A 540,488-nucleotide genomic window follows, 5' to 3' on the forward strand; every position below is an offset into this window, starting at 1 on the left:
CTTAGCATTTCACAGTCACTATCACCATCCTGGTCAGGTGGTCAGTAGTATATTCCTACTGCTACACTCTTATTATTCAAGCATGGAATTTCTATCCATAGAGATTCTATGGTACAGTTTGATTCATTTAACATTTTTACATTATTTGACTCTATACTTTTTTAACATAGTGCCACTGTCCCACCCAGTCATTCCTATATATTTTGTCTCCTGGTATTACCGTATCCCACTGATTATTCTCATTCCACTAAGTTTCTGCATTGCTTATTATATCAATGTCCTCCTTTAATGCTAGGCACCTGTTCAAGTCTTACTCAATAGTGGGCTGGCTAGGGTGACACAAACCATGATTCTCCGTGTCAGAAACAGAGAGACATGGGTGAGGCAATATCTTTGACTGGACTAACTTCTTTGTGGAGGAAATAGTCTTTTTTATTCTTTGTCATACTCACTGTAACAAACATAACACTTTGGTCAGTGAATCCCTTCTTTGTAGAGAATTACTCCCCCTAAGTTTTATGATCAGAACTATTGTACTCCATTAAAGTTAAAATGAAATCCTAATTAAATTCCACAGCTAGGAATACTTTCCCAATGAGTGATGTGTTCTGACTAGGGTGACAGATGTCCTGATTTTATAGGGACAGTCCTGATATTTGGGGCTTTGCTTTATATAGGCACCTATCACCCCCCACCCCCTGTCCCAATTTTTCACACTTGCTATATGGTCACCCTAGTTCTGTGAACAATTTAAATCACTGTTGAAAGCACGTGATCACCTGAAAATTGCTTCATCCCAAGTGGGGAATGGAGGAAGAATTAAGTTTTGCAGCGCTTCTCCCTTTTCCACCGTGCCTATATCGGTTTACATTTCAGTTTTTTTCTCCCAGGCAGCTCCAATAATCCTCTGTAGTAAGGAGGCTGTTTCCAGGGCTCTCACATTTGCAGTACATTACCTTGAGCCCTGTACTTTGTAGCTATTACACAATAGGGAGAAGACTACAATTCCCATAGTACTTCCACATACTGGTACTACAGTGACATCACACATGACAGGGCTGAGAATGGTTGTATAGCAAGAGGAACGAAAATGTAAGCTCGGTGTTTCTTTTACTCCTGTAGCAGGGCCTTGGCAAGCTGAAGTCCTTGTACAGAGGAGGGCCTGCTGGTGCTGCAGCAGATGCATTTAAAAGGGGGAAAGTATTTGAAGGGGCTGTGGGGTGGGTGACATCAAAGGGCAGGCAGTTCCCAGTGTTTCTCTCAGGAGGTGCAGATCGGCGCTGACTCTGTCTAGGGCAAGCCGTGAGCAGTGAGTGCTTACTGCTAGTTTATCTTCTGAATTCCTACTAGGGGCCTTTTCGCAGCGCACAGACCAAGCCCCTGCCTGCCTCTCTCCCCTGTTTGTGTACTGTGCTGCTTCAGTGGGTGGAGAAGAGACGCTGGCCATAGCCTGGCAACAGTTTCTATATGCAAGGAGTACCGAGGTGTGTAGTGTGCGTGTGTCCCATGGCAGCGGTGTTTAGGGGAGGTGGATGAGGTTCAGCAAGGTACAAGACTGCGCCACTAGACTTCATGGCACAGGGATCAGCGGGTGCTGTAGTGCGTATGGTTGGTATGTTTTAAAACCTCTGCTGCTTTTGCTTCTCCAGTGGCTTGGGTCGGTGGGAGGAATGCACTCAGGGAACGGCTGGGGGTAACGTTTGTGAAGGTTTATTTTGGTGGAAGTTCTCACACCTGGAATTCAGTGATATGTGAATTGTCTAGATCAGGGGCGATGTTTGGAGACTATGAATATTGCTGTTGTAGTGAATGGAAAATACAGTCTAACAAAGCAATTTTTGCAGAATAATATTTTCTAAAGCAGCTAGATTGGTGGCCTGCTTAGAAGAAGCTGTGATAACCTAGTTGCCTGGCGGTGCCCAACCTTTGTAAATCACCACTGAAATTGTTATTATAAACACTTATCACAAAAGCCCAAGACTCCAAACTGCAGTTGTATGTTATTGGTCATTCAAAAGAAGCATTGTACTAGGGAAAAAGACAACTGTATTAGTAGGGAGGACAGGTAGGGATCACTATCTCTCACCTCTTCACTCTAATCAAACTCTAACTGAACAGTTTAGTAACTTTCCAGCCAGATAATTTTTCCTCTCATTTCTGTATTTTATGGCTTGTATTACTTGTTAAATATCATGACACAATGTTTACCTCAATCTGTGATTCTTTGAGACCTTCATCTGGGTTTTCCTGCTGTAGGAATTTCAAAAATTGCTGATGGAGGGAAGCAGTTTCTGAATCTAATCACCGTAGGCTAATATAAATAAGAAATAAATCCTTATATGAATGTAATAATGAGCTACCTAGTACATTTAAATCTTGGCACAGGTGAGGGGAGAGATCTCTGACTTGTTAGCAAACATTGGCTTGTTGCAGTTAGCTCCTTTTGAGACATTCAATGCCAGTCAATTTCTTAATGTATTAGGCATATTTTTATAAGTATGTTAGTCTATTTAAACATGAGACTATATTTTGAAGGACAAAAAATGGAATTTTAACGGATATTAAATAGTGCTCAAATTATCTTTTTCATTTTAAATAAAACTTTTGGAACAATATTTGGTAATAGCTTAGTGGTTTGAGCATTGCCTTGCTAAACCCAGGGTTGTGAGTTCAATCATTAAGGAGGCCATTTAGGGATCTGGGGCAAAAGTCTGTCTGGGGATTGTCCTGCTTTGAGTAAGGGGTTGGACTAGATGATCTCCTGAGGTCCCTTCCAACCCTGATATTCTATGATTCTATAACTTCACTTTTACCTTCATTTTTAAAAATGGCAGGTTTGTTGGTTTTGTACTGTGTCCCTTTTAAGAAATATTTTTGAAAGGGTTATCTTATGATCTGTAATATGTGATTTATAAAAATATTGAAACCCACTTAAACTGACTTGATTTTGTTGACATTTTAGTGGGTCAGAGTTGAGATCTTTTGCCAAACTTGTGTTTAATTGTCCCTCCTGTTCCCTGCTGTACCAGAAGACAATGGATTGTGAGAGAGGTATGAATTAAAAGGTGAAAGGAAGTGTAGTTAGCTAGTATCAAGCTTCATTACCTCTCAGTAGAACCTGCAATGAATGACTGTTATAAAATGCTTTAGTAGTGGTTTGGCCACTTAGGAATGTTAGGAATTTTATAGTTTGCCTATTGATAGGGCCAATAAAAGTTGTCCGTTACCCTATCCCTCCCTTAAATGAAATATTCTTGAATAGACACCCACCATAATTTTGAGTCAGAGCCTTTTGGAAAAGATTCTTCTAACTTGAATTTTGCAGACTATTCTAATATGTGGCAACTTTATATGAATGCTTCATGAAGAGTTTTTGAAAGTAAGGAATACTTGTTACGTTTTAATAATCAGAGAGCAGAGCTATAAAGTCCCGAACTGTAGAAAAATAATCTTTGTCAGCAAGACCGTTCTGCACTTTGGGTCCCTTTAATACTATTATGAAATAATTTATAATTCATTCTACAAAGACTGGTTTCCAGAACTTGAAAGCAGGGGCAAGATCCTCCAAACTCGGAACAGCTATTTATATAAATGGTACTTTTGTGTGCAAAAGTTTTGTGGTATCAGGCAACAGGTGTAATTTGTAGATTGATTCTTTTTCTTGAAGGTATTTGGGAGCCTGTCTGATTCCAAAAGATTGGAAAAAATTGGTGTAGAAACAAGACCCTTATCTGTAACCTATTTTCATTTTAATTTAGTTTAATTTTACTGTATTTTAAGTAATAAGGCTGTGAATTTGACAGATGGAAATAACAAAATTAAGGTTCTTATGACCACATTTATTTGCTCACATTGCACGTACATTAATGTTGCCAAGAGAGCTTTAACATTTGCATTTCTTGCTGTCTGAGTTTTGAATCTGCAACCTTAATGTTTTTGCATTTATTTTTTTTTATTTTTTAATCTTTATTAGGAAAAGTACTATGGTAGTGGATACTTCAGAGGTACTAGTGTGTTGTTAGCCACTGTGTGGATTGGAGACCTCTGTTCCCCAGTCATTTTTTCAAATTTTTATGCTCTGTGACTTTGCAACCCAGAATGGGCCTCCAGAGTGAAAGAGGTTCAAAGTAGCTGGTTTGAGAAGGAAGAGAGTTCCCCAGACTTTTCAGTTGCTTTTCCACATCTGAATTGTAGAATTTGGCTTTCACTCCTGGACTTCAGGTAGCATGGTAAGAGGACTGGCAACCTTTCTCATGTCACCTCAAAGTATTTATTTCAAATTGCCTATTCTCTGGAGGCCTAGATATATTCTGATGTGCAGAGCCCCAGAACTGGTGAAATTTTTACAGTTCTCTGTAGTGGCAGCCAAAGCGTGGATTGTTTTCATCCAAAAGAGAGTCTTTTTGTGCTTTAGATAGGGGAAACTGGTATAATGAAAATCATTTAGCAACCTTAAAAGGATACTGTCAACTTGAAAATCATTCTTCTATCTGGAAAATTTCGTATCTGTTATAGTTATGGATAATGCCTTAGGTAGGGGATAGAGAGTACTTGCCTGGATCCCTGCATAGAACTTGGGAGTGACTTAAAACCTGGTGTGGTACTGATGACTTCCCTCCCTATACCCATGTACTGACTGAGGAAGCAATTGGAGTCTTGGAGTTAGTGAATATTTTTTCTATACAGTGTTCAGATGGGGATGAACAAGTATTGGTGGGGCATCCATCACTCTCAAACCCTGTTAAGGGTCTGGAGATCACCTAGTACTAGCTAAGGCATACGCTCCCCCATCCTTCCATTCAGATCAGAGAAGAGGCACTTAGCTGTAGGGGAGAAGGAGGCCCCTATCCTCTCCATGCGACTGGAGAGCAGATGTAATTGGGCAGAGGGCAAAAGAAGGAGGTTTGTCTCTCATGACTGTAAATCCAAGAATTTTTTTTAAGTTAAGAGACTTTGCCTCAATGTTGCTGCTACTGAAGAACCAGAACTAGTAGCAGAAGTGTGGATGGGAATGGGAGAAATCCTTCTAAACAATAGCAGATGAAGATAAACACTTAATTAAAAATTTTTTAAAAGAAATTTAAAATAATTCAGGGGATACTATTAAAGGTGCTTTGTGAGAAACATGAATTTTTAAAAATTAGTCAAACAAAATGCAAGCTGTCATTTTTCTTGTAACTGAAGCATTTGCTTCTGTCAAAGCTATACTGGAGGCACCTTCTATACTTAAGGTATCCCAAAATCCATTTCAAACAGTGAATTATTTACTACTAGTGCAATGAGTGTGCATGCATATTAGCCATTAAGTGCTCAGCAACAGCTCAGAGAAATCTGTGGTCATTGGAAAATCTATTCTACTGAGAGAGGCAATGTTGGCTAGGACGCAAAGGTGGTTCCATAATCTTTTCAAACAGCTGTCATAGACTTTAACTTTTACTTGGACACCTACTTACATATGTGGCGTCACGGAGTACCCCAATGATTTGAAATGCTCCCCAGTTGCCTCCTGTTCTAGGACATAAACTGCTTGCCATAGAATGCTTACTCCTCCTCACTTTATAATTGCATACTTGGTCAGATGTATTATTGTTTCTTTTGTATTCCTGTGAAATATCCAGTATAATACAATGTGATACAAGTAGTGATATATTAGATGAACCGTTGGGTCTTTTTCAGTAAGTCTATTTCTACACACAGATGAATGTGCAAATAGCTGACCATACTGATCCTATACACGTTATTTAACAGATCAGTAAGGTCTTTGCTTACCCTGTGGTAGACATGCAGTGAAGATATCACAGGTTAATTAACCAGTGGTAACCTAACCCATGAGAGTGCACCCACACATATTATGCTGTCACTCCTTGTGTCCACACTTGTGCTGTATCTGGCCATGGCAGACAATACATTTATCTGGGAGCATATCTCAAGACTGCTAGCACCACAACTTGCTACATGGCTCTGTGTTCCCATTTACAGGGTGTTATGGGACAACTTCTTTGCCCACACTGGGAACTGTGGGAGGCAGTTTAATGGAGAGAATGCTTCAGTAAATTATTTGTTTTGGGTATATCTAAAATACCAATCAACAGAGGAATTGAAATGGAATAAAATTAGTCAAAAGAAAATGATTATAAAATAACTATTATTCTCTTAATGATCTGTATGTAAGAAAAGTGTGGAGAGAAGAAACATCTTTTGAAACCTTTCACTTTTCTATCATTTCCTGTGTCTGCACTAGCACTGTGTCTGTATAACTGGAAAAATTACACTGACAGAAGCACCAATGTGGACAGTGCTATGTTGGTGGGAGATGCTCTCTCCCGTTAGGGGTGGTTTAATTATGTCGATGGGAGAGCTGTCTCCCTTCGATGTAGAGTGGCTATACGGAAAACATTACGGTGGTGCAGCTGTATCAGTATAGCTGTGCCGCTGTAAGATCTATAATGTAGACATGGCCTTAATTTAAAAGCTTGAATGAATCAGCCTTTAGAATAGGCTAACAAACTTTTAATGGCTCTTGTTAAAACTCATCTGTTCCTGATTAACTTCCATGAATAACTCCATGTGTAGACACTCATTCTGGTTAGTTGAACAGCTGTTGCACTGTAAATTCACACCCTACCTTAATCCAAATTAACTTTCAAATGTAGACAAGACTTTAGTTTTAGCTTAAGAGACAGTAGGCAAGGTCAACCACCATCTGAGTTATAGTGCTGACATTGCCTAGTTACATTGGCATAAACACTACAAATGACCTTTCTTCACTTAGGATTTTTCAGTGCGATAACTATTGCACATTTGTTATCCTGCTTTAAACAAAAATCTGTCAGTGAAGATAAATCCTAAATTTCACTTTTCCAAGGGATTTTTAGTGGGCATTGTTCTGCTGTATCAAACCCAAGAGTCGGTTGAAGCTGGAGAAATGGCAAGCATGCAAACTTAAACTAGGGGGCTGCATAGAGGCAAATTAATCGTCACCTTCTGTGGTTGAGCCTGTTAGGACTTCTCAGTGAAGACTCCTATAATAAATTGAGCTATGAATTGTATTGAAATTCATTGCTGATAATTGCAGAGTTTACACTCAATCTTTTATAAATGTGCATATGGCCAATGCTAATTTTTTCAACTCATTCTTCAAGAGCCAAACTGTCACTCTGGGAAATCTTGTTTGTTGGGAATCTTCATTTGAAAGTTCAAAACTGGCTGTGAAATGGTTCAAAAGTGACTTATGAGGAGAGGCTGAGGGAACTGGGATTATTTAGTCTGCAGAAGAGAAGAATGAGGGGGGGATTTGATAGCTGCTTTCAACTACCTGAAAGGGGGTTCCAAAGAGGATGGATCTAGATTGTTCTCAGTGGTACCTGAACAAGGAGTAATGGTCTCAAGTTGCAGTGGGGGAGGTTTAGGTTGGATATTAGGAAAAACTTTTTCACTAGGAGGCTGGTGAAGTACTGGAATGAGTTACCTAGAGAGGTGGTGGAATCTCTTCCCTGAGAGGTTTTTTGAGGTCAGGTTTGACAAAGCCCTGGCTGGGATGATTTAGTGGAGGATTGGTCCTGCTTTGAGAAGAGGGTTGGACTAGATGATCTCCTGTGGTCCCTTCCATCCCTGAGATTCTATGACTAACATATGATACAGATTTCATTTTTTTTCTTGGAATATTGTTAATGCTAAACTATTTTTTGTGGCCCTTTAGGTCCCACAAATGTTGATGTTTTGTAAAAAACCTAACTAATGTGAAGCTTTTAAATATTGCCCAAGTTATTCTTCAGTAGACTGCTGTCTTTATTTAATTACAGCACTTGGAAGTCTAATATCACTGAGTTTATCCTTTTGAAATTAGACTTCAGTTTATTATCCACTTGCTGTTTGTTGGTGAATGACACTGAAATCACTGACACCACGTTGGTGAAAACTGACAAACCTAGTCAATTTTCATTCTTCTGCGTCTTGCAGAAGCTCTGAGAAGCCAGGGAGACACTGGGAATGTCTGCCTGAAAACTGAAACCAGTGTGCTGCCTTACTAACTTCTGTTTGCATTTGGAAGGTATCCTTTTCTTTTTAATGAAATTGTAAATTCTGCAGGAAGTTATGGCAATTGTCAGGGAAATTTTTCAGTTTGTGCTGGACTAGTGGATTTTTCAAGGCTTGGACTGTCATTTTGCCTGAACCTTATTTACTCAACTAATGTTGTTTCAGTTTTTGGCCTTCTGAATAATATATACTATTTTTTTCTTAAAGTGCTGATGTTTCCGGTTAAATTGCTAACCTTTGCTTTTCATGTTTAATTATCTTTAGGGTACACCTGTGCTTAAGATTCTGAATTTCTGCTTATTTGGCAATGCAACAAACGTGGGAAAAGAGAATTTATATTCTGACAGCGAGGACATGGTCAAACAAAGTGCCACTCTCAGTCATTACGAGCCACGGGTGAGTCCAAAGTAATTGCTTGCTTAGATGAATAGAAATGGAATTCTCTGGGGGTTTTTTGTTTTTTTTTCCCCCAGACTGAAATGTGTACGTAAACCCTATATGGCATGTCTTTAGGTTTCTTATATGTTCGAGGTGGAAATGATCTCTACAGTCTCTCCATTTGGATCACTATACAGAAGAGTAATCATGGATTTCTACAGCAATCAAGAATTCCATGTCTAGTCTGGCCTCAAGTGACTCTAGTGATGATAATCTCATGAGTGATAATCTCATGAGCTTCTTTGGCAAAATATACTGAAAAATAGTTGCAAGAAGTTGTTACCACTTGATAAATGCTCAGTGGCAAAGTGAAATGAATTTATTCTCAGTCCACTTCCCAGCTAACTGTTATCCACATAAAAAAGATCATAAATACAATAGACACTATGCATCCTTGATGGCAATCAGGTTATAAAGGCTAAGGAAAGATGAGCATCACAGAATGGTGAGTGTTTTATGAAGGTGATGTTCCTGCATCTGGTTAGGTCTATATTTTTATTTTTCTTACCTTGCTCTAGCTAGTAGATGTTTGACAAATGTAATGCCTTCCCATAAACAAGAAGTCCACAATTCTCTGGCTGCTGCAAAGGAGCATTCTTTGCTTCCTTTCACCACCATCCCAGAACCTTCAAGCTGCCTCAAGGGTGGGTGTGGGGAAAGGAAGTCTCCAGTACTCTACCACTTTACCATCCTCCTGGCTGCTGTCTGTGGTGGGCAGGATCTCTTCAACTCACATACCTTGTCCCCTAGTTTAAGTTTGGGGTCCTCCTGACCAGTAAATAGTTCTGTTATTTACCTCTACTTCTGGTCAGTTTTTCAAGTGCCAGTAGAGTAAAAGTGATACAGTTCTTGTGAATTTCACTGCTGTCCCTTAGGGTTAATAGCAGTAAACACTGAGGGAACTCTAACCATTTTTAGTGTGCTCCAGGCTGGGAAAGTTAGCAGCGGCCACAGAGGTATTAGAACTCTTTTTCTGCAGATTAAAAAAGGCAGCACACCTTTGTTTTACATTCAGATAACATTAAAATGGTTGCCTTAGTCGTTTGAGCTAGAAACTGAAAAGGAACATAATCAACTTAAAATCACACTCCTCTGAAAGTTTGTACCCAGTATTGTTAAAAATAGCATCCAAGATACCTGTGAATAAAAAAACTCTCTGGGTACAAATCCGTTACAAGTTGGAATACCTGCTTTTTAGGATAGGTGACTCTACTGGGTTTCTATACTGAATTTAGCCAACAAAAGGTGTTTTGGCACTTTTGTGTCCTATTACAGGGCAGGTTTAATGCAGTTCAAGCAACAGAAGCCACTATTTCAAATTGTTTGAGTGAAGTGAAGAAATTTAGTAGTAATCTCTATTTTCATTTGTTACTTATATAATGCTAAAAAAAAACCTGAATTTTTGAGATTTATATCTGTTAAAATAGCCAACATAGTTTTCTGCACCTTTATGTGTGAGGACACCCAACCCCCATTAACTGTTTCTTTTTACTCTTCTCTCCCATTATATAGTGCAGCAATGTCCTCTAAGTCAGCAGAGGGTAGGCAGAGTCTGGATACTCTGCATAACTGCTAACAATCCTTTTTGCCACAATATTAATGGGATTCAGAAAGAGCAGGGTTCTCTTACTCTCCCACTGTGTTTGAGAGGCCATCTCTGTTGTGCTAGCAGCTGCTATTGTCTCAAAACCAGAAGGCTGCTGTTAGGGTACATCCACACTACCCCCCAGATCGGTGAGTAGCGATCGATCTGTCGGGGATCGATTTATCACGTCGCATCTAGATGCGATAAATCGATCCCTGAACGCACTCCCCATCAACTCCGGAACTCCACCAGGGCGAGAGGCAGAAGCGGAGTTGACGGGGGAGCCGCGGCCGTCGATCCTGCGCTGTGAGGACGGGAGGTAAGTCAAAATAAGATACGTCGACTTCAGCTGAAGTTGCATATCTTACATCAAACCCCGCCCCCCCCCCCAGTGTAGACCCGCCTCAGTCTTCAACTGTGATTGCACATCTGAGAGTAGGATGTGGCTCTTAATGGTCAAGCAAATTGACTCCTTAAACATGCATGGCCTGATTGTGATGCCAAGGACAGAATTCTTATTATGTCCCAGTATTTACAGCTTGTTAAAAATGAGCTGAATGTTCGTTGTGGTGTGCATTGAGAAAGAATGTATTCCACCAGAGTGCATTGTTATTGCATTTCCTTTTTCAGCTGGGTAGGATAAGAGAGCTTGTTTTTTGGGGGAAGGAGAGGTTTGTTCCCCCTGCTAGCTAATAAGAGAGATTGGGTGAAATCATGGCCCCACTGAAGTCAGTGGGGTTAGGGATTGCATCCATTTTCCCCTTAGTGGTATCCATAGCGCTGGCCCTAGCGCCCCTTGGAGCCCTGTGCACATACACCGGTATAAGAGGTGCCGCCAGCTCCATACCCTCTCAGTTCCTTCTTATGAACTGTGCCAATTGGCTGGAATGCCTTCTTGCTTTGCAAGGCTTTCCTAACAGTGCTTTGGACTCAGATCTAGTATATATAATTTTTGTAGTGAGTAAGTTTAGTTACCAGTCTTAGTATAGATAGTTATTCCAGTCTTAGAGGGACATTGTCCCAGGGACTGGGCATGCCCCGGGCTTCAAGCCATGCTCATCCTGCACCAAGCCTATCTGAAGTGCCTCGGAGAAGCTCACTTTAAGGAGAAGTGTGGAATCTGCAGGGGCTTCAGACTAAGGACTTTGAAAGACAGAGACATTTACCTGAACGCTCTGCTAATGGAAGCAGCCCTCAGACCGGCCGAATTGGTGCCATGTACTTCAACCTGTGTGCAAAGTGCACCTCCAGCACTGGGCTCTTTTTGGCACCATTCTCCATCCCTGGTGCCAAGTAGGAAGCACAAGAAACAACTTGTTGAAAGAGGGTGCTCCCTGGCACCGAAGAGAGACGAGAGGGGAGCAGTGGATGTAGTGAGACCTGTGCCAGGCCACTTGTCTTCCCCAGAGCTGCGTCGATCCCAGTTTGGGACCCTTCTCCCACTCCTGGGAGTGGTTGTGGTACCTTGTGCTGGCGGGCCCCCTCAACTCCAGAGGCCTTCCAGGCTGCAAAAGACTTATTGTCCCTCCTGATACCGCCCACTCCCCAAGGTCCCATGCCTGTCAGGGCTATCAGGGACAGAAGGGTGCAAAGGGTGGAGAGCTCCTTCTCAGCACCAACGGTAGCGGCACATTCCAGGGGGAAGCCCTGCATGCCCCCCCCCCCACCCACAACAGTCCCCAACCCGACATTGGTCACTGCTTCCCAGGCACTACCTGGAGATGGAACCGGACATGGCCCCCCCATGATCTTTGGAAAAAGACTCATCGTTGGAGTCCAAGGTGGAGTCCTTCATCTTGCCAAAAGAAGTACCGGTACCTGTCGGACGCACCAGACTTCAGTACTGGCCTCTTAGCAGCCACCTGGCCATCAGGACGCTAACCCATGCAGTGGTAGTATTGGAACCTGTGGGGGTTTCCCCTGGTACCGGGACACCATTCCCAATGGTCGTACTCAGTCGTGTAGGCAAGCCACTACTTTGTCCTCTGGCACCTACCCTAGCTCTGAGGTCATGGAAGTGACCAACTGGAGGTGGTAGTAGGGTTATTCATCCTGCTCCCGCCAGATGATTTTAAGACACATCAGGAGCTCCTAAAGAGGGTCGCCACAAACTTGGAGATAGAGGAGCTGAAGGAATCCACTCACCATGTGATAGATATCTTGGCTGCAGCGGCTCTCTCCAGAGTGGCCCTTCTGATCAGTGAGGGGGTTGTGGGACCAGTCAGGGGCAGGGCTCTATGGCAGACCCCTTCCTCTCTGCCTCTTACCTCAAAATGGGTAGAAAAGAAGTACTATATACTGGCCACCAGGTTTGAGTACTTGTATTCGCATCCCCCACGGCCTCCCAGACATGATTCCTATAAGAAGAAAGAGAAGGGCTACAGGCGTCGTCAGGCCCTACCTTCCATCTCTGCCTCCCAGTCAGGCTCAATTAGATACCCTGGTGAGTCCAGGCAGGCCTTTTGAGGGTATGCCTGAGGACAGCATACCAGACTTCAGTCAAGATCCATCCCCCTTTTTGTTTTTGGACCACCTGTTTCCCTTCTGCACTTGAAGGTCTCACGTAACATGCTACAGTACATAACAGTAGAGGAAGTTCCTCGAGAATTGAGAGGGAAGGGGTTCTGCTCCTGGTATTTCGTAATCCCGAAGGCCAAGGGGGGCCTGCGTCCCATCCTGGACCTGTGTTGCCTCAACAAATATCTCAAGAAATTGAGGTTCCGCATGGTCTTCCTGGCCTCTATCATTCCCTCTCTGAATCCGGGAGAGTGGTATGCTGCCCTTGATCTCAAGGACGTTTATTTCCACATTTCCATCTTTCATGAACACAGAAGATTTCTTCAGTTTGTGGTGGGCCAATGCCACTACCAGTTCACTGCATTCCCCTTCAGCCTGTCAGCTTCCCCACAGGTCTTTACAAAGTATATGGTGATGGTTGCAGCTTACCTGGGACGTCGAGGTGTACGAAGCTACCCATACTTCAATAATTGGCAGATCAAAGGCCATTTGTGAGCTAAGGTTCAGCACAGCGTTGCCATAGTATGGGCCACCTGTCAGGCGTTGAACCTGTTGGTAAGCAAACAGAAATTAACACTAGTCCCAGAGCAAAGAATAGAGCTTATAGGGGCAGTGCTCGACTCTACCCAGGCCAGGGCCTTCATAGCAGAAGCCCGGTTCTGAACTATGTCAGATCTAATCACCCGTGTCACAGCTCACCCACTTATGAGTGCCCAGGTATGCCTCAGACTGTTAGGTCACATAGCAGTATGTACTTACATGGTGCAATATGCGAGGTTACACCTCAGACCCCTACAGATGTGGCTGGCATCGATCTACTCCCCAGGCAGACACCACTTGGACTCAGTTCTCATGATCCCATCAACTGTCTTAGCATCTCTGACTTAGTGGGTAGATCCATGTTCGGTGATGAAATGGGTGCCCTTTGCTGCCCTGTATCCATCAGAGACCTTGATTATGGATGCATCAGAACTGGGGTGGGGAGCCCGCCATGGCAATCTCAGAATCAAAGGGCTCTGGTCCCAGGAAGAGCTAAACTTGGAGCAATACATTTGGCCTGCCAGGTGTTTTTTCCACAGCTGTCAGGCAAGGTTGTGCAGGTCTCAATGGACAGCACGGCCTTGATTATTTTATATCAACAGGCAAGGGGGAGCTTGCTCCTCAGGCCTGTGTCAGGAGGTCCTCTGTCTATGGGACTTCTGTGTGAACCATACCATCCGTCTCGAGGCAGCACACCTTCCCGAAGAACAGAATGCATTGACAGATCAACTCATCGGGTCCTTTTCCATTCATCCTGAGTGGTCCCTTCACCCAGAGGTAGTCAATGCTATCTTCCAGAAGTGGGGGCTCTCCAGGTGTACCTGTTTGCCACCAGACAGAACAGGAAATGCCGCAGGTTCTGCTCGGTGCATGAGCTCAGCCAGGGCTCTCTGTCCGATGCCTTCCTGCTCTCGTGGACGGGCAGGCTGCTGTTTGCCTTTCTACCGATTCCCTTGGTTCACAAGGTCCTTCTAAAGCTCAAGAGGGACAAGGCAAAGGTTATCTTGATAACTCCGGCATGGCCACGCATTGGTTTGGCACACTTCTGGACCTCTCGGTAGAGTTAGAGTTAGAGTTCCCATGACGTCCGGACTTGATTTCACAGGACCAAGGCCTGTTGCTTCACCCGACCTTGTCTCCCTACACCTGATGGTGTGGGTTCTGTGTGGCTAAACTCCGAGGACTGGGCATGCTCCGGAGCAGGTCCAGCAATCTTGCTAGGTAGCGGGAAACACTCCATCAGGGCTATCTACTTGGCTGAGGGGAAGCGTTTCACTTGTGGGCCTCTGAGTGGAATCTTTCTCTCTCAGCCCTCACTGCAGTCCATCTTGGGACTGTTTGCTCCACCTGAAGCACCAGGGTCTGACTGTCTTCAGTCAAGGTTCACTTGGCAGCCATCTCAGCCTTCCATCCTCTGGTCCAGGGCAAATCAGTCTTCTCCCATGAGATGACGATCAGGGTCCTCAAGGGTTTAGAAAGGTCTGCCCACAGGTTTGTGCCCCGATTCCCCCATGAGACTTAAACCTGGTCCTGTCAAGGTTCACAGGTCTCCCCTTTGAGCTGTTAGCTTCTTGTTCTCGCCTACTCCCCTTGTGGAAGGTTGCCTTCCTAGTGGTGATTACCTCGGCCAGAAGGGTCTCCAAAATCAAAACCTTGACATCAGAACCCCCATATACTATACACAGTGTTCTTCAAAGACAGCGTCCAACTGCGCCCCCACTTCGCCTTCTTTCCAAAGGTGGTATTGCAGTTCATAACAACCAGGACATTCTTCTGCCTGTTTTATTTCCGAAGCCTCACAGCACTGCTGTGGAATGTCAGCTACATACTTTAAATGTTAGATAGGCCTTGGCCTTCTATATTGAACGAACTAAGCCTTTCTGCAAGTCTACACAGCTTTTCGTGGCTGTGCTGAACAAGATGAAAGGTCTACCAGTGTCATCCCAAAGAATATTGTCCTGGATAACTGCCTGCATCTGGGCTTCCTATGAGCTGGCGAACGTCCCACCACCGGCTATCGTGATGGCTCATTTTACAAGATCCCAGTCTTTATCAGCAGCATTCCTCACACAGATAGCAATCCAGGATAGCTGCAGGGCTGCGATGTGGTCATCTATTCAGACCTTTGCATCCCACTGTGCCATCACCTAACAGGTCCGTGACAATGCTAGTTTCAGTAGAGCAGTGTTGCAATCAGAACATACATGACCTTGGAGCCCACCTCAGAGGATACTGCTTGTGAGTCACCTAGCCTGGAATTGACATAAGCAAGCGCTTGAAGAAGAAGAAGTGGTTCTTAATTTTTCATAACAGTTGTTCTTTCAGATGTGTTGTTCATGTCCATTCCCTGACCCACTTTCCTACCCTCTTGTTGACGTTACCCGCAAGAAGGAACTGAGAGAGTGTGGAGCCGGCAGTGTCCCTTATACCAGTGCATGTTCACAGGGCTCCAGAGGGTGCTTGGACTGGCCCTACGGATACCACTAAGGGAAAAATATCCAGCAACTGTGCATGTAGCGTGCACATACCTAGCCTGGAGTGGACATGAGCAACACTTCGTAACTGTTGCTCTTTGAGATAAGTTAGTAACCATTTTTTTTCTTTATTAAAGTGCCCTATAACATCAAAATGTCCAGTCCACTCAGGTTAAGTGCCTTTTCTGCCAAGCCACTTCTATCTCATTGGGTCACAGTGACGAAGAGAAGCCTACTGAGAAAAAGGTATGGTGGTTACCACCAAATCAAACTCATGCCTAGGTCTTGCAACAAGGAGGGCTTTAGTGATCTGGATACTTGAGTAACACAGAGAGAGAGATTCAAAGCAGCTGAACAGATAGCAACACCTGTGGGTTGAGGAGTGTTCTAGCAATACCTCAAAGACAGTGGAATGAAGACTGGCTTTTTATTTATTTTGATTTAAATGATAACTAAAAAGATGCCTATCCAGGGCTTTAGGCACTCTGACACACAGGAACAGTACAGCTGAAATCTCAGCATCATTAAAATGATTAACTTAGCAGGAGGTCAGCCAGTCAACAACAGTAATTTATTTTAGCTCCTTTCTCATATAGGAAGTATACCCTGAGCCTTCTCAAAAAACCTTATCAAAAAGTTCTTAAAACATTTATGGATCCCACTGTAGGTGTGTGTACCCCATGTGTGCAAGCCCAGAATCTTTTATCCAGCTGTATTCATTGGGGCTGCTCATGCATCCTGTGCTCCCTCATGCCCTTCCCAAGGATATAAAGAGTGGAGCAGCCCCAGCTGCCATTCAATTTCTTCTTGCTGCTCATGGAAGCAAGACAGAGCTACATGGTGTCCTTCTACTTCCCTGTAATTTCATAGGTTGTTTAGAATAGTTACTTAATGAGTTGACAACTGTTCTTTGTAGCCTATACATTTTATTTAGTGCCCAGTGGCCCCCTGAAAAAAGGCAACATTTATTTTTTGTTTGAGTCTCTCCTGGTATTGAGGTGCAAATCTGATGGCTGACACTGTCTTTAGACTTTAAAATCTGCACTGCCTGTGAATCACCTGTGCCTGCAAATAATGGACATACTAAGTGTCTTTTTTTTTTTGTTTAGGGAAACTGCATATTATGGACAAATGTTCAGTTTGCAAATCCTTTTCTACATGCATGAAGGGAGCTAGTGATACCCATTGAAAAATGTTTCTGATGGAAAGGTCAGTGAGGAGTTTTCCCAAATTTGAAGTCCCTCATCAGAAGCAATCTGCTGTTATAAAGCTGGTTGCTGCTAGGGCTTCAGCTACCAGAGATGCTACTTATGGTGGCTAGCATGCCTACTGCTCTAAGAGACCTCATGCTTTTCAAAAACATGCTGAGCCTTTTCTACAGTCCTCTTCGGGTCAGTCAGTCTGACTCCTGTCCAAGGTAGGAAGGAGCAGAGATCTTCAGATGGTGTTTGGCACTGATCACCGTCCCTGGCACCAGCTAAGAAAAGGTCTAAGACTCATTGCTCTGATGTCTCCAAACTCATTCCTTCCAAATCCAATCAACACCGTGAGTCTTCAGGGACTAGGGAAGCCCTTCTTCCACTTGGTACTGTGTTAACAGTTCTCAGTGACCGATACCACTTCTTCAGTACTAATGCCATTGGTGCCATCTGCCACAGATTCTTCAGTACCACACCTTAATAAGAAGACCTCATCTACTGAGACATCCACATTGGTACCACGGAGCTCATCCACTTTGGTCCTAATTCCTGTCTCAATGCAGGCTGCCTTTACAACCTCTGGGAACATAGTGATCACTCCAATACTGGAATCTCCTGCCTTTGATATTTTCCAATATTTACTGGATTCAGTTCCCTTCTGGTATGGAAACCAAAGGTATCGATTATGAAAGAATCTCCCTGAGGCAGTTATCTGTGGTATCAAAATCTATTTTTCAGTAACTAGTGTCTAGATCTCCACAGTCTGTTACAACCCCTCAGATATATGTACCATCCTGGATGGAGTTCTGCTAGTCTGTATCTTATGACTGTAGAAGTGCTTCTTGTAGATTTTTCTCCTTATTCTCCTAGACTGGTTCCTGAAAGAGACCTAAGAAGAAGTCCTTGTCATAGATCCCATACTTCTGACAGGTTTCAGGCACCTTTATGTCCTGTGGCATTATCTGACTTTCCTGTATGGAATGTAGGTTAGTATGGAATCCAACATTTTCCTGCTCCTTGTTCATCTAGATTCAGGTCTGAGAATCGATCACCTCTTCCGAAAGAACCATCTAAGATAGCACAACTCTCTAACTGGAGTTCGTCCAGGAAGTTGAACAGGAACCTCATGGATGACAATGAGGGGCCAACCCATTCCTTTGGCTAGTTTATTTTCATCACCATATAAGGCTATAGCACCATCTGCTCCTTCCGCGGCCTAATGTCAAGGCCTGTCAGGACCTCCTTAAAAGGATGGCGGAGACCTTAGATACACTCCTCAAAGTCATTCAGGAAAGTTCTCTCAAATTATTTGATATTCTGCATCCAGTTTCCCAAGTCTGTTTGGCCATGCCAATCACTGAGAGTATTTTGGAGCCAGCTGAAGGGTTGTGGCATGCCCCATGCTTATTTTTACTTGTGATTTGTGTCAAGCTGCATTAGAATGGAAACTGGAATTGAAATACAATGCCCAAAACAGCATTTTAAAATTGTTTTGGTTAAAGCAAGCTACTTTAAATGTGCTGCATATTTTTTAAAATGTAAGTTTATCAAAACATTGTGCGTTTAAACCTGATTTGATATACAAAGGAAGTATTATCTGTAATTAGTTAATTGAACTGATTGTTTCTGGTTTCCATTTCCATTAGATTTTAGAAACAGTAGCTCTCATCCTTTCTCACCTAATTTCTATGCGTAGACTGGAAAAGGAAAATAAGTTTTCCTGCTTTTTTTTTTTTTTTTTAAAAATGTGAATCCATTTCTCAACTTTCAATGTAGTCATTTAACAAACTAGTTGAATAAACTGAAATAAAGAAAATATTCTCTCTGCAGCTGTGTAAGAGGCTACTGTTATCAAAATCTGGTTAACACTTCAATGAATGCACTTCCAGGTGCTTCACACAGTGAATTCCATGAGTTCAGTGGTTTGACTTTCTTTAAAATTTCAGCATAAACATGTACTGTTTGAATTAATTTAATAACTTTAGTTAATTTATTTTGATAGATTATACTAAGTTTAGGCCTTAGCATAAGTTGTCACAATTTCAGATTTATTTTTAGTAGGTTTATTTTAAAAAAGAAAACTCTGATTTAAATAACACATATGATTTTTTTAAAAAAATCATATGTATGGATTTGCAGAAACAAAGTTTTCAGAAAGAAAAAATATTACCTCTTTTAAAAAACAAACGTCCTTTTTTTCAAAAGAGGTGCCCTTTATTGTTCACTTACATAAACTCCTCACATTGTAAAACTGTTCACTCTCTTTTCAATTCAGGTAAACGGCAAGAAACAAAAAATGGACACTCAGTTATTCTCCCCGTTGTTAGGAGGGATCACAAGTACACCACCACCTCTGGAATCATCCCGGTTATATACTAATTGGTCTGTGTCTGGAGATGAAACCAGCACAGCAACTTCTTTACAAGACTGCACAAAAAAACGGTATTAAATAAGTATAATCTTATGCTGTTTTCTGGAAGGCTGAAAGTTTAATTGGGCAGTAGTGTGAGGGTTTGGTTTCTAAGTATTGTAAGGAAGAAGTTATGGGATAACTACAGAAACTCATGGGCAATAAATCACCTGAATTGACTGTGGAAATCATGGCTATACTTTTAAAGTATGTGACATAAAAATTCCTTATTATGGAACAAAATGGGAAAGTCAAGTATCAGATAAATCTTGATCTTTATATAATGACAAAAAATTACCTTTTGAAAAGGCCTCCTTTTTACATCACGTCATTATGACCCTTTTTGGTGACAGAGGGAGCTGTTTTTTGTAACAGAAGAGGCACAGTGAATGCTAGTTTCTTCCTCTTGTTACTGAACAGTACAAACGAATGGAGGTTTGGGGACGTGTGTGTGGAACTTCACCACCACTGGTAACATAAGTATGCATTCACCAGCTTTCTGAGACTAATGCAGAGGTCTTCCAGGGGGTACAGCAACTCATCTAGATATTTGCCTAGCTTTACGACAGGCTACATAAAAAGTCCATACAAACTAAAATTTCATACAGAAAAAATTAGAAAGTAAGCAATTTTTCAGTAATAGTGTGCTGTGACACTTTTTTTTTTGTATTTTTATGTCTGATTTTGTAAGCAGGTAGTTTTTAAGTGAAGTGAAACTAGGGATAAACAAGACGAATCGGACTCCTGAAAGGGGTACAGTAGTCTGGAAAGGTTGAAAACCACTGGTCTAGTCTGCCTAGACCAGTGGTTTTCAAACTTTTTTTCTTGCAACCCAGTTAAAGAAAATTGTTGATGCCCGTGACCCAACGGAGCTGGGGATGAGGGGTTTGGGGTGTGGGAGGAGCTCAGGGTTGGGGTGCAAGGGTGAAGGCTGTGGGGTGGGGTCGGGAATGAGGGGTTCAGGGTGTGGGCTGGGGCAGGGGGTTAGGGTGTGGGAGGGTGTCAGAGCTCTGGGCTGGGGTGCAGGCTCTGGCGTGGGGCCAGGGATGAGGGGTTTGGGGTGCAGGAGAGAGCTCCAGGTTTGTGGCGGGGCAGCTCAGGGCTGGGGCAGGGGGTTGGGGCGCAGGCTTACTGCGGGCGGCTCCTGGTCAGCGGCACAGCAGGGATGCAGAGGTAGGCTTCCTGCCTGTCCTGGCACCATGGACCGCACTGCACCCTGGAAGTGGCCAGCAGCAGGTCTGGTTCCTAGGCAGATGCGCACAAGTGGCTCCTAGGCTCTCGCCCACAGGCACCGCCCCCACCTCCCATTGGCCAATTCCGAAATAGAGGGTGTTCAGGTAAGCCATGTGGAGATTGGATTCACTTTCTCTCCCATTAAGGTGGGCAGCCTGTATTAAGTATCCAGAGACAGGAATCATGTTAGCTATTAAATTAAAGTTTTAATGGACGCACCAATCTGCACTCTGAGCCCTCACTCCTAGGCCTGGGCTACTTCTCCCATCTAATCTTTCAGTAAGCTTATGAAACAGTTGTTGCAGCTGCCTGCTATTATACTAGCCTGGCCCTGTGTTACCTCTTCTTTTGTCTACTCCCATTTTCTTTCACATTCCTATTACCTGGTTCTATTTCCTTTCCCCTTATATACCGGACATTTAAATGAGCACTCTCATGCTATCTCACATTTATCTTAGTCATCTTAAGATAAATATGTGCATCTGTTGAAATATCTAGTGTATCTTTATGGTAGCTTTAGAAATATATAGGCAACTGCTAACAATTAGAGAAGTTATATAAATTCAGACCTCTCTCTCTCTCTTCCCCTGTGTTCTTTCTTTTCTATCCCAGATGCTGGCTATGACATGCATTCTTACTTTGGGGTTGTTTAAGGCTGACTACCACAGTAATTTATTGGCCCTTGATATCCATGATGACATTTGCATTTTCAATATAAATGTCTCATTTTAGTATTTATAACTCACTACATCAGAAATAGGAAGCCTAAGAAAGAATAGGTACTGTGACTGGTTCCCCCTGGGTGCCACCTGGAACTGGGGTACCCACTGAGTACCCAGCAGCCTGGATTCGCTCTCAAACTGTGCTGCTGTGGCAAGCTGCAGACCCGCTCCCGATTCTACACTTCCACCAGTATTTCACACAGGTAGGGACACACCCAGCTGCAGTTACACATAAGCTCTCTAACCACCAGCTTCCCAGCCTTGGACACCGGAACAGTACTGTCCTACCCTGGTCAAATCTGGCCAGTATATGGGTTTAATACCTGGTCTGCCTCTCCCTCAATGTGAAGAGAACAATGCACACTTGTGGTAACTAAGCAGAGATTTTCCCCCAAGCACTCCAGTCAAAGCTCACCGGTTTAGATTAAAACAAAAACAAATTTATTAACTGCAGAAGATAGATTTTAAGTGATAGCTAACAGATTAAAGCAGATTACCTAGCAAATAAATAAAAAACACAAACTAATCTTAATAGATTGTAAATACTCATTCATAAGCTGAATTTTTTAGTAAAAAAGAGAAGCACCAGAGTAGGGGGTCAGCTTATGAATGAGTATAGAGAGGGAAAGGTGGGACACAGCCCCTCCCCCCAACAGAGGGAGCAAGAAGAGGCAGCAGAGCCAGAAGGGAAGAGGCAGGGCCAGAGGCTCTCTGCTTCTGGCCACGCTGCTCTCCCCTCTGCCTCTGAAGCAGCTGCAGCCCTGTGGCTGGCAGGCTGAAGCTGTGCTGCTCGGCCCCACCCCCCAGAGCAGGCTGTGGCCACGCCACCTGCCCACTGGAACATGCTGCAGCCGCGCCACCCAGTCTGGCCCTGTCATAAACAGATAGCTAAGGGTTAATGTCTCTTTCACCTGGAAAGAGGTAACCTGAAACACCTGACCAGAGGACCAATCAGAAAACAAGACTTTTTCAAATCTGGGTGGAGGGAAGTTTTGGGTGTGAGTTCTTTGTTCTTTGTCTTGGGTCTGACCCTCTCACCAGGTGGGTCGAGGAACCATAAACCCCCTACAGGCCAAGGTGGATGCTATCCAAAAGTGGCCTGTCCCAAGGTCAAAGAAACAGGTCCAATCCTTCTTAGGCTTGGCCGGGTACTACAGGTGATTTGTACCACACTACAGCCAAATCGCTGCCCCCCTGACCGACCTAACCAAAAAGACCCAGCCAAATGCAGTTAAGTGGACTAATAAGTGTCAAAAGGCCTTTACCTAACTTAAGGCAACGCTCATGTCTGACCCTGTGCTCAGGGCCCCGGACTTTCACAAGCCATTCCTAGTAACCACGGATGCATCTAAGCGTGGTATAGGAGCAGTTCTCATGCAGGATCACAACTTCCATCCTGTCGTGTTTCTCAGCAAAAAACTGTCTGAAAGGGAAAGTCGCTGGTCAGTCAGTGAAAAGGAATGCTATGCCATTGTGTATGCCCTGGAAAAGCTACGCCCATATGTTTCGGGACGGCGGTTCCAGCTACAAACTGACCATGCTGCGCTAAAGTGGCTTCATACTGCCAAGGGGAACAACAAGAAACTTCTTCGTTGGAGTTAAGCTCTCCAAGATTTTGATTTTGAAATTCAGCACATCTCAGGAGCTTCTAACAAAGTAGCTGATGCTCTCTCCCGTGAGAGTTTCCCAGAACCCAGTAGTTAAAAAATGTTCTTAAAATGTACAAGTCTGTTAGTTATATACTTAGTGGTATATGTAAAGGTGCATGTGTTGTAGTAATCTGTTTATTTTAAAGTTCTAGGAGGAAATCGCCGCCAGTTAGGTTCCCCACTGTCTGCAATTTGGGGGGCGTGTCATAAACAGATAGCTAAGGGTTAATGTCTCTTTCACCTGGAAAGGAGTAACCTGAAACACCTGACCAGAGGACCAATCAGGAAACAAGACTTTTTCAAATCTGGGTGGAGGGAAGTTTTGGGTGTGAATTCTTTGTTCTTTGTCTTGGGTCTGACCCTCTCGGCTATGAGAGTGATTTTTCTATCTCCAGCTTTCTAATCTTCTGTTTCCAAGTTGTAAGTACAAAGATAGTAAGACAATAAGGTTTATATTGTTTTCTTTTGTATTTACATGTGTATAGTTGCTGGAATGTGTTAAATTGTATTCATTTTGGATAAGGCTGTTTATTCATTTTTTTTTCTTTTAAGCAAATTACCCTGTATTTGTCACCTTAAGACAGAGAGACCATTTTTATGTCCTTTTCTTTCTTTTTATATAAAGCTTTCTTTTTAAGACCTGTTGGAGTTTTTCTTTAGTGGGGACTCCAGGGAATTGAGTCTGCAGCTCACCAGGGAATTGGTGGGAGGAAGAAGTCAGAGGGAAAATCTTTGTGTTAGATTTACTAAGCCTGACTTTGCATACCGTCTGGGTGAGGGGGGGAAGAGAGATTAGCTCTCGGTACTTCTGTTTTCCAGGATTGGAAACAGGGAGGGTGGAGTCCCTCTGTTTAGATTCACGGAGCTTGCTTCTGTATATCTCTCCAGGAACCCAGGGAGGGAACTCCTGGAGGGGAGGACGGGGAAGGGAAATGGTTTATTCCCCTTTGTTGTGAGACTCAAGGAATCTGAGTCGGGGGTCCCCCAAGGGAGGTTTTGGGGAGACCACAGTGAGCTAGGCACTGTATAATTCCTGGCTGGTGGCAGCTTTACCAGGTCCAAGCTGGTAACTAAGCTTGGAGGTTTTCATGCTAACACCCATATCTTGGACGCTAAGGTCCAGATCTGGGAAAAATGTTATGACAGGCCCATCGGAGCAAGCTCCGGCCGCATTGTCCAGCCTGCTGGAGCAGCTCCAGCCAGGTCAGAGACATCCTCCCCTAGCCCTCCCCAGATAAGGTGGGAAGGGATGGGATGAGGAGAGTGTGGGAGTCCTGGGCTAGGGGTGGGGTCATGTGGAGGGTGGTCACAGGGATTACTCCCCTGACCCCAGCTTCTTGCCCCCAAAACATTTCCCCACCAGTTGCTGTCCCGGCCCATCAGGGTAAGCAGCTGGTGCGCAGGACACTTTGTTTACTTAGCTTTACTTCCATGCCTGCAGACGCTCAAGGTAAACAAATCATCTCAGCCCACCAGGGGCTTATCCTGATGGCCCAGAAGCCAAAGTTTGCTGACCCCTGAATTATAGGGTCAGCTTATGAACGGGTTCCATTTTTACTTATCCTTCTTGAGGGGGGTCGGCTTATAAACAAACTGGCTTATGATTGAGTATATACAGTACTAGATAGATTGGATATGAATTAGCAGATTCTCACCCAGCGAAATGATACAAGCAGGCTGCAGATTTTTAAGGGGCAAGCTGCACTTGCTTTACAGCTTGGAATCCCCAGGTCTTTTATTCACAGGCTAGAAATTCCTTTAGCCTGGGTCCAACACTTCCCCCAGTTTAGTCTTTGTTCCTCAGGTGTTTCGAAGAGTTGTCTTGTGTGGGGAGTGAAGAACTCCAGATGATGCCACTCAAGGGGTTAAAGAGAGAGATTAAGGAAGATAAAGGCATTGCTGAGAAGTTAAATTTATTTTTTTTTAATCAATCTTCACTGGTGAGACTATTGGGAAGAATCACAGAAGTGTAGGACTGAAAGGGACCTCAATAGGTCATCTAGTCCAGTCCCCTCCACTAAAGTCAGGACTACATAACAGACCATTCCTGACAGGTGTTTGTCTAACCCGGGGTGGGCTAGGGGAGGGGTTGTGGCCTGGCTCCCATCCACCCCACCCCCCTGGACTCCTGCCCCATCCAGCATCACCCTCGCTCCCTGTCACCTGACCACCCCGGACCCCCTGCCCCTGACTGCCCCCTGCCACCCCATCCAACCTCTCCTGTCATTCCTGATGACCTCCATGGGACTCCTGCCCCATCCAATCACCCCTTCTCTCTGTCCCCTGGCAGCCCCAGGAACCCTTGCCCCTGACTGCCCCCTGCCAGCCCATCCAACCCCTTCTCCTCATTCCTGACTGCCCTCCCTGGGACTGCTGCCCCCATTCAACCCCCTGTTCCCCACCCTTTGACCGCCCCAAACTCTATCCACCCCCCCAAACTCACTTGCCCTCTATCCAAAGCCCTGCTGCCTGCCCCCTTTACCGCGCTGCTTGAAGCACCGATGGCTAGCGGCGCTATAGCCACACCGCTTCGCAGGAGCAAGCCACGCCGTTGGCACTGTGCAGCATGAAGCACTGGGTCAGGCCGGGCTCTGTAGCTGCACTGCCCCAGAAGCTCACAGCCCTGCCGCTCAGAGCATTGTGCCGGCAGTGGAGCAAGCTGAGGCTGCGGGGGTGGAGGAACTGCAAGGGAGGGGCTGGGGGCTAGCTTCCTTGGCCGGGAGCTCAGAGGCCAGGCAGAGGAGGGTCCTGTGGGACAGATTTGGCCTGGGGGCCATAGTTTGCCCACCTCTGGTGTAACCTGTTCTTAAAAACCTCCGGTGATGGAGAGTCCACAACCTCTCTAGCTAATTTGTTCCAAGGTTAACCACCCTGACAGGAAGTTTTTCCTAATGTCCAACCTAAACCTTCCTTGTTGCAGTTTAAGCCCATTGCTCCTTCTCCTATCCTCAGAGGTTCACGAGAACAATTTTTCACCCCCCTTGCAACAACCTTTTTTTGAAAACTATGATGTCCCCCATCAGTCTTCTCTTCTCCAAACTAAGCCCATTTTTTTTCAATCTTCCCTCATACGCATGTTTGCTAGACCTTTTTTTCTTCCCTGGACTTTCTCCAATTTGTCATATCTTTCCTGAAATGTGGCACCCAGAACTGGACACAGTACTCCAGTTGAGGCCATTATTAGCCAGGAGTAGAGTAAAGAATTACTTCTCGTGTCTTGCTTACAACACATGGAGAACAGTTGATCACTGCCCTCTTTATAACAGCCCTCAATGTATTTGAAGACTGTTATTAGACCTTCCTGTCAGTTTACTTTTCTTGAGACTAAACATGCCAAGTTTTTTTAACCTTTCCTCATAGATCAGGTTTTCTAAACTTCTTATCATTTTTGTTGCTCTCCTCTGGACTCTCTCCAATTTGTCCACATCTTTCTTAAAGTGTGGTGCCCCAAACTGGACACAGTACGCCATCTGAGGCCTCACCAATGCTGAGTAGAGTGGAACAATTACCTACAATGTCTTTTATACAACTCAAGAATATTAGCCTTTTTATCAACTGCATCATGTTATTGACTCATATTCAATTTGTGGTCCTTTGTAACCCCCAGATCCTTTTCAGCTGTAGTACTGCATAGCCAGTGATTTCCCGTTTTGTAGGTGGTGTTGCTCTTTTTCTTCTCAAGTATAGTACTTTGCACTTGGATTTCATCTTACTGATTCCAGACCAATTCTTCAATTTGTCAGTGTTGTTTTGAATTCTAATCCTGCCTTCCAAAGTGTTAGCAATCCCTCCCAGCTTGGTGACATTTTCAGATTTTATAAGCATACTCTTCACTCTACAGTCCAAGTCATTAACGAAAATATTGAGTAGCAGCAGACTCAGGATAGACCTCTGCAGGCACTAGATACATCCCTTAGTTTGACACAGAACCATTGATAACTACTCTTTGAGTATGGTCTTTCAACCAGTGTTTTACCCACTTTATAGCAATTTAATCATTTCCCTAGTTTTCTTATAAGAATATCCTGTGGGACTGTGTCAAAAACCTTAACAAAAAAAACTTTAAGAACAGACCTCAATGAGAAACTGCAGAACTGGAATTAATTTGCAAACTGGACACCATCAAATTAGGCCTGAATAAAGACTGGGAGTGGATGGGTCACTACAAAAAGTAATTTTCCCTCTGCTACTACTCGCACTTTCTTGTCAACCGTTGGAAATGGGCAACGTCCACCTTGATTGCATTGGTCTCATTAGCATTGACCCCCCACTTGGTAAAGCAACTCCCATCTTTTCATGTGCTGTAATATATATACACTGCTTACTGTATTTTTCACTCCATGCATCTGATGAAGTGGGTTCTAGCCCACGAAAGCTTATGCCCAAATAAATTTGTTTGTCTCTAAGGTGCCACAGGGACTCCTTGTTAAAATTCTTTGAACATGTCAATGAGATAATGGATAAAGGAGAACCAGTTGATGTTTATCTGGACTACCAAAAAGGCCTTTGACCAGGTCCCTCAATAAAGAAACTAAGTTGTCATGGATTGAGAGGCAAAGTATTGTTATGGATCAAAATCTGACTAGTAGCTAGGAAGCAAAGGATTATGTCTACATTGCAAGTATTACAGCTGCACCTGCACTGCTGTGGTGTAGATACTTGCTACAGTGATGGAAAGGTTTTTTTTTTTAAATCCACTCCCTTGAGAGGTGGTAGCTAGGTTGACAGAAGAATTCTTCTTTTGACCTAGTTGGTGTCTATAGTAGGGCTTAAGTCAGCTTAATTATGTTTTTCAGGAGTGTGACTTTTTCAGACCTCTAAGCAACATAATTTGGTTAACCTAAATTTTAGGTGTAGCCAGGTTTAGGATTAAGTGGCCAGTTTTCATCATGTCAAAATACAAACAGTATGATGCCTCAAGGTTCCATACTAGGTTCCTTTTTGTTTAATATATTCATGATCTGTAAAGGGGGGTAAGCAGTGAAGTAGCAAAATTTGCAGATGGCACAATTACTTAGGTTAGTCTGGACCAGAGAAGACTGTGAGGAACTTTTAGAGAGACCAAAACAAGCTAGGTGAATGGGCAACATGATGACAAATGAAATTCAGTGTTGGTAAATACAAATGGGAGGTAAAATTTTAACTAATGATATGTGTTACAATGTTCTGAGTTAATGGTATCGAATCAAGAAAGGAATGTGGGCATCAGAGTAAATGTTTCAATGAAGACCTCTGCTCAGTGTGCAGCTGTGATCAAAAAAGCAAACGATATTAGATTGCTTAAGAAACGAGATAGTGAATAATACAGAGGGTATTATAATGTCTTTATATAAATCAGTGGTCTGGCTTCGTGTGGAATACTGGATGCAGCACTGGTCACCTCTTCTCCAAAAAGATATTGCAGACCTAGAGGGGGGTCAGAGAAGGGTGACAAGAATGATCAAGGACATTGCAAAAATCTCATATAAAGAGTTTGAGAAAATTGGGATTGTTTACCTTTAGAAAGAAGATATATAAAAGGGGTCATGATAAAAGTATGTAAAATAATGCATTCAGTAGTGAAGGTAGATAGGAAACTTGTGTTCTTCTAGTCTTCTAACAGAAAAACAAGGTTTTCAATTAAATTGAAAGGTAGGAAATTCAGAACAGGTAAAAAGAAATATTTCCCACAATGTGTAATTAAGCTGTGGAAGTTGCTACTACAGAAAGTTGTTGAGGCAAGAATTTAATAAGATTAAAAAAGGGATTGGATACTTAACATAGATATCAAAAATATCCACAGTTATAATTAGGTTAAAAATTGGTGGAACAGACATTAAACCAATCTCGGACTATTATAAATCACGAGCAGACCTAAAGTTGGGAATGCAGGGGCACAGATTACAGTAGGGTTATTACATCTTGTTGTATTTGGTCCTGGCCACTGTCAGAGACAAGATTCTGGATTAGACTGACTTTAGGTTAATCCAGTATCACAATCCCTATGTATCCTTTTGTAGTAATTTTCATGGAGCTGGTTGGAAGATGTTGGGTGTTGTTCTTCCCACTCTTCACAGGAGTGTTGCAACTCACTTCATGTCTGCCCAGTCCCCACCCATCTTATCTCCATAGAAGGCTGTTCTTGGGAAGAGGGAGGAAAAGGTGACAAGGAGGCAGATGACATCCCATCCATCCATCTTCTCTCCTTCCCACTGCCCTGGAAACATTCTAGAAACCAAAAACAATGCTTCATGCATCAAGGCTGAAATCTACACACGGGGGCCAGGATCCTGGTGCTTTAACACATGCTAGTTATTCAAATATGTGTTTACTGTCAAAGATATAATAGAAAATAATACTTAGCTTCTCATCTGCAAGGAACATTATTGCATTAATTCTTGGCGGGTGAGGAAGCTTCCTTTTCTCCCCCTCCTATATTTATAATATGTTACTGTTAAAGAAATCAGAAGGTAAACTTTTGTGTGTTTTCTCTTTATTGGTTGTTTTTTCTGCTAAAAATAGGATCATATCTGTCTGGGTTTTATTTTTCAGGGCACAGATAAATCTGTCTTACTCTGGCAATGGCCCAGATATGTTTGGGTTAGTGTCAAGCATCCTAGAGGAGCCAAACAAGCCAGAACCAGTTACAGATTGGTAAGTTTATACTGAAAACTTGCATGCTGTTGTATGTCTTACATTTTAAAGTTTTATTTATTTTACGTAACAGTAGACATTTGAAAAGACAGCTTATGTGTTGTCTGACATAGTATTGAGTTTTAAGATATCATTTAAATAAGCTATCATCAAATTAAATTTGAAACATCTGTTACTAGTACTTATTTGGAATAAACTAACGTAGAAAGGCAGTCTTCTGTTCATCCTTCTACCAGCAGATGGCAACTGGAAAGAGAAACTGATGTCTTAGGTTCTTTAGTTTTATTAAGAGGATTAATGGAGGTATGACTGTGGATATAGCTGAAGGTAGAGATAGCTAATAATTCAGAACATTTTGAAATATATTTGTATTTCTAGATACTATAAAAATCTTAGGATTTTGAATTGATTGAGCGTTGCAGCTAAATCGTTTTGAGTAACTGGCCTCCAAATGAAGAATTTTGCAGTAGCATAGACAGCCTTTTTCACTCAACTAAGACAAATGTGGAAGGTTTTATAGAAGTTTTAACTATTGTAGAAGTGGAAAAAGGGATAAAGGGAATTTGGACGCAGATATCTTAGTTTTCAACTGAACAGAGCAAGAGTCAAGCTAACTCTAATTCTAATAACGCGAGACTTTAAGGGAGGGCCTGGGCGAGTGGGGAAAACTGTAAGAGATGCTGTTTGACCTTGTGTTAGATAAGAATGGAACACAGACTGCAGCAGGAACTATTGAGAAAAGTAAGATATCAGGAAGGAATATGTATAAACAAGATGTAGCTGTTGATCATTATTATATTCAACAAAAGATATAAATGCTTGCCCTAATTGTTTATCTGGCAGAGACCTCCTGTCCATGCGCGCACTCCACCTTGCAATTGCTTGAGAATAAACTGTCTCTGATGTTGCAAACAACCCAAGAGTGAAGACTGCGTTTTCTTCCACACTATATATGCACAAGGCTATTAAAAAAAAACATTATACTACTTTCCGCATTTGTTTTAGTTGAGTAGAAAAGGCATCGTACCAAATGCTATGGCAGAATTCTTCAGTTGGAGGCCAGTTACTCAAAATGATTTAGCTGCAATGATCAATCAGTATAAAATCCTAAGATTTTTATAATATCTAGACATACAAATACATGTTTTGAGTTGTTTATATATTTCCAGGATTTGTGAATGATAATATCTAAGAAAACACAAAATAACCCAAATAGTAGCCAGTCCTGCAAATCAGTATTTTTTTCTTTAATAAACTTAAAAGGATAACATCAGAAATAAAACATTAGTGTTGTATCACTTCCCACATCACCCATCTGTCTTGTCTTTTTAGACTGTAAACTATTTGGGAGTGGGGACCAGATTTATGTTCTGCAAGGTGCCTAGCATACTTTTGGGTCCTGACTAAATAATACTTTGATGAAGTTTGCTAGTGGGATCAATACAAATCATATTGTAGTAACATAAAAGTTAAATTTCTACCATTGTTGTTTTCCAAATGCAAAAGATATTTATTTGTATGTAACAGAAGAAAATAACATGGCACTTTGAGTGCTAAACTGATGAGATGCTTATTCAAAAGACAATGTCCTTAAAGTTGTGGGAATATGCCAGCAAAGGAGATACTGCCTTTTCTTACTGTCGTGAATTTTGGAGCGTCTTCCTTTATAAAGAGAAGCAATGATATATTGATAATGTATAGTGATAAGAGCCGTCATTTTTATTGTCATCAAGAAGAGCCTATGTTTTGGGTACTGAAAAAGAGAGTTTGTGATGCTTTAGGGTGCACCTCAGACCAGTAAGGAGTTGTGTTACCATGTGCCCTGTAACACTGGGTGCCTTAAATGCTATGCTGCTGTGACTCACAAGCGTGACACCAACAGCCAGCGTACAAGCATGTAGGTCACATCCTGGTTTCCGTTGCCAAATTACTTTTTCGCAGGGTGACCCCAACACACTCCCTGCCCCCACAGTCCCAAATTTCCTGGAACACTCCCAGAAGTTAAGTTCACTGCTTCTTAAAAGACATAGAAAACAGCTCATCAATTTAACTGGGGTTTCACAAACCCTCTGTTTTAATCAAAACACTGAACTGGTTTATTGTGAAAACAAGTTTATTAAACGAAAGGCCATAGTTTTAAGTGATACCAAGTATAAGCAATAAAGAAAGGGTTACAAACAAACAAGTACAAATATAATTTTAAGATTAAAACTTAATTTCTGCAAGTTATAATAGTTTCCTCAGCAGGTTTATCACCTATACTTACTACCCAAGGACTTCAACCGCTTTGGTTGAAGGATCCAACATTCTGTGATCTCTGACCCCTTTAGCTCCTCAAGTGATGGTGCCAAAATGGCTTTTTCTCTCTCCCTATATCTTCCCAAAGTTCATTGGCCCTGCTCAAGAGACAGGAAGACTTCATGGAGATGCAGTTTCCATCCTCCATGGAGATTGGTCATCAGGACAGCAAGTGGGGAAAGATGACTTTGTTGATCTTGCATGTAAATGTGCCTTCATTATCTCTGCCTGACAACCAGGCTGGTCAGACATGCAAATACACATTCCTTTGTCTAAGGCAGACTGGGCTTATGCCTTGCTTGTCAAACTCATTTTAAGAACATAATTCTAGCACATATGAATTCTTTGTACACAAACTGTGCATACATTATGCAAGAATATTAATGATTAATGAGTTTTAAGTTTTCTGATGATTTATTACATGCCATCTTTTGGGTAATTATCATAACAACAGAGTATTAGGTGTACTGAGCGTGTCCGGAGTTGCTGATACAAAGAAGAGAACCATCAATGAGCCACTATCTGAGAGTTTATGCAGAAAATTTGAAAGGCTTTTCTGTGTCTTTTGATACCAAATAGCTTGAGTTAAATTTATACTTTTAAGGCATGTACTTCCTATTTTTACCATGCCTGATCATTTCTAACAAATATATGCTGGGAGGGGAAATTCTGCCCCCACTCTCTTCGTGCCAGACACCTCTCCATGTGGTGGGTGAAGTGAATGCCCCAAGAGTAGGATAACTACATTGTTGCAGCTTTTCTCCATTACTCAACTTCCTTCTGGTACCCAAAAGAACTTCTCACAGAAATGTAATAGTATAGTGCTATATTACACTTCCTCAGATCTCTGCTGCACTGGGGGTCTTAGGGAACAATGTTGATCAGACCTGACGGCATAGCTCCATTGGAACTGTGTGGCAGTTGGCTTGGGGAAGAACTAGAGACCCAGAACCAGTGCAAACATAGAGAGCATGTGAATTTTTTGGAATTGGTAGGATTTGTTGGCAGGCCCTGTAGCCTCCTGTTTGGGTTGCACTCTTTCTTGCACCCAAACATTTGGTGGGGAAATTCCACAAGGAGGATCTGAGTTCCCCCTCCTCCCTGCAAAAATTAGAATGGTGGAGACTATATAGATAACAGTGACTTTATTGACTTCTCTTAGATAGATAGTATTTGGGGAAAAAAAGCAAGATAGCGATTTGTTAATACATTATTTCTCTTGAATTCTTACTCTCCCTATCTTAAAACATAATTAGTTGTCACAGAAGCATGCTAAGAGGGGAGGCCTTCAGACATTTTCAACTATTACAGGATGTATTTGATGGCTTACGAATATTGTTAAACATTGAGCAGGATGATATGTGTATTTAAAACAACGATTAGAAAACCTTATAGCAAGTGATTTAAATGTTTTCTTGCTGGGGGCAAAAACATACTTTTATTGAACAAGGAAAATGTAATTAAAGAAATAAGAATTACTGCAGAACATGGAATCAACTTTGCGGAGGTGTTGTGAGGCTTAATTTTGTTTTAGAATACTATGGAATCTTTCTATGAAAAGTGCTATATAAGTTCAAATGTCAGTACAGAAACTCTTAAAGAATAAATAATTAAGTCTCTGAAGATTATGAAGGGCAAATAGTAGTGATTGAAGCACCATAATGTGACACGTTAAAAGTAGACTAGAAAAAACAATAAAAATAGACTTTAGGAAATAATTATAGGCTGCCAACAGTCTAGTACACTAGTAGTTTTTATCACTAATTTCTGTGACAAAACTGCTTGAAATTTATGTCTTTAGCAAAGGTCTTAGTAGTAGCTTTGCATTTTGAAAAAACACTAAACTCTGAACAAAGCTATAATATAACATAAATGTGTTTGGTCATTCCTAAAAGTGCAATTCTATTTGTTACAGGAATTCTCTGTCGAGATTGTTTCCCCCTATGTGGGCATCTGATATTGGAAACAATGGTGACTTCTCAGGTCTGTCTTCTAAGCACCCTTTACAAAGTAAAGATTTTCCAAACCTGATTGGTACACAGAGCTGTTACCAAGGACACTTGCAAAAGTCACCTGATGTGAAGACTTTACACAGAGGATTTGAAGACCTTCAACTTATAGAGTCTTGGCTTTCTCCTTCTGACCCTTATACTCAGCCATCTGATGATATCTTGAACATTTATCCTGAAAATTCTGCTTTTGAAAATAATGCCATAATTCAGCAAGAAGGATTAGCATTTCAGAATGTACAATTTAAGCAGCATGTGTGCAATTATGATAAGATGAAATTAAATGGAGACTGTGAAAAGAACTGTTCTGATTTTAGTAATTTTTCTTCTCAATGCAGAATTAAAGATGGCACTGGTATTCAGAAAGAGTATTGGGAAACTGACAGAGCAAGAGGAAAGCTTATGAAAAATGACAAACAAGAACAAGCAAAGTATTCCAATGATCTATGTAGTCCACCTGCTAATGGCACGTGGAGCAAAGTATTCCAGGACAACCATTTGTTTTCTAAAAGATATGAAGATTTTACAGCTTCTCATAAATCACAGCCATCTATTCACCCATCGCTATATTTTTTCAATCAACCATTTGCTAAAGAAAATAGTTTTCCTGGAGGAACAAATAGAAACCCACAGGAAACTCACATGCAAAATGGCCATAAAAGCTTCAATTTGGGGGAAACCTGTAATAACACTGAATGTAAGAGCCATGTTAATGCTAAAGAATGTTCTCATAAACCTTCTGAATATCATTTATCGGTAAAAACTGCTTTACAAAATAGAAATTTTCATTCACCTTACCGTGGACATACATGGCTGGATGGTAAAATCGTAAGTTCCACATCTACACCTGATATTGCATATAGGAAGCAAAACCAAGTAGTAACAAGCCCACAGTCCTCTTCAGGGGTTTCAACTATGTCCAGTGGATCTCCCACACATCAGTCTGTAACCCAGCCCTCTTATTACTCGCAGTTGTCACCAGTACCCTATTCAAGGAAAGATGGAAGGTTACAAATCTCAAATAGTGTTTCTAGTAACTTAGGGGTTTCAAATTTCTTTGTAGAAAATCAGAAACAAATTAAACCTATTGGACATTCCCAGCATGATTCATTGACTAATAAAGGTCAGTATCGTAAAATACCCATTAATTTGTCACACAACTGGTTAACACAGCAGAATTCTGCAAGTGATGAGTCTGAAAAGTATCATAGGTTTCGCAAAAAGCAAAACCAAGATAACTGTAATAAAGATGAAAGAAGAGGTAGAAGGAATTGGATACCCCATCCTGGGTATGCAGGACAAAATCAGCAACAGTTCAGCGTGTTCCGAAAGAAGCAAGAACAGAATGGTGGCAACATGTCAGATTTCATCAATCCTTCTTTTCTTCCTTCTTTCCCATTAATGTCTGATTTTAAGCAAAATCCCAATTTTGCTCCATTTAATCTCCATCCATTTCCATCAGCAAACAATTTTGCTTTTCCTCCATCACCAATTCCATTCTCAGAACTTGTTGATCTTTTTCACTATGACGATTTTAACCATTTGAATCCCTTCATTAATGACCTATTTTGTGAGGAATTAAGTGCACCATACTTTGCCTTTCCAACTCCTTTTAACAAGTATAGGCCTCCAAGAAATCGCAGTGGACCTGCTAATGAGCTTCATATTCGATTGGAGGAGTGTTACGAACAGTGGAGAGCTCTGGAGAAGGAGAGGAAAAAGGTAATAATATATATCATAATAGACTTGTATGTAGGATCGTGATTATAAAAGAACAGCTAGGTAGAGTAGAAATTCCTGCATCTTACTGGAGAAAAGGAGCCAGGCTTGCTGCCTTTTTTAAATGTTGTGACTTTCATTCTACTCGAAATATTTTGAGCCCCGTCTGAACACTCTATTTTGAGTATTCATAATTATAAGAAGATACCAAGCAGTGTGAATGTCGTACAATTGTGCATGAGACTGAGGTTCACCTTTCATTTTCCAGCCGTACAGGAGAGGACCACTTGTTCAGCAGTAATTTTCTTGAATTAAATTAAACCCATTAGCAATGGTTGCTTAACCAAGTACCATCAAGCCCTCTTTGGCCAAAGGTCTTATGTTATCTGGTGGCATGGATCCTATTCTTTGGTTCATGTTGTTCAGTGCAAGTTTGGTAGCCAGTAGTTAACACCATCCATGGATCATGGAAGAGGCCGCTGATGTGATTTGATAGCGAAAGCCTGGATGGTTGATAAAGCCAGGGCCTTTATTAGTCCAGCTATTTTTGGATAGTACTCAATTCAGCATGCACTGAGGGATGGCCAAGAGGGTGGTTGTTTATATCCGACTTCAAATGTAAGAGAGATGTCACTCTAAAACATATATTCTTTTCCTTTGTCCCATTTTTATCTGCCCTGTGTTGGGGTTTGCCCAGGCCCATTATCATAGGTGAGGTTGATGTCCATGTGGATGACTTTTCAGGGCTGGTATCTTCTCAAAGCCAATATGTTAAACCTGGGATTATCCTTGGGGTTTTCAAACACAACCACTGCAGCAATTGAGGACATCTCATGCACTTGCTAGTAGTTCCTGAATTTGACTATCTGAGAGCCCTTAACAAGGTGTTATCAGGAGTCAGTTGGGAATTCACATCACTAATTTGGTGTGACAAAGCTAGAGTTTAACCTTCCAAGGACTGTGCAAGTTCCTTCTATTTACTTGGGTCTCTACCCAAGATTGGTTAACATTTTAAAGGTAATTTTATTTGTTACAGTTGTTGATTCTAGATTTATGCTTTAAAGTAGTACTTGGAATTTTTGGAAATACTCTTATTTTTACAGCCAGTTTAAAATTCAATAATGACTTCTTATTGTTTTAAATGCCCCCAGAGACTTGAACAGCAGACACATCTTATGCCTCCATGTAGTAGTGAAAAAATAGAAGAGCTTAGGCTATAGAATGAAATGCCATTCTAAATATTTTAAAAGTGTGTGTTTTCTCTTCAGACTGAAGCTGATCTTGCAAGAAACTTTCCAGGAAAGCGGGTATCTAGCTCAAATAACACTCCTGTTTCCCGACTTCCTGCTAACCCTTCACGAGTGGATCGTTTGATTGTGGACCAGTTACGGGAACAGGCTAGAGTAAGCATACTTACAGTGTGGAATGTTCTGCGGGGATTAGTAACATCAGGTTATATGTTTGTGGGTTTATTATATTTTGTGGAGGATTTTAAAAAAATAATCATTTGGTGTTTGCAATATATTCGTTAGGTGTTCACCTTAATAGGAAAAATGGAAAGGCTTCGCAGTACTCCTGTCCATAAGAATATATCCAAAAGTCTGGAACATCATTTAGAAGCCATTCATGTTACACAAGCGAGACGGAAAGATGAGATTGTTAATGCTGCCAATCCACAGAGACAAGGAGCACCTCGCTATAATAATGAAAAAGGTAAATACTTTTGATTGCTTTGCAGTTCTAAAAATGGTTTTTTTCAATTTGTATTCAATTCAATTTGTAACACATTTTAAATGTTGTAATGGGAACCAGTAGACTTACTCTCTTAAATAAAAACGTTATATGTGTGCCTTTGACTTTAAAAGAGAAAAATCCCTCACTTGTATCAGGTAATTTCTGCATAGACTTTACTCTCTTTTGTGTTATTTATTTTTAGACCCCTTTTTGTCACAAGATATTTTCTAGGGGGAAAAAAAAGTCCTCTTTATTATGTTAAATAATCAGATTCTGTTAAAGACTCTGAATGAATTCCTACTTGTTTCAGTGCATGCTGTTACTTAAGAGGTAGGGGATATGAGGGTTATCACTGTAAAAAGGTAGCCTATGACTGGGAATTGATACCAAACAAATATATCTGCCGAGTAAGCAATCCAGCATCCTTAATCAGGTTGTACTCATTTTAACAAATGGAGCTTCTTCATTAATAGTGATTGAGAGTGGGCTTTCATTCTTTTAAGCTTACACAGTGAAAAATTGCTTGGTCTTACACTGCTCATTAATTGATGTTTTGTCTGTCACAAAACCACTGCAGATTTGGCACAATTGGCAGATTCTGCCGAGGAATAGCAAGCAAGAATGTTTGATGATAGGAATCAAGTTCACTGGTGAATCAAAACCAGACCTCTTAAATTGGGATTCCATTTATCCAATTTGGAGTCCCCTTTCCCCCCCCCCAACAAAAATAAAGAAAGAAAAAGAAAAGTTGGGGTTCTTTGTTTTTGCTTTGTTAAAAAAAAAAATAAAAGAGGGAGGAGGATAACTCTTAATGTAAGATAGGAGCCAAGTATCCTAAGGTTAAGCATATTGTGGGCTAGTACTTTCCCGCTAGCAATGAAAGGAACAGGCTTTACCCCCAAATCTTGGTATTGCAGAGTTGGAGTTCACTGCCAAGAACAGAAGTTGTATTAGGCAGTTAATTGAAAGTAAATAAATTCTACATGGAAAAGTCCGTTTGTCCAGACTCAAAAGTGGAATCCACAGTCACAGTTGAAAAATAAGACCATCCTAATCCTGTGGACTTTTTCCTCTTAAAGATGTCAGACAGACTGGAAAAGATGTCATAAAAAAACCCACATTTGAGCGAGTAGACAGATTCTTGTAGATTTTCACTGCAATTGCCTGTTTGGAGGAACTTATTCCAAACAAGGACAAAAGAATTGGCTTTTTAATGACAAATATCTCTGGCAGTTTTATTCATGCTAGCCCCAATCACATTTCCAGCCAGACCCTTCGTGGGTAGTGCACTATTTAAAAGGCAGCTTTGGCTTCAGCTGTGGGTTATATTTTCAAGCAAGAATTTGCTGCTTTCTTAGTGATGATTGTGATCTTTGTAACCCAAACAAGAATGGCAGAGAATTTCAAGTAGAACCAAGTCTTTGTCTATCTCCACACATATTCTCCAGAAAGACCATACATACTATAAATCTTTCATCTCCTTTCAACTAGTCCAGATGCAATAAGAAAGAACGCTCATCCTATACAGGCAAACTGAATATTAGATCTTACAAGGAGACAAGACAAGAGTTAGTCTTTCAAGTTGTTTTCTCCTTCATGATTTCTTGATTTGTTATGATTATCCACCAAGAATAAGTATCTTACATCAGTGGTTCTCAAACTAGGGCCGCCGCTTGTTCAGGGAAAGCCCCTGGTGGGCCAGGCCAGTTTGTTTACCTGCCGCGTCCACAGGTTCGGCTGATCGCAGCTCCCACTGGCTGCGGTTCGCCGCTCCAGGCCAATGGGGGCTGCAGGAAGTGGTGTGGTCTGAGGGAGGTGTTGGTTTGAAAACCACTGTTTTTCACAGAGCAGTATATCGTGATTGACCATGTTAAATGTTGCAGAAAGAGCCAGGATAAAGTGGAAGGCTGCCGTCCATCCATCTACATCAAGAGAACATCTATCTGTGCCAGTAATACAATTTTTGCTCCATGTTCTTGGCTGAATCCAGATTGCGTACGGCCCAATATCTTGGTTTCAGATCAGTGAGGCTGAAAGTAGTTTATTGCTAGCTTGCTGGAAACCCTAAAGATTTCGTAGTGAATACTAGCCAAGTCCAGTGCATCCAGGGTGTATTTCTTAAGTGTTAGTCTGTCTTATGATTGAAGGACGAAGGGTGGACTTAGTCACTGAGTGAGGCATTGGCTCTCTCTGTCAGGTGAAGCTCCAATTTACTTTTTCAGAACCAAGCAGGAAGGGTAGGTATAGGTCTTGCAGGTTTGGGATTAAATCTCCTTTACGGAGTGCAATAATTCCTTTGTTGTGAATGGGCTGAACTCAATGAATGACAACATGTAAGTTATCACACTATCTTGAAGGAAAGGAAATTGTTAGGACTAAGTTCTCTTTTTCTCCTGCTTTGTACCTCAGCACCATTTGTTACCAACAACCCGTGTTCTGGAGTCTGAATTTATCTCAGAACTTCAGTGCATTGGAAAGCCTAGAATGTAACTAAGGAAATATTGGAAATAAGGTTCTCTAATAACAGGGTGCAATCTTTCCGGAGATTTCTTGGAATTACATTACTATAATACAAAGTGTTGGCTGAATTCAAGAGATTTTTGTCTAATCAATAGATGTCATGGTTGTATATTAGTTCTGTGTGATGTGGTTGCATATTCTTGTCTTTGTAGATGTTCTTGCTCTGGCAGCTGCCATTAAAGAGTTAGCTGTTTCCACACGCAAGGCTCGTACTGCTTTATGGTGTGCACTGCAGATGACTCTACCAAAAACCTCCTTAAGCACTCCAGTGAAACAGGAGGAGGTCGAAAGGGCATTGCAAGAGCTTTGTCCAGGAAACACGAGCACACAAGAAAAAAATAGTGCAGATCCTGAAGACAAGGGAAGCAAAAAAGAAAAACACGAGGAACCCATACAGATTTCTGAATAACTGTGCAGGGGGGGAAGAAAAAGGAAGAAAGTGAATTGCATTGGGCTAAGGAGAACTTTTTTGCTAGGTTATCAGAAAAAATAAGGATGACTCTACTGATCAGTGCTGCAATTTTATTACTGTGATTCTGGTGTTGACAAATATTTCTTGTAATAGTGTTATTGCAGTTTTAATATTGCTGGTATTGCAGTATCTTCTAAGTAAGATAAAGATTTTATTAATAAGGGGAACTGGGCAATAGCTGACCATTTTCTTGACCACTTAGCCAAAGCTATGTATCAGCTGTGACTCAAGCCATGATCTGAGTGGCTAAGCTAATTTTGATTCTTTTCTCCATTTGTTCATTATAAAATTTAGCATACTTTAGAAATGTCATTTTAAAGGATATTTCATAATTATTGGGGTTTTTGCACAATTATGTATTCTTTTAAGTGCCAGAATGATTGCTAAATAATGTAATTGTTTGTACTGTCACTCAACACTGAATAGTCCACACTTCTGCTTTGTTATTGTGACAGGGTGTCAAATCTTTCAGCTAATTACCAAGAGTCTGACTGGAAAAATCAGAGTTTAATGTTAGTTACATGACGTGCTTGTTCAGCCAATGAAAAGTTAACCAGCTGGACTAATCTGAACCAAAAGTTTCCCTCGTATAATCCTTGTGACAAAATTTTTACATAATAAATAAATGAAGAACTAATTTAAGGAATTTTTAGAGTTGCAGTACATTGCATTAAAATACTTATTGGTAGTTAACATAAAATTGTCACTCAGATTTTGAAATTAGATTTACTGATGCCTCATGGTTAAAAACAGCAAAGTATGCACTTAATGAAAAATTACATGGTAATTAATGTTTATGGTACTTTAATTTTCAGAAACATTCCATATTTATTTTAATATTTTGATTAAATGTTTATTTAAAATTCTATTTTAATAATATACAGTTGGGTCTTTTGCCAAACCTTCCTAATAATCAGATTTAATGATTTACTCAGGAACTACGTATATTATATATAAATATACACACAGTACAGTATATAGGGGTTTTTTGAGGGGTAGGGATGTTTGCAAGATATTTACACAAAGCTCACTATACTAGGTTACCAAAGCTGTTTAACTGATTTGTTTTAGCATGAGAAGATTTCATATGTTTAGCTGCTATTACTAGTCTTCATCCGGTGGCTTAGACAATCAGAAGTGTTACGTGTCAATATGAATGTACAGAGTGAGAATTAGAAAACGATGAATAATTCATATTTTCATCTTATCACACTACTTATGAGAATTTTAATGCTTTATCAATCGTGTCTTAAAGTTAGATTGTCTTTCAAAATGTACTAATTTCCGAGTATGTTCTTAGGTGTTAGTATATTGATGAATGGCTTTGGAGAGCAGTTCTTGTTTTAAAAAAGAATTATGTTGAGGGCAGGAGAAAAAGTTCATAGACTTAAAATGTAGATTTATCTGTGTTTCATTATGTTATGATGTTGAATTCGACACTTTGTTGATAAATATATAATTCTGTTTGCATATACATGTACTTGCTAAATATTCCAAACAGTCTGTAATTTTGGACCTGTGAATGTTTCTAGAACATCTGTAGTCTTTTATAGTTCTTTTAGTACCAATATAGTACCAGTGGTAGTACCATTGTTAATGGTAATGAGGTGATGAGTGCATCATTTTGTAAAATAGGAAGTCACTAAAGCCTCATTTTTATCCACTGATTAAACAAAGAAATCATTAGAAGGCAGAATCTTATTAAAAGTATGCTCCACTTTTTCTAAAGAAAATTTAATCAGTTTCAACGGATATTTTTAAGCCTTAGTCTAAAACTAAAAATTGGTAGTGAAGAGAATTATTTTAGTGCTGTGTGAGTGTATTTTCTGTGTGTGTGCGCACAATCTGTTTGCACTAATATCTGAAGGTCAGATGTGTTTTTGTGAAACTATAGTTAGTGGTTTGAAAAATTTTCAGAGTTTACAGTATTTGAATTGTGGATGGAAGTTAAGTTTTTGAGTTATGATTACTATGTTAACAGGAAATAGAATTTGAAATGCATTGATTTCAGAACTTGATTTGCATTTCTGTTTACAGAATAATTGTAGTCTTGCAGGATTGTTCTGTAGTGTTGAATGTATTGGGTATATTAGGTCCTTATTGTATTGTTTGTATGTAAGTTACTGTGAAGGAATGTGATCTTAATCAGTTCATAATATAGTTAATGTGCCTTTAAAAGTTTTATTTTTCAAAAATGGTAAGTAACTGTGTATGCTCACTTCAGCTTTCTATTGCAATTTAATAATACATTTAAAGGGGTTAAATGTAGCTACATTTGACTGTAGCTAACATAGCATATGGTATTAGTTTTTTTTCTTGAATAATATTTGATTGTCCAGTTATGGACTCTTTAACATATAAGGCACCATAGCTGTTGAGAGTTGCCACAAGTCAAATGTATTAATAACAGAGTTTAGTTATGTTGCCTGCAGATGCAACTTGTGCACATTTAATTGTTTTTGACTTGATCTGCCTGTATTCTTAAAATGCGAACTATCTGATGGTCATCTTAGTATGAAAATTTTTCTGCCCATTTCTTGAAATACTTCAACAATTAACATCATTGACATATAAAAACAAAAATCCTTTCAAATATGTCTTTAAATGTAAATGCATTTGAAATTAAGGCTATACAGACATTGTTCGTGGTCCTGCTTCCATTGAAGTCAATAGTTTTGCGAGATACTGACTTCAGTTGGGTTTACTGTTCTAAAGTCTTATACTGTTTAACGTTTTGTATATACAGGCTTTGCAGTTCATGTTGAACATTAGGTACCAAGAAACTCCAGAAACATATGTTTTCCCTAACTTATTGTAAAGTTTTAGAACATAGTAACATCTTGGAGTTAGGAGGAATAGTCTGCTTTCATTTAAAGCTGAGGAATGTACCTTCTGTAAGATGCTTTGGCTGAGTTAAATCAATAGGCTTTTGAGAAATTTGCACCTTGTTTTATCCTGATTTGCCTGGATAGAAATACAGCCTTAACCATGTTAAGATCTTGATTCGTTTCTTGTGCAGTTTTATCTTTCTCAATCACCAGCACTTTTCTGTTTTGTGGAAACTTATAAATAATTACAAAAGGAAAAACTGTATATCTATGAAGTTACTTTTTTATTATAAATTGTTTTACAATTTGCTTTTAAAAAGCACTTTCTTTTTCTTTAGTTTTTTACTTTTTAATAGTGCAACCAAATCTGTCAGTTTTATAGAGTGGTGAGTCATTTTTCTTTATTAGCAATACTACAATTAAAGGTGCAAAAAAAAGGTGCATTATAATGTACTTATTTAGCCTTCATTGTTAGAAGTTGAAAATGTATGGAATAACGTAATTTTGAGCAACTTTTTTAGAATTGGAAAATTGAAACTATAATTCCCCTGCTGCTTATTTGCCAGATAAGCTTTATTAAGGAAATTGTTTGCATATAATATATGAACGCTAACTAATGAGAGCGAGGATAGACCACTGTCAACTTAAAAAAATCAATTCCAGATAAAGGTTGCTTTCCTTTTTTTACTGTACAAAATAAAACTGCTCTAAAACTTGTTTATGCACAGTAATAATTTAATGAACATAGTTTTTTTCCCACAAAATTAGGCTATTTCCGATATATATGGGAAAGTAAGTTTACTTTTATTTTTATGACTGATATACAAAGATTAATAATGTCTATATTTTAATATACTGTTTGGTGTCTGAAGTATATCTTTTACATGTATGTTGATCAATCTCATTTAATTAAAAACAAATTTTACAGTGTTAGTGAAATATTACTGAAGAAGACTATTGTGAGTTAATCCACTTAGTAGACCCAACAGAAATGAGTGAAAGTATACATTTAACTAAAAGAAGCAAGATGTCCGTTAATACTTAATGATTAGTCAATTTAGGCTTATTTCAGTGATTCTGTAAAATAACTGGATATTTAATGAACATTGCAAAAATATCACTTCTACCTCTTGTGTAACACTTAACTTTAAAAAAGGTTGTTTATACTACACAGATTTCTGTTGGGACATACTTTGCTATTTTAGAAAGTTGATGCACCTTAGCTAGTGAATTTGGTGTGCATTTTTTGTTTTCTGTTAGACAACTCCCTTATGTGGAACACCAGGAAGCCTTGCGGTTAGATTGTGTTCACTTGTGTAAAGTAACCTACCATGCTGTGTACACTTACATACAGATTATATTAAGAAAAAGGTACAGTAGAAAGAGATGCTAAGGTTTGTATTACATGTATGAAAGTCACAGATTTATGAGAATCCTGTAAGAAATCATGGCCAGTGTAATTTTCTAGCATTTTTAATGTATGTGATTGTTTCCTTATTTAAATAATCAGTTGTGTTGTATGTACGTGGCTAATAAATAGTTACAGCTATTGTTTTATTCAGTTCAACTCATGTTACTTATTAGCTGTTCTTCTATATATGCGGTGTTTCTTGTTTGTTTGGGGGTTTTTTTGTACTTCACTGAAAAGACCTGTTGTATGTTCTGGACAACACTTACAGTTTTACAAATAATTAAAGTATTTCATATTTTAAGTCACTGATTGTATTATTCCAGTAAATTTATGTGGGATGGTGGGAACATTAGATGTCTATGGGTAATACTTATTTTACATGGGTCAGTGTTAATAAGGAATATCCATTATTCTAGTTTCCAGATGTGAGGTCACACATATGAGGTGCAGAATCTTTCTATACATCAAAACTTAAATGAATTAATAAACTACTAACTGATAATACATGAAAGGAGAAAGTGTTAGTAAATAACCTAAGTAACTTTCACCTCTTTTCCCCCTGTGCAAGTGAGATTTCTGCAAGGGAATTCAATCTTGTTGGATAAGTAGATGTACAACTTAGCTGTCATTATTTCACAAAACATCACACTTCAATTTCTGTTGTGCTAGCACTTAGAAGCCCCAGTCCTGATCAGACCATTGGGCTAAGTGCTTTGCAAACACAGGAAGACATAGGCCTTCACTGAATAACTGACAACCTAAGACCCTGATCCTGCAGTAGAGTGACCTGGTGTTAAGGGGAAAATATCGGGACCGCTGCAGGGGGGACTTTTCTTTTTTTTCACAGTCACCTGTCCAGGAGTTCGGTGTCAATTCGGCAGAGAGCCCTTCAGTCGCGGATGGTCTTCGGCAGTATTTCGGCAGCGGGTAGTAAACCTTGCCGCCAAAGACAGAAGCGCCTGCCGCCAAAATACCACCGAAGACCGTCTGCGACTGAAGGACTCTCCACCGAATTGCCACCAAAGACCAGGAAACAAAATATCAGGACAAATGGTGTCCTGACCATACTCTGGTCGGGACGCGGGACTATCTCCTCAAAATCAGGACAATCACGATTTTATTGGGAGGTCTGGTCACCCTATCCTGCAGTGAGATATGTGCAGGCAGACCCCTGAGCCCACACAGAGCCCCACAAAGTTGGTGGAGCTCTGCACAGTCCCAGGTATGTGTCTGTGTGCATTTTTTAGGTTCAGGCCTAGGATGACAATTGTATTCAAAGGGTAGAGAAGAGGATATAGGCAAACTATGTAGAATATTCTAGATCTATTAAATTACATGTTTCTGTTTCATTTAATTGACTGTGTGATCTTTTCTACTTTCATTTTATATACAATATATAAAAACTTATTTTGTATAGCTTGTGTGACACGTTTTGAGAGTATATTATCAGTTGCAAATCCAAACAATGTAAAATCAATTGAAGAATTCAGACTTTTTTTTTTCCCTCATGGAATGTGGTGCCAAATTACCTCAATCCTCACCCAAAGAAGATTTTAGGATCAGGAACTAAAACTTCCACATTATCTCCTTTCTGGTAACTAAAATAAAATCTTTAATTCAATCTAATCCCTTTCTGTCCCCTGAAGTGGAAGGTTTTGTCAACTCCCCTTTTGTATGAAAAATGTGCTCTGTGACCAGTTGGTTCCCCTGTCTGTTCCAAACAGTGCATGCAGGTTGTAGGATGTCGAAATCTGTCCCTTCCTATGGTGTGGTTTTATTTCCCAGGCAACTCAAAATGATAATCAAAGTCAAGCATAAGCCTTCTCCCCAAGCATGACTACTTACATGTTCCTCTTCAAGGACTGTTAAGCCTACCTCCCAGGTCCTCCTCCCCCAGAGAGACACTCTCACTTCCCTTATATCCATAGGCATCTTCAAGACACCTGCGACAGTGCATCTGCAAAGTGATGTTTTGTATCAGGATCACTGCCTGACTGTTAAAGTGACTTAAAAATTAAAGAATCCACAGTCTTCCAGCATGACTAATTATACAACAGATCACAAATACGTCAGTGGCTAAATTCTGTCCCCTGTTGCTCTCCCCTCCCTGCTTCATGCTCTTCCTTACAGCTCCATAAGGTACCTGAACTGGCTTGGTAGTATGCATGGGAGCCTGTGCACCCTCTGTATTCTGTGGAGCATTTCCCCATGGGACTGCATCCAAGGCTGCATAGACAGATGTGTTGGAGCCTGAGGTGATTACATGCAGCTCCATAAACAGAAATTCCCTCCCTTAGAGGTGAAGCACAGGAGGTACAGAGCCTGATGTGATCCTGAGGCATTATTAGCTGCTGTGTCATGCAAGTGCTTTATATAATAATACTTACCAAGCTGCTTTATGCTTTCAGAGCATTGTACAAACATTAATCCCCAGAATTCACCTCTCCTCATTTTTCTGATTAGAATCATAGACTATTAGGGTTGGAAGGGACCTCAGGAAGTCATCTAGTCCAACCCCCTTCTCAAAGCAGGACCAATCCCCAACTAAATCATCCCAGCCAGGGCTTCATGAAGCCTGACCTTGAAAACCTCTAAGGAAGGAGATTCCGCCACCAGGTAACCCATTCCAGTGCTTCACCACCCTCCTAGTGAAAAAGCTTTTCCTAATATCCAACCTAAACATCCCCCACTGCAACTTGAGACCATTACTCTACCGAGAACAGTCTAGATCCATCCTCTCTGGACCCCCCCTTTCAGGTAGTCCCCCCTCATTCTTCTCTTCTGCAGACTAAACAATCCCAGTTCCCTCAGCCTCTCCTCATAAGTCATGTGCACCAGCCCCCTAATCATTTTTGTTGCCCTCCACTGGACTCTTTCCAATTTTTCCACATCCTTCTTGTAGTGTGGAGTCCAAAACTCGACACTGTACTCCAGATGAGGCCTCACCAATGTCGAATAGAGGGAAATGATCACATCCCTCAATCTAGTGGCAATGCCTCTACTGATAAAGCCCAAAATGCCATTAGCCTTCTTGGCAACAAGGGCACACTGTTGACTTGTATCCAGCTTCTCATCCACTGTAACCCCTAGGATCTTTTCTGCAGAACTGCTGCTTAGCCATTTGGTCCCTAGTCCGTAGCAGTGTATGGGATTCTTCTGTCCTAAGTGCAGGACTCTGCACTTGTCTTGTTGAACCTCATCAGATTTCTTTTGGCCCGATCATCTAATTTGTCTAGGCCCTTCTGTATCCTATCCCTACCCTCTAGCGTATCTACCACTCCTCCCAGTTTAGTGTCAACTGCAAACTTGCTGAGGGTACAATCCACGTCATCCTCCAGATCATTACTGATATTGAACAAAACCGGACCCAGGACCGACCCTTGAGGCACTACGTTTGATACTGGCTGCCAACTAGACATGGAGCCATTGCTCTACCTGTTGAGCATGATGATATAGCCAGTTTTCTTTCCACCTTATAGTCCATTCATCCAATCCATACTTCTTTAACTTGCTGGCAAGAATAGTAGGAAATACTATATTAGGAAATATAGAGGGAGATTAAGGCCAGTTTGGGGCATCTGTGAATGGGGAATGGGCTGAAGGAAGAGACCTGCATCATGCCCTCAGATAATGCAGAGCAGTCGTCAGATGAAAATTCACTAAAGGAATTTATTACTTATTTGTACAGCATCTAGCCCAATGGGTTCTTGGGGTCTTCAGTTGCTCCTGTAATACAAGTGAGATTATGACAGGAAGACTCCATTGAAGCTGCACTGTCAGGGAATGGGAGAGGAGAAATGTCACATCCCAGAGCCTCTGTGAAGATATAAGGTCTGTTAAAATTGCCCTAGTTTTTTGTGGAGATCTGAGGATCTGTAAGGTTTGAGGGGCAGTATTGCATGTTGTTATGGGGGTAAAGCCCAACCACAGACCTGCTCCTCCCCCATAAAACAATTATGAGAAACTCCACCGAAGAAAGTGCTTGCTTATGTCCATTCCATGCCAAGTGTATGTGCACGCCACGTGCACCAGTGCTGGAAGTTTTCCCCCCAGTGGTATCCGTAGGACTGGCTCTAGCGCTCTCTGGAGTTGCGTGCATGTGCTCCGGTATAAGGGGTGCTGCCAGCTCCCCCCCGTTTAGTTCCTTCTTACAGTGATGGTGTTGAAACGTCCTCTTGCTTCAGTAAGCTCTTAAACCAGTGGGTTTTTTTCTCTCACTTAGTGTATCTAGATTAGTTAGTTTTAGTCGTTGGTTAAGTGTAAATAGTAGATAGTCCTGTGGGTCTTAGCGTGCCCCGATCCCCAGGCTTCAAGCCATGCACGTTTTGCAAGAAGCCCATGCCCATGAGTGACCCCCATCAGAGCTGCCTGAAGTGTCTTGGGGAGATAAATGCAGCATCTGTAAAGGGTTCAAAGTGTGCACCAAAAAGTAACAGGAAATTAGACTAAAAGAGCTAGCGATGGAGTCAGTTCTCACACCAGCTTCCAAGTTGGCCCGTTCAGACTCTGTGCCAAGTACATCCGTGTTGGTAAGAAGTGCCTGTCATAAACAGATAGTTAAAGGTTAATAGAACAGGAGTACTTAATGTCTCTTTTGCCTGTAAAGGGTTAACAAGTCCAGTGAGCCTGGCTGTCACCTGACCAGAGGACCAATCAGGGGACAGGATACTTTCAAATCTTGAGGGAGGGAAGTTTTTGCGTGTGCTGTTAGTGTTTGGCTGTTGTTCTCTCTGGGTTCTGAGAGTGACCAGACGTGCAACCAGGTTTCTCTCCAATCTCTCTGATACAGTTTCTTATATGTCCAGAATAGTGAGTACTAGGTAGATAAGGTGAGTTAGGCTTATGTTTGTTTTCTTTATTTGCAAATGTGTATTTGGCTGGAAGGAGTTCAAATGTGTATTTTGCTGAAAGGATTTTATTTTGTACTTGTATACTTAGGCTGGGAGGGTGTTCCCAGTGTCTATAGCTGAAAGACCCTGTAACATATTCCATCTTAATTTTACAAAGATAATTTTTACTGTTTTTCTTTCTTTAATTAAAAGCTTTTCTTGTTTAAGAACCTGATTGTTTTTTTATTCTGGTGAGACCCCAGGGGACGAGGTCTGGATCCACCAGGAAATTGGTGGGGAGAAAGGAGGGAAGGGGGAGAGAGGTAAATTTTCTCTCTGTGTTAGGATTACTTTCTCTCTCAGGGAGAGTCTGGGAGGGGAAGAGAGAAGGAGGTGGGAAGATGAATTTTCCTCTCTGTTTTAAGATTCAAGGAGTTTGAATCACAGTGATCTTTCAGGGTAACCCAGGGAGGGGAAGTGTGGGAGAGGCAACGATGAGGGAAAGGGTTTACTTTCCTTGTGTTAAGATCCAGAGGGACTGGGTCTTGGGGGTCCCCGGGCAAGGTTTTGGGGGGGACCAGAGTGTACCAGGCACTGGAATTCCTGGTTGGTGGCAGCGCTACAAGTACTAAGCTGGTAATTGAGCTTAGAGGAATTCATGCTGGTACCCCATCTTTTGGACGCTAAGGTTCAGAGTGGGGGTTTATACCATGACAGCGCCCCTCTGGCACTGTCCTCCTTCTGGCACCGATCCCCATCGCTGCTACCCACCAAGGGGCATAAAGAGCAGCATACCAGGAGAGGGCACTCCGCGGCATCATGCAAGGGCATAGGGAAAGTTGGGGGTGAGTTGAGACCCGTGCTGGGCTGCTCGTCTTCCCCGGAACTCGGGCAGACAGCAGCCTCTTCCCTTAGACTTCTGAGCCTGACCCGGGACCTGCCTCCGACCCCAGGGACCAGTAGGGGTGCCAAGCACCTGACGGTACTGTCTATGCCGGAGGTGTTACAAGGGGCCGAGAACATACTTTCATTGCCGGTGCTGCCTACAGGAAGAGAGATAAGGAACCCTCATTGGTACCGTAGTGGTAGTCCCATCTAGAGGCAAGCCCGCTAGGGGGCTCATCCCACAGCACCGCTCCCAAGTTCCGCACCGGTCACCAGCATCTCATCATAAGTCCTTGGAAATCTGCTATTGGCCCCAGGACCCTCCATGCCAGTCCCCAGAACCTCAGCACCAATTCCTGGAATCCCAACACCAGTCCCTGAAACCTCGATGCTGGTCCCCAGATCCCTGTCCCTAGAATCTCGGCGCCGGTCCCCAGAGCTGCCACGCCGATCCTCAGAATACCACTGCCAGTCCCCTGAGCAGCGTCATCGGTCACGAGGTACACGACATCACAGAGCCCCAGTATGCTCCCCAAGAGCAAAACACCGGGACCCCCAATACAGTGGGGAAGTAGAGGCAGCAGCAGCACCACCTTGGTTACCAAAGGAGAACCCTTCCTCCTTGGACTCAGAGGGTGAGGAGATCACTATGCCCAAGGGCCAGGCATTCCCCTGCATTGGCTTTCCCCTGGGCCCATCAACAAGCACCTGGCCACAAGGTCAATGGACTGTATTGTGGCAATTCTGGAACCCATTGGGGTTCCCCCCCTGCCCCAGCATCCCATGTGCAGCACTCAATCTCTGGGGCATCAGAGAGGCTGTCCTCAACCATGTTGCTCCTGACTTAGATGAGGGACTGGACCAAGGTGCCCAGGCATTAGCACTAGCCTGAGACCGAGGCTGCTCCAACCGGGGAAGTGGAATTGGTCCCTCTTCCCATTCTGGCCTCATCCTCTTCTTTGCCTGATGAAGCAGTGGCAGGACCTTCACACTCAGTTCCATAAGATCACACATACCTTACATGGAATGGAGATGAGCAACAGCTCTTGAAGAACAGCAATTACAAGAGGTAGGTAACCGTTTTTTTTTTTTCCCTTGGGCGCTGATCTGTCTCCAAATCAAAGGTGGTTGGATTTATGCCTCTCTTCTTGTACAAATTGGAGGCAACTCAGACTTGCCTCTGGGGCTCAGGGCTTTGGCCATGCTCCTTCCAACTGACAAATTCTGGCTGCCATCCATACAATCAAAGGCATGTGCCCGCTCCCACCTTCTTGCATCCTAGCTTTTAAGCTTATGTTGAGGCAGCAGCAAACAAAACCTTTTTTCACGCTTCCTCCCTTCAGGGAAGCAAAATTTCCAGGGATTTGTCCCCCAAATGGCATGCTGGGAAACTTCTTTCATTTTTTTCTCTACCCTGTCCCTGCTTCTCACCACATAGCAGATCAAGGTGGGGAAAGCAAAAAGTCCAGAGGTGCTGTGTCTTTGACTTGCCGGCAAGTAAAAGAAGTATGGGCTGGATAAATGGACTATAAGGTGGATAGAAAGCTGGCTAGATTGTCGTGCTCAACGGGTAGTGATCAATGGCTCCATATCTAGTTGGTAGCCGGTTTCAAGCAGAGTGCCCCAAGGGTCGGTCCTGGGGCCAGTTTTGTTCAATATCTTCATTAATGATCTGGAGGATGGCGTGGACTGCACTCTCAGCAAGTTTGCAGATGACACTAAACTGGGAGGAGTGGTAGATACGCTGGAGGGTAGGGATAGGATACAGAGGGACCTAGACAAATTAGAGGATTGGGCCAAAGAAACCTGATGAGGTTCAACAAGGACAAGTGCAGAATCCTGCACTTAGGACGGAAGAATCCCATTCACTGTTACAGACTAGGAACCGAATGGCTAGGAAGCAGTTCTGCAGAAAAGAACCTAGAGGTTACAGTGCACGAGAAGCTGGATATGAGTCAACAGTGTGCCCTTGTTGCCAAGAAGGCTAATGGCATTTTGGACTGTATCACTAGGGGCATTGCCAGCAGATCGAGGGATGTGATCATTCCCCTCTATTGAGCATTGATGAGGCCTCATCTGGAGTACTATGTCCAGTTTTGGGCCTCACACTACAAGAAGAATGTGGAAAAATTGGAAAGAGTCCAGTGGAGGGCAACAAAAATGATTAGGGGGCTGGAGCACATGACTTATGAGAAGAGGCTGAGAGAACTGGGATTGTTAGTCTGCAGAAGAGAAGAATGAGGGGGAATTTGATAGCTGCTTTCAACTACCTGAAAGAGGGTTCCGAAGAGGATAGATCTGGACTGTTCTCAGTGGTACCAGATGACAGAACAAGGAGTAATGGTCTCAAGTTGCAGTGTGGGAGGTTTAGGTTGGATATTAGGAAAAACTTTTTCATTCGGAGGGTCATGAAGCACTGGAATGGGTTATCTAGGGAGATAGTTGAATCTCCTTCCTTAGAGGTTTTTAAGGTCAGGCTTGCCAAAGCCCTGGCTGGGATGATTTAGTTGGGGATTGGTCCTGCTTTGAGCAGGGAGTTGGACTAAATGACCTCCTGAGGTCCCTTCCAACCCTGATAGCCTATGATTCTATGACCCTCTTAGAAACCAGATAAATTCCTAGATTCCAAGGCCAGAAGGGTCTGTTGTGATAGTTTAGTCTGACTTCCTGTATAATGCAGGCCACAGAACTTCCTCAAAGTAATTCCTAGAGCAGATAGTTTAGAAAAACATGTAATCCTGATTTAAAATGGTCAATGATGGAGAATTCACCATGACTTTTGATAAAGTGTTCCAATGGTTAATTACTCTCTCAGAAAAAACAAACAAACATTACGTTTTCCAGTCTGAACTTGTCTAGCTTCAATTTCCAGTCTTAGATCATGTTATAACTTTCTAGATTGAAGAGCCCAAATATTTGTCCCCCATGTAAGTACTCAGATTGTAATCAAGTCACCTCTTAATCTTCTCTTTGAGCTCTTTGAGTCTGTTGCTATAAGGCATATTTTCTAGTCTTCTAATCATTGTGGCTCTTCTCTGTATCCTCTCCAGTTTATCACAGTTGAATTGTGGGCACCAGAACTGGACAAAGTATTCCAGAAGCAGTCACATGACTGCCAAATACAGAGGTAAAATAACTACTCTATTCCTACTCGATATTCCCCTGTTTCTGCATCTCCGGATCACATTAGCCCTTTTGGTCACAGCATCACACTGATTGCTCATGTTCAGCTGATTATCCTCCATGACCCCAGATCTTCTTAAGAATTACTGCTTCCCAGAATAGTCGCCCATTTTGTAAGTATGGCCTCCATTCTTTGTTCTTAGATGGATACATTTACATTTAGCTATATTAAAATGTGTATTATTTGCTTGCATCCAGTTTACCAAGCAATCCGGATCGCTCTGAATCGGTGACCTGTCTTTTTCATTATTTGCCACTCCCCCAATTTTTGTGTCATCTGCGAACTTCATCATTGATGATGGTTTTTTTTTCAAATCATTGATAAAAATGGTGCATAGCATAGGGCCAAGAACTGATCCCTGTGGGACCCCACTGGAAATACACCCATTCGATGATGATTCTGTGTTTAGAATTACATTTTTAGACCCATCAGCTAGTTTTTAATCCATTTAATGTGTACCATGTTAATTTTATATCGTTCTATTTTGTTAATCAAAATGTCATGGAGTACCAAGTCAAACAACTTACAGGAGTCTATTACATCAAAACTATAATCTTGATCAACCAAATTTCTAATCTCATCAAAACATGATATCAAGTTAGTTTGATGGGATGTACTTTCTATAAACCCATATTGATTTGCGTTAATTCAGTTACTGTCCTTTAATTTTTAATTAAAGAGTCCAATATAAACCACTCCATTATTTCGCCGGGGATCAAAATCAGGATGATAGGCCTATAATTACTTGTGTCATCATATTTACACTTTATTAAAATTGTCACAACAGGTTTCTTCTAATCATCCAGAACTTCCCCAGTGCTCCAAGAATTATTGAAAATCAATGTTAATGTCCAGCGAACTCCTCAGACAGTGTTTTTTAAAAAAACTTTTGGATGCAAGTTATCTTGACCTGATGATTTAAAAGTGTCTAACTTAGAAGCTTCTGTTTAACATCCTCTAGTGGAATGGAAAGTGTTCTGTCACCCCTGCAAAATACAGAACAGAAATGTTTATTGAACCCTTCTCCCTTTTCTACATGACCATTGATAATTCTGCCACTTTCACATAATAATGGATCCATTATACCATTGTCAGGATTCTTTTAGTTCCTAAATCTCATTCTTAACTCTGCTAGCCAGAGGTCCTGGAAGTCCTAGACTTCAATCTCTTACCTAACAGCCTAAATTTGGCCTCCAGGACCTCTCTCCTATCTTTCCCTATGCCTTTGGTACAGACTACAGTTCATAGTTCTGCAATTTCACATCTGAGTTCCTTCAAAACTCTTGGGTGAATACCATTGGGTCCTGGTGCCTTATTGCTCTTTAATTTACCAAGTTGTTCCAAAACCACCTCTAATGATACCTCAATCTGGGACCATTCCTCAGATCTGTCACCTAAAAAGAATGGCTCAGGTTTGGGAATCTCCCTCACATCCTCAGCCATGAAGACCAATGCGAAGAATTCATTTAGTTTTTCTGCAATGGCCTTATCGTCCTTAAGTGCTCCTTTAGCATCTCGATAGTCCAGTGGCCCCACTGGTTGTTTAGCAGGCTTCCTGCTTCTGACGTACTTAAAAAAAAATTGCTATTACTTTTTGAGTCTTTGGCTAACTACTCCTCAAATTCTTTTTTGGCCTTCCTAATTGTATTTTTACACTTCATTTGCCAGTGTTTATGCTCCTTTCTATTTTCCTCACTAGGATTTAACTTCCACTTTTTAAAGGATGCCTTTTTGCCTCTCACTGCTTCTTCTTCTTTGTTGTTTAACCATGGTGGCTCTTTTTTGGTTCTCTTACTATGTTTTTTAATTTGGGGTATACATGTAAGCTTAGCCTCTATTGTGTCTTTTAGAAGTTTCCATGCAGCTTGCAGAGATTTCACTTTTGGCACTGTACCCTTTAATTTATGTTTAACTAACCTCATTTTTGAAATTAAATGCTACAGTGTTGGGCCACTGTGGTGTTTTTCCTGCCACAGGGATATTAAATTTAATTATATTATGGTTACTATTACCAAGCAGTCCAGCTATATTTACCTCTTAACCAGATCCTGTGCTCCATTTAGGACTAAATGAAGAATTGCCTCTCCTCTGGAGGACCAGCTGCTCCAAGAAGAAGTCATTTAAGGTGTCAAGAAACTTTATCTGCATCCCATCCTGAGGTGACATATACACAGTCAATATGGGAATAACTGAGTTTTTTATTTTAATAGCTTCTCTAATCTCCCTGAGATTTCACAGTCACTATCACCATCCTAATCAGGTGGTCGGTAATATAGCCCTACCACTATATTATTATTATTAGAGCATGGAATTTCTGTCCATAGAGATTCCATAGTACAGTTTGATTCATGTACAATTTTTACTTCCTTTGATTCTACACTTTGTTTCACAAATAATGCTGCCCCCCCCCCCCCACCAGCACGACCTCTTCTGTCCTTCCAGATTATTTTGTACCCTGGTATTACTGTATTCCATTAATGATCCTCATTCCACCAAGTTTCTATGATGCTGTTTGGGCTCTATCCCCACTCTGCCACTTCAAGTGCAGAAGGTGGGGACCTGCAAGGATTCTAAAAATTAATACTGACCACTCCAGACTAGTATTAAACTCCCAACGTTACAGCTTTTCTCTGACCTTGGCTTGGTAAACGCTGCCACCACCCAAATGCAAAAGAAACCCTGAGACCCAGGAAGGAGCACTTAGGAATTCCTCCCTGTGGGGTACCCTCAAGCCCTTTCACCTTTCCCCTGGGGGAAGAGCTGAGAGAGAAAACAAAAGAAATTAGCGGTTGCCACCAGCTAATTCAACAACATATACACAAGCCTCTTAGGACACAAAAAGCCCAAATCCTGTTCTTAAAAAAAGGTAAATTTTATTAAAAACAAAAAGAAAGAAAATACATCTGGAACTTAGGCTTTTGCTAGATTTTAAAAGAGCAATTCCAAAAATTAAGCACCCAAAATAGTTTCTTGGGGGTTCAGCTTAAAGGTTACAAGCAAACAAAAGCACCTTGGTTTAGCACAGAGGAGATCCACAAGCCAAAATAAAGAAATAACCTGATCACGTCTACCTAAACATTCCCTATCCCAATGATTTCTTCTAGGCATGAAAAATAATTATTTTCCATACCTGGTTCAAATGATACACAGCATTCCTGCTTCTAGCATTGCTTCTCCATGTCCCTGCAGCTCAGAGAGAACAACAGACAAAGGGAAAGTTTCTTTCCCAATTTTAAAAAGTTCTAGCCTTCCCATTGGCTTTTTTGGTCAAGTGCCCACTTTTTTTTTTCTTTACCTGGGGGACTTTTTAACCCTTTACAGGTAAAGCAAGTAGAGAACAGCCACCAAGAGGGATTTTACAGCTAGCTGGCTGGCTGGGTGTCCCATCAAAGGGAGCTACCACCCCGTCCCCACTTCATTTATTACAGATGCCTATTATATCAATATTCTCATTTAATGCAAGGCTCTCTAGTTCACCCATTTTATTATTAGACTCCTAGCACTGGTATATAAGCACTTTAAAAACTTGTCTCCTTTTAGCTGTCTGCCATTGCACAATGTAATTGAATGGGACTCTTTTTTTTATTAGACTGTTTCTGATCAGACCCTGCCTGTATTTTAACATTTTCCATCGTCTCGTCCTCACTAGGGCGTAGAGATTCTCTATTAATAGATCCCCCCCAAGGGATGTCTGACCCATGTGCTTGTCCGCACCTGTCAGCTTTCCCCCAGCCCTTAGTTTAAAAATTGCTGTATGGCCTTTTTAATGTTAAGTGCCAGGAATCTGGTTTCATTTTGGTTTAGGTGGAGCCCAGCCTTCCTGTATAGGCTCCCGCGTTCCCCAAAAGTTTCCCCAGTTCCTAATAAATCGAAACCCCTCCTCCCTACACCATCATCTCATCCATGCGTTGAGTCCTTGCAGTTCTGCCTGTCTAACTGGCCCTGTGCATGGAACTGGGAACATCTCAGAGAATGGAAGTCCTGGTAACCTGGTAGTTTGTAACCCATACAAATTGATAAATTAAACAGCAATAAGTCACCAGGACCAGATGGTATTCACCCAAGAGTTCTGAAGGAACTCAAATGTGAAATTGTCGAACTACTAATTGTAGTCTGTAACCTATCATTTAAATCAGCTTCTATACCAGATGACTGGAGGACAGCTAATGTGACGCCGATTTTTAAAAAGGGCTCCAGAAGTGATCCCAGCAATTATAGGCCTGTAAGCCTAACTTCAGTACCGGGCCAACTGATTGAAACTGTACTAAAGAACAATATTGTCAGACATATAGATGAACATAATTTGTTGAGGAAGAGTCAACATGGTTTTAGTAAAGGGAAATCACGCCTCGCCAATCTATTAGTATTCTTTGAGGGAGTCAACAAGCATGCGGACCAAGGGGATCCAGTGGATATAGTGGACTTAGATTTTCAGAAAGTCTTTGACAAGGTCACCACTGTCTCTTACACAAATTAAGCTGTCACAGAATAAGAGGGAAGGTTCTCTCATGGACTGGTAACTGGTTAAAAGATAGGAAACAAAGGGTAGGTATAAATGGGCAGTTTTCAGAATGGAGAGAGGAGTCTTCAGTCGTCACCGGTGTGGTGCTCGGCTCTGTTCAATGTTGTTAACAGTCAGTTGCGTGCATGTGTTCCCTCTGCTTGCTACCCCAGCTCTGCAGATCGCTGACACAGCAGATCCCAAGAGAACCCCCAATGACCACAGACTCTGACAAGGTACAAAGACACCTGACCAGATTTATTGCCAAATGAAACACCATCTCTAGCTCCCTGGATCAGATGTCTACAGTTATGCTCACACATATGTGCTCCCTGACAATGGACCTGCTCAGTCAGTGACGGGACTTACCACTGCCCCCTAGGCTAGACAAAGACAACTCTTCAGGGATGCACTTTTATACACAGGTACAAACAAGTTACACATCACGCCTGATATACTGAGGTACAACCCTCTATGTGTTAAGGTGCCGCCTCTCACCTTGTACATGTTGGTTCAAACAAAACAACTCTATCCATCTTATTCTCCTTTTGACACTGTCTTTATGATGGGTCAGCCTGTTCCTTGTTATCTGTGTGGAATGTGCCTGAACCGGAATGTTCCGGTACATCCTGGCACATGTTTGTATTACTAGTGCTTAGTACCTTTTAGGTATGTGTATATTTGCAACATCAGCCTTCTTCTTGCCAGCTTCTGTGAGCCTCTGGCTCACAGCTTAACTTTCCTTTATGTCAGCAAAGTCTTGACCATTACTTTAGTTCAGGCCTTAAGTTTCATATCAGGCCTCTGATACAAGGACTTATGTTTTAGGACCTCATCTTACTACAAGAGGTAAATAGTGGTGTCCCCCAGGGGCCTGTTCTGGGACCAGTCCTAGTCAACATATTCATAAATGATCTGGAAAAAGGGGTAAACTATGAGGTGGCAACATTTGCAGATGATATAAAATTACTAAAGATAGTTAAGATCCAGGCAGACAGCGAAGAGCTACAAAAGGATCTCTCAAAACTGGGTGACTGGACAACAAAATGGCAGATGAAATGTAATGTTGATAAATACAAAGTAATGCACATTGGAAAACATAATCCCAACTATACATAAAGTGAAGGGGGCTAAATTAGCTGTTACCACTCAAGAATGAGATCTTGGAGTCATTGTGGATAGTTCTCTGAAAACATTCACTCAATGTGAAGTGACAGTCAAAGAAAAAGTGAACAGAATGTTGGGAATCATTAGGAAAGGGATAGATAATAGGACAGAAAATATGTTGCCTCTATATAAATCTATGGTATGCCTACATCTTGAATACCAAGTGCAGATGTGGTTGCCCCATCTCAAAAATATATATATTGGAAATGGAAGTGGTTCAGAAAAGAGCAACAACAATGTTTAGGGGTATGGAACGGCTTCCATATGAGGAGAGATTAATAATATTGGGACTTTTCAGCTTCGAAAAGAAACAGCTAAGGGGAGATATGATTGAGGTCTAATAATCATGACTGGTGTAGAGAAAGTAGATAAGTGTTGTTTACTACTTCTCATAACACAAGAACTAGGGGTCACCAAATGAAAATTAATAGGCAGCAGGTTTAAAACAAACAAAAGGAAGTATTTCTTCGCACAACGCACAGTCAACCTGTGGAATTCCTTGCCAGAGAACGTTGTGAAGGCCAAGACCATAACAGGGTTTAAAAAAGAACTAGATAAATTCATGGAGGATAGGTCCATCAATGGCTATTAGCCAGGATGGGCAGGAATGGTGTCCCTAGCCTCTGTTTGCCAGAAGCTGGGAATGAGTGACAGGGGATGGATCACTTGATGATTACCTGTTCTGTTCATTCCCTCTGGGGCACCTGGCACTGGCTACTGTTGGAAGACAGGATTCTGGGCTAGATGGACCTTTGGTCTGACACAGTAGGGCTTTTCTTATGTAGTCATAGATTTCTCCTTGTGTCCCTTTGCTTCTCTTATCAATTTTCTGTAGTTTCTAACTTCTGATATATATATTGCTATCAACTCCCCCCATTCTTCCATTTGTTGTTTTTTATAGCTGCCTTCACTTTCCCCCTATCCATGTTGTTTTTTTAACCAGCATGGCCGTCTCTCTCAATTGTGGGATTGTGGCTTTCGGTGCATCTAGTAAGGTGTTCTTAAATTATTCCCAATTATCATTCATATTTTTCTGATTAAATTCTTCCTCCTAGTTGATTTGGCTCATAACTGGCCATGGCAAGTCATGAGTGTAGAAATATAAATGAGAGATCTCTCTCAAAAACTATAAACTTGATTATAGGTTCAAGGTCAACTCCAGTCAGGACTTGATCGGTTTGAGCTTTTAAATACAGCTCACATTTATGCGCCATGATTTGCCGTTTCACTTAAGGTGTTTGAAAGAAATAAATAGAAGACTAACAGATGAAAGCCAAGTACTAATAGGCCTATTTATTGCCTTTCCTTAGAGCAAAAAGCAACCTTTCAATCAGGAGCCAGCATATCACTAATGTTGCTTTATCCTCCGCAGTAATAAGAGTTGAAGACAGATGAAAGTAGCAGAAGAACCTGGCTCTAACAGTAAGGTCAACGTATCTAGAAAAATCTGCTTGGTCGTACTGAGACTTTTGGCTGTGTGTGTTCGTACATACATATGTAACAGGGAAAGAGCGAGAGAACATGAACTAACAGGTGGCAACAAAGTGGCTGATGCAGCTAAAGAGGAAGCATCCTCCAAGCCTGTCTACAGTATACTTACTGGCCCTCTGGTGTCAATCATGCACAGGAAGTTCTTCCACTGAATTGGTTTGTTCCTCCCATCGCTGCAGTGAACCTGCAACATGCAATGTGTGAGATTTGATTTTTTTTCCCCTTAGTGGCATGGACATATTTAGGGTTCAATACGTCATGCATCTGACGAAGTGGGTATTCACCCACGAAAACTCATGCTCCAAAACATCTGTTAGTCTATAAGGTGCCACAGGATTCTTTGCTGCTTTTACAGATACAGACTAACACGGCTACCCCTCTGATACGTCAGTGCCCTGCATCATGCACATTGTATTGTCCTTTGCTGTTTACCCAGTGTACATAATACGAAGGAACCACACATGTACAGTAGGTCCATTCAACAGAGTTTACTAGTATACAGCATGCAGAGTCTAGCTACATATTGACTTTGCTGTTTTGGCAGGGTTCTGTTGGCTTCTGAAGGAGACAATGAGAACTCACAAACTGCTCAGGGGATACTACTCAATTGCTATACACTACAAAGGTGTTATCATTCTGATCTGGTAGTGTTTTACATTTGCATTGCACTGATATAAATAAATACAAAAGGTTCAGGACAATGGATTATTGTGCAATTAATGGAGCAGAATCTAAAATTCCTCTGTGCCCTGTGGGGAGGCCTTGAAGGATAATGTTATGATACAGGCACAATTGCATATTAAAATTCAGAAAAAAAGGGATTTCTCATTTCCTCAAAAACTGTGTAGATGAACAAACAATAAGACCATGTAACAGGAAACAATATTTTTTTAAAGATAGTAATATGCATACTAATGTACAAGACTGTCTCCTTAACAGAAAGGATTAATTAACAAGCAATTAGGGATTACCTCTTTTTGGACCCCAATCCCAAATGGAGCCTTTGGTGGCTACCATAATATACTGGTAAATATTTATTATCATTTATTAATAAATAATTAACCAACACAAAGGGAGGGAAAAGTTAAGCTGGCTTCTGAGAGAGAAATTACTTGTTTTTATCCTTCTCCAGGTTAAGCTTCACAATGTGACTCTTGGATGGTTAATACTTTTCTGTAAATCCATGTTTTTCTAGCTCTTGGGACCTAACAGTGATCTCTCTCCTACCTTACAGTGATGCGATGCCATTGACTGCAGTGGAGTCCCTCCTTATTCTCTCCAGCGGGGATGAGAATATCGCCTTGGAGTCCCCATCCTAAATCTGGAAGGGAATAACTGTGCAGGCCAAATTTTAAGCCTTAATTAAACTCATACATGTAAGTCAATGCACGTTTGCAGTTGTAAGTGACAGCAGCCAAGGCCTCATGATTGTCCCAAATGCTTTCCGCCCTCAGCCTCTAACAGAAATGTTAGTCATGTGTGGCAAGGCACCTTCTCAGTCTCCCCAGCCTCTACTGCTTTTAGCCCTGGTGAGACAGGCTTGGGTAATGCAGTCCCCCTTGGGACACAGGGGGAGTCTGCGCCCCATATCTCCACCAGTCCTGTTTAGCGTATTCTTACTCCCTTGTGGGAGAGAATACTGCCTCCCCTCCTGGTGAGTCTCACTGTTTTGCTGCTCTGGGAGCAGGGCTCCTTCTCTCTCCACTCTCCCCCTGCCTTCTTTCTTCCCAGGGAAGGGTTTAAAAAGGTCTCAGGCAGCCCCAAGTTGGAATCAGCTGATCCTAATTAACTTCAGGTAGCTCCCCCTCAGCGGATTCAACCCTTTCACATCTGAACCTGATTGACCTGTGGTTGCCTCTCAATTGATAAGGAGGAGGGCCTTTTAACCCTCTGGGACTGATTCCTACCCCTCCCTTGCAGCTGTCTGTCCTGAGTTTATCACACATGTCATTTCATGCATTATTAGAAAGTGCTCAGAAACTACAGTGAGAACAGCAGTATAAGACCCTATATAGAACAGAGTATAGAATTTGAGGTTGAAGCTCAGGTTTTTTTCTTCCCCAGTATACCCCAAATAAGTATTAGGCTGAATATAAATTCAGCTTGATTAAATACTACAAAAACCACAGCTGTCTAGACTATCAAGGTGCCGTACTAACATGTAGGAAGAAGTCTGTTACTGCTGCAGAGAGCTTATCAGCTAGGCTTACAACAAAATGAAATGGATGAACCAGGCAGAAGAGAGGATGAGGTAACAATAAAATTAGCTTGTTTCTGCATAATAAGCAGTTGTCTGAGTTTGCCTCCGGTCTAGCCATTGTAAGCTGGCTGTATTCTGTAAGCATCATGGAAGAGATGAGTCACCAGGGGAGATTTGACAGAGGATAAGGTGATGGCTTTCTTTTATGTTGATATTTTCTTCCTGATTAAGGCTCTGATTTAAGAAAGGATTTAAGCATGTGCCTAATTTTGAGCATATGAGTAATCCCACTGACTCCAATGGAGACTACGCGTGCTCTTAAAACTAGGTTTGTGTTTAAGTATCTCTCTGAATGGGGCCTGACTCTTGTAATAACGTGTTTCATATTATAAATTATCTTGTTTCATTTTGTGTCCTAGTGTTAATCTGAATATTGATTTTTGTATGGAAAGAAAAGGCCTCTACTCCCTTCTATCTTCCCGCCTGCCTACATTTTCTGATGACTACATGGGCTCTAAAGATATATCTTGGGTGGTTTGGATAAAGTTTGATGAGATTGGTGATGTTTCGATACCTCTTGGCAAAGAATGGCATATCGCCATGCAGATGGAGGCTGCCTCCATGTTAGGGTTAGGTAATAACTCACTATAACAGATACACTTCATGCTGGATAGTGAAACCCTGCCCATCAAAAAGTACTAAACCCCAACAACACAAACTTTGTTTTAGGAATCCTTATTTGAAAACATTATTTGGATTAAGCCCTCAGTGAGGTTAACGTCTCCCCTGAAAGAAATCTGTCTGTCTGCAACATTACATTGAGAGTTTCCTCTCAAGTTTGCAAATGTTTTCAAAGAGGAAGGCGGACATAAAGATGTGAAGTTACTTACAGGGCTATTGAATGACGCAAAATAATACATGGAGAAATCCTTATAAGGCAAATATTTTAGAGCAGGTTGAGGGAGACCTTAGCAATGGAAAGATATCCGAAGAATAAATCTTTCAACAATGTGACTGTTGTCTAACGGAGAATATTATCTAGACACGGCAACGGTACCAGGCTGGACTTGACATTTGCCCATTGGTTATCCTCAGTGATGTGAAAAGTCTTTTGAAGAGAACAAATCCAAACAGGAGATTTTATAAACCTTAATCATACTTTACATCTTCATGAGGAAACCCTTCAGTGATATGGACCTCATCAAAGAAGCAACCACACAATATTCAAAAAGTATTAGGCACTTTTCCTGGACAGTATAAAGTAGATGCTCCAGAAAAGACATTCCTTCTATGAAGAAAACTAAATGTAACTTGTATCTGTTGTATATGAAACTTAGAAGGAACCTTACATGATATAATGGCAAGTAGTTGCAGATGTGCCTCCAAGAGTTTTTGATACTCTTTGTAAGCAGAAAAAGTTCCAACTCTACACCAAATGGAGAACAGCAGAAAAGAGTCCTGTGGCACCTTATAGACTAAAAGACATTTTGGAGCATGAGCTTTCGTGGGTGAATACCCACTTCGTCAGATGCATGATTATTCTTACTCCCTTGTGGAAGAGAGTACTGCCTCATGCATCTGACGAAGTGGGTATTCACCCACGAAAGCTCATGCTCCAATATGTCTGTTAGTCTATAAGGTGCCACAGGATTCTTTGCTGCTTTTACAGATCCAGACTAACACGGCTACCTCTCTGATACTTGACAAATGGAGAACATAACACACACATATCTAGTCCAAACACATCCTCTTCATGGGGTTTGGCTCTGTTGCTAACTCAGATAACAATAAGCTTGCTTCCCAAGCTTCAGACATCCAAGAGATTTCTCTGCAGGACATCTTGATGCCAAATCTTTGTTCCCTATGCCCAAGAGAGATTCCAATCCCTCTAATAACTTGGGTGAAGCTAATTGGATCCACCTGCTGGTATGAATCTGCCATTATTAAACTTCTCTTACCTCAACATCTAGCAACAAACTAGAAACCGAAGTTGAGAGAATTGCCTCCTTCTAAAACCTTTTATTAATGAGAACTCTGAAAATAATCATGCTGAAATATATCTTTTAAATTATGATTAGATAATTCCCACCCCGCACTTCTTAAAATATTTTTCTAATTACCCCACCCATCCAATCAGGCTAGAGTCTGTGCTGGCTTTTATAACTTGTGCAACTCCATTGAAAGCTGTAAGTCATTCTGCATAGAATTTGACTTATGCTCTCAAAATAAGCAACAGTCTGCATAACCCATTAGAGTTTTCAGCACTCAAATGAGATGATAACCCTACCCCTTCCCCTAAAATAAACATTAGTCTCTGATGTACTCCAGGTCCTTCTTAAATACCTATCTCATTACAGCTGACTGAATTGATTTGTATATAACTGCCTGTTGATCCTCCCAATGTCTACTTCTGTCTGTCCTCAAATCAGCCTTTCTCAAACTTTTGAAAGCTGAGCCCATCTTCAGAAAAGTTCAGCCAATCTCACTCCTGTCCCCTTTTTGCCATGCTAATATGGGGTGTCTTCCTCTTAATTTATACATCTTCTGTGCTCCTTTAATTCTCCAACTAGTCCTTTGTGCCCTCAGGGACCTGTGCCGCATCCTTTCAGAAATGCTATCTTAGGCTAGGAGTTCTCACAACAAATTTTTTGGTGGCCTCAGAGTGCGGCCACCAACTGTTGCTGGTGGCCACTTGGACAATTTTTCCTAAAATACTTACTTAAGTTTAGGGCAAATAAATAAATATCCACATATACATGTCCAAATCATTGTAATTTATCTATGTAGGTGTGTGTGGTTTTTTGTTTTTTTTTTTTTACAGACTCATAATAAAAATAATTACAGTTATCTCTATTCTTTACTGGACATAAACAGAACAGAAATACAGATAAGGTGCTTTGCCCATTCTTGTCTTTTGTCTGGTTTCTTTTGCTTTTATGGTTGCCTTTAAAAAAAAAAACTTGTTAGTTACTAAGTCTGCTGTGAAAAGTGATATTAAGAAACATACAGATATCACTTTTCACAGCAGACTTACTCAGCCCCGGCAAGCCCAGGGACAAATTAAGCCTTAGATGGGGAGGTGGGTACAGGGCCCAGGGGCAGTGAGTCACTGCGGGAGGAGCAGTGGCCAGAGGTAGTGGAGGGGAAGGAGGAGCTCAAGGCCAGAGCCTGCCACCACACAGCCAGGGAATGGAACCCGAAGGCCCATGCCCAGGGAATAGGGCCCAGGGACAGAGCCTGAATCCTGTGGCTGGAGCCTGCCACCCACTACCCCAGGGATGAAGCCCGACTCCACCGCCCTGGGGAAGGTGGGGAACTCACCGGCTGCCTACTCCTCCAGCTTGTGTGTCTCCAGAGGGGGGCGGGGCCCAACCACTGCTGGTGGCCCCAGGGAAGGGCAGCTGCCTTGCCCCCAGTCACCATCCAGGAGGCTGTGGCCGCAAGAAGAGCCCGTGGTGGCTGCATTTGAGAAATGCTACCTTAAGCTATGAGCCACTTGGAGGAAGGACCATCCATCTCTTCTAGTGTTTGGAAAGTAACTGGTACATGTTGGATGCTAACACAAATAAAGATTAGAGCTAGTTGAAAGATATCAATAACTTTTTTTGTGGGGAAAATTTCCTTTATTTTTCATTTTCATCAAAATTTCCCATGCAAAGTTGTCAGTTCTCAATGTAAAACCAAAACCTGAGCATTTAATTTTAATTACAAAAAATCAGTTTTTGAAAACAAAAACTTTTTACCAAAGTAAATTATTAGCTTTTGTGTGTTTGGTGAAAAACAGGGAAAATTTTTTTGTTACATTCTGTGAAAATTGTAATTTAAATTGAATTTTTTTTGACAAAGCAGTTTTTTTCCTGAAAAAGTACTTTTTGACCAAAAATGTTGTCAAAGTTAGAATCAAGACTTACAATTTGTCAGACCACTCTGTTTATTAGCGCAGCGCTCCGTCAATAACATTCAGAATATGGAAGTGGCCATGCAAGGCCCAAACAGTCTTATTTATACAGATAAAAGAGCGGGAATTAGACAAAGGGACAAAGAAAGCAAAACAGGAAAATTCACCTGGGGCACAGCATGCATATCCTATTTCCTTACTAACTGTTATCGATTTAAGGCTAATACTTTACCAATTGCCCTTAAACGGAACAAAAAAGCATTGCAAATTAAACCTTGCTAAGTTTTACAATTGATAACTAAGACAATGTACATTGAGACTTAAGCCTTTAATGTTTTTTTAATTTACTTAACATAGACACAATAGAGAATTTTGTTTCTTACTATTTAAATTTTAAAACAAAGAGTTAGAGGGGGCCCAATTTGTAATGCATATGGGAAAACAGAATTTTATAGTTCCAGAGGGTTATTTTTTTTTGGTATTTAAAAAAAAGTGGCTAGCAGGATGAAATTAAATTATACTGTAATTTTTATGGGACATTATAAAATCCTGCTTTTACATATTTCCCTTTTGACATTAAGATTATTAATTGCCAGTATTACTTTTTATTTAGTTTACATAATAGAAAATACTGGGAGGTGATTTGGGCCTGTGGCTTTAGCTTTACATATATTTGTTTTATTTACCAGCACATTTTAAACATTTTGATTAAACACATACAATTTAAAACCAAAAACAATTAGGGGTAGTAACATTAGTATGCCAGTAGTTGTGGGAGACCATTCAGAAAATATGTTATACCAATGGTAAGCTGTTATGCTTTTTTGCAGTGGCAATTTTTAACATGTTTTCATTTGCATGTATAATATGAATAGTTAAGTTTTTTACATTTTTTTTTTTAGGAACCATGTTACCTTTTTACCTTTTAACAGATGATTGGTAACTGTTTGCCATTTAGTGCCAAGATTGATAGAGAACTTAACTAAATTAGTGCTTACAGTAAGCTAAGACTTTTTTGGTGTTGTTGTTGTTGTGGCAAATAGTAAATGTGATTATTGGTAAACACAGTACTTACATTACATTTACATTTGTCTTTTGGTAAGTTGCTAACACTTTTTAAACACTTTTTTCCAAGAATTAACACATACACATAGTTCATTATACAGTACTTTGGATTATCTGAAAGACAAAAAGAACATTTTTTTATTCTTTTTGGGGTGGCATTGATTATTGCTTAAAGATTTCATTCTTTTACAAATACCCTTTCTGACTGCAGGCAAAACAGAGGAATTACCCCCTTATTTTCTTGTGGTTTTTTTGTTTTATAGGCAGGCCAGGTTTTAACGGGTTTTACTTTTTAAGGGTTATGCAAAAATTATTCCACTGTTTAGTTATTAAATTCATGAGGTGGTGTACCTTAAGTTTTGCCTCTTATATAGCAGACCAAGTTTGTAATGTTTTTCCTGCTGTGTTAAGCTTTAAGTTTATTTACAGGTAATAGCTGGGAAGCATCAGTACCATATTACTTTAAAGGATTTTTTCAAAAATCATACACACTACAAGTTGTTACAGGGGTACTTACTAACATTAAAGTTATTTTAATGTTTAATATTAACAGTAACATTAGCATCAAATTTATAAAAGGTATCTTGTTATACCATGCCTTTTATGTAGGCAGTTTGTGTGCTGTCCAGGTATGTTCTTTATTTGCAGCTTCTTTTGTGCTTTTTTTATTAGTTAGGTAATTTGCATCAACACAGGCTAGGCTTTTGGATTCAAAGCCATCAGCAGAGCTCAGAGACTCTGTCTTAACACACAGGGATCTGAAAAAGAAAACACAGCCTATTGCGGCTCTTTTTGGAGCCTTAATAGGATTTTAATTCAGCAGCATGTTTTATTTGCATTTTTTTTTTTACATTCCTTTCTACAATATACGCTGCACATGTCCTACGGAAAATGCACATTCTTTTTATACTATAACTTTTTAAAAACATTAGCCATATTAATTTTTACATAAGGTATAACTGTTTCTTTTGTTTTTACAGAGTTTTCATGTATTCTTATTAAAGTGACAGTCTGATTCCACAGAGCCATTTTAAGGCTCAGTGTTTTTAATATTGTTTCTTTTTGTTTTGTGCACCTCACCTCTGCTGTTGCTTCAGAGGGTCACTGTTAATTTCTTATTTTTTCACTACAGCTCTTATCTGCTATTGTTACAAAAAAACAAAACAAACAAACAAACAGACTCCAGAATCTTTACCTATTCTCCTGATTTTGACTGCCCTATTGCAGCCATGACTTGGTCTTTATTTAAAAACATTTTAATTTTTGTAAAGAATTAAGTTACCCCTTAAGGGTTAAATGCTAAATCCCAAAGCCAAACAACACTAATTACCTGTGTCTTGCAAAAAGGTCTGTCAGTTTTGCAACTTTGAATTAAAGAGTCAAATGAATTTTTAGTGGCATTAAAAACAAAAACAAAATCAATTTATCTTACACCTACAAAACAGTAGTTTTACAAACCAGATGTGCTGGTTTAGATTTTAAGAACGTTACATATTTTCACAGACAAATAGATACATACACATTTTCTTTTCCTTAACATTTCTTTACACTGCTTTGTTTTTGCATAGCTGTATATATATATATGGATTATTTACAGGCACTCTTCTGGAAAAGGGCCCATTTTCCCTTCAGAATGGCTGGAAAAGAAACCAAGAATTCTCTCTCTTTAACATGGTCCTTTTTAACATTTTCCACAAAGTTTAACTGCTTAATTTTCTTCAGCCTCTGTAGAGTTAACTTTTCACTCTCTTTTCTTAAATCACTTGTTTATGTCCCAAAATGACACCTTTATTACCTCAGATTTCACCATTTTAAGTATTGTTCCAGGAGTTCATGCCTGCACTTACTGCTTTTCTTACTCCTGACACTATTCCCTTAGGGCTTTCAACCTGTTTCTTTATCTGTTGCTTGCCTGCTTGTCTGGGCCCGATCCTGCTTTTTTTTTTTTTTTCCCAATGAACCGTTTGTGAGTGCTATTGTGGTCACTTCACAATTTTGAAAGAAATGTTCAAGGAAAGGGACCAGGAAGGGTGGGGGCTAGTTGAGGAGCTCCCCCCCCTTGCTGAATTGGTAGTGGAACACTAAAGATCAGTTTTTGAGGCAGACAACAAAGGGGAACAGAACAAGGGGCTTTTTGTCCTTTTTACAATGAGATGGGAGTATGAAGGGGGTTGGATCGATCTGGGGTTTGGAGAACGGGGTAAAGGGGAGCGCTCGGTCTGGTGGTGGGAGAGGAGGCTTTTAATAAAGCTTTTAACTTATTATTTTAATAAAGCTTTTAACTTATTATTTGAATAATTGAGAGAGGCGAGTTTTGATTTTGTCCACCTACGATTTGCTTCTTCCCACCACTGCATGAAACAATTAACCTCTCCTTTAGCCAATTTAGTTTTAGGTTGGCCGAGTTTGTTCTTTAAGACGTCCACTCAGTCTTTGTTCCAAGATTTTAACAGTGGCCACTGAGTTTTGGGATCCCCCTGAGTTAGCCTAGACCATTTTCCCAGAAATTTACAGGAGTCTGGACCCTTTTTACAGGAGTCTGGACCCATTCTAAATACATAAAATGAGCCGGCGTTCATTTAGGGAACTGTCTCAACTTAGACGTCTGGTTACCAGTACAGGAGGACTTTCACACACCAATCACACAAGAAGGAAATTCAGGTTCGTCAGAGCGATGCCTGCTGCAACACACAAAAGGAGCCCACAGGCTACTGCCTCAATTGCCCTTGCTTTCACACTAAGGGTTTTACCCAAGGTGTGGTGCGGCTGCAATTGTGCAGATTTCACTTACTCAGACCGCGGGGACAGGAACCCCTTGGTCGGCCGATCCCCAGATAGAGACGGCACCCAGATTCAAACACTCCACAAGAGGACAGATAGACACAGAGACAGGACAGTCCTCAGTCCGGACAAAACACAGAAATAATTACCTGACCAGATTCCTGATGTCAGATCCCGGGATCCCTACTAGAACAGAGTGGGAACCAACAGGTTCGATGGCGTAGACCTCACTGTGGCTGTGCGCCTTTCTGCTCTAGTGGAGGACCGCTTGGGCCAAATGCCCAGGTGCCGGCTGCCACGGTCATCCTACAAAAACAGTCAGGAATCACACAGCCCCAGTGAAGACGGTTGCCATCTCAGTGGAACCTCCAAATTGTCAAAGTTAGAATCAGGACTTACAATTTGTCAGACCACTCTGTTTATTAGCGCAGCGCTCCGCCAATAACATTCAGAATATGTGAGTGGCCATGCAAGGCCCAAACAGTCTTATTTATACAGATAAAAGAGCGGGAATTAGACAAAGGGACAAAGAAAGCAAAACAGGAAAATTCACCTGGGGCACAGCATGCATATCCTATTTCCTTACTAACTGTTATCGATTTAAGGCTAATGCTTCACCAATTGCCCTTAAACGGTGCAATTGTTCTATGTTAATGTTTGTATTCCTGACACCTGGATTGCAGCATTCCAACAGTTTTGCTTAAAGGTACAGACAACATTTCTTTAATCCTTTCTATTCTTACTATATAATTTATTCTACTTTCACAATGTCAATCAGCTCTAATAAACAGGAATACGCAAATCAGGCTTAGTAGACCTAAAGCTTGCTGGGCTGTACTAAAACAAAGAATCTTACTGACTCCAAAGGATGAGCAGGAGTTGTGATAGCAGCAAAGCATTTTGAATCAGTTTGGAATTGCTTTATCTTCAGCGCAGAGAGAGTTTAGATGGGGAGTGTTGCATTTTTGCATAGCTCCCAAGCTTCACATTGGTCCCATATTTTTATAAAAACAAGGAATTTTATGAATTAAAAACCCTTTCAATAAAGGTTGCTAACTAAGGTTAATAAAAGTTAGCAGCGTGACTTAGTGGATAGAGCACTGAAATAGGAGTTAGAAGAGCTAGGGTCTACTTCTCCCCCTGCCACTGATCTGTTGCATGATCTTGGGCAAGTCACTTCTCCCTTTGTAGAGAGGATGAGAGAACAAATCTTATGTGACTGATGCTAGTCATGTCACTTAACTAGGCTTGGAAGGATTTGATTTTTGTTGGTAATTTTTTTTATTGATTTCACCACACAGTGACAAAAAATATTTCAATTGAAGAGAACTGAAATTTGCAGATTAGCAAAGTAAGAAAAAACGTTGCTTGAGAACTTCTTAGAGTTTGATTTAAGGATATTTACTATGTAAATTTTGACATGAGAAGTTGACAATTTCTGTTTCAACGGTTATAAAGCTTTAACTTTTTGAATCTCAACATCTACTGTCATTAAACAATTATTTGACCCCCTCGCCCAATGTCAAGCAACTGTGAAAATTCAAATTGATAAAAAATAAATGCATAAAAATAAATCAGTACTATCTGTTGGAATTATAAACAAATAAAAATTGAATTCTGCCAAGCCTACACATGCATGAGTGGAGATGGTTCAGACTCTATGATGATGATGGTGGTACAAGGACAGATATAGAGTAGAAAAACATTAAAGTTGAAACATATGCTTGTGAAGGTATGTAACACTTAAATGCTTAAATGTGGATCAGATCTTATTGGAGAGGTTCAGAAAGCTAATTTCCCCTTTTTTTCAATGTAACTTTTCATAGACCTCTCTACTTTTGTGTCTTATCTGGGACATGAAGCAGAAGCGCCAGTAGATAGGGGAACAATGAATGATTCAGGTAAACCCCGCAGGCGAGTCCTTCCAGGAGATAAAGGGGCAGATGCTTTAAGTGGCTGGAACAGAAGGGTAACTTGAGACCCACTGTCGGAAACAGCTTGGCAACAATGCCCTTTGCCCACACATTCACTTCAGCCTTGGGCCCACAGAATCCATTAGGTATATTGTTGTTGGGTGAAGGCTGTGGATGGAACTTCAGAAATTAAATGTTGTAGGAGTGGGTCTGGTTTCAGGACCCAGGATATTCCCTTTCTTGGTCCCTTCGAAGTTTTCTGGTGGGTGCTCAGTGTACAGGACCTTGAATCATTTGGAGACTTTCCTGAGGTTCACCCGATTGCAACAGATTCTTAGAAGGTGGACATCCTCACCATACTTACAGCAGATGTGTAAGGGATCCTAGGGATGATGGTCTCATCATGGGGGGTGATCCTCATGATCTCAGCCTCTCTGGAAATAGTCTCTCTCTTTCATTCTCTCTTAGTCAGGTGGACAAGTTCCTTAACTTCTGGTCATCTGAGAGGGTGGCACATTATTTTCTGGTGGTCTCATGGACAGAACAGCTACTTTCCTTTGGAGTTCTGCCAGGTGTTTCTTCATAAGCATGGTGTCAGACTGGTTCATCTCTGACAGCTTCAAGGGCTCTCACTCTCACAGAAGTTCCTCTAGTTGGGCTCTCGGGAGTCTTTCAAAGACCAGACACTGTTCATAGGCCAAAAACCAACCAACCAAACAACACATTTTTTTTTACAACTATGTATAACAGCGCCACCTGGTGACTCCAGTCATAACAATAATACTGAATTTCAAGTGGTTTACGTGATTCTTATTACATCATGGGTCATTGTTTGTGCAACTATAACCTGAAGCAATTGTTTCCAGTTTCAGAAATCTCATGGCAGGCATTAGCCTGAAAGGTCTAATTCTTGTCTATTGTTTTAAGTGCTATTGTTCTTTGAAAAATGACTGTGTAGAAGTAGAGACAAGGTGGGTGAGGTAATATCATTTATTGGACCAGCTACAGTTGGTAAGAGAGACAAGGTTTTGAGCTTACACAAAGTTCTTCAGGTCCTGAAGAAGAGCTCTCTGGAAGCTTGAAAGCTTGTCTCTCTTACCAACAGAAGTTGGTCCAATAACAGATATTGCCTCATCCACTTTGTGTGTCTAATATCCTTGGACTGACACAGCTACAACAACACTCCATATGTAAAAGTAACACATTCTTACTCAACCAGTACTGTTCCCAGTGTGTATTTGGGATGTTATCTTCTTAATTTACTGCCCCAAATAAGTACTGACTACTTTTCTCTCCTGTTTACCGGCCAGTGCAGCTGTGGGAGAATGAGCAGGGTTCAGTGCTAGAGCAGCAAAGAATCCTGTGGCACCTTATAGACTAACAGACGTATTGCCGCATGAGCTTTCGTGGGTGAATACCCACTTCATCGGATGCATGTAAGGGAAATTTCCAGGGGCAGCTATATATGTGCAAGCAAGAAGCAGGCTAGAGATAACGAGGTTAGTTCAGTCAGGGAGGATGAGGCCCTGTTCTAGCAGTTGAGATGTGAAAACCAAGGGAGGAGAAACTGCTTTTGTAGTTGACAAGCCATTCACAGTCTTTGTTTAATCTTGAGTTGATGTTGTCAAATTTGCAGATGAACTGAAGCTCAGCAGTTTCTCTTTGAAGTCTGGTCCTTAAATTTTTTTGCTGCAGGATGGCTACCTTTAGATCTGCTATTGCCTGTTAGTCTATAAGGTGCCACAGGACTCTTTGCTGCTTTTACAGATCCAGACTAACACGGCTACCCCTCTGACACTATTCGGTGTTGTGCATTATCAACAGTTATTGACTAAGTTCCAACTGTGGAATCTTCCTCAGCAGGAATGTGTAGACTAGAATGAATTATTGGATTCGAGGCTGTGTTTGAGGAAGTGGTAGTTGGGCAAATGACTTTTTTACTTGTAACATGAGACAATATGACCAGGAGTCACAGAGGGAGAAAATCTACAATCTCACTATGCCGTTTTTGCAGAGTCAGTTTTCAGAGCAGAAGCACACTTTAATATTTGGAGAAGGAGTGGCACCGTCAGTTTTGTTCATTTGCTGTTTATTTGTTGTTCTGCAAATGTCCTTGGTCAAAAAAGCGAACCCTAAAATGAGCTCTTTCTTCCATAAACCCCGTTACTGATCTGAAAGGGAATTCCTCTTTTTCCTAAGGGAGACACTTGTAACACAGATAAACTTTGCCAACAGCCTGTTCTCCTGTCCCTGTTTAACAGCTATCACTTGGCTCTAGGACACACACTTGAGAAGCAGTCCTGAAGAATCCTGGTGCCACAGTCTGTTACACACACACACACACACACACACACCTCTGCTGATTTTTTTTTTCTTCTTTGGATGGGCCGATTGAGTCCCTAGAACTATGCCCTTTCGCCTCTCTACCAGATGAAATTTAATCTCTCCAGTAAATGACACCCAGGGCTATTTTGGAGCTGGGAGGCAGAAGGAGAGCAAAGCACGTCAGCAATTCGAGTGGAGGAGGACAGCCAGGGGGAGAGGTGGGGCGGGGGTGACACAGCCTACACCCCAAGCAGTGGAGACACTGCAGGGGAACTAAGGGACCTTTTACTGCACGTCTGCACCATTGCTGGGGTTTCTGTTTTATTTACTGGAAGGGAGGGGGGACCAAAACCCAGATGGTCTCCCCATGTCCCCCACACCTCATTTTCCCCCTTTTCTCTCAGTAAGGATCTGCTTTCCCTCACCCCGATGAGAGCAGCTTGCCTCCTCAGACTCTGACAAGACTCCAGGTAAGGTCCTGAGGGTGTATGTTGGGGAGCAGCTCATCTGAGGAAGGCAGAGGGACTTGATCATGGCTGAGGGAGGAAGGAGGTGATTTTGGAGTCCACGTTAATTACATCTGAGTATTTATTTCCTTGTTAAAGGTATTTGAGGTAAAAGATGACAAAGCTGAAGGTCAAGGAGACATTGGCCTGAGCAATATTTTGAATTGTTTCACTGGATTATTTTGCCTGGGCGACCAGGAGACTAAAGAACAGCCTCCAAAAGAGATATGGAAAGATGGAGAAAAGAGGGTTGGAGAGGTTACTTGCGAGGGGATTAACTTTGACCTTCGGAGCTTGTGGATGTCAACCTGTGTAACAGATGGGCTTGGTGTGGAGGGTGGGGAAGCTGGGTGTTGAGAGGGAGGGATTTTATTTTATTTCATTTCCAAGGCATAAACCAAGTGTTGCTTTTTTCTTTGGTAAGTTTTTCACTGAGCTCCTCTCTGTCCCCATGTCGGTGCCAATTCAAGCTGCAACCCCCCCCCCCCCCCCGTGCTCTCAGCTCGCATTTCTGCAAATGGCTCTGAGGAGAGATGGAGCCGGACAGCTGGGGCTATTTTCAGAGTGACAGCTCAGGGCAATGGAGCGGGCGCGATGGCAGTGACGTCCACCTTTTAAAATACAGGCATGTTTCTGGAGAATGCCGTTGTCACAAAGGGGATTTTTCTTTTTCTGTGTGTCTTTTTGTTTTGTTTTGAGAATGACAGAACTTTCTGGGTGGTCTGGCTGTTTGAAAATGTTAAAAGGTTATTTCCATTACAGCTGGGTGTTAACTGTACATTTTAAGATATGGCTCTAAAGGAGATTGGGATTGTTCTGATCTCGGGTTTTGGTTTGGGCCTATCGTGTGTGTGATAGGTAGATTAGATTACCACATTACAGTATTGCTAACCTCAAGCATTCAAAAATCGTGACTCAGCCATAAAAGAGAAATCCTGAGATTCTTAAAATTGGGGATCTTTTCCTTGGTTTACTAGTTGCTGAATATTTAGTGTGCTTTAGGGTTACATTTTCAGTCTTTTTTCTGCAACCAGCAGGGCTAGAAAAGTACTGCTTTTAAAAATGAAAGCCGCAATTGTCACAAGAATGGCTTGTCTCCGGAGCTGGGGCAGCAGGGAAACACCAAATAGTGCAAGACTTGTGATAAAACTTATGAGGGTTATGACTCCCATGAATTGCTAGTTATGACCCTGGCAAGCTATGGTAGTATCCCTCTCCCATCCCTCCCACTTTGCTGTTTTTCTCAGTGCCAAAGGGCAGGAATGATGATTCCCAAACTCCAGAAGCTCCAATATATTATCTATTTATGCATCATTGTGTCAGCATGTGTGATGATGGCTTGCAGTGCATGATTCTGTACAGAAAAATAAAAGGTACGGATCCTGCCTCAACAAATTAACTAAGGGCCTGGTCCTACAAGATGCTGAGTGCTCACTGAAGTCAGTGGGAATTGGTGCTGAGCACCTTGCAGGAGTGAGTCCCAAATTAGGCCCCATCCTGAAATGAGGTCCATGTGGGTGGAACCCTGCACTTTCATGGAGCTCATTGCAGGATCAAGGCTGTTTAAGGACTGAGGGGGAAAGAACAATGGATGGAGAGGGATGAAGTTTTCAAAAAATAAGACCATCTAGGGCCCTGATCCAGCCGATGAGTTTAGGCACCTGAATCATCTCATTGATGTCTATGGTCTCTCATGCTTAATGTTAAGCACATAATTAAGAGCTTGTCTGATTGGGGAGCTGGGGGTGTTGTTTCTGGAGTGTGCACATGCTGTGTAGTTCTGGGGGTTTTTGTAATATTTTATTTAATTTAGTTGCACTCGATTAGTCATCAGAAATGTCCAGGCTGCTGTGGCTCAGCAGTAGAGATTATTAAAGCTAAGGGGAAGGACATTCCATCCACTCCCATTAACTGACCTTTGAGGATGCCAGGTGGTTATGCTGTCCCTTACGACTGTGTAAATCTGTAGTAATTCCATTGGCTTCAGTGGAATTACTCCAAATTTAAACTGGCACAACTGAGATGAAAATCTGGCCTCTCAGTTATGGACGCTAGTGCTCCTATGAAATGATCACCAATGAATTCTGCCACATATAAGGCTTTTAGAGTAAAATTCAGCCCAGGTCAGATCTTTGCATACATCATTTAAGTAACGGTGTGAGTGGTAGACAGAGACATCTGCAGGTCATTTGCACTAGTGTGAATGTCATCCTTGCACATTCAGTCTGGTGTAATGTTTGGCTCTGTCCATTGATTATGGAGCCACTTGAATAGCTCTGTAGTTAAGTTTGCAGCTGGCGTGGAATGCTTGCCTTGGGGCTTTCACTTGTTTGTTTGTTTAGTAAAGCTAGCTCATTCCCTGGGAGATCATGAAAGGTAACAGGGCAGATGGATCACTGCAGTTTGCCACTGGCAGCTCTTCTATAGACTTCAGTGGAAATCAGCACTTCCTTACTTCGTTGTCCATATTACTTTTCTTCCCAGTTCAATATTTCAATGATGTGTTTATTTTATATAAAACAATCTATCTGACTGTTGCATGTAAATCACAAATTAACAGTATTTTTATTTTATTTTATCTGATGACATTTGGGATGTGTTTTTTTCTGAAAGCTCCAGCTCCAAGAGTCAAGTGATTATATGAGACTCTCACCTATCTTTTTTTTTTTTAAGTAAGTTTCTAGCCCTCATTACTGCAGAGAAAAGCTTGGAAATGTTACCTCCAAAGTCTCAAAAGCTAGAAAGTACTGAAAAAGGCACCAGATTTAATATTTTAAAGATATCTCATGATTTTTGAACATGTGGGATTGTCACTAGTGTTGTACATTGTAACATAGAGTGGTAAAGAATAAACAATTATTGTTGTCCTCAGTCAAACTTGACTTCTCATGGCTTTTTAAAGGACAGAGTGAAAGCTGACTCAGGATTTCAGGATGTGACCCATATGTAGCAATCTGCATGGAACTTGGAGGGAGGAACACTGGTTGCAGGAAGGAAGAGTTTGGAGGAGGCACGCGGAAGTCAGTCTGTGGGCATATGGTTAGAATGCTAGCTGCAGCTGTAGCACCTGCGTAAATAGTTTTCTTAATAAAGAGCCAGTTTAGTTCTAGAAACACAAAGTCCTCTCATGTTACTACCCAGCATGTGGTACATAAAATATGGTGGCACTAGTCAGCCTAGTGAGACTGACAGCAAGGAAGAGATTGTGACTAACAGTCAAACAAAGTAGCACCTGGAAACAGAGCAAATAGGCAGCATGGAGGGTCTTTGGCCATCAGGAGGTGCCATTTTCTGGCAACACCTCTGGTTTTGGCTAACATTTTACCTTGCATAGTTAGAAATCCACCTCACGCCTGCCTAACATTTTTAAAGCTACTGGTTACAAATGTTCATAACATATACACAAATTTACCTCAGGATGAATTTTAATGGATATATAGTCCAGTCCTCATCACACCTCACAATCACATTTGTACCTGATCACTCTGATAGCGACTTTTTGGCAGGTCTCTGTTGAGTTCTGGGACAGACCTCGGGTCTCGTATGTGGTTGTCACATGGACTCTTTTAACTTTCCTTCCCTCAGTGTTTCCTCAGTTTTTCTGTGCTCTTCGCATGATGCAGACAAAGGCTAGGAATTTCAAAACGCCTCTGGTTTCAGAAGTACCTAGATTTTTGCTGGGATTTGCTCAGCAGATTCATAGATGTGAAGGCCAGAAGGTGATAACCTAATCCAGGGGTTGGCAACCTGTGGCATGCGTGCCAAAGGCAGCACGTGAGCTGATTTTTAGTTGCACTTTGCTGCCAGCCGGGGTCCTGGCTGCTGGCCCCACTCAGCCCACTGCCGGCCTGGATGAACAGAACCCCAGGCTGACAGCGGGCTGAGCGGGGCCGGCAGCTGGGACCCCGGCTGGCAGGCGCCGGTGGACAGAACCACAGACTGGAAGCGGGCTGAGCGGGGCCGGCAGCCGGGACCCCGGCTGGCAGGCGCCGGCGGACGGAACCCCAGACTGGCAGCAGGCTGAGCGGGGCCGGCAGCTGGGACCCCAGACTGGCAGCAGGCTGAGTGGCTCAGCTGACTGCCAGTCGGGGTTCCATCTGCCACCCCCACTGCAGGTCTGGGGTTCCATCCACCGGCTCCTGCCAGCCGGGGTCCCGGCCGCTGGCCCTGCTAACCCCGCTGCCAGTCTGGGGTTCTGTTCACCGGCCCCTGTAAATGTAAAATATATGACTGACACGCGAAACCTTAAATTACAGTAAATAAATGAAGACTTGGCACACCACTTCCCAAAGGTCGCTGACCCCTGACAAACCTCCTGTATGTGACAGGCCAGAGAATTGTATCTAGTGCCTCCTGTAGTGAAGCAATACCTTGTATTGTGCTCCTAACTCCCTTTTCGCATTCCCCACCCAACTTCTTTGATGCCAGTTTTGTCCCCTTTCCAATGGGTTACAGAGCAAGGCTGGGATGAAGTACATTTGCTAAAAAAAAACAAACCAAAAAAACCAAAGCCCAGAACTATTTTTTGTTTACTTATAGGCCTGATGCTGCCAGATGCTTAAGGCCTCCTGCAAAGTCAATGGGAGTTGAGGGTGCTTACCAATTTATTGGACTGGGCCCTGAATTAGCATAGATGCACGTAGCCCCATACATCTTTTTTGTATATATTTATTAAGCTTTTCAATCTTTTTTCTTATAACAAACCAGACAAAGTCTAGGTGCCAACCTATACAAAAGATACAGAAATACGAGCTGCCAGAAACGGGAAAAGACCAAGATATTTTCACAATGCTTAGATTCCCATGTATTAATCATAATATTTCCAGCACACAGATTTTTATGGCACATATCACATAATTAAACAAAAAAAATCAAAGTTGAGGGGAAATGGTGGTGTATGGGAGGGTGCAGAAGAGACAAAGAGGAAAGGGGACATGGAGGGAGTGTGTGGATTTACCTCCTGTGTGGCTCAGTACAACCCCAGTGGTTAGGGTACTAGCTTTGGAGACCCAGGTTCAATTCGCTGCTTCACCACAGACTTCCTGTGTGATCTTGGGGGTTGGACTAAGTGACCTCCTGAGGTCTCTTCCAACCCTCATTTTCTATGATTCTAAGTAATATAATCGCTCTGAGCCTCAGTTTCCCTACCACACAGGCATGTTGTGATGATAAAGACATTAGCAATTGTGAAGTACTTTGAGAACTATGGTTGAAAAGAGCTGTGTGTCATTTTATTATTATCAGAAAGTAATGTCCTCTCATGAAGATTTTACTCTTGGGAAGAGTAAAGGCGGAGATAAGGAATGGAATGAGGAAGACCTGGCTTGTCATGTTGTACCTTTAAAGAAAGATTAGGGAAAGGCCATGGATTGATTCATTTGTTGTTTTAATTAATGAGTCTACGCACTAGTTTGTGTTGCCCCAGTGTAGTGGTCCATATAGCTAGGCATTGTGCTATTTAGTAACAACAGATCAGTTGAGTCGTCTCAGGGGATAACTTATTATGATCAATCAGGGCCCTGTGCCTGCATAAAGAAACCCACTGCCTTAACAGCAAAGCATCCGTAGCCCTCTTGTTCAGCAGCGTCTCTTTCCAGGAGCACTTTAAACCCTCTTGCTCCGTGACCTGTACTGGCTGCTGACTGGTTCCCAAATTGATTCTGAGATAGGGGATTTGATCTGAAAAACCTGAGGCCTGCCTAAGAGGCCCCCTACTCTTCCTGTGACACCCTGCCTCAGTGGCTATCAGCAAGGTTGCCTGAGGTGATGCTCCTTGGTAGAAGAGAGAGGAAGTGGTTGGCAGGGCAATCTCTGTTAGGGCTCTGGACTTTTTCAACTCACTTCCTCCTGAGGGAAATTCTGACCCCTTTGAAGTCACTGGGAGTTTTGCCATTGATGTCAACTGGACCAGGAACTCACCCCAGGTCTGGAACTGCCCACGTTTGTTACCCTACAGAGTGTGCTAAAAGACCTACCCTTTCTCCCTTGCTTTCGTGGAAAGGGGTGTGGGGTAGGGAGGGGTAGCAGTGGGGTAGGGACTCGAGGAGGTGGATTAGTTGTGGTTAGATTTATGATGTTGCTGAGATACTTGATTTCACTGGGGCTAATTGATGGGTCTGTTTCACTTTCTTTCCTTATTTTTTTTTTAAGACAAGTGAATTCACAGCACCTATATTGCAGAGTAATGAAAATCCATATAAATGAATGAATGTATAAGTCCAATTGGACACATTAATGTGAAACCAGACTACCACTCTAGCCCTCAGTGCATTCGTAGATAGCAGTATGTAGGTGAAGACATGGACCCTCCCCTACATGCTGAACTGGGGAGGTGATATTGGATAGGTATGATCAATATTGTAAAATGTACAAGACAAACTGAAATGGGCATTTTACGCTGACTTCACTTGATGAAGTTTAGTTAAGGTCTCGTTCCATTAGTAGCATTGCCTATGAGACCTAGTGTGGTGCTTGTGGCATATTTATACCATGTTTGAACTTGGAAGAGTCTGCATCACTTTCTTTGTTCATTGATCTTTTTCATGGGTTGAGCTGTAGAAGAGACCACACTTGTTAACGCTGCATGGTCTGTATATACTGTCTTGTCTGCGTATCTATCTATCCATCATTTCTAAGATGCCTGCCATTGTGGTACAATATGCTGTCACCTGCTCATTTTAATGAGCAGCACTCTTTTTTATAGAAATGTTGCAAGCTGAGCAGGAGGCAAATGCCCAAGCCCAAGGCTAATACTTTCCAGAATGCCCCAATTTCATCTCTCTCTCTCCTCTCTTTATTTTGCTAGATGATATAGCAAATTTCATAGAAAATTTTCTTCAACATTTTTTGCTGAAAAAATGAAAACTGAATTTACTTTTTTATTTTATTTTAAAATTTTTATATATTTATTTACTTGTTTGGCATTGAGAGAGCAAACATGGAAGTGTTTGGGTTTAAAACTGAAAACCTTCTGTTTTTGGTGGCCAAAAACTGGAAAAAAAATTGTCAAGTCTCACCATGCAATTAGAGGCAGTGTTTTCAGGGTTGAATGCAGAGGTTGGAAAAATGCCTTACAACTTTCCAAATTTTCATTGAACATATACTCTATCTTATTCCCTTGATACTTTCTCCAAGGAGCTAAAGATATGGCCCTGGAAGCACTCTATGTACTAAAGTCAGATGGAGTGCTACACACTGAAAACCTCCTGGATCAAACCCTTCTGACTCCATCACATGCAGGTTCCTGAATGGAGTAACATGATGGAACATCCCCTGCTAATTTCTCTGCAACTGGTGATGTGTAGCACCCCACTGTAGACACAAGTATATTTGTATTCTCACAGCACCTAGGAGCCCTAGTCAGGGACCAGTGCTAGGTGCTGTAGAAACATAGAATCATAGAATATCAGGGTTGGAAGGGACCTCAGGAGATCATCTAGTCCAACTCCCTGCTCAAAGCAGGACCAATCCCCAAATTACCTCCTCAAGGATTGAACTCACAAGCCTGGGTTTAGCAGGCCAATGCTCAAACCACTGAGCTAGCCCTCCCCCCATAGGACAAAATGGCAGTCCCCATCCCAGAGAGCTGACAACCAAACAGATGTTTGCAAAAATTATATTTTGGTGACTGATTAAATCTCAAATATTCTAATTTGAAAAATGATAGATTTCAACTTTCACTCTTGGTAGCTCCAAAATGCCTTTGAATGATTTAAATCAATATTTAACTCTTTCAGTAAAAAACCACCATCTTTCACAAAACACTATATCTAGTGCATAAAATCAGCCTTTAGGATAGGGAAAATGTTAATTTTTAATACTTCATTTTCCCCCTGCTACTTTAAGTATTTTTCTCAATCTCTGGATTTCGTCTAGCTGACCTGATTGGTGAGCTGTCACCAGTGCATTAATGCAGTGCCCCACAGCATGTGCCTGGCATGCTGCTAAATTTCCCTGAAACTGTTTTTGTGAGAGCAATTTTCTTTTTGTAATAAATAGCCTGCCTGTCTGTCATCTGCATATATGTGTATTTATGCATGCAGTGTTATTGTAGCCATGAGAGCGACAAGGGTGGAGGGTGAAGTAATATCTTTTATTGGACCAACTTCTGTTGGTGAGAGACACAAGCTTTTGAGCTTAAGCCCTACCTGAGTGGGCTGAGGCCTGGTCTATGCTATGCTGTTAAACCGATTTTAACAGCATTAAATCGATTTAACGCTGCACCCGTCCACACTACACTGCTCTTTATATCGATTTTAAGGGCTCTTTAAATCGATTTCTGTACTCCTACAAAACGAGAGGAATAACGCTAAAATCGATATTACTATATCAGATTAGGGTTAGTGTGGACGCAAATCGACGTTATTGGCCTCATTATTTTACAGTAGCTACCCACAGGGCACCGCTCCAGAAATCGACGCTAGCCTCGGACCAGGGACGCACACTACCGAATTAATGTGCCTAGTGTGGACGCGCACAATCCACTTTATAATATCTGTTTTATAAAATCGGTTTAAGCTAATTCGAATTTATCCTGTAGTGTAGACGTAGCCTCAGACAAATCCTTGCAAAGGACAGCAGGTGGCTGCAATGGGGGAAGATGTTCAAGAAGAATCTCTCTGGGGATTGGTCCTGCTTTGAGCAGGGGGTGGGACTAGATGACCTCCTGGGGTCCCTTCCAACCCTGAGATTCTATGATTCTATAAACAAAGACTGCTAGGAATAAGCAGGCTCCAGTCGTGTCCTGGGATTTGAGACTAAGATTCCAGCTGGGAAGGGCTGGGAGTAGCCTACTAAGTCAGGAGAGATCCTGGGCAAGCAAGGGAAAGAGTGAAAGCTTTCCAGGCAAGGATGTCAGGGAGCAGGAAGCAAAATGTTAATTCAGGACTTGGAGTTATTGGCTGTGAATAAACTCACACTCCAGAAAGGGGTATTTTGACCTCAGAAAAGTGTGTGGAGTCTGTGTTAGGAGCTCTTCGAGGGAGAAATTATTAGCAGGACACCACAGACACACTCCTGGCCACAAGGTCGTGCTTGGGTAGTTGCCAACCCTGTTATAGCCCCTCACTACTGAGTGCTGCACAATCACAATTGGATTTTATCCTTTCAACACCCCTGGGAGGCAGGGAATTGCTATTATGCCCATTGTACAGATGAGGAACTGAGGCCCAGAGAGATTAGGTGACTCATCCAACGTCACACGGGAAGTCTGTGGCTGAACAGGGAATGGAACTCAAATCTCCTGATTGCTCAGTCCTTCCTTCCTGCCACAGTGACAGGCACTACAGAAACTTATCTGAAATAATAAAGACAGTCTGTAGACTTGAATGTGTGAATCCTGCCCTGATAGTGGTGATAGAGAAAGGACAGTTCAGAATGATGGATCATAGAATCATAGAAGATTAGGGTTGGAGGAGACCTCAGGAGGTCATTTAGTCCAACCCCTGCTCAAGGCAGGACCAACCCCAACTAAATCATCCCAGCCAGGGCTTTGTCAAACCGGGCCTTAAAAACCTCTAAGGATGGAGATTCCACCACCTCCCTAGGCAACCCATTCCAGTGCTTCACCACCCTCCTAGTGAAAAAGTGTTTCCTAATATCCAACCTAAACCTCCCCCACTGCAACTTGAGACCATTGCTCCTTGTTCTGTCATCTGCCTGCTACCATTGAGATCAGCTGAGCTCCATTCTCTTTGGAACCCCCCCCTTCAGGTAGTTGAAGGCTGCTATCAAATCCCCCCTCACTCTTCTCTTCTGCAGACTAAATAAGCCCAGTTCCTGCTCCAGCCCCCTAATCATTTTTGTTGCCCTCCGCTGGATTCTCTCCAATCTGACCACATCCTTTCTGTAGTGGGAGGCCCCAAACTGGACGCAATACTCCAGATGTGGCCTCACCAGTGTTGAATAGAGGGGAATAATCACTTCCCTCGATCTGCTGGCAATGCTGCTATTGATGCAGCCCAAGATGTCGTTAGCCTTCTTGGCAACAAGGGCACCCTGTTGACTCATATCCAGCTTCTCATCCACTGTAATCCCCACATCGTTTTCTGGAGAACTGCTGCTTAGGTAGTTGGTCCCCAGCCTGTAACAGTCCATGGGATTCTTCTGTCCTAAGTGCAGGACTCTGCACTTGTTCCTGTTGAACTTCATTAGATTTCTTTTAGCCCAAATGTCCAATTTGTCTAGGTCCCTCTGGATCCTATCCCTACCCTCCAGCATATCTACCTCTCCCCCCAGCTCAGTGTCATCCACGAACTTGCTGAGGGTGCAATCCATCCCATCATCCAGATCATTAATAAAGATGTTGAACAAAACCGGCCCCAGAACACTCCACTTGATACCAGTTGCCAACTAGACATCAAGCTGTTGATCATTACCCATTGAGCCCAACGATCTAGCCAGCTTTCTATCCACCTTATAGTCCATTCATCCAATCCATACTTTTTTAACTTACTGGCAAGAATAAAGTCAAGATATATCACATCCACTGCTTTCCCCATATCCACAGCGCCAGTTGTTTCATCATAGAAGGCAATCAAGTTGCTCAGGCATGACTTGCCCGTCGTGAATCCATGTTGACTATTCCTGATCACATTCCTCTCCTCCAAGTGCTTCAAAATGGATTCCTTGAGGACATGCTCCACGATTTTTCCAGGGACTGAGGTGAGACTGAGTGGTCCGTAGTTCCCCAGATTCTCCTTCTTCCTTTTTTTTTAAAGATGGGCACTACATTAGCCTTTTTCCAATCGTCTGAGACCTCCCCGATTGCTATTGTCTTCAGTGAGCTCTGGATTGCCCCCAGAGTGCATATGTACATCTTTTAACTACTGCTGTAATTTCCCTACTTGTAGTTATACAAGTATTTATGATAAATGTATTTTAAAGATTAAAAAATAATGTGGTGAAGGAGTTGAATTTCATAGTAGCCACAGGGTGCGCTAAAGATACTTGCAGAAACCTACGAGCCAATGTGGGACATGGTCCTGTATGTTTACTTTAGACAAGCAATGTTTCTTGACGCTGCATTTCTCCCTATCTCAGGAGGGAAGTGTAAGTGGGTTTCTAAAGTCAGTATAAAGCCTATGAAGTCTGTGGTAGTAGCTTTAGGGTTCACTTCTCTTCAGACTGCAGCCACGAGGGGGCTGTCATGCACACAGGAACTGGTCCAACATTCTGTCTAGCACAAGGGTTCCCGAACTTTAACAACGTGTGAACCCCTTTCACTAAAATGTCAAGCCTTGCGAACCACCTCCTAAAAATGAATATTTCCAGAGATTTTCTCCTTTACCTGAGTATAAATGATAAAAGCAGTGATCATGGAAATATAAAAAAAATATGACATGCTTATTATACACTATTTATTATTACATAGTATTTTTATTACCTTATGAAAATGGCAACACTCTTCCCAGGTCTCACTTTCGTAGCTTGTATCAAGGCGCCTGTGTTTCATCAAGGAGTATCAGATGAGAAACAGCATGAAGGTATTTAAGAAGCCAACTCAAATAATTCCTCCTACACAAGCATTCAGGTCTTGAGTAGTCCAGGCAAACAATGCACAGCACACATTACAACAAAGCTAAACTTGTTCTTCATAATAATTTTAAAAACAGTACTAGCTGCCTATTTAATTTTAAAAACAACAAAAAATATTCACCTCCTTTTCTATTTCTTATAAGGAGTCTTGAAGTTTAAATCTCCTTAGTGTGATAGATTATGCTTGCTTTGATCTGCTTAGCTCTTGGAAGTCCAGGGGCTCCGGGCTGTTGGCCCCATGCTGCCCAGGGTCCCTATAGACAGCTCTGGCTGCCATTAGGGAATTTTTCCTCAAGAACTCCCTATAACATTTAGGGAACCCCCAGGGGTTCACGAACCCCAGTTTGGGAACCACTGGTCTAGCAGAAAGCAGTGGTGGTGAGGAAATGCATTTTTTCCCCTTGAAAATTTTCTGTAAAAATGTTTTCATTTTCATAGAAAATTTTCTTCAACATTTTTTGTTGAAAAAATGAAAACTGAAGGTACTTTTTAAATTTTATTTTAAAATTTTTATATATTTATTTCCTTCTTTGACACTGAGAGAGCAAACATGGAAGTGTTTGGGTTTAAAACGGAAAACCTTCTGTTTTTGGTGGCCAAAAACTGGAAAAAAAATTGGTTTGGGGAATTTGGATTTTTTTTTAATGAAAGCCTGAACATTTTCAGCAAAAAAGGAATTTTTTTTCCTCACAATAAATTCTGTTTTGTCAAAAAGCCATTTTCTGTCAAATGTTAAGTTTCCAATGAGCTTGAAAAGTGACACATTGCAGGAAGGAAGAGAAAATAATGTTTTATTAATGAATAATGTGTATGAAAGGAAGATGACATTAATTATTTGGTCCAGGTGGGCTTCTAAGGCCTTCCCAAATTTTCACGGATAGCTTTATTATTTCCCCATTCAAAAATAATCATAGTAAATACATTAATACAATTGCTGCAATTGTGAATTTACATATATCCAATGATTTCCTAGCACTTTACCAACATTTAATTGCATTTGGGAGGCTGGTGTTTTGATCTCCAACTGGGGAAACAGATACTGATGATACATTTTTATTTGTAAGCATTATTTGTACTATAGTGATGCTAGATGCTGTGCAAACACATTGTGAGAGTGATGAGTTTACAGTCTTAATAGCTAAGGCAGACAAAGGGTGGAAGGGGAAACTGAGGCACACAGCGCCAAAGTGACTTGTTCAAGGTCACGCAGCAGGCCAGTGGCAGAGCTGGGAATAGAATCCAGGAGTCCTGATTCCTTGCTCAGAAAGTTTTGCTGAGTTTGGAACTGATGTCAACATTGAAATATGAGTCAGAGGAGAGAAGGGGAAGAAAGCAGCTGTAGAAATGATGAATCTTTCTCTCGAGACTAAAGCAGATTTTTAGGCTTGGTTCTACTGATTTCCAATGTGTGTGTGTGGGGGAATCCTGAGCGCATTTGTCATTGGGTGATTTGGTGGGTGGGTTGATGGCAGGCGGGGAAGCCAAACTGCTGCAGGATTATAGAGGATATTTCTGTCCCACTGACTGCCTAATGTTTCCTTTCGGAGTTATTGAGACGAACAGCAGTCCACCATGCCAGTCATTGAACTGCTTTGTGTGGGAAGCTGAAGGTAAAAAAAATCAAGGACATAAAAAGATTGGCAATTATCACTAATTAGAGGCCTCAAAGATAGCTCAATGGGTATTAGAATCCCCAACAGGGAAGGGTTCTTTGGCATGATAGGACCGAGTAGATACAGTAGCATACTGAATTGGGACTGACAGCGATTAAGTGCTTCAAATCATTTCAGGGGGTCTTCCCAAGAATCCAATAGCTGGCAAGCTTGTTCTTTATACTGAGTGCTAATCATGTTCCCAGTGGAGTTTTGCTCTTGTCAGCCATTAGATAGCTCTGTAGCCCTCCCTGTATTTGCTAGCCAAATCCATGAAGGAAGCTCCTTCACTTGTTCTCACTTAGGAAAAAGAGATTCCACCCAGCAGCAGAAAAACAACCAGCCAGGAATCCATGTCAGGGTTAGTAAAGAAATGTGTGGAGACTCCCAAGGGGACACGTTGTGCTGTGCGGAATCCTTTGGGAAGTTCAAATGGGTTAATATCTGTAACGTTCCTCTTCAGTCCTGCAGAGGTGTATATGTGAACACTACATTAATGATTAGCACCGCTAATTGCTTTTAACTTTCTCAAGACAAGGCAATGTCAGAATTGTCCTGACCTTCAGTTCCAAGCAGTACTTCAGTTATTTTCTCTTTGCTGATCTGTCTTTGAACTGCTGGGAGCTATTGCGCAGCAAGCATTTAAGGCAGCACAAAGTAGGCAGGCAACAAATGAGAAATCTTTCCGAGAGCTTTCAGCCAAACTTTTTTGGAGGAGCCTGACACCCATTTGGATTCAAACTTGCAGTCACCTTTGGAAATGCTCAAGCCATTATTCTGCATTTTCTACAGGAGGTGCAAATGGCTGCCACTCACTAGCTGTCCTCAGTGAGATATTAGCCAGAGTTAAATGGTTGTCTTAAATAGCAGTTGGGGAATAAAGAGGATAATACCAATAATACACTAGGCTTGTCTGTCTGTCCTCCTAAACACTGTCCTCTGCTGGGTGGAATGTCCTTCTCAGGCCCATGCTAGTCCATGAACGAGATGTTCTCTGCTGCCCACAGAGGACAAAACATGTGGAAGGGGAGGGAGAGGGACATAGAATGGATAAAGAGAAAAGCAGAGCAAGGTGGGAATGAAGAGGATAAAAAGAGATGAAGGGGAAATGTTGATGAAAGGATAGAAGGAGAACAAGTTGAGCGATGCAAAGGTGGGTGTGAAGAGAAGAGAGTGCGCGAAGAAGTATTCTTAATGTCACATTCCCACCAGTCCATAAATATTTCATGGGTATCTGATGGTCCTTGGTAAAAAAACAGTCCATAAATTATAACCCATTAGTGATGCTTTGTTTTGCTAGTGCATAGATTCTAAGGCCAGAAGGGCCATTACAATCATCTAGTCTGACCTCCTACACAACACAGGCCCCTGAATTTCACATACTAGTTCCTGTGGTAGAGGGAATCACTTGTCCTTTTTACATAAGTGATTAATACTGTTGAGCCCAAATTGAATTGTCCATAAAAGACCTGTAATGTCCCTAAAATATGCTGACTGATGACGCAAAATCAGTGGTGGAAATGCAGTGGACTGATAGCTATTGGTCATCTTGTTGCTGTATGTGATAAGTATGTTGGTATCAATATATACAGACAAAGCAGACACTGTGTGCAAACACATGTATATCAGCTTTCTCTTGGTCCTTCTGTTTTCCTAGGAAACCAAGATGGATTACAGTTCCTTCAGTGGAGCCCCAAGGTTCCTGACTCGGCCTAAGGCCTTCATGGTGTCCGTGGGGAAGGATGTCACCCTGAGCTGCCAGATTGTGGGAAACCCCATCCCACTGGTGAGCTGGGAAAAGGATAAGCTTCCGATCCAGTCAGGGGGAAGGTTTAAAATGGTGGAAGATGGTGATCTGTACCGGCTAACAATTTATGACCTGAGCTTAGAGGACAGTGGTCAGTATATCTGCAGGGCTAAGAACACCATTGGGGAAGCTTTCACTGCTGTCAGTATCAAAGTTGGGGAGGAGACGACGGTGACAGAATCGGCCCCTTACTTCATCCAGAAACCCTCCTCCATCAGAGTGACCCTGGGAGACGATGTTACGTTCAAATGTAAAGTTCAGGGCAGCCCACCTCTCTCTGTGAACTGGGAGAAAGATGGAAGGCACATAAGGGAATGGTCTGACTCCAACCGCTTCCAGATTGAGTCCCTCGGAGAGTCAAATGCTCTCAAGATCCAGTGCGCTCAGTTGGGGGACAGTGGGATATACATGTGTCGGGCGGAGAACCCCGTTGGCTCTGCCAGTGCTACCGCCACCCTGGTGGTGGACACACATGGTTCTTACAGTCCAAGCAGCAGCCATCTAGACACAGGCTATGGCAAGACTGCCTCCTTGCTGTCTCATTTGCAAAAGAGGCGCGAGGAAATCAGGAAGATGGACACATCCATGGTCACAGCCGCTGATTCCATGGCTACCCCACTGTACTCCACTACAGAGGGACTGTCTGGTATTGGTCTCAGGCTTTCTCTGGATTACGAGAGGGCTGCTAGCCTCACCGCCAAATCAGCCCGCAATGCCACCTTCGGGGTGTTGACGCGTACCTTCAACGTGACGGAGGGGAAGCATGCCAAGCTGAGTTGTTATGTGACAGGAGAGCCCAAGCCGGAGATCGTGTGGAAGAAGGATGGCAAGGTAATTACAGAGGGGCGCCGGCACATTGTGTACGAGGATGAACAGGAGAACTTCGTGCTGAAGATCCTTTTCTGCAAGCAGGTCGATAATGGGCTTTACACCTGCACAGCCTCCAACCTGGTGGGACAGACCTACAGCTCCGTGCTGGTGACTGTCAGAGGTGAGCGGTTATGTTTACTTATCCACTGGGCCCTGTTCCTACTCTTTGTCATCAGTGGGGATGTGAACAAGGGGGGAGGTGGTTCAGTGACAGGAGAACTTGTAATGTCTCTAGTTTTTACTCCTTTTGGTTTATTCAAGTCTGAAACACAACTGTTTCCAAATGGCTACAGAGGGAATTCCTTCCATCCAAGTCCTCTCAGTCTATCCTGGACTCCCTAAAGCTCTGGCTCCCTCCTAGGTCTCTCTTCTCAATGGAGCCATCTCTCACCATTACCTTCTATTCCTGCCCTTTTCCCAGCATGCTTTGCTGTAGGCCCTACAAGTCCCACGTGCCCCTGGAACTACCATCCCCAGAATGCCTTTGTTCTGGACAGAAGCCTGGAACAGGGCAGAGATGGACCTGGGAACTCCCTTCAAAGGCCAGCAAACCCTGCTTGACAGTCTTTCCATTGACTCCAGTGGAAATGGAATGAGATTCTGGTAGAAGAGTGTGACAAATACTAAATAAACTCCTCCATAAAGGAAATTTTCTTACTCAGTTTTGAATTTTTAAACAGTTCTCTCATTATGCAAAATTTCAGAGTATCCTATTTGCACTCTAAAATGTATCTGTGAAAAATGAATTTACATATGAGAATTTTACTTTGAATTTTTTTAATGCAAACATAATAATTTCATGGAAAAAGGTTTCTAGCTGGAAAAATGACCTGGAACAATAGAACAGATTTCTGTATTAAGTTACGTGACAGTTTTTCAGCACATTCTCTATTATCTTTAATACTGTACAGGATTCTAATACAAGTGCATTTTGCAAATCGGCATTTGAAAAGATACTGTATGCAGCATTGCTAACCCTAAGTATTCAAAAATCATGAGTAAGGCTCCAAAAATAACGAGATTTTTAAAAAATAATAACTTGGGTTCTTTTTATTTACCCGCTGTGGGTTGGGGTGGGTTGTTTTGGTTTTTTTAAGTCTTTATGGTTCATGTTTTCAAGTTTTTCTTTGCAGCCATGAAGATTGGAAACATACTTTTTAAAAAAAATGTAAGCAGAGGGTCTAATATAATCACATGATTGCAGGAGCTGGGGCTTTCAGGAAAGCAGCAAATAGAGCAAGGCACACAATAAAATCACAAGAATTAACAATACAATACATTTGCTTGAATGAAGACTGAATAAGGTTTTTGTGTTCTCTACCCAGTGTCCTTTAATAGCCTCAATTTACTTTTTTCAGCCTCCAGTTTTTCCCAGGTTTTAGCGCCATCCCCCGCCCCTAGCTTATGGCCTGGGGTCACAGCCACTGTCTTTCTGGTCAGGGAAAATCCAAGGGACTCATCTCCAGAGTCCATTGCTGCTGCTCCATATGGGGCCCACTCCTGCTCCCATGGAGCTCCATGGCAAACCTCCCTTTCACTGTGATGGGAGGAGACCCCGGATGCTCAGTCCTATGAGGCGCTAAGTGATGTCCAGAACGTCCTCGGATCCTGTTGATTTCAGTGAGGGCGCTTGGCCTCTCCCAGGAGGTGACCAGCACCTCACAGGATGGGACTCAGGACCTGGCCATTGTGCAGGGGCTCAATTTGGGCGTGCAAGGAAACCCCTGCCTTGGGTATCCATCCCACAAGGCCAGGCATAATACCAAAGCCCCTGAATACAGGGATGACTTCCACTGGAAAATTAAGCTAAAGGCCAAATTCCAGCCCACACAATAGCAGCCTGCCGTTCACATGCCCAGTGCACGGCTCACCTTGTCTTCCACAGAGGGTTCACTGGGAAATGCCTCCTCCTGCAAGGGCTTGGCTGGAAGCCAGTCTGCTCACCTGTTTCGGACACTGGAACATACAGTCATGGAAGCTTGCTTCAATCCAATAGCTGTCCGATGGCCAGCCTCTGTCGCATTCTGGGTCGACAGGCGTCCTCACAAATGATAGGGCCGCATCACTGGGTCCTTTGCAAGCAGATTCAGCGGAGGGGCCAAAGCCTGAATGGGCCTAGAGGCCCATTTTGCTCTTTCACCCCTAGAACCAGTCTCTCCCAGTCAGAGGTGTGACGTTGGGGCAGCTAGCCCTGTTCCTGCCCATGCTGTACCCGTTATGTGGGCTAAACAGGTGACTGCTGTCTCCAGGGATATCAAACTGAGCACTCTTACCAGCACTCAATTCACTGAAAAATGAATGCAATTGAGTGAGTTCCCCTTGAGGAGGAAAGCAGGAGACAGGCCTCAAAATATCAAACTCTCTTTATAAACCTAGAAGGAAATATGCCCTTCTGATTTTATTGCAAATTCTCCTAAACCAGAAGTTCCAGGCCACACAGACAGAGATCCTACACTTTTCCCTTAGCAAATGGATAGTTATTTTTATGCAATTTTGCAAATTTTATCCTCCCCTTTTTTAATTTTTCTGTTGTGAAATGTTGATGAAATCTGCTCGCATTTTTTTTACACTGAAATATACCAGAAATGCAAATCCCTCGCGTTTTTGAAGCAAGCCAAAAATAGGATAATTTTAACTTAAAAAAAAAAGGAAGAAAAGAAACCGGTTAGGCAGTTCAGCCCATTTTTCTGTCCATGTCTTGTGTCTGTGTTGTGGGGGCAAGGGGGTGGGGAGGAGAATGGGGAGCCAATACATCCAAGTAGTTTTGCACTTTTGCTGTCTGTATATTTTAACTGTTTAGTGTTTAGGACTTGACTTGATCCCTTAGGCCTCATTCCTGCAATATGAGCCAAACAGGTTCTGCCAAGCAGATCATATTGAAGGTTCTTGGCCTTATTATTTGGAGTCAGTTGGAAAATTTTCAAAAAATCAAAATTTTGACCAACAGCCCCTCCCCAAAGAACAATTCTTATATATAGAGAGAGTGGGTTTCTCCCCATTATTCAATCATCATTGCACATTTATCTGTCATATAACTGGCCACATATTTGGAATCTGTTGGGCATTTAAACAGAAGCTAAGGGATGGAGCATCACAAGCTGGAAATATTGCACATTGTTACATACAGCTGCCCTGCCACACTAACCTGCTAATAGACTTGACACCCACTGGTGCCCCTCTTCGAGGATGTTAGCAGCTGTGTGGATTACTGTTGACCATTTCTATCTGAGGATGATCAAAATGTGGGTACAGAGCTAGGGGTAACAAACACTGCCCTCTAGGGGCTGATACAAAGCCCATTGAATTCAGTGGAAAGACACCGAGTGACTTCAATGGGTTTTGGATCAGGCCCTGTATCCATTGCCCATATACCTCATCTTACGTTATTTTGGATTGAAGGAAAGAATGTGATCCAGTAGATTTAAAAAAAAAAAGAAAACATTTATAGGTTGTGTTATGATTTATTATCAGAGATAATAAAGGAAATAAAATCTACAGCGTGTAAAAGGGTTAGACTAGATGACCCTTGTGGTCCCTTCTAACCCTATGGTTTTATGATTCCATGATGCATTCTCTGGTGAATGGGGAAAGACTTAGATATGCTGGAAAACATCTAGAAATAGCATTATTGAAAAGGGTTTGAGAATGGTGTCAGTCTTATCGGTTCCTTCTGGAAACTCTAGCATTAGTCCCTGTGACATGGAGAGTATGCAACTGCCAAATCCCTGATCATAGCCCCAGCGGAAAATATTAGTTATCAGTGTTCATTGTCAAGCAACGCAAATGAGTCAGAGAGCTAAAGTGGAAATGTTTATGGTTTGTGTCTTTCTTCCAGTTACTCTCTTCAGGCTTTCTGATCTATGATGGAATGAATGGAAAATGTGTGTGTGTGAGGGTTATAATTAAGTTTTGGATAGTGACTCCTTGTGCCACCATGAGTCCCTCCAAAAAACAAATCCCCAAAAGATATAACGAAGAAGCAAATCTTTAGTCTATTATTTATATAATCGTCTGTGTGCCATAGCCTGGCATTTGGGCAGCACATCTTCATTGAACAAGCAGGCCTTATTTTGATAAGGGAGAAGCAGCAATAATGTTCTCCAAGTGTCCACCTTTTAGCCAACATGACCCTGCAACATGTCTACGTACACTGCTACGGGCATATTTATGGGGCCGTCAATGTCTCAGATGTGTACTATTGATTATTCATGTGTAGAAAGATGTCTTTATCGAGTATTTTACTAGGTGGCAGATTTTTTTTTCAACCTCTTATTTTACAAGTATTTCTTTCTTTGGGGGATTTATTGTTGAATTCAATAATGTCTATAAAGGATATCTTTGCTTTGGCTATTAAAAGGCAAGCAAATGATAAACAATTTAAAAGAGCAGAGAGGTAAATATTTAAAAAGTAATTTATATAGCACCCTAATAACTACTTTGAAAAACCTTTCAGTGCAGTCAGAGTTAGTGGGGGTAGATCATGTGTTTGTAAGCAGCCCAGAATCTATAAGAACACAGCAGTCATTTTTCTAAGAATTTTGTACTAAAGCTGATGAAAAATCAGAATGTTCATTCTGCAGGAAATTCTGATATTGTGACATTTGTTTTACCCCCAATTGAGATGAAAAATAGAAACAATGAATTTTTTTGTGGAATGAAAAGTTCTAAAAAATGTTTTAATTGGAACTTTCAAAACGTGTCCTTTTGATTCAGTTGGACATTACATTGTGTCAAAGTTAGAATCAAGACTCACAATTTGTCAGACCACTCTGTTTATTAGCGCAGTGCTCCGCCAATAACATTCAGAATATGTGAGTGGCCATGCAAGGCCCAAACAGTCTTATTTATACAGATAAAAGAACGGGAATTTAGACAAAGGGACAAAGAAATCAAAACAGTAAAATTCACCTGGGGCACAGCATGCATATCCTATTTCCTTACTAACTGTTATAGATCTAAGGCTAATGCTTCACCAATTCCCCTTAAACGGTGCAATTGTTCTATGTTAATGTCTGTATTCCTGACACCTGGTTGCAGCATTCCAACAACTTTGCTTAAAGGTACAGACAACATTTCTTTAATCCTTTCTATTCTTACTATATAATTCATTCTACTTTCACAATTGCATCCACCTGAGCTGCTGCGGTCCTTCATGGAAGTTGTAGTGCAGATACCTTGTGCCCCCATTCTCCTGTATGGGCTGAGCCACTCAACTGGACTACATCTCTCATGATACACTGCAGTCATTGCCACTCAGACAGAAGGAAGCCCTCAGTGCATCATGGGAGACGTAGTTCAGATGGAGACCACAGCTCATAGAGGAGAATGGAAGAATGAAGCAATAAACTTCAACTCCCATGAGGCACTGCAGTGGCTCAGATGGAGGAAGATTAATGTCAAACAGAGCCAAAACTAAAAGTTTTGATTTTGTTGAAAAAACTTAACTGTTTCGATTCTGGTCAACTTGACATGAATAGTTTAGATTTTCCTAATGGGAAATTGCAAAATGTCAGCAAAACCAACATTTTCCTGTGGAAAATTTAGATGTTACAAAAGAAACCATATGTTCCACTGGGGAAAAAAAAACTGATGGAAAATTCCAGACCAGCTCTAATTTTTTACAGAATCCAAACTCATGAATTGATGGCTTTTCTTCACTGAAACAGTGGGGAAATTTGCCACCCTGCACTGCACCTGAACTGCACTGCACCTACCAGTTTGTGGGTAGGACATGGAACTGCCAGGCACCCTGGTTGTCCTCACAAGACTAGGCATTCTCAGCCATGATCATATCTAACTTATAATAATGAAAATAATTGTTTGCCAAGTTTGCCATCATCATGATCACTATTACGTTATTATTTTATTTATTGTTTCTGCTTGTAAAGAGTGAATAAAATATTAATAGATGTTTTGAAAATGGTTAATCAGTTGTTATAGAGTCTGATAGGCCAATTGTCAGAGGGGTAGCCATGTTAGTCTGGATCTCTAAAGGCAACAAAGAGTCCTGTGGCACCTTATAGACTAACAGACGTATTGGAGTATGAGCTTTCGTGGGTGAATATCCACTTCGTCGGATGCATGCTTCATGGAAGTTGTAGTGCCACCCATGTGGTATTCACCCACGAAAGCTCATGCTCCAATACGTCTGTTAGTCTATAAGGTGCCACAGGACTCTTTGCTGCTTTGATAGGCCAATTGGTTGTTTATAACCGTAACGTTTAACCATTTAGAACACCTTTTACTGATGTGCTAATAATCCTTGTATCAAATGCTACTCATGTCTGTAACGTTCTGATAACTTCTAGTGATAATTTATTAATCATTTATGAATGGAAACTTAATATAAAGTATGACCTGTATTACAATAATGCCTAGGAACTCCAATCAAGGCTCAGGGTCCCATTGTGCTCGGTGTTGTAAAATCAAATAAAAACGAAGAGCCCCAATGAGCTTACAATCTAGATGTCAGACAGGAGGGGACAGGTGGACCAAATAGGCAAGTGTTGGAGTAGAGCTGTCAAGTGATTTAAAAAATTAATCACAGTTAATTGCAAAATTAATCATGATTAATCACATTGTTAAAAAATAATAGAATACCATTTATTTAAATATTTTTGGATGTTTTCTACATTTTCAAATATATTGATTTCAGTTATAACACAGAATACAAAGTGTACAGTGCTCACTTTATATTTATTTTTTCTTACAAATATTTGCATTGTAAAAAAACAAAAGAAATAATATTTTTCAATTCACCTTATACAAGTACTGTAGTGCAATCTCTTTATCATGAAAGTTGAATTACAAATGTTGAATTACATACAGAAAAACAGGTTTGTTTACATTTGCACCTGAAAGTGAGAACCGGTGTTCTCATGGCACTGTTGTAGCCGTCGCCACAAGATATTTACATGCCAGATGGAATGGTGGCTGAAGCATGAAGGGGCATATGAATGATTAGCATATCTAGCACATAAATACCTTGTAATGCCGGCTACAAAAGTCCCATGTGAACACCTTTTCTCACTTTCTGGTGACACTGTAAATAAGAAGTGGGCAGCATTATCTCCCATACATAAAAACAAACTTGTTTGTGTTAGCGACTGGCTGAACGAGAAGTCGGACCGACTGGACTTGTCGGCTCTAAAGTTTTGCATTGTTTTGTTTCTGAGTGCAGTTACGTAACAAAAAAAAAAATCTACATTTGTAAATTGTACTTTCACGATAAAGAGATTGCACTAGAGTACTTGTATGAGATGAATTGAAAAAATACTGTTTCTTTTTGTCATGATGTATACAGAATTACAGCCTGTCTCAAATTTATTAATGAAAACAGCTTCCACTCTGCAATCCAGCCTTGCCCCTCTTATTTACCAAAGATCACATTTTGCCTGGAACTCTATATGGCACATGCAGACACCTCGTGGTTGGATAACACAAATACAAGCACATATCACATACATGCCCAACATACATACATTAATAAATACATAAATAAAAGCACATATCATTATATAAATGCCTGAACAACATGACTGCCTTCTATGATGAGATAGCTGGCACTGTGGATATGGGGAAAGCAGTGGACGTCATATATCTTGACTTTAGCAAAGCTTTTGATATGGTCTCCCACAGTATTCTTGACAGCAAGTTAAAGAAGTATGGATTGGATGAATGGACTATAAGGTGGATAGACAGTTGGCTAGAATGTCGGGCTCAATGGATAGTGACCAATGGCTCCATGTCTAGATGGCAGCTGGTATCAAGTGGAGTGCTCCAGAGGTCGGTCCTGGGGCCGGTTTTGTTCAACATCTTTATTAATGATCTGGATGATGGGATGGATTGCACCCTCAGCAAGTTCCTGGATGACACTGAGCTGGGGGGAGAAGTAGATATGCTGGAGGGTAGGGATAGGGTCCTGAGTGACCTAGACAAATTGGACAATTGGGCTAAAAGAAATCTAATGAAGTTCAACAAGAACAAGTGCAGAGTCCTGCACTTAGGACGGAAGAATCCCATGGACTGTTACAGGCTGGGGACCAACTCCCTAAGCAGCAGTTCTGCAGAAAACGACGTGGGGATTACAGTGGATGAGAAGCTGGATATGAGTCAACAGGGTGCCCTTGTTGCCAAGAAGGCTAACGACATCTTGGGCTGCATCAATAGCAGCATTGCCAGCAGATCGAGGGAAGTGATTATTCCCCTCTATTCGACACTGGTGAGGCCACATCTGGAGTATTGCGTCCAGTTTGGGGCCTCCCACTACAGAAAGGATGTGGACAAATTGGAGAGAATCCAGCGGAGGGCAACGAAAATGATTAGGGGGCTGGAGCACATGACTTACAAGGAGAGGCTGAGGGAACTGGGCTTATTTAGTCTGCAGAAGAGAAGAGTGAGGGGGGATTTGATAGCAGCCTTCAACTACCTGAAGGGGGGTTCCAAAGAGGATGGAGCTAGGTTGTTATTAGTGGTGGCAGATGACAGAGCAAGGAGCAATGGTCTCAAGTTGCAGTGGGGAAGGTCTAGGTTGGATATTAGGAAACACTATTTCACTAGGAGGGTGATGAAGCACTGGAATGGGTTGCCTAGGGAGGTGATGGAATCTCCATCCTTAAAGGTTTTTAAGGACTGGCTTGACAAAGCCCTGGCTGGGGTGATTTAGTTCGGGTTGGTCATGCTTTGAGCAGAGGGTGGACTAGATGACCTCCTGAGGTCTTTTCCAACCCTTCTATGATTCTATACAACACTATGCTATTTTTGGAGGGTATATATGAGCTTGATTGGCCACAAATGGAATTGCACCTACTTTGTTTTTGATACTATTCTGCAATTGTAAAGAAAACGGAACTGACAAAGATGTAGAATTTGACTAATTGCTTGACATAGAGAAGTGAATCGAAACTGGTGTATTTTACACTTCCTTTTGATGCCCTCAGCATGTAAATTGCAATCCCTTAGATTAACACCGTGCTATATACGGGGACAACCAGGAAAATGTATCTAAAGATCTGACTGTAAAGTAGATTAGTTCAGCTGCATAAAGCCCTTGTGTAGATGCTCTTATTCAGTAATAAAGTTGCCTTAATTTAATTTAGATTCTTATTCTTAATTGAATTAAGGCCACTTTAATGCTGAATAAGAGTGTCCAGACAGGGATTTAATGCAATTTAACTAATCCTCTTTAAAAGTTAATTCAGATTAATTTTTCCTGAGGCAAGGATTTCTGTGTACACAAATTCTAATTTATACATCATCTCTGAATCTGACTCATGGAGTCTTACATTCTGGTCTTGCTTTCCTGCTCTGCCCCTTGGTCCCTCCCTCTTAGCGTATCAGTTACATCAGCTCAAAATCCTAGAGGGACAGATTCAGAGGTGACAGGAAATGGGGTGCAAGGTTCATGTCAGTTAGTGGGAGGAATATAACTTACGTGCTGAATGGGTCAGAGAAGGTTTATGTTACATTAGCTATGACTCCCTTAAATAAACATAGACTGGCTTCTCTATGAGGCCCTTTGTGGGGGCTCTGTACCATGTAAACTCATGCACACCTACGCAGGGTGGAGGCAGAGAGTGGGACCCAGAGTGGCTGGGAACAGCCCCGGGAGCAGGTAGGAACCCCCGGGACCCTTCTTTGCAGCCTGGAGCTGACTGGCCTCCCCATGCCGAGTCTCAGTATCTCCCTTCTCTCCCCCTTCTCTCCCTCTTGCCCTCCCATCCCCAAGAAGCTTCCACACCCCCCTCCACTCCCTGACAGTGAGTGGTGGATTACTGGCAGAGCTGCTTTTAGAATGTGCACTGTGCAGCAGGCAGGAGGAAGTGCTGCATGCTGGAAAACAGGCTCTCACCTTCTTTCCCTGCTACAGCAGGCGGGTGTGTACTTTCGCCTTTCCTCCCTGAAGGGGATGCTGTTTTATGCCTTCTATGCTGAGACATAAGGCATGTGGGTAGAACAACCTCGTTTCCAAAAGTATATTCCACACGCCTCTGAAGTTTACAGCCTGCAGGCTCCCCACCTCCAAAGCACAAATCCAGGATGGTTTAGGGCCTAATCTCCATGGGCCTCCAGCTCCAAGAGTGTTAAATGGCCCCTTGCTGGGCTCTGATGTTCCACCCAGTAGAGAGAAAGCGCTGATGTGCATTAGCCCATTCTAGCAATGTTACGTGCACTGAGCACCTTACAGTTGCTCTTATCAGAACCTGTTCCTACAGCCTTCACCAGGTGTCAGTTTATCTCTCCCTAGTTGTGTATCAGAATATTAGGAAGTGTTAGGGATGCACTTTCAAAGCATTGTCTGATGATTTAGCTGCATAGCTGCTGTTAATATTAAGTGGAAACGGTATGAATGAATCCCTTCATTTTATTTGTAAAATGTATCCCCTTAATGCACTGTATCAGCTTCAGCACTTCTGTTCTAACCCATTTTCTACCTAAATAGCAACAATGTGTCCCAATGGCCAAGGCAGTGATGGAGGAGTTAGGTGACTTGGGTTTGAGTGCTAGTTCTCATCTTGTCAGTGAGGAAGGATGGTCCAGTGGTTAGAGCACTAGCCTGTGGCATGGGAGACCTGAGTGCAATTCCCTGTTTCCCGACAGTCACATCACCTCTCTATCTCTGTTTCCCCATCTATAGTATGTGGATAATAATCCTTACCCCTCCTCCTCTTCATAAAGTGCTCTGAGTGCCTCATACAAAAAAACGTGTAGGGACAGTTGTTATGCTCTCCTTGAGAGGCCATGACCCGGCATGGCGTGGACTTTTACAAAACCTGTTCATATCATCTTGCCCGGCTTCAACTGCCCAGACAGACTTGGATTTATTAGGCCAAGTTTCCAAAGCGCACAGAGCAAGCATTTCCAGATCTGCGTTGCTGCATAAGATCATCCCAGCCCATTGTTCTGACTACATCATCTGCTTGGAGTCCCACCAGTGGCTGCCTCTTCCCCACCATGCAAGTCACATGCTTACTGGCCTTATTGTAAAGACTATTAATAATTTAGTCCTGCCCGACCTGTCAGATTGATTAGTGTGGAGTTGACTGCAATATTTGCTCCACCAGTAGTGCCAAGCTGCATCACCCATTGGTCCATGTCTCCTTCCAAGTGCTTTTGTGCTTTCTCCTACACCAACCTTTGTATGTGGAACAAACTCCCTGAGAATAATCTAAAAAGCCATTACTCTGTCCCCCTCCAACACCCTTCCATAGGCTCATCCTCTGCTGGGATGCCTACAGAACATTGCTGGGTGATAATGGTGCAACCCATGGCAGCTCAATAGTGGACTCAGCTCACATTCCCCTTTTACTGTTACCTTGTCCTATCTCCCCCAGATCCCTGCTTGTTTAGTGTTTTTTATTCACCTGTTGCGTCCTGTCACTAACAAGGAATGTAAGTTCTGCAAGGCCAGGACTGTCTGTTTATTGCGTGTTCGTACAGTGCCCAGGATAACGGGGCATGATCCCTGATTAGGGCCTCTAGACACCATTACAGTGCAAATAATAACAATAATAATAAATAACGAATACCCTTTTCTATTAACTTACTTGCACGTTAGGTGCCCCAATGATGTCACAAGTTCTTGTTCCTTTGTCTCATTTCTAAGAGCCCACAATACCGTTCAAGACAAAACTGAAGGATGTTGAAGTTCAGGAGAAAGAATCTGCCACTTTCCAGTGTGAGGTGCCCGTCCCTAGCACTGAAACTGCCTGGTTCAAGGAGGAGACCAAACTCCAGCACAGCAAGAAGTACAACATTGAAGAAGAGGGAACGTACCGCCGGCTCACCGTCCAGAACGTCACCACGGACGATGACGCCGTTTACATCTGTGAAATGAAGGAGGGGAGCAGGACCATCGCGGAACTGACTGTCCAGGGTAAGAGAGAGAATCCACTGCAATAGGTTTCTTTTTCCTTTTTGTGCCCCCCCCCAGCCCCCTAAAGATTTTTGTTTGTGTGGGCTAAAGTAAATCCTTTCTCATGGCGCTGGTGATTTCATCTGGAGTTGAAACGAGCATTTGCAGCTGCATTTTATGCTCTGGTGGGTGGTGCACAGTATATTAGGAACATGATTTCAAAAGGCCTGCAGCGTTACTATCCCAGTGGAATGATCCCATTGAGGGGTTGTTATCGGGGCTTGAACCTGGAAATCCCAATCTGTAAGCATGAGTCCGTACCACTTAGGGGAAAGGATTTGCGGCCAGCTTTTTAAAGGTAGTTAGATGCCTAAAGATGCAAATAGGCACCTACTGGGGTTGTCAAAAGCTCCTAAGAGCCTGTCTCCCATTGACGAAAATCTTTCCCCAATCCTTTAGCTGTAAGCAGTAGCAACCTTAGAAACTTTCTATGTGGACCAGCCACTGGAGGGACATAAAACCAAGCTGTCCTACTGCAGGTTACAAGAGCACAGCATTACTTTGAGAGTACGGCCAAGAGTCAATCGTTGGTGACTGATGGGGAAAGTAAACGTTTTGGTAGGGTTGACAGAAAAAGTGAGTTCAGTTTCACTCTATGCTTTTTGTAAAAAAACAAAAGGCCATTTTCTGAGGCAGGAAAGTGTCATTTCACCACTAAAAGCTATGATTTTGCTAAGAGAATGTAAAAAAAAAAATTCTCAATGAACATGTTTTCAAGAGGTTGTGATGAAAATTCACGAAAGGCAGCATGAGGTGATGAGAACAGGGAACTTCAGTCCTAGAACAAATCTGTGACCACATCACTACTTCACAGGTGGATATTTGAAAGGAAGAAAGTTGCTCACATTAATGACAGTACTGGTCACACTTCTCTAAGAGCAAAATTCACCTGGGAAGGGAGCAGCCCAGGGGCTAGGCACTACTTAAGTCCTGCGTCAGCACTATTGTTAGGTCTTAAGTGGTGTCAGTCTTGCGCTGGCTGTGTGCACAGGGTGAATTTCACTCCCATCACCTGAGCAATAGACTGGGAGCCAAGAACTCCTGCACTGTGAATCCGGGTCTGCCTCTGACTTCCTCTGCAGACGCAGGCAAACAGCATTCCCGGACTCGGTTTTCCCATCTGCACTATGGGGCGGGGTTTTCAAAATCACTGACATTTTGATGCTAATCATACTTCCCTATAGAGCTTGAAGGCAGGGGGCTGGACTCGATGATCTTTCAAGGTCCCTTCCAGTTCTAGGAGATAGGTATATCTCCAATTATAAAACATAAAATATAAATATAAAATATCTCCTTATAATTACTAACAATATAGGAAGCATTGTTTAAAAAGGAAATATATCACTAAAGTTACCTTTAAATATGGGCCTTGCTGCAGAGTTCAGATACTGAGCCAAATCCAAACTTTCTTGAAGTTTACAGCTGTTCTTCATCAGGGGTTTGGTTTGCCCCATAATATGGTTTAGGCTCCAGTGGCAAAATCTGGATGTATCCAAATCCAGATGCCAATTTTCCCAAAGTTTGGGAGCTTAGGGTTGATGTGTATTGAAATCTAGGGTTTGGGCCAATGTCGGTTTCTCAAAAACACAGGGACATGTTTACAGAAGTGTCTGTTAATTTTAAGTTTGTTGATTCACCTACATGAAATCTAAGTCCGATAGCTGTGATCCTGATTCTGATGTTGATTCTACTTACGTAAATTATAATTATCTCCATTGAAACCAATGGAGATACCCTCTTGTAAAAGCTAGAGAACTGAATTTGGCCCTTTTCATTTCTGGTCTGACTATACTCTAATTGAAGTCCATGGACGGATCCCACTGTAAAACCTGGTGGGCCCCATCAGATCTGTATATACAAACGCAGGTTTTATACCTGCAAACTAATGGAGAGGTGCAACCTTTATGGGAAATTTGACCCAAAGAGTTGCAGAAGTTGGTGAAGGAAATTACAACCTACTCTTGGGAATATATTATGGATTCCTTGATTAATTGTGAAACTATAAAATGTAGAGATGAAAACTATTATGCACACAAAGAAGTTAGATAAAAAACATAAATACTCTTGTTGAAAGGTTGCAATGTTACAATGCTTTATTTCTCAGAATTCAGAATAACTCCCCAAAACCCCAGAACAGAGAGCGACAAAGCAGGCTGCTCCCTAAAACAGAGAGGCACAGCTCACCCCACTTTACCCTAGAGTGGGTGGCTGCAGACTCACCCAGGTAACCCATGTCACATGGCTTCCCTCAGAGCCCCCTCACTTGCAAGCAGGACCAGGAAATCCTCACACTTAAAAATCTCTTGTTATTTTTAACACAGATTCCAATACACCACAAAAATGATGTTTTGGAGCATCTGATCCATCTTTCTGTAGTATTCATTGCCCCATGTGGGGCGGTGGTGATGGTGACAAACAAGGCAAAGAGAGTAACCCTATTAATACTGAGGAGTCTGGTGGCACCTTAAAGACTAACTGATTTATTTGGGCATAAGCTTTTGTGGGTAAAAACCCCCACTTCTTCCACTGCCCCTATTAATACCCCTCCTCTTCTGAAAAAAAAGTCCATCCATGACTTGAATATCATTACAGCTATTTATATTTGCAGCTTTGCAAACAAAAATAACTTGAACTCACGCTGCAGGATGTAAGCTGATCTCATGTGGGAGTCAGAAACGATGATTTCCCTCCAGCTAAATGCATCCCATACTGGTCAATTCCAGAGATGGGATATTGAATATTAGCAATAGAGTACTTGTCTGATCTGCCATGGTTATGGATACAGTTTTGTCATGGTAAAATAATGTGTAAAGCATACAGTCACAATAGAAATAAATAATTTCAGACTATGGTCATGGCAACTTTATGGACCCTGCTGATGAGCACAAACAGTTCATTAGCTCACTTTGGTCAAGTCCTCTTTGAAACAGGACTATCTGAAGCCTGTCTCCCAAGCAAAGAGGAAAAAATTCAGAGGGAAGAGTTGTAGACCAAAATGGATGAACAAGGATCTCAAACAGCTTATTAGGAGAAAGCAGAAAGCCTAAAAGGAATGGAGGAAGAATGGATCAGCAAGGAATGCCGCTTTTTGGAGATCAGAAAGTGTAAGGGAAAAAGTGAGAACTGTCAAAAGCCAAGCAGAATTGGAAATGGCAAAGGAAATTAAAACTAATAGTAAAAGGTTTTTCAACCATATAAATAAAAGGAAAACAAGGAAGGAAGAAGTGGGACTGCTAAACACTGAGGATGATGTGAAGATTAAAGATAATCTAGGTGGGGCCCAACACCTACACTAATATTTTGCCTCAGTTTTTAATAAGGGTAATGAGGAGCTTGGGACAATGGCAGGATGGCTATTGGAACAAGAATATGGAAGGAAGTGGAAGCCAAACTCAAACAGCTTAATGGCACCGAATTGGAGGGCCCAGATAATCTCCCTCCAAGAATATTAGAGGAACTGGCACCTGAAATTGCAAGACCAGTAGTAAGAATTTTTAATGAATCCATAAATTTTGGGTGGGGGAGTCTACCCTGTAACTGAAGAATTGTGAACATTGTACCTATATTTAAGAAAGGAGGGGGAAGGCGATCCATGTAACTATGGGCAAGTAGGTTTGACCTCAGTTGCATGCAAGGTCTCAAGAACAAATTTGGAAAGGAAAAGCTGTTAAGGACATAGAGATAAACAAGTAATTGGGATAAAATACAATATAGTTTACTAAAGATAGATCATGCTAGACTGACTGGATCTCTTGCTTTGAGAAGATAACTGATTTTTCTAAGCAAAGGAAATGCAGTAGATCTAATCTACCTGGCTTTCAGTAAGGCATTTGATACAGTTCCACATGGGAAATTATTAGTTAAATTGGAGAAGATAGGGCTTTAATATGAGATTTGAAAGGTGGGAAAGGAACTGGTTAAAGGGGAGACTATAACAGGTCATGCTGAAAGGTGAACCATCAGGCTGGAGTTCCTCAAGGATTGGTTTTAGGATGAATTGTATTTAATATTTTCACTACTGACCTTGACATGACATGCAGGCATGTGCTAATAAAATTTGCAGATGTCACAAAGTTGGGAGGTATTGCCAATAGGGAGGAGGATTGGAATATCATGCAAAAAGATATGGATAACCTTGAAAACTGGAGTAATAGAAATGGGAGGAAATTTAATAGTGCAAAGTGCAAGATTATGCACTTAGGGACTAACAACAATAATTTTTGGGTAAGCTGGGAAAGTATCAGCTGGAAATGGCAGAGGAGGAGGAAGACCTGGCTGTGTTGGTCGATCACTGGATGACTATGAGCCACCAATATGATCCAGCCATGAAAAAAGCTAATGCAATCTTGGGATAACTCAGGCAAAGTATTTCCAGTTGAGATAGGCAAGTGTTACTACCATTATACAAGACACTGATGAGATCTTATCAGGAATACTGTGTGCAATTCTGGTCTCTCATGGTTTAAGAAAGATGAATTCAAACTGGATCAGGTGCAGAGAAGGGCTATTAGGATGGTCAGAGGAATGGAAAACCTACCTTATGAGAAGAGACTTAAGGAGCTTGGCTTGTTAGCCTAACCAAACAAAGGCTGAGGGGAGATATGATTGCTGTCTATAAATACCTCAGAGGGATAAATACCAGGGAGGGAGAGAAGTTATTTAAGTTAAGAGCCAATGCTGACACAAGAACAAATTGATATAAACTGCCATCAATCAATCTAGGCTTGAAATTAGATGAAGGTTTATAACCATCAGAGGAGTGAAGTTCTGGAACAGCCTTCCAAGGAGAGAAGTGGGAGCAAAAAGCCTGACTTGTTTTAAGATTGTTAATAAGTTTGTAAGACTTAATAAGTTTGATGAGACTGTCTACAATGACATAAGGCCCATCCACAACTGCTGTTAACAAATATCTCCAACGGGCGAAGAAAGGACACTAGATGGGGAGGGCTCTGAGTTGCTACAGAGAATTCTTTCCCAGGTGTTTTGGTGGTGGGTCTAATTGATCACCATATTTGGGGCTGGGAAGAAATTTACCCCCAGGCCAGATTGGCAGAGATCCTGGGTTTTTTCACCTTCTTCTGCAACGTGCCTCACGGGTCATTTGCTGGTTTGAACTCGAGTAAATGGTGGATTCTCTGTAACTTAATTCTTTAAATCAAGATTTGAGGACTTCACTAACTAAGCCATAGGTTATGGTCCTACTACAGGAATGAGTGGGTGAGGTTCTGTGGTCTACAATGCACAGGGTGTCGGACTAGATGATCATGATGGTCCCTTCTGCCCTTATAGTCTATGAGTGGGACTGGATCAAAGCAACTAATATATTGTTAATGCACAACAGTCGATTGAAGTGAATTAACACACTGGTAATGTGGGGTAGCAGGATCCATATAAATGGCAAAATTCACAGTTCCGTGATCATGGTGACCTTTCATGGTTGAGTTGAAATAAATGGCAAAATGCATGGGTTCCATGACAGTGTGCACCAGGGCATAATCATACCCTTAGCTATAGTGAACCCTACCTCCCCTGGCAATTCAGAATTGTTATCTATAGGAAATCCCCTAGTGCCATCCTGAATTAGAATCACTCCAGCCATGGGGGTTCTGGTGCTTCCTTTTAGAGATGGTTCCAGGTCTAAGATGACCTTATTCATAGGACTGTTTTCCTGATGTCTCACCCAAATTTACCTGGGATCAGTTTCATACAGTTTTTCCTTGCAAGTCATGAAAATTTCAAAGTTGCAGGAAAGTAAAAGGCCAGGAATAAGTGAGTTTGACCCCACGTAAATTGCTTGGTCTGCTCTGATAACAATATCTGAGGTTCTCAAAGTTATTTCCTGTTAGATCAGGTGAGTGGCATATGCAGGCCATCAGTTATGCCAGGCATTAGAGAAATTTAGTGGAGACAGATCCATTAGAACTGTAGAGATCTGTCTGCTTTCTAACACATGAGCTTCCTTTTGCAAGGAACTAATGTGGACTCAGCAGTTGCAGATCATCAGATCCATCCTTTACAAGGGCAATGTATACTATCTATTGATCCAATAGAAGACAGATCAAATATTAAACTGAGAGGGAGATTTTCACCTTTTCATAGCTTTGTAGATTTTAAGGATAGGAGACGCCATTATGATCATATGATTGCTCACTCTAAATACATCAGAGAGTAAACACCGGTTGGTGTGGGGGGAGGGAGGGAGAAGAGCTATTTAAACTAAAGGACAATGTTGGCACAAGAACAAATGGGAATAAATTGGCCATTAATACATTTAGGCTGGAAATTAGAACCATCAGAGGACTGTGGTTTTGCAACAGCCTCACTATAAGAGGAGTGGAGGCAAACCAGCTAACTAATTTTAAGATGGAGCTCGGTAAATTTATCAGTGGGATTATATGATGGAGTTGCCTGCAATAACAGGGGAATGGAATTGGTAACCTAGGAAGTCCCTTTTGATCCTATGTTCCTGTCTAGTCTGACCTCCTGCATAACACAGGCCATAGAACCTCATTCAATTATTCCTATATCAAACCCATATATTGTGATTGAGTTAGAGCTTTTGGCTCTGTTTTGATCTAGCTGATCTGGGTACCACAGTACTCCGTGTCTGCTGTATTATGACTGTAGTAGTTTTCTTTCATACAGGGAACATCATTAAAAAACTGCCACGGAAGACTGCGGTCTCCATAAACGATACAGCCATATTCTGCGTGGAGCTGGACAATGAGTGCCAGAACATCCGCTGGCTGAAGAATTTGGAAGAAGTGAAGCCCAATGACCGAATCACCATCACCTCATCTGGCAAGCAACATACGCTGATTATCCGGGAGTGCAAGATGGAAGATGCTGGGGAGATTGCATTCCTGGCTGATGAGTGCAGAACTTCTACTCAGTTCACTGTGTCCAGTAAGCTTTCCTTTATTCTATATTACAGCGAGTGTCAGAATATAAGAATGGTCATACTGGGTCAGACCAGTGGTCCAATCTAGTTCAGTAGCCTCTCTGACAGTGGCCAATGTCAGATACTTCAGAGGGAGTGAACAGAACAGGACAATTATTGAGTGATCCATCCCCTGTCATCCAGTCCCACTTCTGGCAGTCAGAGCCTTAGGGGCACCCAGAGCATGGGGTTGCATCCCTGATGTCTTGACTAATAGCCATTGATGGACCTATCCTCTATCAACTTATCTAGTTCTTTTTTGCACCCAGTTATACTTTTGTCCTTCGGGTTTAGTGTGTGTTGTGTGAAGAAGTACTTCCTAATGTTTTTTTTAAACCTGCTGCCTGCTAATTACATTGTGTTACCCCTGGTTCTTGTGTTTTGTGAAGGGGTAAATAACTTTTCTTTATTCACATTCTCCTTACGATTCAATAATTTTATAGACCTCTGTCATATCCCCCCTTAGTCGTCTCTTTTCCAAGCTGAACAGTCCCAGTCTTTTTAATCTTTTGTCATACCCCTAATCATTATTGTTGCCCTTCTCTGTACCTTTTCCAATTCTAATAGATCTTGTTTGAGATGGGGCAACCAGAACTGGACACAGTATTCAAGGTGTGGCCGTACCATGGATTTATATAATAGAATTACAATATTTACTGTCTTATTATCTGTCCCTTTCCTAGTGGTTCCTAACGTTCTGTTAAGTTTTTTGACTGCTGCTGCACATTTAGCGGATGTTTTCAAAGAATTACCCACTCACAAAGAACAAGAATACACTCTCAGTGTAGTTATTTCCTGCTGGTGCCATGGTAAGCTAGATGCTATACAAAGACAATAGAAGGTCCCATGACTGTTCCAAAGAGTTTATACCATAAAAGTGAACTTTATGTTAAATTATGATAATATCAAAATTAGAGAGAACAAAAATTCCAGGGTGAGAGTGCAGTATATGTGTGTATGTCTGCTGTAACAGTCTGCAATGAACACAAAATGGCTGTGTGGTGGGGCGGCTGCCCCACGCAGGCAGGAGAAGGGTTAAGGCAGCCTTGGAGAGGCTGCACAGAAACTAGTCAATCAGGAAAGGGTTTATTGGGTGAACCAGTCAGGAGAAGGCTTGCTGGAGCAGCCCATATATAAAGGGCTGCTCAGCAGAGCAAGCGGCAGTGTCTTCTTGAAGGGCAAGGGGAAGGACTGTCTGCCAAGGAGCATCAGAGATACTCCAGTGCTGGACAGGGTAGCAGAGCAATAAGGGAGCTCTTGGCTGACCATGGCCGACTGAGGCCCTGATGTAAGGGCAGCGAGGGTGCTAGGGCTACAGAGGAAGTGGCTAAGGGAAAGTGGGCAGCGGGAATAGGAGGAGGGGCAGTAAGTGGCTGCCAGCTATAGGATCCCTGGGCTGGGACCCAGAGTAGTGCGTGGGCCTGGGTCCTGCCCTGCTTGCCCCCACCTGTCAATGAGGAGAGGGGTCTAAATCCAGACTGCAGTTTGTCCCTGAAGCCAGGGGCTAGACTAGAGACTGCAGTTGGCCGCTGAGGCAAGTGGAGGGACTGAGGGCTGACTGTTCCCCGAAATGGGGGAGACAGTGGGCTGGGGCAAAGCAAGAGGGCCATGTCCTGAAGAGAACACCATGGTCCAGGAGTGGCATGGGGCCAGGTGATGGAGACGGTGGAGGAAGTGGAAGTAACGGCGATTGAGACACTGCTAATAAAAGGTGGTGGTCCAAGAGAGCTATTTCCCAGCACGGCCAGCAGGAGGTGCTGTGACCCTTGGTCTGGACCGCTACAGGCAGTAATTCAGAACTAGGGTAGGGGACTTCTCTCCATGTAAAGATGCAGTACACAGATAGCAAATCACACAGGCAACCTACAGTGCCTTGTTTGTGTTCATTGTTTACAGAGCTCTGTAAATGTACCAAGTGCTTAAAAAACTCTATTCCCCAAAAGCTTAGGTGGTTCTCTGAGTGGTATCTGCCCAGTCCCACCTGTGGGACTGGCACCTCCTAGCTACTGAATCTTCTAGAGGTCACTGCCCATTGAGTTGCTTGTCCCCCTATCCTCCTCCCCCTGCAGAGAACTGTGAGGGTATAAAAGGAATGGGGGGAGTGGCCTGGAGCCTCTAAAGAAGTGGGGCAGATGGGCAGAGAGTGTGAATATGCAACGGTGATGCTCTCTGAGAACAGCTCCAGGTGAGCAGAGCTGGGCAGAGAATGTTTCCTGAGGGATTTCAAGATTTCAAAATTAATTTTTGTCCAATTTGGAATAAAAATTGAAAATCTGAGGTTGGTTTTAAAGAGGGATTGGAGGGGAAAAGGGATGGTGCTTTGTTCTTTCCAAGCAGTTAGCCCGACCTTATTATCTCCACTTTACACACAATTCTCTATAGAGAAGTATTTAAAACGTTGGGAAGTTCAGACTCTAGTTGTGGAACTAGACAGTCACCCAATCCCATGATCACTGATGGCATGTCATTCATTAAACACTCAAGCAGAGGTGCTGGAACAATTTGTTTAGTGGGGCTGCTGAGAGCCATTGAACCAAACAGGATCAGTCCCATCGTTAGCACTGTAACGGTTACTGAGCTGTTTATCAGTATCTGGCAAAGCACACAATATCCCATGACCTGCAAGCAAAACTTTACTGTAATGATTGACTCCGGTGCTCACATTATTAAATTGTAGCTGGTTAACCATGGAGATGAAAGCTTTTAAGAAGCTGCCCTCCCACAAGCATATCTCTCGCTATTAAATATTAAGTTAAATATATAACAGTAAGGCCCAACAATCTGATTTCAGTAGCTTAGGTGTTCTGAACCCAAGATGAATGTTAAAGTAGTAGGAACTTTTACCTAGGTGGTTTGATCGTCGATAACCCAACGGGTAGTGCACCAGAGTATCATGTAACACTGGAATATATATTTATGTCACTAAGGAGGAAGAGCGGATCATGCCAAGGTTTCCTATTTTTACGCTTCATGTGCTACCATGCTGAAGTGTTCTGTTAGCAAAGTGCCGTGTTAGCTACTTGAAAATCCCACAGACTGTATTCACATTTTTCTCACTGAGCCATACTGGGGTTGTATTGGCGGTTTCTTAGCCCTTATTAAAAGAATAATGCATCTCTCGCATTCTCCAAGGATTGTGCTTTAAAAAATCATATTATTATTACACTCAATTTATGGATGGGTAAACAGAGGCACTGGGTAGATTATGAGACTTGCCCAAAGTTATTCAGTAAATCAGTGACAGATGTGGGAATCGAATATATCAAACAATGCTGACCCCTGCTCTTACCACTAGGAAATGCTGCCTCTGAGAAGGTATTTAGCCCCTAAAGTAGTGAACAATATTGATCAGACTTTGGCCTTTTTCAGAGACTTCAGGACTTACCCAAGGAAGTTTTAAACATAAGGCTAAGTCTACACTGTGGGGGGAGTAGACCTAAGTTATGCAACTTCAGCTATGCGAATAATGTAGCTGAAGTCAGCGTATCTTAGGTCGATTTACCTGGCTGTGAGGACGGCGGCGAGTCGACTGCTGCTGCTCTCCCGTCGACAGCTCTTCTGCCTTTTGCGTGCGGTAGAGTTCTGGAGTCGACGGCAGAGTGATCGGGGATTGATTTTATCACATCTACACTAGACACTAGATCCCCAACAGATCGATCACCCCCCGCCGATGCGGTGGGTAGCATAGACATACTCTAAGTCTTGGATAGCCTGCTGTACACAAATAGTTTCAGAAGTAGAAAGCTATAGATGGGATTCCATAGATGGCCTGACAGAGCATCAAAACAAAACAAAAACTCAGGCTCCCGGGAAGCTGGGGTTCATTTGAGGGAATTGATTTCATTTCATTTTTTTAGTTCTTCTGGCTGTCCATACATTACTATACAAATGTATGGCTTAGAAATCGCAGCGGAAGGCACAAACAGCAAGTAACCGACTCTCGGGAGCTCATGTTACAAAGGGCCATGTGGGTGAGGATGCCATGATGTGCTGAGATTGGTATATCACTGGCTGTCAGAGACAGGACAGAGGAAAGATTCTTAAATGGTATTTCACTTCAGAGCTAGGCCAAGCATGTGTGACCAGTGACAGACCAGCGCAAACACTGTGATCCTGAAGACACGGCATTATTCATTCATTTTCTCTGTCTCAGGCTTATCTATCCCATCTCTGTAGTGTTAATGTCTGAGGTTGGCCAAATTACAATGAAAGGGCCAGATCTGCGGGTGGGATAAATCGGTACTGAAGTCAGTGGAGTGATGCCAGTTTACATCAGCTGAAAATCTGGGCTAAATTTTAGTTTTATTAGTGGATCAGGTTCTAGGTAAGTAATATTGCTCTGTGCAAGGGAGTGATCAGGCCCTCATCACAGGTTGCTCTGTGTGGCATAGATCTATATTATGCACAGGATAGAGTGACCAGATAGCAAATGTGAAAAATCGGGACCGGGGTGGGTGGTAATAGGAGCCTATATAAGAAAAAGATGCAAAAATCAGGACTGTCCCTATCAAATCAGGATATCTGGTCACTCTAGCACAGGATGCTCTACCACTGCTATCTGCTGGAGGTGCTGACACACCAGTAATATCAGCAACTCTCTGATATTCGCACAAATCACTTTCCTTCAGGTACGGCTTTTTGGTGGTGTAGCAGCGTTGTATATACAAAGGGCAAAATTCTGCTCTTGTTCCAGAGCAATTGTGGGGATGTCGCTGGTGTTACCCTGGATTTACACCTGTGAAGCAGAGAGGGGAATTAGGCCCATTGTGTTTTGAATGCCCTCATGGGGTCATTCTAATTATAGTACCGCTTAATACAACAAACTGTCCATTAAACTACGCTGCCCAGAATCTCTACAGGAAGTTGGCTGTCTGTATTTGGCATGGAAAAATTAAACGTGATGAACTGTGAACAACAAACTTCAAGGTCTTTATGTTAGGGAGCTCCCCAAGGCCATCTCCAATTTGTATACAATATACCAATCATCTCCTTCAGTGAAGGAATCTTCTGAAGTTCCCAGCATGCTCAGCAGCCATCTGGTAGTACTGGGCCTACCAGGGCCGGCTTTAGGCCGATTTGCCCAATTCCCCTGAATCGGGCCCCGCGCTGGCAGTTTTTTAATTTTTACTAACCTGGCGGCGGTCCGAGTCTTCGGTGGCATTTCAGCGGGTCCTTCGGTGGGCACTGCCTACAGACCCCTGTTACTTTAAAGGAATTGCATAAATGTAGGGAGGGAAGTGCTGGAAGAACGGTTTGATTTAAGCAATGTTCACACCTTCTGAAGAATACCAGTTAAGATGTATCTCACCAGGATAACAGTGTGTAGTGATACCAAAGAGGTGATCTATTATTCTAGCTGAGCATTAATGAAATAAAATAAGTTAAACCAGCTCCATCTAAGCTAGTTACATGGTCAGTATTGGTCTGTGTGTAGGGGTCAATAGTAACTTGTGTACATGTGTGAAAAGGTCAATGGTAGTTTGTGTGTGTCCTTGGGGAATGGACTCAGTGGTGTGTGTTGGGTCTGTGATATTTTGTGTGTGAGAGAGAAAAGGGGTACAGTCGGTGGACACCAGTGATACTGTGTGTGCATGTGTGTAGGGTCCATGATAGTGGAGGTATGTGGGAAAGCAGACGGTGAAAGATGTGTGTAGTTATAGGGATTATTGGTATTGTGTGTGTGGGTTAATGGTAGCGTTTGTTAGAGGTGTCAGTTCTTTGGGGTACTGAGTGGTATTTTGCATATGCTGTGTGTGTGGATGGTCAGTAGCGTTGTGTGGGGCTAGTGATTATTTAGAGAGACATTAGCATCGTGTGTGTGCATGGATGGCGGGATGATATTGTTTGAGGTTGTGTTTTTCTTCATACTCCTTGCTTGTCCATCTCAGATTAAGACTGTTGAAACAATCCGTGTATTGATGTCATCAAAGGAGTATAAATGCTCATCCGAATCCTGATAGCTCTAGCGTACAGGTTCCAGCCTGTCTGTCATGCACTGTGGTGTTTTCATTCCATAATGTGGTTCTCTCTGTGTTTTTATCGCACTTCAGCTCCAAGAAAACCCCCCTCTCATCCCCCATCCGACCCCGTGGTGAAAAATAAAACAGAAACCTCAGTGACGCTTGCCTGGTCCCCTCCCAAAATGGAGCAACTCATTCCCATCGACGGCTACCTGGTGGAACGTAAGAAACTGACTGGCTTTACCTGGATGAGATGCCACCAGTCTCACATCCCCATCACAGAGTTCACAGTGAGCGATCTGGCAGAAGAGGCAGACTACCAGTTTCGAGTGTCCGCAGTCAACAGCTATGGGCAGAGCTCTTACCTAGAGTTCCCAGGAACCCTGCATCTTGGTGAGCCACACAAAGGGATTTAGACCACTCAGTTGACTAACAATATGGCCGTGATCTTGCAAGTCCTTGCCATGTGCATAGCAAAGCAATGCAAGGTGGCTGTGCTCGAGGATGCGTGTGAGCAGGGCTATGCATTGAGCTCCTGCAAGGTTAAGTGCTAGGCGCAGGGAGCTCTGCATTGAATCTCAAGCCCTTGCTGTCTAGAATGCAGAGCTGTAGCTGAAAAGACACTATCTTAAAGGCACTCTTGAGCAGGTCAGTGAGCCAACTAGCTATGTGTTCCTGTCTTGGACCTCAATCGCGCTGCTAGATGGGGTTTATGTGATGATTGTGCAGTCACACTCATGCAGACAGGATCAGGTTCCCTGGTGCTCCCTGCTCCACTCGGTCACTTTTTAACCTTACAATTCTATGGAGAAATGTGGGGATTGGGTTTTATTTCTGGGCTGCTGGGTTCTCTGCTAGAGGGTTGCTGTTTGTCTGTGATCTATTGCATTGAGTATTTCTTTGAAGTGATGAGGTGGATCTGATAGGTACCTCTTGCTATTATTTTATGACTCTATGGGCTATGTAAGTAAAATATGCCCAGCGTTCTACCTTGCAGGAACCAAGCCCTAACTCTGTACCCTAACACCACTGATCTCCTGCTGTAGAAGTCAAATCCTGTAGCTCTTCCACAGGCAAAATGCCCACTGCCTTCAATGGGTGCAAATGTTGCGGGATTTTGGTCTATTATCTTCAGTTTCCTTTTTCTCCCCCTAAGAGTTCTGAGCATAGTAGGCAACTCTTCACAGATTTATAAAGCTTCAGATTTATGTTTTGCTCTTCTCTGACAGAACCAGCATTGGCTGTGAAAACTCCCCTGGCCGATGTTGAAGCTATTGCAGGAGGTGATGCTACCTTTATTGTTGACCTTACGACCGATTGTTCTGGCACCTGGTACCTTAATGGCAAAGCCATACAAAGCAGTGAAATATACATCATTCGGAGAACCAAAACTACACACCTCCTCACCATAAAAAATGTCACCAAGAATGACGATGGAGCAGAGGTGAAATTTGTCGCCAAGAACGTTGAAACCAGTACCAAGATGAAAGTAAAAGGTAATTGCTTTGATCTCATCCATTTCTTCCTTCAGTCAAGGGAGGCAGGGTGGTCTTGTGGTTAGAAAGAGGTTCTATTGCCAGCTCCTTTACTGGTTTGATATGCGACCTTAGACAAGTAACCTAAGCTTTCAGAGCCAGATTCTGATACCTGAGTAGTACCTCACTGACTCTCTAGGGGCATGACTTGAGGAGTAAGGGAATATTCAGTGTTTCTAAGAGCATCAGAATGTGACCTTGAGTTGCCTAAGATTCCCTCTCTGTGAAATGAGGATAATAACATTTACCTGTTTCAAAAGGCAAAGCTTAATGAACATGGGCAAAGGGCTTATTGATCCTTGGATGAGAAATCTCTGTGGAAGAATGTTTGAAGTATTAATGATTAGAAGGGAGCGCACAGCTGACTGGGTGCCTCATACAATGCAAATATTGATGGTGAAATTCATTGCAGTGCAGAAGTAACTTCCTAAACATTTAACCCCCCATGTAAGCCCTTCCATGGGGGCATAAATGGGGTTCAAATGTTTGTACAGCCTTGAGAAGGGGCAGTTTCACCCTGAGGACATTTGACCTCTAATTTGTTGTGTGTGATTGTTCTGACAAATGACAAAAATGGTTTAAAAATAACAATAATAATAAAAAGAGATGTTGGAACTTTAATGTTAGGTGAAGTGCAGGGGTCGGGAGAGTCTGGGTTTTCCAGGAGCAAAGGCAGAGTTTCACATAGTGGCTTGTTAAGTTAAAACCTGAACCCATTCATTGGGCCACCCTAGCAGAATGGTGGCTTAGCAAGGAGAATCGATGGCATGTGGTGGGACCCTTGGTTTGAGGATTGTGTTCCTGCCCTTATGGAAAACAAAACTTGGCAGGTTCCAATTTTAGCTCTGCTGCAGAATATACCGTGCTTGCCGGATGCTAAGATGGGGTGGCGGGCAGTAAGTGAGGTGACTTCATTTCCAGCACTTGCACCTTAGAGGGAAAGATGGACATAGGGGAACTGAGGCCAAAAAGTGGGAAAATATTCACCTGGGGGGAAAATGATACTCTTATTTACACATTCTGACTCTTACTGAACTCTCCTGGATTTCTTCTTGTCTTGGGTGTGAACAGGGTTGAGCCAACCAAGAGTTTCTTCTGTGATTGGTTTAATATCCCAGCCGACAGGGAGAGGCACTGGCTGCTTTAGTGTCTAAAGGGAATTCAAGTTGCCTATGGAAGACTTCCATTGAGGAGAAAGGTTTAAAACCACGGCTTCAGTGCTCAGAGATACATGTGTAATTGATTATGAGATTTTGGAGATAGCATCATATATGGTGCTCTACAAGGCATAAAAGTCAATAGGACAGATTCTTATCTCATAGACACCAGTGTAAATTCAGATCGAGTCCACTGAAGTAAGTGGAGTTGCTCTGTATTTACACTGGAGTGAGACCAAGATCTGGACCCAGGTTCGTTCTGAGGGGAGCTTGCAACCTAATGCAGACATATATGATAGGTGAGATAGTATGATATAATAGCTTTCTTTTTTTCTCCCTCCCAGCTGCTCCAGTAAGAATCACCAACAAGAGTGGAGATATAGAAAAGGTCTCTGCTCGGCTGCGTGAGGAGGCACAGCTTTGGGCGGAGCTTTCAGACGCGGCTGCTGCCGTGAAGTGGATGAAGAATGGGAAGGAAATCCAGGCCAGTCCAAAATACGAATTGAAAACAGCAGAGAAGAAACGCATCCTGAAAATTCACAGCCTCACAGAAGAGGATGCTGGCATTTATGAATGTGTCTGTGAAGGGGATGAAATAGTCTATCAGCTCTCAGTGAAAGGTGCATGAGTTGACTTTGCTGGGCTGTTTCTGGTGAATGGCCTGCTCCCAGCCAGTGTGGTCTTTATGTGACAGAAAGGGAGCTCGTGGAAGTTAGTGACACCCAGCGCTCCAAAAGGAAGCGGAAGTACCTCCCTAGAAAGCGGTGGTGTGTGTGAGGTGAAGAGTATTTGGAAGCTGACACCAGACCCTGAGCTCTATCAGTAGTAAAGGCTCTGCCGTATCATCCATCCTGCTTCATGTCCCGGAAAGCGGATGAGAATGTCAATTGGAGCTTGGTGTCCTTGAGTGAGCCTGGGCTGTAGGAAAGGGAAATATGGTCTTGTGGTTAAGAAGTCAGAGAGGTGATCAGGAGACATAGACTCTATTCCCGCCAGGGACACAGATTCACTGTGTGGCTTTGGTCCAGTCACTTAGGGTATGTCTATACAGTCATAAATCACTCACTGCTTGCCTGTGTCAGCTGACCTTGGCTCTCAGGGCTTGGAGTGTAGATGCTTGGGCTGGAACCTGGGCTCTGAAAACTGGTGAGAGGGGAGGGTCCCAGATGCTGGGCTCCAAATTGAGCTTGAATGTCTACACTGCAGTTTTATAGCCCCACAGCCTGAGCCCCGCAAGCCCGAGTCAGCTGACATGGGCCAGCCATGAGTGTTTTACTGCAGTGTAGACATACCCTCAGGGACTGATTCAACTTTAGTTAAAGTAAATGGAGTAAGGCCCTCTGGGACTCAGTGTTTGCTCTCACTACATGGAGGATAAGAACAGGTGTGGGGAGCTGTAAGGCTTGATCCTTTAGTGTTTGTAAAGCACTCAGATGGAAGGCACAAGAGAAAGGCAAAGTCTCATAATTGTTTATTATTTGATGTTTGCCAAGCTTTGTACAGATAAGGAAAGTTCAACTTGTCTTCACTTGGTGTCACACAGCTTCTATTGTCCCTCAGCTCATGGTAATCCCCTTCTGCATTCCTTCCTGTGGTTTGCTTCCTGTTCATTTAACAGGCATGTTGGCTACATGCCTGTTAAAATCGGTACCGTCCCGATATTTGGGTGGTTGTCCCAAGACTGGTTGGGATGCAATTTGTCCTGATATTTCACTCCACTGGCAGCACTGTTTTTGTTGTTGTTGTTATGGTTGTTTTTGCTCTTCTGGTGCGCCCTCCCCCATGTGTCCCGATATTTTCTTCATCTCATCAGGTCACCCTAAGTGCTTACAAACCTTCAGCCTCCTCAGGGAAGCTTAAGGCTCAGTCAGCCTGTCAATGGGAGTGTTTCCACTGACTTCTATGGGAGCTGGAACTGGCTTGAAAGGGCCAAATTATCCTCTGATTACTCTGGCTGGATTTTAATCCAGTTGTCTAATAAGGTGGGCCATATAAAACCTGGTACAGAGCTACTACTTTCTAGTCAGCACTGGTGAGGCCTCAGCTGGAGTGCTGTACTGTGTTCCTGTTTAGTGTAAAGAAGATGTGAACAAACTGGAAAGAGGCCAAAGGAAAGCAACTATAGTAAGAGGTTTGGAAAGCTTGGCCTACAAGGAAAGGTTGAAAGAACTGGCTATGTTTAGCTTAGAGAAGAGAAGGCTGAGGGGGATCGTGACAACAGTGTTCAAATACGTAGAAGTTGTTGTAAAGCAGACAATGTTCAATTGTTCTCTGTGTCTCTGAAGGGTAGGACAAGAAGTAATTGTCTTCATTTGCAGCAAGGGAGAGTCAGTTTACATATAAGGAAAAACTATCTAATAACAATGATAGTTCTGCACTGGAACAGGTTACCAAGCGAGGCTGTGGAATCCTCGTCACTGGAAATTTTTCGGAACAGGTTAGACAAACAACCGGCAGGGATGGTGTAGGTTTACTTGATTCTGCCACAGTGCAGGGGGCTGGACTAGATGACCTCTTGAGGTTCCAGCCCTACACTTCTATGATTCTATATTGTAGCCTGTTGTCAGACCAAAACCAGGAGTTATATTACTCAAAGGTAACGTGGCAGGGATAGGGCATTTGGCATCCTGCAGCTCTTACCTGGCCAAAACTCCTGTTGACTCCAGTGAGGGTTTTGCCTAAGAAAGGACAGCAAGACTGAGCCTTCAATGCATTTGCCTCAGACCTGGCCTTCCTCCTTTTCTCTGAGAATGATTGTGTGAGGAGCTGACTGTAGGAGCTGGAGAAGGATAAGTTAGCTGTGTTTGTGGCTGGGGGTCAGAGGGTTAAGAGAGGGGAAAGAGTCTTGACTGTTTTGATGGTGTATGTGGAGCAGTTTACACAGCTATTATTGGTAGTGCAATCCTTTTTCTTTCATCATCCCATACTGAGGTCCAAATTCCGCACTCAGGTTTTCACGCCAGGCTCTGATTTCAGTAAATATAAGTCTGTACATATCCCATAAGACGATTTGGTCTCTGACCCTGAGAATATGCAGAGCAGTGATCTGTGCAGGGTCCTATATTAAGCACAGTAACACAAATAGAGACCTAGCCATCTTTCTCCCAATCTATGATTGGCTCCTCCTAACCATGTATATCTATGACACCCCCTCCCCTTTGTCAGCATTTTCTGGCCTGTGACCTCCTTCAGCCTGTGATTCCTTGCCCTTCCACCAACCCACCCACCTGTACTTGCCTGTGAGTCTGCAGGCTCTGTTAACTCTCATTTGCCCATGGGAGGAAGCAACATACATAACTGATACGTGAATGCTCACTTGCTAGATTCTTCAGAGAGCAAACACAAAACAGGCATGAACACACGTGAAAAGAATTGATTAAAAAATTCAGCTATTTGTGGAGAGCTTTTTGCTGGCTACAGCTGGCTGCAGAATGATTTAATTCTCATAAATCTCTCTGTCCCTGCCTGTCTCTCAGTATATTTTTTTTCATTCTGTCAGATCTGCCCATCGCTTTATATTGGATTAGCTGGAAGATATTCACAAATATTTTCACCTAAATGTAGCTCTCAAACGAGAGATCTGTGTTAATGTTTTATTGGTGCTGCATTGAGGGAGTTGCATATGAAACTCCCACTGTACTCGCGCTTTGGCTGCAAATGTATCCTCTTTAGCATCTTTTTGGTTGCTGTAGTTATTCTTTTTTTACTCAGAGCAGTCTTTACATCAGAGGCTAGTGACTGAATGGAGTCCTGTAAGAGAAGCTAGAACAGCTAACATACCTCCCCACCTTTGTCGGCCATTCTCCCATTTGTCTGTTTAGTCACTTCTTGTGTGTCGTCTAAATCCTAGATTGTGAGAGCTTTGGGACAGGGACTGTCTTTGTTTTATTTGTTTGTGCAATTCCTTAGTATGATTGGCCTTGATCCCTGTTAGGGGTCCTTAAATGCTACTGCAGTACAAATCACCATGAATCAAATTTTCATCATTGTTTAATCAAGTTTTTTAAGATTGTTTCTATCAGGAATCCCTCCTTACTATTGGGCTGCCCAGATCTCAAAGCATCAACTCCGCTCCTGAGCTAAAGGAGAATTCCCATTAGTTATAACTGACAGCAGCACTAATGTTCCCTTCCAAGCTTGTGGAGAGACTGGAAGTGGCATTCTCAGCTTCTTGGCTCCCAGACTGAAAGGGTCGATAGCTATTTTCGGTAGGGATGATTAGTAACCTGGATAGTAGAGGTTGGGCTTCTGTCCAGTGGTGATGTGAAAGAAGCTCTGCACACTCATCCTGCTAGAAAGAACAATGATTTAAAAAAAAAAAAAAGAACATTGGCAGTATCGTAAAAAGAGAGTTGAATTTATTTACAGTGTATCAAGCACTTCAGTGCCCAGCAATTCAGTATTGGTTTCCCCTGCACATAAGAGCCCAGCAACTGTATAAAAGTTGTTCAGATTTTTTTCCCTTTGAATTAAGGGTAAAAACATATCTATGTATACTTCTGTCAGAGTAGTTTTGATCATACTGGACCAACAAGCAGATTTAAACTTTTGCTGTACTTTTTTTAAATGACATGACAGAATTTTAGGACATTAATTCCCTTACTTGGAATAAATGGTATTATGTCGTTAGGCGCATATTTTGAGTTAATAATTATTGCTACAGTTGTGTATTTGGATCTACACGTTGAATGGGGTGAGGTTATACTGGTGAATTGATTATTCCACTACAAATTACTGTAACACTGGGTTATTTTAAGTCTTTTGTCTTCTAGCTAGTTTCCTGTAAGGAATATCTTTTCATTTTTAGAGGGTGTTGGTAATTCTATAGATTTATAGTGCAATACAACTCAGATTACCCAGATTACATTTAAATATCTTGTAAGGTCCCATCTAGATAAATACAGTAATTTAATAAGCCTCAGTGTTTCCCCTAATATTTGTTCATTCTCTCTTCTTCTCTTTCTTCCATTCTTTCCTTCCTGCCTCATTAAGATTATTTTGCAAGTTATCATCTTGGATGATAACTGAAAATCACCCGCTGTTGAAACATGAAATTCTTATTCAAAGACCCAAATGTAGAGTACATTCTAAGGCAGCCTTTACTCACACGAACTGTCCTCGTTCACCTGAGTAGTTCCGTTGACAAGTGGAACTGCTTGCCCAAATAGAGCATATGACAAAGGCTTCCCGGATCAGGTCCTAAAATAACAACGTGAGGTAATTAGCCAAAATCAGGAATCCAGGAGCAACCTACTAGATCCTAAGTGTGGGGGCGATGGCCAGGATGAGCTCTCAAGGTCCCTTCTAGCCCTCCTTTTCTATGATTCTGTGATTCCTAATTCAAGAGTATGTAGCTGGCTGCATGGGTAGATGAACTGACAATATGGACACAGTTCCTTACTAGTGCCATTTGCCATTTTGTTTCAGCCCTCGTGCACTTCACAAACAAAGAGAAAGCTGGCGGTGTTCTCATCGCCACCTCTGGAAAACAGGCCGAGTTTGTTTCTGAGACCTCTGAAGCCAATGTCATGGTGCAGTGGTACAAAGATGGCAAAGAAATCAGACACACAAAGAAATTCACCTTGGAGGATAACGGAAAGTTGCACAAACTCATCGCCTCAGCTGTAACGAAAGAAGATGAGGGAACGTACATGTGCAAAGTTGGAGAGGACACTCTAGTTTTCAATTTAAAGGTCTCAGGTGAGTTCATGAGGCAAGTGTGAGCAGGGCTTATGTTGGGTACTGAAGTCCTGGCTCATCAAACAGGAACATCATCACTTAGATTGTAAGCTCATTGAGACAGAGGCTGCCATCTTTATGTGTGTACAGCACCTAGCACAGTGAGGCCCTGATCTCTAGGCACGTCTGCAATACACATAAACAACAATAATAGTAATATTCAGGTCACTAATGGAATGACTAGAGATGGGCCCAAGCCAAAACCTCAGATCTAAACACCCCAGACTTTGGACAGGTTTGCATCTGGATCTGGGTCTGAATCTTGTAGTTCGGTCCCATCTAGAGCACATTGCCTCAACAATTTACACTCCCTTTGAGCTCCCTCCTGCAAGAGGGGGTTTGAGAGTCATGGGCTACCTTCTGAGAAAGCCTTGGTGCCCAGTTACACTCGAGTTCTGCTCTCCTGTGGAACGTTTGTGGTCTCAGAGCGCGAATCATTCCTTTAGTAGCTTGACCTATCCCAGAAATAGAGTGCATGCCCCTCAGGTCAAATGAGGGGGAGTCCTGGAACTGATGTATTCCAGTCCAGAGCTGGACAGGGGATGGATCACTTGATGATGACCTGTTCTGTTCATTCCCTCTGGGGCACCTGGCATTGGCCACTGTCGGTAAACAGGATACTGGGCTAGATGGACCTTTCGTCTGACCCAGTATTGCCTTTTTATGTTCAGAGCTAATGGTATTGAGGATACATCATAAAAAATGCTCTGTGAAATCCAGCCGACTTCGTACACAGGGATCGGTGGGAAGTTTTTCTGGATTTGTTTCACTGGATTTTACTTTGAGTTTCATCAAATGATTCCAAAATCTCAAAACTTGAAACTACCAAGTTTCATTTGGTCATGGTCAAAACTACTGAATTTCACATTGTTTCCACCAGAACTTGTAGCTGGCTCAGGCAAACTGGACCCACGGCTACCAAAAGATTTGGAAACCTCAGTGAACTTTTTGGCAAATGGGCTGAGTTTCAGGCTCCTAAGAAAACTCTAAACCAAGCAGGTTTCACTTTTCAGAATAAAAAATGTCCAGAGTGCTAATCAGAAGCACTGCTAGGCGTTGGGTCAGAACTAAGACTGGGAAATAAGCTACCTTTGTAGTAGTGAATGTTCCCCATAAACCTTTAATGCCCAGACTCCAATGAAGCTATTATTCCATAGTCAAATAGTTCTTGTAAAAATAGATTACTCCCAATGATAGATAAGTTTTAACAGAAATGTTTGTTCCTTGGTGCTGTAGAAATGGTTGGCAAAGGTCTTAGTTGTCCTTGAGATACTTGGCAACCGAAAGCAACAGGTGCTGCAGAATAATATGCAATGTTAAACCAAGGTTACTTATCACTGACAGCCATCAACGTTCTCCACAGTAGGCTAGCCTGTTTGAGTGCGTGGTGTGAAATACATGTTACGCTCACTGTTGCTTGTTAGCTTGAGCAATGGGATGTTTCATACATTTGTTCCCAGATTAATCTACGAGGTGCTTATCTCTATGCAGCTCAGTGCCCCATGGGGGGAGGGATAGCTCAGTGGTTTGAGCATTGGCCTGCTAAACCCAGGGTTGTGAGTTCAATCCTTGAAGGGGCCACTTAGGGATCTAGGACACAATCAGTACTTGGTCCTGCTAGTGAAGGCAGGGGGCTGGACTCAATGACCTCTCAGGGTCCCTTCCAGTTCTAGGAGATAGGTATATCTCCATATTTAAAAAAATTATAATTTTAATTTATGTCATCTTCACTTTAATGTTAACTTTTGCAAATGCATTCTGGGCAAAAAATCCCAAAACAACAGCCCTCACTGTAGTAACCCCTAACCTGGATCATTAACAGGATTTGAACTGTAACCTTCAGTTCCAACTTACAGGCCTCCACTATTTGAGATAAAGGAAAATGCCACTAAATGCACACAGCAGTAGGTTTTTATTATTTGCATGGACTGGCTTCTTCTTTTCTCAAGACTAAACATGTCCAATTTTTAATTTCTCCTTACAGGTCAGGTTTTCTTAACCTTTTATCATGTCTATTACTCTTTTCTGAACTCTCTCCAGTTTGTCCACATCTTTCCTAAAGGCTAGTGTACAGAACTGGACATAGTACTCTAGTTGAGGCCTCACCAGTACCAATTAGAAGGTCCCTTCCAATTAACCCCTATGTCTTACATATGACACTCCTATCAACTTCTGCCCTCAGCTACACTCATATGCAACTCCCTTAGTGACAACCATGTTGTCATTACACTCTGTAACCATACTCATCCTTCCTGCGTTAGGCTGAAATACATAGCACCAGCTTCTGCACATGGTTAGTATACACACAGCTCCCATGGAAGTCAGGGGATACATTTTTAGTAACTCCCTGGAGGGGTCATCAGAAGAGTTTGAACTTTGGACCTTTAGCACAGACCTCTACCACTTGAGCTAAAGGAGAAATTCCACTAGTGGGTGGCTGTAGTTGGCTGTTATCTGTGATCCTGTTACTGGAGGGGAATGAAACACAAGCAAATTACACATGTAAATTCTTCCATAGATGGAACCCCAGGCCCTGGAGATCACTAACATTGAAATCATGCCTGGGTGTAACTGGGTTGTTCTTATGTTGCTCTAGGTTAATGGAGGGACACAAACTACTTTTCCTTCTTCTTTTTAGGTGAAGTTGTTAAGTTTGTCAACAAGCCTAAAGCAACACCAGAAATTTCAGTCAGTCCTTCTGAGGGTCTAGAGCTGGCATGTGAGGTCTCGGTGGCGAGTGGAGCTGTTGTGTGGAAGAAGGATCAAACTGAAGTTAAGCAGGACCAGAGAACGACAGTCACCTCTCAGGGAACAGACCGAAAGCTCATCATCAAGAATGTGACACAGCATGACCAGGGGAGCTACACCTGTGAATCGAAGGATGACAAAGTAACATTCAAAGTCAAAGTCAAAGGTGAGCAGATAAGTGAAATCTCAGAAGCAATAAAATACCTAATCCTGGATAGCATCTTGCATCTAAGGTGCATCCCCAAACCCTTCTCAGGGTAAATAACTCTGCCACAGGGCTTGATTTTCAGTGGAGCCTGAAACCTGCCTCTACTTTTGCATGTGCAATTGGGTGTCCACAAATACATGCAGGTGCAACATGCTATGGCTGCAGAGGGTAGCTCTTGGATATCAAGCGACCTGCCTTGCACCATTGCACCTGCAACATCAGGTCCACAGAATTAAAACACAAAATAATAGCAGAGAGTCAGGAACGGGTGAGAGATAAACTAAGAGATGTAGCTAAACGCAAAGAGGGATGTTTGAAGTGACACAGAAAAGCTCTTCCAAATAGCAAGAGGAGCTGGATTTTGAAGCATTGATGAGTTGGTTGTGTGTAGTGACAAGAGGAATTTGATGCTAGGCACGTAGTGGAAAACACTAATAGCAAAGAGAGAGAGAGTCTGAGGGGGGCATAGAAGGTTTGTGAACAGCAGTTTTGAACAGGATCTTGAAGCTGACGGGGCTTTGTTTGGGGTCGTGAGAGCTAGGAAGTACAGTAGAACCTCAGAGTTACCAAAACCTCGGGAAGGGAGATTGTTCGTAATCCTGAAATGTTTGTAACTCTCAACACAACGTTCTGGTTGTTCTTTCAAAAGTTTACAACTGAACATTGCCTTAATACAGGTTTGAAACTTTACTATGCAGAGAAAAATGCTGCTTTTAACCATCTTAATGTAAATGAAACAAGCACAGAAAGAGTTTTTCTTTCCCTTGTCAAATCTTTTTTTTTAACTTTCTCTTTATTCTTAGTAGCTGACATTTAACATAGTACTGTACTGTTTGATTTTTTCTGTCTGTGCTGCTGCCTGACTGTGTGCTTCCAGTTCCAAATGAGGTGTGTGGCTGGTCGGTCAGTTCATAACTCTGGTGTTCCTAACTCTGAGGTTCTACCATTTGTGGTTATTGTGGGCCACATCTTGCTTTGCTGTCCTTTGAAATCCTCCATTGGTACCAAAGAGTCTCTTTCTCACTGCCCCAGTTTTGACAAACTAGGAGGTAGGAGGCCACCTGCTGCAAAGCTATCCGCAAGCTAATCAGGACTAAGACAGGGCCGTGTTTGGATGGGAAGCCACCAAGGAACATGTAGGTGCTGGAAGAAGTCGGTGGAATTACTCTAGATCGGGGTGGGCAAACTTTTTGGCCTGAGGGCCACACTTGGGTATGGGAATTGTATGGTGGGCCATGAATGCTCACAAAATTGGGTGTTGGGGTGCGGGAGGTGGTGAGGGCTCCATCTGGGGATGCAGGGTCTGGGGTGGGGCCAGATATGAGGAGTTCAGGGTGCATGAGGGGGCTCCTTCCTGGGGCAGGGGGTTGGGTTTGGGGGTCAGGGCTCTGGCTGGGTGTGCAGGCTCTGGGGTGGGGCTGGGGATGAGGGGTTGGAGGTGCAGGAGGGTGCTCTGGGCTGGGACCAAGGGGTTCGGAGGGGGATCAGGGCTGGGGCAGGGGGTTGGGGCATGGGAAGGGGTCAGGGGTGCAGGCTCTGCTTGGTGCTTACCTCAAGCAGCTCCCAGAAGCAGCAGCACATCCCCCCTCTGGCTCCTATGTGGAGGTATGGCCAGGCTGCTCTGCAAGCTGCTCTGTCTGCAGGCGCCACCCCTGCACCTCTCATTGGCCATGATTGCTGGCCAATGGGAGCTGTGGGGTTGGGCGGCAGCGTGCAGAGTCCCTTGACTGCCCCTACATATAGACACCGGAGGGAGGACATGCTACTGCTACTGGGAACCGCACAGAGTGGGGCAAGTCCCCAACCCCACTTCTTGGCTGGAGCTCCAGAGTGGGGCAAGCTCCGCACCCCACTCTCCATCAGGAGCTCGAGGGTCAGATTAAAAAAGTCTGTAGGGCCAGATACAGCCCCTGGGCTATAGTTTGCCCACCCCTGCTCTGGATTTATACCAGGGTAACTGACAGCAAAGCTTAGCTCTTAATGTTTGTGAAACTGTGATCCTTGGACTAAAGTGCAGTGTGATGGTGATCAGTCATGGTCATCACTATGGACGTGTGGTGCAGCAGTCTACAGCAGCTTTAGTGGACAGTGTTTTCTGTTGGGAAGGATGGATGGTCTTGGGGTGAAGGCATTGGGTTGGGAATCAGTAGATCTTGGTTACATTCCTAGCTCTGCAAGAGACTTCCCATGTGACTTTGAGATATGCCTCTCTTGATGTCTCAGTTCTCTATCTGTAAAATGGGAACAAAGATAGGGAAGTATCTCAGAGGGCTGTTGTGAGGATATAGTCATTAACGTTCCTGAGGTGCAAAAATATTACAGTGATATGGGGAGACTGCAAAAGGACACACGTGACTGTATTTCCGTCTTGCAGAAATGGAAGAGATGTTTGCAAACAAGGAGAAGGTGCAGAAGGAGGTGAAGGCCACTCTGACAGAGAGCGCCACCCTCAGCTGTGAGGTAACTCAGGCCAAGACTCAAGTGAGGTGGTACAAGGACGGGAAAGTCATCACCTCCAGCAAGAAATTCAAAGTGGAGTCTGAGGGCAAATCCCGGCGTCTGGTCGTGGATCAGGTGGAGAAGAAAGACGCTGGAGAGTACACCTGTGAGGCCGCAGGCCAGAAACTGACCTTCCAAGTTCTTGTCACTGGTAAGAGAGAGTATTTTCTTTCGACTGATTTGCTGCCATTGCTGGTTTAAATATTGGAGAATAAAGTGTGTTTCCTACACTGGTAGCATGTTGGAGAGATGCTCTGATTTATATTTTGTTGACTTCTCTTTCTGGGTCTTTTCTCAAGTTCTCTGCTGACATGATAAAATGGATTATTTCATCCTCTTCTGTTCTTGCTTTGAGCTGTACTGCCATGGGGGCTGGGGAGGGTTGGACCAGACTTGGTGCTTGTTTATAGACACAAGGTCTCTGCAGGTCTCCTGAGGTTCACATTCTGGGGCTGGAACATGTATAAAATGTCATCAGGCAAAAGCAGCTTAAGCATGTCCAATGAAATCACGTCTACCCTGTCCTCCCCACTGCTGCTCGGCCTGAAAATCACCAGCTCTCCTCTTTCATTCTCTCTTCCTTCCTCCTCCTAATAGCCTCCCTCTCACAGAATCATAGAATATTAGGGTTGAAAGAGAACCCAGGAGGTCATCTAGTCCAATCCCCTGCTCAGTGCAGGACCAATCCCCAACTAAATCATCCAAAGACACAGACACACACAGGGGTGGCCCATCCTCATAGGCGAACTAGGTGGTCGCCTAGGGTGCCAAGTTAAATGGGGCACCAAATTTGAGGGAAAAAAAATAAATAAAAACAAATAAAATGAAAACAAAAAAAGAAAAAGATGAAAAATACAAATAAAACAATGAAGATGTCATTATTTCAAATCCCATGTGCGTACGGAGGGAATATGAATTATAATTCATTTCTCTACATTTCTGAGAATTTATTAATATGTCAAACCTTTTAGTTACTGCAAAAAAATATTTTAGCAAAAAAAATTTTCAATTTGCAACATAGGGTCAAGATGACCCACTCCTCAATTTTGATAAGCAATAACTCAGCCACAGTGAAACACATCCACCAGTGGCAAGAGCTGCAATGCTAGTGACACCTAACTCAAATATACATCAAGATCACATAGCCGTATATTCATGTAGAGTGGAGATATCGTGCATTGATACATGTCAAATGGTCATTTTAACACATGCCGCAGGTAGATGGTTAAGAATTGGGCAAATACTGTGGAAAATTGTGTTTCTTGGTGCCAAAGAATAAAAAATAACGTCTTTCAGCTTTATAAATCCAAAATGTGAGTATCTTTAAACGTTATTAAACCTTAGAGTTGTTATCGGGCTGTATAATTATGAACTTTTCTTTGTTATAACTGGTTCATATGTAATAAATAAGGTCCATAAAAGAAAAGTAACAGCGTTAACACTTAATAGACTACGAAAGTGATGACATCACACTCCAAGCGGGTAACCATGAGGAAGGGTGTTATTTTCCAAACAACCGGTGTCAGGTTATAACATCGAAAAAGGCCATTTTGTTTCCCTGTAAACGGCATAATTAACTGTTTTAATAGGCAATTGAGTGTATGTTACTAATCATTTAAACTTTAAGCAGTGAAAAGATGTGTTAAGATGGCTGCAATGTGGTTTAAATCACCAACCATGTGGTGGGTGTGTCAGCCATCCTTAATGCTATAATGCTTGCCATCAGGAGCACAGTACATAACAATATTCAAATGCCCCGTGGCAGCAAGAGGAAAAAGAAAACCCTCAGAAGCTGAGTATCGTAAACAAAAGGCCGAGAAGGAAAAGGACCAAGCAAAACAGCAGGGATCCTTCCTGAAATATCTTCTCTTTAATCCAAATAAAGATGGAAGCAGTTCCCAGCAACCAGATCTAGAAATTTTACTTGGAGAGGAAGTTAGCTCACATCTGCATGGAAGCAGTTTGGAACATCAAGATGAAGGTATATTACTTTGAGATGAGGGTAACTCACATCCACAAAAATGCAGTTTGGAAACTCAAGATGATGGAAACTTATTTCTAGATGAAGGCAGCTCACAGCATCAGGCTGATATGGAAGTGGAGAAAATGTATTCACCTTCAGAGAGACATGCAGAAATTGAAGTAAATGAAGTAGAAGGAAGAAAGGATGAGGAAGTTACAAACAAGTTACAATATGGGGACCCAGCTTCATGGCCCAGATGTGATGACAGGATGTGGCAAATTGCCGTGGAATATGGACCCGAACAAGTTCATGAATTTCCATTCCATAAGAATGGAAATAAAAGAAAATTCTCTGCTCAGCATTACAAAAGGAAACTCATTAATGGGGAAGAAATTCATTGAAACTGGTTACAATATTCAGTGTCTAAGGACTCTGTTTGCTTTTAATGCAAATGGTTTAGAAATCAAGCAATTGGTACATCACTTATTGAAAATGATTCAAAGGACTGGAAAAACATATCTTCGATTCTATCTTCACATGAAAGAAGTACAGAACATTTGGAATGTTTTCAAAATTGGAAAGAACGTGAATTACGATTGAAAAAAGGAAAAACTATCGATAAAGAAAATGTACATGTGATCAAGGAAAAAGAATATTGGCAACAAATATTAGAGTGTCTGATTACTTTAGTGAGAGTTCTCAGTGGGCAAAATTTAGCATCCCGAAGCTGCGGTAGAAATGAAAAATTACGCACTCCAGGTAATGGAAACTTTTTAAGATTTGTTGAATGCCTAGTTTTGTTTGATCCAGTCTTGAAGAAGCATCTACGTAAAATAACTGATCATGAAACATGGGTTCATTACTTAGGAAAAAATATACAGAATGAACTGATTCAAATCCTAGCAAATGCCATTAAAAAGAAACTTGTAGAAGCTGCCCATTCTGCAAAATACTTTTCAATAATACTGGACTGTACACCAGATGTGAGTCATGTTGAACAAATGACGATGATCATTCGTTTTGTGGATGTGGAAATGTCTGCTGAGGAAGATAATGTTGAAGTGCTCATAAAGGAACATTTTTTGGGTTTCATATCCTGAAGGCTGGAACATTTATGACTGAAACTATTCTACAAGAGCTTGAAACAATGTAATTATCTGTTGAAAACTTAGTGGCTGAGGCTATGATAATGGGAGTAATATGAAGGGTAAAGACAATGGTGTGCAAAGGAGAATGATGGAAATCAATCCTAGGGCCTTTTTCGTTCCTTGCAGTGCGCATTCTCTGAATTTGGTTGTCACTGATGCTGCTAGATGCTGTTTGGAGGTAAGCAGTTTCTTTGACCTGGTGCATTGTGTTTATGTGTTTTTCTCAGGCTCAACATGCCATTGGGAGATTCTGACTCACCATGTGAATTCTCCAACTGTGAAACCACTTAGTCAGACAAGTTGGGAGAGTCACATTGATGCTTTGAAGCCTCTTCACTATGAACTTGTAAACTTTTATGATGCCCTAATTGAAATTTCTGATGATACTATCTTTACTGGATCATCTGGCAATACGGCACGTTCAGATGCAGAAGCTCTTGCAAATGGCCTTTCCAAGTTCAAATTTGTGCCTTCACTCATTTTGTGGTATAACATCCTTTTCGAGATTAACCTCACTAGTAAGCAGCTTCAGGAAAAGAACCTGAACATATCTGCTATTCAAAAACTGCAGCAAACTAAAAATATTCTGGAGGAATTCAGAAGTGAGGATGGGTTTGAAAGAACACTGGTAGACTCTCTTGAGCTTGCTGAAGAAATAGACTTTCCAACAGAATTTGAACCAGAGCCAGTTTGCATTCGGCAAAAGAAACAGCAGTTTTCGTATGAAGGATGAGACACACCCATTTAGAACCCAAAACAAAGGTTCAATGTGAATTTCTACATCACAGTCCTTGATAGTGCTATTCCCTCAGTTGACAAAGGATTTCAACAGATGCAGCAGCTAGAGTCAGTATTTGGCTGTCTATATGATATCCACAGCTTGCAAAAGAAAACAGCAAAACAGCTAAGAGAATTTTGTATTAAACTGGAGTCAGCATTGACTCATGAAAATTCAAAAGACATTGATTCTACAGATTTGTGTAGTGAGCTTCAGGCTTTTTCAAGATGACCTAAGAAACATTCCACTCCTGAAGAAGTAGTGAAGTTTGTTTGTGAAAATAAACTCTCAGACAGTTTTCCAAACATTTTTTTAGCTCTACTCATTCTTTTAACTCTGCCAGTTTCTGTAGCTACTAGGGAGTGTAGCTTTTCAAAGTTAAAATTGATAAAAAAAACACATCTGCATTCAACATTGGTGCAAGAGAGACTTGTTGGACTTGCCACAATGTCAATAGAGCATGAAATAGCTGGAAAACTGGATCTAAAAGAACTAGTGACTGGACTTTCAAAACTTATAGCAAGAAAAGTCATGTTTTAAAAGCACAGAGTGTTTTTTATTTGGAGTGTTTTGTAAATACAGGTTAAAGTTCATTGCAGAGTTTTCTTATTTCTTTCTATATTGGATGTGGTGGTAATGGCAGTTAAAGCAGGATAGCGGAATGGATGATTTTGGATTTGTAATAAAAATTATCATTAACATTTTTAATGCATTTTTATTTGAAATCAGACTGAAATATCATCTAACTGTTGTGTACAAATCTGAAAATTTTGTGTCTCTATTTTAACGGATCTCAGAAACATTGATTGGACAGATGGATGGACGAATAAACAGAATAATTAAGCTTCTGTTTAAAAAAATGCTTAAAAAATCAAAAGGAAAAAAGAGGCAAAATGTTTCCCAGTTTACCAAAATCCTCAGCCCAGATCTACCCTTGGGATTTGGGGGTGGGTGCACTGATTGCATGATTCACCTAGGGCATCAGTTGCTGGCTGCTAATCTAGGGCCACCCCTGGACACACACAGCTGGCACCTACAGGTTGGCAGGGCAAACAAATCAGCAGGAATCAATCTGACATCAGGAATCATAACATTCAAAAAACAGTAGGAGAACACTTCAACCTCTCTGGTCACTCAGTAACAGACTTAAAGGTGGCAATCTTGCAACAGAAAAGCTTCAAAAACAGACTCCAACAAGAAACTGCTGAAACTTGAATTAATATGCAAACAGATACCATCAATTTGGGCTTGAATAGAAACTGGGAATAGCTGAGCCGTTACACACATTGACTCTATTTCCCCATGTTAAGTATCCTAACAGCTCTTGTCAACTGTCTGAAATGGTCCATCTTGGTTATCACTACAAAAGTTTTTTTTTCTCCTGCTGATAATTGCTCATCTTAATTAGCCTCTTAGAGTTGATTGGGCAACTCCCACCTTTTCATGTTCTCCTCACTATATGTTCTATTCTATGCATCCAGTGAAGTGGGCTGTAGCCCACAAAAACTTATGCTCAAATAAATGTCTTAGGGCTGGTCCACACTACGGGGGGAAATCGATCTTAGATACACAACTTCAGCTACATGAATAACGTAGCTGAAGTCGAGTATCTAAGATCGGATTACTCACCCGTCCAGACGGCGCGGGATCGATGTCCGCGGCTCTCCGTGTCGATTCCGGAACTCCGTTGGGGTTGATGGAGTTCCGGAAACGATATAAGCATGCTCGGGGATCAATATATCGTGTCTAGATTAGACGCGATATATCGATCCCCGAGCAATCGATTTTAACCCGCCGATACGGTGGGTAGTCTGGACGTACCCTTAGTCTCTAAGGTGCCACAAGTACTCCTGTTCTTTTTTCTTAGATCGGCAGTAGACACACTCATTTGCACACACATACTGTGAGCAAAAAATACGTATTTTGCATTCTGTGTTGAAAAAATCCCCTCCCCAAGTCCTCAAATGTGTGGCAAAGTGAACAAAAATGGATATGTGTGTGTGGCTGGAATGAGCAGTGAGCTGGATTTCACAAACACGTTGTGTGCACATCTTTCATCCAGCTCGCCTCCCCACCCTGCTTTCGTCCAGTGATGGTGGCATCTAGCATGTTCTCTAAATGGATCTGGGATCCATGGGAATCTTAAGAAGGTGGATGTACAAGGTCAGCTCTATTCTCGGAACAATGAGCGATGACGCAAGCAGATTTTTTTCTTTCAAACATCAGTTCATTTTGAGCCTCTGGGCATTTTAGGAACTAGATTTTTGTCAGTGATGGGGTTTCTTTTGGTAGCTTAATCATTTTGCAATTGGTTCAGCTGTCCAGTAAATAGCAGCTAAGGCCTCACACTAGCATTGATATGCCTGACATATCCTGAGCCATTTCAGAATAAACTGAAAATAAGATTCAATTGAATGGAAGTGATGGGAACATCTGCTGGTTTGATCTAGCACCTACCAATATTCTCCAGGTTTTTGCCGCTCCAGAAGCCTCTGGAGCCTCACGGTATCAATGGCAAATAATGAGAACAGCAAACAGTCCCTGATGCTGAATTTTATTTTCATAAAACAGTTCAGCGGATAGTTTTGAGTTACAAATAGATTCCTATGAATCCTAGTCTCTTTGTGGATAATTAGCCAGTTGAAAGAGGGATACACTCATCAGATAAATTATTTGCAATAAACAGTTTGAGCAGCAATGGTGTTAACCCTGAAGACTAATGATGATGGATTGAATGACAACATTACTGCTTCACTTCTGATCATTTCAGCAGAAATACCTTCTGCTCTGGAATTATAGGTGCATCTGGTGTAAAGAATATCAGCACTTCCCTCCCATAATCTGACCCTCGCTATATGATAATATAATCAATCTCTTCTCATCTATTTGGCCTCATATCCATTTCATCTACTCTATGTTATCTGTCTTTCCCCTGTCGGTGAAGTATCAGGTATAAGCCACTGCCAGAAGCAGGCTACTGGTGATCCAATCCAGCACAGTTCTTATTGGACATTAACAAAAACCTTCCAATGTTTCATTTGGTATTAGTTAGATTAGGGATAGATTCTGGGTGTGCTTCTGCAGGTGCGGTAGATGACAGAAAATTATTTCTTCTCCCTGTGAACCGATACAGGGGCAAGGTGCCATGTAGTTATAATGCTGCCAGTAACTTAGGGAGTAGTATCTGGGAGACCTGGGTTTGAGCCCCAGTGGGACTTACTGTGTCTGCCTGGGCTAAATCACTACCCCTCACTGCATCAGTCTCCACTGGCTGTGGAACATAAAGTGCTTTGCAAACATGATGTGCTCAGTGTGGTTATTAATCAAGGGAGAAATTAGGATGGGGGTAACAATTCATTAATAAATTGTAAGATCAGAAGAGACCATTATGATCACCTTGTCTGCTCCCTAATTAAAACTGAAAAGACAAAAACTAACTTCCACCTGGCAGAGGCAATTGTGCTTAATTGCTTTTTACTTTATATAAAGAAGGTCTCATCCCCAGATCCCTGTGCGTATATGTCGTATACCCCTTCTCTCTCCTTCATACTTACTGTCTGTTTAGATTGTGAGCTTATCAGAGCAGGCACCATGTCTCCCTACGTGTTTGTACAGAGCTGGGCATAACGGGACACTAATCCTGACTGATGCCTTTGGGTGTTACTGTAACACAAATAAATAATGTTTTATTAGACACACAAAGGAGCCACAATGTTGGGAGGCCATGGGCCCTGCTACTTCCGTGTCCATTAGGGGTCCAAGCCAATATGGGGTGCAGCTCCAGTGTAAAGAGTGTAACCTTTGCTGTTCCTTCATCACCCCTGGAGACATTCTGCTTGCCTCAGTCTTCTGTAAGCAGAACGCCTGTGGGAACTGCTGTCCCAACATGGTGTATCTCTGCTCCCTGCTAACTCTGCTGTGGCTTCAAGTGCACCATAACCCACTCTCCAGTGTGTTACGTGTTCAGAGAAGGTGAGTCTGTTACAGAGCTCGGCTACAGAGGTTTGGCTCTTTAGCTCAAGCTGTAGCAGCTTGTGCCTTTAGCTCAGGAGGTTCCCTAGTTCAGTCCCTGGTGTCAACTAAGATGGCTGCTGTTGCACTTCAGTGGGGCTCAGACTAGGAAGGAAGCTTTCGGAGAGGAGAACGCAGAGCAGGAGTTGATTTAAAAAAAATGAAAGTGTGGTGGGGACTCTGAAAAAACCCTGATGGTCTGCAATTGCAGATGCAAGGCCCCAGAAAAATTCTGAGATGTAGCCAGTGGATAAAATGGCTGCCCTAGCCAGCCCTCAGAATGATTGACTGCTGTTTGCATGCGAACCCCAGTGTTTCCAGTTCTCTTTCAAACAGGGTAACTTCACAGCTGCACGGGATAATGCGGCATCCTCCCCCTCCTGTGTCATAACCAGAGAGCACTATTCAGTTACTGCTGGGTTTTGCAGACATGCGACTGTAACATGACATGCAGATCCATCAGCAGCACTCTAGAAAGCTGATCCAACCTTGAAAGTCAGGAAGGATTTATCAGTTCTTTTTCAGTGGCTGGTGCTTTAGTTGCAGAAATCTTTATTTTACTGGATTCTTCAGAAATGCAGTGACTTTCTGGGTCTTAATTTATCCAATTACCATTGCACTCACATTGGTTTTCATGGTTCTTATGCTCCAGGGCTCCACTGGAAGCACAAAACCTTTCCTTTTAAAGGAGTAAATATTCAGTTTGACGCACTGGGATAGACTCATGGACTTTAAGATCAAAAGGGATCATTATGATCATCTTGTCTGACCTACTGTGTATTGCAGGCCACAGAACCTTGCCCATCCACTCCTATAATAGATTCCTAACCTTTGGCTCAGTTACTGATGTCATCAAAACATGGTTTAAATACTTCAAGTTACAGCGAATTCACCATTTACTTTAGTTTAAACCTGCAAGTGACCCATGCCCTATGCTGCAGAAGAAGGTGAAAACCCCCCAAGGATGTAGTCACTTACCCTCCTGTTAAGGGAAACAAGAACCGAGCATCTATAACCTTGTGCACTGGACCACATATGGGCACCAAGGAGCTTGTTCTGCAATCTACATGATTTTAAAGTTAATTGTACACAGTGAATGCTCATAAAATCCTAATATAGAGGGGCCAGATCCTCAGCTGGCGTAAATCATCTTAAGCAATTTCTGTGGAGCTACATTGACATATGCCAGCTGAGGATCTGATAATATGTCTATTTTCTCAGTGAAATGTAATATCTTGCTTAACTTTAAAAGTATTTCTGTCCCTTTCTGAATTGTAATGGTCATATTCATTCCTAGTATAAATCTAGTGAAGTCAGTGGAGTTACCCTTAGGATAAATTTGATCCTAGCAGAATCACTAAATTATATTGACTGGCAGTTAGCAAATGTATTCACAATATATAACATCCCCAATATTAAAGGAGAGAAATCAGACTTAGGAAGTGAAATAATTAATCTGTAATATGTATGGTCTGTTACTTGATCATTCAACTAGATGACATCCAGTTATGTGAACTGTTTTGTGAATTATTGTGTTAATATATGCATTTCTAGTCAGTCCATATTAACATAGGTCTAACATTCAGACCAGTGTTAACTGGGCCACTTTTTTTGCCCCTGTAATTCTGAGTGCAAATAACTTGCATCCACAGTAAAACATTTAGATGTCTAAGTACTGATTATGTCTGTAAATCAGTTTAAATGTGGGAGTAACCTAAATTGCACAAGCAGTTATGTGTAGGCACAAAGAGTGGATGCAAAAATGGAAGCCACTGTTTAAAAATCTGTCCCTAAATACTTACTGCCCGATTCCCCTCTCCCATACATCAATTGTACACTAGTGAAATCTTTAGACTTAAGTGTGATCAATTCTGATTTACACTGGTGGTAAAGGAGAATCATGCCGCTTTTCATGTATGTATTAATGCAGATCATAAATCAACATATAAATGAGAAGATATAAAACAACATTTAGTACAAAATTCAGGAAGAAAAAAACTGTTCCATATAAACCACCCTCAGATAGAAAATGAGAACTATGGCATAAATTGTGGGGATTATCAAACAGTGACTTGCTAGTCATTGGTTAGCAAGATGGCTGACCATATCCTTTAAATGGGTATATTTAGTTTATCATTTATTAGCCGTGATAGTCTTTCAGTGCCAGTTCATTTGCTGAGGTAAAGGTATTAAGGTTCTACTTTGGAAGTAAATTTGTTTAACTACTTTATTTGCTGCCAAATATACTAGATACATTAAGGTAAAATCCCCCTGCTACACTGCTGAATGTATCATATGTCTCAACATTCATAGATTTTGAGGTGCGGAAAGAAACTGCCGTGATCATCCAGTCTGAGCTGCATCACCCAGGCCAAATAATTCCACCCATTAATTCCTACATTAAGCCCATATTTTGTGGTTGAGTTAGAGCATATTTTATAGGAAGATACCCAATCTTGATTTAAAGACTTCAGATGTCAGAGAGCTGACTTCAATGGCATGTTACTAGACCACAGCAGCACTGCAAATGGGATGGAGCTGGCTTATCCCCTAGAAGATGAACCAACCCCCCCGCCTCAAACCCAACAACAAGAACAACAACAAAAGAAACATTTTTTGGATGTTAATATTGGAAGCTGGAAAATATGCAGGGCTGCCTACTTAAAGAGCATCAAGATACCAAGGATTTGGAGAAACCTAGGGAGTGTGTGGTAGAGGATTCATTTATAACATGCTGTTAATGGAGTCTGGAACTATAAGAATGATGGTTCATCAGATGAATGACTTTATTCTGTTAAAACACTAGATACATGTAACAGTCCATTGGCCATGATAGATTTATTCCTTCTGTGGTTCTTCTTTAATTTCCCCATCCCAGAGCCTGAAGAAGTGTTTGCAAACAAGGAGACGGTGCAGAAGGAGGTGAAAGCCGCTCTGACAGAGAGCGCCACCCTCAGCTGTGCGGTGACCCAGGCCAAGACTGAAGTGAGGTGGTACAAGGACGGGAAACTGATCCCCTCCAGCAAGAAATTCAAAGTAGAGTCTGAGGGCAAATCCCGGCGTCTGGTCGTGGAGCAGGTGGAGAAGAAGGATGCTGGAGAGTACACCTGTGAGGCCGCAGGCCAGAAACTGACCTTCAAGATTATCATCACAGGTGGGAGGGATTGTTTCCTTTCTACTCATGCACTGATTTGTTGCGGTTGTTGAGTAAACCATTCTAGAGTGAGATGCACTTCCTACATTGCTGGCATCTCAGCTCTGAGTGAAGGAGGCTTTGGAGGGGACTTTGAGTTTGCCACCATATTGTGTATGAATTAACAGAGTATGCAGGTAAAATGGGGAAGCTCCTGAATCTTCTTAGCGGTAGGTGTTTTGCAGGAATAGCATATCATTTTCCAAACTAGGTTGGAACTCTAAACTTTTACTTGGTATCCATCAGTGCATCCTGGGTTTTCTGTAATGTCTTCATTTACTTTGAAAAAAAGAACAGTGCCCCTCAGAGGGGAGAAATGTTGGTCCTTTCACCTGTCAAAGGGGAAGGAAAGTTTTGCAAGGAACATCTCAGCTAAATAAGATAAAGGGAGGCTTGAGAGGATTAATTCACATGTGGATCTGAGATCACTCCAGAGGAATAATGAGAGGTTGAGTCTGGGGATTTGGGGTGGATTATTATAAAGGAGAGGTGCTGGCAGGACCATAGTTAAGGTTGCACATGGACTTACACTGATGATGGAAGGGGTCAGGCACAGGTAGAAAACATGCGGCAAAAGGTGCCTCAGGGGCAGAGATGTCAGCGCTTCCCTCTGTGAACTCTGAATGGCATCAGTAAGGAAGTTAAAGCCCTTCTAATTCCTTTTCCATGGCAGAGCGAGAGGATGTGTTTGCAAACCAGGAGAAGGTGCAGAAGGAAGTGAAGGCCACCCTGACAGAAAGCGCCACCCTGAGCTGTGAGGTGGCCCAGGCCAAGACTGAAGTGAGGTGGTACAAGGACGGGAAACTGATCACCTCCAGCAAGAAATTCAAGATGGAGTCTGAGGGCAAATCCCGGCATCTGGTCGTGGATCAGGTGGAGAAGAAAGACGCTGGAGAGTACACCTGTGAGGCTGCAGGCCAGAAACTGACCTTCAAGGTTCTTGTCACTGGTAAGAAAGAATATTTTTGTTATATGTAAGACCTCTGAGTCCAGAGGACTGTTAAAAAAATTATGGGATTTGTGAAAATATTGATAAAAATTTACAGAGTAAATAGGTAGAATGGGGAGGTGCCTGAATCTTCTTAGTCAGTGGGTGTTTTGCAGCAGCCACGTAACAATTTCCAAACTAGTTTGGGATTCTGAAAGTCTGCACGGACCATCTGAGCCACGCTGGCTTCTCTTTAATGCCCTCATTTACTTAAAAAAAATAACAGCACTCCTCAGAGGGAAGAAATGTTGCTCGTGTCAGCTATCAGAGGGGAAGGAAAGTTCTGTAAGGAACATCTCAGCCTAAATAAGCCAAAGAGAGGCTTGAGAGGATAAATTCACATTTTGATCTGAGATCGCTCCAGAGGAAACATGAGAGATGGAGTCTGGAGATGTGGGGCAGGAGAGGTGTGGGCAGGTCCATAGTTAAGGTTGTACATGGACTTGCACTGATGGTGGGAGGGATCAGGCAGAGGTGGCAAACGTGAAGAAATAAGTGTCTCAGATGCAGAGCTGTCAGCTTCTCCCTGCCTTCTCCTTCTCTGTTCTCTGGGTGGCTTCACATCCGTGAGGGAGATTAAGCCCTTGTAAATTCCTTTTTCCTGGCAGAGATGGAAGAGGTGTTTGCAAACAAGGAGAAGGTGCAGAAGGAGGTGAAGGCCACCCTGACAGAGAGCGCCACCCTGAGCTGTGAGGTGACCCAGGCCAAGACTGAAGTGAAGTGGTACAAAGATGGGAAACTGATCACCTCCAGCAAGAAATTCAAAGTGGAGTCTAAGGGCAAATCCCGGCATTTGGTCGTGGATCAGGTGGAGAAGAAGGACGCTGGAGAGTACACCTGTGAGGCCGCAGGCCAGAAACTGACCTTCAAAGTTCTTGTCACTGGTAAGAGAGAGTATTTTCTTTCAACTGAAGGGCTGATTTACTGCCATTGTTGATTTAGAGCATTGTAGAGTAAGATGAATTTCCTGCTCTGCTGGCACCTCGACTCTGAGTCCAGGGGGCTTTTGGGTTTTGCCACAATATTATGAATACATTTACAGAGTAAGCAGGTAAAATGGGAAGGTGCCGGAATGGTCCTAATCGGTGGGTGTTTTGCAGCAGCAGCATAACGTTTCCCAGACAAGGTTGGGATTCTGAATGTCTGTTTGGCATCCATACGAGCCACCCTGGCTTGTCCTTAATGCCACTGTTTCACTCGCTGCTTAAAGGGAAAGAAGACTGACATCCATTTAGGTTTCTAAGGGGAAGGAAAAGTTTGTAAGGAAGATGTTGGTGAAAAAACTAAAGGGAGACCTGTGCCGATAAATTCAGATCTGGATCTGAGGTCACTCTCCAAAGCAATAATGAAAGTTTGAATGTGGGGGTTCAGGTTGGTTTATTATGAAGGAGACACCCTACAGGCTCCATAGGTAATGTTGAAATTGTACTTCTAGCTGTATTGTTCAGGGTCTGGGAAAGTAGGGGAGACGTGCAGAAAGCAGCCTGAGGAAGCAGAGCTGTCAGCTTCTCTCTGCCTTCTCCTTCTCTGTTCTCTGAGTGGCATCGCATCAGTGAGGGAGATTAAGCCCTGTAATTCCTTTTCCCCGGCAGAGATGGAAGAGGTGTTTGCAAACAAGGAGAAGGTGCAGAAGGAGGTGAAGGCCGCCCTGACAGAGAGCGCCACCCTGAGCTGTGAGGTGACCCAGGCCAAGACTGAAGTGAAATGGTACAAAGATGGGAAACCAATCACGTCCAGCAAGAAACTCAAAGTGGAGTCTGAAGGCAAATCCCGGCGTCTGGTCGTGGATCAGGTGGAGAAGAAGGACGCTGGAGAGTACACCTGTGAGGCTGCAGGCCAAAAACTGACCTTCAAAGTTCTTGTCACTGGTAAGAGAGAGTATTTTCTTTCAACTGAAGGGCTGATTTGCTGCCATTGCTGGTTTAAATATTGTAGAATAAAGTGCGTTTTCTACACTGGTAGCATGTTGGAGAGATTTTTGGTTTTGCCATGATATTGATAAGAAATGAACAGAGTAAGCAGGTAAAGTTGAGAGGCAGCTGAATGTTCTTAGTCGGTGGGTGTTTTACAGCAGTAGCAGATCTTTTCCAAACCATGTTGGGATTCTGAACTTGTGCATGGCATTAGTGTTACCATCTTTGAAATGTGAAAAAGAAAATTGGCACCTGCCCACACAGAAGGCAAACCCCAAGTAACCCTAACCACAAGGCAACTCCACAATCCCCATTCAACAGCAGCTCATAGTATCTAGAGAGAGAACACATATAGATAAGACTGATAACATCGCATGTCTCCTCACTGTCGTGTGAGTTAAACCATTTCACACATGGTGCACGTGTGTGTTGGTGGGCAGGCAGCTGCTGTATTTTCAACACCTTTGATCTGTTATTGCTTAACCTGTGGAACTGGGAACACTGCAGCATCTTTAGGTGGACACAGAAACTTTTAACATTAGATCTCCCATTGTGTTAGGATAATCATGCAAATCTTTAGACTCACGTAAAAAAAACACCTGGGAGACTAGATTATTTTTCTGGCAACTGGCAAATCCATAAAACAATGGGCAGGCTTGTCAAATATCAGCCAGGTGGTAACCCTACCAGGCATCCACCCAAGCCACTCTGGCTTCTCTTTAATGCCTTCATTTACTTTTAAAAAATAACAGCACTCCTCAGTGGGAAGAAATGTTGGTCCTTTCAGGTATCAGAGGGGAGGGAAAGTTTTGCAAGAAACATCTCAGCAAAATAAATGAGAGGGAGACTTGAGAGGATAAATTTACATTTGGATCTGAGATCGCTCCAGAGGAATCATGAGAGGTGGATTCTGGGGGTGCGTGGAGCATTATTATAAAGGAGAGATGCTGGCAGGTCCATAGTTAAGTTGTACATGGACTTGCACTGACGGTGGGAGGGATCAGTCAGAGGTGGTAAACACTAATGGGAAATGTGTGATCTTGGGAGACTTTAACTTCCCAGATATAGACTGGAGGACAAGTGCTAGCAAGAATAGTAGGGCTCAGATTTTTCTGGATGTGATAGCAGGTGGATTTCTTCACCAAGTAGTTGAAGAACCAACAAGAGAGGATGCCATTTTATATTTGTTTTTGGTGAGTAGTGAGGACCTCATAGAAGAAATGGTTGTAGGGGACAACCTTGGTTCGAGTGATCATGAGCTAATTCAGTTCAAACTAGATGGAAGGATAAACTAAAATAGATCTGGGACTAGGGTTTTTGACTTCTCAAGGGCTAACTTTAAAGAATTAAGGAAATTAGTTAGAGAAGTGGATTGGACTGAAGAACTTGTGGATCTAAATGTGGAGGAGGCCTGGAATTACTTCAAGTCGCAGCTACAGAAACTATCAGAAGCCTGCTTCCCAAGAAAGGGGAAAAAAACCATAGGCAGGAGTTGTAGACCAAGCTGGATGAGCAAGCATCTCAGAGAGGTTATTAAGAAAAAGCAGAAAGCCTACAAGGAGTGGAAGAAGGGTGAGATTAGCAAGGAAAGCTACCTTAGTGAGGTCAGAACATGTAGGGATAAAGTGAGAAAGGCTAAAAGCCATGTAGAGTTGGACCTTGCAAAGGGAATTAAAACCAATAGTAAAAGGTTCTATAGCCATATAAATAAGAAGAAAACAAAGAAAGAAGAAGTGGGACCGCTAAACACAGAGGATGGAATGGAGGTTAAGGATAACCTAGGCATGGCCCAATATCTGAATAAGTACTTTGCCTCAGCCTTTAATGATGCTAATGAGGAGCTTAGGGATAATGGAAGGATGACAAACGGGAATGAGGATATGGAGGTGGATATTACCACATCTGAGGTAGAAGCCAAACTTGAACAGCTTAATGGGACAAAATCGGAGGGCCCAGATAATCTTCATCCAAGAATATTAAAGGAACTGGCGCATGAAATTGCAAGCCCGTTAGCAAGAATTTTTAATGAATCGGTAAACTCAGGGGTTGTACCGTATGACTGGAGAATTGCTAACATAGTTCCTATCTTTAAGAAAGGGAAAAAAAGTGATCCGAGTAACTATAGGCCTGTTAGTTTGACATCTGTAGTATGTAAGGTCTTGGAAAAGATTTTGAAGGAGAAAGTAGTTAAGGACATTGAGGTCAATGGTAATTGGGACAAGTTACAACATGGTTTTACTAAAGGTAGATCGTGCCAAACCAACCTGATCTCCTTCTTTGAGAAGGTGACAGATTATTTAGACAAAGGAAATGCAGTAGATCTAATTTACCTCGATTTCAGTAAGGCATTTGACACGGTTCCACATGGGGAATTATTAGTTAAATTGGAAAAGATGGGGATCAATATGAAAATTGAAAGGTGGATAAGGAACAGGTTAAAGGGGAGACTACAACGAGTCGTACTGAAAGGTGAACTCTCAGGCTGGAAGGAGGTTACTAGTGGAGTTCCTCAAGGATCAGTTTTGGGACCAATCTTATTTAACCTTTTTATTACTGACCTTGGCACAAAAAGCGGGAATGTGCTAATAAAGTTTGCGGATGACACAAAGCTGGGAGGTATTGCTAACACAGAGAAGGACCGGGATATCATACAGGAAGATCTGGATGACCTTGTAAACTGGAGTAATAGTAATAGGATGAAATTTAATAGTGAAAAGTGCAAGGTCATGCACTTAGGGATTAATAATAAGAATTTTAGATATACATTGGGGACACATCAGTTGGAAGCAACAGAGGAGGAGAAGGACCTTGGAGTATTGGTTGATCACAGGATGACTATGAGGCGCCAATGTGATATGGCTGTTAAAAAACCTAATGCAGTTTTAGGATGCATCAGGCGAGGTATTTTCAGCAAAGATAAGGAGGTGTTAGTACCTTTATATAAGGCACTGGTGAGACCTCATCTGGAATACTGTGTGCAGTTCTGGTCTCCCATGTTTAAGAAGGAAGAATTCAAACTGGAACAGGTTCAGAGACGGGGTACTAGGATGATCCAAGGAATGGAAAACCTGCCTTATGAAAGGAGACTCAAAGAGCTTGGCTTGTTTAGCCTAGCCAAAAGAAGGCTGAGGGGGAATATGCTTGCTCTTTATAAATATATCAGAGGGATTAATATTAGGGAGGGAGAGGAATTATTTAAGCTTAGTACCAATGTAGACACAAGAACAAATAGGTATAAACTGGACACTAGGAAGTTTAGACTTGAAATTAGACAAAGGTTTCTAACCATTAGAGGAGTGAAGTTCTGGAACAGCCTTCCAAGGGGAGTAGTGGGGGCAAAAGACATATCTAGCTTTAAGACTAAGCTTGATAAGTTTATGGAGGGGATGGTATGATGGGATAGCTTAATTTTGGCAACTGATCTTTGATTATCGGCAGATCAGTGTGCCCAGTGGTCTATGATGGGATGTTGGATGGGATGGGGTCTGAGTTACTGCAGAGAATTCTTTCCTGAGTGCTGGCTGGTGAGTCTTGCCCACATGCTCAGGGTTTAGCTGATCACCATATTTGGGGTCGGGAAGGAATTTTCCTCCGGGTCTAATTGGCAGAAGCCCTGGAGGTTTTTCGCCTTCCTCTGCAGCGTGGGGCATGAGTCACTTGCTGGTGGATTCTCTGCAGCTTGAGGTCTTCAAACCACAATTTGAAGACTTCAATAACTCAGACATAGGTTAGGGGTTTGTTATAGAAGTGGATGGGTAGGGTTCTGTGGCCTACTTTGTGCAGAAGGTCAGACTAGATGATCATATTGGTCCCTTCTGACCCTAAAGTCTATGAGTCTATGAAGCAAAAAGTGTCTCAGATGCAGAGCTGTCATCTTCTCCCTGCCTTCTCCTTCTCTGTTCTCTGGATGGCATCGCATCAGTGAGGATGATTAAGCCCTGTAATTCCTTTTCCCCAGCAGAAATGGAAGAGGTGTTTGCAAACAAGGAGAAGGTGCAGAAGGAGGTGAAGGCCACCCTGACAGAGAGCGCCACCCTCAGCTGTGAGGTGGCCCAGGCCAAGACTGAAGTGAGGTGGTACAAGGATGGGAAACTGATCACCTCCAGCAAGAAATTCAAAGTGGAGTCTGAGGGCAAATCCCGGCATTTGGTCGTGGATCAGGTGGAGAAGAAAGATGCTGGAGAGTACACCTGTGAGGCCACAGGCCAGAAACTGACCTTCAAAGTTCTTGTCACTGGTAAGAGAGAGTATTTTCTTTCAACTGAAGGGCTGATTTGCTGCCATTGCTGGTTTAAATATTGTAGAATAAAGTGCGTTTCCTACACTGGTAGCATGTTGGAGAGATTTTTGGTTTTGCCATGATACTGATAAGAAATGAACAGAGTAAGCAGGTAAAGTGTGGAGACAGCTGAATGTTCTTAGTCGGTGGGTATTTTACAGCCGTAGCATAAATTTTCCAAACGATTTTGGGATTCTGAACTTCTGCATGGCATTAGTGATACCATCTTTGAAATGCAAAAAATAAAAAAAAATAAAAAAAAATTGGCACCTGCCCACACAGAAGGCAAATCCCAAGTAACCCTAACCACAAGGCAACTCCACAATCCGCATTCAACAGCAGCTAATAGTATCCAGAGAGAGAACACATATAGATAAGATTGATAACATCGCATGTCTCCTCACTATCGTGTGAGTCAAACCATTTCACATACACACGTGGTGCACTTGTGTGTTGGTGGGCAGGCAGCTGCTGTATTTTCAACACCTTTGATCTGTTATTGCTTAACCTGCGGAACTGGGAACACTGCAGCATCTTTAGGTGGACACAGAAACTTTTAACATTAGATCTCCCATTGTGTTAGGATAATCATGCAAATCTTTAGACTAACGTAAAAAAAACCACCTGGGAGACTAGATTATTTTTCTGGCAACTGGCAAATTCATAAAACAATGGGCAGGCTGGTCAAATATGAGCCAGGTGGTAACCCTACCGGGCATCCACCCAAGCCACTCTGGCTTCTCTTTAATGCCTTCATTTACTTTTAAAAAATAGCAGTGCTCCTCAGTGGGAAGAAATGTTGGTCCTTTCAGATATGAGAGGAGAGGGAAAGTTTTGCAAGAAACATCTCAGCAAAATAAACGAGAGGGAGACTTGAGAGGATAAATTTACATTTGGATCTGAGATTGCTCCAGAGGAATCATGAGAGATGGAGTCTGGAGGTGTGGGGCAGGAGAGGTGTTGGCAGGTCCATAGTTAAGTTTGTACATGGACTTGCACTGATGGTGGGAGGGATCAGGCAGAGGTGGTAAATGTGGAGCAAAAAATGTCTCAGATGCAGAGCTGTCATCTTCTCCCCGCCTTCTCCTTCTCTATTCTCTGGATGGCATCGCATCAGTGAAGGCGATTAAGCCCTGTAATACTTTTCCCCAGCAGAAATGGAAGAGGTGTTTGCAAACAAGGAGAAGGTGCAGAAGGAGGTGAAGGCCACCCTGACAGAGAGCGCCACCCTGAGCTGTGAGGTGGCCCAGGCGAAGACTGAAGTGAGGTGGTACAAGGATGGGAAACTGATCAGCTCCAGCAAGAAATTCAAAGTGGAATCTGAGGGCAAATCCCGGCATTTGGTTGTGGATCAGGTGGAGAAGAAAGACGCTGGAGAGTACACCTGTGAGGCCGCAGGCCAGAAACTGACCTTCAAAGTTCTTGTCACTGGTAAGAGAGAGTATTTTCTTTATACTGAAGGGCTGATTTGCTGCCATTGCTGGTTTAAATATTGTAGAATAAAGTGCGTTTCCTACACTGGTAGCATGTTGGAGAGATTTTTGATTTTGCCATGATACTGATAAGAAATGAACAGAGTAAGCAGGTAAAGTGTGGAGACAGCTGAATGTTCTTAGTCGGTGGGCGTTTTACAGCAGTAGCATAAATTTTCCAAACGATCTTGGGATTCTGAACTTCTGCATGTCATTAGTGTTACCATCTTTGAAATGCAAAAAAAAATAAAAAATAAAAAAAAAAATTGGCACCTGCCCACACAGAAGACAAACCCCAAGTAACTCTAACCACAAGGCAACTCCACAATCCCCATTCAACAGCAGCTCATAGTATCTAGAGAGAGAACACATATAGATAAGATTGATAACATCGCATGTCTCCTCATTGTCATGTGAGTTAAACCATTTCACACACACACGTGGTGCACGTGTGTGTTGGTGGGCAGGCAGCTGCTATATTTTCAACACCTTTGATCTGTTATTGCTTAACCTGCGGAACTGGGAACACTGCAGCATCTTTAGGTGGACACAGAAACTTTTAACATTAGATCTCCCATTGTGTTAGGATAATCATGCAAATCTTTAGACTAACGTAAAAAAAACCACCTGGGAGACTAGATTATTTTTCTGGCAACTGACAAATCCATGAAACAACGGGCAGGCCAGTCAAATATCAGCCTGGTGGTAACCCTACCGGGCATCCACCCAAGCCACTCTGGCTTCTCTTTAATGCCTTCATTTACTTTTAAAAAATAACAGCACTCCTCAGTGGGAAGAAATGTTGGTCCTTTCAGGTATCAGAGGGGAGGGAAAGTTTTGCAAGAAACATCTCAGCAAAATAAATGAGAGGGAGATTTGAGAGGATAAATTTACATTTGGATCTGAGATTGCTCCAGAGGAATCATGAGAGATGGAGTCTGGGGGTATGGAGTGCATTATTATAAAGGAGAAGTGCTTGTAGCTCCATAGTTAAGGTTGTACATGGACTTGCACTGATGGTGGGAGGAGTCAGTCAGAGGTGGTAAACGTGGAGCAAAAAGTGTCTCAGATGCAGAGCTGTCATCTTCTCCCTGCCTTCTCCTTCTCTGTTCTCTGGGTGGCATCGCATCAGTGAGGGCGATTAAGCCCTGTAATTCCTTTTCCCCAGCAGAAATGGAAGAGGTGTTTGCAAACAAGGAGAAGGTGCAGAAGGAGGTGAAGGCCGCCCTGACAGAGAGCGCCACCCTGAGCTGTGAGGTGACCCAGGCCAAGACTGAAGTGAGGTGGTACAAGGACGGGAAACTGATCACGTCCAGCAAGAAATTCAAAGTGGCGTCTGAGGGCACATCCCGACATCTAGTTGTGGATCAGGTGGAGAAGAAAGATGCTGGAGAGTACACCTGTGAGGCTGCAGGCCAGAAACTGACCTTCAAGATTGTTGTCACAGGTAAGAAACAGTATGTTCTTTCAACAGTTTGCTTCTGTTGTTGGTTTAAGTATTGTAGAATGAAGTGCATATCCTTCACTGGTGGCATCTCAGCTCAGATATTCCCTATAGAGTGATACGCAATCAATGACTTTTTTTAAAACCAACAGTGCTTCTTAAAGGAAAAAAAGTCGTCCATTCAGGTTTAAAATCAGAAGGAAGGGTTTATAAGGAAGATGTTGGTGAAAAAACTAAAGGGAGCCCTGTGCTGATAAATTCGGATCTGGATCTGAGGTCACTCTCCAGAGCACTGATGAGAGTTTGAATGTTCGGGTTGGTTTGTTAGGAAGGAGCCACCCTATTGGTTCCATAGTTAAGGTTGAAATTGTACTTGTAGCTATATCATTCATGGTCTGGCAAAGTAGGGGAGACGTGCAGAAAGCAGCCTAAGGAACAGAGCTGTCAGCTGCTCCCTGCCTTCTACTTCTCTGTTCTCTGAGTGGCATCGCATCAGTGAGGGAGATTAAGCCCTTGTAATTCCTTTTCCCTGGCAGAGATGGAAGAGGTGTTTGCAAACAAGGAGAAGGTGCAGAAGGAGGTGAAGGCCGCCCTGACAGAGAGCGCCACTCTGAGCTGTGAGGTGACCCAGGCCAAGACTGAAGTGAAATGGTACAAGGACGGGAAACTGATCACCTCCAACAAGAAATTCAAAGTGGAGTCTGAGGGCAAATCCCGGCATCTGGTCATGGAGCAGGTGGAGAAGAAGGACGCTGGAGAGTACACCTGTGAGGCCACAGGCCAGAAACTGACCTTCAAGGTTCTTGTCACTGGTAGGAGAGAGTATTTTCTTTCAACTTAAGGTCTGATTTGCTGCCATTGTTGATTGAAACATTCTAGAATAAGCTGAATTTCCTGCCCTGCTGGCTCCTCAGCTCTGAATCCAGAGGGTTTTGGGGAGATTTTGGGTTTTGTCACGATGTTGAGAATAAATTTTTGGAGTAAGCAGGTAAAATGGGAATGCACCTGAATCGTCTTAGTCAGTGGGTGTTTTGCAGCAGCAGCATAACATTTTCCAGAAGAGATTGGGATTTTGAACGTCTCAGGACGTCCATACGAGCCACCCTGTCTTTTCCATAATGCCATTGTAGTACTCCTAAGGGAATGATCACTCCCCAGAGCAATCATGAGATGTTGACTGTGGGGATTTAGGTTGGTTGATTTAAGAAGGAGATGCCATATAAGCTCCATAGTTAAGGTTGACATTTTAGGCAAAGTGGGAGAGACATACAGCCAATACTGCGTCAGGAAGCAGAACTGTCAGTTTCGCCGCATCTTTGCCTTTAATAGTCCCTGGGTGGCATTGTATCAGTGACAGGATTTATCTTGTAATTCCTTTTCTCTTGGCAGAACCCGAAGAAGTGTTTGCAAACAAGGCGAAGGTGCAGAAGGAAGTGAAAGCCGTCCTGACAGAGAGCGCCACCCTGAGCTGTGAGGTGGTCCAGGAGAAGTCTGAAGTGAAATGGTACAAGGATGGGAAACTGATCACCACCAGCAAGAAATGCAAGGTGGAGTCTGAGGGCAAATCCCGGCGACTGGTTGTGAAGCAGCTTGAGAAGAAGGATGCTGGAGAGTACATCTGTGAGATCGCAGGCCAGAAACTGACCTTTAAAATTATCATCACAGGTGAGAGAGAGCGGTGTTTACATTGATATTCTCTGTTGTGACCTGCCATTTTGATTTTCACGTTCAAATATTTTCAGTTAATTTGAATGATATAATATTATTTGCTGTTTTATTCTGAAGAGCTCAAACCCTAACTAGTATAAATGAGCAGTGCTGTCTTGACCTTAGTGTAGCGATGCTGAGGATCTGGTCTATTAGGGGAGATTTCAATGAGTTTGGAGTTATTTTGTGAACAGACACCAAGTTGCAAACAAGGACTGCATTTGGAGGGGAGGCCCAAATAATAACCATGGGGTGTGAATTGGCTTTCACTTATACTGAATTTACACCATTGTAACCCCACCGATTTCAAAGGAGTTACTCCTGATATGCAGACGTACGTGAGAGAAAAATCAGACCCTCATTTTATGAAAACATAAAATATCATGTTCTTGGATTTTGAGATTATCCGACAATAGAGACATTGTCTGATCTGGAAGGGATAACTGCATACCGAAGTCATAAGTGTAGTTATCACAATGGTGGCTAGGTGTGAGTCTAACTGATTAATGGCATTCAGAAATTCTAATGTGTGAGCAACAGTGCCTGCTGCGTTCTCATGTTAGATGCACATTTGTTCAAGCCCATTGTATCTTTAGGTGGACACAGAAACTTTTAACATTAGATCTCCCATTGTGTTAGGATAATCATGAAAATCTTTAGACTAACGTAAAAAAAACCACCTGGGAGACTAGATTATTTTTCTGGCAACTGACAAATCCATGAAACAACGGGCAGGCCAGTCAAATATCAGCCTGGTGGTAACCCTACCGGGCATCCACCCAAGCCACTCTGGCTTCTCTTTAATGCCTTCATTTACTTTTAAAAAATAACAGCACTCCTCAGTGGGAAGAAATGTTGGTCCTTTCAGGTATCAGAGGGGAGGGAAAGTTTTGCAAGAAACATCTCAGCAAAATAAACAAGAGGGAGACTTGAGAGGATAAATTTACATTTGAATCTGAGATTACTCCAGAGGAATCATGAGAGATGGAGTCTGGGGGTATGGAGTGCATTATTATAAAGGAGAAGTGCTTGTAGCTCCATAGTTAAGGTTGTACATGGACTTGCACTGATGGTGGGAGGAGTCAGTCAGAGGTGGTAAACGTGGAGCAAAAACTGTCTCAGATGCAGAGCTGTCATCTTCTCCCTGCCTTCTCCTTCTCTGTTCTCTGGGTGGCATCGCATCAGTGAGGATGATTAAGCCCTGTAATTCCTTTTCCCCAGCAGAAATGGAAGAGGTGTTTGCAAACAAGGAGAAGGTGCAGAAGGAGGTGAAGGCCGCCCTGACAGAGAGTGTGTAACATTCACCGCATCATTCATTGTGTCGACCTCCTCAGCCAAATGAAGGAGCCTCTACTGTTCAGCTAAAAGGCACATCTGTCCTAGTCAAGGCTATAGCAGGCTAATCAATCTCTAGCTGGCCTAAGCCACCACTAGAGGGAGACAGAGTGCCACTCTGAGCTGGCAGGGGTTACATATACAAGGCACTGGAGCCTTTCATTTCTTCTGGCTGATGGAGCATCAGCAACACCTGATTGGTGAAAGGAGAAGTGTTGCATCTGGGGTTTGAATTTAACGAAATGAGGCCCATTTCAAAATTACATGAAATGTGACACAGCTCAGCTACTGAACTATGTGTTGGGAATGCTTTGTGCAGCTCTAACTGTGCATTCCGTTTTTAAATTGCTTCTCCCCTCTGCAGAGCCTGAAGAGGTATTTGCAAACCAGGAGAAGGTGCAGAAGGAGGTGAAGGCCGCCCTGACAGAGAGCGCCACCCTGAGCTGTGAGGTGACCCAGGCCAAGACTGACGTGAAATGGTGCAAAGATGGGAAACCAATCACGTCCAGCAAGAAACTCAAAGTGGAGTCTGAAGGCAAATCCCGGCGTCTGGTCGTGGATCAGGTGGAGAAGAAAGACGCTGGAGAGTACACCTGTGAGGCTGCAGGCCAGAAACTGACCTTCAAAGTTCTTGTCATTGGTAAGAGAGACGCTTACTTTTATTTACTACGTCTGGGAGCATTTCTTTGTGAGTGATGGGATGTTGAATAAGAAATATATGATCCTCTAGCACTCAGCTACTGCAGTGTGCAACTAGGCCTTCTGGGTGTGTATAACTTCAAGCTCATTTGTAGTCCCACTGTCTTCAGTGGGACTGCGCCTCTGCTTTAAAGTTATGCATGTCATAGAATCACAGAATCATAGACTATCAGGTCCTGCAGTAGCTTACTGAATGGTGGTCTTGGTGAAATACAAATTCTATGAGATTTGGCATTTGGGTTCAGATGAACATCCATGTAGCTCAGAAACTCCTCCAAACGTAAGAGGATTTATTTGAGTCTCTTTCTGCTATTTAGTCATGTTAAAATCTCACAAAAACAGGCTCTCTCACAACACTTCTAGTGCTTCCTGCTTTTGGCAATGTCAGCAGGACAGTGAGAATAGGCCATCTCATTGCGCTCTGGTAATTTTCTATCTATTTGCTGTTTGAACCAGAAAGTGAAAAGTTACCTGTGGTTTTTTTTCTTTAAATAACATAAAGTGGACAGAAGAGGTTGTGTTGGTGTTTGGGGCAAAGTTTCTGTTCCTCTTTTATTTATCTGAACTGATTTACCCAGCACTATATTCTGCCACCATAGTTCCCAAACTTGCCAAACATTTTCTGTGCATTGTAGGAGCTTATTGAATCTTATCGTCACTGTATTCTAGTTTGTAAGTTACTGGAATTGTCCTGGGAGCAAGTTAGGGCCAAATTTGGGTCATTATCCTATGTTTGTGGCATCCCACTCTTTTGCCATGAAAATGATGGTAATGATTGTAGCATCGTTTCAGCCTTCTGACTTGGCTGCAGGGTTAAGTAGGAGGTGCAGGTGGAGGGTGTGAGATCACAGGTCACTGTTTTATTTTAGACAAGGAAATCTTTGGTGATTAGTGAAGATGGGAGAGGGAAATTATGATAGATTATAAACACGAGACTGAGAGGCAGAAATTGGCCAAGAATCATATTACGCTCTTTGAAACAAGAGCTCATGTTAGCCTCCTGTGGTGGATCATAGGTTTTTTGTTTTTTGTTTTTGGTTTGGTTTTGTTTTAAAGCCAGGAGCTAACTGGCGTTTCCTACTGCACACAACAAAGCAATACTTCAAGCAAGAGGCATTGATTGTTTGCATCTATGTACATGAGAGAGCTCCATAGCGTTAGCCCAAAGGTTTTTCTCAAGATGATGGATGATGAAGTGCATCTGGCTGAAATACCAGAGCTTTGCATGAGTACATACTGTAACCTTGGATGAAAGCCTAAGGATTTCTGCTCCTCAAGGTTTCTGGCATAAGGCTGCGACATGATAGGTTTGTTTTTGTAAATGGGTCTGGTGGTTAGCATAAGGGATTCCAACGTGCTAGGCTCCGCTCTGCTCTGCTGTTCACTTGCTGCATGACTGTGTGCCAGTTACTTAACCTGTATGTAACTGTGTTTAATCCAGCTGGAAATGGGCATCTTGATACCTTCCTACATCACAGGGTCATTGTGAGAATTAATTGGTGTGTGTGAAGGGCTCTGAAATCCTCACATGAAGGGTGCCGTTTACCTACAAAGGTTCCTCTAAATGTTCTATGCTTGCTGCTAGGCAGGATGGTCCAGGGGCTAAGATGCAAGCCTGGGACTTGGGCAAACCAGGTTCAGCTCTGCCATGTGAGGCTATATACATAAAAGATTGTGAGCAGCTCAGACACTGTAGTAGTGGGGGCCAGAGAAGTAGCTTAGATACATTATTAACATGTCTTACGAGCACAAATTAGTTGAGCCTCTGTACACCTCTGTGAGATAGATGGTATTATCCATATTTTACAGATGGGGAAACTGAAGCACAAAGAGAATAAGGATGTGCTTCTGCTCCCATTGAAATCAATGGGAGATTTGCCATACACTTCAATGGCAACAGGTTTGGCATCCTAAGTGACTTGCCCAAGGTCACAGGGAAATCTGTGGTAGAGTCAGGAATGGAAACTGGGTCTCCTGACTCCTCTGCCTGTGCCTTAATCCGAAGATCATCCTTCCTCCTCATCTCTTGGTCTTAATTTGTGGTGACATTCAAGTGAATTCATCAGAGAGAATTTGTGAGAGCAGGTGCCATGCCACTCAGGCAAATCCAAACAACTGAAACCTGCCACTGGGAAGAACTCCATCACCTAAAATTGAACTCAATACATCTGGGGCAGGGACTGTCTCTTTGTTCTTTGCTTGTACAGCCCCTAGCACAGTGGCATCCTAGCCTAGGACTGGGACTCCTAGGCTCTACGACAAAGGTGCCTAACCTACCTGCAGGCCACACACGGCCCACCAGATCATTTCATAAGGGCCACGGCCTGCTTCAACACAACATACTAATGGCTGATTCATTAGTGTTTTGTTGTCATGTTTACATCATTTTAGTTTACACAAGTGTGTAAATAAGCACTATTGTACATCGAAACAGCCTATCTAAATACATACGAAACAAGCTGAGCTTAAAATATAAATCAATACAGGTGCCTTTAAATCTTATTAAAATATGTAGAATCTCTTTGGCCCACACAAGGCTGTGCTTGGGTTTTAGGTGGCCCTCCTGTGTAACAAGGTTGGATACCACTGCTCTATGGTAACACAAATAATAATAATAATCTGGAATGACATGAATTGTACATAATAGTGGTGATGTTGGGTTTGTATTAGCATATGAAATCCTCTCCCAAAAGTCAGAAGACAGGGTCCAGTGGGGATAAATTGGCCTAGAGGAATACAATTGTTCTTCCCTCAGGATCTTTTCAGAGAAATGAGCATACCCATAGGATCTTCTTTCTTGCAGAGGATCCAGAACACGTCAGCCATCCTTTACCCACACTGGAAAATCACTCTGTGCCTAACCTTTCAGGCCAGATGCATATCAAACACACAGTGAATGCAGAAGGCTCTAATTCTAAGGAGAAGCAGTTGTCATTTTGATTTACAGCTGCCATGGGCAGCGCTGCATGCATCACATATGACAGGATTATATCCCATCCATTCCAGGAGCTATGGAAAGAACCATCTAAATACTTGACATGCCTGGCCTCACAATGGTGAACAGTACTGGATATCACCATGGCCCGAGCTCTGTGAAACTAGATAATTTCACATAACAGGCATTTGTGTGAATATGGCGTATGGTTTGAAATTTCCTTGTGATCTTTTTACAGAGCTATGATGGCAGGTCTATTGCAATTGCCAGATTGGATCAGACCAATGGTCCATCTAGTCTAGTATCTGGTCTTCTGCAGTGGCCAGTACCAGCTGCTTCAGAGGAAGGTCCACTTTGACCTGTGGGCAATTACGGAATAGCCTGACCACTGGGGAAGTCTCTTCCTGACCCTAGTTAGTTAGAAGTTGGCTTGCATGAGAGTTCATGGCCCTTCCAAAGTGTTTGTTTTTTTAAGTTCCAGCATCCTGCTAGGATTGGATCTTGAATGAGCGATCACCTTATTGCTTCACTCTGGAGGTGGTGTGAAACTGCAAAACCTGTCTCTGGATCTATGTTAAAGTGCAAACTTTCACAAAATTCAAGGAAGTTTTGAATCTGGAGTTCCAACAACATGAAATTTTGGATTCTGATTTAAAATTCCTCCAAATTCAAGGAGATATGGATCCAATGTCCTGGTTCAGACCTATTGTCCTTTCGCTTGTAGCTCTCCTGGTACGGTGGCAGAGTTTAAATGCCAAAGGAGAGATCTGAGCTAGGTTTTAGAATTTTATATTTTGACAGGATGGATAGTTGTCCCTCAAGCAGTTTTAGCTAAGGGTAGGTTCTGTCATTTATAAGATCCAAAAAAGATCCAAGATCAGAGTTCTGTCCAGCTTTTCTATTAAATAAGCCATTAGAAGTTGGTCCAGTGAAACATATTACCTCTCCCATCTTGTCTCTAACATTAAAATGGTCAAACCTAGATTTATTTTAAAACAGCCTCAGTTATTAATGGAGAATCTGAAACTCGCTGCCTCAAAAGGAAGGATTGTTTCTTGACTATCCCGTCTCCTCATGTTTGCAGAAGCGGAAGAGGTGTTTACAAACCAGGAGAAGGTGCAGAAGGAGGTGAAGGCCGCCCTGACAGAGAGCACGACCCTGAGCTGTGAGGTGGCCCAGGCCAAGACTGAAGTGAAATGGTACAAGGACGGGAAACTGATCACTTCCAGCAAAAAACTCAAAGTGGAGTCTGAGGGCAAATCCCGGCGTCTGGCTGTGGAGCAGGTGGAGAAGAAAGACGCTGGAGAGTACACCTGTGAGGCCGCAGGCCAGAAACTGACCTTCAAAGTTATCGTCACAGGTGAGAGAGACTGATTTCTCTCTTATTTTCCATATTGGAAAACGGAAGCACAGAAAAGTTAAGTGTCTTGCCTAAGGTTGTGCGGGGAGCCAGTGACAAAGTAAGTTTGGCTTATGAAAAATTTAAACCAACCCGCGAACCAACTGAAAAGTTCAGGAGTTTATGCAATAAACTAGTCTTGATTCTGGCCTGGCATAATTCTGGAAAAGTAACAGAGGTGGGCGGTTTATTTTTATTTTTAATTAGCGAACACGTGTGAAATTTTGGAAAGTTTAAGCATGAATCCCAGAATATGGACTCATTTTTTTTCCCCTACAGCCACCTTTATTTTGGATTGCTAGATAAAATGCATCTCTCCTCTTGTTTGTATGATTTAAAGCATATTTTCTTACAGCACAATCATCCAGTGGATGATGTTCAGTGATGTTCTGATGGACAAATGTTAACAAATACATTAGTTTCTTCCATTGTAGATTTCAGAAAATCATGGTAATTAGAGATGGAAAAACCCTTATAGGTTACCTAGCCCATTCTCCACTGCTAGTGAAGGATTGTTCCTCCTAACATTTGTTAGTGTGGCCTAGTTTAAATGACTCAGGAGATGAGCACTCAAGAAATATGAATTGGGAAAAATCTTCATAAACCTGCCTTCTGGTAATGAAGATCAAAATTGGAGGAGTTCACTTTTTAAATGATTTCCCCCAATCTCAGAACCTGAAGTTGTGTTTGCAAACAAGGAGAAGGTGCAGAAGGAGGTGAAGGCCGCCCTGACAGAGAGCGCCACCCTGAGTTGTGAGGTGACCCAGGCCAAGACTGACGTGAAATGGTACAAAGATGGGAAACTGATCACCTCCAGCAAGAAATTCAAAGTGGTGTCTGAGGACAAATCCCGGAGTTTGGTCATGGAGCAGGTGGAGAAGAAGGATGCTGGAGAGTACACCTGTGAGGCCGCAGGGCAGAAACTGACCTTCAAGGTTATCGTCACAGGTGGGAGAAACTCTTTTTTAAAATTTCTGTTAGAAGACTAAAGTAATTTATTTTTTAGGAATATTGTCCACCATTTTAGGAGCAATTTATGGGCCAAAGAGTGGCTACTGTTGCTTTGGTGCAGAAGTTGGGGGGACTTTTAAGAAAATATATATATTTCTAATGGATTGCAGGATCTTTAAGGCAGGGAGAGCCTCTTCTCAGTATGTTTGGAAAATGCCCAGTGTATTGTGACCCCTTCCTGAATATACATGAATAATAATAGTGCTGCAATCCCTGTCCTTCTCATAAGTCCATTGATGCAGCCAGAATGCCAGAGAGCCAGCACATGACTGTCCACAGCACTCTCAACCCCAGTGAAGTTGCAGAGGGGAGCCATGGTGGAGTGGCTACGTGGTGGTATCTGCACTTCCGTTGCCCCTCGTGGACAGGCGCTCTCCAGGTCTGCCCAGGGGAGACTGACGGGGAAGGACATCATGGGGTTGAGGATCTGCCTTTATTTGACTGCATTGGCCCTAATGCCCCATGCGTGTGGCACGGAGGGGGAGAAGGTGAAGTGCTCTGATGTCTGGAGCCTGGGCTTCCAATTAGGAAAGTGGGTTTCACCTTCCTGGCTCACCCACGCTCCTTTACAGACAGTCTGATTACTCCGGCATTATGTGGGAGATGAGCATTTCATCCCGTGCATAAGGCTGCGTGTGTGTGAGGTGAGCAGGCTGGTACAGTCTGAGAGGCTCCATGCCCCAAAGGGGTCCTGGCTGGGAGGGGCTGGTGTGTAGCCAGATGACCAGTAGCACTGTGAGAATGCATTCTGCACCCCCGTGCTGGGGAAGCATCCTCTCTGTCTCTGTGCACTACAAGGATGACAGCTCTGGCATCTGCCTCTCAGATGGTGCAGCTCTGTGACACATCCCAGTGGAGCCAGGGCTGCAAAGCCACAATCCAGCCCTGAATATAGGGAGAGAGATCACCCATCTGATCTCAGTCCTCTAGCAATATACAAAAAGGTTTAATTATGATTTCAAGCATGTTAAGCACCTGTTACCCTGGGTGCTGTACCTTAAGCAAATTCAGTAATTGAATCATAAATTCAGCTTGGTTGGCCAGCTAGAAAGTCCATCAGGACCTTGTCATAGCTGGAGGAGACAGCCTTCTCCCAAATCTGCAGAGACATGCAGGTGCAAGCAGCAGAGATTAAACAGTCATTATCCAAGCAAACCAAACTGCACAGAGGGTGTGTGAGCCAATGGGTAGGGCACTGTACTGGGGACTCGAGAAAGCTTGGTTCTATTCCTCACTCTGCTGTTGACCTGCTGTGTGGCCTTGGTCCAGTCATTTCGCCTCTGTGTGTCTGTTTCCCCTGCTACCCTTTACCTATTTAGGTTGTAAACTAGGGTTTCTCAGACTGGGGTTGCCACTTGTGTAGGGAAAGCCCCTGGCGGGTCAGGCTGGTGTGTTTACCTGCCGCGTCCGCAGGTCCGGCTGCTTGCGGCTCCCGCTGGCCACGGTTCGCTGCTCCAGGCCAATGGGAGCTGCTGGAAGCGGCACGGGGCGAGGGACTTACTGGCTGCCACTTCCAGCAGCTCCCATTGGCCCGGAGCAGCAAACTGCAGCCAGTGGGAGCCGCAATCAGCCGAACTTGCAGACGGGGCAGGTAAACACACTGGCCTGGCCCACCAGGGGCTTTCCCTACACAAGCAGCAACCCCTGTTTGAGAAACCCTGTTGTAAACTCTTTGGTGCAGGTCTCCTACTGTATGTTTGTGCTGCACCTAATGTGGTCCTGCCTCTAGGTGCTACTTCAATATTATTGCTGCTAATAATAACAACAAATATGAGAAATTCTGCAGTCACAGTGGGATTCTAGCTTATGTCCTCCAGGAAGGAAATAGCGTAGTCAAGGCCCTGCTGCTAAAAACTGCACTTGGCCTGATCCTAGGAATGACTAGTAAGGACTGCCCAGCTGATCTGATTTGCCTTGATGGGCCCTGGAATGAGAGCATATCGTGGGGATAAGCAATGTAGCATGCTAACATAGATCCTTAACTGTTTTGTCACAGCTCCTGTGAAACAGTAACAAGAAAGTTTACCGCATAAGAAAACCTAAAAATGTTTTCTGTGGTGATGTGAGAACTTTAAATGCATGTTGTCAGATTGGAGACATGGATTTAATTGTTTCCCTTAGGTCCTGATACAAGTTTTGGCAGCTTTCAGGTTATAGATTCACTTTGAAATGTTATCTTTTTTCAGAGCCAGAAATCGTATTTGCAAACCAGGAGAAGGTGCAGAAGGAGGTGAAGGCTGTGATGACAGAGAGCGCCACCCTCTCCTGCGAAGTGGCCCAGGCCAAAACTGAAGTGAAATGGTACAAGGACGGGAAACTGATCACTTCTAGCAAGAAATTCAAAGTGGAATCTGAGGGCAAATCCCGGCGTCTGGTTGTGGAGCAGGTGGAGAAGAAGGATGCTGGAGAGTACACCTGTGAAGCTGCTGGCCAGAAACTGACCTTCAAGTTTAATGTCACAGGTGGGAGAAAGACCCTCCTGAATTCCCAATTGTACTGTCGTGTCTGAAAATGAACTAACAACAGTAACAAATGTGTGTGTGTATAAATTAGTGTCGCTCCACTGCAGGCTAGGAGCTAGGCTGATTTATGCTAGCCGAAGGTCTGCCCTAATGTTTTGCATATACCAAAATATCAGGGTATATCAATATGTCATAAAAGTGCATCACATTATTAAATTGGAGATTTAATAATAGATAAAGTAATAAAAATGATATACTCCTTGCAGAACAGCATGAAACTTTTATATACGCACAGGAAGAAATAAATTAAGACGCACAGACAAGGGGAATAAAGAGAACTGTTCAATTGAGATTTGAAAAGGGGCAGTGGGAGAGAGGCACAGTAGGGTTGTTCCAGCTGGCAAGAGCTGCAGATGAGGTGGCTTTTGCATGACAAATGGTGAGATGGAAGTCAGTGGAGCCCTAATGATATAAACGAGTGGAGGAGCTGGGCCTAACTGGTGATGGGTGAACCAGTGTGGAAACTGGCCCAAACTGTCACTCAGAATTCAAACTGAATCTGGACCACACTTTCTGAAGTTCAAAAACGTTGGACTTTAAAAAACAATCAAACAATTTTCTTGCTGCCCCTGCTTTTCCCATAGTCAGATGTAAAGTACCTAATTATCACAACAGGTTCTTCTAGAGCCTGACATTGGACAGCATCCCTGTCCAGGAAAGCTTGTAAGCATATGCTTAACTTTAAGTATATGCTTCAGTGCTTTCCTGGATTAGGCTTTGGCATTTCCAGCCTCAGAGGAAGCCAGAAGTAAGAAAAACCTCTTCTTGCAAGATTCCCAGCCTGACTTTGGAGACTGAAGAGGCTAGGATATGTTTTTTGGAGAAGCAGCCACATTTTTGAGTGCTCATCCAAACCGATCTAAAGCTGTGAATTTTCTGAGATCCTTTCATTGTAAGTTTTTGCTCCTGATCCAATGAGATGCTGCCAGGAGCGCCGGCAGCCTTTTTGGCGTCCTAGGCGGCAGAAGGTCCCGCCCCCAAAATACCGCCGACAACCACGGCGGCCGAACATCCGGCTGCCGTCCCCCAAATGTCAGAACCCTAGGCAATGGCCTAGGTTGCCTAATGGGTTGCACCGGCCCTGGATGCTGCATGCCTCCTGCCATATGTTAAATGCCCTCTTCTCCTGAAAGTTGCCTGCGGTTTGCAAGATTGGACCTGATTCAGCAAGGCGCTTAGCTTGGGTAACTTTAAGCATGTGAAGTCAAAGGGACTGCCAGCTGCTTCAAATTAAACATGTGTACTTTTGTGCACCTTGCGGAGCCAGGTCTTTAATTATCAGAGTATTGTACTAGTAACAGTATTCTTTGGAAAGAGAAGTTCCAGCTGGGAATGACCATGGGCGAGATCGCTATGAGTCTGTGTTGTCATGTTGGTTTATGATGGAAAAATGATCAAAGAAGGAAGAACTTCTGCATTGTACGGCCTAATTAGCAACAAACAAATACATAAATAGAGACATTCTCCAGTAGCAACTGCTATTGTTGGCAAATGAAAAATTTCAGAATTTCCAAAGTTGGTCCATGTCGATGTGCTAAGACCTGTTCGATGGGCTAATTTTATTTTAATAGTCATTTTTTCTCTTTTTTTTTTCCCTACTCAGAGCCAGAATCTGCATTTGTAAACCAGGAAAAGGTGCAGAAGGAGGTGAAGGCTATGCTGACAGAGAGGACTATCCTGTCCTGCGAAGTGGCCCAGGCCAAGACTGAAGTGAAATGGCACAAGGATGGCAAACTTATAACCCCCAGCAAGAAACTCAGAGTAGAGTCTGACGGTAAATCCCGGCGTCTGGTCCTGGAGCAGATGGAGAAGGAGGACGCTGGAGAGTACACCTGTGAGGCCGCAGGCCAGAAACTGACCTTCAAGATTGAAGCAGTAGGTGAGTGTTCTCTTGCACACTCATTCTGGGGAGAACTGAGGTCAGATTTTTCATCTGTAAGACATGTGCTTGGAGTGCATATCTTCTATTCCTTAATTCCTGGGAGTAGTTGGGCCAAGATCTGCACGGGTGTTACATCCCTGACTTCAAATAAGCTACATAGACCCCACAGATTAATTTATCCTATTCACTTTGTCGATGCTAGGTAGGTGTAATCGAAGGCAGATTTGAATGATAAGCTTTACATTGTATAACACAGTGCTACGTGGTTTATTTTTACATTGTCTCCTTCACAGACACAATCTCAAATCATTTTACAGAGATAATGGGCTGAAAGCGAGATAGAAGTGGAAGAGTTTTAAAGAGGAGAAATGGTGACTTGGAAGAATGGTGCTAGTGAAATGAAGTAGCAGCATGTGTTAAAGGGCTGTGGTGCATTATGAGAGTTAGAGATGAGGCCATGAGAGGAGGAGAAAAGTGAGCCTATAGAGTAGTAGGTACAAACAAGGAACAATTTTTAGGATGCAGCAAGTCCACAGAGTTAAATTTGAATTAGGACCATGGTGACAGTAATTTCCATACACTATGAAACAAGAATCTTAGAGGATTCCAGGTGCATGTTTATGTGCATGTGTTTTTTTTTTATTGTCCTTGATTCTATAACAAATTACCTCTATGAAGGAACAACTGATCATTTCCTACTCAATCCAAGATAAAAGAGACAGCAGGTTGCAAACATTCAGCCGAATCCCTGGGATATGTGGATCACAGGATAATTTTTGGGTTATTTTATGAGTCATGGAGCAAAAAGTGGTTGAGAACAACTTTTCTAGGGAGCAGGAAATCAGCCTGTTTGTTTGTTTGTTTTGATTACTTCTCTAGAACCGGAAGCAAAATTCCAAAAGAAACTTGTCCAGAAAGAACCAATTGTTGTTCAGGAACATGAGAGCGTCACACTGGCCACTTCAGTAACACCTGAAACAGCCATAGTCAAGTGGTTCAAGGATGGAACCGAGATCAAGGAAAGCAAAAAGTATGAGATTAAGTCTGACGGGGCCTCCAGGACTCTGACTGTGAAGCTGGCTGAGGGCAAAGACAGCGCTGTGTACACCTGCAAGACAAAGAACGACAAGCAGGAGTTCAAAGTGCAGGTGAAAGGTGAGAGGAACAGCAGCAGGTGTGTCAGCTTCATTCCCAACAATATATATATATATCTATATGGAGATATACCTATCTCATAGAACTGGAAGGGACCCTGAAAGATCATAGAGTCCAGCCCCCTGCCTTGGGGATTGGTCATGCTTTGAGCAGGGGGTTGGACTAGATGACCTCCTGAGGTCCCTTCCAACTCTGATATTCTATGATTCTATGATTCACTAGCAGAACCAAATACTGATTTTGCCCCAGATCCCTAAGTGGCCCCCTCAAGGATTGAACTCACCACTCTGGGTTTTGCAGGCCAATGCACAAACCACTGAGTTATCCCTCCCCCAAAAGTCAAATGGATCTTGCTCGGTGTTGGAGGCCAAGGGGCTGCAGTTGAAAATTACCCTCCCCTCATCATTGCTCAGCTCTCAGGGCCCTTGTGTCATGGCTGCTGTGATTCTGGCTTCAGGGTCCAGCAGATCCATTTCCCTAAATGTCCATACAGAGCAAAGATGCTTCCTACTCCCACCGGGCTAGTTCATGGCCTGTACTGCATGCTCGTGCGGGGACGAAGGGGGTCGTAAGGTGCCCCCTATTCCTCGGGGCTTGCTATCCATGTTACAGGTAGCTGTATGGGGGCAGAGCACTGTTCCATCTCCTTCACAGGTGGGTGGAGTGTGCGCATGGCCATCGCGCCACCCCACCGGCCAGCACAGCAGAGCCAGCATGGAGGTGGGCATAAATTGTGCCAGGAGAAGGGCATGTGGGGGGATAGTTTAATTCCCCACGGAGCAAGCAGGGACAGAAACATGGCTCTGAATTTGACCCTTGCTGTGTCTCTGGGGTTGGGCTGCTTTCTGCGTCCCTTTATCAAGGCAGGTTGTAGGAGATGACAGTCTAGCCCAGAGTGTTGGAGTTGCGCTGGCCCAGAAACAAATGGATTCTCCCGCTTACCTTGCAGGACTGCGCTGTGGTAATGATTTGTAGCTGGGGAGCTGTGCGGAGAGCTCTGCTTACCCAGGCTGGGGAGAGGAGGGCAACTGCTGCTCCCCTCGCCACCCGTTTACTTTAACCTCTGATGATAAAGCAAAGTGTGGTTTTGGGCAAGTCACTGAGTCTCTCTGTACGTCACTTGCCCATTTACATGAGATTCCGCTCCTTAGCAACCCCTCAGCTGCCAGCGAAAAGTTGCCATGGTTTGGCCATTGCCAATAAGCAGCAGGCAGAATGGCAGGGCTGCAGCCAGGGAAGGAAGCACTGGAACGTGCCAAGCACAGGCTGCGAGCAGATTGGCAGGGCCAGCCAGGGAAGGCCCATCCTAGCACTTCCTCCCCTGGCGACAGCCCCGCAAACCTGCCTGAAGCAGGGGTCTCGCTTCTAGAAAAAGTTCTCAGGAAGTGTCACACCGTTGCCAATATCCAGATTTCTCGAGAATTAAAGTCGATGGGACAGGATGGATTCCCAGCACAATATTGCTATTAACTGTAAGTTGTTAATATCAAGGTTGCTATTAAGGGCCATCCACTTTACTTCCCTACCTCACAGCTGTGTTGTGAAGGTAAATATATTAAAGAGGGTGAGGTGCCCAGGTAGTGTGGTAATGGGGGTGGTATAAGGGGTCGTGGATAGATAGATAAAAAGCGACAAAGAGTCCTGTGGCACCTTATAGACTAACAGACCTATTGGAGCATGAGATTTCGTGGGTGAATACCCACTGATGCACGTCTGACAAAGTGGGTATTCACCCATGAAAGCTTATGCTCCAATACTTCTGTTAGTCTTTAAGATGCCACAGGACTCTTTGCTGCTTTTACAGATCCAGACTAACACGGCTACCCCTCCGATACTTGGATAGATAGATGTCTATTTCACTACGAGGGTGGTGAAGCACTGGAATGGGTTACCTAGGGAGGTGGTGGAATCTCCTTCCTTAGAGGTTTTTAAGGTCAGGTTTGACAAAGCCCTGGCTGGGATGATTTAGTTGGTGTTGGTTCTGCTTTGAGCAGGGTGTTGGACTAGATGACCTCCTGAGGTCCCTTCTAACTCTAATCTTCTATGATTCTATTCTATGTCAGAGAGGTGAGAGAGATACCTGGGAGTGGAGGATGAATTTCATATCCTGGGGCCACAGAACAAAGGCTGTATCATCTCCTACCCCAGAGCAATGGTAACATCCCCCTGCCAAGGAAACACGTGATGTGAAAACTCAGCAGATGAGTTCGGTTTATCAGGTGGAATGCAGAACAAAAAGGAAAAAGGAGAGGACAACCCCAAACCCAGGCATTTTAAGGCATCATTCTGACACCTCTCCTTCCAGAATTAAAAAGGGTCTAAGATTTCTTTTGTATTTTATTTTACTTAAAAGGACTCACTCTAAGCTGCCAACTCAATGGTTTGTACGAATCTGATGGATTTGTCACTTGATAAATATGCTTTCAGCTGTGTGTCCATTCCCACTCTCTAAGGATAGGCAGCCAGCCTATAGGGGTGTTGGACCAGCAGTTAGAAGACCTGAGCTCTATTCCTGACTCACTGTGTGTGTGTGAGACCCTGGGCAAGTCACTAATCTGCTTTGTAATCTTAGTGTCCTCCGGTGAAAAGGTTTTTTTTGTGTGTGCGTGTTTTATTCACTTTCATGACATATTTTGAGATGGGTGGATGAAAAGTTGTTATTATTATTACTGAGTCAGAATTTGCGATGTTCTTTCTATTGCTGACATTTTCTTAAATTTCCCACCTTCCTTGGATCCAAAGATCCTCCTATTTAAAAAAAAAAAAAGGGTAAGAAAACAATCTTCTGATCTGCTCTGCATTCATTGTTTTCCTTCCAATGAATCTCAGAAATCCCTGTGAAGTTTGCGAAGAAGTTAGAAGAGGTCAGTGCCGAGATCGGAGGAACCATCTCTCTGACCTGTGAGCTGAGCCAGGTTAAGGGGGATGTGCTGTGGTACAAGGATGGAGTTGAGGTCAAACCCAGCAAGCGCTTCCAGATTCGTGAGGATGGTGTCAAGCGGATCCTGACCATAATGGGACTCCGGGCCGAAGACAAGGGAGAGTACTCCTGTGAATCACGGGATGACAAGAGCAGCATTCTGGTCACCCCCAAAGGTACCTTGCCAGATCCATTACACTGCATGTGACATCCTGCTCCCCTCCCCTTCCATTACAGTGCTAAAGAGCTGCATTAAAAAAATTCTTCCTGGGTTAAAAGGGCAGGGGACATTGTGACTAGCATGCAGAAAAGTATGTTGTAGCTGGGAAAATAAGAGCTCCCATCTTACAGTTCATGAATAGACAGCATGACTGCCATTCTGAAAGAGAGAGATGCAATGTATATTGTAAGTAGAAGATCCCTAGACATGATATTTAAACAATGATAAAAAGCTATAAATTTAAGTAGCAGCAACAATAAGGGCTGGTCCACACTACGGGGGGGATATTGATCTTAGATACGCAACTTCAGCTACGTGAATAACGTAGCTGAAGTCGAATATCTAAGATCGGATTACTCACCCGTCCACACCGCGCGGGATCGATGTTCGCGGCTCTCCCTGTCGATTCCGCAACTCCGTTGGGGTTGATGGAGTTCCGGAATCGATATAAGTGCGCTCGGGGATCGATATATTGCGTCTAGATTAGACGCGATATATCGATCCCCGTGCAATCGATTTTAACCCGCCGATACGGCGGGTAGTCTGGACGTGGCCTAAGAGCTAGTGCAGAGTCCTGCTAAAGTAGTATGTGGACTTAGTATGGGTTGATTATATCGCCCTCTACTGGATGATGCCACACCAATATAACTTGCTGCTTAACCAAGTTTCTCTTTTATCTCACATGACAGAGCCCTATGATTTTGGTGGTGAAAGACCCGGGGTCAGTCTTGATATTAGTATATGTGAAGCCACAGTTTGTTACCTTACCATGTCCACTTTAAAGTCCAAATTATATGTGAGCCTTAAAAAGTCTCCTGCTAGGACCCAATTTGAACTATGGCGTTTTAAGAGGATGTTCAGATTCTGCATTTGGATGCTCTGTTTTCAACTGATTTCGTATACAACGAAGGGCAGAACTCTGCTACCTTCCTCCAAAAGTGATAAAGGTTCTCTTTGCAAAGAAGGTTGTTGTGACTTTGAGACAAACTGAGCTGGGGTCTCATGTTAGATAGGCCATGGACTTGTTGGCCCTGATATTGCATCTGAAGTTGGGGTTAAGGATCCTGAATCTAGACCCAGGATTTTCCCTTACATGCTTCCTCCTATCCTAGGGATGGCACCTCCATATATAAAATTTGGACAGTGAGATGTAATGTGACTATGTTACCATGAGCACGCACTGTCACACAATGAAATATCCATGGCAAAACCATTTGGATCCATGCCGCTGACAATATTACTGAGCCAGTCTCCCCTCTGGAGGTTCTCGCAGTATGGGGGATTGTCATGCATGTGTTGCTAAAATGTCTCCTCCTTCTCTGTCAGCTCCTAGAGTGGTGAAATTCACTACAGGCCTTCACAACATGGTGTCTGAAGAAGGAAAAGAGGCCACATTCAAATGCTCCGTCTCCCCCAACGATGCTGCGGTTACATGGCACAGAAACGGTGTCAAAATTGAAGCCAGTAAGAAACATGTGATCTCTCAGAAGGACACCAGTCACAGCCTCACCATCACTGACCTAACTCTGGAGGATGCAGCAGAAATCTCAGCCAGTGCAGAAGGTGTGGAAAGCAAAGCCACCCTCACAGTCCGAGGTGAGAGAGTAAGGTCCCTTTGACTGCCTGTCATCCATACTGTGTGATGTGTTGTTTTGTACGTTCCTTCTACTGACTTTCTGACTTTGCCATGGGGATGAAAAATGCATGTGTTCCACATGTTAGAATAGTGCCCAGAGTGTTGCAGTGCCAGAGATGCGGCTTCTGTTCACATGGATTTTCCCCAACTTTGATTTCTTCAGAAGCCACCATTTTAATCTTACTTTAGGGCCAGTTTTCTGGAGTGTCTCAACTTTTACTCTTGTCTCCTTTCATTTGCCAGAGGCACCGGTGACGTTCAAGAAGAAACTGGAGCCCAAAACAGTTGAGGAGAGGGACACGGTGACCCTGGAGGTAGAGCTGAGCAAGCCTTCCGTGGAGGTGAAATGGATGAGGAACAGCATCATGCTGCAGTCCAGTGACAACATTGAGATCAAGGCCGAAGGGACGAAACACAGCTTGATGATTAAAAACATCACCTTTGCTGACAGGGGCTTCTATTGCTGTGAGACTCTTGAAGAGAAGACCCAGGCTAAGCTGAATGTGCAAAGTAAGCTAATGTTGAATGTCCACCTGTGCTGTAGCCAGTGTTAGGAGGCTGGTTTTGGGAATGCAGGTGTTTCCTCTTAGCTCGCTGCCAGTCAAATGACTGTGTGGGAGAACGTGAGCACTGGAGCTACCACAGCTGATTGGTTGTTTGCTCTGACCTCCTCCTTCTACTGTTTCCAACTACCACAGTCCCGTGTCTATTGGCTTCACTCCCTCAGTTCACCATTACATCTCTGAGCTCATCCTTTCTCCCTTCAAATTCCCTCACCCCTTTCCATTCTGTTTTTTGCCCCATGCGTTTGCTCCTATGAAATCATTCCTCTTCCCACCATTCCACATTCCACCTCTCTTCCTTACAGTACCCCCCACAAAACAGCTCTTGAAATGCCATTAACATTAAAATAACAAATCCTCTACCAACAAGTGTTTGAGTGTTCAAATAAACTAACGCTCTTCAGTCTGTAACCTCTGTAATTCAGCCTCCTTCTCCGCATTCCCTTTGTCTTCATTGTAATGCCATATCTTCATTTAGGTTGTATGTGCTTCAGGGCAAGGATCTGTCCAGTTATATGTCCGTAAAGCACCGTTAGGAATTTGAAGGCTATATAAATAATAAATGATATTTAGGCACCTTTTGAATATCGAACAGATGAAGAGATAGGTGCGGGAGGCTGAGCCCTTATGTAATGGTCCAGATGTGAACTTGGTGAGTGCTGCTGAATTTGGATATGGTGTTCTGGCTCATGTCTGTATCTAGTGTGTACACAGGAAATCCGTAGAGCTAAGAGTTCAGCAATGAGAAATATTCTTAACAAGACCAGAAACCCTGGGAAACTCACCTGGCTTTGCATTGTGTTAAAATTCAAAACTCAGATGATCTTTGTGGAAAGGTTGAAAACCTTGGGGTGAGTTTTTAACCAAACCCAGGCCAGTTTATGGCTTTGCCATGAAATCCTGTGAAATGTGCAGGTTTCAGTGATTTCAGTGGAAGGCCGGGTATAGTTCAGTCTTGCGAAGGTTTTGGGTTTGTTCAGACCCAGAGTTTAGAGGTTGCGAACGGACATGGATCAAAAGCAAAGCAGCTGCTGTGAAACATCTGTAATGCGTCTGGCCTTAGAGCAGCTTTAGCTAGTATAGATCTCAGAGTTATAAAGTGTGATGCTTCCCAGGGGTACCCAGGGTTGTGAGGTACCTAGCTAAGACCAGCCCTTCGCGTGCGGGAGTCTTGTCTGTGCCTGCTGTGGATCAGCTCTCTGAAACCACTGGCCTCTGGCAACACAAGTGTTGCCTGCCAGGCCTCTGCAGGCCTTGTTCTCTCTGTGCAGGTTAGCGAGAGGCACACTCCAATCTCCGAGACCTCTGAGCAGCCCTCTGCAAGGTCCAGCCCCTGCTCCACTGGACGCACAACTCTTAGAACTGCTATTCCCAAAGTACACAGCTGTCTGTAAGATTCAACTCAACACACAACACACAAAGATGTGTAGTGAAAACAATAATAAGTTTATTATCAAAGAATATGGATTCTAGAGAGAGAAAGTCAGAATATTGGAAACAAACGGTTACATACAAAACAAAATCATAACACACTTTACTTTCTGGACCCTAAATTTAACTAGGAAAGCATTCCCCTATCCCCAGCAAAATAGCCTACCCATGTCCTTTCCCCAGCATTTCCAAGCCCACTGACAGCTTGTCCTCACAGATGGAAGGAATGAGGTTGTACCTCTGTACCCCTTTGTTATGCCCCCAGAAGTTCATTATCCTTATTTGTAAACAGGGCTGTGCCCTGCTGATTCACATCTTCCCGTATATTTCCTTTCTTAGAAGATTTCACAATCAAAGGTATCAGAAATTGATGCCCAAGTGTATTAAAAAAAAGGCCCAGCTGTGTAATCTCTTTCACACACTGTTTCTATAGTTTCTTCCTCTTCAGAGTTTTTCTTGCTGTCCTCTGACAAGAGACACTGTTTTAATATCCAGATACAGGATAGTTATCAGCTCTGGTGGCAGCTGCTCATCCAACCTCCACCAAACTCATTAGGCCTGGGAAACAGCAGATTGTGGCTGTGATGAGGAAGATAAAAAGTACCAACCAGGCAGTTAGAGGGCAGGGGTATTTAGTGGGTCCATGGGCAGCAGAATGATAATGAACAAAATGTATGCAGTACCTGTTGTTTCTGCAAGTACAATATATCTTATTTTAGAAGCTGCCTTTCTTCAGTAGTTTAACTTTTACAATTCAAACTGTAGAAAGCAATTAAATACAGTAGAAGGAGCTTTTGATATGTTACCAGGAGTATATTGAGTTTTACAGGCTTTGAGATTTTAGCATCACTTTAGTTCCCTTGACCTGTATTTTTTTATTTTATTGAGAATACATTGGAAAGGGAAACATTGTCAAATCAAACTTGGCTATTAACCCCCACCCCTGTCCCGATATTTCACACTTGCTATCTGGTCACCCTAAACCACATAACCATATCATGTAGTGTTTGCAACCCATGCAGTGTAACTTTGGAATAATACAGGACAACTTGTATGTGAAATAACTTTAAATAAAAGTGAAACTGACTAGTATGTGTTCATTGCTCAAGCTGCCATAAATTTATAAATCACATATATAGAGTTGCGTGAATGCATCACAATGACTTTGTCTCCTTTTCCTGCTTTTAGTACATCTGCTAGCAAATAGTGATTGTCTCAAATTTATTCATTATTAAAAGGATTTTTTATCTGAAATTTTTTTATTTTGTTAACATCGAAGATTAATCTTCAACACACCTATTCATTAAGGGAATGTACAACGTAACAGAGCAGCCAGTAGACATGCACAAATATTTGCTACATAGTATTCCAAGTTTGAATTTTCTGTGTTAGTTGTGGTTGTTCTCATCAATTATATGACATTACACTGTTTTTAACTGGATGAACATTACTCTTTGCAATTAGGTTTTCAGCACAAATGCAAGGGAAAGGATGGTCTTGTATTTACGACACTGGACTAAGATTTAGGAGATTTTGCCTTTGATTCTACCGTAGACTTCCTGTGTGTGAGCCTGAGCAAATCATTTAATCTCCTTTGCCTCAGTTCCCCATCTGTAAAATGAGGATAATAATCCTTGCCTTGTCTAAACAGATTGTGATCTATTAGAGATAGCAATTGTTTCTTGCCATGTGTATGCACAATGTAGCACAGTGGGGCCTAATCTAAGTTAGGATGTATACATACTCTAATAATACAAATTATAAATAAGCATAAAATATTTGGAAATTCATGAACACTTTCCATGAACGCTTGTAAGGTTAAACTTAACCTTCATGTTCCATGGACATTTGTGCTAATATACTTAGTTTACTTGCATGTTCATAGGGAACCCTCCCCACAAAAACAGTAAGAATATGGACAAAGTAAATTCACATTTAAATTAGAGCAGGAATTGATATAAATAGTAGGCAGTAAATTAGGTATTTAAAATTCTTTCAATTCAAATAATCTCAGGCATTGTTAGTAACATTTGAAAATCTATTTTTTTAACATTATTAGTAACTTTTTAAAACTAAGCAACCTTTAACCTGAGTGTTCCTTTAATATTTATAATGTAAAGTCAGCATTTAGGACACTTAGAAAACCTGTACTATGGAATTTAGCTATAACTCAAGAAGTTATGTACAGAAATCCCCAGCCTTCTGTCTTAATTGTACTAGACTGTTTGGCTGGGTCCATGCCCATGTAAAATATAATACAATATTATACAGAGATGTAGAATGCAGTGGAACACAATACACTCTGCTTCTCTGTCATCTTTCATGCAAGGTGCCTGAAAACACTTTACCCTTTATAGGAAACATTCAGCATTCCTTCCAACAAGGCTGTCTGTCACTTTCAGATGGATGAATTTAAAACAAAACAGCTCTGGCACCCCTATCACTGCTTATATTGTAATGGCTTGGCTACTTTTAATTGCTGCAACAATTGTTTTCCTCATTAGAGTTTTGCATGCTTTGTGCTATGCAAGGCTAATTTCATGTCTCCTTTTTTAACTTCCCATTCTGAAGACAAGAGGGGATTTCTGTGCCAGAGGATTTTTTTTCCCTTGTGCTTCCCATACATCTAGCTCCATTTTCATCACTTAGTTATTCTTAGCTTCTCTGCATGAGATAGCCCTAAATAGGGGTGTTAATGGTTACAGATTAGTGAGTGCTGGAACTGAATGCACAGTGAGATTTAAAATGTACAAGGTGATCTGAAACAAACTGTGACTTTACAAAGAGAAACAAAGGGGATTCTTTTTGCATATGATCAGCCCTGCTTTCTTTATAAGAAGGCATAGGAAAAGGTGTCCATCTTAAGAAAATCTCAGCTATACGGTGTGCAATATTTATGAGTCATACAAGTCAGAATGCAAAGGATTATAAACCTGATTCTGATATCATGCTGATTTTACACCAAAGCCAAGATTTTAAAACGTAGCAGCCTAAAGTGACGCTCCTAAATGCATATTCAGGCAGTTAAATAAATGTCCTGATTTTTAAAAGTGCTGGATAGAGCTGTGCAAACGACTGATTTGATTTGGGTAGAAAAGAAACCAACTGTTTTGATACTTTTGAGGAAATCAGAAATGTCAGAAAAATTTCATTTTGGGTTGAATAAAATTTTTCATTGTGAGCATTTTAAAAGAACGACAGAGGAAATGAAGGGCTGGATCTATGAGAAGCTGCTGCTAGTGGTGTTTACTGCTCAACCACCCTTTTTATCCAATTGCCCAGTGGTTGGAGCACTCCACTGGGATGTGGAAGAACTGGGCTCAGGTCCCTGCACCAGAGTAGGGTTTTGAACCTCGGTTTCCCGCAACCCAGGTGAGGTCCCTGACTTCTGGGCTATTAGGTATAAGGATGGCAACTACCTAGCTCCTGATTCTTCATTTTTTGGCCAAATTTTTTTCCAACTAAAATGTTTTTGCCCAGCTCTAGTGCTGCACATTTAACAGTTCAGATTGAAGCTTTTAAGTGCTCAGTAGTCTTGAAAATTGGGGCACTTATTTAGATGCTTTGCATTGGGCTAAGAAGCTTGATTTTAGGAAGCCATTTTTAATAATCTTAATCTGCATTGATACCATTTGGCCTGATCCCACTAGTGCAAATGCAGAGGAGTAACCGTAAAGTCAATTGAGTTACACTGTTGCAGGGTTTCTCAAAGATGGGTCGCCACTTGTGTAGGGAAAGCCCCTGGCGGGCCGGGCTGGTGTGTTTATCTGCCACGTCCGCAGGTCCGGCCAATCGCGGCTCCCACTGGCCGCGGATTGCTGCTCCGGGCCAATGGGAGCTGCTGGAAGCAGTGCTGGCTGAAGGACTTACTGGCCGCCGCTTCCAGACTGGCCAGACCTGCGGACAGGGCAGGTAAACACACTGGCCTGGCCCACCAGGGGCTTTCCTTACACAAGCATCGACCCCTGTTTGAGAAACCCTGCCCTATTGTGAAAGTAGTGTGAAAGCAGTAACTAGAACAGGGATAGGCAACCTATGGCATGCGTGCCGAAGGCGGCATGCAAGCTGATTTTCAATGGCACTCACACTGCCCGGGTCCTGGCCACCGGTCTGAGGGGCTCTGCATTTTAATTTAATTTTAAATGAAGCTTCTTAAATATTTTAAAAAACCTTATTTACTTTACATACAACAATAGTTTAGTTTATGTATTATAGACTTATAGAAAGAGACCTTCTAAAAACATTGAAATGTATTACTGGCATGCAAAACCTTAAATTAGAGTGAACAAATGAAGACTCAGCACAACACTTCGAAAAGGTTGCCGACCCCTGAACTAGAATATTAATATTGAGAGGGAAGGTTGCAGATCTCTTGACCTAATTCCAGCCTGTAATATTTTCTTTTAAAGTAACCCTTTAAAGGCTTTTCCCCAGATGCCTTCATGGGGGAGGATGTTCACAAAAGAAGAAATTTATGCCAGGCCTATCTTTACTATATGGCTGGAGGGCGTCTGCTGAGAACTTGCTCCATTTCTTGAATTGGTGTCTTTTGCTAATGCCTTCCCCTCCAGCTCATCCCCAGCAACCTAAGCACATTCCCTGTTTGAAGTGCTGAAGTATCTGTTGAGCCAGAGGAAAGGTCATCGCAGCAGCAGGCACACCGGGTTCTTTGGAAACATCTTTCAGCTTAAAGAATGAGACACCATGGGGGCGGGGTGGGAATGGCCATAAACTTAGATGAAGAGTCAAGGACTAATAAAGCCTAAGACAGAGGGAATGGAGTTCAAAATCTGTGTCTGAGAAAGGGAAGCGACAGTGCAAACTCCGGGGAAAATGTCTGTTCTCCCCTTGTGGGGCATGGGCAAAGAATGTCCCGGGGGACAAATCTTGTCTTGGCCTCAGTGGCTGTGGAAAAGAGGCCTTGGCAGAGGAACCAGTGCAATTCCATTGGACAGAGACTGAGTAAGATTTAGAGATTTGTTGTAGGTGCTGCACATCCCCTGCTGTGTGGAGGAACAGGGCAGCAATGCACAGTAGGAAGGGCCAAAGGATCCATCACTGTACGGATTCTTTGGCTTTCTTCCTGAGGCAGAAGGGGTTGGGGCCTAGTTTCTGAAGCAGCTCCATGGAGCAGTTCCACAGTCACTCTGGAGCCTACGGGGTGGAGTCCATCAATGGCAGGAGGGTTTTGAATCTTGAAGAAAACAGTGGACACCTAAGGGTATGTCTACACTACCCACCAGATCAGCGGGTAGTCACTGATTTATCAGGGATCTATGTATCATGTCTCGTCTAGATGTGGTACATCAATCCCTGAATGCACTCCCCGTCAACTCTGGAACTCCACCGGGTTGAGAGGTGGAAGCGGAGTCGATGAGGGAGCGGCGGCCATCAGTCTCGTGCCCCGAGGATGCAAAGTAAGTCTATCTAAGATATGTCGACTTCAGCTATGCTATTCTCATAGCTGAAGTTGCATATTTTAGATCAACACCCCACCCCCACAGGGTAGACTAGGCCTTTAAGACCCAGGCCCTAGTCACAACCATGAAACTGAGCACCCATGTGAACTCCTGGTAATGCTTGGATATCTGGATCCATATCTGAACTTTGTGGCTTGGGTTCATCTCTTCTGCAGACACAGTAGAAGGTTGGACTATTCCCAATTCAGCCTTGTGGAGTTTAAAGTTTTGTGAGTGTTTTATGGTTTTACTGAAGTTAACTATCCTATTTTTTTTTCTGGTAATTTAATCCATTTTTAAGGGTGATTCAGTTTTAAATACTATATTGATCTTTCTAATTGATGGGCTGTTGGTGCTATATATTCAGGGTAGGTAAAACTCCCCAAAAGTGAGGCTGCTTCAAGTGGGTGTCCTAGGCACTACACTGCATACTGTGAGACTTTTTTATACAAATGTTTCACTCTTTCCTTTACCTGCTATTTTCGCCCCATAGTTTATCCTTTTGGGAATGCTGACAAGGACTGATTCATTCTTCCTTGCGCTCCCCCATCTGTCTGGTGTACCTACCTGTTGTCTCTCATTTGTATATGGTCTGTAAACTCTTCAGGTTAGAAACTGTTTCTTTGTTCTGTGTTGTACAGTGCCTAGCTCAGTGGGGTCCTGGTCCGTGACACAGGCTTCTAGGCACTACTGCAATACAAATAAATAACAAAAATTACCTTCTCTAGGGCATCTGGTACTGGCCTGTGTCAGTGAGTGGTTTGATTCACTTTTGTTTGTTTGTTTGTTTGTTTGTTTGTTTGTTTGTTTGTTTGTTTGTTTGAAGTGGCTGATCTGCTACCTTTGCTCCGAGTGAGTGGGTGGAGAGGTTATCTTTGCTTCCAATGCAATGTCTCCAACCCTTCAATATCGTTTATTTTTCAGTGAGGCAGATCAAACTGGTGAAAGGCCTGCAGCCACTGGAAGCCTGTGAAAAGGGGATTGCCACCTTCGAGCTGGAGCTGTCTCATGAGGATGTGGAAGGAAGCTGGATGAAGGATGGCCTGAAACTGAAAGCAGGGGAGAACTGCCACATTAGTGTCCTGGGGAAGAAACATTCACTGACACTTTCGTCCCTGAAGCTAGAAGACTCAGGCCTCATCTCCTTCAAGACAGAAGGCATCCATTCTTCAGGGAGGCTTATAGTAACAGGTGTATACCCCTGCAGTGTGGAACGCCGCTTGGGATGTGTTCCTGTAGAACAGACAGTGCATGCCATAGGTTGACTGAGAGTGACACAGTCCATCTGGGCATGTCTTTGATTAGTTGTAATGCTGGAGGTTTTCAGAGCCGTGCATGTCAGTATTCTGCAGTTCATGGCAGTGGAGTTTGTACCTCGCTTCTGTATTTACTGTTGAGATGCACAAGAAAACAGCAGAGAAAGCTGATATAAATATACCCTTTCACACATCCCCACCTATTATTATGTATGATTGATGATTACCCGTTATTAAGTACTGACAATTTGCTTGGTGCTGTTAAAGGTACCAAGTGAAGGCAATCCCTTCCCTTATTGTGCATGGAACTCCCTTCTTGAGCTGGTCTCTCCTTGATTCAAATCCCTCCCAAAGTCCCACCTTTTCTCTGTTGCCTACCAGTAACTATAATGGTCTAGAGGTAGGGTAATTTATGATTGTCTTTAGATCTTTATATAGATAATGTATATGCTGTCGTTAAAGCTGTGTATAATCAGGATGCAGATGATTGCCATTTGTCCACCTTGCTTGCTTGCTTGTTCCTTGTCTGTATCTGAATGTCATGGCAGTGTCTTTGTCTTCCTTTTTATTTATACAGTGCTTAGCACATTCTGTCTGCTACCAGGAACAAATAACAATTAATAATAATGACATTATGTACTGAATAAATTAAACATGGGTTGTGAGCCAATGGCAGAATACGCAAAACTATTTTTTTCTTTTTTTTTTTTTTTTTTACTTACAGGATATAGTAATCACTTAAGATGTATCTTATTTATTGATTATTCTCTGAGTCTTGTTCTCCAACCAAACCCAATCCTCCTCTTACTGTATTTTCTTTTTGGCAGAGTTGCCTGTGAAAATAAGCAAGCCTTTGGTTGACATCAAAGCTCCTGAGAAGTCTAAGGTGACGTTTGAGTGTGAGCTCTCCAGGCCTAATGTGGAGGTCAAGTGGTTTAAGGTACAACACTTAGCAGACAATAAAGTTTTCATTTCTCATTTAGGACCTGATCCAACTTCTCCTGAAGTCAGTGGGCACCTTTCCATTAACTTCAAAAAGAGATGGGTATGGGCTGTTTCTGTGCAGCTCTGGTTATCTAACATTAATCAAAACTCCTGTTTTCTTTATCTGCAAGCTTGTACAGTCTGCCTTACCTCTGTCTAGAATGTTTGCTTACTAATCTTTAAGGGTGTTTTCATGGAAGTAGTCCCAAATTTCAACTTGTCTGGAATTTACAGTAAACTTGCAGATTTTTTTGCATAAACTTATAGTTATGTAAGGCTTGTTGATGACTATTGGTCCAGTCTCCTGAGTCATTTAACCACGAGGCATGTTGTCAAATTGCTACAATACAGGACTGGGATCCAGGATTCTTGGGTTCTATTTGCACTCCTGGGCCTCAGTTCATCCCTTTGTAAAATGAGGACAATAGTGACAAGTCTCAGAGTGGTGGGGTGAGGCTTAATTATTTACTGTTTGTGAAGTGCTTTGAGGCCCTCGGATGAGTTCCAGTTCCTCAAAGTTTTAAGCACGTGCTTAAGTCCATCCCTATTTGGTGATGCATTCACGCATGTGCTTAACGTCAATCATGTGCTTAAGTCCCATTGACGTAAGTGAGACATAAGCATATGTATGAAGTTAGGTAGGTGTGAATGCTGCCGTGAACCAAGGCTTATATAAGGGTAATAAGCGATTATCCTGTTTTGGTTTTTGCCTTCTAGAATGGATCTGAGCTCCGGCCAAGTAAAAAAGTAGCAATTATTTCCCAGGAAATTAAGAGAAGCCTCATTATTCACAAGTGTGACTATGATGACCAAGGAACCTATGTATGCGATGCAGCTGATGACAAGAGTTCTGCTACCCTTATGGTCCATGGTATGTTTGATAGACAGAGGAAGTGTTCCCTATTTTGGAGGTGTATTTGCATTATCTGACAGCCAAATCACAAAGTGCTTCCTAGGTGATTTCTGCCTCGTTCAGTTTTCTCTTCTGTAGGTACTTTTGCAAGTAAGTGCCAACTTTTTCTTCCAGGGCTCATGGCTATTTATCTTTTTCCTTATTCTGTTAAACTTTGTTTATTGATTTTTATAATAACCAATAAATTATGACAAGCGATTGGCAAGCGATCAGATACAGTACTGCTTGGTAGAGAGCCATGGTCAAATGGTTAGAACTCCCAAGTTTTAGTTCAGACTGTACCATTAATTCAATGAGACTTTGCCAGAGTCAGGAGTGGATAAAACTAAGCTGGGATCACATTTGCCCCACTTTAAGCTACAAATGCTAAGATGGGAAAATAAAATCTCATGCTTCATTAGTTTAGCTTACTGCCATAGATGTCAAGACTGGATTTTGTCCTCTATGTACAGCAGTGCACAACTGCTGAGGATTGATAGAATTTCTCATCTTCCTCTGAAGTTTCAGGTATTAGCAGTGCTGAAGGAGGGTTTTGAACTGTGTGGAGTAGCGATCTGAGCTATAATCAGTTATATTAAAATATAGCATAACAGCCCTTTTTTGTTTCCTGGTCTATGCTGCCATTCGGCAGCCACTCAGGTCAAGTTGGGAAATGTTTTTAGAAAATGTCCCTTTCCTGCTCACCCTTTCTTCTTGGAATTATAGAATCATTGAATATCAGAGTTGGAAGGGACCTCAGGCAGTCTCTAGTCCAACCCCCTGCTCAAAGCAGGACCAATCACCAACTAAATCATCCCAGCCAGGGTTGTGTCAAGCCTGACCTTAAAAACCTCTAAGGAAAGAGATCCTACCACCTCCCTAGGTAACCCATTCCAGCGCTTCACCACCCTCCTAATGAAAAAGTTTTTCCTAATACCCAACCTAAACTTTCCTCACTGCAACTTGAGACCATTACTCCTTGTTCTGTCATCTGGTACAACTGAGAACAGCCTAGATCCATCCTCTTTGAAACCCCCTTTCAGATAGTTGAAGCAGCTGTCAAATCCCCCCTCATTCTTCTCTTCTGCAGACTAAACAATCCCAATTCCCTCAGCCTCTCCTCATAAGACATGTGCTCCAGCCCTCTAATCATTTTTGTTGTCCTCCACTGGACTCTTTCCAATTTTTCCACATTCTTCTTGTAGTGTGAGGCCCAAAACTGGATGCAGTACTCCAGATGAGGCCTCACCAATGTCGAATAGAGGGGAATTATCACTTCCCTTGATCTGCTGGCAATGCCCCTACTTATACAGCCCAAAATCCTGTTAGTCTTCTTGGTAACAAGGGCACACTGTCGACTCATATCCAGCTTCTCGTCCACTGTAATCCCTAGGTCCTTCTCTGCAGAGCTGCTGCTTAGCCATTCGATCCCTAGTCTGTAGCAGTGCATGGGATTCTTCCGTCCTAAGTGCAGGACTCTGCACTTGTCCTTGTTGAACCTCATCAGGTTTCTTTTGGTCCAATCCTCTAATTTGTCTAGGTCCCTCTGTACCCTATCCCTACCCTCCAGCGTTATCTACCACTCCTCCCAGTTTAGTGTCATCTGCAAACTTGCTGAGGGTGCAGTCCACACCATCCTCCAGATTATTAATGAAGATATTGAACAGAACTGGCCCCAAGACTAACCCTTGGGGCACTCCGCTTGAAACTGGCTGTCAACTAGACATGGAGCCATTGATCACTACCCACTGAGCCCAACGATCTAGCCAGCTTTCTATCCACCTTATAGTCCATTCATCCAGCCCATACTTCTTTAACTGGCTGGCAAGAATACTATGGGAGACCGTATCAAAAGTTTTGCTAAAGTCAAGGAATAACATGTCCACTGTTTTCCCCTCAGTCACAGAGCCAGTTATCTCGTCATAGAAGGCAATTAGATTAGTCAGGCATGACTTGCCCTTGGTGAATCCATGCTGACTGTTCCTGATCACTTTCTTCTCCTCTAAGTGCTTCAGAATTGATTCCTTGAGGACCTGCTCCATGATTTTTCCAGGAGCTGAGGTGAGGCTGACTGGTCTGTAGTTCCCCAGATCCTCCTCCTTCCCTTTTTTAAAGATGGGCACTACAGTAGCCTTTTTACAGTCATCTGGGAGCTCCTCTGATCACCATGAGTTTTCAAAGATAATGGCCAATGGCTCTGCAATCACATCTGCCAACTCCTTTAGCACCCTCCAATGCAGTGCATCTGGCCCCATGGACTTGTGTTCGTCCAGCTTTTCTAAATAGTCCTGAACTACTTCTTTCTCCACAGAAGGCTAGTCACCTCCTCCCCATACTGTGCTGCCCAGTGCAGCAGTCTGGGAGCTGACCTTGTTCGTGAAGACAGAGGCAAAAAAAGCATTGAGTACATTAGCTGTCACTAGGTTGCCTCCCCCATTCAGTAAGGGGCTCACGCTTTCCCTGATCATCTTCTTGTTGCTGACATACCTGTAGAAACCCTTCTTGCTACTCTTAACATCTCTTGCTAGCTGCAACTCCAAGTGTGATTTGGCCTTCCTAATTTCACTCCTGAATGCCTGAGCAATATTTTTATTCTCCTCCCTGGTCATTTGTCCAATCTTCCACTTCTTGTAAGCTTCTTTTTTGTGTTTAAGATCAGCAAGGATTTCGCTGTTAAGCCAAGCTGGTCACCTGCCATATTTACTATTCTTTTTTCTTGAGTTAGAGGTTTGGATTTGTTGCTCTTTGGAGACTGATTCATTTACATATAAACATAGAAATATTATCACAGGCAATTCTGAGATTAATACAGGCTGTATGAAGTACTTTCCTTTGGGCAGTGCAAGGCTCCAATAAAATCAACTGGGCTGGATTCAGAGCTGGTGTAAATGATTGCAACTCCACTCATGTCAATGGACTTGTGCAAGTGCTTACAGAAGAGACCTGATTCTAATTTCACTAGACCGTAACACAGAAGTGACGTCATGAAGTTACAGGAACACCTGTTGACTTTAGAACTAGGCTTCAGGGCTTAATTTGGGCTAAAGAGTTCCAATGACGTGGCCTCTCAAAGTGAAAATTATGTTTTTTATTGTGGTTGTGAAACACAAACAGAGGCTGTGCCAGGCACAAAGAGGACAATGCAAAGACAGAGCTGAAGAGCTGCCTGTGCTCTCTCCCAGTGCTGGGACTTGCTGTGTGTCAGTCCAGTCCCCTGGCATAACTTACGTTGCTCTAACTTGTATTGGCTGCCATTGGCCCACAGGGGCTGTTCTGGGGGCTGTGGATCTAGGGTGACCAGATGTCCTGATTTTATAGGGACAATCCTGATTTTTGGGTCTTTTTCTTATATAGGCTTCTATTACCTCCCACCTCCATCCTGATTTTTCACATTTGCTGTCTGGTCACCCTACCTGGATCTCTGGGGTTCAGGGAAGCCCTGTCCATGCCCACTTTCACTGGACCACACCCCTTGCAAGTAGCTGCAGAAAGGGGGTGGTGAAGGAGCTATTATGCTGGCTCTGCACTGCTGGGGGATTCCCCATCACCCCCATACTGAGTTGGATCATCCCATAGTTGACTATGCCATGTTCAGGACTGCTTTATACTAGCATTGCAAAGCAGCCACAGCACAACCAGGAGCGGGGCCTGTGTATTTAGCAAGTGACTGGTTAAGACACCCGTTGGCATGGTGTCAGTTTCCTCAGCTTGCTCCACTAATGCTTGACTTACCCCTGACTGTCAAGGAGAGCCATCTTAAAGGTTAATACTTAGTTGATTAAGTTTTCTTGGTAAGTGAATCCTAGACTCCTCCTGAGAGTATTAATCATGACAAATTACCTATGATAATGTGAACTTTCCAGCTGTTGTTTCTGAGAGGGGAATAGCATGAGGTGGTTGATAGAAACGTGGCTGTTATGGTGTCTTTAAAATAAAACACTTTGAGGAATTCTCAGTGGCCAGGGCAGATTGGAAAAGGCCTTAGATGAATCATACTTAACTGGTCAAATCATACGTTAGGGCCAAAATTTGCTTTAGGACCAAATTTTATGCTATTATATGCAAAATGTTGTCCTAGGAGTGCACAGCTACTTTTATGAAGTCATTGGTGATTCAGCCAACACATACGGGGTAAAATGTGTCTATTATGCTGTGGAAGGATTTGTACAGAGGAAGGCAGGCAAGTGTGGATTAAAACACGAGCTATAATCACATTTTTTCACGGGGGACTATGTGAAAAATAAATCAACTTCATAAAGTTATGGAGGAACCAAATATAAGCATGTCACTTTGATCCCATAGCTCGAGATATCAAGATTATTAAACCACTGGAAGATGTGGAAGTGAATGAAAAGGAGAGTGCATCTTTCACCTGTGAGATCTCACATGATGAAGTCCAAACCCAGTGGTACAAAAATGACAACAAACTGAGGGCTGGAGACAACATTAAGATGCGTCAAGAAGGTAGGTTGCAAAAATAGGGTGTTGCATGCCATATTGTTAATGGATATGTGGCAGAGAAAAGTGGGAAGAGGAGCAGAAGGAGTTGTGCTTTGAACACAGAGAACTGACTCTTGGAATCTACTTGAGAAGTTACAGCTTGTAGTATGTCCTGCTGTTCTAGTGCCATTGTCAACTGCAAGTAGGACTGGAGTTGCAGTGTAGTGGCAACATGACCTGCTTGCAATAGATCACTTGCCTTCACGGCACTCCAAGGCAGAAGCAATGCACTTGGTTCCTTGAGGGAGTGAGCCATTACCTACCATTGATTGACTCTGGAAGCAGCTGTGTCCAATCTTCTCCAGCTAGGGTGCATATCACTATGCAAGAGGGACTTTCAGTTTCTTGAGATAGAAAAAGGGGAAATGTATGGACGTGTGAGAGAGAGACTCCAGAGGAGTCCAGCCACCCCCAGAATTAAATAATTCTAAGTACAGTTCAGTCATTCGAAGGCACAAGGATTTGGATTGGAGTTAGAGTGTGTGATAATGTACCTGTGTCTGCCTATCCATATTCAAGACGGAAATTCAGAACAGGGAGCCATTACAGTCCTACAGGGAATCAAGTTTATTTTTCCAACCACTACAGGAACGTGCACTTCCTGTGACTTGGGGGATTCACCACTGTCAAAAGTGGCCATCGGTCTGTTAACGCTAATGGAATTGTGCTTGTTTATACCAGTAGCATTTAGGCTCAGAAGATAAAACCATCTTCTCACAGTGGGTTATGTATGCCTGTGTTTTTATTCACAGGAAAGACCTATGCATTAGTTTACAAAAGTGTCCACGTGGAAGATGCTGCAGAGATCAAATTTGTAGCAGAAAAGGCAGAATCTCGAGCACAACTTAGAGTTAAAGGTAAGTCTAACAGTAATGGCAGCATTGTTAAAACAGTTTTTTGTAATAAAGTAACCAGCTCCCATTGACTTCAGTGGGAACATGAACAGGAAAAAACATAACACCACTGTCTGGGTTTCCCTGTACAAAGAATCAGCCTCCTTGCTGGGTATTTACCTTTGCTAAATAACATACTAGTCTTCCTCTCAATATGGACAATTTTTTAATTCCTATTTTTAGACAAAAGGAGCCATGTTTAGATTTTGGGGGAAAATGTTCTTTTCTTTTGAGAAGGCATCCCCATTTCTGTCTTGTGAGCATTCTTCCTTACTGCTTTACACTTAAGTTGTGTGACAGTGTGTCAGGCTGGGCCGCTGCAAGAGAGTAGTCCTGTTGGGTTCTGGGAAGTGGGCTGGAACAACGGAGGAACCACTGGACCTGGGACTCAGATAAATACGGGAGAAAACAAAACCAAAAATAAGGACAGGCATGTAGGTCAAAGGGTCATAGGTAGGTAACCTGAAAGGGACACCAAGCAGAGAACCTCAGACAGCACCCGCTGCTCCTTGAAGGTGTCAGACAAGCCAGCGGACGCTGCCCAGGGGATCTCTGCCCAGATATGTGAATGGATAGAGGAATGGAAGTAGGCTCCACAGTTGCAGAGCACCCCCTTGGCCAACATCCTCTCCTTGGGGTTAGAGAGGGCCACTTTGGCCATCGCTAGGAGGAGGTTGATGAGGAGGTCTTGCGACTTCGTGGAGCCATGGAATGTGCGTAGATAAGAAGGCGAGGGGAGAAGTGCAGCCAGAACCATAAAAAAAGGTTCAAGAGGACCCGGAACAGAGGCTGCAAACCAGCGCACTCAAGATAAGAATGCTCCAGGATCTCCCTCACACCACAGAAGGAACGGGCATCTAGGATAGGAGTGAACCGTGCCAGATAGATGCCCATCCTCATGATGCCATGGAGGAGCCACCAACTAATATCCTCGGTGGGCCGTGGGACCAATGTGGAATACAGACTGGCCCATCAGGATTCCTCACCCTCAACAGGTGGCAATAGGTCTCACCACTTAGTATTGGGGCAGGACATGAGGGTGAGGAAATGGAGAGTATGGAGCACGAGTGTGTACAGATGTGCTCTTGGCACAGTTAGGAAGCAAACTGGCTGCAGATTGTGCAGCCGGCTTGAGGCATGTGTGTGTGTGGGAGGTTGGCTGGGGGAGCTCATGGGGCATGGGCCTGATGAAAAGATCTGGAGGGCCCAGGGTGAGGGATGGGCAGGGAACACCCTCCCACAGGCCCTGCTTGAGGTAAACCCGAGAGACTGGCAACAAGGCTGCCCTCACCTCCTGAAGTATGCGCAGGGGAGTTCAAAGGGTGGAGAGCCCCAGGCGCTGAGCAAACGCCAGGGGATCCATCCTCTCTCTCTGGTCATAGTCCAGGAGGTTTCAGATTCTGGTAACTCCTGCCAGGACCAACCTCTGGCGCATCGAGAGGGATGCAGGAGAGTGGTGGAAGATAGGTAGGTTAGCCTAGAATGCCAAAGGCCCTTTTCCCTATAAGCTGAGAAGGGGTTACCTCAGGTCAGTTAGGGACACCGAAGTCTGATTAAGGGCTGCCCGAGGCCTTTAAAACCCCCTCCTCTGGTGAGAGGAGGTGGAGGAGAGACAAGTTGCTGCAGAACTAGCGGCAGCAGGGAGATAGGCTTCTCCAGGGTGAGAGGCTGCTCTCCTCCCGGCAACGGAAACAACCAAAGCTGAATGCCTGTTTAGGGTAAGGGCTGACTCCCCAGGGCCAACAACAGGAAAGCAGCCTCCCAGCGAGAGGGCAGGGAAAGGTGCCTCCCTTTGTTTAGTGTTTGTAAGTAGATTTTTTTTTCTTGTTTGGTGGAGGAGCACTTCTTGGGCCTGCCCGGAGGCCTATCTCAAAAATACTGACACATAAACACAGAAGGGGAAGACAAACACTGTCCAGCATGAGGCTGATTTACCCCAGGCCCTAACACCACCAGAGGGGGAAGTGCTAAGTCCAGCAAGACAGAGGAGGCCCCTTGCCACAGTTGTATAGAGATCTTTTGTGTCTAATTTAAAAGGCAAGTTCTGAGGGATAAGGGAGGTGGCCTCATAGTTAATGCAGTGCACTGGGACTCAGGAAATCTGGATTCAGTTCCCACCTCTGCCACTGACTCCCTACACAACCTTGGGCAAGGTATTTAGCCTCTGTGTATTCCAGTTCCCCATTGGTATAGGGGATGATAATGCTTCCTTTCTCCAACTTTTTTTCTTATGGAGTATGCAGTGAGGTCCCAATCATTTCCAAATAATTGATGATAATGAAAGAAATGTTACTAATGAATTTCATCTGGCACTGTCCAGTTACAACCACACTGTTTGTTTTTTATTCCATCTCTTTAGAACTACCTGTAAAATTTGTGAAGCCTCTGCGGGATAAAATTGCTATTGAGAAGCACCGGGGTGTCCTGGAATGCCAGGTGTCTCGCCCTACTGCCAAAGTTAAGTGGTATAAGAAGAACGTTGAGATTCTTCCCAGCCAGAAATATGAGCTGGTGAGTGACAGTGTCTATAGGAAACTCATCATCAACGACGCCGAGTTTCAGGATGAGGACATTTACACATGTGATGCTACTGATGACACAAGCAGTGCTCATTTCTATGTTGAAGGTACCGGGCTATTTTCTTTCGACTTATTGGAGGGAGCGTGGATAGTTCCAGAAAGTAATTGAAATGTAATCTAGAAATGTAACTTAAAAAATTATCAAAAATGCTAATTATTTCTGCAACCCATTGGCATTGCTTTCCCCTAGGATTTTGGGGGTAGGCGCATCCAGGAATATGAACTTGTGATCTGTCCTCCCCAAGGAAATGGTAGAAGCCCCATTCTGGAGACCTTTACAATTAGAGTGGAAAAAGCCTATTGTAGGGAATAATTCTGCTTTTGCAGTGGGATTTCAATTAGATGCCCGACATGTTTCCCATCACTGAAGTCTTTAATTCTATGAACCTTCTATTTTGGTATATATTTCTTGGTTTCTGGTAACAGAACAGAAAGGATGGTCTTGTGGTTAAGGAATAGGACTGCAAGCCAGGAGACCTGGACTCTCTTCTGGTTTTTGTCACAGACTCGCTGTCTGACCATTCACCAGTCACATGTTTTGCCATATATAGAAAGGAACCAATAATATTTACCTACCTGACAGTTCTGTGAGGCTTAATTCACGAGTGTGTGTTAACTTTCTTGACCTCTCTGGGCATGAAGTATTAGAATTAACATGAAAAAGTCTATTCCTAAATGCATGGTCTAACACAGCGTTTCTTAAACTGGGGTCCGCAAGCCCCGCTGATCAACTCCTCCTCCTCCCTCCTAGTGCCTCCTGTGCACCAGGGAACAGCTGTTCAGTGCCATGCAGGAGGCACTGGGAGGGAGAGGGAGCAGTGGGGACAGGACGTGTTTGCAGCAGGGGGTGGAATCATGTCCAGGGCTGCTGGCCCCACTGATGAGGGAAGGGATAGCTCAATGGTTTGAGTATTGGCCTGCTAAACCCACGGTTGTGCATTCAATCCTTGAGGGGGCCACTTAGGGATTTTGGGCAAAAATCTGTCTGGGGATTGACCCTGCTTTGAACAGGGGGGTTGGACTAGATGACCTCCTGAGGTCCCTTCCAACCCTGATATTCTATGATCAACTCCTCCTGCACACCGCAGAACAACTGTTCCCCAGTGAACAGGAGATGCGGAGGGGGAGGAGTGGGGATGGGGCACACTCAGGGGTGGGAGTGAGGGTCCTCAGGTTGCTAAAGTTTTGAGAACCATTGGTCTGACATATTCCTCTTCTTGCTTTCTACCCTCATCCCAGAGCAATCCATTAATATTGTAAAGGAGTTAACTGATGTAGATGTGACAGAGCCCGCAGAAGCCAAGTTTGAATGCGAGATCTCCATTCCATCCGTGAAGCCCCCGAAATGGTCTCTGGGTGGAGAGGTCTTACAGACTGGCAGAAACGTTACTATAGAGCAAGAAGGCACCATCCATCGGCTGATTCTGTGGAAGACCAATTCTGACATGACAGGCACCATTCAGTTTGCAATTGGCAAATCAAAATCCACAGCAAACCTGCTTGTAAGAGGTAATTTGCTGTGCCCTGGATGTGAGAATTAATTAGAGCATGGCCCAGACTCCTTCAGAACCGTCTCCCACTCACCCAAAAATAATATCGCCTAACTTGCAACTGTTTTCTGTATAGTCTCGATCACTTGGAGTCTTTAAACTGAGATGTCTTTCTAAAAGATACGCTGGAGTTCAACCACAAGTTATTAGGTTTAATGCAGGAATAAGTGAGTGAAATTATATTGTCTGTGTTACCCAGGAGGTCAGATTAGATGATCACAAGGGAACCTCTGACCTTAAAATGTATGAATCTAAACCCAGGACAGTGACAGTAAGATCCCCTAAGAACATAAAAGGTGGATACTGATTCATACCATGGACCGGCTTGCCCAGTATCCTGTCTCCTACAGTGGCCCATACCAGAACTTTGGAGGACCTGTACAGAACAGGGCCACTATGTCTTCCACTCTCAGCTTCTAGTATTCTATACCCTTGATACTTCCTGCTTTGAGTCAGGGTCAGCAATAAAGAAATACTAAGAGAGGCTGTTCCCAATGTGTTTTTATGCACCCAAGCACAGAAAAAGGCTGAAACCTTCCAGTAAAACCTCTTGCAGGTTTCCAGGCCTATTTGTTGAAAGGAAAGGTTTCAGTAGGAAGGCCAGAAGAGGTATGGTATAGGATTTGATCCAAACCCTGTTAAAGTCAATGGAAACCCTTTCATTTACTTGAGTGGGCTTTGGATCAGACCCATCGTACTTTTAATACAGGACTGGGTATCATCGACCCTTGAGTTCTAATTCTGACTGAACTTCTCTGAGGTCATGGGCAAGGCCCCCCACCTCAGCTTCCCTAGCTGATGATACTACTTCAGTAACTCACGTGGATGCTGTTCAGCTTAATTTGATATTTGAAAAGTGCTTTGAAAATGAAATGTGTTGTGTGCCATAAGTGCTGAGCATAATTTAGATAAGCTTGGTTAGAGCAGCCACATTTTTGTAGATTCTAGCTGAGAAAAAGCTCCCAATCTTTTGAACTTAATTTTCCCATATGCTAAATATCCTGGGCTAAATCTTGAAGTCCCCACTCAGCCCTTATTTAGACAAAATCCTCAGTAAGAATTTTGCTGAGTAATAAACAATGCATCAAAACTTTCAAGATTTTGCCCTGCATTTGGTGTCCTGCATTTGGTGGTAAATATATAACAATCCCTTTGGGAATCATAGCATCGGCAGAAATTCCTGGTTTAATTATGCTACCCTTTGTATCTTCCAGGTTGGTCCTTAGCAAGTCAAACTTCTAACAGAAATTCAGAGTGGTCCTTACATTAACTGAAGTTGATTACAGATCAAATTGCACCTCTTTTTTCAGATTGTTCTCATCTGTTCCCCCTTCACAACCCTCTTTTGCAGATATTAATGTGCAGATTACCAGAAAGTTGGAGGATAAAACTGCCTTGGAACGCCATTCAGTTGTGCTGTCCTGTGATTTTAGGCCTTCTCCAAAGGTTGTAGAGTGGTTCAAGGGCCACACTCTCATTGAGCCCTCAGAAAAATACAAACTCAAATGGGAGAAGCATACAGCGGAACTCAAAATTCTGAAACTGACACCTGAAGATTCTGGCACGTACAAGTGCCGAGCAGGAAATGCGGAAACCAAAGCCACGCTGACAGTGGAAGGTATGTGGTTTGCAGCAGGGATGGCTTTCTCATTTGCCCAGCACATATCTATCTGTATGGTTTGATATGCACCTTTGGCTTTGCAGATTCTCTGCTTTGGTTTCTTTTGTTGACTACAGTGAAATTGTCACATTTCTCCTTTGCAAGTTGAATATGTAAATAATCATTAGTGAAAAGTGCTATTTTTCAAAATCATTACAGGGCGTGTTAATGGTGCTGTGGGGCTAGTCCAGCAGACAGAAGTACAGTTCTTATCCATAGAACAGGAAAATCATGTACAGGAGCAGAGCCTGTGCCATGCCCTGGCAGAATGCATGTGATCATGTCTTTCTAGTGGTTAGTTTGAGGGACTAGAATAGTCTGATACTTACAGCTAACGAAGTCTCTTTTAATTCAAGTCCTAGGGGCTCTGTTTTGAATCCTGATGCTCCTGGGATTTATCTCAATGACCAGTGCAGTGTCTGTTTATATGTGCCACAGCAGGGGTGGCCAACTTGAGCTGGAGAAGGAGCCAGAATTTACCAATGTACATTGCCAAAGAGCCACAGTAATATGCCAACAGCCCCCTATCAGCTCTCCCCACCCCTGCTCCCAGAGCCTTCTGCCCACCGACAGCCCCGCCAATCAGCACCTCCCGCTCCCTCCCCACACCTCCCGACCAGCTGTTTCGTGGCATGCAGGAGGCTCTGGGGGAGGGGAGGAGCGAGGGCATAGCAAGCTCAGAGGAGGGGTGGGAAGGGACGGAGTGGGGGCAGAGCCAGGGGTTGAGCAGTGAGCACCCCCAGCACATTGGAAAGTTGGCACCTGTCGCTCCAGCCCTGGAGTCGGTGCCTATACAAGGAGCTGCATATCAACTTCTGAAGAGCTGCATGTGGCTCCAGAGCCACAGGTTGGCTACCCCTGTGCCATGGGTTCATTATTCAAGAAGTACGGGCTCTGGAATCAGAGTGGCTGAACTGGAGAAGCTACGGGAGACAGAGGTAGATAGACGAGACTTTCAGGGACACAGTAGTGCAGTCCCACACTCAGTCTGGCAGCTTCAGTGCTGTGGAGGAGGAGGAAAGTCTTAGGGAAGGAGAACATCAAGCTGGAATGGAGGGAAATTATCCCATAATTGGGAACCCTCCTTCCAGATGATGTTGTGGTACCCTCTTGCACTGAGGATTCCCCTGGCAGGGCAGCTCTTAGGAAGAGAGAGGTAATAGTAATGGGGGATTTGGTTATTAGAAATATAGATAGTTGGGTTTGTGGTGACTGGGGAACTGCATGATGAATTGCCAATGGACAATGGAGGTGCTAAAGAAGCACTGAAGAAGACAAGCCTGTTGCAGAGAAGCTAAATGAATTCTTTGTAAGAGTCTTCATTGCAGAGAATGTGGGGAAGATTCCCATACCTGAGCCATTTTTTTGGGTGACAGATCTGAGGAACTGTCCCAGATTTAAGATGTCAGTAGAGGAGGTTTTGGAACAAATTGATAAACTGAACAGTAATAAGTCACCAGGACCAGATGGTATTTACCCAAGAGTTCTAAAGGAACTGAAATATGAAATTGCAGAACTACTAACTGTGGTATGTAACCTATAGCTTAAATCAGCCTTGGTACCAGATGACTGCAGGATAGCAAATGTAACACCGATTTTTTAAAAAGGCTGTAGAGACGATCCTGGCAATTTACAGGTTGGTAAGCCCAACTTCAATACCCAGGCAAATTAGTTGAAACTATAGTAAAGAACAGAAATATCAGACATATAGATGAACACAGTATGCTGGAAAAGAGTCATCATGGCATTTGTAAAGGGAAATCATGTCTCACTAATCTGTTAGAATTCTTTGAGGGGGTCAACAAACGTGGACAAGGGTGATCCAGTAGATAAACTATACTAGGACTTTCAGAAAGCCTTTGACAAGGTCCTTCACCAAATGCTCTTAAGCAAAGTAAGGAGCTATGAGTTAAGAGAGAAGGTCATCTTGTGAATCATTAACTGGTTTAAAGATAGGAAATAAAGGGTAGGAATAAACGGTCCGTTTTCACAGTGGAAAGAGGTAAATAGTGGGGTCCTCCAAGAATCTCTAGGGAACCAGTGCTGTGTAACATATTCACAGATGATGTGGAAAAAGGGGTAAACAGTGAGGTGACAAAGTTTGCAGATGGTAAAAGTTACTCGGGGTAGTTAAGTCTGAAGCTCACTGGGAAGAGTTACAAAGGGGTTTTTCAAATCTGGGTGACTGAGCAACGAAATGGCGGATGGAATTCAGTGTTGATAAATGCAAAGTAATGTACGTTGGAAAACATAATCCTAACTATTCATGCAAAATGATGGGGTCTAAATTAGCTGTTACTACTCAAGAGAGAGATCTTGGAGTCATCGTGGATGTTTCTCTGAAAACATCTGCTCAATATTTAACAGCCGTCAAAAAAATTAACAGAATATGAGGAATGACTAGAAAATGAATAGATAATAAGACAGAAAATATCATAATATCACCATATAAATCCATGTTATGCCCACACCTTGAATATTCCTTGCAGTTCACATTACCCCATCTCAAAACTGGTATTTTAGAATTGGAAAAAGTACAGAGAAGGGCAACAAAAATGATTAGGGTTATGGAACAGCTTTCATATGAGGATTCAAAAAACTGGGATTGTTCAGTTTAGAAGAGAGGGGATATGATAGAAGTCTATAAAATTATGCATGATATGGAGACAATGAATTTACTCTTTCACATAACAGACGAACCAGGGGCAACTCAATGGAATGAATGAGCAGCTGTCAGTTTAAAAGAAACATAAATACTTTTTCTCTCAATGCACAGTCAACCTGTGGCGCTGATTGCCAGGGAATGTTGTGAAGGCCAAAAATATAACAAGGTTCAAAAAAATTAAATAAGTCCATGGAGGGCAGGTCCATAAATGGCTATTAGCCAGGTTGGTCAGGGACACAGTGCTATGCTCTTGGTGTCCCTAAGCCTCTGACTGCCAGAAACTGAACAATAGGGGATGGATCACACAATAATGGCCTGGTTGTGTTCATTCCCTGTAAAGCATCTGGCATTGGTCATTACTGGAAGACAGGATACTGAGCAGAGGACCATGGTTCTGACCCAGTAAGACCATTCTTGCGCTTTCACCATGCATCCTCAGCAATATGCTTCATTCCTGACCTGAAGGTGCAACCTAGGGTAACTTATTATCTCTGTCCAGTCAGCACTTTGTCTATGAAACGGCAGTCTTGGGTGATCATTGTGATTTTTTTTGGAGAGAGGGATGTGGTACCTTTCCACTAACAATGGAAATTAGTCCCGTGATTCATCTCAAATAGGCCATTGAATAGCCATATAGCCATCACTTGATAACATCTAGATGCTACTGACCCGTATCAGATTCGTACTAGTGGCTTACAGGTGAAAGGTTCCAAATTGCCAAGCAATCCCCTTAATCAGCCAGTCCTGCGATGAAGAACATTTCAGCAATCTGTTGGCTGTAAGGAAGGTAGGCTTCTAGCTGAACCCCTTTCTTTTGAGTTCCTGACCAGCGGCTTAAGTCCCATCTCTGTCACAGACTTTCTGTGTGACTTTAGGCCTGTCACTTGATCTTTGTATGTGTCAGTTCCCCATCTGTAAAATAGGGTGAATTAAATTTTCTTTCTTGCACCCTTTGTCTGCCTTGTCTGTTTGGAGTGTAAGCTTTGTGAAGCAAGGGCTGATTGTGTATATGTGTGTGTGTGTGTGTGTGTGTGTATGTGTGTGTGAGTGTGTGTGTGTGTGTGTGAGGTACCTAGCACAGTGGGACCCAGATCTCAGTTGGCACATTTAGGTGTAATAATACTATTACTTTATAATATGTGGCTATGCCAGGTAGGGGAGGGGAGAGGTCCTATCATTTGAGAAGGAATTAATTATTTTTTAATTAAAACAGTTTTGTATATTGCAAGGAGAATAGATGGTGCTGCACAATATGAGAGGTGGATTTTGCATTGGATGCCTTATTGTTAGGCTCAATACAAGAGTGACTAGGTGCAATGTAACAGACTGTGATATACAGGAGGTCAGAATTGATGATCTATTGGTCCCCTGCTGGCCTTAAACTCTATCAGATCTGTGATTCTGTTAATGATTTTATTCATTATTTATCATCGTTGTGATGATTTATTTATTTGTTTGTTTACTTGTTTGATTGTTTGTTTGTGCAACTTTGGTTTCTTGCAGCCCGGCAGGTGGCGATAACCAAACACTTGCAGGATGTGGAGACCGAGGAAGAGAGCTGCGCTGTCTTCTCCTGCGAGCTGTCCCATGATGATGAAGATGTGGAATGGTTACTGAATGACACCGTCCTCTACAACAACAGCTGTAATGAGATCAAGAAGATCGGCAAGTACCACACTCTGACACTGAAGCAAGTCACGCCAGACGATGCAGGAACGGTGACTGTTAAGACGGAGAAGGTGTCAGAAAGCGCTCAACTGAAGGTGAAAGGTGGGTAATGGCCCCAATCCTATGGAATCATTTAAGAATGTAAATAAGAAATGGAAAAGAGTTATTCAGTCGTCCTGTCCTTTCCCTGCCAGTGCAGTGTAACTCCCTATAGGCCTTCTCTACCCAGAATGTGAGTAGTTAAGTAACATGGATCCTACCTCTTCCCTTAGGTGTGAATTTTGTAGTCCAACTGAAGTTATTAGGAAATTTGACCCGATATTCTGCCAAATATTTCCCTTGTTCAGCATTATCCTATTACTTCTCACTGTTGTAACCTGGATCATGCTGAAGAATTCTTTCCTCTGCTGAATGTTACCTTCAGAAACCTATAGATGATTATCTTGTATTGGCCTTTGATTATTTTTAGCTAAACTCCAGTGTGTATCTAATGGAGCACAGCAGACCACCCCTTCCTTTCAATAAACCTATTCTGGAATTAGACTGTTTCAACAGCAAGGAAATATTTTGTCATGGATATGTATGGATCTTTGGTGAGAAGACAACAGAGGGAGAATCTAGAACTGAAGGCTCTTTGAGATTTAGTCCCCAATTCCCTTCAGAGAATCTGAGATTTTCTCCCCGCTTCATGTCCCCTTTAGAGAGTCTGAGGGATTTACTTCCTGAGTCCCCTCAGAGATGCTGAGGGGTTTACTCCCCCATCCCCTCACAATCTGCCAGACGTTGTTCTGTTTTTCTATACACAGGGAGCAAACATGCACTTTTAGACAAAAATGTGTTTTAAATTAAATTAAGGAAAATAACAAGGTGTTGGAAGGGGCAGTAGAATCTCCATGAGAGAGAGCGCATTGTGTTTCTCTCCTGCTGCTAACATACTGCATTAAGTGTAGAGTGACATGCAGTCTCCCCAGCTGGGGGGAAGGGTGGAAAAATAAAGTCCCATCTTTTTCTCTGGGGCTCATTTTCTTTCTAAAACTCAAAACCACAACCAGTCAACTCACAGTAATGGGTATTAACTACCTGAACTCTTTCCAGCTTCAGCCAATTGGGAGGGAACACAGCCTTCCCTTGTGTTGGTCCTCCCTGGCTACAATGGTGAGACCTACGACCCTAGGTCTCTCCTTTTGGCTACTCCTGCTTTATAGCTGGCTTCCTGTAGGACATGACATGCTTGCTCCGAGTCATGTGCCCTCTGGTTACAACTGCCGGTTTTAAAGGGCCCAAGGGCCATAATAGGTCCTTTGCTGGTGTGCACATGTACCCCAAGGCCCAGTTACAGGCACTGAGCTGTAGAGGGAAATATGAATCATAACAGCCACAGTACACCACAAGGAGCACCACGATTCTGTGAGACCTCAGCACTGCAAGTGACTGCCTGTGGCATGGAGATGCAGATCAGCTGCTCCCACTCATCTCTACACCCCTGCTCCCACAACAAAGAGGTTAATAAAATGGTGGTCCCCCTCCCTCCAAAATATATTCCAGGGACATGAGGTGTGAGAGTCCCTTCGATTCCATATGTATATGGTCATGGCAGCACTGAGCATAACAAGGCTTTGATTAAGCCCTCTTCAAGCAAGTGGAAAGTACAGCAAGTTGTTTAGTCTGAATGTCCTGTTTTTTTTCTCCCTCTCTCCCCCTAACCCCCCATTAATTTCCTTCAGAGAAGCCCATCGTCTTCATGAAGGCCTTGGATGATGTTGTTGGGGAGGAGCGTGGTGTGATCACACTGGAGTGCGAGGTCTCCAAACCAAAGGTCAAACCCATCTGGAAGAAGGATGATGTGGAGCTTACTCCTGGTGACAAGTATGAGCAGATGCAAGCTGGGAAAACACTGTGTCTCATTGTTCACGATCTGAACAAGAATGATGCTGGTTTATACACATGTGATATTGGCACTGACCTTACCAAGTCACGAGTTAGTATTCAGGGTAGGTGCAGCTGAAAACAATGGTGTTCTTTTAAATGGTGCTATAAATGAGTGCTGCATGCTTCTACTCTTTGAGTCACATATTCTCCTTCAAAAGGCACAGTAGCCTCCACTTAAAAATCAATATTTATCAGTAGTTACCAAATGATACATTGATGTCTCTGCAGTCACAGTTATTCCCTATTCTACACATAGGGAAAAACCATGACATCTCAAATAGCATTGAATGGTCCCTGTTCGAAGCTCATAACATTTTAGTGGCAGACATTGTAGACCTGCAAATTTATCAAGAACTTTATTTGTTCATTTTCTTCCTAGATAAGGCATATTTTATGGCTAACTTTCATAAGATGGCCAATGATTTCTCCTCTTATTTATCATTCATTTAGTTTATGAGGCATTTGGTATAGCAGAGGTGCAGATTGCTGCACACCTCTCTGCTGGGTTCAGCTGTTTACTGGACTGAGCTATGGAGCAAATCCTTCCGAACCTTCTGTGATTAATAAAAATGATGAGCCAAAATGACTGACAAACTCCTTAATAAAAATATTGATCATACATATGCACTCAAAGGAAGAAATGTGGGTTTCTTTAAAGAAAATAACATGGAGTTTAACATATGTCAGGTGTTAACTTAGAGTCTATTCTGGGGAAACAAAAACAGAATTATATCATCCATTTAAAAAAAATGCCCACAGGCCACTGTTCCTCAGTCCTTGTGACTGTCTGTAGGAAGAAAATGTCCCAAGTTTTTCAAATGCCCGTCTGTTCTGAGACAGATCTGGAGCTGTCTTAGGTGGGTCACAACATGGCAAACAATCACTAACATAACATCTCATTTCTCAGAGCCAATGTGAGTGGAGACCTTCATCGCACACACAGGTGTAGAGGCTTCCTGACTGACACTCTTGTCTCCAGCTTTCATGGAATCGTGGCTCCATTTCACAGAGGATGCTCGTTTTCCTGAGCATGCCCATTCTAGTGCAAGCTGTCCAGGGGTCTAACAAGTCCCTTTCCCACCCCTACAACTCAGGCATTTAGTGATACCAATGTTCAGCTCTGGGGCTACACTTGGCATCAAGGGATAACTTATGAGTAGTTCTGCCACAATATTGAATATGCAAATGGAGGATGCGGTGCTTTCCATCTCTCATTCTTCTAACCCTTCAGATAGCAAGTGTTCAATATTGTTCTTCATGTGAATTTTAAGCCCCCTCAGGCCTCTGACTGCTGTACAATACCACTTTTCTCCAATCCTAAGTAGTTGTACCACCCACCTTCTTACCTTCCAGAGCTGAACATTGGTATCACTAAACGTCTGAAGAGCACTGAAGTTCAAGAAGGGGAGAATTGTACTTTTGAGTGTATTTTGTCCCATGAAAGCATTGGCGAGTTCCACTGGCTGCTGAAGGGGAATGAAGTTCACAGTGGTGGACGATTTAAAACCTTTAACAAAGGGCGGAAATACACCCTCGACATCAGAAATGTGGTTGCTGCTGATGCTGGGGAAGTCGTCTTCACTGCTCGCAACTTGAACTCCAAGGCCTCGCTGGTTGTGAAAGGTAACAAGTGAAGAGATATTTCAGAGTTGGAGCAATCTCAAAAAATAGGTTATCTCAGTAAATTGTAAAGGCAAAATCCTTATCTCATTGAAGTAAATGGCACCTTTCCCATTGAATTCAATGGGATGAGGAACTGGTCTTAAAAACTTGAAATATTGAAACATTTTGTACTGGTTTAAAGCTTTTAAAATCAATGTTTATGGTGGGGAAGGAAATATTGAAAGTGGCCTCATCTCTGCTTGCAATTTTCTGAGTACTATTAATTACAGGTCAGAAATTATAGGTGCAAATGATTGCAGGTGCAAATGCAGTTAGATGACGAGCCACTCAATTTGCATCCACAGTAACAGCATCCTTAATTAACTATGAATGCAAAATGGTAGCCACCAAAGTGAATGCCTTTTTTCCAATAAGTCCCATTCTGTCGTTCTTGTAAGTAATTAATTGTCAGTTCCCAATTGCTGCTCATTGACATCCAATAAATACAATTAACGTCTACTAAACATGAACACTTGCTTTCCCCGCAGATAGTTCTATCCAAAAGTAAATCAGTAACGTGATGTGAATTACTTATTCTGTTACGTGAATCTATATGAAATGATTTTGTAGATAGAAGGAAGCCTAATTCTCCAAAAAATGATAAAGTTCCAGAACATGGATTTTTAACAGATATTGTTGCTTCCCTCAGAAAAACCAGCAGAGATTATAAAGCAGCTGGAGGATAAGACAGCAGCAGCAGGACAAGACATCAACCTGAGCTGTGAAATGTCCAAACCTGACACAAATGTGAAGTGGTACAAGGATGGCAAAGTGATCCGGAAAAGCCAAAAATATGACTTGCGCCAAGAGGGAACATGGGCCATACTCATCATCCATGATGCCATGACCAAGGACACTGGGGAATACATGTGTGAGACGGAGACATCTAAAACTAAAGCATCGGTCACAGTAGAAGGTCAGTGGACAAACACCCAGGAGCCTGAAAGTATGTAGAGTAGGGCAAAAAACTGCAAAACTTTTGAAGAAGTTTTATTTCACTGGCTTTTTTAACAGAAATTTTTTTTTTGTTTTTCCAAACTTCGTACAGATATTTTTTATTTCTTTTTTTTTTAGCTTAGTAATTTCTGAAAAAAAGGTCACCATTTTGAAGAGCCTTACTGTGTGACTTAACTGACTGATCTGCATGAACAATGGCAAGGGAAAGCCCCCAAACACACACTGAAAATGATATAAATGAAAAATGGTTTGAAGTTTGTTAATGTTAATTGTACCATAAATGTGAGAGTAATTAGACCACAGTCTATGCCAAAGAGGAGTCCAGTGGTTAGAACAGGAGACTGGGATTTAGAAGCGATTGGCTGTATCCCCATCTCTGCTGCTGACTCTGTGTAACATCTTTGTGATTCAGTTTCCCTGTCTTTACAATGGAAATAGTAACACTTGCCCACCATTATTATTACTTTTATTATTTAACATTTATATTGCAGTAGCACCTTGTCCCCCCAGCTCTGAACTCTGGGGTACAGATGTGGGGACTTGCATGAAAGACCCCCTAAGCTTGTATTCTACCAGCTTAGGTTAAAATTTCTCCAAGGCACAAATTCCTTTCCTTGTCCTTGGACAGTATTGCTGCCCCCACCAAGTGATTTACACAAAAATTCAGGGAAGGGTCACTTGGAATCCCTATCCCCCCAAAATATCCCCCAAACCCCTTCACCCTCTTTCCTGCGGAAGCTTGAGAATAATATACCAACTAATTGCCTTAGCAATGTGAGCACAGACCAGACCCTTTGTCTTCAGGACACTGAAATCAATCAGTAAAAGAAGAACTTTATTATAAAGAAAAAGTAAAAAAAATCACACCCTCAAAATCAGGATGGAAGGTAACTTTACAGAGTAATAAGAAGATTTAAAACACAGAAGATTCCCCTCTGAGCTCAGCTTCACAGCTACAAAAACAGGAATAAAACTATCTCTGCAGCATAGGAAAATTCACAAGCTAACACAAAAGATAACCTAACACATTTCCTTGCCCTACTTACAATTTCTGTGGTTTTAGATGGATTATTCCAGGTATATTTTCAGGAGATGTTGTATGTGCTTAGCTTTTCCCTCTGTCCAAAGAAGGAACAACAAAAGAGAGCAACAAACAAATCCTCCTCCCCTCCCCCTAGATTTGAAAGTATCTTCTTTTCTTATTGATCCTTCTTGTCAGGTGCAACTAGGTTATTTCAACTGCTTAACCACTTACAGATAAGGCGGTTCAGTACAGCTGCTGAGGAGGGATTTTGTGCTATCCTTCCCTCTATATTTATGACACCCCTAAAGGCCACAACTATTACCGCAGGCACAAAACAGACCGATAATAAATTACAATCCTTCCCCCAAAGAGTTTGCAGTCTAAAAACCAAAATGTAACAGGTGGATGAGAGACACTTTTCCACCTCTGCACAGCACTTTGAGGTGTTGAATAAGTGAGAAAATATTCTTATTAATAATGATAAATAATACATCAAGCTCTGACCTTTGTGCTCAGTGCTGTATTATTTGAAAAATATCAAACCAATTCCAAGACAATCCAAAATTCTTGTTTTAAGAGCAGGGCTGGCTCCAGCTTTTCTGCCACCCCAAGCGGTCAAAAAAAAAAAAGATCAGCGGCGGCACTTCGCCAGCAGCTCAACCATGCTGCTGCTTCTGTGGCAGTTCGGCGGCAATTCGACAGCAGCTCAAAGGGGCTTAAAATCTATGAAGATCAGGCCAGGAGTTGTAATTCAAATGAAGGCCTGGATTTATTCCTAAACTCATTGTATGTGTCTCTTTTCAGTACTATGAGCTAGTGAACTACATCTGGATATCTTTGCATTTCTCACCAGCAAGCGAGAGAATTTCTGCCCTGGAATTTAGTACATTTTCTTTCAATTCTATAACAGACCATAGGCATATCCATTACAAGTGGCTACAGAGAAAGGAGACTAATGACATTTTGTTTCTTTACAAGCATCAACAGCTTGGCTCCTGGGCATGGTAGATGTAAAAGTGCTGCCGTTCTGATCCAATCTCACTTTGGACAGCTGTACATGATCACAAAGCAGTGGTGTTTATGATGTACTTGAGGTCTATGTTGGGCTAACCATTTGTTGTCACTTTCCTCAGAAAAACCCAATCGCTTTGTGAAGGAGCTTTCAGATCTGAAAGCTGATGAAAAAGGAGTCGCTGTTTTTATGTGTCAGACTGAGAAAGCCGCACCCACAGTCACCTGGCGGAAAGGGATGGTTGAGCTCAAGACAGGCAAGAAATATGAGATCATCCAGAAAGGGAACATCCTGCAGCTCACTATTAATGCCTTAGAAAAAAGCGACAGTGACACCTACACCTGCGACATTGGCGAGGCCCAGTCTCGAGCCAAGCTAATCGTGCAAGGTATGGACGGCTTGAATGCATGACCAAGTACCGCACGACTGTCAGATGGCAGGAAGTGTGTGTGTTATAATGCTGAGCTTGACTTACTGGCAGCTGAGCAGAGTGAGTTAAGGAATGCCAATCAGATTACAGCCTAGAACGGGGCGGGCAAACTTTTAGGTCCGAGAGCCACATTGAGTTTCCGAAATTGTGTGGAGGGCCAGTTAGGGGAGGCTGTGCCTCCCAAGACAGCCAGGTGTGGCCCTGCCCCCCCCAGCTGACACCCCCCCCCCCGCTTCTCTCCCCTTGACGGCTCCCCCGGGACTCCTGCCCCATACAACTCCCCCTATTCCCTGTCCCCTGATAGCCCCCCTGGGACCGCTGCCCCATCCACCCCTCCCTATCCCCTAACCACCCCGGACTCCCTCTCTCATTCCTGACTGCATCCTGGGATCCCTGCTCCATCCCACCACCCCTCCTCCCTGACCGCCTCTGGAACCCCTGCCCCTGACTTCCCCCCCGGTGCCCCATTCAACCCCCTCCTTCTTCCTGACTTCCACCCTGGGACCCCTGCCCCCATTCAGGGGTTCAGGACTGGAATAGCAGGGGCTGTTTCAGATCTGGAACTATATTGACTGAGGCAGGGTGAGGCTGCGGATTTGCACTGTGACTCCCTCTGCCCTACACCTGCCTCAGGCAAGATTATGTACCTTTGCACAGTCAAAACTGTTTTAGTTAATCTAAACGGTGCCCATTTGGTGGGGGCAGGAAAAGGAATTCCTCGTCCTCAGCACCAAATAAGCACTGTCAGTGGGAAAGATGCCTGAGGCAAGCAGCAGGATTAGGGTTTTCAAGTTAGGGTTAAAGTTATTGGAGGGAATGAATGGCAACTGGTTGAGTTACCTCTGATGTCACATTGTACAGAGGAGCTCACGGTACTCTGATTGCAGCGCCAAAAGGACTCTGTCAAGGGGAAATTGTTATTGAAACGAAACTGATAAAACAACAAAAGAGAAGAAGAGGAGCAGCTTAGATGATTTACCAATACAATTTTAGGTTCCATGGTAGTGTCTTGTAAAATTGCTATGGATTCAGGGATCATAGAATCATAGAATCATAGAATATCAGGGTTGGAAGTGACCTCAGGAGATCATCTAGTCCAACCTCCAGATAGACACAGCAGTCTTGCCCCTCCCATTATCTGCCAGTTCATCTTACAAAAGAAACAGTGTGCAACTCTCTAGCTTTCCAAAAGCAGCAATTTGTCCTAAAATAGGGATGACACTGGGTCTTGCATAAGATGTCATACAGTGTCTATTGTATAATGTGAAAGATTTCTAATGCTGACTTTAAACAACTTTGCTGACCTATAAAATATTTGATTTAACTGCTAGAAAGAACAATATTATTAAACTCAAATATAGGACTGAAAATGTGGAACAAGCTTAGTCCATGAAAACTGTGGGAGTACCTTAGTTTTTGTGGTTCAGTAACATTTCCTGAATTTGTGTTGTAATTCACAGTGACATCAGGAATATCTTTATGTATAGATAATCTTTTTTTCTTGCTTTTAGACTGATTTACAGGACTGCTTCTTGTTTTTCCTTTGACAGATAAATTACTAACATAGTTCCCAAATTAAATCTCCATTCATCAGTGTGTTTGTCATTTGGCTGTTTATAGAGAAGTTGGAATCTGGCTAATAGCACCGCTAAAGAAGAAAATTGTATGTGGTCTAGCAAAATATGATAAATCAAGACAGGGGTTTTGGGAACATCCATTCAATGAACCTAGATGTCCAGAACACATGGCATATCAAGGGCCTCGTTCTTTTCTCAGGTCTATGTATTGGATTTCATTTCTGATATTCTAGGGAGATTAAAATATTAGAATTGTAATTTTCCCCTGAGTGTGTACTGGAATCTTTACAAATCAATGGCATGTAGCTTAGTGTCCTGAATTTGTCTTCATCCTGTTCTGGTATGTCTTGTAAATATTTTTTTTTTAAATTCTTTGATCAATAACAATGGAATTGTATTTAAACCTTTGGTACCAAGATTCCTGTTCCTTTCACAAAAGCACTCGTGTTCGAGGTCACGTCATTGGCATTCTCCTTTGCCTTTATCTGAACACAGGGATAGAAGCTAAGGAGTCCAGCAATTGATATGTCTGTGTTCCTTTCAGGCCAGAAAATACTAATAACTGAAGATCTGGAAGATGTTGATGTGGTAGAAGGAGAATCTGCCATGTTCAAATGCAGAATCTCTCCAGTAGAATATAGCAATGTGCAGTGGTTTTTGGATAAAACCCCACTTCATACCAATGAACTTAATGACATCCAGTCTCAGCCTGGAGGCTATCACTTGCTAACCTTGAAAAAACTGTCACTGAAGGATTCGGGGGTCATTACCTTTGAAGCTGGTGATAAGAAAACATCTGCCAGTTTGGTTGTTAAAGGTAATTCAAGCATAAAGGCTGCAGGAAAGGATAAAGAGATTACAGGTCAGCACTGGGTAGTGGTATATGTGTGCAGGTGGAGAGAGAGCAGTAAATGATATAAATTAGGTTCTGTGATGTGAGTTCTTTAGTTAGAGAAGTCAGTATTGAGGAACAAGGGAGAGAGAGGCAAGTGGAAAGTGTCAATGAGGTCACATGACCTGAATGTAATGAATTCAGGATCCATCCTGTGTACCTCTTGGAGTCATAAAATAATTCTTCAGTATGCAGAGCTGAGTAAAATATTTGGTTTCTGCTGCATCAAATTGAACACTTTTTGAAGAATCACATGAATAGTTTTGGAAGGGTGAAACTTTGCACCATTTTATAACATTGGCATTGTTCTGCAGAATGAGCAGCTGTTTTCAGAAAGCAAAAAAAAAAGCCGCATTTACTAGAAAAACACTGGCATGTAAGCGGCAAAAACATGTGACGATCTGCTGGCAAAAACCAGTTTCCGATTCACTTCTTTAAAAACCACTGAGAAGCCAAAAGTCAACAGTTGATTGGTTCTGACCAATTTGCATTGCCATGCTCTTCATGTCGGATCAGTTTTCTCACTGTGCACATGTACGCTTATTGTTTAGGCAGAAGCATCAAGTTGTGCATTGTTCATATTGAAGGGGATCTAGGGGAATTTTCCTGAGCTAGTGAAATTCACACTTCTCCCTAGTTAATGTTAAACCATGCCTGTCGTACGTGACTTATCTCTGATTCATATTCTTCCACAGAGACATTTGCCACCTGGATTTTGCCATACTGTACCAGGGATTTTCAAAACCAGGTCTAGGGGTAGAAAGCCTCACTATGAGGGCTTAATGCCTCCCATCCCCAAATTGTTCTTTTCCGATAATGACGTTGCAGAATATTGAACCAGATCTTTGGTATAAATAATCCCATGTAAGGAATGTGCTGCTCCCTTCCCTCTGAAAATCTCAGACAAGTTTTATGTGATTCTAGAGAAACCTTGCATCATTACAAAGGAGCTTGTTGATGCCGAAATCATTGAGGGAGAGGATGCCTTTCTTCATTGTGAAACCTCCAAATCAGACAGCCCGGTAAAGTGGTGCAAAGATGGGAAGACCCTTAGAAACTCCTCTAAGTATAAGATCAGCCGGTCGGGATTTGAAGCCACGCTTGTCATTCATGGGACAGACGATAGAGACAGTGGCCGATATGAGTGTGAGGCTGGAACAGCTAAAAGTAGTGCAGTTGTCACTGTCAAGGGTAAGGAAGTTTGGAGTGATGCTGCCTAACATAAAGGTCAAAATAACAATTTAACACCTGGCTGCAACTGAACTGACAATTAACTCCATCTCTTCACACTGTAATGCAGGATATGTTCTGACTAACTCAGCTGGACAGCCTCCAGACAGGTGACAAAGTGTAAAATAGACAAAACATTTGTTCTGAGATTGAAATGAGCTTCAGAGTGCAAGGATAGACAGGCCGGGGCTGGGTGTAGTTTACTGAGCTGAAAGGAAAATACCCTTCTCAGTTATGCACATTGATTTTCAGTCAGCTTCCTTATGTGTGTTCATCTCCTGTGAATGTCAGTGAGTCCTCCATGTACGTGGGAGGAGCACCATTTAGAACTGAGTTCTGGAGAGCAGGATTTTGCCCTAAAAATGAAAGGAAGGACTATTTTAACAATGTGATGAAGGAAAGCTTTGTGGTTGTCATTCATCTTGATTTGTTCGTTATGCTTTTCTACCACACTAGGGACTGATCCAACTCCCATTAAAGACAATAGAAACACTCCCATTGGTTTCAACAGGAACTCACTCTGACACCTGGGGGGAGAGTATATTTTTATCTAGAAAATAAATGCATTGTTTTATGTTACACAGCAGCTACAATCGATTTGAAATTTATCCTCTTGAGGATTAAAGGATTTAAGCAAATAGATTCAAAAGATTCCCTGTGGAACAGTAGATGTAGATGACCCCCGGGATAAGGACACATGTTATAACACATTGTATTGCCATGACCCTTCTAGCTATGAACCCAAAAAGCTCACCCAAGAGTTCCAGAATGATGAAGTGGTAGATAAAGGCAGTGCCGCATGAAAGATGTGTGTGCGCCGAAGTAGGGCTGAAAGTGGAATGGAGGAAAGGAGCTGTCATTCTTCAGCCAAGCAACTAGTGTGTGATGAATCAGAAAGTGTAAGTGCTGAGCTGCACATTCATAACCTTGCGCTAGAAGACAGTAGTGAACACGTTTGTGAAAACAGAGACCATCAAGCAACAGCACTTTCTACTGTAACTTGTCTGAAGCGAGAAACCTCACCAGATGTTTCCTCTTCCACACTCAACACTACCAGAAACATTGGATGCCACGTACTCTTCACTAATTCACTTTGCAGTCTGAAATCACTCTCTCTGACAGAGGCTGTGTAGGAATCTTCCATGGGACTCTTTTATCTATCTGCTCAGCTTTCTGTCTGTGTATGCTTTGCAGTGTTTGCTAAGTTAGTACATCTTCATGTCTGATAAAAATGTGTCTGGCTTCCTATAAGGAGAAGGGATCCTTGACTGGGAAAACTAATGTGTCCGCTATTGTTTGTCATGCTGTTTGTCCTATCCTTGTGTTCTCTTTCTGGATGTATTATTTTACCTCGCTAGTTCTCTTCTTTGTATGGCAATGGGCTAGCCCTGAACACCATTCCGGAGTGTAGTCCAACTTCTCACATCCCTGACTGACATCTGCAAAATGTAGTGCTAGAAAAAGGATACCTTTAGCTAACTGCAGTGACAAAAATGGTGTGAAACAGTTCCCCTCATCTGTGTATTCAGTAGTTCACAGCATGAAGCAGGCATGGAAATAGCAATATAGGGGAGTCGAAGATGTCCAGTTTCTCTCATGATTGGACCCTTAGAGAGTCCCCACATGCTATTGAGATCTCATGCTATTAAGTGTTTAAACCATTTATATAATATTTGTGGTGTTATTAATAATATACTGCACTGACAGCTGGAGATGGATTATTAGAATCTAAGCAATTTTTCATCCTGGTGTTCTGTGATTCTATATCTTATGTGAAAGGGCTCGTATGGGATGAAGCAAAAAGGGGAAAAGCGATTTCCAGGCACTCTTGTTTTCTTGAATGGTCACAGTCTGCAATTCTACATTTTTAGCTCTGCCAGTTCTTTTCAAACGAGAACTCCAGAATGAGGAGGCTAAAGAAGGAAGTCAAGTCAAACTGACCTGTGAGCTTAGCAAACCTGACATCCCAGTGAAATGGACAAAGGGCGATACAGTTCTACAAGCCAGTGACAAGTATGAGTTAAAGCAACATGGCACAGTTGCAGAGCTCATTATTCAAGATGCCAAATCAATAGATGCTGGAGACTATACCTGCAGCACTGGAGAACAAAAGACAACTGCTCGGGTGAAAGTAAATGGTAGGCAGAGCTGGTAGATCTCAATTTATTTTAGTTATGTAGTGCTTAATACATGTGCTATATTTTAACGGCAGTTCTTTATTATAGAGGGGCCAGTTATGGGTCCATAGTTAAGGTTTAACAGTAATATATGTACTCAGTAATATCTGTATTGCTTTAGTGCAATTTCACGTTACACTAAAGCAGGGGTCGGCAACCTTTCAGAAGTGCTGTGCCGAGTCTTCATTTATTCAGTCTAATTTAAGGTTTCGCATGCCAGTAGTACATTTTAACGTTTTTAGAAGGTCTCTTTCTATAAGTTTATAATATATAACTAAACTATTGTTGTATGTAAAGTAAATAAGGTTTTCAAATGTATAAGAAGCTTCATTTAAAATTAAATTAAAATGCAGAGCCCTCTGAACCGGTGGCCAGGATCCAAGCAGTGTGAGTGCCACTGAAAATCAGCTTGTGTGCCGACTTCGGCACCCATGCCATAGGTTGCCTAGCCCTGCACTAAAGTAATGTGGGTGATCTATCCCCTGTTCTCCAGTCCCAGCTTCTGGCACTTGGAAATGTAGGGACGCTTAGAGCGTAGAGGTACATCCGTGACCATCTTGGCTAATAGCCATTGATGGAACTATCTTCATCGAACTTATCTATTTCTTGTTTGAACCCAGATATACTTTTGGCCTTCACAACATCCCCTGGCAATGAGTTCCACAGTTTAACTATGCATTGTGCAAAGAAGTTCTTCCTTTTGTTTGTTTTATACAATTGTAAAGAATTTGCACTTGTTCCATACTGGCCATCTTTCTTGACTGGGATTGAAAGGGTAGACTATATCAGAGCATTGTCATATGGGCGTGGTGGAGATGGTCTGTACACTGTATTGATCATCTCTGGTTGTATATTTTAGCTCTGCCAGTCCTTTTTAAACAAAACCTGCAGAACACAGAAATGGAAGAGGGGAGCACTGTAGCTTTGCGCTGTGAGATCACTAAACCCGATGCCCGAGTGGTGTGGAAGAAGGGAGGAGCCATACTCCAGGAGAGTGCCAAATATGAGCTGAAGCAGAAGGGTTGTGTGGCAGAGCTGCTCATTCACAATGCAGAGCCGGAGGATGCTGGAAGATACACCTGTGATACTGGAGACCAGCAGACGACTGCTCAAGTCAAAATCCATGGTAGAAGTATTCATCGCTTTCTGTTATTGTTATTAATCATGTTTATTATGGTAGTGCCTAGGGACTGACTAAAATGGGCACCATTGTGCAAGCTGCTGAATGAACACAGAGGGGCAGATAGTCCCTGCCCCAAAGAGCTGAGAGTCTACATAGAGAGGACTGATGATGGGTTGGGAGTAAGGACATAATACGTAAGCAGAGCAATCAGTGGCAAACACTGTTAGTTCCATGATTTTTTGGGAGGGATGTGAGAGGTTAGTTGGCAGCATTAAAATACAAAGACAAGGAAGAGAGATGGAACATTGAAGGGAAGGGGATGGTTGGGCAAGGAAGGAAGGAGGAGAGTATGAGGAGCAGATGTGGCGTGATGCTGAGGTGAGAAGTCCATGAGAGAGGGCTAGAGCAAACCACCAGTCAGCGCAAGGCAGAAAAATGTCCAATCAAACCTGTAAAAAGTATTCTGATGACATCGCCAGTGTTCAAAGTCTTCGGCTTAAACAGCTTCTGCGGAGGCTCCTAAGAGTCCTAACAGGTTGAGTCTTTGGCTGGCTCCTCCCTGCAATTTCTCTCCCCAGAGCCACATGGCTGGAGGGAAGAGGGCCACTGCATGGGTCTTAGTGGCCCCAGGGCAGGGGGCCTCCCCTGCACAGTTCTGGATCCGGAGGTGGGATGGGGGGGGTCTAAGGGACAGGAAACCAAGGCTGGTCCTGATTTTCTGTTGTGTTCTCTAGGTAACCCTCCTATCAAGAAATATCAGCCAAATGACCTTTTATTGTCAACATAATATCTGCCAATGTCTTTGAAATAATTATTGCAGTAAAACCTCTTTTCTGCTCGGGAGTAAGGCACTTGTCCGAACTTGACAATCTAGCTGAAAGGCCTTGTGGGGCAAAATGTCTGATTTTAAAGAACAATTTTTTTGCAGGGAGTTAAAAAGCAGGTTCTTTGGCAGAGTAACTGCTTGGCAACCATTATTTTAAATTGTGTTTAATTCTTTTCCCCCCCTCAAAAAATGAATTGTGTGCTAATGTACATGCTAATTTATCAGCTCTGGAGACAGACCCCTCCATTTATCCAGGCTTTTCCTTAAGTGCCAGCTCACTTTCCCCTTTTATGTAGCCTTTCACCCATGCCGTCCTTGTCATAGAATCATAGAATCTCAGGGTTGGAAGAGACCTCAGGAGGTCATCTAGTCCAACCCCCTGCTCAAAGCAGGACCAATCCCCAACTAAATCATCCCAGCCAGGGCTTTGTCAAGCCTGACCTTAAAAACCTCTAAGGAAGGAGAAACCACCACCTTCAGTATCCTTATAAAGTCATGGCACTGAAAGAGAGTCATGAAACTGGTCCTTGTCTCAGTCTACTATGCCACGTACAGTGCAACCATATTATTTTGATGCATGTCATATAAATGCATGCTTCCTTCTTCAGCCCTGCCTGCACTCATCAAAGAAGAACTGAAGAACTTGGAAGCCACAGAAGGTGGAACAGCCACACTGCGCTGTGAGCTGAGCAAAGCTGCTCCAGTGGAGTGGAAGAAGGGGCCCAAGGGGCTCAGGCCAAGTGGCAAATACAGAATGAGACAAGAAGGCAGCATTGCTGAGCTGGTCATCCACGATGTAGATCTGAAGGATGCTGGAGATTACACATGTGTATTTGGAGATCAAAAAACCACAGCAGCCCTGAGAGTGAATGGTAAAAAGTCATAGAAAAATGACACTCCTGAGAGTTCCCCCACCCCTTTTACTATTTCCTAACAACATTTATCTGTGTCCTTCTCTATGTTCTTTTTTGCACATCGTGCTGTGGATCCTATGTCCATTTGTCCTCTACCCTGACAGAATTCAGTGCATGTGTGTGCAATATAAAGTCTTCTAAAGAATGCTAACCAGGCAAAGGACATGCACGTATATTTTACTGAATTAGTATTGACGCATGAGACCCCTTGAGCAATTATCAACCTCTCTGTTGAGGGGATTAAGTACAGTCAATCACTTCCATGATAATACAGTCAATCACTTCCTCTGTTGTCTGTCACAAAAGTCTTGCTTTACTGGGGACTTTGATTCCCAGAGAACAATCCACCTGAAAGCTATTGTTTCCAGCTAGACAAATGTCAGATCATGCTTGGTGTAAAAGTGTTGTGATGAGGCCCATGGAGTTAAAAAAAAAATTATGGTTCAGTCGTTGCCCAAGGAAAACACTTTGTAGTTCCAAGTTTGTGGCATTTGGATGAAATATTTGTTCGTTCTGCCTCCCTCAGCCCTACCCGTACGTTTCAAAAAGGAACTGAAGAACGAGGAAGTCACTGAGAGTGGAACAGCCACACTGCACTGTGAGCTGACCAAGGCTGTTGGGTCAGTTGAGTGGATGAAGGATCAAAAGGTGCTGAAACCAAGTGGCAAATACAGAATGAGGCAGGAAGGCCGCTTTGCTGAGTTGGTTATCCAAGACCTAGATTTGGCGGATGCAGGAGATTACACTTGCTTGTGTGGTGACCAGAAGACAACAGCTGCTCTAACAGTGAATGGTAAATGTGCCCAAAATTAAATAGGTTGTTTTATATTTATCTCCTCTATGGAACTCAAGAGGTTGGCATTCAGCATTCACACTGATCCATGGCAGCTCCTATGATCCCTTGTTCAGTGCAGTTTTGGAAAGAGGACTCATATCCTCATCTTTGTGGTGACACCGGGCCACCTTTATAAAGAACACTCCCCGTGTGGTATTGGTTTGCCACAGTCTAGTTATGTTTCCTCATTTCTTTTCCTTTTATTTGCGCAACTTATTCTCATCTTTATTGCTGCAAGCTGTCTCCATTCTAGGAATGATGCACATGTATTTAACTGTATATTTTGCTTAATTTCCTCCTTTTAGGGCTTTGAAATGTGTGATTGGAAAAAAATGTGTTATCACAATCTGATGTCCCACAAAAACACCCTACTCACTGAATTCTGGTTCTGATACAGTCTCTGTCTATATTGTGTTCTTCAGCCTTGCCTGCACTTTTCCAAGAAAAACTGAATAACAAGGAAGTTTCAGAGGGTGGGACAGTCACTCTGCACTGTAAATTGAGCAAGCCCGCCCCAGTGGAGTGGAAGAAGGGACAAAAGGCACTCAGACCAAGTGAAAAATTCAAAATAAGCCAGGAGGGTCCCTTTGCTGAACTGTTGATCCATAATCTGGATTTGACGGATGCTGGAGATTACACCTGTGTGTGTGGAGAACAGCAGACTACAGCTACCTTGACAGTGAATGGTAAAAAGAAACACGCAACATATATCCCAGATAAAACAATATAACTCTATAATTTCCTCCCTTTTCAGATTCCTTTTCCAATATAATGTTTTATCCTCACCTTCATTCCACCCACGGTATCCCTGAGTATTTAATTTCTTTTTCTTTCTTTGCGTTCTCCCTCTCTTTCCTCCCCTTGAGAGCTGCACGTAATTGCATTCATAGGCATTATATGTAAAAATATCAAAGGTAGTACAGACAACTAAATGTTTCTTTTCTCCAACTCAAATACAAATTCAGTCTAGTCTTTTGGTCTGTATATGTGGTTGTTTGAAAGTTTTTTCTTAGGGATCGGGTTACAAAATGGGACTATATTATCTCACTTCAAATTACTTGGAATGTTGGGGCTGTGTTTTTAAGGTGACCAGATTATGATGATCATCTTATGCCATTACACAGAGGATATTTTAGTGAAAATGATAATTTTTTTATGCTGTTGTAGATTCTATCACTTATTTTGAACTCTTTCTTGGCCCCTCTAAAATATTTTAGCTCTGCAAAAAGTTGACACCATGGTTTCTAGTTACGTTCCCTTCTAAAGAGTTCTGTTTTAGAGAGAACACAGACACTGTAATAAACCAGATACTAATCTGCATGGATATTACTTATGTCAAGGGAAAACATTTTGGGCTTGATATTGAAAAGTGGCCTCTGATTGTACGCCTGTGATTTTGCTGAGACAAATACTAACAGTTATGCAGCATTATGATATATAATCACCTGATTTTTATCAACAAATCAGATTGATAGATGTTGAAATGCTATAAAATAAGCCTCCACAATTGAGGGCACAAAATCAAAAGCCCAACTGAGACCTTTTAAAAAAATTCAGTCTTTGGGACAACAGTGACAACATTGACTTAGGTAACTAACAGAGGAGAGCATTCATAGTTCTGAGTTTCTCCGCTCTGATGCCCTTCTGTCCATATCACATTCATTCTGCAGTTCTGCCTACACTTTTCACCAAAGAACTGAAGAATCAAGAAGCTACAGAAGGCGAAAGTGCCATTCTGCACTGCGAGCTAAACAAGGTTGCTCCTACCGTGGAGTGGAAGAAGGGACACAAGACCCTCAAACTGAGCGACAAGTATAAAATGAGACGGGAAGGTGGTGTTGTTGAATTGATAATCCAAGATCTAGAAGTGACAGATGCTGGAAATTATACTTGTATGTGTGGAGACCAACAGACTATGGCATCTGTAACTGTAAATGGTAAAAGAAGAAGCAAAATAATTGTTTTTTCCCTCCATTGCTTTGGATAGACACACTCCTTTCCCAATGTAACCTACAGACCTTTTTCATTCCTCACAAAGGTCCTGATTCAAAGCTTATTGAAGTCAATGAAAAGCTGCTCATTGACTTCAGTCAGGTTTGGATCAAACTCTTACAGACACGCAAAAACAGTGAGAATAGACAAGAATCGGACAAACCCATAAGACTGGGACCCTGCATAGCTAGAACAGCTGCTGCCTTTCTGTTTCCAGGCCATTGTTTCTTCACTGGAGGTTTCTTTGTTGGAGTTATTGTTCTACTCATGCTCCCAATAAGCTGTTAGCTTAGAAAGACCTGTAGCCTGACTAATATTTAGGCTTTACAACAAACTGAAAAGTTACATCCCATTCCGTCCTTAAGAAACATTGTTTCTTTCCCTGTGCCCCAACTTTGAGACAGAAAAGTGATTACATACAGTCCGGTATGTAGAGGGCATTGCTGTAGAGTTCCCATGCTCTCACAAATAAAGTCAAAACTTTTCATGTGGAAAGTTTTCCCGCTGAAAAATATAGTTTTTGCTGAAACAGACATTTATTTTTATGAGGAAAAAGGTCAAATCAGGTAAAAAAAAATTTGTTTCCTTCAGGATATTGCTAAACAAAATTTCCCTTTTAAATTAACATTTCAAAATGAGACTTTATTTTGTTTTGACTTAGAATGGCATTTCATTTTGTGTAGAAATCTCAAGTTGAAACAAGAAAAAATTCATTTTGAAACTTCTCATGGAAAAACCAAAATGTTTCAACTAAAAAGTTTTGAATGAAAATTTTTTCATTTGAAATTTCACAGGGAAAAACATGGTTTTCTGACCTGCTCTTCTGATCCTTTTGTCCACTTCCTTCTGTAATGATTTGTGATGATAATGTGTGAGGCTTCTGCTCCTTTCTACAAATACTGAGTGCATTTCTGGGGGATAGGGGTTATCTGATTATCTATTTTTTTCTCATACTGATTATTTGAGAGCAGTGAAGCTGGTCTAATGACAGTTAATGGTCTGGTTCTGATAACTAAGGAGGAATTAACTGAAAAATGAGGGTAACATTTAGTTTTGACTTTTCTGATTTTTAAATCCAATTGTCCTTATTGCTGTCCTTCAGTCCTGCCCGCATTTTTCAAAGAGGGATTGAAGAATAAGGAAGCCTCAGAAGGTGCAACAGCCACTCTGCACTGTGAGCTGAGCAAAGTCCCTGTCCTAGTGGAGTGGAAGAAGGGGCAAAAACCACTCAAACCCAGTGAAAAGTACAGAATGCGACAGGAAGGTGCCATTGCAGAGCTGTTGATCCGTGACCTGGATGTAGAAGATACAGATGATTATACCTGTGTGTGTGGAGACCAGAAGACCTCTGCTATCTTGACAGTCCATGGTAAACAAAAATTCCACCTTACAAGAGAGAGATTCCAGAGAGCTTCACTCCCTTTGGAAATTCCCTTCCTGACCTGTTTTAGAGTTACTTTTCACCTTTCCTTTTTTTTGTTTCTGTAGTGCTGGTCTGTATTTCATTTCACCTCAACTTGTCTCTTGGTATTAAAATGGTCTTCCTTATTGTGAACTAAAGGGGGGTACAGATGCCTTCCTTTTCTAGATCCGTTTTGAGTCTTTACAGAGTAAAAACTTTATCTGTACTTAGTAAAGCCAACATTTTGTAGGCCCCTAAGAATGTACTCAGGCTTCTAAATAAAAATGGCCTAATTTTCAGAGGATTTGAATACTCACGACTCTCACTGAAGTCAATGGATTTCAGTGCCTAACTTGAGGAAACCATATTTGAAAATTTTGGCTTCTATTTGCTAATGGACTTTTTGGAGAAATCAGACTCTTGAGATTAAATGGTTCCCAATATTTCTTGGGGGTGACAGTGATATGTGCTAATGATGAAATTACAACATCTAATCGGATGCGTGCCAATGGCAATTTGATTGTTAGTTTTGCTGTCGTGAGCAGTGGTTCTGGAATTAGGGTATTGCTGTACCTCCTGGCTTGAAATTGTAATAACAAACACCAAATACATGGTTTCCATGATTTCCATCACCAGCACCCCCACTATAAAAATTGATCCAGCACCGCTGATGGTGAGTGATACAAAACAGTCTTAATTATGCTATCAGCAGTGTTAATTTACGTATAGTGCCGATCAGTGGGTGAATCTTAAGAGGTCCTGTTCAGTTTAGATAAGTCTCAACATTCAGATGCTTTTGAAATCCTAGTTTAACCTCTGAAGCACATCTACCTTCTGTCCCCTTTCCTTGCATTTTATTCCTTCCTTCTTTCTCCCAACCCAAATGCAGTCTTCTCTTTCACGCCAAGCCCACACTTCCTTTTCCCCACAAACTATCTTCTGCATAGTTGTTTATAGGCCCATCAAAAACCTTATTACTGGTGGTTTGAATACTTCTCACGAAAGATATCTTTGATACTGAACTGACAATTATCATGTTCTAGAAGTTGTGTCTTGATGCCGCACGTATGGTTAGGCTGCTAAATCAATATATAAAGAGACAAGGTGGGTAAGGTAATATTTTTTATTGGGCCAACTTCTGTTGGTGAGAGAGATTCTGTGTAAGATGGAAAGCATGTCTTTCTCAACTACAGAAATTGGTCCAATAGAAGGTATTACCTCACTCACCTTCTCTCTCTGATGTCCTGGGACTGTCATAGCTACAACAACACTGCATAAATCAAGATCTAGTAATTTAAAACAAAGGTGTAAATTAAAGTCTGAGTTTATGGATTTTGATGCACTTTCTGTCCCTATTACATCCCCCAGCCCTGCCTGCACTATTCAAAAAAGAACTCAAAAATGAGGAAGCCACAGAAAGTGGGACAGCTACTCTCCACTGTGAGTTGACCAAAGCTGCTCCAGTGGAGTGGATGAAGGATCAAAAGGTGCTCAAAGCTAGTGACAAATATAAATTGAGACTGAAGGATGCCATTGCTGAGCTGACAATCCATGACCTGGAGGAACAGGATGCTGGAGATTATACTTGTGTATGTGGAGACCAGAAAACCACTGCATCCTTGACAGTGCATGGTAAACAAAAAATAATATGGGATTTTCTACAATGTCATCTATGATTGCAACTAGGATCACAAACTGATCTTGATATCCTCTGTCATTTTATATTGCTACTGTATTTATAACAACCACTGTGAATTTTCTTCACTTAAATTCCATTATTTGGGTTTGGTATAACATTATGGAGGTTTTTTTGCTCCTTTTTGTCTTGTTAATAGAATTTGGGGGTAAATAATTAAGTCATGGCAAAATTACATGCAACAGTTTGAATTTTCCCCTTAATTCATTTCTTTAATCATATTACTGAGATTTCATTTATTTTTATAGGTAACTTGAGAGAAGATGAGTGGGAAACCAAGTGGCCCGTAATAGCTTGCAATTTTAAATAGTACATTGGATACGTTTTAAATGCTAACCTAATAACACCACAAGCAGACTAGGCGTACCTTCTTGAAAGTTCAGGGCAAGCTTTCTTCTATTATATATGTCAGACGATGACTCTCAGTCCTAAGCTGCTGCACCACAGCTGTTCTAACACTGAGCTTGACTGTCTCAGAGAACAGACTGCCAGCTTGGTCGTAATGTTCTGAATTTAGTGCACCGGAAAAATGTGAACCAGGGACTCAAATGAGACCCATGAAATCATTTTAATTTGGTTCTTAGATACTGTACGTTGTAACCCAAATTACTAGAGACTGAAGATTAATACACTAATCTACTGGAGCCACCCAGCTGCAGTTATTTCTTGAATTTTAATATAGTCTGTTCATCCTATGCTCCTCAGTCCTTCCTCCACGTTTTAAAAAAGAATTGAAGAATTTGGAAGCCAGAGAAGGTGAAGCAGCCATTCTGCACTGTGAGCTGACCAAGGTTGCTGCCCCCGTGGAATGGAAGAAGGGGCCCAAAGTGCTCAAACCAAGCGACAAATTTAGAATGAGACAGGAAGGCACCATTGCTGAGTTAGTGATCCATGATTTAGATCTGACAGATGCTGGAGATTATACATGCATGTATGGAGACCAAAAAACCACAGCTGCCTTAACAGTGAATGGTAAATAATATATCCCAAATTAAGTGCATAATTTTCTACTATCTGTTCTGTGAAAAATAATGGTATCATCAACTGGATTATAGCCCTGCTTTCAGCCTGCGATAATTTAGTCTGTATAACTAAAAAGTTAAAATCCATGTGCTGTAATTTTCTTAAATATTGCTGATGAATTTAGCAAAATTTTAGCTGAAATAGAAATAGACTTTTTGCATTGTTTGGACCAGATGTTGGTCATGCACTCATTGCAGAAATTTCCACAGAGAGTTGGGAAATACACCTCGATTTCAACTACAACTCCATCTGATTTTCATGTTCAATAGTAGGTGTTAAAACGGTAACATTAATTTTATCATGATAAATGTTATGATGTTACATTCCAAGAATGCGGAATATCATGATATAAGCCAACACCGTGATAATAGAAATATTTCCTTGTGAATTCTGAACACTTATTACATTTCCTTGGGAGGAAATATAATCATTGCTACTTTCACGGGGAGGTCAGTAATACGACATCCAGTGGCTAGTTGACCACATTGATATGTTAGTGAATTTGCACAAAGCACGAAAACCACCAACACTTAACAGGAGCACCATGTGAAGGTTGTTGTCTTGCTCTTTAAAACTCTCTCTAAATGGAAAATGAGGCAAACACCCGTATATGACTGTGGTCACCAGACACAAGCAATGGAGCACATCATGTCTCCTTTGTTCTTTTGCCACGGCCTTGAAGGACTTTCACCAGCTCACTGGTGCAGCCATGTGCTGGCAATCAAATCTAGATATAAATTTGTAATCGTTGCTCCCTACCCAAGCCATCTGAAAGAAGAAGAATTTCCTTGGGGAGGTACTGACAGTCATGTTATATTGAACTAGACATATTGCAAGGACACATCTAAATGAGAAGTGAGATGTCAGCCAGTGCTGTTTCATTTGTGGCCCTATTATTTTGTTTATTATTTGTATTACAATAGCTCCTAAAAACTTCAGTCAGGTTTAGAATAATTTGTTCTAGGCATGCTACAAATACAGTAAAAAGGAGGTCCCTGCCCTGAAGTGGATCTGAAAGATGAGGATGTTTCTCTAGCTGTTTCGTTCTGTGGGGCACCTTATAAAAGAGTGATCTGCCTTAGGATAGGGTCTTTTCCGAACCCCGCAACCCACCACTATGTGGTCCTCGGTTTGATGAATTCTGTTTCAGGGAAGAATTTGCAGACCACTGGTGGCCCATGGATCACAATTTGATAATCCTGTGGGTTAGTGTGTTCAAAGTCTGTGCCAGGTAGTTGCCATAATGTGACTGTTCATATACTCTGTCCATTCTGAACTCCTCAGCTCTGCCTGCACGTTTCAAGGAAGAAATGACAAATGAGGAAGCCACGGAAGGTGGGAGAGCCACTTTGCGCTGTCAGCTGACCAAGATTGCTTCGGTGGAGTGGAAAAAGAAGCATAAGGCGCTCGTACCAAGTGACAAATATACAATGAGGCAGGAAGGTGCCATTGCAGAACTAGTAATCCATGATTTAGAAGTCAAGGACTCTGGCGATTATACCTGTGTATGTGGAGACCAGAAGACAACTGCAGCTTTGACAGTGCACGGTAAAAAAAAAAAAAAAAACAATTGTTTTTTAACTGTGTGATTTTTCTACTATCCCCTTTGGAAAACTCAATACTGACAGCCACTGAGCTCCCATTCTCATCTTACTGTAATCAGACTCTTCTATAATAATTTTCCTTCTTTTCCCCCGATCTCCATCTAACTCACTGGAGCCCTACTTCTTGTACTTGCCCTTAACACCCTGTGTGTTTTTCTATTTCCCATCTAATCTGTGCATGCTTACACATGCTTACATTGTACTTCTGCTGGAAGGATTTCACTTACTTGCATTGTTTTTGTGTTGCTTGTTTCAGAATGAGCCAGGAGAGAAGGTCAGGCTGGAATTTTTATATTTCTTAAATGAGACGAGAGGTCTTAGGTTGTAATTTGTTAACATTTGGCTGACAATTTGAAGGGCTCAGGATAGTAACACTGCAAGCAGGAGCTGGTTCTCTGCAGTCTTTCTTACAATTCTAACTACATCCTGCATATTTGTCTACTTATTTGGCCCACATCACTGCAGTATCTGAGACATTATTCAGGTTTATCTGCATAATCTCCCTATCAGGTAGGGAAGTATTATCATCCTGCCCATGGGGCACTTGTCCAAGGTCACAAAGAAATTCTGGGCTTGAACCAGGAGCTGAATTCAGAGTTCCTGAATCTCTGTTCTTGCCTGACTCTCCTCCTTCTGTCGTCATCCTTACCAGTAAGACATTTTCTCTTCCAGTCTTGAGCCACTTAGGAGGTGGCCAATTCCATAATGAGTGGAAGAATGTTTAGGCATGGACAGAAGCTTGTGACCATCAACCTCGTTTTAATTTATTAGTCATCCCTGGAGGTTGTGAGAATGTTTCCTCACTCTTTGTTCCTCAGCCCTACCGGTACTTTTCCAAGAAGAATTAAGAAATGAAGAAGCCACAGAAGGTGGTGCAGCCACTCTGCGATGTGAGCTGAGCAAGGCTGCCCCAGTGGAGTGGAAGAAGGGACACAAGGTGCTCAAGCCAAGTGACAAATACAAAATGAGGCAGAAGGATACCACTGCAGAGCTGGAGATCCATAATCTAGATGACAATGATGCTGGTGATTATACCTGTGTGTGTGGAGATCAGCAGAGCACAGCTGTCTTGGCAGTACATGGTAATAACAAGTTTCATAATGAAGTTCATAATTTTCTAATAACTTTCATAATTTTCAGGTTCATCCAGTGGTTTCAAGCATCTGTCCTTGTGTAATCTGTCATTTCTGTGTTTTTTCCCTTAGTATATTTATTGCATATAGGAGTCATTGTCATTCATTTGTTTTTTGTTGAACCTCCCTCCCCAGTACCCCCAACTCCATAATACAATATCTGTGTGAACAGCCTGATCCAGTTACCACTCATTACGGAATAAGTGTGGGATCAGGCCATGTGATGGGTGCTCTGCTCACTACAGGTGGGTCTCTCTCTTGGCCGTTCTGGGGACTAGCTCTGCACTGCCCATGCTTCTTCCTGTGGATGCACTCTGTTTCTCCCTCTGTGGTCCCTCTCTGACTCCAGGAACTGCAGCCTCTGCTTTGTGACTCAGCTGCCCGGCCAGCTCAGTGGGTGGTTTTCCCTTCTGGGGATGTGTATCAAAGTCCCTGCTCGCCAGCAATCTCAGGCAGTCCTCCCATTCTCTGCCCCAGGTGTCACTCCCTCAGTGGCTGGTAAGGGGATCCCGAGCCCACCCTCTACTCCAGGTTCCAGCTCAGGGACCTTCTAAGCAGCAGCCAAGATGTGATTCCTTCCTGCATCTTGCTGCCTTTCTCTGCACCTCTTCCTTTCCTCCTGGCCCTCCTCACTCCTCTGGGTTTGCCAGCCTCTCAACTCCTTCCTCCCAGGGAGTAACCAGCAGGTATTTGTCTCCCCCCCAACACACCTCCCTGCAGACTACCTCCCTGCAGCCCCCTCTGCGTCCAAGTTCCTGTCTTTCTATAAGTCCCGCCCATTCCCACACAGTTGAGTTTCCCCTAATTAGGGCTTTCCTCCCAGGCCTAATTTTCCCAGATTGCAGCCTAATTGGCTGATTGGTCCCACCTGGCCCAATTCAGCTATGCAGTGCCAGTGTGGGGAGTCCTCCCCATCACACGCCCGAAGACATTTTCTACTTTTATCCCCTTCTTCTAGCCTATGACGTTTTCTATGTCCCCTTCTTCCATCTATTCTCTGGTGGTTGTGCTCAGAGCTCCATTTTAATGCTCTGTCTTTTACATCCTCCAGCTCTGCCGGCTCTCATCAAAGAAGAACTGAAGAACGAGGAAGTTAGAGAAGGTGGTACAGCCACTCTGCGCTGTGCACTGACCAAAGCCGCTCAAGTAGAGTGGATGAAAGGGGACAGTTTGCTCAAAGCGAGTGACAAATACAAAATGAGACAGGAGGGTGCTGTTGTTAAACTGGTTATCCATGATGTAGAACTGAAGGATGCTGGAGATTATACCTGTGTATGTGAAGACCAGAAGACAACTGCTGGCTTGATAGTGCATGGTAAAACAAAAAATCAAAATTCAATTGCATACCACTCCATCTACTATTCATTGTGCCTGCATCTATGTCTGGAGCTTTTTTTTTTTTAGTTGTTAATTGTTTATATGTATTTATAATTTTTTGTTACTTTGCTCTTTATTGCTTGTCTTATTCCTTGGAATTCTGCTGGGTGCATTAATAGTCCTGAAATACAGTGTGAGGAAAGGAAGCTGATTGCAACCCAAAGAGTTCTTAGCTTCCTTTGTTCATGCTGTTTTTCTTGCTTTCTCCTTACAATGTAATTTTTTTCCATTTTCCCCCAATCACACCAGCCATCTGGCACTTACAATGTTTAATGCGCTGTCCATCCATTCTGTGATCCTCAGCTCTGCCTGCACTTTTCAAAGAAGAACTGAAGAACTTGGAAGTCACAGAAGGCAGAACCGCCACTCTGCACTGTGAGCTGAACAAGCCTGCTTCAGTGGAGTGGAAGAAAGGGCACAAGATACTCAAGGCGAGTGAAAAATACAGCATAAGGCAGGATAGTGTCACTGCTGAGCTGGAGATCCATGATCTAGGTCTGCAGGATGCAGGAGATTACACATGCATGTGTGGCGACCAGCAGACCACAGCTGCGTTGATAGTAAATGGTAAATAATATATTCCAAATTAATGCTTAATACTCTACCCTTTGTTCCTATGAAACTCATGATTGTTCCACAGAAGATTCACCTAATTCTCTTTGGCTCTTATTCATTTCTGTATATCTGAAAAAGGAGAACTTCCTGTTTCCATATGACAGATGGTAAATTAAAAAAAAATATTCTATGTTAGTGATCATCCAATGTGGAGACTGGCTGGATTGAATGTAGATGTGGAGCAGGGCACATATTATATACGTTTCCTCACACACTTTTTATAGTCCACCTCAAACCAAGCTGATCCATTGTATGTTGAGCTTCCTCCGTGCCGTGATTGTCAAATGAATTTTATTATCTGGGGTGTAACGATATTGACCACAATCTGAATGGCCAGAGTGAAATCCCAAAACTAACCAGATTTGATCCTAAATTATGAGAGGTGAAAGGCTTCAGCATTAGAACATGATACTAGCCACTTATAGGGTGACCAGATGTCCCGATTTTGTAAGGACAGTCCTGATTTTTGGGTCTTTTTCTTATATAGGCTCCTATTACTCCCCACCCCTCATCCTGATTTTTCACATTTGCTGCCTGGTCACCCTAGCCACTTACCACAGACTTTTCAGTTTTAATGCATTGTCTGTTTACCTCATATTCCCCAGCCCTGCCTGTACTTTTCAAGCAAGAACTAAAGAACGAGGAAGTTACAGAAGGTGGATCAGTCACTCTGCACTGTGAACTAAGCAAAGCTGCTCCTGTGGAGTGGAAAATAGGGCACAATGTGCTCAAAACAAGTGACAAATATAAAATGAGGCAGCAGGGTGCCATTGCAGAGTTGGTTATCCATGATGTAGAACTGAAGGATGCTAGAGATTATACCTGTGTGTCTGGGGATCAGAAGACAACAGCTGCTTTAACAGTACATGGTAAAAAAAACACCCTATCAATATTCAGTACTAATATGAATACTAATTTTCTAGTATCACTCCTGAAACTCAAACTATCTGCCACTGGAATCATGTAATGAGCTTGATATTAATTTGCCATTTCTCTGTTGCTTCTTCCATCCTCTCTACTATTCATTTCTTTATACGGGACAATACTTTGGGTCAGAATTCCTGGGCATTGCCGATCCACTCCTCAAAGAGGAGAAAGTAAAGGAAGTTCCTTTCAGTTTTTCTCAAGCGCTTTCATTTTGTGTATTTTTCTCATTTTCCTCCACCTCCATTTCATCAGCTGACCCCAGCCCCTAGGGATACTTCCATAAGTGTTAACATCTGGTCTATTGTGTCCTCAGCTCTGCCCGCACATTTCAAAGAAGAATTGAGGAACAAGGAAGTGACAGAAGGTGAGGCTGCCACTCTGCGCTGTGAACTGACCAAAGCTGCTCAGGTGGAGTGGAAGAAAGGGCACAAGGTGCTCAAAGCAAGTGAGAAATACAAAATGAGACAAGAAGGTGCCATGGCAGAGCTGGTGATCCACAATCTGGAGGTGAAGGATACTGATGATTATACCTGTGTGTGTGGAGACCAGCAGACCACAGCTACCTTAACAGTAAATGGTAAAAATTAACTGTCAGCTAATACACTCTCAGTGCTTATTCTGTTTTATTCTGCTGCCTCCTTAGAAACAAATTTGGAAATGAATCTTTGCTCTGGGTTCACATTTGCTTTATCTGTTGTACTTCTGTCCACCTCATTCATTGCAACTCCTATTGTTTGGAATAATGTTCCTTGGCTCAGAAGAAATGGAGGCTATTTATACAAAAAGATCCCATCCTATCCCATCATGCTTTATCTGACTCATCCTAATGCTCTTTGTCCTTCCCTGAAGCATGGATTTTTCCTTTCTTCCGACTCCTCTTTTTCTGGGCAGTGATCTTTTCCTGTCATCCTTCCCTAGTTAACATTCATTGTGCATGAGGCAGGGTTGTCTGAAATTTTCGTCATAGGAATTAGTCTTGCACTAGAGCTTTGTTCCTGTAGCCATTGTTTGTGTCTCTTTTGGATGTTTTTATTTTGGGTTATGATTTCTCAGGAGATAAGTGAGAAGCCAAAATTCTCTGGTCATCTTTTAGGGGCTTTCCCATGCACCTCGTTTAAAACCAGAAGTGTATGATTTATGTTTTACTGTCTAGTTGCTTTCATTATTTTAGCTTGTAAGTGGTCTGAAAACTTATCGGTGTGCCAGCCTCCAAGAGATCGTGTCCATATAGGTAGAATAAGATTATATCTAGCAGTGTAAATTGTCAATTCCATTAACATAGGCACAACATCTCATTTGTAATGCTCAGATACTAGCCCATGTAATTAATTGGAAATAATAGTCATTAACATGTTATGAGACATTGTTTAGAGGAGACTGTTATCTTTAGAAGGTTGGTGAGACATATCAAGGCAGATATCTGAAGAGGGTCATGAGGAATGCGTAAACAGAGAAATCATATCCTGGGGAAGGAGGACAAGTTAGGGTTCAAAGTTCTGTGGAGTTTTGATCACTTCTCTGCTCATGGTGAGTTCATCGGCCCTGATTGCATTTTTAAAAGAAGAACTAAAGAATTAAGAGAAAACCAAAGCAAGGAACCATACCTCACATTAAGCTGACCAAGGCGGCTCTAGTGGAGTGGAAAAAAGGGGCAGAAGGAATTGAAAGCAAGCAGGGTGGCTCTACACATTTCGCCGCCCCAAGCATGGCGGCATGCTGTGGGGGGCGCTCTGCCAGTCGCCAGTCCCATGGCTCCGGTGGACCTCCCGCAGGCGTGCCTGTGGAGGGTCCACTGGTCCCGTGGCTCCACTGAAGCCGCGGGACCAGCAGACCCTCCGCAGGCACACCTGCAGGAGGTCCACCAGAGCCGTGGGACCAGTGGACCCTCCGCAGGCATGCCGCCAAATGCAGCCTGCCTGCCGCCCTCCCAGCGACCGGCAGAGCGCCCCCCGCGGCATGCCCCCCAAGCATGTGCTTGGCGTTCTGGGGCCTGGAGCCGCCCCTGAAGCAAGTGAGAAATACAAAATAAGACAGAAGGAGGCCATTAAGAGAGCTAATTATCTTGGATCTAGGTGGAGGATACTAAAGATTATGGTCTTAATGTCTCCCCCCACCCCCGACGTGAAAGATAGGTCCAACAATGGTTCTTAGCCAAGATTTTCAGGGATGCAACCTCCTATTCTGAGTGTCCCAGCCACTGATTGCCAGAAGCTGGGAGCAGACGACAGAGGGATGGATCACTTGATCTTTTTTGTCGATTCCCCCTTAAGCACCTGCAGTGGCCACTGCTGGAAGACAGGATACTGGGCTGACCCAGTATGGCTGTTCTTAACATTATGTAAGTCAGGAGTAAATCTGCTGAGGTCAGTTATGTTTCACAAGTGTAAAACCAGACTAAACAATACAAGAATTCAGACATACATTTCAACTGGGATATAATATCACTTTTCACTTCTCTGCTGTTTCTCCTCCATTCTTCTCAAGCTCTGTCCTCCTTCATTCTTTTCTGATTTCCCCTCCACCTCCTGTTTTTCAACTACAGCAGCTAATTGCCATCAGTCTGTAACACACTGTATATATTGCATCCTTCAGCTCTGCCTCCATCTTTCAAAGAAGAAATGTGCAGTGAGGAAGCCACAGAAGGTGGAACAGCCACTCTGCACTGTGAGCTGACCAAGGTCGCTGCCCCAGTGGAGTGGAAGAAGGGGCACAAAGTGCTCAGACCGAATGACAAGTACACAATGAGACAGGAAGGTTGCATTGTGGAGCTGGTGGTCCATGGTTTAGACCTGAAGGATGCTGGAGATTACACCTGTGTGTGTGGAGACCAGAAGACCACAGCTGCCTTAACAGTGCATGGTAAAATAAATAGATGTGAGACATTACATGTATGCGTTTTGGTTTACTGTCTTATTTATGACAGCAGTATTATTCCATGGCAAGCTCTTCCTTAGCTGGATTTTATGAACTTGTTGTGTTCTTTTCCCATGCTTTCAATTTGTCTTTTTTCATGCCCTTGCAATTTGCTTGTATTACTCTTCCTATGGTTTATAATGGGGAAAATAATTGTGTATATGCAAATGTTCTCAGCTACCTTTCCTGCTTCCATTTTACTTTATATCCTTCTTAAGGTCCTTGTCCAATGCCCACTGAAGCCAATGGGTGGCTTTCCATTGCATTCTATGGACATTGGACCAGGTCTTCACACTGTAGGATTCAATTTTCTCCCCAACACACCAGCCAGCTGCCAGTGTGAACTTTCATGCACTCTCCACTCATTTTGTATTCTTCAGCCCTGCCTCCACTATTCAAAGAAGAACTGAAGAGCTTGGAAGCTACAGAAAATGGAGCAGCGACTCTGCGCTGTAAGCTGACCAAGGCTGCTCCAGTGGAGTGGAAGAAAGGGCACAAAGTGCTCAAAGTCAGTGAGAAATACAAAATGAGACAAGAAGGTGCCATTGCAGAGCTGGCTATCTGCAATCTGGAGCTGAAGGACAGTGGAGATTATACGTGTGTGTGTGGAGACCAGCAGACCACAGCTACCTTAACAGTAAATGGTAAAAATAAACTGTCAGCTAATACACTCTCAGTGCTTATTCTGTTCTATTCTACTGCCTCCTTAAAAACAAAATTGGAAATAAATCCTTGCTCTGTGTTCACATTTCCTTAATCTGTTTTACTACTCTCCGCCTCATTCACTGCAACTTCTTTTGTGTGGAATAACGTTCCCTGGCTCTGAAGACATGGAGGCTGTTTATACAAAAGGATCCTATCCTATCCTATCCTATCCTATCCCATTGTGCTTTATCCAACCACATCCCAATGCTCCCTGGCCTTCCCTGAAGCATGGATTTTTCCTTTCTTCCAACTCTAGGCCTTGTTCTTTTCCTGTTCTCCTTCCCTAGTTAACATTTGTTATGCACGAGGCAGGTTTGGCTGAAATTTGCACCAGAGTTTTGTTCCTATAGACATTGCTTGTGTCTCCTATGGATGTTTTTACTTTGGGGTTATGGTTTCTGAGGAGATAAATGAAAAACCAACATTCTCTGGTCATGTTTTAGAGGCTTTCCTGTGCACCTCAATTTAAAACCGGAAGTGTGTGATTTATGTTTTGCTGTCTAGTTGCTTTCATTATTTTAGCTTGTAAGTGGTCTGAAAACTTGTCGATGTGCCAGCCTCCAAGAGATCATGTCTATATAGGTAGAATAAGATTAATAAGCAGCGTAAATTGTCAATTCCATTGACGTAGGCATGAGATCTCATTTATAATGTTCTTGTGAGAGGTGAGGTACTGACAATAACTGGAGCCTGGAACCTCAAAGCCATCTTATTCGTCATGGACAGTAAGTAGAAACATGGTCAAACAGTACCAGGAGTTGTTTTCTTTTAAGGATTGGTGTGTCAGTCATATCGAAGCAGATGTTAGAACAAGATAAATGAGAAATTCTGAATGGAAATATCATGAGAAAAGAAGAGAAATTAGGGTTCAAACTCTGGAATTTTGATGCCCACTCTGTCTGTGTTGCATCCCTCAGCCTTGCCAGCACTTTTTAAAGAAGAACTAAAGAGTGAGGAAGGTAAAGAAGGTGGAAATGCCACTCTGCACTGTGAGCTGACCAAGGCTGTTCCAGTGGAGTGGAAGAAAGGGCATGAGGTACTCAAACCAAGTGAGAAATACAAAATGAGGCTGGAAGGTGCCATTGCAGAGCTGGTTATCCATGATCTAGATGAGAAGGATACAGGAGATTATACTTGTGTGTGTGGAGAACAACAGACCACGGCTGCTTTAACAGTACATGGTAATAATATTTTGTCATGAACTATGTTTAATTTTTCTTATCAGCTGCATCCTTGGTAGGAAAACTTGGCTCTGTGTCCACATTTCCTTTATCTGTCTTGTCTGCTTCATTCACTGCAGCTCCATTTTTTTAGGATAACATTCCTTAGCTTTGATAAACTGGAGGCTACCTGTATAGAAAAATCTCATTCTGCATCCTCATGTACTGTCTAACACATCCAATTTCTGCCTTTTGCTTTCCCAAAACACAACTCTGACAATTCTGCTATCTTCCTTTTCTGGCATTTTCTTTTCCCGTCTGTCTACTATTTGTATAGGGAAATAAATACTACTCAGATCACAAGAATAATTTAGTCAAAACTTCCTCTGTAAGAATTAGTTTTGCACTAGGGTTCTGTTCCTGCAGCCATTGTCCATTCAGATGGCTTTGCTTTGGAGTCTGATTTTCTGAGGTGATGATGATTTCTTGATTTAAACTTGTTTTGTTTTCACACTGATATAAAAATCACAGTTGAAGTCAGTACCTCAGTTTCAAACTAGTTTAAGTGGGAAATACATCACATCTAAGGAAATTAGACTTAGGCTCATAATTTGGACTTGAGATTCAAATTTGAGATTTTGGTCTGACCCAACCTTTACATTTTAATGTTGTTTTCTTTTCCAATTTGAGACTGTGCAGGTACGACTTGAAAGCTGAGATACTAGCCTATGTAGTTAATCAGGAACAATAGTCATGAAAATGTTATCAGACATTGTTTAGAGGAGATTGTTAGATTTAGAGGGTGGTTGAGATGTATCAAGACAGATATCCAAAGAAGATAAATGAGGAATGCATAAGCAGAAAAATCATATCCTGGGGAAGGACGACAAGTTAGGGTTCAAAGTTCTGTGGAGTTTTGATCACTTCTCTGCTCATGGTGAGCTCATCAGCCCTGACTGCATTTTTAAAAGAAGAACTAAAGAATGAAGAGAAAACCAAAGCAAGGAACCATGCCTCACAGTCAACTAACCAAGGCAGCTCTAGTGGAGTGGGAAAAGGGGGCAGAAGGAATTGAAAGCAAGTGAGAAATACAAAATGAGACAGAAGGAGGCCATTAAGAGAGCTAATTATCTTGGATCTAGGTGGAGGATACTAAAGATTATGGTCTTAATGTCCCCCCACCTCGACATGAAAGATAGGTCCAACAATGGCTCTTAGCCAAGATGGTCAGGGATGCAACCCCATATTCTGAGTGTCTCTAGCCTCTGATAGCCAGAAGCTGTGAGTGGACAACAGGGGATGGATCCACTCGATGGTCTCCTTTTCTGTTCATTCGCTCTTAAGCACCGACATTGGCCACTGTTGAAAGACAGTATGGCCGTTCTTATGTTATGTAAGTCCGGAGTAAATTTATTGAGGCCAGTGACATTTCACAAGTGTAAAAACAGCCTAAAAAATAAAAGAATTCAGACATACATTTCAATTGGGATATAATATCACTTTTCACTTCTCTGCTGTTTCTCCTCCATTCTTCTCAAGCTCTGTCCTCCTTCATTCTTTTCTGATTTCCCCTCCACCTTCTGTTTTTCAACTACAGCAGCTAATTGTCATCAGTCTGTAACGCACTGTATATATTGCATCCTTCAGCTCTGCCTCCATCTTTCAAAGAAGAAATGTGCAGTGAGGAAGCCACAGAAGGTGGAACAGCCACTCTGCACTGTGAGCTGACCAAGGTCGCTGCCCCAGTGGAGTGGAAGAAGGGGCACAAAGTGCTCAAACCGAATGACAAGTACACAATGAGACAGGAAGGTTGCCTTGTGGAGCTGGTGGTCCATGGTTTAGACCTGAAGGATGCTGGAGATTACACCTGTGTGTGTGGAGACCAGAAGACCACAGCTGCCTTAACAGTGCATGGTAAAAAGGAAAAGAAACTAATTTCTGAAGTATTTTTAATACAAGTTTTGCTTATGGAAAAAATGTCACGGGATGCAAAGCTTGCTATTAAGGCTCATACTCATACAATAATACTCCAGCAGACAACAAATATAAGGCTGAGGTACTCTATTTAAAATAGCTGTCCATAATACCGCTTTAGAGTCTTCATGCATTTTATACTTAGAAGATGTCTTAAGAGAAGAGATTAAAAGTTTCCTAAAATGAAAGAAGGATGTGACTCATCATCCTTTTTAAATCTGAAAGTTACATGTTTTTATCTCTGTACATTATCTGGGCATCCTGTATAGGTGCCTTTTGCAATTTCCCTGTGTCCCCTTCTGCTATTATAGGAATAATGCTTCTTACTATTGGTATATGAGAGGTGTGGTTTTATGCACATTTTTGGCTGAATCCTGCATCCTTTGCTAGCTACCTTGAGATTCAATAAGAAGACTAGTGTGAGCAAAGCCTTTGACCGATATTTGTTCCTTTCTGGTGTGCTGTATTTTGTACTTCAGCCCTGGGATGGATGTTTGTGACTCAGGTTCTATTCTGTTTACTTTGAATTGGCCCTTGGTGTACTATAGTAATTTTTATTATGGACACTCTTTTGTCATGGATCATGTTTGCAATTTAGGAGATATTAAACAGATCTAGAGCAATTCATTGTACGAGTGCATTGCGCAAACCCAAAAACGCAGCCCAGGTGAACTGAATTGTTCATTGAGCTTCACAAACTCTTTGGCAAAACTGGGCCAAGTTTCGGACAAGCTTGCATCAGTTTGGGGCCAAGAATATAATTAAATCAGCAAAGGGAGCAGAAAAGCATAGCCCAAATGGCATAACAGAGTGGTCATGCAGCAAAAGAGAATTGCAAAACAGAATCCTATGCGGGCCCCAAGATGGGCCGTGTAACTCTAATTTCATCCCTTAAAACCTTCCTTTAGGAAAAATATTGAAATGCTTACTCTTTATTGCAAATGTTCAGATCAACTCTTCAGCCCCAAGAACTTTTGTACTTACTTTTGTAGCAATAAAAGCCTCCTGCCACCTGTAGGTCCTAGTTCATGTTAAGAATGAGCAAAATACATAACAAGAGCTGCCTCCAGAAATAGGTAACTTCTGGTTCTGAAAATGTGCACATGACCTGTTTGGGATCTACTACTGTAGATTCCCGAAGCTTTGACACACTAAAATAGTTCATTGTTGAGGGTTACAGAGTTCAAACTCTTTCTACACTACCTGTCCCCCGAGAAAGCCCGGTTGCTTTATGATGCACGTTATGTTTTTATTTCATAGCCCTACCAGCACTTTTTAAACATGAGCTTCGGGATGAGGAGGCAGAAGAAGGTGGCACTGTCACACTGCAGTGTGAGCTTTCCAAACCCAGTGCTCCAGTAGAATGGAGGAAAGGCTCTACAACTCTCTACCCTGGACTGAAATATGAGCTGAAGCGACAAGGGCCCATTGCTGAGCTGATCATTCATGACTTAAAACTGGAAGATACAGGAAAATATACCTGTGACTCTGGGGATCAACAGACAACAGCTGCAGTGACCATACATGGTAGGCAGAATATTGCAACGCTGGCCACATAAATGTGCTATGAAATAACGGCTTTTTAATTTTGCCTTAGTTGCTTTGCTGCTGATCCTCTATTCCAGTGTAACTTCTGCTGTGCTCTTGGTGTATTCCACTGAAATCTGAATGGAGTGTTCTCCACATCTGGCACATGTGTCAGTCCTGAGGGAATGGGGGTTGCCTAGTGTATCTGAAATGTTGAAGCAGCACCACTAGCAGCAGCAAAGCAGTTAAACAATATGGTGATGTAAAGGTACTGATGCCCCCAAGCCATCTGAGTGGAGTGAAGTTGATAGCAAATGAGAATTTGGTGAGCTCTTCTATAACGGCATTATAGCTACTGCTGTTTGTGTGGGTGACCCCATATTAAAACTGTTTCTCACACTGAATGCGCCAAGTGGATTTTTGTAACCCAAGCTGAAGTCCGTGGAGTTTCACTAGTAATTAATTTGGTCCAACTTCAGATGTCATCTGAATCTATAGAGCAGTGAATGACCACTACTAGTGAAATGGGTAAAAGTGCTATGTTTATGGGTTTGTGAAAAGTGAAAGCTTTTTTTTTTTTTTTTTACTTTTCCTTCAAATTACTTTGTGCAAATGAAAGGCAGTTTATGTAGCAGAACTGGCTGACTTTCCATCATGAGAAGCTGTTTTTTTATGGCGACAGGAAAATTTATTCACAAAAATTGTTGGCCTTTTCAGCTCAAAAAGATTTTGCCCAGAAGGGAAAAGCTGTGTCTGGTGAAAGAAACTTTGCTGTCAATCAAATGTTGACTATAGTTACTGTATAACTTAAGTGCCGATGAGAGAAAACACAAAGATGAGTTATTTGTTGCTGAATTCCCTTTTCTTTTGCGAGCTATTCTTTTTTTTTTTTCCCCCTCTTCATTAATAATAAGTGGTAGTGCAGGCGGGTAGAGTTGTAGGAAACAGATATTTATTACATGTTCTGAGTGGTCAGTGCTGCACGCTGACGGTAGAGGGTTGCTCGACTTGCCTGCCTAAGCCCCTGGTGTCATACTAAACTAGGTCCTTTCTGAAAGCTGAAACTCTTTCTCCAATTCCATTCATATTACATTCATTTCCCATTGTACTAACCACTGTGACATTTTGAAACTTAACGTTGCCTTTTATGCATGGCTGAGGATTTATCTATTACTAATATTATTTATTTATATTACTGTAGCCCTGGTCACACACCAGGACCCCACTGTGCTTTGTGCTGTACAAATGCAGAACAAAAAGAAAGTCTCTATCCCAAGCTGTTTACCGTCTAAAGGAGAAGATTCTCTAAGCAAAACACAAGAGGCTGTTGTAAATCTGAAAAGCTGATAGGAGGGAAAGAGACCACACAGGAAGACAAATTCGCTTTCAGATACTGTGTTCTTCAAATGCAGCCTCTTCTGTTCTTGTAGAGATGCTTCCATAGAAAAATTTGATTAGATGAGATCAGACTTGTTCATTTTGTGGACTACTTTGTGAAACAGATCTACCCATGAACAAACTTTGCTCCTAACGCCACAATCTTCCCCCACCCCACCACCATTTCTTGGTTCAAAAATGGTTCATGCAATGGGCTGTCAAGAAGTGGTCCATAGACCCGTGTTAGAGAAACCCTGATTTAGCTTGTTCTTGATGGACCCTGGCAGATATCTTCTTATGGGGACTAACATGCACTTAAAATATTTACCTCTCAATTTTTGCAGCCCTGCCCATTGTATTTAAGCAGCCCCTTCAGAATCAGGAGGCTGAAGAAGGAGGTACAGCCACATTACAATGTGAGCTGTCAAAACCAAACGTTCCAGTGGAATGGAGGAGAAGAGGCCTGGGGCTGCAGCCTAGCAATAAGTATGAAATGAAACAGAGGAAATGCATTGTAGAGCTCTTAGTACATAATCTCCAACTAGAAGATACAGGAGAATACAGCTGTGGTATTGGGGAACAGGAAACAAAGGCTTCTTTATATGTGAAAGGTAGGTGATGAGATTCCCTCCCTGACTTCACTCCTGAAACAACCGATTTGCTTCAGCACAAAAAAGGAACATGATTGAATTATATAATTTTGGGGTATAATGATTTTCTTCCTTCCATCTTATTAATATTTTTTTTAAATAAAGTTGCCTTGCATCATTGTCCTGAAGGAAACAGTGATATGGAAGAGGAGATGGTACTTTATTTTAAGAGATCGTATTTGTTTGTAGGATCTGGGATGGGGTCAGGCCAGATAGCTACAGGAGAGTGCTCCTATTGGGTTCTGGGAAGGTGGGCGGGTACAAGCCCGCCCACAGCTAACAGACCCTTCTGCAGTACAGGAGAGTGCTGGAAGGCAGATATATTAACCCCAGGATAAACAGATCACTTTTACCTTGGTAGCTGAACAGGGGTTACTCTAGGTTAATTAGGACATCAGGGGCAATAAGGGCCTGCCAGAACTTGTTAAAAGCCTCCCTTCCAGCCAGATAGGGGCAAGCGATAGGAGCTGAGGGAGAAGGGCAAGCTACTGGAAAGCTGGGCTGTGCAGACACTAACAAGCATTAGGAGAGAAGCCATGCAGGTACAGAGGCTAAGGGCGGGAGAATCTCTGCCTAACGGGGCAGATGGCCGTTCTGGGCCCCGGAGGTCTGAGGGAAGAGACCCTGCCAGAGGGGAGAGACTGAACCGGGTGTCTGATCTGTTGCCACCACGACTGGAGGGGGCTACCAGAGACTGAGATGCTCCTGTCCTTCCCCATCATCTGAGAGGCTGGGAGGGACCCTGCTCCAACAGGGTGTGGACAGTAAACCCAGGGACATGGGGAAAATTCTGAGGGAAAAGAGGAATACCCCAGTCTGCCGCTAAGCGGAAGTGCAGGACCCACCGAAGCAGAGAGGAAGCTTTGTCACAGAGCATCAGAGTGTTGGCTTGTAACATGAGTAAATTTCCCATACATTTGGGAGGAGTTTGAGAGGGAAGTTCTGCAATGATTCAACACACTGTTACTGGACATTTGTCTTGATGCACCACTGATGTCCTCTCCAATAATAAACAAAATCAAAGTTCTCCATCTAGTAACTGGAATGAGGACAACATGGGACTTTCCCAGGGTCTGGCCCTAGGAAGATTCATTTCTGAATGCTGACATATCTCTGGGATCGGTTCAAAGTTAATTTTGCTCAGAGAACTCAACCAGGGGAAGGTGTAAAGTCGAAGAGTACTTGAAGGAACTTCAGAATTGCAGACAGCCTCTTTAGAATATAATGGAATCAGTTACCATTGTCATGTACAAGCTGACAGTATCCATTCTATGATACATTCTATGATAGTGACTTTGGGCGTACCTTTCGCACAACGTCAGTGTCTGGTTATGTTAACAGGTATTTGATCTGGGGTTGAATAAAAGCCCCTGTTTGTTTGTTTTTTCCTCTTTCTTTTTAGCCCTCCCAGTTCTTTTCAAAAGGAAGCTCAAGGACAAGGAAGTGGAAGAAGGAACTCCAGTAAAACTCCAGTGTGAGCTGACAAAGCCCACGGCTTCTGTGCAGTGGAGGAAAGGCACCATGGACCTCTATCCATGTGCCAAATACGAAATGAAATTAGAGGGTCTCGTAGCTGAACTCGTGATCCATAACACGGAACCAGCAGACGCATCTGATTACACCTGTGATACTGGAGATCAACAGAGCACAGCCAGCCTCAGAGTGAATGGTTAGCATTGCCCCAAATGGGGCGCAGTTTAAAAACATGGATCAGTGACATATTAGAGAAATTACTCTGAATTTTTTTGTGAATACATCAAATTTGAAATAAGTTGAATGAGAGAAAAGCAGATACAAAACCACGAATCGGAATGCACAAAAGTGGATTATGGAGGGACATTTTTAGAATGCCTGTTAGGGTGCATAATTCACTGCATACAAGTAGGCTGACCAGATGTCCCATTTTTAAAGGGACAGTCCCAGTTTTGGGGACTTTTTCTTATATAGGCATCTCTTACCGCCCACCCCCGTCCCGTTTTTTCACAGTTGCTATCTGGTCACTCTACATATAAGTGACCTCTTTGTGTCCCTCAAGTATTAACAGTTGTAAGAAAATTCACACTGTATGAGGACTCCATGATTTTAACAAATGATAATTCTTACAGATCTGGTGGTTTGGGTTATTTTCTAGTCCGGTGCAGCAATAGAATCATTATGCATAAACAAGTTATAGAAGCACTTTGATTAGCTATTGATTTTCATCTTTAATAAATTGCAGTGAAAATCATGAACACTACGAGCATTTAAACAAAACAAAAATAGAGTGGCTGGCTAGTCACAAAATTAACTAGCCTCCCAACAGTTCAGTGACTGTTGTCCAAGTAGCTGGATGGAATTTGTTCTAGTACAATAGTGCTACATCTTCTGCAAGGGATTATTGTTGAGAGTCTAAGGATTTTGGAAAGACAGTGGTGTGTTTAAGGCCTGATTCTCCTCTTCTCAAGTTGGTGTAAATCAGGAGTAACTCCGTTAAAGTCAATGGAATTACACTGGTGTTAGTAAGAAGAGTATACTCTGTATTTAGAATGAATGCTAATAGTGCATCCTGACCCCTAATGCTATCTTCTACATCACAAGAAGGCTCATAATAGAGCTCCTTCTGATAAAGAAACCCTGAACTTTGTGTGAGATAAAAGCTTTAGGGAAATTGCACTGAGCTTGCCTTTCTTTATGTACTGGGAACACGAGTGGTTCATTTACCTCTGACATTATTAAATGCATATTTGTTCTGCAGCATGAGGCCCCAGGCAGCCAGGCTCCTTGTGTTGGATTGTATCTGGGTTCGTCTTTCTACATGCAGATCCATAGCTAATGGATTGTCTATTGACTGTTCTTGACTCCACAGCTATTAAACCTCTGTTCAAGCAACAGCTAAAGAATGAGGAAATGGAAGAGGGAGGAATGGTCAAGTTATGCTGTGAGGTCACAATAGCTAACGCTATAGTGGAGTGGAGGAAAGATGGCAGGGTGCTTCAGTCAAGTTCCAAGTATGGAATCAGACAAGATGGTACCATTCATGAGTTATGTATTCAACACCTGGAGCCTAAAGATACCGGCAAGTATTCCTGCATTGCTGGGGATGAGACGACCTCTGCAGTGCTGACTGTGAAAGGTAAGAGCCTTTTACTGTGGGGTTACTTTTCAGAACAAGAAGGTGAGATTTCACAAATCAGAATAGTTACTGCCTATAATACAGTTTTTCATCTTTAAAATATGACTGAAAGAGTTGTCACAAAGATCTTCAGGTCTCATACTAATTGAGTATGGCAGGTGTGAAGTTACTGAAGTGTCGCTATGGGAGACAGAGTTTTCTTGTGGGTTCATCCAAGACCATTGAACGAACTCCCACCATATCTAAAAACTACCTCCCACCTCACTGCTTTCCATGCCAAGTTCAAGTCAAGCTTCTTTGACATTGCTTTCAATAATTAAACACTTAGTTTGGAGAAGAGGAGACTGAGAGGGGACATGATAACAGTTTTCAAGTACATAAAAGGTTGTTAGAAGGAGGAGGGAGAACACTTGTTCTTATCCTTGGAGAATAGGGCAAGAAGCAATGGGCTTAAATTGCAGCAAGGGCAGTTTAGGCTGGACATTAGGAAAACTTCCTAACTGTCAGAGTGGTTAAGCACTGGAATAAATTGCCTAGGGAAGTTGTGGAATCTCCATCACTGAAGATTTTTAAGAGCAGGTTGGACAAACACCTGTCAAGGATGGTCTAGATAATACTTAGTCCTGCCTTGAGAGCAGAGGACTGGACTAGATGACCTCTCGAGGTCCCTTCCAGTTCTATCATTCTATAATAGCACATGGTGCGCTATTTTAAAAGACACACACACACAATTTTATCCTTGGAGAGATGAAGAGAGAGAGAACTACATGTGAAAGATGTTAGCCATGTCATTTAATGCACCTAGAAAGTGCTCAGATACCAATGTGATGAATATGTTATAAGAACCCACATAAAACAGAACAATTTTCTAGAATTGTGATGATCTGCTCTTGTGTTTTTGGTCCATGTGCGGCCATTTATTCTTTCACTAATGGACATTGCAACATTTGTAGAGCCTGATGTGACCATAGTCAGTGGCCTGAAGAACGTGGTGGTGTTTGAAGAGGAAGATGCTATATTTCAGTGCCAGGTTTCTCATGATAATGCAAGGGATGTGGAGTGGAAGCTACAGGATGTCACTCTGCAGAGCAATGAAATGAATGAGATCTCTGTTGAAAAAGGCAAGATTCACACACTTAGACTGAGGAAAGTCACCCAGCAGGATACCGGCACCATCACTTTCAGAGTGGGGCCCTATGTGTCCACAGCAGAGCTTACAGTAAAAGGTAACAAGATCCATGGCCTGGGTGAGAATCTGGTGTGAGTGGAGTGCAACTTCTCAAGGTGTCATTCATATACCATAACGGAACTACTGTTATCAAATGAGATTACCAAGGATGATTAGGATCAGGATTTTGATGGAACCTTATTCTCTTCATTTCTTAGTGCCATTCTCTCCCTGAATGCCCCTTCATAGCTGCAAAGAACTTTGCACTTGTAAAATCAAACCGTATTCCCTTCCTGTACTTATTAACCATGACACTGAGCCAGCCAAAATACTGATTAATGCTTCATTACAATATGATATTTTAAGAGATGCTGTCAAGTAGCTTAGGTCGAAAATGCAGGCTTTTGCTTCAGAAATAATCTTACAAAACCTTCATAGAAGTTAAAACACTTTTTAGTATTTAAACATTCCATTGCATCATTTGCACACCAGTTATTATGGGGACATAGCATTGTAAGAGGCTCAGAGCTGAGTGGTTGACAACGTACTGTCAAAGGCATAATCTTGAAAACTAGACTAGAGTAATTACAAGCTCCTGCAATTCCATCCTCCATATATTTGTAATTTCAGTACCGCTTCCAGTCTTTAAGGAGACTCTAAAGAACACAGAATTGGAGGAGGATGCTACAGCTGCCCTGGAGTGCGAGGTCTCTCAGCCCAATGTATCAGTAGAGTGGAGGAAGGGCTCCCAGGTGATTTCTCCAAGCTCCAAATATGAAATCAGGCAAGAGGGGACAATCCATACATTAAAGATTTATAATTTAAAACCAGAAGATTCGGGCAAATACACTTGTGATAACAAAAATCAGCAAACTACAGCCACTTTAACTGTCAAAGGTAGGTATTTGAAATGATATATTTGTTCAAATTAACAAGCACAATCCTACTCCTATCAGATGCACTGGGCCAGATCTTCAACTGATCCTTTGAATTCAGGGGAGCTATTCTGATTTACACCTGCTGAGATTCTAGTCCCCTGGTTTTAGTAGTTACGTTAAATGCTTTTTGTGTATAGTCCAAGATACTGATTTATTTCCATTGGATGTTGTATATGACATTGGTAATGGCCCCAAAATGAATGCTCTCTGTGAACATTACTAAACAGTTATGGAAATTTGTTATTGTGTATGTACATCCGCTTTCATATCTTATTTGGTTACTACCATAACTTTTAAAGTGAGGGACTAGCAGGTACTGGATACAGAGCTAGTTTGACTCTGAGTAAATGTTTGCAAACTACTCCAGTACATCTCTGTCAATGAATTTCATTCTTGGGTTGAGAGGCCCCCTTGTAGTCCAGTTCTGGGCCTCAACTCTGTTCACAAATTCATAGATTTTAAGGCCCGATGAGACCATCTAGCCTGACTTCTTGTATAACACTAGCCATAGAATTTCACCGTCATGCTCTGTTAAGCCCAGTGATTCTTCTGTCACCTCAGTCCTGACATTCAGAGTTCTCTATTGCATTGGCCTTAGTCAACATACACCGAAAAAAGGATCCTGCAAGGTAAGATAATGGTGCTGATGCTGCTCTCTCTTATACCAGTGTAAATGAAGAGCTCCACTGAAGTCAATAGAATTACACAGATGTAAAAAATGATATGATCACCAGGGCTGCCCAGAGGATTCAGGGGGTCTGGGGCAAAGCAATTTCGGGGGCCCTTCCATAAAAAAAGTTGCAATGCTATATTCTTGTGGGGGGCCCTGTGAGGCTGGGGCAAATTTCCCCACTTGCCCCCCCTCTGGTGGCCCTGATAATCACGGTTAATAGCTTTAGCTAAACACTGGAAGTCAATGGGAGATGCCAGAGATCAACACTAGTGAAAGTCAGACCTGAGGTGTCTAAAGTGGACACCAAAACATTGAGACACCCCAGACTAGTGAATTCTTTTGAAGTAACTGACCTAAATGGCTTATCTGTGCTCACATAGTAAAACACTGATAGACTAAAGTGAGAAACCAGATAATCTGATTCTCATCCACCTGTCTATGCCACTAAACTACAGTGCCACAAAGGCCAATCATCTAAACTCTTAATGGTTCCCCTTCTTAAAATAGAAATAATATTTCAGTGGGAAATTTTCCATATCCAGATTGCAATATTATTATTATTATTTTGGGCCAAGAATGAGTATCACATACCATTTTACTCAAATGTATGATATGGAATCCTAGAACTGTAGTGTTGGAAGGGAGCTCAAGTGGCCATCCAGACCAGCTCCCTGCACTAAAGCAGGGTCAAGTATACCTAGACCATCCCTGACAAGTGTTGGTCTAACCTGTTCTTAAATATATCCAGTGATGGAGATTCCATAACCTCCTTTGGAAGCATATTCCAGTGCTTAACTATCTGTATAGTTAGGGTAGGTCTACACAGCTGTTAAATGCCTGTGGCTGGCCCTGGTCAGCTGACTCGGGCTTGTGGGACTTGGGCTGCAGGGCTGTAAAATTGCTGTGTAGACATTCAAGCGAGGGCTGGAACCCAAGCTCTAGGACCCCAGCAATGGGGGAGGGTCCCAGAGTCCAGGCTCCAGTGAGCATATCATTTTTACATCTGTGTAATTCTACTGACTTCAGTCGAGTTCTTGATTTCCACTGGTGTAAGAGAGAGCAGCAGCACCTCCATTGTCTTAGTGTCACCCACACATTTTATAACCATACTCTCCACTTCATTATCCATGTCATTAATGAAAATATTGAATAGTACCAGACCCAGGACTGATCCCTTTGGGAGCTCACTAGATACGTCCTCCCAGTTTGACAGCAAACCATTGATAACTACTTTTTGAGTATAGTCTTCCAACCAGTTGTGCATCCACTTTATAGTACTTTCATCTGGACCATATTTCCCTAGTTTGCTTATGAGAATGCTATCTAAGACTATATCAAAAGCCTTACTAAAATCAAGATATATCATGCCTATAGCTTCCCCCCATTCGCTTCGCCAGTAATCCTTTCAAAGAAGGAAATTAGGTTGGTTTGGCGTGATTTGTTCTTGACAAATCCATGTTGGTTGTGACTTATTACTCTACTATTATCTTCTAGGTGCTTACAATTTGATTGTTTAATAATTTGTTCCAGTATCTTTCCAAGTATCAAAATTAGGCTGGCTTGTCTCTAGTTGATTGTGTATTCTTTGTTCCCCTTTTTTTAAAGATAGGTACTATGTTCGCCTTTTCCAGTCCTCTGGGAGCTCATCTGTCCTCCAGGAGTTCGGCCAGAGGTTCCCAAATTGTGGGGTGTGTCCCACTAGTGGGGTGTGGAGGAATGTTTGGGGGAGGCATGGTTGGGGCCTGGACCAGCCCCCATGGGGAGCACCATCCAGCTCCTCTTCCAGCCCTGGCTGCTGGCCCCATGCCCGGGACTCCAACTGCTGGCTGAGGCCTTGGTCCCAGCTCTTTAACCTGTTCTTTCCCTATTTTGACTTTTGTGTTTCTTCCCCATTATTGTTAATGTTATTTGTGTTAAGTATCGGGGCACAATTAACTTTTTCAATAGAGACTGAAGCAAAAAAGGCATTCAATGCCTCAGCCTTTTTGGTGTCATCCATTATTAGCTCTCTTTCCCCGCTAAGTAATGGACCTATAACTTTTCTTCTTGTCTGCCTTGCCTCTAATGTATTTATAGAATCTCTTCTTATTGCCTTTGTGTCCCTTGGTAGGTGTAATTCATTTTGTGCCGTAGTCTTCCTGATTTTATCCTTACATACTTGTGCTGTACTTTTGTATTCATCCTTTGCAATTTGTCCATGCTTCCACTTTTTGCAGGATTCCTTTATGATTTCAGGTTTCAGAGTAGTAACTGTATTAGTCTGTATCAGCAAAAAGAACTAGGTACCTTAGAGACTAACAAATTTATTTGGGCATAAGCTTTCATTGGCTTCATCCGATGAAGTGAGTTTTAGCCCATGATTTCAAGTCATTACAGAACTTCTGATACATCCATATTGGCTTCTTGTTGTTGTTCCTATTTTTTCTTCTTATCGGGATAGTTTGCTATTGTGCCTGTATTATTTTACCTTTAATATTAGATATGCTACGACAAAGAATCAGTCACAAAGTTCAAAAGAAATGAAATGTTTCCAATGTCATATGGAAATTTTCCCAGTTAAAAGTGTTCACCAGTTTTGCCCGACTGTAATGTTGGCTCCACATTCCAAGTGTTCTGTGTGATACCAAGCAAATCCAAATGCAGTTGTACTGTGAGTGGGTGTACCGAATGGCATGATACTTGACCCTATTTTTTTCTCTATGGAACCCAGCCATTCCAGCACTTTTTGAACAAAAACTCCAGAACCAAGAAGCTGAGGAGGGCTCTACTGTCACCCTACACGCTGAACTCTCCAAACCCAATGCCCCAGTGAAATGGAGAAAGGGTTCAGTCCTGCTCCAAGCTAGTGCCAAGTATGAGATGAGACAGAAGGGGTCTACTGTGGAACTCCTAATTCATGACTTGCAGCTGAAAGACTTTGGAGACTACACTTGTGATTCTGGTGATGAGCAGACTACAGCATCCTTGTTGGTGAAAGGTGACAGAAACATTATTTCTCCTTTCAGAGTGGTAGTGTATTAGTCTGTATCAGCAAAAACAACGAGAAATCCTTGTGGCACCTTAGAGACTAACCAATTTATTTGGGCATGAGTTTTCGTGGGCTAGAACTCCTTGTTGTTTTTGCTATTATTTCTCCTTGTAGCTATTTCTAGTTTAGTTTAAATGTAGCAGTCATATTACTGGGATGGAAGACCAATGAATTATGAATCATGTTAACCAAGGAATGCTGCTACTTGTCCAGTGATCATGTGGTCACCAAAAGCTTTGGTGGTGTAATAAGATTGACAGTGATTGAGATAAAGCCACCAGACAGTCTTACGGATCTAGCTAGACACTAATCCAAGTGGTGCTTGATCTGCAAGGAGGCTACATCCCTTTGGGATTTTCCTGAATGATGGATAAGGGTAAATGTGTCAGTGCTCCACATGATACTAGGCTCAGGGACACTGGGCCAGTGAGCCCAGTCCCCCTGAGCTGAAAGCTGTTAAGTGTCATGTGTTTCTCATGACCAGGGTTCTCAAACTGGGAGTTGGGACCCCTCAGGGGGTCATGAGGTTATTACATGGTGGGTCGCAAACTGTCAGCCTCCACCCCAAACCCCGCTTTACATCCAGAATTTATAATGGTGTTAAATATATAAACAAGTGGTTTTAATGTATAAGGGGGGTCACACTCAGAGGGTTGCTATGTGAAAGGGGTCACCAGTACAAAAGTCTGAGAACTCCTGCTCATGATACTTTCACTTGCAGACCCCACTCCACACCATGAGCTAGCCTACCTGCCTGCAGTCCAGGGGCAGCTCTATCTTTTTTGCCGCCCCAAGCACGGCAGTCAGGCTGCCTTCGGTGGTGCGCTTGGGGGCGGTCCGTGGTCACACAGATTCAGCGGCATTTCTGTGGGTGATCTGCCAGTCCCATGGTGTCGACGTACCCGCTGCCGAATTTCCGCCAAAACCATGGGACTGGCGGACCTCCCGCAGGCATGCCGTCGATGGCCACCTGACTGCTGCCCTCACAGTGACTGGCAGGCCGCCCCCATGGCTTGCCGCCCCAGGCACGTGCTTGCTGCACTGGTGCCTAGTACAATCCAGCTGGTTTCCTGTGCATCCAGTTGTGCCGCAGGCAAAGAGACGGCATTCTGGGGCTGTTGTGTCACTTGATCTTCAAACGGCTTGTCTGTTTACACAGCCCCACCAACTCTTCTCTGGTCCTCTGCTGGCTTCATGGAGCAGCAGCACAAAAAGTGAGAGAAGTCCACTCTCCTGTCCCCATAGGCAACCCCCAAACACAGCTGCCCCAAAACCTCACCCCAGCCACTACCCAGCAGCCTCTCAGAGGCAGTCATCTCGCCTCAGATCCACCGCAGGCACTTCCAGAACCCACGCTCCTCCTTACAGGCATCCATCATCCTACCCTACTAGCTCTCCATACACACTCAGAACCATATTTCCCGCTCATGCAAATCTCCACTTCCATTATGGAGCCACTAGGGCATAATAACAGGCTGAACCAAAACTCGGGAGCTGAGCCCCCAAACTTTGTGCTGTTCCAAACCAAACCCCAAAAGTCCATCTCTAAATCATACAGATGTACCCCTATCTGTGCTCCAAATCAATACAAATCATTCTAGTTCTCCTTTCTTCATGGAGTCTGATTTTCAAAACTGGGCAGATTAAAGGAAGATGCCCATTTCCTCATTTGTGCATTCAAATAAAAAAAAAAACAACCCAAATCCCTAGTTGAGGCATCTGAGTTCCACCTTGAGCACCCAAATGGAGAATTAGGGGTCAAACTTCAGTGCTTGGGTTTTAAAATGGGCTCCTGCTACTGGGCACTGTGAGATGCTGCTAAGGTCATCGCTGATTTCAGCTGGAGTTGTTGGGATTTAGCACCTCTGAAAATCAAGCACTCTACATTTGTTCCCCATGTGGGGTTTTTAAAAACGTATTTTGCAACCTGAGCTAAAGGAGTATTTTACAGGGTGCCGTGATTCCATGTAAACTCCACTTAGTTTCAAGAGACTGCTGCTAATGGTGATGGGAAATGAATTAGAACGTTGTGCCTGTGTGTGTGTAATTCTGGTGAGGAAAAGGGTCAAAATGTTCACAACTGTATATGAAAAATAGAAGACCAGCTGTAAAAGCAGGGGAAAATTCATATCAGAAAGTCAGGAAAAGACAGTCACTAATGAAATGTAAATGTGTTTCCCTGTTTATCTTGGTTTAGCTTTGCCAGTGCTTTTTATACAACCACTCCAGAGCCAGCAAGCAGAAGAAGGTGGCACCATCACTCTGACCTGTGAGCTTTCTAAACCCAATGCCCCTGTGCAATGGAAGAAAGCGGGGAAAGTTCTGCAACCAAGTGACAAGTACAAGATGAATCGAGCTGGTCCTGTGACTGAGCTGACAATCCATAACCTGAATGAAGCTGATGCTGGGGAATACACCTGTGAAACAGGAGACCAAAAAACCACAGCAACTGTATATGTGAAAGGTAGGACTTGAACTTTCTTTTGATAAATACCCTTGGAAGTATCTCAACTGTGTTTAAAATCATGATCCTGGCACCATGACAAAATAGAGTTCTACAGCAGCGTAGTGGGAAATCTCACTATACAGGATCCTGTGCCCAGTAGAATAAAGAGGCATTTGGCCAGTGATTTCAGTGGGTTCAGCGCCTTTAGGGATTCTAGGGCTTCATGTTAATATTACTTATCTACAATGTGTAATCTTCCTGTTAGAAATATTTGTATATTGTATGTCTAATATTGTTTTAAGTGCCCAGAATCCTTTGGGCATGAGTTGCCTTACGAATAATAATAAAGTCTAAAAATGGGGTACAATGCTTGAAAATGGATTTAAAACAGTTGTGACTTTTTTTTTTAATCAAAGAACCAGCAGCAAGAATAGTGGAGGTGCTAAAAGATGTCACCTTAAATGAAGGAGAAGATGCTGTGTTCAAGTGCCAGGTGTCTCGGGAGAAAGCTCGGGACGTGCACTGGTGCCTGGGTGGTGTGCCGCTCCAGCCGAATGAAATGAATGAGATAACTGTTCAAGGGAAGCTTCACACTTTGACCCTGAGGAGGGTGACCCTAGAAGACTCTGGTTCTGTCAGTATCAGAGTGGGACAACAGATCTCAGAGGCGCAGTTAACAGTCCAAGGTAAGTAATCAACCCCTTTGAGATACCTATTGCTTCAGCTCTATAAGAGGTTTGGGGTTTTTTAATTCTGTGAACAGTCACCATCAGAACCAATTACTTTTCTATAAACCTCCCACTTACGATGGCATTGGCTACTACTTGCTCTCTCTTTTACAAGCTATACAAAGCCATTCATGCAATTGTACAAAATAAAAAACAATCTTAAGGGTTGGTCAGCACTAAGTGCCACCGTATTTGTTTTTCTTTTATCTTGTTTCACAGTGCAGCTATAGGAGGCAGTTCTGATTTCAGCAATACCAGTTTTACAGAAGCAGATCCATTCTTCTTTGTGTTTTTTCCTCTAAGTCTTCTATTTCATAGAGTTTGATTGTGATGTCACAACACGTTGGTGTAAAATCATGCTAGGTCATCAGAATAAGAGCCATTGTATGGTCTCCTTCCGTTCACTCCTCTCTCTCCTCTACACCCAAATCCATGCTGCATGAGAAAAAACACGAGAAAATGTACCATAGGGAATAATCTTTAATTGGAAGGGAGAGGGATTTTTATCATATTTCATGGGTTCACAAACTTTTCCGTAGCACGGACCACATCCAGACTGACATATTGTGTTGTTGAAACCTCCTCTCCAGTTCACAATAGTATAACATTACTGCGGCAACTAGAGCAAGTGCTTACATGGTAAATCAATATTAGGAAAGTTATTTAATTTAAATTTTTAGCTTTTCTTGCAATCCAACAGGTGGCAAAAAGTAGAAGAGTTAGAATCATAGATATGTAGATTTTAAGGCCAGAAGGGCCATTAGATCATCTGGTCTGACCTCCTGTATAACACAGGCCAGAGAATTCCACCCAGTTACTCCTATATTGAGCCTAATAACTTGTGTGGAACTAAAGCATACCTTCCAGAAAGGTGAGTCTTGATCTGAAGACTCCAAGAGATGGAGAATCTACCACTGCTCTTGGCAATTTATTTCAATGGTTAATCACTCTCACTGTTAAATTTGTGCCTTATGCCCAATTTGAATTTGTCTGGTTTTAACTTCCAGCTATTCATTCATGTTAAGCCTTTCTTGCATACATTAAAGAGCATTTTAGCACCAGGTATTGTCTCATGGTGAAAGTATTTGTACACTCAAATCAAGTCAACTCTTGATTTTCTTTTTGATAAGCTAAGGAGATTGAGCTCTTGAAGTCTTTCATTGAAAGGTGGGTTTTTTCCAGTCCTTGAATCATTTTTGGGATTCTTCTCTGCACCCTCTCCAGTTTTTCAACATTATTTTTAAAACAGAGACACTGGAACTGGACACAGTCTTCCAGTATCGGTTGCACCAATCCCTAAATCCTTTTCAGAGTCACTGCTTTCCAGGATACAGATCCCTGTTCTGTAGGTATGACCTTACATTTAGCTGTTTTAAAATGTGACCCTGTGTGTGAAAACAGGAAATCTGAGAATTAAATCTTGAGTGGCTGTGCATTTCTTATAATAACCTGTATTAAAGAGTTTCCTATACATGCTTGATTGTATGTGTGCAAAATGCTTTTATTCCCCTTTCTACAGTTGCTGCAGCCATATTTGTAAAGTTGCTTGAGAATCAGGAACTGCAAGAGAGTGACTCTGCAATACTACAGTGTGAACTATCAAAGCCTAACATCCCAGTGGAATGGAAGAAAGCTTCGTCTGTGATCAAGTCCAGTACGAAGTTTGAAATCAAGAAGGAAGGGAATGTACATACTCTGATCATCCATAATTTAAAACCTGAGGACTCAGGGGAGTATAGCTGTAATACTGTTGACAGGAAGACCACTGCCAGACTGGATGTTAAAGGTGAGATGGTGTCTCCAGAATGCCATGCTCTGAAGTCATTCATAAAATGCTATTTTTTTATGTCTACAGGTGTTTGTGCTCTGGGATCGCTCCTATTGCATTCAAGGATTTCATTTTGGGGGCGGGGGTGAAAAACAATCTTGTCTTTAGTAATTGAGATATGCGGTTTCTGAAAAATGGAATTTTTCCATAGGAAAATTTGCTGAAATTTTTGGTTTTCTGTTGGGGAAAATCTAAACTAAATATTTCATTTCAGGTTGGGTCACCATTAAACTGTATCTGCCTAATGTGCTGTTGTGCCTCATGGGAGTTGTAGTTTGGGTGCATCGTGTTCCTATTCTCCCCTATGGGCTGGGCTTCCTAGCTGGACTACATCTCCCATGATCTCTCCTCTAATTTAGCCATGTAGTGCGTGATAAGTCACAAGACCCCAGTTAATCATGGGACCTGTAGTCAAGCTGGGGGGGAGGGATACCTCAGTGGTTTGAGTGTTGGCCTGCTAAACCCAGGTTTGTGAGGTCAATCCTTGAGGGGGCCACTTAGGGATCTGGGGCAAAATCAATACCTACTCCCGCTAGTGAAGACAGAGCATTGGACTCAATGACCCCTTTTTGGGGGGAGGGATAGCTCAGTGGTTTGAGCATTGGCCTGCTAAACCCAAGGTTGTAAATTCAATCCCTGAGGGGGCCATTTAGGGATCTGGGTCAAAAATCTGTCTGGGGATTAATCCTGCTTTGAGCAGGGGGTTGGACTAGATGACCTCTTGAGGTCCCTTCCAACCTTGATATTCTACAATATTCAAGAGAACAAGCCAATAATGAAGGCACCACATAGCATGGCACCTTAGACAGGTGAAGTTTGATGCTGACATGACCTGAAACAAAGCATGGTGATTTGGGAATGTCAAAACATTTCATTTTTGAAAGTGTCAAAATGAACATTTTTATATTTCCAAATCAGGTTTTTTTTCAGAATTTTCTGTTGCACACAAGTCCCTGTTTTGATTTTGCACTTCAATTCTGGATGAAAACAAATGTTGGAATATCAGAATTTGCCACTGGGCAGAAATTCTGATCTTGGCTCAGCTCTAGTAGTTCTTCATCTACAGTGGTAGAGATTATTGAATGTATGTGCAATCAGCAATCTTACCTTAAAAATGGACTACATTTAGAATCGCAGCATTACTCTTTAAAAATTAGCCTCTTGTAAATACTGTAAATGAAAAGATGGTTTGTTGAACAATGTTAGTCTTCTTTTTTAAAAAAGTGGTTAAAGCTATCTTGTGTTTCAGATAAATAGAGCTCCAGTCCAAAATGCCCCTCGGGTCTTATTTTGATTATTACCCCAAATGTGACTGACAAAACGTTGCAAATCAAATTTAGCTAGTAGAGATTTGACAAATAGAGATGGGTCAAAACTGGAGCGACTTGTTCAGACCTCGCTACCCAGACTTTGGAGGTTCAGATAAATTGAATCTGGATTTGAATCAGACATTCTTCTGATTTTTACAGAACTGAAACATGACCAATATTATGTAAAACCAACCCCCCCGCCCCTTGCCCGTTGGAATCCCTTCATCGTTTGTAATGATTTATGAAGACATAGGTATTAAGTTATCCCCCAGTACAAACTACTTTACAAAAGTTAATTGCCAACTAGCAACAAATAGTTGCTCTACCAGAGAACTATCATCGATTCCGACATGATTATGGGCCAGGTTCTATCCTTGCTGGCATTCCTAAACCCTGACTGGGAGTAAATGCTGGCAGAATTTGGCCTATTATCTTCAGGAATTCCATTATTGTTCAGGCTGTTATCAGTTCATTTTTTCACAAAACAACCTCCTCTCTTGTTTGGCTTAATTCACGCTGTCAGCCCTACCTGTGCTTTTCAAACGTTGGCTCCAAAATGAGGAAGTCGAGGAAGGGTGTACGGCCGCACTGCGCTGCGAGCTGACAAAACCGCGTGCTCCAGTTGAATGGAGGAAAGGAGATGTGGTGCTGCAGTCAAGTGACAAGTATGAGCTCAGGCAAGAGGAGACTTTTGTTGAGCTGTTTATTTATGATGTGGAACTTCAGGATGCTGGGGAGTACACATGTGATTCAGGAGATCAACAAACCACTGCGGCACTGCTAGTAAAAGGTAGGAAAAGGCTTGATTTGTGGTAAATAGCCATAAAGGACCTGGCTGTCCTCCAAAATTGGTAAAATGGAAGTTTTACTGATGAATTATCTTTAATGTTTATCAGCCAGTGAATCTCGTTTTAATGTAACAATGATACAGTGTATCACTACACACTTATTTGTACCTGGTGGACCAAACTTTTTAAAAAAACACTTCTATTCTTGTACTTGCATTTTCAATCTCACAACCAGATGCTGGAACAAAATTGCAGATGCTGTTGACTATAGCTTTTATGAAATTGAGATTTGCTGACCGTTACTACATGACATTTTCTGAGATAAGAGATTTCCTTGTACTTAGAGTGGGGGAATACTGCTGCATATGACATACTGCTGTATGTTAATAGTTAGCAAATATTGACTTGGAAATGGCAACCAGTATGCCTAATTGTACCTGTATAACCCATGCTTATGTGGTGTCACGTTCTGTTTCCCTCTAGTGGCTAAGCCGTTAGAGGTTTATGAGTTTGCTACTGGCTTTAAGCTGACAGCTCCAGAAGTGCTGGATATCTGTTACTGACAGGGGCGTTGCATTACTCATGCAATTCAGATAGTTAGATGTCCAAATATTATCATTTGCACCTGCATCTTTGTGCTTATAGCTGATTGTAGGCACAGAACTGTGGGTGTGAAAATAGCAGCCAAATAGAGGCCCCTTAAAAAACCATAATTCATAGCAGCCCTGTACTGAGCTGCAATGATCTACTGTTATTGTTTTGTCAGTGGCCAGTCTTTATGGGACTTTGGCCGTACTGCAACTTGAAGGACTATAGTGGGATAGCATTTCCGGGTTTCCAGCTCTCTGAACCACAACAACTACCCAGAGAGAGGTTACCAGAAGGGGAATTGTGATGAATGGAGTGCAGTAAGCCTCAGTAATTCACACCTGAGCATTCTTACTACAGTGGTTGCTTCTCCACTGCAGTACTACCTGTGCATTTTAAAGAAGAGCTGCATAACGTAGAGGCAGAAGAACGAGGAACAGCTGTCCTACAGTGTGAGATCTCCAAACCTGATGCTCCGGTGGAGTGGAGGAAAGGAGCGCTGGTACTTCAGCCCAGTGACAAGTATGAGATGCGTCAGAATGGCACCATTGTGGAGTTAATTATTCATGACTTGGAGGTTGAGGACTGCGGACCCTACACCTGTAGCACTGGGTATGAGATGACCACAGGCTCTGTGTATGTGCAAGGTAAGAATAAATCATTTCAGTTTACCTCGCATTTCTGGTTGAATTCAAACAGGTGGTTCTTCACTCAACAGGCCAGATTTAGTCCTAGTGTAAGTAGGTGCAACTCCACCGGTTTCTGGCTTGATTTCAATGATGTTGCACACTTTTATACCAAGCATGAATATGGACCAATATTTACAATATAATGCAGCTCAAAGACAATGACCATACTGTCTGTAAAATGGTATAACAACACCTGCTTAAATAACTATTTGCTTAGAGAGACTGTATGAAGATATTGGATACCATGTTGTTAATTATTATTATAGTTATTTTATAGCATTGTAAGTATACACAATACTTAAATCACAGGGAAGATTCCTGGCATAAAGAGTTTGCAGTATAAGTGCAGACGACACCATACAGGACACCAAATCATGAATGAATCATGAAATTCTTAGACTGTCCTCATGTTGAAATAGTATGTCCGAACAAACCCACTATGTTTGTCGGCAAGTGCATTGTTTATCTGAATGAGCGTGACAAGTTTATTTATGCAGGACAATTTGAATACAGTTCACAGAATCTGTGAATCTAAGAACTGAACTTTAGATCAGTTCTGTGGAAGGAACGTGAATATGTTTGTCCTTTGTTTTCCCTTGGTGTACCCATTTTCTTGCTCTGTTATACAGAAGAGAAAGCAGAGATAGTTTGTGGTTTAAAGAACACGGATGTCTTTGCGGGTGAGTCAGCCACCTTCACCTGCGAGCTCTCACGCCCGGGGGTGCAGAACATACAGTGGTGGCTCGATGGATCTCCTCTTCAGAACAGCGCTGTCAATGAAATCTCTGTGCGAGATGGAAAAATCCACATTTTGACCCTAAAGAACCTGGGGTCTGATGATTCGGGGATTGTGACTTTCAGAGCTGGGTCCCTCATATCTTCAGCTAAATTATTAATCAAAGGTATTTTTTTTAGAAAGGTGCAGATGTCCATCCCCCAAATTTCTCTCTATACTAGTGCTCCTGCCTTCTGGTTAACCGTATGAAATTCCTCCAAAATACTGTTGTGTTATTAGTATTCTGCCAGTGGCGTAATATTTTCATAACTACTGGACTCTAGGATAGAGCCCAGGCTTGCAACATTTACTCATGCAAGTTGTCCATATTCAAGCACGTAGACCTGTTGGTTTCAACAGACCTACTTTTGTGAATAAGGATGACTCAAGTGAGTAAGAGTTGTAGGATCAGACCTGTGGCTTTTACCAGGTAGTGGAGTCAGGATTTGTTCAAATTCTGGAAACAGATGGTGAGAATTTAGTCTTACCATTGTGGTACTTGGGTGTTGTGTCCTCCCCAGGACTATACAAGAATGATATTACCATAAATGCCACCCACTTGCATCAATGGATGGGAGAATTTGATGGGATCAGCGATGAAAGGGAGACAGCCCCAGCAGCAAGGGAGGGAGACACTCGCCAATAGACAATAGATAGCTCCCCACCCTTCCGTGAGGCTCTGGCACCCATTGGCCAGCCAGGAGAGAGGAGTGCTGATTGGCCAGCATTCCCCAGCCTCCATTATTTAATCTGCTGTGGGGGCCATGTGGAGCATCTTTCGGCTTCGTTCCAGCAGCCCACCCTACCCGCTCAAACTTGGAATGGGAACCTAGCCTGACAGATGCCGTGGGTCTAACCGATCACTTGTTTAGGGGCTCAGGAAGGAATTTTTCTCCCATAGGACAACTGGTGTAGGACCAGAGAGTTTTTTGCCTTCCTTGCAGCATGTTCAAGCCACAGTGGATGAAGCCGGAACCTTCAATACCCAGCTGAAATACTGGAGTGGTAGTGTTTATTCATCGCAATTTGCGATTGGTTTCCAGTGTGGTTAAAAGAATAAAATGAACAGTTCCCAGAGGTAAAAGACCTGGGATTTCAGAGATGGGCCTTGGGCTCATGTGATAGGGAGAGACCTTGCTGCCCTTGCAAGCTGAGGTCCCCACCCTGCTTTACCCCATCGAGGAGGGGAGGATGCTAGGACTCAATGAGCTGAGTCCTGAGGGGCAGGCTGAGGAGCGCATACTGCACATTATGGGTTATATGGTAGAAAGCCCTGTAACCCCTGCACTGGATCCAATTAAACGCCTGGTATAGGAGAGTGTGGGGGATGGACGGCTTAATTCCATGCATGTATCTGTCCTCATTTTGCCACTGTCCACATCAAAACCATCACCCTGCTACTGCTCCACAAGACACGCAGATGCAAATATTGGGCCTGATTCATCATTATGTGGCTGGAGTGTTGACACAGCATAACTCCATCAAAATCGATGCCAGCAAGCTCTTGGGCATGGGACTGCAGAACAAGTCGTGGTGCCAGGATGGAGCGCAGTGGAATAACACAGGCATAAAACTGCAGTAACACAATGGTGACTTGGGCCCATTAATTTGTTACCGATGTACTGCTGGTTAATACTGTATTGAGAATATTTTGTTGCTGTTGAATTGATGCTGTTTTAGATTTGGTAAAGGTAGCCATGAACTGAAAACAAAGCTGAGCTCCAGACTTTATAGTAAAGAAATCCCCTGCACAGATACATCGTTTAGAGAGCTCGGGAAAAGCTGCGACTTTGCTTTTGTACTGAGACAAAAATAATTTTTTCTTTCTTGTATTATTGGGAGGGAATCACATACCAGGAGGCGTAGAAGTTTAGCTACTCTTTCCATTAAAATCCTCCTCCTTTTTGGGTAGCTGTGTCCTTTAACTGAAACAGGAGTAGTCAGAGTTACGTAACTGCAATCTGAAACTGGCATCAGTTTTCTGTTACACCATCAACTCCTCAGCCCTAAGCAGCAGCAAGAATGGCCTCAGGACCTGCCATCACATTTCTCATGAGGGGAGCTGTGCCATTAAAAGCCATAATACAGCCCTTAGGGAACAGAACTGAGCCTTGCAGGAGGAATTCAGTAGACATCTCTCAGCTGCCTTTGCATGCCAAAGTGTGCATATAATTTCCATTAACATCAGTGAAATGAACACATTGTTGAGAGGAGCATTTTCTCACCGGTCCAGTTTAACTGATTTTAGCTAGGCTGCAATGAGTTCTGCTTCTTAAGATAAGGGCTACTTCTGGTCGAGACTTTCAATGGCTACTAGTTCTTTAACCTAATTGATTATATAGCTTCACACCTACAAAGTCCTTTGTAGCATAGCTGTGCTTCCAGGGAAAAGGGCTTTGCTGAGAGGCTGCTGTTTCAATTGCCATTCCGATTTTTGGTCAAATATGTACACTAAATATTGCCTGCAAATATGCCGATGGAGGGGGAATACAAAGTAACATCTAGGAGGATGCCCCTTGCCTGCTTTTGAAGCTTGCAAAATCTTTGGTTTGGTTTTGTTTTCTTTACTGTATTGTATTACGCCTATAACCATAGCAGCTATCTTCAACAGTGGGTTTTTAAAAGAAAGTAAAGACAGTGAAAATTCAAAAGCAGTGGCACTGGTATCCCTTTTCTCAGCAGGAACCATCAGCTACCAGGACCATTTTTTGGGTTCCTTACAAGATTTCAATAAGCCGGGGGTACTAATGGTAGCATCGAGTTATCTACAGTAGAACCTCAGAGTTACGAACACCTCGGAAATGGAGGTTGTCCGTAATACTGAAATGTTCGTAACTCAGAACAAATCGTTATGGTTGTTCTTTCAAGTTTACTACTGAACATTAACTTCATATAGCTTTGAAACTTTACAATACAGAAGAAAAATGCTGGTTTTGATCATCTTAATTTAAATGAAACAAGCACAGAAACAGTTTCTTTACCTTGTCAAATCTTTTTTTAAAAACTTTATCTTTAATTATTTAGTAGTTTACATTTAACACAGTATTATACTGTATTTGCCTTTTTTTTTTTTTTTTTTTTGGTCTCTGCTGCTGCCTGATTGCGTACTTCCAGTTCCAAATGAGGTGTGTGGTTGACCGGTCAGTTCGTAGCTCTGGTGTTCATAACTCTGAGGTTCTTCTGTAGTTACATGATTGACTTTACAAATCAACTAGTTAGATAGCTATATGCAATCATTGGTGCCTGTAATTGTCTGTTTTAAACACAGACAGACACAAGATTAGTCAAAAACTGGGCACTTATCTTCTATGGAGTGCCCTCCCTGTGATATTTTGGAAGGTCTAGAATAGGATTGCCCACCTGTAGTGCCATGCTTGCCTTACTGCCTGTGGGTTTCTGACAGGCTTTATGACCAGTGGTAAGCTGGAATGCCTAATGTAATTGTACATTTCATTTCAAGTAACTTTCATGGTTTGTTCACATAGAGAAAGTCTCCTATGAACTTTCAGACAGGCCTAAGTATCACTGGTGCAGTTTTCCTTTGGGCATCTAAAGTATCATAGTAAAGGCACCATCATATCACAGCTTGTTGGAAGCTATAAGTTCGTCATTGGAAAATTCCTGGCCAGATTTAATCAGATGAACTTATAGTCACACTGGGGTTCATTTTTAGCACAGACCTACCTCATTTTTAACACAAACTTACCAGTTTAATTGGAGTCACCCAGCTAAACCCCAGCCAATCTTTCCGAATATGTTCTCTCTGACATTTCTGTTTTTGTTTAAGTCACTCAACCATCTTCTCAAGGCAGCTCACCCATCCCACTTCACTATCTCTGCCCCTGACAGATTCTGAGAAGCCCTGACATACTCGAGAGTGAGCCACATCCAGTGCTCCCCAATGGAACGAGGGCTACTGTGATATGTGGTGTTGTGGGGAGGAAATGATGGAGATGGAGAGAATCCTACCGGATGCTCTCCAAAGAAAAATAGCCTTCAAAAATCTTAGTATAAGTCTTAGTTATTTAGGCTAAACCAGCGGTTCTCAAACTATGGGGCAAATGTGTCAAGAGAGGTGTGAGCTGTGTGATTTTATTAAAGAGCTCTGTGAGCCCCGGGTGGCTGGAGCTCATGCAGAAGGGCCATGCACACGCGGGAGGCCGGAATAAATAGGACAGCTGGAACTCCAGAGCTGATAGCTGGAGCCACGCCACTTGGGCTTTCCCTCCACTCAATCCCTCACCTGGGGTGGCAGCAGCAATGCAGAAGTAAGAGTGGCAATGGGACATTAAGTCTGCAGTGAAGTGATGCTGACAAATATCACTATCCACACTGCCACCCTTACTTCTGCACAGTGCTGCCTTCAGAGCTGGGCACCAGGCCAGCAGCTGCTATTCTCCGCCCTACCTCCAGAGCTGGGTGGCAGTATATATATATGTGTGTGGTGGGGGGAGGTAGCACGTAAACGACTTCAAACACAAAGAAGGGGGGCCTGATCAAATAAGTTTGAGAACCATTGGTCTAAACTATCTGATGGTACAGCTATCCTAATGTACCTGGTTTGCTTCCACCCTGCTTGATGCTGACACAAGCAAACACTAAATCTGCTAACTTGTAGCGCATCTGAGCAGCCTTATGCTTGTAATTTCATTTCCTTTGCTTCCCATTCCACGCTGGCTCTGTGCTTGACAAAATCTAAGCTGCCCCTTCCATAAGGATCCACTAATGCATGTCCCTCCTGACATGTTGGTTGACAGATCCTACTATTGAGGTGGTCAGTCCCATGCAGGACATTACCATTGATGAAGATGGCACAGCAGAGTTCATATGCCAGTACTCTAGACCAGTGCAAACCACATGGAAGAAAAATGATCAGGAAGTTTCCGCAGATGGGCAACGAGTCATTATCGAGCAGGACTGGAATGTAGCCAAGCTAAAAATTAAACCTGCCCTTCCAGAAGACAGTGGCATCTATTCTTGTGAAGCTGGAAGCACCAAAGTTGTGGCTATGCTTGATGTTCAAGGTGAGGTCTTCCAGCACAAAAGGAAGACTACCATGGGGCCCAAATAGCAACCAAGTGGCAAATCACAGCCGCATCTGACAATAAGTGGCAAATAGTTACCTGTTCATTTGGTGTTCATTTCAATATCAATAATAATGAGAAACATGTTTGGTGTTAACATGAGTTGAATGTGAAAATGTACAAAATTTGGTTGGAAATTAGTTCAATTTAATGCCCACTTTTGGTTCCAAATGCGTATAGGTAATCATGCTTGCTCTCCAATGAACTGAATTTGGTAGTAGCCCTAATCAAATGGGATATGTTCTGCTGAATTATTGTCATGCTGCAGAGGTGGCGTTCTTAGACTTGAAAAATAATAGTACTTATACAGAGCTTTTCACATACAAAGTTCTTTAAAAATTAACTAAAGGATAAAATGGCATTGTATTTTTTATTTTCAGTTAATCTAATCTACAGCTCACCTTTCTTGAGTTTTATATCTATTTAAAATAATGATAACTTCTAAAGCCTCTTGTAATTTGAAATTAGATATTGTAAGTGTCCCTGGGAGACAAAGAGTGGAAAAAACAATAGAAATATTATTTTATATGTAGTTAAGTGTCTGTGACAGAAAAGATGAAGAGAGCAGCTTGATTCTTAGGTTTACAGAAAACAGAGTTTCAAGGTTTGTTGTATCCTGTTCTTATATTTTTTCCCACCAAAGACTAACTCTTGTTTCCAATGAAGTTAATGAGAGTTTTGCCTTTGATTTTAATAGGATTAGGATGTGGCCCCATATGTAACCTTTATTGGTTTAATTAACCGAGCTTTGTTTGTATATGTCTTGGACTCAGTTGCTCGGCGTCTGCGTTCAAGAGTCACTATTTTCTCTCTCTCTCTTAGGTACTTGTATTGCCCTAATTACTGTGCTATGCAAGTGCCCCACAGTCTTTATTGTGGTTATTTATTTTCAAATGAGGACAGAGTGGACATGAATATATTTTAAAAAATAATTGTCCAATCGTCACAGGGATAATTTTCAAAAAGGCCTAAGAGATTTAGTAGCACAAGTCCCATTGACCTTAAATGGGACTTGTGATGCTGTAACCTGTAGGCATTTTTGAAAATCTTCCTCCATGGGTTTTTGATACCAATCGAGCATTTGGTGGTTTGGTGTCCCATGTAAGGTGAAAGACACCTGATCTCAGTCTTAGACTTGATGGTGCCTAAGATACTTCAAAGAAAACTACCATACGTTTGCCAGTATTAACTAATTGAGGGGGTTGACATGCAGCTGCTCCATGTAAGGAACTCTCTTTGACTTCAGTGGGACACCTACATGTAGCAACTACAGAACGAGGCCCACAGCCTGCCAGTTAAAATGGGACTGCCTTTAAAGCACCGAAATATCCAAACACTCAAGGCAAACAACAGTAGAGCATAGCATATAATGTTTTAATAACTAGTTTTCTGCTATTTGCATATGGATTTCTTGTTTTCAATTACTGGGTACGCTATTATGATTAGAAATAATATTGTTTCTTATTTGGTTTCTGAACTGTGGGATTGTGCTCAGTTAAAAAGCCAATTTATTATTTATAATAATGCTCTGCACTTTGGTAGTTCCTTCCATCTTAGAGTCTAAAAGCACTCACCAAGCATTAACGAATTTAGTCTTAAAAGGCCCCAGAGGGGCAGGGATCTGTAAGTATCAACATTCTACTTATGAGGAAAGTGGCGCACAGAGAAATTAAATGACGCGGATACTTTCACACAGGAATGCAGTCATGCCTCTGACTCCTGTCCTTTGCCCTAGGCACAAGACCATTGTTCTCTTTAAACATTCAAGTTGGAAAATTCTGGAACCTCAGAAAAACTGATTTGGCTTTGCTAGAGAATAAATAGTTCAATATCAATTTTCTGGGTGACACGCAATTGCACACGGATTAGAAGTTACAATGATTGATGTGGTTACTAAACAGGATTGATTGGCCCGTTATTCTGGTGCTGTATTAGAACACTGATCACAAGGACTATGGTATATAACTCATGTGAGCATTGTGGGTTTCTGTGTCTAAACTGTGCTCACCCAACTCAGTGTACATAAACTTGTATAGTAGTGTGTGCCTAATATGTCTATGCAGTTAACCTGTGCACACAAATTGGGGATATGTGCATCAAATTGGTTAGTTGTGTACAACTACTAGTTGGTGCACGCAGTTGCAGTAGTTGTGTGCAAATGGATCATGCACATCTATGCACATTTTTGCACACACAGTGGTCCCAACCCCTGACACTCAGATTAGAAAATCAGGCTCCTGGACATCTGTTAGAAGAATTTGGTAATAATTAGAAAGTTACTACTAAAAAAGTGTTACCGATGCAATAAATTGTAATTTTGCAAATGGCTTTTGGTAGTACAGTTTGCAAAATCCCTTGTTGACTTGGTCAATGCAATGATATTTGTAATCTGACAGTAGTTCACTGCTGGAATAAGGACGGGTTTTGTATAAAAGATGGTAAAATTTTAAGATGCGCTCTCTACCAGTTTCACATCTCTCCAGCTGTGATGTTAATTATACATATGGAGGAGGTTGGCAAGAAAAGATTCCTGTTGTGCACAAAAGGAAACTGGTTATGCCCTATATTCTTGGACTGTGGATGGCTTTTTGTATTCATTTCAATTGAACCATTATTCAGTTCATATGAACAATATGATTTCATCCTTCATGTATAAAGATATAGGTCAGGTTATTGGATAAATGTTGAATTAAGCCAGAAGGAAACCCCATGTTAGAGTTATTTTACTACTTGTTAAACCACATTGCTGTTGTGGATGTATTTTAAACATAAGACTGTGTTAGGATGCCATTGAAATTTAAAAGGAGAAACCACAAATTAACTTTCCACATATGATGCTCTCATATCAGCTTCCAGGTGATGGGAATTACATAGTGTGCTTTAAGGCTCACTACTACTCAGAAGTATGTAAGCAAAATAGCTAATGTTTTTGATCATTTTCCTTTTCCGTTAGCTAAGAACAGTATTGTCAAAGGTTTGGAGAATGTGGAAGCCGTGGAAGGTGGTGAAGCTCTGTTTGAGTGCTACCTTTCCAAACCGGAGTGCTACAATTACAACTGGCTGATTGATGATGAGCCTGCCAAAACCACAGAAAACATTGAGATGGTTTACTTTGAAAATGGACGCAGGCATCTTCTCCTGTTGAAGAACCTCACTTCCCAGGACAACTGCAGGGTGACTTTCCTGACTAGTGATGCTGTGACATCTGCATTCCTGACTGTGAAAGGTAACAATGACAAACCTGTGCTTGGAGTTCTAGCTTTCCAGTTTGAAAGGCTGGTCAACCCAGAAAAATATTTGTTGAGTGCCAGAGCTGAATAGTTCATGAGTAGCATAGGTCATGGGCTCCCTGCATTACTTCTGCTTCACACAGATAAATCTTTTATTTTATACTTTACTACTTATGTTTCGTGTGACAAGCACTTATGTGTAAGCAGTGACATATGTCACATCTCATATAATGCTTATAAATTGTGCAAATTAGCTAGAAACAAGCAACATTCATACAGAGAGTGAACATTCTAATGGGTCACAGATACAGCTATTTTAAGGGTTCACAGATTATAATTTACATCATGATCATCATAATTATTATTGTTAATTACATTAGTTCCTAGAGGCTCCAATCAGTTAGGCAATGCACAGACATAGAATAAAAAGCAGTCGCTGCCCCAAAGAGCTTTGAATCTATCAGCATACCAAGACAACAAAGGGTGTATTAAACAAACTAATGAGGATGGCAACAAGGTAAACAATGAGACAGTCCTGATTAGGTTAAGTAGGAGGATTCTCAACCCTCCAGGTTTGGCCTGGGGTCTCCCTGAATTGGCATCACTCTCCTTGTGACTAGTGAAAGAAATCTGGGAGACTTTAATAGGATATTTTAAGAAAATGACATTATGTCATGTTGGGGAAAAAAATCTCCCGGAATAGCTTTGGTCAGAGTTGACAAACCTATTAAACAGAAATAGCAGCAGACCATACAGCCTAGCTATTACTGACTGATTTGCAAGCATCATGGCAAAGGTGAGTATACTTTGCGCAACTTCTGTTGGCTGTGGAACATGACCATTTACATTTCTTTCTGTTACTCAGCAGAGATGAATCCTTCTCAAACATGCTTTATCAGTTTCTCTGTGGTCTGACTATCCATCACTTGTCTTCCCAGATTTTAGGACTTGCTTGTACATTCACTCATGATACATCTTGATTGATGTGACCCAGCCAGAAGAACATCTATTCTTGTATGCTTTCCAATGTGCTATTCTCCTGAACTGCATCTTAACTCATCTTACCATATTATACTCATGAGCTTTGCAAAGCATTCTTGCTATGAGGGAATGCTTCCATTTTTCAGTTGCACACAGACTCACGCAGCCATGCAACATAATGAAATCATAGTTGCAGGATGTTGCGGTTTTTAGCTTCAGTTTTCTGCTTGCCCAATCTTGTTGAATCAGTTACATGCATCTACTGCTAATTATTAAACCAAATTCAGCCCTGGTGTAAACAGATGCAACTCCATTGAAACCAGTGTCATTGCCCATGATTGCACTAGGAATAAATGTGACTCCTTTATGTATTTATTTCATGTACTACCTCTCCTTCTATGCTAATTGGGGTGCCCAGGTATGTGAACTCCTTTGTGCTGTCAAACAATCCATCCTCTCTTGAATTCCATTGTACAGCTAGTCTGATCGTCATCTTCCCTGCATTGATCTGTAACCTCTGTGCATGTTGCTTGTCCCTCTTGTGTCTTGGGAACCAGTGCAGGGCTACGTACAAACTCCATCAGCTGTTTGCCTTCCCTGATAATTCCTAATTTGTTCTCCCCTTTAGTCCTTACCTATCTACTTCAATTCAATGCCAGAGAGAAGATAATGTGCAGCAAATACATTCTTCTCTCTCTCTCAAGATTTTATGTCAGAAAACAGCCTTAATTTTGGTGAGCTGGCTTTAAAAGGAGCCACTATCAAATGCCTATTATGGTAATTGCACAAAATCACTTTTACGTGCACTATCTGAGGAAACTGATGAGGATAAGATGGTGAGACAAGGTTCCAGATACTGAGGTTCTCATACGGGCAGGCATTCCAAGCATCCATATTCCGTTTATGAAATCACAGGTGAGATGGGCAGGCCATGTCACCAGAATGTCAGATTAATGACTGCCAAAAAAGATCTTTTACGGCAAGCTAAAGGAGGGAAAGTGCTCTCAGGGAGATCAGAAGAAACGTTTCAAAGACTCCCTCAAGTTATCCTTGGAGTGTTTCAACAATGACCCTGAGTTTTGGGAAGATCTCCTTCATGGTAGTTCTATTTGGTGAAACCTCATCCATACGGGAGCTACAGTCTGTGAGTGGAGGAGAACTGCTGAGGCAGAGCAGAAGTGCCAGCAGTGTAAATTTTGTAACAGAAACATGTCCTCTGTTAGTCAAGCATCCCATAGTGGCATCTCTTGTTCAATGTGTCACAGACAGTTCAAAGCTCAGAATGGCCTGATCAGCTACTCACATGTTCACAGAAACTAAACCAACCAGTGATGTCATGGTCATCTTCGAACTCAAAGGATGAACAACAATGATAATTGCAAAAGGCTATGAGATTTTCAGTAGAGATTGGCCCAGATCCTAAACGTCTGAGAATTTCAGAAGAGTTTGAATCCACATCTGACGTTTAACTGACCTGTTTCCTATAATAAGCCAAAGAAAAAGCCACCCTTGCACTCTGAGGATCTGGTCAATTTCTACTTTACTGAGTTTGAACTTTTAATATAATGTAATTTTGTTTTCTTTCCTTCTAACAATCTAAACTGTGGTTATTTCATCATACTCTTTTTAAAATTTCTTTTATGTTACTGTTGATTACCGATTACTCTCGCCCCTCGCTCCACCGATATGGTCACAAGGTGCCCGTTATCTACTGGGTAATGAGCGTTGGGATAGGGCGGAGGTTTGATCACTGGATGTCCTCGGGAGGGGTGACAAGTGCCCCGAAGGTAGCAATGGGGATAACGCAAACAATCAGTCGTGGGGTTAAAATTGAGGGTTTATTGAATGGGTCACAAGTGAGGATGAGGAACAACTTAATACTAGTTACAACTTGGGCTTACAATATAATACCAGAACAAATAATAAAAATACTGCAATTACAAACAGAAGCTGACCCTGGTACCGCTCTAGGTCCCAGTAGTTATTCAGGTCCTTCCAAGGGTTAGTAAGGGTGCTATTATTAAGCATAAATGCAATTACTCGTCTAAATAAAACAAAATGCAATAAGACAGTTAAAGATTGCCGTGAGACTCTGGTCAATCCCCCTTGCGTTCAAGGTTTCCTGGTCAACAGGTTTCCCCTAGCAGGAGCCTTGGGGCGGCTGGGATCGGCTTTTGTCTCCTGCTTACAACACGATTACAGGCTCAGTTAGCTAGCAAAAGTAGCAGAACTAGCAGCTAGGCATACTCACACACACAAACCACAAAAGTTTCATCACCACCGGCAGACGGGTAGGCTTCTGAGAACACGGAGCCGAGGGAGACTTCAAGTTGATCAGGCTCGGTTACGGGTACAGCTTTCTGCGTCTCTCCCTGCCCACCCTTGCACGGTGGGCAATTTATAAGGGTAATGACCTGTCCAATTTTTTGGCCAGGTTTCTCCTAATTAGGAGATTTACAGGTGCCTCGTTACCACCCTCGGGGGGGGGGCGGTTCCTGGAAATGGCTGACCACAAAATTTGCCTAGCCCCAACGGTAACTTTCGGAAATGTTTCTCGCTTGAGAGTACGTGGATGCTCGTTTCCTGAACATGGAGGCCAGGGCAAAAGCTGCTTAGGTCTGTGACACTAACAGTTACATTTAAAAAAATGCTTTATCAAGTGCAGTATAGCTTAATTTGTTGCAATCACAGCCGCTAAGATAACTGAGTTACAGTATAAAGATGCACTGCAGTTTAGCTCATGACACTTTAACTGCTGGGTCTCCTCTCTTGGTGAAGTTTGCTGTGGCTACTTAGTCATCAGTATAAATCCCATCTATTGACAGTCTTTTAGCATCAGTACTTCTGTGGCACCATTAGAAAATTCTTCCAGGAGGGCATGAGTACAGGCTGAAGAATTGTTTGGGACTGCCTTATCTACTGCTAGTCAACACTGTAAGGTGTTTGGAAAAAGTCATAAATTGTGACAATGTTATGTCAAACTTACATGTAATGAGAAAACTTTATTCATACATAATATATATTAAATAAAACCTGGCTTATGTATTTGAGTGATTGCATCATCTCATGGCATTGCCAAACATGCTGCTTCTTGTCAAGTATCAGAGGGGTAGCCGTGTTAGTCTAGATCTGTAAAAGCAGCAAAGAGTCCTGTGGCACCTTATAGACTAACATACGTATTGCCGCATGAGCTTTTGTGGGTGAATACCCACTTTGTCGGATGCATATAGTGGAAATTTCCAGGAGCCAGTATATATATGCAAGCAAGAAGCAGGCTAGAGATAACGAGGTTAGTTCAGTTAGGGAGGATGAGGCCCTCTTCTAGCAGTTGAGGTATGAAAACCAAGGGAGGAGAAACTGCTTTTGTAGTTGGCAAGCCGTTCACAGTCTTTGTTTAATCCTGAGCTGATGGTGTCAAATTTGCAGATGAACTGAAGTTCAGCAGTTTCTCTTTGAAGTCTGGTCCTGAAGTTCTTTTGCTGCAGAATGGCTACCTTTAAATCTGCTATTGTGTGTCCAGGGAGATTGAAGTGTTTTCCTACAGGTTTTTGTATATTGCCATTCCTATATTGCTGCTTCTTGGTTAAATGTAACCACATAAGTTGCAAACATGTTGGATACTTCTCTCCATCTCTGTCTTTCGGTTGCCAGTTGTAAGTATACTATGTCTTTCAGCCTTCCTTATCGTTCAGCTACTGGAAGCTCAATGCAATTTTTGATTCATCCGAGTTTTCAACTGGCCTTTCATCTTGTTTCTTTCTCTTAGCCATTTACGTGCTTTCATATTTGTCCATGTAAGCCATGCATCCCTCCTCCCATGCTTCACATTCCAGCTTGCTCTCCAAACCTTCTGGCTGTAGTGTTTGTTAGTTATCAGCTCATGGGTTGGTGGTACCCCAGTGTCAAAAATCTAATTTTTAAACAGAGGTGGAACTTTTTCTTCTATCTTTCAAAGGTTTTCCACAGTTTTGTTTTCCTTCAGTCTGTCTTCTTGGTGAGGAAAGCATCCTTCAGCTGGACAGGGTAGCTATACTCCCCCACAGCTCCTAATTCTTTTCTGTCTGTGGTGATCTTAGCTTCTTTTCTATTGTGATTGAACAGTATGTTTTCTATAAACTTATCAGTGCACCTTCCATGCTTTCCATGCATTTCCATCATTTCCCCCATCTGCTTCTCCTGCAGACAGAAATTAATCAAGCTCCTTATACAGGATGTAGAGTTAAAATAATGTTTTGGGAACTCGTGGCTCAGCTAGATCTTTAATCTTCACAATATGCACAAAATATCAGTTTTTTGTTGGCGGGAAATGGATTCACAGTCACAGCTTGCACAGTTGTACAAAGTACCTATCTCAATCTCAGTTGTCTAACCAAATAATTTCAACTAGATATAAAGAGGAGCATATTCATTTATCTACTCAACTTCTCATTATAATTCTTAGGAGTATAAGTGCACCTGGCTGATTACACTCTCACAATCTCCATTTCATATCTGGGCATTGTGTGTCTCACAATACCGTGTGACCAATGGCATGTTTCTTAAAAAAAACCTGAAGATCTGATCCAGTGTAAATTCTAATTCATGTTAGTCACCCTTAGTTCTACGTTACCAGCTTGTAGGACCTAAATCTAGAGTGTGTGAATAATTTTGGACAAAAAGTGAAATCCAACATATCTTCAGGATGTCCAGTCGTGTCACTTCACTCCATGTCCTTCACTGAATTTCACTGAGGGGAAATAGTACAGTGGAGTAAAAAGTAGGAAAGAGAGCAACTGAATTCAAAGGACAAAGTCAGTCTTCTTTTGCTCTTGACAGCACTCTCAAATCACTCAATAGGGAAAACGTGGAATTAGTGTGGGTTGCAGGTGAAAAAGAAATTCAAGAGCAAAATGTGAAACTATTTGGAACCCCCTAATATAATTTTATTGATATTCTTATCAGTTTGAAAAGAGTAAAGGGAGGACGTTGTTTCAGTTGTTTTTATTTGCTGGACAGAGACAAAAGAAGATTGTGATGTGCTCTCTTTGAGTGGGAAACAGCGAGGGAATTAATCCAAAATCAAATTACAGAAAAGGGGAAAAAGAGAGGGTGAGGATGAACCAGTGAAGTAAGTGTGGGCATGAAGGGAGATTATGAAAGCTTACAAGCCTTTTTAGTTTTGCTTTACAGATGGTTGTGCCCACAACACCAGCAAGCTTGTGGAGTGTTTTGAACTCATCATCGTTTCATGAATTTTGCTGCTATTTTCACGGAATGTCAGGAAATAGTCTTTTTCAGAGAAAACTGCCATTTGCTTGTGCAAAACTCCCCAAGCTCCAAGTGAGAAAAGTTATTGGCTAAGACTGGGAGAAGGACCCAGTAAAGGCCCCTCTCCTGAAGCCTGTTGGCACAGATGGACTCTAGCACCAGGACAGCGCCCCAGTGACTTTAAAGTGGTTCTGCACAAGTAAAGGGATCCACCTACACATAAGCATGCAGAATCAGGGCTAAAGCAGGTTAAAAACAGGAGGCTACAGCACACAGATGTGAAGGAGCCTTCCTGATAGCTTTGGCAGTCTAGTTTCTAAGATTTCTGCCATCTCTAACCAGATTGCGTAACCTAGACCTCAGAAAACCCATCAGGCTCTTCTGTCAGCCCATGTGGTCTAGCTGTTGAAAGATGCACCAAGAACATTAAGTATAAATCTTGACACTTAATCTTTGCTTCGGTATCTTGGGGTTTGATACATATTTTTAACTGCAGGATGGCGCCTGGAAATTTTGCAGCCTTTGATTGACACTGAAGTCACTGCTGGGGACCAAGCTACCCTTAACTGTATTTTAAGTGAAGCAGTTCCAGTCACTGAAGTCGCCTGGTATATTAATGACATGGATATCCAACCAGATGAGAACTGGGAAATACAGGCAGATGGAAACAGCTACAAACTGATCTTGAAGAAAGCCCAACCACATCATGCTGGAGAGGTGACTTTTGCTGCAAGGGATGCAATTACGTCTGCCACATTATCTGTAATAGGTAGGTTCATCCAGTGAACGTTTCTGCCAATTCTAGCCATTGGCACTTGCACCACAGAGGGCAGGAGAAGAGCCGATGGGTTAAAACTACAGCATAGCAGATCTAGATTAAATCTCTGGAAAAACTTCCTAACTGTAAGAAGAGCAGGACAATGGAGCAGATGCCTAGGGAGGTTGTGGAACATCCTTTACTGGAGGTTTTCAAAAGGAGGCTGGAGATCCATCCATCTTGGGTGGTTTTTAGACAACAAATCCTGCAGCTTGGCAGGGGGTTAGATTAGATGACCCTTCCAGTCCCTTCTAACCCTATGAATCTGTGATTCTCAGCCTACAGGATTGAGCTCTGTCACTCTGATTTTCTTACATCTGGTCTGTTTTCTGTTTCTCCTTCCCACAGGCACACATGCCAGCTCTCTCAGGTTTGATAAATTGCTGCTGTGCTATTCTGCTCTGACTGTCTCATGAAATTAAAATTAAATCAACTAGTGTTGAGATCTTCTTTTCAGTGTTTCCTTAGCTGAAACCCACCATTTTGTAACCTACCATCATTCTTCTGTAAAGTACTAACTAGAACTGTACATACTTGCGGAGAAATCAATTTTCTGAGCAAGTTCTCTCTATCTTTATTTTAAAACAATACTCTGCAAACTTACCAACCTTAGGAAAAATGGTAGGCAAATTGGAAAAGTTGGTTTCAGGTTATCAAAGATGTTTGGATCCCCTTTATAACCTTTAACCCAGTGAGTAGGGCACTTGTGAGGGACCGAGGTTTGAATCCCTGCTCTGAATCACAGGGAGAAAAGATCTGAAGCTACGTCTCCTACCTCTTAGGTGAATGCAGAATGTAGTCATCCTCACTCTGGCCCAATGACTATGTAAGTGTTTATACAAAGTGGAACAGTTTCAACAGGAGAGATTGAGAGCAGCCATACCCCAGAATAGCCTATAGCCAGGCTGCTCACCTGGGAGGAAGGCATCTGCTCCAGAGGAGGGATTCAAGCTTAGGTCTCCCACATCTTAGGCATGTAACCTAACTGCTAGGCTAAGGGCAGATTCAGACACAGTTTGCTGGTCAGGAAAACCTTTTTCCCAAATGGTATTAATTAGGTCATGTTCGCCAGTATTTTTGCATCAGCCAAAAATGCATTTTTGGGTGAAAAACTATTTACTCAAAAAATTCCATCCCGCTCTATATGTCTCCCTCCCCATAGATTATGGTGCAGCACAGGTCTGCAGAGAGTTGTCAATTGTGCAAAGATGTATCTGATTTTCATAGGCACAATGCAGCTCCGATTCATGGTGAAAAAGATACTGAATGTGTCACTTAGATTTCTCCTTGTTGCTGATAATGAGGGCTTATTTGTAATCTCACTAAAAAGTGACAGCACTTATTTTATACATCACTGAAACTCTGTTGTGCCGTCAGCCCTCCCTGATCCCCCTGAAGATCCAGAGATATTAAGTAAGAGCAGTCGCTCGGTAACTCTGTCGTGGTTCACACCACTGAGTGATGGTGGCTGTGGCATCTTAGGCTACAATGTTGAGAAGACAACACCTGGTGGTGGCTGGCAGCAATGCAATAAGGAACTTATTCAAAACACAGAGTTTGTTGTGGACAATCTCTCACCAGGCGAACCCTACAGATTCCGCATTTCAACTATAAACAAAGTTGGTGCTGGTGAACCAGTGCATTTACCTCAAACTCTGCAGCTAGGTGAGAATTAGAGAAGTCCCATAATGCGCTGAGAGCTGTTAAAGGCCTGTATTTCGCATGGCATGTCTGCTTAGGGTGACCAGCTGTCCCGATTTTATAGGGACAGTCCTGATTTTTTGGCCTTTTTCTTGCATAGGCTTCTGTAACCCCCCACACCTGTCCCGATTTTTCACATTCGCTGTCTGGTCACCCTATGTCTGCTTCACACATTCAAGGGACCATGAGAGTGAAGTGTCCACACTATAGCATAGTTCAGTGATACTGAGTCTTGAAGAGAAGGTTGGTAAATTGTTTTGGGCAGAAGCAAAGTGAAATCTGCTGTGTTGTTTATCTGCTTGACATCTTTCTTTCCATACTTCAGCACTCAGTCTCATGGCTTGCAATGCATCTCCGAGTTTTGTCTGATCAGTATAAGATTCTTTTCTCATGGAGACCAGATGGAATGACTGAGGCAGGGCATGCTGGAATGGCTATGTTCTGTGGCTGATGGCAACCGAGAGTTTTATTGAGCACACAAGGGAGAGGCAGTGTTTCCTCCTTAAAATGCCTCTCTCTCTCTCTCTGATATTTGTATATCTCTTGTAATTTAACACCTTGACATTGTACCTAGGGGTACCAATTCACAGTTGCTTCAGTGAAACCCCAGTGGTCTTGGAGTTACCTTTAAGCTGTTTTCTTGTAAAGCCTCTCTCTACATTCTATTGCAATGGGGCCTGTGTGCTTTGTATAGTTTCTTCTTATCTTTTTTGAAAACCCCATGTTAAATTCCTAAGAGGGATATGTTTAATGTTTAAAAGAACATTTTAAAAACATATTTGCCCATGTTTCTTCAGTCAAGTCTGGCTGAACTCGGGTGCATTTTAAATACTGGTGCCACGCAGCTGTCATGTTATTAGAAGGTCATCTATCAAAGTGATGAAAATAACAAGACATTTTCTCACTATTTAAGAGCTGCTGGCTCAGTCATTAGTAACAAGAGTGAAAGTTTCATTGTGTTTTTCAAAACCTGAGATGGAGGCAACTTTCAAAATCTTTTTTCTATGTTGGATCTTTTCTTCAAAAGTTGAAGACTGGCTCTGCGCTTCTGATTTACACTTTGAGCATATAGGAATTGTAAGGCTACTATGGGCTAGGTCTTGGTGGGGTGTATGAGATTTTGTGTGAGACTTGGCAAAAGTGGGTGATGATTAAGGCTAAGATTTTGTCACGGATATTTTTAGTAAAAGTCGCAGACAGGTCACGGTCAATAAAGATAAATTCATGGAAGCCCATGATCTGCCCATGACTTTTACTAAAAATATCTGTGACAAACTGGGGAGCTCATCTGCAGGGTCCCCACACCTCCCGCAGTGGCCCAGAACTCCCAGGGGCCCCCACAGCTCCTGGCCACCGTAGGCAGTGGAGAGAGGGGGGAGGACGGGGACCCTGCAGCTCCCAGCCTCCTCAGGCTGAAGTCATGGAGGTCTCTAGAAGTCACTGATTCTGTGACTTCCACGACCTCCATGACAAAATTGTAGCCTTAGTGATGACCTATAAGCACAGAAACATAAGGGGGGAAGCGCAGTGGTTCCTGCATGTAGCTATAAGCTAATGCAATCTAATCTTCTGGGAGAGCTTTAGAAGTTGTAAACTCTAAATTACAGTAGTTTTTCCATTTACCTTCCAATGATTGGCTGCAACAGTTGAACAAAAAGTTTAAAACACCAAAATTCAAAGTTTGGATGCTTCACAGACTCTGTTCCCCCCTTTTGGGGTCCATAAAGCAGACAGGGGGTGCATTCATTGATTTTGATGCCCTAATTTTTATAATTGCAGAGCCTCCATTTACAGTCACTCGTCCCTTAGTAAGCAAGTCGGTCTTGGAAGGGGAAGTGGTTGTCCTGGAGTGTGAATTTTCAAGAGAGACCCAAGAGGCAATCTGGGTCAAAGGAAAAGAACAAATACAGTCTGGAGGAAGATACGAAATCAAGTCTGATGGCAAGAAGCAGATGCTCATTATTCGTGCATTTAAACCTGAAGATCAAGGATTGTACACCTGCATGATCTCTCCTGATACCAGATCCTCTGCCCACCTGTCTACTGAAGGTACAAAAAGTGTGTATCTGAGAGTTTTTATTCGTTCTAATTAAGGATACTCAATAGCATCTCCATTGTTAAGACTGGAATTCAGTTTCCACTATAAGCTCAATATTTCTCCTCCTGCTAAATCCACAAGCAAAGATGTATCAATCTCAAAATGAGGACATCATGTCTGTTGTCGAGGTAGAATTTGTCTTTGGGTTTTGAAGTGATCAGACAAGAACTTCCTTATCAATGATGCATTTAAAAACGGACACATTCACCAGAGTCCAAAACTTTTTTGCCACTTTATAGCTAAGAGTACAACCAAAACATACACAAAACCAAAAGTGAGACATTTTAGTTCACTGGAATAATATAACCACATCCTAGTGCTCAAGACTCTTGATTAAACTCTAATTGTAAGTCATTAAGATTTTAAATTGTAATGTCCAAGTGTCTCAGTGGCTCCCACAGGCATAAAAAGGGTCAGCAGATGTCTGCTGGAGACCTACTGGTAAGCTTTCGTTTAAAGAAGGAAAATAAATCTCTAGCTCTTTTTGAGCTTAATTGGATAAGTTGTCGGTAAATTAAAACACGATAAGAAAAATGGTGTTCACCACAGTAGAAGATTCCTCAAATGCTTTTTTGCCACATCCTCACTTGAGACCAAGGATGGTGGGAAAGAATTAAAATTGAGTTTATTGGATTCCTCAAGAGGGAGGGAAATCAAAGTCAAAGCAGGGTAAATGTATTTATTCCCTACACAAGGGGCAACCATATGCTTTCATTCTGAATTATTTTCCTGTTAGGAAAAATGATGAGAAAGAGCAAAAGGAAAGTCTCAGTGAGAGAGCACAGGACATGGATCTCCTCTAGGACAGGCTGCTGCAACTCTGAGGCAGGGAGGCAGCATTCTTAAAAATTAAAAAATTCTTACACTGCAATTTAGACTTTTCCCATTCAGTGCCAGGGCACCTCTTAAAAAATGCTACACTTTCCTAATGGCATTAGTAAAGTTGAAAATACATAATGTAGATAAAAATAGTGTTTACAAAACCTTTTGTACTGGGAAATATTTTTTCTGCGCCCCTAGACAAATGCATAAAGTGGAGATAGGTGAAGAATGTGTGACTTCCTCTCAAATTCTTCAATGAGAATCAGTGTTGTTACAATACATGTTTTCACTGATCTTCTGCAGGTTGATCCAGGATGTAACATAAAACAAACATAAGGAAGTACTTTTTCCTCACAACACACACAGTCAATCTGTGGAGCTCACTGCCAGGGGATGTTGTGAAGGCCAAAAATATAATGGGGCTCAAAAAAGAACTAGATAAGTTCATGGAGGATAGGTCCAACAATTGCTATTAGCTAGGTTGATCAGGCATACAACCCCATGCTCTGGGTGTCCCTAAACCTCTGACTGCCGGAAGCTGGGACTGGACAACAGGGGATGTATCATTGATAAATTGCCCTGTTCTGTTCATTCTCTCTAAAGCATATGGCACTGGTCATTGGTGGAAGACAGGATACTGGGCTAGATGCACCATTGATCTGACCCAGTATGGCCATTCTGATGTTCTAATTACCTCCTATGGTTTTCACTGCAGATCCTGTGGGGCATTGTTTCCATGGGGTATGGTCAGGAGAAAGCTAGACAGCTTTCCGTTTTAGAAAGTGACTACATATAAGAAGCTGAGTTAGACTTTGGGGGCTTGCACAGAGAAACAAAGGCAGGATTTGGCCCATCACTTTTCTGCATGGGGGAGGGGGACAATTTGTTCAAGGCTTGGCCATGTTTTCTTTCTAACATATGTGATTTTTGCTTTATGGCTAAAATGCAGTGCTTAATTTTAATTTCAGTGATATTTTACTGCCTGGATTTGGAGTAACATTTTCATGTGATTTCTCTTGCCTTGTTCACATGCTTCTTCTTACTGTCTTACTAACTGAATCTCAATTGGTTCCCACAGTGGCACTGCCAAAAGAGGTAGCCCAGGAAGCACATGACGTGATTCAACTTGAAGAAATGGTGGATGGACAGCTCCAGCCCAGCTTGCCGCCTGAAGCTGCTCAGGAGGGGGATCTTCACCTCCTCTGGGAGGCTATTGCTAAGAAGCGAAGAATGAGCAGGGAGCCAACCCTGGATTCCATCAGTGAAGTGCCAGAAGAGGATGATAAACTTCACAAGCTGAAGAAGGAGGAAGCGGAGTCTCATTATTACTCAGAAGAATACTCCACCTGTGATGAGCTGGCTAAAACTGGAGAAGCAGACTTCTCTTTCACGAGCTCAGATGATGAGTCTAGGGCTGGGACACCTTCACTAGTTAACTACCTTAAAAAGGCCGGAAAATCTACTGTTAGCATTGGTAGCAAAGTTCAGACAGTCTCCACTAGTAAATTTTGGAAACACTGGGAGCAATCGGGCATCGAGACTACTGAGTCTGCTCTTCCTGCCAAACCTGCTGAACCAGAAATCATGGAAGATTTAGATGATCCTTCCATGACCAAAGCAGCTGTGAAAATTCAGGCTGCTTTCAAAGGGTATAAAGTGAGGAAGGAGATCAAGCAGCAGGAATGTCCTGTGTTTAGCGATACCTTCAAGGATTTTTGTGGTGAGCCAGGAGGCACTCTCCACCTTGAGTGTGTGGTTCTCAGCAAAACCGATATGAAGGTCCGTTGGCTGAAAGACGATGAGGAACTTTCAGATGGGCGCCACTATCACATAGACAATTACAGTGATGGAACTTGCTCCTTGATTATCACTGGTCTGGACATGAAAGACACAGGAAAATATACCTGTGAGGCATCTAATAAGTTTGGCAAGGTTTCCCAGAGTGCTAAGGTGGTGGTTGGTACCAAGGCGCCAGGTGCTCTTCGTAAGCACAAGCAAGTGAAACGCCTCACGGATAGTGAAACGGAGAGCTCTTCTGGCAGCGAACTGGATGATGCGTTCCGTAAAGCAGGAAGGAGACTTCACAAACTCTTCAAGTCCAAGATCTCAACGGAAATGTCTGATGTGGAGGAGGAGCTCTTTGTCAGTGCGGATGAAGGGGATGTAGAGGTGGTAGATCAGCAGACATATCGCGAGGATGATCAATACATCTACATCAAGTTTGAAATCTTGGCAGAAGCAAAAACAGCAGCCGTCCGATTCAGAGAGATGTTTGCTGCATTGGGTATCCCAGTTGAGATTGACATCCTGGACCAAGGCCTTAAAAAAATAGAGCTTCGCATAGGGAAAGCAGTACCACCTGCTCCAGGGCAGATTCAGCCCTTAATGAAAAGACCTCCGCCACCTTTACTGACTTCAGATACAGGTTAGCAAGGCATGCTAGTTTCTTATTTAATAATCTTATTTAGAGCTCACTCAGAAATTATTTTTCCTCACAACAATTTTCTTTAAAATTTGGAGAGGTTGAAAACCTGAAAACAGATTTTTATTTTTTACTAAAATTTCCATTTAGTCAAAAATCCTTTTGGCATTGTAAAAATGTTTTGAGAGAAAATTTTTTACTCGCCCTAATAACAAAACACGCAATAGCATCCTTACAATGCTTTGAAAGCATCAGTTAACTAAGCCGTTCTGAGAACATTCTCAGCCCTGTTTTACAGAGGGAGGGACTTGACCCAAGCTTTAGCTTAGAGTAGTGATGCTGCAGTGTCTAGAACAGCTATTGGAGAATAAATGAGTCCTTTTTATAAGGCAAATTCTACTGAGTAGAGTTGGGGAGGGGGGTGAAAAGCAGTTTTCCCATTCCTTGAATATTTCAAGATATCAAAACATTTTTCAGTCCTGAATTGGGGCAAAAAGTCAAAATCTTTGAAAATTTTCATGAATTGGAAATCAGAAAAAAATCTTTTTGCGTCAATCTAAATGTTTTCTTTCAATGATTTTGGAATATTTTATTTTGATAATTTCAAAACATTTTGTTTTGATTTTGACCATTTTCAGAGTTTTTTTACTATAATTAACTGGCATTTTGAAACTCTACTCCATTTAGAATTGGAAAACTAGAATTTGTCTTTTAGAAAATGTTGAAACTACACCATTCAAAACGGTTCAAACATTTTCCAAGTCATAAAAGATGTCAAAACTGACCTTTTCGCACAAAAAGTTTTGGTTTTGAGGAAGTGGCATTTGCTGATGAAAAAACATTTCGCTGGAAAATACCCAACCGAAGCTACTCCTTCACTGTTTATATTATGGAGGAAAGGCACCTTTCTATTGTTTTAAAACGTGCCAGTCAGCATCACTGCAAGTCCCTTCCTCTGACACACTGCACAGCAGCGTTCTTGAAACGCATCTTTACCAATTAACACAGCGGATTGTTTCCTTTTCTCTCTTCCAACTGTACCATATTCAGCTCCTATGTTCATAACCGAGCTTCAAAACCAAGAGGTGCAGGACGGCTATCCAGTCAGCTTTGACTGTGTTGTTATTGGCAAACCCTTACCCACGGTGCGCTGGTTCAAGGACGGGAAGGTTATAGAAGAAGATGACCATTATATGATCAATGAGGACCAGGAAGGGTGCCACCAACTGATCATCACCGCCGTGGTCCCTACTGACATGGGAGTCTACCGCTGCCTTGCTGAAAACAACATGGGAGTTTCTTCAAGCAAGGCGGAGCTGCGGGTGGACTGTGAGTCTTGAGGAATGATTGAAAAGACTGAATGTTATGAAACAAAATGTTTCATAATATTAATGGGGTGTGTGAGTGGTATTTGAATAAGATGCATATTTGCACATTTGTTATAATATTAATAGGGGAGCGTGAATGGTGTTGAATAAAGATACATGTTTATTCTGGCTGATCTGAATAAGTGAATCTCATTGGCAGGAAAATGACATGTGAGTGGTAAAATCAGTTTACTTGGGCTTTCTTTTACTCTTTTCATATGGGATAATTGGGGTTTTGTTAATTAAAATGTAGATGAAGTAGCTGTAAGCTTAATGATTTTGTGGGGTGCTTTTTCTCCTATTATAGTGACCTGTGTTTGAGGGTGATGCAGCTTTTGGCAACGTTTTCACCAGTGTAACTGGATCAGTTAGTTGCCAAGCACTGCACATTAATTCCCAAAGGTCGGAGAAATCTCACATGAGAAATGCACCATGCAGCCATACCTAGTGCATTGTGATCTCATCCTGGGTTCCCAGCTCCCTCTATCTTTCTGCGAAGACTGTAAGCATTGCGGAGACATCACACTCACTCCTCGGAAAAAACGTGTGTGGCTTCTCTCTCTTGCAATACCGTCTGTCTGGCTCTTGCAATAGCATTGGTGGGGCTCAAAGGCAGACACATCCAGCTGTCCTTTGTCTGGAGGGAGCATCAGGTCGAGTGGGTGGAGATGAATGAGTATTAAGAAAGGGATCATGGAGATTGCTGCTGCTCCCAATAAAGAAATTTCAGAACCTGCAAGGACCTTTAGCTGTAACTATTATGAACTGCAGTAGTTACAAAGTGTGGATCATGGAGAATGTCCATTTTTCTTTTATCAGTGACCAGTACTGATTATGATACAGCAGCAGACGCAACAGAGACATCTTCGTATTACAGTGCCAAAGGATCTCTCTCAAGGTAAAAGATGAATGATAGAACTGACTGGAAAACATGGCACAATGCTCATTTTTATTCATGAGTGTTTGGATTTAGATGGGTTTGGTGGGAATCAGAGAACTGCGATCATAACAGTGGTAAAGCAAAGGCTATGGTAATCTGTGAATATAATTTTATGTCAGTGGTACCTGCTTATGGTGGGCTTGGTTACAGTGAAACATCGCTGTTGTGTCTGCTTTGTGCTGCTCCCTCAGTGCCAAACAGCCTGCAGCCTGGCTGCTTCAGCACACTGGGAATTCCTTCCTGGTGTAATGCAGTCCTCAGTCTGGGATTGGGAGTGGCCAGGAAAAGAGGGTGAGCTGAACCTGCTGCATTGGCTTCAGGGCTGGCCATTAGGGGTCATTGGCAGCAGGGTGCTCATGGCTTCTCTAAATTATGCCAGAGAGTGGGATAGCTCTGGCTGTTCCTGAGATCCAGTCCAGAATCACCTTTAGATTTTAGAGTCCTCTTTGTCCCTAACCCCTCAGCAGTTTGACCACAATTGAGACTTTAGCTGATTGTTTTCATTGGGATTTAATGCATGGCTGATTTTACTTTTCAGCCACATGTAGAATGGCTGGAATCCCTATTTTGGCATTGATCTGCTGTGTGACCTCAGGCAGTTTCCTTAACTTCTGTGCCATAGGTTCCTCATCTATGAAGTGGGGATAACGCTGCTTTCCCACCTTTGTAAAACACTTTGAGATGTACAAATTAAAAAGCTTGTCTTGTGAACGGGGCCGGTAACACTGCCAGTTATTCAGGTTGCCCAACAATTCCCATTATAAGACCCTGTTTTCAGCTGCTTATCACTTTACCAAACTTTTATCATTTGGGCAAAAATTTGTCATCCCAAGTGTCTGCCTAGTCTGATTTTTTTTTCCTAAATTGTAGCCAAATTGTTTCAGTCATTTCTGAGAATGGGGCTTGGGAAAGGGCGGGGGTTGTTTTGCCAATGTTAAAAAAAAATGTTGACTACCTTTGTTTTTAAAAGCTCTAGTGCTCCCATGATTTGAAGCAGGAACTTGAAATTTGGCAGAGGGTGGGGTGTTTCCCTTTTGTCAGGGATGTGTTATTTGTAGTCCTCATGAAAATCTACCCAAATTTGACCAATTGATAAGCCTTTGAAAAATCCCAGCTCACACAGGTTCAGTAGAGATTCCTTAGAACTTACCAGCTAAAGTCAATAAAGGTTCCATCCATACTTGGGCCTGGGCTGCTGTGGGCCATGTTGGGTCTGGGCACCTGCATTGAAAACAGCAAGATTGTCTCTCCCATACTTTAAATGACCCCTGTGCTGGGCCCAGGTGGTGTGGAGGAGGACGCTATCTGATCTGAATGCAGTGAGGACAAGAGCTGTACTTGTGGTGGGGAGAGTAAATTGGTGCAAGGGGTATAGAAAGAGGCAGGAGACTGGAAGTTGGACTAGGAAGGATACCGGGACTGAAAAATGGAGAGACTGGGAGTGGCTGGGGAAGGAGACTGGGATAAGGAGCCGAAGGGCTGACCCTGAGATTAGATGAAGAGCCCAGAGAGGAAGATTAGGACTGGGAGCCAGTGGGGTGGAGAAAAGGGGGAGGCATTTGGAGGCAAAGTGGAAAAGAGAAACAGATTGGATGAGGAGTCAGGAGGGAGGTAACATAGACTGACGGGACAAGGAGACTGGGACTGGGATGAGAAGCTTGAGGAGAATGCGACCGAGAGGGCGAGCGCCAGCGGTGGGAAAGAGAAAAGACTGGGACGGGGCAGGTTGGAGGAGATTGGGCAGAAGGGATCATGCTTGGGGGGGAGTCAAAGCACAGTCTGTGCCTACTAGAGTGCACTCCTCTGTAGAGCCTAAAATGGTTTATGCCAATTCCTCCTTTCTTTCCAACTCTAATCTATACCTAGCCGAGAACAAGAGGGAGTAGAATCCACCACAGAAGAGGAGCAGCTGCCTCAGATCCTAGATGAGCTTCAAGATACTCACGTGGCCTCTGGAGCACCTTTGGCTAGATTTCACCTGACAGTCAAAGGTAAGGGAACCTGTGACATTTACAACAGTCCCATCTTGATATCTGTGGACGTGTGGACAAGGTTTTCCCATATGCTTTTGCGTGCAGTTGTGCTCATAATTTGTGCACTCAAATAGTCACAAGTGTGTGTATGCGCAAATGATCAGCACCTAACTGGGCAATAGTTCGTGCAAAGTAAGTATTCGGTTGTGTGCCCATATCCGCAGTGACTAATTGCATGCACATGTTTCTGGAAATCTAGTCCTGTAACTCAATTTTTCTAGGTTTTAGATCATGAAGATCAGCTAGTCTCTGAATGCATTAATTTCTGTGTTGCCAGGAATGAAAAGTACAGTGTGAGCATGCTACTTTTTAAAAGTGATGCTTACCAATATGAACCATTGCTTTTCATTAGTATTTCAGAGTAGATGTACTATGCAATGATTAGTTCAAGCGATAGTAACTAAGGCCCAAATTGTCTGCTACTTGGGATGAGCCTATATAGGGGAAAGGAAGCTTTGCTAAGTCCTGGTGCTTTCTTTTTGATCTTTCCATCAGTGTGTGGGGTGCCGGGAGGGGGGTTGTTATCCAAAAAGGTGATTTGTGCCCCAGAACCACCAGACTTCCCCAAAAGCCACGCAACGGCCCAGTGCCTCCACCCCGGCTCTGGGATCTCTTGTTGTCCCATCTTGTGTCCCTCTTCTGTAGAAGACCTACCCTGTAGATGTGTACCCAACCCACCTCTGTGACCTAGACCCTCCCTCCACTGGCCCACCCATTCCACCTGTGTGTATCTCTGACCTCACCATGAAACGTCTACAACGTCTGGGTGGATAAAGGAGAAAAACTACAGAGATGTCACTGCCCCGGTCTGTGCTCTCCTGGAGCACTTTTACTGGGTTGTTCTGCTCCTGCCCATGGAAAAAGTGTGGACAATTTTGGCTAAAATGGTCATGAGGCCAATCTTGAAGTCTCTATGCAGGCAAAGTATGACTTCAGTCTGAATTTTGCCTGAATAAGGATTTCAGGATTTGGCTTTGTATTTGTAGAAAATCAGATCCAAATATCAACATTCTAACTCTGGAAGGCACTGAGATATCAACATGATGGGGGCAGAATTAGAACCTGAAAGGTACATAATAGAGTATTAATTCATAAATAGCGTTTCACAGATATCAGAATCAAGCTACTCTCTGTATGTAAAAAGAACAGGAGTACTTGTGGCACCTTAGAGACTAACAAATTTATTTGAGCATAAGCTTTCGTGGGCTACAGCCCACTTCATTGGATTTCCAAATAGATATTGTAGAACCTTGAACAAACAGCATTGGTAAGAATGGACTTTTCTTTGATTACACTGAAGTGTATGATTGGTTTGAGAGGCTCCAACATAGATAGAGTCACCCCTTCTTACATTGCTCCTTGTAGGGTACCCAGAACCTCGTCTTTACTGGTTCAAAGATGGGCAACCATTACAGGCCTCAGACCGAATCCTGAAGATTGAGAATAAGCAATTTCATGCACTCGAAATCCTCAATGTCATTAAGGAGGATGCTGGTCAATACTCAGTATTTATTAGCAACTCTGCAGGTTCTGCATATTCATCAGCCAGTTTGGTTGTCAAAGGTAAGTTATTGGTGCTTTTTGCTCTATCTGCCAGTGGCTATCTCAGTTTTACATGTTCACTTTTCCCGATAAAGCCTATAGAAAGCAAGATATTCTGGAAAATAAAATGGGTCATAAACCAAGGGTAGAGGGATGGTTTTGTGTTTAGAGCACTGGACTGAGAGTCAGGACACCTGTGTTCTATTCCTGGTTCATCCATGGATTTCCACTGTGTCCTTAGGAAAGTCATATCACCTCTCTGTTGACCTGATTTTGATCTTACTTGCACATGCGGTCTAACTCCATTGTCCTCAATGCTTTCACTGGGGAATTGTGCTTACAAACTAAGGGTATGATACGGTCCATATCTGAGGCCATAACTGCTGAATACTGCAGTACTTTTAATAAAGGGTGAGTTTTGTCTGAATTGTAGAAGCAGATAGGTATAGAGCCACTGTGGTGTTTTTATTTATTATTATTATTATAGTTATTATTATTATTATTATTAAATATCAGTACTCATGGAGTTAGTAATTTATGGCCAAATGTTTTTGTGATGTAATTTATCAAAATGATCTTTGTCCAAATATATGATATATTAATTGAAGCTTAAAACAGATTTCAGTCACTCTTATGCTGAGTTACTGTACATGTCATTTATATTATAAAATGGCTTTTAGATGTATTCTGCTAACAAGATGAATAACGATTTTTAGTAAAAATATAATTTATGTGTAGTCCATATTGTACTGAGTAAGTCTCTGATATCACCTGACCACATGCTTGACTGCATAAGTCACATAAAGGAGACATTTGTCCTCTCTATAGATGTAGTTTCATGGTGGGATGATTTATCTTTCTGTGTTACAGGTCCTGGTGAGAAGGAAGAACTGCCAGAAACAGGTGAGAGGAGCAGCACAATCAATGATAATAGAACCACTAGTAACTTCTTAATAGTCTTAGCCTCACTTGCACCATTTCACCATGAACTTTTTAATTTTCAGATGCTCAAGAACAGCTGGTGCCACCCAGGTTCCTAGAGAGATTTACCAATAAAAGAGTGAGGAAAGGTGCAAGTATCACCTTCTCTGTGAAGGTTGAAGGTAAACAGAGCTTAAACACAACTTTCTTTCTGTGTTTCTTAATTTGCATAGCTGCCCAGTGTATCCTATCCTCTCACTGGGCCAAATCTTACCTAGTGTAGGAGTAGGAAGATTTGGGTTCTGTTCCCATCTTTGTAACAGACTTTTGGATGCTCCTAGCCAAGACGTGTAACTCTTCTTTGCCTCAATTTTCCTATGTCTAAAATGGGGAGAATAGCACATTCTTATCTCACAGGGGTGTTTTAAGGGTTAATCTTTCATTTTTGTAAAGCACTTTGAAGCTCTTAGATGGAAAATGCTCTAGAAGTGCAAGTATTCATTTATGATTTATTACTGCTATTGGAAAAGGATCAGCAAACATAGAGAAAGAAGTATTCACTCACAACGTGGTACACAGGCTTGGTAAGAAGGGAGGAACACCAGCAGGACAATTAAAGAGGCTCTTGCTCTTTGGTATAGGACATCCAGCACCCACAATTACCTGGTTGAAAGAAGAATCTCATGAAGATGTTCTGTGGATCAAACCAGAGACTGCTGGCTACAAACTCGCCAGTTCCAACATGCATCATAGCCTAATCCTGCTGGATGTTGGAAAGGAATATAGTGGAACCTACACTTGCATTGCTACTAACAAGGCTGGACAATCCATCTGCACTGCTTCTCTGGAAGTTCTGGATGGTAAATTTTTGCAGCATTACAAACACTTTCCCTATAGTATTAAACATAATATAGTGTACATGAACGGTATCGCCTCATTATATTGTGTATATAATTGCTGAATGATGAGCAAGTGTGAAAATACAATTAATTTCAGCAAAGCACAACTCACGTACATGCATTTCACAGAGATTCTGGTATATCTCTATTACTGTTCTTTGATAGAAAATGATTATATGCCCCTAATGTAAGAATAACGTCTACATGGGCCATGTGTCAGATTAAAAGCATGGTAAGGTTTTGCATAAACAAAGCAAGAGACTAAAGAATAATCAAGAGAATAAAAAGAAAGAAAACAGGTCCCAAACACCAGCTTTTTAGGAACACGGGATTCTTCACTCTGCTTAAGCTGTTTTGCATCACATCTCTGCCTTAAAGCACCTGAGGCAGGCGAGTGAAGAATTCCTACTGCAAAGAGAAATTCTCCACGATCTCTTGTGTCCGCCTCCTCTCCCCCACTCCCTGGTGTGAGAGGAGGGGTGGGAAGAAACATGTTAAGGGCATTCTGGGGGTGGGCATAGCCAAGGCAGGGCAGGGCCTGGAAGAGCTCTGCTCCACCAAACCTTATTCTGCCTTGATGTACATTAGAGATGCAGTCCCCAGCTGCACTGTACCAGGGCTGGGTTTGGGGAGGGTGAGGAATCTGCCCCTCAGTGTTTAGCAAATACCTTCTTTTGGCAAAGACCCTCTGATTATAACCTCTGATCTTGCAGTGAAAGAGGCGGAAGTTCTGACCCACGAGCGCATGATGGTGACAGATGTTATAATGACTACGCTGGGGTAAGCAATGGCAGCGTATGTTAAGCCAGAAGAGCATATACAAGATTCCTCTAGATTTCACTGGGATGGCTGTACAGAATGTATTGCCCATCAGTCCCACATTTCAGAACAGATGGGAGACTGACTGAGCTCTCCAAAGATCTGGAAGTGTGTGTGGGTAATGGAGCTGGCTTGTTTGGGAAGGTCCCCCAGTATTCAGCTAAAGGATTTTTGGCCCCAACCTGAAGCCTTAACTAGAGGGAATCTTCTGTTTGATTACAAGTGTTTAAAATCCTGACGTCTACAACACTAGTTCTGGAAAGCTAAATGCAAGAGGTGGTTGAAAGCTCACTATTTCCAGGGATAAAATGATGCAGCAAACTAGTGCCAAGCCTTTCACTGCAGGAAACCACTCTCCAATTCAGTCAGATTTCCTTTACCACCTTTTCCGATTAGGCAGATCTTCCAATTCTCCACTGGAGCTAAAGTCTGCATCACTGCCAAATTCTCCTAATTCTTCACTGCCACATGCACCTGTGGGACTGTGTGTACTCACACCTGTGCAGATTTGGTGTAAAATGCCTCTGCTGGTGTAAATGAGTGACGAATTCTGATTTGATGGTGTTTTACATGCACTTTGCACTCATTTGCAGTGGTATAAGTGGCTGTACAAGAAGCAAGGCAGAGGAGAATCAGGCCCAGTGTTCTGAACTAAGACCCGGTGTCTCTGTTTTATCTTTAATTTTAATTTTGTAATGGAGGGGTAGCTGTGTTCGTCTGTATCCACAAAAACAACGAGGAGTCTGGTGGCACCTTAAGATGCCACCGGACTCCTTGTTAATTTTGTAATAGTTTTCTTAGGAATAATGTGACTTTAGCTCCATTTCACATCTGAATATTGAGTTGTACATAAGGTTAAGAATAAAGGATTGTTTTAAATTCTTAGGCTTAATTTAGTTCATAATCCTGCCAATTCATACAGATCCCCATTCTGCAACTGCTTCCAAGACATGTTGTTAATTGGCTTTCTCACGTAGAGCAGGTACAGAATTAGGCCTGTAAACAGAATGGCCAAGAGCATAACAAAAGTTTTCTCATGAGATAGTACATCAAAGCCAAAGTATGCTGAATATGTGCAGTGGCACACTGTCAGTATCTGTGTTTTAAAGGATAGCACTTCGCTTACTTAATGCATGAAGGTTTTTTCATATGACGACCTGATAAGGAGTTACTTTGTGCAGTCAATAGAGTCAGGAGATCTAGATTCTGTTCCTAATCCTGACATGGAATTTCTGCTTAGGCTTGGAAAACTCTCTTATGTCAAACTTTAGAAACTAAACCAGGCACCTAAATGTAAATATTCTGATTTTCAGAGTCAATGGTAGCTGTAGTTGCTTAGCACCCCTGAAAAACAGGTCACTTTCACTTAGAAGCCTAATAGACTTGGGCACCTATTTGGGAGTACTGAAGTTTGATAATGTTGGCTGTACCCACTCTATGCCTCAACTTTGCCATGTGTAAAATGGGGCTAATACTTCAGTTAAGTACCTTAGTGGCATGTGGTAATTTCTGAAGGTTTATTAGATGCTTTGAGATCCTCCAATAAAAGATAAGTGTATGAATAGTAACAAGTTTATTCTTGATTGGCAGGTATGACGACAAGGACAGAAAAGGACATGGGTAAAGTTGTATGAAAACTCTTGTTCTCGTACAGTATGCCTCATTCACCTCCAAAGCAGGCAAAATTCACATACTCAAATTCTGAATTTCACTTGCATAGAATTAAATATAGTAACAGCTTGAGGGGGAAAATGGATGACAGGGATGACCACTAAACTGCTTGTTTAAAAATTTAACTGAAACTTGCTTCTCCAACTCTGCCATCTTGATCTTCCATACTAGATAGGAGAAAAAGATTTTGAAAAATAAACACTGGTAACTAGTCATTACATTTTAAAAGGTTTACAGCTGGAATTTTTCTTTAAAAGTTGCGTATGGTACATTGGAAATAAAATTTGGTGGCTCTCAACTTAAAAATTATTCAATTAAAGGGACAATGTCAATATCTCTTGCTTGTCAAGATTATGTCCCTGAAATGCTCAGTAACTATATTTATTTACTAGTTTTGCTTCTTCTAGAGTAAGAAGGCTCCAGCATTGCTTCCTTAAGAAAATGCAGAGCACTTTTATGAAGATGAGTAATGAATCTTGGATGTGTCCAGGATCTGCCCACCACACAACTTGGCATGATTTGACACAAATGGAAATCTCTCTCAGAAAGGACTGATGCCGGAAAGCAGGAGTGTTGCATATAAGGACAGAAGTGCATTGGCAGAGCTGTGCTGTGGGAAAACCTTTCTCAGTGTCTTTCCATGCGATGCTTGACTTAGCCTGCTGCTGTTGGTTTTTCACTCTCATGAACACCAACTTCATTCACAATTTAAAATGTAGGGTTGTTTTTTTTTCTAGGCTGAGTGAATTTTGTGCTGGTGAAAGGTGTCAGACTAGCAGGCCTGCACAGTGTGAAAACTTATTTTTACCCGCCGAATAATTACAGCACGGGCAGTGGTAGTTTACCCCTAAATCATCCCACCAATATACTTCAATCCTGATCTGCAGGGACCTCCTCTGTGCCCAGGTCCACGAACAGTCTGCATATTCCTCAGTCCTTGGTTTCTCTATTATAACTACAAACCAGGGCAACAGTTGGCAATGAGGACATAAATTCACTGAGAGCTGGAGCTGAGACTAGAACTCTCATTTGGCATAAGTCACTGTTCAGTCATCTCATGGTAACACTTTCAGTCACTAATAACCTGGGCTAAATTTCAACCAGTGTTCTAGAGATGAACGGTGCCCCTGAGCAATGCAGTCCTCTAAAACTCCATGTTAAAATAAGCCATCTGTCTTGGATGGTTAGACACAACAAATCCTGAATCTGTGCAAGGGCTTTAACTAGATGACCCTTGTGATCTCCTCTAACCTCATGGTTCTATTATTCTAAACCCCATGCAAGAGGAATAACAATACCTATGCCACCCCTTTGGCTTCAGTGTGGCACGATTGTGGTTTCCGTGTTCAGAGTTTATCATCAGTTCTAAAGTTCACATCTGGGTCCTAATCCAGATATGCTCAAAGATCAGGTGAAGAGTGAGAGGGCATTTGGTTCTGACTCATCCCGGGTGTAAATAGCTCCCCTGATCACACTTTGACTCCTCCTTTCTCTTTTTCAGAGTTGATATCTCTATCCACCCTCCTGAACCAAGGAAAGGTAGGAGAAGCTGCTTTAGCTGGAGACTCATGACCTCCACATCTATAGTTAAGGTTGCCAATGTGTTTGCATTATAACCTTCTGTTTTCAATTCCTTAGAACTTTTTGAAATTCTGACCTATCAGGTTGAAATTTTTCAGGCCTGGTCTCAGGCCAAGGATGAATGATTTTGGGTGGGGGGGAGGAATATATATATATCCACTTTTCTCATTACAAAATACTTTTGTCACCTTTTTTGGAACAACTGTTTGGCTTGGAAGGACATCAGGCTGTGCTCCAGGCATTCCTGCCCAGTCTAACTGTGAACTCAAAAATGTACCCAAGGTTTGCACATTGAGAGTACAATTTATCTCTGTGCAGCATAAGGAATATTCAGCTGTTGAATCACATATAATTCTTCAAAATGGAGCCTAAATGGAACTTAAGTGGGTTTAGGCTTCATGCCGACTGTACAGAGGTGAATTTCAGCCTGAGGTAGGCAAGACTCCCTAGAAATGCACAAGTAAAGTGCATTCCCACAAGGGAGCAGAGTTAGGGTTTTTACAACACACTGATCACCCTGGAATCTAAGAACTTGTTCTGTGCAACCTTAACTCTGCCCCCTTCTGCGTTATTAGCTGTTTTTTTTCTGCAGGAGACTGCATCACTTGTTGCATAGGTTGGATGGTCCACAGGGAATAAAGCAGCTGTTCAATATTTATTTTTAACATTACTGTTCAATAAGTGGACTCCTGCCTCAATCATTACATGCTATCCATCCTATCCACTGAGAGGCTGTGTTCACTATAGAGGTGGCTCTCCACTGTGTCTGGTGGGGAGTGTGAACTCCAAATTGTTCTTGTCTGGACACCATAGCATCACTGACATCAGTTTCAGAAGGACAAGTCAGTCATGTCTGGTTCATTGGAGTGGACTTTCAAACAACATACTACAGACTTGATAGCATGTTCTTCCTTTTCTAGGAGAGCTTGTAGAAGGTCAGGCTGATAAAGAAGGTGTGTCCAGAAGTCACATTTCATTAGCTGATGTTGGAACAGAAGAATTCCTCCAGAAACTCACCTCCCATATCACAGAAATGGTATCTGCAAAAATAAGTCAGGGTAAGTGCTTGGCAAGTGTGAATACAAAGCAGAGCAGTCAATCTTCAGGTTTGGGTTGAGTTTTAAGTCTCATCTATGAAACAATTATTTTGCACATAATAATAACAATAATAATATAACACTAATAAGAGATTCATCAGATAGAGATCAATCCCCTGACTTTTCTTTATGATGTTTCTGGAACTTCTTTCCAGGAAAGTTAGCATCTAGAGTTGAAAAGGGACTTTTCCGTACAGGCACGAACATTCAGTTTTGTTTTTGTGAAAATACAAATTGAATAAATTTTCACATATTTTTCAAATGTTTTACCATGTTTGTGAATTACTAGACTAAAGAGGATTAATCCAGTGGATAAAGCACGTGTCTGAGGGGCAAGAACTCCTGAGCTCTAATCTCTGCTCTGCCATTACTTGCCACGTAGCCTTGAGCACATCATTTATCCTCTCTTGATCATAGTTTCTTCACCTATAAAATGGGATTACTGATATTTGCATATCTACTTCACCAAAGTGTTGTGAGGATTAATTAGGTAGTGCTGTGAACAATATGAACCCAATATAAGTACTAACTACTGATCATTATTACCAAAGCTATGTAGGCCAACATTTCATTGACACCAAGACTGCTCCACACCACCCTGGCAGGATAAATAGGCCTCAAAATGGCAGTAGGTTATATTTACGTGCACTTTCAGGCCCCATATATATGACTAGAGAGATATAAAGTTGCCTTCATGTAAATGAGAATTGGGTCCATATGAAAGTTTGAATCTTTCATAGTTCTGTTGCTCTTCCAACAGTGTTTGAATTTAAAGTAATGGTATGGGCCTACATGCTACTATGTTATCTCTCAACAGTCCGACTGAAGTAAATCATGTAATCTCAGGGACTTCCATATGCATATGCCATCACAATTATTAACAGGAGCTCATGCAGGTCTGTCCTGGGGATATTTGATTTTGTGAAGATTTTAAAAAATGTATGGATTTTAACCCTATTTGATTTTCACAAGAGAGCAGTCTCTCATCTGTGTACCTGTTTCCCCACTGTTCTTCATTTCAGCCACACTTCGAGTGCCTGGAGCAGACAGTGATGACGAATCTAAGACGCCATCCCCATCTCCACGCCATGGCAGATCTCGGCCTTCATCCGTTGTTCAGGAATCTTCCTCTGAATCTGAGGATGGGGATTCTAGAGGGGAGGTACAATGCACACATGACTAAACATCGCACAAGTGTTTACTAGGCGAAAGGATTAATCATTCTGAATAAACAAATCTAGGATATTTTAAGAGTTTCCATCTTAAAATGGTGTCAGTGGTTTAAGGTATATGGTCTAATAAATGGAATAACAGGACTAAGAGTATAAATCCACGCTTTCGCACGCAGTGAATGGTCTCAATCAGGTTGTGTTTTCAATAGCTTCTGTTAATTTTGGGGTCTCAAGTTTTGGTTGCTCAACTTGAGACACTCCAGGCTTGACTTTCTAAGGTGCTGAGCACTCACAGCTCCAAGTGATGTCAATGGGAACTACAGGAATTCAGCACTTCTGAAAATCAGGGCCTGGGTATCTCAAGTTGGGCCACTCAAGTTAGTGGACATTTAAAAAAAATTTTAGCCTTAACGTTTTGAATTTCAGTTTTCCATCTGTAAAATGGAAGTAATGCTTCTCTTCTATCTTCCAGGGATGGTGGGGATGAAGTATTTAACATGGGTAAAACACCTGCTTGCTATTGCTATTATCATAGCCTTGCTTTCATGCACACGAATAACTCTCATTTCTTGCTTGTAGATTTTTGACATCTACATGGTCACAGCTGACTATGTGCCCGTTGGAGCTGACAGGGAAGTCATCACTCTGAAAGAAGGGCAGTATGTGGAAGTCCTTGACTCTGCTCATCCTCTAAAGTGGTTAGTCAGGACCAAACCCACTAAATCCAGCCCCTCTCGGCAGGGTTGGGTGTCTCCGGCTTATCTGGACAAGAAATTAAAGGTGATTGATCTTCCTTGTTTTATTTTTTTATGGAAACTGTTTCCTTTGCACGGTAGAGCAGTTCCCTGCTTGCTCCTGCAGTCTCTGAGTTTCCATGAGGGCAATTCTACTCTGAAAAGGGAGTGCAAAGGGGACATTTTTACATACTCATCAGCTCTTCTCCCTGTACCTAGCTAGAGTCCTGTCCTCTGACTTCAATGACAACTGTGTGTTTGCTGGTTTTTACTGCGATTAGCCCTAGAAACAACACAGCTACGAGGGAGTGAGCTGGAATCTAGTCTGGTGTGTGTATAATAATAGAATTATTTACCAAAATCCGATCTTGAATATTTGTGTTATCCGCCCACTCCCAAAAAACAAAACAAAACAAAACCATGTTGTACTGGTGTCACTGAGGGCATAACTGGAAGGAGAATGGTTCAATAAAGTCAGCAAAACTTTCCTCCATCAAAATTGCTGCTTCATCAAAACCAAAATGTGTTGCAGAAACATAATGGTTTTGATTACATTTTCATGGAGAAGGATTCTCAGGTCCAGGGTGGAATTTCTGGTCAAAACATGAGAGTGCCAGTAGCCCAGAGAGAGACCCAAATTAGGCAGAGCAGGGGCCTATGCACTGCTTTCCCACATCCCAGGGGAGTACCCTAACCACTGGGGGGTATTAGCTCTGCTGGGGTTGCTCTGAGGTAACTCATGGGCTTATTTGACCTGCAGAAGCCCAGCTGATGGTGAGTAAGAAGGAAAGAACCCAGCTTGACAGTCAGATCTCAGGTTGCATTTGCAGAGCTGGCAGTTGGAAAGGCCATATTTTTATTTGTAAATTGAGCGCGTTTGACCAGAAGTCACGGATATTATACACTCAGAGTCCTATCATGCCTTGTTACATGGTAGTTTGTCACGGTATAATGGTACTTTTAAATTCTCAGCCCTCTTGCATTTGAGCAACAGCGTTCCATCGCCCCCAAAGGGAACATGGGTCTCCCCAGTTTGGGATGTTTTATACAGAGAAACAACACTGCTCACTGCTAAACCCTTCTTCTTGGAGGCAGGCTGCCCTTGCCAATTGCCCCTCCCTGTTTTATCATCTCTGTAAGACAAGATATCATTCCTAATCATGGTAGATTCCCCTGAGCTTCCCCGTGTTCCCAGCTACGCACTTGTGTAGCCACTGCCCTCTTTTTCCCTTGTATTGGCAGATATTTATTAATTTAATGTTGTTTTAAAAATGTGCGTATTTAACTAGTCTCATGAGATGTGCTGTTTGCTTTTTACACCGAATTAAGGCTCCTGACAATAAGAGTCAAGAGTTCTTCAGTCTGAAATAACACATGTGTCTGATTCAATGAAAAGGTTGCATATTTGGGCCTAGAACCCCAAAGTCCATCGATTCAGTTTCTTATATTGGCACCCATCACTATAATCTGCACTTCCATTATCCCTTTGGCCTTTAAGCACTTTCAGGTTAACACAGTGGAATGTGACAGAGTGTAGGTTTCCACGGAACAAATCCAGTTCAGTTGTCAGTGGGAACCAAACCTGGGACCTTCAGCACCAAAAAGCACAAACCCCCACCACCCAAGCTTCAGAGCTAACTCCATCAGGTGTGTGGACCAGTCTGCTATTCTCAATGGGTCCAGCTACCAGAAGGAGGACAAGATGATCCCAGACACTCAGTCATGGACATGTGGATTCATTGTTCTGTAAAAGATCTTCCCTACCCTTTCTCCTCCCTTCCAGAGCCATAAGAGACTCCCAGTACAAACCTTGCCCCAGGTAGCACCGTTTGAAACCTTGAGGGTGTTGCTGCAAATATTGTACAATATTCATAACTTCAACTACAAAAATGATACACCCATAGAGATGTGACGTTATTGACAAACTGTGACCATATAGATCATTGTTTCAACCTTAATATACAAGTACATAGCCAATATGTTGTGATTTGCTGATTATGCTCTTTCCATAGACACCTTACACAACAACCTTTGTACAATATTTGTTACTGGCAGATTATGAACCTTTACAAAAGTTGCTTTTTCTGGCTGTGGTCTTGGTTAGGGACAGAAACAAGCTGCATATGACAGCGCCATGCCTGAAGTTACCTTGCAAACATGCTCCAGTTACAGATACAGACATTCCTGCTCTGTTCCTTAGAGAACTGATGTTGCCTGTTTGTCTGTTAGTTATCACCAGAATGGGGAGCATCGGAAGCTCCCGAGTTCCCTGGAGACTCTGTTTCAGAAGACGAATATAAAAAGAAGCTGAGGTGAGCACTTTTTGATTTGCACTGCTGCCATTAGGGATAGTGCCATGTGAACTAACAGGGACGCTTGGGTCTGAGGGGTCTCCCAAAGGATTCACACATTCCATTTGTACCTCCAGGACTGTCTGATGAAAGCCCAATTTCTTTGCTGTTAAATCTCCCGCTGCTCCCTTCCCCCAGAGTCCAGCTAAGCTCTAGAGGCTTCCAACCTACAGTAGGCTTTACACATTTGAATTCTAAGACACTACTGATTTAGGCTTGGGGAAATACCATATGATCTAAACCAGCTTGGGAGCAAGATTTATTTTCTTGTCCAACCTGCTTGTTCCTTGCATATTGCCATGTGGCTGAGTAGTTAACTCCTTGGGCACTTTGATTTCATAGAAGTCTTAAGGCTCTGTGGTCCCTTCCAGTATAACTAGTTCTGCCCTGCGGGTGCTCTGCATCATAATATAACACATAAAGGGAGAGCTGAAGGGTAGCATATAAGGGCCATACGCAGTCGGCCAGCACTGCCAGTGTGGTCCAACACCGTGCAGCTCTGCAGTAGAAATATTTACCTATGTGGCCTCTGCACAGAGCCACACCACAGCATAGGAACTGTGCTGCAGCTACCAACTCTTCTCGACTCCTCTTGTCACTCAGTGTTAACAGGGAGAAAAGTAGCCGCAGCCTCATTCTGGTTATTAGTTACATCCCTAATGCTGTGCACTGATCTATGTAGTCTCCTCTCTGAGGACCTGATCCTATGAGGTGCTGAACACCCTGAGTTCTGCTTAACTTCAGGGTCAGTCGAGGTGCGCAGCGCGCTGCAGCTGGGGCCCGGAAGGAGCAGAGCTTGCCCCTCTTGGAAATCAGCACGTCAAGAACAATATTTGTAATTGTTCTGCCCTTTGTCTGTCTGTCTCTTCTTTAGCCTCATCATTCAGGAACTGCTGAACTCTGAGGAGGAGTTTGTCAAAGATCTGCAGTTCCTCCAGACCCATCACCTCCAGTACATAGAGAGCTGTCCGGATGTTCCAGAAACTGTTGCCAGTCAGAAATCTACTATCTTCAGAAATGTCAGTGCTATTGCAAGCTTCCATTCCAAGTAGGTATACCTGGATGCGTGGCAGATAAATTAATATCTTGCAGTGTTAGCGACAAAATTGCTGCGATTATGACCATGGAAAGTGGGAAATGCTAAGATGGAAGGGAGTGGATGAGAATTTTAGAAGGCAAGAGTGAAAACACAGGAATGGGAATCAGAAAGTAGTAGTGTTATTACAATCCCAGAATCTTAAAATTTCTCTTGTTCTGCTGAGCATTTTTTGCCCTGCTAGGCGAATTTCATTGAATAACTATAAAATTCCTATTCCAACCCCTTCTCTCAGGGGAGGTAGTTCTTTAAAACTCCAACACTGTATTTAAGGACTGAGATAGCCAGTGTAGATCCAATCCCTACTTTGAATGACCCAATTGTATTCACAGGGGGTCAAATTGTGGCACATTGTTGTTTTACAGTCAAAAGGGGGCAAAAAATAATGCTTGTAATGCACTTAGGTTCTGGCCATCCTGCAAAAGCTATGCACACTGTCAGCACAGATTTCTTCTTCCAGCAGCCTAGCAATCTGATCAGAAGGGGGCATAAAATGTGCAGGCCGCAACCCTGGCCTCTAAGCACCATCCCAGAATGCCTCCACGTGGTTGAAGATGCTGAGGACCTGTTGGGTGTGAGCTCCATGACTTTACAGGCAGCTGGGATTTTACACAACTGTTATGCTCCAGAACATTCATGGGAGGAAACAACTGCTCCAGAGTCTGTATTGAGACCAACCACTAAATGTTCAATCCTTCACACAATGTTCCTTTTAAATGTAGCCAAGCTACCTAGTCATCAAACCCAGACACAGCCCCCCCTCCATTGAGGAGAGATTTACCTCACATGCAGTGCTCACAAAACAACTTCCATTCATCCTGTCCAAATTCTTCTCTTGGTTCAGGGAAAGGAGGGGAAATCTCCCTGCACCCACTCAGGGAATTCAGGGACCCTGAAACTGAGGCACAGGTTCCAACTCCCTGCTCCAGTCTGAGCCCCTGAGAACTTCTCTTCCTTTGTCTCCCAGCGTTCCTTAAATTCAAGCCGGCCAGTAGGGTCTTCTGCCTAAATTTCAGGTCTGATGAGGTACTTGCCCAGTGGCATTTAAAGTTTTACCTCGGGGTACAATTGCAGCTCTGACAACACTGGTCACTTCATCAAGCTGGTTTAAACTGGGATCATGTGTATTTAGATGTAGAGCTCTGGTGAGGTTCTTGCCTCGTCTGTGTTCAATTTTCTCTATGCCAGCTTCTTCTCAGATGTCCCTCTTTCTCCACTTCTACAGTTCCTTCTTTCCAGAGCTGCAGAAATGTGACACTGATGACGACGTGGCTATGTGCTTCATTAAGAATGAGGAGGACTTTGATAAGTACATCCAGTACCTGGTGGGGCGGATACAGGCTGAGTCTGTCATTCTCAGCAAAGCCATTCAGGAGTTCTACAAGGTATCGTATTAACCAAAGTACATGCCACACACTGGGAATTAAGCCTTGTATAACCCCACTGCTTTATGAAATGCAAAGCCCAATGGTGGGTCATACCACTGAATATCTAGGGATTCCATTTGGAGTTGTGCATAAGCTTGTGCATATATATATCTCCTTACTATATGTTCCATTCTATGCATCCACTGAAGTGGGCGGTAGCCCACGAAAGCTTATGCACAAATAACTTTGTTAGTCTCTAAGGTGCCACAAGTACTCTTGTTCTTTTTGCGGATACAGACTAACACTCTGAAACCTGTCATTTGGAGTTCCATATATAATACTATAATAGGATTATTAGCTAGGTAGGTAGGAAATTATTACAAAATACGATTTAGTAATCTTCACAGTGGGATGAAGATCTAATTAGTGGCAGCAGAATTCAGAGTGATATTACTGTAAGGAGCGATAGCCACATACCGACATATTGTCAAGGAGGATCAAACCTAGGACCTTTCATTTGAAAACGCACAAGCTTCTTTAGATCTTAGTAATGATCAGCCTGTTTCTGTCTGAGGCCAGCCAGTACTGGGAGTCTTGATCAATAAACAGACTTTGCACTAATAATTAACAGAATCTGATGAGAGCTGTGGTGCCTGTAAGACATACCCTGTATGTGAACTCAAGGGTACAATGTTAACCAGATATGTACAGTTAGAGGAAAACGTGCTGCTCCTTCTCATCATTTTGTGCAATTTTCTAAGCAGCATGTTGCATTTTATTATTAATTATAGCATCAATGGTGTGTTGGGTGTAAGAAGACAAAGTCACTGCCCCCAAGCAGCTTACCAAGTAGACAACCAACAGGGATGGGATGCAACAAGAAAGCATAGTGATAGAGTGGTGAGGCTGCACAGTTTTGGAGGGGATAAAGGATTGTGGGATTTACTCTTTCTGATTATGCTCAGACTTACTTGCTGGGAAGATTAAGGTATATAGGTCAGTGTTGTGTGATCTTGTCATTTTGGGGCATTTTTTGCATCACATTCTTTATGGTTGTATATTTCACCCCAGAGATATACAGAGGAAACATTAGCCAGTGAGGATCCTTCTCAGCCACCTTTACCTCCACTGCAGCACTATTTAGAGAGACCCATAAACAGGATCCAGCAGTATCAAGTTATAATCAAGGTAAGGAGTTTCTGATCTATATTCTTACCATTCCTAACATGGTGGGTTTGCTTTCCATTTTGGAGAGCCTTTGGAGAAAATGGACCTGACCAGTTACACTGGCTTCACACCAGTATAACTCCACTGGAATTACTTTTGAGCAAGGGAGATCAGAATCAGGGCCAAAGTTTGTGCACTTTGAATAGTTTTGTAAACTTAAATCGTTTGAGAGGTTCACAAAGTCTCAAACACCACATGGTTTACCCAGCTTTAGCTGAATACTCTAAAAATGGTTACGTCCATGAAGAATATAGATTTGCCACGTGTGGCAACATATCTGTTATAAAAGCAACTCATTTACATTGCATGTCATTAACTTGTCAGCAGAGGCAACTTCCCTCCCCGTTTTTTCAGGCGGAATTCAAGGTAAGACAAGGAAATTATGTAAGAGCTACCTTCCCACCTACTGCAAATCTTTGCTGTTTCAAGAGTTGAGCCCAAAGCAAATAATTTCTGAAGGTTCTGAAACATTTCACTATATGAGAATTTATTTATATACATATATATAAATGTATACATACAAACACACATAATATTTGTTGTAATGTTTATTATATACTACATAAAACTGGGCATGTTTAGTCTTAAGAAAAGCAGACTGAAAGGGGACCTGACAACAGACTTCAAATATGTTAAGGGATGTTCTAAAAAGGATGGTACAGATAGGATGATAGGTAATAACTGTTTGAAGGGCAGTGTGGCGTGGTTAGTGAAAGAGGAAAGAAGATGTCCAACAAGTGGTGAAAATGTGGGGCAACGGTGGCCCGAACGGAGAGCTGGATTACAGACTCCCACAGAATGAGGTCTGGACTACATGAGGATACCAGTAGAATGCAAACTCTTGGAAACGTCCGCTAACAGCTGCTTTGTTCACTTGTAGGAATTAATCCGAAATAAAGCGAGAAACAGCCAAAACTGTGCGTTGCTGGAGCAGGCTTATGCCATTGTGTCCGCGCTCACCCAGCGTGCAGAAAACAACCTCCATATCTCGCTCATTGAGAACTATCCAGGGACCCTGGAAATTCTAGGAGAACCCATCCGACAGGTAATTGGAAACTCTGAATGAGGACAATCCGTGCTTAATGCTCTTCCTGCCTTTGATAGGCCTGGGATGGAGGATGGAACTCAGAACAATTGCTGTTCCGTAGCTGGGAAGTGATAGAGAGACGCCGTGAAAGTAGATCAGCAATCATTTCTATTTAGTATGTCTTGCTTTCTTTTTCAGGGTCATTTCATAGTGTGGGAAGGAGCTCCGGGAGCCAGAATTGCATGGAAAGGGCACAATCGACATGTCTTCCTCTTTAAGAATTATATCCTGATCTGCAAACCCAAGCGAGACACCAAGACAGACACCTATAGCTACATCTTTAAGAACATGATGAAGGTCTAACCCTTACTTTTACCTCCCCACCAGTACAATTGTTTTCTTTTCTTTTTCAGACTACTCTCTCTTGATATGCAGCTGCTGGTCATCAGAAAACATGACATTTCACTAATCCTTTAAATGGTTCTTTCATTTCCAAAATTCCCTACAACAGATAGAACCTGCATTATCTACTGAAATACATATATTAGCTCTCCGAGTCAGATAGAATATATATCATAAACCACCAGACAGCAAAGGAACAAAATTTCACTGTGCATTAGTGAGGATCCATATAAGAAGTTATGTTCACTCCAGCAGGAAGCCCATTGAAGCCAATGAAATTAGCCAGGTGGTGAATTTGGACCGAGGTGGTTTCACGTCAGTAAATTGTAACAGTTTCCATGTCTGTCTAATGCTGTATTTCCAATAATTGCCCTCTGCCAACAAAAGAATTGGGCAGGCCCATTTTAAGTAATTTGTCCCCATAGTATGAGAATATCACATAAGAACATAAGAGCTTCCATGCTGGGTCAGACCAATGGTCCACATAGCGCAGTATCCTGTCTCTGACAGTAGCCAGTACCAGAGCTCCAGAGAGAGTTTACAGAACAGGGAAATTCTGGAGGGATCTGCTCCTGTCTTCCACTCATGGCTTTTACCAGTCAGAGGTTGAGGATCACCTTGAGTGTGGGGTTGTATCCCTGACCATCCTGGCTAATAGCCATTGGTGGACTTATTCTCCATGAATGTATTTAGTTATTTTTTGAACTCAGTTATATTTTTGTCCATCACAACATCCCATGGCAATAAATTCCACAAGTTAATTGTGTGTATAATTATAAGAAATTCAGATTGGATTTTCAGATTTAGATGCTCAACTCCTACTAAAAGTATATGGGTGTTGGGTGATCTAACCCCCCGCAGACCCCTTTGAAAATCCTTGTCTCATTCTTATTTGACAATCACATGCACAGTCTCTGTTTTCCAGCTGGATTGTTTTGCTCTCTGTATAGTACCTGCTGTGCAGTTTCTCTTCATGTTGCTACTACCTGTGTTGTTTCTCACAATGTATCGTCATCTATCATTAAGATCTCAGCATTGCCTATCTGTTGATGCTGGCTTGTCAATCGTGTGGAATATTCTTTTAACATTAAGTAATTATTTTTCCTGGAGATAATAATTCACAGGTGTCAGACTTTGAGCTGCCTGTTTGCTATATACTATTAGGTAAATAGCAGAAGCACTCCATAGTGAGCCGAATTCTCATTTATACATAGACCACTTTGCATGGCTCAGGCAGTGTAAAGGGGCCTTCAACGGGTGTAGATTACATTTACACTCACTTCAATACCCTTTTGGTGTAAATGAGACGCAGGCCCAGTGTGTTCTAGGCAACAATTCTGCATTGGCAATGGGGGATTAGCTGGCACCTAATAAAATTTACCCCACTTACATTTTTATGGAGGTGGTTCTGACTCAGAAAGATTAGATCTAAACCTGAACTTTCCTAAATGTTGGGGCTTTCTTGGGAGCCAGAGTTTTGGTTCAGACTCGTATCTAATTTCTGTCATGCAACTGAAGACATTTCATTGACTTTCTTACTGTCCTCCCTGTCACCCAGCTATCCCACATAGATGTGAACGACCTGGTGGAAGGAGATGACCGGGCCTTTGAGATCTGGCATGAGCGAGAAGATTCTGTCCGCAAGTACCTACTTCAAGCTCGTACAGTCATCATCAAGAACTCCTGGGTGAAGGAAATCAGTGGTATACAGCAACGTATCAGCCTGCCTGTGTGGAGTGAGTATAGTCAGAAAGATTGATTGAACCTCTGCTAAAACTAATTGATGTCTCTCCAGTTCAGAAGTGCAAGTGATGAATGGCTTTGCTGCTAAGATTAACTCTGCAGGAAGGAGAGAGTCATCACGGCCAGCGTTACACCTCTGAAGCTTAACTACAGGCTGGTCTAAATATGTCAGGGTCTACATGACAGCCTTCTTCCCACCGATGCAAGTGCTGTGCTACACCGGCATCATAACTCCACCTCCATGAGAGGTGCAAGTCTTACGTTGGTGTAGTTAGGGCAACACAGTGTCTGTGTAGACAATGTCCCTGACATTGGCTGTTGACTGTCATGTCAATTTCACGGCAGGACCTGTGAAATTCACAGGAAAGCCAGGCAACTAATGCCCCACAGCCCCCAGCTCTCTTGGACAGCTGGGCAGCTGGACTCCACTCCAGCTGGGAGCCGGGCAGCCTTGTCAATGTCAGGGCTCCCTGAACCATGAAATTGACATGGCTGCTCTGCTCCTGGCTGGGAGCAGGGGGAGAGGGGTGGATGAGAAGGCAGGACAGCTGGACCCTTCTCCCCTTCTCCACTCCCAGGTCCCCACTGGGAACAGTGAGCAGAGGGGTGGGGAACAGCCCTCCAGGAGCCTGTGGGGAGCTGCCAGGCTCCCAGCCGGGAGCTGCCAGCAGAGCTGAGAGACCGGGCTCTCAGCTCCCCACTCTGCCCCTCTTAGGTTGGTGGGACGGGCTCCTGGTGAAGATGCACATCACTGACCCAAGGAAGGTAGTTTTAACATAATAATTCACAGGTGTCAGACTTTAAGCTGCCTGTTTGCTATCTACCATTAGGTAAATAGCACAAAGCGCTCCATAGTGGACCAAATTCTCGTTTACACATAGATCACTTTTCATGGCTCAGGCAGTGTAAAGGAGTCTTCAACGGGTGTAAATTACATTTACACTCACTCTAATGCCCTTTTGGTGTCAATGAGAAGCAGGCCCAGTGTATTCTAGGCAACAACTCTGCAATGGCAATGGGGGATTAGCTGGCACCTAATAATAGAACAGTAAGTCTGTAGGCTGTAAGTTGACCTAATATGAGACCTCAGACTTATTTTTTTAGTGTAGACATACCGTAAGTTTAAGGGTTTCGGTTCAGTCCTTGCCCATAATAACCAGATGTAATAAATAATTTGGTGGGGGAATACAGCTGCTAAAACCTCTGTAACAAAGACTAAAAGTCAGCAGTAGAAATAGATCTGGGACACCTGATCCCAACCAACCCGTGCTGTTGATTTCAAAGGGGTTATAGGCAGTTAACCGAGAACAAAATTTGGTGAAAAGGGCCCAAACATGCACCAATCAAATCTGTGGGTATTTTGAAAATGATGTCAATGGGAGCTGAATCAGAACCTGATCCAAAGCCTATTGATGTCAATGGAAAGACTCCTTTTGATTTCAATGGGCTTTGAATGAGATCCCAAGTGTCCAGATTGCATTCACAAACTATGCGTAATTGCATGCAATGGGTTTATAGCATATTTAGTAAGCTACTGAATGTGCACCTACACTTGCATATATTACAGATGGAGCCTAAGAAAATTTGGCTTCTATTTCTACTACATTTGCACAGAAAACAAGGCTGGGTATTTTAACTTTTACTAATAACCTGTTCGTATAAAGTGAGACTTCCAAATTATTTTTATACGACTTCTTGATATACATAGAAGTCAAAACGTAAAGTGTTTGAACAGTACTCAGTGTAGAATAAACTAGTGGGGAAAGAAGCAGGAATACATTTTGGGTGCTCAGCATTTTCTGAAAACCAGGATCCTTTAAGGTGTCTCACATTGGGCAGTCAAAAATGGAAGTGCCCAGAACCACTAGTCAGTTTTGAAAAATCTTGGCCTAAGGAACTGCCAAGGCTATAGAGCGAGGCAGAATGAGGGATAAAACTCAGCATTCCTGCTCCCCCAGGTCTAAAATCACTAGCCAACACACAGTGATATCTGTTTATCCCCAAACAATTTGTAACGCCATGAAGTCATTAGAACCTCTTGGTTAATGAACTCTCCATTTCAGATATCCCATGTTGAAACTTCAAGGTTTGTAAAAATCAGCTGTCCTGTGTGTCCTTTTTCTTCATTGCATTAGTCATTCTTCAGACAGAACCACTAAAAATGCCTAATAAATCTCTCTTCTTTCAGTTCCTCCGTATTTTGAGGAAGAACTGGCTGACTGTACAGCTGAGCTGGGTGAAACTGTCAAATTGGCTTGCAAAGTAACAGGAGCGCCTAAGCCAGTAGTCGCTTGGTATAAAGGTATAGTCAGCATCGTGTTGTCATGAGATACACACTCCTAGTTTACATGGCACTCACACTGCTCCATACTAGCTTCTTGGTAGCTGATCATTTAACTGAATCACATGTTTTCCCAGCAACATTAAAATTACAGGTTTCAGAGGGGCAGCCATGTTAGTATGTATCAGCAAAAACAACGAGGAGTCCTTGTGAGAGTCCTTAGAGACTAACAAATTTATTTGGGCATAAGCTTTTGTGGGCTAAAACCCACTTCATCGGATGCATGGAATGGAAAATACAAAGGCAGGTATAAATACACAGCTCATGAAAAGATGGGAATTGCCATACCGAGTGGGGGGGGGTCAGTGCTAACGAGCCAGTTCAATTAAGGTGGAAGTGGGCTATTCTCAACAGCTGACAAGAAGGGGTGAATACCAAGGGAGGAAAAATCACTTTTTTAGTGCTAGTGAGGCAAATGTAGTGAAGGGTGTCTCATTTGAAACAGTTGACAAGAAGGTGTGAGTATTGATATTGTTTATATTATAATTACAGTTTTTACTTGCAGTGAAAACATCTTTGCTGAAAGTTCACACTCAATACAAAGCTGTTTCACGTGCCTCTCAGTGCATTTAAGTCTTTTCCTTTTACAACACGCCATAGTCAACGAGATACCTCACCACACAGGACAGACTTCGGGAGAGTTTTCGTGTTTACATGAGGACAAAGCATGGCAGGTGATGAGCACCTGCAGTGCCCATTGAGATCAGGATTTAGCTCACGGTGGAGACAGTGTCTCCTTGGCTATGTTCCCAGGGTACATTGCAGGGAAGGAACATGAAGAGCTCATTCTTCAGCTACTCTGACCTTATGCAATATGCAGCTGTTTTCAGAGAGGCAAATACAGCTCTAAGCCCCTACCTCCATGCCTTTCCCAATCCTGGGGATAGCCAGGGTCCAAGGTGGAAGAAAAGGGTGCAGTTCCCTAACAGAGGATGTAAACTGGTACTAAACTGATGCTGCATTTAAGGAGGGATTTTTCTTTCTTTTATTTTTAAGATGGCAAACCAGTGGAGATGGATCCCCATCACATTATAATAGAAGATCCTGATGGTTCTTGCACACTAATCCTGGACACTCTGACGGGTATTGACTCAGGACAGTACATGTGCTTTGCCACCAGTCCGGCTGGTAATGCCAGTACACTCGGAAAGATCCTTGTTCAAGGTAAAGTCCTATACAGATACATTGTTTTAAAGTACTAGTCACGACTTCCCTGCTGTGTAATATACTAGGTATGTGCATTAAAACACGCAGGCAGTTCTGCATTACATTCCTGGCGTGTCCTCTTTGAAGCTCCCTCTGATAGCTTAGGAATAGTGAATCAGAAAGTCAGATCTCTTTGTTGGTTGCATTCTGCTACCAATGGGAGTGATCCAGTCAAGCCACAGACCTGTGTTGTATGTTTTGACTGCTGTCATGTTTCTTAAGTTTATTCTTATTTTCTAGTGCCTCCAAGGTTTGTGAACAAGGTTAGAAATGCTTATTATGTTGAAGACGAAGATGCTCAGTTTACCTGCACCATTGAAGGAGCACCTTATCCTCAGATCAGGTCAGTTGTTGAAGTTATTTCTTGACAGAAGCCAAACGTTTGGGTGGTTTCTTCATGCAATTTATTGTAGCAATTGTGTGAGAGGGAAAAACCTGCAAATAACAATTGATATGGGACACTATCAGATTAATGTGCTGATGTATATTTTGGGTTCCTTTAACTGTCATCACCCAGCATGCATTCACTTCACCAACCAAGTGTTCTGGGCAGTCCATCATGACATTCTCTCTAGCAGTGGAAAGCTCAGGATAGCATCCTCTGAAGACTGGCAGTGCTGCCCTATGCATTGGCTTGACGCGTTTCATGAGTAAGACTCTGTTTTTCCACAGGGGATGAGTGTGATCCCTCCACGGTGATTCACATCCCTGAAAAATGCAGAAAGTGTGAGGCCCAGCTGGGACCTAAACTTGTATCTCCCACCTGGGAGTGCGTTGCTCTGCCCACTGGGTTGATGGGCGACTGACTCACTGAAATGTCACATTTTGCCTTAGACTCACTATTTTCCTTGCACAGGTGGTATAAAGATGGTGCCCTGCTGACAGACATCAATAAATACCAGACTTTCAGTGAGCCACGGAGTGGTGTGTTAGTCTTGGTGATCAAAAATGCTTCTAAGGAGGACATAGGACACTATGAATGTGAAGTAAGTTCAAACAGATTTCAACTGCTGCTGTTTGGCTCATCATAATGTAAGAATTTCTTCTCTGGGGACAGATTTTGAGTGTTATTGTATCTGAAGTGTTACATGCAACGTACCAAGAAGCTCAAAACAAGGGAGGGATGGGCCCAACTGTTTGGGGATACGCTGATCTGAGATTTTGGTTTATCAAATAATATCAAAACGAGGCAGTTTGGAAAGCAGAGTCAGAGCTGAGTTTAGATTCCAAATCAACTACTCAATTTCAACTACTTGAAAAAAGAAATTGCACTTCATTTTTTGTACTAAGTCAGTAGTAAATCCTTAGTAGTAAAGTAGTAACATAAATTGCACTGATCTGAGATGTGCACACTCAAGGGATCTGCTTCATGAGTATACTTCCCAAGGGCCAGATTCTTCAACTGCTGGATTCAGCTGACTTCTGTTGAAGTTACTTGAATCTTGCCCCTTGGATTCAGTTGAGCCATTTATGCAGTCCTGTATTGCACATATGGCCTTGGCTGCAGCAGGGTAAATGGAGATTGACTGTATAAAAGTATCCTACATTTTACTGAGTATTGCTTGATTCTTGTTAGCTGATGAACAGATTAGGCACAGCAAGGAGTGGAGCGGATCTTTGCCAGCAGAGTGCAGCATTACTGGCCCAGGAGAAGAGAGGAGACCAAGCCATTACTATAGAAGGTATGACCCTTTGCCAGCTCTGTAAGTATACCATTGAATTACCTAAAGTCATCTTCTTGAGGGTTGAATATATTTGCCATCTTATCATACAGTCTTATTCATGTTGATTGTCAGCGTACATGTGTCTGTATGTCCATGTATGTGTGTATGCGTATACTGCAGATCATGTATACCTATCACGTACTTAGTTGATTTCCAAACTGATGAAATCCATGAATTGTCTTATTGTATAGCGTTTGTGGAATGCATTAAATGGCAAAGGAGGAGCAAGCCAGGGGTTTATTTTGCTGCCACTGATTCTGGTGATTTTTTGATTCTTTCCATTTGAACTAGCAATAGTGGTGTTTCAGTCTAGAGGCAGAATGTGATATGAGCTACACCGAGGGAAGACAGGGCTCAGTAACTAAAGCCCAGCAGAAATACACTGGCCTCCTAAAATGACACATGAGAACATGTGGAATTATCAAAGAAATACATCTGATGGATCAGCTGGGTTTCCAAGCACAAGTGCGAATAGGTATTAATTTACCTGTTAGCAAGTGATACATTGATATTAAACATCACATGTTCATGGAATCCATTCCTTTTTTAGGAGTGTTTTTGGTTTGTTTATTTAACTTAAGTTGGTAAGAACTCCAGTGGAGAGATCTTTCTCTTCATTCCTTAAGAGGGCTGCTGCCCTAAGTTATCTTGTTCTTTGAATTTTTTCTACCAGGAATATATAAAGAATACAAACTGCACCCTTCATAACTGTGCTTAGGCAGCACTGAATGTCAGAGGTTTGCAAACAGCTACAGAACTTATTTTCTCCTTTCAGTGATTGTGCATAGATACATTCCACCGTAGCTGTCTGTGCATCCAGTGCACTCAAGTAGGAGACTTTTGCCAGCAGCATCACCAGAGGGCACGTGTCCCCTGCTTCCCTCATGCTCAGAGCTGACGGCATAAAAGGGGCATGGCCACTGTCTCCCTCTGAGTTCCTTCTGTGGCGAGAGTTGGGAGTTCCCTGTGGCTCTTTAGCTTCGATTAGCCGATTTCTAGAAAGAGATTTCTCTAAATGTATGTGGTTCTAATGATAGTTTAGGCTTAAGACAGTTTAGTATAGTTTAGTTTATTAGTAGTTAGTTCTTTCATTTGGGGGTTTAGTATGGAGAAATCCCCAGAATTCAAACAATGTGCTATATGCAGGCATAAAAGCTGGAACTAGGGGTACTGAGGGTGCTGCCGCACCCCCTGGCAACTTGAAGTGGTTTCCATTATATACAGGGTTTACAGTTTGGTTCGATGGCTCTCAGCACCCCCACTATAAAAATTGCTCCAGCACCCCTGTATGCAGGGCTGTAATCCTTGTTACAGAAGAGCACTAAAGAAGAGAGAGAGAAACATGGGAGGAAGGCAAGAAACTCGCCATCTGGAGTCATACTCCTGGAGCCTACCATTTCTTGAGGACGACATACTGCTCGTGGCCAGAGAAATGAGCAGCCCCTGAAAGTCTTGTCTCCCTCATAGCCACAGTTAGTCAGGAGCCTTTTCTTACAAAGCCAGCCTCAGCTAATGAGGCATCTCTGTCTGGAATATTCAGTAACAGACCAGCCTGAACAACAAATGCAGGAAGTTCTGCCTCAGAGCAGGCCACAGCCTGGGCTCTGTCATGGATGCCTTCCTTCTTGCCTGATCGAGCCATCTGCTGTATGCATTGCCTCCGGTCCTTCTCATTTTGAGGGTGATCAAAAAACTAAAAAGAGATAAGACAACCATAATCTTTGTAGCGCCGGCCTGGCCAAGATAGTACTGGTTCATGTACCTACACCGACTCTCCATTCGGTCACTCATAACTTTACCCCTTGTTGACAATCTCCTGTCTCAAAACCAATGTCTCTGCATCCCAACTGGCAATCTCTCTGCCTCACCGCATGGATGATCTCTGGTTGAGTAATTAGGAGAGATTATGCTCCTGAGATGTCCACACGATCTTGGTAAGCCACAGAATGGATTCCACCTGAGTGACCTATGCAGTGAAATGGAAAAGGTTTTTGATCTGGGTGGAATCTCACCATTTATCACCAAATCTCATAGTGGTTAGACACATACTAGACTACCTACTACATCTAAAATTTTCTGGCCTTTCAGTTCATTGAGAATCCATCTGGCATCTGTCTGTGCAGTACATTTTGTAGCGGATGACTTTTCTATCTTTTTGCATCTCTTGGCTTCCAGATTTCTAAAGGGTGTTGTTAATGTGCACCTTCTCATGTCCAATCTGGTACCTCTGTGGGATCTGAATCTAGTTCTGACCCATTTAATGGGTCCCCCCTTTGAACCTCTGGCAACATCATCCCTTAAACTATTATCAGTGAAAACAGAATTCTTGTTAGCAATTACCTCTTACTAGGAGAGTCTCAGTACTTCTAGCACTCTTAGCTGACCCTTCTCTCAGTTTTCCGCAAAGATAATGTTTCCCTTAGGCTGCACTCTATGTTTATGCCAAAAGTGGTATCAACCTTCTACTTTAATCAGATTATTCATTTCCCAATATTCTTCCTGAAACCCCATACTTTCAAGACTGGTGAAAACGTCACACCTTAGATGTTTGTAGGGTTTTGGCATTTTACATAGACCATACAAATCTTTCAGATCCTGCCCCAGAATCTTTGTAACCTGTGGTGAAAGACTCAAGGGAGAATCATTTGCAGCTCAGCGTATCTCACATTGGATTTCTGACTGCATCAGTCTTTGCTTTGATCTTGCTACGGTCTCCATTCCATGAAGGATAACTACACTCAACTGGGGTTCATTCCATTTCATCAGCCTTTTTAAGCAACATTTCTATATGGGACATGCAAAGCAGCAACATGATCATGGGTACATACCTTCCCCAGACACCATGCTATTACACAGGCTTCCTGAGAGGACATCAGCATTGGCAACTTGGTGTTGCAGTCTCTTTTCAAGTAATCTGCAGTCCCACCATCTGTGGGGAAACTGCTGGTGAGTCACCTCCCGGGCAATGTGTACATGCACCATCACTTGGGGAGAAAAAATGGTTCCTTATCTGTACAATAATTGTTGTTCTTGGAGATGTGTTGTGCACATATACATTCCATGACCTTCCCTGCTACTTCAGGAGTGAGATACATGACAGTGCAATGTAATGGAGAGGGAGGTGATAGCTGTACGCCTGCGTTCTCTGCTCTGATCACATGAGAGAAGGGCCACTTGCATTGCTTAATAGTACTGCTGGCAAAAGTCTCTGGCTCGAGTGCATTGGGCTCACATACAGCTATAAAGGAATGTATATGTGCCTAACACAGCTTGACGAACAAGAGTCACAGGTAAGTAAGCACTTTTTCACATCCCTGGCATTTGAATATTGCCAGCACTCAGGATTTCAATGCAGGCCATGACTGGGAGAAAGCGTACTCTCGACAATTCCGTTTGCCTTGAAGCTAGTGTTAATGTGGGGAGTCAGAAACCATAGGCTACCCAGATTAGTGTCCAGGTCTATCATTTATTTAGCCTGTTTGGAATTGTCATAAACAGATAGCTAAGGGTTAATGTCTCTTTCACCTGGAAAGGAGTAACCGGAAACACCTGACCAGAGGACCAATCAGGAAACAAGACTTTTTCAAATCTGGGTGGAGGGAAGTTTGTGTCTGAGTCCTTTGTTTTTTTGTCTTGTGTCTGTCCCTCTCGGCTATGGGAAGGATTTTTCTGTCTCCTGCTTTCTAATCTTCTGTTTCCAAGTTGTGAGTACAAAAATCATAAAACAATAGGGTTATTGTTTTTTTTCTTTTGTATTTACATGTGTGTAGTTGCTAAAGTGTTTGAAATTGTGTTCTTTTGAATAAGGCTGTTTATTCATTTTTCTTTTAAGCAATTGACCCTGTATTTGTCACCTTAATACAGAGAGACCATTTTAATGTACTTTTTCTTTCTTTTTATATAAAGCTTTCTTTTTAAGACCTGTTGGAGTTTTTCTTTAGTGGGAAATTCCAGGGAATTAAGTCTGCAACTCACCAGGGAATTGGTGGGAGGAAGAAGTCAGGGGGAAAATCTCTTTGTTAGATTTACTAAGCCTGACTTTGCATACCCTTTGGGTGAAGAGGGAAGTACTTGCGTTTCCAGGACTGGAAATAGGGAGGGTGGAGTCCCTCTGTTTAAATTCACAGAGCTTGCTTCTGTGTACCTCTCCAGGAACCCAGGGAGGGAACACCTGGAAAGGAGGAGGGGGAAGGGAAATGGTTTATTCCCCTTTCTTGTGAGACTCAAGGAATTTGGGTCTTGGGGTCCCCCCAGGGAAGGTTTTTTGGGGGACCAAAGTGCCCCAAAACACTCTAATTTTTTGGGTGGTGGCAGCTTTACCAGGTCCAAGCTGGTAACTAAGCTTGAAGGTTTTCATGCTAACTCCCATATTTTGGACGCTAAGGTCCAAATCTGGGACTATGTTATAACAGGAATCATTATCTGTTTCTAATGACCTAGAAAAGTTGGAATATATTCATTAGTTCCCCTAGCTTCTGAATCCTTATAGAAACGCCGGTAATCTCATACATACTCACATAATTATTTTCCTCTGCTTTATGCTCACTTCCTTTGCGGCCTTGTATTATGGTGAACAAATCTTTGAGGACTGCAGGGGAGAACTTTATTGGGATTATCAATATCATAACTTAATCGGCTGGAGGGGTGCTGTCTCCATAATATGCCCTACTCAGAGAGCGAATGTGTTGAACCCAGAATGCTGATAAAAATGTACAAAACACCACCAGAGTGGCATATCTTGGTGCATTTACCTTGTAGCAGGCTAAACTGCAATTTATTAACCTTTAAAGCAAATTAGAGAAAAATGTTATAATAAAAAGTAAGAATTGCAAAACTGCACTAAAAGTATTGTTTAGTTTTTAGCATTGTAAGCATTTAAATTCACCTGGGAATTACTCATGTTTTTATATCATACATTTGTATAGTTCATATAAAGTAATTTTTTTTGGTGGCGTTGATTGAAGAAATCTAACACGGCAATTGCCTGGGAGCACCAGAAGTACTGTAAAATAAAACAATTCATTGTTTAAACTGGAGAGATACTGGTTGTGACTAGTGGTTATTGGGTTCAAACCAGCATTATCGAAGGAAGTAAGGTCCCAGTCCAACTCCGGTTAGTCACTGAAAGATGGGTCAGGGCCTTCCAGAGCAAAATGTTAAAATGAGCCAAAGTCATCCCTGTAATATCTTCATTGCATTCAGTGGAGGTGCACCAAAGAAGAATTTGGCCTTATATGTATAACTGAGGAAAGCACTATTGGTTATATAACATCCAATAATCTATCTGGATATATCTGCTGGGAAGCCAGGCTCCCCTGGCAAAGAACAGCAGGACAGACAGACTTGATGAGAACTATCTCTTTCCATCCTTACGATTCTGCGTATTGGTGGCAATGTTATTGTTTGTGACTTCAGCAGGAAGATGAGCTATCACAGTGTGATATTATTACACTGGAGACCAGGCATTGGGCCTGGCCCACTCCCACACACCAGCACTGTTTCTAAGAGTTTTGCCTATTTTAATAGTTGTTTGCAGTTTGCTGTATGGTGTGATTGTTGCCAGTTCTTCCTGTGACTCTCACAGAAATTTTTGTTGCCATTGTTTCTTTTCCTTGCCTTTCTGTACTGTTACCTCTGTTTATTTCACTGAGCCAAACATTGTTTATTACTCACAGTATTAAATTAGTAAATCCTGTTGTGCACAATTAGCAATCCAGGCACCAAGCCTGCAATGTGTAGGGTTAAATTCTGCCCTCAGCTAGCACCTGGCCACTGCACTGAGGTCAACTGAGAACTGATTTAAAAACAGAAATCCAAATTCAGGAAGAATTTTAGGACTTTCATACAATTATTTGTAGGGTTAAAATGAGAGAGAGAGAGAACCTTTCTGTCTGAGTTCAAGTTGAATATCTGCTTTGCAACCAAACTCCTTGCTGCTTAATTTAGATGTCGCAAATCTTTAAAGATATGCGGATTCACCATGGCTCTAGCTTTCATGTTTAACATTGTAATACAGCAAATTATTCAACCCAGGTTCACTAACTTGCAATCAGCTCACTTTTAAAAACAAAACTGCAACATTTCTGAATGTTATTGAATTCCCATCATCTCTGACTAGCATGGTACAGTCTAGGAGATGACAAATGGAAAGCTTTTTTTTAGCAGGAATAATCATAAGCGCAAGTGGAAATAAGCAAGATTTTGCAGAAGAGTGAACACTGGGATGGAGCGTGTTTATAGCAGGGAAATGGGAATCTAGATTCCTGGGTTCCATTCTTACCTCTGCCGCTGGCTCCATGCAAGACCTTTGGCAAGTTACTTAATCACTCTGTGCCTCAGTTTACCTGGTAATACCTGTCTCACAGAATAATGTTAAGTGTTCTGAGATTCTCAAAGGCAAGATAGCTGTAGAAGTACAAAGTATTTTTAGTTCTGTTTTTCCCACTGACCTGCCCAAGAGCTAGAGAATGTGGGTTTGCTCCCTAGACTTTTTAATAGTTCCATTTTTAAAGTGAAGATCGGGTTATTATTATTTTTTTCATTGTTCTCTTATTATTAATTTACTAGTATTATTGATGTTTATTTTTAGTTTCGGGCTGGCAATGTGTTCAGCACTGTACTGTGCACAAGAACATCTCAGTCATAGCAAACGCACAGTATTGTTTCCAAGTAAAGGCTTCTAAAGCTATAACTTTGCTTTTCCAACCCCAGTTATTTTTCTTTAGAGAAAAAGTACAATATTTGTATTTCATACCAAGCAGTTCAGAAAATTCTGTTCTGTTTGTGACTTGTCTGCAGTGTAATTAGATTTAACAGTTGATGCTAGATTTGTAAAAAACAAAAAATAATGAGTAACATTATGTGTTAATTGGTAAAATTAGCACCAAGGATCAGGAAAATTCAGTAATCATCTTTCTTGATATACAGGCTCAGTGCATCCTGTGCAATGGAATATTACTGTTTTCAGAGGGGGACAAGGTGGAACTTACAGATTGTAATAAAAATCACATTGGAAATCATATTTCATGCATCTCAAAATTATGAAGGTTCTATTTGCCTTCAAACACATTCCTCAAATCCTTTCATAATGTGCGAGCTGTTGGTTTAACATATTAACAAAAACATAGAGTCTTTGGCTGAACCTAATGCTTAGAGCTGTTAATCTGCTTATCAGAATCTCCTGCTTTGCAAAGCTGTTTTTCTAAAATGCTACAAAAAAAGTTGAAATGATAAATCCTACAAATAGTACTGATGCAGGAATGTTCCCGAATTCCCTCATCCTACTTTCATGTGGTTCTAGCCTTCATACGGGATTGCTTCGAACCTATCAGACCTCGGAGAATCTATATAAACTGCCGTGCACTAAATTAAAGTTTTAATTTAAATATTTATGGCCCCTATACCCCATTTAATTTATGATTGGCGCTCTTGTGCCCAGTCCAGCAGAACTTTTGTATACAGAATCTCCATTGACACCAGTTGGGAGTTATGCAGAACGACCGGGACTGTTGTCAGTTGGAAGGAGTGCAAGATCAGACATTGATAATAGGAATTGTGTGCAAGGCCAGAGAACAGTGTATTTAGGCTTGCCAGTGTATTAATTTAGATTTAATAAGGTGCAGTTCAATAAATTACCAGTTACTAATGACACATATTTATTGATATTTCCTAACTGAACATTTGATACAGTTCTTTTCTGTTAGACAATTTTGGATACTCTTTAAATACATTTTTAACGATCAACTAGTAGTCAACATACAGTATCTGTTAAAAAACCTCATAAAATATATTTATTTAGAATCATAGAATATCAGGGTTGGAAGGGACCTCAGGAGGTCATCTAGTCCAACCCCCTGCTTTACATTGTATATCTATTGCACACTAATTAATCTTCATAAATATATTGGACCTGATTCTCATTTGCTTACTTTGGTTTAAACCAGGAGTAACCCCATTGGAATTAGAAGAATAGGTCCCATCTGGAGGAGTATTTCTATTAGTTTGTTATATGCAAATTGTTTATCTATTTGGGAATCTTGACTTAAAGGGTTCATGATTCTATTAACATGGATGCAAAAGCAAAATACTGTTTACGGGCCCAGTCCAACTTCCATTTAAAGCAAATTTTCAATAGTTTCAAAAGCTTTCCAAGTTACTAATGAAATATATATCTAGGCTTAAAATTGTATTGAATTTTGAAGACAAAACATTTGAAAATAATGTCTTCCCATATTTAATAGCTACAGTCTAAATTCTAGATTCTAGTCCAAAACTGGTCTCATTTAAGCCAGTGTAAATGTAGTGTAACTCCATTGAAAATTAATGAAAAAAAATCTAGATTTACATAGGTGTCACTGAGAGCAGAAGCTGGCCATTTGTGTTTGCTTAACAGAAACTGGAAGACAGCACGGAACAGCCGCCTGCTCTTTTTTTTTTTAGTCACTTGTGAAACTAGCACTCCAGCAGAGAAAACATGGAATATTGATATCAACTTCTGTACAAAATTCTCATTCACCTCAGTGGGATTTCCATACTTAGCTCAATGGCAGGATAGGGCCCTTGTAAATTAACTGACAGTGAAAATAAATTTCAAATATCTTGTCTTATAATTTACATATATTTTGAATTTTTTAGTGTATAGATATGTTGGTGACCATTTCAAGATTCGGGATTTGCTAAAAGATGTATCAGAGATTAGATTCCCCCCCCCTGTATTTTGAACAGGAACTATCTGTGATATCTCCGATATTGCTGTGTAGTAACTTTTGGTAACTTTAATTTTTGGACAGCAGCCATTGTTACTATACAGATAATGACTTGGGACAATAAACAGCTTTCTTTGGAAAACTGCAATGAAAATTTTGCAGTTCACTTTTAAGTGTTTTTTTTAATTATACAAACTAAATAATAATAATACTGGAGCTTATTTGCTTTCTTAAGCTGGTTGCTGGAAATATAATTCAAAGAAAAACTTAGCCTTTTAGAAGCTCACTAACTTGTCACTGAAAAGAGTGGGGCTTGGGGTCTTGTTTTGCAAAATCCCACCTACAGTTCTGAGTGCATTAAATACAGGCTAGTTCATATGGTGTCATGATGCTGTACCAACAAATTGCTAGAGAAAATGATGAAAATCTCTATTAGCTTTTGAAACATTATACCACTTTGCTTTTCCTTTTTTATTAAATCTCTAACTTAAAAAAAATCTTTGATTAATCTATCCTATCTGAAATCTTTATGTAGTCACCTCTAAGCAGTATTTTATACTGGGGGCATAGATAGAGAGCTATACAGAGTAAAAGCAGCAAAGAGTCCTGTGGCACCTTATAGACTAGCATTTCGTGGGTGAATATTCACCCACGAAAGCTCATGCTCCAAAACGTCTGTTAGTCTATAAGGTGCCACAGGACTCTTTGCTGCTTTTACAGATTCAGACTAACACGGCTACCCCTCTGATACTATACAGAGTTAATATGCATGGATGGAGCAGACATATTCATGCTGTAGGCATATAGATGGACTCTCATTTTGTGGGGCTTTTTTGTGCTAGTTTTCTATAATGATTTTTTTTTCATTTTGATAACTTTGGATCTTTAATCCAGTTTGCAGAAGCCTGAAAACTGACTGATTATTTAGTCCAGGAAACTCCTTTTCCAGAAACATGACAATCATAGGTCAAAGGATTCCAGCTCTGCTGAATATTCCCTGCAGAGACAGATTTTGATCTCTCACATGGTATCTTGCAGAAGTTTTGATTTTCCAAAGACAAATGCCAGGATATCAAGGTGGAAAAAACAGTTCCTTTCGTTTTATAACATTGTCTCCATAAGAATCCACATCAGCTCAAAACCATTCCTTGCATAGGCAACATTGGGAATCCCCAGTACTGATCAGAGACGCTAAGGATAACACTGCAGATAACCACAGAAAGCATGGATGGGATGATACATGTGTTTTTTCACTCAAGTTTCTCTTGATTAACTTAACAAAGTTAATTTAATCATTTCAGCTTTTGCCTTTCTTTAACCCCATGCTGTTCATACTGTTTTCTTTGTAGTCACTGAACAAGAGACTAAAGTGCCCAAGAAAACCATCATCATGTAAGTGTTTTTTTTTTAACAGTCATGTTTTGACTTGCTGCCTACGCATGATCCAATAACAAGCCTGTGTTTATTGGCCGTGCAAGTGTGTCCATTCCCATCCCATCCGAATTCTGGGTATTTTGTGTTATAAAATGTAACAACCTGAAAAATGTTCCCATCCCTCTCAAAAAGCAGGAACGCTAGCGTTTAGACTCAGTCTGGGCCAAATTCTTCCTTCAGCTATATGAGCACAGATCCCACTGACGTCAGTGGAAATTGCACATGAGTTTGAGAAGGTAGAATCTGGCTCAATAACATAAGATGTGACATTATTAGAAGCAAGTTCATGGCTTGGACATGAAAGCAGATACTAATAATTGAATTCTTTGTACCTTGTTAAATTATGATGAGCTTGTATGAAACATCAGCTGAAATATACATATAAACAAAAGCTGAATGCCACCTTTTATTTGTTTTATTATTCTTGTATATTCTCATAGACTCATAGACTCTAGGACTGGAAGGGACCTCGAGAGGTCATCAAGTCCAGTCCCCTGCCCTCATGGCAGGACCAAATACTGTCTAGACCATCCCTAATAGACATTTATCTAACCTACTCTTAAATATCTCCAGAGATGGAGATTCCACAACTTCCCTAGGCAATCTATTCCAGTGTTTAACTACCCCTGACAGTTAGGAACTTTTTCCTAATGTCCAACCTAAATCTCCCTTGCTGCAGTTTAAGCCCATTGCTTCTTGTTCTATCATTGGAGGCTAAGGTGAACAAGTTTTCTCCCTCCTCCTGATGACACCCTTTTAGATACCTGAAAACTGCTATCATGTCCCCTCTCAGTCTTCTCTTTTCCAAACTAAACAAACCCAATTCCTTCAGCCTTCCTTCATAGGTCATGTTCTCAAGACCTTTAATCATTCTTGTTGCTCTTCTCTGGACCCTCTCCAATTTCTCCACATCTTTCTTGAAATGCGGTGCCCAGAACTGGACACAATACTCCAGTTGAGGCCTAACCAGCGCAGAGTAAAGCGGAAGAATGACTTCTCGTGTCTTGTTTACAACACACCTGTTAATGCATCCCAGAATCATGTTTGCTTTTTTTACAACAGTATCACACTGTTGACTCATATTAAGCTTGTGGTCTACTATGACCCCTAGATCTCTTTCTGCCATACTCCTTCCTAGACAGTCTTTTCCCATTCTGTATGTGTGAAACTGATTGTTCCTTCCTAAGTGGAGCACTTTGCATTTATCTTTATTGAACTTCATCCTGTTTACCTCAGACCATTTCTCCAATTTGTTCAGATCATTTTGAATTTTGACCCTGTCCTCCAAAGCAGTTGCAATCCCTCCCAGTTTGGTATTGTCCGCAAACTTAATAAGCGTACTTTCTATGCCAACATCTAAATAGTTGATGAAGATATTGAACAGAGCCGGTCCCAAAACAGACCCCTGTGGAACCCCACTTGTTATACCTTTCCAGCAGGATTGGGAGCCATTAATAACTACTCTCTGAATACGGTTATCCAGCCAGTTATGCACCCACCTTATAGTAGCCCCATCTAAATTGTACTTTCCTAGTTTATCTATAAGAATATCATGCGAGACCGTATCAAATGCCTTACTAAAGTCTAGGTATATCACATCCACCGCTTCTCCCTTATCCACAAGGCTCGTTATCCTATCAAAGAACGCTATCAGATTAGTTTGACACGATTTGTTCTTTACAAATCCATGCTGGCTATTCCCTATCACCTTACCACCTTCCAAGTGTTTGCAGATGATTTCTTTAATTACTTGCTCCATTATCTTCCCTGGCACAGAAGTTAAACTAACTGGTCCGTAGTTTCCTGGGTTGTTTTTATTTCCCTTTTTATAAATGGGCACTATATTTGCCCTTTTCCAGTCTTCTGGAATCTCCCCCGTCTCCCATGATTTCCCAAAGATAATAGCTAGAGGCTCAGATACCTCCTCTATTAACTCCTTGAGTATTCTAGGATGCATTTCATCAGGCCCTGGTAACTTGCAGGCATCTAACTTTTCTAAGTGATTTTTTACTTGCTCTTTTTTTATTTTATCTTCTAAACCTACCCTCTTCCCGTAAGCATTCACTATATTGGACATTCCCTCAGACTTCTCAGTGAAGACTGAAACAAAGAAGTCATTAAGCATCTCTGCCATTTCCAAGTCTCTCGTTACTGTTTCCCCCTCCTCACTGAGCAGTGGGCCTACCCTTATAGTCTTCTATTCATTTATATAGCACATTGAGTACCAGTGGCTCCATGTAGGTGTGTAAGACAACAGATCTGGGCACCTAAGAGTCTTCAAACTAAATAGCCAATAGACAGACATGGGTAAAGTGGGGAAGAGGTGCTGCCTTCTGCTGTTTTCCTTTGACCTCAGTGGCAGCTAGATTGGGCTCTTTGGGCAGTGGTGCTAAAATTTTACTTCTGCAAGGAGCAGAACCCCTAGCATTACTGTCCATACCAAATGGTTGTGTGCTGTGTGTAAAATACCAGTGGGTTACTAGAGATTATCCAAGACACAGTTTTAGATAACAGATTCAGAAGTAGCCCAAGAAAAGGAGTCCTTGTTGCTCTTCCAGGGATTGCTCGGCGTCAGGCCATGCAACAGTTTAAAGTTTAAAGCTTTTACCTTTGTGAGCCTCTGCTGCACTATATCAGCAGACAGAAGGACAAAGCATTTTGTTTTGGATTTCTTCTCAGTCATCTGGTGATGTCAGCAATCTTGTTCTAGTTCTCTCCTTTTTAGATTGTCTTCTCATTCTCTCCAGCAGTAATACACTTTGTTAAATATTATTCCACCAACACAAAATGCCATTCAGTAAACTGATTACTAAGGTCCTGATAAGTAAATTGTACAGAGAATACTGTGTTAAACCTCAGGGCTTGACCCAACGCTTAATGAAGCCTTCAATGGGAGATGAGTCATGCCCTAAGTATGTATCTATGAGGATGGCAATGTTCAAACTTTACCAACATGGAGCAAGTTAATGCATAAATTTGTGACAGCAGGCCCATCTTGCTATAGACTGAGGCGTGGAACTGCCATGTGTAGCTGGGGGGTGAGGCTGAAAATATGAATTCATACTCATTCCTTCCTGGGTCCAGTCCTCTTTATTTATCTTTCAGTTGCTTCCTTTTCGGCCTCTGGCTCTGCGCTCGATGTTAGAGGCTGTATCTCAATGAAAAACAAACTTGGCTTTGTCTCTCCTGTTTCCCCTGAACCAGCCACCTCTACATTTGGGGCTGAGACTCTTTAAACCCAGGCTGTTGTGCTATCTGAATGTACATTTTTACATGTGGCTTTCCTTGTGGCTTTTTCAATGTTACGTCTACAGGAAAAAGTCAGGGGAAAAGGACTGATTTGTTTGAGAAGTCTGGGGGAAGCTGATAATTATCCCAATCTGTACTGCAGCATGTTTAAGGTCAGATTCTGCCCTGGGATAGGTGCATCCCATTGACATCAGTGTGTATGTATCCAAGTGCAGATAATATAGACCTCAATGTGCAGGAGTCCCTGTTGTTCTGGGCACCTCACCGTACCTACAGCAAAGCCGGTAAATTATTTGAGAAATAGTGAACATGCATTATGGGCCTGATCCTGTACTTTGTAGGTAAAACTCACACTGAGGGTAGGATCAGGTTTCGTGCAGTATGCTAGCCAATCATCATTTTTACTGTAAAAATAAAGAGAAAAATAAATGCGCGCACACGCACACACGGCAAGAGGGAATACTAATGTCTTGGCATGAATAGCTTCTTCAGGAAATATTTCAACTGTCTTTCCTTTCCTTGACTTCCCCCTTGTGCTTAATGATCTTCTAACACTGCTTTTGTGTGTGTGAAAATGCAGATCTGTGATCCATGCTGTTGATTGATAGGTAAACAAACCTTTTCTTTGTGACCATTCATTTTAAGCTACAAAAAGAGAGAATACATTTATAAATAAAAGGTGAATTCCTGACCCTGTTGAAGTCAATGGGATATTTGTCATTGACTTCACTGGTTCCAGGATTTCACCCAAGAAGACTGGATCAGGGAAAATGGGTTGAGTGCCTTTTGGGGATCTTTGAATGAAACTGCTATATGACTGCAAAGTAACACTGTTACTGTTCTAAGAAAATCATTGATACTAGTCAGTGAAGCAGCATGCAATATAGCAGGCATCTAAAGAGAGCTCCTTAGCTGGACATACTCAATGTGCTTCTGTGCACTCCAAGTGTGAATGGATTTGGAAACAATTTGGATGGGACAGTGCAGAGCTCTCTCGACAGAAAACCTGATTCTGAAAGAGAGTTGAGTATGTGTGTGTCCCTCTGAAACTTAAATGCTCACAAAACTGAGTGCTCACAAAACTAACTCCACCTTGGTGGCTTTGTCCACAATGGGTGTATGCTGAGGGAATGTGGATCCCAGAATGATTTTTTGCTTCATGCAAACTCCATTTCAACCATTTTTATCATCAGAGAGGAAACGATAACAACTGTGGTGAAGACCCCAAGGCAAAAGCGAAAGACATCTCCTGCCCGTCCTCCTTCAGGTTACTCTCTCTCCCGCTCTCCAAGATCAGAGCTGCTGACCCCAGAGCCAGTTTATGTGACAAAGGTCAGGCAGCCTATACATAGGCATGACCCAGAGGCCACACGGAAGACTGTCATCCCTACGCTCTTTGTGACAGAGCCAGAGGACAGACAAGGAGCGGCAGCTAGAGCTGTTGTCGTAGAAACCAAGGTGGAAGATCAAAAACCCAAATGGGTCGAAGTGGAGGAAATAATAGAATTCAAGGTGAAAAAATCACCCAAGCCTACAAAGAAAAGAGGAGCTTCCCCAGCAAAGCCAGAAAAAGATGATTCAGGAGTATTGACATTCACTATGCCTGGCCCAAGACCTAGGCGTTCCTCTGAAGATGACCCAAACACAAACAACTCCAACAATAAATTAGTGGAGCAAGCCAAGTCTTCCCTGCCTAGAGACAGTCTTTCAGATGTCGACATTCCGACTCTTGCATATGGAGCTGACCAGGAAGGAGCTCCAGTCAACAGTGAAGAAGACATAAGTTCTCAGTGTGGGTCTGAACAGTTAGGAAGTAGTTCATTCATTGACTATGGGACTGACGGAAAGAGCTGCATGCAGGAAGCAAGCAGTGACGATGTTTCAGAAGATACTTCCCCACTGCTTGCCTGTGTGGGTCAACCCTTTGTCTTTAGCTTGGAGACAGCTGATACAGGTGAGCCTGACCTTCCACCTTCACCGGTGAGCCAAGGGGGTAAGGAAGAAGCTGATGAGTTAAATAAGTCTTGGACTGCTGAAGGGGGTGTACCTGACACAGTACAAGATGAGGATCTTCCAGAGGAAGATAGTGTTATAATTGATGAGCCAGAGGAGCTAGAGATGGATGACATTGGCAACCGAGATCCGAAAATCCTGACCCACAATGGAAAAGTGCTAACTCTGGAAGACCTTGAAGATTACTTTCCTGAGGAAGGTGAGACCTATGGATGTGATGATCAGAACTATACAGAAGACAAACCCTGTGAGATCTCTGTGCTCCAGACAGAAATTAATGAACCAACGGTGGGGAAGCCTGTGTTGCTAAATCTCGGGAGACCTGTTGTTCCTAAACCAAGGCAAAGCTTTTTCAGCAAGTTCAAGGAGCACCGTCCTGAAGGAATGTTCATGACCGCATCCAGAGTAACAGGAGCGCAGTCCGTGGGTCCATCTAACATTTCTTTCCATGTGAGTGAGACATGCACTGCAGCAGCCACCCCTGGTGTGCATGCAGCAGCAGCAGCAGCCTCACCTGGACCTTCCTTCAAACTGAAACCGTCTTTCTGTACTGGAGTCCAGCTGTCAGCAGACAACGGACAGTCCAGCTTTAAAACTGAAGTTTCCACAAGAACCCTCAGCTATGGAACTATCGGCGAGCCTGTTATGTTGCACATCAGCACGGAAGACCCCTCCCAAAGCTGAGCAGATACAAACAGCATTCTTAAAATCAAATAAAAAAATACATAAACAAACAAACAAACCAAAACGTTCTAGGACGGGTGAAATTGGTGGTGAGAATTAAAGGGAAACACCTAAAAGAAAAATACCTGAAGGAAAACGTATAGACTGTGATATGTAGAGCTTTTCCAGTCTTAAAGGGAACACTTCTATCAGTTCAGTTTATAATTGATGCTAGTGAAAGCATATCATTCCATAGAGAAATGGTGAGAGGCAGGTTCAGTAAGTGACCTGCCTCTCTACTTGTGACAAAAATATAAATAAGCAAGCACATTTTTCTTTGAGAGTTTAATAATTACTACTTCTCTCAGACTGCGAAGTCACTCAGTGGTGAGACATTTAAGGTATCTCAGCTTGGCAATACCTCCCAGCAATCAAGAGAAGGGAGGGTAGTTTCATGTAAGCATATCTTCTGTCACTGTACATGCCAGACAGCCAGCAAAAGCGTTTGCACTGCTTTACTTTTACTAAATGCTGATGGGACAAATTAGCTCTACCAAAAATGTGTTCATAAACCTTTTAGGACATGCAATCTGTTTAAATTATTATTATATATTTTCCACAGAGTGAAACCTATAGAAGGTACTACACTTTTTGGCAACACTACTGACTTATGATTTAAGAGATTGCTGAAACATTTTTGGTGAAATTCTGACCCTACCAAAGTCAATGGCAAAACTCCCATTGACTTCAACAGAGCCCAGTCTCACCCCTTGAGTACAACTGCATTCCACCTTTATTAAAAAAGGCCATCATTGTTAATCAACTACTTTTTGTTAATCTTTTAAGATGTATGCATTTCTATGGCTCTGCATTCTTTATTCAAGTTCAGTAACGCTATAAATCATCTAAATTATGATAGAGGTTTGCATTATCTAAACTTAAAAGGGTATTGATTAAAGGAATGGACAAGTTAATGCAATATCTATAATCCAGATTAAAAACGTGCAGAACCACAAATAAATTATTTCATAAATGAACAATTACTGTGTGAGTAGAATGGTTAATTATGTCTCCTGTACATGTTAATGGTTAAACTTCACCATTAGTGATTAAAGTTTCTTAATCTGCTAATGAAAATTTACCTATGAACCATACCAAAATTGCAGGAGTACTAATCCAATTAAAACCCTCTTCAAGAAACAACTGTTTAAAGAATACATTTGACAGAAATTCTGGGGGGTTGTGCTTCAAGTTTTTTATGGGATTTTAACGAACTATGCCATTTGAATACACTGTCGGTGCAAGATGTACCATTATACTGTAGCCGCTTTGGTTTAGCTATGTTGCAGAGGTCACCCTTTATCATAGACCGGTGTGTTTCTCTAGAGCTTTGACACAGAGATCTCAAATGCATGATGGTGGCTAATCCAGTAAGGGTATAATTCTGCAAGGTGCTGAGTGCCTCTGAGAGGTCTTGAGCACCCTCAGCTGTCACTAGCTTCAGTGAAAATTGATGTTGCATAGCACTTTCAGAAGGTACTCAGTTCCTTGATAAGACTGAGTTCTTAGAGCTAGGTTCTTGTCCCACTTGAAGTCAGTTAAAGTTTGCCATTGTTCTCAATGGATATGTCTACACTGCAATTAGAAAGCCACCCCTGGCCTGTGCCAGCTGACTCAAGGTTCGGGCTAAGCAGCTGTTTAACTGCAGTGTAGACGTTCAGGCTTGCCCGAGCTCTGGGCCCCTCACAGACTTGTAGTACCTGGGCTCCAGCCAGAGCCTGAATATCGACACCACAGTTAAACATCCCGTCAGCCTGAACCCCACAAACCTGAGTCAGTTGTCATGGGCCAGCCGTTAGTTTTTAAATGCAGTATAGACATACCAGTAGGACCAGGAATTGGCCCTGCATGTCTGACGTTGTCTATGTGACAGAAGATATGAGAAAAAGAAACAAAACCTTATGTAAGCTGAGTCACATAGTAATGTTGCTAGAAAAAACAATAATTTTTATCTGTATGGTACAGACCAGGATGTTAGAAGAATGCTAGAGATAGTTTGCTTGCTAATCATCTTGAAGAGGATTAAGTGAGTTTTCTCTTAGAACATCACAAGCCAATGTTTTCAGTCTTGATGTTACCTAATTAGATAATGTGAAACTTGATCCGGTGTTCTGCAGAGCACTGCCTAAGGAAAGGTACATCTAACTTTAAAAAGGTGCCTTCACAAAAATTACGATTCTTGTTTAAAGAGCTGAACCTGGAACATGTGATGGCTAAAATCAGTTCAGTAATTTAATGTTCTTTTTCATTTCAGTATCTAAAGGGTATATTTTGCACACAAACGTGCACTAAATTTTTGAAGTTTGAAAATTTCTCAGTGACTATAGGTGGTGAAAGAAATAAAACCTCTTTTATGGTACTATCATTTTTTCCATAACACCTCATTGGTTTATACTGTATATTTTATAATTAAGCTATACAATGGCTATATATTAGTTCTTCACTTATGAGAAATATTGCACTACTGTACATTGGAGAGTAACAGCAGGGGCGGCTCTAGGTATTTTGCCGCCCCAAGCATGGCAGGCAGGCTGCCTTCGGCGGCTTGCCTGCGGGAGGTCCCCGGTCCCGCGGATTCAGCGGCACGCCTGCGGGAGGTCCGCCGAAGTCGCAGGACCAGCAGACCCTCCGCAGGCATGCCGCCGAAGGCAACCTGCCTGCCACCCTCGTGGCGACCGGCAGAGCGCCCCCCCGGCTTGCTGCCCCAGGCACACGCTTGGCGTGCTGTTGTCTGGTGCTGCCCCTGAGTAACAGACATACATGGAGAGGAAATATTTCTGAACTGAAAATATTTCTATTTTATTGGGCCATATTCTGATCTCAGTTACTCTGATGCAAATCCAAAATAACTCCATTGAAGTCAAACTTACACAGCTGCAACTGTGAAAAGAATTTAGTCCATAGCCCTCTTTAAGCAGAAATAAAATAGATCTAGGTCTGTCAAGATATACAGTGGAGTTAATTTTCTCTTGACCTGGTTTTTGCTTAGTAATGACTTTATTAATGAAGTAGAGTTGCATTTCAAATGGTTGTAGCAAAGAAATACTTATATTTCTATTGATCAACCAAAAGTAAATTACATCTGTTTACATTTTCTTTGGAAATTTAAACAAAAAATATAAGTGAAAAAAGAATTGAAAATCCTGTCACGGTACTCTATTTATTAAAAAATGAAAAAAATATTAAAAGTCCTTTATGTTTATTTTCAAAGTATTTTCCTAGAGGTTAAAAAGTATGCTTGTAAGTGATTTAAAATTTGTAGATAACTAAGGATATGTGTGGGGGTTTATTTCCTGTAGATGAAGATATAACACTATATTAAAATTAACACAAAGAATGTTTTACTGCAATTCCCACAGGCAAAGGGTGTGAAAAAGTTGGAAACTTCAGTTTGTTTGAGAGACAAAAAGCTAAAATAAATCTAAGTCAATATATGTTATTAGCTGCTCTAGTGCATATCAATAAATGTCTTGCATCAGCTATCATTGATCTCACTTGCTTCCGTGTTTTTGTTTCTTCATGGTAACTGGTTCTCTCTTGAAGTTAACGAGAGTCCATGAACATCAGTGGCAGTTAGCTGGGACCCCAGCTGCACTCATGTATTTCAGGGCTACTGCACTTGAGTTGCAGAAGTGCTGAAGTATTGTGAGAGAGCCTGTTTTAGGGAGATTTTCACCCAGTTTTGTGAAGTGAAGAATTTTTGGGAACTTTGTGTCAGCATCTTGGGGGCTTCTCTAAGTTGAATTTGAACTTCAACATGTTTGAGCTACTGCCGTTCCTTATCAGGTTAAATGTACAGTGCGCTGAAAGGGACACATCAGGTTTAAGGTTTACAATAAATAGTTCAGGGTTTTACAACCAGGAAATTGAAGGTGCACTAAGGGTTTGTCTTCGCTGCATTGTTAGCTCTAGTTACGTGCACTAGAGTGAACTCTCTTGGGTCAGCCTCGCTGAAGTGAGAGCAGAACCCTCCTGCTGTGCAGAGTGTTTGTATTAGCAACACAGAGTAGACGAGTTCCCACTGCATTACTAGTCAGCAGCTCCCATGATTCAAGCAATATCTTAGGTCAGCTAGCTTAAGTGTAAAGCACCATTTAACTGGAGCTAGACACTTTTGGGTATTCATTGAAGTTAAGTTAGGGATAACACTCAAGCTATCCCTCAGGCTAACAGGGCAGTGAAGTAAGAAGATTTAAGCTTGTGCTGCTAAAGAATTGGGTACATTTTGTCTACAGTGTCCATTGTTTGTCTGATCATGTTTAATTATCCTTGTGAAATTAATCCTACTTAAATCAGAGAAAATTTTCTCCTAAAGGGACAATGTTCACCACTAAGTATATTTCACTCATTTCATAACAGTTCACTTACAGGTGGGTGCTGAAACCAACATTACACTAATTGGTGGGTAGTCTCAGAAATGGTGCTTCCAGATCAGTATTAATGCACACAGGTGAGGCAGTATGGTATGCAATCGAGGGGAGCTTGACTGTCCTGTGGGTAAACAGAGGGCTTCAGTCTCCAGGTCTGCAGGTCTAGCACCTTTCATCACCACTATTCTCACATGAAGAAAATTAAAAAGAAATTAAGAGGCGACACCATCAAAGAGGGCTGACCCAAGGTGGGACCTGCCTTTTTTTCTCCTGTAGGTTTGTGTGTAAAGTTCACGTTGCCCTATTGATTTCCAGTAAGAGGGGAAGGGAGCAGAATCAGACCAAAATCTACAGTGTTTCTTCTTCTGTGAATATGAAATGAAACACGTCCGCACTCCTGACCAATACTAAAAACAATTGAATTCATGGGCTGGGGGGAAATAAAACCATTTTTGAGGCTGGAACTCCCCATGAATGAAGCATAGAGAACTTCACAGGAAAAGATAGACTGAAGAAAATGACATTTTCCAGTGAGGATTCTATAGATGTAGACACTTGGTACAGTCCATTAGTGGTAAAGAGCTATTAATACTGGTGATACGACCATCTTGCTTTTAACACAGTTAATTTTTTCTCCATTCCACAGGAGTCATATTTATTGGTAAAAATATTTGCTGGTCCGATAAAACTAGTAATCGTATTTCCTACTTCATGCATGAGAACACTCTCTCTCTTTCTCTCACCCTGACCAGAAAGCAGTCCTTACACATTGACTCCAGTGGGCTTGTAGGATTGGCCCTTCCGTCATTTATAGAACATGCTGTGTAGGGTCTACATTGTGTAGTGACCAATCACGACTGATGCCTGGCATGCCTGTAAATTATTCTTTTTCACAGGTGCACCAGTTTCATAGGAACAGAATTTTTTAAAATTCTATTTTAAGGTGAGAAATATATTTAGAATAACAAAGTTATGAGCAACTGAAAATGGATGGCTCTAATAAAAACTGTTAGGCAACCTTAACATGGAGTAAATAATCATTTGGTTTGCATTGTTCATTTTACACTTGAGACATCCCACTGTGCCTTACAAAATGGGAGTCAAATTGCAGACACAGTGTCCAGCCTTCACCTGGGTTCATTGACCGACCTCTGGCAGATACCTGGGGGGTGGAAGAGCCTGTCCCTTTTTTTACACCTTGCAAACACTTGTACAGCTCGTCATACCCACAAAATCTCATAGATTTAAACTGAGTTAGATACTGATTGTGCTGTGACTGTGAAGGGAAACTCCACTATGTACTCAGCTGTTGCTCAGAGACTGAGCCTTGGGCTTGAGAACCAATTTAAATGAGTGAGAAAAATATTGGCTATTTTCAGAGATTTATACCTTCTGCCTATGTCTGTGAGCTCCTTGAGCCAGGCACCATGTCTTCCTCCATACTCTGCTGCCACTGAGTAAATAATCTCGTAGACCAGCCATCAGTAACAGAGAGACTTGGGTTCTACATTTCCTCTGAAGGGCTGCTCCACCACAGAGCCTCCCTTAAGTCCTGTGCTGCCCCGCGGTACTGCCCAGCCACTACAGTGTGCTGCACAGGCATGTTGCTTTAGAAACAAATCTAATAAAAATAAATTAAAAATAACTCTCAGATGTTCCTTAGTGCAAAGCCCACTGCTCGTCTCGGGTTTCCCTGAGGCAAATGGTAACATTAAATATGCTATCACGAGCTAAGAAATAATCAAAATATTGCATTGGGGACAGTTCCACATGCTCCCCAGCCATGCCCCTCTGAGTGTCATGGGGTAACAACATTGACACAAACCCTTATCACTCTCCTTCCTCTCCTCTCTCAATGCACAAGTCATCCTGTAACCCATTCACTCCTCCTTTCTCTCCATGCAAGAAACAAGTGGTATAGCTTTAATTTAAAATAATAGCTTCAGTTTTGTTGCACAAAACACCGTGTTAGCACAGGAGGTCAAGCCAGGTTTCCTTCTGTTGATCTGATTAACTTAACATGGTGTGTTTTTCCTCTCACTCATCCTCCCTAGGTTGAGTCACCAGTTTGGTCACCTTCACCACTATGTATCACCTAAATTCCGTCGCATCTGGTGAGAAGATGTGAGTGTACATAGTGTGTTGAGTCATTTTCAGCAGGATGAGCAGAGTCTACTGGACATTCATTGTGAAGTGTAGCTAGACTCCATCTTTCTGTAAATAAACATTTGCACATTAGCTCTCTACTGCAGAAGGCGGGGGGGGGGAAAACTTGAATGCAAATGTTTGCTCTGAATTACATTGTGGGTCGATCGATACTGAACTTTTCTTTTTATTCTGAAGAGAGAAAAGCTGTTCTTCTTGTCTGTAGGAGAGGTCTCACCACAGTCAGAGCTGGAGAATTCTGTCCGGGCCTCACTTGAACGTGCAGATAAAGAGATAAAGATGGCCCTGAAGAAACTCGTCGATTCCACATCACTGCACGTGACTCTTCCTCCGAGCATGAGAGGAAAGGCTGGTGGCTTTGGCGTTCTTGAGTCCACAGTTTCAGATACAGAAAATAGACATCCTGTGATAGTTCATGAAGTCAGCACGCAAACCCAAAGTGCTGGTAGGTTTGGGCTGAGTTTGGGAAATGTCCCATGGATGTTAGACACAAATGTTGCCCAGACCAAAAAATGAAGCTCTTCTCAATTCTGTATTTCTTTGTGTTCTAAACAGAGAGGGGTCCAAGATACAAAATTCATTCACCACAAATTGTGGAGGTATCCAGACCAGGGCTCATGATGTAATTGGGGGGCATTTGCAAATTTGGATCTGAAGCTGAGTTTGGACTTTGAATGTCCCCAAAGTTCATGGATGGGGGATGGTTCCATGTCTGAGGTTTTAGTGTGGGGTCATCTTGAATTTTAGACCCTGAATATATTATTTGTTTATGTTTACTGAGTGTCATAAACAACATGGTGATTCAGGCCTTTCTACCTGACATGCCTTGGCTAAGCGCTACAGACTTTTTAGGCTAGAAGGATATTAAGGATTTATTTGCATTTGATTTACATTGTAGCCCTAATGGAATTTGGGGCATTTTCTTCATGAGTAAAAATAATGCTCTGTATAACTAGAGTCAATTTATGTCTTGCACAGGAAACAAAAGCTTTCATGTTCATGTTACTGTATGTTATTTTAAAAAAATGGTAAATACATTTCACTTCTTAAATCTTGTAAAGAGCCTGGTGAATACTACAGCCCTTTCATTCTTCAGCTTTACTAGCTGCCATAATAACTAGAGAACCGTTTTGTGTAACCCATTGTCATTTTGTGTCAAGTCATCATAATTGTTCTTAATCCAGTGTGATCTTAAAGGGACACTGTCAAGTAGCTTTCAGTCCCCAAATCTAGATTTTTGTTAAAAAAATATTTTGTTACACAACATAATGAGCGTGCAAACATTTCATGGAATCAAACAAAATAAATTACATGAAAATGTTTGGGTACTACTTATTCAAAGTCTTTCCTCTGCAGTGTTGGAAACCCAAAACAGTAGCATTCTGCCAATGCAGGAGAACCAAAAAAATGATTATAAGCAGAAAGTGAAACAGAATAGTTGAGTTCCTTGACAGTAACTCAGGGAAGTGCAAAGAAGGAAACCAGCAGCATATAAAGGTGAAAAAGTAAATTAAGTATTTTTAAAGTTCTTTCATTTTCAATGACTTAAGACATTGTTAACATGAGTGTGTGTTTTTTAGAAATAGATGCTTATTATTTTGACGTGTCCCTTTGATCACCTGATTTTGAATAAGAACAAGAAGGCAAATATTTCAATAGCACTGGTAGTAAGAAAGCACTGAATGAAGCTCCTACTCATCGACGAACTGTGGTCTTCTGTTGGATGCCATTATATAACGGTGCGCTCTAGTAAAGCTGCCCAGTTAGCTTACTAGGAAGAGTCACTTCTCTTTCCAATACAAGCCATCACTAATGGTCTCCCAGCCACCCTACCAAAGAATGACAATGTTTCTCTTCCTCTGCACTTTGCACACTTCCATTGCACACAGGAGATGGCATTCTTCACCCTTATAGGTAACCCTGATGGTATGTATCACGAGGTGATTAGTTTTTGCTGGAATAGACTATCAAGCCCATTTTGGAGGAAACACCTTGATTAAAGACCCACCCATCTTTTCATTTCATAATATTTCTGGTAAAGAGATTCTGGACCTGATTCTGCTCCCACTCCTAGCAGTGTAAATGAGGAGAACTTCCATTGAAGTCAATGGAGTTATAACAATGTAAAAGGTGTGACATCAGAACTAGGCCTTCTTTACAGTAGTAGCACATATTATGGCCTGATCTTTTATCTCCCTTGCACTGGTTTTACATCAGTATAATCCTATTGACTTCATTGGAGCTACTTCTGATTTACAGCAATGTGAGTAGATAATCAGTCCCGTAATTGTTGGTGTACCCTAGTAATGGAAGCATTGAAATTTATCAAGAGTCAAAATTTGTCATTTTCATTCAATCTGCAAGCTGGAGGACAAACTCAGCTGACTATTTCCCTTAAATGTATGTAATTGATCAACTTGTTTGCTTCACCCATGCTGGAGTTTTTTTCATTTCTATTTAAATTTTCTTTGTACCTTTCCTATTCATGCCTGAGTGTTTGCTCACAACAAAAATCTTGATGCTTTTGCCCAGTCAGCCATATTCGAACGTAGATAATTTTTATTTCACTGAGAACACTTCATTTCACATAGTCCTCTGAAAAGGGCCAAATTCTCCTCTTAGTTATGGTGAGTGAACCTCACTGAAGTCTGATGGGTTATTCTGCTGGAACTCAGAGCAGAAATTGATCTCAAAGATACACCCTTGGTTTCAGCCGTGCTCTCTTATGTAACTAGTCTAACAGGTCCTGTTTTCACTGTCAGGCAAAGAGCAAGACAGCACTGGGAAAATTCCAGATGAGAAACTGAGTGAAACAAAGTCAAGCCCAACCACTTCGCAAAAAGAGACGACTTCTAGTGCCGCAGGAGGTCAGGAACGCACTATTCCCATTACCAGGTAAGTGTAAATGTCATGACGCTCAGAGCGTTGAATGGAATTCTGAATGTGTCTTTGTCCTTGAAAAAACTGCCCTACAATGCAGTTCTCACTAATGTTGTAGTTAGTAGCTTGCACTGAACTGAGTAGATTTAACATAAGAATGACTGTACTGGGTCAGATCAATGGTCCATCTAACCCAGTATCCTGTCTTCCGACACTGGCCAATGTCAGATACTTCACAGGCAATGAACAGAACAGGGCAATTATTGAGTGATCCATCCCCAGTCATCCAGTCCCAGTTTCCGGCAGTCCCAGGTTTAGGGACATCCAGAGCATAGAATTGCGTCCCTGACCATCTTTGGTAATAGCCATTGGTGGACCTATCCTCCATGAACTTATCTTATTCTTTTTTGAACCCAGTTATACTTTTGGCCTCCACAACATCCCTTGGCAACAAGTTCCACGGGTTGACTGTGTGTCGTGTGAAGTAGTTACTTGTTTGTTTTACAACTGCAGCCCATTGATTTCATCAGGTGAACCCTGGTTCATGTGTTATGTGAAGGAGTAAATTGCACTTCCTTATTCACTGTCTCCACATCATTCATGATTTTATAGACCTCTGTCATATCTCTCCCTCCCCCCATCTCTGTTCTAAACTGAACTGTCCCAGTCTTTTTAGTCTCTCCTCTTATGGAAGTTGTTCCGTACCTGTAATCATTTTTGTTGTCCTTCTCTGTACCTTTTCCAATTCTAATAGATCTTTTTCAAAATGGGGTGATCAGAGCTGCACGTCGTATTCAAGGTGTGGCTGTCCCATGGATTTATACAGAGGCATATCACAATGTTTTCTGTTTTATAATCTATCCCTTTTCTAATAGTTGCTAACATTCTCTTACCTTTTTGACTCTGTGTTCTCATTTTTGAGGGGTAACAGCTAATGTACAACTCATTATTTTGTATATGTAGTTGGGATTATGCTTTCCAATGTGCATTACTTTTCACTTACAAATATTGAATTTCACCAGCCATTTTGTTGTCCAGTCACCCAGTTTAGTGAGATCCCTTTGTAACTCTTCACAATCAGATGTGAACTTAATTATCTTGATTAATTTTGTATCATATGCAAATTTTCCCACCTCTTTGTTCGCCCCCTTTTCCATTTATTAATATGTTGAACAGTATGGGTCCCAGTACAGATCCCCTTGGGTACACCACTATTTACCTCTCTCAATTCTGAAAACTGGCCATCTATTCCTACCCTTTGTTTGCTGTCTTCTAACCAGTTACTGATCCATGGGAGGACTGTCCCTCTTACCCCATGACTGCTTACTTTGCTTATGAGCCTTTTTGAAGGACCTTGTCAAAGGTTTTCTGAAAGTCCAAGTACACTATGTCAACTGGATCACCTTTGTCCACATGTTTGTTGTTTCCCTGAAAGAATTCTAATAGAGTGGTGAGTCTTGATTTCCTTTTGCAAAAGCCATGTTGACTCTTCTCCAACATACAGTATTCGTATATATGTGATAATTTTGTTCTTTACTATAATTTCAACCAACTTGCCTAGTATTGAATTTAGCTGTACTGGCATGCTAGGATCATACCAGTCTTATTTTAAAATCAGCATTACATTACTATCCTGTAGTCATCTGGTTGGCTGTTTTAAGCATAGGTTACATACCACAGTTAGTAGTTCTACAATTTTGTATCTGAATTCCTTCAGAACTCTTGGGTGAATACCATCTGGTTCTTGTGATTTATTACTGTTTAATATATCAATTTGTTCCAAGACCTCCTCCTACTGACATCTCAATGTGGGACAGTTCCTCAGATTTATCACCTAAAAAGAATGGCTCAGATGTGGGAATCTCCCTCATATCTTTTGCAATGAAGACTCATGCAAAAAATTCATTTAGCTTCTCTGCAATGGCCTTATCTTCCTCAAGTGCTTTTTTAGCACCTCTGTTATCCAGTGGCCCCAGTGATTGTTTGGCGGGCTTCCTGCTTCTGATATACTTTAAAAAAATTGCTGTTAGTTTGAGTGTCTTTTGCTAGTTGTTCTTCAAATTCTTTTTTTGGCTTACCTAATTATGTTTTTATACTTGCAAGAGTTTGTACTCCTTTCTATTTTTCCCAGTAGGATTTGACTTCCAGTTATTAACCACGTCTTCTACTCTCTTGGTTAGACCCAGTGTCACTTTTTTGGTCCTCTGGCTTTTTTTTTTTTTTCATTTTGGGTATACATATAGTTTGAACCTCTATCGTGATGTTTTAAAATACACTGCTACCCCGATATAACACGACCTGACATAACACAAATTCGGATATAACGCAGTAAAGCAGCGCTTTGGGGGGGGCGGGGCTGTGCACTCCGGTTCGATATAACCCAGTTTCACCTATGACACGGTAAGATTTTTTGGCTCCCGAGGACAGTGTTATATCGAGGTAGAAGTGTAGCTTACATGCATCTTGCAGGCATTTCACTCTTGTAACTGTTCTTTTTAGTTTCTATTTTACTAGCATCCTCATTTTTGTGTAGTTCCCCTTTTTGAAGTTAAATTCTGCTGTGATGGGTTTCTTTGGTAGTTTTCTCCCTGAAAGGATGTTAAATTTAATTACATTATGGTTGATATTACTGAGTGATTCAGATATATTCACCTCTTGGATCAGATCCTGTGCACCACTTAGGACTGAATCAAGAATTGCCTCTCCCCTTGTGGATTCCAGGACTAGCTGCTCTGCGAAACAATCATTAATGGTGTATAAAAATTTTATCTCTGCATCCTTCCTGAGGTAACCTGTATAGACAATATGGGGGTAATTGAAATCTCCAATTAGTACTGAATTTTCTGTTTTTGTTTCTTTAATCTCCCTGAGCATTTCACAGTCACCGTCATCATTCTGGTCAGATGGTCAGTAGTATATTCCTATGGCCATGCTGTAATTATTCAAGCATAGAATTTCTATCTGTAGACATTCTGTGGTACAGTTGGATTCATTTAAGATCTTTACTATATTTGACTCTGTTTTCTTTTATGTCTAGGGGCCACTTCCCCTCCAGTGTGACCAACCCTACCATTCCTATGTATTTTACATCCTGGTATTATTCTGTCCCATTGATTATCACAGTTCTACCAAATTTATGTGATGCCCGTTATATCAATATCTTCATTTAATATGAGGCATTCAAGTTTGTCCATCTTAGTGTTTAGACATCTAGCATTTGTAAACTAGCACTTATAAAATTTGTCAATATTTAGTTATTTGCCTCATGCAATTTAATTGAATGGGACGCTCTTTGTTTGACTTTCTCTTCAGTTCCTACCTGTACTTTATTAACTTCTATCCTCTCCTCTTTAGTAGGCTATAGAGCAGGGGTCAGCAACCTTCAATACGCAGCCCATCAGGGTAATCCACTGGTGGGATGCAAGACATTTTGTTTACATTGACTGTTTGCAGACACGCCCCCCTGCAGCTCCCAGTGGCCGTGGCTTGCCATTCTCGGCCAACTGGAGCTGCAGGAAACAGCCTAAATTTGGTCTCCAGGTTCTCTCCTCCTATGTTTCCCTTTTTCATTGGTACCTACATGTACCACAACCACTGGCTTTGTCCCAGCACCACACATAAGTCTTTCCAAATGTCTTGAGAGGTCCCCAGTCTTCACACAAGCAGGCAATTTACCATGCCGTTCTCCTGGTCATCACCCAACTAGAGAGTATAGATATTTCTAATAATCGAATCCCCCATTACTGTTACTGGGGTTTAGTATGATCTTTAAAGTGTTGTGCAAGTTTGTCATATGTCAACAAGACAGAGGAGAGTGGAGAGGTACACTACACGGGGAGTAATTAAGTCCCCAAATCAAAACTATCCTGGAATCTGTTTTAAGTAAATATTGATCTCACTGGTAGTTAAACACCCAAAACAATGGCAAGATATAATCCTAAAAGGCTGTATTATCCCTTCTGTTTCATGCATGTGAAATTCGTTGCTTGTATTTGGAGACATGAATGCACATTGCAGGCAGGGGTGGCTCTAGGCATTTTGCCGGCCCAAGCATGGCAGGCAGGCTGCCTTCAGCGGCTTGCCTGCGGAGGGTCCGCTGGTCCCACGGCAGGTCTGCTGGTCCCGCGTCTTTGGCGGACCTCCCACAGGCAAGCCGCCGAAGGCAGCCTGCCTGCCTCCCTCGCAGTGACCAGCAGAGCGCCCCCAGTGGCTTGCCACCCCAAGCACGCGCTTGGCATGCTGGTACCTGGAGCCGTCCCTGATTGCAGCGAGAACAGAGCAGCTAGAGTTTCAAAACACATTTATGTTGTAGCTGATTATGTTTGTGCCAAGGACAAAACAAAGCAGGGTTTTTCTCTGCCATAATTTATATCCTAAAATGTCCATGATCTGTGGATAATGGTAGCACCACTTGACTCTGATTACAATTATTCTATACTCCAGCTGGTGGGGATGTCTTTTAACATGTCATTATGAGAGTGAGTCAGTGAATGTGAGGCATCTGAGGATGCTGTGGTCTGGTCTGTTTAAGTTGCATTGTAGGCCCTGCTTATTATTGTCTGAGGTGAAGACTGTCTGGGTAATGACTCTGCCTCTTGGTTTATGTGACAAGAACATCAGCAGTCACGGAGGGAGCAGACTGGTGTAGAAGAGAAGGGGCAGACGTGGTCTGGGATGTCCAGAGTCAAATTTATATTGAGACCACAGAAAGAACCTGCGTTTATAAAACAGAGGAGAAGAGCCCAGCAAGTAAGAAATTGCATCGTTTTACCCTTCTGTCTCAGTTCCCATGGTCGTCTCATTGTTTTGCCAAGGGCTGCAAATTTATCACAATATTTGGTGGCTTTCTTAAAGCTCCAGCTCAGGTGAGCTTGAAAACTGGAAGCCTAAAGGGTCAAAAGCCAATAAAAAGAAGTGCAGATGTATTATTTTTTAAACCTCGTGGTTTTTAAGCCAATCACATGGCTTTGGGGGCCTCTTGGGTTGGCAATACTTTGAGCAGCTTACACAACGTAATCGTAACTCCCGCTTGCTGATCCCCAGCTTGATCCTAACATAACTGAGCTCTCTTTTAAGCAGTGTAAACCCTTTTGTCTCCCCAGGCCCGCCATTTATGCAAGTGACCATTGAGGATGTGCAGGTTCAGTCTGGGGAGCTTGCCAAATTTCATGCAGTTATTGAAGGAAATCCCCAGCCTACTATTGCATGGTATAAGGTAGGTAGAAGATATTTCCCATAGCGGATGAGTGCCACAGAAAGGAATGGTGTGAAGAGAAATTAACAAATAACGGAGAAGTTAGAAAACAATTGGCCATAAGGGACTTTTTTCCCAGCCATAATAGGCTCAAATAGCCTCCTGTATTTATCATTGGGCCGAGAATGGCTGGTCTTATTTGCAGGCAAAGTGATGAACCTCCAAGGTTAAAACGTCTGATTGTTAAGTCAATTAAGGAATAATACAAATATAGGGACATAGAAATTGCCGGGCTGGGTCAGACCAGTGCTCCATCTCATCTAGTACAGCTGCTTCAGAGGAAGATGCAAGACACACAGTGGGACTGGGCAATTATGGAATAACCTGGCCATAGAGGAGGCTTCTTCCTAGCTCCTGTGAGTCAGAAGTGGGCTTGTAAAGGTCATTGCTATTAACTGAGAATGAACCAGTAGTACAAAACAGGAAACGTCTTCCCATTGTCACGGAGATACAGCTGACATTGCTGGACTATGGCTGACAGGCTTCCAGAAGACTCACACAACAGCAGATTTTTACTGTGTTAATGATAATAATTTATACATCTACTGCACCCTTCATCTTGGGATCTCAAGAACTTTGCAGTTATTAATTAAGGCTCACAGCACCCCTAGGAATCAGGTAAAAAGAATCCCCATTTTACAAATGGGAAAAGAGACACAGGGAGATTAAGAAGTTTGCCCAAGAGAACAAAGGAAGCCAGTGTCAGAATAAGAAATAGAACATAGGAGTCTTGATTCCTAATCCTCTACTCTAACCACTAAACCCCTGCTTATCCTGACTTTTTGGTCTTGAAATTGAGCTGGAAATCTCACACAAAAAGCCTGTATTATAAGACTTCCATTACTATTTGGTAATGAATGGACAATACTGAGATCTCCACTTTTTTTGTGGTATTTCTGCTTTTGGTCTTGGCTAAAACCAAGAAGTTGGGAGTTTTAAAACAAGGTTTCAGATTTAGATTTTTAGGCAAAGGTTTGAGTTCATTCTTATTTTATCTGCACTGGGTTTACTCTGTCCAAGTTGCTATTGAAAACAGAGTATCAGTACCAGGGCATAGAAAATTTTCTCTGGAATATAAACAACTTCTATATTCTAAGTGCACAGTAGATCTCCATTTTAACTACTGTTGTTCTACCTAAATCGGTGATACTCAGACTAAGGCTTTCCAGCCGCAAGAGGCTCTTTAATGTGTCTCCTGCAGCTCTTTGCAGCACATGATATTAAAACACTGTGTGATTTAATTATAGCCAATCTAAGTTATTGACCAATCAGGATGCTTTTAGTATGTTATTAACCGATTAATTTATCAACTTGCACTAAATTATTAACTTATTTCCTTTGAGAATAAAATATATATCTATGAGAGAGAATAAATGAAACAATGAATTCACACTAGTATGGCTCTTTTGGGTAATGTTGATCGCTAATTTGGCTCCTGAGGTCTGAGTATCACTGATCTAAACCCTTGCAGTGTACCAGTACCTATTTCACCCTGACACTTTAATACTGAAGTAGTGTCACATTTTTCCAGGATAATTCCTTGTTGACTGACAGCAACAGGATCCATCAAGTGAAAGAAGACACAACATACTGTTTGATCCTGGACAAAGCTGCCCCAGAAGATGGTGGCATCTATACCTGCATTGCCAAAAATGCAGGAGGGGAGGTCTTGTGCAAAGCAGAGCTCGTTGTACATGAGGGTAACTTCATTTCTTAGGTTTGATGTATTGGCTCCCCATGGCCATATGGCCACATCCACAATTGTGGGGTGCTGACTTGTGTCTGATGCTTAGGCTTCTGGGGGCATATTCCAGGGTTATTAGCACCTCGCTAGCTGGAGCCACTCTAAGACTTGGTTTGTGGTGTACTGTCTAGATATGCTATTTACACCAGCTGAGAATCTGGGCCCCTATGTTTATGGTGCCAAACACCTTCAATAGCCTAATTCTAAACAGAAGCTTAGAAAAATGGATCATATTATTTCCCGCAGAACATTGTCAGCATGATTGTTTTGCATGTTATGCCATGGCCGTGTTGTCTGAACACTGCTACTAACTTTTTCTTTGGTTTCCAAAGCCAAGAAAGACCAAGTGACCAAGAAACAGAGCACCCGAAGAAAACTCCATTCCTTCTATGAAGTGAAGCAGGAGATAGGAAGGTAAGTGTGATTTTTCACTTTTAAAACATCCTTGCAGGAGAATATATAAATGCCTGTCTGATCTCTTTTAAGATGTAGAGAACTATTGATCTAAAGTCGGCAGGCTCCACAAACTCTAAGGAAGGGGGCTTCTATCCCTGCTATCTGGCCAGAGCATGGAACCAGGACTACTGCACTCCTGAAGAAGTTGTATCCCTCACTTGACCATGAAGAGGGTCTCCAAGACATGGACGTTTGAGGGCATATGCAGTAAAAAGGGAGGACACATTCCATTGCAGTTGAAGTATACCAGATTAGGAGCAGCTTGGGTATCTCACTCCTCATGTATCAGAGGGGTAGCTGTGTTAGTCTGGATCTGTAAAAGCAGCAAAGAATCCTGTGGCACCTTATAGACTAACAGACGTTTTGGAGCATGAGCTTTCGTGGGTGAATACCCACTTCGTCAGATGCATGTGGTGGAAATTTCCAGGGGCAGGTATATCTGATTTGTGTCCTTTTTATCCTTTTCCGTAGCGACTTTCCAGTTTGGCCGATGTACATAGCAGAGGGGCATTGCTGGCATATGATGGCGTATATTACATTGGTGGACGTGCAGGTGAATGAACCGGTGAATACCCGCATGAGGAAATAAGGAAACAGATCAACAGAGCCAGACGTGTACCCAGAAGCCTCCTACTGCAAGACAAACCCAAGAAAGAAACCAACAGGACTCCACTGGCCATCACATACAGTCCCCAGCTAAAACCTCTCCAATGCATCATCAGGGATCTACAACCCATCCTGGACAATAATCCCTCACTTTCACAGGCCTTGGGTGGCAGGCCAGTCCTCGCCCACAGGCAACCTGCCAACCTGAAACATATTCTCACCAGTAACTGCACACTGCACCATAGTAACTTTAGCTCAGGAACCAATTCATGCAACAAACCTCGATGCCAGCTCTGCCCACATATCTACACCAGCGACACCATCACAGGACCTAACCAGATCAGCCACACCATCACCGGTTCATTCACCTGCACGTCCACCAATGTAATATACGCCATCATATGCCAGCAATGCCCCTCTGCTATGTACATCGGCCAAACTGGACAGTCGCTACGGAAAAGGATAAACGGACACAAATCAGATATTAGGAATGGCAATATACAAAAACCTGTAGGAGAACACTTCAACCTCCCTGGCCACACTATAGCAGACCTTAAGGTGGCCATCCTGCAGCAAAAAAACTTCAGGACCAGACTTCAAAGAGAAACTGCTGAGCTTCAGTTCATCTGCAAATTTGACACCATCAGCTCAGGATTAAACAAAGACTGTGAATGGCTTGCCAATTACAAAACCAGTTTCTCTTCCCTTGGTTTTCACCCCTCAACTGCTAGAACAGGGCCTCATCCTCCCTGACTGAACTACCTCATTATCTCTAGCTTGCCGGCATATATATACCTGCCCCTGGAAATTTCCACCACATGCATCCGACGAAGTGGGTATTCACCCATGAAAGCTCATGCTCCAAAACGTCTGTTAGTCTATAAGGTGCCACAGGATTCTTTGCTGCTTTCACTCCTCATGGCGTCCCGGTGGAAAGGGGAGGGGGGGGACAGCTTTTCTTCAAGGGGCAAGGGGGAAATGGGGTAGCCAGTTCGTGAAGCAGTATTAATCCTAGTCTTGTGACAGGGAAGGTGTTTCCCTTCCACTCACAGGAAAATTCGCATAATGCAGCTAATGGGAGAAATGAAGCAGAATACATGATGGTGTGAGGAGCTGTGAAACCTGAGTGTGGGGTGACCACCTAACTTCTGAGAGGAGGCCTGAGTGAATTGTGGAGGCCTTCCTGACACATTCTGCGCACCACCCCAGGCTATCACCTATTTTGTTATTCACATCTTGTTTTATTCATTCCTATTTTTAGTTAAGCATCCAGGCTGCATTCAGGTTTGGCACAAGTGGGCAGAGTTCTCGTTGACTTTCTTCTCTTGCTGAGCCCACTTATGCCAGGACTTAATTTGACCCACCTTTTCTTTTTGCCCACTTTGCAATACAGTAGTTAGTATGGTAAAAACCATGGCTGAAATCCTAGTCCCGATGCAGTCAATGACAAAACTCCCATTGACTTCAGTGGAGTCAGGATTTCACTCCATGTCTTTGGTATTGTGGGATCCCAGTGGTTTCCACAAGTGAAGTATAAGTTCACTGCTCTGCATTTTTCCTTCACTTCTATGCATGCAACTGCATTGGATTTCACTTGAATACCATTGACTTCAGTGGGTTTATACCCAAGTAACTGAGGGCAGAACAGTGCCCAGTTTTGTAAAGTTTTGACATGTCTAAAGCATGGGAGTTGATGGGATTGTCATCCCTGCTCCATGTGGCAGGGTGTTCCCTGAGATTTTTAATAAAGGGTGGAAGGGACAATAAAACACTCTCAGTGTGTACCCCAAAGTTGGGTGAAGTATTACTGTGTAGAGAAAACAGCGTTGATAGGCCAAATTCTGCCTTTGGTCACACCCGTGCAATTCCACTGACTTGCTTTGACACTTGTGCAACCCTGTTAAGTTCAGTGGGGCTGTACAGCTATAATGGAGGGCAGAATTTTGTCCCAAATACGTTATTTTGGCATTATCTTGGTGTGGCAGACCCGTGAATGTGTACCTACAGACACCATGTCTGTCCACCAAGAGTGAACCTGGCGCCTGCAGCACATGCCCCTAACACTGGAACTGAAGGTGTAACTGTTAACTGGCAGTGAATAGCAGGCTGTTCAGTTTTGGGGGGGTAGTCAGCAGAGGGAAACATGATCTCACACACAATAAAGTCAGATCATTACATTAGGCTGAGTTTATGGTGAATGTGGAGGGGAGGCTTTGAGAGAGGATTGCATGGGGGTAGACAATGAATGCAAGCGTCATGAATCTGACATACAGGATGATGCAGGGCAAAACCTCAATGTGGTATATTTCTTGATTATGTACAGGGGCTCTTTCAGCTTTGTGAAACGGGTTGTGCATAAAGGGAACAGAGTATCCTGTGCTGCCAAGTTCATACCTCTGCGAAGCAAAACGAGAACCCAGTCCTATCAAGAGAGAGACATCCTAGCCACGCTCTCCCATGATAAAATCGCCCAGCTGCTGGATGAATTTGAAACAAGGAAAACCTTGGTTCTGATTTTGGAGTTGTATCCTTTTCTTCCCTTCTTTTTCTCAGATAATGCTGGGAGGGCCAGTTAAGGGAAACCCATGTCAATATGAATATAGCCATTTATATTTTTCATCTGAGATAAAGGGACATATTTGCACAACATAAACATATTAAAGATTGTAAGCTGCCCAGATACAATGGGAATGGGGGCCATATAAGTACAAAGGATGGGTGGATTCACAATAAAAAAAGCTGTTTTAGAAAAATACTTCTTGCACTAATTGATTATATCGTGCCAAAGCACTTTACTGAAATATGTGAAAGCTGAGGTTCCTGCCCCAATGGGATTATAGCCTAGATGGACAGTATGCAAGCACAGAGGAAAGATGGTGAGGAGCAACCAACCAACATGTCTAATCGGAGAATTTTAACACAAAGCAGCTTGTTAATTCCATGGGTTTCATTTAATTTTTAAGGAACAAAGATTTTCAGTGGTTCAATTTACCATTTCCCATAGGAGGACTGCCCTAGCTCCTTCTGGACTGGAGGTTTTTTATGTAAGCAGAGTCAGGATGAGCGCTACCCTGACAGCTGGTGGTGAACTGTAGAGAGTGTGGAAAGAATTTCAGGAATTGCATTGGCATCCACCCCGCTCTTAGCATAACCCCACAGCAGCTTGGGATGGTGATTTTAACAGCTCTGGGATCCCCAATTTCTTTGTTATTGGGGCAGGAAAAAAAACCCAACCCCAGGTATGTTTGGCAATGTCCTTTTCCCCTTAGGGTCTTAAGTCCAATCACCCCAAAGTCCAACAACCCAAAAGTCTCTGGTCAGTGCCACCCCAGAATTCAAGAGTTTATCTGCAGAGTGTTACCCCCCTCAGCCTGGGTGGAAAGGGGAGGGAAGTCCACACTGGGTGTTAAGGGGCACCTTACCTGGGCCAGGGCCAACTGCTCCGCCTCTCCATGGAGTTCTGCTGCAGCCTTCACCATGACCAGCTCCACCACACCAGCTGTGCCACTCCTCCAGCTGTCCCTGCAAACCGCTTCACTCCGCTCACTGTTCCAGGGGCTGCTCCAACACGCTGCAAACTGCTGTGCTCTGCCAGCCACTTAACAATAGGTCTTCAGGCTCCCCCACTAGTTAACACAGCCCTCCATGATCTCAATTCAGCTCTTTCAGCTCTTAGTAGGGGAGCCCTGGTGCTGGTGCACCATTGGCCCAACATGAATTCAGCTCAGCAGTCTCTAGATAGACTCCTAACAGAATTAAAAATTAGCTCTACTCTTTAACATTGGAGAGAGGAGGATGTGCAATTGGTGTTCCAGGCCCTCAAAAGGGAGGGGTAGGCACACATGCGCACACACACACCAGTCCCCAACCTCTCTCAATTCTTGGGGTTTTGGAACCCATGTCCCATGTTTAGCAAGTACCACCCAACTGAGGTTGAGTCATTTCTGTCACAAAGCAGCCTCACAGCTCCCCATTCACACAATCAGGGTGACAAACTTTTTTTTCCTGCCCCAATAACAAAGAAAGTAGGGATCCCAGAGCTGTGAAAATCACCATCCCAAGCTGCTGTGGGGTTATGCTAAGTGGGGGTGGATGCCAATGCAATTCCTGAAATTCTTTCCACACTCTCTACAATTCACCACCAGCTGTCAGGGTAGCGCTCATCCTGACTTTTATAACAGACCTTCAGACAATTCCTGGCAAAGAGAGAGGATTTAACATCACCAAGGATATGCTGCCCTCTGGGATCTGTTCTTTTTTATTATCAAAGATTGTATTTGTTGCAGAATGCTAGTAAATGATGATAATAAACCAATGGTCTTTGTGTTCCTTAATGTACTTGCTAGGTGCTCCAGTGAGGAGCTCTTGGACCGTTTATTCAGGAAGAGTGTTGTTACTGAAGCAGAGGTACCAATTTCTTCTCATTTTACAATTTCAAAGTACGATAGATGCACTCCAAAATTCATTCTGGTTCTACAGAATATGGCCGTTTTATTTATACTATCCATTTTGAATATAGGAACTATCTCAGAAACATGTGATATCCATCAAGCCAGAGTGAATTAAGTACCCACCCTGAAACCTGCATTCCCAGCGATAGCTTCTCAACAGAATAAAATGAGAAGCCGAGGGCTTTTGATGATAAACATGTGCTCAGCTAAATTTTATATTTCCTTGTTAGACCCAAGAACATATTGTCTCCGTAACACTACCACTTTCCCACACCACAACTTCTATCATGTAGCTTTCATGTGTTTTGACATGTGTAATAATTTCATGTTCACTAGGGATTGTTTTTTTCTTTACCTCCTGGTGCTCCTCAAGCCAAGAACTGAGATGGTATCCTCTGAATTTTTACAGTCCATTCTAGCTCAAAATATAAAAACCCCGTAGTCTGTCTTGTTCTGGAACACAAGTCTCCTACATTTCAATGGCTGCTTTTATTTTTCTCAGGTCTTAGAGGAAACATCAGATAAAACTGTAGAGGCAAGGCTAAACTACCTTGTCACTGGGCCTGGATATTAAATCCCCACCCATAGCGAAATTTTACTCGTATTAGGATCTGTGCCTGGTCTAAAAAATGGCTTTCTAACGCTACTTAAAAATGTATTTTCCCGGTCTACCAAACCAAACTAACTGTGTTAGATAAGGGCCTGTGATGTAATGTTGAAATCTGAATTGGAATTTCCCCCAAAGTTTGGGGGTGTTCATATCCCCTGTTAAGTGCATCTCTGTTTGTAAAGCTCAGGCTTCCGAATATCTGGAAAACTCTGGTGTGGAAGGGACCATTTAGGGTATGTCTGTGCAGCCCATGCCAGCAAGCCCCCAAGCCTTGATCAAGAAACTTGTAAGCCTAGGAAATGGGGATTGGCTTCAGAGCCCACGATCCAAAAGGAGCTGCAACTACAAAGTGCTGGCTACACAGCTATTTTTAGAGCTAGTATGAGCCCTGTAGCCCAACCTGTGCTGGGAGGCTTGTTGCAATGGGCTGTGTAGACATACCCTTAGCTGCTGTGTCTGAATTCCATGTTCTAATGTTTAGTTCCCCGTAGGTTTCACATAAAATAGTCTCACTTTAAAAGTGTATTCCTTTTTGTAGAGGTGGTACCATTAGAGCTGGTTGGAAGTTTTTTCACTAGATATCTCCATTTCTCAGATCTAGAATGGAATTTCACTGGTGGGGATAGGTCCATATCCAGGTCCCACTCCAGAATTGCCAGTAGATGAGAGGTTAGGACACTGATCTGCAATGTGGAAGGCTGAGGTTCATGTACTCTCTCTGAGTACCATAATCATAGAATATCAGGGTTGGAAGGGACCTCAGGAGGTCATCTTGTCTAACCCCCTGCTAAAAGCAGGACCAATCCCCAGACAGATTTTTGCCCCAGATCCCTAAATGGCCCCCTCAAGGTTTGAACTCATAACCCTGGGTTTAGCAATCCAGTGCTCAAACCATTGAGCTATCCCTCCCCCTTCATTGGGTTTTTGGCTCTTCTGGGGTGGCTGGAGCTTTCTCTCATATGGCTTGTGGGGTTTTTTTTGTGAAAAATTTCAAAAAGTGTCATTTTTAATCTGCACTGGAAGGAAAACAACTTTTGAAACCCAGAAACTTTTCACAAAATGGAATTGTTTTCCAGTCAGCCTTAACAATTGGTTCAAGCTGTATTCCCCATATTACTTACAAAGAATATTTCTGGAATTGGTAATCCCTCTGAAATGTGAATTAAAATTTTAAGTAGACCCACCGTACTATTCAAATGAAAATATTTTGTAACTGATTTTGATTTTTAAGGTCAAATTATACATCAAGCAACTTTTGGAAGGACTCAGCTATCTCCATGACCATAATGTACTTCACTTGGATATTAAGGTAACCCGCAAAGGAAAATCCACCTTATCTTAGCCATTATAGCTTGTAAGTCAGGAGACTGATGTGCTTTAGTCAGACTATATATTAAAGATTTACTTATTTTTGCAAATAAACTTTCTCCATGTTTTCTGATTCATTAGCCTCCAAATATCCTGATGGTTTATCCTGAAAGAGAAGACATTAAGATCTGTGACTTCGGGTTCGCTCAAAAGATAAATCCATCTGAGCCTCAGTACAGCAAATACGGGTCTCCAGAGTTTGTCTCCCCAGAAATTATCTCTCAGTCACCGGTATCAAAAGCATCTGATATTTGGTAAATTGTCGCTTTTAAAAAAGTTATAGCACCAAACAACATAACTTTGGGGCGTCAGGGTGAATTGATTGATACATTGAGAACATGTACTGTAGAGGGTTAAACACATTTCAAACATGTATGTATTTTAATTTTGCTGTGGAAGGGCCTTATCTTGTGAGTTGCTAAGCATCCTCAGTTCTGCTGAAGTTGTGGTGTAGTACTGAATGTCTGATATGTAGAAATATCCAGTGTTGATCATATACAAAATATTTCCAATGCAACATCTAGCTAATTGCTTGAAGAGGTAAGGAAATTGGGCTTGTAATCTATTTATGCAGTATAAAGAAGCATTGTTTTTTTTTAAAAGGATGGTAGGGGAATTTCTACCAGTGCTTTTCTGCAGAACTGGTACAATGACAGAGACAACATAGAGTTAAAAATGAAAGTTGAGCAATTTAGAGGATAAGGGGCTTGAGCCAGAATGTTAAGAACTCTGATTTTTCTCTGTTTTTGATAAAATGTATTAAACGCTAATGGGAAACTATACAACAAAATCTGTGTTTAAGAGACATCCGGTAGGTAGTCCAGCAAAGCCAGGGAATGCCAGAATTGACATTCCTGATACATTTACAGTAAAAAAATAATAAATAAAAATTAACACATTTCTTCTTTATTCATAATAAAGAAAAAAAAATGCACACAAACCTAATTTTTTAAAAATCCTTCCTGTCACCTTTAAATAAATTGTGCAGAATTGTTTCCTGTGCTTGGGTTTAAAAGAAAAATCAGGACTAATGCAAAAAGGAACAGTTAGAATTTGCTTTTAAAAAGCTAATCCTTACAGGGCAGGTAAAGAGGATCCTATTGTACAGTTATTTGGATTATTGTCACTTGAAATGAAGGAAGCTATATGGTGAGGTAGGGGGAGAAACAAGAACATCTGTCTGATATAAGTATGTTTCTTTTCTTCTCAGGGCTGCTGGAGTCATCAGCTATTTAAGGTAAACAATCTGCTTTAAGGGTCCTATTTAGCTTTCCTTAATCCTGACTCAGGTAAAACTTCCAATGACTTTAGTAGGAGTTTTGAGTGAGTAAAGAGTGAGGCTGTGATGATTGTTAAGTAGTAATTTATTTAATGTGTATGTTACCAACAGCATGCTAAGCACTTTCAGTTCTAAAGATGATGTCCCTGTTCCAAAGAGCTGACAGCTTCTATGAATATTATAGTCAGTAACTGTCTGTTCATAGCTTTGGGTTAAGTATTTCATACAATCTTATGAACACATATTTTGGCCTTCCCTAATGTAAAAGCATGGGTCCACGTTTACATAGCTAAGTTGCAACGGCGGTTTTGAAAATCAAACCTTTAATTTTTCTGTTCTTCAGATGCCTTATCTGTAAAATGGGGATCAATAATTTTGCAAAGTGCTTTGCAAACCTTGGCTGGATGTTATCAAAGTGCAAATATTATTACTTGTGCTGTGTGTCTCTCATTTTGAATCTGCCTCCCATTTTAAAAGCTTTGTCATGCATTTGTGCTTTTGGAGGGTTGAGCAGCAATCAAATTCTGACAAATCATGTCTCCTTTTATTTTATAATGTTAATACAATAAGCTTAACCTGCAAGTCTCCATTTGCTGGGGAAAATGACAGAGCAACCCTTCTAAATATCCAGAATGGGACAGTTTCATGGACTATCCCTGACTTTGTTCACCTAAGTGAAGAAGCGAAAGATTTTATCAGACAGATCTTACAGCTCTCACCTGAGTGAGTACATTTCGATTGTTTTCCAAAAATATTGTACCAGATGTTTGTGGGATGAGCTGCCAATTCTCAGCCAATCAGACCTACCTTTGCTGTGAGAAGTACAAAAGTTGGACAAGTTGGTATGGTCAGTTAGTATATCAGCCTTTCACCTCTGAAGGCAGCTGGGTTCAAATCCATATTTATATAGTCACCAGAAAACTACCCTGAAGAGTTTATAATCGAAAGATAAGAATGTGTATATCGAGTGAGCAATGTGTCTTGATGTTATTACACAGGTGGGTGTTCAGAAATTGTTTGAAAGAGAAGCTGGTTACTATGGTGACGACGGCAATATAAGAACCTAAATAGAATAGCATACCACGTTAATTAGGTTGTTCTGGAACGCAGCTAAATAATAATAATGTTCCAAGCATGAGAGAAGACTAGAAACTGGGAGCTTCATTTTCTGCTCTGCATGACTGGTGCCTCCATAGTTTAGGCTTATCCCGAACAGGGCCAGTCAGAGGAGGGCCAGGAGGGCCATTTAACCTGGGCCTCAAGCTCAAAGGAGGCTTCATATTTAGACACTTGTTAATTTTTTGGCATTTGATAAGTTTTGCAACTTGTTTTTATGCAAAATGTGACACACACTCTCAGCTTAGAGCTGCACATTTAAGCAAATAAGAGACGTGATTTGGTAAAAGACATACTTTTTTTGCAAAGAAAAAGGTTAGAAAAGCATTTGTTAAATAAAAAAACCCTTCAAATTATGTCTCACGCTTTTTTTGGTGCCTTATTTTGTTTTCATGTGTCATCATTTTTTATTTTTATTATGGTGAGGGACCTCAAAAGCTGGAAGTGGCCCAGGCCTCTCTGGACTTCTGAGAGGGCCTGATCCCAAATAGCTACCAGTGTGGAAGACTAACCACTGTTAAAAGCGCCCTCTGTGACCTGTAATGCAGCCTTCCTTATTAGAAACAAGTCAGTCATTTCTGTTTTGGCAAAGACTGAACTGCAGAGACTTGAGTCAGGTGCAGTGTAAACCCATGAAACGCGGCCTTCCCCTTTGGTATCATGAAGGAAGGCAGTGCAGGCCCTGTAGAATGCTGTGGTAACTTCCATGGTCCCTGACTTGAGGGACCTGCGGGAAGTCTGAGCATTGGGAAACATACTATAGGTTGAAAGAGAAGACGTGTTTTACTGTTTAGGAGAAAAAAATGGCTTAAAAGGGATCATTCTGGTTGGCTGTTTGGCTTTACTGCCCCATAACAGAACCTGGCTGGTAAAGGGCATTGTTGCTGGTATTGTTTAAAGTGACTTCCAGCTCAGCTGTCTTAAGGCCCTAGCTAGAGAGCCATCTGGGTGGCACTTGATCTGCAAGGAAGCTACATCCCTTTGAGTTTGTCATGCTGATGATGACAGCTGAAATGTGTATCTCTTCTATCATCAGAGCCAGACCTAGTGCTTTGGAATGTCTCTCACATGACTGGTTCTTGGTAAGTTTATTTGGATTTTACCCAATCTCTCTCCCAGTCAGCTAGCAACTGTGTTTCTCTCTATGGGTATAGCTACACTTGAAATTTCAAAGCGCTGCCGCTGCAGCGCTTTGAAGTGTGAGTGTGGTCGGAGCGCTCTCTCCCAGCGCTGCACGTAAACCACATCCTCTACGGGTGTAGCTTGCAGCACTGGGAGCCGCGCTCCCAGCGCTGCGGCACTGATTACACTGAGGCTTTACAGCGCTGTATCTTGCAGCGCTCAGGGGGGTGTTTTTTCACACCCCTGAGGGCGAAAGTTGCAGCGCTGTAAAGTGCCAGTGTAGCCAAGGCCTAGAGGCTAAGCGCCCTGTGACCCTGGGTTTGGAACCTGCAGTCCTTGATACTGTGTCTGTGTATATATATGATGAGGGCCTGATTCTGGTCTCACTGGAAATTTGTTCAAAATGTCTTCAGATTGGTCCACAATGGGAGACAGAGCCAACACTAAATAAGGATTTCAAGATTTGGCCAATTGCAGTTAAACAACAGGACTCTTCCTTGAATTAAAATATGCTGTGTCCCCTGGAGAGTGAAATCTAACCAGGATTATAGGAAGGGGTTTCCTACAATAGCAGAGGACTGGATTTGATGACCCAGGAGGCCTCTTTTAGTCCTATATATTTGTGTTTCCAAATCTTAACAAATGCCATTGAAAGTGTCATTGAGATTTTGTGACCAGTGTTTTTTTCCCTCATTCTTCTTTTTTACAGCGTAATCTCCCGCTAGAAGAAGCTCATTTTATTAACACAAAACAGCTGAAGTTCATTGTGGCTCGAAGCAAGTGGCAGGTCAGCAGACCTCAGTCTATTTTGCTCTTTCTGTCTAGCTATTTTTTTTAAAAGGTCTCTTCGAGACTGCAGCACAAGTGCCAGGTGTGCAGCCGAGGTCTCTTTGGTGTGCCTCTGAGAAAGGAATACAGTCACAGGGAAAAGGTGACAAAAGGATGTGGCAAAAATAAGGTATCCAGGCTGAAAAAATACAGGTCTTCCAGCTCTCACCAGAGTTCTGCCTTCTGTGGCATGATCCAGCCCATGGCACTGAAAGAGGGAAGCCGCTTCCGGACAATGAGTAAAGACACTGAGTCACCAATGACTTCTGAATGTTAGATGACTTGTCTCGTAATCTACAAAAAGACTTTCTGTGCTTTGATGCACAAAATGAGGGGGAGGGATAGCTCAGTGGTTTGAGCATTGGCTTGCTAAACCCAGCGTGGTGAGTTCAGTTCTAGAGGGGGCCACTTTGGGATCTGGGGCACAAATCAGTACTTGGTCCTGCTAGTAAAGGCAGGAGGCTGGACTCAATGACCTTTCAAGGTCTCTTCCAGTTCTAGGAGATCGATATATCTCCTCTTATTATTAATTACTCTATACCAAAGACCAAGAGTGAAATCCCCATACAAACATCCATGGGAGTTTTGCCACTGATTTCATTGAAGCCAGGATTTTACCTCAACAATTTGGATACCTGTATTTTAGTGACAGGTTTCAGAGTCTGTATCAGCAAAAAAAACCAAGGAGTCCTTAGGCACCTAAGGGCAGGTCCAGACTAGAGCTTTAAATCGATTTTAAGAGCTCTAAATTGATTTAAAGCTGTAACCGTCCACACTACAGAGTGCATAAAATCGATTTTAAGGGTCCCTAAAATCGATTTTGGAACTCCATCTAAATGAGAGGAGTAACCCCAAAATCGATTTCTTAAAATCGATTTTATGATAGTGTGGACGGACATCGAAGTTAATGGCCTCCGGGACATATCCCACAGTGCTCTAGTGGCCGCTCTACACAGGTAAAGGTACTCTTCTGCTGGCCAGGTAAACAGGAAAAGCCCCGGGAACTTTGAAATTCCATTTCCTGCTTGCACAGCGTGGTTTGCTCTCGCGTTCCCCGAACCACCCAGCAAACCGCAGGGAAGGAGACCTGCTTGTTCGGGGAACGCGAGAGCAAACCGGGGAAGGAGACCAGCTTCGCCGCGGTTTGCTCTCGCGTTCCCCGAACCACCCAGCAAACTGCAGGGAAGGAGACCTGCTTGTTCGGGGAACGCGAGAGCAAACCGGGGAAGGAGACCAGCTTCACCGCGGTTTGCTCTCGCGTTCCCCGAACCACCCAGCAAACTGCAGGGAAGGAGACCTGCTTGTTTGGGGAACGCGAGAGCAAACCGGGGAAGGAGACCAGCTTCGCCGCGGTTTGCTCTCGCGTTCCCCGAACCACCCAGCAAACCGCTGGGAAGGAGACCTGCTTGTTCGGGGAACGCGAGAGCAAACCGGGGAAGGAGACCAGCTTCGCCGCGGTTTGCTCTCGCGTTCCCCGAACCACCCAGCAAACCGCAGGGAAGGAGACCTGCTTGTTCGGGGAACGCGAGAGCAAACCGGGGAAGGAGACCAGCTTCGCCGCGGTTTGCTCTCGCGTTCCCCGAACCACCCAGCAAACCGCAGGGAAGGAGGCCTGCTTGTTCGGGGAACGTGAGAGCAAACCGGGGAAGGAGACCAGCTTCGCCGCGGTTTGCTCTCGCGTTCCCCGAACCACCCAGCAAACCGCAGGGAAGGAGACCTGCTTGTTCGGGGAACGCGAGAGCAAACCGGGGAAGGAGACCAGCTTCGCCGCGGTTTGCTCTCGCGTTCCCCGAACCACCCAGCGCGAACTGACTGTATGCCGTTTACAGGAAGGGCGGGGGTGAAGCTGTACCCAGAACCACCCAGGACGGGGACTTTGATCCCATCATGCACTGGGCTAGTAACCCATAATTCCAAAGGGCAGGGACCCGTGCAGGAACTGTGGGATAGGTACCCAGAGTGCAACGCTCAAGCAAAAGATGGACGCCAGGGAAAATGGACGCTCAACATCGATGTAAGTACCTCTAGTGTGGATGCACAAAATCGATTTTATAAAACCTGCTTTATAAAATCGATTTTAAGCACATTGATTTTAGGCTGTAGTCTGGACGTGGGCTTAGAGACTGAGGCCACGTCTACACTACAGCATAAAATCGAAATTACTAAAACCGGTTTTATAAAACCGATATTATAAAATCGATTTTATGCGTCCACACTAGGGCACATTAATTCAGTGGTGTGCGTCCATGGTCCTAGGCTACCATCGATTTCCGGAGCGGTGCACTCTGGGTAGCTACATTAAAGGAATGAGACCAATAACTTCGATTTCCATCCACACTTACCCTAAATCGATATAGTAATATCGATTTTAGGGTTACTCCTCTCATTGGGGAGGAGTACAGAAATCGATTTTAAGAGCCCTTAAAATCGATTTAAAGTGCCTTGTAGTGTGGACAGGTACAGAGTTAAATCGATTTAACGCTGTTTAAATCGATTTAACTGTGTAGTGTGGACCAACCATAAGGCTACGTCTACACTACAGCATAAAATCGAAATAACTAAAACTGGTTTTATAAAACTGATATTATAAAATCGATTTTATGCATCCACACTAGGGCACATTAATTCAGTGGTGTGCGTCCATGGTCCGAGGCTAGCGTCGATTTCTGGAGCGGTGCACTGTGGGTAGGTACTGTAAAATGATGAGGCCAATAACTTCAATTTCCATCCACACTAACTCTAAATCGATATAGTAATATCGATTTTAGCGTTACTCCTGTCGTTAGGGAGGAGTACAGAAATCAATTTTAAGAGCCCTTAAAATCGATTTAAAGTGTGTTGTAGTGTGGACGGGTACAGCGTTAAATCGATTTAACTGCGTAGTGTGGACCAGGCCAAACAAAAGTATTTGGGCATAAGCTTTAGTGGGCTAGAACCCACATTCTGAAGATTGATGTGAGGATGGGGTTGGGACTCAGGAACGTCTGATTGCTGATCTCCTCTCTGAGTCTGAGGCATTCTGCCAGTAGGAGCAAGTTCTTTACCTCCTAGCCTCACTTATTCCTTTTGCATAAATTGAATAACGCTGCCTATCTCCAGGGTATGTTGTGATAAGCTCATTAGCTGCTATGTGTAAAGCACCTTGTAGATGAAAAGTACTATGTGGGTGCTTATTATTGTTAGCGGAAACCTCTGATAATCGGTCTTTGAACTTTGGGCCATTCCCCATGCCCCTTTGTGTTATATAACACATGTGGAATATGGGAATTTACATGTATTTAAATGTTTTATTCAGTTTAAGGTCTACAATCAATAGCGATACAGAAACAAAAGCGTTCCCAAAGAAACAATGAAGTACATAATAACATAATGGAGCACACGGGGATCCGGCGTCTCTGCTGATATACGTCAGTGGAGCTCTACTGATTACAGTGGAGTTACACCATTTTACTTCACCTAAGGCTCTGGCCTAATATGTTTAATTAAGAAACTCATTGAAACAATAGAAATAAGGGACCTATGGCTAAATCCCCTGCACTGCTTTGAAAATATCAACCAGCAGCCTGCTTCTCCACCCACACAGGTGTAAGTTAGCAATACCTCCACTGAACTCAGTGAATGAGAGGAGAGTTCAGCCCGGAATGAATCTGTCAAAACATATTGTATAGAAAGAAATCATGCCAATGTGCTGTGCAGCTCTTATGTGTGTTATGTTTCTGAGGATATATAGTGTAATTCTTGCTGTGCATGTTTGTACAACTCTCATCACGACGTTGCTTTTTGGTTATGTTATATATTTTTTTTCCTTTTTCAGCGTTCTCTCATGTGCTATAAATCTATACTGGTAATGAGATCCATTCCAGAAATCCTACAGAGAACTCACAAAAACACATCGCTGGGCATCTCCCGACACCTGGTTGAAGAAAGTAGTTCTTCCACTACTACTGGCTCCTCTTCAGACAATGAGAATGCATCCTTCCCCAGGAGAAGGCACTTTGGCTCCACACCAGAACTTCACTTGTCTGTGTTTGATGCACCGAGTTATCAAGAACCTCCAAGTTATGCATCAGAAGAGAAACATTCCAAGGTCTTGGTGCCTCCAGTAAAACCCACGAGACGGAAGTATGCTTTAGTGAAAAGTGAGCTGAGTGATAAGTCACCTACAGAAAGCAAAGTACTAATGGCAGATGACTTTGCTCAGAAAGCAGAGGCTGTCAGCTCAGAACTCAAAGATGAAAGAGCAGATCAGTCCCAAGAGAGTGATGCAGAGCAGCCTTCATTGGCGAAGGCAGCCACCTTAGATACATTGGATTTGGCACTGCCAAAAGAAAAAACAGGCACATTATTACCTGACAAAGACAGAATCGTAAAGGCTGGAGATACAATGGAGAAACCACCTTTGTGTGTCCCCAGAGAGAGTGTAATTAAAAGCACATTCTACAGCCAAGCGTCCGAGGCTCCTACACGTCTACCTGTCTCACCAGGCAGAGACTACAGGAGTCACCTTGACAGAACAAGAAGGGCCTTCAGGAAATCAGGGTATTTAAAGATACCCTTGAGTGGTCTACGGGAACCCCTTCTAGAACAGTTTGAATTGAAAGAAGAGGAGGAGGAGGAAGAAGAAGGAATGTCTGGTGATGAAGTATATGGAAAAAGCAGAGAAGGTGTGACAGGCCCTCTGATGAAATCGGCTTCCTTTGATGCTGCTAGGAAACCGTCACGTCACACCTTCCAGGTGTCAAGCAGAAGCCGTTCATTGGATGATTACAGACTAAGAGCCATAAGTTTAGCCAAGGAGCAAGACATTCTGGAAGAAGACTGTGATATAACTTCACAGGGGAGTTATGCGGGACTAGTTAATCAGCATGGAATATCTACTGACTCTGGCAAGGTTTGGCCTGAGGAGCACTCGATGGAGGAGGACTCAAGGAAAGGTAGTTCAGAAGAACAGCCAGTCCCTTCTGCACAGTGTGGTGATGAAGGATGCCAGGGTCTAGCTGCTCAACCACAGAAGATCCCAGTGTCAGCCCACCAAGGTGAAAGTGAGGGGCATTTACATCAAAAGACAAAACTTTCCATTGACATTGATGTGGAGCCATCTGGTCTGGAAGGTGAAAGCCTGATTCTAACTGCTCAGCACCCGGACACAGCCCCAGTGTTGGCTCACACATGTGAAAGTGAGGAGCATTTAAAGCTTTCGCCAAAGCCTAGTGGTGCAGAGTTCACACTTCTACAGGGTGAAAGCTCCATTTTGATTGTTCCTGAATCAGAGAGAGCCCCAATATCAGCCCAGAAGAGTGAAAGAAGAGAACATGCACATCAGCAGCTAAAACCTTCTGTTCACAGTGCTACAGAGTCTGCTGATCTACAGGGTGAAAGTCCAATTATCCTAGAGACTGCCCAAATTCCAGCTTATAAGGGTGAAAGCCCAAGTATTTTAACAGCTCCACAACCAGAAACTGCTCCACTTTCAGTCTGCCAGGGTGAAACCCAGGGAAGCTTACATCAGAAGCTTTCTGATTACTTGGGCACAGCCTCCACTGTTCTGGAGGGCAAACATCCAATGAGACTAACACCACCACCAGAAAGTGCCCCAGTTTCAGACTCAGACTGTGACCGTGAAAGGCAGGAACATTCCTGTCAGGTGCCTTCTGTTTACATTAAGGTGGAGTCTGCTGTTCTCCAGGGCGAAAGCCTATTTATTCTCACAATTCCACAACGAGAAACTGCCTCACTTCCAGTCTATGAGAGTGACAGCCAGGAACAGTCACCTCAGGAGCCTTCAGTTTGCAGTGAGGTGAAATCTGCGGACTCAGAGAGTGAAAACCTAGCTATTCTAGAGACTTCCTCTGTTTCACTTGGTGAGGGTGAAAGCCAGAAACATTCACATAAGAAGCCTTCTGTTTACAGCAAGGCAGAGTCTGCTGTCCTGGAGGATTTGGTTGAAGAGATGGTTTGTCTGTCTGAAGATATGAATGTTTTGGCAAAGTCCGTTTCTACTCAAGAGGGATGTGAAAAGCATTTCTCCCCTCCAAAAGAGATGTTCTACCAAGGTCCAGCTGACCACGCAGCCGCCGGACATCCCACTCATTTTGTGTCACAGAGTAAAAGAGATGAGGGCATTTACCGGGCTGATCTTGCAGAATCAGCTGCACCAATTCCTGCAGCGGAAGATAAGTTGAGTATGCCAGCCCTGTTGAGTGTAGTCACTGAGGAGGAAAAGGTGGCTTCTCATGAATGTGAACATCTAGAGGATTTAGCAATCAAAAGCACTAGTTCCAGCAAAGCAAGCATATCCCCGTCTGATAATTCAGGTTCTGGAAAAAGATCTAGTCATAGCTCTGATTGCAAGGAACCTGACAAACACTCTGAAGTTTCCTTAGTGAAGATTAAAGACCTCTCAGAAGAGATGCCTAGCACTAGCAGTGGGACTTCAAAATTTGATATATCTGAGGTAGAGCCTGCATATTTGAACCTGTCAGATCTCTACGACATTGTATATTTTCCATTTGAATTTATGAATGTCAAGAAGCCGCCACCCAAACCAACCAGTAAAAGATTTATGCCCTTCAGTGAAAAGGTAAAATTACCTCCTGCAACTAAAGAACATTTGCATCAGTATAAAAGACTGTGCATTAGAGAGGACATTAAATCCCCTGCAGATAACTCACAAGATACCACGACAGGGGAAAACAGACAAAACCTACTGAACATTTCCGAAGATGTAAGGCAACCCCTTCAAAGGCTGGCGAAAGGTTCCGAGCCACCAATGGGGAAAGGAGCTGAGGGCCATGTGACAATTGAATCCCAGCCAATGTATGGCTTCCAAAAGGACTCAGGTGGTAAGCAGAGAAGCTCCACACACAGCAGATCAGGACTCTTTAAACCCTATGGCAGATCACACTCAATGGAGCAGTCAGTAGAGCAGACTCTGAAGAAGAAAGTAAAAGCTTCTGTTGCCCATATTTCAAGAATCCTAAAAGGAAAGCCAGCCCCTGAACCAGAGCAAAGGGAAGGTAAAAATCTCACAGCGGGTGTAAATGGGCCTAACAGAATAATTGGGCTCTGTTACCCCTTCTCTCTCCTCTTTCCCCTCCACACTTCTTATATTCATCAGTTTATACATTTGACTTGTGTGCAATAATCAAGTGCAGATGCAATTTAAAAGCTAGGTTTAAGCATGAAATAGCATCAGCCGCTCCACTTACCTAAAGGAGTAATCCTCCATATCCTGATCCCAGTGGCAAAATACCCAGGGACATCAACAGGAATAGGATCCAGCTGTACTGTCTAGTGGAGTTCCCTCCATCCTCTGTGGCTTAGTGTTTTATTTCAGTATAATATTTAGTATTGTCTCCTAGCCCTGAATGTAAAACATGGGGCACAATTCTGAACTTAGTGATGGTGATGTAAATGAGGAGTGACTACACTGAAGTCAGCGGAATTACTCCAGATTTATACCTATATCAATGAAACCAGAATCCGGAGACTAGAATCTGTCTATACTCTCGATTTTCCGGCACCTAGGTTGTGCCAAATAATGTGTCTTTCTGACACAGGTCATCTGCCCAAATACAGTTTAGTATCATCCTAGCCCCAGGACCTTTTATTAAACTTGCCATGACTTTTGGTATTAACTGACAATTCATTACTAAGAACCCCATGGCATTTTTACTGCTAAACTAATCACATGAACCACAGATAATAGACTGTAATTATATGCTGCAATTAAAATGTCATTAATTTAGTAGACTGGCTTCTACCATTAAATTCTTGGAAACAGGCATTGAGAAGGAGGGAAGTGAGTATAAAAAGAGAAAGAGAGTCTCTAAATGGGGCTGCAGGATATTAAAACAGAAAATCAGGACTTCATTGATCCATCCATCCGTTCCCTTCATTCTGAGAACATGAGCTCCCAGTTCAATGCTGTGGCTAAAAGAGCTAATGCCATGCCATGGGGAGAGGGATAGCTCAGTGGTTTGAGCATTGGCCTGCTAAACCCAGGGTTGTAAGTTCAATCCTTGAGGGATTTGAGGCAAAAATCTGTCTGGGGATTGGCCCTGCTTTGAGCAGGGGGGTTGGACTAGATGACCTCCTGAGGTCCCTTCCAATCCTGATATTCTGTGATCCCAGGATGCAGAGACAGAGAAATCTTGAGTAGGAGTAGAGAGGTTATTTTATATCTGTTTGGCACTGCTGCGATTGCTGCTGGAATACTGTGTCCAGTTCTGGTACCCGCAATTCAAGCAGCATGTTCATAAATTGGAGAGGGTTCAGAGAAGAGCCATAAGGATGCTTAAAGGATTAGCAAACATTCCTTATAGTGATAGACTCAAGGAACTCAATCTATTTAGCTTAACAAAGAGAAGGTTAAGGGGTGGCTTGATCATAGTCTATAAGTACCTACCTGGGGAGCAAATATTTAATAAATGGGCTCTTCAGTCTAGCAGAGAGAGAGAGAGAGAGAGAGAGAGAGAAAGTGATTCAATGTCTGGAAGTTGAAGCTAGACAAATTCAGAGTGGAGATAAAACATATATTTTTAAAATTGGGAGTAATTAACCATTGGAACAACACACAAAGGGTCATGGTGGATTCTCAATCACTAACCTTTTTAAATCAAAACTGGATGTTTTCTAAAAGATCTGCTCTATTAATTATTTTGGGGAAGTTCTTATGGCCTGTATTATACTGGAGGTCAGATCAAATGATCACAATGGTCTGTTTTGGCCTTAGAATCTATGAAATTATCAAGCCTCAAAACAAAGGAGAAAGGTACCTTTATGGCATGAGTTAGCAGTTAGTTTTATTGTGAAATATCACAGAGGAATATAATTGCACCAGGCTAGTATCTGAGAAGCTGAGAGGGATGTAGCTTGCATGATTCCTAAGAATTGTGTAGAGGAAAACCTTGGTAATTTACACACGCTAGCTGGAATTCCAGTTCTCTTTGTTCCATCTTTGCCACAACTCCATCACCTTGCGGGGCTTTCAGATGCTTTAAGTAAAGGTCTTGACCTGAAATGCAAAACCATTGTTTTTGGTGGAAAAAATAACTGCCATGATTTCCAGAGCTTTTTTAGATTAACACTTTTCAGAACAAAATGGCATTTAATGTTAAATATCCTTTTGCAGAATATATGTCTACAAATCTAGGCCCAAATCCAGTTTTCCTTACTCAGGCAAGACTGCCGTTGAAACCGATGGAAGGTTTGTTTGGTTGTGGACTACAGGACAAGAATACCATAAATGCCACAAAAATTATGTTTCTAAAGAAGGGATTCAGAGGGACCTGATGTGCCTTTTCATCTGTGAATTGTTTAGGAGCTTTTAAATCGCACAGTATTTTGGAAGTGGCAAGGTGGTGGTCAGGTGCCACTCAGAATGTTCCTCCAAGCTGGGTAGGGTAAATTCAGGACTTAAATAAGCATAGTCATAGGAGTTTCTAGTTCCTTCATTGGACTTCATGAACATTCAGACCTTCAGTAGCCCCTCTTGGCTCTTTTAGCTTGTTCTCTAGTTCAGCTAGAAGGCTAACATTAATTGTCTCCTGAGACGTTTAGCAAGGCTATAGGGAGGAAACTTTCGCTATTGCTGCGTATAGTATAGCTGATGACAGGATAAAGAGAGGACTTCCTTATCTATCGGTCTATCTGTCTGTCTATCTATCATCAGCTAATTTCTAGAGCACCCATCACTGTCCTTTCAAAGCGATAACATACTTCCGAAGAGCTGTTGAACTGATTACAAGTGCTACACTTACTAAAGAAAAAGTATGCTGCATATCGCTAATATATTTGTGTTACCTTCTGAAGTTATTGGGTCTTCTCTAGGCAGCTTGCTGATAATGTAACGTCCCTTCCCAGGGTCTGGGCCGGCACACAGTGAAAAGAGACTGGATGGTGTGCAGGACCTTTTTTTTGATCTGCCGCATTACTGTGTGGTCATTGGGGCCTAAAAAGCGGAGGACGGCATACTGAGCACAAGAGCATGAAACATGTTTGTTTTTTCTCCCACTGGCGCTCCTTGATAGCCAGTCTGATTAAAGATGCTGTCTGGTATGTTGCTTGTTGTGATTTACATATGTAGTTGTCTTAATCTGTCTGAAATGCTGCTTTCCCTCTTTCTTTCAGCACCTTCTTTTGTAGAAGAGCTCACGGATCAGGATGTTGCCCTTGGGCAGTCTGTGACTCTGTCCTGCCAAACGTCTGCCAATTTCCCTCTGCACGTTGACTGGTTCAGAGGTGACGTAAACTCTCATTTGATGACTTGGGACAATTTAATAATAGGGTCTAGAGTTATAGCACAATAAATATTATTGGGAATCTAAATTCCAGGAGAAGGTTAAAGGGAATGGATTTAGGGGAGTCTTCTCCCTGGAAAAGAAGGGACTTTTAGCCATATCAATAGAATTAAAGGACTTCTTCCTTCTGCCTTATAGATGGGGTGCCCATTCGCAGCAGCAGTAGGATACTGATCTCAGCCACACTCAAAAACTTTCAGCTTTTAACCATATTGGTGGTTACGGCCGAGGATTTTGGTATTTACACATGTGCAGCCAGCAGCTCCCTGGGTACAGCATCCACCTCTTGTGTCATAAGGAAGGCAGGTAAGAGCAGGAAGTAATTCAAGGAAGTAGATGTCTGGTTTGTACAGCTCCCACTCGAGGATTATCTCCAGAATTAGCAGCCATGTTGGATTATAGATTTTCTTCCACTAAGGGATACTTCACTTTCTGGGAACTCACAAAGATAGTTCCAGACAGGAAGACAGCAAAGGGGATGTATCCCTCTCAGTTTGTTCTTTAGCCTCAACACCCCAATAGTACTAGGGTGACCAGACAGCACATGTGAAAAATCGAGATGGGGGTGGGGGGTAATAGGAGCCTATATAAGAAAAAGACCGCAGAACTGGGATTGGCCCTATAAAATCGGGACATCTGGTCACCCTAAATAGTACGGATGCTTCAAGGTGCCTTGATGAAAGCTGATGGCGATGACCATAGTGTAGAAACCTTAATTTAGATGGTTGAAACTGGAAGACCTTGGAACATAGAGGCTGGAAATACAAATACCGTTGTTGTTTTTTAGCAAGATCATTATAAAAACTAAAGCAAGTGACATTCAGAAGTAAGGCTAGGCAGATCTTATAGAATTTGATGGCTAGTAAACTGATGTTCACAAAACTAGTTCAAATTTGCATACCTTTTTAAACTCCTGGGCTTTTCAAGGATGATTCCGTTTTAGAAAACAGCCAAAACATGTTTTTACCTACAGAAGAAGTCACCTGTCTCCCAGAACTAGGATGGTGCAATGTATAGCTTGTATTCCTTGTCTATACTGAGTCAGATTCTTCCATGATGTAAGTCTGTTGAAGTTGATGAAGTTTACACCAAGCAAGCATCTGACTGGTTGTGTTTATATTTTCCATGGAATTTTTCTCTCTTTCCTATCTCTGCTCCTTATACAGAGTCTCTCTGTGTTTGTTTCTGCCGTGCTTGCTGTAGTTTGCCTTGAGTTCGTTCTCTCTGCTCCTTTTTTCAGAGTCTCTCCTCTAGTTTGAGTCAAACTTCCAAGTTTTTGATAGGTTTGAAATCAGGCAAACAGAGTTTACCGTTCCAAAAGGGATCAGCTATTTGGAATGGAAGAATATCTGCCACTGTAAAATTACTCATCGGTTAGAGGGAGAGGGGTCTAAGACTTCATGTCTGTCTATTGTCTCTGACACCCCTAATTTTGCATGCCTCTCCCACAGAAGTTCTTGCTAGCCCCCCAGCTCCTGATATTGTGGAGGTGTATGAGGATGGAGTGCAAATGGTCTGGAAACCTGTGGAATCTAACACCGTGGTTACGTATACTGTACAGTGCAAGAGCGAAGGTAAAGCAGAACTTGATAGTCTCCACGTCTCATCATTGTTATCATGATTATGTAGAAGCAGTCATATCGTAGTGCCTAGGAGCCACAGTCCTGCATCAAGGCCTCATTGTACTAGGTGCTGTACAAACAGAATAAAAAGACAGTCCATGTGCCAAAGAGCTTAAAGTTTCCCATTAGAATCCTATTGACTTTACAAGAGCTGTGCAATGATAATCTCCTTGATTCAGAGACAGTTATACCTTGAGGGTATGTCTTCACAACCAGCTGGATCTGCGGGCAGGGATCGATTTATCACGTCTAGTCCAGATGCAATAAATCGACCCCCGAGTGCTCTCCCGTTGACTCCTGTACTGCAGCGCCACAAGAGGCACAGGCACAGTCGACGGGGGAGTGGCAGCGGTCGACTCACCATGGTGAAGACTCCACCGTAAGTTGATCTAAGTATATGGACTTCAGTTATGTTATTCATGTAGCTGAAGTTGCATAATTTAGATCGATTCCTCCCCCACTCCCCTCATGCAGACCAGTCCTAATCATATATTATTTTGGATTGCCTGACTCATTCAGAGCCTGATGCAAAGCCCACTGAAGTCACTGGAATCTTTCCATTTACTTCAGCTGGTCTTGGATCAGAGCCTTTAGAGCCTGACCTCTCTGAGTTCCTATTATTAACAATAATATTAAATATTTATCTTGCAGTAGCACCTACAGGTCACAACCACATTGGGCCCAGAACTGTGCAACTAATGGATTTTTGATTACCTGGCAATTCTAAAAAATCAAGGAGAAAAGATCATTTTGCGTCAACCCAAAGCAAAGATTTTTGAAATTTTGGGTGAATTGTAGAGTAAAATAAATTTAATTTAATTTCAGGTCAAATGTTGTTTTGGCATTAATTAAATAAAATGGTTTTATTTTGACCATTTTAAAACATTTTTTATTATTTTTTTAAATTAAAAATGCTTAAAAATGGTCAAAATAAAATTTTGAAACACAAAATTGTTTTAAACAAAACTCACAGGTGACCTTTTCTGATTTTTTTTAGCTTCTTTTCAGTTGAAACAGTTCAGTAAAATCAGCATAAATTCATGAAACATTTAGATGTAACCATTCAGCATTTTTTGTCAGAAAAAGTTTTGTCCAAAAAATTTCACCCAGCTGTAGTTGGGCCCAGTTTTCCTACATGCCTCCCTCTAGATCTGTGTATGATATCAGAGGTTTTCAAACTGGGGGGTGGGTCTCCCTGAGGGCGTGGAATGTATTCTGGGGGGCAGAAGGGGGTATGAGAAGCTTTGGAGAGAAAAAACATTTTGCCCACAGCAATGAATAAGTAGCAAAGCTAATTCATCCAGAATCATATCAGGTCCTCGGATGGCACTGCGTATTGGACACTAGATGGTGCTGTGCATTCTGATGGATTTCCGATAAGCTGGCACAGCATTATACAATCATTGCCATCTGTACGTTAATCTGTTTGCTACGATGCAGTGTGCCCATTTAACTGAAGGTAGAAGGGGATCTCTGGAGGGCTGTTTCAAGCATCCAACCCAGGACGGGAATTGCTATGTTCCAAAAAATAGGCAAACCCATTGCACTGGTAACAACAGTGTGATGCCAGTAAGCAGTATCTCACTTCAAATATACATTACTATATACTTAAATGGCTCTGTTTGAATCAATTTTTCTGTTTTTAATGTTGGGTGAGAGGTTCATATTAATTTTTTTTATCAGTATATGTACTTGTGTGGCGGGGTGTGTGTGTAAACTACTACACAAAGAAGCAGGGTGCAGTCATATCGGTTTGAGAGCCACGGCTGTATCCGCATATGTAGTTCATTCTGGATAGCCATGAGCTAGGTAGAGAGTTGTTCCTCTATGAGGGTTTATACCTGAATAAATCTGTTCCTGTCATTCCCTAACCCTGGGTCTGTGGTGTATCCATTTCCCTGGTGACACAACAATACTATGCAATGCAAACAATGCAATCCTGCAGCAAAAAAACTTCAAGACCAGACTTCAAAGAGAAACTGCTGAGCTTCAGTTCATCTGAAAATTTGACACCATCAACTCAGGATTAAACAAAGACTGTGAATGGCTTGCCAACTACAAAACCAGTTTCTCCTCCCTTGGTTTTCACACTCAACAGCTAGAACAGGGCCTCATCCTCCCTGATTGAACTAACCTCATTATCTCTAGCTTGCTTGCATATATATACCTGCCCCTGGAAATTTTCACTACATGCATTCGACGAAGTGGGTATTCATCCAGGAAAGCTCATGCTCCAAAACGTCTGTTAGTCTATAAGGTGCCACAGGACTCTTTGTTGCTTTTAACAATACTAGATAACACAATGTGTAACTTCAGTATGCAAACTGGAATGAATAAAAAGTAGAGTTGTGTGAAATGTTCTCAACAAAAGTCAGAATCACACGAGACTCACCTGCATCAGGATTCCATTGCAAATCTAAAACTCCTACTGGAGTCCTTGAAAGGTCATTTGAGCTTCACAAACCTTGAGTGAGCTTCGGCCCAGGTTTAAATTATTCTGGGGATTTATTTATAGTTCTTAATTATAGTTGTGCGATGTTTTCAGTTTTGCTTGCTTTCATCATGAAAATACAGCGGTTTTTTGAGCAGGGTTTTGGTTTGAGTTTGGGATTCATGTTTAATTCATGTTTGAACCTCAGATCTCAAAGTGGAACTCAGGGAGGATAGGTATGAAATTACATGAACAAACGCATTCACAGCCAACCTCCAGCAATGAACGTTGCATGCAGGAGCGGCACCAGGGATTTTGCTGCCCTAGGCGGCAGCGCTCCTCCTCTGAGCATTCGGCGGCAGGGGGTCCTTCTGCTCCGCGTCTTCGGGGCACTTCGGCAGCGGTCCTTCACTCGCTCTGGGACCCGACGCCGAAGACCCGGAGTGGAAGGACCCCCAATGCCAAATTTCCACCGAGGACGGCAAAATGCCACCCCCCCAAATCCTGCCACCCTAAGCGACCGTCCTGGTTGCATAGCTCTAATATAAAATACTTGGCATCAGAAGTGAAAATATGAGGTCACTACAAACATGACAAGGCAAAGTAAGGTTATAATTTCAGTCCCATTTCTATGCAGCTGCTTCATTTGAATATGCGACCCATTTTCTGTACTCCGAGAACAGCCATAATTGGTGGCACAAAAGACACCCGATAATCCCTAGAACAAGTACTAACCTGTGTTTCTCTTTGCTTGGCCAAGACGGGGAATGGAAGACTCTTGTTACTGACATGGCTGATTGCTGCTACTATGCCAGCAATCTCTCCAGGGGTTTGGTTTATTCCTTCCGGACGGCCTGCATCAGTAAAGCAGGAATGGGACCATACAGCAGCCCATCGGCCAAAGTAAAGATTGGTGAAAAAGACCAAACAGGTAAGCTGTTGGGTGGTGGTAGAACATCTACACTATCGCACCTCCTTTGAGTGTACTTCAGAGTAAGTGCAGCGTCAATCTGGAGGAATTTCATTGCCTCCAGTGTGTTTTAGGGTTTTGAATCCTAGGAGCTGTTGTTCACAGATAGTCCCCTTAGCTGACAGAAGGATGAGTTGTAAGAACTCCTAGTCTTGGAATCCTGGGGTTGAAACTGTAGATTATGTGTACAGGAGAGACCACTTAACGGGCTTTCCAATGTGCTCATTTAATTCAGGTGCTCACCAGGGAACAGAATCAGAGTAATGTGTTTCAGTTGTGTGAAGCGTGGGCTTAATAGCACACCTATGGAAGTGGTGAAAAGTCCATTGAAATGCTGTGGCCCTGATGCTGTCTACAAGCTACAACTCAGTAGCTAATTGATGTGAATTGGTGTTTGCATCTGTAAAATTCTCTTTGTTCATTTTGGGCTATTTCACTGCTTAGTAAGTCAAACTTATTCCAATTTAGTTTTTCTCTATAGTTTAATGCTTTGTTTGTATTGTTGCTTATTTTTAAAGAAATCCATTAAATGACAAGGACTCTCCTAGCAGCTGAAAGCGTTCCTCTGAGAATTGAGATAATGGCCTATCTGGGATATCATTTCTCTTTCCGCCAGTTGAAAGGATTCCACTACACAAAAGAAATAGCCCTGCCCATCTCAGTGTAATTTGTCAATGTAACTTACCAATCTTCGCCCTGTATGCTTGCCTTAGGCCAGGGAATCTCAGCCATTTTCATACTGTGATCTCACAATCTCTCCTGAGCCACGCTCTGCATTTCTTTATGCCAATACACACAGTGCTTCCAAGGAGGTGCCATAATGATTCATACGATGCTCCCTATTCCAGAGGAATAGTCAGGAAGAACCAATTGCAAGTGACTTAAGAAAATCTGCTTCAGCTGATGAAATGAAACATGGAGTAGAAGCAGGTTACCAGTCCCCAGCCAACGTCTTGCCATTTCATTGAGGGCTGTGACCAGGTGGCAGGTTGAGAACCAGTGGGTAGGCTAATATAGACTAATTGCTCACCATTTGCAGTGAGACAGAGCAACAAGTTCTTCTAATTAGATCCACTGGTCCTCTAACCTGACTGTCTATGTAATAGGCTAGACCAGAGGAAACTCTTAATGGGACATGTCTACACTGGGGTTGGAGGTGGAATTTCCAGCTCAGGTAGATGTACCCATGCTAGCTCTGATTGAGCTACCGCACTAAACATAGAAGTGTAGCTGCTGGAGCTTGAGTGGCAAGACGAGCTAGTTGCCCTGAGTGCAGTCCTGTCAGAGACCTAGGTACATAGGGTGGCTTGTGCCATGGCAGCTACACTGCTGATTTGGCTTGTTCAGAGCTAACCTGTGAATGTCCACCCGAGCTGGACATTATACCTCCAGCTCCAGTGTCAGTAGCCCTGTGTTCAACCCTGAAGGTGTTTCTTTGCACTAGAACAGGGATTCTCAAACTTCATTGCGCCGCGATCCCCTTCTGACAATAAAAATTACTACACGGCCCAAGGAGTGGGGACCGAAGCCTGAGCCCGCCCTAGCCCCACTGATCCGGGCAGTGGAGTAGGGGACAAAACTGAAGCCCAAGAGCTTCAGCTCCAGGCAGGGGGCTTGTAACCTGAGTCCCAACATGCAGGGCTGAAACCCTCAGGCTTCAGCCTAGGGTGGTGGGGCTCAGGCTTCAGTTTCAGCCCTGGACCCCAGCAAGTCCAAGCCAGCCCTGGCGACCCCATTAAAATGGGGTTCCGACCCACAGTTTGAGAACTGCTGCACTAGAACGTGATTTGGTGCCTCTAGTGTGAGACATTTCACAAATGGGCCTGCTGGAGTCCGAAATAGGGTAGCTGCCTGTCTTCCTCCCTATTGACAAGAAGATACCCAGGGATGAAAAAGCAAGGATTTGAACTGAACCCAGTTGTTTTTTTCCTCTTCTACATGCATGTCTCTCTTTCCCTCTAGCATTTCAATCTGCAAAGCAGAAGTTCCCAGCTGCTACAGAGGGTGAGAGTGAAAGAGTGGCACCAGCAGAGCCTTTTCCAACCCAGCAAACCTACGCCTTCCAAACAGAGATCAAAAGGTATAAAGGCCAGAAACCCTCAGTTACACACTCAAATGTTCAGGACAAAATGCTGCATGCGGCTTCAGTTTGGACTCTAAAACTCGGAAATGTCACTTTTCTAAACCTACCGGCCACCCAACTGTTATCTGCCCATTTACCACTTTGTTTTAATGAAAACATCTCCAGTAGCTCAGGACTAGGCATGGCTTGGCTGCCTTCCTCTTGTCTGACTTGATATTGCCAACATTAAATGAATCCTGAGCCAGACCCTGCTCAAATGTGTTGATCGCTCACTAACTCCATGCACGTACTCACCAACCAGGGCAGAGCCCACACCTTCCAGGTAGATAAAGCTTGCCGTTGAGCACGTGGGGTTCATAGCACTTCAAATCCAATAGCTGGACATCAATCCATAGGTCCCCAGAATTTCATTGTCCTTATTGTACCCCACACTGTGGCAGAGGAGAGGGGCTTTCCAAAAGGTGGGAGGGTGAAGAAGATGGGTCCAGTCAGGGTTCACTCCAGGCAAGAGTCCCCATCATCTTGTAGAGGCTGCCCCCAACACTAGCCCATCCCCAAGGAATTTCACATCTGGGAATTAGCCAGTGTCCAAAAAGGTAAAAGACACTGAATCCAAATTTGGGGTCTAAACACTGGATTCTTGCTAAGAAGCCCAATCATGTACAGCCCAGCTGTACTCTGGGCTGGTAAAGGATCCTTTCTTAGGCTCCCTTTATGCTTGTGAGCTTGGGGGTGAGTCCCAGTTCACTGAGATGTATTCGTGCTAGCTGTCATTGAGCTCGCACGCTAGAATAGTAGTGTAGCCGGGGTAGCATGGGCAGCCATGAGCGGCAGCCTGGGCCAGCCACGCTGAGTACGTACCCAGGGAGTTCAGGCAGGTTTGTACTCGCAGAGCTAGCCCATGCTAACACCGCTTGTGCTACTCTGGTGACACTACTATTTTTAGTATGCTAGCTTGATGAGAGATAGCGTGAGTGCATCTCCATGAGCTGGGACTCACACCCTCAGCTCCAGGTGTGTAAACACCCATCATTGCACCTGTGCATTGCGAGTATTATTCACAGGCATTAGAGGTCAGGCATTTGCTGCTGCCATTAAAAGTAGCCATACGCTTTCACTTTAAGGAGGTGCAGATTTACGATCTCTCCTACCAGTCCAGAATGATCATAGTTTTCACCACAGAGTCTGGATGCAAAATAAGCAGTAGGATGCTGTTGATTCTAAGGTAGGGCAGAACCTGGCTCAGGCTACCTTGTTCCAAGAGCAGGAAAAGTTTAACTTGCCCTTATACTTTCGTTGCTCTAGGGGGTGTTTCAGCATCGTCAGACAGTGCAGGGAAAAATTAAGCGGAAAGGCGCAGGCTGCCAAAATTATCCCCTACCGGCAAGAAGACAAGCAGGCTGTGCTCCAGGAATATCAAATCCTGAGGAAGCTTCATCACACAAATATCGTTCAGCTGCAAGGAGCCTACGTGAGCCCACGGCACCTGGTGCTGATCCTGGAATTGTGCGTGGGGCCAGAGCTACTCCACTGTTTGGCTGAAAGGTGCACACCCCACTGTACTTGCTTGGTTTCAGGCTGCTTTAGCGAGGGAGGCATCTGTACTGTGGATTTTTGCCCACCTCTTCATTGTGGAGCAACTTTTTCCACCCATGTTTTCCCCCAGTCTTATCTCTTACTATACTTGTGATACATCTCCTGTACTCCCCTGAGAGTTGTTTGGATCTTCGGCTTCCGTGAATCAGCCACAAATCAGTATCTATGGAGCACCACAGTCTCTTTCCCTCTGCCACCAGAGAGGAGGGCATCATTTATTTTAATTCATCTGTTTGCTTCCTTGATTCCCAGAGTCTCTTATTAAATCCCTGCTCTCGAGTGGCCATAAAGAGGCTGCTCATTCTGGCCGAGCGTAAATCCTACCTTTACGATGTAAATGTACAATAGATGGCATGGGGACTGTGTGTGGTTCAGGCAGCCTTTCCACCTATTCCTATTTCTCCTTCAGCCTCTCCCTGATGGCTGAAAACTGATCAGATGACATCTTATGAGCCCCTGATCTAAGCACAGGAGCAGCATTCTGATCCCACTCTGCCACTGACTCCCTCTGTAGTCCAGTCACTTAATTTCTCAGCCTCAGGTTTCCATCACAGGCACAACAATATTTACTTACCTATCCCCAGTGGAGCTTCATGAGGATTAATGAATAATATTTGTGAAGTATCAGAGGGGTAGCCATGTTAGTCTGGATCTGTAAAAGCAGCAAAGAGTCCTGTGGCACCTTATAGACTAACAGACATTTTGGAGCATGAGCTTTTGTGGGTGAATACTCACTTTGTCCGACGAAGTGGGTATTCACCCACGAAAGCTCATGCTCCAAAACATCTGTTAGTCTATAAGGTGCCACAAGACTCTTTGCCAATATTTGTGAAGTATCTGAAGCTGATGAAAAGTGCTGAGTATTGTTGTTCCTGATCACGTTAGGACTTAATGGGAATTTTCCTATTGACTTCAGTGGAAGCAGGACTAGGCCGTTAAAATACACCGGAAGGAAAATTATGATGTTTACTGTTTCCTTTACCAGGACATCCTATTCAGAGGTGGAGGTCAGAGACTATCTATGGCAGATCCTCAGTGCAGTTGAGTTCCTCCACACACACCACATCCTGCACTTGGATCTGAGGTCTGAAAACATGATCATTACTGAACCCAACCTGCTTAAACTCCTGGACTTCGGGAATGCGCAGTTCTACACGCCAGACAGAGTCATTACCATGGATAGATGCATTGACTACGTAGAAACCATGGGTGAGTACGGTGTCAGTGCTACATCAGCATGGCCTCGGGCCCCTGCTAGATGAAAGGTCAGACTGGGACAATGGTGAGAACGACACTTTACAGATGTGTTTGTAGAGGCTCGCATTCATTGCCTGGCAGATGCTCCCGTTGGTTGCCAGCTAACAGGAAATTGGATTCGGCCTGCATTCTCTTAAATTGTTCCCACTTGTGCTATAATCATAGAATCATAGAATCATAGAATCATAATGGAGGTTTATAGAACTGGATGTTTTTGCAGTGTCCAGAATTCACCCTGAATTTCCTGGTCTGGATAATGCTGGAGTTCAGAAGGTTTTGAGCCTGCCTGTGTGCTAGCCCTGGCCTGCATTTGGCCAGTGCAGTGGGTAGAACTGAGTGGAAACAGCAGCCTTCCCAGCTTGCTTGATCCGTTGAATTCAGTGAATTGAATTGGTAACTCATAAATCTCATGTTGGTTGATTTAAAATGTGAGGCAACCCTTGTGAAGCACAATGAGCATGGAGGGAGCAGAACTAGTGAGTGCACAGTGTACATGCCACATACAGTGGGCACGGGCCTTTCTGATTTACACCAATATCACTATTAACTTTAATGGGGTTACTTCTGATTTACACCCAGCATAAGTGAGAGGAGAGTCATACCCATAAAATGCATGCAGTGCAGTGACTGCATGGGCAAAAGCAACGAACACAGCACTAGATTTACAATATATACCTAGTAAAGACAACGCTTTTTAGAGATACGTTTATAGGTCTCCATTTGTTTGGCTTCTTAAATGACTCAGGATGTTCATAGGGTGTCATGCATCAACCTGTCCTCTGTAACAGACCTCCTCTTCCTCATCACTTGGGAGCATAGCAAAGATTAAAACTAGCACCCAGCTTTTCTGCTGGAATAAAGGTTCCATCTTGTAAGGAAACTCCACTCACGCCGCTGTGCCTTTGCAGCTCCAGAACTGCTGTCAGAGCAAGGAGCCCTCCCGCAGACTGACATCTGGGCTGTCGGCATCACCGCTTTCATCATGTAAGTTGTTCCCTTGCAGAGAACTAGAAATAATAGTGAATAGTCACATTGATGACACAATTGGCATCACAGAAATGTGTTGGGATCATTCACATGAATGGAATATCGGTATAGAAGGGTACAGCTTGTTCAGGAAGGACGGGCAGGGAAAAAAGGAGTAGGAGTTGCCTTGTATATCAAAGATGTGTATATTTGCACTGAGGTTGCTATAGAAGAGGGAGGCAAACCTGTTGAAAGTCTCTGGATAAGGGTAAAGGGGGTAAAAACCAAGGGTGATATCATGGTAGGTGTATACTATAGACCAACTAACCAGGGAAGAAGAGGTGGATGAGGCTTTTTTGAACAACTAACAAAATCATCCAAAGTGCAGGACTCGGTGGTGATGGGGGACTTCAACTACTCAGACATCTGTTGGGAAAATAACACAGATTATCCAACAAGTTCTTGGAATGCATTGGAGACAACTGTTTATTTCACAAGGTGAAGAAAGCTACTAGGACAGAGGCTGTTCTGGATTTGATTCTGACAAACAGCGAGGAACTGGTTGAGAATTGGAAATTGGAAGGCAGCTTGAGTGAAAGTGATCATGAAACGATAGAGCTCATGATTCTAGGGAATGGTAGGAAGGAAAACAGCAGACTAAAGATGTTGTATTTCAAAAAGGTAAACTTTAGCAAACTCAGAGAATTGATAGTTAAGATCCTGTGGGAAGCAAATATAAGGGAAAAGAGTTCAGGAGAATTGGCAGTTTTTTAAAGAGACATTATTAAGGGCACAAGAGTAAATTACCCCGATGTGTAGGAGAGATAGGAAGTATGGTAAGATACCACAGCGGCTTAACCAGGAGATCTTGGAAGTTTTTTAAAAACAAGTTGGACAAACATCCGTCAGGGATGGTCTAGGTTTTCTTAGCTCTGCCTCAGTGCAGAGGGCTGGACTTGACTTCTCAAGGTCCTTTCCAGCCCTACATTTCTATGATTCTACGTCTTAGCAGGAATGTTGTAAGCACGACGTGAGAAGTAATTCTTCTGCTTTACTCAGCACTGATAAGGCCTCAACTGGAGTATTGTGTCCAGTTCTGGGCACCACACTTCAGGAAGGATATGGACAAATTGGAGAAAGTCCAGAGAAGAGCAACAAAAATGATGAATGGTCTAGAAAAGATTGAAAAAAAATGTGTTTGTTTAGTCTGGAGAAGAGAAAACTGAGGGGGGACATGATAACTGTCTTCAAGTATGTAAAAAGACACAATGCTATAAAAAGAAAAGTGATAAATTATTCTCCTTAACCACCGAGGCTGGAACAAGAAGTAATGGGTAAATTGCAGCAAAGGAGATTTAGGTTGGACATTAGGAAAAACTTGCTAACTGTAAGGGTGGTTAACCACTGGAACAAATTGCCTAGGAACATTGTGGAATTTCCATTATTGGAAGTTTTTAAGAACAGGTTAGACAAACACCTGTCAGGGATGGTCTAGATAATACTTGGTTGTGCCTCAGTTCAGGGGCTATATTAGATGACCTGTTGAGGTCCCTTCCAGTCCTGCATTTATACGACTGTGGATTGCATCAGTGGAAGGCAGCTTTAAATCCACTAGGGTTTCAGAGGCGATTCACCAGCAGAGATGCACTAAGGGCCTACTGCATCAGCTCAGAATAGCCAGAGCATTCCAGCCGCATCCCTCCTCCCCGGCACACCCCCAGAACTAAGGGTTGTAAAATAGAGTGGTTTAAAGCTGTCTGTGCTGGCTTTGTGTGAGGTGAAAGGGGTACTCCCTGATGGGTCGATGGGCTGCCTTTATAGGCCTTTTGCACAGTAGGATTGGAGTCAAGGGGACACATTGCAACACAGAATCAACCCACGCCCACTTTTTATATATGGCTCAGCTCTCCAATAAGTCTCAACCAGCTCAAGCACATTAAAACTACACTAAGGGCAGGTCTGCACTATCCACCAGATCGGTGGGTAATGATCCATCTATCAGGGGTCGATTTATCGCCTCTAGACTAGACATGTAAATCGATCCCCGAGTGCTCTCCCGTCGACTCCTGTACTCCAGCGCTGTAAGAGGCACAAGCAGAGTCGACGGGGGAGTGGCAGCAGTCGACCCAGTGCCGTGAAGATGCCGCAGTAATTCAACCTAAATACGTCAACTTCAGCTACGCTAGTCTCATAGCTGAAGTTGCAGATCTTAGGTCGATCCCTCCCCAGGGCTAAGTAAAAAGGCAAACAAAGCGTTCTAACTAAACTCTTCCTCAAATAAATCATCTCTTCTTCCATTTCCTCTTCCCATACAATGCTTCTCAGCACAGGTGTGGTCTGCTTCCTCGCACTAGCACAGCACTTCCCAGGAGTGCTCAGAAAGGAACTGGGAACAGAAAATTTCATTTACAAAGAGGCCTTTCCCATCACGTGTCGATTTACCCTCCTTTTTTTTGTGTGTTAGGCTGAGTGCCGACTACCCCCTCATTTCTGAGGTGTCCTGTGACTTTCCGAGAATCGCCAAGAAAGGGAAGGTGAAACTTGCCAGATGCTACGCGGGTCTGTCTGGGGGTGCCGTGGCATTTCTTCAGAGTACATTGAGCACAAATCCCTGGTAAGAGGATGTTTACTTTGCAGAATGTAAACTATTCAGGGCCCAGTTACTGCTCTCTTCTCTCTTGCTAGCTAGCTACCTACCTTCCTCTCACTGCACGTCTCTATCTGATCCAGAGTCTTGTTGATGCTCTAGCTCTCTTCCTATCCTAGGGGGAGGCCATCGGTATCGGAATGCCTTCAGTTTCCATGGCTCCAGGAGACGGGTTTGGATGACAGACAGCAAGTGGTGGTCACTTTCTCCACCACCAAGCTGAGGAGTTTCCTAGCAGAACGGGAGAAGAAAAGGAGCCTGCTGTGTTCAAAGTATGGACTGATGGTTGCACAGTGAAATAGATGGGAACACAGTGAAGAATAGATTCCCCCATCCCACCCCACATGCCCCGACAAATGTTTGCACTGGGAGGTTGTTACCTAAGTGTCATTTCTGCTTACAGACCTGCTGCAGTAAACCAGTGACCCTGACGCATTAGAGAGAGATTTGGGTGAGCAGGTGCCATTAGACATGAGTGAATGGGAAATGGATCGCTAGGTGGCTTTGAAAATCCTTCCCTCAGAGTTCCAAGACAGCTCATAATATCGCTCAGTGACCTTCCCACAAGCTCCAGCAGCAGCACAGAGATACCAGACCCCCAGCCACTTCATGAGCCTTTCAGACGTTATTCCCTGCAATAACAGCAGCCTCAGCTTCTCATCCCCGCTGCTCACATGATACACAGGTCTTCTAGCCTGTCTCTCAAAACCATATGGAGCCAGTAAAAGATTTCCCTTGGAATATAGCACTGAGCTGGGGCTGGGGCATAGGAGGCTGTTGAATGATAGTGCCCCAGGATGGAATCAGAGTGTATACATCTTCACTGTTAAAAAAAAATCCATTGTGTGGCTATTAGATTAAATGTAGTGTGTGTGTGTGTGTGTGTGTGTGTGTGTGTATCTTCTAGGCAGAGTTGTAGGTAACTGGAGCTATAAATAACATTTGTCCAATAGGGCATCTGATGTGTCTGTCCCATAGTAGCTGGGGCTAGAGTTGACCGACACAATGAGCATGCATCACTGACTGGACCCAGTGTGTAACGTACCATGGCCGTGTTCACCTACGGCCACCACAGTCATACGTGGGGACCGAACCCAAGACAAAACGCAGACCTCTGCCACTCACACTGAAAGAGAAATCTTTCCTCTGGAAGTAGCAGGCTGCTAAGCCAGCCACTAGAGGGAGGCACAATCACACTCAGTACAGGAGCGTTATATTCACAATCTGCACATTACTGCAGACGAGACTGTAACTGGGACGCTTATGGTGCATAGACAGTAACTGTCCCAGGTAAGCAGGCCAGAAGGAGCCATGCTATGTTTGTGTCCAATGGAAGTCAGTCTTGCATGTACCTTGTACGACAGGAGATACAAGAACACCCATTTGTGGCCATCTTCCTGCTCATGCAAGAGAAAAGGCACTGACAGAGTCTTGCTTTTTCAATGGAAGACGAAATTAGCCCTTTGTGTGCTACTCCCATGGATGGCCCAGATTGTGCTGTCTCAGACACAAGCCAATTTTTTCTGCTATGCACTAAGAGTGTGGCAGAATGTATAGCATGTATCATTGAGGAGTCTACACATGCCCCTGTGCATTGTGATGTATGCAGCATTGACTAAAATCCTCAAAGGATTGATACTTACTGTGGTGATATCAAAGTATCAAAGTCTCCAGTCTTTATGATCAGAGGGCAAATATATCAGACACCTAGTAACTTAAAGCAACTTTAACTTGCTTTATCTGAATCTGCAGTCTTAAAATGTAAAACACACTGTTAGGAATTATATGCTGATTTTGCAGTATGCGGCCTTGATATATTGATATGGGCTTCTGTAGGGTAGGTGGCCCCTGTGGGGAGAGATTCGGCAGTTAGGATTTTAGAGTGAGGCATTCTCTCACAGGAAGGACTCAAATGAGCACGCTCCAAAAGAAAACGTTTGTCCACACCTGGGAGAGACTGTTCTGAAGCTGCAAAGGGCCATACTTTGGTCCTTGAGTGAGTGATTCAATGCAATGAACTCGCTGCTCTGCGTGGCTTGCTGTTGAAAGTGACCTGTGCATGCTACCTTTGTTGGCTGCACTGTTCTATGTCTGTGGGTACAGAGGAAATGCCCACTCATTGGGTGACTTTCGCAGGAACAACTCTGCCCCTGGACAGACACCAGTTCCACAGACGCTCGGGGGAGATGTAATAAACCCAGGAACCTGCAGTGATGATGTTAGAGTAATTTTTCCTTAATGCCTACCATAGCCTTTTTAATCAGCCACAAACAACACACGCCTTTTCACTGAAGCAATCAAAGTAGCACAATGTTTTCCGTTATGATTCTTCTACACAGCAAAGATCACTTATGCTAGACAGTTTGTTAGCAGTGCTTGCCTGCTGCTGGTTATTCCAGGTATGTCTGGGTGTAATGCACCTGCCATGCCTCTGAATGTACAAGACACATCCAGGCAGAATGTGCCTGTTATGCTGTGGAGAATTCTGGGAATATCTAGAGGAGCACAGCTGCTGAATGTGCTTGGTATATCTAGGTAGAACACACCTGCTGAGCTGCCTGATGTGCTAGATGTAGCTAGGTAGAACACACCTGCTGAGCTGCCTGATGTGCTAGATGTAGCTAGGTAGAACACACCTGCTGTGCTTCTGAATGTATCAGATGTGTCTAGTTAGTATGTGCCTGTTATGCTGCTGAATGTGCTGGGTGTCTCTAGGTAGACCACGCCTATTATGCTGCTGAATGTATTGAGTATATCTAGGTGGAACACCCTTCCATGCTGCTGAATGTTCTAGGTGTATCTAGATGGAACACCCTCATGCTGCTGAATGTTCTAGGTGTATCTAAGTGGAACACCCCCATGCTGCTGAATGTTCTAGGTGTATCTAAGTGGAACACACCACTGTTCTGCTAAGTCCATGCCAACTCTTCCATTATGAAAGATGTTAATAGAAAATCATCAGCTCAGCAGGTGCACTGTAATTAACCCCTGCTTTAACTTAGGCTCCTGTAGGTACTAGCTGTACAGCAGTCAAAGGCACATGAAGCAACAAAGACCTTGACCTCATTAAGCACAGAATTTGTCTAAAGGCATTCTGCCGCTTGGGCGTCTGGGCTGTTCATTTGTAGATCTTCTGATATATTTGGGAACAGTGTTACTGGAAAATGTATTTCAGTTTGATTTCTAAATAGAGGGCGCAACATCCTGGAGCTTAGTGTCTTCCATTGTGTCTAAAAACTGTTGTGGATTATTTTCATTTAAGTTTGATGGGTTTAGCATTGTATTTCTTTTGTGAATATTATCTCTGCATTTATGTGAAACAACTCGTGTATCTATTGGTTCTGGTGTGGTCAGTTTATTGCACTAAATACCATTTTGTGACTTTCATTACAAACGAAGTTTTGCTCATAGTTCTGTATCCAGAAGCATTAATGGGGATGGGAGAGGGAAATCAGTTCCTAATGTGCTACCGTTTCATAAGATTGTGAAAGAGTGATAGAGGTGACAGCCTTTCCAGTCATATTTAATGCATGTTGGTAAGATCCTAAAATGCATAGCACTAAGGTTCCTTATGATGCCAGTACAGCAAGAAGCACAGGAAATGTGACTGAAACTAGAGGCCATTTAATCAGACTGGGGAGAGCAGACACAGATTCAACAGACTATAAAGCTTTGAATTTCAAAGTTACATTGTCGCCATAGTCCAGTGTAGGAGAGAGTGTAGGGCCCAATTCTGAGCTGAGTTCCATTGACACTAGAGGAGTTACTTTGGATTGATACTGGTGTTATTTAGATCAGAATCTGGCCCATAGGTTTTCAGGATGCTGTCTTCCCTCCAACTTAATATCATAGCAATCAGATGTGCTTTAGATTGGCACAGTCTAGTGCTTTGGTTTGATTTTTAAGGTGGAGAGGGGTCAATTTGTGAAGGGAAAACCCATTTAAGAGTACGATTTTTAATGTGAGTTAACAAATATCAAGACCTGGGCTTATATCCCCTTTCTCATGCAATTCAAATTAATTGAGTTTGCTTCTCTAATTTGCATGCGTTTTGAACGTCAGAAGTCTTTTGTGCACTCAATACTGTTTTGTTAAATAAACTATTTTGACAAAGAAGTTAGACCATATGTTTTGCAGTTATTCTTTTCCTATAATTATAGTACTGTAAGCTTCCAGGTGTCTCAATCAGACTCAGCTCCCTGGTGTTCTAGGCACAGCACAAAGACATCCTAGCTGGATGCATCCTTAGTTCTTTCCTTGGGATGATTCCTGCCTCCAAATCATTTTGGTTGCGCCTCTTCATAGTCTTTCTATTGGATCAACATCATTCAGGTACCACGGTGCCCAGGATTGAATGCAGTGACTAGTCTCTCCATTGCCAGAGAGAGAAGTGCTACCAAGTCCCCACTGCGGGATGCAATTGCCTTTGGACTCCAGCCCCAGACCCCGTTGTTTTGTCTCGTTTTCACGTCACAGCATTTGCTTGAAATAAGGACTCGTGCTCCTTCCTGGCTCCTTTTCCTGAGCCTGCAGTGAAGCCATAGACCTGAGGACAATCTAGTGGCTAAAACTATGTACGCTGGGAAACAATCCCCCAGTGGTAGGGAGGTGGGATGGGTGACATGATCTCCATATCCTGAGTCCATAACCAAGTGTGTCACAACAGCCTCCTCACCAAAACGAGTAGTAGCTTTGCTAATGAGCAATCTGAAATGTATTTGTGCTACCCACCAAACCTGTAGCTCGGCCTGGATGTTACTGAGGGCAGGAGCTGTCTTCTTGACCCCCTCGTATTAGATGTAACAGAGTACCACATAACTTGTTTGCCAGAAGCTGGGAATGAGTGACAGGGGATGGATCACTTGATGATGACCTGTTCTGTTCATTCCCTCTGGGGCACCTGGCCTGGGCCACTGTCAGAAGACAGGATACTGGGCTAGATGGACCTTTGGTCTGACCAGTGTGGCCATTCTTATGTTCTTGTGAAAGTGGCTGACTGTGAGATTAGACCCTCTGAACATTCATAACTATAAAGGAATTCTAATTACAACACTAGAGGGTATTTGGAAAGAAGTTTTATGACTATTCTAGACACTCAAAGCTCTAGGTTAAATCAACCGAATGGATCAAATAATGAGAGAGGCAATTTACACTAGCTCAGAAGGAAATATTTACATACAGGAAACTATGGAGGGAAAAATCATCATTCAAACCTCACTGGTCCGCCTTCAAAACTGAACTACAAATTGTTGCATGATTAGACGCTCGCAACTCAATCCTCAATCGCTTCTCCAGTGTTGCCACGCAGCTCCCTTTAGTCCAGCAACCACACTTCATGCACGTTTGATACACTGTCCTGCATTATGGGAATAAGTCCCCTGCTTAGTGCTACCCTGGATCTGTGTTACCAGGGTCTCTACTCCTCTTTGCCAAGGTTTTTCCATACGCAACTCCTCCTTTCCTCCTTTCACCTGGAAGTCCAGCTCACCTGAGCCTCTCGGTCATGGATTCTCAGTTTTGTTAGCAAAGAGTTTGCCTCCTGGACACTGCCCCCTCACGGATGCAATCCCATAACACCCTTGTGACAATGCCAGCAATTTCTTGGACGAAAAAGCAACATTAGGAGAGGATTTTATGCCCTTTCAGCTGCACATCATGGGACACCCTTCACCCCACAAATGGAGAAACCCACTCATGAACCCAACCAAAATTCTTGTCTGCTGCTGATGTGAAATTCCTGGTGGAGACTGAAGGGGATGGCAGGTTTGGCATGTCTGTCAAGGTCAAGCTGATTTCTCTCAGCCTCTGTCATAGCAGCTTTCGCTCCTCAAGCCTTATTTAAGTCTGTGTACTGTAGCCTTATTTAGGGTGTACTGATAATATCAATTTGGATAATAAGGGAATTTAATTTATTAATTTAATTTTTATTTATGTATTTAATAATAATAAATTATTAATATTAATTAGTATGAGTTTTAGGCTCGCCAATCTGTTTGATCAGAAGATAAAAGTTCTTGTCCCAAATCAAGCTCCACAGAATTTATAAAAGGGCCCTCAGGGGTATGACGGGAAGCTCACACTGAGACAGATAAAGTCGTAAAGACTTTTTATTAAAATCAATAATAGTAAGTAAATGGTAAAATACCCAGAGTTACAAAGTTACAGTTGCATTACTGCTATTCAAAATATGGTATCATATGCAACAAAGCTTTGGTTAATATACTCACACCCTTCCTTGATAACCTGGTAGTAAGAAACACAGGAACAGCCTTGCTGTTCAGGTTTCACAATTCTCGAGTGAGGGATGCAGTGCTTAGAAGAAACTAATTCCACGAGCTATTAAAGCGAATTTAGGGTTTACTTGACCAATTTAAACTTAAAATTAAAGCCAAATAAATTAAGAGTAAAACTTAGGGAAACCAAGCTTAGCCTAGTTCCCTTGAAACTTAAAGTTTAAGAAGAACAAGTACAGCCTACTGATAGTAGTAGCCATTGTAGATAGATAGAATAGAGTGGAGGAAGTAAGTGAGAATAGAGTAAAGTGAGAATGGAGATGGAGTACTCTATTGAGGTGGGTCACCTCTTTTATAGGGCAAATGCCGGAAATCCTTCCTCTTATGCCCAAATTTCATTCCTCACCCATAGGTACACTTATCCCATAGGCTAATATGTATGTGCATATTGTTGACAGGTATGTACGCACATCAGTCTTTTGTGGTGGACTTGTTAAGTCTGTCGGTATAACACTGAAAACTCCTCTATGCTATTCTCCATTGTTTATTGGTCTACATAAAAGGTCATGGACATAGGCATGGATACTCATCTATTTAGGTAACAAGATATAGATCAACTTTGCTTTCTGAGTAAAAGGTCTTAATATAGGTATTCTAACTTTGCCTTAGCTTAACATACAGGATATGGCCTGTCAGTCTCTTGCATTACAACCAGACTTACTTTAATATAAATCTATAAACCTATTACAATAAACCCAAATACTTAAACTATAAGAAAAGATAGCTATATCTATAGATATAGATATAGATATACACAAGCAAGCAGGTTAGTCCTATAGGCTACAGTACACAATTATGAGAAAGTTGCTTATGCTTTATACTGAAGTTCCATTTACCAACAGTTTATAAAACATGTTAAGAAATTATTAAAAGGTTTGAAAGAAAGGGTCATCAATTGTTAAAAGAATCCAACAGGTCAACAAGTTGCTCATAACCAGCTATAACATCTTCTACAGATGTGCTTGTGAGCTCTCTGCAAGGGGCAGGATGGCCCCGTGGGCCAGGTGTGATTCGAGAGACTCATGTTCAGGTCCCTAATCTGGCACAAATTTCACGGGTGGCATTGGGCAAGTCAACTACCCTCTCTGTGCCCTCAGATCTGCAGAATGGGGACAATAGCACTTTCCAACCTCATGGGGGCGCTGTGAGGATAAACATTGTTAGTTGTGAGATGTTCCGGTAAGACAGGGATAGGAGCCACCTAAGCGCCTAAGGAAGGATACCTGTTGCTCATCAGCTCTGCGGGTCTTTTTGTGCTGCGTCTGCACAGCGCCTGGCACAATGGGGTCTGTGGGAAACCCAGGAGCTACCACAATACAAATAATAAATATATAACAATATGATTGTGACATGTTAGTCACACACAAGTCATTTACACCCTCTGTAAGCCATTCACACACACAATGTTACCAGAGTGCCTATCTCCATGGTGGGGCAAGGGGTTTCACTTGGCCACAATCTCCTCTCCTCTAACCCTCTGCAATGGCCTTTCTGGTGTTCAGCACAGGGAGGGCCTCCCTGGTGTGCATCTTCTGGTGAGTGGTGAGGCCGCAGCAGAGGCCAAAACGCCACTGATCCTGGGGGCAGGCAAAAGGGCCGCTCACTGGTGTGGCTGCGCCAATGCCAGAAGTTGGAGATCTGGCTGGAGCTCTTGGCACACTGGCTGCAGCTGTACGACTTCTCACCTGTGTGGGTCCTCTGGTGCCTCGTCAGCTCCCATGTCTGCAGGAAGCACCTCCTGCTCTTGAACGGCTTCCTCCAGAAGTGGAGGGTCTTACGACGCTTCAGGTGGATCTTCTCCTTGTAGCTCTTCTCATACACACCTCTCTCCTGACCTGGGCAGCCCTGTGCTGCATTAATTGAACAACATTAATTGCTAGCAAATTTACATACCCAAGACACTCAAGAAGCTGGTTTTCTTGGTGCTGGTTGAGTTGGTTTTGAATGAAAGACATTTACAAGGTGGTTATTTTTGTCTGGACTGATCTGGGCTACAGATGTTGGGAGAATGTGGTTTTCCATGGACAGGTCATCCTAACATCAAGAGGGTTGCATAAGGCCATCATGCTATATAGAAAGATAGCAAGAAACACATCTGCCAACTGTGAGGTTTCATGTTTCTTCATTTGAAGCATGTGCTGCAGGTCACTGTTAGAGATGAGAGACTGGACTAGACGGACCATAGTTCTGATCTTGTCTGGCAATTCCTATGTAAATATTCATCTAGTCTGGGAGATAAAGTGAGGATCCATGAACTGGATCCACCTGGAGAAGGCTAAACCAAAGAAGAGTAGCTAGATTGGACCAGACCTGCTGGGACCAAACCCGCCAGGTAAGCCTATTTAACTTTGCAGTTTGTCCTTTGTGGCTTAGAGGTCTGTGGATACCACTGTGTATCAAAGATGATTTACTTAGACACTGCGTGTGCTCCATAATACAGCTGTGTTCTCCTGAAATGTGTGCTTTAAAGACATGTTTCACTGTCGGTCACTCAGTGTATCCGTATAGTGCAGAAGGACATCAAGGTGAAGTTTACTGCTCTGAGTGGGCAGGGAGGTGATTGCCTCCAACCCACCTTTGACAGCTATAGAAATTATGCAGAAAGAGTCAGAAAACACCCTCGCCTCTCCCTGGCGGTGTGCTAGCAGATCCCTGTTTTGGAAAGAGGTGGGTCTTGGGGGACATCCATCCAGGACAAACTGAAAGTAGGGTGGAAATGAAGGCAGTTCAAGGGACACAGTCTAGCCATCTAGGCTCAAAGTGCAGGTTGCTGTGGGAGTGGGGAAAGGAAATTTACTGTCTAAAGGAGCTGAGGCATTTCCTACCCTAAAAGACTCCATCAGGGAAGAATACAAAATACCAACTCGCTCCCTACCCAGAAGGGCTTGCATGAAAAATGCCAGACCGCTTGGCCGGTTGGTTGATTGGGGTTTTTGTTGTTGTTTGTCTGTTTGTTTGTTTGTTTTTCAAAATTCCAAAGTCTTTCAGTTTAAAAAAAAAAAGGTGTTTTGGATGTCACCCCCACCCCCATCCCCGTTTTCTCTCTCCTCTCACAATCCCCTTTCCCTGGTGCTGCTGCCAAGGATGAAACATTGAAAAGAATTTGACTTTTTTCATGGAAAAAACTGAAATTTTCAAAGCAAACTTGTCCATTTTGGGTGAAAAAAAAAATTCCTGGCGACAGATTCCATAACCCCACCCCCTCACTGAGCTCTCCTCCCACCAGAGAGAGCCAGCACAGGTATAGGTAAAGGGGCTGGGAGCTAACTGGGAGGAATAGTGTGCTTAGCAATTAACAACAAACACCACAGGGAGAGGCAATCAGGATAGATGCTCGGGGAGAGCGGCTGGTTGTCAGCTCTTAGACAAGCAGTTTGGAGGAGGTGTGGATTGTTATTACTCCCCAAAGGAGGGGATTTCTGAGCTTTTTCCTTCCAGCGAGTCCTGCTGATCCTTGGCCCCTGGTGCTCCCACCTGCTCCATTTGGGAAAATGTTCAGTTTGGTCCATGCAAAGCCTGTTAATGGGGAAAAAGTAGACTACATTGTGTTGCCGCACAGCTACTGCTGCCAGCATCCCATTCTCCTCAACCTTCCCCAGCTCTCTCTAGCCTGCCACTCTCCATGACTGTTAAACATGCTCCCTTAATCCTAATGCCCACTCTAACCTCCTTCTCCTCAGACAATCTGAGGCCGCCGTGTGATATTCTCTGCCTTGGATGATGCAGAAGATCACCCAGGTCAGAGAACCTCACCATCAAGCCCATAACTTCAGTCTGAGCTCTAGCATACCTCTTAGAAAGACACCCACTCTTGACTGGATGACTTCAAGTGATGGAAAATCCATCACAGCCCTAGGTTTGTTGCCCGCAATGGTTAATTACCATCACTGTTAAAAACATGCACCTTATTTCTCAGCCAATACGTGAGCAGCCTGGAGGTCTCTCCAATCACTTGCTTTAGGGCAATAAGGTGCCTGGATGGCAGTGACTTGTTCCTTTCTGCTGCTGCTGATCCTCAGTGGCATCCCGGCATCTAGAAAAGGCCCTGGGCATCTCAGAGCCCACACAACATCCAGGAAAAGAAGGAGGTTTGAGCTTTACCCAGTGAGGTCAGGAGACCATAATTCTCCTCCATCATGTCCTGATACATCACCTTCTGCCCCTGCTCTAAGAGAGCCCATTCCTCCTAAGAGAAATAGATCTCAACGTCATCGAACGTCACCGGGACCTGGAATCACAGGAGTTACCTACTCTCAGCCTTCCTCTTCCATCCAGCCCGCTTTCATCCCAGTCCATCAGAGGTCGCATTTTCTCCATGAACAATGAACAACAGGCACATGCTACTCTGTAATGCCAGAGTCCTTCCCGGAAGATCAGAGGACTCGCCCTCTGCTTGGTATGGTGGACAAAGAGCCTTGAGGTGCAGGAGGCCCTGCCTCATGGAGACCAACACCAGGAGTCAGGAGGGCTAAAGCCAAGGCCCCTAAATCAAAGGGGAAAATGTTGGTTTGCCAGCTCCAGGAATGACCCCACTGAAGACGCCGGCAAACCTGAGTGGGTCAGGGACACTGGAAGCACACTCGGAGGTGGACCCAGTCGAAGAGTTGATCCTGCCCCACTGGGCAGGCAACCAGGGCAGTCACCACTTTGCTGATAGCGGGCGTGACAGTCACTCCCCAACCCGGCTGCTCAAAAGCAACACACAAGGCTCTCCCTGCAAATATCCTACCTGAGCAGGAGCCGCCCCAGGCAGTCCCATGGGTGGCCCAGCCACGACTAGGCACGTAGTCTGGAATTCCGAATTCCCTCTTTGCACCCATGCTTCATTCACCCTTCTCCGCTGAGGCAGGCTTTGCAGGCAAGAAGGAGGCAGAGAAATGAGACAGTGTTAGCTCTGGGAGACTCTGCCAACAGACACCCAGAATGAGGCTCAGGTGACAGGGGGGAGCTCTCACCCCCAACCATCATAGCAGTAGAGCTGAGCCATCTTCCTCCGCCCACTTCTCACGGCCCTGAGCTCCATTCTGACCCCACCCACCTGCTGTGGGGGCCCATGAATCCGGGGCTGCCCCCAGGAGGAAGCATCACGAGGGATGGACATGCCACTGAAAGCAAGTAACCGCTGAGCAGAGCATGGAACGAGAAAGAAGGGGCAAGCCGGCGCCCAGCAGGACTGGGGTGAGGGAAGCACTGAGGGAGGGGTCTGACGCAGGAACGGGCGAGGATGCCAACAAAAGGCTTGAAAAGCAGAAAAGCGGGGGAGAGTTGGGGAGACAGGGGCAGGCATCGCCATCATGGCTACCACCCCCACTGTCTCCTGGCACCTCGGGATCCATCAGAGCCTTCCTCATCCTACTCAGAGGGGGCCAGACAGAGAGAACTGATGACACTGCCACCTTCACTGGCTTCCCCTGAATTCTGACCCGCACCTAGGCTATGTCTACACTACAGCTTATGTCTGCATAACTTAGGTCGCTGAGGGGTGAATAAACCACCCCCCTGAGTGACATAAGTTGCACCGACCTAAGCGCCTGTGTGGACAGAGGTACTGCCACTTGCAGAGGTGGTTTTTATTATTCAGTGTAGAGCTTCTTCACCAGATGCGCTGCAGCAGTGCAGGATGTGTAGACAAGCCCTAGAATGTGAGGGTTGGTTCCTCCTCCCACTCGCTCCCTCATGTGTCACTTTTCTTCCCCACCTTACTTCTCTTTCCTATCTCTGCCTTGTTCTGTTTAATAAAGCTCTGGCTTAGCTGGCCAAGCCTGCACCCTTTGCTAGATTTCTGGGAGCCTGGCGCCGGTGAGGCAGCTAAAAGCAACACCTCAAAGAGCCTGATACATACACGTTTGCTGGGGCAGGAGTGGTTGATCAGACGTGCTAAGCCTGTGCTCCTCCAGCAGTGAGACTGCATCTAAGCGGTTGCAGAGGCAGACGCTGCCTTTTCTCTTTGCTGTTCTTTTCTGTCCTCTGTGTTTTTCTTGGTTTGTTTTCTTCTTTTGTCAAGAAAACAGCAGTAGACTTGAATAACTGCAGCAGCCACTCCAGAACATCTCAGCTGACTTCTCTCTCCCCCAGAAAGGACAATTACAGCTTTAGGACCATCGAAAATACTGTCAGACAGGGAAAGACTAGAAGCGACATTGTTCAAATGAAAGCCTGACTTCATACTTGACCAAATACTTTAACTGCTGTGATGGGGCAAGGCCAGATGGCTACAGTAAAGTAGTGAGGAACAGGTATGTTAGCCCCAGGCTAAACAAATCCCTGGTACCATTGTAACCAAATGGCAGTTGCTCCAGGTTAATCAAGACACCTGGGGCCAATTAAGATCCTTCTAGAAGGCAGTGGAGATAGCTACATTGATTAGGACACCTGAAGCCAATCAAGGGCTGGCTGGAACTAGTTAAAAGCCTCCCAGTTAGTCAGTGAGGTGCGCGTGTGAGGAGCTGGGAGCAAGAGGTGCAAGGAGCTGAGAGTGAGAGGGTGTGCTGCTGGAGGACTGAGGATAAAGAAGATGTTTGGAGGAGGCCATGGGGAACTAGCCCCAGGGTCGGCATTTTGTGTGCTCCCCACAGGGCGCGCGGGAGCTTCTGGTTCCGTTCCTGTCGCACCACCGAAGAAAGACCTTCTGCCAATGTGCTCAATGACTGCTGCTGTCTTCTGCGGCATTTTGGTGGAGGGTCCTTCTTCGGCGGCGCAATGGGAGTGGACCCAGAAGCTCCCATGCGCGCCGTGGGGAGCGCACAAAATGCCGCCCCCCCAAATTCTGCCTAGGACGCCAGAAACCCTGGCGCCGCTCCTGAGTAGCCCAGGGAGTTGTAGCTGTCATGTAGCTGTTACAGGAGGCACTATAGACAGCTGCAATCCACAGGGCCCTGGGCTGGAACCCGGAGTAGAGGGCGGGCCTGGGTTCCCCCCAAACCTCCCAACTGTGGGTTCCACCAGAGGGGAAGATCACTGAGGTGAGCAAATCCGCCAATAAGCGCAGGACCCACCAAGGTAGAGGAGGAACTTTGTCACACTGCCTTTCCTTCTTTTTTTTCATTTTTTGTATATTTACGAACAAGTTAAAAAGATTTGCAGTGGTGGTTGTTACAATGAGAGTGGGCCAAAGATAATGTAATACAAATCGCTGGACCACACACAAGTTTAATGTTGTAACAGTGACCATCTTATCCCTTGGTAGCCTGACACCTCCCCTTTTTCACACAGAGCATCAAGTGTTAAAGGTTTATGAGTGAAAGGCTGGTGTTCAGGTGGTGGAAAGTGAGTTGGGGGTAGTAGGAGGGAAGAAGGAAGGGAAGCTTTTACATGTGGATTTTATCCAGACAGCCCATCTAGACCCGTTTACACAGAGGCCACTTTCTGTGCACCTGGCTAATAATCTTCAAGGAAGATCCTGCAATCCCACAAATCTGTGCTGTGATCCTGCTACTTCTCAGCTGGCCTCCAGGATGGGTGCACAGCTACCACCCCATCTCCAGTGCGGTACTACTCCCTCCTTGCAGCATTATCCCAAGGCGCAAGCACCAAGGAGCCCTCACATGGCCACCACAGGTCACGGCTAACCTGCCGTCAGGCTACATCCACATTTGCATAGCACAGAGATGAGCTGGGACGTGCAGAAAGGCCATGCTCCCGGCCGTGAAGAAAGACTGTGCGCTGGGAGACCTATCCTGATCTTTGCCAAACAGTGGGAGGACAGATCCTGGGCCAGGGAGTGATGCCCTGTTGCACCAGCTGAGGGTCTGGCCCCAGAAGTTCTTGGATCCAGCCTGCCCTGGCTGGGCTGCTGCCCGGTTGGCGAGCCCAGTCTGAAAGCACCGGCTCTGGGAGCTTCTGCCGGGCAGGAGGCCAGAGGATACAGACTCCTGCAGGGAGCAGAGGCAGAGGAGGGGGGAAGCCAAAGAACACAGAGGATCGTGGGAGACAATACAGGGAAGGAAGCAAGAGGGGCGCAGCCAGCCTGAAGCCTCGGTCAATTGCCCTTCCGTTGCGGAAAAGCAGGGCTGGTTGCACAGGAGCTGCAGCCACAGGAGAGCCCAGCCCTCCACCTGGGACCCCCATCTCACTGCTGCATGCCGTGGGGCCAGGGCACCCCAGCCTCACCTGCCTAGGCAGTGGGCAGCTCCCGCCCTAGCAAATCCCCACCCTCCGGGGTGGGCATCGGGGCAGGGAGGCGCCAGCTGCCCCAGCTGCGGGTCCCTGGTAGCACCAGCGCGGCTCCCGGACCTTCTGGGAGAGTCTCTGCCAAGCCCTCCTCAGGTCAGGGCATGGCCAGGCTCAGCTCCCAGGCTGGCAGCCCACGTGCGCTCAAGTCCAGTCCCTCATCACTCGTTCCCCCCCACATGCAACCTCTCGGTTCGCTTTGGTTCCTGCTCCAGAGTTCCCCATGCCCTGCCCCGGGGGAGGGCCCTGCAGCAAGTGGTGCTGGGAGAAATACTGCCAATGCACCCCCAAAGAACTGCCAGGGGTTGGCCGATGCTTCCTGCCCAATTGCTGGTGAAGCATCTTCCCTCCCAATGCATCAGAAATCACTCCTCAGGGTTATTACAGGAAGTGGGTTAATAACTGATTTAGTCCAGCTGGTTAAAGGCCATACCAGTCAGCTGGGTGACTGACACATCAAATCCAATATTTAGTCCATGTTGTTTGCAGTGTTGGGCCCCAGATATTAGAGAGACAAGGTGGGTGAGGCAGTATCTTTTATTGGCCCAACGGTCTGTTGCTGAAACAGAGAGTTGCCACCTTACACAGAGCTCGTCTCACTCAGACCTGAAGACAAGCTTATGTGTCTGTCATGGAGGGCAGTTGGAGCAATAAATGACCTTACCTCCCCCACCTCATCTCGCTCATATTTATTCCACCCAGGAATTGGTTTCCAGCACATGCAAATGTGAAGGCAGCTGGGAAACCCACCAACCTGCAAAACTCTGATCAGGAATCCAGCTAACTAATCATATCGAAGGAGTGGGGTTATTTCCCCATGAATGAAAGCTTATGCTCAGATAGATCTGTTAGTCTTTAAGGTGTCACCAGACTGGTTTTGTGGATACAGACTAACACGGCTCTCCTCTCCAATATTTAATCATATCGAATGACTTTCGTGCCACGTGGCTGTTCCGTTCACAGAGAGGTGGCAGGAGAGGGACAGGCTGTTTTATTTATTCAGACTTGTGACAGCCGGGTACAGAGCACAGAAGCAACATAACAGGAAATGTCCATGCAAAGATAATGCACCCAGTGGACCCCATTCCAGCCCCCCACCTTCCGTGATGCCCACCAACTTTGTCCCACAGCCTAAGCGCTGCGATTTAAAGGGGTGTGAGATTGGTCTTGAAATACAAAACCAGAATCTTTCTAAGTGGTCGCTACCCCTGGGGCTAGAGCGGCACTGCTCCAGGTTTTCCCAGGACCAACCCTTTTTTGAGGCAGCTGTTCTGGGAAATCAGTCCAGATGCTTGGTAGACACTACAGCAGGGCTAGCCTTAGGGGAAATGGTGCCCTAGGCAAACTTATATTTTGGCACCCCTGTCCCCCGTGGGCATGGTTGCCCCATTGCCCTGGCCCCCGTGGGCATGGCACCCCCATTGCCCCTGCCCCCTGTAGGTGTAGGTCCCTCCCCATTGTTGCTGTCCCTCATGGGCATAGCACCCCCCCATTGTCCCTACCCCCCATGGGCATAGCACCCCCCATTGCCTTTGGCCCCCTGTGGGCGTGGCACCTCCCCATTGCCTCTAGCTCCTGTGGGGGGTGGCACATCGCCATTGCCCAGGCCCCTGTGGCCTCCCCACCCCCCATTTGCCCCAATCCCTGCACTGTGCCCCCTTCACCCCTAATCCCTGCACCCATGTGGGGCAAGTGACCTGGATGCACAGAGCAGCTGGCATTGCGGCTGGCTCCCCCTGGAATGCTGCTCCTCCGTACCCCCTTAGGGGGCAATGATGGGGGGAACGATGTCGGGACTTCCTGCATCCAGGTCACTTGCCCACCTGGGCTGTGTAAGGGGAGGGCAGGAGAGCAGCAGGTCCAGATTCCTCACAGCCCAGCCCAGGTGAGGAGAGTGACCAGGCTGCACAAAGCACTTGGTGTTGCTCCTCACTCCCTCCCACCACACACACACACAGTCCCTTAGGGGGGCGTGGAGGAACATTAGGGGGCAGAGGTGAGAGCAGTATCTGTGCATCACCGTGTGTGCCCCCATATTCCTCCGCTGGGAGGAAGAAGCTAGAAAACTGGGCATCTCCCACACGCGGCGCTTCCTTGCCAGCCGGGAGCAGCTTCTGACTCTACACCAGCCGGGCGCATCTCTGCATTGCTGCATGGCACCCCCCTTGACCATGGCGCCCTGGGTGGTCACCCAGGTGGCCCATCGCTAAGGCCGGCCCTGACTGCCAGCTGTCCAGTTTTAGGGGCTCAGGATTGTCCCAGTTTTTTTGCACTGCTGAGATGGTCAGCAAAAAAGAACTAGATAAGTTTATGGAGGATAGGTCCATCAATGGCTATTAGCCAGGATGGGTAGGGATGGTGTCCCTAACCTCTGTTTGCCAGAAGCTGGGAATGGGCGACAGGAGTTGATGATTACCCAGAGGCGGATTTACAGTGAAACACAGGGTGCCCTGGCTCAGGGCCCCCCAACAGCAGGGGACCCCAGGGCTGGGCAGCTGTGGGGGCAGAAGCTTGGTCCTGCCGGCTCCTGGGGCTCCTGCTGCAGGCTCCGCCCCCACTGACAGCCAAGCTCCCCCCTCCCTGAGCATGCCAGGTTTCCTCCCCTCCCCCACCCAGTGCTTCCCCTGCTGCCGAACAGCTGTTTGCCGGCACTCAGGTCACTCTGGGAGGGAAGAGGAGGAGTGGGGCTGCAGTGTGCTCGGGGGAGGGGAGGCAGGAAAGAGGCGGGGCTGGGGCCTTGGGGAAGGGGGAGCAATCGGGGATGGGTGGAGCAGGGGCGGGACCCCCACATTCCTCCTGCACATACCTCCCCAGCCCCCTGCCATGAGCTGCTCAGGACAGGGGGCTGGCAGCACCCCTATGACACCAGCCCACCTCACCAGCCCCCCTGCCCTGACTCCTGCGCAGCTCTCACACACACCCATCCCCCTGCCCTGACTCCTGTACCCCCTCACACACACATCCAGCCCCTGCCTTCCCTGACTCCTGAACCCTCCTCACATCCTCACCTGCACACCTTGAACCGAATGGGAACTGCCCCAGGTAAGCGCTCCACACCCCAACTTTCTACCCCAACTCTGAGCTGCCTCCTAACTCCTGGCTAGACCCTGCACCCCCCGTCCTGACTCCTGCACCCCCAGCCACCCGCCTTCCCTGACTCCTGCACCCCCCACACATACCTACCTGCACCCATCACACTAAATGGGAGCTGCCCCAGGTAAGCGCTCCACACCCTAACTCCCTGCCCCACCTCTAAGCCCCTTCCTGCACCTAACTCCTGGCCAGACCCTGCACCCCAACCCTCAGCCTGCTCCTGTACCTTAACTTCCTTCCAGGCCCTGCACCCCCCTGCCCTGAGCCCCCTCCCACACCCTAAGTCCTGGCCAGACCCAGCAACCCAACCTAAAGCGCTCTTATCCAAAGTGCTTTATAATAGTTAGCCAATGGTACAAGCAATATTCGGAAAGATCATTAAGTGGTTCACCGAGACCCTCAGCAATTTTCAGGGGGTCTGTGGAAAAACAAGTTAGACTACAAAAACAACCAGGGTACCTCACTTTATTTTCATTTACTTCCTATTATTTATAGGAGAAGGATGAAAAAATAAAGAATGAAAAATGGGGGTGGGGGATCCCAAAGAGGGGCCCCAAAAATGAAGCTGAATACAGGACCACACTAACTCTAAATCCACCACTGTGATGACCTGTTCTGCTCATTCCCTCTGAAGCATCTGGCATTGGCCACTGTTGGGAGACAGGACGCTGGGCTAGATGGGCCTTGGTCTGACGCAGTATGGCCGTTCTTATGTTCACACTTTGGCTTGCTGTGCAGTAACATCTCCTGTAAATAAGGCCTCAGGAGCAGAACTCACCAGATGTGAAAGAGCCAGGGGGAGGCCGCAGATAGAAATATACATGATTTAAAAACATCCCACTGTGCCTTCCTAACCTTGTAATCTTGCTGTTGTTCCATCATCTTCCCTCTCTTGTTAGTTACTCAAGTGAGCCCTGATTCAGCACAGCACTTAAGCATGTGCTTAAATCTCTTGATTTACAGTTAAGCACTTGCTAAACAGCCTTATTAAATCACAGCCCAGGTAACAAACAAGACGAGGGGAGTGGGATGGGATGCAGATAATAACAGTGATAAGATTGCATGCTTACCTATGGGCAGCTATTGGCAGGGGCAGCTCCAGGCCCCGGCACGCCAAGCACGTGCTTGGGGCAGCAAGTTGCGGGGGGGCACCCTGCCGGTCGCCGCGAGGGCGGCAGGCAGGCTGCCTTCGGCGGCTTGCCTGCGGAGGGTCCGCTGGTTCCGCGGCTTCAGCGGACCTCCCGCAGATGTGCTGCGGGAGGTCCACCAAAGCTGCAGAACCAGCGGACCCTCCGCAGGCAAGCCGCCGGAGGCAGCCTGCCTGATGTGCTGGGGGCAGCAAAATGCCTAGAGCTGCCCCTGGCTATTGGCACAGCTTGATGGTTCTGAATTGTAAGTTTTTCTAAACACAAGTCAAGCCCTGCCTCCAACCAACTCTCTCATTCCTTCCAAATGTTTTCTGCTTATTGCCTGTAGATGATGAATGATGCTTCTCTTAATATATGTTTATTATTTTACAAGGTATAAAAGTTAACTTCACAAAACATGAGCGGTTAGGAATATTTTTCTTACCTCTTTGGACACCTCATACGACATTTCCTTTTGTCCAGTTTTCTGCTACCTCCCCAGATCTTCATAACTTCTTAAAACCAATTGTCAATTGTTCACTAAGCTTTATGGTTCATTCCTTTAACAACCTAGGACATATCATGTAAAATTTTCTTTGAGTGCAAAGAAGTAAGAGGGATTCTGACCATACATATCCAGTTAGCTTCACTTCTATTCCTGGTAAAATCATAGGGAAATGTTAAATCAGAGCCCAAATCAGTAACACATGAGCTGAGGGGAGTTGAGTGAAAATTTTACCTCTCATCTGGAGTGACTGATTTGTGTCTGTTCAAATTTCCCAATTTTTTATCAAGAGCTATTTTAAAAAGCTTGTTGTTCATTGCTTCCTAATTGTACAGACTTTTACTCCTGAGGCTAGATTTAGAAAAGGAGCAGAATATCTCACTTATTTGTGATTCCTCCTTAATTTTATTCCCCTCCTAATTTATTAATGGGACTACTTTTCTAGAAGTAAAATTTCCAAAAGCAGCTAAGTTTTTGAAAATACCTTTAAAAATCTGTTCAGAGGTCGCTAAGTCACTGCAAATGAGATTTAGGCACTTTTGAAAATTTTACATTCACTACTTTTTGCTTTCATATATTTGTAAAAGCCCCTTTCCTGCTCATGTAAGTGAAGCAGCCAAATGAAATCGACAAGACATCTAGATTGTTCCATCTGCTTATCAAGCAGAGTGTTGGGGAGGAGAGAAGTGAGTCCTAGGAAAATGCCACTATGTCAAATTGCCAGATTCATTCCCAATACAATCTCTGCTTTAAGAAGAGCAGCAAAGAATCCTGTGGCACCTTATAGACTAACAGACGTTTTGGAGCATGAGCTTTTGTGGGTGAATACCCACTTCCTCAGATGCATCTGAGGAAGTGGGTATTCACTCACGAAAGCTCATGCTCCAAAACATCTGTTAGTCTATAAGGTGCCACAGGATTCTTTGCTGCTTTTACAGATCCAGACTAACACAGGTACCTCTCTGATGCTTTAAGAAGAATAATTCCTGGGACCTAAATAGCTGACAGCATTCTTTTAATAAAAATAAAATTTAGCAAAGTACACCAGGATGCCTGTCACCACAATTTGAAATTAATCCTCAGAATCCTTGTTTCTAACCCCTATATAAAGAATGTATTTGCGCTATGACCATTCGATATATTTCTAAATGCACAGTCAAACATTTCAGATTTACAATAAGAAGAGTGGAAGAGATAAAAACCCATAAATCCATGTTAAGAAAACTCTCCCTGTTCCTGTTTTCCTTCAGGAAATACACTAACACTCTTGTTTTCTTTGCATGTCAGCAGGCATTCGCTTACACAGCTCCCTACAATTCTGGAATAGGAGATAGGGGAATTTCTTCAGTGAATCTGAGAGTTCCAAGGTAAGAGCAACATGTAGATTAAACATTAACGTTCTGAGCAGTGCTGTGTTGCCTGATAAAGAGAAATGTCATAACCACCGTCTAACAGGCTATGACGTGTATGGAAGATCTTTACAGAAACCAATCTCTTCTGTAACTTTTACTGCAATTCAGCTTGACAAATCAATCCCTCCTGACTGAATGATGGAGCCAGTACACAACAGGGCTGCAGCAGAAGGGGGTCACGTTTTCACATTAAATACGTAGACGATATTTAAACTGGACATCGTGAGAGGGCTGCATTGAACCAAATCCCCATCGGCTCACGTCTATTGGAGGGATCTCTTCTTTCTTGTTAACTAGCTCCAAGTCATAGTAAGACAACATCAGGAACACAAACAGTTTTATTTCATTGACAGCAAAGAACCGTCCAGGACAGATTGAGGTTCCTGCCCCCCAGGGCATGTTAAAGTATTTCAGCTTTTTCCCATTCTTGTAGAAATCTTTTTTGGTGCCATCTTGGTTCAGGAACCGGTTGTATTTGAAGGTGTGAGGCTCAGGATGGACTTCGGGGTCCGTCTGCACTGCGATGTAGGGAAACAGGGCTACCCTGTCCCCTTTGCGGAGGGCGTATTCCCTGCCATTGGCCATCTTGAGGTTCAGGTCGTCAACCACTGCTCTGATCAGAATGGGAGCTGCTGTCAGGCGGAGGGTCTCCTCCACTGCACTGTCCAGAACAGGGGTTTTCATTAACATGTCCCTGGTGATGTTAACCACAGGGCTGCCTGGCTTCACTTCCTGACCAGCCTCTGCTAAAACTTTGTCCACTTCTTCCCTCACAGCCTGCATTGCTTCAGGATGCTTCATGAGATACAAGAGAAGCCAGAAAGAGCTTGGGCCTGTGTTACCTTGGGATGCCCAGAGAAGAAGCAACATGAACCGATCCCGCATGTACTCAGGCACCCCAAGCTCTGCCAGGAATTGTTCTTGGTCATTTATCCACCCGCTGATGTTATCCTTCTCACGGCAGTTCTTCACAGAAAGCACTTTCCAAAAGAGCCTCTTCAGCCTCTCCGCTTCCATTTTATCTCTTGGGGGCAACACGGCGTAGGCCAGGCGGGGGAAGAGGCAGTCATACTTCCGGAACTCATCAAACAGCTCTTCGGACTGGATGAGATCACGCTCCTTGGCTTTCTCCTCACTCGGTGTGCCCGTGCCTGGCTCATTTCCAAACAAAGCCAGGTAGCCAGCTCTGAAGACAATATTGTAGCTGTAGTGGAAGAGCCCATCCTGCTGCCAGGATCTCTCTTCTCCTAAGTCCCTGTTGTGAAACATGAGGGTCTGCAAATTCTCCATCATGGCCTGAGTCATGACCACCAGCCCATCTCCCATGAGGTGTTTTGTGCTTGACACTTGAATAATCTTGTGGTCACTTTTACACGGATGATACCCAAAAACCCTGGTGACCAGTTCTACTGCAAATGCCTCGAAGTCGAGTCTGGCTCTTGGCGCCTTCACTATGGCTCCGAAAGAGAGGGGATCCATTAGGAAGGTGAAGTAGTAACCTCCAATCAGCACCGTAAAAATGTCCCCGTGTTGCCTCTGCATCTTTTTCAGGAACTCTGCGCTGTTCTTTCTGAAATCCAGTGCATACCCCAGCCACGGAATGTGGCCTTTATCCAGTGGTGGCTCCGTGGGTCTCCTCCTTCGAAACGCTCCCAGGAGATAGAGCCCACCGAGAACGGAGGCTAACAGCGCACAGAGAACTGCCATCCAGAAAGCCATTGCTAGAGACCTGTGCACCGGAGCAGGGATTCCAGACAAACTGAAAGGAAAGGCTACAACCCTGTGTTTATAAATCCTTTCTGACAGATGGCCAATAACAGACTGACGCAGGGTCTCATTCTCTGTTTGCAGTTAAGATTAACCCTTCTGCTGCAGAATGCTGAGCACTCCAGTTTTTATGCACAGCTCATTTACTAAAAGATACACAAACTTTTAAGGCCAGCATGGGTGATGTGCAGTGGAGGCAGGGGAGAGTAAGCCTCCCCAAACCTCACACCACTGGGGGCAGGACAGTGGGGTATTTGGGGCTCCCAGAAAAATCTCCCCTTGCCACAGCCCTGAGGCCATGGCAGGGGCACAGAGCTTTTCTGGTCTCGGGGCCTCAGCAGGCGGGGGAGAGAGGAGTGAGCAGGGGACAAGGTCTAGGGGAGAGGCAGAATGGGGGTGGAGCCAAGGACAAAGGGGTGGAATGGGGGAGGGGCTCCTGGCTTGGAGCTCCAGCCAGGGCTGAGAGCTCTGCCTCGGTCCCGCCTAGGCTGAGAGCTCGACCCTAGCTGGGACCAAGCTTTCAGCCCCTTCTCCCTCCCCACCCCGTACCCCCAATCAAGCTCTCAGTCCTCCCTGGCACCCCAGCTGGGCCCACAAGGTGGAGAGGTCAAGATCTCGACCCTCTCCCCTCCCCCATAGCTCTGACTGAGCTCTCAGACCCACTTGCCCCAGCCGCGGTCATGGGGGAGGGGGGCTGAAAGCAGCAATGGAGGGGTGATGATGCTGCCCGTGGGAGCCAGCTGAGGTCACTCAATTAGGGTGAACTGCAAACAAAACTGGGCAGACAAACCCTGAACGCTGGTGAATATTCCAATACTTAGATTCACCAAGCCACCACAAAACAATTTCTATATTACCTCATTGGTTATTCAGGTTCAGACACATAGCAGAGATGAGCTTATAGTTGCCAAAAGTCCTTTTAGAAATAGTCCATAGGTTATAGTCCAATGTCCATATTCAGGGTGACTCCAGTCAGTGACTGGGGATCTCAATCCTTATGGCTTAAGGTTTCCCCCTCTTGAAACCCAAAGCCGATCTGAGATGAAGAAGGATCCTGTCTCAGGGGTCTTACACATTTCCAGCAGCCTTTTGGCCTGGGAAAACAATAGGCTTAACTCTCCTTCTCCCAAACTTCCTGGCAATTAGCACAGGGTGAGTTATCCATTAAACAGTTCAGATACAGGTTACCACAACCTTCAAAGAGACATATTGACAATAATACTATTTCACTCAAGTGTCTTCCTAAATGTTACTATTCCTTTTTTGATCTTTGAATCAAAGCTATAGCAATAGACAAGACTTGTTTGCTGACATCACAAGACCTGAGCAAACATCTACCCTTCTATCTCTAAGGATGCAGACTTGCATTTCAAAGCTCTATTCATTTACATATCTTCCGAACCAGTTTCTAAAGTTCGGCCATGGATCAGGTCAGTCTGTGAGTTAATTAACTCTTTCTGGCCCTGTCACCTTTTAATGAGATATTAAATTACACTCATAAGGTCACAGGGGGCATGACCTTGGCTGGAGGAGGCAGGGCACAGGACTAGCCTATGGAAGGGGAAGCTTCACCCGCCACCCAGGAAGAACTATTGTGGTCATCTGGAAGATATGTTGTATGGAGTCAAACACAAACTTTGGACTCAGTACAGGGGTACCTGGGTGTATTTCTCTGGCTTGTGGTTTACAGAAAGGCAGACTAGATGATCTAATGATCCCGTCTGGCTGTGAAATCTATGCATTAATCTATTTTCACTTCCTGAATCAGACAAGTAAGAGAATTTCACCCGGTGATTCTGGCACCAGACAATGGGTTGTGGCAATTTACTGCCTGGTACAGAAAAGTGGGACTTGTCCAATTTGTTTGGAGTAGGGAGGAGGTCTGTTTGAGCAGGAGAGAGGATGAGGGGATAATTTTAGGTCAGATGTTGTGAGAGGGAAGGACCCCAACACTCCAGCCGCTGAGGTTCCCCAACAGCACAATGATCTGCAGTTACCCACAGATAAATAGTCAGATGCAATTACATGGCCCAAGCCTGCAAAACCTTTCACGTGTGAATATGAATTTGCAGAATCAGGCCCAAAGTTTGAGTTGTATCATAATAATTACTTCTGATATAGTGTTTTTCATCAGTAGACGGCACAGCACTTTGGCAACCAGGTCAGTATCATTATCATTATTTTACAGATGGGGAAACTGAGCATGGAAGAGGAATGTGACTTGCCCAAGGGCACCCAGCACTGTTGGGAATAGAGCCTGGCTCTCCTGAGTCCAGTCTAATGCTCTATCCAGTATGCACACACAGGGGGGCCATTTCAGATTTTGGTGAGGTGAGGAAACTTTAACTGTGATTTCAGGGGCTACTTAGGCACCTGAAAGCTCTAGTGGTTTTTTTTTTTTCAGATAACTTAGAAATTAGCTAACAGGAGCACTGCATCTAATTCCTATATAAAGAAAGGAAATTAAATTAATGAGACCCACAGCTCTAATACTAGCATGGTCTGACATCTTGTATCAAGTCACTTAAGGGACACTGGTTAGATTTAAATTTTTAATGTATATTCTTATTTTGTTATTAACTGTTGAATACAACAATTGGAACAGTTGTAGAAAAATCTAGATTAATTTCTATTGTTTAGGCTACTTACTTTTTGCTGTTCACCAAGCTTGGACTAGGTCATTTAACTTTTATAAACATCCTACTAGGGCAAGGCACTATGAGTTTATACTGCCCCTGCCTGGGGCTCTAAGGGTGTTACCGTACTACAAATAATAGACTAGAAATTGACTTGAAAGTGTCAGTTTCACTCCTATTTAAAGTCACTTTCACAGTATTGCCAACCCCAAATGTACAAAAATCATGAGTCAGGCTCACCAAAAATCATGAGATTGGCTTAAATATCATGAGATTATGTAAAAATAATAGATTTGCTGTTCTTTTTATTTGCCTTTTGCTTTTTGAGCCTTTAGGGTGCACTGGGGTCACATTTTGAAGCTTTCTCCACAGCAACAAGGTCTAGAAACTTACTTTTTCTTTAAGAATGAAGGCTGAAATCATCACATATCCACTTGACTCCAGGAGCTGAGGCTTTAAGGAAAACAATAATTATCACGAGACTCATGACAAAATCAGAAGAGTTAGTAAAAACTTCTTTCACTTCTGTTTAAAGGCTAGTTACTTTCCAGATGTCTTTTAAACACAACCCGGCAGTGATTGAGTTGCAGTTCTCACAGAAGAATATTTAAAACCAAACACCAGGAAAATTCCACATTTTAAAGTTGAGGAAAAATTGAGTCTTCTGGGGTATATCAGAGCCACTGCAGGCAGGAAAAGAACATGAACAGGCACAGAAGCTCTGGGCAGTTTTACCTCTTGTAAAAAAGTTGGAGGGTCAAATCTTTCAGTACTTAATCAGGCAAAACTTCTGTTGCTATCAGTGCCTCCACTCATAGCTAGTAACATGTGCTCAATAATGATAGACTTCATACTTAAATATCTCAGTCATCATATTCATTTTATATATGTTGGTTCAGAGACTATTTTCTGGCATATTCTGAACAGTGCTGAGAACATAGTTGGTGCCCAGTGACTAATACGAACCATGACAATAAATGTTAACTTTATGGACCCAGTGGATGCAATTTCTGCTCTTTTTTCTGGAATTGGCCTGAATACAGTTGACACCCTAAGAATTTGAGGCATAAACACATCTCATACTCGTACGACACTTCTCAAAGAAGAAAGGAGAGCAGCAGAATACGGACACTGGACTTCAGAAAAGCAGATTTTGACTCCCTCAGGGAACTGATGGGCAGGATCCCCTGGGAGACTAACATGAGAGGGAAAGAAGTCCAGGAGAGCTGGCTGTATTTTAAAGAAACCTTATTGAGGTTGCAGGAAAATAACATCCCGATGTGTAGAAAGAATAGTAAATATGGCAGGCAACCAGCTTGGCTTAACAGTGAAATTCTTGCTGATCTTAAACACAAAAAAGAAGCTTACAAGAAATGGAAGACTGGGCAAATGACCAGGGAGGAATATAAAAATATTGCTCAGGCATGCAGGAGTGAAATCAGGAAGGCCAAATCACACTTGAAGTTGCAGCTAGCAAGAGATGTTAAGAGTAACAAGAAGGGTTTCCACAGGTATGTTAGCAACAAGAAGAAAGTCAAGGAAAGTGTGGGTCCCTTACTGAATGAGGGAGGCAACCTAGTGAGAGAGGATGTGGAAAAAGCTAATGTACTCAATGATTTTTTTGCCCCTGTCTTCACAAACAAGGTTAGCTCCCAGACTACTGCACTGGTCAGCACAGTAGGGGAAGAAGGTGACCAGCCCTCTGTGGAGAAAGAAGAGGTTTGGGACTATTTAGAAAAACTGGACGAACACAAGTCCATGAGGCCAGATGCGCTGCATCCGAGGGTGCTAAAGGAGTTGAGGGATGTGTTGTTCCTTGACTTTAGCAAAGCTTTTGATACGGTCTCCCACAGTATTCTTGCCGGCAAGTTAAAGAAGTATGGGCTGGATGATTGGACTATAAGGTGGAGAGAAAGCTGGCTAGATCGTCGGGCTCAGCGGGTAGTGATCAATGGCTCCATGTCTAGTTGGCAGCCGGTATCAAGCAGATTGCCCCATGGGTCGGTCCTGGGGCCGGTTTTGTTCAATATCTTCATTAATGATCTGGAGGATGGCGTAGACTGCACCCTCAGCAAGTTTGCAGATGACACTAAACTGGGAGGAGTGGTAGATACGCTGGAGGGTAGGGATAGGATACAGAGGGACCCAGACAAATTAGAGGATTGGGCCAAAAGAAACCTAATGAGGTTCAACAAGGACAAGTGCAGAGTCCTGCACTTAGAACAGAAGAATCCCATTCATTGTTACAGACTAGGGACCAAATGGCTAGAAAGCAGTTCTGCAGAAAAGGACCTATGGGTTACAGTGGATGAAGCTGGATGAGTCAACAGTGTGCCCTTGTTGCCAAGAAGGCTAACTGCATTTTGGGCTGTATAAGTAGGGACATTGCCAGCAGATCGAGGGACATGATCATTCCCCTCTATTCAACATTGGTGAGGCCTCATCTGGAGTACTGTGTCCAGTTTTGGGCCCCACACTACAAGAAGAATGTGGAAAAATTGGAAAGAATCCAGTGGAGGGCAACAAAAATGATTAGGGGGCTGGAGCACATGACTTATGAGGACAGGCTGAGGGAACTAGGATTGTTTAGTCTGCAGAAGAGAAGAATGAGAGGGGATTTGATAGCTGCTTTCAACTACCTGAAAGGGGGTTCCAAAGAAGATGGAACTCAGCTGTTCTCAGTGGTAGCAGATGACAGAACAGGGAGTAATGGTCTCAAGTTGCAGTGGGGGAGGTCTAGGTTGGATATTAGGAAAAACTTTTTCACTAGGAGGGTGGTGAAGCACTGGAATGGGTTCCCTAGGGAGGTGGTGGACTCTCCTTCCTTAGAGGTTTTTAAGGTCATGCTCGACAAAGCCCTGGCTGGGATGATTTAGTTGGGAATTGGGCCTGCTTTGAGCAAGGGGTTGGACTAGATGACCTCCTGAGGTCCCTTCCAACCCTGATAGTCTATGATTCTATGATTCATTCATTCCTTTTCTCAAACTCAGAATAAAAAATGACAAAACAAAATGGTTTTCAGTTAAAATATAAAATTTCATAGCAGCCATTGCTCTACAGTCCAGCATGGGGCATAACCTGCCACCTCTTAGGGGCTAAATGATCTCATCTCATCTGACACTCATTCTCTCTCTTTCTTCCTCCTTCCTGACCTCTGTTCTGTTTTTCATGCTGTCAGCCATGACAGCCTTCCCATTCGCCTGGGACCGTTGGCTGGAGTCTCAGAGAACTGGCCTTTTTGGTTTTGCTCCCATCTATCAGCGTTCTCTTTTTTTACAGCATTCAGCAGACAGAGTGGCTGGTCCAGAGGCCAGCTTTGAAGGACCTGGGTTCTACTTCCCCCCACCGCCCGCCCATGGACTTCCTATATGACATCTGCCCAGTGCCTTAGCAAGAGAGTTTCAAAGCTTTTAGAGTGGCAGCCATGTTAGTCTGTATCCGCAAAAAGAACAGGAGTACTTGTGGCACCTTAGAGACTAACACATTTATCTGAGCATAAGATTTCGTGGTCTAAAGCCCACTTCATCAGATGCATAGAATGGAACATATAGTAAGAAGATTATATATACATACAGAGAACATGAAAAGGTGGCAGTTGCCATAGTAACTCTAAGAGACTAATTCATTAAGATGAGCTATTATCAGCAGGAGAAAAAAAACTTTTATAGTGATAATCAAGATGGCCCATTTCAGACAGTTGACAAAAATGTGTGAGGATACTTAACATGGGGAAATAGATTCAATTTGTGTAATGACCCAGCCAGTCCCAGTCTCTATTTGAGCCCAAATTAATGGTATCTAGTTTGCATATTAATTCTAGTTCAGGCACCCAAAGATGCACCTACACATCTAGTGATGCTTACAGAGCACAAAATACTGACTCTCTGCCTCAGGGAGCAGCTCCTCTCCTCTGCTCAGGCTGTGAGGCAGTTAAAAGCTCTTCCTGGGGCTAGGATATGCGCTGCAACTCAAGTACACCTCCTGTATGAAACTTGGAGGAGGACCCTTCCTGCCCCCTCCCCTAAATGGCACCCCATGCACACATATAAATAATAATACATGGCCTAATTTTTCCAAAGCACTGATCATGCAACCATTCCCACTGAGGTCAATGGGAGTTGCTGGGTGTGGATCACTTTGGCAAAATCAGACTGCTTATTTAGATAACTAAATATGCATTTGGGAGCCTAACTTAGCCATTAGTTTGGATCCTCCACTGGTGAAAATCAGTGCAATACCATTGATGCTGATGAGCTATCCTGATTTCCTCCAGTGTGGGATCTGGCCCAATAGGTATAATATTAGAACATGTGCATTTATATCAAGATTTCCCTGTGTACACAAATATAAAGGGGCAACACCTTCAGCTGGTGGAGACTGGCGACAGCATTTTCCACAAGCTGAGGACGTGGTTCATGAGTTTATTGGGATTATTAGGTATTCAGAGGAGGGACATTCTATTACTCTGTTTATGCAGTGCCTTGCACAAGGGGACCCTGTTCTTAGTTGGGCCTGACGTGCCATCACAAAACAAATTATAAATAAGTAGATCAAATCTGTGTGTATATTTCAGAATGATTTTGTCCGTCATTTTAAAATAACAAAACATTTTAAATTCACGGTAACTATTTTTTGTTCCCTTCATTTCCTTCCCTCTGGCATCCTTTTTTCTACCATGTGGTTGAGTTTTTTCCCTTTTTAGACATTTTAGTTTGTCTGCTTTTTCTCTATCAAGATGAAAGGGGCAGCAGTTCTTTCTGAGGCTGTTCTTTTGGGTTTTTTTTAAAACTTCAGTAGTTACAAATAGTAGCTATGGTAACCATCCCTGAAAGAGATCAGGGAGGAAGAGAGTTTTTTGTATGGTGTGTGGACAGTTTCACCATTTTCCCTGCTTTTTTGTGGCTCTCACATAGACAAGTGGGACTGTAAAACCACATAGCAGCGGGGGTGGGGGGCGGGTCTCAGAAGCAGGTGGTGTGCCTGAAACTACTGAAAGGAGTGACCAGATTTCACACTGATGAGGTCTCTAGTTCCCCAGTGTTTCACTAACACTCTCCGTTGTCTCGTTCTCCACCAATAAGCTTTTCGTTTCTCTCTCTCTCAAGGTACCTTTGCACTACCATGTGTGGGCGTGGGGGTGACTGCTGCATGTGTAGACGTAGCTGAGCTGGGTTATTCGAACTAGGTTGCATGTCGATGGCAACAAAGCCATTGCAGTGCAGATTTCAGCATGGGCTAGTCACCTCGGTAATCATTCGGGGTCTCGGGTGGACTTGTATAGCCCAGGCTAATGCCCACACTGCCGCGGTTTCACTGTTACTATTACCTCAGTTTCCCTAGAAACCAACCCAAGGTTACACTTTTATTGGTTTTATTAAATGCAGCTATTGGATCAAACAGAAAAAGGACGGAGTTTATTCATGCACTCCACATTCATCGCATTCATACCCTCATGCACCCACATACTCACACAGGCGGAGAGTTGCCGGAGACAGTAGAGGAAGCCAAGAAGTCAAGGCATAGTAGGTCTGGTGTGTCCGCCTGCGGTCACAGATCCAGGAGGGTGAGCAGGTCAAGAAGCAGCAGACTTGTGTGAATGCTTTCTTCCTTTTTGGAACTGGACAGCTCCTGTCACGTACGCTGAGTTTCCCTTCTGTGTCCGTCACCCAGTAGCGTAGCTAGTGGAGTTCAGGGTAAGCAGCTGCTTCCCCTCAGCAAGTTTTCAAAAAGCAACGCCTGCCGGGCTGGCGCTGGCAGCAGCATGGCTGGAGGAGCCAAGGGCTGTGGCTCAGGGCTCGGTGGCCAAGCGCTCCCTGCCCGTTGCTAATGCGGCGGGCAGGGGGAGGCGAAAGGGCCCCTGTGCCTTTAAGGCTGCCTGGCTGGCAAGCCCTGCATGGAGTGCACTGAGCATCGGGAGCAGGTCGGACCAGGCGGCAGTGCCGGACGGAAGGTGAGCGGGGGGGATCCGGTGCCTGCACTGGGGGGTCCGGGTGAGGGGCTCCCCGAGGCTGGGCCCTCAGGGCAGGGGCGCAGGCTGTGCTGTCTGGACAGGGGGCCCTGGTGCGGCGCAGGAGCCTGGAGCCTGGGGCGGGGGAGACGGGATCCCGTGGGTGAGGCCGGGTGGCACAGTCCGGCGGGGGATATTTGCAGAGCGTGCTGGGCAGGAGAGACTCTTCCGGGAAAGCGGGGGGATGGGGGGGGTATCCGCACCCCCGGGAAGCCTACAGGAGTCCTGAGCCGGCCCCGGGGTTAATCTGGGGGGAAATGGGAGGAGTCGGGGGCATGGCCAGAGGAGGAGCCATGGCCAGAGGAGGAGGGGCCATGGGGTGTGGCCACAGGAGGAGTCAAGGGGGCACCTTTTTTTATGTTTGCTCCCCCTACACTTAAAACCTGGCTATCCAACTGCCGTCACCATGCATACCAGGTTCTTCTTTTCTTTACAGCACCCCACAATTGCCTTCTCAGGGCAGATTACATCAGGTACACGTGGCTCCTATCTCGGGGCTCTTTTCTCCTTGCAATTCCTCTCTGACCAGTCCCACATATACTCCCTTGTTCACACTCCCTTCTTGCGCACATACACTCCCTTGTTCACACACTCTCTGATTGAGTGATGGAATATTATAATGCTTGGAGGTTTATACACATGGTAACTGAAAAGGTTACGCTAATAATAATTAAAGTTACAAAAAGAACAAGGAGTACTTCTGGTACCTTAGAAACCACAGAAGTACCTGGCACAGAGGTAACATAATCACCTCTTTCTTCAACCAGCCGTGGAGTGACAGGGCGGGAGTGAAGTCCTTTTGGCAGACTTCTCTGAGCGAGTCTGACCAGAGATGGACTGCTTTAAACCTGCCCCCCTCCCACCAATCCTATCACTCTCCCGTGTTCACAGTGTACCAACAAATTCTCCTTTCTAACAAGAGTGAAATTCCACTTTCACTGGCCGACTGTTATGGGCAAAACGGGGGTTTCCCACAGATTCATAGATTCCAGTGTCAGTCTAGTCTGACTGCCCATAGATCACTGTCCAGAGAAATAAACAATTCCTGTGAATGCCACATCACTCCAAAGGAAATCATGGAAAGCACCTTTGAATGCCCCTTTGCTTGGAACATCCACTGCAGTCTCCAGTGCAAGTAGCAGAAGCAAGAGCTCAGGTTTGATTTCTGCTGTAGAAGTTGGTGGCTGGTGAGGAGGGAGGGCTGGGCCCCATTCAGCTTAAGAAATGTTTTCTTAGGTATTTTATGCACGAGTCTTTATGCATTCAAGTCTTCCAATGGTATAAAGCGTTACTTATATCACACCCAAAGTAAGGAAGTATTCCTGCACACAATGCACAGTCAATCTGTGGTACTTGTTGCCAGGGGATGTTGTGAAGGTCAAAAATATACCTGGATTCACAAAAGAATGAGCTAAGTTCCTCGAGGATAGGTCCTCTACTGGCTATTAGCCGAGATGGTCTGGGGTGCAACCTCATGCTCTGGGTGTCCCTAACGCTGTGACTGTTAGAAGCTGAAAGTGGACAACAGGGGATCAGTCACTTGATAAATTGCTTTGTTCTGTTCAGTCCCTCTGAAGCATCTGGCATTGACTACTATCAGAAGACAGGATACTGGGCTAGATGAACCGTTGGTCTGACCTAGCATGGCCATTCTTATGTTCTTCTAAGGAACTGAAAACAGGATCCTGTAAATGGCTGAGAGAAAATATGATTATTCTCTTTAAATACATCAGGGTATAAATTCCAGAGAGGGAAAAAAGCTATTGAAATGAAAGGACAATGTCTACTCTCAGGGGGTCAGGGCATGGGTGTTCGCGCCTACCGGTCAGTGCAGGAATCAGAGGCCAGATGCCAGAGTCAAAGAACAGAGCCAAAGTCAGAAGTTGGAGTTGAGGGTCTGAACTGGTGTATCAGGAGCATGCCAAGGCTGGGACCAGAGCAGGAGATCAGGGTCAGAACCAGAGTCAAAGGCCAAATGTCAGAGACCAGGAGCAGAGACAAGGACTAGGAACAGGGCAGGAGCAAGGCTGGTAACAAGCAATTACCATAGCAGTTATGAGCAAATGCATTGAGCAGTTGCTAAACTTCTTGTATTTTAAGGCATAGCAGACTCACATTCTCAATCGGTAACTACCAAGTGCTGGATTTCATGATATATGCTTAGCCTTTCCCTTTTCCTGGTATTTTTAAAAAATTGTAATACTGAAGCTCATTTTCCTGCTACTCTTATTAGATATTTTAGTATAAACGTCTCTTTTAGATGCCTGAGTTAATCAGACAAAAGCCCCTATCAATATTACACTCCCAGAGGATATGATCCAGTGTCTCTTTGATTTTGCATGTCTCACATAGAGATGTGTTTATTAACTAAGGACAAGTTACTGTTTAAGCCAGTCCCCAATAGGCATTCAGAGTAGAGCTTCCTCACTCTTTCTCTCCTGCTCTTGCAGTAAGTCAGCATTTTTCGTTCTAGAGGATACTTCATTAAATCTTCCCCTCTTCTTGCCTTTGTCCATAATTTTTGAAGTTCTCTCCTACAGAAGTTTTCGTTTAATAAAATCTCATCTTCCTCCCATCCATGCCGTAGTAGTCATTTGCACAATTGCCTTGTTTCTTTCATATTTCATTAGGTCCTCACTATTTGTTGTATTTTTTGCTTTCTCATATGCCTTGTTACTTTCCTTAATTGCTTTTCTACTCTCGTCATTCCACTGTGATACGTGGTTTCTACCTTTTTGCTATACCTAAGAGATCAAGTCACCCAACTTTCGTGCCATCATGATTCCCTTTCATCATGGTTCTCTTCATAACATCAGTGTTTAAATAGTTCCCAGTTTCCTTTATGTATATTCCAAACAGGAGGTGTTTCTCCGTCCTCAATATTGCATTTACTTTGATATGCTGTGAGTACAGGGAAGCGATCCCTCCTCTGTATTGACTTCCCAGCTGCATCAACTACCCAATTCCCAGGTCAAAATAGGAGAAAGTTCCATTCAGAGGTAACGCCTTGGGGGTGGGGGAGGCAGAAAGGTCACATGCCCATCAGCAGATGTCTTGGGGGGGGACATTCAGCAGGGAACCACAGTGGAGAAAGGAGCAGAATGTGGGGCCACCAGCTCCTCCAGTGCAGCTGTACCACCCCAAGCCCTTCCACGCAGCCGCATCTCTGGGGGTTGTACTACCCCGTCAGAGGTCAGGGCTGGGGGTGGGCTGGAATAGCTGCGCCAGGGGAGCTGTTGGCATGGGGCTCCCAGGCAGCCCCATGTTCTGCTCCTTTTTTTGCTGAAGTTCCAGAGAGACGTGCAGCTCCAAAATGTGTATCTGGCACAGTGGGAGGACAGAACCCTGACCCCTGGAGCACCCACGGAGTCAGTGCCCCCTCCCAATCGCCTCCTTACTTGAATATCAGGACAAATGGCATCCCAATCGTACATTGATCAGGACACGGGACAAAGGGTTAAATATCAGGACAGTCCCGATTTTATCGGGACATCTGGTCACCCTATTGCCTTTGTCCCTACTTCCTGCCACTCCTCCCTTAGTTCATTTTTTATTTGGTTTTTAAACTGTTGTTTACTTAGAGGGAGCTCTGCCAATTGTTTTCATTTTTCAGCATTTTTTGCTACTTTTTCTATCACCTCATTTCCTGCTATCCCAACATGCTCTGGGATCCGTGCTATTTCAATGTTTACTCCCATCTGTGCCAGTTCTATTGTTAGCAACAATATTTCATTAACTATATCATTTCTGCTATCTGCAGTCCCATTTTGGTTGCCAATAGGCCTAACAGTGAATCTGACGAGACGACGACAATGGAGTATCCACTTCAACCCCAACATTATCCCTGCTAGTTCAGCCATTGTAACGCCTACAAATTTGATATTCTAAAGGGTTTCTTTATTCCATGTGCTGGGATGCAGAACATGTCCCCACTCTCCCAGTTTTCTCATCTTTAGACCCCATCTGTAAATATCTGGCAATGTTTGCCCCGTTGATCACATACGTATTGATTTGCTATGTTTACCACATTTAGATCTCCTTTTCCCTTTCAATATCATTCCAACGTTCCATATTTATGTCGGGGGATGATTTTCCACTCATAATGCGTTTGTCCATTACTATCGATGCTAATTTCTTTTCTCATGCAATGTGTAATGCCTGGGTTTGGATAGAGTGTAATTTCCTTAGGTTTGTTTTTGATGCTGAACTAAACGCTTGGCATCAGTACTCAATGATTGGTTATTAATGCTGTATAGAGCATTACCATTGTTTTCTTATCCACGCCCCTGGTGGTTCCAGAAATAGTTTTAAGTACATTGGTTTTACCTTTAGATTTATCTACCATATTTTCAATGTGATCCCTCACGTTAGCTCACTATCAAATGTCACATCCAGGAATGTGTAGCTTTTAACATACCTATTTGCTGTCCATAGAGAGGCAATTTACAATCTTTCTTTCATTTTCCTTTCAGTGACTATCAGTCCTTTAGTTCTGAGAACTGAAAACGTAGAGCCCCACATGGTTCCCCAATCTGCACTTCTCCCATGTGCTTCATTAACTCATTTCTCAGCTATTTCCTGGGTCCTATTTATAGCCCGTGTGACTAGTCTTGTGCAAGCAAGGAAATGCCTATTTCTGCACTCAGCCTTTTCTGGCGATCGTTTAGCATCATGTTGAATAAGTAGAGCTGATGACTCTCCTCCGCAGAGTGCCATTCATGGTTGTATGTCTGCCAGAGTAGGCTTTCCTGACTCTGACCTGGAGAAATCCTTTAGCCACCTATATACTCTTCCTTTTATATATCCTATGCTTTTTCAATAGCTAGGAAAGCTACTATCATATATTCTTCATTTCTCATACTTTTTTCTGCTCTGTCTCTACTCTTACTGTACAATAATCTGTGCCCTTTCCCCTCCTGAACCCACTGTGCACATTGTCGATAAGTCCATTTCTCTCTAGATATGTTGTTAACCCTTCAGTCACCATTCTTTACTCATCCATAACGTAAAGGCACTTAACTTGTGCACATCAGGTCGTGTTTGCAGATTACCTGCTTTCCACACTTGGACAATAACCATCTGTTTCCATTCCCTTGGGAGCTCATCGTTCCCTCATATACTATGGTCGAATTTTAGCAGTATTTTCAAAACATCTTCGTTCAGGTGTTGTAGCATTTCATTACATATGCCATCTCTGCCTGGAGCGGGGTTTTTGCTTTTAGCTATAGCTTTTTGAAGTTCCCTCCTACAGAAGTTTCCATTTAATATCGAAACCTCATCTTCCTCCCACCCCTGCCAGTACTCATGATTCTCTTTAATTCCCTTTTTCCCCTTAGGCAGATTTCTATACTCTCACTTTCACCATTGTTAACACTGTGGACTATTTCTGCCAGGGCTTCTGCTTTTTCTTCGCTAGAGCTTTTACTCCTTTGCTTTCTATAATAAGGCCTGGTATGGAATTGGTCTCACTCTGTTTTGCATTCATTACCCTACTCTGCCTATATGCCTCTACTGTTTCAGTATCTTTATTTATTTTTCCCTGGTACTTTCTCCAGCTTCCTTCTTTTACCTTCCTAGCAGTCATTTGCACAATTGCCTTGTTTCTTTTATATTTCATTAAGTCCTCACTATTTGTTGTATTTTTTGCTTTCTCATATGCCTTGTTACTTTCCTTAATTGCTTTTCTACACTCATCATTCCACCATGATATGTGGTTTCTACCTTTTTGCTATACCTAAGAGATCAAGTCACCCAACTTTCGTGCCATCATTATTCTCTTATCATCATGGTTCTCTTCATAACATCAGTGTTTAAATAGTTCCCAGTTTGCTTTATGTATATTCCAAATAGGAGGCGTTTCTCCGTCCTCAATATTGCATTTACTTTGATATGCTGTAAGTACAGGGAAGCGATCCCTCCTCTGTATTGACCTCCCAGCTGCATCAGCTACCCAATTCCCAGGTCAAAATAGGAGAAAGTTCCATTCAGAGGTAACGCCTTGGGGGTGGGGGAGGCAGAAACGGCACATGCCCATCACCAGATGTCTTGGGGGGGGGACATTCAGCAGGGAACCACAGCGGAGAAAGGAGCAGAATGTGGGGCCACCAGCTCCTCCAGTGCAGCTGTACCACCCCAAGCCCTTCCACGCAGCTGCATCTCCAGGGGCCTGTACTGCCCTGCCGGAGGTCAGGGCTGGGGGTGGGGCTGGAACAGCTGTGCCAGAGGAGATGCTGGCATGGGACTGCCAGGCGGCCCCATGTTCTGCTTCTTTCTTCGCTGAAGTTCCAGAGAGACGTGCAGCTCCAAAATCTGTATCTGGTGCAGCAGGAGGACAGAGCCTCCACTGCTAGGCAACGTGGGATGGGGATGGAGTAGGGAGAGTGTGGAGGCCCCAGTCTGGGGGTGGGTTGGGGAGGGGTCACGTGGGGTGTCACGTGGCACTCATGTGGGGAGGTCACATTCCCCCCTTTGTGTCCCTGGCTCCATTGGCTGGGTTAAACCTAGTGGATATACCATCATTGAGCATCTCTACGTTACTTGCATCAATGAATTGTTTTAAACATTTGCCATTCTTATCACTTTTTCCACTTCCTCACAATCTGTTATGGCTGTTTAGGTCAACTCTCTCCGTCCAATCCTTAATCTCCAATTTTCTGCAGGGGTTGCATACGTTACATCATCTCAGAGATGCAGATTTTTTTGCTTTGGAATCTCACTAGCATTATATTCTATATTTAGTTATTTCACTTCAAGTTCAAGATAATTTAAGCTTCCTTAATTAATGTACAAACTCTCCCTCTCTTTTCTACCTCTCTGTTTTCCTATAGATGCCGTATCTGTGATTCTGAACTCTAGTTTTCCTATTAACCATGTTTCTTGTACACGAATGATGTCCGGTTTGGTATCCTTATCAAGGACACGTTGTTTAATTCCTTCCAAGGTCCTATTAGGCTGCGTGCATTCCAACAGTAAATAGAGCCATTCTATTTATCCTTCAGTGTTTTCTTCACTTAAAACAGGCTGGAGTCATTCTACTGATTAGTTGCTAGCATGCAGGTACTTTTCTGCTACTTTAATTATAATTTTCATTTTCTCTGGTTTTTTTTATCCTGTCTGTGATGTAACGTTTATTACTTCAACCATAACAGCTATAAACTGCTCTTTGTCTATACATAGTGTGTCTTCTATTTCCCCTCATTCTATCCTTTGATTTATCCTGTTGTGTGTTTCTCTCTCCAGTTTCCTGTGCCCTTCCTGTTTTGGTCTTTCCCCTTGTGGTAGCTTCCACGTATGAGATGTTATTTTTAACTCATAGCTGTGGTATCTCCATTGCTTTCTTTGCTACTACGCAAACTCTGTATGCTACATTGTGTTTTCTTCCACAATTGTTGTACTTCAATTCTGTCCCTGCTGCACAGTTGTCATAGGAGTGCTCCCCTCCACATTTACTGCAGCTAGTTTTCCCTTTACGTATATTTGCCACATGTCCAAACCTTTGGCATCTGTAGCACCTCACCAGGGGGTGGGATATATAACCTTGTCCAAAAACTCTGGTATGCTATTGTTACCCTATCTTGAGAGGTTTCTCCTTTAAAAGCAACTAGACCAGCTAATGACAGCTGTCTTTCACCACCTCTTGCTAATTAGCCACTTAGCATATCGTACCTTATCATCTCCTATGCCTTGCTTCACTTCATCTCAGTCATTTCAGTTGGCACTCTGTATACAACTCCTCTTGTCACCATCAGATAGTTAGGCAGCTGACAGCGCACTTTAGTTTTTCTAGCATTTTAATCTTTAATAGTCCCCCCCCCACTTGTTCTTTGCTTTTACATCCAATTAATAGATCTCCTCCTCGTAGCTCTTCTGTGTCTCCAGCACCTTTTTAAAATCCACTCTGACACTTTCAGGGTTTATATGCCCTACACATCCTGGACTAGTGATTTTATTATTAAAACAATTTGATTTTTCATTTTATTCTTTCCTGTCTTTCTGCCTGCTTTCTCTGGCATGTCCACCCTTTTCTTTTACCGGATCTGTGATCAGTCTTTCCTCCTACTGTCTCATTCATCATTTACTAGAGTGGTTACAGAATTCTGTTATGTCTTCTCCTTCCCCCTCACCCCTCCCAGGATAGCTCAGCCATGAACCTGCACTTAACAGCTGGTCTGCTGAGCCTTCCAACCAATCAGATGATCCATCAGGTGGTTTAGCTGATATGGCCCAACTGTGTCATCAGGACATCAGGGGATTGAGCAGATGCAGCAGCTGGGTCTTATTCCAGACACAATGTTGGCACAAGAACAAATGGAGATAAACTGGCCATAAATACACTGAAACTGGAAATTAGAAGGTTTCTAATCATCAGAGGAGTGAGGTTCTGGAACAGTCTCCCACTAGGAGCTGGAGTGGGGGGAAACAACCTACCTGGCTTTAAGAAAATATACCTCATAACTTTTAATGAGTCTCAGTGTTACAGCCTGACAGTCTGACCAAAAAGTAAACCTTGTTTCCATGGCAGGATCAGCTCACTCTAGATAACAGACAGGTCAAAGTCTTCCAACCAAGCAACACAGCAAAGATGACCCTGAAAGCTGATAAGCCTGTGCAGCTGAAATGTGCCCTTGTCTTCATCTGTTTGGCTCTTTAGGCCATAAATCACTCACCAACCAAAGGGAATATCCTCAGCCTAGAGCAGTGGCTCTCAAACTTTTGTACTAGTGACCCTTTCACATAGCAAACTTCTGAGTGCGACCCCCCCCACCTATAAATTAAAAACACTTTTTAATGTATTTAACATGCTGGATGTAAAGTGGGATTTGGGGTGGAGGCCAACAGCTCACGGCCCCCCATGGAATAACCTCACAACCCCCTGAGGGGTCCTGACCCCCAGTTTGAGGACCCCTGGCCTAGTGCATGTGGATTTATACAGCCTGGGTCTGCTCCTGCTCCCATTTCAGTCAATGGTAAAACCTTCATAGCCACCCGTACACACTCCCCAATGCATCAGGATGTGAACGGACCTGTAGTGGGGGAAAAGGCTGCAGGTGTATTAGCACCCCAGATGTTATTCCATTTGCTGACTTTAAATGACCAAGCAAACAAGCACCCATCCTGCACCCACAAACCCTGCAGAAAGGAGGCAAGAAAAATAGGACTTTATTTGCCCTGACAGCAAATGCAACTGTGTGACCTAGACTGACTGTCCTGCAGCCGGAGGTAGAATTTCCAGCTCGGGTAGACATACCCGTGCAATCTTTGACTGAGCTAACGTGCTCAACATAGCAGGATAGCCACGGCAGCACAGGCTAGCTTTCCAAGTATAAGACCTTAAGTACATATTTGAGTGCCTAACTCATGTCAAGCTGCAGCTACACTTCTACTTTTAGCTCACTAACTTGATCAGAGCTAGCACGTATACGTCTACCTGAGCTGGAATTTCTACCTCCAGCTGCAGGGTAGATGAAATCCTTCGCTAGAATTGTAAACACTATCGTACCATATCTTTACACGGCATGCAACAGGCATTATCCCAGGCTGGACTGAAGTGCTTCAGACTAAAATACCTAGCCCTGCGGAAAGCAATTCTAATCCAGATGGTATCTGTCACATGTGTAAACTGTTTGGAGCACTTGTATGCACGGATGTGCTGTGTTTTCCAGGCATGTTAGGGGAGAATCACAAGGTTCCTAACGTTGTTGATTTTTCTAGTGCAGTAGTAGGCAACCTATGGTACAAGCTGATTTTCAGTGGCACTCACACTGCCCGGGTCCTGGCCATTGGTCCAGGGGGCTCTGCAATTTAATTTAATTTTAAATGTAGTGTCTTAATTTTAAAAACCTTATTTACTTTACATAAAACAATAGTTTAGTTGTATGTTATGACTTATAAAAAGAGACCTTCTAAAAATGTTAAAATGTATTACTAGCATGCGGAACCTTAAATTAGAGTGAATAAATGAAGACTTGACACAGCACTTCTGAAAGGTTACCAACCCCTGTTTTAGTGCAAACAAGGCCAAAGGGAGCAACCAGAGGAGATAAACTGGCAAAATATGCAGAACTCACAATCCAAGAGGCCCTGGGGGGGGGTGTTTTTTGTTTATTTGTTTTTTTCTTTTCTCTGCAGCGTGGGGCAGGGGTCACCTGCTGGTGGATCCTCTGCACCTCGAACCACGATTTGAGGACTTCAATAGCTCAAACATAGGTATAGGGTTTGTTACAGGAGTGGGTGGGAGCGATTCTGTGGCCTGCGCTGTGCAGGAGGTCAGATTAGACGATCATAATGGTCCCTTCTGACCTTAAAGTCTATGAGTCTATGAGGTGAATGTAGTTTTAAGTCCCCTTGTGGCCTCCCAATTCTGGGCTGCTCCAGGGGTTTGGGAGGCCCCCTCCCAGCATAATTTAAATAGCCCTGTGGGGTTAGAGCAGCCTCCCAGAGCTGCCCTCCAGGCTGCAGCTTTGCCCAGGATCTCTACAGTCCCTCTCCCTGACATGCTCATCCCATACCCAGCCCTTCCCCCAGCACATCCCCTGTGCCAGGGCTTGGGAGAGAAGCCTCCGAGGACAGCCTGTGGCTGTCTCCCACAGTGCTTGCATTGAGGAGTGCCAGTTTTGGTTGGATGTATTCCTGGAGGTTTCATCGCATGACATAATCTTTAAAATTCATCATTAGTTCCTGGAGACTCCAGGGCAATCCTGGAGGCTTGGCAACCCTACCTGCACTGAGTGAATCCTCCCTGGACCAGATAACGGTGTAAAGGGAGTCTTAAACCCTTGCTGGTCCTTTTACTTGGTGTAAAGTGGCCAGGGTGGGGGTGAGGATCTCACCCTATGGTTTTAAATATGGACCTAGGTGTAGAATTGTCATTCCCTGGGCCGTCCTGCCCACCCTCTCCAGTTATATAGGCCTAGCCCATTCACTTTTTGCCACAGGCCCTGCCCCTGCCCCTCCTCCCCCCCCCCCCGCCCCCCGAGCCCTGCCTCCCAACCAGGTGAGAAGCTGGAGCCCGGCCTGGGTAAGAGTAGCCCAGAGAGGTGTGACAGCTGTGGGGAGCCCCAGACCTTCCACCTGCCAGGGGGAGGGGCCCCAGAGCAGACCCTCACCTGTGTCGCTGCCCCCTGGACTCCCTGCCCAGAGCAGATGGAGAGTCTGCGTGGGCAGCTGTGGGGAGTCGAGTATCCTCCACTTGCCCTGGGTGGGAGACCTAGGTGGGTGGGGACGCGGGCCAGGGGCTGCTTTCAGCTCCCTGTATAGGCTCTGACTTCCAGCTTGGCCAGGGACATGGCCTCAGAGGGAATAGGAGAGATGGGGTGAGGCCACGGAGGTGGGGATCATGCCCCCTCCACTTTTATGAAGAGTCCATCACCCCTGCCCCAGTGACTAGGCTTCCACGGCTGTCTTGGGGAAACTCTTCTACCCCCTAACAGCTTGCCCTGATGGGATGTAAGTGTTGAATGTTTAATGCAACATTTCTATCCCAAGAACTGACTGGAGCGCCTACAGAGATGTATCTTGATTTTCAGAGATGATTAGCACTGCAGCCCCAAGGGGCTTGTCCTGTAGGCCTGGGACTTAACTCACCCCATTACTAAACTAGCCTTGACTAACCTGGGGTGAAACCCAGGGATTTCACAGCTAAAATGAAGAAAAATGCTCCACTGCTGCTACGGCACCCCCACTTCTGGTATGCCCCTAACAAGAGTTATAACACCAAGGGTTGTAAGGTAGTGACACTCGGGCACTGGGAAGTTTAGTGAGGAAACAGAAAGACCCCAACAAATGGTAAAATAGATAAGATACGCTCTGACCAGTGAATGTGTGCTGACCATCCGCACTAACAAAGAAGGTCATAAATAAGTTACAATTTGGGCATGAAAGATAAAATGTGAAAAAGTTTTGAGCAGTGAGGAGGAAACATAGTGCCAGTGTGTGACTGGTTAGATTTTGCTTCCTAAGGGTATTGAATGATGTGATCGGTTTAGTAAAGTTAAAGAAGGTAGCTAGTTTTACCTATATAATGTAACTAAAAACAATTCTCTTTGGGGGAACCATCTCCAGACTGCAGCTCAACACCAAGCTCCGACTCCTCTGCACACCCGTGATGTGCAAGAGGCATCGCCAGCACACCCAGACGAGTGGATCCTGACTGCCCATTGGGTGCAGTTTGCCTGTATATTGGGAGTGGTGAGCGTAATAGATTTGCTTGGCATATGTAATCTGTGTTGTGTTGCTAATAAATAGACATTTAGAGAAACAGCTGTGGAAGGCTCTTTCACTGGGAAAAGATCAGACAGAGCCCTGTGGGAAAGGACAGGTACTTACATTGACCAGGATTTTCCCTGAGCCCTGAGGGTAGGGCTCAATGCTTTACACCCTGAGCCCTCGGTAGGGAAAGGATGGGGTACCTAAATTAAGCAGGTCACGCCTTGAGCCCTAGGTAGGTTGTAGGCAGGATGCCTTAGATTTTAGTGGGTAACAGTCCTCGCTGTGAAATGCTTCTAACTAGTTCTCAAACCAATCCAGTGAATAGTCCTTTCCCAGCCAGGGGGATCTGACTCGCTTTTAATGAACTAGTTTCAAGATTGGACAGGTCCAAACTGAAGTCAATCAGAGCTTCAGGTAGTCAGTACCAATTGAAAATCAAGCCACCCTCGTCTAACCTGGCCCTTGACAATTCTCTACGCCGATTAATGTGAATCACTTAATAGCTAACAGCTGGCGTTTTTCTGTCCAAGGCTGTGTCCTTGTTATGGGTAATTACATAGTGGTTTGGACACTGATCTTGATTGGTAGTCAAGGCCGGTCATCATCCCCGTTACTTTTTATCTCGTAAAGACCTGTGTCTGTTTCCATGAATGCCTAAGGACACATTTTATTTAGAGGCTATTCTGGTGATATCATGTTTTCTGTTCCTTTCTCTGGCTTTAGTAACAGAACTGACCCTGATCCTTCATTGCAAGGTGAGACCTTCAGGCAAGGCTATTTGCTTCTCAGGAGGTCTCTGTTCCCCTGGAAAATAGAGGGCTTGGATGACAGAATTGAGCTCTCAGCATCTAGGTGCTCATTTTTTGAACTTTGCCCCTTCTCCATTAGTTACAAAGGGACATTTCCATATTGAGGCAGAGGGTCGCTCACTTCTCTGCCTCTGTTGCCACACCTGGACGCCTTGCATTCCTCTGTCCCAACCACTAGCTCCCTGTGTGCCAGACTCCCATCCACATCTACTGCAGGGACACTCTGCAACTCCCTCACCCCCTTCCTCTATGTCATCCCCATTCTGTTCTCCGCTCGTGCCAAGGGCTTTGTGTGACCCCCATGATCCCAAACCGGAGACCCACATTCTTCTCCCATAGCAGGGGCTCTGTATGCTCCCATTCCTCCCCTCTCCACAGATTCTGAGTCCCCCATTCCCTCCATCCCCCCCCAAAACCAGGGGCTCTGTCTGTCCCTTATTCCCCTCTCACTCCCATGCCAGAGGCACTGTGTGCTCCCATTCCCCCACACACACACTCCAGATATTCTGAGTCCCCCATCAGCTCCTCAAACCAGGGGCTCTGTCTGTCCATTCCCCTTTCACCCCCTTGCCAGGGGTGCTGTGTGTGCCCATTCCTCCCCCCTACTCCAGAGATCCTGAGTCCCCCATTCCTCCCATCACCTCCCCAAACCAGGGGCTCTGTCTGCCCATTTCCCTCTCACCACCATGCCAGGGGCTCTGTCTGCCCCACATTTCCTGTTCACCCCCATATCAGGGATTCTGGGTACCCCTCATTTCCCTCTCACCATATGTCAGGGTCTTTTTGTGGCCCCCTCCCAGCCAACTCTCACCCCCATGACAGGGATTCTGTGCTTCTAATCCCGCCTAACCAGATGCCTGGGGCTTTGTGTGCCCCCAGTTCTTCCTCACCTTCATTCCAGAGGCTCTATGTGCACCCCCCACACCATTCTCCACCATGCCAGAGACTCTGTGTACCCTCCATTCATTCCCTCCCCATATGCCAGGGACTCGGTGTATCCCCTATTCTCCCACTGCCAGAGGCTCTTCTTATCCCTCATTCATCCCTTCCCCACCGTGTCAGGGATTCTGTGTACCCCCATGCCCATCTTCCCCCTCAGATCCCACCCCTTCTTTCTTTCAGTCTGAGACAGTGCTGAAGGAAGAAGTCCTAAAGGAAGAAGTTTTGGAACTCATGAAGAGGTCCACTTCCGGCCCTGCTCCAGAAGGAGGGATGGTGGCTCGCTAATGAGTCTGGGGTTCCCAGTGTGGGGGGTGTGGGGGACCCTTTCATTGCACAGCTGCAGCAAGGTAACACTTACCAGAAGTACCGGAACACCATTCCTGCTCCCAGAAAAAGAGGCAAAACTCAGCACTGGTCTGGGAGCAAACTCATTCAAGCCTTCAACATGCTAAAATCTCTTGGTCCATCCAGCCCACTATCTTGTCTACCGACCGTGACCAATGCCAGGTACCCCAGAGGGAGTGAACCTAACACATAATGATCAAGTGATCTCTCTCCTGCCGTCCACCACCACCCTCTGACAAACAGAGGCTAGGGACACCATTCCTTACCCATCCTGGCTAATAGCCATTAATGGACTTAACCTCCATGAATTTATCTAGTTCTCTTTTAAACCCTGGTATAGTCCTAGCCTTCACAACCTCCTCAGGCAAGGAGTTCTGCAGGCTGACTGTGTTCTGTGTGAAGAAGAACTTCCTTTTATTTGTTTTAAACCTGGTGCCCATTAATTTCATTTGGTGGCCCCTAGTTCTTATGGGAACACTGCAACTGATATTTCTCTGGCCATTGTTTCAAGTAGCCACATAATAGAATGTGATGCATTTGGAGAAACTGAAATCCTAGTGATCAGCAGGGCAGGTGCCTGTTAGACCATGTGTCACAGGGTTCACTCACTGCTAGTGGCGCCCCCTGCTGGCTGTCCTGGGAATCAGCTCTGCCAGGTATTGTGCTTTCCCTCTGGCAAGGTCTTCTCCCGTACTGTCTCACCCTGTGGCCCCTGTTATACAGATAAAACTACACAGGATCGTTTCAGGGGACAAGGCAAATGCCACATTTATTATGATAACACAATCTGATCTATAATCAATAGCTAATAACTAATACCTATATACATGCACACACACACCCTCCCCAAATGTCCTGCAGCTGCTGAACAGTTACCAGTCCTGAACGTAGCTTGAGTTCGTGGCTTAATTTCGCAACTTGGGTTTGTAGCTTGTGGCGGCTAACTGGCCAGGAAAGCTGGACACAAGGAAGAGCTGGGTCTCTGTCGGGCACGCACCAATGCCCCTTGATGTCGGCAGCAGAATGTTACCCAAAGTCTTCCATCTCACCCAGCTCTTTTATAGGTTTTTAGTTTGAATTAAGAGTTGATGGTCTTGCTGTGTCACGCTGCCTCTGAGTTCGGTGTGATTGATCACCCGTCAGTTGCAGACATGACTTTCAGCCTGGGACCTGGCTTTGATCTTGTCTCAACTGCACCTTTGTTCTTTTCTTTCGGGGTGGACTCTTTTCACTTGGTCAGGGCCGTTGTCTGCGTCTTCAGCCGCTGGTGTTTGCACTTAACTTTATCAGGACAGTCTGGGGCTGGAGGTTGATTCCACTATCCGTGCATACCTCATTCACACATCTGAACTAAGCTAATAAGGTAACAGCAAGGTTTTGCAAAATGGAGTAAGCATGTCAAAATGGGGTTTTAGTTACAACATGGAGTCTTATTAAAACAAGTGTAATGAACAGTTTACAATGGTGAGAGGCAGACGAGTTACAATGTGAAAACAGTGAAGTTTCGTTTGTTCACAAAATAAAGCCATATTAATAATAGTAATTAAAGAAAAGAAACAATTTCATTCTTCAGCTCTACACCTCACACTCCAGGGACTGCAGTCTCCTCTTCGTGGCTTGGCCCTCTGCCAGGGTCACTAAGATCCTCCCCTTCCAGGGAATTCAAAGCCCTTCCAGACCCACTGGCTGGCTGGTGTCTCCAATGCCTTTTCCACTTCCCCGGGGCTGGTAGGGGAACCCAGGTCCACCCGCTACACTGGGTTCCAGCCCAGGGACTCTATAACAAGCAACCATGATCCCTTAAAGTCCTACCTCTTGCCGCTGTTTCCCTGGGCTTCCTCCTAGTTATCTGGCTTCCCGCCTCCCTGTGTTTGCCAGCCTCCCAACTCCCTCCACTCGTGGAATGACTGCAGCCTACTTCCCTGCACCTTTCCCAGAAACTACCACCCATCTGTAGCCAGCAACCTGGCTTTATACAGGCCCTGCCTGTTCCTTCACAGCTAAGCCTGTTCCTCTAATCTGGGCTTTCCTTTCGGCATTCAATCTACTAGGTTAATTGGCCCATCTGGCCTCCATTAACCACTTCCACTCTTGTGGGGTGGACAGCCTATTACACCAGCTTTCATTATATTTGACATCTAAATTGTATGTAATCCAGATCTCTCCATGTGCATGTGTTTGTGTAAGCCATCACTGATAATACTTAGAACCCAGTTAACTCACTGCGGTGGTTCTGTGGTCGTCCCTCCCCATCAGGCTTGGAGGGGGGGCCATGCTGCCTCACTCTGTCACACAGTAAGCAGTCATTCAGAAGGCTCAGGCTCTGACCCTCTGATCAGGACACAACAGCACACAGCCTATGGCCCAGCCTCCTGGCTGAGGCAGGCAGCAAGCTACAATCTATTGCCTTGCCCCTCTGTGCGGGGAGAGCAAGGAGCAGTCTTAAGCTACAGCCTTCGAGCTGGAGCAGACAGCAAACATAGTCTGAGGCTCTGAGCAGGGCAGAGTAACAGGCCACAGGCAAGGCACAGGCCTTCTGGCCTGGGTTGAGTAAGCCCCCACTTCAGGGGAGGGGTAGGCAGCAGTGGGTAGGAGGACCTGTACCCCCCTACTTCACCAGGTCCCAGCCCAGGGCCCTAACAGTGATGGGTGGTCCCAACACTGGGTCAGCAGGGAAGTCACTGAAACATGCTGATTCCTTTACTGGCCAGACAGCCGGACCAATGTCTGGCTACTTCCAACCACCCTTCCTTGGTGTGGCTCCATCATCCATAGGTCTTCAGTCTCCTCGGGTTAAATGCATGGGACCACTGTTCACCAACTCCTCGCCCCAGCTGGTCTCTTCCTGGGCACTGCACAGCTCGGTTTCTCTTCCAGAGTCCCGCAGCGAGGTAGAGACATCTGGCTCCAGCCCAACTAAGCTGGAAGGGCTTCCTCTTTTACTTCCTGTCCTGCCCTCCACTTCCAGCATAGGGCAGGGCTGGCTTGGTTCTGCCCACTCAGGAGGTGTGGAGCGTTTCCTCCCTGTCAGAGTTGGAGGGAGGTCACTCGGCCTCACACACTCAGTTTGCGCCACAGTCCAGATTCTGTGAGGTATTTAGGTGATTTTGATTTCAATGGGAGTTAGGAGCCCAAATACTTTGGCGGTCTGGATCTGGGCCCACATGCTTTACAAACATCAGACAAATTTTAGCTGCCAGTTACACCAGTATTAATCCAGAGTAACCCCTTTGTGACTCTAGTTGCAGGCAGGGGCGACTTTATGTTTTTTGCGGCAGTCAGGCGGCCTTCGGCAGCATACCTGCCGGCAGTCCACTGGTCATGCAGATTCGGCAGCATTTCTGTGGGTGATCTGCTGGTCTCGCACTGAATTACTGCCAAAGCCGCAGGACCGGCAGACCTCCTGCAGGCATGCTGCCAAAGGCTGCCTGACGGCTGCCCTCACAGCGACTGGCGTGCCGCTTCCCCCGCACCCTCCCGGCTTGCTGCCCCAGGCATGCACTTGCTGTGCTGGTGCCTGGAGCCGCCCCTGGTTGCAGGGCCAAATTCCACTCTGTTGGAGTAACCCCATTGTGACCGATTACAGGGACAGATTCTGCTCTCAGACACACCAGTGTAAATGCAAAATGACTCCCAGCTTCAGTGGGATTACTCCATATTTACATCATTCTAGAAAAATCCTCCCAACAAATTATTACCATCCCAATGAGTCTGCAAATAGAGAAACTCAGTCAGCAGCAGGTTGTGATTTGCCCAAAATGACTGAGGGAGTCAGTGCTAGAGCTGGGATTAATACTTGGCCTTTTGTGATTCCCAGGTCTATGCTCCAACTACTTATCCATACATCACTCCATCGCCGGAAGCAGTACAATATGTGATAATAAAACGTACAGCAATGAAATTCTCTAAATATTCATTATACATTCATGATGCTTTTCATTTCTACTTGGTCGGTGCACCTACTAGTAGAATGACTTGTCTCAGACCGCTGGAGAACAAAGAAATCCTGCCTCCTGAAGATGGCCCCCAAAATCTTCTTTAAGTGTAACCTGAACCGTTTGTTCACAAAAGCATACAGCACGGGGTTGAGGCAACAATGAATAAAGGCAAGGCTCTCAGTCACTTGCATAGCATAGTCCAAGTGCTTGCTAGTTTCACAACCCTTAATCACATGGAGGTTTTGCAACAAATGCAGAAAGAGGGTAACATTGTATGGGAACCACAGCACAAAGAAAACCACCACCAAAATAACGACCAGGCGGAGAGCCCTCTTCTTGTCAGGGGACATTAATGCAGTGAGGACACAAGCTACACGGGAGTAGAAGAACACCATGCAAAGGAATGGAAGGAAGAAGCCTAGCAGGATCTGCTGGAATTGAAAGAAAAGCTGCCAGATGGAGTTGTGCAGGCCATAGTCAAGGTGGCAAACTCGTCTCCCGTTGTGGAGATCCTGCACCTGCATGAAGATAAAGTCAGGAATAGACAGCACTATGGAAATTACCCACACCACTGAAGAGATAAGGAAGCTTTTTCTTGGGGCCCTTAAGTTTTTATTGGACCAAGCATGAACAATCTCCAGGTATTTGTCCAGACTCATGCAGCTGACAAAGAAGATGCCACTGTAGAAATTGGTGGTGTAAATGACACTTATGATCTTGCAGAAGGCATTTCCAAACACCCACTGAGAAGCTGCATATGTGGCCCAGAAAGGAAGGGTTACCACAAAAAGAAGATCTGAAACTGTTAGATTCAGCAGATACACCTCGGTCATCTTCTTGTTCTTGGTATATTTGATCAAGATGGCAAAGAGTAGACAGTTCCCAGCCAATCCAAGCAGAAACACTATTGTATAGAGCACTGGCAGGAACACCTTGCCAAACGCCTTGACATTTTCCTTTGTGCAAAGCAAAAACTGGATGTAATCCTCCCCCTCTAGGTATTGGTACTCATAGTCAGTCAGGTTGACTGGGTAATCTGTGGTATGCAGCATGGCAGACATTGGTACTGTTCCCAATGTTAGTGGCAAACTTTTCAAGAGACCCCTCTTCTGCAATAAAAACGTAAAAGGACCAATAATGCATTTCAAAAGACATTTTGATCTACATACAAAAAGTGAGGTTTGCATGCTAAGTAATTTAATATGGAGATTTCTACTTCCACTTGGTATGTTTGAATACAGCCCAGATTGACAGTGCCTGACCTTCTGCCAGCTATTTAGTGTCTTATGTTTGGTGGCCCCAGCCCAGTCCCTTGTGGAGATGGCTACATCACTGGTCTCTACATGGGGTGTCAAAAATTCAGCAGCCCTGGAGACAAAACTATACTCTTGCCTCTTTGGAATGGAGCTCTCAGGTCAAGTCTGAGGAACACTGAGGCAGTGTGGGATGCCCGCTGCTCTCCATGCTGTACCTGAGAAGTACATGAGGCCTTATAAAAAGAGAGAAACAGATGACAGGAACGCTATGGCTTCACTGCAAAAAGAGCTGTGCTTTTACGTCAAGATAGCTATCTTGATGTAAAAACCTCAGGCAGACAAGGCATAGGTAGTTTTTAGTCCTTGACGCAGCTAGTCAAGATCAACCCTGTTGTTGTGATTTGGGGGATCGTGTCTGTACAGTGTATGAATTTTGTTTGAGATGATGAACTCTGTATATATGACCACATGAGACTGCAAACTCCATTTTGACTGTAAGGTTGGTCTTTACTTTTCTACTGTCTTTTAACTCCATCTAGAACTAGAATTCCATTGGGGTGTTGGTACCTGGATAACAAAAGAGGGTTGTTGACGTAAGGGGCTCTCCCATTGAAATGGAATAGCTCTGAACAACAGACTGGCTCCCAACCAGGAGAAATGGCTTATCAAGGCAGAGGTTGCCTTGGCAACTAAGTCACCCGACAGGGGTCTGTGGTCACCTGTTGAGGCTAATGAGGGAGTCACATGATACAGAGACTAGAAGGTTATAAAAAGGGAGGCGCTGATCTATTTGGGGCCAGCTCAGGATGAGGGAGAAGCAACCCACCATGGAGGAGCCTATGAAGCAGGGGACTGTGCCTGTAGACAGATGGTCCTCCAAGGACTCACAAGGGAAGGGTGAGCTAATGAGGGGCATTATGTTGGGACGTTTTTGATCTAAATGATCTGCACTCTCGTGTGCTTTATCTATTATGTGAAAGGGTGATAGTGTTAGAATCTAGGCAAAGTGTCTGTGTGTGTTCTGTGCTCTATGCTACCATGTGTGCCCTTGAAGAGGTAAACCAGATGGCTCATAACGTCTGCTGGGAGTCTGGGAGAGAGTGTGTTTAAGCTGCGGGTCAGTCTGGAGGACTCGGCACTGAGCCCAGGAGCTAGGCAACTGGACAATGGGGTGCAGCTCTCAGGAGGGTTGCCAGACAAAGGGTCTGCACCTGGATATTATACCTGGGGACACCCAAAAATGGGGCGATAGGTGGTCTCTGTTCAGGCTCCAAAAGCTTAAAACACCAGTGGACACAACAGCTGGCTTCTCTCACAACAGTCTGATGAGTGGTCATGGGATGGTGCTGAACTGGGACCTGTGAGACCTGACCCCCCCCCCCCCCCCCCCGGGTAGACCTCAACCAGCTATGATGAGGTAAAAATGATAGTGCCCTGGCTCTTCTAGGATCTTACATTGAGATAACTACCTCTTTTGGAGAATAAAGACTAAGGCCATGTCTATACTTGTAGAGTTTTTGCGCTGTCAGTTTCAATGGGTGATAGTGAACCGGTGAAAGAAAAGCGCTGGTTTGTGTACTCCCTTCCACAGGCCTCAGAGAGTGTTTACATTTGCAGCCCTTCCATCACCGATGAGAGCGGGCCCTGAGGGCAGCTATCCCACAGTGCAGCTCTCTCCATTTTGACGATGGGCCTTGTGGGAAGGGATGGAGGTGATCACGGAGCATCCTGGTTCCCTGCACAGCCTCCTCTGCCCAAACACTGATCAGCTCTAGTAGCTCAGCATTGCTCCAAACAGGGGATCACCTGCTTCAGGGAGCAGGCATTGTCACCTGGCCAGATAAGTGAGCACTTGCCAAGAAAACAGGAAGGGAAGTTTCAAAGTTCCCCAGGACTTTACAGGGGGAGGGTGGATGTCTTTTTACTTGGCATCACAGCAGCTAAGCTGCTGGCCAGAGTGGTTGCCTAGGCACTGTCAGTGCTGGGTTTATACTGGTGCCATGGAGCCAAGCCCACACTCAGAAGGGGCCCCGTCCTGCTCTGCTTGCACTGCACCCCGAAAGCCCACTGGCTCCCCCTGCCACCCACCACATACTCCTTTCAGCCTGTCTGCTGGTTGGCCAAGGGCTCCTCTCCACCTCCAGGCCTCACCCTCCAGCTTCTCTCTGCCTTCTGGCTGGACAAAAGTGCACCTCTGGCTTCAGGCAGTCTCTGCTTCCCACTGCCTGTGGGGCCCCACCCGTCTCCCTGGAGCTGAGCCACCTGGGACCAGTGCAGAAGCCTGGCCAGGCTCGGTCAGTTTGGGGTAGGGGGGCAGTATGGGGGGATTGGCTGGACCCCTCCAGGCAAGTGGTTCCTGAGGGAGCCCGGCCAGGGCAGGTGCTGGCCTGGCTGATTGAACCTCTCCTGAGGGGGCTTGGACAATTCCCCACCTTGGGATCAGCCCTGGCTGCACTGCGGGCTCAGCCTGGCAGACACAGTTGCCTCCCAACAGGGCCGCTGAGGGTGGCCTGGAGGCAGACCTTGGGAGAGTGGGTCTCTGAGGGCATGGGGGGGAGGGTGCTGTACTGTGAGGGGGCAGGGAAGATCTCCGTGTGTTGGAGCAGTAGGGAGTGAGGGGCCTGTGTGGGGTGCTGGACATTTGCTGGGGGGTGCTGGGAAGGGGGAATGTGCATTTGTGGCAGGGTCTGGTGGGGTGCTGGGCACAGTAGGTCTGGGGGGGGGGTCTGGCCATAGGGAATTGTGGGGTGTGTTTCGGTGTTGGGGGATGTCTGGTGCAGCATGGGACATGCTGGCAGAACAGGGCCGGGTGGACTATTGTGCGTTTGGCAACTTCCAGTTTGCAAATAGTGCCCTCGCACTGGGCTGGGCAGAGTGGGGCCACCCCTTCCATGCCATTGCCCCTGGCCAGCCCCAGGCTTCGGGGACCGACCCCCCCGCACCATGCTCCATTGCCCCTATAGGGGCCCAAAAATATGTCTAGCGCCAGGCCCACAAAAGGTTAATCCGGCCCTAGCGCACTGTGGGATATCCTGCAGCGGCTAGAAGCTCTGTAAACAGGAAGAATGTGTCTGCACAACATTGGTAAGAGCTTTACACCTCTCATGGAGGTGGGGTTTTTTTTTGCGGTGAAACGTCTGAGTTTCATCGTAAAAAGTCATTGGCAAGTGTAGACGCTCCCACGGTTTTTGTGCAAAAAAGGGACTTCTTCTGATTTAAACTGTAGAGATCTCTTTTTTGCTGCTACTTTGTGGGGGTCCATAGTGAGTCCTGTCAGGGAAATGACATTACCCAGGAACATAAGAACATAAGAATGGCCATACTGGGTCAGATCAATGATCCATCTAGCCCAGTAACTTGTCTTCCGACAGTGGCCAATGCCAGATGTTTCAGAGGGGATGAACAGAACAGGCAATTATTGACTGTTTCATCCTCTGTCATCCACTCCTGGCTTCTGGCAGTCAGAGGCTAGGGAATCCCAGAACATGGGGTTGCATCCCTAACGATTTTGGCTGGTAACCACTGATGGACCTATCCTCCATGAACTTCTTTCTTTTTTAAACTGTTATACTTTTGGCCTTCACACCATCCCCTGGCAAAGAGTTCCACAGGTTGACTGTGCGTTGTGTGAAGAAATACTTCCTTTTATTTGTTTTAAACTTGCTGCCTATTAATTTCATTGGGTGACTGTGATTTTTCTGTTATGTGAAAAGTAAATAAGATTTCCCTATTCACTTTCTCCACGCCATTCATGATTGTATAGACCTCTATAATATTCCTCAATCAGACATCTCTTTTCCAAGCTGAAATGGCCCAGTATTTTTAATCTCTCCTCATATGGAAGCTGCTCCATACCCTTAATCATTTTTGTTGCCCTTCTCTGTATCTTCTCCAATTCTAATATATCTTTCTTGAACTGAAACAACCAGAACTGCATTCAGTATTCAAGATGTGGGCGTACCATGGATTTATATAGTGTCCTTGTGATATTTTCTGTCTTCTTATCTATCCCTTTCCTAATAGTTCCTACCATTCTGTTAGCTTTTCTATTTTCAAAAAACTATCCATGATGACTCCAAGATCTTTCATAAGGAGTAGCAGCTAATTAAAAACCCATTGTTTTGTACGTACAGTGGGATTATGTTTTCCATTACTTTGCATTTATCAACACTGAATTTCATCTGCCATTTTGTTGTCCAGTCACCCAATTTTGTGAGATCCCTTTGTAAGTCTTCACTGTCTGCTTTGGACTTAACTACCTTGAGTAATTTAGTATCATCTGCAAATTTTTCCACCTCACTGTTTACCCCTTTTTCTAGATCATTTATGAATATTTTGTACAGCACTGGTCCCAGTAGACATCCCTGTAGGGTCACCACTATTTATCTCTTTCCATTCTGAAAACTGACCATTTATTCCTAACCTTTATTCCCTATCTTTTAACCAGTTACTGATCCATGAGAGGACCTTCCTTCTTATATCATGTCTTATGCAGCTTACTTTGCATAAGAGCCTTTGATGAAGGACCTTGTCAAAGGCTTTCTGAAAGTCCAAGTAAACTATTTCTACTGGATCACCATTGTCCATGTTTGTCGACCCCCTCAAAGAGTTCTAATAGATTGGTGGGGCATGATTTCCTTTTACAAAAGCCATGTTGACTCTTCCCCAACAAATTGTGCTCATCTATGTGTCTGATAATTCTGTTCTTTACTATAGTTGCAGCCAATTTGCCTTGTACTGAAATTAGTCTTCTCAGCCTGTAATTGCCAGGAGCTTTGTTAAAAATTGGTGACACATTAACTATCCTCCAATCATCTGGCACAGAAGCAGATTTAACTGGTCGGTTACATACCACAATTGAGTCCCACCAAAGCAGTGCTGTTTGTTATGGGACCAATTGTGCATGCTGCTTCCCAGACCTTCCCAGAGTAGGTTTTGATCCTTCCAGGAGACTGTCATACCCTCATCCACATACACAGTAAAGAATGGCAGTGTCTAGCTAAGATGACAAGATTAAGGGAGAGAAGAGGCTGTAATTATCCCAGGACCTGCTCCAAAGCACCTTCAAATCAGTGGAGAGACTCCCATTGACATCTGAGCTTTGGTTCAGGCCCTAAGTGAAATGGGACAGGAGGCATCATGTGCTCGCCACTACACGCTTTGGGGTAGGTCTACATTGCATTCAGGAGGGGTTACTGCAGGATGTGTAGGCAGACGTGGGCAAGCTTTGATCAAGTAGCTTGCCAAAAACAGCAGTGTAACCCACAGTGACATAGGCTAGCTGCCCAGGCAGGTACCCTCCACCCCCACAGGCTCTCAGAGCTCCAGCTCCAACCCAAGCCCAAACATTGCACAGCACTTTTTCAGCCCTAGAGCCCAAGTCAGCTGACCTAGGCCAGCTGTGGATTTTTTTATCTCCATGTCGCTGTACAGTAAGAATCTAGGATCTGGTGCAAAGCCCACTGAAGTCAGTGAAAAGATTCCCATTAACTTCAGTGAGCTTTGGATCAGCTCCAGTACAGCTAATGAACCATCTAGTACAAAAGAAGAAAAGGAAACACCTCAAATCCCTTGTCGAAATTTTTTTCAGAGGTTCGAATTTAAAATAAAATTAACTTACAAATGCTTTCTCCTGATCATCTCCTGTTACCGTCCAGCCAGATGACTCTGCTGTAGCAGCTTCTCCGCTGATCGCTTTGGCTGCTAACAGATAAGGGAAGGAAACGTGACAGGAACCAGACAGGCCTTTTTTCTTATTTGCACAGAGCAGAGCAAAGTGACCTAATCATAATTCATAGAATTTAAGGCCAGTAGGAACCATGAGGCTCATCTAGTCCCAATTCATGCATGACACAGTCCACAGCCAATAACATCTGCACCAAGCCCATAACTTCTGGTAAAGCTATTGCAGCTTTTCGAAAGCCATCCAGTCTTGATTTAAAGGGTACAAGTGATGGAGAATCCACTATATCCCAAGTTTCACTAGTTCAGGGGTCGGCAACCTTTCAGATGTGGTGTGCCGAGTCTTCATTTATTCATTCATTTATTCACTCTAATTTAAGGTCTTGCGAGCCGGTAATACATTTTAACGTTTTTAGAAGGTCTCTTTCTATAAGTCTATAATATATAACTAAACTATAGTTGTATGTAAAGTAAACAAGTTTTTTTAAATGTTTAAGAAGCTTCATTTAAAATTAAATTAAAATGAAGAACTTACCAGTTTAATGCAGTGGTTCTTAACCCTGGGGCAGGGCAGATGCAAGGATATTTTGCGCCCTAGGCGAAACTTCCACCTTGTGCCCCCCGCACACATAGGTTCACCCTCCCCACCCCCTGAATTCCCCTGGAGGGTGCACAGCCCCTCCCGCCCCTGGGAGCCCTCCCCACCCCACTCCGGTGGCCCCCGCCCTGCGTCCATTCACTGGCTTTGCAGGGCTTGGGCCACTGCAGCAGCTCGGCAGGGAGGAGCCGCCTTCTGGAGGCACCGGAGAACCAGAGCATCCCGCTTGCGGCAGCAGCGAGCCTCAGCCATGGAGGAGCTGGCACGGTGCAGGGGGGCAGCAGCCCTGCAAAGGCGGTGGTGCTGCTAGCAGGGAGCTGCTGCTCCCCTTCTGCCCAGGCTGCAATCCGGTGCCCCCACAGGGGCTCCTGCAGGCTGCAGTGGATGTATGCAGGCGCCAGCCCCCCTTTAACCCCCCAACTCCTCCCTTGCCTAGGGTTACCATATTTCAACAATCAAAAAAGAGGGGAGAGCCCTGTCCTAGTCCCGCCCCCATCCACTCCTTCGTACTTCCCACACCGACTGCCACCGTCAGAACCCCCAACCCCCCCCCCGCATCTTGTCCCCTGACTGCCCCCTCCTGGGACCTCTGCCCCTAACTGCCCCCCAGAACCCCACCCCCTACCTAAGCCTCCCTGTCCCCTGACTGCCCCCTCCTGAGACCCCCCCACCCTAACTGCCCCCCTAGGATCCTACCCTCTACCTGTCCCCTGGCTGCCCCAACCCTTATCCACACCCCCACCCCCAGCATACCTCCAGGACTCCCACGCCCCATCCAACCACTCCCCGCCTCCTGATAGGACCCCCAGAACTCCCGATCCATCCAACCCTCCCCCTGCTCCCTGACTGCCCCCCCCCCGGACTCCCCTTACTGTGCCCATGCCAGTCAGACGCTGGCTCCACGTGGAGGCAGAACTCCATGTGGGGGGCTGAGGCAGCGAGAGGGAGGGAGTTGTGGCAGGGGCAGTGGTGGTGACAGTTCACACTTCCGGGACCTGCAAAACCTAAGCGTGGTGAGAGGGGAGTCAGGGGGGCGTGCCTGCCTGGGCTTCAGCCCAGTGCCCCCGCCAGGGAGGTGCTCCTGCGGCGGATGCATGTGGGCGGTGGTCCCCATGTGCCCCTCGGCCTCCCCCTCACCGCGCTCAGGCTCTGTGGCTCCCGGGAGTGTGAGCCGCTGCCGCCGCCACTGCCTCCCTTCCTGAAGCAGGCTCAGGGCCCCGCGCCCCAGCGGCTCATGCTCCCGGGAACCACAGAACCCAAGCATGATGAGGGAAGAGACAGGGGGCGCGCCTGCCACCGGTCTAGGGTCCCAGCCGCCGGCCCCGCTCAGCCTCCTGCCGGCCTAGGGTTCCGTTCACTCAGCCGGCAGCGGGCTGAGTGGGGCCGGTGGCTAGGATCCTGGCTGGCAGCCACATGCCGCACAAAATCGGCTCGCGTGCCACCTTTGGCACCTGTGCGGTAGGTTGCCGACCCCTGCACTAATTACCTTCACTGTTAAAAATGGAAACCTTATTTCTAATCTGACTTTGTCTAGTTTCAACTTCAAACCACGGGATCTCATAAGGCCTCGGTCTGCTAGATTAAAGAGCTGTACTGTAAGAAATCTCTTTCCCTTCTAAATACTTGAATCCCATGATCAAGTCATCTCTCGATCTCTTTGATGAATAGAGAGAGCTTCTTTACTCTCTCACTATAAAGCATATTTTCCAGTTCCCGAAGCATTCTTGGAGCTCTATTGGAACCTTTTCAATTAGTTGTCTGCCATAAGACTTATGCCCTTTTCAGTTATTGCTTTCCAGGATACAGTGCCCTGTCTTATAAATGTGTTTTACAATCGTTGTTCATAGATGTAGGACTTCACATTTGGCTGTCTGAAAACACATTTTGTGCAAATGAGCCCACTTTGCCAAGCAATCCAGGTTAGTCTGTATAACTGATCTGTCTCCATTATTTTACCAGCAATTTCATATTTTCTTCACTGACACAGATATTGAATAGCATTGAGCCAAGAACAGATCTCTGCACAGATCTCTGCCACTAGAAACACCCTTATTTGGAGGATGATTTCCCTATTAGCAGTTATTAGCTATTAGCAGTTATTAGCAGTTATTTTCTGCAGTTAATCAGCTTTCAGTCCTTTTAATATGGTCTATATTGATTTTGAATAGTGCTAAAATATTGTATCAGAATGTCACTTGGGACTAAGTGGAATGCCTTACAGAAATCTAAGTATGCTATTCATGCTTAGCCTTTTCAACCAAAACTGTAATCTCATCAAAAAACAGTGCTACATTTGTTTGGCAAGACTTATTTCTCATAAAACCATGTTGACTGACATTAATTATGCTACCATCCTTGAATTCTTTTCTGATTAACATCCATATCAATCTTTCCATGATTTTGTCCAGGCTCAATGTTAGGCTAATTGGTCTATAGTTTCCTAGGTCATCCCATTTACTTGTTTTTAAATGTTAGTACAACATTTGCTTTTTTTGAGTTTTCTTGAACTTCCTCAGTGTTCTAAGATTTGCTAAAAATCAGCATTAATGGTTAGCGAGATCCTCAGCCAATTCTTTTAATACTCTTGTGTCTGTGTCATCTGGTCTGCAAATTTGAAAAAGTTTAACTTTAGTAGTTGCTGTTTAACATCCTCCCTAGTTAATGATAGAATAGAAAGTATTCCATTATCACCTGAAGTTATGAATACATCATCCAGCTTCTTTCTGAATACAGAACAGAAATATTTATTGAATACATCTGTCTCTTCTGCATCATGATTGAAGAGGTCTGTCAGTTAAGGCCCTGGACTGGGATTCAAAAGATATAGAGTTGAGTCTGACCTCTGCCACTGGCTTCCTGTCTGACCTTGGGCAACTCATTTAATCTCTCTGTGCCTCAGTGCCTATCTGTAAAGTGGGGACAGTAATATTTCCTTTTCTCTACTTTTTGTCTGTCTGGTCTATTTAGACTGTAAGCTCTTCATAGTAGGGACTGAGTCTTACTATGCGTATGTAAAGCACATGGGAGTTCTGGGTGCTTCTCTAATGCTGCTGCTCATACTAAGAGACTTCCCTTCTAAATCTGCCTGCTGCTGCATCCAGAAAATTGGAGCAATCTTATGCCATTTCTCAATATTTTGAGGAAATTCCACCTCCCCAGTCAATGATCAATTTAAACTCCGAAGTTCACACGTGCTGAATTTTGTAAAAGCCACCAGAAGAAGTGCCCCATAGCACAGCACAGCCCTCAGTGAGTGGAGGAAGCCTGGCTGTGGAACAGCAACACCACGAGTCACTGGGCCTGGTTCTCACTTATGCCAAGCCCCTTTTACACCACTCTGAGCCTTAAAGTGGGTGGAAACAGGTACCTGAGACTAGCTGGGGAGGGATAGCTCAGTGGTTTGAGTGTTGGTCTGTTAAACCCAGGGTTGTAAACTCAATTCTTAAGGGGGCCATTTAGAGATCTGGGGCAAAATCAGTAGCTGGTCCTGCTAGTGGGGGCTGGATGTGATAACCTTTTGGGGTCCCTTCCAGTTCTATGAGATAGGTATATCTCCATAAAAACAACTAACCCCAGCACAGAGGGCCTTCCAAGCCAGGTCAGAGCTCATGTAAGGCATTTACACTGGTCTGGCTCCCAACCCACAGCATCAGAGGCATGCTGGGAGCATGTTATGACATTGCACTTCATGTAATTTTATGAAAATATGCTAATGAGTTTAAAGATAATGTAAGTGGAATATGCTTCATGCAAAACATCTCTTGTAAGGTATCATTACAAAGCTTATAATCTACTAAGTGTGGTCATCCTATTTGTATGAATGTATCATTCTTGTATCTGAAACTAGAAATATGAAATATAACTCTGAGGGCCTATTGTAGTTATGCAAAGTGTGGACCATTAATGGGGGTTTGGAATCTTGATGGCTCCCATCAACTAGGACAATTGGTTATAAATGGCTCTGTTTACTTACAAGTCTTCCTGTGAGTCAGGCCAGGAAGAATGAAGGCTTGGGGTCTCACAGGACCTGTGACCATGTCACCTGGTACTGGAATCCATCTTAAATCTGGGGCTTTTCCATTTAGAAGGAGGGGTGGGGACCCATAGAGACAAAAAATTCCCGCCTTGTGCCAAAGTTATATAGGGGGGTAGAACAGAACAAAGGGGGCTGCAGTCATGAGAGATCCCCTAGCTACCGCCTGAGCTGGAACAAGGACTGTACCTGGGGAAAGGATTGGACCAAGACTAGAAAGGAGTCTAGTCTGTGAAAGAAGTTTATTGGAACATCTCTGAGGGTGAGATTTCATCCATAATCAGTATCTAACTGTATTAGGCTTAGACTTGCGTGTTTTGTTTTATTTTGCTTGGTAACTTACTTCGTTCTGTCTGTTATTGCTTGGAACCACTTAAATGCTACTTGTTATACTTAAACAAAAGTGATTTTATTATTAATTAACCCAGAGTAAGTAATTAATACCTGGGGGAGCAAACAGCTGTGCATATCTGTCTATCAGTGTTATAGAGGGCAGACAATGTTGAGCTTACCCTGCATAAGCTTTATATAGAGTAAAACAGATTTATTTGGGGTTTGGAACCCACTGGGAGCTGGGTGCTAGAGACAGAAGCACTTAAGCTGTTTTCAGTTAAGTCTGCAGCTTTGGGGCACGTGGTTCAGACCCTGGGTCTGTGTTGGAACAGACTGGCAGGTCTGGCTCAACAAGACAAGTTTTGGAGGCCCAAACTGGCAGAGAAAACAGGCTCAGAGGTAGTCTCAGCACATCAAGTGACAGTGCCAAAGGGGTTTCTGTAATCGAACCCGTCACACATGTATGGGACATGAGCAGATAGTGCATTGCACTATGGCTGTTCTCACGTCCCAGGACTCAGAGGGTCATGGAATACAGGTGTTAAGTGCTGTGGAAAGTTGTTGCTGATGCTGCAGTGTTGCATTGCTGTTCTTGGAGCTCTGATGTCACCTGCACGGGCAGATGGTGCAGCATGATAATTTGCAGTCCTCGATGTTATTCGTAAGACAGACAACAGGCTCGGTTCAGTGGCGAAGGCGCTCAGTCTGGTTTATGGTAGATAAAGCACGGTACTAGTGTCCCATAAGACTGGGACTCACTGTAAGGCCTTGAGCAAGTCATTTAACCTTTCTGCCTCAGTTTTCCCACTTGTGAAATGGGAATGCTAGTTCGCTTCCTCCCTCATATGGGGTGCTTTGAGGGCTACCGAATGTTTGGATAAAGTGCGTTGAAGGTTTTAAGGTGCCATGTAAGTGCTAAGTATAATGCCAGCTCAAGCAGTTTTTGCTGAGCCCAAATTCACTGGAAATGTAATTTCCCTTTTCCAGAAAGAATGCAACATTTGAAATGTCTGGGTTAGAGCTCAGAGGACAGAACAGCCTTGGTGGAGTGTATTTTACCATGCTGACCTCTCAGCTAACCAAAATGATCATTTGGGGAGGAGTGGCCATACCTTCTTTATTAACCAGAGCAAAGGGCTGAGCATCCTTGAACCGTAATGATGTCAGTGAAAATTGAGGTGCTCAGCGCCCCCAGGATGGGGCCCTAAGCACCTTCTCCATTGATTTCGGAAGAAGAACATCTTACTGCTGGCACATATTACTGTGACTCACACCATTTATAAGAAGTCAGGAAAGGTGATGACTCACTTTCCATTTAGCACGTGCACTCCTGCACCAAGGGAACTGAAATTACTGATGGCAGACCATTGCAGGACTTGCTCACTTCACAGTCAATCCTATGTGCAAACATCCGCCTCCATCAGGGCCCGGGGTGTTTACAGACCATTGCAACCCCTCGATGTACATCCTAGGAGTCCAGATTATACAGGGAAGTCCTTGCAGTACAGAAGAACGTCTTCTGCACACTGTACTAGGCTGTATCACATTCAGACTCCTTAACTTCACAGCTCTGCCCCTGCCTGCACCTCAGACCTCTGACCTGTCCCTGCCCTACTTTCTGCTCATCTGCAGTGCCTATTGCCATTCCCTGTGCCTGGGAAATCCTCCCCAATCGGATGCATCATCCCTTTCCACTTGTCCAAATCCTTCCCAACAGGATTTCCAGCAGGCTTCCCATGTAGACTGCCGCCCCAGGCATAGCCCATAGACCCCACTGTCTTACAGTATACAGCCTCAAAATCCCAAAGAACTGAAGGCCTGATCCATGGAAGTCGATCAGAAGACTTCCATCGACTTCAATGGGCTTTGGTCAGAACTCAAGGCCCAGATCCTCAAAGGTATTTAGGCACCTAAGTCCTACTGAAATCAGTGGGAGCTAGGTGCTTAAAACCTTTAAGGAACTGGGCCTAAGGGCATATGTAAAGCCTGGTCTACACTTAAAAGTTAAGTTGATCTAACCTCCAGTGTATACGCGGCTAGGGAAATGGAAGAATTCTCCAGTCAGACCAGCTACCGCTGCTCAGAGAGGTGGATTACCTACAGCAATGGAAAAAAACAACAACTTCAGTTGCTGTAGGAATTGTGTGCACTATAGCAGCACAGCTACAGGGCCATAACTGTGCAGCTGTAGAGCCTGTAGCGTAGACGTGGCCCGACATGAAGCTTATCTCACAGTCATTATTTACAGTGGATTGGGCGTATCCCCACAAGCAGATGAATTGGGTTCAAATGCTGGAGCTCTTCAAGAGGCTGAACCCTGAAATGATTAATTTGCCTTCCATTGGCGCTATAGCAAAAGTGAGGGGCAGCTGGCAGGCTGAGCTGCTTCATGGCTCTGGGTGACCAGATGCCGCGATATTATTGGGACCGTCCTGATATTAAAGGCTTTGTCCTATATAGGACCCTATTAGCCCCCACCCTGGTCCTAATTTTTCACACTTGCTATCTGGTGACCCTATTCATGAGTCTGGCTTGCATGCTGTAGTTGTAACTTCCGCAATTGCTAGATATGATTTTATGTCAAAATACCCAGTGTTCCAGTTTCAGAAGGGCATGCTCCCTTCCTGGTTCCTGCTTCCAAGAGAGATTTGTTTTTTACATTGTGGGAAGGCAGCAGTCTGGTTTGGTTTTCTGCTGAGGAAGGATTTTTGACCTCGTTCAGTTAGTCACGTTAATCAACTTCTTTCAATACCAACTGCACCACACCCCAGCATCGAAAACTAGCGGGGTACAAGGGACCAAACTTACAATAGCTTACATCAGGGTTGAATTTGGCTGAACATTTTTACCAGTCTTTAACTATTCTGCCTTTAGTCACGGAAATCTACCTCTATGCAGAGAGAATTACAGATGAGAAAATTGCTAGGGTGAAAGCACCTTTCACACAGAAAGTTCTCCATGGGGTTTATAATCTCTACTTATTCATTTAGGCCTGGTCTACACTACAGAGTTAGGTCAATGTTAGGCAGCTTATGTCGACCTAACTCTGTAAGCAACTACGCTAACATGTAGCTTCCACCATTGTAACTCTCCCACTCCACCAATCTAAGAAGTCCATCTCCGCGAGAGGCGTAACGCTTAAGTTGATCTAGTTAGGTTGACACAGGGTCCGTATAGACCAGGGGTCGGCAACCTTTCAGAAGTGGCATGCCAAGTCTTCATTTATTCACTCTGATTTAAGATTTTGTGTGCCAGTAATACATTCTAACGTTTTTAGAAGGTCTCTTTCTATAAGTCTATAATATATAACTAAACTATTGTTGAATGTAAAGTAAACAAGGTTTTTAAAATGTTTAAGAAGCTTCATTTAAAATTAAATTAAAATGCAGAGCCCCCCGGACCGGTGGCCAGGACCCAGACAGTGGATGCACACCGCCGCCACATGGAGCATAGTGTGGCTGTGTAAAACTGATTCAATTACTGCTGTGGCTGTACGTTCACATAAGATAGGTCGACTTATTTTTGTAGCGTAGACTTGCCCTAAGGGTCATATTCTGCCAGTCTTATTCATGCTGAATAGTTCTTTTAGCCCTGAGTAGACTCTTTGGTTCAGATTCTCTCCCCATCTTGGCCCCTTTGCATCATTGTCATGGCATGAAGGGTGCACAGAGCTGTCATATCTCCCCAACTGGGGGGATCTCTCATTATGGGGAGCTCCGAGCCAGTGTAGGAGATTATTTCTACTGGCATAAACTGTTATTTGTCTAGAAATACACCGCTTGAGGACAAAACCTTTACATGGATAACACCAGGAGCCCTGTGCTTGTCCACCTGGTCCCTCCAGGATTTTCAGCCCACCACAGACCCAGGTACATTCACATCCTGAACACTGCATGCAGATGTGGTCGCACCATCTCAAAAAGGATATATAAGGATTGAAAAAGGTACAGAAAAGGGCAACAAAAATGATTAGGCATATGGAACAGCTTCCATATGAGGAGAGATTAATAAGACTGAGACTTTTCAGCTTTGAAAAGAAACGACTAAGTGGGAATATGATAGAGGTCTATAAAATCATGACTGGTGTGGAGAAAGTAAATAAAGGAGTGTTGTTTACTCCTTCTCATAACACAAGAACTAGGGGTCACCAAATGAAATCAATATGCAGCTGGTTTAAAAGAAACAAAAGGAAGTATTTCTTCACACAACACACAGTCAATCTGTGGAACTCTTTGCCAGAGGATGTTGTGAAGGCCAAGACTATAACAGGGTCAAAAAAGAACTAGATAAGTTCGTGGAGGATAGGTCCATCAATGGTTATTAGCCAGGATGGGCAAGAATGCAAAATCATGCTCTGAAGTGTCCCTAGCCTCTGTTCACCAGAAGCTGGGAATGGGTGACAGAGGATGGATCACTCGATGATTGCCTGTTCTGTTTATTCCCTCTGGAGCACCTGACATTGGCCACTGTCGGAAGACAGGATACTGGGCTGGATGGATCTTTGGTCCGACCAAGTATGGCTGTTCTTATGTTCTTATGACATACTAGGCCCCAAATGACCCCCTCCTCCCCATCGCCCATGCAGATCTGCTTGGTTTTCTGATACTCACTGAAGAGAGGGGGTGGAAACTGAAGCACCAATGGTAGAAAACTAAGAATCCTCACAATCTACATCCTGCATCAGAGCCAAGCACCAAGTGCTCCAAAGAACCACCATCCTACTTTACTGAAAAGATCACGCACATTTGGGAAGGCTTCTCAAACATCGTGGATCTGCACCAATTGCATCCTCCAACCAACTGCCCACCTCCATTGTCAGAGTTCGGTGAGTTCACTCATCTAGAAGTTCTGGTCACCCTAAAGGAGTCTTGACTCAAGATTTGTGAATCTGACCCAGGCCCTTCCTGGCTGAAGAAAGAGTCACGAGCAACTGATTCTACTCCTGACTGAAATAAGCAGTGCCCCATTCAGAGAAGAAATCGTCCCTTCCTCCTTCAAATACACAATAGTCCAACCTACACTGAAGAAACCTGACCTGGATACTTCAGTCCCAGCCAATGACCGCCCATTCCCCAGCATGTTCATAAGGTAGCTAGCCAAATGTTCTGGATGCAGGCCAGGACATGGCACTGGAACCATTTTAGTGATGGAGGATCTCCTGCTGTCAGTGGACAGAGGGCAGACATCCATTCTTATCCTCTCTGCAGCGTTCGGCATTATGGACCAAGAGATTCTGCTGTCTTGCCTAAAAGAGGTGGCAGCAGTCCAGTGAAGTGCCCTAAAGTGGTTTGAGTCCTTCCTGGAGGGACAGACCCAAGGAGTAATGATGGGAAACTAGAGCCCACACCTGCGGGGTTCCACAAGAATCAATTCTCTCTCCAGTCCTTTTCTACATCTACAGGTAGGTGCTAGGTGAGCAAGCTGGATGACATGGACTCATGTGCCAGCAATATGCAGATGAGACAGCTCTATTTATCCTTCACCGCATGTGGCCACACCACTAAGAGGGCCCAGTGCTTGGACAAGATCAGTTCAAGGATGAAGAACAGCTGGCTGAAGCCAAACGTGAGCAAAGCAGAGCGGTTGATGGTGGGCAGAGGAAAGCATTTGGAAGTGTTTCAGCCACGGTGCAGTCTCCTTTGGTTAAAGATACGCGCCCACAATTGCTCAGTTCAGTTCATAGTCTAAGACTACTCTTGGATTCATTGCTGATGCGGAGCTCTTTCATAGCATCATCTGTCAACTCCAGTTGGTCAGGAGGCTCCAGCCCATCCTAGTGGAGAGGGTGACCAAATGTCCCAATTTTATAGGGACAGTCCTAATATTCAGGGCTTTGTTTTATATGGGCGCCACCCACCTAGTGGCTCAACCGAATAATACAGTTTAGCATCCAGTGCACAGCTGGAATCCCAGGTGGGCTGTGGAGCCCTTTAACAAGTCAGAGGAAGAAGTTGTGACTGCAGGGACCAGGGCTGGAGGACAGCAATGGGAAAGACTCTCCAGAGGCTGGGAGCTGCAATGGGGCTGGCAGAGCTCCCTGGTTCAGAAGGAACTGGAGGGCAACCCAGAACCTGAAGCCTTGGAACAAGAGTAAATTGGCGCTGATACTGCCTGATGCCCCGTTTAAGACTTCCACTTCCAGCCAAGATCCCACCCCAATGCTTCTCCTCTCTGAGCCTTCCCTGCCTGTTCTAAACACACACCCATCACCACTACATACCTCCCTACATCACCGACACACACACACACACACACACCACTGCAGGAGACGTCCCATTTTCTCTCCTCACTCACAAAGCCCCCAGCCCTGCACACCAGGGACCTCCCTGCCCTTTTTTTTCACTCTTCCCCACAAGGCATGGCTACAGTGGAGGCGTCATTTCCAGGGTGGGTAGACGTACACACGCTAGGCTTGATAAAGTTGGCATGCTAAAAATTGCAATGTAGCCATGACAGGGCAGGTGGCAGGATGGGCTAGCCCCCCCAAGCAAGTATCGAGAGTCCTGGGTGGGATTGTACTTGAAACAGCTAACCTGTCCCACTGCCTATGCTACCTTGGCTGCACTGCTCTTTTGAGCATGCTAGCTGTGATTGAATTACACTTTCCATCTTGAAGTGGTCCCACATGCACACCCCTCCAGCCAGAATTCCTACACTCAGGTGAATTCAATGGAGCAGGATGGGAAACTGTCTTCCCACCTCAGGAAACTTTGCATGATTTCAAAAATCGTTCCTGTTCTGCATCAGGATGAAACTGAGGCCTCTTAAATTTTGTTTCATCAAAAAATAGAGAGAGAGACCCACTTACTTCAGAACAGCATGGCCATGAATCAAGGAAACCAGTGATCTGAACTCAGGCCTCTTACATTCTAGGTGAAAACCCTGCCCCCTCCCCCATCCCAAGCTGTATGCTTTTGCTTTTGATCATCAAAAGTTTAGTCAAAACCAGTAGGTTCCTGCCAAATATCAGTTTTGACAAATTGGCATTTTCCGATGAAAAAACATTGCAATGAAAAAATTCCAATTAGTTCTAAACCTCTTGTCCTCTATCCCTCCCACCCAGACTCCCCCACCAAACTCTCTTCTCTAATTCTCACCCTCCCAACACCCCTGAAGATCTCACTAGCCAAATGTAAAACTTATTTTACTCTGGATCTGTAAATACTTACATTAAATCTATTAAGGCCTAATATAAATGTGTGCAAAAAGGAGAAATTTGCATGTGGTACTTCAAACATCAGTTTTATAAGAAGGTGGTGTATACTAATAATTGGAGGTATACCTATCTTCTAGGTCTGGAAGGGACCTTGAAAGATCATTGAGTCCAACCCCCTGCCTTCACTAGCAGGACCAAGTGCTGATTTTTGCCCTAGATCCCAAAGTGGCCCCCTCAAGGATAGGGCTCACAACCCTAGGTTTAGCAAGCCAATGCTCAAACCACTGAGCTATCTCTCCCCCACTTCATTGGTATGAACCAAAAAAGGCTAGGAGCTGCTAATCTAAAGCATTTCTCGTTGGGTGAGGATTAGGCAGCACTGCCCTGCCCTCTCTTGGATTGAATTAGATTCACTCCAGGGTTTGTTAATTTCTCTGTCTTTGGTACTTGCTGGACTTGGGCCAGATCCAAAACCCATTGAAATCAGTGGCCGTCTTTCCACTGACTTCAACGGGCTTTGGAACAGGACTCTCACAACAACATTTGTTACTGCTGAATAATTGTATTTCTGGAGTATCCCCATGCCCTGCACAGTGGATGAACTCAGAGCTTGGTCCAATATTCAGTGTGTGGAGGACACCACAGCCACCGCTCAGCTTCAGCTAATTACAAAACCTGAGAAGGAGGAAAGAGGGGGGAATACGGGGCAAAAATGGTAACAACAAAGGGAAATAAAGTTTTAAGATGTTTCTTAAAGTGGAAAGAGACAGACTCAGGGCTTGTTTACCCTTGAAATGCTACAGCTGTGCTGCTGTAGGGCTCCAGTGTAGACATCACTTATGCTGATGGGAGAACCCTCCCATCAGTGTAGGTAATCCACTACCTCAAGAGGCAGAAGCTAGGTAACGGAAGAATTCTTCTATTGACCAAACACTGTCTACACCAGGGTTAGGTCAGCTTAGCTATGATGCTCAGGGGTGTGGATTTTTCACATCCCTGAGTGACATAGCTAGGTCGACCTAATCATAGAATATCAGGGTTGGAAGGGACTTCAGCAGGTCATCTAGTCCAACCCGTGCTCAAAGCAGGATCAATCCCCAACTAAATCATCCCAGCCAGGGCTTTGTCAAGCCTGACCTAACTTGTTAGTGTAGACCAGGCCTGAGACAGCTGTCAAAGCATAGGAAGTTCAGTATCCTAAGACAAGGCCCAATTGTCTGCAGACTTAAAGGTGTCATGCAGTGGATTTTTTTTCACTCTCACTTTCTTGTGATGTCCTAATTTCACTAGTCCTCCTGTCACCATAGAATCTACTAGGGTAGAGAAGATCTGAAAGTCTAACGTAGAAGACAAAGAAACTAGAACCATCTAAGGCCTTCTTAAAATGTCATAACTATAAAAGGAAGGGAACAGCCCTCCTGTGTACGATACTATAAAATCCCTCATGGCCAGAGACACCAAAATCCTTTTACCTGTAAAGGGGTAAGAAGCTCAGGTAACCTGGCTGACACCTGACCCAAAGGACCAATAAGGGGACAAGATACTTTCAAATCTTGGTGGCGGGAAGGCTTTTGTTTGTGCTCTTTGTTTTGCGGGTTGTTCGCTCTTGGGACTAAGAGGGACCAGACATCAATCCAGGCTCTCCAAATCTTTCTGAACCAGTCTCTCATGTTTCAAACTTGTAAGTAACAGCCAGGCAAGGCGAATTAGTCTTATTTTTGTTTTCTCAACTTGTAAATGTTCCTTTTTTGCTGAGAGGATTTTACCTCTGTTTGCTGTAACTTTGAACCTAAGGCTAGAGGGGGTTCCTCTGGGCTATATGAATCTGATTACCCTGTAAAGTATTTTCCATCCTGATTTTACAGAGATGATTTTTACCTTTCTTTCTTTAATTAAAAGCTTTCTTTTTAAGAACCTGATTGATTTTTCCTTGTTTTAAGATCCAAGAGGATTGGATCTGGACTCACCAGGAATTGGTGGGGGAAAGGAGGGGGGATGGTTAAATTCTCCTTGTGTTAAGATCAAACGAGTTGGATCGGTGTTCACCAGGAACTTGGTGAAAAAGCCTCTCAAGGCTACCCAGGGAAGGGAAGGTTTTGGGGGAGTGGGGGTGTTCCAGACACTGTGGAATCTGGATGGTGGCAGCGAACCCAGATCTAAGCGGGTAGTTAAGCTTAGAAGTGTTTATGCAGGTCCCCACATCTGTACCCTAAAGTTCAGAGTGGTGGAGGAACCTTGACAGCCTTCTTAAAAGGGGCACAACCCTTTCTGATGGTTTTGTAATGTATACAGGCATCCTGAATGGTTTGTTTTTCCAAAAGAAGTCATTCCCCCACCCACCTCCACCCCCGTTTACTTGTCACCTTAGAAATGTCAGGATTAAGCTCAAATCTTGTTTTGCTAAAGGACTGTTGGAGGTCTCAGATGTTCTAACACTTTCACTGAAGGGTGAAGGTGTAATTTTACCTAAGGCCTTGTCCAGGCTATGTTTTTAGCACTCGTTTAGCCATGGTCATATAGCTACAGTTGTACAAATCCCAAACTCAGGGATAAGCTGCAAAGGTGCAAGTCATGGTTTACAATGGTGTAGGCCATGGCTGTTAGGGGTTTGTACCAGCGCTGCTACATTTCTGTAGCTAAAAACTCCAGTGTAGGTATGACCAAAGGCTCTTTTAATCAAGGACTTAGTTAAGTAGATATTACCAGAAGCAAAGAGTTTTTAACAATGTCATTAAAAATCCTTCCTCCTCTCAATTGCTCAGATATCACTTTCTTGTGAGGTCCTAGTTTCACTAGTCCTCCAGCCACCATAGTCTGGGCCAACAAGACCTGACTGTCTAATGTAAAAGACAAAGAGACTAAAATTGTCTAGGCTGAGAACACAAACCCATGTTTTTCTATTGCAGCTCATCTTTGAAACGTAATAACAGTAAATTCCTAATATTTCTGCCACCTAATGGAGATTCTCCCTTAGCCCAGCAATGTGTATCAAAAGTAGAATCCTGCATACCGTTCTCTAGGACACTTTGGTGCTGTGTAGCTGACACCCAAGATACTATATTTCTATGTACGTAGCCACAGATATTTTTACACGTAGCTGTAACCACGCTGTAGTGTTGGCGGAGCCACAGTAGCCTGCGCCCACTCCCCAGAGGTCAAGGAGCAGGACTGGAAGTATAAAAGCCCAACCCCAGGGCTCAGAAGCTGCTTGGCCGCCGGAGAGGCTGGACGCGGGTGCCCTAGCTTCTACTGGGAAGACTCCTGCTGCCTGTAACCGTCCTGAGGACTGGCCATACCCGCTGAGGCCAGATGCTGACCAGACGCAGGGGAAGCCAGTAAGCCTACCAGAGAGAAGGGACCCAGAGAAGCTGCCCAGCTTACTGCTCACAGAGTACCCCTCGTCCATCATACAATTCAGACAGAGCCTGGGGTGGTGATTCGGGGCGGGACCAGGCCCTTGCCATATCACGTGTGACAGGTCGTTGAAGAGGAAGTACAGGCCATGCTGGACCTGGGAGTCATTGAACCATCACAAAGTGAATGGCGCAGCCTGGTAGTGCTGGTACCAAAGCCTGATGGCACCCAAGGATTCTGCATCGATTTCCGACGCGTCAATGCCATCTCAAAGTTCAATGTGTATCCGATACCCCGGTTAGATGAGTTGCTTGGCCGGTTAGGAGAGGTCCACTACATCACCACCCTTGATCTGAGCAAGGGGTATTGGCAGATCCCCCTTGAGCTGGCCTCCAGGGAGAAGACTGCCTTTGGCACCCCTATGGGTCTGTATCAGTTTACTCGGATGCCCTTCGGCCTCCATGGGGCCCCGGTCACGTTTCAGCAGCTGATGGACTGCCTTCTCCAGCCCCATCGGGACTATGCTGCCGCCTACCTGGATGATGTGGTTATTTATAGCCGCCACTAGGAAAACCACCTAGAGTGGGTAGCAGCAGTTCTGAGGTCCCTGCGGGCAGCCAGGTTAACCACCAACCCAAAGAAGTGCCGCATTGGCTGGCAAGAAACTACCTACCTGGGGTACACCATAGGAAACGGACAAGTAAAGCCCCTCGTCGGAAAGGTTCAGGCCATTGCAACATGCCCACTGCCGGCCACAAAACGCCAGGTACGCCAGTTTCTGGGACTTGCTGGCTACTATCGGTGGTTTATTCCCTAGTTTGCGGCGACTGCAGCCCCCTTGACCGGACTGTTGACCAAAGACAGCTCTCAGCAAGTAGTGTGGACCCAAGAGTGCGATAATGCATTCCAGATGCTCAAGGCAGGTCTCTGCCATGAACTGGTTTTGTACAGCCCTGATTTTGACCAGACGTTCATCTTTCAAATAGACGCCTCAGAGGTGGGTCTCGGAGCCGTCCTCTCCCAAGAAGTAGACGGGGAGGAACATCCGGTCATCTATGTCAGCCGGAAGTTGTTCCCCCAGGAAAAGAATTATGTGGTGGTGGAGAAGGAGGCCCTTGCAGTAAAGTAGGCTTGTGACGCTTTGCATTACTATCTCCTTGGAGTCCCGTTCACGTTGGTCACCAATCATGCCGCACTCCAGTGGCTGGCCTGAATGAAGGATCATAATATGAGACTACAGCGTTGGTACCTGGCACTACAGCCCTATGCCTTTACGGTTCGCCATAGGGCCAGGAAGGACCATACGAATTCCAACTTTCTGTCCTGCTTGGGAGGCATGGAAGGGTCTGGCCGCGCTGAACGGGAGCCAGACTTGATTGCGGGGGGGTGTGTAGTGAGGTGGCCTGGCTCCCAGCCTCCCCAGAGAGGGATGAGCCCCTCCGGATACCAAAGTGGGCAGAGCCACTGGAGCCTGCGCCCGCCGCTCAGAGGTCAAGGCGCAGGACCGAAAGTATAAAAGTGCAACCCCAGGGTTCAGAAGCTGCCTGGCCGCTGGAGAGGCCAGACGCGGGTGCCCTAGCTCCTGCTGGGGAGACACCTGCCGCCTGTAACTGTCCTGAGGACTGGCCATACCTGCTGAGGCCAGACGTCGACCAGACGCCGGAGAAACCAGTAAGCCTACCAGAGAGAAGGGACGCAGAGGAGCTGCCCAGCTTACCACTCACAGAGTACCCCGAGGAGCCCATGGTGCTCAATGCCGCAGAGGACGCTGACCAGACGCAGGTACTGCAGGAGGGGGAGTTCGGAAGTAGCCCGGGGGCAGCCGACTCTAGTCTGGCTGTGGCACACCCAGAGCTGATGTCAGTGTGTTGTGGCCAGGGCCCCCACTGACACAGAAGCAGGTCGCCTGCTGCTGTCAGGGCCCCGGACTGGGATGCAGTGGAGTGGGCGGGCCTGCGTCCCCCATGGCACCCCACTCACGGGTGGCATCTCCCCCTCACCCCAACGCTCAGGACCAGGAGCCTGGGCTTTGCTCTTGAACTGTTTGTTCGCTGCTCCGCCCTGACTTAGGGCCTGGGCTTGTTATTACAGAACTCTCTGCTCAGCGCCTGCCTGAGGGTCTGAGCCCTGAACTGCTTGTTTGCTGCCCCGCCCTGACCTAGGGCCTGGGCTTGTTATTACAGAACTCTCTGCTTAGCCCCTACCTGAGGGTCTGAGCCTTGAACTGCTTGTTTGCTGTCCTGCCCTGACTTAGGAACAGGCCAAGCACTGGACTACTTTGTTCAGCCTCTGCTGGGAGGCCTGAGCCCTTGACTGTTTCCTGCCCCACCAGGCTACCTCGCCAATTCACTGGACTTGTGTAGTGAGGTGGCCTGGCTCCCAGCCGCCCCAGAGAGGGGCGACCCCAACAGCACACTCCTACACACGGCCCCATATTTCAAAATACAATCAATAATATTTATGTCAACTTCTAAAGAAGGCCTCTCAGTTCCAAACTAAAACAAACCGATGACCTCAATTTCAACCAGCATGGAATGTATTGTATAGTTCTGGACTTGCATTTAACTTTTAAAATTTCAGTTGATTTTACAATTTATTTCCCAATATGCTGCAGCTCTTTGTCATCTATCAAATATCCCCAGGGATCTTTAATTCCCCAAAGGACCACAATACACCACAAGGTGGCGCTGCAGCATTTCATATAGAAAATTGCATCCATCTGGATAAAATTCAGGGAGAGTGAAAGTAATAATTCAACCTAAGCTTAATTGCCTCTGGGTAAGAGGTGAAAGGAGAGCTCCACAACCTCCATCAGTATGGCCATCATCCAATCATGTGAAGCCAGGAGAAGGAGAAGGTAGAGAATGGCTGGAGTGAAGAAAGCTCTCGACTGAGCCCCTTGCTCTCCTCTGGCTGCATCTCAAATAGAAGTGGTCAGAAAATGGGGCATGAAAAAATGTGTTGAGTTAAAAACCTGATTGTCTATCAAAAACCAGCTTTAATGGAAAATATTAGACCTTGCGAGAATCTTTCTAGGAAAGAGGAGGCCGTGGTTTGTGGCTTTGTCAGAGATAAGAACAGGAGTGCTGGAGTGCTACACATTACTGTGCAATAGTGCCAAGCTGTAGGTCTTTGCAAAATAAAAGCCATTAACTTGAATCTTACCATTATTATTTATTATGTGGCTTACAATAGTGCCTAGATTAATCAATCAGGGCCCTGTTGTGCAAGGTGCTGTCCAAACACAGGACTAAATTGGGGAACCATTAGTGCCATTATGCCCATAGACTTTTGTAAGGCTATTTGAGTGCATAAGCTCTCTCCAATATGAGTGAGAGGGGCATAGTTTAGCCCAGAGAACCTTTTTTGCCAATTATTTTTTGATATGAACATAAGAATGGCCATACTGGGTCAGACCAATGGTCCATCTAGCCCAGTATCCTGTCTTCTGACAGTGGCCAATGCCAGGTGCTTCAGAGGGAATGAACAGAACGGGTAATTATCAAGTAATCCTCCCTTGGCACCTATTTCCAGCTCCTGGGAAACAGAGGCTAGGGACACTTCAGAGCATGGTTTTGCATCACTGCCCCTCCTGGCTAATAGCCACTGATGAACCTTTCCTCCATGAACGTATCTAGTTCTTTTTTTATGGTCTTGGCCTTCACAACATCCTCTGGCAAAGAGTGCATTGTGTGAAGAAATACTTCCTTTTGTTTGTTTTAAACCTATTGCCTATTAATTTCATTTGCCGGGCCCTAGTTTCTGTGTGATGAAAAGAAATAAATAACACTTCCTTATTTACTTTCTCTAAACCAGTCATGATTTTATAGATCTCTGTCATATCCCCCCATAGTCGTCTCTTTCCAAGATGAAAATCCCAGTTTTATTAATCTCTCCTCATATGGAAGTTGTCCCATACCCCTAAACATTTTTAAACATTTTCTGTACCTTTTCCAATCCCAATATATCTTTATTGAGATGGGGTGACCAGACCTGCACACCATTCAGATGTGGGTGTACCATAGATTTATATAGAGGCAATATGATATTTTCTGTATTATCTATCCCTTTCCTAATGATTCCCAACATTCTGTTTGCTTTTTTGACTATTGCTGCATATGGAGTGACTGTTTTCAGAAAACTATCCACAGTGACTCCAAGATCTCCTTCTTGAGAAGTAACAGCTAATTTAGACTCTATCATTTTGTATGCATAGTAGGGATTATATTTTCCAATGTGCATTACTTTTCATTTATCAACACTGAATTTCATCTGCCATTTTGTTGCCTAGTCACCCAGTTTTGTGAGATCCCTTTGTAACTTTTCGCAGTCTGCTTTGGACTTAACTATCTTGAGTAGTTTTGTATTATCTGCAAATTTTGCCACCTCACTCATTACCCCTTTTTCCAGATAATTTATGAATATGTTGAACAGTACTGGGCCCAGTACAGACCCTGGGGACACCACTATTGACCTCTCTCCATTCTGAAAACTGACCATTTATTCCTACCAATTGTTTCCTATCTTTTAACTATTACTGATCCATGAGAAGACCTTCCCTCTTATCCCATGACAGCTTACTTTGTTTCAGAGCCTTTGGTGAGGGACCTTGTCAAAGGTTTTCTGAAAATCTAAGTACACTATATCCACTAAATCACCCTTGTCCACATGCTTGTTGACCACTCCAAAGAATTCTAATGAATTGGTGAGGCACAATTTCCCTTTGCAAACACCACGTTGACTCTTCCCCAACAAATTGTGTTCATCTATGTGTCTGATAATTCTGTAAAAGCAGCAAAGAGTCCTGTGGCACCTTATAGACTAACAGACTTATTGGAGCATGAGCTTTTGTGGGTGAATACTCACTTTGTTGGATGCATGTAGTGGAAATTTCCAGAGGCATGTATAAATATGCAAGCAAGAATCAGGCTAGGGATAACGAGGTTAGTTCAATCAGGGAGGATGAGGCCCTCTTCTAGCAGTTGAGGTGTGAACACCAAGGGGGGAGAAACTGCTTTTGTAGTTGGCTAGCCATTCACAGTCTTTGTTTAATCCTGATCTGATGGTGTCAAATTTGCAGATGAACTGAAGCTCAGCAGTTTCTCTTTGAAGTCTGGTCCGGAAGTTTTTTTGTTGCAGTATGGCTACCTTTAAATCTGTTGTTGTGTGTCCAGGGAGATTGAAGTGTTCTCCTACAGGTTTTTGTATATTGCCATTCCTAATATCTGATTTGTGTCTGTTTATCCTTTTACGTAGGGACTGTCCAGTTTGGCCAATGTACATAGCAGAGGGGCATTGCTGGCATATGATGGCGTATATTACATTGGTGGATGTGCAGGTGAATGAGCTGGTGATGGTGTAGCTGATCTGGTTAGGTCCTGTGATGATGTCGCTGGTGTAGATGCGTGGGCAGAGTTGGCATCGAGGTTTGTTGTATGGATTGGTTCCTGAGTTAGAGTTACTATGGTGCGGTGTGTAGTTACTGATGAGACTATGCATCAGGTTGGTGGGTTGTCTGTGGGTGAGGACTGGCCTGCCACCCAAGGCCTGTGAAAGTGTGGGATCATTGTCCAGGATGGGTTGTAGATCCCTGATGATGCGTTCGAGGGGTTTTAGCTGGGGACTGTATGTGATGTCCATTGGAGTTCTGTTGGTTTCTTTCTTGGGCTTGTCTTGCAGTAGGAGGCTTCTGGGTATATGTCTGGCTCTGTTGATCTGCTTCCTTATTTCCTCGTGTAGATATCGTAGTTTTGAGAATGCTTGGTGAAGATTTTGTAGGTGTTGGTCTCTGTCTGAGGGGTTGGAGCAGATGCGGTTTTACCTCAGTGCTTGGCTGTAGGCAATGGATCATGTGGTGTGTCTGGGATGGAAGCTGGAGGCACTAAGGTAGGCATAGCAGTCGGTGGGTTTTCGGTATAGGATGGTGTTAACGTGACCATCACCTATTTGCACCGTGATGTCTAGGAAGTGGACCTCTCATGTAGATTGGTCCAGGCTGAGGTTGATCGTGAGGTGGAAGCTGTTGAAATCATGGTGGAATTTTTCCAGAGTCTCTTTCCCATGGGTCCAGATGATGAAGATGTCATCAATGTAGCGTAGGTAAAGAAGTGATGTGAGTGGACAAGAGCTGAGGAAGCGTTGTTCCAGGTCAGCTATAAAAATATTGGCATATTGTGGGGCCATGCGAGTGCCCATAGCGGTGCCACTAGTCTGGAGATATATATTGTCATTAAATTTGAAATAGTTGTGTGTGAGGATAAAGGCACAGAGCTCAACAGCCAGTTGTGCTGTGGCATCATCAGGGATACTGTTCCTGACAGCTTGTATTCCATCTGTGTGTGGGATGTTGATGTAGAGAGCCTCTACATCCATGGTGGCTAGGATGGTGTTTTCTGGAAGGTCACCAATGCATTGTAGTTTCCTCAGGAAATCAGTGGTGTCAAGGAGATAGCTGGGAGTGCTGGTGGCATAGGGTCTGAGTAGAGAGTCCACATATCCAGACAGTCCTTCAGTGAGAGTGCCAATGCCCGAGATGATGGGACATCCAGGATTTCTGGGTTTGTGGCTCTTGGGTAGTAGATAGAATAACCCCAGTCGGGGCTCTAAGGGTATGTTGATTTGTTCCGGTGTTGGTGTGGGGAGTGTCCTGAGTAGATGGTGCAGTTTCTTAGTGTATTCCTCAGTGGGATCTGAGGGAAGATAAACTGCAAGCTTAACTGAAAGAAGCTTAAGAAGTGTTCCTGTCTCTAACACTCAGACTCCCAACTCCCAGTGGGGTCCAAACCCCAAATAAATCCATTTTACATTGTATAAAGCTTATGCAGGGTAAACTCATAAATTGTTCGCCCTCTATAATACTGATAGAGAGAGATGCACAGCTGTTTCCACCCCCGTCCCAGGTATTAATACATACTCTGGGTTAATTAATAAGTAAAAAGTGATTTTATTAAATACAAAAAGTAGGATTTAAGTGGTTCCAAGTAGTAACAGACAGCACAAAGTGAATAAAGTAAAATAAAATAAAACATTCAAACCTATGCCTAATACAGTAAGAAGACTGAATACAGGTAAAATCTCACCCTCCGGGGTGTTCCAGTAAGTTCCCTTTTACGCACTAGTCTCCTCCTAGTCTGGGTCCAGCAATCACTCACATCCCCTGTGGTTACTGTTCTTTGTTCCAGTTTCCTTCAGGTATCCTTTGGGGGTGGAGAGGCTATCTCTTGAGCCAGCTGAAGAGCAAATGGAAAGATCTTCCAAGAGTTTAAGTAAACGTTTTGTTGTGGGTGGTCACCCCTCCCTCCCCCTGTGTAGAATCCCAGCTACCAGATGGAGTTTTGGAGTCACATGGTCAGGGGTGGATCCAGGCACCAGCGCTCCAAGCATGTGCCTGGGGCCGCAAGCCTTGGGGGGCGCTCTGCCGGTCGCCATGAGGGTGGCAGGCAGGGTGCCTTTGGCGGCGTGCCTGCAGAGGGTCCACTGGTCCCGGCGGTTTCGGTGGACCTCCCGCAGGCATGCCTTCGGAAGGTCCACTGGTCCCATGGCTTCAGCGGACCTCCCACAGGCACATCGCTGAAGGCACCCTGCCTGCCGCCCTCATGGCAAGCGGCAGAGCACTCCCCACGGCTTGCTGCCCCAGGGAGGTCCACCGAATCCGCAGGACCAGCGGACCTTCCGTGCTTGGAGCGGCAAAATGTCTAGAGCCATCCCTGCACATGGGCAAGACACGTGTATGCATGACTCAGAACGTACAGGTAGCACGGGGACGGGGAGAGTGAGAAAAAAGGAAAGAAACTCCGGGTGGGGGGGTCTGAAGCTTGGAGGGAGAGAGGGGCTGCAGCCTGCAGGCCCTTGCAAAGGAAGCAGTAGAAAACCTGCCTGAAGCCTGGGAAGGACAGCGCGGCCCATCGGGGACCCTCAAGGACAGGAGCCAGGAGGAGCACTGGGCCAGGGAGGAATTGCCCGAGAAGGACAGGCTGGAGCTGGACCCAGTATCACGGCTGCCCAGAGCTGCATGGGGCTGTGAGTCCGGGGGCTTCTGACTCTGCACTGGGAACAAGGAGGGAAGTTGTAGCTAGTTAAGTGGGGAGGTGGTCACTCTGTGTGGCTTTGCAGAGAGCTGCAGAAGAGGGCACCGGAGGGGGGTTTTGGGAAAAGTTCACTGGTGCCAAAGACGACCAGAAGCACCCAAGACTCACCACTGGACTGGAACTTTGCTCAGACTCTGAACTCTGTGTGCAGACCCATTGCTCAGTGTCTGCCCTTCCAGACTGTGCTACCACTGGGCCTGTGGGGCCTTGGTTTGGATGCAGCCCTGTTCTGCTACTCCCCCTATATTTCCCCTTGTTGTTTTTCTCCTCTCATCCCTCTGTAAATAAATATCTCCCTTTGTTAGATCCATTGTACTTTTCCAGTGGGTGGGTGTGTTCACTCTGGGGAGGTTGGAACAGGTGCCCCTGGGGTAGAAGGGATTTTTCCTGCTGCATTCCTGCGTGCGCTTTCTCTTGGCCAGAGCTGCCTGCAGAGCAGACTCCATCTTGGCCACGAGGGCGCTAAAGTTACAGGCAGAAAGCTGAAAGCAGAAGGGAGCTAATCAGCACAGATGGGAGTAAACATTGAAATATCATGGATCCCAGTGCACGCTGGGAGAGCAGGAACCAAGGGGTAGACAAACTAGCAAAAACTCTGCACAAAAGTTTTTAAAAACGACAGAGGTCCCTCCAATTTAGTGACCCAGCCATCCCGATATTATCAGGATCGTCCCACTTGTAGGGGCTTTGTTTTATATAGACAACTATACTACACTATCCACCCACCCAAAACAAGTGTCCCCATTTTTCACACTTGCTATCTGGTCGCCCTACTCTTAGTAAACAGGAGTTTAAAAACCTAATTAAAATGAATGAAGGGAGGCATGGTAACAAGTGGGGGAAGATTTCATAAAGTATGCCCTAGAATCAAAAACGCTGACATACTGCAAGAACCGGAGAGAGAGAGTGAGGGAGCTCTACTGCGAATGCTTACCAGACACTGTGACTTCACAGTGACTTGGCCTTAATTACTAAACACAAAAACGGAGGAGACACCAGAGGGTGCCGCAACCAAAGTGAATGCAAATTGGTTGAGCTCTGAAGCTGCCCATGGGGAATCCCCCATCATCATCCCCAAAACCCCACCATCCAACCCAAGACATCTTGTGCCTGACTACTGAAGATTCCCTTTAGTTCTGCATCTTCCTCTCTGAATCTGAAAACAGGAGATCTTCCTCCCCCAAGTCCTACAAACAAAATGGTGCCTGACCCTAATGGAACGCAGGTGATGGCTGTGCTACAACAGGTGGCTGCAGATCCTTCCTCATCCTCATCAGGAGTGCTTGTATTGACTTAAATGGGCCAGTGTGGAGGGCTCACAGCTTGGATTAGCATGGAAAAAGGCATCCAGATCCTGAAAGGTATTTAGGTGCCTAACTCCCTTTGGATGTAGGCTGTGGTGACAGGAACGGGAGAGAGAAACAAAAGAAGGCATTGTTAGAAGAACAGAGGGACCAAAGAATATGATAGGAGACAATGGCCTCTTAGGGGCTTCATGGCTCTGATTTTGACATGTCATGCACAATGCTTTAGTAAGAGGGAAACACACAGGTTTGCAGGTAAGCAAATGGGCCTCGGAGAATTCAGTGACAAAACTCCCATTGACTTCAGTAGGGTCAAGATTTCACCCCTGGTCTTTTTTTCCTGGTCCCAATGACATGACGTGGGCCGAGACTGCAAAAAGATACACCCCCGTCACATGTCAGAGGTCACCCACCAATGACTCCTGTTGCTACTATTAGAGTGCCATGTATTGCCCCTCAAAACTGAAAAATCAAACTCAGGGGCCCAAGCTCAGTGTGGTGGTATTTCTAGTTAGTTATGCTCCATTGCTCAGTTTTGAATATCCTGTCTGTATGAAGATGCTCTGCAGTCAAATCTCTTAAAACTGAAATGTGAATTGCATTACTTTTCATGTTTAATGCACACTGGCTGGTTAAGCTGTCAGTCTCAAACTTTTGAACTACTACATATTCTCGCAAGGCACCTCTTTTCTCTCGCCAGCCTTAGTGCTTCTTCCTCTGGAGATGGTAGGCCTGGGGTAATCAGCCCCACTTGGGGACGGCTTGCCTTCCCCCTCCTATACTCCCTTGGTCATATTTTCAGGGTAGGTCTGAGGGTCAGCCTAACGGTTGGTCCTCCACCAAACAAAAAGGAAACCATCTCATAAACAAAAACCCAGGGGGGCTCCCTTTCGTTGCCCCCCTCGCTGGGTGTCATCCTGGTGGTTGCCCTGGTGCATCAATCCTGCCCCTAGCAGGCACTCAGGTTTGGCTGTCTCCCCTATGCAAAAAAGCATAGTCTCTCACCTTTGAGCAGCTTATATCCCTGCTGCCACTAGCCGGGGGCAGCAGCTTGTTAACTAGGTTACTTTCTCTCTCTCTCTTGCTCTCCCCAGAAAAGGAGTTTTTAAAGGCCTCAGGCAGCCATTAATTGGATTCAGGTGTCCCTAATTGGCCTGAGGTAACCCCTTCTCAGCTTGTAGGAAAAAGGGCCTTTAACATTTTACAGCTAATATATCGGCCTTCCAAGAGCCTCTTGCAGCCATCCAGGCTCACTTTGTCACAATATACACCGCTACCTCGATATAACGTCACCCGATATAACATGAATTTGGATATAACGTAGTAAAGCAGTGCTCGGGGGGGGGGGCGCGGAGCTGCACACTCTGATGGATCAAAGCAAGTTCAATATAATATGGTTTCACCTATAACGCGGTAAGATTTTTTGGCTCCCCAGGACAGCGTTATATCGAGGTAGAGGTGTATATATAAACAGAAACCCAGTTAGTTAGCAGTTGCAGGCATGCACACCTGATGGTATATGTGTTGGCAGTTTCATTCTATCCAGTCCATTAAAATTAAATAAGCTTTTTGTGTAACTGAATTTTTCCCATGGAACACACACAGCTTGGAGCTGCAGGGAATTAAATACCAGTTTGATAGTCTGGCTAAAAGTAGCCTTCACAATAATTCATTATGAGATTTTTAACTTACTTTTCATGCTGATAATTGTATAGATTTTTTCTTCTGCACTTTGTGGTAACTTAATAGCTTTGACTATTAATTTGAGTAACTAGATTATTGGCAATAAGAAGCAAGTTTAGAGAGCTAACAAATTGCTGATTTTGTTTTCTTATTAAATACATGCCGCAGATGACTGGGAGGCTTTGAAAAGCCAGTTGAGACTCTGATAAATGGTAATTTGGCAGATTGCCAGGAATGGTAATTGTACATCACCTGGAAGCAACATGTCTTTAGGATGTTTATAAAAAACAAAAATGTTTGATTGCTTAAGAGATAAGAAAGGCAGCTGCAACTCCAACAGTGGCTTAGAGTAATTGAAAAATAAAAGCTGGAAAATACATGAAGGCTGATTAAACAGGCCTGCTGAAGTGTGTGATGTGACATTTATGCCTGTTTCTAGGTATCAGACTTGTTTCTTTAGATGTGGACACCAGAGTGCCTTCCGCACCCTGGTAATTAGATCCATGAACAATGGGATGGATGAATGGCATAGGTTTTCTTATTTGAAAGGAAGCACGCATTGAGAGGACTGAGTGGTAGACATTCACAAAACCCAGGGCCACAACCTGTAAGGGGGTATGATATTCATTAAGTGTTCGTTAGAAAAAGGCTCAGGGATGGGGGGGAATCATGTCCTCAGATTATGCCCAACCAATGAAAGTTTGTTCTGATGATATCATACTTCTATCTAGTGTTTCACTCCTGTCTGATCACCAGACAACTCACAGGGGCGTTTTAGGAGTGGAGAGCAGCCCTTGAAGTTGAGTTCAGCACTTATTTAAACTCAGTTCCTATTTCTAATACACTTTGGACTCTGAATTACTATTGTTCCAGCCATGACGACGGCTAACCAAAAGGCTGTTTGGAGACTTAAATTCAAAACATGAAATGGCCAATATGATGAGTTGCTGAAAGGAAAAGGACATTGAATGGTTTTGGGCTTTTTTTAAAAAGTCATCTTTAGTTAACGATATATAGAATTTCCTTCTGTATATCACCTCTCATCGTGAAGGGACCCCAAATGCTTCCAAATCTATATGCAGGATTTAGCACCACTGAAATTGCATGAATTGGGAAGTGAAACATAGCACCCAACTTAGCACATAACACAGTGTGCAAAACCAGGCTGGGGAAATTTTGTCCAAGGAAACAGAGGCAAGTGTTACTCTTACGCTACATTTTTAGGCACCTAGGTCCAGATCCTCAAAGATATTTAGGTTCCTAACTTCCACTGAAATCAGGGAAAGTTAGGAGCCTATTTACCTTTTGAAAATCTGAGCCTTAAATGTCTGTGTGACTTAGTTTCCCTTGCCTTTTTTAAATTAAAACCAGTATTTGAAAGAGATTACTTTCTGGTAATCTTTAACCGCCTGTGGCAGTTATATGAATGCCGCCCCATAGCTAAAGATGGCATTTACAACACATGTGATTTGCAGAATCACGAAGACTCAGTCCAAGTATAGGGGAGAGTATCCATTTCACAGGGAACAAGGACAGGCTACAGCCATGGCAAAGTCAGCCCTTTCATCTCAGTCTGCTTTATCATCTCTACTGTGCATTATTTTATTATTATATTTATTATTATATTATTATAAAGTCCGTGAGGCAGCCAAAATAAGTGAGTCCAGCGAGCAGCAAAGTTCACCAAAGCTAAAGGAACACTTTCAGATTAAAAATATGACTTCTAAAAATCTTGCCTGAGTTATTAGCAATTATTAAAACTGAAAACTTTTCTGAAATTTACTTCTCACCATGTATGCTGTTTACTTTGTTCATTTTATTCACCCTGGACAATAGAAATACATGGGTCGGTTTCAGTCATTTTCACTTCCTAGTTCAAGTGCTGATCCCATCTTCATTGTTGCTCACTCTCCTGCTGTTTGGTATTTGGTAAAAAGCCCTAGCTGCTGGAGTCATGTTAATTCATGAGACTCTCAGCTTGCTTTCTTTAGCAAATTTTTAGCCTTCAGAGTGGTGCAGAAAAGCCTGAAAATGTGACTCACCTGTAAGCTGAAGGCTCAAACCTGATGGTGAAGAAAAGGAATCCAGCATTTATTATATTTTTAAAATCTCATGGTTTTTACACCCATCTTGTGACTTTGCGGGCCTGATTCATGATTTTTGAATGTGGGGGGATGGCAACACTAGATACTATGGGATTGAGCACCTAGATAGGTGAAAATGCTCTAGCACTTAGGTTGCAAACACTACAGAGGAATGTTCCACTTCATACAAAAATCTGGTCTGGTTGAATTTTCTCTCTAATTTAACAAACTTGTGTTTCTGTCAAGGTTTTACCAACTTTTTTGTTAAGAAAACCAAATCAAAGTTGGGGCCTAAACTAATGTGACAGTGTACTGTACTGTCATAACCTTTAATGTGCTTAGTAAGGAGGATTGGCTGGCTCAGGGGAATGGTAAAGTGATATGAGACTTTCACTGTTAAACTGCAGATTTTACATCTTGATCAGATTAGCTGTGAAGTGAAGAAAAAGTGATCCTATGGTGCCAGCTGTTCAATGCCTTTGTGTGAAGTGAGATTGTGGTTTTAATCCATCGCCTAGTGGATATGTGTCCACATTACAAAACCTGCATTGTAACTGACGCTAATTGGCAGCCTCCATAGAGACCAAGGATCTGGGGACTGAACTATCTCCTAAGCCTTAGGCTACGTCTAGACTACCCACCATATCGGCGGGTTAAAATCGATTGCTCGGGGATCGATATATCGCATCTCATCTAGACGCGATATATTGATCCCCGAGCATGCTTATATCGATTCCGGAACTCAACCAACCTCAACGGAGTTGCGGAATCAACAGGGGAAGCCACGGACATCGATCCCGCGTGGTGAGGACGGGTGAGTAATCCGATCTTAGATATTCGACTTCAGCTACATTATTCACGTAGCTGAAGTTGCGTATCTAAGATCGATTTCCCTCCGTAGTGTAGACCAGCCCTTAGATATGACCCCCTGAGGGTAAGGTTAAGGCAATGTAGCAGAAGCTTGCAGCGCTATGGCCTTTATTGTCCCTCTTCTGAGGATCAAGAGCCTCCAGAGCTGATGTTCTAGCACCTTTCACCAGCATTCAGTGCAGTTGAATCACTAGAAGTACACACTAGGTGGTAAGACTTACAGCCTACATACAGTCCTATATATGGAAAATGAAAACCATTTTGCTTCTCTGGTAATGAGCAGAAAAGAAATACAAAGTTGAAAAAAGCCCAGAGGGCCCGCATTTGTATATTTAAAAAAATGAAATGAAACAAATATGTAAACAAACAAAAAATAGTAACATTTTCCTGTCTGCTCTGGCTTTTTTGTATTTCTGATGGAAATCAGCCTGCTTTTTAATTATTTCCAGCTGGGAAAATATTTCCAGTCAGCTCCTCTGGGAGCCAAAAGGAATACACTGATGTTTGAATTAATTTACCCCTTAGTGGCTTCTCCTCATTTTGCAGTAATGATCAGGGCTTCTTATAGAGCCTGATCCTGCAGTTAATCACACAAGCACTTCTATCGAGATCAACAGGCTTGTTTGCGTCAGGGAGGGCAACTGACCTGGGTAAGGGAGGGCAGGTCTGAGCCATCAGTACACAATATCTCTATAGGCTCTTTCACACACTCACTTGCAATTCGCCTGCATGCTTGATTATTTTAACTGAACTGTGTACAGCTCAGTAACCAGACCACACCTAGGTTATATCCAGAGCCTCTTTTCCATAAGGAACATAAAATTTGCTACTCTGGGTTAGTTCACTGGGCCATAAAATCCAGTCTCCTGCCTTCAGTAGGGCGAATACCTAAAGCTCTCAGGGACTGCAGTTTGGGCACTTTCCAAAGACTTATGTCCCTAATATCTATCCCCTTGTTATCTAACTGCCAAACAAATGCATGATGTATAAGGACCCAGAGAGACTAAGCTTTTTGTCTCCGTTTCTGTGTGCTGCAGGGGTGTGTGCGTGATCAGGGCTTTGTTTATTCTCTTAGCTTAAAGGCAGTGTTACAGGGGAGAAGTTTCCTGAGGTGTGTCTTGCACTTTGATCTGAGCACAATCAGATTTGGGATGATTCTGACCTGCAGCATGAGATGATTGAAATCTGGCTTTCTCAGCTGCAGCATTCCTGTGCAGCATATTTGTCCTGGTGGGTCAAGCGGTCTATCAAGAAGGTCCCACACCATTAAGACCCTGATATATAATATACTTGGCCAGCTGCTGTATAATGTTGTATACAGGGGTAAAATGTTCCTCCTGACTCCTGTGATGAGACATTTATGACCAGGAGCCAGAAATCAAATAAGCCTGATTTTAACCCGCAGAACTACAAAATTATCCAGCCACAATGTGTACCTCTCTTTGCTTCCTTAGGAGTGCAATCCAGTCTCACACCAGCTTGGGTGAAGAGGTTGTGATGGGCTGAATCACAGAAACCCCCTTGGGAGCTGCCAACTGATGTGCCAAGACTACGTCTGCCCCTGCTTTCCTGCCCCGTCAGCTTAGGACTTCAGTGCCCTGCTTGGTTTGAGCCAGACCGGCTAGCCTGCTGCAAACCCAGAGCCAGGTCTGAACCATGTGCCCTAACAGCCTTAGGCTTGACTGAAAGCAGCTTATTATCACTCAGATGCCCAACTCCAAATGGGATCTAAACCCAAATAAATCCGTTTTACCCTGTTTAAAGCTTATACAGGGTAAACTCATAACTTGTTCGCCCTCTATAACATGGCTGTTTCCCCGTCCCCCCCACGTATTAATTAACCCAGAGTATGTACAAATAAGTTAAAAGTGATTTTATTGAATACAGAAAGTAGGATTTAAGTGGTTCCAAGTAGTAACAGACAGAACAAACTGAATTACCAAGCAAAATAAAATAAAACACACAAGTCTGTCTAATACAGTAAGAAACTGAATACAGATAAAATCTCACCCTCAGAGATGTTTCAATACGTTTCTTTCACAGACTGGACGCCTTCCTAGTCTGGACATAATCCTTTCCCCTGGTACAGCCCTTGTTCCAGCTCAGGTGGTAGCTATGGGATTTCTCATGATGGCTGCTTCTCTTTGTTCTGTTTCACCCCTTTATATATCTTTTGCATAAGGGGGAAATCCTTTGTCCCTCTCTGGGTTCCCACTCACTCCTTCTCAAAGGAAAGACACCAGGTTAAAGATGGATTCCAGTTCAGGTGACATCATCACACGTCACTGTAAGACTTCATTGCCCACTTGCCAGCACACAGGTATACAGGAAGACTGACAGGTAAAACAAAGCCATCTGCAGTCAGTTGTCCTGGTTGATGGGAGTCATCAAGATTCCAAACCACCATTAATGGCCCACACTTTGCATAATTACAATAGGCCCTCAGAGTTATATTTCATATTTCTAGTTTCAGATACAAGAGTGGTACATTTATTCAAATAGGATGACCACACTCAGTAAATTATAAGCTTTGTAATGATACCTTACAAGAAACTTTTTGCATGAAGCATATTTATATTCACTCTCATTAGCATATGTTCATAAAATCATATAGAATGCATCACAGAGGTATTTCCATTTGTTTTAATGTTAACACCTGTTGATTCTGAGTGACCCCTCATGTACTGGGGTACAGTATGAGAAAAAGAGGTTGGTCAATTTTCACTTTCCCTTTCATAATCTTCAATACTTTAACCAAATTCCATTCATTCTTCCGCTTTCCAGCCTCAGGTCCAGATCCTCCCAGGTACCAGTACCTTGGAGAATCTGGGCCTAAATGATTATAGTTACAAGTATTTCGAAATCTCGGCCCCAGTTCTCAGGTCTCCTGTCCCTGGCTCAGGGCAGTAGGGAGAAAGGAAATTACAGCAGCCCTGAGTCTGCTTTCGCTTATGCTGTGGATGAAGCTGTAATTTAGGGGCCTGAGAAGCAGAGAACAGCCATAGTGCAGTGCTGTCTAGCTATGCCCCTGATACACTCCTGGGCCCATCGCCTATATGCCAGGGACTGGAAGCAAAGACAGAATGGAGCCTTTGTCCTAGGTCTGTGCCAGCTGAAGAGGTTCCCTACACGAGGTATTCTCAGGGGGCTGTTACCATCCCCTTTAAGGCCCCTTCACACTGCCAGACAGGCATAACAGGGCCTTAGTTTGAGAATCAGGTCCCTTGTTTTTTTATCTCATGTACTGTTCCATGGGAACCATGTTTCGCATTAGTTTGCTCTCACCTGATTTACAGGAGCCCTCGGTGCCTTTTGTCAGACAGTACGTTCAGTGCTGTTAGATGAGGCATAGCGAGCAACAAAGCTTTTAGCTGTTGCCTGGGTGGACGCTCTGTACCAAAAGGAGCAGGAGGTTTCAGACTTGCCCCACGTAAATGCAGCATGCAAGTCGTCATCTAATGGGGAGCAGCAATGTGTTCCAATTGTGAAACTGTTTGCTGTAGGAAGGAATAGTATGGTGATATTGATCAGTTTGGCAGAGAAATTGCTATAGCTGTTTGCCAGGGGCTGCAGGTTTGGGTACTTGCCAGCTGATAAACCACATGAAACTGGCTTCTCAGAAAAAAGGGAAGAAAAATCCTCCAGTGGCTGGACATCGGCAGCAGCCTCAGCTCACACAAATGAACTGGGATTTGGGTTGAATGTTATCTCAGTTGCAAAGGGACCAGAAGATATTTATAGCAATGCTCTCATCAGCGAGGCTGTGGGAAGAAACATGCCGTTGCATTCCTTGATACAGGACATATCATTCTGTATAGGACTTGTGGGGAAAAAAAGAAGTTGCAACATCTCTAAATGTTTGGCCATTTCCAGTACAGACATTTAGAGGGACCATCTACACCAGTGGTGCCCAACCTTATTACACAGGAGGGCCACATAAACCAAAGTGCAGCCTTGTGTGGGCCAAACAGATTCTACATATTTTAATACAATTTAAAGTCATGGGTCTTGATTTGTATTTTAAGTTCAGCTTGTTTTGTCTGTATTTAGATACGTTGTTTCTATGTACAGTATTGTCTATTTACACACTTGTGTAAACTGAAACGATGTCAACAGGATGACAAAACACTAATGAATCGGCCTGTAGTATATTATGTTGAAGCAGGCCGTGGCCCTTATGAAATGCTCTGGTGGACCGCAGGTTGGGTACCCCTGCTCTGCACCACAGGACTTAATTACAATCTCATATTTCTCCCTCCAGAAACAAATAACACCTCCTACTTAACCTGTGTGTATATGCTGAATACTTCCTAAGGCTGCTGAAGTTATAATTAAGGTTTTGTATCCTACTGCGAGGTAGATTATTTATTACTGTTTATTATTTGTATTATCATTTCACCTCAGAGCCCCAGTCACAGCTCAGAACCCCATTGTGCTAGGTGCTGCACAAACACACAACAAAAGGACAGGCCTCACCCACAAGGAGTTTACAATCTAAGTATAAGGAAAGAGACAAGAGATGGATACAGACAGACGGGGGAGTTACGAGGAAATAATGAGGCAGTATTGATTACCGTGATGGGCAGTGGGGTTAGCACTCCAAGAGCTTAATGCTGTCAGGTTTCTTGTAGGCATCATGGCAAAGGAGAGTTTTGAGGAGGGATCTGAAGAACAATAAAGTGACTTTGTGGCTATTTACAGGAGCTCCTCCTAAGCCTGAGAGACAGCACAGGAGAAAGTATGGAGGTGCTGGTGTGAATATTTAACCGGTGGATGATTGAGGCTGATATCATGGGCCAGTTGGAGGTGAGAGCTGACCTTTTGAGACCGAATGAGAGATGATAGGAAGGATGGGAATAGGCCATGAAGAACCTTGAAAGTGAAGAAATGTAGGTTATGTTTGATGTGATAGAGAAGAGGGAGACACTGGAGGGTTGCAAAGAGGGGGTGACATTGCGTCATGTGATGTGTGTAGCATGTTTGCTTATCTGCTGCAAGCAGAAGGAAGTTCCTTGAGAAGGTACAGATTCTGTCACTGTCAGTGGAAATGAGCTGTGTAAATAGTAGGATACAATGAAGAGGTGTCTCATAACTTGATATTAACTTGCTTTCTAGGGTTGTGGTGGGAGATGTCACACTTACTGGTCTTAATTCCTTTTCAAAGTAGTTTTTGTTATGGAATCTATATCAACATGTATGCAGTATGATGTGTTATGAGTTTAGCTGTTTCTAGGACTGTGGGAAGCTCTTTGGGGGTGGGGACTGTTTTGTTTTGAGTGTTTACAGCTCCTAGCACAATGGGGTCCTGGCCCATGGCTGGGGCTCCTAGGTACTATGGTAGTACAAACCAAATAATAATAGTATCACTGTATTTTCAGTCCTTCATAACAGTCTGGAGATTTTGGTTGCACAGTTCCTAGCACATAGGATCTCAATTTCTGCTCTGTAGCTGCAGTGGCAGGGGTTAGAAAGTTTAAATTTGACAAGGTGACCCGTGCTTATTCAGAAGTGCTTTTGAACGAGCTGATGCAAAGCTATTGAGCTTTGGCCACATCCAGAAGCTTTGAACTTTGCAATCGTGTAGTGCTTTTTTAATGATGGTAGTGATATTTTTGGCAAACTATATTTTCAGAAGACAGGTTAGCTGTGCGTGCAGGTGTGGCTAATGGAGCTGCATGGTGCACACACTCATCTCTTAAGGTAGGGGTGGCCAACCTGTGCCTGAGAAGGAGCCAGAATTTACCAATGTATATTGCCAAAGAGCCACAGTAATACATCAGCTCCCCCACCTGCTCCCAGTGCCTCCTGCCCACCAGCAGCCCTGCCAATCAGCACCTCCCCCACCCTCCCTGCACCTCCCAATCAGCTGTTTCGTGGCATGCAGGAGGCTCGGAGGGGGAGTGGAAGGAGGAGGGCATAGCAGGCTCAGGGGAGGGTGGGGAGGGGTGGAGTGGGGGCAGGGCCTGTGGCAGAGCCAGGGGTTGAGCAGTGAGCACCCCCTGGCACATTGGAAAGTTGGTGCCTATAGCTCCAGCCCTGTACAAAGAAGTGCATATTAACTTTTGAAGAGCCACATGTGGCTCTGGAGTCACACGTTGGCCACCCTTGCCTTAAGATAAGCCATGCAAGGCAGGACTCCTTAGCACAATCCCACAATGTCCCCACATTTCTTTTCTGCACTGGGGAAGTTTGCTAACTGGTTCAGCTAACCTGATTTTAAAATCAGTTGGCACCACAGTGCAGAGTTGTTTAAGGTAGCCTGACTTGTTATTCCTTAACTGTTTTTAAGACTACAAGATGAGCAAAACTGGTTCAAGTAAAAATGGGACAAGGTACCTTAAACCAGCTCTGTACTATGGTTCTAACTAGTTTTAAAAACAGTTAGGACAACTTATCCATACTTAGACCAATCCTGGAACCGCCTTCCTCTTTAGCAATACAGGAAAGTCAGGGAGAAAAGCCACAGCCTATTTAAAGAAATGAATGGGCAATTAGGGGGTTGCCAGCTTTCTAATAGCACAAAACCGAACACCCCTACCTTGCCTCTGCCCCCAGGCCCTGCCCCTTCTCTGAGGCCCCACCCCTGCTTACTCCATCACCCCCCCCCCCATCACTTGCTCTCCAACACCTTCTCACTTTCAGTGGGCTGGGGCAAGGGGTTGGGGTGTAGGCTCCAGATGGGGCCAGAAACGAGGTGTTCAGAGTGTGGGAGAGGGCTCTGGGCTGGAGTGCAGGGGGTGCGGACTCTGGCTGAGGGTGCAGACTCTGGGGTGGAGCCAGGGCTGAGGGGTTTGGGTTGCAGGAAGGGGCTTGGGGCTGGGGCAAGGGGTTGGTGTGCAGGAGAGGGTTCGGGGTGTGGGGCCCCACTGGTGCTTACTACGGCTCCCAGGAAGCAGCTGCCAGGTCCTTGCAGCCCCTAAGCGAAGGAAAGGACAGAGAGCCCAGCCCCCCACCCTGCCCCCAGCTAGGCTTGAGACTGTAGAAGTTAGAATATCTCCCTTTCCCCCAATATAGATAATGCCTTACAACTGGTCTCATCTTACAGGTGCTGGGAAAACTTGTAAAACTTTTGCTGGGGAATTAAATGGTTTTATAGAGCCAGGATCGCTGATAGGATCATTGGCCACAGGGGCTCAAGAGCAGCTGAGAGACAAAGGAGGGCCAACTGCATTATAACTAGCTCTGCCCTCATCCATGGCTGGAGCATCGATAAACAATCTGGCTCTCCAAACAGCAGTGTGCCAAGTCTTGTGATTTCTGGTGTTTTGCTTAAAACCCCAGCTCCTGGATGCCTGTGATTGGGGGAGCATGTCTACTTCTGCTTTAAACAGACTTTTGTAGGCCTGTCAGAAACCTGGGGAAGCTGCCTCCTAAGGGCTGCGTGGCTGCCCTGCAAAGCCCCGGTGGCTGGTTCTCGCACCCGCGACGCTTTTCCAAGCCAGGCGCGCGCTTTGTGAATGGCGGCGCTGGCTCAGAGGCGCCGCCCGCTGCATAGCAGTGACCCCGCTTGCGAGGACCTGGCGGAAGGGGCAGCCGGAGAGACGTCATGGCCCGACTCCCGTGGCGTCACCAGCCTCTTATTTGATTGGCTGATCAGGGTGGGAGGCGGGGACGGATTTCTCACGCACCGGCATTGGGTCACGCGGCGGGGGGGCGCTCCGTTTCCCCGAGGCAGGCTGGGAGCTGTAGTTCGGGGGTGGAGGCCGTAGGCACGTTCCCCCTCCCGCGCGGGTTGGGCTGAACTCTGTCAGCCAATAAGAGCAGGGGGCGGAGCGCGCGCAGGCAGTGGAAGCCGGCCGGTCCCGGGCCGAGTGACAGCGGGTGCGTAGCTCAGTCGGTGCTTGTGTGGCTGTGAGGGGAGTCGCTAGCGGGTGAGTGCGGGTCGCGGGCCCGAGGGGTGGAGCGGGGGGGTCTGAGGAGAAAGGCCGGTGGGGGTGGGGGAAGCTCTGAGGAGGGAGGCGGGTACCGCGGCGAGGGGGCTCCGCGTGGTGACCGAGAGCTGTAGGGGGCCTGTGAGGGCCGCGGCAGCCGAAGGTCGCGGGGTGGGCGGGGTTAAGGGAAGCTGGGAGGACACGAGGGGGGGGGGGGGGTTGAGGCCGTGGGGGGAGGGGAATATAACGAGGGACCGGGCTAAACTAGGACTGGGGTGAGGAGGCGGGCGGGGCGTGATGTGAGGAGGGAGCTGGGCTAAGCTAGGACTGGGGTAACGGAGCAGGGGTGATGTAATGAGGGGCCAGGCTAAGCTAGGACACGGGTAAGGGGGCGGGGGGGGGTTATGTAATGAGGAGGGAGCCGGGCTAAACTAGGACTGGGGTAACGGAGCAGGGGTGATGTAATGAGGGGCCAGGCTAAGCTAGGACAGGGGTAAGGGGGCGGGGGGTTATGTAATGAGGAGGGGGCCGGGCTAAGCTAGGACACGGGTAAGGGGGCGGGGGCGTGATGTAACCGGGAAGGGTCGCCGGTAACGTCGCCTCTGGGGGAGGGTGTTCCTGCCCGTAAGTGGGTGAAGGGTAAATCTCATGGTGTAGTAACAAATAGGACCTGTGGGGGTCGCACTTACAGGTCTCCGTGCCTTAATCCTTGAGGCTTGGGTGGGGTACCGGCTCCAGGGAGCTTGTCAGAGGTTAGACATACACCCCCCACACACACACGCCTCTCTCACCCCTTAAAGCATTCCGGGTGAGTAAGGTGCTGAGCACATCTTGGGGTTTGATCCCTTAACGATCTGAAAATGGCCTGTGCCAAACAAGAGCATGGCCATTAGGTGTGTCTTGGGGTGCTGTCCTCGTCATGATTCCACTTCCTCCTCAACTCCAGGTCTTCTCTCTGAAAGCCACTTCTGTGACCTCTGGCTGAGTTCAAGGTCATATCTAAACAAATGTGTCATCTTGCATTTGACTAAAAATCCTACTTTCTCCTCCCTTTGGGAGAACGAGAGCATTTAGTTTTGACTTCATTTTCCCCATTTATCAAAATGTCAGGTGCTGTTTTGCATCTTTCATAGGTGCTGTGGGTCTCATTTTATAGTTAAGGCCTCTAAAGGCATTTGAAATTGTTACTTATTCAGCAAGAAAATTGTCATAAATACTGACAATCAGATTAGACCAGATATGTTCAGAAAGTATTGTGATTTCTCTCCTTGCACACCATATGTGTGATATAGTGGTTTAAACTTGTGAAAATATAAATAAGCTGAACTTTTTTTTTCCAAATTCAGGTGTATATGTCTATATTTAAACACTAATGGCATCAAAATTAGGATTTGTCATATGCATATAGAGTAACTTGTTTTTTGACTAAATAAGCACTTTACAAATTACTTAAATACCATGGGGCATTTATTCTGATGAGTCCATTTACTCTGCACTGTCTGAGATTGAAAGCTTTGTGAGGCAGACTCGCTTTATGCCCTGCAGTGCTGAGGACATTGTTAGGAAAACTCAAACAATAAAAATACAGCCTAATCAGCCTAGATAAGAGGTCTGCAGTAGTTACTGAACTGACCATCTAAAGTCAGCTTTTTTTGGCATTCTTGAATTATAGGAAGATTCGCACTAGTGTCAGAATTTGAAGAAGGAAGCAATCTCTGGTGACACAGACACTCTTTTTTTTATCCTTCCATATGAATGAGCTTGCTGGAAATATTGAAATTGGGTTACTGGCAGGCCTTGACATAAAGTTTTCTTCATTTTTTGTAGCCATCAGTATGAACAGTGGTGTTCTGCTCTAAGCAGCTGTTCCTTTTCACCACTCAATCTTGATAGAAAAAACATCTTTCAACGAACTTTTTAATTGCAGATGAAATAGTGTTGCATGAGAAAAGTATTCACTGATGTGGGAATAATAATCCATTTATTTTTAAAAGGTTGACATGTCCCACATGCAAGCTATGGTGTGTCTATCAAACATACTCCTGCAGGTCTGATATTAATACTAGACCCAGTACCTATTCTCTCTTTAAATATTAGGCTTCTGGCTCTTCAGTAAAAATTGGAGTTGACATAGTTTAAACTTAAACAAAGTGAAATACACTGGAGGTGAATTTTTCCCTGCTTGTCAAATGTGCTGGCTGACCTTCTCTAGTGGCTTACTGTTTTTCCTCACAAAATATTTTGGAGACTTTCTCTTCCCCTCCTCCCACTTAAAATCCAGTGCCAGCATGGATGAGTAGCCCCACAGAAATGAATTTATATGGTGGAGGACAGAAAATTTGCAAGGAAAATGCTTCTGATCTAAGCTCTCACTGGCTTAGAGTTTGTGGAAAAATCAGAATTGACTATGCCTTTCATGAAGGTGCTGGGAACTCTATTTTTTGTGTGGAAAGTATGACAGGAAGCTGTTGCCTAAAGGCTTTCTATGTCACCAGTCTGTTTGATATGGAATTACTCTACCAAAGCACATTCTTATTCTTGTATTGTAAAAGCCATGCCTATGTGTTGAGGTTTTAAAGTCATAAAATTGAATTTAGCTTGGTGGAATAGATAAACATTGTAGTAATGTGGATTAAGCCATATACCATCTCATCAGTTCAAAGTCTTTTGACTTGTATCTGGTTTCTAACTGAATATACAGTGGAAGTTACTGTGCTTTATATACTTGTGGTACATTCAAGGTCTTACATCTAAAGAACTCTCAAATATGAAAAAACTGTTAAATTCTAAAGTAGACTTTCTTCTTCTCTGCAGTCAACATGTCATCCAGTCAGGAATCTGGTCTTCCTAGCTATGAGACTGATATCAGCCAGACATCAAAACTGATCAGGAAATCTAAAGAGTCACCCTTTGTACCAGTTGGTAAGTTTCACTTTCACAGTCTAATGATGCTGTGGAGTAAGACAAGTAAATCTGGGAAAAAACACAGTTGCATAAGTGTTCTTGTAATGGGCGGTGATTATAGTAAACTTAGTCACACACTACAAACAGGAAGTTACTGTGAAATGTTACTTCCTCATAAGGTATGGTACTGTTAGTAATTTGGCCCTACCTCTTGTACCTGTCATGGTGTTCTACCTGAATTAATACTCTAGCTTTATCAAACACTGTAGACTTAAAATGTCTGTTTTCCTTGTAATTCCCTCTGTCTTCCATTTAAAAGATAGTTGCTTACACATACCTTATTTCAATTTTTGGGTAGTGGATCCTATACTTGGGGAAACACATCTTGCAGCAAGCCCAGAAACCTGGCAATAGAGGGCTGTCACAGTTAAGGGTAACTGCACCTGTATTTCCTCTCTGGCCCAGCAAGAGCACCCATTTTAGGCTTCTGGCACCCATGGCCATCCTCTCTTGAGTGGCGATATGAGTGTCTTCCCTTCTGACCTGGATATTTCCAGGATGAGCAGTTCCAAGCCTTCACTGCTGTTCCTGGCAAGACATGGGCTTAGCTACACTGGAGAGTTGCAGCGCTGGTGAGGGGGTTACAGCGCTGCAACTCAGGATGTGGCCACACTTGCAAAGCACAGCCAGCGTTGCAAATCCCTGGTTGCGGCGCTGGCTGTACACCTGGTCTGCCTCGGGTGTAGCAATTCCAGCGCTGGTCAGCAAGTGTGGACACCACCAGCGCTTTTATTGGCCTCCGGGGTATAAGGAGGTATCCCAGAATTCCTGTCCACAACAAACCAGAAGAATGGCTGAACTCTGATCTCCCCGTAGCTACTTGCTAAAAAACAAACACAGCTGCTCTGTGCTCCAGCGAGCGAGCCAGCGAAGGCAGGAAAATTGCTTTGGAATGCTCAAAGCTGTTTGCTTGAGGGGGGAGGGGTAACGTTGAGCAACTGTTTATGTGATCTGACGGCTATTTAGGAGCGCATAATTAGCATTTAGTGAATAAGAGACAGGTGGGGGAAAGGTCAAAACTTTTAAAATGATTGAAGGTAGGCACTGTGTATCTTCCAGTCCTTAGAACTTGCAAGGCAGGCAGCTGAGAACAGTGTCAGCTCCAAAAATCCACTCTCTCTGTCTCCCCCACGCTCCCTGTCACACTCCACCCCCACCCCCCTTTTGAAAAGCACGTTGCAGCCACTTGAATGCTGGGATAGCTGCCCACAATGCACCACTCCCAACAGCGCTGCAAGTGCTGCAAATGTGGCCACACTGCAGCGCTGGTAGCTGTCAGTGTGGCCACACTGCAGTGCTGGCCCTACACAGCTGTACGAACACAGCTGTAACTACCAGTGCTGCAGAACTGTAAGTGTAGCCATGGCTAAGCAGACCTGTTTGCTTTCGGCAGAGATTAACAATAGTGTTAACTGCCCATTGTTTAGGTATCATACAGCTCTTTCTATGCAAGCCTATTTATTCTTAGGATAAAAGTATTAGAGAACATATTAAAAACAACAAAAAGACCTACACACTTGCTTACCAGAGATCACCCCAGTTCCAACCTGGGCTCTGGCAGGTGATTAGTCCTTCAAATCCCACGAGTTCACAACAGCCTCAGCTCAGAACTATCACCCTCATGACTCTATAAATCGCTGCTTTATCCAGTCTGTACCTATTCAGTCTCCTCAGAGGTCATCAGCCAGGCAGTGGGGTTTTTTTTTTTTTTTTGCTCCAAAGGAAGTGGGTCACTTCCATCCCCCTAGCCCTAAGTGTTTCATAGGAAATCCACTTCACACATTGTCCCCAAAAGTCCTTGGGGAATTCCTAATATTTCCCAGAGATTGCATTAATTAGCTTCATAGGGAAGCTACATAACCAATTGATGTTTAATGCAATGGACTCTTAAAATACTTAATTCAGTAAGGTTTAACTTAATTCCATTAGGCTTGTCCAGGATGTCGCATCTCACAGGGACTATATCTGGTCACATCAGAGACTGCTAAATTAATAAGTGACTAGACATTTTTTTAAAAAGTGTGAACTTGCCTCCTGCTTAACTGATAGCTGTAGGTGTTGAAGTCTTTTAGTTGAAGCAATGGACTCAGATCATACCTTGTGATACCCCCTTCAGGTGAGAGGATAGTTCAGTATCCATGACCATTAGTCCTTGGTTTTTCTGCCGAGACCCATAGAAAGGTTTTGGGGTGGGCTACTAACAAGAGTACCATGTGTAGGGTGTTCTCTTAATGTGGATGTTAGTGGTATCTTTTTCCAATTAGAAATTGGACTAAGATACCACTAAAATTGCTTCCTATATGAACCAAGCAGCCATCAAATGATAACTTTTGGTTTGATACTAGTCTGAACTGCATTTAATTTAATGATCTAGAAGTGAAATGCTTTGTCCATGCCAGAATCTATTTATCCAGTTCCCACGACCTTGGGAGTTTTGCTGTCTTGGCTGTTGGAGCACAGTGTAAATGTAACAACCTCTATACATGTGCAAGCTTTTCCAAGTTTGGTTTTGAAACAAATTTCATCTCTTGTGTCAGAACTAGTTCACAGGCCCTAAAGTGCAAACAAATTTGGTTTAACCTTATTGCTACATAAATGACCCTCGTGCTGGTGTGGGTCTACAGTCTCTTCACATGGACTAGTGACTTTTTTATTTGTGCATAAGAGAAATCCTAACCCAGTTATCTAGGCAATTATTGGCATAGGAATATATACACAATGCAAAAAAATTATTAGGTACCTTCCCATGGAAGTATGGCATGTAGCTGATTCCAAATAGAGAATGTAAGTTCCCAGAAACTGGGAATTGCAGGAGGTAAAATACTAGTGCACATGAGAGCATGTAAATAGGCCATTGCCTGCAAGGTTCAGGCTAGGGAGTGTCTTTTTAGTTTTTTCTACAGACAGAAGAAAAAGTTTAACTAAAATGTGTCCTCTTTTAAGCTAACTCTCCAAGGCACTGGAGAAATAACATGACATGTCCAATGCCAGTATTCAAGTGAATCCAAGGTCAAACTTAACACGTACAAACAATAACAACCTTCATCTGTGGGTGTCTTGCACTGCTATTAGTGCATGGATGCAGTTTGAACTTTGTTCAGAGTTGAATTTGAAAGCTCCTATTTGTTTTTGAACTACAGCTCTAAGGGCATTCCTCTGAAAAGAAGAGGCAGTTAAACTTGCTCTTATGGCAGTTTCTGACCAGTATCAAAGCAGCCCTGACATCCACTAAGGCTGCTGTCCCCATCTATCTACCTGGAAGAAATGTTGTGCAATGATGTGCCATGTTTTAGGGTTGGGGGCTTTTTTTAACCCAGTTCTCCAGTAATAGAGTACCAAAACTCTGTTCGGGGTCCAGTCTGGACTAGCTTCTGGGTCAGGCTAGACATCACTTGGATGGGAAAGGAATTACCCATAAACTAATAGCCCACTGAACATAAGCTAACACTGTAGTTAGGTGTTAATGATGGGGCTAAAACACTTGGGGGGCGGGGTGTTTATAAGTAGCTTTTGCTTTAAAAGTAAACGTCAACAACTTAAATTTTAACAAGTCTTGTGAGGAATGTAATATTGTGTAATTACTAAACGCTTGTTTACCTTGCTTTATAGGGATGGCTGGTTTGATTGCAGTTGTAGGCTATGGACTGTACAAACTGAAGCACAGAGGCAATACAAAAATGTCTGTTCACCTGATTCACATGCGTGTGGCAGCCCAAGGCTTTGTTGTTGGAGCAATGACATGTGGTATGTATAAAACAGGCAGCTGTTGTCCAGCCCTAGTTACCTCTTGATGGCAGACTTTAAGTGTTCTTTACACTAAAGGATAAATGTCTTGGAGTAGCTTGTAAACCATGAACTATTTCTAACTGTACTGGAAACTTGCAAACACATACACTCTTTTAGTGAGGCTGAGCTAGTAATCTGGTTTCTTTGCGCAGTATCAAACATGGTTACCTAGATACCAGGCATACTAAATGTTATGAACACATCTCTCCAGTTTCTCCCTTCACTTTTTACACATATGCATGAAATTGTATTAACATTCAGGGAACTTTTAGCATGTTTGTAAAAAGAATCAAGCTAAGTCAGTGAAGAAAACAAAGAATACAATTGCCTCATGCATGTTGTGGATATTCTAAGGTGTTTTGGAGAAAGCAGAAGAGTTCAGAAAGTATTTGACAATTTAAACCTTTCTTAAACTCATTTCTCCATGGGAAAGATTAGCAGTTGTCTACATTTTGCATCTAAATTGAAGGTATAGCTACACCATAAATCGCACTAGCGCTGATACCAACAGTATGTAGAGAACCCTGTTTGTGTGCTATGTCTTTCATTTTAACAAATGAATTGTGGCTATTACTGAAATTCTAGATGGGAAGTGAAATTTATAAAGAATAGACTCCCATATTTTCTTCTCTTGCTAGTAGTCTTCCTGGCTGCAGCTAGTTCTTGAAATAGTCTTCTCCTCCTTTAATAAAGGATGTATATTTAACTGCTTTGCTTGTGTTTGTATTTCAGGTGTGCTCTACTCAATGTATCGGGAATACCTGGCAAAACCCAAGGAGTAAAAAAAATATAATATAACTGAAATCTGTGCTTGGTGGTGGTGGTCTATCTTAGTTACAGACCTCACATTGAGGTGTCTTTAATTTTAAAAAAAAAGAAATGAGTGGGAAATAAAATAAAAATTCAAGGATGTGGTTCTACAATACTGTACATGTCTTGTGCGTGGTATTGAACCTTTTAGGTTGCCAGTCTGGATCTAGCACAAGGTGGTGATGACAAAGCTACCACAATCTGCTGGCTCTGTTAGACTGAGACTACCATACCCACTAGGAACTTGTGTATTTTACAGCATAGTGCCTCTCTTCCCTTTCCCACCCAGTATCCTTACACACAACTGGTAATTTATGGCATTCTTGACCAGAAGTCCAAGGATTGTAAATAGGTCTGGAACCCAAACAACCTTCTTACATTGGAGTGGTGGTCCCTCCAGTTCATGGCTGAAGCACCTAGGAAAGTTTGCGCGGAGAAGGTTGTACTCCTGCCTATGTTGTCTCTGTCCTGTAGATAAAAGGACTTCAGTCTCTAAGGCTATAATCCAGCACTTTCACTAGCACTAAACTCACTCAGAATAATTCTTAAATTTGCATAGAACAAAATGGTTTTAAAACTAAAAATAGGTTTTGTTTTAATTTGAGGCATGAGCTGAGCATTCACTAGTGGATAGAACTATTTAAAAATATTTATTACACAATACTAATAATCGAGGCCCAGAAGCCTTATTTTTAATAGATTATGAATTGCAGCTTCTCAGATTGTGTTTGGTAACTGCTCATTTATTTTTGCAGTATTAGGTGTATGATGTAACATTTTAAAATAACATATTTTGAAAACAAAATGCATCACTTCAAGTACAGATTTAAAGTATGTAATTAGAATTCCTGACTTAATTTGTGTGATTGCTGTTTCAATGGAAGCTCTAAACTTCTTCGACCTTTGCCTTTATTATCCTTGGTGTGAGATCATATGCAGTGTTCTTCTATTACTGATTTATGGTAACTTCATTAAAATCTTTATGTATTGATCAAGTGAAGCACAAATCTGTAAACGTCCACTTTCTCGAACTTGCTGGCATTCCATGGAGATAGCCTGATGTCTAACAGTGTTTGTAATAAATACAGTAAGCAACTCCAACTTGTCTCATTTTTTACCGTGAATGTGACATGAGGAGAGCTGGGGGGCGTTGCTAGGTTCACACACAAGCAGTATGAGGGAATTCCCTGCTGATGTGAAACTCAAATCCACCTTCAGGCTTTCTGGCCCTCCTGTCCTCTCTCTATGGGAATGGTTGCTGTGGGAACTGCTTCCTACTCAAAGATGGGAGATGGCCTGGGAACAGGCTGATGGGGTGGGCTCATGGTGCTGCCTGGCCCTTTGGGGGATGGCTGAGGGGATATGGATCACAGGAGTTCAATGACTTGCACCCCATGAGGGTTTGCAGGCAGTAATGGTGGGAGGCTGGGATCTTGGGGGTGCTGTGTAGAAGTATCATATTTCCTCAAAGAGAAAATGGGGCCATCTATGAGGCTAGCCTAAACTCTCTTCCCTGCCCCATATGGTGCTGTCCTGAGACATTTGTCTGAGCCCCCCTCACAACATGGGGCTGGTGTTGCTGGCCTCCTGAGCCCCTCTGTGGGGCTAGTGTTGGCATCGCTTCTTGCTCAAGCCCTCCCTACCTGCATGAGGCTGGGACTAGTGGCAGTGCTTGCCTGGACCTTGTCTGCCCCCCCTGTGTGGGGCTGGCATCACCACTTGCCTCCCTGGACATTCCTCTACATCCCACTTTTTTGACCAAATGGCATTGTCCCATTTATTCTTGCCAATTGATGAAGTTGGCAAGAGCAAAAGGGACAAAGGCCTACTTTTTGCCAAAAAAGTCAGGATGGCCAGTACAGGGCTTAAAAAGTCCTGTCCTAGCCAAAACAGGATGTATGGTCACATTAGTGCTGTGGGACGTGCTTTTGGTTTGGCAGGGGATATCTGGGCTTTGACTGGAGCTAGCTACAGGTCATACCACAGATGGTGGGGGTGAAGTACTCCTTAGTGGGGTGGTGGAAGGTGGAGCACTTCTCTCTGTGGCCTGAGGGGGAGGAGTTGGACTTTTCCTGTGCCTCTGGGGCATGAGAAGGTGATTGTAGCCAAGAATATAGGCTGATAGTTGAGGGCACTAAGCAGGGGTGCTGGGATAAGGGTGGTACCAAGCTGACCACCTTGGTAGAGGGTAGCATTGAGCTGTGCCTGAAGGATGCATGGAGGTTCTGATGGGTCCTGGTGAGGGGTTGGCAGTGGCACTGGTGCTTAATTGTAATGTAGAATACCCATGTAATGCAATATGTCCACAAATAATTGATGTACCTGTGCCCATGCACATATCTATGGATATTTATATATATACTGGACTCCTTAGCCATTTGTGATGCTGCAGCATCACACAGAAACTCCTCACAGTCTGAAACTATTTTAACATGGTGATGTATCTGTGACCCTGAGGAACTGCATAACAAAATGTGGGATAGGGCCAGATTTAGTGTGTGGATTAACAGCACTATCCACCAAATTCTAGTCCACATGTGAGGCAGGTATAGCACGAAGATCTGCTTAGGGTACATAGATTGTTAATTGTGCAGGATGAGACCTCTGTCAGGGGATGGATTTATCACCCCAATATACAAATTATCCCATACAACATGTTAAGGCTGTTGGAGGGGAAAGCATTACCCTTAGTTACCACTTAAAAGGGCCTACATCTTTGTTGTATGTAAATTGGAAAAATTATTCAAAAGGAGGATGTTGTAAAACACAATCATGCCTTATTTGGTACAAGGAATTGTTTATGGAATGTGGAAAAATAAGGCCCACTAAAAACTCCATGACAGGAAGAGAATTGGTATGGCATAATTTGGAGTATGAAGATGTAGGGGGCTGTGAGGCCTGCATTCAGACCACACTTCCAACTAAACTTGGACCTTGATGGGATGCTTCTAGTGTATTGTTTGAAATCACGGTTCAGGAACCCACAACTGACCAAAGTCCCAACAATACCAATCCCAGAATGAGGGATGTCCCATCCAGCATTCAGGACCAGCTAGAGGTCTCACTACCATCCCTTTCCCCAGAGTTCTGATTAACATAGTTCAATTCACGCATATCCCATTGGTATTAAACCTGTGTCATAAACAGATAAGAAAAGTTAATAGAACAGAAGTGCTTCATATCTCTTTGCCTGGAAAGGGTTAACAAGAACAGTGAGCCTGGCTGTCACCTGACCAGAGGACCAATCAGAGGACAGGATACTTTCAAATCTTGAGGGAGGGAAGTTTTTGTGTGTGCTGTTAGTGTTTGGTTGTTGTTCACTCTGGGGGCTCAGAGGGATCAGATGTGCAACCAGGTTTCTCTCCAACCTCTCCGATACAGGCTCTTATAAGTCCAGACTAGTGAGTACTAGGTAGATAAAGTGAGTTAGGCTTATGGTTGTTTTCTTTATTTGCAAATGTGTATTTGGTTGGAAGGAGTTCAAATTTGTATTTTTTGCTGAAAGGATTTTAATTTGTACTTGCATACTTAGGCTGGGAGGGTGTTCCCAGTGTCTATAGCTGAAAGACCCTGTACCTATTCCAATTTTTTAAAATGTACAAAGATAATTTTTACTGTTTTTTCTCTCTTTAATTAAAGCTTTTCTTGTTTAAGAACCTAATTGTTTTTTTTATTCTGGTGTGAGATCCCAGGGGATGGGGTCTGGATTCATCAGGGAATTGCTGGGGAGAAAGGAGGGAAGGGGGAGAGAGAGGCTGATTTCTCTCTGTGCCAGGATTACTTTCTCTCAGGAAGAGTCTGGGAGGGGGAAAGAGAAGGAAGGAGGAGGATGAATTGTCCTCTCTGTTTTGTGATTCAAGGAGTTTGAATCACATAGTGATCTTCCAGGGTAACCCAGGGAGGGGAAGCCTGGGAGAGGCAACGGTGAGGGAAAGGGTTTACTTTCCTTGTGTTGAGATCCAGAGGGTCTGGGTCTTGGGGGTCCCCGGGCAAGGTTTTGGGGGGACCAGAGTGTACCAGGCACTGGAATTCCTGGTTGGTGGCAGCACTACAGGTTCTAAGCTGGGATTGAGTTTAGAAGAATTCATGCTAGTACCCCATCTTTTGGACACTAAGGTTCAGAGTGGGGGATTGTACCATGACAACCTGATTGTTGGCAAGTGGGCGAATCTGAATATTGTAAATGTACCAAAGTTGCATCTTCCTTTTCAGTGCTCCTGGTGGATAAGATTACAGCTTATCAGCAACAAATACAGGATCTTGCCAATTTAGGAGTACACTCAGAACATGTACACCCATATGCAAAAACATAGCCTTGATCCCTTGGGAATTTGGGTCCGCAACAGGATTGTTTGGAACAGAAATGTCAATTTGGAATCGGGGGGATGTAGAGAAAATTTGTAGGCACATTAACTGGGTTGCAGGAGGAAGCTAACAAGGTGGTAAACCCAATATTAAAGGGTCTTCAGTGATTGTCTACTTGCAGAAAGAGTCACTATTTAAAACATGCATAAAATAGCCCAGTTGTTTCATGAAACCCAGACAGAAATTAATCAGCTAATTGTCCATAACAATGAGCAGGAGAGAAACAAATATAGGGGAAATGAAATTATTTGTTCTGAATAGGGAGACTATATATTAAGCCCCATAACATCTCCTTTTCAATTTCTTGAACTAAGCAAGGTTCCAGACCTCAAGGATACAGTCCTAAGTATTTTGGGGTCTATGGAAGGGAAAGAGAATTGTTTGCAGCATTGCCAACACATTTTTTTGGCATATGGGATCAGACTCCATACCCCAGTCAAGATTCTTGTTATTTAACAAGGAGTTGCATATTGACAAAATCCTTGTATGTCTAATTCACATTCTCTTTGCCTGTGTTTGATCCAGATGAGAATGTGTATAGCCAATGGACTACTGTCCATTCAATAGGTCACCTTGAAGATGACATTTACTGAGAGCAACTCGATGAACCCTCACTGGTGGTTTTCCATCCAGAAACTCAAACCTGGAAAACCCTATGGACGGTCTGTTGCTCTGAAAAAGGGTCAGTCTATTAGGTGTGATGTGTTTGAGATAGATGCAGTTTTGTGTGGAATGGAGTATGGGTACCAACAGCAGACTAGATCAGCAGCTTATTCAGTTTGACTGACCAAGTGGAAGGCACCAACAAAGAAAGTGGCCTATAGTGGACAGGGACGGTATCATGTAATTACTAACTACGAAAAATCTAATCATGGGTGATTCAACTGTTCAATCACAAACCCAAACTTTTGTTTTGTTCCAACCCAACATGTCCTTAAAGGGTAAATAGCACTTTCTCCAGTCTGTGTATTTAAAAAACAGTTATTCTTTCTAGTCCCAACTATCAGGATCTTGCTATGCAGAGTTCACCAACTTTTCATGCACCTATCTTGCCACTTGACTTAAAATTAAAACACCTTAGGGAAAGGTACAGGTTTAATAGAAACAGAGTTCAGTTGATGATGCAGCACAAACATATAGCAGGTTAATGAAGTGATGGGCATATGATGTAACACTTTAAATTACTTTTTGAAAACTACAGCTGTACTTGAAGTGATGCATTTTGGTATGTCATTACAGTCAGTGCCTACTTTAATGTGAGTGATATTGCTGTTTCAGCGGGAGCTCTGCTGCTTAGCTCTTGGCCTCTATTAATCTTGGTACCAGATAGGACAGTGGTCCTCAAACTTTTGTACTGGTGACCCCTTCCACACAGCAAGCCTCTGAGTGCGACCCCCTTATACATTAAAATCACTTTTTTATACATTTAACACCATTATAAATGCTGGAGGAAAAGTGGGGTTTAGGGTACAGGCTGACAGCTCACCCCCCCCCCCCCATGTAATAACCTGGCAACCCCCCGAGGGGGTCCCAACCCCCCAGTTTGAAAACCCCTGAGACAGGCTGACCAGATGTCCCAATTTTATGACAGTCACGATTCGTGGGTCCTTTTCTTATATAGGCTCCTATTACACACACACACACACACATTTTTTTCACTAACCCCCCTACACAGGATGACAAGGAGCGATTTAGGGGAACTTCACTGACAAGTGCTCGCAAAGGAAAGCCCCAGGGATGGCTCAAGCGAAGCGGGACTCTGTAAATGTCCGTTCCCCTGAACTAGCCGGCCGGCACTGCTGCACACAGACACCACGTGACCAGCCCACGCACTCAGCACCCCCACTCCGCCCCACGAGGCGTCGCTTCAGGCAATGCCCCGGATGTCGTAAAACTCCAAGCCGCCCGCCTCTGCTTTCCGGCCGCGCCGTCGCCGCGGGGATGGTTGCTGGGGGAACCGCACCGCGTCCTCCTCCGGGCGGCGGCTCGGCGAGCGGGCTCTCGGCTTGGGCTGGTGGCGCTGCTCGGCCCCCCGGGGGGCGGGGCTGGGGGACGCGGGAGCGCCAGGGGGGAGTCGCAGCCCGTGAGGGGCCGCTGGAGGTGGGTGCGGGGCGTGGCGGGACCAGCGACCCCGAGCTGAGGCTGGCAGGGGACCCAGGGGCTTCGGGTGGAGCTGGGCCCAGACCGTGCCCCGCGGGGGGAGGGGACTCCAATCTGTGCCCCTGGGGTTAGGGGCTCCAGGCCAGGCCTCTGGGCTCCTCTCTGAGCTCTTGGGGGGCGTGGGCTCCAGGCCAGGCCTCTGGGGCCGGAGGGGGGGTTCCAGGCCAGGCCTCTGGGCTCCCCTCTGAGCTCTTGGGAGGCGTGGGCTCCAGGCCAGGCCTCTGGGGCCGGAGGGGGGGCTCCAGGCCAGGCCTCTGGGCTCCCCTCTGAGCTCTTGGGAGGCGTGGGCTCCAGGCCAGGCCTCTGGGGCCGGAGGGGGGGCTCCAGGCCAGGCCTCTGGGCTCCTCTCTGAGCTCTTGGGAGGCGTGGGCTCCAGGCCAGGCCTCTGGGGCCGGAGGGGGGGCTCCAGGCCAGGCCTCTGGGGCCGGAGGGGGGGCTCCAGGCCAGGCCTCTGGGGCCGGAGGGGGGGCTCCAGGCCAGGTTTTGGGGGTGAGGGGCTCCAGGCCAGGTCTCTGGGGCCGGAGGGGGGGCTCCAGGCCAGGTCTCGGGCCGGAGGGGGGGCTCCAGGCCAGGCCTCTGGGGCCGGAGGGGGGGCTCCAGGCCAGGCCTCTGGGGCCGGAGGGGGGGCTCCAGGCCAGGTTTTGGGGGTGGGGGGCTCCAGGCCAGGTCTCTGGGGCCGGAGGGGGGGCTCCAGGCCAGGTCTCTGGGGCCGGAGGGGGGGCTCCAGGCCAGGTTTTGGGGGTGGGGGGCTCCAGGCCAGGCCCCTGGGGCCGGAGGGGGGGCTCCAGGCCAGGTTTTGGGGGTGAGGGGCTCCAGGCCAGGTCTCTGGGGCCAGAGGGGGGGCTCCAGGCCAGGTTTTGGGGGTGGGGGGCTCCAGGCCAGGTCTCTGGGGCCGGAGGTGGGGCTCCAGGCCAGGCTTTGGGGGTGGGGGGCTCCAGGCCAGGCCTCTGGGGCCGGAGGTGGGGCTCCAGGCCAGGCTTTTGGGGTGGGGGGCTCCAGGCCAGGTCTCTGGGGCCGGAGGGGGGCTCCAGGCCAGGTTTTGGGGTTGGGGGGTCCCAGGCCAGGCCTCTGGGGCCGGAGGGGGGGCTCCAGGCCAGGTTTTGGGGGTGGGGGGTTCCAGGCCAGGCCTCTGGGGTGCAGGGAAGGGGGTTCAGGCTGGGCCTCTGGGGTTGGAGGGGATACTCCTCTCTGTGCCCGTGAGGTGCGGGGGGGGGTGAGGACTTCTCTCTGTGCCCCTGGGGGGAGGGGTTGGCACTGTCTTGTGCGCTGGGGGTGTCCCCAGCCAATGCCTTTGCAGTGGCAGGAGCTGGCTTCAGCCTATACACCTGGGCTGAGGGCTGGGGGTGCTGAGCTAGGACACCAATGCTGAACTGTAATGTAGGATACCTGTGTAATGCGATATGGCCACAAATAATTGCTATAGGTCTGTGTGTTTGGCCCCTGAGCCTCTGCATATGTCTGTGGAGACTTATATTACAAATGTACTGGACTCTTTAGCCTCTTGTGGTGCTGCACCATGACACACAGTATCTGAACTACATTGGCACTTACACCATCATCTTTCGAGAGGGATGGTTGCCATTCATTCATTCATTCATTCATTCATATGTATGTTTATATTCTTGTATGTATAATACGTGAAATAATTTTTCATCACTCTAAATGTGTTTTCTTACCTTGGGGTGGTTTTGTTTTTTTAAGAACATGTCTGAGTTATTTTTTCTTTTAAAAAATGCTCTTGGAATATGTCTAGCATTGGGTTCACCATCCTGGAGATTTAAATCTGCTACCCACAGACAACAACAGTACAGCCTTCCACACACTGCCCTGTTTAGTGCCTCAATCCTATTTTGATCGGACTGTCTGGAGGAAAAGTGTACTTTGTTCTTCATGCTTGTGAAATCATCAATCTTTTTGTCAAGAAGGATGCACAATCTGGTCGTGCTCCCCCTGCTGGACACTCAGCAGTCTTTTGTGAAGGGATCCAAACTCTGAATGCCCCGTGCCTTTAGCTTGCTGGAGCTGGACAGAGTTTAGGTACTGTTTCTGACTTTGGGTCTCTAGACATGCACTCTTGCTGTAGACCACACATCTGACACCCCTCTTGGCAGTGGGGACCCTTCAGCTCAATTGCCTGAGTCCTGAAACTAGTGTTGTCTCCCCCAAGCCTTCCCAGCAGCACTTCTGTGTTCCCCAGAATTCCACAGAAGGAGTGAACCTTCTGGTTTACATTTTACCTCTTCAGCGGCCCGTGACAGTGAACACCAACAGCACACAGACTCTGCACAGGATTCTTAAACACCATTCTTTACTTAGCACAAGCAACATAAAGATCTATTCAAAATAATGAACACAAGTCAGTGCTGTAACAAAGGCAAGGTGGGTGAGGCACCTGTCTTGGGTGTGCAAAGCAGAGGGGCACAGCTCTACCGCTAGCAGCGGTGCTTTGCCGGCAGCTCTACCGCCACCGCTTCTTCAGCAGCAGGTCCCCGAGTCCCTCTTGGAGGGAAGGACCCGCCGCCGAATTGCCACCGCCAGTTCATTCATAATTCGGTGGCGGGTCCTTCCCTCTGACAGGGACTCAGGGACCTATTGCCAAATTGCCACCGAAGAGCCTGGAGCTGGCACTTGCCTCGGGTGCAAAAATTCCTTGTTACAGCTCTGACACAGGAGTACGTTTCCCTGCCTCAGTTTTGTACCCCTCTGGAGAGCTCTTTGGACTTGGGTGGAGCACTCTGAGAAAAGTCTGAAATCCTTCCCTTAACTTCATGGTTTCTCTCCAGAATCATAGAGCCTCAATAAGTCAGCTAACGTTTTTCTGATCCTTTGCTGGTCTTGCAGTTAAACTGGACTCCCACTATGAAAGCATTCCTCCTGTCTTTTCCTCTCTCCTGTGTGTGTGTCTCTGTGTCTCAAGTTTACATGTCCTGCCTAGCATGACCAGATGTCCTGATTTTATAGGAACAGTCCTGACTTTTGGGTCTTTTTCTTATATAGGCTCCTATTACCCCTCACCCCCGTCCCGATTTTTCTCACTTGCTGTCTGGTCACCCTAGTCACCTTGTTTCTTTGTTCTTCTGCTGAGGATTTTCCGCTCCTGCTTCTCTGCTCAGGCAGCCTCCTTAGCATATCCATTGTGCAGTCAGAGCACAGTCATTAAGGATAATGAGTCTGCATTGTCCCTGGTCTGCAGGGCTGCCCAGAGGGGGGGGCAAGTGGGGCAATTTGTCCCGGACCCCACAGGGGCCCTGTGAGCCCTGTCCCGGCAATAGTCCAGGTCTTCACAGGTCTTCAGTGGCCGGGGTCCTTTCAGTGCTGCCGAAGGCGTGGAGTGACTGAAGCCAGCCCGCCGAAATGCAGCCGAAGACCCGGACTGCCACCAAGTGAGTACAAGCACAGGAGCTCCCCCAGGTCCCCTGAATCCTCTGGGCGGCCCTGCTGGTCTGGTGGGTATGAGCTGCAGCCCCTATCAACAAATGGTGGGTTCCACATTCACACAGAGGTAGGGTGACGAGACAGCAAATGTGAAAATCGGGATAGGGGGTGGAGGGTAACAGGAGCCTATATAAGAAAAAGACCCAGAAAATCGGGACTGTCTCTATAAAATCAGGACATCTACACAGAGGTGTATTCCGTGATATAACAATAACTTCACAAGATCAACCAGAATTCATAAGTTGTACATAAACAGATTCCCCAAATTGTCAGAGGTTGCAATGAATGATATTTGTTAGGACCTTGAGTGAGATTATTATAGACGGAACAATTTGTACAGCATCTAGCACAATGGAGCCACAATCTCGATTGGGTCCGATGAGGTCTACTGTAATGGGGTAAGAGAAGGCAGTTCAGTCTCCATGGCCTGTTCTTAGCCCTGCTGATACTGCCAACAAAGGGGATGGATGGTGGAACGGGACTGAGGACACCAAACTCATTTAATTCACATAAACCACTGACCTTGGAGTGGAAGGTTTTCTAATTATCAAATCCCTTAATCAATCATTACTTCTGGTTAATTCTTCATTAAACCAGTACTAAAGGCTGCATTCAAGAAAATTGAAATATTCTCTAAGATAAATATATTTATATAATTACTTTTTGGAGACCATGACTTTATAAGTTACTGCCTTTTATGTATGTCATACCAAAAGTGTTTGTAAGTACTTTAGTCAGCTAAGAAGATGCTCTCCTTGCCCAGGGAATTTACATTCTAGATCCATGTCAAACAGAGGTAGGGTGGTGGAATGTAGCAGAAGGCATTGATCACTAAGGCCAAAATTTAGTAAGGTTCAAAAAGGGATTGGACATTTATATGAATAACAGGAATATCCAGAGTTATAATAGTTAATGCTAAAAGATTTTGGAAGAGATACTAACCAAACACTGCAGGTTTTAAGCAAATCTCTAACTTTTGGGGATTAGGAGGAAACCTAACGTGAGACAAGATTATCCCACATCTGCCTAATGTGGGGTTTCTTGCACCTTCCTCGTGAAGCATCTGGTACTGGCCATTGTGAGAGACAGGAGATTGGACTAGAAAGCCCACAGGTCTGATCCAGTCTGGCAATTCCTATGTTCCTATTAATCAGTATAGTATAGATCTTGTTAGTACTATGGTTTTTGTTTGGATTGTCTTCTAAAATGATTATTTAATTCATTGGTTTTTAAACTGCAAGTGTGGGGGAAGGCTACCTGTGGTCTGGTTTGTAAACCACTACCAGAATGGAAGATTGATTTGTGGCATCTAAGGCCAGGTCCACACTACAGCGTTAAATCGATTTAAACAGCATTAAATCGATTTAACGCTGTGCCCGTCCACACTACAAGGCACTTAAAATCGATTTTAAGGGGTCTTAAAATCGATTTCTGTACTCCAGCTAAACGAAAGGAGTAACCCTAAAATCGATATTACTAAATTGATTTAGGGTTAGTGTGGACGGAAATTGAAGTTATTGGTCCCATTCTTTTACTGAGCTACCCAGAGTCACCGCTCCGGAAATCGATGGTAGCCTGGGACCATGGACACACACCACCGAAGTAATGTGCCCTAGCGTGGACGCGTAAAATCGATTTTATAAAATCTGTTTGATAAAATCGATTTTATTAATTTTGATTTTACTCTGTAGTGTGGACATGGCCTAAGACAGAGCAGAGGAGAGAGAGGGAAAGGACACAAAGAGGCCAGTTAGATGGGAGGCTAGTTTTGAAAAGATTCTCATTCTATAATCTTCTGCTCTGATTTTTTTTCTTGTTTTGTTTTTAGCCAACCATGGAGTCCGACAAAGGACTGAATGAAAATTTAAAAATCCAGTTTAAGGCTTTACAGGAGCAACAACAGAAGAGGCTACAAAATGTGATGGAGAAAAAGAAAGAAAAGCAGCACGGTCAGGAAGGCAGCACCAACAACCCAAAGGAGACTTTTGGAGTCCAGGATGATTTAAACCTATTTAAGGTAGATGGACAGCTATCAAATGAAGAGATCAGCAAAAGGTAAAAGTACAGTTCACACTGTTAGGAAGGATACAGAACTATATTTAGCAACTTGTCCTACAAAATCCCACTGATATTAATATGTAAAATCACTACTGATGTCACGGATTGGCAGTCTGTCTTCAGTGCTTATCAGGCCCCCATCACTGTAGTATCTGAGTACCTCATAATCTTCCATGTATTTATCCTCATAACATCCCTGTGAGGGAGGGAAGTGGTATCTGTGATGCATGCAGAGCAGGTGCCAGCTCATGCCAAGGCCCAGGGCCTCACTGGCGCTTTTGATTCTCTCTCCACAGCTCATCTCTACTCCACTGTGACCTACTCCCTCCTTTTTGCTTTAGTTTATTCTCAGATTTAAATACTAAAGCTATATGATATGATGGAGATGTTTCTCAGAGGAAAGTCTGTTTATAGACATTTAGGAGTTTCATCCTCCTCTGTCCAAACTAATGTTGGTCAAATTTTGGAAAACAGCTCCGAAGAAAACTTATGTGGAAAGTTGGAAATGGAGGGTTAGATTTTAAACTTTAATCCTGATTAACTTCATTACTGTTTAAAAATGTATTTGTGCACAAGTTTATGTCCAGCAAAAAAGGTACTGTTTTACTGTACGAGTCTCTATGGAATTGGATAGGACCCTGGGAATGACTTATTTTTTCACCTCTCTGCGTGGATTGCTGCATTGTTTGCTTTTCTTCTTTTTTAATATTGCAGAAGGCTTTGAATTCCCTTTAATTTGAGGGTTTACACCAGGGACATACCACTTAATTATGTATGTTTTGAAGCTTTCCTTAAATTGGTTCTGCTAATGATATTTATACAGGGAATATGTACTTAAAAACAGAAATTGACTTGGGCAGAGAAAACGCCTCTCTTTTTTGCACAGGCATGATTGGTTTCCATTCAGGAACTGACATTTATGGGGACCCTTTAAGAAAAGCAAGGAAGGATGGTGCAGTGGCTAGTGCACTAATCTGGGCTCTGGGAGACCCATGTTCAATTCCTCCTCTTCTACCAACATCTTGTGTGATTTTGGGCAAGTCCCTTAGATTCTCTGTGTCTCTTGGTTAAACAGGGGTAATAGCACTGCCCTTCCTCATAAGAGTGCTGTGAGGATAACTATGTTAAAGATTGAGAGGTGCTCAGATACTGTGGGGATGGGAGCCATCTAAGTACCTAAGGCAGATATGTTCCATTGTTGTATGCAGTGTAGTTGGAGCCATGTCAATCTCTGGAGGTTAGAGAGACAAGGTGGGTGGGGTAATATCTTTTATTGTACCAACTCGTGTGTGAGAGAGACAAGCTTTCAAACCACACAGAGCTCTTCTTCAAGTATGGGAAAGGAACTCCCAATGTTACAGCAAATGCAACAGAGGGAACAGATTGTTTATCATAAGTAGTTAGCCCATATTGTAAGGGACCAGTCTAGGCAGAGTGGCCTGTTAACACCTCTGCAGCTATAGGACAAAAAGAGTTAGTTGGTGGTTACAGATTGTTGTAAAAAGCCATAAAATCCAGTGTTTCTGTTCAGTCCATGATTTTTAGAGTCTACCAGAGCAGTGAATGCCAGAAACTGGGAATGGGCAATGAGGGGTGGATCACTTGATGATTTCCTGTTCTGTTCATTCCCTCTTGAGCACCTGGCATTGGCCACTGTTGGAAGATAGGATACTGGGCTAGATGACCCTTAGGTCTGACCAGTGTGGCTAATCTTACATGAATTTAAGCTTCCAGGCTTGTCTTTTGAAAGGGTTGTGCCGGTTTCCTTTGAGGATGAGGACTGATAGGGCAGATATAGAGCAATCGCTTTGTGAAAAGTGTTCACCCACAAGTAATAGTGTTTTGTCTTCTATCAGTTTCCCATGTGAGTTCATTTGAGAGTGTAGTGACTGTTTGGTTTCATCCACATAACTGTTATCCAGGCATGGATGAGGTATGCCACGTGTTGTGAAAGGCGTGTGTAATATCCACAGGTCTTGATGATCATTGTTCCAGGTATGGAGAAAGAGATATTGGGATGGGAACTTGTGTAGCTTTCTCAGAAGAATCAGATATCTAAAGCTGAGGACAGTTAACTCAGTAACCTAGTCAGGAGCCCTACCAGAGCTACCTTTCTTGTGGTATTTCCACAGCTTGTCCCAGCCAAAGACAAGAAGCACAGAAGTAAAATGAATTTATTGACTTTCAAAACTTAATATACTTTTCCCTAGTGAACATAGCTCATTAGGAATGGTTTTATGTATAATTAAACTTATTATTCATTTTATTATTCTGAGCATTTATTTGAAGCCCATCACAGTGGTATCTGCCATGATTGCCGATTTGTTTTCTAGGTTGCTTGAGGATGAAAACGAGCAGCTTCAGGATCAGCTTCGAGAGGTCGTAGATGAGAATGGCAGACTGTACAAACTGGTGAAGGAGAGAGATTTTGAAATCCGGCAGCTTCAAAAGAAAATAGAGGAGGAGAGATTAGCCCTGAAAGGTAAATGGAACAAATGTATAGACTCACTACTGCAGCATGACAGGCCATCTTGCAGGAACTTGTGTTTGCTTGATGCTCATAACAATAGCTGGTAACAGGACTGTGTTAATAGTTTAGTTCATAACAGTGTTTCATATTTCATCTCTTCACTTCCTGCATGCTACTGCACCTTCAGCACTTCCACTTTGCAGTACCCAGCCGGCAGGAGTCACTGTGGATTTTCAGCATTCGCAGCTTCACTTGTCTTCATCTGGAGTTGCAGGTTCTCAGCCTTTCAAAAATCACGCCCTGCAGTCTTAGGGCTATAGTAATTCCCCTGCACTGATGCTGTATGAGAGAGTGAGGGAAACTGAGGGCTTTGGGTCAGATGAATTAGTTAGGCCTTTTTAAAAAGAGACTAATTGCCCGAGAGGGTATGGAAATGGCCCTCACTCCCAGCTGTATCACAGAGGTGTGTTACATGGGACCCTCTTTCTCCTGATTGCTGTTATATTTTAGGGTTTCTCTACAATCATATGGGAGGTTTTTCTTCTTCCTGACTATCAGAAATTATTGGGGAATGGTGGTATCAAATTTAGGCTGCACGTCACTTTTCTTCTACTCTCTGGCCGATTCCTGCAACTGAAATAGCACCCAGGGAGAGCGAGCCCAGTAACTTCGGGCCAGAACATTTTTAAAACGAGGAGAAAGTGGATCAAAAAGTGGTGTCTGTGTAGTCAAGGCCGAGGAGGAGCATCTCTGCAGCACTCTATGCTCTTATTCACGTGAGGAAAAAATACTCTTTGTGCTGCATGTGTATTTGTTCTTTTCCCCTGGCTGAATCCTTTTAGGGCCATTCTGGGCCTCTTCCACTAACTGCCAGTGGCCTTTCACTGTAGCCTCCAGAGGGCTTCAGTGTGCTGCACAGAGAAGGTTCTAACGCTGCCTCTACAAGCACATGAAAATGAAATGCAAGAGTATCTTGAACCTGTTTTCACTGACTGCTGTGGACCTCTCCTTTTGGCTACCAAAAGCATCTTCCGTCAGCTACCACAGGCCTTCATGTTGGCTAAAGCAGGCCTTTTGTCACAGGCAATTTATGTGGGCCTGTTCCAGCTACAGTGGGACATAGTAGAATTGCTGATGGGGATTAGAGGTTGTGCTCCTAAACTTTGTCTTGGGTGTCACTGTCATTGAATCATTATTATGATACTCTTGAATTTCATTCTTATGTGTTTGTAGAGGCAGCGTTAGAACCTTCTCCAAAGATGTAAAGCAACTATGTCACCGTTAGTGAAACCACTCAGGTGCTTTTAGCATCATCATTCAGTGTGCAGTTCTTCTCCTGTTAAAATCTCACCATTTCTATTAATGCTTTTATCTCTTTTTCTAAAGAAAAGTTTGGGCTTGCTAAATGCTGCTCTTTGAGTCATACTGTAATTACGTGCTCTGGTTGTCATTTTTCTCCTTAATAAATTCCAGGTAAGCATGTCAGTAAAATCAGATCTCTCAGCTGAGATGGAAGTTGTGGATATTGTTCAGAGGAATTTGCATCTGGACCTCTAGGTTTTAGTCCTGGTTTTGCCACTGACGCCCTATGTGGTCTTAAACAAGTCATTCAACCTGTGTTGTCGTCTGTAAAATGGGAGTAATGATATTTTGGATGTCAGAGGGAAGGATACTCTAAGAATTAATGTCTGTAAAACAGCTTTGAGATTCTTAGATGAGAGGTGCTATAAAAAGGCAAAATATTATTCTTTATTTATTGTATCTTACAGGAGGCACATAACTCTTCTGAGACATAAACGGACCTCCGTTCCACACAGATCTGTTACCTTTTTTATTACTGACATCAAAAATGATCAGTCCTGGAAGTCAAATTTTAGAAACTTTAGTCATGTTGAAGAAACAAATGCCACAGACTTAAATGTCTCCTATGTTATTTTGTGTTGCATTCCTCATTTTGCATCTCTGCCCTGTTTAAACCCTTGTATCACACCCACTTGGGGCCCTAACTAGGTGGAGAGCTATGATTAAAACTGTGTAAAACTTAAATGTTACGGGGTGTTTAACAATTTAGACATGCGGTCCTAGCTTTGTCCACCAGGTGTCATTGTTGCCCAGAGTAGCTGCAATGACTGAACTATGCATTGGAAGAAGTGAGCTGTAGCCCAGGAAAACTTAGGCTGAAATAAATTTGTTAAGGTGCCACAAGTACTCCTGTTCGTTTTTGTGGATACAGACTAACACGGCTGCTACTCTGAAACCTGAACTAGGAAAAGAGCAATAACTGCAATAAGCACCACTGAATGACGTATAGCTTATACATTCATGCTTTATTATTCCTTGTATCTTAAATTTAATAACCGAAAGACAGTATGTCCAATGGTTAGAGCTAGAAACTAGGAGCCAGGACTACTGAATTCTGTTTCTACCCCTGCAGCTGACACACAGGATAGTTTTGAGCAAGTCACTTTGGGACAGATTTTTAAGGTATTTAAGTGCCTACCACCCATTGATTTAAACGGGAATTAGGTACCTAAATGCCTTTAAAAATCTGGCTTCTGTATCTCAATTTTCCATGTCTATAATATGGAGATAATGAGTCTCACCCATCTCTCAGAGTTATAAAGCACTTTAAGCGTCTTGCATGAAAATGCTATTTGTTTACTAGTTTTTATTACAATAATTATCACTAATTGTTAATTATTATGAAGAGGAAGAGGAGGAGTAATAGTTCCTGAAAATGGGAGGAAGTGTTGCATCAAATCTAAAGAGCAAGAATGATGCAGATATATTTTTCAATAATAGATGAATTAGTTTCCTTGCAAGAATTTTAAATAGTAACATCCAGTCACATTCTCCCCTGGCCCACACTCTGTATAACCCGTTTGAAGTAAATTGAGTTGTACGAGACATCACATTTTCATTAGAGATTTAGAATTAATTGGGTTCCATACACTGCATCAAAATTCATGTGGTATGAGATACAGACATTGGCAAACAGGTCTTCACAAAGCTTGAAACACTGAGGGGACAGATCAGCAATTATGTGACAGTCTGAATGGTATACGGAGATTACTTACCTACAACTCGGGGAGAATGTAGCATCTGTTTGACGTGTACAGTAACACCGTGCAGCTATTAAGAACCCATGTGAAAGTGCACGGGGTGTTTAAATAGGAACAGTGCAATTACCCATTTGGTATGTAGACACTACTCTAACCCTTTATAACAGTGAAGGGATCAATCAAAACTGGTACCTTTTGGTTCAGCAGGGGCTCCAGTGCTAAGCTGCCAGTGCAAACAGGGCATTGGCATTTTTACCACCATGTCACAAAAACGTACTCAGAACAGGCTCTCACAATACCGTGAGCAAACCAGCTGAGTCTTGTCTATACCAGTGCTTACGCCAGTGCAGCTGCATTCTTGCCGGTATTTGTCGAAATATGGGTTATAGCTTAGCATGGACAAGGCGTTCATGACCACAAGTGGAAAGGGCCTCTGCTTGATGTCTCGTGCCAAAGACGGTACCTCCAGGAACACAGTGCCTCCAGCACCATGATAAGATATTGGCTGAGCACTAACTGAGAGCTGAGTGGCATAAGTTAGATCACGAATGCCTCTCTCCCTCTTGCTATGCACTCTCTCTTTAACCGTGCAGTTGTGCTTAGTACAGATCTAAGTGAAGGAGGTTCGATTATGAATATACACTATGCTCTTGGCAGAGAGCAAAAACATCAGTTAATCTGGATCCTGCAGCTAAGATTTTTTCTTCATTTTATGCATTTCTCTTTTTATTTCTTCAGGGATGTCTGGTTTAGCAGGGGATGTTGCAGCTACTAAAATCGTTGAACTGTCCAAAAAGAATCGTGAGCTAACTGCTGAGACAGAGAGTGAAAAAGCCAAAGTGAAACAGCTGAATAACAAAGTCAAAGAGCTTGAAAAAGAAGTAAGGTCTCTTCTGTTGTCATGGTAGAGCTCTGAAATCAGGCCAGTAGCTTTCTGAGGGTAACGTCTGCTTGAGAAACTGGTTTGGATTCTTGTTGCAACTGGTCAGCTTGTTACAGCATCAGCTCTTGCCATGGGTTCTTTTCATGCTTGTTCTTGGGAGGACAGATGGGGTTATTCTCTTAGCAGTTTCCATCCTTTCTGGAAGGATGGGAATGAGGTATAATGAGCCAGAGATTCATGAAATGCCAGTTAGAAATAGTAATTTGTATCTGAAAATGCAGATGCTTGTCCAAAGGGTAATCACAGCAATTTTCTATATGCCTTCCTGAGTGGTTGTTTATTGGTAGGAATTATTTCTCCGCACCTCAGAGAATGAAACTACAGAACTGTAGATCTGTCCCAGCTAAACGAAAGGAATCCTAACATTATTCCTAAAGTTCCGTCATGGGGTATTACACAGCAGGGTTTTTCCCCTTTAAAATACCTATGGAGTCATAGAATTAGGTAAAATAATTTATTTTATTGAATTTTGCATGATTTTCATATAAAATGGGTGAATTAGAATTCAAAAGTCTACGTTTTCTTGAGCAAATCAATTTTAGATGTGGGCATCATAATAGGATGTTCTGATCTCATGCCTCCATCTCCATTGGACTTGAGCTACATTTAGCTATGTAGATACCTGCTTTATGTACCTAACTCCTGAATATGAGCATCCCTTGATGCCCACATTTGACGACTGATCCCACAATTGCAAGTCAGCAGCTGGTTGCGATTCTTTCTCTTAGTAAAATAACACAGCTTCTCTCAGGGAAGATTGAATTACGTGTCTTTGAAATGTGTATTTATGTGTCTACCTTGAAAATTTAGTGGAAGATGAAGACATTTTTGCTGGAGTAATTAAAAACCACACATCGTTTTGAGGTGGTGGTTGTTCTTCAGTTTGATCTTCCTTGGAGTTACGCTCTCATCACTGTCTGCATTCCATAATGTGTGTGTGTTTCAGCTACAAACCGCCCTGGGAAAAATCCAGTCTCTTGGTGGCAATGACTCAGGAATCAAGCAATCAGTGTTGAGAAGGATGGAAGGAAACTCGGTATGAATTATGTTGTTTTTTTTTATAGAAAAATTCAAAATGACAATTAATAATTTGTTCCTTTATGTTGTACAGTCTCTTTCATAATGATAAAATCATCTCTCCTTACCATTGGTGTTATAATCTGTCCTAATTGCTCAGTGAGTGAATTTGAGTGGATAGTTATAGTGTTGGAAGAGAAAAAGTGTTGTGATGTGGTCAACTGATCTTCCCTCTCTCCCTGCTGCATCTTTACAGTGCCTCAAATTAAAAGAGGGTTATGGTACATATCAGCTTCAGAGCTCACAAAGCAAGCCATGATCTACCACATACCATCGGAATTGTGGGGACAACAGAATTGATAATTATTTGCATACATTCAAAAAACAATTATTGTTAATTTTTAAGAGGTCCCTGCCAAGTTCTGTCAGAGTTGCATTGTGGTTTGTTTTTATTTTCTTTCAATAACACAATTCAGTTAAGGGGTTATTCGCAGCATGGGAGCCTAGTGGAAGGACAGTAGAAGAGCCATTGGAGAGGCAGGATGACCCAGAAGCTAAAACACAGGAGTTGGAGTCAGGGAGAGCTAGGCTCTATTCCTGGCTCTGCCACAGGCAGACTGTGGGATCCAGGGCAAACTACTGATCCCTCAGTTTCCCCATCTGTAAAAAGGGAGGTGGTAATAATTCCCTATTTCACGTCAATGTTAAGGCTTAATTCTTTATTATTTGCAGAAGCACTTTTGAGGATTCACAAGATGTACAGAGTATCATTATTATTAGAGGAACTACAATCCACTGCTACGCAGGCAAGGCGAACAGGCTGACTAGCACTCAGTCTGTGATGAATGGTGTCCCTCTGTCTCTTCAAGGCAGATTGGTTTGGACAGGACTTATTTGTAGACTGAGCTCTCCTTTGCCGAAAGGTCACTGTATCTCTCAGAATGTACATGTACATTGCTGTTCTGTATGAACCCACTCTGAGACACGTCTGAGCTTTCCTCATGGTCATGAATTGTCCTTTCTGGTAGTCAGTTCTGTTTTCTGTAGTGGATTCCATCCTTATCAAATACATTTTCCTTCTCTCAAAGCCTGAAAGTCCAGAGTTGAAAGCTTTGCAAGAAAAATTAACTGCAGCCAACTTTAAAGCAATGGAGTATCGCAATCAGCTCCAAACCACAAAACAGGAACTAAAGATGATGCAAAAGGTACCAGTCCACAACTTGTAATGTATATAGTGATCTGGGCCTGCTTTCTGTAATGGAGACAGTTTGTTTGTTAAATCAAGAATGGTGCTCCGTTTTCTCTTGGTTTTGATTATCCTTCTTGATTCACTATTCATCTATTAACCCACGCCAGGATTCACTATTAGTAATGATTCACTAATAGTGCTTCACTATTTATTAATCCACACCAGGAAGGAAGGTACAAGAGGGGTGATAACACTGATTGGATTCTAGAGTGTAGAACAATGAGCTACATAAAATTCCTGGTCTATCAGGGCCACTGTCACTTTCCAATATTTCTACTGATCATACGGCTCTAAGTCCTGTAAGACATTTATGCCCTGATTCAACAAAACAGTTAAACCTGTGATTAACATTAAGCATGTCCCTAAGTGCATCTCTATTCAGCAAAGCACTTAATCACATACTTAGCTTTAAGCATAGGCTTAAATCTTATTTAAGTCCATGCTTATAGTTAAGCACATGCTTAGGCACTTTGCTGAACTGGGGCTTCAGAGCAACTTATTCCTTCCTGATTCACTGTGGCTCTTTAGTGCATTATTCTGTACTCTTCCCACATGACACTCCCTTTGATTTTACTACTTTGCATAAGAGACCTGCCGTGGAGATCAGAGAGGAGATGTCTTCCCTAAAAAGAGCTTTCTACTGACCCTTTTATAAAAATTGAAATGCACTTCATAATAACTCGCTCTCCTTAGTGTGACTGCTTTGGAATTGTGTAAGACAGACAGCCCCAGGTCTGTAAGGGTTTGCAAGATGTCAGTGTTTCCATTGTGCACCTGGTGTGTTCTGGTCAATGGCTGGTTATATATTTGTTATATGAGAAAAGAATTACATATGTTGAAACCTGTTAATGGTGACTAAAGGGATTTCTGTCTGTTAATACTGGTGGCCAGGTAGTACAATCTGAACGCCCCCTCCACATATATATAGTATTGATTCACCTTTCACTGTAAGGACAGCTCAGACATTTTATTGAGTGGTTCCTTTCTAAAGAAAGAAGAATATCCAATCTTTAAGTATTGAATTGTATTTAAATACCCATTTCAGCAAGAATTTGTTGGTACTTTAGTTCCCAGTGAAGCCATTAACACTAGCCAAATCTGGTCACAAACAGTTCTGTGTTGTAGTATTGATCTGACAGAACTTGCTTCATATGGGCTGAATATGAGTTACAGGCACCAAAGGGATACAATAAGTATGTGTATAAATTCAGTATTCTGTGTTTGTCATTGTTAATATTCATGGCTCATTCACAGCTTTTAGCAAGTGAAGTCGGTGAACATGTGAATATTCAAAATCTTTTGACCATTTCTGGCAGTTGGCGTGGACGGGCCCAGCAAATACTTGTTCTGCAAGGCAAGGTAAGTTACTACTCTGGGTCTTTTTCTTAATCTCTATGTAAAGTTATCTTTTTGGTGTTTAGAGCTGAGTGCAAACTTGCAAACACACACTGGGCCTCCAGGTTTATAGAAATTATGACATTTAGAACATGGACATATTGCATAGTGCAGTCCTGCAAAATCCCACCTGTTCATTCACCTGTAGTAAGTATTTTTTTCTTCTTCTGATGAGCAAGTAAAATATCACTAGCTGTCTTATCAATAAGTCGCAGTCAATGCTAGGCAAGTAGTGCAGTCACAAAATAAAAGGCTAATATCATTCTGGAGTAATAGAGGAGGTAATTGTCCTGATCCACTCAGACCTGGTGAGGCCTCAGCTGGAATACTGTGTCCAGTTCTAGTTGCCACATTTAGGGAAGATGTGGACAAATTGGAGAGAGTCCAAAGGAGAGCTACAAAAATGATCAAAGGTTTAGAAAACTTGACATATGAGGAAAGGTTAAAAAAACTGGGCATGTTTAGTTTTGAGAAAAGAAGACTGAAGGGGGACCTGATAATAGTCTTCAGCCATGTTAAAGGCTGTTATAAAGAGGATGGCGATCAATTGTTCTCCACATCATTGGAGATGTTAAGAACAATTGGAGATGTTAGGTCATGCCTCAGCAGGTGGCTGGACTCGATGACCTCTCATAGTTCGTCCTACCTTATATTTTGTGATTCTAAATTTTGTATTTAGCTGGTAAGCTTTCATGATAGTGTTACAAGCATGGCATGATGCTGTGATCATATTGGTAAACTCAAGCCTTAAAGCAAAGCTATGTGAAAACTTGACATGTATTTCGGGGGATTGGAGAAGGTTGATTTGTTTAGAGAATATATTTTTTTTTAAGTTTGATTTCTGCCTTTTAAAGTCTTGCAGCATGTAGTGCTGTGTAAGTCAGGTGCTGGGGCACTGTCCATAACCATGGGACATTTTGTTGTGACTGAGCAAGAGAGTGATGAAAAAGAAAGATTGCTAGTCCCTAACTTATTTAATTCTTAATTTGTAGCCTGTTGCAGGAGCATCACTTGCTTGCAGCATGTGGCCAAGTACACAGAAATTATTTAATGCAAATAAATGACGAGTCATTCAGTGCTCAGATAAACAGGCATTAAAATAAACAGCTCTACAATATATTGAAATCTGGGGGTTGAGTTTTTGGTGGTTGGTTGTTTTGTTTTTTTTTTTAAACACACCATCCCTAGGAAATTGTGTTACATTAATTAAACTATTTCAAACTTCAGCTCCATTGGTGTTGGGAATCCTGCACTTACAATGAGGATCCTGGTCCAAGATGATTAGCAATGAACCTTCTAGTGACATCTTTAATTCTTCATTACTTCTGAGGGGCTTCATCCACCTTTATTGCCACTTGGGAAATGGAGACAAGCTGCGGACACAGGACATAAGGCTTCTCTCTGGTTGTTTCTTGTGTGCTGTCACTCCACTGCTGTTAGGTGCATGCAGCTGAACAGGGACTTTTTCACTTTTGTTGACTAAAATGGTAAACTCCAGCTTTTCTATGGTAAAATGGGTTTTCCCTCCTGCAGACATACCTTCCTATGTCTGGTGTAGACATCTATAAACGGGAATTTGAAAGTGGGTCCTGCTGCTGTGCCAGTTAACTGTGATTTGTAATGTCAATAACTATGTGATATGACTGTCCACCCTGGACCAGATCCGACCTTTGGATGTGAGACTGTCTCTGACTTCAGTAGAAGCAATGTATGCACAGCCAAGGCCAGAATTAGGTCGTGAGTGTACTTTCACATTCTCCCCTAGGTTCGTGAGCTGGAGAATCAGTTGGGCCAGAGCAAAAGCAGAGCATCAGTGAATAACGTTGATGAGGAAACACTGGCCCTTACAGATCCACGGAAGTTGTCAGCCCAAGAGAAAAACCTGTTACGGATTCGCAGCTTGGAAAAAGAAAAGAAAGAAGCCTTGGAGGTAAGGCACGGGGAGCTGCGATAGATTTGCATATAATACATGATATGTAAGGACTCTGCCTCCCTTTGTGTGGGTGCACTAGAGAAAGGATAGGGCGCTGTCACACCCACACTGTTGGATTCTCTAGTGGCCCCAACGGGTGTGCGGGATGCATAGGGCCATGGCAGCAAGATGTGCAGAGAGGCATGGGCACCATACAGTACAAAGGTTCAGCAAGTGCATTTCTCTATAGACAGTCCCCACCACCAGTTATTAGAAGGCCTCCAGCTACCAGCAGTTAGGCTGAGAACCTCCTTCCCCATCCCCACCGCAGTTCAGCCTTGCAGCTGGCGTAACTGAGCACCTAGGTGTACATATGCCTCTCACGCTTGGCAATGAGGATAAAATCGGCATTCTGCTGCCCACAGTTACATACCCCATGGGCCAGATTCTGCTCTTATACCAGTGGAAATCTGGAGTAACTCTGTTGTTGTCTTTCTGTCTCAGGCACCATTCACAACTGTTGCTCATAGTGGAACTTCCTAGTTCTAAAGGCAAAAGAGACCACTGTGGTCATCTAGTCTGACCTCCTGCATAACACAGGCCAGAGAACTTCCCCAAAATAATTCCTAGAGCAGATCTTAAAGATCAACATCCTATCTAAAATTGTTAGTGATGGATAATCCACCACGGCCCTTGGTAAACTGTTCCAATGGTTAATTACTCTCACATTAAAAATGTACACTTTCTTTCCAGTCTGAATTTATCTAGCTTCAATTTCCAGCCACTTGGATCGTGTTGCACCTTTTTCTCCAAGATTGAAGAGCCCAATTATTAAATATTTGTTCCCTCTGTAGGTTCTTATAGACTGTAATTATGTCAGCCCTTAATCTTCTCTTTGTTAAGCTGACTAGCTTGAGCTCCTTGAGTCTGTCACTGTAAGGCAGGTTTTCTAATCTTTAATCATTCTCATGGCTCTTATCTGAATCCTCTCCAATCTATCAACCACCTTCTTGAATTATGGCCACCAGACCTGGATGTGGTATTTCACCAGTGCCAAATACAGAGGTAAAATAACTTCTCTACTCCTACTTGAGATTCCCCTGTTTATGCATCCCCAGATGGCATTAGCTCTTTTGGCCACAGTGTCACACTGGGAGCTCATGTTCAGCTGATTATCCACCGTGACCCCTATGTTTTTCAGAGTCACTGCTTCCCAGGATAGATCCGCCATCCTGTAAGCATGGCCTGCTTCCTTTGTTCCCAGAGGTGTACTTTTACATTTAGCTCTGTTAAAACACATAGTGTTTGCTTGCACCCAGTTTACCAGTCTGGGGTTCCTCCAGATTTCCACTGGTCTTACTGAGATTGGAATCTGGACCAGTGTCGCCAGTGTATGTGTAATATATAATTTTATGTATTTATATTGTGATGCTCCTTATTCTTCAGAGGAGGATGTTAATTAACAGTGTAGTCACTTCAATTACAGGGCAAATGGCAGATCAGGAACACAGTGCTTCAGGTTTTGATACAAAATTATAATTTGCTTCATTGCAAAAACTGAATCTGCTTAAATCCCACCAGATTCGTGCACACTGCCAGTGAGCAAGTGCTGAGTCAAACATGCAATAACAATATAGCTATATTTCTGTTTACACAGAGGCGAGTCACTTTTTGACTGCCAACCCAGTGCACAGCTCTGGATTCTAAAGGACTGTGTCTGCTTCCCTGCGCTCCCTTCAGTGAGAAGATGCATGTAGACTATGATATGATTGATCTCTTCTGTCATTTCACATTATTTGTTTACGTAATTGCAGAAACTCAGTGGGGAACATAACGCTCTCCAGAAAGATCATGAGGATGTGAAAAAAAAACTGGATGCATCAAAAGCCAGGAACAAAGTGCTGTCCAATGAGGTGAAAGCTCTGAAAGGACAAATCTTAACTCTGCTGGAGAAAGGAAAGCACGACGATGAGCTCATAGATGCCTTACTGGTACAGTCTGACTGTTGCAATCCCGCCCAGGCATTACAGGATTAGTGCTCTAGCTATAATTAGCGAAAATGAAGGCATATTACCACACAGTGGCCAAAACATACACTTAGTGTAGTTAGAGGCCTGTAAAATCTGTGGGTCAGTCCTAGATTTAAGAATGATCCAAAACTGCTGCATTTTATATTGAATCGTCTTCAGACTCAGGTAAAGATTTAAAATTGGCACAAAGGGAACAGTGATGCATTTGGAGGTGGCTGTTGGCTGCATGTCTTATAAGAAGTGTCCAGCAGAGTTGTCATAAAAGGTGGAGACAGGGTTGTCTGGTAGGTAGAAAAGGGAACTGGGAAACAAGACTCTTTAGATTCTATTCCCAGTTCTGCTATTGACTGACTGTGTGATCCTGGGAATTTGGTCAATGTTTGTCAGGAATGCTTACTAATTTTGGGTGCTTCAGTTCTTTGTTGTCCAACTGGAGATACACAAAGCCAGATTCACAGAGGTGCTCAGCCACTTGCAGCTCCTTCTGACTTCAGCTGGGGTTGTAAGCGCTCAGTGCTTCTGAAATGAACGCCTAAGCTGGCAATCAGAATCAGAGGACACAAAGTTTTTTTGTCCAGGGTCACACAGTGGGAATGGAATCTAGAGAGTCCCAGTCCTGTGCGTCAGTTTCCCAACCTGCAAAATGGGGACAACAATAATACAGTAACTCCTCACTTTACGTCCTCCTGGTTAACGCTGTTTTGTTGTTACGTTACTGATCAATTAGGGAACATGCTTGTTTAAAGTTGTGCAGTGCTCCCTTTTATAATGTTGCTTGGCAGCTGCCTGCTTTGTCCACCGCTTGCAGGTAGAGCAGCTCATTGGAGCTAGCTGGTGGGGACTTGGAACCAGGGTGGACCAGCAGCCCCCTATCAGCTCCCCTAAGTTCCCTGTGCTGCAGCGCCCAGCAAACTATCAATTGCTGGCAGTTCAGCTGTCCCTCCCCCCAACTGCCATGTGCTACTCCTGCCTCTACCTTGGAGCTGCTCCTGGGAGCCTCCTGCTTGCTGTGCAGGAGGGGTAGGAAGATGGGTGCTAATGTCAGGATGTACCCCTCTACCCCGATCCTTTATCCCATCTCCACAGAGCAGGGGCGGACAGACACGACAGGGCTCAGGATGGAGGGAGCTTGTTGGCAGCAGCTGCTGTCTCAACTTGCTGATCTACTTAAAAAGGCTGTGTACTTAGTGGGGTCAGATTACTTAAAGGGGCAATGCACCTCTCTCTCACACACATGTTGTGTGTCTCTGTCTTTCTCTGCCATGCTGTCTCCCCTCCCTCCATTTGTGGTGCCTTGTAGAGTGTGAAGCTACATTAACAACAGTGTGTTAACCCTTGAGGGCTCAGCCAAGTGCTAGTTCATCTTTTAGCAGTAAGGTATTCCCTGGAAAATATTCCATCCCCTTCCACCCTCTGATTTCACCACCTCAACCAAGCTTCACAATCGTCATTGCTGAGAGAGAGAGTGTGTCTCGAAAAAATATCCCTGGAACCTAATCATCCCCCCGCCCCCCCATTTACATTAATTCTTATTGGGGAAAATGGATTTGCTTAACATCGTTTCGCTTAAAGTAACATTTTCCAGGAACATAACTACATTAAGCGAGGAGTTAACTGTACATTCTTTGCCCAGGCCCCACCCCTTTTTAGTATGATCCTGAAGCAGTAAGCCTTATTACCACTCATTGTGTTGCCAAACACTTAACTATACTTGTACCAGCGTTCTGGCTCCATTCACACTTGTACAACAGCCATGCATACCCTTCCATGCACTGTGCAGGGCTTTACAAGATCAAGGCCTGTAAGTACTGAATTATCTCGCTCTGCAGCATGTTGCTCTGCATTATGCAAAATGTGAAATCCTTGCAGTGGACGGATGCTGAAGGTACTTGACAGTCAGACTGGTCCCAAGACATTATTAGAGTAGGAGTTTAGAATGTGGTGAACAAAATTTATCCCTTGAGTAACATTACTCACTTTAATAAACTTACACCAGGGATGTGTTTGGCATGATATGTTAATACTACAAAATATGGATTCTGGCCATGTATTGCTGTACTGATACCAAAATGTGTGTCTTTCTTGGGAATAGATTTAGACTGAAAATGCAATTTTATGCATATTTAATGATCAGTTTATACAAAAAAGAACATACCGTGTGTCATTTCTGCTTCACCAGAACGAGCAAAAGCAAATGCATGAGATCTTAAAGCACCTGAGCATGCAGGATGAGAAGAACAAGGAGTCCCAGAAGAGTCTAGGCCAGCATTTAAACAGCGAGACTCAGAAACAGAGCAGTCTCATAGGGCAACTCCAACAGATGGTGGCTGAACGTGAAGCCAAGATTAAAGAGCTGGAGGAGGAGATGGGACTGCTCGCACTTCAGGTAAACCTAGGAAAATATACTAACTATTACAGCAGCTCCCTGGGGGAATTTTATTCCCATTTCTAAAAATGCCCCTTTCCCCACTTAATCTGAGATTTCTGCTAGTTCAGAATACCAGCACTCAGCTGCTTTAATAGCTTCCACCAACGCCAGGGGTAATCTGTCAGGGAGACTTTCTCTGAGTTTCCTCCACACCTGTGTGACATTTCCTCAGAGCTTTTGGGCAGTGGAGATGGTGTAAGTGCAAGTCACATCTAAACCTTGCAACGTGATTGTCAAAGCTGAGTTACAGTAAAGAAAAGCCACATGTAAATACTATAAAAGCTGTGGCACAAAGTAGCCAATGTCTGGAAAACTCAAAACGTAGAGTGATATTAATTGTTAATTTGCAGTTGTAAATAGGCTGACCAGGCAGCAAATGTGAAAAATCAGGATGGGGTGGGGGGTAATAGGAGTCTATATAAGCAAAAGACCCAAAAATCGGGACTGTCCCTATTAAATCGGGGACATATGGTCACCTTAGTTGTAAAGCAAGTAAAAAAGCTGCCTTGGTGTGAGATAAGGAGTAGTTAGTCCTCTCATGTGACTACTGATCTCTGGATTATTGTGCCAGCAGACTAATGTAATGAAAATTTCATAGCCTTCCTTGGCTATTGTGTTCTTCTGCTTTAGGATGCCTTACATTTGCCTATGCACTAGGATGGTCCATTGGTTAGGGCACTAACCTAGGTTTTCGAAGACCTCGGTTCAATTCCCTGCTCCACCAAATACTTCCTGAGGGACCTTGGGCAAGTCATGTAGCATCTTTGTGCTGCAATTCCCCTTCTGTAAAATGGAGATAATAGCACTGCCTTACTTCACAGGGGTGTTAGGATGATAACTACATTAAAGAGTGTGAGCTGCTCAGAAACTGCAGTGATAGGGAACCATATAAGTACCTGAGAAAGAGAACTTGAAGCAGAATACATGTTAAGTTTGTGGACCAAGGTTATGGTTTGATATGAAACTTTGGAGTTTCAATTGCTTCACTTAAAATTTTATGGGGGTGGTTCAAACCTGAACCTCAAAGTGGAACTCCTAGGGTAGAAACTTCCCCCGATGGACAGGAACCAAAGGTTCCCAGGAAACCTTGTAAACCACAAACTCTGGGATACACACAGCTCTGTCTGTAAGCAACCTATCAGCTCTGGGTGCAGTTCTGGTCTGCTGCATTAGCACAAAGCATGATGGGCTTTCCATTTTGCTCCAGCAGCATCAGAAGAAAGAGACCACTGAGGAGGGTGGTTCAGATGTTGCAGATACACCATCTTCAGAGCACTTAGAAGAGCAGAGTTTTGCTCTAATCAAACCACCAGCATCCGCAGGCGATCATGTTGGAAGGATTGGGTCTGCTCGGTAAGAAAAACTTAATTTAAGTCTTTAAAATAGATATGAATTACTCAAAGCCATACTGTCAGCCAGGCCAAACTACAAATGCAGCTTCAAGATGACTGTGGCAGCTCATTTGCATTATAAGGAAATCTCTTAATCATGTTATCACTGAGACATTTGTCCTGGGACACAGAAAAATCCACTTATCCACTGATATTATGCATTTGGCATGTTTATAGTACAGCTCATTCTCTCTCTGACTCAGATAATATTCCCATGGTTGACTTAAGTGCCTTTGGTTTTATTCGCTGGGAAAAACCGGGCAGCTAATGGACAGGCTTATGTAGGTGGCCTTGAAAATTAATATGAAACTCTGTTTTACATAAGCTATAAATCAGTTGTGTATTGTATAAATTGCTAAAGCTCCATTGGGTAGGATTTCCTCACGGAAATTAGAAAGATTTAAGACATCCAGTAAACTGTTTTTCTTGAGTACCCACCAACCAACCCTACCTGAGGAGCTGTCTTTTTGTTTATCGTGGTCGTTCTACAACAAATACAGGCTCTGATTCTCATTCACAGTTGAGCTGCTTTACAACACTCTGGCAGTGTGTAAAGGTGCAATACAAATGGGAGTAAATTATGTTAGCACCCACTTAAAGGCTCCTGTGCTCTGCTAGTGTGGTACAAAGGGGCCTTTGTGCAACTGAGACTCGGGCCACCAGGGTTTTCATAAAATCTCCTTGCTCATGCACCTGTTATAGTTGAAGCAAATGGGTTGTCATTAAATAAAACGTAACCGTTTTTGTTGTGGATAGATTTGGGTCTGATCTTGCTTCCTTTGATGTCAATGGTAGATTTTTGCATAGACTTTAATGGAAGCAGGATCACAATCTTTGTGTGTGTTGTAAGCATATTGCTTTGTACTGGCTTGTAGCTTAGAAAAGACCGAAAGGTCCTTCTGCAGCTAAAGCACTTCCCCCCACACTGTTGGTACAGCCATGATTCCCATAAGCCGTGGTTTATTATGGAGTGGAAGGGTCTCCAGTGGTATTGCCCCTATGATTTTGATTCTCTCATTTGTAACTCCCCCAAACAAGTTTTCATGCGTTTAGGTGGCAAACTTGTATATTATCTGTATATTATCCAAATTGCTTCAACTCTTTCTTCACAGGAGGAAGGCCACCAGTAAAATTAGGCTAAGGAAGCTTCTTCACTTTGTTAAGCACTTTATACAAGCACCCAAGTGCAATGCATTAACTTTAGCCTAACACGCATGGCTACCATAGCTATGTAAAGAAAACATTTACACCTCTACCTCGATATAACACTGTCCTCGGGAGCCAAAAAATCTTACCACATTATAGGTGAAACCACATTATATCGAACTTGCTTTGATTCGCTGGAGTGTGCAGCCCCACCCCCCTGGAGCACTGATTTACTGTGATATATCAGAATTCATGTTCTATCGGGTTGCATTATTTCGGGGTAGAGGTGTATATACCCAGGTGTGCACTGAACGAAGCCAAGCGCTGCAAGAGCCGTTGTTAGCTTAGTGGGCACTGCTCACTCCCTTACTATTAATATTTTGATGAACAATCCTTTCCATTTATTTAACAAAAATTAAAAGTGTATCTTCTTTTACTTACAGAAAAGATCAAATGAAAAATGCTGTAAAGAGGAGATACAGACAACCCTAGGGAATTCCAAACCTGAAATACTTAATTTGTGCTCAGTTATAGCACTGTTGTCATTACTAGCCTTACCTAGTCTTGGAATGGATTAACCAGCTGTCTCCCATGAGAGATTTGTGCTTGTTCTGTAGCATGGTGGCTAACCGTACCCCTTCTGTTGCCGGCAGCTGCAAGAGGGGGGACACATGATCGCATGCACATAAGCTGGTCTGACATTCTATCCAGTAGAGGGCAGTGATGAACACACGTTGTAGGACCACAGACAGTACCAGACCTAGGTCTTTATTATGTGGAGCAGAGGTTCTCAAACTTCATTACACCGCTGATGTAGAGTTTTTTGTTTTCTTTCTCATAGCACTGTGTCTAAGTTGGGGCACACACTTGGAGAATCTGCAGCGACAAAGCCTTCACCTCCAAGTAACAGTGTCACATCTGGGAGGTATGTTTGCAGTCTTTTGTATAGGTGTGGGGAGAATTCCATTGAAACCCACCAGACACAGCCCTGCATACTCTTAGCTCTGTCTGCATCACCTAATGACCCTAAACCTAGTGAAGACCCTGATCTTCGTAGCAGAAAAGCTCCTCTCTAGTTGATCACATCACAGTGTTTTGACTCAGGCTGGCTCTTGTTTGTGTTCTCTTAGTTTCTGAAAATAAATGCTGGGTTTCCATCCCACCTCCCAGTGCTCGCAGTACAGGCATGAGCCCTAGACATTCGTGTGTATGTCAGTGGGAGAGAAAATAAGGGAAGCGCATGATGGGGTACCTAGGAAATCTGCCTGGCTTCTTGCATCAGACTGCAAGCAAAAGAATGCATTCCCTGCAGTAATTTTTGAAGCTCTTCTGTTGGGGAAAATCATTGCTAACCGAAATTTTGTTATTTAATAGATGATCGTAGGTATGCCCAGTGCTTTGCAAGTACAAGGACAGTCTCACTACAATGGGTTGTAACGCTGGGATGGGAGCAGGTGTTGGTGAATAGATCCGTGCTGGAAGCTTTAACAAAAGACCTGTGGTTTTAAGAGAGAGATTTGAAGTGGGAGAAAGAAGATTAGCCAGCGAGAGGTGGGAGGCCCTTCCAAGTGAAGTCGCACAACTGTTTTATTTACATAGGGCAGGTTGAGTGGTGGTTGGAGTTGGGGGCGCAGAGATTTGTGGCACCTCTATTTTGTACCTTGGCTAGTAGGCTTAATCCCCAGGCTAGTAGGCATTTGGTACATTTTTCAAGCCTGTCTTTGCTTCAATTGCTTTCAGTCATGGGAAATAAACCGATCCCTAAAGTTTTTGCTGTTTCTTAGGGTTGCTGACACCGAGAGCCCAGATCTGAAAGTTTTGCAGACGCAGATCACACAATACAAGGCTCTTTGCCATGCTGCTGAGGTGGAAAGAGAGAGACTCACAGAACTAGTCACTGTCCTGCAGAAAAGGTAGCAGCTGATTTTGATATTTCCCTTTGTGATATTATTATATCTAGTGGTTAAAAAATCTTTAGACCTACAGGCATTTGAAAGGCTCTGTAGTATGTAACCCAGCATGCCATCAGATATAGTTGGTGTGATATTTTGTTTTTAGTGGGTGCTTTTTGCTTTGTTCACCATATAGTAAATTACTAAATTAATTATTATGTTCTTATTCTTATGTTCTAACTTTCTCAGTAATTCTTCTTTTCAGCTAATATTTCCCATGCATCGCTTCAATGTAATGGCAATGCTTTTTTTTGCTGAAAGTTTTAGTAAAACCCATTAATGTGATTGAGTTATAAGAGAGTGAAGTAAACATACCCTTTGCTTTTTAGAAACATTTAAGATGTGTTTTGTTTTTTTGTGTTTTTTTGTTTTTTTTGCACAGGAATAAAATCCAGAAGTTTTGATCCCCAATCCTGTGCTCTAACCCCTAGACTATCTCTAGTATACACACTAAATTTTTGTCTGCTTTGTAATGCAGTAAGTTTGTTTGCTTTCTTTACTTATTTTACATTGACTATTGCCTATATTTTGGTCTGTGCATTCCACTGTAGACAGTTATATATAATTTCAACCTTTTGAAAAGGTAGGTGTCACTCACTGTTTCTTTACAGGCCAAGCCTGCAAACACGCACAGGCAATTGTACTCACACATGCAATCCCAATGACTTCAAGGGACTGCTTGAGTAGGAAAGGATAAATGTGTAAGTGTTTTCAGTATTAGGCTCAAATTAACATGAAATAATGATCAAAAACACCAGAGTCAATGAAATTCACAGCTAAGGTTGATGTGTACCATGTAATGGTGACTCTGCAAATCCACAATCATCACACATTATCATGGGCTCTCCCAAGACTTATTGCAAAAGTCTCACAAAATTCACTTACAAGACCTCTGGATGATAATATATAGTTCCATTAATATTTTTACCATTAATATATAGAAAAATGATTAGCCCCACACACACGCTTGGGGGATAGGTTGCTTAAACTCAAGTAATGTAGATGAGGCTAAGGTCAAGAAAGAGCAATGGAAGTGGTTAGGTAAGTGGAATTTGATGAGAGACTGCACAGATTGCCATGATATAGGACTCCATTGTGCAAACCCTTAAACACTGAACATGGTACTTTCTGAAGTCAATGAGACTATACTCAATAGTAAATATTTGCAGAATTGAACCCTGATTTTGGAAAGGAGAACAGCTGGGGGGACTTGATTTGAGTTATTCATATTAGTGGAGGCTGTTGAAAAAACGGATCAGTCCCTCACTTTCACCCCTTCTGTCTAATATGAGAACTAGGGGACACTCGATTAAATGAAAGGGCAGTGAATTTAGAACCACTAAAAAGATGTACTATTTTATGCAGTATGTCGGCAGCCTATGGAGATTCACTGCCACAAGAGGTCAGAGTCTCTCCTACTCTGGATGGATTGCTAAAGGAACTGTATAATTTTATGCTTATTATAACACTTCTAGCTATGCATGCTAAGGGAGTGATAAAAATAACCAAATCTATTGCTTCAAGAAGTAAGCAGCGATCACCCCCAGAGGTCAAGAAGGAAATTGCTCTTCCTTTGTATAGCACTATACAATAGGTGAGGTTCATCATAGTTTTGACAACTTGCCATGAATCATTTGGTATCAACCACAGCCCTAGGTAGGATACACCATTGGTCTGATGCAGTTTGGCAGCTCCTGTGGTCTTGTGTGAGATTTTCTGATTAATCGTTTAAAATGCTGCATGGGATAACTATGAAGTAAAGACATGTTCCCACTGAATGACCTTCAACAGCTCAGCACTGCATGCTGCCCATTAACTGCATTCTGAATACCATCGCTGTGTAAAGTCTCATGGTGTCTAATTGCCTTCAGTCCCATGCACATTTTTTCAAAGTACTTTCTGGTGGCTGAGCTAATAAAAGGCAACATCCAGGAGTGGGTGGGCGAGGTTCTGTGGCCTGCAGCATACAGGAGGTCAGACTAGATGATCGTGATGGTCCCTTCTGGCCTTAAAGGCTATGAGTTTCTCTTCATTTCAAGGAGATGCTTGTGGAAATCTTCACTATTTACATAGGAAACCAGAACAATATTAGATAATGCTTTTAGACCATTTTTACTACTTTGCTTCTATGCTAGTCCAATGTATTAAAAATAGAAGCAGTTTGTTACTGATACAATTATTGGTCGGCCATCAACAACCTGCAACATCAGTGGGTATTTGTATGGGAAGCTTACAGTGGTGTCCATTGCTGAGGGACCTAGTCAACTTCATCAGTAAAACAATTCTTTATAATGTATAACTGAAGCCCATGCTCATTAGCTAAGTCCATCTTGCAAACATGGCCGATGCCTTTTGGGTGAATATCTGGAATATCTGCCCTTGGGAGACTAGTGCATGCATCCATTCATCTTATTGTGAGCCGTGCATTCAAGGGCAGAGTTTGAAACTAACACTGGACAGTACGAGAGTCCTGATAGCCTAAGTATAAAAAACCGAACCACTTGTTTTGAACCTCAGGGTGGTCGAAAGCAGTGATAAAGTTTTGGAAGCTGAGAAGAAGCTTCAAGAAGAGCGACGTCGATCAGTCATTTTGGAGCAGCATCTTGAAAAAATGAAAATGGATGCAGGGAAGAATGCAAACAGCCAGAAACCCCTCCCGAGGAACAAAACAGGTGAGGAGCGGCATGGTATAGGGAGTGCCAGGGAGTGTCAGTCACCTAATCAACTTCTGCATTTGGCAGCCAGGAGATGTGAATAACATCTAGAACCCTGAGCTTGTGCAGACATATATGTGTGCTTAACTTCATGCGCTAAGTTCTGCTGAAGCCAATGGAACTACTACCGAAGAAATTCTGGCCCCATTTGGGGAGTTTGCCATTGACTTCAGTGGGGCCAGTATTTTACCCACAGTATGCAAGCTTTGGCAGGATCAGGGCCTACAGAGGAAACCTGAAGCTGCTATGCACTGCCACCAATTCTAGCACTGTATTCTCTGCTCTTTTGCTTGAAAGGTTCAGCTGAAGGTTAAATTGAGAACAGAATTAAATGATACATCCCAATTTAAGGCCTGTCAGTGTCTATGAAAAACTATTGCTGGTTTTGAAGTAATTAGATCCTGTGTCATTTATTACCACTAAAACATGATAATCTGCTGCTATAAATATGAAAGCCTCACTAACATAGTTAAAGAAGAAAAGCTCATTGTGGATTGTAAAATTTTTATTTCCTTGATTAGATTCATTTATTACTTATGGACTGTAATCCTATAAAATGTCTAAAAACAATAAAACTGTATATATTCTTATGGAAACTTTTACAATAGTTTCCCTCTTTGTACATACTTGAAATATATAGAGGATGTTACCAGGGATCAGAACGTCTCTTTGGTAAGGAACTCCTCTCCTTCTTGCCTAACTATTTCATTATCTTCTCTGTACATTGTCTCTCTCTTTCCTCTCCCTACACAAACTTCCTTTTGCTCTTTAGGCCTGGAGTAGTTTGCTTGGTTTTGATGGAAGGGAGAGATTCTACTGCGGCCATAGCACATTTCTCTGCAGTTCATCTGATCTGAGTGTGGTGTACTTGGTCAGGTCCATATTTAGCTGAGAGAGCTCTAAACGACACGTCTGTATGATGAAGGGAGTGGTGTTGGTTATTCACTGGATGTTGCTCTTTTCCCTCTGAGTCCATGTCCCCATAAACTATTAGAGTGGATTGTGGTGCTGAAGGGGCTGTCTGTTGGAGGAGATCTAAAACAGAGGTCCTGACCACTTGTGCCCTTAGATGTATTACTATATGCTACCCACTTAAATTTCCCCTGCAGTCACAAATAGAGATGGAATCTGCTCTTCCTGTCCTAAGCTATTTTATCCAGTTATTGTGCTGTTACCGGTTTTGTGCTTCACCCCAGAGCTGTTGGCATATCATACTTGGATGGAGCACAGCCTATGTATATCAGTTTTTAAGGCACTTTGAGATGAAAGGTTCTGTGTATATTAAAAGTTAGCTCATTATCACTGTATACTTTGGGACCTAATCAGCATTCTGTTTAAATAAAGACTAGTATCATTGCTATTAAATGACAGGAATTTGTTCATAAAGGTATGGAAATCAGTGGGAACAGGGACCCTAAAAATACCTTTGAGGCTGTGGGTCTAAGTCCATAACCTGAATGGATTGCAACCCTATACACCAGAGTCTGTTTTTCTTGTTTGTTTTGTTTTGTTTTGTTTTCAAATTGTTCTCGAACCCTCCTAGTGATTCAACACACTCTGGAGTTCCTACAAGCAGCAAATCAACAAATCTTAAAAATACCCCTTTAGCTGAGAACTTAGTTTCTCCTAATGACGTTTCTGCTAGATAATTCAGGAAAACCAACTGCATAAAAGAGAGACTACAGTACCCATTAATGTTCCGTTCCCTTTCCTTTCTCAAAGTGCTGAATTGGGAAGGGCTGATCTAATTGTAAATGTTAATGTTTTTATTCTCTCACAGGCAGAGAATTTAGGTACTAGTGCTAGCAGAGCATTGTTGGCATAATACAAAAGCAACACATTTGTTTGTCTCAAAAATTGCTCCTGTTTTTGTTTTTCCTTGTTCAAAGATAAAAAAATGGAGAGCAGTTTGCTGAGTAAAATCCAGTGGGGATATAGGTAATGACTGTTGCGTTTGCTGATCAGTTCTCTAAGATAAGATAGCAGGACAAAGGCACCTTCTCCACTGCGCAATGTAACCAGTATTTTTTTTCATGTATTTTACTTCCCTCCCCACTCACCAATTTGCTGCACTTCCAAAAGGAAGAATCAAGACCTAGCATCTTTCAGAATTGCTTTGGCAACGAGTTTTCCTGTCTATTTTAATCGTTGGAACATCCATGTTCATACAGGCCCCAGTTCAGGAAAGCATGTAACTTTAAGCACATGCTTAAGCACTTTCCTGAACTGATGCCATAACTGCTTTCATTGCGAAGATCCCAAAGTGCATTATGAAGCCGGCTCTGTGTTTAACACACCAATATTGATTTCTCTCGGACATTTAGAGAGCACCAGTCACTGTAGTACTGAGTGAAATACAGTTTCAAGATGAGCTTAACAAATAATCACATTCCGTTCACACCTCCCAGGGGTTTGGACACTTGCACATTATTTTATATAGAATAATTTTATTCTTTCTTTACTCTCTCTTCCTCCCACCCCCCCTCAACTCACCGCTGATCATGTTTACAATTTCCCTGAAAGGAGATTACAGAAATCTGCCCTATGTGTTTACATTAAATGAATGCATGTGCTCAGATTAACCAAACCTCTCCTATTATTTATTCTCCATCTCTTGAGTTCTAAGGTAAAGCCGTTTGCTGTTGACTGCAAAGAATTGCCTTTGTCCCGTAACAGAACTCCATGCTGTGATTAAATTTACAGGTCAGTCTGCTAATAGCTCCAGACATACCTTGACTGCGAGTGATAGGAAAGATCTCACTGCAACGCAGCTCTCAGAGGTGCCACTAAAATCTCAGATAGAAGAACTGACTACAAGGTATGGTTTTTCTTTTCGTATTCTGTATCACTTTCAACTTATTTGAAATGGGGCTGAAATTAGCCCATCCTCATGTAGATTAAACCAACCCCACTTTTAGAGTCATGATTCTCTGGGCCACATCCTCAGTTGGTGTAAATCTGCTCCAGTGGAGCTTCTCTGATTTACTCCATGCTTTTGTCTTTGTTGGCGGGACTCTGACAGCAGCATAAGAATGGCCATGCTGGGTCAGACCAGTGGTCCATCTAGCCCTGTATCCTGTCTTCTGACAGTGGCCCCGGGCTAGATGCTTCAGAGGATTTGAACAGAACAGAGCAATTATCAAGTAATCCATCTCCTGTCATCCACTCCCAGCTTCTGGCATCAGAGGCTTAAAATCTCATACTAATTATACGAACACAGATTCAGGAATGCTATGTAGACATAAACCACTAAGAAGAAAGGAGCCTTTTATTATCCATTGATCTGATGCATATTAATGGGAGTTGGATGTTTGTCACTGGCAAAATAGTTCTCAGCGATATCAGGGTAAAGGAATCCTGACTTCAGAATATCCCCCTTTGTATCAAGGGGGTGGGAAACAAATGCTTAAAAGCCTGATATTTCTCACTCCTGTTGTAAGATTCCCAGCCAGCATGTGTGTCTATCCTTGCGGCTGATGCACAGTTCTCGTTTGCTCCAGCGCACTGCAGTTGGAATGAAAATTTGCCCTTTGCATTCACATAGGCTTACGATCCAGCTGGATGAGAATGAAGCCTTGAAGACCGCCCTGGAGAGGACTGTGAACATGAAAGAAGAAGACTTCAAATTGTACCAAGAGACAATGGGCCAGGTGAAGGAGATCTTCCTACAAGCTTTGAGGCAGCAGAAGCAAGAGAAGAATTAAAGCAGGACATTCAAAATACTTTTAGAGTGCAGCAGAGGGGAATCCAGCAATGGCGCCAGTGATTTGAAATGCAGCCGAGGTTTCGTTATGTAGCTGTTTTCCCAGATTGTTTTATTTCCTTAGCACTTGCAGGAGAGAGTGAGAAATATTTCAGCAAATTCCTGGTGGTAAGAGTCAGCAAGAAATGAGTTCTCGTAACCTTTTAATATTGTCCATGCAATTGTTTGCACACTATGGAGCATCAATGCTGTAGTCTTAATATGGGCAAAACTCCCATGGGTTGCAGTGGGAGTTTGTTGAATCAGGCCCTATATCTGAATGCTACTCTGTTTATCTGTAAATATAGGACATTTTTCACCATACTGAGTTCATCCTCAAGTTCTGCTTTATGAAACCGAGGGGCTAAAGTTAAGTTTCTTTAATTAATTTAAAAAGTTGCCAGAAGCAGCACACTGATATTTATCTAAGGTGGATTTTTTTAATAGCACTCATCACTGTGGTACCCATGCACTGAACAGGTCGGTTAGCTCTGCTTGCCAGTGTCTGCAATGAACTTGGCATGGAATTTGCTCTTTGTCTGTCCTAGGCTCTGAGTGCTCTGTTTGTGTTGGCTGTGGCAGGATTGCTTCCGCAGGTAGATGGGGCTTTTAGGTTACGTACAAGATCAGTCAGGCTTGCTTCAGAGTAATCTCTGCTAGCTCTGGGCCTCAGCTGAAGACACTGTATTGCCTACTTTCTCACATTTACCATGCAGTTCAGCTCTTGGTCTCTCTTGGAATCAACAGCAGCAAAGACACTGGAAAAAAAACCAACCACACTGGTGGTGTCCCCCAACTAAAGTGACTAGGAGTTTTGATCTGAAAATACTAGTCGCTCTCTCCAGTATCCTTGTAGTCCGGCACTTTAGTCAGCAAGACAAGTGACATCAGCTGCAAGCCAATTAGGCATCAACAAGCAGCCTGCCAGCATGGAGCCAACAGCAGAGATTGCCAGCAAAAGTGGAGCATGAGAACTGGGTATTAAGTGGCTTTTGGATAACGTTGCTCTGTTTCTTAACATTTAGAGCCTTTTTTGAAAGCAGCTTCTCTTCCCTTTCCCATTAGCTTGCATGTCTCGTTTTGATTAAGTGTTTCATTCCATGGGCATGAAGGTTGTCTAACGCTATCCAGAACAGTAGGTGAAAAGAGGATTCACCATCATGCATTTCAGAAGCAGGCTACGGACTCACTTTTTCATCCTGGGATCAGGTTCTGATTCCACTTACCCTGTTGTAAGGCTGGAGTAACAAGAGAAGGCAATGCAGTTATTCCAGATTTAGTGAGATCAGAGTCTAGCCTCTGGTCTCCAGATCTTTTGGCTGGCATCAAAAACTCACCCCTGAGAGAATTTTCCAGAGTTCCCTAAAGGTTGCGGACCCTATGAGGAGGGCTCAGTTTTAGGGAGAATCCCATTTTTCCCCAACTCAAAGACCTAGAGAGGATATTCCAAGAAGAACAAATACAGGTTCTTATCAGTGTGCCAACAGCATATATTGTTGATCTTAAATAACTTGGACCAGATCCTCAGGTGGCATAAGTCAGTGTAGCTCCCTCGAAGCCACCAGAGCTATGCCAGTTTATACCTGCTTAGTATCTGGCCCCACAAGGCTGAGTCAAATTTCCAGACATGACCACCAAGAATGTCAAGCTGCGGGTATAATGTCTCTCTTACTGGTGTGTGACGGGGCTGCCCGTGGAGCCAGCTGAGATCACTCAGTTAGGGCGAACTGCAAACAGAACGGGGCAGACCAACCCCAGAATAACCCCAGATAACCCCAGTATTGGTGGTTATTCCAATACTTAGGTTTACCAAGCCAGCACAGACAGCTTCTACAGTACCTTACTGGTTATTTATAAGTCCAAACGCTGCAGTTCTCTTAAAGTGCCCAGCCTCAGGCCTCCGTCCAGACACACCTGTCAGATATGATGATGATTACTGAAAATCTTATCATATAAAAGAAAAGGTTCTTCCAATCCCAAAGGATCAGCCACATACCCAGGTCGAAGTATAACTTAGATCTTACCCAAAATACACGCTACAGCCAATTCTTATTAAGTAAGCTAAAATTTATTAAAAAAGAAGAGAGAGAATGTGTTGGTTAAAAGAGCAATATACAGACAGACTTGAATTCAATTCTTGAGGTTCAGATACATAGTAGAGGTGAGCTTGTAGTTGTCAAAAGTTCTTTTAGAAATAGTCCATAGGTTATAGTCCAATGTCCATATTCAGGGTGACTCCAGTCAATGACTAGGGATCTCAGTCCTCGTGGCTTAAGGTCTCCCCCTCTTGAAACCCAAAGCAGAAATGAGATAAAATAGGATTGTGTCCCAGGGTTCTTATACGTTTCCAGCAGCCTTTTGGCCTGAGAAAACTATAGGCTTAACTCTCCTTCCAAACATCCTGGCAATCAGCACAGGCTAATTTATCCATTAAACAGTTCAGATACAGGTTACCACAACCTTCAAAGAGACACATAGACAATAATGCCATTTTACTCAAGTATCATCATAAATGTTAATATTCCTTTTTTGGTCTTTGAATTAAAGTTATAGCAATAGACAAGACTTGTTTGCTTACATCACAAGACCTGAGCAAACATTTACCCTTTGAGATCTCTAACAATGCAGACTTGCATTTCAAAGCTCTATTCATTTACATATCTTCCTAACCAGTCCTTAAGGTTCACCCATGGGTCAGGTCAGTCGATGAGTTAATTAACTCTTTCTGGCTGTGTTGTTCTTCAGTGAGATATTAGATCAGACTAGTAACGTCAAATGTCCAGCTGTGGGTACAATGTCTCTTTTACTGGTGCAATGTGAATGGCCATTTGTAAACATTTGGCCATGATCAGTCTAATTTTTCTAGAGTAAAGTGCATCTGATACATAGTGAGCCAGCAGTGAGAGAATTAAATCCCTCTGTATTTAAAAAGGAACCCACTCTGAATACAGGTGGCCTTCAGCCTGACCAAAGCATATGACTTCTGGGGCCCAGAAGCCCATGGAAGCTCTGCATCTTGTGAGCTGGCTTTATCTCCCTCTTGGGCAGCAGGAATAGACTGGATAGCAAGAACGCTAGGCCAGATTCATTCTAGCAATGGAATCTAAGAAAGAGGCAGTTTGTGGCCTACATTCTCCCCCTTGTGAGAGCTTGTGCTGCAAATCATGGAGCCACCTGTGACTCCTAAGAACGACAGCACGTACAATCTACCATATCCAAATGTCATGAAAGGTCTGGACAGCTGACGACATTATTAGGTTCCATCATAAACACGGGGGACACAGCCCTTTTGGTTAATGGTATTTTGAACAGTTGGAGGTCTGGATAATGAAGGCTGAATCATATTGTACTGAACCCCCATTAGATTGCCATTGATGTGTGTATTTCCACTCTGGCAATGATTACATACAATTAGGTGGGAGGAGAAGTCATTCCTGCTCACACTCTGCTATTTTGGGAATCTGCAACAGTGGGGAAAGAAACCCAGAAAGTTTGCTGAGTTGTAGCAAGAGCTCTTCAGATGCAGAAACCTTGCCATGTGGCTGGCTGCTAAATTTAAGCCTGTACCTTGCTTCTAGCGATTCTGAGCCTGATCCTGCTCTCGTTTACACTGGGATGTAAATCAGGAGCACCTTCCACAGAAGTCAGCATGTAAAACCAGTACACACAAGAGGCAAGTTGGCTCCTTTTCTGGTTTATGTTCCTAAGAGTTTGCCTTCTTTCCTTGTGCTTCAGTAGTGGGGCTCACACCAGAACTGCTGTGAAGCTCATCCAAGCTACGTACGGAGTTGTGGAATGGCTCAGAGGGCTGCAGGATTCCAGCAGATGGTTTGATGTGAAGCGATGTGCTTTTGTAAGCATATTCCGTGAACACACGGCCTAAGGTTTTATTATTTAAACCTTTTCTTTGAACTATGACGACTTTCATTTAGCACATTTGTGTCCCTTTTGTGAACGCAGGGGATACGTTATGGGGAGATGGGGTTTTGCAGATGTGCATTTTTTCCAAATACTTTGGGGTTTTTTATAAAGAGTACCCCAATACGCCTTAAAGAAAAAGTCAGATCCAAGGTAAAATAGCGGGTGTAACTCACTCAGCAGTAATTCTTCTCTGCTGGGGAACCTTGTGAATTTGCTGCATCACATTAGAGAGAAGTGTGGTCTGAGCAAAAGGCAGGCAGCCAGGACCTTGTGGTGTCTCAGCCCAGCTCTGAATTAGATTCTCTTTGTGGCCTCTGGCATATGACTTCTGCTTTGGGTCCCTCATCTATAGCTATATGCTGGCTGTAGCACACACACACATGTTGCCCGGATTGACTCACATTTGCACATTGCTCTGAAACTAGGGCTTGACTGCCTGTTGCCCTGCACCTTGTGCCTTCATTGACACCAGTGCATAGTGAGTGTAAAACACTATCAAATCACTGAGCTGCTTACTTTGCATTGATGTCAGCGATGACACCAGATTCAGGCAATAGCCATGTAGGTTCTGTGTAAGTGCTTATGTTGTAGACCCTGATCCTCACCAGCAGCTGAGCTGTTTGTTCCTCCAGGTTCGCTCTTACCTCAAAAAACAACTGCTGTAAACCAGCTCACCAAAAGGATGCAGCCACATTAGGGAAAAAGGTGTACAGGTCTGTCTCATCTTATGCTGGGGTTACATTCCACAGTCAGCACATAAAGCGAAAATCGTGCATAGTCAAAATTACATTGAGTGTAATTGGTGGAATTGCTTGCACTACAGATACAGTATTTAAATTATTTTCTCTTTTTTTCTTGTTTTTGCCAACGGCGTAAAGCTGAAATTGTGCATGTTAATTGCGCCTAAGATGCGACAGACCTGTATTCCCAGAGTTTAGGGCCAGAAGGGACCACATGATCCCCTAGGTGGGAGGGATTTGAGCGAGGCCTAGGTGTGGGCACAGTGGGAGAGATGACATCTTCCATTTGTTCAGCAACGGGCTAGGCACTTCTGCTGACGTTTTGCCTGGATAAGAGCTGTAGGCTTTAGCCCACCTCATTGGGTAATTTAGGGATGAAAAGTTGGGGCTCTCCACGCATGTGAGTTCATATTGCATTTACAGACCAAACTGCAGCCAACACAGCAGCTGCTGCCACTGCACGAGCAGGGGGCAGTTGCTATGTTCACAAGAGGAATGAAGAGAGGATGCAAATGGAAAAAACTGTAACTGAGCCACGATGCTCTAAATTAAGCTCTGTCCAGGCCAAGAGGAGTATTGGGTTTCTCTTGTCATCCTCACCTCTGCCATGGTAGCTTGTAAAACTTGCTGATCCCACAAGACAGGATGGCCTCCTGGTACATAAATCCTAGATAGATCCCCACACTGCTCCCATTTTGAGCCAAAAGCTTGGAACCTAAATGGCAGGCGTCCACAGAGGCACCTTTTTTTTTTTTTTCTAACAGAACTGTTTTTCCTGAGGAATGAATCACTTTAAACAGAACAACATTCACTGCAGGGCAAGGCAGGATGCATAAGAGGGAGAGGGACAGCTTTGCAGCTACTATGCCTGTGAGGAAAGCTGGTCCAGTGGTTGGAACACTAGCCTGGAATTCAGATTCAAGTCCTTGCTCTGCCACAGACTTCCTGTGTGACTTTGGGCAAGTCACTTATAGACCTGCGGCACAGAGACAGTATCCATAATGGGGACAATAGATAACCCTATTCCCAGGGAAGTTGCAAGGGTAAACACATTAGAGAGTGTGAGGGGCCCAGACCTATGGGCATGTGGGCCAGACAAGTGCCATATGAACGGCCAAACTGCGTCAGACCAATGGTCCATGCAGCCCAGTATCCTGTCTTCTGACAGTGGGCAATGCCAGGTGCCCTAGAGGGAATGAACAGAACAGATAATCATCAAATGATCCATTCCAGCTTCTGGCAAACAGAAGCTAGGGACACCATCCTGGCTAATAGTCATTGATGGACCTGTCCTCCATGAATATATCTAGGTCTTTTTTTAACTCTTTTATAGTCTTGGTCTTCACAACATCCTCCGGCAAGGAGTTCCACAGGTTGTGCATTGTGTGAAAAAATACTTCCTGTTTCTTTGTTTTAAACCTGCTGCCTATTAATTTCATTTGGTGACCCCTAGTTCTTGGGTTATAAGAAGGAATAAATAACTCTTATTTATGTTCTCCACACCAATCATCATTTTATAGACCTCTATCATATCCCCCCTCCTAGTCATTTCTTTTCCAAGCTGAAAAGTCCCAGTCTTATTTATCACTCCACATACGGCAGCCGTTCCATACCCTTCATCATTCTTGTTGCCCTTTTCTGAACCTTTTCCAATATATTTTTTTTGAAATGGGGTGACCATATCTGCACATAGTATTCAAGATGTAGGTGTACCATGGATTTATATAGAGGCAATATGATATTTTCTGTCTGATTATCTCTCTCTTTCTTAATGGTTCCCAACTTTCTCTTAGCTTTTTTGACTGCTGCTGCACACTGAGAACTGGATAAATTCATGGAGGTTAAGTCCATTAATGGCTATTAGCCAGGATGGGTAAGGAATGGTGTCCCCAGCCTCTGTTTGTCAGAGGATGGAGATGGATGGCAGGAGAGAGATCACTTGATTATTACCTGTTAGGTTCACTCCCTCTGGGGCACCTAGCATTGGCCACTGTCGGTAGACACATACTGGGTTAGGTGGACCTTTGGTCTGACCCGGTACAGCCGTTCTTATGTTTTCAGAGAACTGTCCACAATGACTCCAAAATCTTTCTTCAGTGGTAAAAGCTAATTTAGACCCCATCATTTTATACGTATAGCTGAGATTATGTTTTCCCGTGTGCATTACTTTGCATTTATCGACATTGAATTTCATCTGCCATTTTGTTGCCCAATCACCCAATTTTGTAAAATCCCTTTGTCACTCTTCGCAGTCTGCCTGGTACTTAACTATCTTGAGTAGTTTTGTATCATCTGCAAATTTGCCATCTCACTGTTTACCCCTTTTTCCAGATCATTTATGAATATGTTGAACAGTACTTGTCCCAGTACAGACCCCTGGGGGACACCACTATTTACCTCTCTCCCATTCTGAAAACTGACCATTTATACCTACCCTTTGTTTCCTATCTTCTAACCAGTTACCAGTCCATGAGAAGACCTTCCCTCTTACCCCATGACTGCTTACTTTGCTTGCTATACTTGATATACTTACTGTTGAAAACATGCAATGTCCCTGCACACCAGGCCAGTTCTGTTTCCTTTGAAATCAAACTCCAGCTCAAACCATGGCCTCCAAAGGAAGGAATGTGGTTTCTGCAAACAAGCGTTGATATACATGATAAACAGGATGCCAGCCTGGGGCCTGCGGCACCTATATATACTTTGCTGTGTGGCTGTAATCAGAATGGTTGGGCATGGCCAAAGAATGGGATCACTTGGGAGGGACCCTGCCTACTTCAATCCCTAACTGGTTCTCTTCATTGCTCCCTCGGGGGGTAGGCTTGTCCATCTGGCCATGAAGTGCTAATTCTGGACGCTGCTCCCACCCGTACACAGCTGTACTTCATCCAGGACAGCTGGATAGGAGCAGGGCTCAGGTGGGGCCAGCGTAGGCTGTCTGCGTGACGCAGTGCTTTGTTTCAAGCCACCACAGTTCTGAATTTGCTCCTGGACCTGCCTCCCACCCCTCACCCCACTTAGCTGCTACACGAGAACCATCAGTCAAGAGGGACAGGGGTGCCAGAAACAAACACACTACTGGGCTTATCCACGTATAACCCTTCTGCCATGTGGAGTCGGCAGCAACCAGAGCCCGGTTGAACAGCTAGGGCAGGGGTAGGCAAACTTTTTGGCCTGAGGGCCACGTTGGGATTGCAAAATTGTATGGCAGGCCAGGTAGGGAAGGCTGTGCCCCCCAAACAGCCTGGCCACTGCCCCCTATCCATTCCCTCCCATTTCCCACCCCCTGACTGCCTCCCTCAGAATCCCCCACCCATCCAACCCCTTGCCCCACTCCTTGTCTCCTGACTGCCCCCTCTGGGACCCCCTGCCCTTAACTGCCCCCCAGAACCTCATGCCTCTATCTAACACTCCCTGCTCCCTGACCCCCATGCCTATCCAACTCCCCTGTTCCCCTGTACGGGGAGACTTTGGCAAACCAGTAAAGTGCCTGAAACCACTATGGCTTAATATTAGCCTAGTCAGCAAGCTGTTAAAAGCAAGTCTCCGCTTGACCAAGGCAGGAGAGGAGGGGGGTTTAGGGTGCTACCGAAAGGGCAGCTTGCCCCTGTGTCCTTCCTGATCAGAATTGTGTTTAAGTTGCTGATACATGCGTTTTTAAAGAGGAGGATATGCCCCAGGAATATCTATGGAGGTCTCAAGGCTGCAAGTTCTTTAAAAACCCACCCCTGGTTATTCAATAATCAGAAGGAACCTCTTGCTTGATCATTGAAACTGCTTCCTTAACAAGGTTTCTTTAAGGGACGTTTCATTCCATTACTAATGTATAAGTAAGGGGACTCGTTTGGGGACTCTTTGGGACAGGTCTCTCCCTCTGGATGCATTTTCTGTTCCCCAGCGGCAGACGGGCTGCCGCAGTGTCACACTCAGCTTTGGTAATTATCAAGGGTTGGGGGGGGGGGGTTACTAATATTGTGCTTGACAAATGCTTGAGACTAAGCAAAGTGTAGCGTTAAGTGAAAGCATTCTTGTGTTGTCCTGTTTGTGCCAGCCATCTATCGGTCGGACGGCCGTGTCTCCCATGATTTATTTCCTGACACCTCCTCGCACAGAGTAAAAGTTACCAAGAGCTTTAGGTTGAAAAAGCCCCAGGTAACACCACGTCCCCTGACCACACCCCCCCAACCGTCGCCCCATCCAACTGCTCCCTGCTCCCCATCACCTGACTGTCCCTGGAACCCCCTGCTCCTTATCCAACTCCCTCTCCCTGCTCCCCGCCCCCTTACCATGCAGAGTGGCAGGACACCAGGAGGTGGGCAGGTGCAAGCCATACTGCCTGCTTGACAGCATGGCTATGGGGGAGAGGGGCTAGCTTCCCTGGCTGGGAGCTCAAGGGCCGGGCAGGACAGTCCCGTGGGCTGGCTGTGGCCTGTGGGCCATAGTTTGCCCCGCTCTGATCTAGAGGTTCCTTTTCAACAATACAACACAGAACCGGCTCGAGCCTCCACCCAGTAACCTGGGAAATTTACACATCACCCCTGGGTGTCTCTGAGAGGAATACTGTCCCACTCGCCAGCACAGAGTCTGAGTGTAGAAAAGAAACCTTTAATGAAAGGAGGGAAGTCACCCGACATTAATTAGGGAAAATACCACAAGTAGGATTTCTAACCCTAAAACAATGAGCACATGCAATCACCCCAGAGCGCGTTGGGCAGTGTCTTCCTCATGTTCTTGAGGTCCACATCTTCGAGTGCTTGTTCACGTCCATTCCAATCAGGTGTGTGCGCGCCATGTGCACGACAGCTGGATGATTTTTCCAGTAGCTATATCTGTAGGGTCAGTCTGGGTGCTTCCTGGAGTCGTGCCTTCATCGTGCTCAAAAAATCTTCCAGCTGTCGTGCATGCAGCACGCACACCTGATCGGGATGGACGTGAACAACGCATCTCAAAGAACAACAGCTACAAGAAGGTGAGTAGCCGGTTTTTTTTCCTTTTCAGTGCCCCTCTCTGCTCCCTCACCATACCCCACTCACAGTGGTTGTCCTTGGTCAGGGAGGACCCAGGGTTCAGAGGTGCATCTGTGTGAGTTCACCTCCCACCCTGGGGGGTAGAGGGGGAAAAAGGCACCTGGCTTGCTCCGCCATCTGAGCACATGCTCTGGCTGGCAGCCCCACCAGCCGCCATTCTGCTCCAATAGCCTCCCCGCTAGCCGCTGTTCCAGTCCACCGGCTGCTCCTTTTTCAGCTCTCAGCCATAGGCGCCAACTTCTCCTGGTGCCGGTGGGTGCTCGTGCCCACCCTGACTCCGCCCCTGCCCCGTCCCCATTTCAACCCCTTCCCCAAAGTCCCCGCCCCAACTCCGCCCCCTCCCTGCCCCTATTGGACCCCTTCCCCAAATCCCCACCTCTTCCCCACCTCCTCCCCTGAGCACGCCGCATCCCCGCTTCTCCCCCCCACAGCTTGTTTCACCCTGAAACAGCTGTTTTTCAGTGGCAAGCGCTGGGAGGAGACGCGAGGACAGCGCGCTCAGGGAGGAGGCGGAGGTGAGGTGAGCTGGAGGCCAGGGAGGGGAGCTTGACTGTCGGTGGGTGCTGAGCACCTACCAATTTTTCCCCCGTGGGTGCTCCGGAGCACCCACAGAGTCAGCACCTATGCTCTCAGCGAGTGTCAGCGCTGAGTGGGGGAATTTCCTTGCTGAAGCAAGCTGGGCAGAACTCATAGACTCATAGACTCTAGGACTGGAAGGGACCTCGAGAGGTCATCGAGTCCAGTCCCCTGCCCTCATGGCAGGACCAAATACTGTCTAAACCATCCCTGATAGACATTTATCTAACCTACTCTTAAATATCTCCAGAGATGGAGATTCCACAACTTCCCTAGGCAATCTATTCCAGTGTTTAACTACCCTGACAGTTAGGAACTTTTTCCTAATGTCCAACCTAAATCTCCCTTGCTGCAGTTTAAGCCCATTGCTTCTTGTTCTATCATTGGAGGCTAAGGTGAACAAGTTTTCTCCCTCCTCCTGATGACACCCTTTTAGATACCTGAAAACTGCTATCATGTCCCCTCTCAGTCTTCTCTTTTCCAAACTAAACAAACCCAATTCCTTCAGCCTTCTTTCATAGGTCATGTTCTCAAGACCTTTAATCATTCTTGTTGCTCTTCTCTGGACCCTCTCCAATTTCTCCACATCTTTCTTGAAATGCGGTGCCCAGAACTGGACACAATACTCCAGTTGAGGCCTAACCAGCGCAGAGTAAAGCGGAAGAATGACTTCTCGTGACTTGTTTACAACACACCTGTTAATGCATCCCAGAATCACGTTTGCTTTTTTTGCAACAGTATCACACTGTTGACTCATATTAAGCTTGTGGTCCACTATGACCCCTAGATCTCTTTCTGCCATACTCCTTCCTAGACAGTCTCTTCCCATTCTGTATGTGTGAAACTGATTGTTCCTTCCTAAGTGGAGCACTTTGCATTTATCTTTATTGAACTTCATCCTGTTTACCTCAGACCATTTCTCCAACTTGTCCAGATCATTTTGAATTTTGACCCTGTCCTCCAAAGCAGTTGCAATCCCTCCCAGTTTGGTATCGTCCGCAAACTTAATAAGCGTACTTTCTATGCCAACATCTAAATCGTTGATGAAGATATTGAACAGAACCGGTCCCAAAACAGAACCCTGCGGAACCCCACTTGTTATACCTTTCCAGCAGGATTGGGAGCCATTAACAACTACTCTCTGAGTACGGTTATCCAGCCAGTTATGCACCCACCTTATAGTAGCCCCATCTAAATTGTACTTTCCTAGCTTATCTATAAGAATATCTTGTGAGACTGTATCAAATGCCTTACTGAAGTCTAGATATATCACATCCACCGCTTCTCCCTTATCCACAAGGCTCGTTATCCTATCAAAGAATGTTATCAGATTAGTTTGACACGATTTGTTCTTTACAAATCCATGCTGGCTATTCCCTATCACCTTACCACCTTCCAAGTGTTTGCAGATGATTTCTTTGATTACCTGCTCCATTATCTTCCCTGGCACAGAAGTTAAACTAACTGGTCTGTAGTTTCCTGGGTTGTTTTTATTTCCCTTTTTATAGATGGGCACTATATTTGCCCTCTTCCAGTCTTCTGGAATCTCCCCCGTCTCCCATGATTTCCCAAAGATAATAGCTAGAGGCTCAGATACCTCTTCTATTAACTCCTTGAGTATTCTAGGATGCATTTCATCAGGCCCTGGTGACTTGCAGGCATCTAACTTTTCTAAGTGATTTTTTACTTGCTCTTTCCTTATTTTCTCTTCTAAACCTACCCTCTTCCCGTAAGCATTCACTATACTAGGCATTCCTTCAGACTTCTCAGTGAAGACTGAAACAAAGAAGTCATTAAGCATCTCTGCCATTTCCAAGTCTCCCGTTACTGTTACCCCCTCCTCATTGAGCAGTGGGCCTACCCTGTCCTTAGTCTTCCTCTTGCTTCTAATGTATTGATAAAAAGTCTTCTTGTTTCCCTTTATTCCCATAGCTAGTTTGAGTTCATTTTGTGCCTTTGCTTTTCTAATCTTGCCTCTGCATTCCTGTGTTATTTGCCTATATTCATCCTTCGTGATCTGACCTAGTTTCCATTTTTTATATGACGCCTTTTTATTTTGTAGGTCACGCAAGATCTCAAGGGTAAGCCAAGGTGGTCTTTTGCCACATTTTCTATCTTTCCTAACCATCGGAATAACTTGCTTTTGGGCCCTTAATAGCGTCCCTTTGAAAAACTGCCAACTTTCCTCAGTTGTTTTTCCCCTCAGTCTTAATTCCCATGGGACCTTGCCTATCAGCTCTCTGAGCTTACCAAAATCCGCCTTCCTGAAATCCATTGTCTCTATTCTGCTGTACTCCCTTCTACCCTTCCTTAGAATTGCAAATTCTATGATTTCATGATCACTTTCACCCAAGCTTCCTTCTACTTTCAAATTCTCAACAAGTTCCTCCCTATTTGTTAAAATCAAGTCTAGAACAGCTTCCCCCCTAGTAGCTTTTTTCAACTTTCTGAAATAAAAAGTTGTCTGCAATGCAGTCCAGGAACTTATTGGATAGTCTGTGCCCCGCGGTGTTATTTTCCCAACATATATCTGGATAGTTGAAGTCCTCCATCACCACCAAATCTTGGGCTTTGGATGATTTTGTTAGTTGTTTGAAAAAAGCCTCATCCACCTCTTCCGCCTGATTAGGTGGCCTGTAGTAGACTCCCAGCACAACATCACCTGTGTTTTTTACCCCTTTTAGCCTAACCCAGAGACTCTCCACCCTTCCGTCTCCTATGTCCATCTCCACCTCAGTCCAAGTGTGTACATTTTTAATATATAAGGCAACACCTCCTCCCTTTTTCCCCTGTCTATCCTTCCTGAGCAAACTATACCCATCCACACCAACATTCCAGTCGTGTGTATTATCCCACCAAGTTTCAGTAATGCCAATAATGTCATAGTTGTATTTATTTATTAGCACTTCCAGTTCTTCCTGCTTATTACCCATACTTCTCGCATTTGTATAAAGGCATCTAAGATACTGGTTTGATTTTGCCTCCCAGCTTTGCCCTGACCCTCCTTCCTCTCTGCCATTATAGCCCGTGCTCCCTCCTGTTTCCAACCCATCTCCCAGGTCTTGTTCCCCACTTACCTGTGGGCTTTGCTCACCTGTCCCCGTCGAACCTAGTTTAAAGCCCTCCTTACCAGGTTAGCCAGTCTGTGCGCAAATAAGGCCTTTCCCCTCTTCGAAAGGTGAACGCCATCTGTTCCTAGCAGTCCTTCCTCAAGTAGCATCCCGTGGTCGAGGAAACCAAAGCCCTCCTGGCGACACCATCTTCGCAGCCAGGCATTCACCTCCACGATGCATCTGTCTCTGCCCAGACCCCTACCTTCAACAGGAAGAATCGAAGAGAATACCACCTGCGCTCCAAACTCCTTAACCCGTACTCCCAAAGCCCTGTAGTCACTCTTGATCTGCTCAGCATCACACCTTGCAGTATCATTTGTGCCCACATGGATGAGTAGCATGGGATAGTAGTCAGAAGGCAGGATAATCCTCGACAAAGCCTCTGTAACATCTCGGATACGGGCCCCTGGCAGGCAGCATACCTCCCGGGATGAACGGTCAGGGCGACAGATGGGTGTCTCCGTCCCCCTCAGCAGAGAGTCTCCAACCACCACTACCCTACGTTTCTTATCAGTGGTGGCAGCAGACCTCCCAGCCTTAGGGGTACGAGGCTTCACCCCCTTAACTGTTGGGGGTGATTTCTTCTCTCCTGTATTTTTTACCACAACAGGAGGGTTCGCAGCAGCGGTGGAGCACTGCCCGCTGCTAGAAGTAACCAGCTGGCTGTGTCCACCCTGAGCCTCCTCCTCCACTGGTGTGTCAGGTACACCCTGAGGCATCTCCTCTTCCACTGGAGTGTCAGTAGTCCTGTCAACTGGGACAGCACCATCAGCTGTCTCCACATGGATACTGTCCAGGAATTGCTCATGGACATGGATGTTCCTCAGCCTGGCCACCTCCTCCTGTAGCTCTCCCACCTGCTGCCTGAGAGATTCCACCAGTAGGCACCTTTCACATTGGATGCCACCCCCAGCCTGGATATCAGTAAGTGGAAATTGCAAATTACAGTCTTTGCAAGCCCACACCAGAATCTGGGTAAAAGCATCCATGCTTTGGTGCTCTGTCTGGCTACAGGCGCACATGGAGGAGACAGAAGCAGTGCTGGCACAGGTGTTGCGGGTCCTCCTCACCATTGTAAGCCTCCCTCTGTCAAACTCTCAAATTCCCGTCTACAGCTCTCTGTCCGCTCCTCTTTGCCCACAGATGCTGTATGTGCTCCTCCTTCACCTGGAGAACTCCCTTGCAAAACTCCCTGTTAGCAGCTCCTGTTCCACAAGTGATTTCACATCTAGTGAGCACGTGGCCAAAGACTCCTAATGGAGCCCTACTTAGCTCTGTCTTTGAACAGTGGGGAGGGGCAGGTTGAACCCTGCCTGGGGCTTTGAGATAGAGCCCACACCTCCTGGAAGGGACGCCTGGTCTGCATCCAAGCCGCTGGCTTAGCAAGTTCATTTCAGTTGCGGTTAAGCCCCTCAGTCAGGCCAGGCTAAGCACAATTCTGCTGCCCTTTACTCATACAATAGAGAGAACAACATTTCACTACCCCTGCATTCAGTACTAAAGTGACATATAACCAGGGCCGGCTCCAGGCACCAGCTTGGGGCAGCGAATACCAAAGGGCGGTCCTCCGGCCGCTATAGGGACAGCACGTTGAGGTCTTCGGCAACAATTTGGCGGTGAGTCCCTCAGTCCCTCTTGGAGCAAAGGACCCGCAGCTGAATTGCCGTCGAAGAATGGAGCGGCACAATCATGCTGCCGCGGTGTTTTTTTGGTTTTGGTTTTGGGTGTGTTTTGCTGCTTGGGCAGCAGAAAACCTGGAGCCGGCCCTGCTTATAACCCAACACCAGCCAAAGTTGATCACTTTGAGCAATGCTGCTCTGTCTGCTAGTGGTCGATGTATTGGGGATCGATTTATCGTGTCTTGTCCGGGCCCAATAAATCGATCCGCTAATCGACACCCGTACTCCACCTCGGCAGGAAGAGTAAGTGGTGTCAACAGGGGAACCAGTCAACTCACCGCCGCGAGGATGGCCAGGTGAGTCGAACTAAGATACTTCGACTTCAGCTACGCTATGTTGTGTATCTTAGTTCGAACACCCCCTGCTAGTGTAGCCGAGGCCACAATGCTGGTAAAGCCAGATCCTGCCCAACCACAGCGTACCCACCACAGCATAGGTGGTGGATTGCAGCTCTGCTCTGCATGCATATGGTCCCTTAGGGTCTGGCCACACTGCAGTGTCAGCCCAGTTAGTAGAACTCAAGTAAGCAGCCCTTGGCTTTGTTAACCTAGGGCCTGACTGTCCACAACACATTCCAGGTTCTGAATTGTTGATCCCTGAGTCCCAACCTGGGGTTCCAGCATCCACAACTGCATTATGTAGGCCCAAGTCCGGCCCCCAGTGTTGCAGACTTCCCATCATCCTGCCAAAATGTGGCTGCTCCAGCCCTTTGTGGTGCATGTGGGGAACACTTGACTATCCACCAAACTTGGCTGTCCCAAGGACAAAGACAGCCAGCTTGTGGGATACTTCTGGTGGATTTCCAGCGCACAAAGCCAGTTGGGCTGTGTCTACATGGCAAAGCAATAGAGGCTTGAACCCTTTGCCCCAGCTTGATTCAGGCTGAGCCCTGCCACCACGACGAGGTCCTGGAACCCTGGGGCCGAGCCTTGGGTTAGTGTGGGATTTGTGTAGATGGCTGGGGCGGGAGGGGTTAGGCTTGTGTCTGAATTTGAACACTGGGCTTACACTGCAGTGTATGAACATGCATTTAGTTACTACAGCCAGCCTCCAGGATGCGCTAATTTATGCAGAGGCTGTGGTAGTGACTACACCTGGGAAATCAGTGAGATGTAAGCTGCTCCCTGGGAATCTGCGCCTCCCCATCCAGGTCATTTAGCTGTCACTAGGGCCCCACCTCAGTTAACAACTTCATGACTTCCCGTAATAGGCTGCCTCCAGGAGCGGGGGCCTTAGCATATATGTGCAATAAAAAAACAAAACAGCAGGCCGGCCGAAGCCATAAATCCCCACCCGTCATAAAGCACCAGCCCTGGGGTGATAAAGAAGGAGCCCGCACCGAGGAAGGAGTGTTAGTCACATTACAGGTAAATCACATTCTATTAGGAATAATGTTTGCGGGGCGGGAGAGGGGGTTAAATGACCTGATCCATAAATTAAAGTGAAATGCTTTTTATTGCTGTGGTTCTCGGGGCTTAATGAAAATCTACCAAGCTGTCCTCCATTTATACGATGTCTTTCATCCAAGAGGCTCGCAAAGGGCCTCATAGATTACCCCCTGTAACACAGCTCTATGGTGTGGCCACTCAGAACAGAGACCGAACGCCTGCCCCAAAAGCTCTGGCCCCTACCACTTGATCTGAGAGTCTACGGCCAGGTCTGTACTCCCAAGTCCATACCAGCAGAGCCCTCTACTGTAGGTGCTGCCTACACTGGTAGGAGATTTTTTTGCCAGTGTAGGACCACACCTCCCCAATGACGTTAGCTGTGCCCACAGAGCCACTCTCCTGCTGGCATAGCTGCCTCTATTCTGTAGGCTTTGTAGGTATAGCCGTGGTTTGGAGGGGGGTTTCACACCCCTGGCCAACAGAGTTCACGGTGTAAATGTAGCCCAAGCCTCTGTTAGCGGTGCAGAAACCAGCATGCCAGGCCACAGCTCTGATTCCATCCAGCAGGGCGCAGTAGCGAGCATACACATTAGCCTGCTTGGTCGGATACACGTAGCTCGGTTGAAAGCACCCACGCCAGTAGAGAGGATGGAAGCCAGCTAGCTGTGCAGCTGTGGGAGGAGCGTCTAACCCATCAGTAACAAACCTACTAGGAACTTTTCCTTTTTTTAACTTTGTGACTTAGTTTAGTCTTGAAACAATTAGGAGATGAACACAGGGGGGACTGGCCTTTGCACCAATCCCATAATTTCGCTGGGCCTCCATTTCCCCAGCTATACAATGGGGGAATAATGAGCCTTTGGAAAGCAATGTGCGAGCCTTATGCTAGGGCTGGGGGTGGCTGAATCTTGCAAGGCTGAGCTCGGTATAGGAGAGTATTGTTACTAGAGTTAAAAATGATGCATGTTAGTAACCGTGGAACCTGTTCCCGCAATTAACCAGGGTTTCTTGTGGGCTCATTGGCACGATGTTTCTGTTATGAAGAGGGTGAAGGGAGGCCCAAGGTGATGGAGCTGGAGCGGCTGATTTGCAGTTTCTGGCTCCAGTTTGTTATACTGTCACTGAGTTCCTCGTCGTAGCCTTTGTCTCCTGCCCAGCTGGGATGGGGCTCGGGTGTGATAAGCAGGCCTACATAGGGACCCTAACGGTGAACGTAAGTGTGAAAAGCGAGTGCACGGCCAGATGATGGCACAATAACCTATAATGGCAAATGCTGGCTGGGCACAAACATGAAGAGGAGACAGCCTGAATTAGTGCAAACAAAACGGGCTCCTGCTAGAACTCCAGGGCTGAGTTACATCATGCCTGGTAAACAAGAGAAGTGGGCGGACCACAAACCAGTGAACCATCACTGGAGTGTTGGACGCTAGGCCTAATTAGTGGACAACATAATGCAGGGGGTGAGCTAGGCCACCCAGCACGCCTTTGGGGGCCTTAAAGAAAGCGACTTTGAGAGAAAAGTTGGCTTCTGGAGCAACTGTGCCACCATGGCTGTCATCCCCAGCCCAGTCTCTCAGGACCCCGCCCGGACCGTCTTTATCCTAATCCCGAGAGATGTCCTGAGTGGGCAAAAGAGAGGGACCCAGGTGGCACCACCGTTACCAGCACCATGTGAATCCCAGCCACCACCTGGGATGTGAAACTTCGTCTCTTCCTCCTGCTCCTCTCCCCCCAGGTGTCTTTTTTCCTTCCCCACCTCATTTCTTCTCGCTCGCTCTCCTTTTTCCTTCCAAGAGGAGCCTGGCTTAGCCTGCCAAGACCGTATATTCTGCCACACGCCTATGAGCCTGTGACCATGTAAAAGCCACGCCCTAAACAGCTGGTACGAGTTGGTCAGGGCTCAGAATGCCAGAGCAGCCCACCTGCTAAGGCTGTTTTTCCAGCAGCGAGGTTACGAGAGCGAGAGCACCAGAGTCACAAGCTGCAGTTTCTCTGTGCTGTTCATTTCCTCTTGTGTGTCTCGGTGTGTTTGAAAGGAAATTGGCTTAGACTGTAACAACAGCCACAGTGACAGCTCCAACCTTCGTCTCGGTTCCTCCTAAAGCCAGCTATTACCATTTTAATTCCACCATAGGGCCTGTTAAACAAGGGGGGTTGTCGCTCCAGCTAAAGGGAACGGAAACAAGAGATGCTGTTAAAATAAAAGCCTTTTACATTTCAAATGTTTTAACCAGTTTTCCTTCTTTCCTGTCTCATCCGGAAAGGGTTACACGGCTGTTTCACGGTGGGTTTGCTGTAGTGCTAAGCAGGTTGGGGTCTCTGTCCTGAACCCCAAACCTTCTTTAACACTGGTTAATGATGGACAGTGACGGGTTATGTTAGCAGCACTAGCCCAGACGGGCCATTGAAATGTACACAACACACCCCAGCTGCACAGCGGAGCCCACTGCACGAGAACTGTGCTGGTCTGTATCTTGGCTCACGGAGCTTTTTGTGCTGTCCCTCTACATTGAAGCTCCCACGTCAGATTTATAGCCACCTGCTGTGCCATTTGCATCGGTGAGTGACACCCCTGCCATGGCGTTATCCTCAGAGCCCTGGCAGCACATGGGCCATTAGCTCTGTATGCGATACGTGCTGCCCTTCTGACAGTACAGGGAGGGCAAACGCATGGCACCAGCCACACCATCCCCTACAAAGCAGCTGTACAGCCACCGGCAGCTGCATCTCCCAGCCCTTCCACTGCAGCCAGATGCTGCTGCTGTCAGGCCCCGGGATCCCGGCGGAGAGGCGGCACTCGCTCCGCGCAGCAGCTGCCGTCTAGGGCGGGAGCCCACCAGGGAGTCTGCACAGAGGACAGTGGAGCGGGAGGAGGCCGGGGCACCCAGAGCGGGTGAAAGACAAACAGCCGCAGTGGGCGAGAGGCTGTGTCAGGCTGTGAGGTGACTGGGGAGCACAAGGCTAGCGGGGATCCTGGCAGGGTCCAATAGTCACCGCTGCCCGGTGGAAGGTCAGGGCTGCTCCAGTGAGCGCTGTCGCCCTCTAGTGGCTGCAGCCCTAAGGCACCTGCAGCAGTAGCATCGGGAGGGTTAACGGACTAGTGACGGTGTATCATAAACCTAGTCCTAGATTTGGACCTTAGCGTCCAAAATATGGGGGTTAGCATGAAAACCTCCAAGCTTAGTTACCAGCTTGGACCTGGTAAAGCTGCCACCACCCAAAAAATTAGAGTGTTTTGGGGCACTCTGGTCCCCACAAAAACCTTCCCTGGGGACCCCAAGACCCAAATCCCTTGAGTCTCACAACAAAGGGAAATAAACCTTTTCCCTTCCCCCCTCCAGGTGTTCCTGGAGAGAGACACAGAAGCAAACTCCGTGAATCTAAACAGAGGGAGTCCACCCTCCCCGTTTCCAGCCTTGGAAAACAGAAGTACCGAGAGCTAATCTCTCTTCCCCCCTCACCCAGAGGGAATGCAAAGTCAGGCTAGTAAATCTAACACACACAGATTTCCCCCTGACTTCTTCCTCCCACCAATTCCCTGGTGAGCACAGACTCAATTCCCTGGAGTTCCCCACTAAAGAAAAACTCCAACAGGTCTTAAAAAGAAAGCTTTATGTAAAACGAAAGAAAAATACATAAAAATGGTCTCTCTGTATCAAGGTGACAAATACAGGGTCATTTGCTTAAAAGAATATTGAATAAACAGCCTTATTCAAAAAGAATACAATCAAAGCACTCCAGCAATTATAGACATGTAAATACAAAACAACAAACCATCTTTGTACTCACAACTTGGAAACAGAAGATTAGAAAGCAGGAAATAGAAAAATTCACTCCTCATAGCCGAGAGAGTACAGGCAGAAGACCCAAGAACAAAGGACTCACACACAAAAAACCCTCCACCCAGATTTGAAAAAGTCTTGTTTCCTGATTGGTCCTCTGGTCAGGTGTTTCAGATTACTTCTTTCCAGGTGTAAGAGACATTAACCCTTAGCTATCTGTTTATGACACGGTGTCTGGCTGGCTTCTCTGGCTGCGGCCTCAGCACTGGCACGCAGCGTCAGGCTGAGTCAGACAAGCCTGCTGAAGGGCCCAAATCAGTCCCCCCCTCTTCCCCCCAACACACACAATGCCACTGCTCACCCTGTTTTTTACACACACACACACACAGAGTACCACTGCTTACCCCGTTTTACACACGCACACACACAATGCCACTGCTCACCCTGTTTCTCTCTCTCTCTCACACACACACACACACACACACACACACACACACACACACACACACACACACACACAGCCACTGCTCACCCCATTTTACACACACACACACACACACAATGCCATTGCTCACCCCATTACACACAAACAATGCAAGTGCTCACCCACTGCGCACACACACACACAAAGCCATTGCTCACCCCATTTTACACACACACACACACACACACACAATGCCATTGCTCACCCCGTTACACACAAACAATGCAAGTGCTCATCCATTACACACACATACACTCAATGCCATTGCTCACCCCATTTTACACACACACGTATACACACACACAAAATGCCATTGCTCACCCCGTTTAACACACACACACACACACACACAATGACATTGCTCACCCCATTTTACACACGCACACACACAATGACATTGCTCACCCCGTTTTACACACACACACAGCGCCATTGCTCACCCCATTTTACACACACACACACACACAATGCCATTGCTCACCCGTTACACACACAAAAACACACACAGAATGTCATTGCTCACCCTGTTACACACACATACACACACACACACACACACACACACAATGCCATTGCTCACCCTGTTTTACACACACAGTGCCAGTGCTCACTCCGTTTTACATGCACACACACACACACGCAAAATGTCATTGCTCACCTCATTTTACACACATACACAGTGCCATTGCTCACCCCATTTTACACACACACACACAATGCCATTGCTCACCCAGTTTTACACACACACACACAGAATGCCATTGCTCACCCCATTACACAGACACACACAATGCCATTGCTCACCGCATTACACACAAACACAAACAATGCAAGTGCTCACCTGTTTTACACACACACACAATGCCATTGCTCACCCCGTTTTACACACACACACACACACACACACACACACACACACACAAAATGCCATTGCTCACCCTGTTTTACACACAGGCACACACGGTGCCGATGTTCACCCTGTTTTACATGCGCACGCACACACACACACACACAATGCCATTACTCACCCCATTTTACACATACAGTGCTGAGTTGGTCAGAGCTCAGAATGCCAGAGCAGCCCATTGCTCACCCCATTTTACACACACACACACACACACACACACACAATGCCGTTGCTCACCCTGTTTTACACACACACACACACACACACACACACACACACACACACACACAGACCAGTGACATTGTGCGAAGCAAAATGACCTTTGTGCCCCAAGGAAATCAACAGGAGGCAGGACCGGCCTTGCCTGTTTAAGCTCTCCTACCGGCCTAGAGCTCAAGAAACGTGGGCTGCATCATAGTGGGATGCCAGGCCTGTCACCTCTTTTGCTGGGGAAATCTGCCAGTCCCCTGCCTTCCTCGGCATTCAGCCCCATGAGCCTCTCCTGGTGTTGGTTCGCCGCTGCCGTTCTTTCCAAGGTTTCTTGACATATTGCCGCTGCTGGACATAACTCGAGGTGCTGTCAAGAAAATGAGCTCTCCATAGACACTTCCATCATGACAAACGGTATTCCCTAGCTTAGCAGTGTCACTAGCTCCATCACTTTTCCTCTAAGCACATAGTAAATTATGCCAAGAGCTGATGCTCTGACTTCCTCCAGGCAGGAATTTAATACAGCATCCACTGTACAAGAGGGTGATTTCTTCCTGTGCTCCCGGATGGGAACGCTGGCCCAGAGCCTCAAAGATACTTAGGCGTCTAACTCCCATTCAGCACTTACATTCTCAGCGATTATTGCCCAGAGCCCCCCGCCCCTCTTGGGAGCTCCAGGCTTCAGCTGTGGGGCAGGGGGTCTCTGGGCTTTAGCCCCACGGGGCTGGGAGGCCACTGGAACCCAGGGTTTCAGTCCCACAGAGCATGCCAGGGCCACACACACACACACACACACACACACCCTGCTGTGACAGTGCAGGGTCTCTTTCAATACTGCATCGAAGTAATGTCTCCTGGCACGGTCGGGTGTGTGTATACCAGTACGGTGCATTGCTAGAGTCCTCGCCATTTGAGGCTTGACAAATGGGAGTTAATTAAGCTTCACAGTATGTTTGTTAGTTAGGGAAGCATTATTAGCCCTAATATACAAATGGGTAAACTGAGGCAGAAAACGTTCTTGGCCCCAGTTTTAATCAGGGCTGGGCTGTTTTCTCTCGCCTTCTCCTCTCCTCTTAGCTTGCAGTAGTTGTACCTGCACAGTGGGTTTGCTACCATTTGTCATACACCCCGGGTGAGTTTTCTTGGGAGATTAGCAACACATCCTTTACTCCAACAATGGTCTCTCCCTCTAATTCCACAGGGTTGGATGGCCTGTACCAGATCCCTTACCCAGCACAGGGCAGATTTTGATCTCAGTTACCTGTGCAAATCTGGCATGACAGTGGAATCACTCCCAGTTTATACCATTGGCTGGAAGAGCAGAATCTGGCCCTGTTTCTCTAAGGCTGGGTATCACTGGCTGTTTGTGTTCACTCTCATGCACCATGTACTGCAGGCCGGTGGCAGGAGATGTTTGGGAGGGAAGGGAAAGCCATGAAATCAGCACCAATTTTGTTCCAGTTTCTATAGCGGTACCACTCCAGCCCGAAATCACATCCCTGCCCTCTTGGCAGTGCTGGGGATCAGAGAGCCCAGACAGACACAGAAGCGTTTGATCCTCCCAAATCAGTCCCAAACATGCTGTCTGTGCAACTGGGTGGCCAAATAAGAAACGAACGAATATGTAGCATCCAAACCGTGAGCCTCAGAGAGGCGGATCGGGCTGGCTCACACTAAGAATGGAACAGCAGGGGCAGATGGAATCCTTCTGGAGACGCCATTGAAATGTGTGACGTCTCCAGGACCTTCCTACTCATCTTAGACTGGAAGGGAAAGTTCACTTGACTCTGGTAGTAACTAGCATCCCTTGCACTTACAGCTCTGACCTTTTATCTAGCACCCCAAAGTGCTTCATAAAGATGAGGCTGGGAGCACAGATCAAGCGGCTTTCCTCTCCCCCCTCTATGGACCTTCCAAGGACTGCAGGAGGGGCGAACCCCCTCGTTACCCTTTAGAGGGGAAAAATCGCTCTCGCTACAAGCCCTCCCGAGCAATTGAGTTACACTTTGTCCCTTTTCCTTGCAGGGAGAGAACTCAGACACACAGTATGTCAAAGGCAGCTGCCGTAAATAGACACTAGGGCTCAGCCAGTGTGGGGGAGTGGCGCTGATTCACACCAGCTGAGGACCGGGGCCTTCTTCTCTTTAAAAGAACTATGGAAGCAAAGGTCTCCAGCAAGCCTGAGATGACCTGGACAAAGGTCGCTAGCGCTCCTGTTCCCATGCTGCTTTGTTAAAGCAAAGGTTCAAATCTTTTGTAATCAAAGTCCAATCAACTAAAGGTTGGTCTCAGGGAAGTGGATCAGCACTAGGGGAGTCCAGTGGTGTTGGGTTTATCTTTCTCCTTTCTTTCTTTTGTGGTTTGGTTTGGTTTTGTTGGCTTTTTGCTGCGAGTGGCCAAAAGAAGCCCAGAGTAATTTTGAACTCTGCTGAACAGCTCTTTCCTGGAGCCCCTTCTCTGATTTACATCAAACTCTGAAGAAACACTCTGCATAAGAATAGCCATACTGGGTCAGACCAAAGGTCCATCCAGCCCAATATCCTGTCTTCTGACAGTGGCCAATGCCAGGTGCCCCAGAGGGAATGAACAGAACAGGTAACCATCAAGTGATCCATCCCCTGTCGCCTGTTCCCAGCTTCTGGCAAACAGAGGCTAGGGACGCCATCCCTGCCCATCCTGGTTAATAGTCATTGATGGACCGATTCTTCTGCCTTAGCTGCAGGTCTAATTTACCAGCCTGGAGGCTGATTTTCTTGGATTTTAGATAGATGGGCAAGAGCAGGCTTATATGAAAATCCGCTGCACCTGTAACTCTGGAGAGACTGCTGCCATCCCATAATAAATACTCTTTTCTTATGATTGACCAGTTCATTTTGTATCTATTACAACATCCCTTTGTTTCCTCTGTCTTTCATGAACCTACTTCCTCTCCTGGGACCTTGCTCATCAGCCCTGTGTCTCCAAATGCATTTTGTTGGAGCTGGGTATGTTTGCCCTGCAGCTACTTGCTCCAAAATTCCCCTAGGTCAGAATCCAATTCAAAATTGCTCTAGTTCCTGCTCTTTGGCACGCGACACCGTACCGAGTTCAGCTCCATGATCTGTGCTTTGCTGCGCATGGGGCAAGCAGTCAGCTCAGTGATGACAAGCCCACAACTGGTGCTTCAGAGGAAGGGCCCCTTGTCTCATCCCACCTAGTCGTTAATCGTGGAGCCGTGCCCACAGCCGTCCTGGCCCAGACGCTCGCAATCCCCTTTGCCACATAATAGCAGGTTTCACGAGCCCCCCCCAAAGCTGTCCAGCTGCAGTATCTGATGTGACCCTTTGCCATCCACCTGAGCCGGCGGGATGCTGATTGTTCTGCTTTATTCCCTCGCTTGGCCTAGTCCACAGGGTTTCACTACAGCCATCACCCAGCTGTAGGTCATGGCTTCTACAAATGCTCCTGGCGGCTACTGCAACCACTGGGTCACCCTGCTCCCTGTCCCGCTGCCTTCCTCAAAGGTCATGTCCTCTCCTAGCTGGGAGCCCCGCTCCTAGAGTGTGTAGCCCTCCCCCAGCTCACCCTGGGCATGCTCAGACTGCTGTCCTGCTCTGGCTTAGCACCGTCAGCCCGAGGATCTCCTGGCACTCTCCCCACACTGGTGAGTGATGCCCCTGGGGAGAAGGGCTGGGAAGCACCCTGCCGCCCCACACACTTTACACAGGTGGAAACTGAGGCACAGTGAGGTGAAGCCACTTGCCCAGCTGTGTCTGTGGGAGCCGGTGTGAGCGCCACATAAAGGGGGCGGGGCACACAGCAGTGATGACTCAGCTCGAGAGAGGGATGCAGCCCCTTCAGGGTGCTGCAAGGGGCTGTCCCTCCCACCTACCCTGGTTCCCATGGAGTTGGAACTGAGGGTGCTCCCCGGATCGGGCCCTGAGAATCTAAGCGCCTCTGGGGTCGGGAAAACAGGCCCAGATCTATGTCCTTCGCTCTCACTGACGCCCTTGCTCAGTATCTCAGAGGACACTGCTCTCAGTGGGAACTGATCCCAAACCCACTGGAGCCAATGGAGGGGTCTTTCCATTGACTGCCATGGCCTTTGGCTCCTGGCCCTGTATGTCTGTTCATGCTCCCCTGCACCCCGCCCAAGGTTCAGTGACAACAAATCAATTCCCTGCAGAGCAGGCAGGGCCTTGGGTTCGAGGTGTAAGCCAGAAGCCCCCTACTTGGCTGGCAGCCTGGAGCTCTGTAGCATCACCAGCCAGTCGTCATTATTTGCTATTCTAATTCGCTGAGTCCTGATCTGGTGCAGCCTCTTTCCCCGTTTTCCACGTGCTGTGAGTGATGTTAATAGCGACCCTCCGTGCCATACGCTACGCCAGAGAGGGCACGAAAGCAAAGCTACAACCAGGCAGGGGGTGACAGGTCAGCAGCGGGCATGCTCTGAATTCGGCAGGCCCTTCGGCCAGTTTCAAGCCACGCAGCCCTGTTTGTGTCTGGTTTGGCTCCTGTCCGGTACTGTTCCATCTCTGCTGGGGTCACCTCACCCCTCACATGTGTGGTCATGCAGTGGGGGCGGGAGGGGGGTAGGAGGGCACGCTTAGGAACGATCTTGCGTGCTCCCAGCACACTCTACGGCCTCTGCAAATCAGCATCCTCCGTGCAGCACACCCTCTCATGCCTCTGGCGTGCTCAGCAAAAGAGCAGCTTTTGTGCAGCGTGATCTCACACACACCATGTGTGCAAGGTCACACTTGCAGGTACAGTCACACAGACAGAGGCAAGGATCAGGGCCGGATCCAGATTTTTTGCCGCCCCAAGCAGCCAAGAAAGAAAAAAAAAGATATAGGGACCGAGGGACCCGCTGCCGAATTGCCACTGAAGACCTGGACCTGCCGCCCCTTTCTGTTGGCCACCCCAAGCACCTGCTTCCTGCGCTGGTGCCTGGAGCAGGCCCTGGCAATGATGACTGAGGGGACATTGTCCTTCTGGGGCT

At 43.8% G+C, this 540,488-nt stretch overlaps 8 protein-coding genes and 2 long non-coding RNA genes across 75 annotated transcripts; 5 read left to right on the forward strand and 5 right to left on the reverse strand.

The window, feature by feature from the left end:
* Positions 1-1,499: 1,499 nt before the first annotated feature.
* Positions 1,500-34,173, forward strand: LOC127045933 (meiosis-specific coiled-coil domain-containing protein MEIOC-like). Its single transcript, XM_050942828.1, has 6 exons — positions 1,500-1,608; positions 8,302-8,433; positions 19,066-19,232; positions 29,336-29,437; positions 33,651-33,718; positions 34,083-34,173. The coding sequence occupies exons 1-6, from the start codon at positions 1,573-1,575 to the stop codon at positions 34,148-34,150; spliced, it is 573 nt and encodes a 190-aa protein (XP_050798785.1). The 5' UTR covers positions 1,500-1,572; the 3' UTR covers positions 34,151-34,173.
* Positions 34,174-34,506: 333 nt separating this feature from the next.
* LOC127045927 (meiosis-specific coiled-coil domain-containing protein MEIOC-like) lies at positions 34,507-44,729 on the forward strand. Its single transcript, XM_050942815.1, has 5 exons — positions 34,507-34,572; positions 35,370-35,466; positions 36,732-36,866; positions 36,996-37,176; positions 39,870-44,729. Exons 1-5 carry the CDS (start codon positions 34,562-34,564, stop codon positions 40,124-40,126), a joined length of 681 nt encoding a protein of 226 aa, XP_050798772.1. The 5' UTR covers positions 34,507-34,561; the 3' UTR covers positions 40,127-44,729.
* Positions 44,730-64,317: 19,588 nt separating this feature from the next.
* Positions 64,318-395,973, reverse strand: LOC127045875 (5-beta-cholestane-3-alpha,7-alpha-diol 12-alpha-hydroxylase). Its single transcript, XM_050942645.1, has 2 exons — positions 393,236-395,973; positions 64,318-64,374 (listed from the first exon to the last, which is right to left on the reverse strand). The coding sequence occupies exon 1, from the start codon at positions 395,406-395,408 to the stop codon at positions 393,879-393,881; it is 1,530 nt and encodes a 509-aa protein (XP_050798602.1). The 5' UTR covers positions 395,409-395,973; the 3' UTR covers positions 64,318-64,374; positions 393,236-393,878.
* On the forward strand, positions 74,920-376,805 carry OBSCN (obscurin, cytoskeletal calmodulin and titin-interacting RhoGEF). Of its 50 annotated transcripts, none has more exons than XM_050942329.1 (132): positions 74,920-75,137; positions 90,018-91,158; positions 102,643-102,912; positions 109,597-109,857; positions 115,942-116,244; positions 117,081-117,347; positions 118,888-119,163; positions 123,971-124,243; positions 126,921-127,196; positions 129,613-129,888; positions 140,516-140,791; positions 141,504-141,779; positions 142,427-142,702; positions 143,411-143,686; positions 147,690-147,968; positions 149,166-149,441; positions 150,654-150,929; positions 151,463-151,738; positions 152,316-152,591; positions 153,858-153,889; positions 154,365-154,418; positions 158,773-158,962; positions 159,674-159,949; positions 162,199-162,474; positions 164,138-164,413; positions 165,296-165,571; positions 168,401-168,667; positions 170,038-170,307; positions 170,591-170,857; positions 178,725-178,991; positions 179,884-179,996; positions 180,758-180,911; positions 185,235-185,396; positions 186,185-186,289; positions 188,685-188,951; positions 190,144-190,413; positions 191,806-192,072; positions 196,283-196,549; positions 198,172-198,438; positions 199,730-199,999; positions 200,688-200,954; positions 203,153-203,419; positions 205,583-205,855; positions 206,855-207,121; positions 209,032-209,298; positions 210,197-210,463; positions 211,895-212,158; positions 212,727-212,993; positions 213,458-213,721; positions 214,706-214,972; positions 216,130-216,396; positions 217,798-218,061; positions 218,831-219,097; positions 220,433-220,696; positions 221,571-221,834; positions 222,937-223,200; positions 223,566-223,829; positions 224,483-224,746; positions 225,118-225,381; positions 227,397-227,678; positions 228,098-228,361; positions 229,340-229,603; positions 231,230-231,496; positions 232,817-233,083; positions 234,805-235,071; positions 236,513-236,779; positions 237,956-238,222; positions 239,176-239,448; positions 240,021-240,287; positions 243,712-243,978; positions 246,227-246,493; positions 246,892-247,161; positions 248,723-248,989; positions 250,865-251,131; positions 252,098-252,364; positions 253,036-253,308; positions 257,939-258,205; positions 261,219-261,491; positions 268,220-268,492; positions 272,021-272,299; positions 274,240-275,586; positions 276,634-276,912; positions 277,770-277,848; positions 279,757-279,881; positions 281,289-281,486; positions 282,336-282,368; positions 282,470-282,568; positions 283,028-283,246; positions 283,999-284,065; positions 285,695-285,724; positions 287,277-287,314; positions 288,277-288,414; positions 289,476-289,615; positions 290,205-290,405; positions 292,589-292,671; positions 293,585-293,758; positions 295,032-295,191; positions 296,245-296,361; positions 297,281-297,445; positions 297,626-297,784; positions 299,388-299,565; positions 301,761-301,874; positions 302,910-303,077; positions 303,360-303,462; positions 303,976-304,105; positions 304,696-304,801; positions 327,709-327,948; positions 330,266-330,398; positions 334,996-335,132; positions 335,486-335,598; positions 337,169-337,337; positions 337,714-337,795; positions 340,767-340,967; positions 342,790-342,850; positions 344,736-344,813; positions 344,954-345,126; positions 346,083-346,109; positions 346,722-346,874; positions 348,304-348,349; positions 349,099-349,176; positions 353,032-356,233; positions 359,349-359,459; positions 359,657-359,824; positions 360,970-361,092; positions 364,332-364,502; positions 366,504-366,621; positions 367,930-368,169; positions 369,206-369,429; positions 370,386-370,461; positions 372,908-373,057; positions 373,210-375,884; positions 375,927-376,805. In XM_050942329.1, exons 2-131 carry the CDS (start codon positions 90,027-90,029, stop codon positions 373,385-373,387), a joined length of 32,223 nt encoding a protein of 10,740 aa, XP_050798286.1. In that variant the 5' UTR covers positions 74,920-75,137; positions 90,018-90,026; the 3' UTR covers positions 373,388-375,884; positions 375,927-376,805. The 50 variants fall into 50 exon arrangements, with proteins under 50 accessions (XP_050798286.1, XP_050798275.1, XP_050798297.1 ...); XM_050942318.1 differs by lacking the exon at positions 153,858-153,889 and having other exon boundaries at positions 154,333-154,608; positions 158,687-158,962; positions 373,210-375,625; positions 375,671-375,884; XM_050942340.1 differs by lacking the exon at positions 153,858-153,889 and having other exon boundaries at positions 149,163-149,251; positions 150,740-150,929; positions 154,333-154,418.
* Positions 358,009-398,816, reverse strand: LOC127045923 (uncharacterized). Of its 12 annotated transcripts, XM_050942811.1 has the most exons (7): positions 398,486-398,816; positions 392,218-392,342; positions 382,788-382,899; positions 381,959-382,082; positions 381,069-381,233; positions 359,022-359,169; positions 358,009-358,233 (listed from the first exon to the last, which is right to left on the reverse strand). In XM_050942811.1, the coding sequence occupies exons 2-6, from the start codon at positions 392,280-392,282 to the stop codon at positions 359,045-359,047; spliced, it is 591 nt and encodes a 196-aa protein (XP_050798768.1). In that variant the 5' UTR covers positions 392,283-392,342; positions 398,486-398,816; the 3' UTR covers positions 358,009-358,233; positions 359,022-359,044. The 12 variants fall into 12 exon arrangements, 1 of the variants encoding a protein (XP_050798768.1); XR_007772854.1 differs by lacking the exons at positions 358,009-358,233; positions 359,022-359,169; positions 381,069-381,233; positions 381,959-382,082 and adding exons at positions 383,631-383,866; positions 384,113-384,233 and having other exon boundaries at positions 382,428-382,899; XR_007772851.1 differs by lacking the exons at positions 358,009-358,233; positions 359,022-359,169; positions 381,069-381,233; positions 381,959-382,082 and adding exons at positions 383,635-383,866; positions 384,113-384,233 and having other exon boundaries at positions 382,429-382,899.
* A 22,787-nt stretch (positions 398,817-421,603) lies between these two features.
* On the reverse strand, positions 421,604-429,261 carry ACKR2 (atypical chemokine receptor 2). The gene is made up of 2 exons (XM_050942750.1): positions 429,217-429,261; positions 421,604-423,449 (listed from the first exon to the last, which is right to left on the reverse strand). Exon 2 carries the CDS (start codon positions 423,399-423,401, stop codon positions 422,319-422,321), a length of 1,083 nt encoding a protein of 360 aa, XP_050798707.1. The 5' UTR covers positions 423,402-423,449; positions 429,217-429,261; the 3' UTR covers positions 421,604-422,318.
* Positions 429,262-460,638: 31,377 nt separating this feature from the next.
* LOC127045962 (uncharacterized) lies at positions 460,639-462,265 on the reverse strand. The gene is made up of 2 exons (XR_007772878.1): positions 462,066-462,265; positions 460,639-461,113 (listed from the first exon to the last, which is right to left on the reverse strand). It is a non-coding gene; the product is annotated as an uncharacterized LOC127045962 (long non-coding RNA).
* Positions 462,266-462,373: 108 nt separating this feature from the next.
* Positions 462,374-463,668, reverse strand: LOC127045970 (uncharacterized). Its single transcript, XR_007772887.1, has 3 exons — positions 463,599-463,668; positions 463,355-463,444; positions 462,374-462,541 (listed from the first exon to the last, which is right to left on the reverse strand). It is a non-coding gene; the product is annotated as an uncharacterized LOC127045970 (long non-coding RNA).
* Positions 463,669-466,529: 2,861 nt separating this feature from the next.
* Positions 466,530-475,312, forward strand: HIGD1A (HIG1 hypoxia inducible domain family member 1A). Of its 2 annotated transcripts, none has more exons than XM_050942843.1 (4): positions 466,530-466,651; positions 469,466-469,573; positions 473,225-473,359; positions 474,134-475,312. In XM_050942843.1, the coding sequence occupies exons 2-4, from the start codon at positions 469,471-469,473 to the stop codon at positions 474,181-474,183; spliced, it is 288 nt and encodes a 95-aa protein (XP_050798800.1). In that variant the 5' UTR covers positions 466,530-466,651; positions 469,466-469,470; the 3' UTR covers positions 474,184-475,312. The 2 variants fall into 2 exon arrangements, with proteins under 2 accessions (XP_050798800.1, XP_050798801.1); XM_050942844.1 differs by lacking the exon at positions 466,530-466,651 and adding an exon at positions 467,419-467,459.
* Positions 475,313-480,502: 5,190 nt separating this feature from the next.
* On the forward strand, positions 480,503-516,225 carry CCDC13 (coiled-coil domain containing 13). 5 transcript variants are annotated; one of them, XM_050942506.1, is made up of 17 exons: positions 480,503-480,676; positions 482,234-482,344; positions 486,000-486,226; positions 488,563-488,711; positions 492,500-492,642; positions 493,651-493,740; positions 494,810-494,926; positions 496,225-496,329; positions 498,131-498,295; positions 500,092-500,268; positions 502,487-502,693; positions 503,943-504,088; positions 506,114-506,197; positions 507,057-507,185; positions 509,742-509,896; positions 512,642-512,756; positions 513,483-516,225. In XM_050942506.1, the coding sequence occupies exons 1-17, from the start codon at positions 480,518-480,520 to the stop codon at positions 513,640-513,642; spliced, it is 2,439 nt and encodes an 812-aa protein (XP_050798463.1). In that variant the 5' UTR covers positions 480,503-480,517; the 3' UTR covers positions 513,643-516,225. The 5 variants fall into 5 exon arrangements, with proteins under 5 accessions (XP_050798463.1, XP_050798464.1, XP_050798465.1 ...); XM_050942507.1 differs by having other exon boundaries at positions 503,946-504,088; XM_050942508.1 differs by having other exon boundaries at positions 500,092-500,190.
* Positions 516,226-540,488: the final 24,263 nt, after the last annotated feature.

The sequence above is a fragment of the Gopherus flavomarginatus genome, chromosome 2 (genome assembly GCF_025201925.1).
Source record: "Gopherus flavomarginatus isolate rGopFla2 chromosome 2, rGopFla2.mat.asm, whole genome shotgun sequence".
Taxonomy (NCBI): Eukaryota; Metazoa; Chordata; order Testudines; family Testudinidae; genus Gopherus; species Gopherus flavomarginatus.

Excerpts from the sequence above, each read along its gene's own strand:
- LOC127045933 (XM_050942828.1), top strand. The coding sequence starts at position 1,573 with ATGGCACAGGGATCAGCGGGTGCTGTAGTGCGTATG. Across the intron at positions 8,434-19,065 it reads TCAGTCATTACGAGCCACGG|GTAAACGGCAAGAAACAAAA; the intron begins GTGAGTCCAAAG and ends TTTTCAATTCAG. Across the intron at positions 33,719-34,082 it reads AAACAATGGTGACTTCTCAG|AATTAAAGATGGCACTGGTA; the intron begins GTCTGTCTTCTA and ends TTCTCAATGCAG.
- LOC127045927 (XM_050942815.1), top strand. Across the intron at positions 35,467-36,731 it reads TGGAGAAGGAGAGGAAAAAG|ACTGAAGCTGATCTTGCAAG; the intron begins GTAATAATATAT and ends TTTTCTCTTCAG. Across the intron at positions 37,177-39,869 it reads TCGCTATAATAATGAAAAAG|ATGTTCTTGCTCTGGCAGCT; the intron begins GTAAATACTTTT and ends TTGTCTTTGTAG.
- OBSCN (XM_050942317.1), top strand. The coding sequence starts at position 90,027 with ATGGATTACAGTTCCTTCAGTGGAGCCCCAAGGTTCCTGACTCGGCCT. Across the intron at positions 140,792-141,503 it reads CTTCAAGATTATCATCACAG|AGCGAGAGGATGTGTTTGCA; the intron begins GTGGGAGGGATT and ends TTTCCATGGCAG. Across the intron at positions 349,177-353,031 it reads TGGCTCGAAGCAAGTGGCAG|CGTTCTCTCATGTGCTATAA; the intron begins GTCAGCAGACCT and ends TTCCTTTTTCAG.
- LOC127045923 (XM_050942811.1), bottom strand. The coding sequence starts at position 392,282 with ATGAAGATCTGGGGAGGTAGCAGAAAACTGGACAAAAGGAAATGTCGT. Across the intron at positions 382,083-382,787 it reads CTCAGAAATCCCCTCCTTTG|TTTGTCCTGGATGGATGTCC; the intron begins GGGAGTAATAAC and ends CCCTACTTTCAG. Across the intron at positions 381,234-381,958 it reads AATTTCTATAGCTGTCAAAG|CACAGGGCTGCCCAGGTCAG; the intron begins GTGGGTTGGAGG and ends CAATTAATGCAG.
- LOC127045875 (XM_050942645.1), bottom strand. The coding sequence starts at position 395,408 with ATGGCTTTCTGGATGGCAGTTCTCTGTGCGCTGTTAGCCTCCGTTCTC.
- ACKR2 (XM_050942750.1), bottom strand. The coding sequence starts at position 423,401 with ATGTCTGCCATGCTGCATACCACAGATTACCCAGTCAACCTGACTGAC.
- HIGD1A (XM_050942843.1), top strand. The coding sequence starts at position 469,471 with ATGTCATCCAGTCAGGAATCTGGTCTTCCTAGCTATGAGACTGATATC. Across the intron at positions 469,574-473,224 it reads GTCACCCTTTGTACCAGTTG|GGATGGCTGGTTTGATTGCA; the intron begins GTAAGTTTCACT and ends CTTGCTTTATAG. Across the intron at positions 473,360-474,133 it reads TGTTGGAGCAATGACATGTG|GTGTGCTCTACTCAATGTAT; the intron begins GTATGTATAAAA and ends TTTGTATTTCAG.
- CCDC13 (XM_050942506.1), top strand. The coding sequence starts at position 480,518 with ATGGTTGCTGGGGGAACCGCACCGCGTCCTCCTCCGGGCGGCGGCTCG. Across the intron at positions 488,712-492,499 it reads GGAGAGATTAGCCCTGAAAG|GGATGTCTGGTTTAGCAGGG; the intron begins GTAAATGGAACA and ends TTATTTCTTCAG. Across the intron at positions 502,694-503,942 it reads TGGGACTGCTCGCACTTCAG|CAGCATCAGAAGAAAGAGAC; the intron begins GTAAACCTAGGA and ends ATTTTGCTCCAG.